The sequence below is a fragment of the Lissotriton helveticus genome, chromosome 7 (assembly GCF_964261635.1).
Source record: "Lissotriton helveticus chromosome 7, aLisHel1.1, whole genome shotgun sequence".
NCBI lineage: Eukaryota > Metazoa > Chordata > Amphibia > Caudata > Salamandridae > Lissotriton > Lissotriton helveticus.
Window position 1 is genome coordinate 1,009,952,824 of NC_136068.1, and position 546,674 is coordinate 1,010,499,497.

General features: G+C 46.4%; 2 protein-coding genes across 10 annotated transcripts; one reads left to right on the top strand and one right to left on the bottom strand.

The window, feature by feature from the left end:
- Positions 1-16,142: 16,142 nt before the first annotated feature.
- Positions 16,143-196,595, bottom strand: FAXDC2 (fatty acid hydroxylase domain containing 2). 6 transcript variants are annotated; one of them, XM_078653685.1, is made up of 10 exons: positions 196,221-196,403; positions 138,557-138,642; positions 96,248-96,295; positions 70,370-70,461; positions 69,441-69,544; positions 56,152-56,277; positions 38,172-38,373; positions 21,404-21,509; positions 20,143-20,309; positions 16,143-17,109 (listed from the first exon to the last, which is right to left on the bottom strand). In XM_078653685.1, exons 2-10 carry the CDS (start codon positions 138,596-138,598, stop codon positions 16,950-16,952), a joined length of 1,047 nt encoding a protein of 348 aa, XP_078509811.1. In that variant the 5' UTR covers positions 138,599-138,642; positions 196,221-196,403; the 3' UTR covers positions 16,143-16,949. The 6 variants fall into 6 exon arrangements, with proteins under 6 accessions (XP_078509811.1, XP_078509810.1, XP_078509809.1 ...); XM_078653684.1 differs by lacking the exon at positions 196,221-196,403 and adding an exon at positions 151,035-151,174; XM_078653683.1 differs by lacking the exon at positions 196,221-196,403 and adding an exon at positions 150,556-150,943.
- On the top strand, positions 151,330-463,082 carry CNOT8 (CCR4-NOT transcription complex subunit 8). Of its 4 annotated transcripts, XM_078653688.1 has the most exons (8): positions 151,330-151,463; positions 258,342-258,516; positions 426,189-426,440; positions 429,827-430,020; positions 431,215-431,376; positions 456,336-456,480; positions 458,190-458,300; positions 461,822-463,082. In XM_078653688.1, the coding sequence occupies exons 3-8, from the start codon at positions 426,324-426,326 to the stop codon at positions 461,960-461,962; spliced, it is 870 nt and encodes a 289-aa protein (XP_078509814.1). In that variant the 5' UTR covers positions 151,330-151,463; positions 258,342-258,516; positions 426,189-426,323; the 3' UTR covers positions 461,963-463,082. The 4 variants fall into 4 exon arrangements, with proteins under 4 accessions (XP_078509814.1, XP_078509817.1, XP_078509815.1 ...); XM_078653691.1 differs by lacking the exon at positions 258,342-258,516 and having other exon boundaries at positions 151,441-151,463; XM_078653689.1 differs by lacking the exons at positions 151,330-151,463; positions 258,342-258,516 and adding an exon at positions 423,830-423,947.
- The last annotated feature ends 83,592 nt before the right edge of the window (positions 463,083-546,674 follow it).

The following is a 546,674-nucleotide window of genomic DNA, read 5'->3' on the forward strand; positions in this document are numbered from 1 at the left end:
GTCACCGTCTTTCGTACAATATATCTTAGAGTTGGCTGCCCACCACCCCCCCTCCATTGATGAGATAAAAATGTTACCGCTGGGTTATTTCTATAAGCCAGGTAGGACCCCGCGATTTAAGGAAACTTGGGTCCCTCATAGGGCTTTTAGCTTGGTTGACCATCTCATTCAGATCAGTAATCATTTTGATTTATTATCCACTCTAGAGGATAACGACTGACTGAGAGGAGGTGTTATTCCCCCACAGGCTGAAGAATACGGGGTTTTGATGATGACGGGTGCACCCACCCGGCTCTCCTATTGAGCTGGGTGGTGGTAGTCAATCTACACAGGTTATTGTTACTGGTACTGCAGGTATTACCTGTCAGAACCAGGCTCAGCAAGGGATCCCTGCTGATTATGAGGCTAGCCCGTTAGCAAGCCCCCGTTCTATAAGTTCTTCTGCTACCCTATCCTCGTGGAATATTGCTGGCTTGGAATCCAAGCTACTCTTACCGGACTGGGGAAGTTTTCTAGAGAAAACGGACATTGAATATGCTACTTACCAGTATGCATCTGTTCTTGGCATGTAGGGCTGCTGACATTCATATCTATAGCATAGATCGCCGCCTAGTGTTGGGTCCGGATGATTGCACATTGTTGTCCTGGAAGAGTCTTCGAAGTATCACGAGATAGGTGGCTCCTCCCCTGGACTACAGTGCGCATGGGCATCGACTCCATCCCCAGATTGTTTTTAGCCATTGTGGCGAAGATGGAGTGTAACAGTTTGAGCGATGACCATGCTAAGAGTAAGTTTGAATTCTGCAGCCGCTACAGGCGCCGGGGAGGAGGGCGGGCGATATGAATGTCAGCAGCCCTACATGCCAAGAAGAGATGCATACTGGTAAATAGCATATTCAGTTCGAGGCATGTGGGCTGCTGAATTCATATCTATAGCATAGAATATATAGCAGTCCCTCCATTAACAGCGGCCGCCTGTGCCAGCTGCAGACGTGTCTTAAGAACAGCCTGCCCCACAGCTGCCTGCTGCTTGGAGTGCACATCTACACAGTAGTGTTTAGTAAATGTGTGTGGTGTAGACCATGTGGCTGCTCTACAAATGTCTTCCAAAGGGATATTACCAAGGAAAGCCATGAGGCCCCCAACTTGCGGGTGGAGTGGGCTCTGGGGGGGACCGTTAAAGTGCGCTTAGCCTTGTGATAGCAAATTTGAATACACTTAACGATCCACCTGGCTATACCTGCTTTGGAAATGGGGTTGCCTTTGTGCTGGGCTGAAAAGGCAACAAAGAGTTGTTGTGTCTTCCTAAAATCCTTGGTCCTATCGATGTAGTACATCAAAGCTCGTTTGACGTCAAGAGTGTGGAGCATTCTTTCGGCTACAGTCTCTGGGTTTTGAAAGAACGTGGGCAGTTCAATGGTCTGATTGACATGGAACTGTGAAACCACCTTAGGAAGAAATTTAGGGTTAGTGCGCAGCACCACCCTGTTTGAGTGAATTTGTATGAATGGCTCTTGGACAGTGAGCACTTGGAGTTCACTAACACGGCGCAGAGACGTAATGGCTATTAGAAAAGCCACTTTCCATGTTAAAAACTGAACCTCGCATGAATGCAGAGGCTCGAAAGGTGGGCCCATCAGCCTGGTGAGGACCACATTAAGGTTCCATACAGGAGCTGGCGGGGTGCTGGGAGGGATGACCCATTTCAGTCCTTCTAGGAAGGCTTTAATGGCAGGCACTCTGAAAACGGAGAGATGCTGCCTGTTTTGGAGATAAGCTGCTATGGCGGATAAGTGTATCCGAATGGAAGCATATGCCAGCTTGCATTTGTAAAGATGTAACAAATAACAGATGATGTTGTGAGTGGATGCATCTAGCGGGTTGATGTTGTGTTCTGTACAGTAAATGACAAACCGCTTCCATTTTGCTGCATAGCAAGCTCTGGTGGTGGGCTTTCTTGCCTCCCGTATGACATCCATGCAGTCGGGAGGCAAGGTAAGGTAGCCAAATTCTAAGACTTCAGGAGCCAGATCGCCATGTTGAGCTGTTCCGGGTCTGAGTGCTGAATGTCGCCATGGCTCTGCGTCAAAGGTCTGGGCGTGAGGTGCAGCCTTTGATGCGGTACCACGGAGAGTTCTAGAAACGTGGTGTACCATGGTTGGCGTGCCCACGTTGGAGCAACCAGGATGAGTGTCATTGAGTGTTGCTTTAGCTTTCGTGCCACCAGCGGTATGAGAGGTGCTGGGGGAAAAGCGTACGCAAATCTGCCTGACCAGTTCATCCATATCGCATTGCCCTGCGACTGTGGGTGAGGGAACCTGGAGGCAAAGTGTTGGCATTTTGCGTTTTCCCTTGTGGCAAACAGGTCTATTTGTGGATGACCCCACTGCTGGAAGTACGGGTGGAGTACTGATGGATGTATCTCCCACTTGTGCATTTGGTGGCTGTACCTGCTGAGCAGATCCGCCATCTGATTGTCCTTGCCCGGGAGGTGTTCCGCCATGAGGAAGATGTTCCTCTGAATGGCCCACTTCCACATGCTCTGAGCCAGAAGAGACAACTGTGGAGAGTGTGTGCCTCCCTGCTTTTGAATGTAGTACATGGCCGTCATGTTGTCCCTCCGGATCAACACGACCTTGTTGCACAGATGTACTTTGAATGCCTTCATTGCCATGAAGATTGCCATCAGCTCTAGGTGGTTGATGTGCATCTTCTTTTGCTGCGTAGTCCATAGTCCCTGCACTGTGTTGTGGAGTACATGAGCTCCCCAACCCTGGAGAGATGCGTCCGTTGTCAGGATAAGTTGTGGCACAGGCTCCTGGAACGGTCGGCCCTTGCAAAGGTTGTGTGGATTCCACCAATGCAGAGAGTTGTATGCCCGACCGGTCACCAACACTAGGTCCTTTAACTGTCCCTGAGCCTGATTCCACTGACGAGCCAAGCACTCTTGAAGCGGACGCATATGTAGCCTCGCGTGCGGGACTATGAAGATGCAGGAGGACATCATGCCTATCAACTGCATGAACACTTTTGCTGGAAGTGAGTGTTGCGGTCTGAACTTTTGGATGAGCGACTGAATGCTGTTGATCCTCACAGAATTCAGCTGAGCCGTGGCCGCCAGAGTATCTATCGTCGCGCCCAGATACTGCCGCATATGGGCTGGCTGAAGGTGCGATTTGGGATAATTGAGTGAGAATCCCAGACTGTGAAGAAGGTGAATAGTGTGGGACATGTTGGCGGCGCACAGCTGGGCCGACTTCGCTTGGACAAGCCAGTCGTCCAGATAAGGGTAAACGTGAACGTTCTGCCTCCTGAGGTGCGCAGCCACTGTTGCCAGGCATTTTGTGAACACCCTGGGCGCTGTGGTCACTCCGAAAGGAAGGACCTTGAACTGATAATGCCAACCCTGAATCGTGAATATGAGGTATTTTCTGTGTGATGGATGTAGTGGAATGTGAAAGTATGCATCCTTGAGATCCAAGGTTGCGAGGAAGTCTCCCTGGTTGAGCAACGGAAGAACTTGCTGCAGCGTCAGCATGTGAAAGTGTTCTGAGAGAATATACTGGTTTAGGGGTCTGAGGTCCAGAATGGGTCTGAGGGACCCGTCCTTTTTTGGGATTAAGAAGTACAGGGAATACACTCCTGTGCCTTCTTCCTCCACCGGCACGAGCTCGATTGCCCCTTTTTGCAGCATAACAAGTACCTCCTGCTGCAATAAGTGCAAATGCTCTGTGGACATAGGACAGTGTTTTGGTGGCATGTTGGGTGGAGTGGACGTTAACTCTAGACAATAACCGAACTGGATACGTTTCCTGACCCACCTGTCTGTGGTGATGGATTTCCAGACTGGCAGGAACTGCTGGAGCCTCCCCCGACAGGTGTTGTGTGGTCGGGGGGCAGGGGCAGGGCGTCACTGCTTGGTGGTGGCAGAGGAACGGGAGTTATTATTTCCACGGCCTCTGCCTTTGGCACTGTTGCCCCGATAGCCGCCTCTACTCTGCTTGGTGTAAGAGGACTGCGCCCCACTTTTAGTGTATTGCGTTTGCTGGGACATCTGGCCTCTGGAAACACCTCTATTGCCTGAGCGACGAAAAGTACTGCCCCGAAACTGTTGGGACTGGAGAGCTCCCATGGACTTTGCAGTCTCTGTATCCTTCTTTATTTTTTCCAGTGTGGCATCTACCTCAGGGCCAAACAACCTATCAGGGTTGACCGGCTGATTGAGGATGGTGGTTTGTATCTCCGGCTTGAAACCGGAGATTCTGAGCTATGCCTGACGTCTCAACATCACACTGGTGTTAATGGCCCTGGCCACGGTGTCCGCCACGTCCAGTGCACATTTAATAGAAGCGTTGGAGATGAGCTTCCCCTCTTGAATGAGCATTTCCGCCGCCTCTTTATACTGATCGGGTAGATGTTGTAGCAGGGTCTCTAGTGTGTCATAGTGCGCCCTGTCATATCTGGCCAAGAGTGCCTGAGTGTTGGAGATACGCCAGATATTGGCTGCTTGAGCCGCCACCCTCTTCCCTGATGCCTCCAGCACTTTAGATTCCTTGTCTGGGGGAGGAGCATCACCAGTTGTTTGCGAATTCGCCCTCTTCCGGGCATTAGAAACGACCAGAGAGTCCAATGGCAACTGGCCCTTGATGTAGGTCGGGTCGCCAGGTGCCGGCTTATATTTTTTTTCAATTTTAGGGTTGACCACCCTGGCACGTGTGGGTTCTTTAAAGATGTCCGCAGCATGTTTGAGAACCCCTTTCAACATTGGGAGAGTTTTGACAGTTTTCTCTGCTGTGGAAAAGGTATAAAAAAGGAAGTCCACGTCAACAGGGTCAGCGTGCAGCTGGACGTCGTGGTTTGTAGCTGCCCTCTCAATGAGAGCATTAAATGCCGCAGACTCCTCAGTAGGAGAGGTTTTGACATTGTACACCTGAGTGTCCGGGGTAGTTTGTGGATTCCCTGGGTCCCCTGCATCTGCCCAAGAGTCCTGGTGATCCTCAGGATCAGTGGTGTCAGGAAAGTTATACTTTTCGTTATCACCTTCCCCAGCCTCCACATTTGAGTAAGTGGGTGAGGGTGTAGCAACTCTTGGAGTCTGTGTAGCAAGTGGCTCAACCAGAACCGGGGAATCCGTAGAAGGCTTCTTGCGCTTCAAAGGAATCGTGTAGGACTCCAAAGGCTGCTTCGCCGTGATCTTTCTCTTGTAGAGGGTAAGTTTACCGGTGTCGGCGTCGATAAAGTGTTCCGACTGCTCCTCCACCAAGGGTTGTCGATGCTTCAAGCTCACAAGCTGCGTAGAAGGCTTCGACCCAGCAGACCCTTGCACGGGCGCGTTGGTGACCGACCTAGGTGCGAAGCCTTCGGTGCCACCTTAGGCGGTAACGTAAACAGGAGCGGCGTCGAAGACGTTGGCGTCTTGGCAGCCTGCTTCGGGGTGGGAGCATCCTTCGGATCGACCACGGAAGCCTTGTCCCTGATGCGTTGCAGTGAGTCCGACACCTGCTTCGTAAAGGAAGCGGACGGTTTCGTCGACCCGACAGACGTCCTCGGTCCACCAGCGTGTGAAGACTGGAGCGTCGATGTCTTGGTCTTCTCCGGCTGAGGTACAGGAGCAGCTTTCTTAGGTGCGCTGTGTCCTCCTTCCGCGCCGACGGCCGTCGGCCCCGACGACTTCGGGTCGGCGGCCTTGACTCCCGGGGTTGGGGCCCCAGACTTCGGCTCGATGCCCTTGTTCGATTTTGGATTGACGCCCTTGACCGACTTTGGCTGGACGCCTTTGGTCGATTTCACCGGGTCAACAGCCTTCTTCAGCTTCGGCTGCCCCGACATAGCGGAAGACGAGGGGGCGGCCAGAGGGACAGACGTCTTCTGTTTCGATGGCGCTTCCATCACTTTCGGTTTCGTCGACACAGAGGGTTTCACTTTCGGTTTCGTTTTGACAACCGGCGGCTCCGCAGAAGTGTCCGTAGCCGGGCCCGTAGGCGAAGCCGTGGATTTGGGTGCAAGGTTTTGGGTAAGGCCGTGTGGCGATCCCGCGACCTGAGCCTTAGTGATTGTTCGAACGGGGCATAGCTCTTCGCCCGAGCTATCTTCCATGGCCCCATAGGCCTCATTGTCGTCTCCTACCTCGTCGACGACTTCTTCTGCATCGAGCGCTTCGACGTCCGCGTCGTAGTCGTAGTCGATCTCCTCCGCAGGAGGTGAAATCTGCAGATGAACTTCTTGGTCATCTGGTTCTTCTCTCTCGAAGATGTCCACCGGTGCCGGGGCCGACTGCTGTGCCTGCAGGCGCGCCACGCGCCGAAGTCGAATCGTTTTCTTCGATCGAAACCGGGAACAAGCCATACAGTTGGCTTCATCGTGGTCCAGCGACAGGCACTTGTTGCACACCGGGTGGACGTCGACGTGGGGATACTTCGATCTACACACGGGACATTTCTTGAATGGGCTCCGTTCCATGATGTGTCGTTGGAAGCCTTGTTGCGTCGACTGGGCCTCGAGCACCAAAGAGTCACGCGACTCCTCGGGACGTCCGACTCGGGAACCGAGCCGGAACAGAGTTGGGCACCGAGCGCAAAAACAATACCGACGGTATGGGAAAAGGCCTTAAGAAAAGTCTATATCGATTCCGAACTGGAGATAACGAATATACATCCGAACCCAATGGCGGAAAAAAACAATCTGGGATGGAGTCGATGCCCATGCACACTGTAGTCCAGGGGAGGAGCCACCTATCAAGTGATACTTCGAAGACTCTTCCAGGACAACAATGTGCAATCATCCGGACCCAACACTAGGCGGCGATCTATGCTATAGATATGAATTCAGCAGCCCACATGCCTCGAACATGGGCCTTTCAGGAAACTTGGGCAGTGGAAGGAACTTTTCGCCTGGGTTATTGAATTTTTTTAAAACCAGCAGCTAAGGGACCAAGGGGAAGACCAGTTGGTGGGCTGACTATCTGGGTTCGCCAATGTGAGGGGTTAAGGGTAGATGAGGTTCTAATCAATAGCCCTGACATTATGGCTATTCAGGTTAGATCATTGAAGGGCCTTAATGCGATTATATATAACGTCTATGCTAGGGGACTTCCGGGTGGTAGGAGCTCCCATATTGTTTCAATCCTGGAAGACCATCTGAATCTGGAGGAGGAAGCTAGTTATCGGATTATTGCAGAGGACTTCAATACATGTTTTGAGCCCCTGGATTCAGATGATGGTAAGCTCACCGAAGCTGAGGATGCATTGTGGGGAATTCCACAGCTGGACTTAAAGCCCATAAGGAAATGGTCCATAGCTGCTCTACAACTGAAGGGGTTGTGTCTGGATAAGGGTATGAGGGCAGTCAATGGTAGGACACAGCCTGATAGGCTGGGAGAGCTAACATTTAATAATGGTAGATCTGGTAGCCTTATTGACTACATCATAGTTAATGTGGAGATGTGGCTGGATATCTTAGATATGGTGGTTGTGAGTAGGCCGGAAAGCGATCACAACCCCTTGATTTTGTCAGTTATTGATAGTAGTTTTAGTAGTTCCCCTGCATGTGAGGCTGCAATAGCCCAGGAGAGGGTAATCATTACCAATGATCAAAGAAGGGTCCGGTGGCCTAAGATAGCCACTAACGAAAGGATCCGGGCCGATATCCGGGACATGGTCTCAAGCTCCATGTGCAAACTTAATAGCTGTGAATCACAAGAGGTTCTCAACGACAAAATGTTGAGCATCCACAGTGATCTTTTTTTTGGGTCTCAAAAAGTATTTTATAAAAAATCTACCATGCACCAAAGATAAGGTGCTGAGTGTAGGAGAGTAGGGTCTGCTTCTTATGGTCACCCCCACTTTTTGCTTTTGCTTTTCTGGTTTTCGACTTAGATGTGGCTGTGGGCCTGCTAATCAGACCCACAGCCCAGATGCACTCTCTCTAAATTCACACCATGTACTCTAGGTACATCCACAATTGGGAATTGGCTCACCTTATCAGCCCCTGTAGAAGTGTACCCTAGGTACTCAGGGCATAGGTGTAACCAAGGCCTACCAGGGGCTGCAGCATGTATTATGCCACCCCTGGCTGGCCACTCAAACTGACACAACTGGCTGATCACTCAGCTGGGGCAAGGTCGTGCAATCACCCCTTGCTTAGGTATAGTATTCCTATATCTACCCTTAAATATAGACACACAGTAACTTATAACTCACTCCTATGGCAGGCCTTAACAATCCTAGAGGCAGAGTGCTTGGTAATGTGTGAGATGGTGCTCTAGCATGAGATGAGCCTGTCTGCAGCTTTCGGAACCATGTCCTTATAGCTGTTCTATGATATTGCCATACCATATACTCTTAGTGCATTATGAACCTCGCGGTTAAATGCTAACTTTGGTTTGGCTTTATCCAAACATGTCGTGTAAGGTGTCATACGCTTTGGAATACTACCCCCTCGCCAATTCTGGCGACTGGGGTAGCATTCCACCCTTCTACAGGGAGAAGACATGTTGTTGCTGACTATCCCGGTTAAAGTTAACCAGAGCCCCAGCATCACAAAATGGATGCTGCTGCCACAGACACAAGTCTGACCTCCTGCTGCTGGGAGTCGTTCCAGCGAGGGAGGCCTGGACAATAGGTTTCCTGCCTGGTGGGGTGCTAGCACCACCCCAGACAGGATTTTGTGTATTGGGACAGGGAGGGCTGAATAGAATGAGACATGCCTGGGGCACACTAGGTGCTCCATGCATACCCCAGTTCAAACCAGTTGCTGGGGCACTCGCGTCCCAGCTCTGGCGCGAAACTGCACAAAGGAAAGGGGGTGTAACCACCCCCCTTCCTGGTCCCACCCATAGGAGGGACCTAGTGAGTAAACCAGCCCCCTTTAGTTGTATAAAGGTAGGAGCTGACCCAGGAGACTGTAGATTAATCCTGGAATCGAACTGAAGACGAAACTCTGGACCCTTCGATATTCAACTGAAGCTGAAGACTGAAGAATCTCCCTTGTGGCCAAGGAGTGACCACCCTGGGCAACCAGGCACCATCCAGCAACTCGACGGCTTGCTTTGTCCTTGTTCCCACTGGAACTCGAGCGCAGAGCCTGACAAGACCTCGACTCCCGGACTCCTCTGACCCCACCTGCATGACTCCGGCACAGCTGAGCTCTGTGGAAGGCGTTGGAATTCGTGGAAGAAGGCAACTTGGAAAGTCTGCAACTTGCTAACAGCGCAGCTCCTGAGGCATCCTCAAAGCTGTGCCCTGGGGACTTAGACACCCCGACACAGAGCTCCACCTGCACTGAAGACCAGCCCTCCACACTCCACGAGATCTGCGTGGGGCCCTTCTGCTTTATTTCTGCTCGACGTGTTGTCCGGTTGCTGGCCCGTTGGCTTGTAGCCCTCTGACGACGACTCCTTTGAAAATCCATCGCTGGTCTGGTTGCTCCAGACTGGCCCTCGCTTCCCTGAAAAGGTGAAGTACCCCAGACCCTCCTGGTCTGCACCAGAAGCCTTTTGTGTATCTTGCGCGGGTTGCCTTTGCTTAGGCTTGTTGGCTCCAATCTTGAAGTCGACCCCTCCATCTGCGAGAACCTTCATGGGACAGCTCCTCTCCAGCACCTGGTCATCCTCGACGCCTCCTGGTCCGCGTGGCTGCAACGACAAGCTTCACATCTGTACCCAATTTCTCCTCGACGACATCTGGTTCCTTCCTGGTTCCACCCGGTCACTGGCTAGTGACCTAGACTCTGTCCCCTCTGCTTTCAGGTCATCTTCATCCTAGATCCACCCTTGGATCCACCCGGACATCTTCCTCCTGGTCGCCTGCAGCATCTTCTTCCGAGGTTCCATAGGAACCGACGAGAAAACCCGACACACTTTGACACCTATGGACCCGCAGCCCATGGGTGAGGTAACGCGAGTACTTCGGAGCTCCTGTAGGGATTGACTATCCTAGTGTCCAGTTTTGCTAGTTGTGTAATCCTAGTTAGACCGGAAATGTCCCAAAACTTAATTACTTACCTTTTTACTTTCCTATTGACTTTCTATTGACTCTCGCATGAGAGTACTGACTCTGCACGCGCCGCCTGTGGGCCTCCTACTCCTAACCTAAGGGTCGGATAGTGTAGCCCCAGCGATCCTCGAGGCCCTAGGCCTTTCCCTTTCCAAAGTCATGGTTCTTATACCACTTACTTAGTATATGGTTTTACGCGACCCTAGGGCCAAACTGTAAATTGTGCTATTTAAAGTATTTCTGAGTATAACTTGTTATGTGCTTTTGCCTCTGATCTCATAAAGAGTTCAGAGGAGTGTGTTAGTGAATAAATACATATATATTTTATATATATCCTGTGTGGTGTCCTTTCATTTGATATTCAAAGGGTTACATATGGTAAAACAGCTGGCTTTACACGCCCTCAAGAGTCTTTTAGCCTAAGACTGTTCTGTCCACGCTACATCTAGGATAGCTGGTCTATAAGGTTGACTTACAACCATCACCATAAGGGTTGTTTGGACTGGTGCAAGGTGCTCACTAGAATAGTGAACATCATATGCCAGGCCAACTTCTCATACTGAGGCCTAACACATGGTATAATAATAACTGTAGGCAGGCCCAACAAGCCTTGGTGGTAGCTATTAAATCTAGATCACCTGATACTATCAAGAGATGCAGGGCTATCTACAAAGCAGCGCAGATTGACACTGTGAGAAGTTGGTCTGGTATATGAGTAGGAGGCCCACAAGCGGCGCGTGCAGTGTCTTTACACACACGCGGGAGTCAATGTTAAGTCAATGGGAACTTAGAAGGTAAGTAAATGAAGATTAAGGACACTTCCGGTCCAGCTAGGAGGAAACAACTAGTAAATCTGGACACTAGGATAGTCAATCCCTACCGGAGCACCGAAGTACTCGCGTTACCTCACCCACGGGCTGCGGGTGCATAGGTGTCAAAGTGTGTCGGGTTTCGTCGTTGTTCTCTATGGAGCCTTGAAGAAAGATGCTGCAGGCGACCAGGAGGAAGTTGTCTGGGTGGATCCAAGGGTGGATCTAGGATGAAGAGGACCTGAAAGCAGAGGGGACAGAGTCTAGGTCACTAGCCAGTGACCGGGTGGAACCATGGAGGAACCAGACGTCGTCGAGGAGCAATCAGGTGCGGGCGTGAAGCTTGTCGTTGCAGCCACCGGGACCAGGAGGCGTCGAGGACGACCAGGTGCTGGAGAGGAGCTGTCCCACGAAGGTTCTCGCAGATGGAGGGGTCGACTAAAAGATTGGAGCCAACAAGGCTAAGCAAAGGCCACCCATGCAGGATACACAAAAGGCTTCTGGTGCAGACCAGGAGGGTCTGGGGTACTTCACCTTTTCAGGGAAGCGAGGGCCAGTCTGGAGCAACCAGACCAGCAATGGATTTTCACAAGGATCGTCGTCAGAGGGCTACTAGCCAACGGGCCAGCAACCGGACAATGCGTCGAGCAGAACACAAGCAGAAGGGCCCCACGCACATCTCGTGGAGTGTGGAGGGCTGGTCTTCGGTGCAGGTGGAGCTCGGTGTCGGGGTGTCTCAGTCCCCAGTGCACAGCTTCGAGGATGCCTCAGGAGCTGCGCTGTTAGCAAGTTGAAGACTGTCCAAGTTGCCTGGTTTCCGGATTCCGACGCCTTCCATGGAGCTCAGCTGTGCTGGAGTCGTGCAGTGGGGTCAGAGGAGTCCTGGAGTTGAGGTCTTGTCAGGCTCTGTGCTCGAGTTCCGGCGGGAACAGGGAAAAAGCAAGCTGTCGAGTTGCTGGGTGGTTCCTGGTTTCCAAGGGTGATCACTCCTTAGCCACAAGGGAGATTCTTCAGTCTTCAAGTCAGTTGAATGTCGAAGGGTCCAGAGTTTCGTTTCAAGTTTCAGTTCAGGATCAAATCTAAAGTCTCCTGGGTCAGCTCCTATCTTTATACTACTAAAGGGGGCTGGGTTACTCACTAGGTCCCTCCTATGGGTGGAACCAGGAAGGGGGGTGGTTACACCCCCTTTCCTTTGTCCAGTTTCGCGCCAGAGCTGGGGCTGGAGTGCCCCAGCAACCGGTTTGAACTGGGGTATGCATGAAGCACCTAGTGTGCCTCAGGCAGTGTCTCAATCTATTCAGCCCTCCCTGTCCCAATACACAAAGTCCTGTCTGGGGTGGTGCTCGCACCTCTCCAGGCAGGAAACCTATTGTCCAAGCCCCCCTGACTGGAAGGACTCCCAGCAGCAGGTCAGACTTGTGTCTGTGGCAGCAGCATCCATTTTGTGATGCTGGGGCTGTGGTTAACTTTAACCGGGTTAGTCAGCAACAACATGTCTTCTCCCTCTAGAAGGGTGGAATGCTACCCTCGTCGCCAGAATTGGCGAGGGGGTAGTATTCCAAAGCGTATGACACCTTACACGACATGTTTAGATAAAGCCAAACCAAAGTTAGCATTCAACCGCGAGGATTATAATGCACTTGAGAGTATATGGTATGGCAATATCATAGAACAGCTATAACGACATGGTTCCGAAAGCTGCAGACAGGCTCGGCTCATGCTAGAGCACCATCTCACACATAACCAAGCACTCTGCCTCCAGGATTGTTAAGGCCTGCCATAGGACTGACTTATAGGTTACTATGTGTCTATATATAGGGTAGGTATAGGGATACTATACCTAAGCAAGGGGTGATTACACAACCTTGCCCCAGCTGAGTGATCAACCAGTTGTGTCAATTTAAGTGGCCAGCCAGGGGTGGCATAATACATGCTGCAGCCCCTGGTAGGCCTTGGATGCACCTATGCCCTGGGTACCTATAGTACACTGTACAGGGGCTCACAAGGTGACCCAATTCTCAATTGAAGATGTACCTAAGGTACATGGAGTCCATTTTACAGAGAGAGCAGATAGCCTGGGACCCTGATCAGCAGGATCCCAGGCCAACTAAGTCGAAAACCAGCTAAACACAAGGCAAAAAATCTGGGGTAACCATAGTCAGGTATCCACCTTCCTACAGACGCCAAGAAAACGTGGGATAAAGATCACTGGAGGGAGTTGCTACAGGCATGTGAAGGGCGTAATATGTCCAACTTCTGGCACTTACTTAAGTGGGGGAAGTGCCCGCAACTATTGACACCCACCAACCACGTTGAGCCTCAGCAGTGGTTAACTTATTTTGAAAACCAATTTAAGATCCTGGATGGGAATGCCAAGATTGTTTTGCCCCCCAGATGTGATGCCCCATTGGTATTTGCCCATAGTGAGGTGGAGACTGTGCTACAAATGATTCCGTGTGGGAAAGCCCCCGGGCCTGACTGCATTCCTGCAGATCTATTTAATTACGAGCATGCAATATGGGTCATATATAACTGTACTGGCAAATGCCCTAGCTAGTGGCGCATTGATTCCGGATTCTTGGTTCGGAGCAGAGATCTTACCGATCTTTAAGAAAGGCGATCGCTCTGCTCCGGCCAACTATCGACCAATAAGTTTAATCAATGCGGTGCAGAAAATAATAGCATGCCTACTACTGGGGAGAATACAGTGCTGGATGACCGACGCTGATATCTTAACTCCTCTTCAGGCGGGATTTCGGTCACATATAGGGACCCTGGATCAGGCATTTAGATTTGTGCTTTTGTATTGGAAGGAGGTGTTTCTAGGAGGGGGCATGCTTTTTGCGGCCTTTGTGGATCTAAGATCTGCTTTTGATCTTGTGCCAAGGGCAAAACTTTGGGAAGTACTTTTGGAGCAGGGGATGCCCAAGGAATTGGTTGCAATCTTGGTCAAACTCCAAGAACGTACCTATGCTCAAGTTCACTGGGGTAAACTAGGGGATATGTTTGAGGTGTGCAAAGGAGTCAGACAGGGGTGTGTGCTGGCTCCCACCCTGTTTTCTTTATGTATTAACATGGTGGTCCAGTACTTTGCTAACTACCTAACCGACGCACCAACACTTGCTGGCATGAAAGTCCCACTGCTCATGTTCGCGTACGACACCCTGCTTATATCCAAGACAAGACAGGGATTACAACTAGCACTGTCTCGTTTTGAGGTGTTTTGCCGCGAACATGAGCTGGAGGCCAACGTGGGGAAAACTTAAGTTTATGGTGCTCCATGGGTCAAGGCCGTTTAGAGCTAGTGTCCATATGGGAGGTGACCCTCTGGAGCAGACACCTGTTTATACGTATTTGGGTGTCACTTATAGTGATAAAATGAGCTGGAAGCCACAAATTGACATGATAGCTTTAAAACACATCCAACTAGGTGGTGCTATGATCAAAGAGCATAGGCAGTCTCTAACCAAGCCAATTGCCCACTCGTTAAAATCTATGGCTCTAAAAGTTTGCCCGCAATTTTGTATGGTACTGAATTGTGGGGCTTCAGTAATCTGTCCCCACTTACTGCGGCACAGAATACATTTTTGAGGTCAGCTGTAGGCTTGCCCCAATCTTCCCCGCGCATTCCCCTACTGTTAGATCTTGGTTGTCAGGCAGTCGAGGATGTGGCACGCTACAGACCCTTGGTGTTTTGGCGACGTCTTTGGACCACACCGGAACTTTCTTTATATGCTAAAGCCATGATGGAAGTTTAAGGGCTGGGTGGTTTCCATAAGATCTCCTGGCTCGCCGAAATTAAGTTATTATTGACAGATATGGGGATGGGGGAACTTTGGGCTAAACCGGATACAGCTGTGTTTCCATCTAAAAAGATCTATAGTGCTGTGTACTGGGACATGATTAAAACCAAGAGGTACTCCTCCCAGGTAGGTAGTTCCTTGACTTCAATCTTTCTTGATATTAAGGACGAACACTGCCTGGAGGAGTACTGGGATATCATTACGAAGCCTCTAGATCGCAGATTGTACCATCAGTTCAGAGTAGGCACTCTACCATTACGCTGGTTATCCAGTAGATGGAATCCTATTGGCAGTGATAAATGTGTATTCTGCTTAGATCACATTGAAACAATCGACCATTTATTATTTGTTTGCCCCACGTACCAACAACCCAGGCGCGTATGGTTAAAACCTGTTTGTATGCTATTGGGAACAAGATCAGCACAGGTTCCAAGCAGAATACTGAAAAATGATACCGCCAACCCAGTTATAATTGGTGTAGCAACATTTTTGAGCTGGGCATGGGTTCTTCGGATTAAAATGGGTGGGGCTTAGTTGTAGGATTAATTGACTCTATGCCTACCCAAAGTAGGAACTATAGTTGGGCATTACTACAGGTCTTGTGACCCACACTGAGATTTTAAATCAGAGATATTTTAGCTCTGTCTAAGTCAATTGCTATTTGCACATTTAATTCAATTTTAGCATATTTTAAATATTTAAGTACCGGTGTATCACTGGTTTTTAAGAAAAATATAATTTCATAGTTTGTATATGATGGATTTTATCCTGTATGGATTTTGCATTACTGTTTTAGAATGTCTTTAATGATGAAGAATCGCAATAAAGACTTATTGACTTGACTTTCTTCCTACCGTGCGTTGCGTGAACATTTAGTAAGTATGTCCCTTAGTATTCCTCCCCTCTCACCCTCATTAAGACGCACTGTATTTCCTCTTCTCACTAAATGTCAAATTAAATAAATCAAGACCTAAAATGTTTAAAATTAAATATCACACTCATTGGTTGACTGATTTAGTTCTTAAATGATAGCAGTTCAAGGGGATTTCGTATGTACGCTCAAGTGGCTGCAAAGGCAGATTTATTCGTTTCATACAACCCTAATGAGGTGGTGCCTGGGTTGCATTTTGGGTTCTCCTTCAGCTACTTCTAGCATGTTTTATACGAATGGCATGTTCACACGTTTTTTTAAATTGTCTACTTATCTGCACTCTCAACTTTGCTCAACACATAGAGGTAGGATAATCACCTCTAAAAAACTGCTATCCCAGAGTAGTTCCGAACGTTGATTTCATTATAATCCATGAACCTTAGGGGATTACTCATGTTAGTATATTTGATTGTCTCAATTTTTTTGTAGAGAGCGCACGCTCTAAACCAAATCAATTCTAGACGATTGATCGATACCCATTAAGTTTTGGTGTTGTTCAGGTGGCATCCACGCTTCCCTGCTCCACCCAAAAAAGGAAAATGTTGGTGCTGACATTGAATAATATTTGCAAATACTTTAAAAAGCAATACATGAAGAAAAAACTTGGTGATTTTCTGATTGGTTTATCTCTGTATATAACTGTCTACATAGAAAAAGCGTTACAATTGTATTTGCATAGCACTGACCAATGTAGGTTCACTTTTCACAACATAGATGATATAAAGATGTGCTGACCAATGCTTCCACAGTGCTAGTCCAGGAGCAAAATAAAATGCACAACATGTGATGACATCAGAAGGCCAAATGAGACACGGGTTCCAAATGGAAAGAGCTTGCCATACACCAACACTGTAATAAAGGCGGGATCGGCTGCCCTGAGGCTCCAGGCACTCCTTCACCAGGGCTTGGCAACTATGACCCGACACTTGACCACACTTGACGTGTCTGAAGATACAGAGGATATTACTCCGTGGCACACACCAAAGCCTTTGTGGGGAGGACAGAGCGACCTGACATTAGCTTTACGAGGTCTGCTGTGGAAGTACAAAAGACGAACATTATAAGCAGACTTTAAAAAGCCAGAACACAATACATTCAGCCTGCTCATGCTCTCCTTCACCTTAATGCAAAGGCTGCTGGACACAAAAGAGTACCCTTTGACCTCTCATCCCCACCAGGCTCTACCACCAGCTAACCTCTTAAGTTCCTCACCTGGATACCCCTGAAAATATTGTTTTTTCATGTATAAGTTGATCTCTGCAAGTCTTTATGAATATTTAGCGTTAATCAGCTTTCTCTATGCCAAATCCTAAATCAGTTATTCTTTACATATAGTGCCTACACGTCTAGGTCCCTCTTGCGAGGCGATAGGTGGAGGGTTGTGGTGCACTCCCATCCCTCTGAAGTCAGGCTTCTATTCCTGGGCCTTCTTCGGGGGGTCAGGGATGGTCTCGGTCAGCGGGGTGAGGCTGAGCAGCAGCACGTGTCTGTCGCAGGCCTTGGTTTGCTTGAAGACACTGTCAGTGCCGTGAAGACGGTCCAGCACCCCCAAGACTCCGAAGCACTGGTTGAATCTGGAAAGTCAATAGAAGAATGGGTGAAAAGGAAAGATTGTCAAGACATTCCAAGAACTAGCAGGGCAACATGCTTTCTTTATCACCCCACTAAACAACTGAACAGACTATCCTCATGAATGTTAAAAGTTCAACACGATAAGAATTACACTAGATTTACCAATTTACATGCTTGACCTGGAACAGAAAATGAAAAATGTAGAGAACCCTGAAGACGGTTGACAAAGTTCACTTGTTGAGACTCATGCCGCTTTAAAGCACTCTATTGAATGAACGATCCCCATCCCCACAGAGTTAGCCGTTCCCCTCCCCAATCTTGTCACTCTTAAAAATACACAGCTCTTCTTATTCATCTAATGAAATAGAGCTCTCAGGTTCGGTAAAATGCATCTTAAGTCGAATTCCTGTGTAACTATTGCCCCCTCCCACAAATTAATTTTTCCTACAATATGGCTTAAATATTTTCTCGTGGCTTTGCATCCAGAAATCTCTACAGCCCAAGCTATTTAAGCATTTTATTCATAAATACTAAGGCTTCAATAAGGCCAAATGAAGGTTCGAACAAACTATGGCTATACCTTTCGAATTACTGCAATTTACAAAGCTCGATGATTATACCAACTCTGTATCCATGCTATGGACATACCATAATATTGTTGTTAGAATATCATCTGACATAAAAAATGGTATCATACTTAGTATATAAAAATTTCAACTCATTGGAGTTAATAATACAAATCTACACCAATATACATTTTTTGCAAACAGTGTTTAGGACACAATAATTTTATCACACGATATTTATATAGACGATGTTGGGACAATATTCCCACAGACAATATTGTGCCATGCAACCAAACTATGACTGCTGAGAGCTCGCTACAGTTAATCTGGGAGTTATATTATTATATTGAAAGCAACACTACCCTAATTACTCTGTGGAGAAACCAGAATCAAGACCATATCACATCTGTGCTCGCAGTCGGCCAACACTGAAGACATATTGAGGCTAAGCGATCTTTAAAGAAATATGACACTAAAACAAGACACATGTAGCCCTTGCCCTACTATGGCTATACAAAGCTGCCACAGTACTACTGTATTGGTACTGCACTGGTCCTGACATGCTTGGATTACTGAAACATCATACTACCAAATCAACATCTCAAAAAGATGCAAAATCAGGCGACCAGCTGGAACATGAAAAGACGATCACATAACACCAGATTTACAAACGCTCCAATGGTTCCCAATGGAGCAAATAATTAAGTTCACAATACTGTGCACCAAACTGAACCTAAAACTGACCATCACTATACTCCTCTCAGGCACTAGCTGCAAGGTCAAGGTCACACTGCATAAATATTGCCTTCAGATAAAATATGAACTTCAGGAAACAGCAGGAAGCTGTCATTTTCAGACAATCTCAAGGTCCATCAAACATTCACCCCATGCACCTCACCCTGCATCCCCATAATTTGACGAGGAGACAAAAGCCAGGGATGACTGAAAGCCTACGTCAGCTGACAGAGTGCAAGAACACAACTTCTCAAAGGAAAAATTAGGCTTTCTTCATATGGTTGACTTTCTACACAAGTCCGAACCACAGATCTTAAAGGTATCTTGAAGTGCCCATTACTACACAAAATGCCCTAAAATAAATATGTAAGTTTACACCATACCAAAATTCATATTTATAATACCTCTCACCAACTTTCAGCCTTGAATTGGCTGCCAGTTAAGGAAGGACACAGTTTAAATACTAAGCACTTGCCCATCGGGCACTCATCATCTATGCAATACACCTGTTAACACGCTTTTTACTGTGTAATCTTCTGTTCAGCGTTTTAACTAAACATGTCGAGAAATATTTCGGGCTGGAAAGGAAAGAGAAAGGTAGAGGAGGAAGAGAGAGAAAGCCAGTGAGAGCATGCGTTTGTTTTGTCTACTGCAGGTGTGCCCAATGTAGTTACTGTACGGCCAGCCCCATGCCAGCTTTTCAGATAACCACCCACTATTTAAATATGTTCCTTTTAGATTAACTTTATGTAAATCCAGCCCTCCAGGCCTGTGCTCGACACCAAAGATCTAGACCTTCATTTCAGGTTTTTAAGGATGCATTATATTTCAAGGCAATAGCCATTTGCTCAGACACCTGAAGGGTACTTGTGCGTGAAATGTGTTATGTCACAAGTTACCTATAATTTTGGAAGAATCGGTGGTGTGTATTTGAGCCACATGTACAGCAGCCACTTTCTATATGTATATGCTTTGGGGTCGAAAGAGACCTACCTCTGAGTGATTGAGCCTTGGTGATGGTTTGTGTTGTGGCATTACTAGAGCTTTATTTAACTATGCATTGCACTAAAGAGGGACTCGACTGCAGAGTAGGCGACTTTGTCTCTCCACAGGGATCGTAGGTGCATGGCTCGACTGATCACTATGATCAGCTAGATTGGTCCTTGGCCTCTCTGTGATAGGTCCCTCGAGGTTAGACGTAGTTATCATTAGTTTTGTTAGCGGTAAGGACCGTACTGGCGCGTTGACCTTCTTCCGCATCGAGAGAGAGATGATGTTTGATCTATCTGTCTACTGTTTATGGTATTTTTATGGTATTTTTCCAGTATTATAAGTTAAGTGGGCTTTTAGGCGCCACATGTCTGGAACCGATTGCACTGTCTCACCCACAGGTAACCCATGGGACAAATTGAGAGCTATTGAAGGTGTGCTGTGTTTTTGCATTGTAGTACTTGTACAGCTGCTAGTGCCAAGTTGTGCGTTCAGAGGTGGGTAACCTACTTGCTGTGTGGAGTTACATACTGCAGTGCTGGCTGGGAGTTAGGGGTGCATTCAACAGCACGTGAAGACACCTACAGCGCAGATCAAAAATAAAAGGGGGGTTGAAGACTTAGTAATGTTTGGTTATTTATGAAAGTACATAACATTGTGGGATAGAAAGTGAAGACCTTTGACGCTGAGATGGGGTAGTTTGTAAACATCAGAGGCTTGGACTTAAGTATCAACTGTACTTACTTGAGGTGGTGGAAGTCGTGGAACTCTGGCGAGGGCAGGAAGGGTAGGTGGTAGCCGCAGTGTGAGATGGTGGTGCTGAGCAGCGCCAGGCAGAACCACAGCATGATTGTGGCCACGTGGGAACCCATGATCATAGGGCCCACCATGGGGGGTAGCATGTTTGACAACTGAAAAGACACAGACACCAACTAAGATCAAACACAGTGTGATAGTGGATTGTATGACGGAACAACGCAGGGAAATACTTCCCATGCCTATACAACACATTTTTTACCCCGCATTTTTTCAAAAAGCATAAGCTTTTACAATGCATGCCATTGCCACGCATTGTTTATATATTTATATATATAAAAAATGTATTTGTGGGAGGAGACCCCCCAAACACCCCAACTTACATTAAATGTGTGGTAGAGGCATGTATTTTAAAGGCATATACAAGGTAAAAACATGGGTGGTAAAGGCACGATGTGGTAAAAACCTCATTGTAAAGGCTGTTTCCTTGATAGTGACCAGTGCAGAGCCTACAGGTGCCCAACAAAGAACATAGCAAGCACTTAAAGTGGATGATATGTTACACTAGGCATGATTTTTCTATCTAGGGGATTTAAATTAAAGTCCGGTATGTAGAAAGCAAGCAGCAGACTCCCAAATATCCTCTGCTCTGATACCTAAGTTTTCTTCTGTCTGAATTCTATCCCTCTTATAGCTAATTCCCCTCCCTTCTATTTTTAACCACTTCCTATCTCCCCTGCCTTCTCTCCTCTAGCTCACTATTCCTCTGTACTAATCTCTTCCTCCTCTTATCTATCCCCTTCACCCCTCCCTCCCTTGTTCACCCAACACCATTCCTCTGGCCCAACTCCTGCCCTTCTCACTTTTTTGTGTGCCAGAATATTGGTAGCAAAAATAGAGTCTGACAAATATTGTGGACTAAATATTGTTTCCAAAAATTTCAGTGTTAGTAGTAGATTTGCTATTATTAACTCCAAAGGGGGAATCTTTTTGGAAATATATATTTAAGACACTATAGTTTTGCCAGACAATATTTAGGCCACACTATTCTGGTACGGTATCCTTCCAATTGCTCCTCTAATTATCCCTGAGATGTCCTCTCGACTCCCTGCTCTTGCTTTCCTCTTCACCCCAAACACCTTTCTTATAACCCACATCCTCGCCCTCCTTTTCCCCGTTATCCTTTACAGCTTTCGTTTTTCTCCCTCCCTTTGTTGGAGTTAATCCATGGATCACCTCTGGCACTTACCATGTGCTCCAGGGGGTGAGCATAGAGGGAGACCACGCCAACCGGCGCCGTCCACTCGTGGTGCTTCTTGTGGATGTGTTTGTACAGACTGGGGTGATGGAAGAGCCTGAAAGGAGAAAATAAACATAGTGAACACCCCTTGCAGCACAAACAAAGTGCAAATATAGAAATGGTTTATTGACCAATTCTCTCCATTACTACCAGTCCCACCATCCTCGGCGCAGTATTTGTGTAACACAGTGTGTCTGTTCTCAAGGGATAGGCATCCTGGTCATTTGATGAGCTATTTTTGTATAATTATTGCCGCCACTATGCCCCAAATTGCCCTCTTTTGTCATTATGATGCGACAAATTCAACACCCCCTCAGGTTCAAGATCTTTCATTCTCTTTTTCCCATTTTAAGGGATCATTGATTGGTATACATTGTATTGTATTGTATTGTAATTGCATTTATATAGAGCTTACTAGCCCTGACGAGGCGTCGAAGCGCCTGGGGACATAGGAGTTGTACGTCTGGGCTCAGATTTTTGCTTTTGAACCACTCTCTAAGCAGGTGACTTGAAGCCTGGGTAAAGGACAGCACTTGAGTACTCACCATGACATTGTAGACATAGCTGCAGAGAATGCCTCTTGGCTTGTATTGTGCACTGGTATCACAAGAAGGTGCCCTGGTACCCAGTCCTACTCTGCTTCCCTCCAAGGGCCAGTCTGCTGTCTGGGCACATACCATGTGGTGCACCTTCTCAGTGCGTAGTGCTGTGAAGCCAGAAATGCCATATATATATAATTTTGTAATACTCACACACTCGAGTTTTTATGGCAGTTCGGACTGAACAGTTCCTGGTGGAAAATGCCCAAGCCTGATTTGCATATGGCTGGTCTAGTGGGCAAAAAACAATGGACTAGAATGCAGCCCGAGTGCCTGAGAATAATCCCAGCTTTCCACCAGTTACCTTTTGGTTTTCCTCACTGAATTTGAATAAGGCATTCAATTAGTTCTATAACTGTAATAACTGAATTAATTTTGTAAGGTGGGACCACAGCTGGGTATAAATATTGCTGGAGCAGACCATATTACTTCTGTGATGAAACATGCTTTTTGAGGTTACCCCCAACTCTTTTCTCCCACAGGTGACATGGGTCTGAAATGCCCTGAGCCCTGCTAATTAGAATTTAGTGCATGTACTCTGACCCATAAAAAATGTCCACAGTTGATTGGCCAATACCCAACTTGCCCAGCTTAACTTACTTGTAAGCCTCTAGTTTATGGCACGAGGGGTACCTAGGGCGTGTAAGACAAAGTGTCACTCATGGACTGCAGCACTAGTTGTGCCACCACGCATATGATAAAGTAAAACATGTCTCCACGACTGCCACTGCAGAACGGTAGAGAGTTTAAACAGTTAACTCAACGTTGCCATTGAAAGCAATGAGAGCACTCAAACCTCCCCTTTTTAAAATATATGTCACCTCTCTGGCAGGGCTGGACTGGCCGTAACGGGCATCAGATGTTTCCCCGAGAGGCGGAAAAGGTGGGCGCTGGTTTTTCTACTGTGGGGGTCGGTCTAATAAAATTGCCAGGGCTGCTTTCATTTCCCAGTGTGGCCATGCCCTCTAGCCAGCCTACTGAGTGCTAAGGCAGGGTGCAGCATATTGAAAATAAATCAGAACATGCGTTTCACATGTTCTAGCAGTAAAAACTCCCCATTGCTGTTTTTGGAATGAGAGACACTGATAGCCCCATTTGGAAGTACAGAGTTACAGGCTGACACTTCAGCTGTGCTAACTTCTGATTGGAACTACTGAGGTGGTTACTTCAAGGTATTGAATGAATCAGTGCAGGATATCCTATTTAATGGTTAAATAAAATTTAGTGTTACTGACGGGCAAAGTGCAACTTTGGTAAGTTGCCCAAGGTTTCCAGTGCCTGTTTCTGATAGCACACTAAGACTATTCTTTCAGACAGATTGCTGCCCTCCTTGGGAGATGTATGAATGCCTCCCAGGAAAGGTAACAATAGAGACCTGTCAATGGAGGGGGTGTTACCTCCACCTGGCAGGAAGACACACAGAGCGGCTTTGGTGCTAAAGGTGAGCTTCAAAGGGGAAGCCACCTTCGTAGGGCAAGTGGTGCACACACACAGAGGGACTGCTCTATTGTTTAGGTAGATAGCCTGGCAGTGAGGACAGAGAGGGAAAACAGTTGCCAAACTGTTTTTCCCATGGGCGTGTAGCCCAGAAGTAGCCACACCCCAAGGGTGAGCTACAAAGTACCACACAGTAGGGTTCAGCCATCTATAGAGCTGGCAGAATAGAGCTCTCTGGGATAGCTAGATGCCACACAGCACAGGAAGTTGTCATCAGGCGGGAGGGGACCAAGTAGCATCTCCCCTAAGGACACTTTATTGGCATAAAAGGGACACCCCCTGGATCCAGAGCTCAGATCTCAATTGGACAGGAGAAGAGGACCGTAGAAGTACGGTCCAGCTGACCTGGGACAGAGCAAAGATGAGGATGCAACAAAGTTGGACTGCGCCTGCTGCTTCCTGGGCTAGAGAAGATAGGACTGTGCCTATGGCGTCGTGCTCGAGGAAAATTCGTCCCCTGAGCCCAGAAAGAAGCGTAGACTCCAAGAGTCAGTTGGCAGACTTCCTGTTTGCAGGACAGGGCACCAAAAGCTAAGGAAGCCTGCCTGGGCGAGTTGTTAGCCCTTGTCACCGGATCGTCGCTTCTCATCACAGTGCAGCCTGGGAGACCAAGACCCAATGCTCAAAAGTTGCTCAGTTGCTCTGAGTCTGCTTGTCTAGAAAGAGCCGTCGGAGTGCATTTTTGTCACCCAAAAGGAAATTTATTGCCAAAAGAAGGGAACAGCTTATTTTGCCCAGTGACTTGTGGTCCAGTAGGGAATAGACTTTTGCTGGACCAAAGTGGACTTCGAGATACGCTGACCTCTGTAGCCAAAGTCCCCCCACCTGGACAGTGGAACGACAAGTAGCCCCAGAAAGACCCCCATCGACCGTGTTGCAACTTCAGCATCCTGTACCCCTAGCATCAGGATCACACCATAGAAGTCAATGGAAAGTGGATATTAGAGCTGGAACTGGACTAGAGACTGCCTCTCTGGTGAAGGTAACTGTTTCTCTGGATCTGGTTGATTGCCTTAACTCGCTTCCCGACGGAGTTTGTTTCCCAAAGTACTTCCAAGTAACTGCATCCAGCCTTGATGTAACTTTTTGTTCAAAAAGTTTCTAAGAGTCAATTTTTTTGAATATGCTAATACTTGTTCACAGGTGAGTGAAAAGTCTTGATTTACTGTTTCTTTAAAAAGCTGTATCTTCGGAACCCTCCTGTGGAACTTTTTAATTTTGGGCTCCATAAATTTGTAAAAATGCAACCTATTTTTATAAATTGGTGTCTGAGTTCTTGAGAATCTTGTTTCTTTCTTCTTCAATTGTTTTGGTGCTGTTTAGATGCCTTACTCGTTCCTTTATTGAAGACTGACTGCTCGAAGCCACAGCTACCCAAGGTTGAGCAACACTTTCACAATCGAAGCCTGACTGGTCCTAGAAGGGTTGGTAGTGTATTAAACGGCGAGGTCTCACAACCACTCCATGTAATACCTACTCACTATTTACTCTCAACTTCTATGTACGTTGACGACATCTTAAGATACTTGAAGGATGTCACTCAGGAACTCCTAAGGGCTACTGAGATATTGAGGGAATCACGTGATCTTTCAGACCTGAGGCTCAACTGGGCTAAGACGAGTGTCTTCCCAGTTATTCCTATCGCAATGGAAGTCCCCCTGACCCCCTTTAGCTGGATGACTCAGGTGAAATGGAAACCATGCACATGTAAATACTTAGGTATCATATATAGAACACAACCACTGACATGATCGAAGATAACATTGGTAGGATGATACAGCCATTGAAGGACAGCATTGCCTACAGGACCAAATTACTAATTAGCCTCAAGGTTAGGGCCCCACTCTCGAAAATGATGATGTTGCCACACTTGCTTTACCTTTTTTTTTTTAATATACCGTATACGCTACCAGCCAAGATATTCAAAGATACGGATTCTCTTCTACAATTTATTTGGAATGTGGGAACCCCCAGAGTAGCTTTAATAACCCTTAGACTTCCCACTATTGAGGGAGGATAAAAAGTCCTGAACTACCAGGTCAATTACATGGCAGCACAGCTACGGTGAGCAGTAAAGATGGTCTGCTTCGACTGCTATGGCTAGGACTAAGTGAGTGTTAAGCAATCTCTAGGATATTTTTCCCTGGAAAGACGGGATGGGGAGTATTGCCACACCGAACAACGTGGTGGTGTCTGTCTGCTCTCCCCTGCCGTCTTTCACTTTGTCCGGTCCCTCAAAGATAATAGCAGATAGGGAAAGCACATTTTAAAGGAATAAAGGTTTTGCTAGTGTTTTTGTGACGTACAACATGGGTTCTTTGTATCAGAATATTATGCTGAAGGTGGATTGGCTTTATTTAATGTAATTGAACACGAAGATATATATTAAAAGTTGAGAACCTTCAAAGAAATGACAATGCATCTGTATACTAGTAGCAGGTGACTGCGACAAACCGTCGAGATGATGACTTCAGCATAACGTTGTTTGTGATGAAATTTAACACTAATAAAAATGTGTAAATAATATAAATAAAAGCAGAGTCCTGAAGGGACTCTTTGAACACGGTTTATTTGACAGTCATAGACAAAAAAAGGCGCCCTGCCCTAATAAAACGAAGTAATTGTCTTCATGCCTGCCAAACATTGCACGGGTCACTCCAACGGTGCAAAAACTTGAGCTAAGGAACTGCAAGTGATTTGAATATGCACATGCTGGAGCTCCAGCTTTAGAGATAGTCTATTGGTTAAGCACTACAGTCGTAGGTCTTTTAAAACTCCCAAGTTCTTTAAGAAATAAATAAAATACAGTTGAGAAAGAAGAGTAGTTTAGCTGGTAGGCCTGCTCCACTATTGGAGCACGCAGGAGGGCACTGGAGTTGTGTTTGGCGTACCACATGTGGGATGGTATTGAGAGTATTAAGAGCAGTGTATCTGGCTGTTATAGTCACATACACTGAGTATCTAGTTCCGAAATAGACAGCTGAAATGTGCTCCAACTGGCCAGTAACCACGCCAATTGAATATCCAAGTTCCTGAAAGTATTTTTTTATATTCTCTATCCAAACCCTACAGTCCCACGATATTAATTACTCTGCAAATGAGTACCTTTAAGCATTATCTATAGAGGTAATGTGTTACCTAGCCTATAAGCATCTGTTTGTTGTATGTACAGCTGTAGATTTACAAGCTTTGCTTACTCCTGTCATTAGTGGTGGGCTTGGACATTGTAAGCTGTTTTTCTTCAAAGAAAATTTCGACTCACAAGGTCTCTGACTCCTCCGCATGGCCATCGACTCCATTTTTATATTCTTTTTCGCCCAAAGGGTGATTGTAAGTAAAGACTAGTGCGTATAAAAAAGAAACTAGTGACCAATTACTACAAAGAATATATCACAGAGAAAATCAAAATGCATCAGTCACTGGTTCCCACGGTGAAGGGTGGGTGCATGTGAACCTACAGCACTTCATGCACCGCCCGTAGCCTAAACGCATTCATTGCTGGAATTCTGCTAATTTGTTTTTAAACTGGGGGGATTTGTGTTTATTTGGGGGCATTTTTAACGTTTTTATTGCTGCACTTTGCACATTCGGATCTCCGATCCAGGGCACTGAAGGGGGAATGCAACCACCTGACCGGTTAGCGGTCTAGTGGCATGCCGCTGGCCTATATAGCACGTTCGCTAACGCGTACGCACACCGTGAAACCAGGGTGAGAGAAGTTTGTCTGACCTTCCTATTAACACATGGAATTAGTGGGAGAGGTGGAAAGTCATTGGCAAAGATCCCCGACCAACTGAACCACAGTGCATTGCCCATGAATTGGGGTGAGGAAACCTGGTGACAAAGGTTTTGGCATTTTGTGTTATTTGCTGTGGTAAACAGATCTATGTTAGGTATGCCCCATCAGCTGAAGTAATGGAGCAGGACTTGTGGGTGGACTTTCCACTCATGGTATAGTTGCTGTGTCCTGCTGAGTAGGTCTGCAAAGTCGTTGGCCACCCCTGCCAGATATTCTGCTACGAGATGAACTTGGTGATGGATGGCCGAACTCCAGATCTGTTGAGCTAGGCTTGACAGAGGCAGGGAGTGAGTGCCTACCTGCTTCTGTAAATAGAACATGCCAGTCATGTTGTCCAAAAGCACCAGTACTATTTTGCTTTAAATCTGAAGGAGAAATGCTTTAAGAGCTAGCTGAGAAGTGATTGTTGTGGAGACACCAGAGATGAGGTGGCCACAGACCTTGTACTTTCATTTTGTTCAGATGTGCCTCCCAGGTAGTTATGGATGCATCCATGGTAATAGTCACTTGTGAAACAGGGTCTAGAAAGAGCCTGCCCCGCAGCAAGCTGTTTCTGGTCCACCAATGCAGACAGCAATGGATGCTGGCCCTTATCAACACTGGATTATTTGTTTTTTGTGTATTGCTGCCAGACAGCGACACAAAGGGAAAATAGGTTTTGGCAGAATCGATCACTCTGAGTTAACGATTATCCATATGGCCCTGCTCTTCTGACCACTGACAGGAGAGACACTCCTGGAGTGAACGCGTATGAAGCCGCGCATGGGGCACTATTGCAGTGTATTGGACTTGGCCCTTTCTGCAGGGTCATCTCCAGATTTTTGCCATAACCCTCTTATTTTCTGAACCCTTTTTTGTTGGCTTTTAGGACTCTGCATACTTTATCACTGCTAACCAGTGCTAAAGTGCTTGTGCTCGCTATTTAAAACATGGTAGAATTGACCCTTACCCAATTAGCACATTTAATTTATTTGTCAGTCCCTAGTAAAGTAGTGCTGCCTGTCCCCAGCGCTTGTAAATTAAATGCTACTTGTGGGCCAGCTGCACTGATTGTGCCACCCACTTATGTAGCCCTTTAAACATGTCTCAGGCTTGTCATTGCAGCCTCTGTGTGCAGTTTTAAACTGCTGTTTCGACCTGACAAAATAAACCTTTTGTCTGGCCTTAACCTTTTTTTATAACACATAATTCACCCCTAGGGTAGACCCTGAATAGCACAGAAGGCACGATGCAGTGTATTTAATAAGTAAGACATGGACTTTTTAATTTTACATGTCCTGGTAGTGAAAAAACTATTTTTCACTACTGAAAGACCTACCTGTTTTTATAGGATAACATTGGAGTAACCTTATTATATTTAATAAGCTGCAGTTTCAAATTGGGAGCAGGTAGACAGTCCGGGTTTGGTGTCTAAATAATTCTAATTAAAAACCCTCTTTAATGGTAAAATCCAAATTTCAATCACAATTCTATAAACGCCACTTTTAGAAAGTTGACAATTTCTTGTTTTAACTATTTGATACCTGTAGCCTGATCCTGGGTCACATGACTAGGTGTAGCTGGCAGTTGTTTTTTGTGTATTGCTGCCAGACAGCGACACAAAGGGAAAATAGGTTTTGGCAGAATCGATCACTCTGAGTTAACGAGGGGGAGCAGCCTATCACCTACCACACTTGCACATCACAAAGGCTCTGCCTATGCACTCTCACAAAAGGTTTCTCACTAGTCTTTAGTGACCCTCAGACAAGCTGGGGCCAGGGCAGAGAAGAAGGGGATGCCTGACATCTCAGGGGGTCAAAACCTCTAGAAGCTTCCACCACCTCAATGTGGGCACCAGGTATAAATGTTGGACCCTGAGACCCAACTCTTCAGTATATTTGTGGACCTCTGGACTCTGCCAGGAAGAAGAACTACTGTGCTGCTGATAGGGCTGCCACTCTCGTGACTGCTGCTCTGAAGGACTGCTGCTCTGCTGTGCTGAGCTGCTGCCATTCTGCCCTCTTGCCTGAGTGAGAAGGACTGGACCTGCACCTCTAAAAGAAAGACCCCAAAGTGACTTCAATGGCTAGTTGGCTGGCCTCCTATCAGAAGCTTCAGGAACATAACAGGCTGCCAACAACCTTGAACCCAACACCTGGACTGTGCCATCTGTGAGTCTTACCTTGCCAAGTGGTACCACCACAGTACTGGACCTTGGAAGTGGGCCTGATCGTGCTCTGCCAGCCCCTCAATATACCCAGTAGAACGGACCCATCTCCTCTGCAGCACGGTACTACCCTGAGCAGAACTGACGCATTGCCTCTGCTGCATGGACTTGCCCAGTGCAAGGACTTTGCATCACAGCCATTGTTCATGCCTTCTTTACCCCCTCCCTCCCATTGTCCGTGGTGCCTTCTTTACCCCCCTCCTTGCCGTTGTCCGTGGTGCCTTCTTTACCCCGGCCCTTCCTCCCGTTGTCCGTGGTGCCAACCTTACCCCCGCCCTCCCTCTCGTTGTCCATGGTGCATACCTATTGGCTATGCCAATGTTTTTTATTAAATGTATATGCTAAATAAGGGCGGCCGCGCGTCTCGTTGCACGCAGCTCACCCAACTCTTTATTATTATATTTATTGACATGCTAAATAATGGTGGCCGTGCGTATCGTTGCGCGCGACTCTCCTAACTTGAAACAAGCATTTGCAATTGAATAGGTGTTGCATTTACATAAGTTTGAACTATGGGCATTGTAAATGACAATGCCTTTTATTTATGTTTTGGTTTTTAAAACATAAATAAAAGGCATTGTCATTTACAACGCCAATAGCTTAAACTCGCGTAAATGTGAGACCTATTGCACTGCAAATGCTTGTTCTAAATTGGTGTGGGATTTTTCGTGTGGTGTTTTCACTTCATTACTCTTTGAAGTGCTGTATAAATCTTTACCCATTGCCTCCATGTTAAGCCTGGCTGGTCTGTGCTCAACCAGAGGGTTGAGCACAGGTTAATTTGGGGTTTGCGTATGCCTGACCCTGACAAGGAAGAAATGCGTTACTTACCTGTAACAGCAGTTATCCAGTATTGGTATCTTTCATAGATTCACATGCCTGAATCATTCCCCGTCGTCGGGGTGGGAGTCCCCGGTAAATAATTATAGTAATGTCACATGGACATATACTTAGTACTAGGCCAGAGGCCTCACATTAGTAGCCTATCTAGGTCCTTATGTAAAAAGGACCAAACTTTGCCCAGTAGCCAATCAGCCCTTATCACCCTCCTGACCTTCCTGGAAGGAGCCCTTGTCCCTCAGATTTTCGTAAGCACCGTGCCAAGTAGTACCTACTGAGAAGACTTAGGTGAGCCCTTCCAGGGGAGGCGGGTGGGTTGCATGTGAATCTATGAAAGATACCAATACTGGATAACTGCTGTTACAGGTAAGTAACGCATTTCTTATCCAGTATTATGGGTATCTTTCATAGATTCACATGCCTGAATCAGAATAGCAAGCAATAATGAGCACATTTCTCACATACATCTTGAAAGACATAATAAACTTATCATAAGTTGTTACACAGTTTACATGATACTCACAACCTGATAAGAAATGTGCGATAAATTACCTGGAAGGTGGGATGATAGGAAGAAGGCTCACCTCTAATGAAATAGATGACGTAGGACAGCCTGTCCTACTGCTGCATCCTTCATAAGTGCAGAATCCAAGCAGTAGTGCTTGGTGAACGTATGCGGCGTCTTCCATGTCGCCGCTCTGCAGATGTCGACAATGGGTACCCCAGCAAAGAGCGCCATGGAGGTGGCTACCGCTCTAGTGGAGTGTGCTCGAACCTTTGAAGGCAGAGGATGGCCCGCCTGTTGGTGACAGAATGCGATGGCCGCTGAAATCCATCTGGAAATGCTTTGTTTTGTCAATGCTAGGCCTTTCCTGGGCCTACTAAATGCCACAAACAATTGGTTGGACTTCCGAAATTGCTCTGTCCTGTGTATATAGAACTTGAGACATCGTTTGAGGTCCAATGAGTGTAGAGATCTTTCAGCCGCAGATGATGGATCTGGGAAGAAAGATCTCAGGACAATAGGTTCATTAAGATGGAAAGAGGACGGAACCTTAGGTATAAATTTTGGATTAGTCCTTAAAATGACCCTGTCATTCTTGAACTGGATAAAAGGGTCTTGCACAGAAAAAGCCTGCAGTTCACTCACTCTCCTTGCTGACGTGAGCGCCAGTAGTAGAGCTGTTTTCCATGACAAATATTTAAGATCTGTTTTGTGAATTGGCTCGAACGGGTGTTTCATTAGTTGGGCTAGTACCACATTTAGTTGCCATGTAGGTGGTGACACTCGTACTGGAGGGAAAGTTCTGAATAATCCCTTCAGAAACTGCTTGACCAGTCTGTTGGTCCATAGTGAAGCGCCACACGAAGACCGTCTAAACCTGGAGATGGCCGCTAGATGGACTTTTATTGAAGCGTGTGCCAGCCCTGAATTGGCTAGGTGGAGCAAATAGGGCAGAATTTGTGCTGGAGTAGAAGTGAACGGATGCAATTTCTGAGTCCTACACCACAAACAGAACCTTTTCCACTTAAGGGAATATGTCTTATTAGTACTTTCAGCCCGGGCCCGGGCTAGAACGACTCTGCATTCCTGTGGAAGATCTAGATTTTGGAACTCTCTGAACTCAGGAGCCAAGCCGATAATTTGAGAGATGTTGGATCCGGATGTTGGACTTGTCCCTGGTTCATTGTAAGGAGATGTGGGCATGCCCTGAATAGAATTGGAGGTTCCAGCGATAGAAGGTGTAGTTCTGTATACCAGTGCTGGCGTGGCCACGCTGGGCTATCAGGATCATGGTACAACTCTCTGCTTTCAATTTCCGGAGAACCCTTGGGATTAGGGGAAACGGTGGAAAGGCGTAAGCAAAGGTCTTGCACCATGTCATCGAAAAAGCATTCCCTAGGGATCTTTTCTGGGGAAGTCAGCTTGCGTAACGTTGGCATTTCGCATTCATTTCCGTCGCAAGGAGATCCAGGTGAGGCTTGCCCCAACGGGAGAACACTGAGTCGAGCGTCTTCTGGTCGAGCTCCCACTCGTGGCAAATTGAGCGCTGTCTGCTTAGCGAGTCTGCCAGGATGTTGTCTACTCCTGGGACATACTCTGCCCGCAGAGGAATGTTGTGCTGGAGTAGCCACCTCCAAATTTGCTGAGATTCGCGAGACAACGTCTTGGATCGAGTACCTCCCTGTTTGTTTAGGTAGTGCATTGTGGTGGTGTTGTCCGTCCTCACAAGCACTGGGAAGCTCCTGATTCGGGGTAGAAATGCCCGAAGAGCTAAGCGTACTGCTCGTAACTCTAACAAATTGATGTGGAGTCGTTTTTCTGCCACTGACCACTGACCTTGAACTTGCAATTTCTGAAGGAACGCTCCCCATCCTTCCAGTGATGCGTCCGTGGTTATGACATAAGGGGAGACTGGGAGTAAAAAAGGAAGGCCTTTGTTCAAGTTGTCGCCCAGAAGCCACCATCTCAGAGCCTTTTTCATGACCTGAGTGATCTTGACCCAGTCGTCGAAAGATCCTGTACTTTGGATCCACTGATTTGTTAAAGCTTCCTGTAGAGGTCGCATGTAGAGACGACAATGCGGAATGAGAAATATGTTGGAAGACATCATTCCTAGCAACGACTTGAATAGTCGAACCCTGACTCTCTTTTTGGTCTGAATTTGGACGGCCAGGTTTCTCAGCTTGACCTGACGTTCCCTGGAAGGGAAGGCTTTCTCCTGTTGTGTATCCAATGTCGCTCCTAGGAAGTTGAGACGTTGTGATGGACATAGATTTGACTTTTCCTGGTTGAGCGTTAGGCCTAAGTTCTCGAAGAGACGAAGGCAGGCGGTAGAGGACTTGGCCACGCCTGTCCGAGTAGGAGCCTTGACAAGCCAGTCGTCCAGGTAGGGAAAGACTTGATGATGATGCTGGCGAAGGTATGCTGCTACCGGAGCCAGACACTTCGTAAAGATGCGTGGAGCTGACTTCAGGCCGAATGGTAAGACTCTGAACTGGTAGTGCCTGCCAGCCACTGTAAACCTCAGGAATTGTCGATGACTCTTGTGAATGAGGATATGAAAATAGGCATCCTGGAGGTCCAAGGATACCATATAGTCTTTTGAATTGAGCAGGTGTAATACCTCCTGAAGGGTAACCATACGAAAAGACTGCTTCTTGAGGTATTTGTTTAGGTTTCTCAAATCCAGTATCGGTCTCCACTACTTCTTCTCCTTTTTTCTGATCAGGAAGAATCGGGAGTAGAATCCTCTCCCCTTTTGTTCTCGAGGAACTCTTTCCACTGCTTTTTTCTGAAGCATTAGCAAGAGTTCCTGTTGAAGTATGTGTAGATTTTTGTGTTGCGCCGGACATGGTGGATTTGGAGGAGGATGCTCCAGAAACTCCAGAGTGTGTCGGAAGCGGACTAACTGCAACACCCAACGATCTGTAGTAATTTTCTTCCAATTGTGAAGGAAATTGGTAATTTTTCCTCCAACTACGAACTGTGGAGAAGAGGTGGAGGCCAGCTGGAGAAAGCAGTCATTGACGTCTGTTATTGTCTTTCTTTCCTCCTCTTCCTCGAAAGGACGACTTGTTATATGAAGATTGTCCTTGTTGTTGTTGCCTCTGCTGATATTGAGGTTTGTACTGTTGGGAAGAATTATAAGAGGACTTGTAACCTTGATAGTTGCCACGAGACTGTTGTCCTCGACCTCTGGACCCACGAAAGGAATTCTGCTTGAATTGTAGAGTGCCTAGAGCTTTCGCCGTTTCGGTATCCTTCTTAATGCCTTGTAGCATGTCATCAATATGTTCGCCGAAAAGGCGCTCCCCATCAAAAGGCATGTCGAGGACTTTGGCTTGCACTTCAGGCCGGAATGCTGTGGCTTTAAGCCAGCCCTGGCGCCTTAAAACTGCTGCTCCCGCCAATTGACGGAACCCTGTGGAAGCAATATCCAGGGCCACCTCTATCATCTCTGAAGCAGAGCGTTCACCCTCCAGCAAAATCTTTTTAACCTCGTCTTTCTGGTCTTCTGGAATTGCCCCCAGATATGGGGCTATATCTGCCCATATCTGTCGATTATAGCGACCTAGTAAAGCCAGAGAATTTGCAGCCCTGATTGATAGGGCGGACATGGAGGAAAATCTCTTGCCAATGGCATCAAGCTTTCTTCCTTCTTTATCAGGAGGAGCGGTCATTGTCGCTGACGGATTGCTGGACTTCCGCTGAGCGGCCTGAGATATAACTGAATCAGGTTTAGTTTGACCAGTCAAACATGCGGGTGCAGTGTCTGGGGCTTTGTATTTCTTTTCAAGTCTAGCCGGCACTGGAATGAGAGAGAGAGGAGTTTTCATTATTTTTTGTCCTTGCTCCCATATATAATCGATTACTGGAATGGAGCGAGCTGACCTTTTGAAGGGTTCTTTGAAATCATGAAGAAAACAATCCTTCGTTTCTGATGCTATTTGGATGTTGAATCTTGCAGCCGCTCTTCCTACGATATTATGGAATCCCCCTAAGTCCTCAGGGGTTGAATCGTCCTGTACCTGGTCTGGGGATATTGGATCTGGGTTAGTATTATCATCAGAATCCATATCATCGTCATCATGTATTTCGCCTTCTTCATCTTGGCCCTCATCAATTCTCACTTCTTCCTCATAATCTTCCTCATCCGTAGAAATTTGAGGAGGAAATGTCTCTTGTTCCTGATGCACATCCCGCGGGAGAGGCCGCTGTCGATGTTTAGGAGTTGGTGTTTCCTGTGGTACCTGTACTCCAGAGGCAGGAGCAGATGATGGAAATCTTTGTTTATAATCTGAAATCAAAAATTGTAGGTCAGAAACAATTGAAGCCGGAAGGCACACCATAGGCTGAACAGTGGTATGCTCTTGAATTGATTCTTGAATTGTAATTTCCTCAAAATCTTCACAGTCCGAACTCTCATGAATCTTGATGTTGAGATGAGAGGGACTGAATGCTATGGGAAACATGGACTGATCTTCTGGATCTTCCGTGTCTAAAAACTGCGTTGGCAACAACTGTTGAACCTTGCTGGGTGAGGTCATCTCTGGTGTGACCAAACATGACGACATTTTAAAGTGTGTATAGGTATACTTCAATGAGGGAGAGCCCTTGGAGTGTAAATCCTTTGACGCGGTGTCTGTTGATGGTGTAGCGTCTACTATTTTTGATGTTTCAGGTGTTTTCATTGTCATGGATGTCTTCGTCGACGACGACGATATCCTCGTCGACGGCGGCGTCGACACTGTAGCTTTCGACGACGACGATGCCACCGTCGACGACGAGACCGTCGACGGTCTCGTCGTCGCCGGTCTCGTCGTCGCCGGTCTCGTCGTCGACGGCGGCGTCGACGACCTCGTCGACGACGGTGTCCTCGCCGACGAGGAACTCGTCGACGGCTGTATCTTCGTCGACGGTTGTGTCTTCGTCGACGATGGGATCTTCGTCGACGATGGGATCCTCGTCGACGAGGAAGTCCTCGTCGACGATGGGATTTTCGTCGACGCTGGAAGCTTTGCCTTCGCTGATGATGAAGCAGACGTCGACGATTTTGTGACAGGAATGACAGAAGATATTGACCTACCCATCGTCGTCGACGTGGTAGAAGTCGATGCCATGGAGAAAGTAGACGCCGTGGATGTCGAAATGGAGACTGTCGACAACGTCACAGGCAGGCTAGACGACATTATAGCAGGCTTTTTGAATTCTGTCATCTGAAGAGAAGGCTTGACCTTAGGATGACTCTCAATAGACTTTGGCTTCTTGTGAGGAGGCGCCACAGACTGATCTGGAGATGACTGTCCAGGCCTTTTTGAAGCGGAGTGGAAGCTCCTGAAGGAACACTCGCTCCCACCTGAGGAGACTACCTGCTCTTTCTTCTTTAGTCTCTGGAGCCACAGAAGCAGTCGCCCTTCCCTGTCCTTCAATGTCTTGACCGGGAGAGTGCGACAAATCTTACATTCCTTGGCAGAATGCTGAGGATAGAGGCAATACAGGCAATCTTCATGTTTGTCCTCTATATGTAACCTCATTTTACTACAAGAGGCACAGGGTCTAAAAAGCCCTTTTTTAGGAGTAGTAGTCATATTTACTACCAAAACTTGAAGAATAAAAGGATAAAAGGATATAGGAAAAAACCTGAGCAGAGCTCAGTGGAGACTCCCTTCAGCACGACATGCGGTAGAAAATCTGAGGGACAAGGGCTCCTTCCAGGAAGGTCAGGAGGGTGATAAGGGCTGATTGGCTACTGGCCAAAGTTTGGTCCTTTTTACATAAGGACCTAGATAGGCTACTAATGTGAGGCCTCTGGCCTAGTACTAAGTATATGTCCATGTGACATTACTATAATTATTTACCGGGGACTCCCACCCCGACGACGGGGAATGATTCAGGCATGTGAATCTATGAAAGATACCCATAATACTGGATAATGTGGTTCTTGCTTTAGTAGGGTCCCACCCCCCTCCCAACCAGTAACCCAATTTCTTACACAATGCCGGAAATCCATAATGCCTAGCAAGCACATAACAATGAGAACTGGGATGGTACTGAGCTTCTGAAAAAGAGGTAGCACTTGTTGGAAGCTTGAATCCTTTGAGGGCTGGAGAAGGCATTTCACTCTATCGAGCTGAGGACCGACCTTAGGTAGGGTTGAATTTGAAGTGGCTCCAAGAGGGATTGTGTGGCAATTATTGTGAAGGAGGGAGACTGTGGCCTGGAAGTGGACCAGGCATTCTTGTTTGTTTGTACTCTTTATCAGCCAGGCATCCAGGTAAGGAAACACATGGATTCCCACCCTCCTTAGATGAGCAGCTACCACTGCTAGGCATTTTGTGAAAACCCTTGGAGCTGTGGTGACCACGAAAGGCAAAACCTTGAACTCATAGTGTTGACCATTTACCAGGAATCAGAGGTAGCAGCGATGAGCTGGATGGAATGGGATGTGAAAGTACGCATCCTTCAGGTCGAGGGTGGACATGAAGTTGCCTTGCTGTAGTAGAGGGATGACATCCTATAGGGTTACCATGTGAAAGTGCTCTGACAGAATGTACCTGTTACGGAGACAGAGGTCAAGGATTGGTCTGAGGAAGCCTTCCTTCTTGTAGATTGAAAATACAGGGAATAGATACCCTTGCCGAAGTGTTGCGGGGGTGCGGGCTCTATGGCTCCTTTGGAGAGAAGAAGAGCCTGAACATCCTCCTGTAGGCATATGAGCTGTTCGGGGATCACATCTGAACCCGATGGCGGACAAAAACAATCTCACAATGAAGATAGGGACCATGTACATCTACAATACACCTAGAGGAGAAGTCACCAAGACCTCATAACTCGAAAGACTTCTTCAGAAGAAAAAAAACCTGCAACGCCTGAGCCCAACACTAGATGGCAGAGTACGCTTAGCATGTGTATCTACAACCACACATGCTACAAATACAATGTACCTTCTCCAGTAAGGATTACTAATGTTTTGGGGAGTGGAAGATATTTACCTGCATTGAGGTGAAGGCTTACAAATAAAGCATCTCCAGAAATAAAGATTATCAGGACAGTGAGAGATTCTCTTCATTTTCAGATGATTTTGATTGCTACTTTCAGGCCATAGAGTACCACTCTCAGACACATTGAGGATGAGTGCCGTTTGCAGGCTCACGGAAGAACTCTCCCATGTCATATGTGACCCAAGGAGGGCCTCCCTCTCTCTGGTCCACTCTCAGGATCCCCAGTCCATTGGCCACCTATACTATGGCCCAGTCTTTGGGTAGACTCACCGGTGAGAGTAGTAGAAAAGCACCTCCTCAATGAGGGTGAAGATGGACAGCTCCAGCAGAACCCAGTGAAAGGTGGGCAGCTCTGGCCCACAAGGGTTTCCCCTCCAGTGCATTATGGGATACATAACCATCACCATAGGTAGGGAGATAAAGACCTGGTTAAAGAGCACAGTGAGAGCCGCCTGCCGCAGCCTGACCAGGTCTACCTGAGGGAGATAAAAAGAAGGGAACAGAAGTCAGCGATACATGAACCATTTGAAAAGCAGTGTTAGTCATGTATGAGGCATGTTATGGATGGGTCAATAATACATGAGATGTGACGTACATAAGCCATGCTACAGCAACACATTACATACATTAAATATGTTGCAGGTTGTTCCATCAAATTAGACATGTAATGGCCACATCAGTCATAAATAAGACATGTAAGGAGCTGCAGAGCCATATATGACCCTGATGATAGGCACATTTATTATGCACAAAACATGCCATTGGCTACTCTGTGAAACAAGATATGTTGCATCCACAACAACCATAAACCCAACATATCCGACACAGATCAACCACCTATCAGACCTGTCACCGCCACATTAGTTATACGTGAGGCATGGCTCAGACACCATAGACATACCTGGGAAACGTCATAAATAAATGCCTCATTCAAAACCATGGCAATCACAGTTCAGTCATACATGAGGCATTCAACTAATTCTAGGCAGGATGGGATTTACATAAGTGTCTCATTCTTCCAAAGTCTTTGAACAGTCATATCTCCAACAAATGCCTTCTTCCCTCCTAATCAAATGATGAATTAGATGCAATCATGTCCATGCAGTGCGAGACAGACTTCTACCATGAAATTCTTCAGTTGTCCCTAGTGTTATCTCTGTAGTGTTATCCCTCTTCTTTCTCTCCCATTGACCTCTCCCCATACAGGCAACTCACCCTATCTACTCAAAAACGCCTAGATCTGCAAAGCTCTGCTGTGAAGGAATTCATCAGGCATTAGTGCTCAAAATTTGCCATCTTGAACGATTACTAAATATACTCCCCAAACTTCCTGAAGCATTTACAGGTGATTCCGTTCACAGTATGAGCTATGCAAGAAAACCCATTCCCTCACGCACTCAGAAGAACCACATATTACATGTAAAACCATATAAAGACAACATTCAAAACAAAAAATCAAAGTGTCACGTGTTAGTGTAGGGAGAAAAAAAGAACTACCTAAGGGTGTAGAAATGGCCTTTGCAGAGGTATAAAACACACCGAACTGTGCGTGCAGGCGCAAGGTCTGTGTCGGTTCTGTGTGCATAGAAAAGGCATCTCAAATGAGTAGCTCATGAGCTACTGGAACCTCTCCAGTTACCTGTCAGTAGCTCTCCTGAGTGCATCCCAATGTTCTAAGTTAGAAACATTTTCTTGGTTAAATGAACATGTGTGACAGAACTGTGTATTCCAAGACGTATTTGATTTTAAGTGATAAATCATGTGAGGAGACTTATTTCTAATGTGATTACTTTTGACCCAGGCGCACTGTGTCGGGCATGCATTACCTACGTGTAGACATTCTTAATTGACAATGTCTTTTTTATATTACTGCTGGTAACCCTGTAAATGTACAGAGGTGATCACTACAGGCATACTTGGATATGGGGTGCACTAATGTAACCTTGTCTCATTTGGTCACTGTTATACTAATAATATTAGTAGCTTGTGATGATTTTCGTTTAATATAAATAGCTCTTAATACACAAAAGGTTGGAGACCCATCTCTGTGTTCATGCAAAAAGAAAGCATGCAGGACTTTTACTGCGGAGTGTACTGAAGTATTACACAGAAGGCTCTTCTTCTGTATAAGCTGGGTTGTTTTATGTGATGGTATGGTTTAGCGGCCTGATGCCATTCATGCACAGCTGAGCCGTTCTCAGTAACGCTACTCGGTTGGCATACAAGTGTTCTTCGGGTGTGCATGCAGATCTGATCTTGATGTATATACACATGGCTTTTCTGGCTTACACACAGAGAAGGCTCTGCTGCCTGAGCTTGTTTTTGCAGTCTTTGCTTTCCTCATATACATGGAGTAGCTTGGTCAGTAAGATTAAGGGAGGAAGGGGTAGCTTCAAATATTTTAAAAGTCACTCTGGCATATCATGGTAATTACATCATTGGAGAAGCAGAGCTTAAGGGGTAGTGGGAAGGGATAGCAGTGCAGAGTGGGGTGGGGGGGCAGCAGCCGAGCGGTTTGCCAGGGCCGGTTTTCGGCCGATTTTGTAACAAAATTGGCCCCCCAGGAGCCCAAAACCGGCCCCCACCCGTGCGGCGCACCAGGGAATTGCCCGGTGCCCGCTACGGCCAGTCCGGCTCTGGGGGGTGTAACACCCCAAACACCCCCCTGAAGCTACAATGGTATGCAAACAGGTCTCTTCCTGCTACCTATCTGTAATGCATCCCACTGTGCTGATGTAGTTACTAGTCTATTGTTGTCATCTATGCTAACCTGTTATACATTCCATAGCTATTTTGCTAGCGGTACCGGGTTGGTATACACATTGGGCTGTTTTTTGTGTCTGTATGGGCTGTGTACATTACAGGGATGTTCTGGCACCTGTACTGGGACGGTATGCCTAATGGCCTGTTATTCACCTATGTACCGGGCCGATAGTCATTCAAAGTATATGCTTGTGTTGCCTATAATAAGCTGGTACACATTACTGGGATGTTCCCCACACTTGGCGAATACACATCCTATGCTGTTCATGCCACCTATACAAGGCTAGCGTTGGGACAGGAATGCACCCTGTGGGGTATATGGGTGTGTACCCCTGCCATAAATACCTGTATGTAGTCATGGCAGTGGTACACACCTGTAGTCTGACTTTTATTTTGGGTCTGACGTCATGCTAATCTACCTTGTGTGCTGAGTTCTAGCTCTATCTTGGACAATATGAGATCTAGAACCTGTCCTGTGACCTTAAGTGGAGAACCAAGCATGCCCTCATAGTGGACAGAAACTGTCCCCTTGGTGATGGAAGTATATTGTATTTTGTGATATCGTGTAATGGACCAGACTTTTTTTTATCTGTATCAGTGACAGTATGGCCTGCTGACCCCTCCTTAGTAATCTTCTACTGTTATGTGAAGCCTACAACCTTGCGCTGACAACCTGTCTGTATGTCAAATGTGTGTATAGTGTGGGTATTTTATGTGTGGTAGTAGGACTCTTTGTATGCGTGAGCCTGAGCACTGTAGACAATGGGATTAATTTTGCATGTCCATGGTTTGGCACACTATGAGTACAGAAATGACATTAAGACTTTGGGGCATATTCACAAGGGAATTGCGAAGAGTGGTGTTATGCAAACATTGCTAATGCCACGCACTGCCATTCTGAAAATGCAGGGATGCGGCATATTCTCCAAGAATGTGGCCCACCCCACTGTTTGCCCTAGCGCTATATCTAGCTACCTAGAGCCAACGCAGGCACCCTTGCACCATGGTGCAAGGGTGTCTCCATTGAGGGGAATGATTGTTTATGTGCAGGAAGGTGTCCCTTCCTGCACATAGAGAATCTAGAATGGCGAATTGTATCTTTTATGTGTGCTGCGTTGTGCAGCACACATAGAAGATGCAAATCGTCATTTTTGTAAATGATTGTTTATGTGCAGGAAGGGACGCAATCATTCATGACGATTTGCTGTTTCTATGGGTGCTGCACAATGCAGCACACATAGAAACAACAAAAGGAGGAGAAATTAAGCATTTATCCTCTTTCTGCCATGTTAAGGCCAGGTTTCCTCTGGTCTTAATGTTGGCTCAGCCTCCTACTTACACCACCACAATGCCCTTTGCATGTCCCTTTCATACTAGGTGTAGCGTGAAAGGGGGCTGAGCTTGCCTGGCTCCAAGATGGCTGCAACAAAGTAGAGCTCCAGCCAGCCGACTGCCGTATCAGCAAAATCCTGTCACCCACTGCTCCAAACAAAATGAAATAAGCTCAGAACTGCCTTATAGGCAACCCAACGTAGGGAACCTGGAGTTGGATCCCGGAGCTGCATCCCCGAAGCAAGAGAAATCACTCACTTCACAGAGATCCCCCCCTTTGGCTAAAACGGCGGCTGGGAAACAGAACGCGGCGCCATTCAAACGTTCTTTGCCCCACTCAGAAGTGAAATGAGCCGTGGCGAGAGGAGAGGCGAGAGGGGGCTACGTCGCTTAGCAAGGCGCTGAGGCTGGGCCCCCTCCGACCGTAACGTCTCCTAACGACATTAACAACCCAGAGACCTGAGCGTCCAAACAGCCCTGGGGACATGGACATGACCAAGGGCAATAGCCCAGAGCGGTGACTCTGGGTGAGCGTGGTACGACCATAAACAACGCGCTCCAGGTGTCAGTTGTACATTAGGCTGCCACTGCATGATACCAACGCGGTCATCAGAAATTGACCGCGATGCACAGAGCAACGTGGGACCCATTTGGCTGGCAGTCCAAGTAAGATCCCATTTCTCGCGGGAGGTGTTGAGAGTGGCCTGGCGCAGTGCAGGGCCGCATGAGCCCTGGTGCAACAGAAGCTCACAGTAGACAGATTACAGGGCCACACACTATAGACAAAGGGCTGTCTTCAATTCTCAACAAAGGAGGCTCCGGTAAGGCAATGAGATACAGCGTGAAACACAACCCAGATACGCCTATGAGGGAGCACTAAGGATTGCAGGCACTCTTGGGGATGCACGTGGTGGCGCAACAGTCAAACCGGTGCTCATGAACACAACTTATGATATTGCTCGAGAGCCCCCCTCGTGACAGGAGCACCTAAAGGGCCATGGTTACAGTTGCAATCAGGAGGCATCCAGAGAAAAGTGCATCCCAAAGATTGCACATGGTGATTCATACACCACCATCTGAGTGAACACTAGAAGTGGTGTGCAGAGCATAGAAACCTCAAGAGGCAGGCACAGTGTCATGGACTTCGAGTGTGCACATTAAGATCTTATGCTGTGGGGGGCCTGGTGCACCGCGCCATCTGGGACCTTGTGGCGGGTTCCCAAATATCCTTTGCAATCACAATGTGCGACACAGGGGTCTGCGCGGCGACCATTTGGTTTGGAAAGAGAATTCAGGCTATAGAAACAACTGGCGCCATGGGGAAGATGGACAAAACGCAGCCCAAGCTGCACTTCGGAGCACGAAAGACCCCCAGGTCCAAAGAACCAGATCACAGCAGCATGGAACCGGAAGTTGAGGAGGCAGAACAAACCCTAGATGCAGACCGGAAGCAGATACTTGTAGCCATGCAGCAAAGCCTCACGAAGATTGACGGTAAAATCAACACACTGACCTTCCGCATGGATAGGATGGCGGAGAGACTTGATAAACATGCAGCGAGACAAGACTCGGTCAAAAACTGGGTCTCTGATCCTGAAGACATCATAGCGGCAGACTCCGCAGAGCAAAAGCAGATGGCTAAAATGATACAATTACTGAGAGCCAAAACCGAAGACTTAGAAGCACGTAACAGGAGGAAGAATTTGCGTATCATAGGAGTCTCTGAGACAACGCGTATAGACAATATAGAATTATTCGTGGAGACCCTATTGATCACGATCCTTGGTAGGGACATGTTCACTGAGCTTTTCGTGGTGAAGCGGCGCACGGATCACTGGCTCCAAGGCCGGTCCCGGGAGCACCTCCATGGCCCATAGTGACAAGGATTCTCAACTATCGCGACTGGGATGCTGCTCTTCACAAAGCTAGGGAATTACAGACATTGAAGTAAAAAGGGGATGGAATTGTCAGTGTTCTCACATTTTACTCAACAGGTGCAGGAAGCAAGGAGGCTGTTTTTTCCGGTCAAGAGGAAACTCTACAAACTCCACCTGTAGTATAGCATGATGGCGCCAGCCAAACTGGGTGTGCAGGCGTCCAGGCGGAGGGAAAGGCACACTACTTTATGGACCCGAAACAAGTGTTCCACTTTCTCAAACAAAGGATAGAATCAGGCAGCAAGTGACCTCACCACGCAGGGTCAGCGCAGAAGATGAGATAACACCAGCGGAAGAAGAACAATAACAGTATTGCCAAATGTATGACCAGTCAAGTATCCTGCCCCAGGTCGGGAAGAGCACGAAGAGAAATACGGGACATTGTGACGAGGCATGGACTGGTTGCAAAAAAACTGAGGTACTGTTTGTTTGGGTTACAGGGCATTGCCAAGGCAATGAGAATGGTTAAACAAACAAATCTATACACTGTCCACCTAGTGGCCCTGCCCACAATTTAATAAATGGTAGGCACCATAGGTGGATCTCCAGGGCAAGAACAAGCTTCCGAGGACCGGTTTCTGGCATTCCAGCCGTCTTCAGCCCGGCATAAGTTGGCAGGGTATGCTCAGACGTGAGTCCCTTGCTCACTTTGCCACTGGATTCAAGCAAGCCGGGCTGAAGACGGCTGGAATGCCAGAAACCGGTCCTCGGAAGCTTGTTTCCGGTCCAGGGAAGGCATGGCTTGGCAGTTCGGGCTGGACTGTTCCCATGAGGCACAGGGTCAGACTGATTTGCATATAGCCATTTCTGAACTGGGGTGGCAGAGTGGGCTAAAGAACGGTGATGGATCAAACCCAGATCTTTTGACTGGGTGTGAGTGTTTGATTGGTTCAGATGCTCCGTCCATCACCACCCCCTTTTGTACCGATTTCATACATGTAGCATGGTTTTCCCCGGGGACTGCAAGATATTGGAGAAACATTTTCGTTGAACTGAGCATCATTACTGGCACTACACTGGAGATTGATCCCATGCTTGCACTGCTAGGGTACGACAAAGAAATCGGCACAAGCAACAGAAAGCTGGTGGCAATTGGAATGTTACTGGCCAAACGTCACATAGAAATGAGGTGGGCGAAAGGCCCAGCTCCTACACTACAAGAATGGGAGTTTGACATGGTGTATAGCAACACACATTTGTATATCTATAACAAATTGTTGCCACATGCTAGTCGTTTTCTCAGAAATGACTGGTCCCCTTTTCAGGCATATCTGGTGGGAAAGGAGACGGGGGAAGTCGAGGGACAGCAAGCGAGCCAGACGTCAAGGATGTGAACTGGCAAAAGGGACTTTGCAACAGAATAAACTGAATAAGCGATAGGAGCGGATAGAGGGATAAGTGCATACACTAGCCTGTGATGTTATGAATCAGTATAACGAAAAGGTATCTTATCTGATACGGTGTTAGAATGTAAGCAATGTCAAGATTACAACCTAAACCATGTCATGTTGAACAATGCATACTAGTAATGCACTGTGTTTCCTGAACTAAAATAATGGGGGGGAAAAAAGGGTAGCTTGAAAGGGGGTCTTATTCACTAGTCGGCATTAAACCATGTTAAGTGGCTTAACACCATCTTGTAAATAAGAAGAGTATATCACCACAGGAACCTCATAAAAAGTGAAGTTTCTGTGGCGATAGGGGCTTGTTAATATCACCCTTTGTTAGTAAAGAGCTGCTGGTTATTTCTTCCTGAGCATCAGAAGGACACTTGAAAGAGAACCACTCCAAGCAGATTCTGAAGTTTGAGACAGTAGGCTGACATCCCATTATGAAACAAACGTGTATAAACGTGGAACCCAAGCAATGACTTTTGGTTCTAGTTCCATGTTCTTCATGAAGGAAGAGATGTCTTCACAGAGTACTCGAAGGACTGATGAGTACCAGGACTGGTGTCTGTCTGACACCCAGTGGTGAGAGAACATCACCAGATTTCTGCACTTTCTTGTGAAGATGCTGATAGTTTGCCAAGTGCTTAGAAGCCTGTCTGCCTGCTCAAAAAGGGAAGAAGTCTGCTTGGACATGCAAGGGGATAGACTGTCCAAGAGGCAAAACCCCACACGTACTGGCCTAAGGAAAACACATAGAAGCAGACTGCCTGAGAGTGTGAAGCCAGAAGTGACCCATGCTAAAGAGGGTCTCCCAGTCTCTTTCTGAGGTTCCAGGTGAGAAACACGAAAAGCTATGTACATCCGTACATCGTCCCCAGGCAGGCTGTGTCTACCGTGCATGTGTATTTGCCCGGTTCAGGGCTGCAACTGCCTGCTGTATGTACCAGCCCGAGTTAGGCCTGCAGCTGCCTGCCATGTGCGTTGCATGAGGTTGGCTACAGCTGCCTCGCCATGTGTTTCAGCCTAGGTAATGTATGTAAATGCTGTGCTGAGTATATAGTCACCGGTGGGCTGCAGCTGCCTGGCTGTGTGATACACCTGGATCAGGCTGCAACTGCCTTGCCTTGCATCCATGTTAGCCCACAAGCTGGTTATGACTTCCAAAGGCATCTGACCAGTAGCACCAGAGCCCATGCCCACCAGGCGGCAACCATCACTGTAGGACTGCTGTGTTTGGTGAAGATGTGAATCATGGCAGACCTCCTCAGCAGCCGCTGTGAAGGCCACATAAGATTACCATGGGCTAACGCCTACATCTGGACTGAGCTGCTTCAAACACATGGAGATGAGCACAAGGACGTAAGACTTGTTTTGCCCGCTACGACAGCAGGGGTAAAAGAAGACTGAGCAGTGAACTGATTACACATTCGACTTTTGGGGAAATGTCATCTGCACCTGACTCTTATTCATTCTTTCACCAAAGCATGCTGAGGGACAATCCTAGATAGGGTCACCTAGGAGGGAGAAACCACACAGAGGAAGAAAGAGATGTAGCGCCCACAAGAAAATTGTGATCAGGGGTTCCCGCAATTGAACTGTGTAATATTCAGTACTACTGTGTAATTAAAAGTGCTTTATATTCAAAAACACAAGCGCTGGGCATTTGATTTGATCTGTTGGTTGGTTGTTGAGTTTTTCGCTTGTGCTCCGAATGCTACCTCCCAGTGAAACCTGTGACTGCTTGCCATCGGTACCATGAATATCAAGTGCAGAAAGAGTTTTGCTTGGCCTAGTTTGCAGAATTATAGTAAGATTGACCCCAGGGCACCAGTGGCCAATGACCTCAACCACCACAGTTGTGGCCAAATTACCCCTATCTGCCCCTGTGGCCCCGAGAATGGGGTCCGACAGCTAATTTATTTATACACTGGGTTGCTTGTTTCCCCTTCAGTTGGGAGATATACATTACTGGTCTTTTTTGCTGCCTGTTCTGGGACGATATGTATCACAGGGCTCTGCTTGCCACCTGTACTGGATTATAACATATTACTGTGCTGAGCATCCCATATCTACTCAGCTGGGGGAAACATCCTTTACAACAAATCCATTACAATGCATGCTATTAGATACCATGCTATTACAAAGCAAGTTCTATTACAACGCACTGCCATCACAAAGTATGCCATTACAACGCATGTGCCTTTACCACAAATTTTGTTGTAAAGGTATGAATGGTAAAGGTGTATGTGTTTTACATGCAAGTATAAGGTAAGTATATATCGGTTCATTTTTGGGTTCAGGGTGGGTATGGGTTTTGGGGTGGCAGGGTAATATTAGGGTTTGGGGTGGGTAAGGGTTTTGGGATTTTAAGGGAATGTGTGTGTGTGTATATATATATATATATATATATATATATATATAAAATATAGCATTTCTACTTACCTGTAAAATACGTATATTTACTTATATTTCAAACTTACCTTAATCACGCATATGCCTTTAATAATCATGCTATTACAACAAAATTCATTGTAAAAACATGCGTTGTAAAGGGAGTTGCGTGGTAAAAGTTTGCAATGTAAAGGTAACGCATTGTGATGGCATGCATTATGCTGTCATATATTCCACAGCTGGTACACCTTACTGTGCTCTGGTTGTCGCTTATACTTTCTGGTGTATATAATGTTATGTTTTTGCTACCTGTACTGAGCTTCACATGCTGCACTGTTCTTGGCACCTATACTGGGCAGGTACACATTACTATACTGTTCTTAATATCTCTTCAGGGCTGGTGCCCACACAAGGCAACCTGTATTGGGCTAGTGCAACTACAGGGCTGTATCCTGCCCGTAATGGACTGATATTCCTTCAGGGCAGTTTAGGCAATCGACATATATGCATTAACTGAAACAAAAAAAATGGTTAAAGGGATGTTATAATTAGGCTGAGATTTTACACACACAAAACCATCTAAATTCAGCATATTTACCTGAGCTTACTATAACTTACGCCCCCATAATGCACTGCTTATGACCTCACATATTACATCACTCATAACATGGTCAGTGACATCACTGATGACGTCTCAAATTGCATCACTGATGACATCATCCAGTGAGATTAAGTGTTTTATAAACTTTTCTGAGACTTAAAGATATATACTAATCTACTGTATAATTTAAATTACTAATCTTTCTCTACTAATAATGAGTGATACTATTTCCAAGATATGTAATCTCATCTATATTCCCATCTTTTATAATAGTGTACTATTTATTAGTAAACTCGTCTTCACACTGACAGATATTCTCTGCTGATGTATATGTATGGTAGTGCTTTGCGACAGTCTAAGATGTTCATTCAGACTTTACTCTACAGTGATGGCTGAGTATAGTTCTGTTTTATTACATACTGACCAGTTTCCTTAGACCGCTCCCCTTGTGACGAATGACTGTAGCAGTAGATTGCAATACTTTCATCTGTTTGCTAAGACCTTTATCTAGGCTGATGGCTCAGTGTAGTAGACATTTACAACAAACTCCCCTCTGTGCTTACACCTTTCTCCAGAATGATAATAATTTAGTGGTTTGTGACACAGTGGCCGGTACACTAAGACCTCTCTAGTGGCTGTATGTTGTAGTGGTTTGTGTAAATCATAAGCACTAAAACCTCTTTGCAGGTTCATGAATAGTGAATAGCGTTGTTGTGGTTTGCAACAGACTCGCCTTTATGGTTAGATGTTTTTCTTTGGTCATTAGAGTTTAGAGCAGTGGTTCAGAAGAGACAGGACTATCTGTTGATAACGGTCTCTAACGCGATAAGTGAGTGTAGTAGTTGATAAGGTCACAGTAAGCTCTATGCTGTATGCCTCATCTGTGTCTTCTTGTTATTTTAAAAAAGTTTAGATGGTATATTATTAAGTATATTGAAGTTTACTTTGCTGGATGATGTCATTTGACATGTCATCAGTGATGTCACTGACCATGTCATGAGTAATGTAATATGAGAGGTCATAAGCAGTATATTGAGGGAGACTGTACCGTTCCTGTAACCTTTGGTTTAGTTTTTTCAGTGAATTTCTAAGTTTTTTTTCAATTTGATTTCCTAACTATAACGTCCCTGTAACCTTTGTTCTTTTTAGTGAATTCAACGTTTAAAAAAAAAAAAAGAATTCCTATCTATAACGTCTCTATAACCTTTGGTGTTCAGTGAATTTCTATGTTTTAAAAATGTTTAATTTCCTAACTATAACGTCTCTGTAACCTTTCGTTTTTTCAGTGAATTTCTATGATTTTGTAGTGGTATTTGTAACTATAACGCCCTTGTAACATTTGTTTTTTTGTGAATGTGTACCTTTTTTTTAATCTTATTTCCTAACTATAACTACCTACTGGTGACCACCAGTAAAAAAACAATATATATATATATATATATATATATATATATATATATATATATATATATATATATATATATATATATATATATATATATATATATATATATATATATATATATATATATATACTTTTTTTTCAAGGCACTCCATCCAACTCCAACACTGGTGTTTCCTTTGTTGAAAAAATGGAGCACGGACCTCGAAGTAAGTGCTTAAAGTTTTCTTTATTCCACAAGGTACATGGCAGCCATAACGCGTTTCAGCCCCAGTGGGCCTTGAAACGCTGGGCCCCAGTGGGCCAATGATTTTTATCTTGTTTTTTTCACCCTAATTTAAAGTGACAAGTGCTTTCAAATGAGACATATGCAGCTGTAAACATAGACAACATATCGTTTGTGTTCTGCTTTAACATAAACCCTTTGAAATTGCGTATATTAATTAACGTCATTAGAACACAATTTAATGGTTTTACGGCGCTGTCATTATATGAGCAAAAAAACGGTGATGGATCAGGCACTGATCTTTTGACTGGGTATGAGTGTTCTGCTTAATTCAGATGCTCTGTCCATCACCACCCCCTTTTCTGAATCGTTTTGGCCACCACAAGCGTGGAAGGGTATGCTCAGATGTGAGTCCCTTGCTCACTGCACCATCAGGATTCAAGCAAGCCGGGCCGAAGACGGCTGTAATGCCAGAAACCGGTCCCCGGAAGCTTGTTTCCTTTCCAGTAAAGAATTGGCTTGGTAGTTTGGTCTGCCCTGTTCCCATGATGCACTGGGCCAGGGACAGACTAATTTGCATGTAGCCAGGTTCTGAACTGGGATGGTGCAGTGAGCTAAAAAACGGTGATGGATCAGGCCCTGATCTTTTGACTGGGTATGAGTGTTCTGCTTAATTCAGATGCTCTGTCCATCACCACCCCCTTTTCTGAATCGTTTTGGCCACCACAAGCGTGGAAGGGTATGCTCAGATGTGAGTCCCTTGCTCACTGCACCATCAGGATTCAAGCAAGCCGGGCCGAAGACGGCTGTAATGCCAGAAACCGGTCCCCGGAAGCTTGTTTCCTTTCCAGTAAAGAATTGGCTTGGTAGTTTGGTCTGCCCTGTTACCATGATGCACTGGGCCAGGGACAGACTAATTTGCATGTAGCCAGGTTCTGAACTGGGATGGTGCAGTGAGCTAAAAAACGGTGATGGATCAGGCCCTGATCTTTTGACTGGGTATGAGTGTTCTGCTTAATTCAGATGCTCTGTCCATCACCACCCCCTTTTCTGAATCGTTTTGGCCACCACAAGCGTGGAAGGGTATGCTCAGATGTGAGTCCCTTGCTCACTGCACCATCAGGATTCAAGCAAGCCGGGCCGAAGACGGCTGTAATGCCAGAAACCGGTCCCCGGAAGCTTGTTTCCTTTCCAGTAAAGAATTGGCTTGGTAGTTTGGTCTGCCCTGTTCCCATGATGCACTGGGCCAGGGACAGACTAATTTGCATGTAGCCAGGTTCTGAACTGGGATGGTGCAGTGAGCTAAAAAACGGTGATGGATCAGGCCCTGATCTTTTGACTGGGTATGAGTGTTCTGCTTAATTCAGATGCTCTGTCCATCACCACCCCCTTTTCTGAATCGTTTTGGCCACCACAAGCGTGGAAGGGTATGCTCAGATGTGAGTCCCTTGCTCACTGCACCATCAGGATTCAAGCAAGCCGGGCCGAAGACGGCTGTAATGCCAGAAACCGGTCCCCGGAAGCTTGTTTCCTTTCCAGTAAAGAATTGGCTTGGTAGTTTGGTCTGCCCTGTTCCCATGATATACTGGGCCAGGGACAGACTAATTTGCATGTAGCCAGGTTCTGAACTGGGATGGTGCAGTGAGCTAAAAAACGGTGATGGATCAGGCCCTGATCTTTTGACTGGGTATGAGTGTTCTGCTTAATTCAGATGCTCTGTCCATCACCACCCCCTTTTCTGAATCGTCATTATATGGTCTTTATGACTGATAATTTACTCCTTGGTTCAAAGATCGTTCATGGCTAGATCTTTGGCCCATCAACAGATTAGCTAGCTTTACCATAAAATAATTCAATCGTAAAACAATGCTTGAAAAAAACATGTAGTAAAAACCCATCCTTGTAAAATACAATGTGTGCAAATTGTGCAAAATACAGTACTGGATTTAATGATTGTTCAATGATTGTCTGCCCTGTCATTGTGTGATCAACATGACTGCAAGATTAACTCCTGGTTTAAATGCCATTTCTGGCTGAGTATCCAGCCTCTCAACAGATTAGCTGACTTCACAATAAAAATAATTATATCATGAAACTTATGCTTGCTAAAAACTATGATGAAAAATATAATTGTAAAATACATTATGTGCAAACTGTGCAAAATACAGTACTGGATTTAACAGTAGTTTCTAATGATTTCATTTTCATTTTTCAAATGGGAACTTGCGTCAGCAGTTTTATCAAATGGTTGTCTACCGTAAACATCAGCTACAAAAGTGCATAAGTGCTTAATTTAAAGGATAAAGTGTAAGTGTTAAAAAATCCTACCCCTTAGTGTCTGAGATTGCTAAAAGAGCTAAAACAATAGATATAGTATAAAAAACATATTGCTTTTGACTGTTTTGTCAAGAAGATTAGCAGCTTCTTCCCTATTTTACATTTTAGGTTGCAGATAGTCCAGACCTAATTATCTTGACTCAGAGAATGTAAATGAAGCGAGCGTTCCCAATATATATTGTGTGTTACAGACATGTACATAAGTCCTCTGTGATGTTTAATCCCCCAGGGTGTTTGGAATCTACTGTAAGAATGTACTGCGTTTCTAACCTGCGCAGGGCTTTCTCTCTGTGTCCGCCGCTTTTGCTGGCTTGTACGGCATCAATTAAAAAGTATTTTGGATCATTAGGATCGGATTGGTGCCGTTCACCGAAGCGAAAATCCACTGGATATGTTTTGTCTTTGTTTCTTATGGCTCTGATATGCTGCAATATCTTTTTGTGCCCCTGTAGTCTGGTACTTCCCTCATACTTGAGACCACAGGGGCACCCGAGCACATATACAACATACTCAGTTTTGCAAGTCAGGGCTTTATCAATGGAGTATTCTTGTGAACTGAATGGAGTTGTATATGCTGTTCTGGTAGTGCCATACTGGCAGGCCTTGCATGACTTACATTTGAAAAACCCTTTTCTTTGGGCCAACCAAGTTCCGGAATTATTGCTGACCGGATTTTTCTGCACCAACTCATCATTCATAGACGGAGCTCTGCTGCACGTAATGGCTAATTTTGTGGGTAGCAAATGGCCTATTGTTGGGTCACTCAACACTATTGCCCTGTTTCTCTGAACGATCTTGTTGATTGCTTTTAGTTCTCTGCTAAACCCAATTATCATTCTGAACGTGTCTCCTAATGTATCAGTAATGATTGGAACTGCCACTAGTGTCGGAGTTGATATCTGGGGTTGGGTAAGTTTGAGTAGATCTGACCCTCTGTAGCGCCTGGCTTTTAGAAATAGCTGCCTCAAAGCATTTCCTAGTGTATCCCCTTTCCAAAAATCTGGCCTTGCTTGCTTGTTGCTGCAGATTGTTTTCAGACTTATCATTTCCCCATAGGGGATACTATGTATAAGATGTTGTGGGTGGGCACTGGCTGCATGCAACACTGAGTTGCCGGCCGTGGGTTTTCTATGTGCCCTAGTTTCTATTCTGCCTTCTTTGATGTATACCTGGACATCTAAAAACGTCACTGTGTCTGAAGTAATGTTGGCTGTGAATTCCAAATTGATATTGTTGTTGTTCAGACCCTCTATGAATTTCTCTGCTTCAGGCACGGTTCCGTACCAATCAACAAAAAAACCCTCTATGAATCTCAACCACATTTTTACATGATCTCGTAATGCTGTCTCATAGGTTTTCTGTAGGACCAGCTCCTCCCATCAATCCATGTGGGGACAGGCATAGCTGGGGGAGAAGCTGGCCCTCATTGCTACACCCCGCAGCTGTTGATATAGGGTGTTCTGAAATAAAAAATATTATTATTCAAGCAAAGGTCAATCATGTTTATGAGTATTTTGCTGTACTGATCACGTGGGGCAAGTCGGTTTTCTGAGGTAGTGCTGGACCGCCTTGATGCCATCCTTGTGGTTGATGCTTGTATAAAGTCCTGTAATATCCATTGCTATTAGAAGGAAATCATTTTGCCACTTAAAGTCTTGGATTATGGCTAAAAAGTCTCCTTTATCTTTTATATGGGAGGGCAATTTTTGGACATGCTCCTGTAAAAAATGGTCAATATATTGCGACGTTTTACTGTCAGACTGTTTCTTGCAGATATTATGGGCCGACCTGGGTGTTTAGTGGATTCTTGTGTAGTTTTGTTATGAAATAAATGACAGGGGTTGTTGGTGTGTCATTTTTTAGAAATTTGTATTTGTCGATTGTAAGCAAACCCGCACTTTTCCATGCTAGTAACTTGCTGTGGTATATGTTGAAGGTTGCTTTTAAAGACACTGGGCCACTCTTACAGTAGCAATTCCGATCTGTTAATTGCCTCATAGCTTCCTCTATATAATCTGTTCTCCCCCAAATTACCAGATTACCATTATATATATATATATATATGTATTACAACATCTAAGGGCAATAGTGAACAATGATAGTTCATATCCCGTGGCTCGCCACTTCAGATCTACACACAACAATGATCTGAGTTGTCTCTCCTATTATGTGATTGACGCAGTGGCGCCTCCAAGAAGAGGAGGAGATAGAGAGAAGACCCTGAGAAGGAGGGAGACACAATATATAGTGGAGCTTGATAGTAAATATCCAAACGGGCTCAATACGACAGAAGACCTACATAATTTTCTGTAAAACTAAATGATTGTGCACAGTACTTTTTGGCGATTCATGGTTTAAGGCTCCGTATTGACTGTATATTCTAAAATTTGTGTTTCCATCATTAGGGAAGACCCCTACAGAAGTAAATGAGTGAATAAAGAGGAATTCTGTGTGATCCAGTGCATTGCTGGAAAGCAGTTACATATAAGCAACAATAAAGAGACAAAGCTGAAGTGATTTAACCCGATACAACATATCAGACCGCACAATGTAAATATTGATGACAAATGTAATTTTCAGGGTATGTATTATTAGTTGTTTTCCACATTTGTAATTATGTATTTATACACCACAGTTGTAAGTAGGTTTTCTTAAGATACGAACACAGGGGTTTGAAACGTTGTAAGGGGTGAAACAATTGTGTTTCACGGTACAGATTATTCTTCCTTTAGCTATGGAGTGGAGGGTTTCACGTTTGAAGTCACCAATTATTTTGCAACACAGGTCATGTAAGGTCCAATTATCATCAACAATTATGGGACATGATGCATCTACATGCCAGGCATAAAGCGGTAATTTGGTACAGAGGCGGTATTCATAGCAGTATCTTATGAGGTGGGAAATAGCAGGCATGTATCATTTAAGAAAACCGTTCAGTGATCGAGTAATCAGTTCCAGTGGAACTAAAATGCATTCAAGCAGCAATTTGTAAATACTTTGTAAATCATGTATAATCATTGTATATATGGGACTTTTAGTATGTATTCTAAAGTTTTTTATATATGTATTTATTATTAACAGTCGATCACCTCAAAGACATGCCCCTTAGAGTACACCTCAGCTATATTGTTTAACCGTTATTTTTTGACCAATATATACTGTTAATGCATTCATGTAAGAATCATAATGGTTTGTTTTTTCTAAATCAGTTGAAAAAATAATATATCATGTTCATAAACATATACATATTTTTTTCTATAAAAAATGTAACATGTGAAGAGGACCTTTTTGTAATCTAAAGTATGTTCTTTATGTTTACTACCGACCATGTGACTCACTTGAGAGGTGGAGCAACACTAAAAAAAGTATATATGATTCAAGCTGACCGGGTGCACGGTGTGTGAACAAGAGCACTTGATGCTCGAAACGCGTCGCCCGTTGAGAGGTACTAAATAAATCTTACCTTGCCAACAGCATATATATATATATATATATATATATATATATATATATATATATATATATATATATATATATATATATATATATATGCTGTTGGCAAGGTAAGAAAAAAAAAAAAATATATATATATATATATTCTTTTTTTTTTTTTCTGGCACATGTGCTGGTCTTTGCACTGTTTTGGGTGCCTCTTCTGGTATACATTCAGGGTTTTTTTGCCCAGTTCTATTGGACTGGTATAACTACAGGGCTGTTTTGATCACCTGTACTGGACTGGGCTGGTATACGAAATTGGACTGTTCTTGCTGCCTGTACTGGGATGACATGCTTAAAGGACTGTGCTAGCGATCTATACCTGGTCAGTATACCTATAGAACTGTTTTGGCCACCTGCACTGAGCTGGTATACCTACTGGACTGTTCTTGCCAAGCTGGATCCTGTAACGAGTGATCGCAGTGGGTTTTCCTGTAGCATCCATGACCATAAGTAGAGCATTGAAGAACCAGAAGGTGAGGCTGGGAATCACAAGAGTGCCTAGGAACAATGACAGAAACCAGAGTGAAGCACACATTGAAAAACACAGGGAAACTGCACAGCTAGGGACAACACAGGGGAGCGTACATATAAAGACTTTGAGTTGCTCTCCCTTTATGTAGCTAACTTCAAACACAACAAAATGAGACATCTTTAGTTTAATCCCAGGGTTCCCTACATGATTTCACCTACCCCATCCCGACCAGTCAATCCGGGTCGTTAAGTATTCTGCTCAGATGAAATCTGTCCCTTTTTAGGTCTGGCTACCAACAGCTTTACGTTTTCCAGGGCTCATTCATAACACAATACACAGAAAAGGACATTGGTTCAACCACTTTCCGAAATCTGCTTGATTACACTTTCTTTCATGTTTGGATCGCTCAATTGGATTATTGTGCAGTTTTATATTTGTTAGTCTGTGGTGATACCAAGGGCAGCAAGGGAAAGTCTACAATAGAAACAGCATCCTTAGCAGATTAAAACAGCCCCTCATTCTGTCCAAAGAACGGGGGAGCGGACTCCCCAGTGCTCGAGCTCAGTAAGAGCAGCCATGGTGGTCTGCAATGAGCTTGACACCACTCACTACAATAAAGGCGTGTCTACTTCACATCCTTAATTATTGAGATCAGCACATTAACCTGTTTTTGTCTTGCACCTTATGTAGCACCTAGTACCATATCTTTGCCATTTTTAATTGCTGCAAATGACAAGTGTTACTATTACACTGGGTAAAGAACCCAAATGTACGTCCCTCACAGTTGTGCAAAGTATGGGGCTGATTTTGAGTATGGTTGTCAGAGGCTAATCCATTGGGATGGCAGAAGACACTGTTGCCACGGGGAGAGCCAAAAAGCCATCAGGCCCCACTTTAAATATGATGGGCAGTCAGATGGATAACCTCCGATGGGCTGTGCTCTGTCAGGCCTTTGGAGGAGAATGTATGTGACAGAGCTGGAGCAGGCTCCATCGTCTATGCGCTTTTATTCTCGAAATGAGGTGGGCGGGCCAACAGTTTTGTGGAGAGCGTACTCTCTCTGTCACAGTTGCAACTGAGTACCCTCTCTGCCAAAATGTAAATCAGGCCCTATGTCACAGGGCCTTCATTAAATGTCCAAAAGCCATACACTGGTCTGGTGGGTTAAAGGTAGTTAAGACTCCTTGGGCATTAATATCTTGATGTGGACTGTCCTGAGGGTTCCATTCATGTGATGTTATAGCTATGTCTCGGTGTCCTGTTACGCTAACCTACCTACATAAGCAGATATACCTACCCATATTAAGAAATCCTATTTCATCCACCCACCCATTCATATTCACCTAAATAATTATATTAACCCTCACTATCACCCCTGATCAATCACCTACTCGCATTCACCCACCCACTCCTCAAACCACACATTCTGTTGTACAAATACACACACAAACTCACCCATCAGTTAGGAAGCACTTTGGCTAATAAATCTCAAATGTTTGAGTTTGCCAATATTTTTTTATTAAGGCTGTCTATACTAGCTGTATTCTGAATTCAACAGTAGAATGATGAACCACCTCCCTGTGTTACTCTGCAATAGCAGGGATTGCCAGGAGTTTTAGATTGGTGGTCCCTATCATCTCCAGCTGACTCTATGGACAGAGTAGGCTCAACACACTTTGCAGTTCTGGAAAACTGTTTGCAACTCCTCGACTATAGGGTCTCCCAGAAGCTCTTGCGGCAATACCATCCTGCCGGGCTGCAAGGCTGCCAAACCTAGCTGGCGGCATCCACTCTAAAGAGGTCCTTCGTACAGGCCTTTGGAAGACTAAACCTTGTGTCACAATAACAGTACTTTTCGAGAATCTAAGCCTGGCTCGGGCACTAAGAAGAAAAACAGCTGCCTCAAGCTTCTGCCGTTGGCAACCTTTCTCCTCTGATCGGATCAGTGTCTCCTTGAAGCCCAGATGAAATACAAATAGATCAAGATGGCCTGTATTTCTCTTCCTTTGTGAGTGCTTTCTTCAAAATTTGAAATCCTTGAACATCAGGAGGGATTGCATCTTTTTGTTTTGTCATATTTTTCTTTTTTGTTCTCCCTTGAAGGTACACACAGGAAAGTCTCATTCAAAGAGGAATTCTGTAGACTGGGCATAAGGCTATGTGTATTACAACATCAGAAAAGGGGAAGGGCCCCGGGTTCAGGAACAGTGGGGAAAGCTTAAATCGAAAAGGATGTTCATGCACTTCAATTCGATCATGCATACCTAGACAGTTGGCAGTCTCACCATTGGGTTCATACGTAAAAGAACCCTTGCACTCATATACTCACACCAGTTACCCCATGACTGTGAATGGGATTGTACACTGTAACCTACTGAAACCAGTCTAACAACAAATAAAACCATCAAGCACCTCCAGTAAATTTGCAGATTATCAAATCCACTAGGAGAAAGACATAAACCAGACTATACAAAAATGAACATAGAGCCATAGCTTTTTCTTACCATGTTAAGACTTCCTACATGACAATTTATGCATAACCTCTATGGGGAAATTAGGTTCGTATATTTAGACATGCTAGACCTCAAAGAAAATGTGGTGCTTTCCTCTGAGCATTCAACTGCCATTGAAAATAGATATGATAGAATATGCGGTCAGAGTAAGTCAAAACTGTGTATTCTTTCTTGAATTAAGCATTACCCAAGACTCTTTATTGGTGTATTCATAAATTTCTGGATTAATTTTTCAAGATCTATTCCTGAAGTTGCACATTAATCCAAAAAGCTGAACAGGGTCAACACATGTTTCACGATTTTACAATAGCTTCTTCAGGGCCCGAATAATTTTAGATGTTGTTTGGAATATGTTACATCCACTCCATATACTTAGTAAAATATTGTGCGTGAAAAATGTCACATTATTTAGATTTTATAAGAATATTATATTTTTGTTTTCACAATTATAGGTTCAAACAAATGTTGGATCCTTTCAAATCAGCACGAAGACCGATTATCTCGTGGTCGGAGAAACACAGCTGTACCTACCTGCTGGCCTTAACATCTCTGAGCTCCAAAACCACCTCACGCCCCCCTACATAATGGTTAGGAGCGAGCCGTAAAGGTTCAGTGGTAGTGATGTGGGTTTGATCCACAAACGGGGTGGGTGCAAGAAAAGAACATGATTCCTCTCTGGGAAATGGAAGGGCTACATTGACCCGAAGTAAGCAAGTATATATAGACCTCTTTTATAGTGAAATACGCACTGTTATTGCCTCCATAAAAACAGACTTTAAAACATGCCTACAGGAAGTCAGAAAAGATATATCCGAGCAGGGCAACAGCACAAGCAACCTCGAATGATCCGCAGACAACTGTATGGACGACCAAGAGGTGATCTGGCATAGAATTCAGACCTGAGAAGACCAACATGTCAAATTACAAATGAAGCAGGAGGAATTTGTAAACAGATGCAATAATATATGCACTGGAGGTATTCACAGAGGTACAGGATTTCACATGAGTGGATCTTACCACCCTTCAAGAACAATGTCCAACTCAAAGCCTGCAGAGTGCCCCAAACATTCTTGCCCATGTTCACTTCTTTGAGGTGCAAGGAAGCCATTATGCTGGTGGATATAGGGAAAGCTGAGCTTATTTTTAGGAGCTCTGCTATTCAGCTTTTTCCATGACCTGTCACTCTTCACTCTTAGGAAATGCAAAGACTTCTGACCTGTCACTGACCATCTCAGAGAACACAAAGTAAAAGACCAGTGGGGTCATCCGCTCAGTCTCATATTCCATTGGCACAGAAAACAATGCTGCATGCGCTCTCTCAGAAGCATGTCAATACTGAAATTACCTCAGGGTACTGAGCCATGGGAGTCTGCCTAGGGATCAATGACAGACTAAAACAAATTCCACCCTAAATGGCTGTCCCAGACCATGCAGAGAGTTGGATAGATCTTCTGAAGAAGCACAGGCTGAAGCCATTTAGTATCTAAAAAAGAGAGATTCTTTGCAAAAACTCCAACCTTCAGAAGATGAGGAGAACCACATAGACTCTTAATCAACCTATGACTAATCAAACTCTGAGGAGATTCTAATGCGGGCCCTCAGTGAGTTGCATGGAGAAATGGGACAATTTCTTTAGTTATTGGTGCTAACACATGACCTTTGTCCTACTTTTTAGCTGTTGGGCTGTGTCTTGGACTCCCCACACTTGTTTATATCCTTATACATCGAGGGCTGCACCTCTTTTTGGAACAAGCAGTGTACACAACCACTTGCTATGGGTAGGGATGTTTGGTTCCCCTAGTAAACAGCAACAGGTGTGAAGGTACTTATTGCGCCACAACCCTGATATCATCTTCCTACAGGAAACCCATTTACTCAAAATGACCACCCACACATGAGTCATCATGGATATTCCAACCAATATTGGGTATCTATAATAGGCAAAAATACAGGCTTCCCCTTACTTTGTAAGTCTCACATTGGCCATGATGGCCATAATTGGCAGGCTGTTACCACGGACAAACCGAATCACTACTGAAGCTTAAATTCCAGTGGGGAGGGACTAAACTGACCATGTTAAATGTTTATGCTCCGAACAGCTCAAAGTCTTCTTTATCTGTACAGTATTGAAGGAACAACTCTGATACCCAGGGTGATAAAATAGTAGGTGGGGACTTTAATTTGGCCTGGGACCAAAAGAGGGACAGAAATCAGAACACATTTCAGGGGACAGGAGCAATGTCAGCCCTCCTCAAAAAAGAGGTCAATGAGCTAGGCCTAGTGTATGCCTGGTGACACTTGGCTGCAAAATCTTTGGGCTCTAGTAAATAGAGCTATCATACCTGCCACCATCAAAGAATACGTACCACTTAACAAGCAGCTGGCCATATTATCTCCTACCCTTGTGGATTCTTTTAAAGCTGCTATTGGGGGTACCACTATCACTACTGAAGTAGAAAGGGCCAGAGAAGGGGAACCTCCTAGAGCAAAATATTACATCGGAAATTATGGCATTAAAGCGCCTAGATAAATAATCCCCTACCAAACAGAATCAAAGTAAATTAGCTGTTCTGAGAGGGCAAATACAATCGCACAAATTAAACCGAGCAGAAAGGTATTTGCTCGCCCTAGCCCAGCACTTTTACGATAAAGGGGACAACGTGGGAACCCTCCTTGTGCGTATAATACTGCACAGAACCAAATCATACATTGTGCAGGTCAAAACCCATACCGGCACCTGAGCAACAAGATACAAAGAGAAAATGCAGGCCTTTCATGACTTCTACCAAACACTTTCCAGTCAGGGGGACGACTGTATGGCGGCGCCTGAATATCACCCCTGCAAACCAGTTCAGACCTTATCCAGCTCACAAAGTAGAATCAGTCACCCAGTAGGTTCAAGTGTATTATTCCTCACTCCTCTTCGTCCCGCTCCATGTTTAGGCGCAACGACAAGGTAATTGGCAAAAAATAATTAAAGAAAACCCTACGGCCATCACACATGACACCAATATTCAACTATGATACAATGTAGTGCTGTACATTCGCAATCCAACAAACCTGTAACAAAGACTCATAATTTAAAATAATACAATTGATATGTCTAGCTTAACCTACAAGAAATAAGGTAAAAGGGTACTGAGCAATACAATAATACCCAATAGTCCAGTCAAGTCATTTATCTGAAAGCAAGAAAGGTCGTCGCACTCCTGCTTTAAAAAAGGTCATTTTTGAATTCAAATCTTCGCAATGCCGGAATCTACTGGCTCACACTTCAATCAGAGCCTGCTAGCCAATCCGTGTGACAAAACGCGGGACACAACTCTGCTGCTGCTGCTCTGAGCAGGGGAGGTAGAGTCGGTAACTCACTCCTCATGAGACCTCGGGTGGGAGTACCGCCCTTCCTCAACCAGGAGCCCCATTATCTCCCAGAGGCCTCACTCGTGGGGGGTACACTGAAGGTGAATCCGGTATTTAAAGTGTCCCTTTTCATGAAGCAGTGTAAAGGGACTCTATCCTCACATCATGGGCAGTCCAGCGTAGGAAGATGCAGGCATCACAAACTGGAAGCTTAGACTCGAGGGACAGTCAAGTCTCCTCTTTGTGTAACTGCCTGCAGTCCCCTCTTTGTGTAAGTGCCTGTAGTGTTGCTGACAGTGGGGTGTACCACTGCAGCACACGCCCCCTCCCACAGTTATCAAGTTTGCCCCTCCAGCGTGGAGGGACTTGGTTAAGCCCAACGTGAACGTTGGCGACGTAAAGGAAAGTAATAAAAAGCCCCAACCCCCAGGGCGTGGTTATGTCTGAATGCTGACCACTACCAGCACACACGTGTCCTGTGGCTCTCATTACTAGGCCTTAGACCAGGACACCACACTGGCGACGAGGTGGTCTCAATCCACCCCATCGCGTGCCCCTGCAGCACCATCGCACACCGGGTGTGCCCCACAGCCCAGCGCCGTGCAAGCCTGCACACGACGCACTGCCCAGCCCTCCCGAGCGCCGTCAGCCTGCTGTGGCCCGCCTCGGTGACTCCGTCGGCGTACCTGCCCCTGCGGCGCCTCGCGCCACTCACCGGTGCCCCAGGACGTCTCCTGCCTGCCTCAGTGGCCGTCCGGCGTCCTCCGCTGCACCACGGACCGGATTGCCGTTTTCAGGTACCCCAGGAGCCCCAGCTGCTCCCCGCTGCCACCAACCCCTTTGCTGCATCTCCCGGATCGGCCCCGGCCCCTGCCGGCTCCACAGACACCCGCGCATGCGCTGTGTGCGCCCGGTACCACGCTTCTGGCGCGCAACGCGACCTCCCTGCCATCCCTCACGCATCTCGCGTGTGACCGGACCCTGCCAAATCTCACGCATCTCGCGGAGCGAGGCCTACGAGCCCTCCACGCCTCCAGGATCCGTTTCTGGAGCCTGCGCAGCCGCCTACGGCCCCTCCTGTCGCCCATTCTTCTCTGTGTCCGCTGTCATGGCCACCGTGCCGCCTCTTGCACCTTTTGCCGTCACTGGAACACCCCCGTCGCAGGCAGCCCGGTGGAAGAAATGGGTAGAGCGTCTCGAGACCTACTTCATCGCGGCGGATATTGCTGTGGGACGACGTCGTGCCATGCTCCTACACCTGGGAGGGGAAGCGATCCACGACATCTCCAAGGACGTCACGGAGGGAGATCCGCCACACACGTACGCCACCCTGAGGGATGCCATCACGCGGTATTTTGAGCCGTTTGCCAGCGCAGACTACGAACGCTTTCTGCTCCGCCAAGCCCGCCAACTCCCAGAAGAGTCCGTAGACGTATTCTACGCTCGGCTCAAGAAGTTGGCCAGCACGTGCACCCTCCCGGATGCGGAAGACGAAATCCGCGCCCAGTTTATACAAGGGTGCGCCTCCCTGAAGTTGCGGGAGAGAGTGCTAGAAACGGACGCCATGTCTATGCGCGACATCCTAGCCCTGGGACGGTCCAAAGAACTTTCCAAAGCCCGTGCCGCCCACATGGAGCCTGGCCCAGCTGTCACGATCAAAACAGAACCCGTCTGTGCCATCAGGTCGCAAACTCCAGATAACCGGACGAGACCACCCCGCAAAGAGCGACCGAGGCCAGCCCAGGCCGCCCATGCCCAAGCATGCATGTGGTGCGGAGGCGCAACTCCCCACAAAGGCGCGTGCCCCGCCCACGGCAAGATCTGCAGCGCCTGCGGCAAAGCCAACCACTATTCGAGTGTATGTTTGTCGTCGCAAAGGAAGAAGCAAAGTGGCCCACCCAGGAAAGTGCGTCAGGTGGCCCCACTACCGAACACATCCGCCAGCAGCGACATGGATGACGATGAGGAAGACGCCACATCCGTCCACGTGGTACGCATGCTCAACACCCTAGCAGCCACGTCATCAACAGAACCGATGTGCACCGTCCAAGTGCATGGCCAATCTGTCAGAGCCCTCATCGACACAGGCGCAACAATAAACCTCATGGCCGCCAGCGTATACCAGGATCTAGAGAACGCTCCCACGCTCCACCCCACCAGAGTGCAAGTCTTCGCCTATGGGACACGTCGCCCGCTGCGTCTGTGCGGGGTTTTCCGAACTACTGTGTCCCACGACTCGGCGCAGCTGCAGACAAAGGTATATGTATCCCAGGAAGGATCAGGATTCCTCCTTGGCTAAAAGACAGCGCGAGAGCTCGGGCTGATTCACTTTGCCCTAACAGTGCAAGCCCAAGGGTTGGATCACCTAGTGTTAGAACATTCCTCGCTGTTTGAAGGCATCGGATGCCTAAGAGGGCCTCCTGTCCGACTCCACATCGACCAATCAGTAGCCCCAGTGGCCCTCCGGCACAGACGCATCGCGTTTCATCTCAGACCGAAAGTCGAAGCCGAGCTGAGAATGCTTGAACATGCCGGCATCATCGAACGTGTAACCGGGCCCACACCATGGGTATCCCCCATCGTGGTCGCCAAGAAGCCAAAGCAACCCGATGCTGTAAGAATCTGCGTAGACATGCGCCTCCCCAATTTAGCCATCAAAAGAGAGCGTCACCTAACACCGACCATCGACAACATCATCGGGGAGCTCGCAGGATCCAAGTGGTTCTCCAAGATGGACCTAAGGTCGGGATACCATCAGGTCCCTCTCCACCCAGACTCCCGCTCTATCACGACTTTCTCCACTCACGTAGGCCTCTGGAGATACACCAGGCTCAACTTTGGCATCTCAAGTGCAGCCGAAGTTTTCCAGAACATCATTCACAATGTACTGCAAGGCCTCAATGGAGTGCTCAACGTGAGCGATGATATCCTGGTCCACGCCCCGACTTTGGAAGAACACATCCAACGCCTCCAGGCAGTATTCACCAGGCTACGGGAGAGGGGACTGACCCTTCACAAGGACAAATGTGAATTCCTACGCAAAGATATCAGCTTCTTTGGGTACAGGTTCTCCGATCAAGGAGTAGGCCCAGACCCCGAAAAGGTCAAGGACATCCACAATGCACCAGCCCCCACGTCTGTGACAGCCGTCCGCAGCTTCCTCGGCATGGTAACATACTGCGGGCGTTTCATCAAGGATCTGTCGGAATTGACAGGCCCCCTTCGTGACCTCACGAAATCAACTGCTTCTTGGACATGGGGCCCGGAACAACAGGCGTCGTTTGCAAAGACCAAAGCGGCTCTATCGGCGGACACAACCCTGGCCTATTTCAACCCGCAACACGAATCACAATTGGTGGTCGATGCCAGCCCCACAGGCCTCGGAGCGGTTCTGTCGCAGCAGCAAGCGTGCGGAGAGTGGGCCCCAGTTGCGTACGCCAGCCGCACCCTAACACCTACCGAGCAAAGATACTCGCAGATCGAGAGAGAGGCCATCGCCATTCTGTGGGGATGCCGCCATTTCCACATCTACCTCTACGGGCACCCTTTCTCAGTGATCACCGATCATAAGCCCCTCATCCCACTTTTCCAAGGCTCGTCATCTCGCCCACCCCCAAGAATCGAAAAGTGGGTGCTGCAGTTGCAAGAGTTCCAGTTTACGGTGGAATATCGTCCCGGAACCCGAAATCCAGCAGACTATCTATCAAGACACGCCCGTCCAGTTACCGACGCTGAAGCAGCCGAGGCGGCTGCCACGGAAGAGTACGTCCGACTAATCGTTGAGCGGTCAAGACCACGGCCCATGTACCTGGAAGAAGTAGCGAGGGCCACCAAGGACGACGACTGCCTCCAGATTGCGATCCAGGCCGTAAGATCGGGCGACTGGAAGGCGCTACAAAGCCCAGCGTCATTTCGCACCCCAGATGCCCAGGCTGTCCTGAAAGCCCTATACCTCGTCAGACATGAACTGTCCATCTCCACCGAAGGATGTCTCCTGAGAGGCCCTCGCCTTGTGCTGCCCAACAGCCTTGCCCAACAAGCCGCCTTGCTGGCGCACGGATCACACCAAGGGATTGTAAAATCGAAAAACAGACTGCGAAGCAAACTGTGGTTCCCAGGGCTCGACAAAACCGTCGAAGAAGTGGTCCAGAGATGCCCTGTGTGCCTAGCAACAAGTCTACCGAATCCCCCAGCACCCATAATCACGGAAGAAGGTCCTACTTCCCCATGGGTGCGAGCGAGCGCAGATTTCGGCAGCCTCCCCGGCGGCCGGTACATGCTCGTTGTGGTAGATGATTTCTCTCGCTATCCTGAAGTGGAAATAGTAGCATCCACGGCAGCGTCGGAAGTAATCCCAAAGTTTGAAAAAATCATTGCCACCCATGGACTCATGAAAGAAATCCGCACAGACAATGGGCCCCCATTCAATGGCAGCGAGTTCACAGAGTACCTGCAGAGCCATGGCATCAGACACAAGCGGATAACACCAAGATGGCCCCAAGCCAATGGGGAGGTCGAGAGACTAATGAGAACTCTAAACAAAACAATCCAAATTGCAATAGCCGATGGCCACAGTCTGGAACTAGCCCTCTACCAGTTTCTTCGAGAGTATCGTCTGACTCCCCACTGCACCACAGGAATTTCTCCCAGTCGACTCTCCTTCAACCGAGCAATTCTGGACACTATCCCACACCATCCCACATGGGAGCTAGCACCAGCCCCCAGAAACCAGTCCATAGAGCAGCGCACTAAGAACAACCAGGACGCGTCCCAGAAACGGAGGGCGGCGGAGAGCCCCATTCAAGTAGGAGACACAGTCCTTGTGAAAGACCGCCACCCTGGCGGAAAATTCCGTCTACCGTTTGAACTTGACCCCTGGAGAGTGACAGAGAGAAAGGGGACAATGGTCACCGCCACCAGAAATGGAGAAGTCGTGACACGAAATGTTTCCTTTTTTTAAAAAGTGCCCGAAAGGGGTGTTGATCAAGAACCAGACGACTGGCGCACAGCCCCTCAACACAGACCGCCAGAACCAGCTGAAATGGAAATCCCGACAAGCCAATCCAGCAACGCCACCCAGGGCGATCAAGAACCCTATGGACCCGAGAGAGACCCCAACACCAGCAGCATCAGCGAAACCAGAGACTCTGAAGAACCATCCCAGATCGTAGCGGAAGGAAGGAGCCAAGCTAAGTACAGTCTACGTCCGTGCCCCAGACCCTCCCAGAGGTAGCGGGACTTCGTGGCACAGTGCTGGCGTTGAGCAGACTGCGGTGGAGACCCCGCCGAGAATAAAGTAAGACTGTTCTGTTGTTGTATTTCTCATGTGGTGGGTCTCATAGTGTCTCCAAGGACTCGGCCAGCGACATGTTCCACAGAGACTGTAAAAGACAGTACTGTATGTTTGTTACAGCCCACCCAGGACTATGAAGCGATGTAGGTGCTGTTTTGTTGCTCCTGTTGTTGTGTTTATTCCCAGGTAAAAGAGGAATGTAGTGTTGCTGACAGTGGGGTGTACCACTGCAGCACACGCCCCCTCCCACAGTTATCAAGTTTGCCCCTCCAGCGTGGAGGGACTTGGTTAAGCCCAACGTGAGCGTTGGCGACGTAAAGGAAAGTAATAAAAAGCCCCAACCCCCGGGCGTGGTTATGTCTGAATGCTGACCACTACCAGCACACATGTGTCCTGTGGCTCTCATTACTAGGCCTTAGACCAGGACACCACAGTGCCTTCAAGCGGCGCGCGTGATCTGCTACAAGAGAAAAGCTCAGCCACCTACATATCCCACTACTACAAACTGCACACACTGGATTCCTGCTTCCAGAGCAATTTTTGCAGATCATTGATCCAGCCCCTGCACCGTCGGATTCTGAGAGGGCGCGCGGTGTGCTTGTCAAGCGGCCACCTACGTTTTGCCCCTGTGCATACGTATTCACTTACCTTTATTGAGTGTTGCCGCTCATCACAGGACATATACGGTACACCGGTAACACCGGTCGATGCAATTACTACATGCTGACGCTAGACAAAGCACGTGCACAGCACAAGCTGCCATGGCTTAATTCAGATACAGGTAGAGCACGCTGACACAGCTCCACACAGCATATGCTGACACAGCTCGCAAAGCACACGCTGACACAGCTTTGTTTGACACGGCTTATTTTTGCACACAGCTGTGGACGTTAAATTGCTGGCACATTGTTTACTGTAGCTCATACCGACATGCTTGAGAAATCACAAGAAATGAACACAACACATTCAGGCAGTTTGATACAGCACCCGAAATGCACATAACACATGCCAACAGTATTACACAGCTCCCAAAATGCACACAGCACATTCAGACAGTTTTACGCAGCACCTGCGGAATAGATGCTTTCTGAAACACCGAATGAGGGCATAGTTTTAGGCAGCACACAATGCCAAGGAATTATTGCACTGGAGAAAAAATTGACTAGAGAAAAAAATATTACAGAGACATACGTTGTAGAGACTAAACACTACCGCGACACTTTGAACAAACAAAAACAATTTTAGATTACAAGAAAAAAATATCAAAATAAGGTTGGTACAACGAAATATAAAATCCATAACACCGTTATTCATTTTGACGTTGATTGATAAAGAAAACGGATACAAGAGCTAAAGGTGCCACAAATGAATAAGGGAAGGATTATTTCAAGGAATAAGGGTAGGTTTCAGTTAGGGGGTAATCGCCAGGATTCGAATGGCGGTCACGTTTCGCTACGGGTTGGGTTACCGGTTAAAGTTCGGGTTCCGTTTAGTGGATTTAAAGGTTTTATGCCATGGCGGATGAGATACAGATTTGCTTTACGGGACTTACAGCAGTCGTGTTTTAGAAGTTCTTTTAATGCTACTTTAACATCTGTTGTTGATGTATCTCTGTGGTGGTTCTCCTGTCAAGGGAATTCAATGTAAAGTATTGTTTTTAAAGTATGTATTGTTATTGGAATTAAAATACATTAGATGACAAATGCTTATCAAGTCTCGATGCGGAACAAGTTAAGGCATTGCTCCGCCCAGCAGCACGCGCTGACTCCACACAATGACCGGCACAGCACGTGCTGAACATGCAGATCAGCAACACGTGCTGGCCCAAACCACACGCAGTACATGCATACACAAACCCAGGCACAATAAGCTCTTAGGTTTATGCAACACACAGTGACACCCAAACCCGCATATCCTGTTAAGAGACCTGCACAACACATACTGATCCACAACTTCTTTCGACACATGCTAGCCTGCACAAGCTCAGTTTACCAGATGCTGACACAGAGCTAAATAGACTCACCAAGAGAGAAAAGGGCCCACTCACTGCCCCCAAAGAAAGAATGCAGCTTTCCCCACTGGACTTGCCAGAAGTACCCCGAAGCGCCCCAGAATCGCTGAAGGTGCCTGCGGAGAGAGGTACATGAGAATGAGTCAGCGGTCATGAAATAGCACATCAGAAACAGCCTGAAAATTCTAAAATCACCACAAATGCCCCAAATCAGGCATCATGAAATGCATCTTCTGAAAAATCTAGGCCTCACCAAAAGGCCAAGCAAACAAAGAAAAACATACACCATTGAATGCACCTTCACAACGCATGGCTCTAAGGGTTAGTTTAGACCTACTGCAGCATGAAGTCCACAGAGGACTGGTAGTGACCTTGTAAGATCAAGGCTCACCTACTGCAGATAAGGTCCTTAGACGAGTGATACGGATCAGGTACAAACCGGGGCCATTCTAGATGATGCCACACAGAGGCTGCTATAGACTTGATATGTAGAAGGGACATTGAGGGTGCTAATGACTCGCTGTAGGTGAGTCTCATAGAGGACTGGTTTGAAACTGATATATATGATACTCCTCGAGTGCCTTAAGTTAATTATCCTGCGCATACAAGGTTCCTTGAAAGAACAGTATGAACAAACCGGAGATGCCGTCCATTAAGGACAGATGTGTATTTTCTATAGGTAAAGCCCTACAGTTGCTTTTTTATAATCCATGGATTGAGGGCTGTTAACCAAGCCTGATAAAAACAACTTAGGCAGAATATGACATTTCAAATGTTCAGATATACTGCTTCTCACTGAGATATTCAACTCCTCGTAACCAATTTTCCAGCCACCATTTGACTGTAACGACTTTGGTCGGATCGATGTGTACAGCCTCTCTTTCCCATCTTCCCCTTCCACCAAGATGTTTCCTACCCAACGGGATGCAGCAAGTTCTTACCAAGTGACGGAGTTCCTGAAGGCAGCAAAGGTCAGAAGGCCAGAGCCCAAGATGAAGGCTGTCTTCTTGACTGAGTCCCATAGCTGTCCGTCCTGTGCACAAAGAAACCACAGTAAGGTCTTCTTCCCGTGGACACGTCAGCATATCACAGAGCAATGTTTGTTGAGTGCATTGAGCATCCACCCAGCTCCCATTCCGTTCCACAAGAAGACCCTTTTCCCCCTTTGCACTGCTCTTACTCAATCGTGCTTTGGTATGTGTAGTGTGTTTATTTGTATGGGAGTGTGCAATAATGCTGGCCAGGCTGCACTTGCAATGTGTGGTAGCGGTCCTTGAGAAAACCAGTCCCCTTTACAAAAGGCAAGCTATAGTCTTTGTCAGCACTTGTGTGTTTTTCAAATGAATGACATCGACTAAATAGAGTCATGTAGTATAAAGTAGTAGAGAGTACTAACATGCATACCTTTCACATGTTTGTAGTGGTTCACATATATGTTAAATATGTATTGGCTATGAAATAATATGGCTTCTATTTTGCTGCATGCAAAGGAAGGTGACGTTGTGTGGATACTTTACAACTTTGTAGAAACATAAAAAAAAATGTACATTGTTCATGAAAAAGCACATTTGTTTACACAATTATCATTTTTTTGTAATGAATGCACATTTGTTTATACCTAGTACTATTTGTTCCAGACAGTTAATAAAAGGGACACTGTATTCACTTTGTTAACTAATGCTAATGTTATTTAATGAATCCATGTCTACGGACACAAATCTTCTAATGTCGCAAGCCCGCAACTCTCGGAGTACTCTGATTTGTTAGAACTAAGGCCAGGCCTGGAAAAAAATCCCACTGATATGGACTGATCTGGCTACTTAAATGTCAGATCATTACAGTGAGATAGTGGCCAAAAATACACGGGGATTGCTTTATGAAGTGGCGGACATGTTAAGTTTTCTGGCTCCACAATCAATGTGATTAGTAGTTTTCTGCGAATGCGAATTAGAAATAAGGCAGGATCGACTTTTATGCGTTTTATCTAAAGCTGCCACTCACATGGTCATCATTGAGACTACACCAGATCCACGCAGATTCTATTTGCATGTAAAATATGGTGACTTTTAATATAATTTTTTTAGAACTGTATTCTGAATACTGTTCCATGGCGAAGCCCATGTTAAACACGGAAAAGCTAGATCAGAGATGCACCACTTATGAAGTAATCAAGTCCATGCAATTAGTTATTGCTCAATGAGACATCAAATCAGAGAATTTCTTCTTTAGTGTTTCATTCTTAAAGAGCAACAACCAACACATTTCGTCCTAATGCACAGGACCTCTTCAGTGCATTCATAAGTCTGAGTAAACCAGAAGGTAGGTTGAATATAGTAGTAGCCTTAGACATAGGTATATTCTAACAGAGGTGGCAGTCCCACAACTGTGTAGAGCTCATCCGCCGAGCAAAAAGATGATCCAAAATAAGAATCAATGAACGTTTTATGATGAACTTGGATGTATTTGATTTTCCTACCACTTTACTGCCTAAGTACAGGGATAGTGTGAGCATCTCCCCTCATACCTTACTTTAGGGTGTGGGGGTGATATTTCCCCAGTCCAGCTCAAGTCAGGGGTGGAAGGAGCGATGTAATTTTTTTTGGAACACCCTCTCTCTTTGCCCAAGGACGGGGTGGATCTTGCCACCTCCCCACTTGCCTTGGCCAAGGGCGAGGTGTGCATTTTTTTATACATGCTGCGCAACACACACACCCCTTACCAAGGGACAGGGGAGGTGTAGAGTTTTAGAACATCCCCTTAGAACAACCATCTACTGTCCCCTAGGGCATGGCGTGGATTGTGCCCCCTTACTCCTACATGTGCCCAAGTATAAGGGGTTCATTTTCTTTTTGTGGGGGAGCTTTGAACTGCCCTGTTCCTCCTTGAAGTCCCGCAGCATGTGGCAAGACACACAGAAGCGGGAAAGTTTAAAACTCTCCTAATCACTGGAACAGCGGAGACCTTCCAAATTCGCTCTTTTTTGGGGCACGCTGGAGCTGGCAATCCACGCTACGCTGCTGGGGGCTAGGCCAGTATTGTTCTGGCCTCGACAGACTCCAGCTTGCTCATGAGGCATGCGCCGACCCCCAAGAGTAGTCTCCCACTCCCCAGCAGGCTGTCAAACTGAGATGGAGAAAATTACCCCCCCTCGCCGGCCCCCCCCCCCCAACCAGGATGGCCGAGAAGATGTTTCCTTTGGTTCATTCTTCCCCAGCCAGACCATCGAACTTAGGCTATCATGGTTGGGGGAGTCGGAGAAGCGGCCTCACTGGGGCCAAGGTGTTGCTCTGGCTGTGGGGCCATTCTCACCTCGACCCCCGTGAAGCCAGCCTGGCACAGAAGGAAAGTCTTTTCACTGACCCCTCTTCTGCCGGCCATTCCATAGGTGAGGAGAAGTGTGGCACATCGGCCAGAGCGGCTGACTCTGGTGCGTAGGGCTCACAGTTCGATCGCCTGCGGCAGCTCAGCTTAGCATCATGCGACTCTGGCCAATAGCTCACTTAAACGCCCGACGGCCCCCAGCGCCTTTAAACTTTAATCGGTGATATGTTCACGCTTTACAAACATGTGTGATTATTATATTATTATTTCATTGAGGCCATGGTGGGCGGTGGCGGGTTGACTATGCATGGGCTCGCTGGTGGGCCAGGTGATTTTTTTGCCATTTGACTTGGGTATTGTGACTGGTGGTCATGTAAATCAAGTAGATCACTCCAATTGTTTAGTGTAACTAACAGTCATGGATCATTAAAAAGGTTTATAGCACATTTTAATGTGCTTTCGTCTTACAGAGAAAACCCCCCCCAGCTTTGAGTGTTCTTCATTTTCGTACAGGCCAGGACATTAAAATAAAACTCATGCTGGTAAAAAAACAAACATCCATGGGGGAACCCTAACCAGATAAGGTGTCATACAGGCTGGAGACGGACCTGCATTAAAGGACGGCCCAAGACCCTGCTCATTTATACTAGTGTATCATCATTTAGTCACCATGCAGAAGTGGCAATTAGTACAAAGGGCTACATTTTAGGGATATCTTGACTGCTGAAAAGGCTTTTTTAACTTTCATTTGCATTATCACGAAATTTGACACACTCAGCATGTTTTGCTCCTCTTGTAGTGTCACTGTTTTTGCGGCTCCATAAATAGGGTGGCAAAGTTAAAGACAAGGTTACAGAAGTATTAACGTGTTAATAAATATGCAAAGTATGATGAATCTGTATGAAATTGGGTAGACAATTAGTAGGTGAAGCTCACTGCTGGCATCTACTATCCCATGCAGACACATCAGTAACAAGTTTAAGGAGGAGTCTAAAAAGGGCTCTTTTTTTTTTAAATAACTTTGCTGCCATTGGACAAATCTGCATGAAATAAGGTGAAATGGCCCATATGAATCGTGGTGCTAGAACCTCAGGCTTTGTGCCAATCCATCAAGGGGGCAAAGTTACAGAGGTGTGGGAATAATAGCTTTGACTTGGTACCTTATGACTAATTTAGTCGTTGTTTGGCTTAGCATGCTAACCGACTGCCAAATTTCATCCATATTTGGCAAACATCGCCAACATTACTACGAAATAAAAACATTTGCGACCACAACTCTTTAACACTGCTATTTCCAGGATCTGTGCCAACAGGTTGCTGTGGTTAAAGGCCAGGGACTGGGAGCAGACCTTGTTCCTTGTGGTTGCGTCGCAGACCCAAAAACCTGTGCGGTTAGTGAGGTGGGACTGGCCTTGGACCCCCAGCCGTACATGTGGGCTGCTGCTGGTTTGAGTGGGTTTAATCACACTTCATGTGTCCTTCTGCTGCTTGGGACCACAGAACAGGGTAGCTGCACCTGAAGTGCTATTGTCCCCCAGGCATGGCTTAATGACAGTCAAAGATTGTGTTGAGCTGGGAAAAATAAATTATAATCACAAGTGGGAGCCTGACAGGAAACGTTTGTGGCATTCACAGCTTAGGCAAAGGTAAACAGCAGTTTTAAAAACTATCTTTTTTAGGCCTTGGTGGTGGTTCTGCAGTCCCAGCAGGGGAGTGGAGGTCATAACCTCCGTCAGCCTAGTAGAGGACCATCCGCCATGTTGCCATGTACAGAGACCCCCACCTGCCTGGTCGGGATTTCTCATCGGATGACTGGAGCCGACACCACAGCGGCTCCTTTCACAACACTTACTTTGGTTGAACGTGCCATGTTTAAAGTTGACCTGGGTGAAATCGAAATCACGCCAGCGTAATTCGCATAATTGTGTGAAATGTGTGCTACTTTTGTTATGCAAGCTTCCCATAATTACGCCATTGCGCTTCTTTGAGTAATTATGGTATCTCAGGTGGTGCATTTTGTGAGAAGTTAGCCTGGCATATGATGTCCACTATTCTAGTGGGCACCTTGCACCAGTCTAATTGACCCTTATTGATGGTGGTTGTAAAGTCAACCTTATAGACAAGCTATCCTAGTGGTAGCATGGACCAGCAGTCTTAGGCTAAGACTTCAGAGAGCATGTGAAGCAAGCTGTTTTACCATATAATCCCTAGAATACCAAATGAAAGGACACCACACAAAATATATATCAAATATATATGTATTTATTTCTAACACAACCCCTCTGCACTCTTTATAAGGTCAGAGGTCAAAGTACATCACAAGTTACTCAATTAGCATACGATAAGTTGCACAAATACAGTTATGCCCTACGGGCCTCACAAACCATATACTAAGGAAGTGGTATAAGAACCACGTGAGAGTTAGACAGCAGGCCTAGGGCCTGTAGAATCGCTGGGACTGCACTAAACAACCAAAGGTTAGGAAGTAGGAGGCCCACGGGGGACACGTGCAGTGTCTAAACACAGCCACAAATTACCATTGACTTATAATGGGAAACAAAGAAGTTACAAAGTTACGGTTTAAGGATACTTCCGGATGGACTAGGATGAAACCCTTTTAAACTAGGACACTTCGAGAGTCAAGACCCACGGGAGCACCGGAGTACTCGTGTTACCTCACCCAGGGAAGCCGGGTGCATAGGTGTCTTTTCGTGTCGGGTTTCCTCGTCGTTTTCTATGGAGATCTGCAAAGAAGTGCTGCAGGCGACCAGAGGAAAAGTGTCCGGGTGGATCCAAGGGTGGATTGGCGATGTGAAGAACCTGAAAGCAGAGGGGACAGAGTGTGGGTCACTAGCCAGTGACCAGGAAGGAACCAGAAAGGAACCAGGCGATGTTGCGTGCTTGAAGGTGAAGAAGGTGAGTTTGTCTCTTCAGCCACGAGGTCCAGGAGGCATCGACGATGACCAAGCGCTGGAATACGAGCTGCCCCACAAAGGATCTAGTTGACTGCGGTGTCGGTATCCGGATTGGACCCAACAAGCCTTGGCAGCCGCAACCCACGCAGGATGTCGAGATTGGCTCTGTTGCAGACCGGCAAGGTCTGTGGCGCTTTTCCTTTGAAGGGAAGCTGGAGCAACCAGGAAAGCAGTTTAGTTAAAAAGAAAAGTCTTCAAGGGGCTCACTAGCCAATGTGCAAGGAACCGGGAAGACGCGTCGAGCTGAAATGCAAGAGCAGGCCCCAAGCGGCACTCATGGAGTGTGGAGGACTGAGCTTCAGTGCAAATGGCGCTCGGGTCTGGGGCTTCTCATACCCAAATGCACAACTGCGAGGGTACCTTGGTGGTCGAGCAGTTAGCAAAATGCAGGATGTCCAGGGTGTCCGGTCCCAAGTCTCTCGTGTCCGCCACGGTCTCAGCTTTGCTGTGGATGTGGGTCGGAGTTAGAGAGGTCTGAGATTCCAGTACCTGTGTCGTTGAGTCTTCGGGTTCCGGCGGGAATGTCGACAAAGCAGACCGGCAAGTTACTGGTGGTGCCTGTTTGCACAGGGTGGTCACTCCTTGACCACAAGGGAGATGTCTTCCGTCTTCTAGTCAGAATAGAATGTCAAAGGTCCAAGAGTTCTGTATCAAAGTTTCTTTCCAGGATAATCTAAAGTCCTGGGGACACAGCTCCTATACTTATACTACGCTAAGGGGCTGGATTACCTGCCTAGGTCCCTCCTATGGGTGGACCTGAGAAGGGGGTGGTTACACCCCTTTCCCTTTCTCCAGTTTCACGCCAGAGCTGGGGCTGGAGTGCCCCAGCAACTGGTTTGAACCGGACTATACATGTAGCACCTTGTGTGCCCCAGGCAGTGTCTAGATGAATTCACTGAATGCAGCCCTCCCTGCCCCAATACACATAACCCCTGTCTGGGGAGTTGTTGGCACCTCCCTGGAAAGGAAACCTATTGTCCAGGCCACCCTTGCTGGAGTTTCCCACAGAACCAGGTGGTCAGACTCGTGTCTGTGGCAGCTGCATTCATTTTGTGATGCTGAGGCTCTGTTTAACTTTAACTGGGTAAAGTAGTAACATACATGTCTTTTCCCTCTAGAAGGGTGGAATGCTACCCCTGCCACCAGAATTGGCGGGGGGGGGGGTAGTATTCCAAAGTGTTTGACACCTTACACGACATGTTTTGATAAAGCCAAACAAAAGTTAGCATTAACAGCGAGGATTATAATGCACTTGAGAGTATATGGTATGGCTATATCATAGAACAGCTATAAAGAGATGGTTCCGAAAGCTGCAGAGGGGCTCTGCTCATGCTAAGGCACCCTCTCACATAAAACTAAGCACTCTGCCTCCAGGATTGTCGAGGCCTACCATAGGAGTGACTTATAGGTGCATATGTGTCTATATATAAGGTAGATATAGGTGTACTATATCTAAGTAAGGGGTGATTACACCACCTTACCCAAGCTGAGTGATCAGCCTGTGGTGAAAGTTTGGAGGGCCAGCCAGGGGTGGCATAATACATGCTGCAGCCCCTGGTAGGCCTTGGATGCACCTATGCCCTGGGTACCTATGGTGCACTATACAGGGCTCACAGAGGTGACCCAATCCCCAATCTGGTATGTACCTAAAGAACAAGTTACTTACCTTCGGTAACGCTTTTTCTGGTGGATACAGTATCTGCCTGTGCATTCCTCACCTTGTGAATATCCCCCCGCGTCAGCAACATTCGGAAAATTCTTTTGTAGCACGCTGGCGTGGGCGACGTCATAGGAGCACGGCATCGCGCGCGACTCCGACTGACGTCACTGACTCCTTATTAGGCCTTCGTCGGCGTGATGACATCAGTTCTGTCCTTTTTTCCGTGCCTTCGAGGCACCCAGACGGACCAATGACAGTAGATATATACATATACGGTGTACACAGTACATAATATCCAAAATAACACACATAGTGTGTAGACAATGTATTTAAAACAATATATATATATATATATATATATATATATATATATATAAATACATTTAAATAATGTCATGAACTCAGGTATAGTAGAGTGGACAACGGGGAGGCGGGTGGGCATGTGAGGAATCCACAGGCAGATTCTGTATCCACCAGAAAAAGCGTTACCGAAGGTAAGTAACTTGTTCTTCTGATGGATACATCTGCCAGAGGATTCCTCACCTTGTGAATAGAGTCCCACAGCAGTCCCCACTCCCGGAAGAGGGTGTCCACTCTCCTATACCAGAAAATCCTGGAGGACAGAACGCACAAAGTGGCCGTCCCTCCTGACTTCGGAATTTAAGCAGTAATGCTTCGCGAAAGTGTGGAGGGAAGCCCAAGTCGCTGCTCTACAAATGTCCTCTACAGGTACACCCCTAGACAAAGCAGATGTAGAAGACTTTTCTCTAGTGGAATGAACTCTTATACCCTCTGGAGGGTCCTTACCCGCCAGGGAGTAGCAGATCTTGATGCATAGTATAATCCATCTTGAAAGTGTGCACTTGTGCACAGCTCTTCTTTTTCTGCAGCCAGCAAATCCAACAAAGAGCTGGTCATCCACTCGATAGTCTCTTGTCCTATCAAGATAAAAGCTCACCGCTCTCTTAGGGTCCAGGCGGTGAAGTCTCTCCTCCTCCTTGGGAGGGTGAGGGGGAGGATAGAAGGTAGGGAGGGTAATGGACTGTCCTAGATGGAAGAGAGTTACCACATTAGGCAGAAAAGCAGTCCTGGTCCTAAGAACCATTCGTTCAGCATGAATGGTCAAGAACAGGGGCTTTGAACTAAGAGCTTGAAGCTCACTTACCCTCCTTGCCGAGGTAATTGCAACCAGGAAGACTGTCCTAAAAGATAAAAGTCTCAAGGGACACTTGTGCAAAGGTTCGAAAGGAGAACCCATTAGAAATGTAAGCACAAAATTCAAGTGCCATTGAGGAACAATAAAGGGAGTAGGAGGAAATGTATTTGTAAGACCCTTTAAAAACCTTATAACTACAGGAGATTTAACTAAAGACGGCTGATCCGACAGGCAGAGAAATGCCGACAAAGCCGAAAGATAACCTTTAACTGTAGCTACAGCAAACCCTTGCTGAGCTAGGAAAAGAGCAAATTGAAGTATATCAGATAAACGAGCCCTCAAAGGGTCGATGGACTTCTCCCCACACCAAGTCACAAATTTAGACCATCTGTATGAATATATTGACTTGGTGGAGTCACGCCTGGCCGATAGAATGACATCCACCACATCATGTGGGAGAGAAAAGGAATTCAGGTTGCCCTGTTCAATCTCCAGGTATGAAGGTGTAAGGTCTGGAGGTGGGGTGTAGAACCTGCCCCTCCATCTGAGAGAGGAGATCTGCCCTGAGAGGGAGACAGAGCGACGGGCACGAGGAGAGGTGGAGAAGATCTGTGTACCACACCCTTCTTGGCCAATCCGGGGCGATCAAAATAACTTGGGCCCGGTCTTGTCGAATCTTCCACAGAACCCAAGGAATCAAGGGTATGGGTGGAAACGCGTAAAGGAGCTGTGAGTCCCAACTCAACTGAAACGCGTCCCCCAAGGCTCCCTGCATCGGAAACTGGAGACTGCAGAATGACAGGCATTGAGCATTCTCGTGAGTGGCAAACAGGTCCACCCGAGGAGTTCCCCACGTCCGATAGACGAGACAAACTACTTCTGGATGAAGCCTCCACTCGTGATCGGCCGAGAACTGCCGACTGAGACTGTCTGCACGCACGTTCAGAACTCCGGCCAGATGATTTGCCATCAGACAAATCTGATAGTCATGAACCCAGGACCAGAGACGCAGAGCCTCTCTGTAGAGACACTGCAACCCTACTCCTCCCTACTTGTTGACATACCACATGAGTGCCAGACGTATTGCCCGCAATTCCAGAAGGTTGATGTGAAGCAAACTTTCCTCTGGAGACCAAAGACCCTTGATCTCCAGATCCCCCAGATGAGCATCCCACCCTAGAGTGGATGCATCCGTTATCACTGTGGCCACCGATGGAGGTAGTTGAAAGGGCTTTCCTTGAGACAGATTGCCCTCCACACTCCGCCTAGACAGATCCACTGCAGTTTCTCTGGAGATCCTGATCGGCTCCCTGAGATCTCCATTGTGTTGATACCACTGCCTGCAGAGGCACCACTGGAGTGCCCTCATATGCCAGCGTGCATGGTTGACCAGCAGAATGCAGGAAGCCATCAGACCGAGCAGACGAAGTACCTTCAAGACTGGAACGACCGCTCCATTGTGAAATAAAGGAATCATTTCCTGTATGTCGCGAATCCGTTGTGGAGGAGGGAATGCCCGACATACAGTTGTATCCAGTAACGCATCAATGAACAGGTTGCGCTGGGAGGGCACCAGGTGAGATTTGGGTATATTTATCGAAAAACCCAACCTGTACAACAACTGAGTTGTGACTTGCAGATGATGGAGCACTTTCTCTGGAGATTCCGCCTTGATCAGCCAATCGTCCAGATAAGGGAAAACTGGAATCCCTGATCTTCTGAGATGTGCTGCCACCACAGCCATCACCTTGATGAAGACTCGAGGCGCAGTAGTAAGACCAAACGGAAGGACCACAAACTGGTAATGCTGCGATCCCACCGTAAAACGGAGATACTTCCTGTGCGACTTCAGGATTGGCATGTGAAAATATGCATCCTGCAAGTCGATCGACACCATCCAGTCTTCTTCCAGCAGCGCTTGAAGAACCTGCGCAAGGGTGAGCATCTTGAACTTCTCCTGCTTCAGGTAAAGGTTCAAGATCCTGAGATCCAGGATTGGACGAAGTCTGCCATCCTTCTTGGGGATCAGGAAATACCGGGAGTAGCATCCCTGACCCCTTTCTTGCTCCGGAACCACCTCTATCGCACCCTTTCTCAACAATGCCAGGACTTCCTCCTGCAGAAGTAGCAGGTGGTCCTCCGAGCAAAAGCCTTGGCAAGGAGGGTAATTCGGAGGGAATTCCTGAAAGGGAAGTGCATACCCATTCTCTATGAGATTGAGAACCCAAAGGTCCGGCGTGACCGATTCCCAATCCCGAAGAAAATAGGTAAGCCGACCCCCTACAGGACCCGCATGATTCGGAATGGCGGATCTAAGGCTGCTTTGCTGTAGTAGGAGGGGGGTGGGTAGAGATAGAGGAGGAGGAGACCTGACGTCCTCGAGGACGACCCCTTTGTTTTCCTCTGTAAGATTTATACAAAGGATTTTGTTGCTGCTGCTGTTGCTGTGATTGCTTGTAGGGACAAAAAGAAGATCTTCCAAAGCCCCTATATCTTTTGCCCACAGAACCTCTAGTTTGCAAACCTAAAGAGCTGGCTGTAGCTCTGCTGTCCTTGAACCTCTCCAATGCAGCATCAGATTTCTTCCAGAAAAGGCCTGAGCCATCAAAGGGCAAATCCATGAAAGCAGCCTGAACATCCACAGAGAACTCGGAAGTCTTCAGCCAGGCAGCTCTTCTGGTGGCAATCGAAGACCCCAGCCACTGAATCCGCTGTGTCCATACCACTTTGTATGACCTGCCGAGCAGCAGCCTGAGTGTCAGAAATCACCTCATTAAAATTCTTTCTGTCCTCCCGAGGAAGCTTAGAGACAGCTGTTTAACAGTATCCATCAAAGCATGGATTTATCGACCCAGCAAACAAGTGGCATTTGTAGATTTTAGTGCCATACTGGCTGACAAAAACACTTTTTTTGCATTTTGGTCCTGCTTTTTGGAATCCTTATCACCAGGTACCTGGGGAAAAGCACCTGCAGATCTTTTAGAGCAGGCAGCTTGTACTACCAAACTCTCTGGTAAGGGATGAGTAGATAAAAATTCAGGGTCGCCAGGAGCCACTCTATAACACCTTCAAACGGCCTTAGAAACTGCAGGAGCTGTAAGAAGTCTATTCCATACCTCCAAGATGGGATCAGTCAGAGCCTCAGTAAAAGGAAGTAAAGGCTCAACCACAGATGAAGGTGAATGGAGGACTTCAGTCAGAATGTTCGACTTATACTCAACGGATGGCAAAGTCAAATTTAACAGATCTGCAGCCTTTTTAATTACCACATAGTAGGGAGCCACATCTTTTGAAGGAACATCAGATACTGTGGCCAACTCCCAATCAGGAGACAGCTCTAGACCACTTGCATCCTGTAGATCGTCAAAATAATCCTCCTGATCTTGAAGCTCACCTTCTTCAATTTCAGCTTCCCCATAACTCTTCTCCTCCAAAAGGCGCTGTGCTTTGCGCCTCGACCACTCTATTCGTACCGATGTCGTCGGATCCGGTATTGACTCCGAAGTAGCCGGAGCTGGCGTCGAATGTGGAGACGGAGCCGACGTCGAACGAGGAGCTGGAGCCGGTGTCGAACGAGGAGCTGGAGCCGGCGCCGAACTTCGATTTTGATCTCAAAGTCGTTCCGGAGCCGGTGAAGCCGTAAGCGGCGCGATGACTTCGGCGACGCCGAGAAATGCCAAGGTGGAGCCGGAGCTGGCATAAACGGCAAGAACGGCGCCGGAGCATAGGCTTGGGGAACCCCCAAATTGTATGCCAACGGACCCATGGGACCAGCCGGTGCTCCAGAGGGGTACATGGCTCTCGCATAAACACCATACATGGCGTTTAAAAAATGCGAAGGGTCCTGTCCTGGACTCGGAAAAGGAGGGTACAAACCCACCGGCTGCTCCTGAGGAGGCTTCACCGGAATTGACTCCTCTTGTTCCTCGGGTTGGTTTACCGGAGTCGTCGAACAGGAACTTCTTCCTCTTCTTCCTCGTGTACCGAAGACTTAGATGGATCCGGAGACGGATTCATCACCGGAGCCGGTGAATGTTCCTGTGACTCCAAAGGCGAGGCCTCACCTCCATGACTTCGAACTGGAGAGGTTGATACCATGTCCTTACGATGCCTTCTAGAAGACGACTTCATTTTCGAATCCGACTCCTTACCGGAATGGTGCCTTGAACTATGCTCCATTCTCTTATGCTTCTTCTTAGACGATCTGGAAGCATGTCCCGAAGTCGACTTCGATGCCGACCTCGACCGGGACCTCGACCTCGACTTTGACTTCAGGCGTCTCGATCTCGACCTCAAACTCTTCCTGGCATCCTTACCCTTCAATTTGGCAACAAGAAGTTTTGCCTCACGTTCTCGAAGAGCATTCCGGTTCATCTTCAAACAGGATCGACAACCCTGGACGTCGTGATCCGAACCCAGACACCATAGACAGTCACCATGCGGATCTGTAATGGACATCATCTTTCCGCAAGAATCACACGGCTTAAACCCAGTCTTCTTCGACGACATCCCTACAGAAGACAGCAACATCGAAGAGATACAATTAAACTCACAATAGTAACAAAGTTACTATCAACTCAACAGAAGATCCCTCGAAACCGTTAGCGTCGACGACACGGAAAAAAGGGAACTGATGTCATCACGCCGACGTAGGCCTAATAAGGAGTCGGTGACGTCAGTCGGAGTCGGGCACGATGCCGTGCTCCTATATGTCGTCCACGCCGGCGTGCTACAAAAGAATTTTCTGAACGTTGCTGATGCAGGGGGATATTCACAAGGTGAGGAATCCACTGGCAGATGTATCCATCAGAAGTACATGGTATCAATTCAGAGAGAGAACAGCTGGGCTGTGGGTTTGATTAGCAGGCCCACAAACACACTAAAGTCGAAAAACCAGAAAATCACAGCAAAAAGTGGGGGTGACTATAGGAAGCAGACCCTACTCTCCTACACCCCCCCCCCAAACGCAGGGACATTAAACTAACCTTGACCAATTGAATCTTCATGTTCTAAGTGGAAATATCTGGAAAGTCCATCTGCATTGGCATGGTCAGTCCCAGGTCTATGTTCCACTGTAAAGTCCATCCCCTGTAGGGAAATGGACCACCTAAGCAGTTTGGGATTTTCACCCTTCATCTGATTTAGCCACAAGAGGGGCTTATGGTCTGTCTGAATCCTGTAGTGAGTACCAAACAAGTATGGCCTCAGCTTCTTCAGTGCCCAAACCACAGCAAAGGCCTCCCTCTCAATAGCTGACCAACGTTTCTCTCTAGGGGTCAGCCTTCTGCTAATAAAAGCTACTGGCTGGTCTTGACCATCTTTATTCAGTTGTGAAAGAACAACACCTACACCCAACTCAGAAGCATCTGTTTGAACAATGAATGCTTTGGAGTAGTCTGGACTTTGCAGAATAGGAGCAGTGCACATGGCCTGCCTCAGGTCATCAAATGCCTTTTGACAGCTTACTGTCCACTGAACTTTCTTTGGCATTTTCTTGGAAGTTAAGTCATTAAGGGGTGTCACTATGGAACCATATCCCTTGACAAATGTCCTGTAGTACCCAGTCAGGCCCAATAAAGCTCTGACCAGTGTCTGGGTGGTGGGAGCAGTCCAGTCCTTTATGGTCTGGATCTTGCTCTCCCATGGTTGAACCTGGCCTCCACCTACAAGGTGGCCCAGGTATACAACCTTGCTCTGTCCTATCTGGCACTTGGTAGCCTTGATAGTTAGGCCGGCCTTTTGCAGGGTCTCCAAAACATTCTTCAGGTGGATCAGGTGATCTTCCCAAGTGGAGCTAAAGACAGCAATATCATCTAGAAAAGCTGCACAGTAGTCATCCAGACCTGAGAGGACTTGGTTCACCAACCTTTGGAATGTGGCAGGTGCATTTTTCAGACCAAAGGGCATCACCACAAATTGATAATGTTCTCCTGGGGTTGAAAATGCTGTTTTGGCTTTTGCATCATCAGCTAGCCTGATCTGCCAGTAGCCAGCTGTCAAGTCAAATGTACTCAAAAACTTGGCAGAGGCCAATCTGTCAATGAGTTCATCTGCCCTTGGTATTGGGTGGGCATCTGTCCTAGTGACAGCATTGAGGCCTCTGTAATCCATGGAAAACCTCATCTCTCTCTTACCATCTTGGGTGTGAGGTTTAGGCACCAGGACTACTGGGCTGGCCCAAGGGCTCTCTGAGGGCTCAATGACTCCCAACTCCAACATCTTTTGGACCTCTATCCTGATACAGTCCCTGACATGATCAGGTTACCTGTAAATCTTACTTTTAACAGGCAGACTGTCCCCAGCGTCCACTTCATGAGTGCACCAGGTGGTCTGACTTGGAGTCAGAGAAAACATATGTCTGTAGGACTGTAGAGCTTGTCTGCAGTCCTGCTGCTGTTGGTCAGTGAGGCTGCCTGCCAAGGCTACACCATCAACTGAACCATCATCAGGGTTCTGAGAAAGCAGGTCTGGGAGAGGGTCACTCTCCTCCTCCTGTCCCTCATCTGTAGCCATGAGCAAGCCCATGTCTGCCCTGTCAACATATGGTTTCAATCTGTTGACATGAAGCACCCTGTGGGGGCTCCTGGGAGTTCCAAGATCAACCAAATAGGTTACTTCTCCCTTTTGCTCAACAATAGTGTGGGGTCCAGACCATTTGTCTTGGAGAGCTGCTGGGGCCATTGGCTCCAACACACATACTTTCTGTCCTGGCTGGTAAACAGTCAGCACAGCCTTTTGGTCATGCCAGGCCTTTTGCAATTCCTGACTAGCCTCAAGGTTTTTGGATGCCTTTTTCATGTACTTAGCCATCCTGGAGCGGAGACCAAGTACATAGTCCACAATGTCTTGCTTGGGAGATTTGAGAGGTAGCTCCCATCCCTCCTTCACCAGACAAAGGGGTCCTCTTACAGGATGCCCAAACAGAAGTTCAAAAGGGCTGTAGCCAACCCCCTTCTGTGGGACCTCTCTGTAAGCAAACAAAAGGCAGGGCAGCAGGTTGTCCCATCTTCGCCTAAGCTTTTCAGGTAAACCCGTGATCATGCCCTTTAAGGTCTTGTTGAATCTCTCCACCAGACAATTGCACTGTGGATGATAGGGTGTGGTGAACTTGTAGTTCACTCCACACTCCTTCCACATAGCAGTCAGATATCCAGACATAAAGTTTGCACCTCTGTCTGAGACAACCTCCTTCGGAAAACCCACTCTTGAGAAAACTCCCAGGAGGGCTCTTGCAACAACAGGTGCTGTTGTGGTCCTTAGGGGAATAGCTTCTGGGTATCTGGTGGCATGATCCACTACCACCAGAATAAACCTGTTCCCGGAGGCTGTTTGGGGATCCATTGGTCCAACAATGTCAATCCCTACTCTTTCAAAGGGAACCCCCACCACAGGTAGTGGTATTAGGGGGGCCTTTGTGGTACCACCTGATTTGCCACTGGCTTGGCAGGTGACACAGGAGCGACAAAACTCCTTGGTGTCTTCTGACATGTGGGGCCAGTGAAAGTGAGGGTCAAGACTGTCCCAAGTCTTGTTCTGGCCAAGATGTCCTGCAAGGGGAATATCATGGGCTAGTGTGAGAAGGAAGCCCCTGAATGCCAAAGGTATGACCAACCTCCTGGAAGCACCAGGCTTGGGGTCTCTAGCCTCTGAATACAGGAGCTCATCATCCCAATAGACTTTGTGGGTTCCACTAGCATTCAAGGGTTCAAGAGAAGGGCAGTCCAACTGCGCCTGCCTCAGATCTCCCACTGTCCCAAGAAACTCAACCTGATCAGGCTCAAGCTCTTCTAGGACAGTTTCCTCCTGGGTCTCACAATCAGCTTCCTGGGAAGGCTGATCCTCTTCCTGAGGCAAGGGGGAAGGCACTGCCTTAACCCTACTGCTTCTCCTCCTGGTAGGCAACTGGTCCATTATTTCAGGATCCAGGGCCTGTTCAGTGTTGCAATTTTTGACCTGTGCCCTGGTCACAGCAAGGACATGTGCTGATATACCTAACATCTCTGCATGAGTCCTATACTCCACTTCAGACCAGACTGAAGATTCTAGGTCATTGCCAAGCAAACATTCTACAGGGAGGTCTGAACAAACAACAACTCTTTTGAGGCCAGTTACCCCTCCCCAGGAGAAATTAACAATTGCCATACTATGGGTGGTAGTGACATTGCTTGCATAGTAATTGTCACCTAGTATTATCTGTCCAGGGTCCACAAAGCTGGGCGTCACTATTGTGACACTAGCTCATGTGTCCCTGTAGGCTTGAGCCACTTTGTTATTAATTAGAAGCGTCTGTCTGTACTTGCCCAAGTTACTGGGGCTCACAGTAGAGGACATAGCCATGTCCACATCACAGACAAGAACAGCTTGAGTTGGTATTCTGACTAGGCCAGAATCCACCTCAGTTCCCAGGGTTAACCCTACTACACCCTTCTGTTGAGAACCACCACTATTAGCTGTACTAGGGGTAACAGTTGCTTTAGGGGCAATGGTGGCTGGAACTGTCTCCTTCTTGGTGCAATCACTGGTCCAGTGAGTATTTACCTTACATACTTTGCACCATGGTTTCTTAGGACCTTCTTTCTTTTTTGCAGGTTGGGAACCCTCACCATTAGAAGCTTTTTGGGGACCTTGAGAAGATTTCTGGTCTTTTGCTTTCTCCCTACCCTTTTGGTCTTGCTTCTTCTGATAACCACCTTGGTTCTGTACCTTCTGCTTCACCCTGGTTCTGACCCATTTGTCTGCCTTCTTTCCCAATTCTTGGGGAGAGGTCAGATCAGAGTCAACCAGGTGCTGATGCAATAACTGGTTCTGACAGTTGTTAAGAATTTGTTCTCTCATAATCAAATTATACAATCCTGTATAGTCATTAACCTTACCGCCCAGTAACCAGCCTTCCAGAGCCTTAGTAGCACAATCTACAAAGTCAGTCTAGTCCTGAGTCTGTGTCTTTTGGGTGTTTCTGAACAGCAACCTGTACTGCTCAGTGGTTAAGCCAAACCCATCTATTAGAGCACTATTCAGGACATTGTAGTTGTCAGCATCCTGTTCACTAACTGTCAAGAGCTTATCTCTACCTTTGTCTGCAAAGGAAAGCCACAAGATTGCAGCCCACTGCTCCTTGGGGACCTTTTGCACTTTGCAGGCCCTTTCCAAAGCAGTTATCCACTTGTGGATGTCATCCCCAACCTGATAGGGAGGGACAATCCCGTTCAGGTTTCTATGGTCATGAGACCTTTCCCTATCTCTAGGTATTGTGCTGCCACCAGTGGGCTCTAGCCCACACAAATTGTTCTCTCTTTCAAGAGCCAGGGTCTCTTTTGCAAGGACAACTTCTTGCCTCTTGATCCTAAGCTTGACTTCCTTCATCCTAGCTTTGTGCTCTCTCCTCTGAGGGGAAGTCATCCTCCTCACAGCAGAGGCACTGGACGCTACTGAGGAATCAGAATGCTAAGAACCACTGGAGTGTGATCTGTGCCTTCTGTTTCCTGGGTTAGGCCTACTGGGGTGAGAGGAGGGGGGCTCCCTTGGCCCTCTCCACCTCCAGATAGTCATAGGTAACCCTGGGCGTAGTTCGCGTAGCCGCACTCCGCGAGGCTACGCGAAGACGCACTTGCACTCTGCGAGCTACACGTAGCTCCGCGGACATGCGTAGTTGCTTGCTAGACCCGTTCGCGCGCCGTTTTTCGTCTTCGGGAGCGCGGTGCGCGTGTTCGGGGCGCTGCCTGCATGCTCGAGATAGCTAGCGCGCTAAGTTACTCCAGAGGTTTGTCCCGCCCGCTTGCGTTCCCTTATTTCCTGTTCCGGGTCACAAGTAACGTGTTCGCGTTGTGTTAGACATGTTCGGTAACTCATCTTCTTGTTCGCACTGCCAAAGTGCGTGATCGCGTCAAATATCGCGCAAACCTACCCAGGCTGTCGCGACGGGCCAAGGTAAGCCATTGCCGCGCACGCGATAATGTTATTCAGCGCGCGAGAACTACGCTACGCACCGGATCGCGGAGTAATCGACAGCTTCGCGTTCTCCGTAGAACGCGGAGTTGCCGAAACTCCGCAAGCTCCGCGAACGGAGCGTAGTTCTTCGCCCAGGGTTAGTCATAGGTTGCCCAGGGGAGCACCATCAGCTGCATCCTGGTCATCATCCTCATCAGAGATCAATGGATCATCTCCAGTGGTATTTTCCTTTGCTGAAAGATGGCCCCCTCTCTACTACCTTGGTTACCTGGGTCTGATGCATTCTCTACATCATGAGCCACTAAGATATCTACCAGGTGGTTAAAGGTTGGACTCTGTCCTTGTCTCAACTTTCTGACTGCACACAGGCTTCTCAATTCATGAAAAGTGAATGAGTCATACTTAGAAGGCACCCTCAGGGTTTCTTCTTGAAGAGGTCCACTAGGGCCTGCTTCCAAGAACATTTTCTAGTGAGGTGTGGTGTGTGCACCTACCTACACTAAATGGTTTCCTACAAGAACCTCTCTAGGAGTTGTAGTCAGGGTGTGCTAGGCTCTTACCACCTACTTCTGCTAAGTTCAGTAGAACTTATGTATTATAAGACCTTGATTTATATGTACCTACAGGTACCTTAATGTGATCTTTCAAATGATATCTCAAGATTATATGGTGAAACAACAGCAAGCTCTTAACCCATCCGCTGCACACTAATGTGAGAAGTTAGCCTGGCATATGATGTCCACTATTCTAGTGGGCACCTTGCACCAGTCTAATCGACCCTTATTGATGGTGGTTGTAAAGTCAACCGTATCAACAAGCTATCCTAGTGGTAGCATGGACCAGCAGTCTTAGGCTAAGACTTCAGAGAGCATGTGAAGCAAGCAGTTTTACCAATTATAATGTTATGTTATGTTATGTTAACGGTATTTATTGTGCGCAGAGCTGCTCCAGCAAAGGAGTGTCCTGGCGCATGACAAGGTGAAACACAACACCGCTAACAACAGGGCAGAGGAGCACAAAAATAACCAGAATTAAAACAGGAAAGTCTTAATCGCCCTACAAAACTGTAGAAGGTCCTCCAGGAGTCGAATCTCAGCCGGAAGGGAGTTCCAAATAGCCGCCGCTCTCACTCGAAAGGAGCGGCCGCCGGCACGGCACAGCTTGAACCGGGGAACAATGGCGAGAGCCTGGCCCAGAGAGCGGAGGGAGCGAGACGGAACATACAAAGAAAGAAGATTAGACAAGATCTGGGGGGCAGTGCCTTTTAGAATTTTAAAAGCCAGACACAAAACCTTGAAGTGGATTCTCGACCGCACCGGCAACCAGTGCAGGGAGCGGAGGGTGTTAGAGACGGAGCAGAATCTAGGCAAACCAACTATAGCTCTGGCAGCCGCATTTTGGACGCGCTGCAGGCGAGAAAGTTCGGCCTGATTAGACCCCACCAGGAGGGAGGTGGCGTAATCAAGCCGGGAGATCACCGTCGCCTGAACCACCAGCTGCCTGGTAGGGGCATCAAAATTTTTTAGAACAGGTCTAAGGCCCCGCAGCACACCAAAGCAGCAGGACGCAGTTTTCTTTGTGTGGCCAACAAAGTTAAGGCTGGAATCTAACCAAACTCCCAGATTTTTCAGTTCAGAGACCGGAGTCGGAGATGGTCCTAATTCCGGCGGCCACCACCTGTCTCCCCAGAGCTCCGCACACTTACCGACAACCATGATCTCTGTCTTACTGGCATTAAGCTGGAGACAGTTCGCAGTCATCCAGTTAGCCAGTGCCTTCAGTCCACTCTGAAACCTAGGGGCATCCAGATCCGCATCCCCGCTGAGAGTAACCGCCAGCTGAGTGTCGTCAGCATATGACACCATAGTCAGGCCCCACTGCTTGACGACCTCAGCCAGCGGTCTCACGTAAAGATTAAATAACGTGGGACTCAGCGAGGAGCCCTGGGGAACCCCCATGGCCAGAGGATGGAATTTGGACTGGTAAGGTGGAATGGCTACGCAGAAAGAACGGCTGTCAAGAAAGGAGCGGAACCACTGCAGAGCAGACCCCCCTATGCCAATCTCCTCCAACCGGTGTAGCAAGATGCGATGAGAGACGGTATCAAAGGCGGCGCTAAGGTCTAATAATACAAGCGCCGCCGTCTGACCCGCATCCAACACCGCACGCAAGTGCTCCACCATAGCAAGAAGGGCCGTCTCCGTGCTGTGCCCAGCACGGAAGCCGTTCTGCGTGGGGTCCAGCACATTGGCCCGAGTGAGGTGGTCAGCAAGGACCAGATTAACATGGGCCTCCGTGATTTTCGTTGGCCAGGGGAGTAAAGAAATAGGGCGGTAGTTCTCGGGTTTTAAAGGATCCAAAGAAGACTTCTTCAGTATCGGAGAAACCACCGCCTGCTTCCATTTAGTTGGTACCACACCAGAGGCCAACGAGAGATTGACTAAGGGACAAACCATCGAGCGTCCCAAGAAAGACTGGTCTCTGAAGAAAGATGGTTTCAATGGGTCCGAAGGGGAGCCAGATTTGATTTGCTGGGCCAGTTTATTAAAGCCCTCAGGAGATAGTGGAGGGAAGGAATGCAAGATGGTATATCCTAGGGCACCATCAGTGCCTCCCAGAGCTGGCCCAGTATTAGGGAAGGCCTGGTAAATAACCTGGATCTTTTCCAAGAAAAAGGATGCCAACGCCTCACAATGAGCAATGGAACCAGTAGGCAAGGAGGACGTCCTTTTTGCCAAAAGATCTTTCACCACTTTAAAGATGGTTTTAGACGGGTTTGGGCTATTGCGGAATTCCAGGGCGTAAAACGCCGCAAATGGCTCGATGATAGAGCTTAACGGAGGCCACATAGGCGGCTTTCATGTCGGCCGCATAGGCCTTCCGCCACGCCCTTTCCGCCCGTCTACAGGTACCCTTCAAAGCGCGTAAGGCACTGTTATACCAAGGGCTCGACTCTCTAGAGCTCAATTTGCTCAAAGTGATGGGAATCAGGGAGTCCAGAGCTCTAGTAATCCAGCTGCAGAACTGATCATAGCCCTTTTCCGCATTGTCCAGAGGGCCTAACGGCTCTTCCACCAGGAACCGATGCAAGTCCTCCAGCCTGAGCTTACTCCAGTGCCGCCTGGGGACCCGTCTAACAGATGGAATGGACGGGGTCTCCGGCAGAGGGCACCGAATGGACACCAGGAAATGATCCGTCCACCCTAAAGGAGAAATGGACAGGACACTGGCTCCATCTACGTTAGTAAAAAAGGGGTCTAAGATGTGGCCCCCAACATGAGTAGGCTGAGATACCTGTTGGGATAGCTGAAGTGCCTCCAGATCAGCTAAGATGTTACTAACCACCGGGATAGTCTGATTATCAAAATGCAGGTTCAGATCGCCCAAGATGGAGAAGTTGGCACAGCCCGTAACTAGCGCACTAACGGCGTCTGGGAAGGCTTCTCTGAACATTGCGTCATTACCCGGAGGTCGGTAAACCACCATCCCAGAAAACGTAAACTGGGGGCTGATCAAGATCTTAAACGAGGCACTTTCGCAGCCCGCGATATTAAGTCCCTTCCAGACACAAGTGAAACCAGACCTAACTATGAGGGCAATGCCACCACCTCTGGTAGGCCGATTCAAGATGTAAATAGAGTACTCAGGGGGGCAGACCAAGTTGACAATGGCCACATCCGCCTCCTGAAGCCAAGTTTCCGTGATGGTAAGAATATCGGGGGATTCGTCCTTAATAAGGTCATAGATAGCTTGGTGATGCTTCACCATAGACCTAGCATTCAGGTTGAACACCCGCAGGCCACGCACGGGGCAATTGCTCCGCGGGACACATATACTATCCCTCTGGCGAATAGGCACGGGGGAGTTGAGCATCCATCCCGTGCAGGCACAGTGGTAAGGGCCGCGCAGAGGATGGATCGGTGCTAGGTCACACCTTGGGACGGTCTGCCCAATAGACCAAAGACTCTCTCTAGAGTAGGTGAGCATCACGGTACACAAAAGGAACTAACCTCAAATGGTCAACTAGCCTGCTGCGCCCCACGCGTCCTGAGCACGGACGGGCGCAGACGGGCACGACTCCGGCCACGCGATGGCGGCCCAACTGCGCGACACGCTGCGCGGGGGGAGCGACTTTAAGTAGGCGTCCCGCGAAGCTGCCAGAGCGCTGCCCCGCTCAAAATGGCGCTTCCGATGGTCCGTGCCCTCACCCAAGATGGCGCCCACACCAGAACTGCCCCGGGAACCGGACCCGCCCAAATGGCGGTGGAAACACAGAATTATGTGCAGTGAGGGGCTCCAGTTAAAACCAAGGGGTAAGAAAACCAAATTATTAACTTAAATGAAAAACGAGGGAAAGTTAAAATCGAGCGCGAGCGCTGCCACGATTAACGCAGCCGCGTTAAAAACCTTGAATCCCTTGAATACCAAATGAAAGGACACCACACAAGGTATATATCAAATATATATATGTATTTATTTCTAACACAACCCCTCTGCACTCTTTATGAGGTCAGAGGTCAAAGTACATCACAAGTTACTCAATTAGCATACGATAAGTTGCACAAATACAGTTATGCCCTACGGGCCTCACAAACCATATACTAAGGAAGTGGTATAAGAACCACATGAGAGTTAGACAGCAGGCCTAGGGCCTGTAGAATCGATGGGACTACACTGAACAACCAAAGGTTAGGAAGTAGGAGGCCCACGGGAGACGCGTGTAGTGTCTAAACACAGTCGCGAGTTACCAATGACTTATAATGGGAAACAAAGGAGATACAAAGTTACGGTTTAAGGACACTTCCGGATGGACTAGGATGAAACCCTTTTAAACTAGGACACTTCGAGAGTCAAGACCCATGGGAGCGCAGGAGTACTTGTGTTACCTCACCCAGGAAAGCCGGGTGCATAGGTGTCTTTTCGTGTTGGGTTTCGTCGTCGTTTTCTATGGAGATCTGCAAAGAAGTGCTGCAGGCAACCAGAGGAAAAGTGTCCAGGTGGATCCAAGGGTGGATCGGCGATGTGAAGAACTTGAAAGCAGAGGGGACAGAGTGTGGGTCACTAGCCAGCGACCAGGAAGGAACCAGGAAGGAACCAGGCGATGTCGCGTGCTTGAAGGTGAAGAAGGTGAGTTTGTCTCTTCAGCCACGAGGTCCAGGAGGCATCAACGATGACCAGGCGCTGGATTCGAGCTGTCCCACAAAGGATCTAGTTGACTGCAGTGTCGGTATTTGGATTGGACCCAACAAGCCTTGGCAGCCGCAACCCACGCAGGCTGTCAAGATTGGCTCTGTTGCAGACCAGCAAGGTCTGTGGCGCTTCTCCTTTGAAGGGAAGCTGGAGCAAGCCTGGAGCAACCAGGAAAGCAGTTTAGTTCAAAAGAAAAGACTTCAGGGGGCTCAATAGCCAATGTGCAAGGAACTGGGAAGACGCATCAAGCTGAAAGGCAAGAGCAGACCCCACGCGGCACTCGTGGAGTGTGGAGGGCTGAGCTTCGGTGCAAATGGTGCTTGGGTCTGGGGCTTCTTGTACCCCAATGCACAACTGCAAGGGTACCTCGGTAGTTGAGCAGTTAGCAAAATGCAGGATGTCCAGGGTGTCCGGTCCCACGTCTCTCGTGTCCGCCATGGGTCTCAGCTTTGCTGTGGATGTGGGTCGGAGTTAGAGAAGTCTGAGAGTCCAGTTCCTGTGTTGCTGAGTCTTCAGGTTCCAGCGGGAGCATCGACAAAGCAGACCGGCAAGTTACTCGTGGTGCCTGTTTGTACAGGGTGGTCACTCCTTGACCACAAGGGAGATGTCTTCTGTCTTCTAGTCAGAATAGAATGTCGAAGGTCCAAGAGTTCTGTATCAAAGTTTCTTTCCAGGATAATCTAAAGTCCTGTGGACACAGCTCCTATACTTATACTAAGCTAAGGGGCTGGATTACCTGCCTAGTTCCCGCCTATGGGTGGACCTGAGAAGGGGGTGGTTACACCCCCTTTTCCTTTGTCCAGTTTCATGCCAGAGCTGGGGCTGGAGTGCCCCAGCAACTGGTTTGAACCGGGCTATGCATGGAGCACCTTGTGTGCCCCAGGCAGTGTCTAGATGCATTCACTGAATGCAGCCCTCCCTGCCCCAATACACATAACCCCTGCCTGGGGAGGCACCTCCCTGGACAGGAAACCAATCGTCCAGGTCGCCTTTGCTGGAGTTTCCCCCAGCACCAGGTGGTCAGACTCGTGTCTGTGGCAGCAGCATCCATTTTGTGATGTTGAGGCTCTGTTTAACTTTAACCGGGTAAAGCAGTAACATACATGTCTTTTCCCTCTAGAAGGGTGGAATGCTACCCCCGCCGCCAGAATTGGCGGGGGGGAGGTTGTATTCCAAAGTGTTTGACACCTTACACGACATGTTTTGATAAAGCCAAACCAAAGTTAGCATTAACCGCGAGGATTATAATGCACTTAAGAGTATATGGAATGGCTATATCATAGAACAGCTATAAGGAGATGGTTCCGAAAGCTGCAGAGGGGCTCAGCTCACGCTAGGGCACCCTCTCACATAAAACCAAGCACTCTGCCACCAGGATTGTTAAGGCCTGCCATAGGAGTGACTTATAGTTGCATATGTGTCTATATATAAGGTAGATATAGGTATACTATATCTAAGTAAGCGGTTATTACAACACCTTACCCAAGCTGAGTGATCAGCCTGTTGGTGTAAGTTTGGAGGGTCAGGGTGGCATAATACATGCTGCAGCCCCTGGTAGGCCTTGGATGCACCTATGCGCTGGGTACACTATACAGGGGCTCACAGAGGTGACCCAATACCCAATCTGGTATGTACCTAAAGTACATTGTATCAATTTAGAGAGAGAAAGCTGGGCTGTGGGTCTGATTAGCAGGCCCACAGCCACACTAAAGTCGAAAAAACAGAAAATCACAGCAAAAAGTGGGGGTGACCTTAGGAAGCAGAACCTACTCTCCTACATATTTCAGAACTTGAGCTTATGTAACTGAATCGTTTTAACAGAGTGAACAGTGTGACACTGTATTTGTTCAGATGGGCCGTATCTCCAGGATGATGCTAAGATGTTGCCAGAGGAAGAAATATGAGAAACCTCAGTAATAAACTGCGCTATTAAAAGCCTGTTGTTATTAGAGTACATGACGGTTTATACATTCGCACGTGATGCGATTATCCAAAGATGAAAGTGAGTCTAGGAACACCTGACAGTTCTTCACTGCTGCTGCACAGTCACTGGTTGATTCCTAACCTGCTCAAGGTTCTCCCACGCAGGGCTCCTTGTTGAAAGCTGATAAAAACAAAACAGCACACGTTTGGAGGTTTGTTGTGTAAGGTTTCTAGTGCCAAATGTAGCGTTTTGGTGACTTCAGGGAACGCAAGGAGTTTGGTGTCCAGTGTGAACTTGAGGGAGGGTAACGAGGGGTTTGGCATGAATCAGTGGAAAGCGGTGCTGGTGGTTCCTACTCCTGGGGTTACTGAGCTTGAAATACAACCTCTTGAATGGATTCTATGCACTGAAGGATAGCTTAGCATACGTGTCAGATAGATCGGCAAGCACTTCAAAGCGGTGGACTACTTTCTCTGCGCAATACAGGAGTAATAATCACTTGGGAAACCTTGAATTTATTGCGACACCCACATAGGTCAAGAATAAAAGGGAACCAGAGAGCGATGCATGATTCTGTTCACTAAGCTGTAAATGTTCAGCCAACAGGATGAAGGCCACTAATGTAACCGGAGGGCTGAGTTATACCTGTCTCTGCCGGGCAGCCGGGCGCTCCACTGCAGCTTCTCCCGTCATCTGCAAAAAGAAAGAAGTGAAAAAAAAGGTTACTTATTTACTACTGGCATTCATGTAATTTCACAGGGAGGGTCAAGCCTCTGTCAGTGCTGATTAATGTGATGTCAGTCTTCACGGCCATTCATTCGCACTTTTTGGCATCCTGCCAACTCAGTCACTGGCCTCCTTTTAGTCTGGGGGCCACTGGAAGAGGGAGGAAATGATTCCCAGTTCCCATTAACTGCCGTTCTGTTCTCTGGAAGTCCCTTTACAGGCTGTAATCTATAGAAGGCGGCACTCAAAGACAATATGTTGATATAATAACTCGAGAAGAGTTATTGATATAATCAGGTTTAGAATCACAGATAGATGTGCAGTGCTCGTGCGCGCAGCGCGCCAAATAGGGGTAGCTTGGTGTTGCATTTGCTACCCTTGTGTTTCTGTGTGCAACACCCGTGGACTACTTGCGAACTAATGTAATTTAACCATATATGACTATCTATGTTTGCATCAGTCACTGCTGCTAACATCGTGCAACTTCGAATTTTAAAGGTTATTCAAATCGAAAGTACAATGCCCTCATTCTTCGAGGTCTAAGGCCGAGTGATGCAATAGGAGGCCACTGGAGTTCAAAAGGAATGAAAAGTAATTGCTGCAGGACCTAGACCTTTGGTGAGTTAAAAATACATGGGCACGAGTTAGAGATGATCCTATGGTGATGAACAGGTGTGCAATGTTTGCTGGCCATAGCTTTATCACTAGGGATTCTGAATCTCTCATCCTAAAAAAAACCTTAACCCAAACAGTGAGTATAATTTCCCAGTTTGTTAACTTAAATTACTGGGGAAGTTACAGTGTTTTCTGACTGTTGAGAGTTCCCATCAAGCACCTAATTGGTACTTTTTTATTTTTGTTGAGCCCTGTTGAGCTTTTAAAAGCAATTTGAAATGTGTGCCTGTGTACACAGCCTTAACCCTCCTATTAGCTCTGAAAGTTAAATGTGGACAGTGCTTAGGCTGTGGGAAAATTAATACATTTTTAAGAAGGGAATGACCATGGTAAGGATAACATTCCTTTTATTCCAAAGGCCATTTTGCAGGTCAATGTGTACAAAACAAAGCTATTCATTTATTTCCCACCACCTTTTCAACAAAGCATTCCCCCAAAAGAAGGGGGTCTGTTAGTAAGAAAGAAAACATATTTCAAAGTTTGTTATTATTGCACAACATTTAAAGGTTACTTCACTTTAATAATAGTTCTTCTCTTGGGAATCATTTATAAAATCCCAAGCCTGTCAGCATATACCTCTGTCCTCAAGAGAGGAGCACGGAAACTGTTTCAAAACAAAATAAAAATGCACAATGATATGCACTTCGATTCCGCTTATGTAAATAGAGACGCACAGTTACAAATAATGTAAAATTTGCAGTCTTAATTTCTTTTCTGTCGCATTGAATAGAAACGCCTGAATATATTGTATTCAACGGGCCATTCCTTATCTTTCTTGTTAAAGTGAATGACAAACCGTGCGAGTAAACGGTAACATATTAAAAGAGGCATTATGCTTTGCAGCTAATGGCGAAGATAACCTTCTATGCATATCAGTGGCTAGAGTAAATAACAGAGTCAGTGCAACCAAAGGACACGTGTAGAACATCTCTAGAAATGTATTTTTTGCTTAAAATTTGCTCCAACGATGATAGATTTGATTTGCCTGGTGCAAGATATGAATCAATGAACTCAATCAGGGTTTGTAAAGCGCGGCTACTCCCCCGTGAGGGTCCCAACTTAAGGCACGGGGAGGGGGCGCACAACCAATCGACTATGACTCAATTAGCCCCACAGAGTTGGTTAAGTTCTTTCAAAAGATACCTTGGACTCCCTGGTATAATGAATATGTTAGTTAGAGCTTATAAACGGGAATGTAAGGCTCTAAAGCAGGCTTGGTGCAAGGACTACAATGCAGGATGCAAAGCTACGTGGAGGCTCTAAGAAAATACCAAAAATGATTAAGGAAACAAAGACAACAGTTTAGCCAAGCAAAACCACTATGGCTTATGACAGGGTTAAGGAGGTCTTTAAAATTTTGAATGAGTTATCCAGCCCTATTTGCTGCAGTACCTCAACTCTGAGCCCCCTGCTCTTCAACATATATCTTACCCCTTTGATCTACCTGGCAGAGAAGCTGGGTGCCAAAATTATGGCTTATGCCGATGACACCCAGCTTCTCTTCACCTGGAAGGGCGATGTGTGATGTGATGTGAAATGGCACTTATAAAGCGTGCTACCACTCCAGGGAGTATCTTGGCGATTGAAATCCTAAAAAACAGCAGGCAGTAGAAGATGTAAAGAGACTACCTGTCTACGAGGCATATCATAGAAACCCCATGCATTCGGAGTTTGACAAGGAATAGATCCATGTTTTTAAAAGCTTTCTAAATTTTTGTTCAGTTGTAGATTGACACAAGAATGGAGGTAGCTTGTTCCATGCTTTCGCGCCAATGACTGCAATGGATTTTCCTCCTCTTGTTGTCATTTTGAACCTAGGAACATGGCGCAAGTTGGCTGTAGAGGACCTAAGTGAACGTGACGGTTGATATTGTCTGAAGTATTTGCGCAAATACAGTGGGCCATGATGGTGAAAGGCTCTGTAGGTGATGGTAAGAACCTTAAACAGGATGCGCTTATGTATTGGGAGCCAGTGTAATGCATCCAAGGCCATGGAGGCCGAAGATTTCCTAGGCAGTCTGAGGACCAGTCTGGCAGCTGCATGCTGGACCATTTGAAGTTTGTGCAGGGCTGATTTATTTAGTCCCGCATAGAGGCTATTACAATAGTCCAACCTGGATGTTATAAGGGCTACAGCTACCGTAAGTCTGGCACTCAGAGGGAGAAGAACGAAACATTTTCTAAGACTCCTGATGATGCCGAAGCATATCCCTGCTACTTCTTTGGCTTGCTGATTGAATGTCAGAGTATTATCAAACTTTATGCCTAGGTTTCTGGCGGCATTGATGGTCTGAGGGGGGGCGTCTGCCTTTTCAGGCCACCAATCTTGAGGAGAGAAGGAGTTATTAGGACCAAAAGGAATAATCTCAGTTTTTGCCGAATTACATTTTAGATGGTTTTGTGACATCCATTTGAAGGTTGCTGACAGACAATCTTTCAGTGTTTGTTCTGCGTTGGATTGATTTTTATCAAGGGTTAGAACAAGCTGAGTATCGTCAGCATAGGCGATAGTACTGATGTTACATGAAGAAATTAAATTTAGTAGGGGGACCATATATAGGTTGAATAGACTGGGGCTTAGGCTAGAGCCCTGCGGGACCCCTGTTTCAGTAGTTTTTTCTTCTGAAGAGAAATCGCCCAACCTGACAATCTGGCGCCTGTGTGCTAGATAGTTTTTAAACCATTCGAACATGGTTCCGCGATGACCTCCAAACTGATGTGGCCCAGCGTTGTCTGTCTTCTGTATTTGCTTGGTTGGCTCAGGCAAGCCTCAAATGTAATGAGGACAAGTCTGAGATTCTCCTTTATGGCCAATTTCCTCCTGCTTTCAGAGAATCCCTCTGGCCCGCAGGGTTCCCTTGCCCCAGTGACAATTGTTGTGGTGCCAAGAACCTGGGAATCTGGTTTGGAGCCGATCTCAGCTTCCATGAACAGATTAAGCGTCTTTCAGGGACATGCTTCGGCACGCTCAAAGCCCTAAGGAGGTTCTCCCCCGCTCTGCCAGGGAGTCTGTGGCCAGGGCACTTATCCTGTCACGCCTGGACTATGCGAATGCCCTGTACATCGGCATCCCTGGGTACCTCCTGGGGAAGTTGCAGGTTATCCAGAATGCAGCTGTCAGGCTCCTGTTCAACATCCCTAGGAGAACGAGTGTTCGCAAGCAGCTCAACAACCTGCACTGGCTTCCGGTGGCTCAGCGAGTGCGCTTTAAAACTCTGACCCTGACTCACAAGGCTCTCCACGGTCCATGCCCATCCTATATGAGCTCCAGGTTTGCATTCTACTTTCCCAACAGTTCTCTCCGCTCTGCCTCCAAAAGACGGCTGGTAATCCCCAGTTTTCGACGTGCCCGACTCGGGGGACAATCTTTTGTGGTCAAGGCCACCACCATGTGGAATGCTCTGCCCGATCTTCTTCGACACACTAAAGAATTAGCCACCTTCAAAAAACTCCTCAAAACACATCTGTTCAAGCAATCTGTGTAATCTTTCTGCTCTTTCTGTCACTGACCTCACTCCGCGCCAGGATACTCCTGAGTAGCAGTGCGCGCTAAAAATCTCTATATAACATAACATAACTTTCGTGGAGTGCAGAATTATGTGAATCAAGGACTCAGTATTTTTATGCTAAGTTTAGACTCATTTATGATACTTTTAATTTGTTATCAGTTGACTCCAATCTGGTGCCCGATCATAAGTCTCTTGTCAAATCAGAAAACACAATACATTGTTGATACAATTGGTTACAGTATCAGTGATGGAAGTAAAAGAGCCAGCCTTAAAGGTAATGTTAGGCTCCCTGCTGACATTTTCCATCTAGCGATGGGTGCAATAGCTCCTGTATTAACAGTACTAAAAATAAGTAAATTAGTGCAGAAGTAGTTCGGAAGGAATGGAAGAAGGCAGTTATAACGACCCTACTTAAGAGACCAACAGCAAATCCAATGATTTCCAGCAATTTCTAGCAAATCTCTGTTACTATTTATGTCAGAGGTGCAGAAAAGCTGGTGATAACCAGCTTTCAAGGGTTCTACCTGACAATGCTGTCCATGATTCATTTTAGTTGTTATGCTGAGCCTACAATGGCACAGAACTAGCACTTCTAACTGCGATGCACCAGCTGCAGATGATCCAGGCTGGGGTGGAGTGGCAGCTCTCATCCCATTGTATCGATGTGCAGACTTGAACGTAGAGTTACAAAGCATACAAGTCTCCTGGCTGACTGAAATAGGGGTAAAAGAGTTGGTTTTCGAATAGCTTACATCCTTCCCAATGAATCACAGCCAGACTGTCAGGTTGCCACATCATATATCACCCTATTTTAAATTGGCTGTGGTGTCTCTACGGGACACCCTTGAGTCCAACCCTTTTTAAAATCTACGTGGCCCCTCTGGCCCATACAATCAGTTAGTACAGATTCGACCTAATGACCTATAAAGGCGACACCCATTTAATATAAACATGAATGGCGATACCTCACTCATGCAGTACAGTTTAATTTATTGTATGAAAGAAATAGCTTCATGGCTGGAAAAGAACGGCCTGAAGCTTAATGCAGGACATACACAGGTTCTCATCTTAGGAGGATCCCAGTGTGTTTGACACATGCCTTCAACGTTGCGAGATTGTCCCACTTGAGCAGACTCAGTTCATAACCTTGGGTTTATGTTTGACAATAAACAAGACTGTTCAGCACAGATTTAAACGCCGTCAGTATCATGTTCCTTACATTTGTGAGCATTAAGGGAAATATTTGCGCTACTGTATGCAGATCAGAAATGTACAGTGATCTGGATAATTATAGCATCTTAACCTTGTTTACTGTAATGTATTATATCTGGCACTTCCTAAGCCTACCACTGAAAACAGTTCTGATCATTCCAAATATGGCAGTCAGAGTAATGTTGAATCTACCACAATGAGTCTTGGTCTCTCACCACCTTAGTCAAATACATTGGTTGCCAGTCAGGAAAAAAGTTCATTTCAAAGTACTTTGCATATGCCACAATGTAATTTATGGACTAACCCCATCTTCCATCAAGGATCTGCTCACTATTAACGTTCCTGTGCAGAATTTGTGATCAGCTGAAGCCTGCTTATTAACTTCCTCAAGGGTCCATAATTAAAAATTAGGAGGATGATCTTTTTTCCCTTAACAGGGAAATATCTCCCTTCTCATCTATGCCTTACTTGCGATCATTTCGTTTTCAGGAAGATGCTTACAACATATCTGTTTACTATCTAAATCCATAGGTTTTTAGAGTTTTAGCACCAGGATGCCTTGTTGGTAATTATGTTCTTCACAAACATTTTACATGTAAACGGACATGTATCTCATTTCTCTTTAGCCGTTAAGTTGTGACATCAATACTTATCTATATAATTTTATTTTTTTATAATTTTTAATTTTACATATTACAGTTGAGTTGGATGTCACATTGCTGGCAGCCTTAACCAGCGGAAAGTGGGAAAGGCTGGAATTGCAAATACTGCCTGAACAAGTAAAGGGAAAAAGGCTTTTAAGGTCTCTTCCTTTGTAACCTTTTCTTTGTAAATTCACTTATTTCCTACCTACCTGATAAGGAGGCAATAATACTGGTGTGTGTATTTATTGCACTGCTGGAGTTTCATTACAAAAATGTAGGAATCAATTCACAACTTACAAACATATTCTAACTCGCAGCTGGTTTTAAAAGTGACTTCATTTGAACCGTTTAACATATATGTCTGCAACAAATTACACACTGCATATTCCCCTGTTTATGTCCCTACGAGAGATTCCACTTGTATTCTACATATGTGTATTCTACATGATGTATTTCATAACAGGGAGTAAGAGACCAAGACTTCAAAAAAAAGTTATGGTGATGGGGTGTGTACAGTATATCACAAACATTGAAATACCATCTATTTTATACTATACTATAAATGTATGATATAGGGAATTTGAGGGGATTTCTCCAAAATGTATTTTATGATTTTGGGTGACACAGGTCATTAGATTTGTGCACAACATGGTTTATCATGTTAAAAGAATCCCATGATGGTATCATAATACATGGTTATCTGATACATATGGAGAAAGGTTCCCTGCATGACTCCGGAGAGCAAGTAGCCTTCTTCAAAGTCCCTATAGCAAGTTATAGTGTTTTGACCCCCTCCTCTGCACACGGGATGATTTTTCCATTATCGAGAGTAAGACCAAGAACAGGGCTCTATGGTCGGGGGGCACACCAAGCCCGACTTCCTTTCTAAGTGATAACAGTGCAAGGTAGGCCTTTTTCCAGTTACCTGCTTAGGAGAGCAGCTTACTGGCCGCACTAATTTGTAAATTAGTCTATCTGTCCCCTGTGTATGGGTTCTTTGCCCATCCATGAGGTGTATGGATGCTGTTTATGAGTGCATTACCGGTGTGTATATGTTGGGTGTGGTTTCACATTACTTGTATGTAAAGGAAGCGTGTAGAGAGCAAAAATTGAATGTGGATACAGCCACTGTGGGTTTCATTTTATATCAGGCATACTTCGGTAGTACCTAAGATGGAGGCTTGCATACTACAGACAACATATATATACATTTAAGGGCTTCCCTCCAGAACATTCCAGATATATCGGGGGGGAAAGTCCCAAGTTATAGTGGCTTTGGACAGCCTCCTCGAGCTTTACTCAATGGACAGTAGTGTGATAGTTGCTCGTGATTTAAATGCAACTTTTGAGCCACTTGCTACTCCCGATTGGCACCTCACTGATGATGAGGATAGGCTATGGGGAGAACCAAAATAGGAGCTCAACCCGTTAAAAAATGGTCAGTGGTTGTCATCCAGATCAATACTATCTGTTATGAAAGGGGACTTAGGGCCCTCAATGGCAGGACAAAGCACGATAGGATTGGGGCGTACACGTTTAATAATGGGCACAGCAAATGTAGGATTGATTACATCCTCTGCAGCTTGAAAATTTGGCACACGATAAGTGATGTAGTTAAGGATCGCCTGGAAAGAGACCATAACCCCCTGTGTGTCACTCATGGATGGTGGGTGTCGGAGCAACCACAGGTGGGGGAGGTTCAATTTTGTGCCCCGGATGCTGTCCTTACCAACGACATGCATCGGCTTAACTGGTCACACGTAATTAAAAAAACGGAGGTTCTGGCAAATATTACTGAAGACGTTGACAGAACTGTGTTAGAGATCGAGCAAGTCCTGGTGATCCAGGGCGTGTGACACAGATACATGACAGGTTTTTTATGCGTACAAGTACCCATTTTATTAAGCCCACTAGAACTAAAAAAGTAGCCTACTCCAAACCCCTGTGGTGGTATAATAATGAATGTAGGCGGGCTAGAATTGCCCTTGGAAATGCTTTCAGGGGTGGAGAATTGGACACAGTCCGTGTAGCAAGACATGATTATAAAAAAGCTATTCGTAAAGCCAGGTGCCTATGGGACGAGCTTAGATGGCAGGATCTTAAACAAGTTAGCTCGCAGAACAATACCAAATTATTCTGGAATATTATAAAGTGGGGCAGAGGGGGACAACCAGATCAGCCTCAAAATCATGTCTCCCAAGAAGGATGGGTTAATTATTTGTGACCCAAATATGCGCGTAACCCTCTAGGAAAGCAAATGGAAGATCTTAGATATGTTTTTTTATATAGGTGAGGCTTCTAATGACAATGATGTTTTATTAGCTCTTAGTGCAGTGGCTGGAGGTAGAGCGCCGGGAACTGACGGTTTCCCTGCGGATGTGTTTCTCTACGACAAAGTACGCTGGGGTAGATACATAATGGCAAATGCAACGGCCCAGGGCGCCCCGATCCCGGTTTCCTGGAAAGGGGCGGAGATGATCCCAGTATACAAAAAAGGAGATAAAACTCAGCCGGGGAACTATAGACCTATCAGTTTGATAGACACAATTCAAAAGGTTGTTGGGAGGATGATCCTGAATAAAATTTTAGAATGGATTGAGGAGAGTAGTATACTGGCCCCCTTACAAGCGGGTTTCCGTAAATATACTAGCACCATAGATCAAGACTTTCGATTCATCCTTCTATATTGGAAGACTGACATTAGGCAAAGGCAGCCTTTACGCTGCCTTTGTTGACCTATGTGCAGCTTTTGACCTTGTCCCCCCGCTCCCGTTTGTGGGTGACGCTGAGGGAACTAGGTCTTTCTGATGAGATTTTAACTTTGGTAATGAGGCTGCATGAGGGAAACCACGCTAGAATCCGATGGGGGGACAGGGTAGGGTCACCAACAAGTTTACGATTGAACAAGGGGTGCCGCAAGGTTGTGCTAAGGCACCAACGGTATTTTCTCTGTATATTAATGGAATAGTGGACCGTTTGTTCCCAGTGAACACAGATGCCCCTTCTCTAGCTGGTGCACAAATTCCGATTTTAATGTTTGTGGATGACACATTAATTATCTCCAAGACCCCTAGTGGCCTCCAGCAAGCTTTATTAATTTTTGAAGACTTTTGTGCTGCTCAAGGCCTGGAAGTTAATGTGGCAAAAACGAAATTTATGGATTTTAATCCGCACCGAAGTTTTAAAGAATTTTTGTTTATGAATAATCAACCACTTGAATTGGTCAGGGTTTTTATCTATCTGGGTATTCACCTCGAGAAGAATCTTAAGTGGGATTGTCATATAGACATAGCTACTCTAAAACATAAACAATCTACAGGAGCTTTACGTTTGGAGCACAGAAGGTCGCTAACAAAACTGATTCGACCAGTCCTCCAAGTTTATGAATAAAAAGCTGTTAGCTCCGCACTCTATGGCGCTGAATTATGGGGGTTTGAGAAAACAGCTTCCCTATCTCTTTCCGAAAATAAGTTCCTCCGTAGCATCACTAACCTCCCACAAAGCACTCTCCTGAAAGCGCTTAGATATGATTTGGGTAGAAAAGCCATTACAGATGTCGCCAAGCTGCGTCCTATTTTGTATTGGCGCAGGTTGTGGACGACACCTGAACTCTCATCATATGCCGATGGTTTTCTTTTCTTTTTTTTTTTTTAAAGACCTTTATTGTGCAAAAGTAGTATACAGTTACGGGCCCACAACCAGTCCGGCTGGCCTCGAAATCAAATCAGAGCACATACGGCAACAATAACACAGCTCAGCAGTCCCCAAAGACAGAAAACAGCAAACATTACAATTGTCATTTATATCGGATGCGATCACTGAGCGCAGGAGTTAATAAGGTCCATTTTTAAATTAAAGTATAGTATAAGAAGGATCAGAGACCAGATAGTCCATTGAAGACACGGAGTGGGCAATACGCACAGAAAGATGTCCAAAAACGGAGAATACTAATCGGAGGAGCGGTACAGAACCATCTTAATCAGGATAAAGAGGCATACAGTCAAATTTCGTATCGGGCAATACCCACCCCATATACATATACAACCCCGTGAATGTGAACGTGGACCCCAAAAGAGACAGAAAAGGCAAGCAACTCTACACCTAGCCTCCATACTGACCCAGAAAAAGAGGAAAGAAAGAGAAGACAAACAAAAAGGGAAAATAATGGAGATAATGGCCCATAGAAACTAAAGAAGGACTAAACAAACCCCCCCCCCACCCCCCACCCTACACGCATGCAGAGGCTATGGCCTACCCCCCCTCGCAGTGTGCCTGTCGCCCGAAAACGAGTACCCGAAATATAGACAAAGAAAGAGAAAGAAGAAAAAGAAGAAAAAGTTACAGAAAACGGCAGGAGGCACATATATGTACACACACACAGGCTCCCGGTCTCCCCAGCCAAGAAGGTACATTTTACCCCAGAAACCACAGCAGCAACAGTAATCGGTAGTGCGAGAAAAATGGGGAGAGGCAACCTAAACTGCACAGAGAAGTGTAGCGTAGAAATACACCAACCCGCCCCTCCGCTAGCCATACAGATGTCACACAGTAAAGAAATCACCTAGCCTTGGCCTGATCTTGTGGGCCCTCCGAGGGATGTTCGCCCAGTAAAGCCCGCTTCAACCGACATAAAGGAACAAAATGGCCACAGAAGATAAAAGAGCAACATGCAAATGCAAATGGGACGCCACAGACTACCAACAAAGTCACCTTCACTCATGACCATCACCCCCAATAACACCCCAAGATACTGTTGCCATAGCCAGAATACAGGGGCGAGGAGAGAAGAGGCAGTCACCGGAGCCAACAGTCGCTGAGGCAATGTCTGGGCCACTTGCAGCGATACGATGGGCGAGGTCACCATTTCCTGCCGAGAGAGGAACCCTTCAGTGTAGCAGAAGCATACGGATGTTTGTCCACAAGCATCAGTACAGTCCGGGATCTGCAAGACTCCTCCGCACTCGAGTGCGACCACAGTACCACCCTCAAAGACGGTGAGGGGCAAATCCTCGCACCCCCAGGAGCCATCCGATCGCGATCGTTCCCGTGTGGATACAAGATCGTCAAGCTTACGTCCCAACACACGGGATCCTTCCTCCCAATCGGACTGCAGGGCAAGAAGAGCAGCAAGAATATCACCGCAAAGCAGCGCAGGCTGTGTGTCCCACCGTACAGCACCGCTCGGCAAACCGCAGTTCCCATCCCACTGTGCTTCAATAGGCAGGGCGATGTCCTGCCGTTCAATCAGGCAATCATCAAACGGGGCTATCCGGGAGGGAGAATGAGGACAAGGCAGGGACGAGTCCGGCTCGGGTAGATTGCAGTGCGATATTCGGGGGCCGTCACAACACTCACCCAAGGAGCGATCTCCCCTCCGAGTCGGCAATGGCAGCGAATTCGGGAGCGGCCCGCGAAGATCGGGCAGAATAGCAGACATAGCTCACCCTCAGCGCTCCACTCGTAAACAGTATGATAACCGAGCCCTCACTTCGAGGGTATAAGCCGGCAGTGTTGTGTTGCAATCAGCTCCCCAGCGATGAATTTTCCCACAGCAGTCACTCCGGTCCGGCGAACCGGCTCCACCCAGGCTCAGCTGGCCGCTGTTGACACACTAGCACTCGGCCATGTTTCGTGGGTGAGGTCCCGGCTCCAGGGCCGCGGGGTCACAAATCTATTTCGTGGATTTCTCCGGCTACAGGGCCGTCAGAGGCGTCAGGATAGCGCGAGTGATGTCTGCGCGCATTCACCGTCACCCCGCCGCTGGTCAATCACAGGAGTACAAGCAGGATGTCCGTGCGGGGCTCGGAGGCTTGAGGAGCCGGGAGCCTACGCTTCCATTCAGGTCGCCATCTTGGCTCCTCCTGATGGTTTTCTTGATGTAATAAAATCAGATGGCTTCCACAAAATTGGCTGGTTAAGGGGTGTTAGAAATAGCCTGGTAGCTCTGGGTATGGAAATGTTATGGGAGAATCCAACAGACGCCTCTTTTCCCTCTAAAAGTATTCTAAAAGAGAAGTATTGGGAATGGGCTGCTCATAATGTTTGGAGTAACACTGATTCATCTACTATGGCGGGAATCTTTTTAGAAACAAAACTTACCCGAGATTTGAATCATACTGAGATATCATCACCAGGCGAAGAGATAGGAAGCTGTATTTTCAACTTAGGGCAGGATCTTTACCTTTAAAATCTCTTATCTCCAGGTGGTCCCCCAGAAGTGATAACATCTGTCCTGCCTGCGGGAGTCATAACGAAACAGTCGGCCATCTGCTCTTCGCCTGTCCTGCCTATTCAATTCCTAGGCGAGATTGGCTGACCCCAAAGTGCAAACTACTTGGTACAATCAGGAGTGCTGAAGCCGAAAGGCTTATGTGCACCAGTACTTATTACCATAGCGGTAGCCAAATACTTAGGATGGGCGCGGGTTATAAGGCTGAATCTAAAATCTGGATAATTTCTGGAGAGCAGTAATTTTAGCTTCCCTAGTCTGGCCACAGAATGTGATTGACCTGTCATTAAATTGTTCCTATTTGCTGCTGTTATGAATCTTTTTAATATAATGAAAACTGCTGATATGAAATTTTTACCTTTTGCATTTGCTTAGATTTTAGTGTTTAATTACGTTTTTTTAATTATGTATAATCCAGCCAAGGAATCTTTTTAACTGTGTATATGTATTTGCAAATGTTGTTTGTTGTGTGTTTTTTATGAGTATAACTTGAATAAAGCTACTCTGGATTGGATTGGAAAGAGCAAATCCCACAAGATTCTCTCCAGTACGTCCTACTGTGATTCCTCTCCAGTGGGAGTAAGGCCAATGCCATTATCTAGAGGAACTGTCCCCAAAATCATAGCGGTACTGTTTTCCATTGTTTTTTCATATTGTCCCCAAACCATTGTGGATACTGTTTCTAAGTGGAACTCCATAATCAGTGCTATCTGTAATTTATGTATGGTTTATTTTTCCACAATGAGTAGCATTAACTTACTTTTTGTTTTCCGAAAATTAAGTATTGACGGGATACCAGTTTATTGATTTTTACTTGATGTTTATTGAGTTTTGAATCTCTTCCCCACACCAGCTCCCTGAGTAAGCTCTGGACTGCTTAACTTCGCTACCATGCAAGTAAAGTGCTAATAGAGTGTGCTTGGTTACCAGTTTTTGGGATCCAATGATAGGATTAAGCCCTAAATACTAGTGTTAAATGGCTCTAGTTGATACAATCTGAGCCCAGCAATCACGGACTGACCAGGGACTCCTGGAAAATTTCCATCACACTTGATATGTGAGAGGGCCACATATGAAAAGGGTTGGATAGTGACGAACTTTGTTTTCAGCAGGTGAAAATGACCACGTAAGAGTGGACTAAATCATACATAAAAACTGACAACCCTGATTGATTCTTCTGATCCTTGGGCTATGGACTAGTGGTATAAATAAAAAATAACTGGCATCAACATCTTGAACATATATCATAGATGGTGTTACCATTCAAATTCAAATTATTAAAATAATTCTTTCAGACTTGCCTGCAATGGCACCAATGAGCTAAAACAAACATTGGAATTATCAGATAATTGCCATTGCCAAAGTCAAACGTTTTCATCCTTCACTTTAATTTTGTCATGGTTTAAGGAGCATATTTTTTAAGTATCAATGTTTTCTGACTAATAGTTCTAACTGCACATTCCTCACCTGTAAAATATCCCCAGATGTCATATTGGATCAACAGCATTTTTCTGCATATCCCCTGTGCATCAGTAGGTTGATTAGTGTGACTCTGCGTTGACCCCGCTTAGCCCCAGAACTGACGGCTGAAGCCACATATAGGAACAACCTTAGTGCGCTGTCAGTTCCTTTCTTTCCATGCCTTCATACTTGGATCCAGAGCAAGCTCGTCAGTAGCGAGTCCCTTCTCTTCAAATGTCTTCCAGTGTGCTAGGGAACAAACTAAAACTACAGGATTTAATCTTTCTATAGAATGTTGCAAACAAATGCCTGTTACAGATTCCTACAAGGTGTCTCTCGGGTGTTTGTGATGGGTCACGACTCCTAGGCATAGATTCATCAAGCGAAATTGCGATCGCAATAGCTGCGAAACAGCTATTGCGATCGCAATTTCCGCTCCCGCAATTCATCAACCAAAAAAGCATGAAATAGCGAATTCGCAAAAACAAAATCGCAAAACCAATGTGGAACCCCATTGCGAGTCCTTAACAGCGATTACCCACATTTTCTGCTAATTATATTGCAAATTTGCAAATAAATCGCTAATCCAATTCATCATAAGTTCAATAAATCGCAAATAGCAAAAAACACCAAAATCGCAAAAAGCGAGTCGCAATTTAAGGAGAAGCAAAACCAGGTGGTAACCATGAAGTTCAATTGTAAAAAAAATAAAAAAAATGCAAACAAGAAACAGGTGAAGGGTAAATCAAACACACTTAAGGAGACACTGTAGGAGCATGAGGAAAGTCACAATGCCAGGTCTCTACATCGTGGCAAGACGGCTGAGGCTCCAGACTGCAGCCCGGAACCGACGCAGGATCCAGGAGTGCATCTTCCCGTTGCGGATTACACTCCTGGGCCACACTGAAGAGGAGATCTACTCCAAATACAGGTTGAATGGGGCAATTATAACTAAGCTCATCAGAGACCTTGACCCCCTGATGCAGCACCCAACAAGGAGGACCAATGCCGTGCCCACCGATGTCCAGGTCCTGTGCTGCCTGCACCTCGTGGCCTCTGGAAGCTTCCAGGGGATAGTTGCATATGCAGGGGAAATATCCCAGAGCACACTGCCACGCTGCCTACGGAGTTTCCTGGACGCCATGCTGAGCAGGATACACCACTACATAACCTTCCCATAACCCAGCAGGAGTTAACCCAAACAAAACTGGACTTCTATCACACCGCCCAATTCTCCCATGTCATTGGCTGCATTGACTGTACCCACATCCACATCTGTCCACCCGCAGAGACAGAATACATGTACCGGAACCGCAAGTCCTACCACTCACTCAACATCCAGATGGTCTGTAATGCGAAGACCATCATTACCGACATTGTGGCCCAATACCCGGGGAGCACGCATGATTCGTTCATCTTCCGGCACAGCGGCATACACACCCGCTTGGCCAGGGGTGACTTTGGCGAAGGAAATGTCCTAGGTAAGTACACATGCCCACATACAGTCTGTCAAGACCATGTAGCTGCGCATAACAGGCACTGACCCTCTGCTCCTATCCTTCAGGTGACAGTGCCTACGGCCTCCGTGAATACCTCCCCACCCCATACCACAACCCTGCTACACCACAGGAACGGCGTTACAATGCTGCGCACATACACACAAGAAATTTAATTGAGCGGACATTTGGGATGTTAAAGAGCCGATTCCACATCCTACACAAGACTGGCGGGGCCCTCAAATACCAGCCTGAGGTCCGCTGCCGCATCGTGGCTGTGTGCATGCCACATGAATTAATGACACGAGGCATGGCCATGGCCACATACCTGTTGGTTTTGTACTGCGGTGGTAACCTGCTCCAGCATTGTACCATTTGAATCTGCATCGCCAGGGATCTGCGTGACAGTTGTGATGTGGCATTCCCTACCAGGTGGTTCGACCGGGTATATGCAGATAGCCGGGTCAGCAGCTGGGGTGACGTCGGCGGGTGATGTCCTGCTGCGCCACCATCAGTTGGTTGCTTTCTTTGACTGCAGCCGTTAGCTCCTGCACACTTCCTGTAAGCTGGTTAATATTGCGTGCAGTTTTGTACAGCTGCAGCTGCATGGCTGCCATGTGCTGTGCCAGCTTGCGGTGCACAGCTAGCATCTGGGCTTTGATACCTAGCCCTAGATGTTGGGCCTGTTGCTCCCTGTCTGCTCGTGTGGCCCGGTGCCCTGCTGCCTCAACCGGCCGCTTGCCTGGGACCGCACAGTGGCTGTGCGACGTGTCTACCTCCTGGGTGGTGGTGGGGTCTGTTCCACTGCCATGCGTGATGCCTGGGGTGGCTGAACTCCTCCTGTGGCTACAGGGGGAGCCCTGTGCATTTGGGAAGGTGCTGGTACTGGTGCAGGTGGATGTGACGGTCCAGGTTCTGGGGCTGGATGGCTCTCTCCCTCCGTCTCCTCTGGAGTCTCCCCGAAATGGAGTGCCTCACTATCTGAGGTCTCTGCATCTGCAGCACATGTGATGTGAATGGGAGCATGATTAATGATATGAATCTGGCACCTGGGATGTAGCAACATGCATGCAGCCTTGCATTCCCTGACTGGCTTTAGGGGTATGTTTCAGTTGGCAGTTCTGGCTGTGTGTGGCTATCAGGGCACATTTTCACACTACAGGTCCCACAATGCAACGGGGCGTTTCTAATGGGCAGGGACTGCATTACTGGGGTTTTTAAATGGCTAGCTCTGGGGGCATGGGCATTGTTAGGGGACGGGGTCGCAGTTGCATGGCTCTTACCTTGTGATTGGTGTGTGGGTCGGGAGGTGTCCAGCTGAGTGACCCCCACGCAGGCTGCAGGGTTGATGGTGTCCTCAACCAAGTCCTCAAGTGGTGTGTTTGTGGCAACTGTGGGGTCTCCTCCTCCCGTGGCCACTCTCTCCCCCAGCCTCTCTGCAATGCGCTCCTTGGCACGGCCTCTGAGGTCATACCACCTCTTCTTGAGGTCATCGGTTGACCGCTGTGTCACTCCTACGGCGTTGACCTTTGCCGTGATGCGCAGCCAGATGCGCCTTTTGTCAGCCTCGGGCACCTTCCTGGAAAGCTTTCCAAAAAGCTTGTCATGGTCCTTGCTGACTCCCTCAATCAGGTACTCGAGCTCCTGTTCTGAGAACTTGATTTTCCTCTTCCTGCCAGTTTCACTGGATCCTGCTGCATCCTGGGACATTGTGGCTGCAATGTATGTCCTGTCTTGGGGCTGCAGGGTGTGTCTCCTGGAGCTCAGTGCTGTGCCTCCTTCTCTCTCCAGCTCTGTGTTCCAAATGAGTGATGGAGCTGCCTACTTCCTGGTTGTGATGTCATCATTGTGCTCAAAATGCGACTTCCCGTTTTTGCGATCTTCGAATTTGCGAGATCGCTATTTGCAATTTCGGTAATTGCGAAATCGCAATTTGGGGTTGGGAAACAGCCGATTCTGCGAATTAATAGCGATTTTGGAAAATCGCATACGGCGATTGCGGGCGACTGCGAATCACACTTTTTTTGTGATTTTGATGAGGCATCCCAATCTGCGAATTCTAATTAGCGATTCACTATTTTTCGCTTATTAGAATTCGCAGAGTGGGTGCTTGATGCATCTGGGGGCTAGTCATGTGAGGAGTGTGACCTGGTGCATCGGAAGGCGATCTGCAAACGCAAAGCCAGGCATCTCAGGAAGTGAGGTATGGACTGCTCCCACTTGAATTCAGGGACAAGCACAAGGACTTGTTCCCTTTCTCTGGGCCAATCCCATGACAGGCTATCATTGAGGTCCAAGTCTTTGGGTAAGTCAAAATTGCAAAACAAGCACAAGAAGTGCAAGCGGGCCTCATCAGAGTCTTGCCACTCTCCATCCGAGAAGATGCAAGGCCGTCACCGTGCCCCACGATCTTATTCCCAGTCTCCTAATGAGGAGCCAATTTTGCAGCTGATTTTGATGCACGCCTAATTCCTGGTTCTGTCATCACCCTCAGCACCATCTGCCACCTGAACCTGCTACGGATTGAGCTCCTACTCCAAGCTCAGCAGCTCAATTTATGTTGGTTCCTGCTGTGTTGACACAGGCACCAATGCCAGAGTAGGACGTTGATCCCATTATTTAGCCCAACCTCGGCTGAAGCCATGTCCTGGCACAGTTCCAAAGCACTCTGCTCCTATACACTCTGACTCTGGTAAGACAGTGCCTTCACATTGGAGCTGCCCACCAGTACTTTTACAACTGTTCAGATTGTACTCTGACTAAAGCCAACCGTTTTTTGGTGATGATACAACTAATGGCAAAGGTGGGGATGAATTCTCCCCACAATATGCTGACATCATTTATCTTAACCTCCCAGAGATTAGTAGGCTGGACACTTCTCCAGACATGGGGCTGGATTGCTCCCTGGCCTCTCCATGTAATAGTTTGCTTCATTCACTGTGGTCATTACCCGGCAGGCTGAAGTTTTTATATTTGTAGTTGCCTTGCTTTGAGGTAATAACCAACATCCTCAAAGAAGTGTTAAAATCCGGACAATCCTCACCTGAACCCCTATGTTTCAATGAGGCCCTGGCCAATACCCTCATGGTCACTTGGGCTAAACCCTGCTCCTTGTCCACCTGTAAACAGACAGGTGGCACATTATCCCAGACCCTGCCAACCTGATCCAGCACCCTACTCCTGAGAGCCAGGTAGTACTGACCTCCACTAGCAGGGTTAAACACAATTCTTTTCCTAATAAAGATTGAAAGTCGAAATAAAATGAGGCATTTGGGAAGCTTGCCCTCTGGTCAGTCAGTGGCAACTATTGGGAAGGTACTTCCATACATTATGAAATTCACTCACTGAGATTTTACCAGCAGTCCCGGAAGAATTTCCTGTTAATATGATAAAGACCATTCAAGATGGCAATGATGAAACCAAGTACGTTATTTGATCAGGCCCAGGCACGACCAACCGATAAGACATGTCAGTCAGCACTAGATGAGATCCATGGTCTTCTTGTGTGACATTCAGGAGTCACTCGTGGATATGCCTTTTGACAGGCCTCATCTCTTTAGTGATAAGGCTGACTCCACTCTAAAGCACTTCAAAGAGAGTAGAGCCACTGAGTGCTCTCTCAGTAGTTCCACATTGGCACGGCAGTATCCCCATCAATTTTGCCCCTACGTGGCATCACTATGATTGTCACCTTCAAGCTGCATCAAGGCTCACCACCCCAACAGCAGCCACCCTTTCAGAGGCAGGATGGGGGAAAGAGTAGACAAAACCCAGGTCTGCTGGAACAGTGAACTTCCCAGTCCCAAGCCTCTCCTGCAGCAGCATACAAGCCCCTTTAGTTGGCAATACCAGTCTTCCCCTAACTTGATGAAAAGCTGTTAAAGGCAGGCTAGCCACATTCAGTCATGACTCACCTCTAGATGATGACACACCTCCTTACATCACTGGGGTTTACAATCAACCTGCCAAAGTCACACCTGACGCCCCCTCAGAGGCTCCCTTTTATCAGAGCCCTTCTGGGTCTGATGCCTATGATCTCGATGTTTCAACCTCTGTACTGGGTCTCAGTGAGAGTGGCTCTGAGGCTTTTTGGCCTCTTAGCCTACTGCATCCTGCTTGTCGGCCATGCCAGATGGCTCATGTAGGCTCTTAAGTGGGATCTGAAGTCTCAGTGGGCCCAGCACCAATGGACCTTGTCATATTCCATCCAGTTGCAGCTGCTCGACTACAACTGGACTAGCAGAAGACCCCTCCCACTACCCCACTCTGAGCTGACGGTGATGACAGATGCATCACTTCTGGGCTGGGGAGGTCATCTGGGAGAGGTGAAGATGAGGGGACTCTGGTCTCTGGTGAGACCCATCTCCATATCAACCTGTTGGAGTTGCACGCCAAAGTCTTCCTGCCATCCTTCAAAGGGGAGGCTGGTTCAGGTTCTCACAGAGAACACTACTGCAATGTGGTACTTCAAGAAGCAGGAAAAAGTGGGGTCCAATGCCAAGAGGTGTTATGCCCCTGGAGCTGGCTGTAGCTTTAAGACATCTCCCTGAACATGAGCAGGATCTTGAAGTACCAGTGTCAGTTACACCTAGGGATGGTACAGGGCATTCCCCCAGCAATGAGGAGATCCCTAGTGCGATCTCTTTGTCACAACAGAGAATGTGCATTGACATCACTTTTGCACATTGAAGTTTCCCAAAAAGCTCTCCCTCAGAGATGCATTCTGCCTTCAGAGGAGCACGGGACTCCTGTACTCCTTCCAGCAACTAACTCTGGTGCTCTGAGTTTTGAAGATCAGGAAAGGCTGGGCTCAAGCCACTTTAGTGACTCTGGATTGGGCTAGGAGAGTGTTGTACCCAGAACGTCTGGTATGAGCATCTGTCCTCCAATCAAGCGGCGGCTTCAGAAGGATCTTCTGTCACAGCAGTAGGGCGGGGTTCTGCATCCACTCCTGCGCAATCTACACCTTCAAGCATGGAGATTGAGCTGTGGCAGTTGACTACTGTAGATCTCCACCCCGAAGTACAGGATGTCATCCTGGCAGCCATGCATCTTCCTACGTCTGTATATGCCTGGCACTGTGACAAGTTTGTGGCCTGGTGTGAAACCCGCAATATAGACTCTTTGCAGGCCACACTGCCGGTAGTCTTGCTGTTAGTTTTGTCTGTGGCCTAGCAAGAATTTGCAGTGAGTATATTAAAGATTATCTGATGACCCTTTCTGTGATTTTGAGTATACCAGACCAACTGTCCTTGTTCATATCACCTGGTGTGATGCAATTTCTCAATTGTCGGACCTACAAGTTTCCTCTGAAATCCTTTGTGATGCCTCCTAAACTCGTTGCGATGATCCTCTTAAACCCTTTCTGATGCGCACTTTTCTTGTACCATCCTTTTGAGCCATTGCACAGCCTTCCTCTATGCCTCTTGCCCTCAAGTCTTTCTCACCACAATAACCTCCGCTTGTTATGTGAGTGAGCTTTAATTTATCAGTTCAGCTGTCCTACACGACCTTCTTTCCAGACAAATTGATGCTGAGGAATAGAGTGGCCTTACAGAAGATTTTGACTCTCTCTCACTTTGTACAATACATCTCTCTTATGGTGTTCTGTGTCCCACTTCACCGGCTCGAAAGAGGAGGTGATAGTCCATTATTTGGACCCAAAAAAAGAGCTTTTACATCGATCACACTAAAGACTTTTGGGTGAATGATCAGCTCTTTGTGGGGTTCTACAGGGCAAAGAAAGGCAAGACACTGCAGAAAATGAAAGTGTCAAGGTGGATAGTCCTCTGCATTAAGATACGTCACACGATGGTCAAGAAGCAACCTCCAGAATGGTTGAGGGTCCATTCCTCCATGACCAAAGCTGTTACCACTGTATTGGCACATGCAGTGCCTGTCCGGGATATTTGTCAGGCTGCAACATGGGCATCAGTGCACATGTTCACGAAACACTACTGCCTTGACAGCATGCTCCAACGGGAAGAGGATTTTGGCCGTTTGATGCTATGGGAGTCATCCCACCACCGCGGTAGGTACTGCTTTGGAATCTATTCTACAGGTGAGGAATCTGGGGTTAGAATTATCCTTCAGAAGGAAAATTTACTTATTTACAGTAACGCTCTTTCTGGTGGATACTATATATAACTGCAGAATGCTCACTGCCTTCCTGCCTCTCAGTTCGGTTGGGTGGAATGGATTCTTCCATCTAAAAAATATCCCAAATTAGACATATGCACACTGGTACAACAACTGTTTTTTGGGATGTGCCTCCGGACAGTATTCAGAAAGAAACTGATTTCTGGATGCTTGGGAGGCACCCATATGTGGCTCCAGCTGTCGCTTCGGGTGGAGAGGGATTGACACAGAGCTGCATGACGCCACCTACTGGCATAGAATGGCTATGCTAAAACATGGATCCAGTCTGACAGCTGGTGATATTCTTTAGGTGAAGAATCAGCAGTAAGAGCTTTACCAAAGGTAATTAAGTTGTTCATGTTGCTATTTTGAAATAAACCTTCCTCACAAGCAGTTTCCCGATTTACTTCAAGAATTGTTTGTTTTATGTTTACCTGTAAAAAAAATAATCATTACGAATTTAACCTTCACCCTCTCATGGGATGTGATAGAGAAGACTGTGTTTAATGATTGTCAAATAAATGTCTGCTTCCACGCTGGATGCAGCTACCGGTAGTTTTATGATGCCTTGTTGCTTTAGTAACATTTGGTTCCATGATACACTATCTGTTTTACAAAGGTGAAAGTACACAGATTGTATAGCTTTGCAGTATATTCCAGTGAATTTTCTAGGAGCATGTAATGCCAAGTAAATAAACGCATTGTTTTTCATTATTTCTGCTTAAGACTTTACAAGCCATAGGAGGCGGAATAACTCAATTCTAAGAGTTATTTGATACTGGAAATATTTTTTTAATGATTTACTTATCTGCAGTGAAAGTTATTTTACTTGCCCATTTTTAATAAATCAACTAGCGCACATACAAATGTTTGAAGTCTTATGCATGACATAATTAAGAGAGGCACTTTAGGGATGTGATGCAGCTTTAGAATTCTAGCAATGTTACAGTACATGTTATCACTATTAGGACATATCAATCTTAATTTTTTAGCAAAAAAGCACATCTTGTCACAAAAATTGGTGTTCATAAATGGTTGTTTACTGCCACAATTTGAACGAAGGGCATTAATAAATAGGAGCAGCTTATGCTGGGCACACGCACACCCTAGGAATGGCTAGAACTCTGGAAAACATACGGAGGTTAACTTGGATGTAGGCTTTATTGGGCTCACTCTGAACTTTCCAGACATGTGGAGCGTGTGATGATATTGCCACTTTTTTTTTAGATCAAGATTTGGATATTTGAGAAATTGATCGTTTTAGAGTATTGAAAGACTATATTTCAATGATGAAGCTGGTTAACAAATTATGTGTTGCCTGGAACATGATTGACTAGAATGGAAGAACTGTGTGATTAAGAGCAAAATCCTCGAATAAAGAAGACTTTGAAAAATTATTGGACTTAGATATGACTTGAACACCTAATCTCTTAAATAATTTGTTTTTATTGAATACAAACTTCTAATCATCGCATGTAATATTCCGCAGACATTTTACCCCTATAACATCAGGTACAGATTATTCAAATCAGACATATATTCATGCAAGCATATCAGGTACATAATGATTATTCCTAGACATTTCCATTTCTATAGAATACCTAATCTCAAGATATAATAGTGTGCTCGAGGGAAAAAGTTGTAAGGATAGAGATATATACTCTGAGTTGTGGACATATCGGACATATTATGGCTCTTTCTTTTAATATCTATGAACTTTACTTCTAAATAAAAAGCCACACCATTAAATACAAGTATATCATTTACATAAAATGAAATGGATCTAAATTAGGAAATACAAGATGGATACTGTCCAGTATTTAATTGCTATGAATAACATATAACAATAATAAGACTAATAACAATAGCCGCCCTTAGTTGGCCGACCCATTTGCACAGTAGAATGGTAACATAAGGGTGCCCACAAAAAGCTAAATCCCAGGAGGGGGGAGATAATGGAACGGTATGGTAATAAAATAGCGCATTTACTATTGCATAAGATTCTTAATGCTGAGGGCAAATATTGTGAAGGCATGATTCAGAGACAAAGTTGCTTTAGAATAGATGTGGCATTTTAAAAATAGCAAATATGAAATATTGTGCACTTAAGCAATGAGTTTACAAAAATGCATTACCTTGGAATAACCAACTTCAAAACAAGTGAACATCTTCACATGAGGGGTTTCATTTTAATACAGCGGGGTTGAATACTGCTTCGTAAGGAGCATGTGACAATAAATATATAAACAAAGATTCACATATTACTTGAACTATGAAATCTTTTAGGCTGAAGGTTGAAACGTAAATGTAAAGGAGATGAAATAAAGGTTCTAGAACACTAGCAAGAGATGGAAAGAAAGAAAATATTGACCCAGAGGAGACTAGTTATCAAGTGGGAGGGAAGTGGGAAATAAAGCATGTAGGAAGGTGGAGTATTATGTGGTGTGGGGGTTAGGCCTCACCATGTAATTCATTTCACGATATCCCAAAGATGGTCTTTGGATTCACGCTAATAAATCCTTAGCTCAGTCCTGGTAGTGTGGCAAAGAGCAGTCAGGCTTTACTATAGGAACATGTGTTAAGCATTTCAGAGTACCAACATGAACGATAAGTAATTGGCACGACTCTAAAGAAATCTGACACAATTTTTTTTTAAATAGAGTGTATTTTTATCTTCGTTTAGACACCAAAACAAACAGCATAGAATACATATAACCGGAGTTATAAATTTTTGAAACAATATAAAATCAGAGCAATTTAATACAGTGAAAATGTAACATTGCGGTCAATGGGAAAAAACACGTGTGACAATCGGTCACTTGCAGGTCGAGTTGCATTGTACCCTTGCAGGGTAAAGGTGATGCGGGTCCCATGACCAAGCCACAGCAGTCACTTCAATTTTACCTGGCCCGTGCAGCCTGGGTGCAGAGTTGTCCTGGCTGTCCCTAGAGCTGAACAGGAGCTGTGGGAGAGCTGCATTTACTGCTGAAATTGTGCTGCAAGGGTGCAAATTGTCGACAAATACGTCGCTACTGGTGACGGATGAAGGTTTTACGGAGTGTCCACTAGGTCTTCTAGGTGCAGCATCAAGTGAAGGGGTCACTTGCCGAGCCAGCGCCCAACAAGCCTTGGTAGAGGTAAGCTCAGCAGGGAGCTTCTTCAACATGTGATGGTCTGGGGGAACACAATGACAACCTGCAACCTCGTGGAAGGCAGGACGGCAGTTCCCACACTGCACTGGACCATCAACATTTGGGCGCTCCCTCCGATAGCCAGTGATTCTTTGTATTCGGAGCACTGATTTACCTGCCGTTTAGAGGGGACTAATCCAATGGAGTCTGAGGTAGCTTCGGGCTCTTATAGAGTCTGGTGGAACTGACCTTCAGTCTAGGACAAGTCTCGTTAATGCAGTTCCAGGAGAGGTGCAGAGTATCCCTCTCTTGCATGGTGCGAGGTCATGTTGTTGCAGGCACAGTCTCTTCTATGTCCTCTTTGATGCAAGTTGGATGAAAATGGAGGTTCTGGAGTCAGGGGTGTCCCTTAAATCCTAGATGTGGGGGAGTTAGGAGTGTGGGAGCAAGTAGCCAATGGGCTGCTACTCCCTGCAGCTAATCCGCCCATGAGGTGACCACATCTGGGGGTGTAGGTCACCTTTTCTACCCAGAACCCACTATTTCTGCCAGTTTAAAAAATGGAAAAAGTCTTCCATAGGTGTACAGTACAAGCAGCTCACCCTAGAAGTGTACCCGTCATGACTACCTCATTTTTCTGGCTGCTCTGGCGCAAGTGTGCCTGGGGCAGGAGGAGGGCTGTTTACTCCTCTAGGATATCAGAGGCGGTGAAGCCTTTGAAACTCACTGCCTTGATGCACCACTTCTTTAGTCTTCCTGGGAGGGAGGAGGTGAGACCTCCTTCATGACCAAGCCTTTGTTTTGGACTCCTGGGAGTGATCACACTACCTGGCAGGAGATCAGAATCCTGTCTTGGTGGTAGTAAGTGCGGCTGTCAGTCAGAGCACAGGAAAGCTGGGGCAACCAAGTGGGCAACCTTTAAGGTAGCCACCTGGGTGCATGCCACATCACTCCTTGCACACAATTTGTGTCAGGAATGAGAAGGTACATTGTTTGACACCAAACATGACATATTAGTGATCCTGCCAACCTTGGGTTTGCCCAGGTGCCAGCCCATGTTATACTATGGACCATCTATCGCTTATAATGTCCTTTAATGGTAAAGGGCACAGTAGGGACATATAAGCTTGCACTTACGTGTCCACACCTTTGATACAGTTCACCCTGCCTCCTTAGGCTTTAGGAGGTCTTCCTTAGGGGTGACTGGCATTTATCAAAGAAAGTGCATTGACATTGCCACATATGGTGAGCGTAAAGTGGAATTCAAGCAGTTTGCAGGCCTGCTGTGAGTATTTTATTTGGGTGCCTCAGTGTGGCATAACCAGAGCTGCAGGTCCTGGGGACCCCTTTACAACCCATGACCTCCATAGGTCCCTCTGGCACCATCTACTAAGGACTTATATTGGGGGTAAAGTCCTTCCCAATTGGGGCTACCATTCACACGTCAGTTTTGCGGAAAAGAGAACTGATACTGGGGCCTGGTTGGCAGGCTTCAGTGTACTGTTAGAGTAGAAAACCAGTATCTAGCAGTCCAACGGGGGGCAAAAAGTGGGGATGGCATCTGCAAAAAGGGCCATGTTTTCTTACAAAGTAGATAAGGGATTAAGAAGGATTGAAAAACAGAAGTCAGTTCAGTTCAAATAACTTTATTTGATTCAATTGAATCATAAAAGTTTACATACATCCTTTAAATAATAAAACAAAAATATACATAAGAAAGTTTTTGTGCAGAGCTTAACAAATACAATACACATATTATCTTTTCCTAAATCATATTACACCAGCACAGAGTCTAAGGCATATTACCCAAGTACAGATTCTAAGGATTTAAAAACCTCCTACCATTCAACAACACATTTATACTAAATGTTTAAAAAAAAACCTAAAATCACTAAAAACTTGAATTCATTTTAAGATTCCTAGCGTTTCCTGATTAGAAATGCAATTCTGATGAAGTAAAGCACAGCGCTCCAGATGGCAGCGATGGACAGTGACCACAGGTAATTAAAACCGCCCTGATAGGAACAGGGACGGATTTCCTTTAAAATGGGCTTGATGAAACGGGCCCTTGGGTCTTTATAAAGTGTGCAAAACAGCAAGAGAATTGTGCTCTGATGGGCTAAATTATTAAAGGGACAGGGGGTTGGTCTCTCACACCAACCTGCCTGTTTCGTGAAAGCCACAAGAAAGAACAAAGTGCAAAGGTGAAATCTAGTCATAAGGAAACGCGTTTGAACATGCAAAGTACAGGACAAATAAAATTGCTGTTGACTTAGAAACGCATGATCTGGTATTCCATAATCCTCATTAGACATACATAATTCAGCGTAATATGCTTTTTTTATGACCTGTTTCATGCTCGATTGGATACCATCGGGATTGTCATAATAATTTTCCAAGCCTATTTTATAAAAGGTATCTTTGGCATAACGAAGCCAGGGGAGAGACATTGCGTTATCAAGGTTCAGACAATCTCTAAGGATACTCTTTGAGAATAATAAGTCCTCTGAAGTTCAGATTTTCCCCCATAAAATCAATGCGGCAATGTTTATCCTATCTTTTACATAATCCAGACCCACTTCAGAGTGACAAAAAAGTGTTGAAAAACTGCTAGGAATAATCAGTAATCTTTTTAAAAATGTGTTCTCTAAAATCTGAATCTGGGAACTTTTATGGTAACCCAATACTCCTGCCCCAAAAGTAGCTACTGACAGGCATTTTGATTTATATAAAGTTAACATTTCTGCTACCGGCATATGTCCAAGCTTGCAAGCAAAGCGAAACAGCCCCTCTATTATTCTGCTCATATGTTGAATCCTAACCACAATTAGGTGGTCCCAGTTTAATTTATTGTTAAAAACATTTCCCAGGTAGGTAAAATCTGGCACCTTATCAATAATTTTATCCTTTACTATAAATGTTCTTGTTTTTGTTTGATTGGGACCGCATACCATAAGGAATGGTTTGCTCAAATTTACCTTTAGGTCCAATGCCATCATAAATTCAGTAAACGCATTCAGAATTTTTTTTACGCTTTTGGCCGTTAAGGTCATCAAAACTGTATCATCTGACTAGGACAGCAATGGAACCCATTTACCTTCTATACTTGGAAAGTCCAATTGCTATTGTAACAGAAATGATTCCAAACCATTTGTGTATATTAAGAACAAGAACGGGACCAGAATGCAACAGAAGTCAAAGGGAGAGATAGTGGAGAGAAAAAAAGAGGAAGAAGTAAGTACCAGACAAGCGCTCTGAGAAAATTAACAATAAAATAATTTTTAATGCCACAATCATTACTGGATAAAAATCAAAGGAAATAACGGCAAGCAGGACAATATGGTGACACAATGTCGCACAGTGGGCCCATAAGCAGGAAACAAGAGTATGGCCAACTGGAGAAAGGAAGCATTGGAATAATAAATAAGAGCTGGTGAACAGGCAATTGATTTTGACCTGGAGGGTAAATGAACACAGCAGGCACCATTACACACTGGCGGTATCAATGTAAAAGAGCTGCAGGAGCAACTGTTTTGAAACTGTAATGTCAAAATATGGCAAAAAAGATTCAAAGATGACAGACTAAAGATTCACTTTAAAGATCACAGTGATGAATGGGGGCCTACAAGCAACTCACTTCCACTGAAAATGAGCAATCCTAGGGATTCATTATGCTGGTACCAGTGAGGCAATCTCAGATACTTCCCTTTTGTTGTTAGGTGCTTGTACACTCGAGCAAATGTAATCCTAATGATGACCACAGTTCCCCTGTCTGTGGGAATCCATGGAATTCATCAACCATTCTGTGTATGCGTTAACAGTGCTGAAAGGAATTCAGTGATTTCCCAAGGCCATTATATAATACAAAAGCATAGAGGCAAACAATTATTGTAAATTAAGTAGTCCCATGTTTTTTTCATACACAACAACTAGATTCCATATTAAAAAAACAAAAAAGACGTCTAATGTTTATATCTAAGATTAGAATCTTTTATTTTTCCTTTTTGATGGATGCTCGTAACATATAAAAAAAACATGTTTTGTTCCAGCACAGATATTGCTATCTCAGCGCATGACATTATAGAAGTATCCTATGTGTGTGATAATTCCTTATATTGTTGCGAGCCAATCTTCTTGTATTATATACAGTAGGATTGTATTATTGGTATCTACTGTATTGTACGAGTGTATGCAGCCAATCCGCTCCTGTGGTAAGCTTGATAAACAGCATAGTTCGCACACATGGTTTCCTGGCATCCCCAGGACCAATGGTATCTACCTGGTACAGGTTCTGACAAGCAGCCTTGCAGTGCCACCAATAAGAAATGGGACATCAGACTGATGGTGCTTGTACCACAATGCTGATGTCTAGTACCACCTTGCCAGTCTGCTGCAACAGCTCAGTTCATTGTAATTAAGGAGTAGTACTGATGTTGGTCATGGTGGGAAAATGACAGGTGGTTGCTGGGATTAGGCAACGGAGGAGGCTGAACATTTGTCCAGGACTAAATGGACCCCAGAGCTTCAAATACATAGTGAGTTCGAAAACACTCTCTCAACACATTTGACCCAAATGAAGGGAACACATTTCTAATGGAGAAAATCACAGGCAAGGTTTCAAGAAATCTAAGTCACTCTGTTCAATAACATGCAATCAGCCAGTTATAAAATCACTGACACAGAACCAAAAGGAGAAGGAGGTTTGGTGTAGGGGTAGTAGTACTGTTAGAGGATCTGAACTCTTCAGTGATCTGAGCAGAGGTATAACAAAGAAATCATTTGAGTTCATGGCCACTAGGGCTAGTAAATCCTAACATTTATTACTGTAATCTCAGAGAAAATTATGAAACAAGCACAGCACTTACAAATAAACCAGAGAAATTATGTTAATCACAGATTCTTCCTACAGGGTTTAAAAACCTGAAAATAGATACACAATAGAAAAGTGGAAAATATGAAGGCACTGCAATCAAATCAAATAATCAAAATCCACACATTTACAGCTGGGACAAGACAAGAATGAGTACTCATATGTGACACTAATACTACAAATGTAACAGTGCAACCCCAAGTAAGGTTTGTTTGCCCAGTAGCCTAAAATCTCCAGTTCGGCAGCAAGATCCAGCCCAAAGCTGACAACTCAGAAAGCACAAGTCTGTAGATGTAAGCTCAAACGAACCTACACCTCGTTCCAACAGAATGGCATGATTACTCAGAGCCAAAAGGAATGTTAGAAGCCTTCATCTCAACTTAAACAAAACACCTGGGAGACTGATACCATCACAACAAATAAAACAAAAACAGGAAGCAAACCTCTAAGCTTCAAGGTACAACGTTAATTTTGCTAATCTAACGGAGGGATCAGGGATGTTGAACTCCTAGCAACAACAAAGAAAGATTGAAAGAGGGCCCAAGCAATATGTAAATCAGCTCACTTGTTTCAATGACTGAAAGGCAGGTTTCAGGTGTATGAGAGGAAAAGAAAAATAAGTTGCAAACATCCGTTGAGCCCTAGATGGAAACCATCACCGCTATCAAAACTCTTGACCACTCTCAGTCTCTGACACTAGCGCTTTTACTTATAAGAGGGACAGTTCTTTATTGTGCCCATGTTACTCATTACTGTGTATCAATTTACAAATATTTACATGCTGGCAGATGATAAAACCTGTGACACCATCCTAACAGTTCACACCCCTAGTGAGTCCAACGTCCCATGCACTGGACACAAAATATTTGGGAGTACTTATCTAAAGCAAGCCTAGTGGCTTTGTCAGGGTGTCGGTACAAAAGGGGGTGGTGATGGACGGAGCATCAGAACCAATCAAACACTCACACCCAGTCAAAAGATCACCCCAGTTCAGACATGGCTATATGCAAATCAGTCTGACCCTGTGCCTCATGGGAACAGTCCAGCCCGAACTGCCAAGCCATGCCTTCCCTGGACCGGAAACAAGCTTCCGAGGACCGGTTTCTGGCATTCCAGCCGTCTTCAGCCCGGCTTGCTTGAATCCAGTGGCAAAGTGAGCAAGGGACTCACGTCTGAGCATACCCTGCCACACTTATGGCGGCCAAAAGCGGTACAAAAGGGGGTGGTGATGGACGGAGCATCAGAACCAATCAAACACTCACACCCAGTCAAAACATCTGGGTTTGATCCATCACCGTTCTTTAGCCCACTCTGCCACCCCAGTTCAGACATGGCTATATGCAAATCAGTCTTACCCTGTGCCTCATGGGAACTCCAGCCCGAACTGCCAAGCCATGCCTTCCCTGGACCGGAAACAAGCTTCCGAGGACCGGTTTCTGGCATTCCAGCCGTCTTCAGCCAGGCTTGCTTGAACCCAGTGGCAAAGTGAGCAAGGGACTCACGTCTGAGCATACCCTGCCAACTTATGGCGTACAAAGTGGTACAAAAGGGGGTGGAGTCAAGCTATCCTGGCTGAAAACGGCTGATAGCCAGAAACCGTTCCTAGGATGCTTGATTCCGGTCCAGGAAAGACATGGCTTGGCAGTTCGGGCTGGACTGTTCCCATGAGGCACAGGGTCAAGGCTGATTTGCATATGGCCATGTCTGAACTGGGGTGGTGTGGAGTGCAAAAAAACGATGGATTTAGGCCCAGATCTCTGCACTGGGGTGAATGTATGACATTGTTCTGCATTCTGTCCATCAACTGTTGTTTTGCATTTGTCACCCCGAGTGGGATGGGTATGCTCAGACGTGAGTCCCATGCTCTCCACACCACTGGAGTCAAGCTATCCTGGCTGAAGACGGCTGATAGCAGAAACCGGTCCTAGGATGCTTGATTCCGGCCCAGGAAAGACATGGCTTGGCAGTTCGGACTGGACTGTTCCCATGAGGCACACGGTCAAGGCTGATTTGCATATGGCCATGTGTGAACTGGGGTGGTGTGGAGAGCAAAAAAATGATGGATTTAGGCCCAGATCTCTGTACTGGGGTGAATGTATGACATTGTTCTGCATTCTGTCCATCAACTGTTGTTTTGCATTTGTCACCCCGAGTGGGATGGGTATGCTCAGACGTGAGTCCCATGCTCTCCACACCACTGGAGTCAAGCTATCCTGGCTGAAGACGGTTGATAGCCAGAAACCGGTCCTAGGATGCTGGATTCCGGTCCAGGAAAGACATGGCTTGGCAGTTCGGGCTGGACTGTTCCCATGAGGCACAGGGTCAAGGCTGATTTGCATATGGCCATGTCTGAACTGGGGTGGTGTGGAGTGCACAAAAATGATGGATTTAGGCCCAGATCTCTGTACTGGGGTGAATGTATGACATTGCTCTGCATTCTGTCCATCAACTGTTGTTTTGCATTTGTCACCCCGAGTGGGATGGGTATGCTCAGACGTGAGTCCCATGCTCTCCACACCACTGGAGTCAAGCTATCCTGGCTGAAGACGGCTGATAGCAGAAACCGGTCCTAGGATGCTTGATTCCGGTCCAGGAAAGACATGGCTTGGCAGTTCGGACTGGACTGTTCCCATGAGGCACACGGTCAAGGCTGATTTGCATATGGCCATGTGTGAACTGGGGTGGTGTGGAGAGCAAAAAAATGATGGATTTAGGCCCAGATCTCTGTACTGGGGTGAATATATGACATTGTTCTGCATTCTGTCCATCAACTGTTGTTTTGCATTTGTCACCCCGAGTGGGATGGGTATGCTCAGACATGAGTCCCATGCTCTCCACACCACTGGAGTCAAGCTATCCTGGCTGAAGACGGTTGATAGCCAGAAACCGGTCATAGGATGCTTGATTCCGGTCCAGGAAAGACATGGCTTGGCAGTTCGGGCTGGACTGTTCCCATGAGGCACAGGGTCAGACTGATTTGCATATAGCCATGTCTGAACTGGGGTGGCAGAGTGGGCTAAAGAATGGTGATGGACCAAACCCAGATCTTTTGACTGGGTGTGAGTGTTTGATTGGTTCGGATGCTCCGTCCATCACTACCCCCTTTTGTACCGCATTGGCCGCCATAAGTTCAGACGTGAGTCCCTTGCTCACTTTGCCACTGGATTCAAGCAAGCCGGGCTGAAGACGGCTGGAATGCCAGAAACCGGTCCTCGGAAGCTTGTTTCCGGTCCAGGGAAGGCATGGCTTGGCAGTTCGGGCTGGACTGTTCCCATGAGGCACAGGGTCACACTGATTTGCATATAGCCATGTCTGAACTGGGGTGGCAGAGTGGGCTAAAGAACGGTGATGGATCAAACCCAGATCTTTTGACTGGGTGTGAGTGTTTGATTGGTTCGGATGCTCCGTCCATCACCACCCCCTTTTGTACCGCTTTGTCAGGGTGTCATCACATTAATAAACACAGAAATATGGCATGCTAAAACAATGCAACACAATTAAAACCACTAACAACTGTATTCTCTTACAACAATGTTCATTTATACCTGTAATGATTTACTGCATGGGGTAAGTTGCACATACAGAAGAGGCCTCCCCCCTCCTCAGCCCCCCACACTGCAGTTTATCCCCCAGAATTAACATGCTGATATGTTTGATTAGATATCACACATACACCTAATTAAATCATTGAAATGTCAGTTATTGATTGATGTATGATTAATTCGTACGATGTGTATGTGCATATGTTTATTATTGGCAGCTGTTAAAATCCAAGTAAAAACCCTATTAAGAATTTTTTTAAAACTGAGGTTACAATAAGTGAGGCTCAGGTTGTGATACTCAGTGATGGCAAACGTCCAAAACACCAGGTAGTTCAAAAATCAAAATATCCAGGGGTATTACATGGTGTGGAACCCATTTCACAGAGGTATAATTTCTTTAAAAGTAAAAGAAATCATATAAATGTCTGTGTTTTCCCTTATGAATTTTCAGGTGAAGCTTCTCGTGACAGTAGCTGTAATATACTTTTAAAGATGTGTTGTGATCTAGTGGATAAGATGTTAACTGGCAAGCCTAGATAGTCAAGGATTTTGCCTGTTTGACCACAAGTTGAAATAGAGGGTGAATTACTAAATATCCCTCTGCCTCCGGTCACAATACTCGTCAAAAGTGGAACAATTTAGAAATGGAATACATACCATGGTGCTATATAAGAAATTGGACTGGACTGACTTTATTCCAATTCAATACTTAATGTAATGTAGTTGGTGTGTTTTGCCTTCAAGAACTTTTATATTGCGACTACGAAGGAGTGGACTTAATACACCTTTAGGGATGAGATGTGTCTTGTGCTTACTTTGCCAATTGCACTTGACCACATTTAGCCTGACTACAAATTGTGTGGCATATGGAGGAGTACTTACCACACCAGGTACATACCATTACCTGGGGTGAGGTATGTACAGTGTGTGACAAATGCTTCCTATTACTCGTTTTCAACTTGGAAATGTGGCTTCGATACCTAACAGATCGAATTCTTCATGTTTTGCCTTTTTTTCCAGGCTTTTCTACTCCCGATACATTTCTGCCGATTTTGACCTGTCGAAATCTGTTTGGGGAAAACAGTGTGTGATAATTATCACACAGCCTGAAATCCCGATCGCCAGGCAAAATTCTGTTTACCCAGAGATCGGAATTGAGTCCCAAACTTGTAATCAGGGTACTTCGGTTAAACTAAATAATTTTGCTTTAGACAGAATACAGCACATTTTGCTTATTTGGACAAGACGGAATATTATTTAAAAAGATTAGGTTAGAAGTCTAAATGCATAGTTAATTAAATTAGTAGAACTGAGTGAACCTTATCGTGTAATATTATGGTTGTTGCAACTGAAAATATGTGTTGCATTTGTAAATGATATGGTTTAAATAAAATCTGACGCTATGTATTGCCTTATCGATGATAGCCTTGAAGGCTTTTTTTTGTAAGAAAAGTTATACATCCATATGTGAAAACTAATAGATTGGCTTAAGATGTCATAAAGATTCAAAACAATATGTGGGTTCATACTGACGTCATCAAAATGATGTTGGATCACCAGTGACTCAACATCAGAGAATCATTGTTACAGGCCAGAAACGTTTCTTTTAAAGTATGGGCCAAGTAAGGGAAGTGTCTGGGCCCATCAGGAGTTTGAGTTGCATGGTAAGGTGTAAGGCTGAGGTTTGGATAGACAACCCCCCCCGCCTCTTCAGGAGCCACTCCGAACGATCCAGAGGTGCATCAGTGGGCTTAAGCGACCTAAGATTTTTAGATCAAGCCTAATGCAGCGCATAAACTGCACTATGGGAGGATTCATGTAATCACTCCAGAGTTTTACGGGTGGGTCAGACTCCTCCCACACATCTGATTGGCCTTTGCGTGTGTCTTTCAGTAATGAAAGCACCCAAATGGCCAGAGGCGGGTGCATGTCCCACCTCTTCTTGAACTGTTCACTCCCATAGCGTGTTGGTGTCGGGAGCGAGAAAAGCGGCGCGCAGGCTGGCAGCTGCATTCCTCCCTTGTTGTTGTGGATCATGTGACTAATTAAACACAGCACGGTGGCTTTCACTTTCGCGGCCACGCTTGTTGTTTCATGTATTGCAAGCTAGGTGGAATTTTCAGGTTAAAAAAAAAAATCATCTGTTGTTTTCTTTAAGCTGTAAAAGGTTGGATGTGGCCCGCTATAAGGTAGTCGCAGCCTTTTCCCAGTTGACCATATTCAGACTATAGCAACGACTCCCGGGAGAGTAGATGAACGCCTTTCTCTGCCTACATATGTCTCCCAGCCCCTGAAGAATGAACAGGGCCATTCTGTGCAGGCCTCTTTGCTTGACAGTGCACCTTTGTTACCTCTCCAAAGGTGATGTCAGATATAGCAGTGAGAAGGCGCTGTGCTCCGCGGGCTTCTCCCCTCCCTCCCGGTACACGGTGCCCGCCTTGAATAGCTGCCACTGTCGCATGGAAGGCGCCCACAGAGGACACCAGCACCCGGGTGGGCTCGCACAGCCTCCACAGTGCAGCCAGTTCGGCTGGGTGTCTGGAGTCTGCTACACTCCGGAGGCGCAGGACTTCTAAACGACTCTCGCCCGTCGGGAGGAGAGCGCTCCCCCATGGAGGCCAGGAGCCAACCACAGCGCGCTTCCAGCAGAAGGTGCCTTCCCCAAGCAAGGGGGTGCTGTTGCGCGGATGCCATGACTGGTACGTACTGTACACCTGGTTACCTCAGGGCTGTATGTTATCCAGGTATCATCAATCAGACCCCCCAGGATATAGCGGCATGGAGTAGCAAATTTAGCGGCACAAAAATGGAAATTTAGCGGCACAAATATGGAAATTTAGCGGCAATTTTGCGACATTTTATTTGGCCATTTTTCCTACAACAAACACAGATATCTTCGTTTTTTTAGTTATTTAACAACATGAAGCTATGTATGTATACTAATGTAAGCATTCCTCCATAGAAACACTCTTGATTATAGTTAGGGATAGCGAAAATGACATCACATGCTGCTTGACCTTGATGCCATCTCAGAAAAGGGCACTGAATGACCTTAGTGATAGGCCACAATTGAGTTTTTGAAACCTCGAGGCTGCAGCGTCTTAATAAACAGGTGTCTATAACAAATACAGATAACCAGCTACCGAATCGAACAAAAGCCAAAGGTATACGGACTTTTAAATCACCAACAGCCAGGCTTATAAAATCACAGTAGTTGCAAGCAGCAACATAGGTGCATGGTAGTGTATTGTAATTGGATAAATATAGCGCTTACTACCTCAACGAGGCGTCGAAGCGTCTAGGCAGCAATTATCACCTCTTGTAATGTCTAATTGATGGCCTCGTCTTGCATGACAAGAATCCAGCACATTTGCATAGCAGGAAATGCACAGAGGTGCTTGCCACATTTCGGGCGGTGACCTCATGTCTACGATGCAGCCAGAGGTATGTTTCTTATGATAGGCCAGCACCCTGGCTTCGTGCAGAGTGGTACGTATGTGTTAATGTGAGCAGTTTAGGGAAAGTGTTAGCCTCCCGGTGTTATATGCAGTCATGCGAAAGGCTGATTTACAGCCGCTTCTGGGGCGGTCCGCGGTCCTCGGCTCCCGGTGGGCTCTCTGGTGAGCCATGCTGATTTAATGCCATGCTTCACAGTACCACCTGCTGGGTCCCATTTCAGCTGTCATTAAGAAGTCCAGGGCTTCATTAAAGTACGGGCAATTACCAGAGGCTTGCATCTCCGACGGAAAAGAAGCGTCTTTCAATTTAAGTCACTTCTTATAGATGCTCAGTTAAGGCCACGACGTATGCGCCGTGACAGGAAATTTCAGCATCAAGGATTAGGCGCGGAATGGAAAGAAGAAGGTTAATGCGGAAGGTCAACGTATGCCCGAGTCAGCCGCGGCTTTTTACAAAAGTGCCGATTTCGCGGGCACTTTTGTAAAAATCGCGGCATTTTTACAAAAGTGCCGATTTCGTGGCAAATCGCGAAATCGCGATATCCTGGAGGGTCTGACAATGTAAGAGGATGTTCGCAGCACAAACAATTATTGTGAAATAGAGCAAGGCGTGCGAGCAACAATGTTACTAGTAGGTGTTTATTGTCGGACTTCCGGCATTTATTTGATTTCGGATACTAGTTATCTGGTTATTCTACATGAATTGCCAGGCATGGATGATGCAGTTGCAGATGACATATGGCATGGTTCAGTTACAGCCATGGAGGGCTTGGCGTTCCGCACGGTTACTTTGCTCGGGAAGGTTGGGAGTCTGTCTGCTCGCAGCAGGTGCTGCGAGGCTCCGGCTCTCCTTGACTCTGCAAAGCCCACGCAGCTTTCTTCAAGTGTGCTTACATTATTTGAGAGGGACGCCTGCAGTTCCCTGGTAAACATGCAGGGCATGAAGATGCCACTCTGGATGTGACGCGCCAGAGTCCCAGCGTATGCCTCACGCGCACAGTAGAAGTAATGCTGCAGTGGGGGGCAGCTGGTGACATCTCGCTGGTGCTTTATACCACGAAATCTCCCACAGACCCACACACTTGGTGTCATTTGTGTCCGTGCTTGCTTTAAAGGTCATGGAAAGGTAATGATTGGGGAACGTTGTTCCAGTTCTAAGATGTTCCCTCTTGATTTTCTTTGCAAGGTTCTTTGATGGACTTCGCTATGGCCCCTTTTTGATTGAAAGATGCATGCTGAATCTTTAAGTAAGTAGCAGATAGCCTTTTACTTGATTGCCTTGAAGAAGCTCAGGTTTAAAAATACTCATAGCTTTGTTTTTTCTTTTGTTTTGGTGCAGATAGTGACAGTGACATTGATATTAGCACTCTTGATTCCGCCAAGTGGCACAGTTGGTGCCAGGACAAAGTCGATATAAGGTAAACTGGTAAAACCGATAAGAGAGCTGCAGCTGGTGGGAGTGTTTGAAGAATGAGTCGGTGGTAATCAGTTCACTTTTTTTTGTTTTTAGCTCATTTTCCAGGTCCTGAGGATAACCCCGCCAATTCATCATTGGGGTTTGAAACGCGTAGAACGTTTTTGTGACCAAACAAGTGTATTGCAAATTATTTAAGTATCGGGTTCATGTCTTATCGTGCTAATTATTGAATTTAAGTTTCCTATTTACCCGAATACAGTAATGTTTGGCTTAGTGTTGTCCTGGGTTTGAGTTTATCTCACATATTCCTAATTCATTGGTGAATCTTTCTAACCTTTCCCTTGGCTCCTGTTCTACTTTTTCCTTTTTCTTTGATCTATTTTTTCAGTTTTCATTGGAATATGAGCTTACTTACATGTCTTGAATGTTTTTAAATATGTAATGTAATGTAGTGCTATATTTGTGATTTGTATTATATGGTTGTATTATTTTGTGGTCCTGTAAGTTCTTGGAATGTTCATGAAAATAATAACACAAACTTGTTCACTTTCAAATAATTCTTTAAAATATACAAAAAAATTAAAAAGGAAAATAAACATTTATTTGTTTTACAATCACTATGAGTGCCACGTGTGATTTGGATAAATGAAGTGTGAATAGATATCAGTATTGGCATCTGTTTTGGTATGTTTATTATAGTTTGGTACAGCCTTACTGATTAAGGGCCAGAACCCTTTATTGATCTGACATGCTTTAAAGGTCAAAGCACACTGATAGAAGGTAGAAAACACCACTAATAAAGAGTGTAGGCAGTGCCAACATGGCATTTAAACCTGTGAATCTTATGTAGTGGGACGTGGGCTGGCGAACTTTGAACTTTGCAGGCTGTGCATTAGGCGCCTCACTAGTTGCGCTCTGTGTTTCTCAGTGGATGCCCCTATAGGGACCAATGACGCCTGCCGCAGCTCTTCATAAAGCCACTTGGGTCTGTCCAGCACCTCGTGATTAGAAGGTGCCATCCGGACGGAAGGAGGGAGATAAGTTCTTGGAACAACGTATTTTCTCATTCCCCGAGAGATAAACATTAAGCATTGGCATAGCCAATAGGTCTCACCTTTGGGACCTTATAAGTGTTTAGCCATGCAACAGTTGATGTTGTTGCACCAAGGATATTGTCCTGCATCACTAAATACTTATAAGGTCCCAAAAGAGAGACCTATTGGCTATGCCATTGCTTGTTTTCTATGTCTTCACTGCTTGGAGGGGAGAGAATAAAATCCAGAGGTGGGAAATGGGTTGGGAACAGAAAACTCTACAGTAGTGGCTTTAGTACCTCCATCTCGCAGATAACTATTTGACATTTTCACATACAGAAAGAACTGCGCACCTCACAGAGCTTCGCTATCGGTGCAACTTTCGACTAACAGTGGTATGGCAGAACTGCTGTTTTAACCAGGTTAAACAATGCACGGAACCAGTGGCATAACAAAACTTGAGGGGGACCCCCTGCAAAGCATATGAAGCCCCCCTCCGGACTCACTCAGGCCAGGGTACTGTGCTCGGGGACGGGTGTGGGGGTTAGGATGCTGGAGCTTGAGGTCCACTTATTACCCAACTGCACCGGACTGATTCGAGTTCATATCGCCTAGGCCGCAGAACCAGAAGGTGGGAAAACACCACAAAAGCTCCAAAGGGGTAGGCTATAAGGCATAGAACACCATACCTTGGCACCCGGGAATGATTTGATATTTAGGCCAGGCTTCACTATCGGTGCTACTTTCGACTAACAGTGGAATGGCAGAGCTGATGTTTTAACCAGGTTAAATGATGCACAGAACCAGTGTCGTAACAAAACTTGAGGGGGACCACCTGCAAAGCATATGAAGGCCCCCTCCGGACTCACTCAGGCCAGGGTACTGTGCTGGGGAAGGGGGTTGGGGTTGAAGGGGGTTTAGGATGCTGGAGCTTGGGGTCCACTTGTTACCCAACTGCACCGGACTGATTCGAGTTCTTTGATGTTCCTATTCCCCATAAGGTATTTAATCTGTAATTATTGCTTTTTAAGGGGTTTGGTGATCTTTCTATTGTGCTCGCTCTTTTGGTAATTTAAGCTTTTCCGTTTGGCCTCCAATTTGCGTCAATATATTTCATGACTTTAAGGTGTGCTTTAAACTAACGGCTAGATAAGAACGTAATCTACATTTTGGAGCCTCAAGGTTTGACACGAGGCAAATACCACAGGAGATCTCAAATGTCTCGTTTTGATTTGCCAGCTCCCTAGGCAAGTTAGTCAGGGGATGCAGGTTGATAAACTCATGTAACTGAAAATCAATTTGATAGTAATCTCACCAGATGACAGTAGAAATCTTTTTTTTTAACCAAGTCATTAATATTTATAATAAAAATGCCATCACAATTCAACAAGCTCCCCAAGTCTCTGAAAAATCTTAATATTTGTCAGGAGGGGAAGCAATAACTTCTTATTGACTCAATAACCACAATGTATCTCTGTTCCATGTAGACATTTCTACTCATATTTCTGCAAAGAGTCAAAAGGACTTCCCATGTACCTATACCCCCCAAAACATTTCAAGAAGGAGGGTATTAACTCACAAAAAAGAAATTTCTAACGTCGTCTTGAAGAAAATGATTTCCTAGTAGCAAAGAGAACACTAATGAGATATTTTATAACAGGTCTTAGCAAAGAAAAGAACTTTAAAATACAAAAAATGCCCAGACTTACTAATTAGAAGGGTTATATGGTTATATGAAGACTATATGCTAGTTATAAGAAAGTGAGTATGTCCAAATGACTAAGGGCCAGATGTAGCTCGCCAATTACCGGTCGGTAACAGCTGATTTCGGCCGTTACCGACCGGTATTTGGGAATTGACATGTAGGGGCATATTACTTACAGAATCGGTATATTTACCGAATCGGTAAATTTACAGATTCGGTAAAATACCGAATCGGTAAATATACCGATTCTGTAAATCAATATGTAGGTGGCACTGTAATCAGTGCCACAGGCCCTTACCGAATCGTTATTTACCATGGAATACTATTCCATGGTAAATAACGAATTCCAGTGTACATGCACATCTGTGCATGTACACCTGTGCCATGTGGCACACAGACATGCCCTAAGGGCATGTATATGTGTCACATGGCACACAAGCCCGTAACAGGGGTGCAACAGGGTGTCAAAGTGACACCCTGTCCCCCTTGTAAAATCGGTAATTTTACCGATTCGGTAATTACCGAATCGGTATTTGCTATTGAATCCTATGGGCTTCAAGGCCCATAGGAATCAATGGCAGATACCGATTCGGTAATTACCGAATCGGTAATTACCGAATCTTACAGATTCGGAATTTTTACCGAATTATTTACCTACATAGCAAATACCGAATTGTAAATACCGAATCGGTAAAATTCGGTATTTACCATTCGGTAAATTGCTATTACCTACATCTGGGCCTAAGCCATTTAGCGGTTCCAAAGCCTGTGATTCGCTAAGTCACAGAGTTTGCAATGCTCAGTGGCTTGTCATTTGTAATTTGGCAACTGGTTACTGGATTGTAAAATAGGGCTAGAAATTAACTTGGGGAACCAAAAGGGCCCTAGCATACATGCTCAAATCACCCCAGCTCTCTACTTCGCCTCACTCTCTCTCTTTCTGTACATCTCATCTTTCTCTCTTCTTCACAGCTCCCTCTCTCTTTTCTCCCTCTCTACCTCCCCTCCTCCCTCTCTGCTGGAATTTATCTCTGTAAGCTGGAGATAGTGACAGAGGCACCAGCAACGGCCCTGAGCTTTTAAAACCGTCCTCCATTGGTTTCAGTCATCCTAGGAAATGCCCGGTGGAATAAAAGGCCAGTCCAGCCCTGTTATGTATGGGCAAACTTTACAATGACACCTAGTCCACTGAAAGGAGATAGTGGTAAACCCCACAATGGCGATTAGAGTTCGGAGAGTGACACAAGGACCGAAAATGGCTTTCTCTGGAATCACGTTCCCTTTACAAACTGCTTATCTCACTTACAAACCACTGTGCGTGGCCTCCCGCCCACAAACACGAACTATCAGAGGAGGCTGTTAAGACCCATTTTCTTATAAAACTCAAACCTCGACATGTCAGATAGACTTAGACTCTTAGAAGGTCCTTGACGGGAAATGCGCCCAAGATTTTGAATGTACTTCTCAATGACATCGCACTCAATCCTTCTGTCCACAGGTTAAAATCTGACCTTTAGAAATGCCTCTAACCTCGTTTATAGTCTTTTAGGGCACTTTTGCTTGGGGGCTCCGTGACTATCTTTAGACACCAGTGTAATCATGTTTCTCATCTCAGTGAATCCCAACTCCCTTCCAGGCACAGTGCAAATCTAGCAATTATTTCACAAACAACAAACCAATAATACTCATTCTGAAATCAAAGTTTACCTCCCTAGTGCTACCGTTGCCTGTTGTTCTGCATATATTCATGATCTCTATACTGTACTTCGTCGCCTCTGGTGGGGTCAGATGCACTACAGTAAAAAAAAAAAGTAAATAAATACAAAGTATTGACACGTCCCCTCCCTTGAACGTGCACGGTCCTCTAACATTTTGGAATAAATCTTCCCATGAAGTTAAGTCTTATCAAGGTTTTGAGAGTTTAAGAAGCTCACCAAAGAGTGAAGAATGAACAAACACAATTGTTATGTAATATACAAAAGGTTGAAGAGATTCACCAATGTCGTGTGCGTGCACACAAATATAACTCTCGAACGCACGCACACACAAACACTCTCACACTCACACACTCACACACTCTTACTTACTTGAAGAGTGTAAAGGAAAATGGGTAAAGTGGTGCGTAGGCTATTCCGCATTCTAGTCATTGTTGGGATTCAGCATTTTATTGGCTGAGCTGGGAAACTCAGTAAAGGTCAGGTAGACTAGTGCAGGCTGTGTTGCCTCTCCTGTATCCCAGAGGCTGTGTACAGGGATACAGAACATTTCTTTTTTCTGGCCCGTATTTGGGTTTTTCCTCCTAATGCAACATGTTCACGCTCAAGGCCCTGTAGATACAGGCACAAGGAGGCTTTACTCCCATGGCAACTCGGAATTCTTCAGATTTTTGCCCATAGGAAATCTGACAACAGCCCTATTGTTGGTCTGCACTGACAGTTACAAATACATGTTCGACGCGATAAAATTCCTACACTGTGTCGATGTATTTGGATAAATGTGTTGGTTTCTGAGAGGAATCTTTGTTGAGGTACCCCAGGAGATATTTCCTCCCACCAACAGGCAGATAAGAGCTGAACCCCAAAGCTTTTTGTGTGAGTAGCTGTCTTATTCCAGACCCAGAGAAACTTACTTCTGTCTATGATTAACACACACTTACTATATAGATGTGTGCATAGGGTCCTTGCATATACAGAATAAAACCTGGCTGGACGTGATTTAGAGGATGATGGTCACATAAAAAACACCATGAAACAGGTGGTAATGTCAGGAGTGCAATTTATACCGTCCTCACTTATGAGTTCTTCATTTTTTTTTTTTTTGAAAATCTTTTTATTAGCATAGTTTGAGAGCAATAACAGCATACAGTTGCGTATATACAAGTCTAGCGTTAAACTCAGTGTTACATGTATACGAGCATTGATTGCATCAAAGAGACCCTGAGATGTGTTACTTAATTACATGTATTAAATAACTGCAATTAAAACGTTTGTACCACAAAAGGGGCACAACATGCACATTTTGCTGGAGTGGTAAACCACCAAATCTGCATGTCCTCTTATTTACAGGGTCTTTTTCAATCACTCAATTTTGGCAAGTTGCACCTGCCAAAAAATCATGTGAAAAAATCTATTTTGGAGTTTTTCCAATTTATTCTTAACCGCATGCGTGCGGCATGATTCCCCCCCGTACGCTGGATTTTGCGAAAGCGCACTTTACATGACGAGCTGGGCTCGTCATGAGCGTGCGAGGAGGCTACCTCATGACGAGCCCAGCTCGTCATGAGCGTCGAAGGGGTTAATTTGGACCCCGGTGCAAACAGTGGTTTGCATGGGTGTCAGAAGTTAATAAGGCACTCGTAGTTAAGACCGTAGAACTGTAGTTGTTGAAACTGGTTTAAAATTTGATGTGCAAACTGCACTGGGTTCGGCAACTTTCCCAAAGGTGAGTGGCAGTAAATTTTCTGGAAAAAGTGTTAGAAAATCTTCCAGCTCAAGAGCAGAAATTCTGTGAAAAAATTGGCAGATTTACAAAAACTTTTCTTTGTGGTGGACATGGTAGAAATTGAACAAAAGTAACAGAAAACATGAAAATAATATTCCTCTGCCTACGCTGCTTTTCCATCTTAACAGAACATATGGAATAGTTAGAGGTGGGCAGGGTCGGATTGGTACGGCGGGAATCCGGCAATGGGCTGGTATCTGAGTTGCAACTTTGGGCCACTTTTTGGGCAGCTTGGTAGCCGAAAAAGGTGCAACCAGCAAGTGTAGACCCCTTTTTTTTAGGGTGCCCAGTCCTGTTTTTGATCCCAATACAACCCTGGGGGTGGGAAGTGGGTGTGGCATGTAATGGCATATTAACCTTCATGTATGTCATGGGGTGCACATAAGTACTTCTGTCTCATTGTTTGTCTGGCGCAGGTGCAGATGACTGTGACATAAGTACAAAAAAATATAATGTTGGTGCCAGCACTACAAAGGAGTGTCTGGCACAGCAAACCTGAGGTATCTGAGCCAGTCTGAGATGGGCAGAGCACAGGGCAATAGGGGATTGAAATGAGAGGGTAATTTGCCTTCTTTGATGCCTCTAAAGTAGACTTTTGTAGCAGCAAATAACCATTGCATGTTTCCATATCTGGGGGACTGATGCAGACATGATAGACATATTGAGCAACTCTGTCAATATAGGTGTTAACACAGTAGCCTTCATTTTTAGTATTCGAGGGGAATCGGGATCCGAAGGGGAACCAGATTTTATTGTAAAAAGTACAAAGTACTTCGAACTGGGCCTTATCAGGAAGCTCAACAGTAGATAGAAGACATTCCTTGTGAGTGAGGCTGAGAAAGCCAGCAGTGGAAAACTCCTCCCCGGACCGCCCATTAATGGTTGAGTATGTGTCTGCTACTTTGTTAAGGAAAAGTTGGCCTGCTCATTGCACTTATTACCCAGATAGTGATGGGGATGGACTCGGAGTCTTACATGCCAGGACTTCATGATAGAGAACATTTCTCTGGTGAGTTATGCAAATTATCAATTTGTCAGCATAAAATGAAAACCATGCCTTTCTGTTAGCCATATGATGTTCTTTCATTGCAACTAGTGAGATGAGTTATATAAGTGTGTAAACCAATGTATAGGAAATGTTACTTAAAACAAGGAAGACTGCAAGGTGTATGAGCCACGTCATCTATTCTAGTAGGCATTATATGTTAAGAGTGCTTGGTCTGGAGAAAGAAAGAAGCAGATTAACGGAGTTTTTACAATGTACCTTAACCAAAGTTGCTGTGCTTCATTGTGTGATGGGGAGAGAGCATAACAACACCATATCCACTTAGATGTATGCTGTTACTCTCTCCTCTAGTGCTGGCATACCTTAGGCTGGATTGCACCAATGCAACACACCCTTGCACCATAGTGCAAAGTTGTTTACATGTGGTCAAGCTTCGGTATTATAATTAGGCTCCCTGTTTTCTGGTTTTACTGATGTTTACAGATAAATACAGACAGAAAACATTTATTTTCTTGCCTCTGTTTATTTTTAAATGTTGATAGAAACGGAAAGCGGGTTGCTTTTTGAGTAATTCCAAATACTGTCTGCCATGACTGCCAGGGCAATAGATGTGTAGATTGATAGACAAGGCGGTTAAAAAAGAATGGAATTTTAGTAAAGAGGCTTTAACAGCAGTAGATATGCACAAGGTTGATACTGAAATTTGCATATTTTCATACAAGTGCACTGATTTATCTTCTGCGGGTGTTTGCAGCACTGAAACCTGGCAGACATTCAAGCATGAGTGCATATTTATTTGTTAAATACATGTGGAAATATACTAATTTCAGCTTAATTAAACCACAAAACCCAAAATAAATATGGATAAATACAGATAAAATTAGCAAAAAATAAATATGGCTAAATACAGACGGAAATGGCAAAATAGTATATACCATAAAACCAGGAGCCCTGGTTATAATGCAAGGGTACCCTTCCAGTACAAAATTATATGCTTTGACAAGGTTAAATACTTAACCATTTTATATGTGTGCTGTGTGGTGCAGCAAAGTGGTACAAAAGGGGGTGGTGATGGACGGAGCATCTGAACCAATCAAACACTCACACCCAGTCAACAGATCTGGGTTTAATCCATCACCCTTCTTTAGCCCACTCTGCCACCCCAGTTCAGACATGGCCATATACAAATCAGTCTGACCCTGTGCCTCATGGGAACAGTCCAGCCCGAACTGCCAAGCCATGCCTTCCCTGGACCGGAAACAAGCTTCCGAGGACCGGTTTCTGACATTTCAGCCGTCTTCCGCCAGGCTTAGTTGAATTCAGTGGCAAAGTGAGCAAGAGACTCACGTCTGAGCATACCCTGCCAACTTATGGCGAACAAAGTGGTACAAAAGGGGGTGGTAATGGACGGAGCATCTGAACCAATCAAACACTCACACCCAGTCAACAGATCTGGGTTTAATCCATCACCGTTCTTTAGCCCACTCTGCCACCCCAGTTCAGACATGGCCATATGCAAATCAGTCTGACCCTGTGCCTCATGGGAACAGTCCAGCCCGAACTGCCAAGCCATGCCTTCACAGGACCGGAGACAAGCTTCCGAGGACCGGTTTCTGGAATTTCAGCCGTCTTCAGCCCGGCTTGCTTGAATCCAGTGGCAAAGTGAGCAAGGGACTCACGTCTGAGCATACCCTGCCAATTTATGGCGTACAAAGTGCTACAAAAGAGGGTGGAGTCAAGCTATCCTGGCTGAAGACGGCTGATAGTTAGAAACCGGTCCTAGGATGCTTGATTCCCGTCCAGGAAAGACATGGCTTGGCAGTTCGGGCTGGACTGTTCCCATGAGGCACAGGATCAAGGCTGATTTGCATATGGCCATGTCTGAACTGGGGTGGTGTGGAGTGCAAAAAAACGATGGATTTAGGCCCAGATCTCTGCACTGGGGTGAATGTATGACATTGTTCTGCATTCTGTCCATCAACTGTTGTTTTGCATTTGTCACCCCGAGTGGGATGGGTATGCTCAGACGTGAGTCTCATGCTCTCCACACCACTGGAGTCAAGCTATCCTGGCTGAAGACGGCTGATAGCCAGAAACCGGTCCTAGGATGCTTGATTCCGGTCCAGGAAAGACATGGCTTGGCAGTTCGGGCTGGACTGTTCCCATGAGGCACAGGGTCAAGGCTGATTTGCATATGGCCATGTCTGAACTGGGGTGGTGTGGAGTGCACAAAAACGATGGATTTAGGCCCAGATCTCTGTACTGGGGTGAATGTATGACATTGTTCTGCATTCTGTCCATCAACTGTTGTTTTGCATTTGTCACCCCAAGTGGGATGGGTATGCTCAGACGTGAGTCCCATGCTCTCCACACCACTGGAGTCAAGCTATCCTGGCTGAAGACGGCTGATAGCCAGAAACCGGTCCTAGGATGCTTGATTCCGGTCCAGGAAAGACATGGCTTGGCAGTTCGGGCTGGACTGTTCCCATGAGGCACAGGGTCAAGGCTGATTTGCATATGGCCATGTGTGAAGTGGTGTGGAGTGCAAAAAAACGATGGATTTAGGCCCAGATCTCTGCACTGGGGTGAATGTATGACATTGTTCTGCATTCTGTCCATCAACTGTTGTTTTGCATTTGTCACCCCGAGTGGGATGGGTATGCTCAGACGTGAGTCTCATGCTCTCCACACCACTGGAGTCAAGCTATCCTGGCTGAAGACGGCTGATAGCCAGAAACCGGTCCTAGGATGCTTGATTCCGGTCCAGGAAAGACATGGCTTGGCAGTTCGGGCTGGACTGTTCCCATGAGGCACAGGGTCAAGGCTGATTTGCATATGGCCATGTCTGAACTGGGGTGGTGTGGAGTGCACAAAAACGATGGATTTAGGCCCAGATCTCTGTACTGGGGTGAATGTATGACATTGTTCTGCATTCTGTCCATCAACTGTTGTTTTGCATTTGTCACCCCAAGTGGGATGGGTATGCTCAGACGTGAGTCCCATGCTCTCCACACCACTGGAGTCAAGCTATCCTGGCTGAAGACGGCTGATAGCCAGAAACCGGTCCTAGGATGCTTGATTCCGGTCCAGGAAAGACATGGCTTGGCAGTTCGGGCTGGACTGTTCCCATGAGGCACAGGGTCAAGGCTGATTTGCATATGGCCATGTGTGAACTGGGGTGGTGTGGAGTGCAAAAAAACGATGGATTTAGGCCCAGATCTCTGCACTGGGGTGAATGTATGACATTGTTCTGCATTCTGTCCATCAACTGTTGTTTTGCATTTGTCACCCCGAGTGGGATGGGTATGCTCAGACGTGAGTCTCATGCTCTCCACACCACTGGAGTCAAGCTATCCTGGCTGAAGACGGCTGATAGCCAGAAACCGGTCATAGGATGCTTGATTCCGGTCCAGGAAAGACATGGCTTGGCAGTTCGGGCTGGAATGTTCCCATGAGGCACAGGATCAAGGCTGATTTGCATATGGCCATGTCTGAACTGGGGTGGTGTGGAGTGCAAAAAAACGATGGATTTAGGCCCAGATCTCTGCACTGGGGTGAATGTATGACATTGTTCTGCATTCTGTCCATCAACTGTTGTTTTGCATTTGTCACCCCGAGTGGGATGGGTATGCTTAGACGTGACTCTCATGCTCTCCACACCACTGGAGTCAAGCTATCCTGGCTGAAGACGGCTGATAGCCAGAAACCGGTCCTAGGATGCTTGATTCCGGTCCAGGAAAGACATGGCTTGGCAGTTCGGGCTGGACTGTTCCCATGAGGCACAGGGTCAAGGCTGATTTGCATATGGCCATGTCTGAACTGGGGTGGTGTGGAGTGCACAAAAACGATGGATTTAGGCCCAGATCTCTGTACTGGGGTGAATGTATGACATTGTTCTGCATTCTGTCCATCAACTGTTGTTTTGCATTTGTCACCCCAAGTGGGATGGGTATGCTCAGACGTGAGTCCCATGCTCTCCACACCACTGGAGTCAAGCTATCCTGGCTGAAGACGGCTGATAGCCAGAAACCGGTCCTAGGATGCTTGATTCCGGTCCAGGAAAGACATGGCTTGGCAGTTCGGGCTGGACTGTTCCCATGAGGCACAGGGTCAAGGCTGATTTGCATATGGCCATGTGTGAACTGGGGTGGTGTGGAGTGCAAAAAAACGATGGATTTAGGCCCAGATCTCTGTACTGGGGTGAATGTATGACATTGCTCTGCATTCTGTCCATCAACTGTTGTTTTGCATTTGTCACCCCGAGTGGGATGGGTATGCTCAGACGTGAGTCTCATGCTCTCCACACCACTGGAGTCAAGCTATCCTGGCTGAAGACGGCTGATAGCCAGAAACCGGTCCTAGGATGCTTGATTCCGGTCCAGGAAAGACATGGCTTGGCAGTTCGGGCTGGACTGTTCCCATGAGGCACAGGGTCAAGGCTGATTTGCATATGGCCATGTCTGAACTGGGGTGGTGTGGAGTGCACAAAAACGATGGATTTAGGCCCAGATCTCTGTACTGGGGTGAATGTATGACATTGTTCTGCATTCTGTCCATCAACTGTTGTTTTGCATTTGTCACCCCAAGTGGGATGGGTATGCTCAGACGTGAGTCCCATGCTCTCCACACCACTGGAGTCAAGCTATCCTGGCTGAAGATGGCTGATAGCCAGAAACCGGTCCTAGGATGCTTGATTCCGGTCCAGGAAAGACATGGCTTGGCAGTTCGGGCTGGACTGTTCCCATGAGGCACAGGGTCAAGGCTGATTTGCATATGGCCATGTGTGAACTGGGGTGGTGTGGAGTGCAAAAAAACGATGGATTTAGGCCCAGATCTCTGCACTGGGGTGAATGTATGACATTGTTCTGCATTCTGTCCATCAACTGTTGTTTTGCATTTGTCACCCCGAGTGGGATGGGTATGCTCAGACGTGAGTCTCATGCTCTCCACACCACTGGAGTCAAGCTATCCTGGCTGAAGACGGCTGATAGCCAGAAACCGGTCCTAGGATGCTTGATTCCGGTCCAGGAAAGACATGGCTTGGCAGTTCGGGCTGGACTGTTCCCATGAGGCACAGGGTCAAGGCTGATTTGCATATGGCCATGTCTGAACTGGGGTGGTGTGGAGTGCACAAAAACGATGGATTTAGGCCCAGATCTCTGTACTGGGGTGAATGTATGACATTGTTCTGCATTCTGTCCATCAACTGTTGTTTTGCATTTGTCACCCCAAGTGGGATGGGTATGCTCAGACGTGAGTCCCATGCTCTCCACACCACTGGAGTCAAGCTATCCTGGCTGAAGACGGCTGATAGCCAGAAACCGGTCCTAGGATGCTTGATTCCGGTCCAGGAAAGACATGGCTTGGCAGTTCGGGCTGGACTGTTCCCATGAGGCACAGGGTCAAGGCTGATTTGCATATGGCCATGTGTGAACTGGGGTGGTGTGGAGTGCAAAAAAACGATGGATTTAGGCCCAGATCTCTGCACTGGGGTGAATGTATGACATTGTTCTGCATTCTGTCCATCAACTGTTGTTTTGCATTTGTCACCCCGAGTGGGATGGGTATGCTCAGACGTGAGTCTCATGCTCTCCACACCACTGGAGTCAAGCTATCCTGGCTGAAGACGGCTGATAGCCAGAAACCGGTCATAGGATGCTTGATTCCGGTCCAGGAAAGACATGGCTTGGCAGTTCGGGCTGGAATGTTCCCATGAGGCACAGGATCAAGGCTGATTTGCATATGGCCATGTCTGAACTGGGGTGGTGTGGAGTGCAAAAAAACGATGGATTTAGGCCCAGATCTCTGCACTGGGGTGAATGTATGACATTGTTCTGCATTCTGTCCATCAACTGTTGTTTTGCATTTGTCACCCCGAGTGGGATGGGTATGCTTAGACGTGAGTCTCATGCTCTCCACACCACTGGAGTCAAGCTATCCTGGCTGAAGACGGCTGATAGCCAGAAACCGGTCCTAGGATGCTTGATTCCGGTCCAGGAAAGACATGGCTTGGCAGTTCGGGCTGGACTGTTCCCATGAGGCACAGGGTCAAGGCTGATTTGCATATGGCCATGTCTGAACTGGGGTGGTGTGGAGTGCACAAAAACGATGGATTTAGGCCCAGATCTCTGTACTGGGGTGAATGTATGACATTGTTCTGCATTCTGTCCATCAACTGTTGTTTTGCATTTGTCACCCCAAGTGGGATGGGTATGCTCAGACGTGAGTCCCATGCTCTCCACACCACTGGAGTCAAGCTATCCTGGCTGAAGACGGCTGATAGCCAGAAACCGGTCCTAGGATGCTTGATTCCGGTCCAGGAAAGACATGGCTTGGCAGTTCGGGCTGGACTGTTCCCATGAGGCACAGGGTCAAGGCTGATTTGCATATGGCCATGTGTGAACTGGGGTGGTGTGGAGTGCAAAAAAACGATGGATTTAGGCCCAGATCTCTGTACTGGGGTGAATGTATGACATTGCTCTGCATTCTGTCCATCAACTGTTGTTTTGCATTTGTCACCCCGAGTGGGATGGGTATGCTCAGACGTGAGTCCCATGCTCTCCACACCACTGGAGTCAAGCTATCCTGGCTGAAGACGGCTGATAGCCAGAAACCGGTCCTAGGATGCTTGATTCCGGTCCAGGAAAGACATGGCTTGGCAGTTTGGGCTGGACTGTTCCCATGAGGCACAGGGTCAAGGCTGATTTGCATATGGCCATGTATGAACTGGGGTGGTGTGGAGTGCAAAGAAACGATGGATTTAGGCCCAGATCTCTGTACTGGGGTGAATGTATGACATTGTTCTGCATTTTGTCCATCAACTGTTGTTTTGCATTTGTCACCCCGAGTGGGATGGGTATGCTCAGACGTGAGTCCCATGCTTTCCACACCACTGGAGTCAAGCTATCCTGGCTGAAGACGGCTGATAGCCAGAAACCGGTCCTAGGATGCTTGATTCCGGTCCAGGAAAGACATGGCTTGGCAGTTCGGGCTGGACTGTTCCCATGAGGCACAGGTTCAAGGCTGATTTGCATATGGCCATGTCTGAACTGGGGTGGTGTGGAGTGCAAAAAAACGATGGATTTAGGCCCAGCTCTCTCTACTGGGGTGAATGTATGACATTGTTCTGCATTCTGTCCATCAACTGTTGTTTTGCATTTGTCACCCCGAGTGGGATGGGTATGCTCAGACGTGAGTCCCATGCTTTCCACACCACTGGAGTCAAGCTATCCTGGCTGAAGACGGCTGATAGCCAGAAACCGGTCCTAGGATGCTTGATTCCGGTCCAGGAAAGACATGGCTTGGCAGTTCGGGCTGGACTGTTCCCATGAGGCACAGGGTCAAGGCTGATTTGCATATGGCCATGTCTGAACTGGGGTGGTGTGGAGTGCAAAAAAACGATGGATTTAGGCCCAGATCTCTGTACTGGGGTGAATGTATGACATTGTTCTGCATTCTGTCCATCAACTGTTGTTGTGCATTTGTCACCCCGAGTGGGATGGGTATGCTCAGACATGAGTCCCATGCTCTCCACACCACTGGAGTCAAACTATCCTGGCTGAAGACGGCTGATAGCCAGAAACCGGTCCTAGGATGCTTGATTCCGGTCCAGGAAAGACATGGCTTGGCAGTTCGGGCTGGACTGTTTCCATGAGGCACAGGGTCAAGGCTGATTTGCATATGGCCATGTCTGAACTGGGGTGGTGTGGAGTGCAAAAAAACAATGGATTTAGGCTCAGATCTCTGTACTGGGGTGAATGTATGACATTGTTCTGCATTCTGTCCATCAACTGTTGTTTTGCATTTGTCACCCCGAGTGGGATGGGTATGCTCAGACGTGAGTCCCATGCTCTCCACACCGCTGGATTCAAGGTATCCTGGCTGAAGACGGCTGATAGTCAGAAACCGGTCCTAGGATGCTTGATTCCGGTCCAGGAAAGACATGGCTTGGCAGTTCGGGCTGGACTGTTCCCATGAGGCACAGGATCAAGGCTGATTTGCATATGGCCATGTCTGAACTGGGGTGGTGTGGAGTGCAAAAAAAGATGGATTTAGGCCCAGATCTCTGCACTGGGGTGAATGTATGACATTGTTCTGCATTCTGTCCATCAACTGTTGTTTTGCGTATGGTGCAGCAAAAATGCCAAATTTGAAAGGTTTGGAGAAAAAACACTGTTTCTCAAACTATATGCATGACTTGAGGAGGTGTAATTTTTTTATGCTGGTCCCTTTCTACCAAAGTTAGTAGATAGGGATTAGCATCAAAATCCATGGGTGAGTGCATGCAACTGTCCACTTACGGTGGTACGCCTCCTTGATGTAAAGTAGAACACAGTGCTACTTAGTTTTACTTTAGGGCTACTGTCTAATGCACTCCATGATTTGTTCTGAAAAGTTAGCCTCAAAACAACCAGGCTCAAAGTGTTAGGAAATCTGCCCCATAAAAGTAATAAAATGATCGAAGTCTCCTCTAATAGAACTGTGTTGATACCCATAGGAACCCTTTTTAGAAACCTTACAATAATGAAAGGTTGAAAAGAGGGGGTGCATACGGGTCAATAAGGTGCAAAGCTTATGCCTTTCAATTTGCATGCAGCGATTTGATGCTAGTTCATAGTTCAATGTGCCATATTAGAAGGCTTATTATTACTTATGAACTCCAAGTAACAAAATGATCCCTGTGACAAAAGCAATAATCTACTATCGACAAAAAACGCTAATCTGTGATCTGCACTTCACATGTTCTTTGCAGGAGAGACATTAACCCTCTATGCTACTGCATTATGAGTCAAAACGGTGACTAGACAAATAACAGATCTCTCGCTCTAGCATTAACCACAAGAATGTATCATGCTGTCGTAACTATTTCCGAAAAATGCCCTGCACACAAAGCTCTCTGCAGGCTGGTCTTATCTCGGTTTCAGCCTTGCATGCAGAGGGCACCCCCTTGACCTTGGCGCCCAGTGGTACGAAATTGGCCGCACCGCCCTAAAGCCCTGCCACAAACATTGAGAGATCAGCTCCTAGTATGGTCCCCAACAGGAGGGGTTTGAGCACGTGTGATATTAACTGAAATCTGAGTTGGCCAATGCACAGGGTGGCATTAACCCACTCTTCCAAACCGCAGGGATCCATACTACAGTAACTTACATGCTCTGACATCAACCGATTAGAAAGACATCCGCCCATTTGAGGTTACCTTAAAAACTCCAGCGGCGCAGGCACACACCCAACGTCAGCCTTAGAGCCCCCTGGACAGCTCTTTTCCGAGAAGCACAATGAAGGAATGGCCCTTCCCTGTCCCGGGTCAGCCAGCTACTGGGAAGTGCTGAGGGAAGAAGGCTTAAGTAGCCCGGAGGCGGACGGAGATAACGTCCACTGTACTTGATATTATATTGCCTGTCCTTTCGCAGTAGCCTTTGCCCGTAGAGATATGTACGTTTTATGGTTATGGAGGCTCTGTCCCCTTGAAGAATATCCCAAGCCGCTAGCCATTTGCTGCCAGGTAGATAGATAGCACGTCAGCAATAGCACACGAAGTCCTATCCCAGCAGTCCTCCCCCCTCCCCTTCCCGCAGCTCACTGATGCACTGTTGTGTTGCACGCGCGTCCCCTAGCCTCGCGCTGGCGTTGGTATGTCATCCGCTGGCATTTTAGAATGCCCGCTGAAATTCTTACCGTTGAGAGTTGACAGTTATTCTTGACCTGACCAGCTGCAGACGCGGACCCTCCGGTCTTGCTGGTGTGTTGTTTATTTACTACTGAATAAAGTTGATCTTCGACTCAAGCGTGTCTGAGGAGACTTCTTAACATGCACTTAAGTAAGCAAATGAAGCCGCACTGGGCCAAATACACTGCCTCTCAGGCTCAGCGAATAGAAATGCGCCACACGCATCGCGCTCTAGGTTAACGGTGAGCGCAGAGGTCACGGGGCCACGAGCGGCGCGTGCTGTAGAACCCCACAGCTCCGAACGTATCTCTTCTTGCGTATCTAGGCAACCGGTGAGCACCGCGTTCACTGGAAGTATGAAGCCTCAAGTGACACCAGGGCTCCAGATGAAATGGGACAGGCAGTCTTTCGGGGCCTAAAACTGAAAATGTACACAGGTATGTATGTCCTTCTTTTTTTGCCTATTACCAGTACATCATGTCAGCTTCTCTTTGTTTGAAGCTAGAGCATGTTTTGACTCTGAATGCAACACACTCGTCAGCCTGTTGGCTCGTGAACGAGTTTGAACTCGGATATTTGAAAGGAAGATTCAGTAAAGTGAATGAAAGGTCAATTTAAATGAGAAATACAGCTTTATAAAGAGGGTGGGCCTATTGACGTAAATGGAGGCATGTTGCTTTTTAAGAGCGAACATTTTGAAAAGAGGGTAAAACAAATGAAAATTAGTTAATGTGAATGATCCAATGAGAAGCTCATGCCATCTTCGTAATAGTGGAAGATGCTTAAGAAATGGTATACATAGCACAAAATGGGCACGAACCATCCTGAGAAAACTACAAAATGATTTTCTCGTTTTGGGTCAGTCGTTCTTGGGCATGAGAGAGTAGAAGTGTTTACTGGTGGGTGTGTAGTGCACTGCTCTGCCAAGCAGTTTCTAAGCACCAAGACCACATTTGAAGTTGACATTAAGGGAATCAAACCTTTAGAAGCAGAACAGGGAAAACATGGTCATCAGACTTCTGTGGATGAAGGAAGTCGATGCATAAATATATGAATAACTGGAAATATTCTCAATTTTCTGTGAGAAAAGGTGATAAACTCTGTTGAAACAAACATGAAAAATCATTATAATTATTTTACGCTCATTCAAATTGATGATAAAAGTATAAGATATTCAATCAATCAATCAATCAATCAATCAGAGTACTTGTAAAGCGTGCAACTTACCGGTGAGTGTCTCAAGGCGCTGAGGGGAGGGGTGGAGGGGGGGTGCTGCTATTGCTTGAAGAGCCAGGTCTTGAGGAGTCTTCTGAAGGCGAGTAGGTCTTGGTCTGCCGTATGTGGGTAGGGAGGGTGTTCAGGTTTTGGCGGCGAGGTAGGAGAAGGATCTGCTGCCAGAGATCATTCGTTGGATACGGGGGACAGCGGCGAGGGCGAGGCTGGCGGAGCGGAGCTGGCGGGTGGGGGTGTAGAAGTGGAGTCTGCTGTTAAGGTAGGCTGGTCCGGCGTTGTGGAGTGCTTTGTGTGCGTGGGTGAGGAGCTTGAAGGTGATCCTCTTGTCGATGGGGAGCCAGTGTAGGTCTCTCAGGGTGGTGGGTGATGTGGCTGTGGCGGGGGATGTTGACGATCAGTCGGGCGGAGGCGTTTTGGATGCGTTGTAGTCGTCGTAGGTGTTTGGCTGAGATTCCTGCGTAAATTGTGTTGCCATAGTCCAGTCTGCTGCTGACGAGGGCCTGTATCACCGTTCTTCTTGTTTCGGTCGGAATCCACTTGTAGATCCTGCGGATCATGCAGAGGGTGTTGTAGCAGGAGGAGAAGACGGCGTTGACCTGTTAAGCCATGGAGAGGGAGGAGTCGAGGATGAATCCTAGGTTGGTTGCATGGTCGGTGGGTGTTGGTGCTGTTCCCAGTGTGGTCGGCCACCAGGAGTTGTCCCAGGCTGATGGGGTGGGTCCGAGTATGAGTACCTCCATCTTGTCCGAGTTCAGCTTCAGACGGTTTATCCTCATCCAGGTTTATTTAGAAAATAATACAACTAAATGAAGTCTCTTTGGCTGCAATTGGTGAGTCCTGATATCATGGTCATGTGGGCTGGCAGTAGAGACAGTTAGCTGCATTTAGCCAAGATTGTATATGGGTAGTGCTGCTGGGAAGAGAGATCAGCAAACATTCTCTCTTCAAGTGGTTCACTTTGCAGTGGAAGTGAGACATCCTAGACTGAATCATGCCTAACTTAAATAGAGGTGTGTGAAATTTGTATAATTTGCTTCTGCATAATTGTGCAAAATGTCAGAATTATTATGCTTACGTACGTAAAATACAAAACCAGCTTTTAGCTCCAGATTTGTCCATTAAACAAGCGAGGCCGCAATTGGTGCAAAAATACAGCACAAAAAAAGCAAGTGTGCCAAACAGCAGCCACTTGCATTTTTGTCATTTGTGTTCTTCGCATGCCCTTGCGCTACATTTTTTAAATGAACAGAACGTAATTACACAACGTGGCATAAAAGCATAATTTCAGGAATTTTGCACACGAAGGGTAATGCCAAATTACCAAAATACCATTGTACTTATGTTTCTCTGGTGCACATGCAGATGACTTTGTGACATAAGTACAAAAAAACACATTCCCAGTATCTTGGGCAGGCCCATCAATGTACGCAGATTGAGCAGGGGCAGGCAGGCTGAGCAGAACTGGCCTCACTTAAATTCAAGTGTTGTTCACCAGTGTGTACTAATCTGTGCACAAAGAGTCCTGCCAATAATTGCATTTTTTTATCTCAGTGAAGTTAGGAAAACATCCCCATCCTTATTTTCATAATACTTAAAACATTAATGCAGTGTTTTACAAAAAGGCGCAAACTGCAAGTGTGGACCACTTTTTTAGGGTATTTTTTATCCCAATACAACCCTGGGGGTGGGAAGTGGGTGTGGCATGTGATGGCATATTAACCTTTATGCATGTCATGGCGTGCACATAAGTACTTCTGTCTCCTTGTTTCTCTGGCTCCACCCACCCTCCTGCCAGGGGCTATAACATCGTAGCCAGTAGAAAGCCCTTCCTGACATACCAAGCACAACAAAGGCCTGATCCAGGTAGGGTGGGTGGGAAACATGGACTGGGTCGAGGACAAGTAGGACTAAGAGTAATGAGGATTACCGGTAAGTAATCATAGCATTACCTCTGCGTCCCTCGTCCTCAATCCAGTCATAACAATTGAGGTATACCAAAGCAACCAATCACTCGAAGGCCTTTGGAAGACTGCCAGAAACAAACCGGACAGTACACAAGAGTGAAGCGCACCACAGTCAAATGTTTAATTTCACAACAGAATCAAGGGGGATGAATAGATTCCACAGCACGCAAAACACCACAACCAAAATTCAAACGGTCATTTAGGGCGCACTTCAACCGATAATGCTTAACAAAGGAAGAGTCAGAAGCCCAAGTCCCAGGACGACAGATCTCATCCAGCGACACCCCATGAAAGGCAGCCCAGGAAGCCGAGACACCCCTTGTGGAACGGGCCTGCATCCCTGAAGGACAAGGCACACCAGAGCCCTGATTAGCCAAAGAAATAACAGACTTGATCCAATGGCCCAGGGTAAGCAAAGAAGCACCCTTCCCACCACCAGCCAGCCCAAACATCACAAACAGACTGTCCAAGGATCGAAAAGCCACTGACGCCACAAACACACACGTCAAAGCAACGCTTAGCATCAATAGTGTGTAACAACTGATCAGCAGGAGAAGAAGGAGAAGGGCAGAAAGAAGGCAAGATCAACTCCTGAGAAGTATGAAACCTAGAACACACTTTAGGCAGAAAACCAGGACCCAAAAATAAGATCACAGCATCAAAAAGGGCGGGGAACAGTGCAAGGCAGTAAGTAAGCTCACCCAATCTCCGAGCCGAGGTAATGGCCACCAGAAAGGGCCCTTTAAAAAACAAGAACTTGAGATCAACAGACAACAAAGGCTCGAAAGGAGAGTACAGGAGAACACGTAGGACCAGAGAAAGATCCCACGGAGGCACCGAAGAACGAACAACACGAGGGACACCAACAGCCCGTCCGTAGAGGGCAAGGAATCCAGATCTTAGAAAGCATGAATAGCAGCACATTGGCCCTTCAGGGTAGACAAAGCATAACCCTTGTGGAACCCGTCCCCAAAAAACTGCAGAATATCAGAGACAGAACAAGAAGTAGACAACATACCAAACCCAGAACACTAGAAGTCAAAAGAAGACCAATGTTTAGAATAAGAATACAAAGTAAACCTCCTACGGGGAGGCCTGCATCACAGAAATTTGTGGTCAGGCAAACCTCGGCCTCCTAGAGACTGCCGCTCAAACTCCAGACCGCTAAGGTGAGAAGGACCAGCAGGGGAGGGTTTGAAGACCTCAGGGAGATGGGCATCTTAGCAAGATCCAAGAAGGGCCCACCTCCAGACTCAGCAACAACAGGAACTAAGACCTCCTGGGCCAGTGAGGTAGCACAGCCACCGCCTGAGCCTCCACCCTCTGAACCATCAACACAAACACAGGGATGAAAGGAAAAGGAGGGAAGGCATACAGCAACCAAGAGGGCCACATTAATGACAAGGCCTTCACCCCTCATGCTACTCGTTCCGGAATCCGGGAACAAAAGAGGGGAAGAAGAGCATTGGTCCTGGAAGCACACAAAAAAAAGCACATGAGTCTCCAACCTCCGGTAAATCAACCGGAACACCCTAGGAGAGAGGCACAAAGTCAAAGAGGATGCAAACCTGCGGCTCAACGCGTCCGCTACCACATTGTGTAAGCCCCATATGTGCTGAGCCAAAATGTCCTGGAGATGAAGTTCTGCACAACCTGCAATTGCACTGGCCACCAGATTCATGAACTGACAGTGAGTACTCCCCTGATGATTTACGTAAGCCACAGTCACAGTGTTGTTGGACTGCACCAGAACATTGCAACCCAGCAGAGGATCCTAAAAGAAGCGAAGGGTCCGCTCCACAGCAGACAGATCCTTCCAGTTGGAGGACCAGTGGGACTCCAAGCCCCGCCAACGAGCCCGCACGGTCAAAAGTTGCACCCCCACCTGAAGCACTGGCATCCGTTGTCAACACCACAGGTGGAGTGGGAAGTAACCACATACCCCGGGATTGATTGGAAGAGTCCATCCAAAACTGGGGAGTGGCCACCACCTCTGAGCACATCGGAACTGCCACAGAGAAATCTAAACAGGGAATGGAACAAACCAGAGAAGATGCCACAGCAAAGGGGAAGATGCAACCTGGCCCAAGTAACAGTGAACACTGAAGCAGCCATGTGACCCTGCACCTCTAACCACTGAAGCAGAGGCGCCAATGTCTGAGACAACAGCCTCCCCAACAATGACTGCAGACGCAGCATCCTGGAAGATGGCAGGAACACCTTGCCCAGAACAGAATCGAAGTCTGTCCCTATAAAGGACCTCCTAGTGGCAGGAAGAAGATGGCACTTCGGAAAATTCAGAAGAAAGCTGTGGCCCTCTAGCGTATGAATGGTCAAATCCAGATGCTGAGAGATGACCAGGGCAGAAGGCGACTGCAGGAGCCAATCATCTAGGTAGGGAAACACAGACACTCTGAGGAGGTGAAGATGAGCCACAAGAGGAGCCACCACTTTGGGGAAGACCCTGGGAGATAAACACAGGCCGAAAGTGAGCACACAAAACTGCCAATGATGACCCCTCAGGTAAAACCTCATAAACCGCTGGAACCCCAGGGCCACAGGAACATGTAGGTACACATCCTGAAGATCGAAGGTAGACATCACCCAGCCAGCCTGAATCAATGGTATCACACACTGCAGGGTCTCCATTTTGAGGGAATTTTCAGACAAAGTGGTTTAAGGGCCCGGAGACTGATCACAATCCGAAAGCCACCCGTGACGCTCGGTACCAGAAAGATGACAGAATAAGTCTCCTGACCCCACTCCGACCGGGTTACAGGCACAATCGTCTTCTTCCGAAACAGGTGTTGAACCCCGTCCAGTAGGGCTTGACGACACAACACTTCCTTTGGAAGCGGAGTGCGTATCCTTCCAGATGCGGGGGGGATATGAACTCGATCCGGTAACCCTGCTCCAGGACATCCAGAACCCACTGGTCTGTTGTTGAGAGACGCTAAGCCCCCAGGAAATGGTGCAACCTCACGCCAACCTCTGGCAGCACCGCAGCAGGTACAAACTAGGCGTCGGCATAGTCAGGAATGCTGATTACCAGGACCTGCATCGGGAGGAGGCTTCTTGTGAAACCTCAACCTCCCTGGGCTCTTCTGGTTCCTGAACGAACTCCGCTACAGGTGAGAAGGATGCCGAAAAGACTTAGCATTAGAAAAGAATGACCCCTACACCGCTGCTGATGCCGGAAGGACAAGTAATGTTTCTGTTCCTTGAATACCCTGTGCAACTTCTCCTCGGTTAGTAAACGCAGTCGTGGCTGGATTGACTCGCGGGTGGGGGGTCAGGTGGGGGGTTCATGCGGGTGTTCATGCGGGGGGGGGGGTTAATAAAAAAAAAAAGAAAACGTACTTTCCTGGGTCCCACACCGTCTCAGCTCCTGGCCGGGTCCCGTGGAACAGGAAGCAGGCAGCCTCCCTCCCCTCCCATAAGCCAATCACGACACTGCAATGGCAGCATTGTGATTGGTTGGGACGCCGACCACACAGGCCATTTTGGGAGCCCATATTGGGAGGCCATTTTCTTCATGTAGGCTGCATGCAGCCTACATGGAGAAAAGGGAGAGTGTGCAAGACTGGTTTGGTCGGCCCCATAGAGCTGACCAAACAGTCAGGGCCCGCAGCATTGGGCTAGCCACTCCTCCCCTGCCCTCGAGCAGACCCGCCCCGCTAAACCCTTCTGCTTCTCGCAGTGCAAGAAGCAGAAACATAAAATTGTATTTATAATACAATTTTATGTTTCTGCTTTTTGCACTGCGAGAAAGCAGTGGGGCGATGCTCCTCCACCCCCATGGAGTAGCTGCCCCTGAGTAAACGGCAATCGCATCAGTGTTCCAACCTTTCAGTAACAAGTTCCGTCTGGCAATGAACGCACCACATGCCAAGTCCAAAGCATGAACAGAGTCAAAGGCAACATCAGAGAGGAACTCAGCCTGACGCCCCATGGACTCCAACAACTCAGGGCACTGACCACCTTCCTGCATGGCGGCGAACTAGTACTTAAAGTCAGACAGGAAGGATTGTGCGACATATGCACTATTCACCCCAGAACGGATGTCGAGATGTGACTCTGCATAGGCCTTCGTTAAAAAAGAATCGATCTTCTTATCCACAACATACTTCAGGACATTATCCTCAGCCATGGACGCACACCCTACCAGACTGGCCACAATAGAGTCAACATTAACCGACTCCGGAATAGTATTCTCCATGTCCTGCAAAGGGAACAGCCTAGACATGTCTCTCAGCATCATAATGTGGTCAGGATCTTTCAATTCCTTCAAAAGCATGCCAATCACAAAAGGATCAATGGGTAAAGCCTTCGTGGTCTGCTTCTGAAACTGTGGCAACACCATAACTCTGGAAATGCTGGCAACCTCCATATCAGGGAAACCCATGTTATCACTGACATGGTAAAGAATGTCCAGTAACATATCCTTAAAGATATACTTCCCATTAAGGTACATAGCACCCAATGAGGAACCATCAGAGGACTCAGAGCTAGAAATATCGGAGTAGAAGTTAGGACCCCCACCAGAGCACACACCAGAAGCCTTACTGGAGGATTTCATATTAGACAATGTCTCCAAAATCAGGGGCAGATTTACAAGCAACTGATGCATCAAAGTCAGTTTCCCTGCGCCACCATAGATGTGCCGTATTTACAATACAGCGTACCTTGGTGCAAGGATTGACAGATGCATCAGAAATTCTGACACATTTGTTGGTGCAAAAGTCACGCATTGCTGGAGTCATGTCGCATGCACGACGCGACTCCACCAATGAATTAGAGGCCTAACTTATTGTACTGCGTCACTCCTTACTCCAGCTTCAAGCAGGCGTAAGGTTTTGACGCAGTGGCGTCCTAGAAGTGGAGCAGTGAAATCTTATAGATTTCACTGCGTTACTTCTATGAGGCTTCCTGCGTGGCACCCCCATTGAGTCTGAACGCTGCGGGAGGTGCCAGACACACAGCCGCAAAGGCCCGATCCACAGGCAGGCGTACACCGGAACTGGAAAAAGACTGTTTCCAGTTCGGTCTCAGAAATGGCCATCAAAAGGAGTTCTGCAATGTCCAGCCTGTCCATGAGGCAGAAGGAAAAGGAACTGAGTCCTGACCAAGCCAAGCAATCCAGGCATAGAGATTCACTCACTCACCGAGCCCTGGAGGCCAAACGTCCCGACACCAGCAGATCCCATGACGGTCCAAAGGCACCCCCTGAGCCCAGCAAAGGAGGTAACCAGAGGTCATCCAAAACAAGGTAAGAGCCTTACCTCAGCGTCCCCCATCATGTCCACTGACAGGAAACAAAACAGGAAGTGGTTCCTACTGGCTATGATGTTATAGCCCCTGGCAGGAGGGTGGGTGGAGCCTAAAAGCATTTCTTGTTTTGTTTCCTGTCAGTGGAATATACCTCAGTAGTTAAGACTGGTTTGAGGACGAGGGACATAGAGGTAATGAGAGTTTAAATGGGACTAAGAAGTGGTTGGGCCAGTCTACTGGGACAGGAGGTTCAACTTTCATTTAACCAGCTTTAGCTATCATGAGGTCCAGGATAAAGTCTTGTTTGTCTGTAGGAGAGGTGTAGAGTTGGGAGAAGGTGGACTAAGGAGGAAAGAGGTCATCTGTGACATGTAGAACGTTTTCCTCTCACCAGAGTAGGTTTATGTCTCAGAAGAAGATGTGATTTTAGGCAGGGTAATTTCTCAAGGTTTAATGTAGTCATATGTTCCACGTAGGATTGGTTATCTCCAGGTGGGTGGTAAATTAAATGCAATATAGTAGGGTTGGTAGCCACCATTTTAATTACTATTGTGAGGCGCTGGAAATCGAAGAAGTCCAATTCAGTCAAGGCGAATGATGGAGTGGTCATGAGGTACCAACAGGTCCGCAATAATCAAAAATAGAATGGACACTAGTTTCTACAAAACCATTGGTTTGTACTTCGAAAACCCTCATAGACAACCTGATTTTCTATGGTGCGGTATATCTTTTTATCCGCCTCATCAGGGGTCGTGGCGTATTCATAGGGTAATCGATTAACGTGCTGGGTGCCAAGCCTCACCCGAGGCTACCTCCGGTACAGGTAGAAGTGTCCAGAAATAATGACAAAGGAGGTAAGAAAATGGATAAAAGTAGTGACTAGTCCAAAAATGTATTAGTTTTATTAAGAGATAGGTTCTAGACACTATAGATAAAATTAGATCGATATGAAGGTAATCAAGTAACTGGATTACCGCATGTCTTTTGAAAAAATGTCTACATGTTTCAGCTCTCTTGGCCCAGCCGGGTCTATGGAGCTTTCGTCAGGACAGGGACATATACGAGGATACAAATAAATAAAAAACTGCCACAATTTGTGTAGTATTTGTTGATAAGTATCAATGACTTATACTCAGAATGCCAACGCTGTGGAAACAAAAACCAACAATATATATTTTACATTTGGCTAAAAGCTCAAGTTTGGGCAGGCACACATGTATCAATGACATGGGGGGCACGTAAAGACTCCGATTCGGAGTCGCTACCATATAGGTGGTTGTAAAGCTACAACAAGGAGGAAAGGGAATCGGAAAAGAAATCAAGTCTGAGTGTATATATATACAGTCTGCGATAGATTCTCGGACAGCTTACATTTATACAGAAATCCAACTCATAAAAATCATGATATTCTCTCTCCTGAGTGACAGCAGAGTCATGAGGAGGCAATGCTTCCCAGAATGGTAAGACGCACTAGCCGAGTCCTAAACTCATGATATTATCTCTCCTGAGTGACAAAAGAGTAGTGAGGAGACACTGCTTCCCAGAATGGTAAGACGCACTAGCAAGGTCCTAATCCACGGCAGTTTAAGCTCTAAATATTAGCCCCCAAGAACTCCAAAAATTCTAGTAAAGTTACCTGTATTCAGCTTGGTGATAGCTTCAACAGGGAACAGGGAGTCGCTTAGTGGTCTTTTGCTGTCAGGGTTACAAGTGAGTGAGGGGGGGTTATCTACTCAAACTGTAATACCGAGGAAAATGTCCTCAGCTTGAACAGAAGGTCGGCTAAATAACACAAAGGGAGCGTAGTTCGAGATTTACAGCGCTTCTGTCTTTTAAGAAGTGGGAAGAGAGAGAGAGTGTTACTGTCTAGAGGTGAGGAACAAAGTTGGATTCAGTAGAACTGGTTCCAAGGGACATGGTCGTTCATCCCTACAATATTCGTTCTAAGGCGGTCAACCCACCTTTGCTCTTTTTCAAAGAGGATCTGTTCAGCATTGTGGTCCTTGTTTTCTAACATTTCGAGGACAGTCCATTTCAGGTCGTCGCATGTATGACCTGTTTCCACGAAGTGAGTACAAAGTTTGGTGGTATTCTTTTTGAGTCTCACATTACTCCTGTGTTCTCCTATGCGGAGTTTCACCTTACGGCAAGTCATGCCTACATATTGTCGCAGGCAGGGGCAGGTTATCAGGTAAATTACATGGGAAGAATTGCAATTCGTATGTTGCTTTTGAGTCCATAACAGGGTGTCCGTTAGCTGTAGAGTCTTAGTGATGTTCGTGAACTTGCAGACCCCACATGTGCCACAGGGGTAATGGCCTGTGACAGGAGCCATTGTTATGTCTCTTATTGTGGATTTCAAAAGTTTCTTTTTTGGCCTGGTGTGTACTAGGACATCCTTGATGTTTTTAGTTCTTCTATTGGCAAATCTTGGTTTTGGCCAATTGAGTTTGCCTGACGTCACTATTTGCCAATTCTTCCTGATTAACTTCTGAACCTCATACGTTGCAGGACAGTAGGTGGTCACACATGTTACTAGATCCTTGATGGGTTCTTTGATAACATTTTGTAGGAGGCATTCACGGGGCTGATGTCTGGCTCGTTTTTTACATTTCGAAATTACAGCTGTAGTGTAGTGTCTAGATTGCAACTTCTCGCTGAGCTCCTTTGCCTGTTTTTTATAGTCACTGTCCTTACTGCAGTTCCGTTTGTGCCTCAGAAACTGACTGTAGGGCAAATTATCTCGCAGGGTTCGTGGGTGGAAACTCTGATACGAGAGTAAGCTGTTTTTGGCTGTAGGTTTAGTGAAAGTTTTTGTCTCTAGTTTTCCATTTGAAACGAAGATCGTCAGATCCAAGAAATCGATATGGTCATTGCTCGAGGTATGAGTAAATTTCAACCACCTGTCTCTTCCATTGAGCCATTCCATGAACAGGGAAAGATCTAATCTGGTATCCCAGATTAGCAGAAAGGTCCAACAATGGTTGAAGGGCCTCATTCAGCCAGGTTTCTCTGAGTTATGGGAGGCCCAGGTTCTCAGTGGGGATGGTGTCTTAGATCTCAATTTTGTGTGTAGCTGCTGATTTGCAATTGTCGAGGAGGCATTTGAGACAGGACTGGGTTTGGAAAATGGAGGGTGACATGGAATGACTTTTGATGAGGTTGTCAAGGTTGAACTTCCTGTCTTTGTTGGGCATCTGCTTCTTCCTGGGCCCTCATATGTTAGATATCTTGCAAGCTAGTTGGTAGTGTTTGTGGCTAGTTTTAGATTCATACTAGGTGTGAGTTTATGCTATCCTCTGATATGCATGATGGTAATCTCGTTGGTCTCAGTTCTTTGTTTCTCTGTGGTTTGGTTATAAGCTTAGACCACTTTGAGGGGGGGCATCAGTTAAACTGGTAGAGATATGCATTGGAGTGTTGACTAGATCATTTTTGCATAATCAGATAGGAGGCTTATTTTTTATGAAGGATGGTTTCCATGTTAGAGAAGAGCATCTTCAAGTTAGGGTGTGTAAATTAAGGGTTCCAGATATTGTTTGTTGTCTTGATAATAGTGTCTGTAATGAGCTTTGGAGAACCCTATTTTGTTGGGTTGTCTATAGAGGGTGTCTGGGGGTCTGAATGTGTTAGGCTTTGAGAAGACTCGGTTGGTGGTAGAGGGTTGCAGGTTGAGAGGCGAACAAGGCCTGTTCATGCTATCTATCTCAGAGGAACTCCAGCCAGCAGGCCCGATCTTGCTGTTTAGTTCATAGGAATTCCACCCTGAGGAGTGTGAGGGGCTGTCAAAGTCAAAGTTAGTTATATTGTGAAGGATCATTAGCCTGGCGTTTTGTTATAGTTTGAGGCTTCTTCCTGTTGAAGCTGATGTTAGGCATGGAGGTGTCTGAGAACATTATGGAGGTTGGTTGGTTGGAGCAGGAGGAGGGAGGGGGGACAAAAGGCAAGCGGGGAGATCTGTTTGGAGCAGGGTAAAAGAAGTGTTGGAAATCTTAGCTGTCAGGCTGAAACACGTTTAATGTCTGTTTATTTAGTCTGAAAAATGTTGAGGGGATTGCAGTATCCTACCCCAAATCCCCTTAAAAGCTTTCAAAGCCAAAGCTAACCAAATCTAACCTCTCGTTATACAACAACAGTAAAAATATTGATACAAGCCTTGGATGATGATCTTCAATCCTTCAACGTGATTTTTACAACCCTATTTACATAAACAGGCATTAAAATGTGTCCCAACCCTACATCTAGGACTTCTGATTCTTCTTTGTTCCACATTCCCAGCAGGACTCCAGCCCCTTGTGCATGTTCCACCTCCTGGCTCAGTTTCCTGCCATAAAGAATTTTTAACTTGAATCAATTTCCTGATGTATGGTATTTTCGACTTGGAGAAGAAGAGGGGGTTTGTTTTCTGCTGGCCTCTTCTGGAGCAGTAGTGACAGTCAGAGATGAAGGTTTCTGGGAAAGGTTCAAGGAGTCTGTGTTTGTTATTAGTTTGTGGCACTTTTAGATAAATTAATACAGTAAATGATGCAGGAGGGTGGTGTATGTGGGGCATACTAAGCTGGAGATTGGGAGGCAATAGAGAGGTAGGGTCGGGTGTGGTGTAGGGTCGGATAGAGAAGGGTGGTTTTCAGAAGAATAACTGTAGAATGGGTAGTCCAAATTCAGTGAAGAAAAGAACAAGATGAAGTGGGAGATACTCAGAGATGGTATATGGAGTGAGATAGGGAAGGAAAATCAGCTTAAGTAAGAGGTTTGGATGCATCTTATATTATGTAATTAGTAGAAGGAGAGCCAGGGAAAAAATGAAAAATATCCTCATAATTATTCATGTGGTAAAGCAAGCTTCTGTCTTGTGCATCACTAACTGAACATTTACAAATAAACACAGCAATTATAGAGTATTTCATGTGGATTATACAATCCAAATGTAATTCAAAAGTGAATTAGGCTATTTTAATACTCAAGTAGAAAGAAGAAGGAGGAGGTTAACTCGGTAGAAGAGTAGCTCGTATAGTAATCCTTAGTGGGGATGCAAGACTGGAGTTGGGTAAAGGCTTATAAAGGACTGCGAGGGCAGACATTGAGGTTCCTAGTTACACATTTATGTTGTAGAAGTGAGTATGGCACTGAAGACTGACGAGGTACTGCTGTAAGTAGCCTTATCAGAGTAAGAAGGGGAGGACTTCAGGGAGTGGAGGGTAGCGGATATAGGGGCAGGACAACCGGGGGTGGGGGGTTGCAGAACATGGAGGGGTCAATGGAAAAAGGGGTAGAAGGGCACGGTGACGATAGAAAGCCGATCTGCTCATCTACTCATATAGGGGACAGAGTATGGCATGTTGGATCCTCAAAGAAGAGGCAGGCAGGAAGTGGTTTTACTGAGTGAAGGTCTACACTGGGAAAGCATAAATTCATTTGTGTGAACTTCATCCAGGATGATGTGGGGAGATGGCAGCCGATGGTGAGTCACAAGTAGAACCTGTTAGGCCCAGTAGCTCAAGCGGTCCTACGTTGCAGGGTGAGATATAGAGTTACCACAGTGTGGCTCTACTCATTGCCCAAAAGAACAGAGCTTCGCCTCAGGTGGTGGCTTCTCTCAGTTCCGGTGGGAATCCAGCCCTTGGTTCTCGAATCAAAGGCCTTCAGACTCAGGCCCAGGGGCACCACTGGAAGTATATAATGCTTTGCAACGGGGACTTATCCCAGTAATGCCCAAATAAAATAGGATGACTGGCATTTGAAGATGAACACGCAGGACCACAGTAAGAGGCAAAGGGTTAGGATGGCCAGTGGGAGCATAAGCAGGGTCAGAGGAGCCCCGTAAAGTCACAGTAGGTGAGTGGGATCAGGATGGTCGGCGAGGTGAAGCAAGCCGAGCAAGAAGTCAGCACAGTCCACATGTTGGCAGTTGTTGGTGAGCAAAGGTTTCCTGCAGAGTTTTATGTAGAGGCCCCGTCTGAAACTCATCTGACAGTACCTTAGTCAGTGCTCATAGGATTGTTAGTATATATTATTTGTTTCTAGTACAACTATTCCTAGTTGGCCCCAGTCATGACCCCTTCTGGATGTTTATGGAAATTCAGGCAAAGACTAAATCGGAAGGTAATTTAAACAAGCATTTACAATGCAACGGTTTCGCCTATGCTAAAGTTTGAGCTATTGGCATTGTAAGGGGTAAGCTCTGCAACTCCGGTATATGTCTGTAAGGAAGGAGGTGAACGCTTCTATAAGGCTCTTACAGATTAAGGACAGGTATTTTTTAGCTCTAGAATCGCTGTGCAGGCTGTGGGAGGGTGGAGGCCGGAGACTGAGGGCGCGCTGGATCGGCCGCGGCCCGCCATGCGGAGATAGATCGCTGCACCCGCGGCGGAGGTGGCACAGGCGACGGCGCATTATAGCCGTGGGGGGAGACCACTGGTGCCCGAGGAGGCCCCGCACAACTGCAGCTTTCTGCCGGTGCGGCCGGGCACGGCCTGGCGCCGGAGGTCGCACGATAGAGTTGCGCAAGTCACCCGCTGCTCCCGGAGGCGGCAACTTTTAAAGCTGGCCCCCCACGTCAAGGAGGACATTGTGACCGGTCATCAGGGGTGAAGCGGCCTGACGCAACACGGCAACCGGGACGTCGAGTGGAGGCTGCTCCCGGGCTCTGAAGGGCCGATGCAGGACTGAGGTAGGCGCGACTGACCGGGGAAAAGTTAAGCAGCCACCACCGTGCATCGACAAACCGTAGTCGGCCGGTGCACCCGAGGTCGGGGACATAAGAAGGACCACCAGTGTGCGTAGTGCTCCGGTGCGGCTGGGGCCCATTGAGTCAGAAGACAGGCAGCAGAATAAACAAACAAGTCAGGTCTCGGGCCGGCAGCCAATCACAGCGCAGCCCGGGAAATGACGTCACGGGGGTGTCCCGGGCCGTCAGCCAATCACAGCGCGGCCCGGGGAATGACGTCACGGGGGTGTCCCGGGCCGGCAGCCAATCACAGCGCGGCCCGGGACACACGGCAACAAGGGACGGGACTTAAAAAAAGAGTCAGAAACGCCCACGATTCGCGTTCTGACCGGGAAAGAGTGATGGACAACCATGTCTTCCAATGGCTAGCCTTCATTTATGGAGCTAGCCAATGGAAGAAGGGGCGGTTACAAGTCCCCACTACTGAGATAACATTAGATTTCGCCCTGGGCGGAGCACTGCTTCGCAGTGCTACGGCCAGGGCGAAACCTAAAAACCTGTAAAAATGTACTAATGTTCAAAATCTGTGGAGACCCAAAACATCTGTGAGGAGCTAAAAAAGATGTATTTTTCACAGAATTGACTGCTCCTAGCCATGGTTCTCTACAAGACTCTATAAAGCGTTTCAGTGCCGAAAGGCACAGCTCACTGGCCGCAAAGTGGTTTTGTTGTGAATGTAACTTTAACCAATTTTGTAGATCATGTGGTGACTTATACTGTTTCTAGTCGTGGTTGACCGTAGAACCTCAGACCTACTTACTTAATCCTACAGTGAGGGTAAATGCCTCGGGACTATTATCTAGTCCTGCGATTACTCTAAATAACAGGGCCTTGTTATGATGACTATAGCTTTAGGAATTATTATCTTATTCAGTGGCAACTGTTCAAGCCAGCCAGGTGAATGTGGGACTCTAAATCGACTGGTTACCTCGGTGGTGAATGACAGGCCTTTGCACCAATTTGACCATAGTATCTGGAGTAAGAGTGTCTACAATGCTGGGATGCAATGCACTGCTGCTCCAAGACACATCTGAAGACACATCAGAAGTTAATGTTAGTCTGTGACAGCAAGGTGTCTCTCAGGATTTCCCGCATGGGGCAATAGGGTAGCCTTTGTCCACAATAGAATCTGTGCTTATCAGATCAGATCTTTGAGCACACATGACAGTTCTAGATGGTATGTAACCTTTACAACGCATTTGTTACCACGCGGTACCTTTACCACGCGGCCGTTACAACGCAAGTCGTTACCACGACTTGCGCTGGAGGGCGCTGTGGGATAAGTAATTTTATAAATTTATATTCCAACAACCTTCCCTACTGTTACGGGGACTGGTGTTGGAATATAAAATTATAAAAATCCTAAATCCGCGCCCTCCAACGCAAGTCGTGGTAACGACTTGCGTTGTAGCGGCCGCGTGGTAAAGGTATGCGTTGTTACAACCTGCGTTGTAACAAGGTACATCCTTCTAGATACATGGCAGAGAGCCTAGTTTCAGCTGCGGATTTTCATTTCGCCTATTGACAGCAGGCGAGTTGAGTACATTGTTGTGGGGCCTCCAGATTTGCCCATATGACCTGCACATACAGATCAGACGTGCATAACGGTACTCTATGTCCAGGACAATATGGAAGTGTTTGGAACTGGGTACTATTCTCTAGCTTGTGTAATTGCTACACTTGCATCAAGCATACTCAGTGGAACATTGGATTCAAATTGGAAATGGCTTAATTGAACCACCTGATTCACACTATCTCGGTACTACTTGCTACTGGAGCACCTATATGAGGAAGAACCCCGAGTCAATCTTTGGGTTTCAACTTATATAATTGTACATTTGAAGCTATCATGTTCTCCACTCCTACACTGTGTTCATTGCTTCACATTGTTCTCTGTTGAAGCCTTCCTTGTTTTCTGTGATCATGGTAGTCCGTGTATGTTCCTTTTTCCTTCTGTTACTTCCCACAGTGGCAGCTGGTGATTTTTAAAAGTGGTGAAGCGTAATACTTACCAGCAGTTTTGTTTCAAAATTTGACTTGAGGGTTTCCCATATGTAAAAAAATACCTTCACTGTGCCATTTCCAACAATTCGTTATGGGTACCCACTTATGCAAAGAATTACACACAGTATTCCAGTACCAGAATTTTGGCACTGACATCTCCCGTATACCATGGGCACATACGTCAAAATGTATCTCCAGTATTACAACCCACCCCTTTGACACAATATAACATGGATATCCTCTCTGAGGCAAAGAATTACATTCAGTGTGCCAGCACCAGCATTTTGCCTTGGGTGGCCTCTCTTGTGCGAAGAAATACCTCCAATGTCCCAGCACCAGCATTTTACCATGGGTGCCCCCATGCTAAGAATTTCCTAAAGTATGCATTTGCTAGCATTTTTACATAGGTGTCCCTATGCCAAGAATTATAACTAGTATGTCAGGGCCTGCCCTGCATTTTGCCATGGATGCCCTTCCTTATTTCAAGATTTATCTGTAATATGCCAGTGGTAGCATGGGTGTCGCCGTAACTCAGAACTATATTGAGTATGCCATGGCCAGCGGCAGACTCACAGTCATAATACATGCAAACACATTCTTACTCACTCTCTCACATTCACTCATACTCACTCTCTCTCACATTCACTCTCTTCTCCCTCACTCTCTCTAAATCACTCCCTTCACTTACCCAATGTCACTCATACTCACTCTCAATCACTATTATCCACATACAAACATAGCCATGCTCATTGGTCCTCACTGTCATAAACACACACTCACGCGTCCATGCTTTCTGACACTGCCTGATGCAACTGCACCTGCTGCATCATTGATAGCTACACCCCTGACTAACTTTGCGTCCCTCTCACAATCTCCATTCATTCACTCGTTTTAACACACTCACGCTCCTTCACCACTTGCTCGCATGCACTATCACTAAGCCATACACTTTTTCAAACTCAGATTCTCACTTACATTGACTCTCATTGACACTCAAAAACACACATACTCTTAATCAATCTTATTCGCTCTCAATCACTCGCAAATACATACCAACACATGCACAGAGAAACAACTTTTTGTACTACTTACCTTGCTTCCTTTGCTGTCAACTTGGAGGTTCCAAGGTATCAACCAAGCAGGAATCTAGCCCTGGAGCTTAATACCAACAAATCATGATTCTCAACAAGGAGCTAGTCAGACCAGCAACGCTAGGTGTGAAAAGGGGAAGACCAACTTCTGCACTCTTTCAGCTTCTTGATAGGACTGAAAGCACAGCCCTATAAAAGGTTGGAAGAAGAGGGGGGATCCTGCTGTTCTGTGTGGCTTCTCGTTTGCCTCAAGTATGTACTCATGTGTGCCTTAACAGCCATATTTTAGCAGACCTACTGTGCTGGCTGAGGCATGCACAGTATGTCTGTTAAATAAAATGGATTAATCTAAAGAGTGTTGTGTTTAGCCCACTGTAGCTGGATTGTGCCTCAGCCTCTTCCTTCGCCCCTCCTCTCCTCCGCCCCCTGCCATCATATCATCAAGAGTCTGGAGATGGCCTGAGCGGGCTGAACTGCACACTGCCAATGTTCATGGAAGCACAAAAGTTGTGTTTTCATGAAAACGGTTCAGTTAAATAATTAGCAGTTGTGACACCTCAAATGAGGCAGAGCTGCTAAAGCACCTAATAAGGAGCTGTCACTGACATCCCATCCGATCAACCATTACACCTTAGGAATACCTAAACAAAAACGAGATCCTCAACAATGCTCAATGTGGTTTCAGAACACACCACAGCACAGAATCGGCCTTGGTGGTGGCTACCGAGGAGATAAGATCCATTATGGACAATGGAGGGAAGGATGCAGTGATCCTTTTGGATCTGTCCGCAGCCTTCGAGATCATGAGCCAGTCTGTGCTTATAGACCATATGGTCAAGATTGGGATTGGTGAAATGGCTCTGGATCGTCTTCAATCCTTCCTCACTGACAGAGAGCAGTCTGAGAATTTATATCAAAATCCTTCTCACTACCTTGTGATGTCCTTCAGGGATCCTCAGTGAGACCCACGCTCTTCAATTTATATGTTGTTCTCCTGGCTAGACTGAACCGATCCTTCGGCATTTTTACAATTTCCTATGCTGACGACACCCAAATTGTCGTGTCTATTTCCAGCTACGTTAAAGGGGTCTCTCGCTGCTTCAACAGTTGCATGTGTGAAGTCGTCAGCTGGATGCAATAGTTTAAAACTGAACTCTGAGAAAACCAAGGTTTTTCCCTTTTGGAATCCATCCTGGTGGTCTCAGACCAAGGGCCCTAAGCCCTTCCTATCCCGGTCCCTAAAGTTAGAAACATGGGGGATGATCTTCTACGTCAATCTTACTTTCAGAGACCAAATCAACAAACTCACTTCCTCCTGCTTTTTCCTAAGAACCCTAGAAAAACTGCACAAACAAACCCCAATTACTGCAGAATGCAGCAGCCGGTTTCCTCAAGAGAATACCTATATTTAAATCAGTTTCTCACGCCCTAGTGTAGCTCCACTTGCTCCCTGTCTAGAAGCAAGTTTCCTTAAAAGCACTCTGTATGGGGCATACATCACTCCATGGTTCAGGTCCAGAGTACCTGAAGAAGAAGTTCATATGGGACACACAAAGGAAAGCTCTGCGCTCAGCTGCATCCAAAACAATCATAGTCCCCAAATGCAACAATGTGTCTTGGGGTGGTAGGAGCTTTGTCTATTCCACTTTTAATATTTGGAATAAACTCCCTGAGCATCTGAAACATCTGGCAAATTTGATCTGCTTCAGTAAATATCTCAAATCCTGCTTTTCTCACTCCCTTACTGATCACTCTATTGCGTCAATACTTGCAGAACCCAGCGCCAATATCCCAACAGGTATTTGCGCGCTCAACAAGTAATATCAGTATCAATTGTCTGTACTCCAGAGGCCTTCAAATTGTGGGGTGAAGCTCCCTGAGGGTTCGTGGCTGTATTCCCAGGATAGCGCAAATGTGTCTGCATTTATTTGTAAACAAAAAAAAACCTGAAAGCTGGTGCGTTTCCAGGCTGTCTTCCTCTACTTGCAGAAATTGAAGGCCAAAGCAAAAGTGGGGGACTGCAGTACTGAGTTCCATGGGGCCGAGGCAGTGGGCAAGGAGATGGGAGTCAAAGAGTTGGCTAAAAAGAACTAAATATTAGGCATTTTGTTGCCGTTTTCAGCTCCAGCTTACTGCATATAAAGTAACATGGACAGACCTTAACTGAAAAAAAAATGTTAATTTAACTAATGGATGCGAATTGTATTCTTTTAAGTTACGAAACCTTGGTTGGTTAATGTGATCACTACAGCTGTCTATGTGTATGACCAGAGAGTCACAGAATGGTCCTCATTGGTGCAGTGAGGAATAGTGACTTGTATATTTATAGCAGAGGCCCAAGCCTGTGATGGAAAGCATTGCAAATATGCCATTATTTTCAAATTGTATTACACAGTATAAAATAGGCTCCTTCACAATTGTGTACACTTCTATAATAAGTAATTAAACGGTATCTAGTGCAAACATTTTTCTAAGTGTCCATTAAAAAGACGCACTATAGAACTCCATTGAAAACACCTTTATAATACCTCTAAAAACAAAGTACATATTTCTCACCATGAAGCTTAAGGTGACTGAATCAATTAACGTCTATACTGACTCCAAAGCAATTTTTATATTTTGAGATTAATGAATTGCACACATTTACATTTCTTTCAGGTAGCATGCACCCTGCTGAGAAGGCAGGTTTCTTCTTTAGGTCTCTGTTCCTCTCTCTGCTTCACAGCACAGCACAGCACAGCAGCCCCTCCACCCTGCTCTACTATGAAAAGGGATACGAGAGCCCCATTTTCCTTGATAGAATTAGGGTCCAAGTTCCCTTGGTGAGTATGGAACAGGACCCAAGCAGCAGGGCCGGAGGAAGGGCGCCAATGTGTTTTTTTTTAATGCAAAGCAGCAAAAACCTTGGCTTAGGGCTCAAGGCTAGTAGTGATGGCCTGGGAAATAGGCAAAGTAGACAGCCTGCTTTGCAGAGCTGTAGGTATCATTGGTGCTGCAGCTGAAGAATAACAACTGTTTTATTATCCTTTCTGGCATTAGGGGACCAGTGAATTCTTCCTGTGCCAGTGTTGCTTTGAGCTTCGGCATAATTTCCAAAGGGAGGCCGGGGCGTAGCTTGGTATGTAAGATTGGGGAGTGGGGAGCTTCACATTTCCAAACAATCAAGTTTATACATAATGTTAAAATACATTATACGACAAGCAGGGCGCACAAGTGGGGCTTAGGGGCAGTGGAAAGGGAGAGAAAAGCAAATTGGTAGGGTACTAAGTGAGAGAAAGCACTTTACTTTGAGAAATAACCAACTTTTTTAAGTCTTTCCAAACAGAGAAAGTGTGTGCGCGTTTTACTGTGTGTGTGAGTGTGTGTGTGTATAAACATTCCAGGTGAAATCCGACAGACACCTCACCATATCCGGCTGAAAGCACCTGTACCCAGATATTTATCACAAAATACATTTATTGGGGGGTAACACCTCAAACCTCCAGCTGAAGCAATGCCTCTGCAGGGAGGGGCTTGAAACTGAGGTGACACCTTGATTTGGGCATCAGAGAGACGGTAGAAACAGCCTGCTTCGTAAGGCAGTGGCTATCATTATCGAAGCAGGTGCAGTGGCACAGGTATCCGAGGGGCCCATTGCACCACAATTATGAATGTCTTTGAAGTGATGGTCCGGTGTGGTGTGGAATGGGTGTAGGTGAAAGAAGAGGAGAGCCTGCTTCTCAGGGCCACAGCTAGAATTAGTGCAGCTACAGTTGCACTGGGCCCAGGAGTGTAAGGGCTCACAGCACCCCCAATTATGGGGAGTAGTATGTTTTGTCACTTCTGATTTTGTTTGATGCATTTTGTCCTTTATAAGCCTTACATTTAGTGTGGATTGTGAGCTACAGAAAAGCACCCCTGAAATAATCTCATAATCCCCATCCCGTGCAATCGACCATGTCCCTCCTACTCCCTCCAAGCTTTGACATCAAGTTTTGGAGGGAGGCCCAACTCGAAACATTTTGCTTAGGGGGGTCAGTACAAAACAGTTTGAAAACCTCTGCTGTACTCTTACCGAGCAGTAGAGGAAGTCCGGCGGGAGCCCACCCCGCCTTCGTGAATGCCGCATGGTGCGGCCAAAGCAGGATTTCAGGCGGGGTTTCTGTGAGCAAGACGGAGCCCCGCGTGTTGCTGCAGTGACCGGCAGAAGAAGCGAGACCAGACGAGGCAGCGCAGAGTCCCCACAAGAGCCGGTAAGTGGGGTTAGCCATGCTGTACGTGGTAAGTGCGCGAAAAAGCCCACACCAGCAACGCCATATAGGCTGTTGCGTTCATATGTGAAATCCTCGTAAACAACAATGAAAAAAGAAACATATTAACATGGCGCCAGTGGGACACCTGCCTGTTTGCTCTCCTGGGAGTTGTTAAACAACAAAGCAGGGGGCGCATTAACGCGGCACCAGCTATACAGGTGCAGATCTTCTGCCCTGCAAGTTAACTGACGCCTCACTGTGTAAGCTGGCGCGTGCATATGTACTGTTTTTGTTTCGCATGTTTGTTTAGCGAGAAAGCCCACAACAGCAAAGCTATATAGTGTGTTGCGTGTATGAAAAACGTTTATAAAATTGTCAATGAGTCGCTTTGCAAAAATTACAAAACATTAAATAGAACAGCCAATGTATTGAAGGCGCTTTTTTATTTTGCTTGTGATTGACATGCAAGCTTTTACGAGAACGGGTAAGAGCGCAGCATGTGGTATAAAAAATTAAACGGTGTTATTGTGCGCCATAGGATGTGGTATGCAAATATTAAATCATCTCCGTTGATCAGCTATAAAAAACAGAAGCAGGAGATTTATAAACACATCGCACGGTGAAAGCTTGCGCGTGCATATCTCCGGTGTTTTTTTAGTGAAAAAGCCAGTTGTACACGTGCTAATTTACTGTCCTAGGAGTTGTTGTATAAGGAAGCAGGAGACGCGTAAACGCGGCACCAGCTATACACGTGCACATCCCCAGTCCTGCAAGTTAATCTAACGCCGTGGTGCGCGTTCACGGGCGCGTTCATAATTGCAGTCCTTCCTGCGCATGCACGTCCTGTCTCCCTTCCAAAGTAAGTCCATAACAATAGATCTCGCTAGCGACAGCGCTTTCGCGCTTCGTCGCGAGGCGAGAGCTAAAAAGGAGGGGGACGCCCCTTTGATGGCCCCTTCTATTTGTATCTTGGAAAAGGTCGCAAAACTATTTTATGAGTCAGAAAGCTGTAACAAACCCTGTGAGTTTGTGAATGGCAGTATTTGCAATCCCAAAAGGGCTTTGCACAGAAGGCCCCTTGTTCCTTGTTTAGCAGAAGAAATATTTTCTACGCCTACCTTACCAACATACCTAGTCAGATCACATCTGCTGTACTCCAAGATCATCTTGGGCCTCATTTATGAAAAGTGACTCATCGCTGCGTGAAAACAGCGATGCGTCACTTTTCACTGCGCCCTCCTTGCACCATCAATAATGCATCATATTTACAGTATGACGTATTATGTCGCAAGGAGTTACAGATACGTCAGTATTTCTGACATATTTGTATGGCGCAAAAGTGGCGCATTGCTGGAGTGTGTCACAAAAGTGACGCAACTCCAGCAATGTATCCAGCATGTGACAGGGCCTGCGTCAATCTTACGCCTGCTGTAAGGCAGGCCTAAGATTTTGACGCATTTGTGTCCTAGAAGTGGCGCAGTGAAATCACATAGATTTCACTGCGTCACTTCTACGACCCTTTCTTGCGTTAATACGCCCCCCTTGCATACATTATACCTGGCGTAGGTATAATGTGGCGCAGGGGTTTACAAAGTGACGCATCTACCTAGATGCGTCACTTTGTAAATATGGCGCAACAAGGCGCATATTTTACGCCACTGGTACGTCACAAAAAGTGACGCACCAGCGGCGTAAAGTGACGCATAGCCTCATAAATGAGGCCCCTTGTTTCTAGGATTAATCTTGAAAAATGGTCCTCATTTTATTTTGCCTCTCGTTGCGTGGACTTGTATATCCAGATACTGCTATCTAGACCAAGATTTATGTAGGCCTCTAAGTCATAGGACAGATCCTTCGCACCCTGCATCTGATTTCCAATACCGTGGTACTTGCAGTTTCGTCACTAATAGAGAAAATCACTGCAATAAAAACAAGACAGAGGATAATGTGAATGACACCAAGTTCTAGGTATAGTTGCACCTTGCCAACGAAAAATTATGGTAATCTGTTTAGGTTTTAAGAATTCTGCAAAGGTCTGGACATGATTCTTGAATATACCTTTCTATAAAAGCATGAGGTTTCTGCCTAGGTTAACTTTTAATTATCAGTCAGGTGTCATTAAGGCAGCTGTAGAACACATTTGAAAAGGTTTTCTTCCTACTTTTACTGTTTAAAGCATGCACTGATAAAGGGAAAAAATAACGGCTTCAGGTGATTTTTCTAATTTTTGTACTGGCAGGGACATTAAAATACCGCCGGTTGGCACCCTAGCCACCTCACCTAGTGACGTAGCAAGGGTGCCAGGGTCCTAATCTAAGCAAGGAAATGGCTCACCATCCCCTGGTTTGGCAATGGAACCCTCATACCCTGCTGCCCTGTAGATAGCTACGCCCCTAGCCTCTCCCACTTTACACTAGAAGCCTCTGAAGCCTGTCTAATGACTGTTGTTACTTAGTGTTAACTCTACGCCCCCTACTGGAGTGTAGCTTCTTTAGCTGCAGCAGGTGCAGTGGCACCAGGGCCCAGAGGCCTGAAGCCCCCCCCTGAGCCATAAATATTGCTGTATTATTTCGCAGTTCAACCAGCAGCCAGGAGTCCCACTTGCTTCCTTACACAAAGGCCCATGACACACTGGCTGCGCCACTGGGGCCCTAGGGGAGCCCTGGTCCCAGCTCCTCCTTTCCTTTGTCGGTCGGAGTGGGCGTGGCACAAGACGTAGCAGGCACCTTTCACCTGGGAGAACACTGCAACTCGGAGCACATGCACGATGCAGATCTAGTGTTGACAGTGACATTCACCTTTGCATCTGTTGTGTACACAGCATATCAGCAAAGAAAACCCACTGTGCAGAACTCGCACGAAGGGTGTTGGGTAAGTGCTTCTCTGCTGGTGCACGCACGCAGCTCTCAGGACAGCAGAAACCAGAAACCTCCCGTGATCCGTGAACTTTGAGCTGCATTTACGTAAGAATTGCACAGACTGGAAAAAAGTGAGAACAAAGCAGATGCAATGCTTCGTCTTATCTAAGATTTAAAAAAAAAACCAGGAACAGCCGCTGAGTGGCTGGAACTGAACGAGATGTTAACATACTGTTGGACCACTGGGTGAAAAGGCAGTCCTTTTAGAATATACACTCATTCAATCCAAATTGCACAAGAAAGATTCACCAAATGATTACAAATGCACAGGCTGTTGTTAAACAGACCCCAATTAATTTCACTTCAGACATCACCATAAGAAAACAAGCATTAGCATAGCCAATAGGTCTCGCTTTGGAACCTTATGTATTTAGCCAGAACTTTTGGCTCTGTTGTAGAGCATTGTGGCTGCTGTGCATCATGTTGAAAAGTTATAATAAAAAGTTTTAAGCATTTTTGTTACCTTAATACCAATCAAGACGACATTATATACAACTGAACAACCTGATTAAAAAAAGGTGTTAACATAAAAAATGATCTTCTAGTTTTTTTGTACTTGCACTGCTGGCAACTTCTTCCTGCTTGTTTGTTATAATTTTTTTTGTTGGGGAGCGGGACATAAATAACGGGGGAGTGGAGGTTGGAAAACAGTAATTTAAATAGAACACGAGAAGCGGATGGACACTAAGGGAGAATCAACAGAGGCCAGAATCCGAGGGCAGACTGACGTGATGCTTAGGTGATGTTTAGGTGATGCTTAGGTGGTGCGCTGATGCAAAATAGGGGTGGTGAGTGATGTTTGGTGGTCAGGTGGTGCCACTATATGGTGTGGAATGGAGGTATGTTGTGGCTTGTGGAGTTGAAATATGTTGTTTGGTGTGTAATTATGTGGTGTGTATTGGAAATGCGTAGAGTTGAGTTGTGTGGCTTGGAACTGTGGTGTTGAGTGAAATTGTGCTTAGTGAAATTGTGTCATGGTGTGAAGTGCATTTATGTTGATTGGTGGTATGTGACATAGAGTGCATTTATGTGGTGTGTATTTATGTTGCATTGAGTAGACTGCAATTATGTGGTGTGTTATTATGTGGCACTGAGTGGTATTATGTGGAGTGTATTTATGTTGCATTGAGTAGAGGAGTAGAGTGTAATTATGTGGTGTGTAATTATGTCGTACTGATTGGTATGTGGAGTGAATTTAGGTAACATTGAATACAGTGTAATTATGTGACATGTAATTATGTGGTACTGAGTGGTATTATGTTGAGTGTAGTTATGTTACATTGAGTAGAGTGTAAATATGTGGTGTGTAATTATGTGGCACTGAGTGGTATTATATGGAGTGTATTTATGTTGCATTGAGTAGAGTGCAATTATGTAGTGTGTTATTATGTGGCAATGAATGGTATTATGTGGAGTGTATTTATGTTGCATTGAGTAGAGTGTAATTATGTGGTGTGTTATTATGTGGCACTGAATGGTATTATGTGGAGTGTATTTATGTTGCATTGAGTAGAGTGTAATTATGTGGCGTGTAATTATGTGGTACTAAGTGGTATGTGGAGTGTATTTATATTGCATTGAATACAGTGTAATTATGTGCCGTGTAATTATGTGGTACTGAGTGGTATTATGTTGAGTGTAGTTATGTTACATTGAGTAGAGTGTAAATATGTGGTGTGTAATTATGTAGCACTATGTGGTATTATATGGAGTGTATTTATGTTGCATTGAGTAGAGTGTAATTATGTGGCATGTAATTATGTGGTACTGAGTGGTATTATGTGGATTGTATTTATGTTGCATTGAGTAGAGTGTAATGATATGGCATGTATTTATGTGGCACTGAGTGGTATGTGGGGTGTATTTCGTTTAATTGAGTAGAGAGTAATTATGTGGCATGTAACTCTGTCACACTGAGTGCTATTATGTGGAGTGTATTTATGTTGCATTGAGTAGAGTGTCATTATGTGGCATGTAATTCTGTGGCACAGTGTTATTATGTGGAGTGTATTTATGTTGCATTAGAGCACAGCTTTCCAAACTTTTCATGTTGGTGACACACTTTTTGGAGATGCATCATTTTGGGACACAGTAATTCAGGGTAGCGAGCGAGCAAGCCTAAACCACCTAAGAGGATTCGGTGGGGGGTAGAGGACAGGTGGAGCGGGGGTTCTACCCCGGATGAAAATGTTCTCCCTCCCTCTCTCCCTCCCTCTCTCTCTCTCGCTCTGTCTCTCTCCCTCTGTCTCCCTCCCTCTGTCTCCCTCTCCGTCTCTCTGCCCCTGTCCCTGCCTCTATCTGTCTGCCCCTGTCTCTACCTCTATCTGTCTCTGTCTGTCCTGTCTCTGTCTGTCTCCCTCCCTCTCTCTCTGTCTCCCTCTCTCTCTCTCCCTCTTCCTTCGTTTCCCTCCCTCTCTCTCCCTCTCCCTCCGTCTCCCTCCCTCTCTCTCCCTCTCCCTCCCTATCTCTCCCTCTCTCTCCCTCGGTCTCTCTCCCTCTCTGTCTCCCCCCTCTGTCTCCCTCTCCTGCTCTCTGCCCCTGTCCCTGCCTCTATCTGTCTTCCCCTGTCCCTGCCTCTATCTGTTTGCCCCTGTCCCTGCCTCTGTCTGCCACTGTCCCTGTCTCTGCCTCTATCTGTCTCTGTCTGTCCCTGTCTCTGTCTGTCTCTGTCTCCCTCTGTCTCCCTCCCTCTCTCCCTCCATCTCCCTCCCTCTCTCTCCCTCTCCTCTGTCTCCCTCCCTGTCTCTCCCTCTCTCTCCCTCTGTCTCTCTCCCACTGTCTCCCTCTCTGGCTCCCCCTCTGTCTCCCTCTCCGTCTATCTGCCCCTGCCCCTGCCCTTGCCTCTATCTGTCTGCCCCTGTCCCTGCCTCTATCTGTCTGCCCCTGTCCCTGTCCCTGCCTCTGTCTGCCCCTGTCCCTGTCTCTGCCTGACCCTTTCTCTGTCTGTCTCCCTCTCTCTCTCCCTCCGTCTCCCTCCCTCTCTCTCCCTCTCTCCCTCCGTCTTCCTCCGTCTCCCACCCTCTCTCTTCCTCTCCCTCCCTCTCTCTCCCTCTCCCTCCCTCTCCCTCTGTCTCTCTCCCTCTCCATCCCTCCCTCTCCCTCCCTCTCTCTCCCTCTCTCTCTGTCTCCCTCCCTCACCCTCCCTCTCTCTCCCTCTCTCTCTGTCTCCCTCCTCACCCTCTCCCTCCGCCTTCCTCTGTCTCCCTCCCTCTCTCTCCTTCTCCCTCTGTCTCCCTCCCTCTCCCTCCTTCTCCCTCCGTCTCCCTCCCTCTCTCTCCTTCTCCCTCCCTCTCCATCCATCTCCCTCCGTCTCCCTCACTCTTCCTCCCTCTCCCTCCATCTCCTCCCTCTCCCTCCATCTACCTCTGTCTCTCCCTCCCTCCGTCTCTCTCTCTCTGTCTCCCCCTCTCTGTCTACCCCTCTCTCTCTGTCTCCCCCTCTCTGTCCCCCTCTCTCTCTCCCTCTCTCTCCCTCTCTCTCTCTCCCTGTCTCCCTCTCTCTTCCTCTCTCCCTCTCCTCTGTCTCCCTCTCGTCTGTCTCCCTCTTGTCTGTCTTCCTCTTTTCTGTCTCCCTCTTGTCTGTCTCCCTCTTGTCTGTCTCCCTCTGTCTCTCTCCTTCTGTCTCCCTCCCTCTTGTTCTCCCTCTGTCTCCCTCTCCCTCTGTCTCCATCTCTATCTGTCTCCCTCCCTCTGTCTCCTTACCTGTCTCCCTCCCTCTTGTCTGTCTCCCTCTTGTCTGTCTCCCTCTGTCTCCTTCTCTCTGTCTCCCTCCCTGTGTTACCCTCTGTCTCCCTCTGTCACCCTCTGTCCCCCTCTCCCCCTCTGTCTCTCTGCCTCTCTGTCTCCGCCTCTATCTGTCTGGCACTGTCCCTGCCTCTATCTGTCTGTCTGTCCCTGTCTCTGTCTAGCCCTTTCTCACTCTCCGTCTCTGACCCTGTCTGTCTCTGCCTCTATCTCTCTGTCCCTGTCTCTGCCTCATCTGTCTCTGTCTCCCTCCCTCTCTGTCTTCCCCCTCTCTCTCTCCCTCCCTCTCTCTCTCTCCCTCTGTCTCCCTCTCTCTCTCTGTCTCCCTTCCTCTATCTCCATATGTCTCCCTCTTGTATGTCTCCCTCCCTCTGTCTGTCTCTCTCTGTGTCCCTCCCTCTGTCTGTCTCCGTCTCTCTCCCTCCCTCTGTCTGTCTCCCTCCCTCCGTCTCCATCCCTCTGTCTCCATCCCTCTGTCTCTGTCCTCCCTATGTCTGTTGCCCTCCTCCCTCTGTCTGTCTCCCTCTGTCTGTCGCCCTCTCTCTCTCTGTCTCCCTTCCTCACTCTGTCTTCCTCCCTCCGTCTCCCTCTGTCTGTCACCCTCTGTCACCTCACCCCAGCTTCCCGGGCACACACACAGCGCACCTGAGCACTTCACAGGTCTTTAAAAGACCATTTACTTGTTAATGAGGCTTTGTTGTGAATCGCCAGGCCCCATGGAGTAGAGAGTCTAGGAATGCCTCTCTTAATTAGCAGCAGTTATGTGCTAAGTGCCCGCGACACACCCACCATTTGCAGGCGACACAGTACTGTGTCGGGACACACAGTTTGGAAATCTCTGCATTAGAATGTAATTATGTGACGTATAATTATGTGCTACTGAGTGGTATTATGTGGAGTGTATTTATGTTGCATTGAGTAGAGTGTAATTATGTGGTGTGTAATTATGTGGCACTGAGTGGTATTATGTTGAGTGTATTTATGCATTGAATAGAGGGTAATTGTGACGTGTGATTATGTGGTTTGTAAGTCAGTAGGGTCGAATCAACTTTTCATCCTTGTAGGTGCACAGAACGGGTGGAGCGGGCAGTCTTCGAATACAGAACTTGGTTTGAGGGAAAACAGTGTCGGAGAGTCCAGGATGTGACGTATGGTGCTTTAAATGGAAAAACAGGGGTGCAGGTACTCACTGTTCTAGAGCACCTCTTTGCTACTGAGGCAGGCAGGTACTCTCTCATTAAAAGTACTGCAGCAGTGCTGAGAAGTGCGGGTACACAGTGCCGGAAAGTACCTGCCCATAAAAAAGTACTAGTAATGTACACACCTGTTTTTATCCCAGTATGCACACGTGCAGGAAGGAAACGGAACTGAAGATCGTGTCACTGGGGGTGGTGGACATCAATGCTGAATTTGGAAGAGCTGTCTCCATCAATGAACTCTGTATATGTACTTTGTCTCCCTGGTCCATGAAAAGTGAGAGAGACGGGGTTGTGAGGAAGTTTCGACCGAGTTAACAACCGTTACCCCCTCCACCCACCTTCACTTCCAGGTACCTATAGTCTGGTGTCTCACACCCTCCTCCCAACCGTGCTGTTCTACCCGCAGCACCTGCAGTAACAAACATTTTCTCAGAAAAGCGCTACGATGTGGCTTGGGCAATGGGGCACGCCATATCATATATATGTAAAAAACATAAATAAAATAAATTGCTTGTGGAGGGGGCAGTAAGGGGGCATCAAATTTATAACAGGGCTCGGGAAGAGATAGGGTGGCTCCATTTTGCGTCACTGCACGGAGAGGGGCTGCGGGCGCCCCCCTCTCATCGCCAAGAAGCGAAGCCTGAGGGAAGCGAGGCAAAGGGAGGTTATCGTGACAGCACTGAGAGCGAAAATAGATATTATACAGCAATATTCCTGAGAACTGAGGCACAAGGGAGTGGAGGGCGCGGGGAGGGGGGCAGGAAGGGGAGTGTGGAAGGATAAAGACAGGAGGCTAATGGAGGTGTGTAAGGATGCGGGTTTTAGGGGCGTGAGGGGGTAATTCGTGGGGGCCTTGGGGTAGGTTACGTAGAAAGGGGGTCGTGGATCCGACTGCGAGCAAGTGACGGAAACGTGCCCGCTTATCACCTTGTTATAAGTCAGCCACAAATGTGCAACAGTGACTTACTAACAGTACGTAAAGAGTAACATGGAGTACTTTCATTGGAGAGACTGGGAGACGATTCAGATCGGGATGTGAGAGTATGTAACAAAGAAATCCTGTAGTACTCTTTTATATGCCTTGGTTAATTGCCCCCAAAACATCCAAAAGTAATAAAACAGTACTCTTCATGCACAATAGGTATTAATAATGGCACTGTGCCTTTTTTGAACTTTTGGGAAGTGAAAATGTCATTAAGAGTATGGCTAAGAGTACACCTGCAGTAATTCCAGTACTCATAAACGCTTTTGCAAATTGGCCCCCAAGTATAATAAAAGATAAGAAGGAGGCACTCCCGTGAGTGGTGCGCGCGCTGTAAGGAAGACAAGCGCGGCTGCGAAAGTAAAAGCGACCTTTGTAATATGACCCACAACAGATGACACCCTGCGCGCCACTGCTCGCTCCTGCATGGGAGAAAACATTTACTGGGGAAGGTGAGCTTTTGGCCAATTGTGTGCTTTCATTTTTGAAAGCTACACGCAATGGCCAATACATGTGTGCAAAAAAAAAGCCACACGCACGAGTTTGCTGAAAAGCTGGAGTGATTCCAAGAGGTAATTTTCTAGAGTAGCGCATGCGCGCTGCGCTAGGCTCAAACTAAAAACGGCACTTTATTATAAACAGTGCTGCTAGAATTATGCCGCAACAGAGGACCAAATTAAGGGGCAGGCTAGAATAAATAATGTGGCTAGATAAGCCTAATTGTGTGTCATTATGCAACATATTCCGCAGCAGTGATATTGTGATATGTTTTCATTTTAACACACTGAAAATAAAAGGGACCCCCAAAGGCTCTGTAAAAAGGAAACGAATACACCGAAATCTATTCAAAATGTAGCTCATCAACAAATAATGATTAGTCTTACATGGAACACCGTTTTATTAACTTTGTCCTTCCTAACTCCCGGATTAAAACAGTTTAAAACATACAACGTTGCTCTCAGCAAAACACAAATATATATGTGCCCACTTCTTGTAATAAAATGTGCGCCTCTCGAATTCTGTGTATTCCAGTTATGTTTCTCAAGGGATCTTCACTTTTGGGATTATTCTGTGCCCACAACATGGGGCTACAGAGGCACCTCTTTCCACCAAGAAATAGCACTGCGGAATAGTACTATACTTCATATCCCTAACTGCCTCGCTAGCCGCTAGGAGGTTCTGCACGATTAAAGACATCAGACCTCAAAATTGACGTAATGTGGAGTTCCTGTACTATGCGTGCCCTCTTAAAATAAATGCTCCTTTTAGAAGAATGAGTGTGTAGTCACATGAATTTACATGAATACTGCAGCAAAACATTTTCATGACAAAGGAGGACTCACTGTCTCCCCCCCCTTCCTTGAATTACATTTAAATATGTTTTCCAAGTTGCAAATAAAAACCTTTCCCCAGTTTATCGGTTACTATCTGGGTAAAATATCACCTCTGTAATAGTTCTGTAATACGACAGGAAGCTGATCAGGTAACCTATGCAAAACGTTTGACCCTGCTGGCTCCATTATTTTGAGCTAAAAACAAATTTTGCAGCAAATGTGGTCTTAGTAGTATTTTAGTAGTATTTTAATTCAAGATGGTCAATCGTTCCAGAAAATGTAGTCTATCGATCGGCAAGCCTCTTGTATTTGGCTGCCTTCCTCAGGACTCGCAGAATAAAACAACAAATGCTCATGAAGAGGTCAAAGCATGTGGAATATTTGAAATCTGTATTTACGACCGATTAGAGGTTGGTAAACTCGCAAATTAGAGGGAAAGGTAAGCCTGGATTCTGGCCTGGACCTAAGAGTCAAAGCACAAGTCACGCCATTGAATTATTATGTATGTAAGTTAAACAACAAACGCCATACGATAAAGATTTTAAAAATCCAAAAAGTGTGTTTCTTTAGCACTTGAAGTGTTTCCGTTTAATATATTAAGCAATGTACCATTTTGAGTAGCGTTTATTAAAAATGAAAGTTTATGAGCTTAGAAACATTCCTGCAAGGAAGCCAAGAGCGAACCAAGGGAACACACAGTCAGTTGTCATGTGCCTCTTGGCTTATGTTTTTGTTAATAGAGCAACATTATTGCCTGTTAAATCATGTACAAGAAAAGTGTTTGCATAGGGCACATCCTGAGCTTAGTTATTTAATGGTGCTCTTAATTTCGACGGGTAAGAAAATTGAGGCCCACTGAAGTCATTATTTTGTCTACGATAAAACAATTTGACCAATCTAGAAAGCTTAGATTTGAACCCAAATGTGTTGCTTGCACATTGTGCAGTTTAGCCACTGGTTTGATGTCGTCTTTTCTATTCCTTTAACACCAAAGGACAGTTCACTTTTTTCATTTCCATTAGGTGCCAAATAGTTGAATGAATACCCCGATCACTTGTTCAGTCAATTTACCATAAGACAACTTTCTAAAAAAAAACTGCAACTTTAATTGAAGACGGGGTAGTACCTATTTGTTAATATCACTGGCTTCCTCTGAATTGGCAAAGAGAATTGTATCAGAAGCGGATCTACACCCCAGTGAAGGCAACTCCACACACTGATAGTGCAAAGGAATGTTGGCGATTCTGCTCAGTTGGCTCTCTGGTGCTACTAATCTTCAGTGAGAAACATGAAAATGCAGAGCTCGGTTGGAGACTGTTTCATGTAAATGTTCACGTTTAAACACACCCTTTGAATTTTATGTTTGAGCTGATCAGTATTCATCAGATTTTGAATTTAAAAACGTTATTGGAATGCAATAGGACACTATCTGGACTGCAGGCCCGGCTCCACTTTTTCTTGCCAGTCCCCATGGTCAAGGACAGAGCCAAACATTCTGACCGAGCCCTGCTTGGCCTCTCCCCCTCCCCCCCATTTGACCAATGACCACCAAAGCTAGTCATCAGGTCAAACATCTTTGGAGAATGATCAAAAGAGGACGTGAGGTCAAAAGATGAGATGAAAAGCCTAGAAAGCTGTAACTGACCTCCCTGTAAGTGTTATTTTGGCTTCTCAATGTTTGCATTATATGGAAGAGACAAGTCTCAAACAGAACAGCCAAAGTCACGCCAGCACGAACGTCGCCACCAACTACCACATGATCAGACTTATCGTCCAGTGCCAGTTACCCAGTCCAGGCACTCCACTGTGCTAGAGCTAAAGCCAGGCCTTACCACCATCCGGGTCCACTGCCTTGGGAAGACCAAAATTAGGGCCTATCACTCTCACTACTCCTTTTTTTTCACTGAATCAGTTCGAACACGTCGTGCTTCGGTCATTTGCTGTGGCAGAGCAAAATTAAGCTTTACCTTACACTCTGTGCTCTCTGTCCTACACTTCACCCAGTGACCTTCAGTCTGAAGAGAAAAATCTCACATCCTACCACCCGCTCTGTGTCCTCCACTCTGTCAAAGAGACCTCTATTTCTATCACCCACCTCGAGCTTTCAAGTCTGCCACAGGCAATCTCTGGCCTTACCACACACCCGATGATGCCCTCCAGTCAGTCAGGCAAATTCACATCCGGCCACCCACCGTGTGCGCTCCACACTGCTGGAGACAAGCTCAGTTCCTACTGCCCAAGTGAGACATACTCTCCTCTCCATGGGAGTAAACATCAGACCCGGACACCTATCATAGGTTTTCTATTTCACACGAATCAAAATCAAGCATAACCACCTCTCCTGAGTCCTACACTACATCATATCCCAGTTCGTGCCCTTCTAGGCAGTCCAGGCCCTGCACCCATTTGTAAGGCCAAACCACCCATCCTCCCATGCTTGGTCCTCCACTGCATCTGTAGTTCAGCCATAGAGGGCTCCGGTGAGTATGCCGCGCAGTAAAGTAGGCTGTTACCGCCTCCAATTCTGCAACGACTACCAGCATCTGCCTAACAAAAGCTTCTACAGATTATAAAGTAGAGAGACTCTCACCAACGTATCAGGTGGACTGTGCGAGCTAGTGTATATAGGTGATCTGATTCACAGTGAGTGCTCTATAATAATTCTAAATAAAAAATATCTCCCTTAGCCCACAAGAAGAAATATCAAGTGTAACACCACTATTGGCCTGCTGGACATGGGCATAGAAGAGTCGGACGCTAAGTGAATTATACTATGTGTGAAATATGGTGCCCTAATAACTTTTTTGTTATATCCTACCTCAATCTTATTCATTTGTCTTCAAAGGGTAAAATGAGGATTCGACTCTTTACAGGTTTCGAACATCCAATCACAAAGAGAGTTTGGACACTGTGCCTTAACCCACCGAACTATCTTACATTCCTTAAAGAAGAATGCCCTTTCTTCCATAAATTCATGGGACAACCTGCTTATTAGGGGGTTTCTAAGACAGTCGAATCCAGACACGGGGTCTGTGTACGTGCTTTAAGTGCAAACAAAAATAGGAGGACCCCACACAGACTTGTAAGGGACTGGGGGGAAGAAGTTACCATCAAAAGGCCGAGGCGTCCCAATTAAAAAATGGATATCTGAAAGTATATCCGAGTTCGGTATTGCTACTATGAATATGTAACTATGAACAGCATGCCCATAAACTAGGCGGGAAAGGCAAAGGTGTCACAGGACAAGGGGGACAAGAGTGACTTAGATGTGTGTCAGGCTCAAACAATAATATCTAGGGTAAATTGCAACACAGAATATTTCCAGCTATACACATGTAAAGGGCATATAGTAACACATCTATGGTAAAACTTTTGTATCAATAAGATTTTTATTTTTATAAAAAGACAATTCACACAATCGATATCATTCATGTATACAATTTTTAAAAAAAGTCAATATGAAAGACAAGTTCAATTTAAACAATTATTCATCATGTTAAAAACATTTGTGGCTTTTATACATCATAATTAAAAATTTCTAAGAATCACAAAAGGTCAAACCTTTTGTGATTCTTAGAAATTTTTAATTGTTTAAATTGAACTTGTCTTTCATATTGACTTTTTTTAAAAATTGTATACATGAATGATATCGATTGTGTGAATTGTCTTTTTATAAAAATAAAAATCTTATTGATACAAAAGTTTTACCATAGATGTGTTACTATATGCCCTTTACATGTGTATAGCTGGAAATATTCTGTGTTGCAATTTACCCTAGATATTATTGTTTGAGCCTGACACACATCTAAGTCACTCTTGTCCCCCTTGTCCTGTGACACCTTTGCCTTTCCCGCCTAGTTTATGGGCATGCTGTTCATAGTTACATATTCATAGTAGCAATACCGAACTCGGATATACTTTCAGATATCCATTTTTTAATTGGGACGCCTCGGCCTTTTGATGGTAACGTGCTTTAATTGCCCCACACGTTGCCATAAATTGCCATTGTCTCTCAGATATCACCATTAGCTTACAGGAGATTCGTACAGTGCATGCCACTAGCAGCCTTGTCCGGATGCCATTTTTGAACTGTTGAAATGTAGAGACCTAATCCCATGGCCTATGGTAGCATCCCACACAGACTTCCTCTGGCCTGTAATAACTCCTGTGTGTCACCCTTGCCACCGCAGTTTCCTTTCACAGGCAGCACGCTTTACCTGTAGTAACCTCTCAGAGATATAAACCTTGAGAGGAGTTTCTCAGCTATTATCTCTAACCTGCAGTCACCTCTTACAGATGTCACTTGTGACCTGTAGTAGCCTCATGCGCAGAGAGGGTGTTATTAGGACACATCGCAATTAAATTCTATATATCATTCGCAGAAGGATGAAATGGAGAGTCGTCCCCTGGATTTATACCCGTGACCTGCCCGCTGCATAAAGATTTCGACAGTGCACCAGAGTTTCAAGTAAAAAAGCATCAGTCCTGGAAGAAGGAAAGGCACACCCGACCAACTGAGTCGACTCATTTCGACTCTTAGATCTGCAAATCCGATCGAAGCAGATGCAGCCAGCCTGAAATACAGTAAATTCGTCCGTACGTTTCCATAGAAAAGACCCAAACTAGAGTCACCAGCTGGGGGTGGGCACTACTGTGGTGATCTAGGCTGGGGACTGGTTGCATGGTGGACAAGGTTGAACGCGTCCTTCCGAGGAGAAGGAACAGAAGCAAGGGGTGCCAGTGCCTCAGCGCAGGCCTCAAGTCTTGGTCAATAGGCCAGGTGGACACGCTGGCTTACACACTGCCACAGAGCTCTTGTAGTTATGATACCCAAGAGGCAGTAGAAAAAAACACTTCATCATTAAAGCAAAGCTGTACGAGTGGTCGAGGAGGCTGCAGATTCTTGGTCAATGCAGCCAAGTAAAATATAAGGTACTCAGGGTACAGAACTCCAGAGGAGCAGTATAGAGGAGCAAGAGTAATGGGTCTTATAGCGTCACTTCACAATTAGAAGGTCCCGCCAGCAATCTGTTGTCCTGCCAGGCTGTCTCGATCGAACACACATCTATTGGTTCATATTCTATGCATTTTTAATCAAGGTGCCAGTAGAGCCGATACACTTTTTAGGTCTCGTCTATTCCATCCCGAAGGGATGGTAGGCAAGATTTATAGTAAGGAGACCTAAAAAGTCTACCCACTGCGGGTCGCGTACAGTTCATGTGAGACAGGCGCGTGCACAGGAATTCGCTCCCCCTACCCCTCCCACAAAGCAAGACAAGACAAGGACATCAAAGCGACTGTGGCCACTTTGATTCCATTTGCCACCAGCCACTTCACGTGCTCCGCAGGTCATAAACAGGACCATCTGCTCGTGAATCGGAATGCTGGCATGGTTGTCCAGCCCCCTCCCAGCGCTGCCTTTCCTTTGCTCAGCTTCAACCGGTGCCGGACATCGCACCCCAGTTCAAATTGTGTATGCCCTCTGTTTGTATTGCAGGTCCTAAACATAAAACATAAACCTGTCTTTCCCCAACAAAAACACAAGCATTTTTCGAAATTGCACCCTTTAACTGCATTCAAACTTGTTTCAATTTCTTTCAAATATTTTCCATTTCACCATCGAAGCTCCTCTGTTACTGCCCCCTACTGATCCCGTTGCTCATTACATCCATTCCACTGTTGCTCATCTTTCGCTGTCTCATTTTTTGAAAACTTTTTTGGATCCAGCAGTTTTTTGGTGGGCTGCACCGTTCTAGCAAAAATGCTTTTTTCATGTTTTTTCTTGTTCACGGTTTCAAAATAAGTGTGCCATTTTGGAATGGTAAATAAAAAACAAAGTGGCTACTTTATCAAGACACATGGTTTATAATGCTGGGCTCGCCCGACCAACATGAGGCATGCATGTGTGGTGACACATGCGCATATGCACCATTGCACTTTTTCAATTTTGCAAACACTGTTCAGCATCGGCAATAACCATTTTTTGGTATTGCTGATTCTGAACGGCATTGTCAAAAAAAGGCATTGGAAAAGCTAATACGTTTGCAAAGCTAAAGGTGAACCCTACTAGCTTTGCCAATGCGTGTTATTTCATGTTCTTATTGTTTCTTGTCAAAATAAAGGAAAAGAGGCGCCAATGTTCTTTGTACGGGTTTGCAATCTTAGAAACTGTTCTCCCCTCATCGATCCATCTGGTGATACATGGGTCATCCGGTCAGGAAGGCCGATACCGAGATTGCTTCCAGCTTGCTTAGCTCCCAAACCCCTGTGCCATTCTCATCTGGAGCAATGTGGAGCTCTGCTGCTTAAATGGCGCCAAAGAGTTTAAGAAAGACCCAAAAGTGTGGTACATTAGCTATTCCTCTGCTTGAAAAGTAACTAGGGCCTTGCTGTCCAATCAAATTGGGGTTGTCTGAAGTTCAAAAGAAATTATGAGTCAGCAGTAAAAACTGCAAGATAGAACTTCTACACCTAATATTTAGTATGTCTAATTTTCCACCAAAATGTCTGAGTTCAGTGATTTGCCTTGAGCTCTTAGGTGCTTAAGAATTAAGGGACCTATTTTGTGACTGTGTGAGCCCGAATAAATAGAAACTAATGAGATGTAAATCATTTTCAGTTGTAAAAGGATGCGCTCAATGGCAGTTCTTGTTGGAAGCCTGAGTATGTTTCCAAATGCACCATGAGTGGGTCTCAGTACTAAAAGAGCATGACCCACACTGCCCCAAACCAGTGTCCTTCACTGCTCCGTGCCTGCTCCTCTCAGTACTCCGTGCTTGTGTCCCTCAATGTCCAATGCCTGTCCCTCACCCTCCCTCACACTCTCACCCTCACACCCCCTCACCCTCACACCCCCTCACCCTCACACACCCTTTCACCCTCACACACCCTCTCACCCACCCTCACCCTCACACCCCCTCACCCTCACACCCCCTCACCCCCCCACCCTCACACCCCCTCAACCTCACACACCCTTACACCCTCACCCCCACACATGCTCACACCCCCGCACACCCCCTAACCCTCACACCCCCACACCCCCTGACCCTTACACCCCCTCACCTTCACACCCTCACCCTCACACACTCCCTCACCCTCATACCCCCTCACTCTCACAACCCCTCACCCGCACACCCCCTCACCCTCATCCTCCCTCACCCTCACACCCCCTCAGCCTCACCCCCTCACCCTCACACACCCTCACACCCTCACCCTCACACCCCTCACCCTCAAACACCCTCACACCGTCACCCTCACCCTCACACCCCCTCACTCTCACACCATCACCCTCACACCCTCACCCTCACACCCCCTCACCCTCATAACCCCACACCCTCACACCCCCTCACCCTCATACCCCCTCACACCCCCTCACCTTCTCAACCCCTCACCCTCACACCCCCACACCCTCACACATCCCCTCACACACCCTCCCCATCACACCCCCTCCCCTTCACACCCCCTCATCCTCACACCCCCACACCCTCACACCCCCTCAACCTCACACCCCCTCAACCTCACACACCCCCTCACCCTCACACCCCCTCAACCTCACACCGCCTCACCTCACCTCACTCCCCCTCACCCTCACACCCCCTCACCCTCACACACCCCCTCACCCTCACACCCACTCACCCTCACACCCCCTCACCCTCACACCCCCTCACCCTCACACCCTCACACCCCCTCACCCTCACACCCACTCACCCTCACACCCACTCACTCTCACAACCCCTCACCCACACCCCCCCTCACCCTCATCCTCCCTCACCCTCACACCCCCTCACACTCACCCCCTCACCCTCACACACCCTCACCCTCACACCCTCACCCTCACACATCCTCACACCGTCACCCTCACACTCACACCCCCTCACTCTCACACCATCACCCTCACACCCTCACCCTCACACCCCCTCACCCTCATAACCCCACACCCTCACACACCCTCACCCTCATACCCCCTCACCCTCATACCCCCTCACCCTCATACCCCCTCACCTTCTCAACCCCTCACCCCCCCACACCCTCACACATCCCCTCACCCTCACACCCCCTCACCACCACACCCCCTCACCTTCACACACCCTCACCCTCACACACCCACACCCTCACACCCCCTCAACCTCACACCCCCCTCACCCTCACACCCCCACACCCCCACAACCTCACACTGCCTCCCCTCACTCCCCCTCACACCCCCTCACCCTCACACCCCCTCACCCTCACACACCCCCTCACCCTCACACCCACTCACCCTCACACCCACTCACCCTCACACCCACTCATCCTCACACCCTCACCCACCCTCACCCTCACACACCCTCACCCTCACACACCCTCACTCACCCTCACACCCTCACCCTCACACCCCCTCAACCTCACACACCCCCTCACCCTCACTCCCCCTCAAGCTCACACTGCCTCACCTCACTCCCCCTCACCCTCACACCCCCTCACCCTCACACACCCCCTCACCCTCACACCCACTCACCCTCACCCCCACTCACCCTCACACCCCCTCACCCTCACACCCCCTCACCCTCACACCCCCTCACCCTCACACCCACTCACCCTCACACCCACTCACTCTCACAACCCCTCACCCGCACACCCACTCACCCTCATCCTCCCTCACCCTGACACCCCCTCACCCTCACCCCCTCACCCTCACACACCCTCACCCTCACCCTCACACATCCTCACACTGTCACCCTCACCCTCACACCCCCTCACTCTCACACCATCACCCTCACACCCTCACCCTCACACCCTCACCCTCCCTCACCCTCATAACCCTACACCCTCACACACCCTCACCCTCATACCCCCTTACCCTCACACCCCCTCACCTTCTCAACCCCTCACCCTCACACCCCCACACCCTCACACATCCCCTCACCCTCACACCCCCTCACCATCACACCCCCTCACCTTCACACACCCTCACCCTCACACCCCCACCCCCTCACACCCCCTCAACCTCACCCCCCCCCTCACCCTCACACCCCCTCAACCTCACACCGCCTCACCTCACTCCCCCTCCCCCTCACACCCTCTCACCCTCACACACCCCCTCACCCACACACCCACTCACCCTCACACCCACTCACCCTCATACCCCCTCACACCCCCTCACCCTCACACCCACTCACCCTCACACCCACTCACCCTCACACCCCCTCACCCTCACACCCCCTCACCCTCACACCCTCACCCACCCTCACCCTCACACACCCTCACCCTCACACACCCTCACTCACCCTCACACCCTCACCCTCACACCCCCTCACCCTCACAACCCTCTCACTCCCACACACCCTCACTCACCCTCACACCCCCTCACCCTCACACCCCCTCACCCTCACACCCCTCACCCCCCTCAGCCTCACACACCCTCACACCCTTACACCCCCTCTCACCCTCACACCCTCAGCCTCACACACCCTCACCCGCACCCCCTCATCCTCACCCTCACACACCCTCACTCACCCTCACAACCTCACCCTCACACCCCCTTACCACCCTCACACACCCTCACCCTCACACACCCTCACCCTCACTCACTGTCACTCACCCTCACACACCCTCACCAGCATAGCATAACAAAACATAGCATAGCATAACAAAACACAGCATAGCATAGCATAACAAAAAAAGCATAGGATAGCAAAACATAGCATAGCATAACAAAACAAGGCACAGGATAGCAAAACAAAAACATAGCATAACAAAACAAAACATAGCATAGCAAAACACAACAAAGCATAGCATAGCATGACAAAACACAACAAAACATAGCATAGCATAACAAAACTTAGCATAACAAAACAAAGCATAGCATAACATAACAAAGCATAGCAAAACAAAACAGCATAGTATAACAAAACAGCATAGCATAACAAAACACAACAAAACGTAGCAGAACAAAACATAGCATAAGATAACAAAACATAGCATAACATAACAAAACAAAGCATAGCATAACAAAACATAGCATAACAAAACATAACAAAACATAGCATAGCATAACAAAACACAACAAAACATAGCATACATAACAAAACATAGCATAGCAAAACATAACATAGCATAACAAAACAAAACATAGCATAGCATAACAACACACAACATAGTATAGCATAACAAAACAAAGCTTAGAGATAGCATAACAAAACAAAGCACAGCATAACAAAAAACAACAAAACATAGCATAGCATAACAAAACATAACAAAACATAGCATAGCATAACAAAACAAAGCATAGGATAGCAAAACTAAACATAGCATAGCATGACAAAACAAAGCATAGGATAGCAAAACAAAACATAGCATAGCATAACAAAACAGCATAACATAATAAAACATAGCATAACAAAACACAACACATAGCATAACAAAACAGCAAAACACAACAAAACATAGCAAAGCTTAACAAAAACATAGCATAGCAAAACAAAACATATAATAGCATAGCATAACATAGCATACCAAACACAACAAAACATAGCATAGCATAGCATAACAAAACATAGCATAGCAAAACAAAGCATAGCATAGTAAAACACAACAAAACATATCATAACAAAACATAGCATAGCATAACAAAGCATAGCATAGCAAAACATAGCATAGCATAACAAAACATAGCATAGCATAACAAAACACAGCATAGCATAACAAAACACAGCATACCATAACAAATCAAAGCATAGGATAGCAAAACAAAACATAGCATAGCATACAGCATCACTCAGCACCACCACAGCATCACTCAGGGGCACCACAACATCACTATGCGCTACCACAGCATCACTGAACGCCTCAGCATCACTCGTTCGCCATCACAACATTACCCAGCGCCACCACAGCATCACTCTGTGCAACCATTCAACAACAACTGGTTCAAATATGTTCTCTCAATGTTTCAAGCTTTGTTACAAATGTAACAAAAAGATGTTAATATTTCACTTCTGTTCTTGGATTTTCGTCACAATGAAATACACTGAACATAATCTTCACAAAAGTTATTTACAAAAGTTTAAGCTATTGCCTTTATAAATTACAATAACTTTTATTTAAGTATTCATTATTAAAAAAAATAAAAGCCATTGTTATTTGTAGTATTAATACATGTAAGTCACGTAAATACAACACATATTGCATTACAAATGCTATAGGTGTCACATTTGCAAAAGTTATAACTATTGGCATTGTAAATGACAAAGCTATTAATTTCGCTATTTTCAAAAACAAAACATAAATTTAAAAAAAATCATTTACAATACCAATAGCTCAAACTTTCTTAATGCGAGAACTATTGCATTGCAAATGCTTGTTTTCACTGCTTGGAAGAAATTAATTGACTGTAGGGTGTTTTGCAAAGAATGATTGGGGTCATAGATCACCCTCCCTGGAATCAACTTTTCAGTAAATGATCTCCATTGTAACTACTGCACAAGAAACTCTATCAAAAAATGTTTGCCCACTACAACATGGAGTCACACCGTATCATGATGAAGGGCCAGACAATAGGAATTTAGGCCACAACATGTTGGTGTATGTTTAAGCGCCACTACCTGGTTGTAAGTGACAATTGATACATTCTATTTTATATCAATACATGATCTATTTTATGCTAATGGGGATATTCCAAATTTAAGTGAAAAAAAGTTTAAGATCCCGGAAAAGGTGACTATTGGATAGTCTGTGTCTGGCTGTCAGATTTAGATTAAGTAAATGTCTCAGTCAAATCAGTTCAAATTGAGAAAACGTAGGAAGGCGCACAAAAGTAATAATGTTTTACAAGCTGGTAACATGAATTAGGCCTGATCAGGAGCAATGCTCACAATGTCTAGATTGTATTTAGAATACAAGAGAATACTTACCTAGGTTCTGAAATCTTGCAAGTAAATTTGATCAGAAAGTAAATCCGTTTCCTACCATTTTGGCTGTTTGCCTAATAAGAAACGGAGCAAATAGTTGGATAATGCGTCTGTAGCAGCTATCTGCATTTGACATTCAGGTCGCTGGTTTCAACCTCTGGCAGATAGCTCAGTGTGTTAAGATACCTGCTTCTGCTAGAGAGATGAGTTGGCTTGCTGAGGCCTACACTCTGATCAGCAGGTGCGCGCTTCTCCGAGACAAGCACATTAACACCCATGGATTAACTGACTAGGATTGGAAGCAGGCACTCGCATGCCAGGGTACATACTCATCTCTCTAGCAGAAGCAGGTATCTTAACACACTGAACTATCTCTCAGAGGTTGAAACCGGCTACCTGAATGTCAAAGGCAGATCGCTGCTACAGGCGCATTATCCAGATGTACTATGCTGTCGTACTGGTTTACTTTTTCAATAGCTGGTCACGAATGCTTCTCTTTCTTATGCAGTTTGGACGCAGCGCCCTGTTCCATGCCCCTCTCCGATGCCGCATAAGATGAGCACCTGCGTTGACCTATATCAAAATGCCCAGCCCGCTGCCCGCTCACCTACCCTGAGCCCTTCGAATGCCCGGTGGGTGCGCTTCGGACTCCACAGCAGGCGCCGTCCGGCCTCCTCGGAGAGCTCTTCCTCCTTTCTCGCTGTGTGCGGTTGGATGGTCTCTGTATGCGATGCCCGCCGGCTGCTCTTCTGTCTTTGTTTACCGGCCTCGGATTCTGTCTGTGCCCGTGCAGCTGACTGGCTCCGCCCGGCACATGGTGTGAGGAGCCGGCCTGAAAACACTGGCCTTGGAACAGCCCCTTAAAGGCAAAGTGCCAGCCGGTGCCTGCTGGTGCCCGGGGAGGGGAAAGGCTATGTTCCGAGGGGGCAGAAGCAGACAGGAGCAAGCGCACCAACCATGTTCCCTACATTATATGCACATAGCCAGGGCTGGAGTAGAAAACCATTACGCCCAAACCCATAAATTGGAGGTCAAGGTGGGGCAGCGTATAGGATTTGGAGTCACTAGGGGCGGAGTCAAGTAAAAGCCGAATCTGACAGTCAATTTACGCATTAAAACTCTGCAATTGGCAACAAGGACAACCGTGAAGAGAAAGCTGTCCTAGCTGACTTAATCGGCCGCAAAGAGTCGGCATTTAAAAATGTATATTATGACGTTAAGGCACCTACTGCAAAGCCCTTTATGTAACCAGCAGTTTTCAGGAGGTAACCATAGTAAGATAACTTTGGTGGTTAATGCACTTTCTGGAGAGATCTATGTTCTGTCCAGTGACAGTTTTGAATCATGAAGTAGCACAGGAGATAAAGTGCCTGAGGCAAAGCACATTGTATATCATGCAGATAACAGATATGTATTTTATGTAGTTAGGTGAGTGGGATTACCGGAATGCCTCTTTTTGTATGGTCACTCCAAAATCGTGGACTGATGCTGCTGTTTTTTCGAATCTGAGAATGCACTGAGGCCTGCTAATCCGACCTCAGTGCCTTTAAAGTGTGTATGTATGATTGGCTTATATCCAATTGCCATAAGGTAATTTACTATTAAGCCCCTACTATATGGTACCCAGGGTACGCCGGTGCCTGTAAATTAGAGGGTCACACCAGGGATTGCAGCACTGGTTGTGCCACCCTGAGTGTGACAAAGATAAAACATTGCTCCTAGTCTTTCCACTGCAAACTGGAACAGCAGTTTTTTAACAGCTAACTTGGCTTTGCCATTTAAAGCAATGGCAGAGCCAAGTCCTCCCTTTTTAATATATGTAAATCACCCACTAAGGTAGACCTATCGAGACTTAAGGTAGTGGATTACATTGAACATGTATTTTTACATGTTTCAACAGTAAAAATTTGCATTGTTGTTTTTACTATGGAAAAGGCGAGTATTCCCATTGGCGAGTGTAGAGTTACATGCTGCCACAGCAACTGTGCTAACTTCGGAATGGGACTACTAAAGTTGACACTATAAGGTATCAAACAACCTGTTCCATTAAGCCTGTCTTGATTCCCAAGTCAAAATTAATGTAACTTGTTGCATTGCGCAACTTCTACATAGTTACCACTTTGTTGCCCAAAGTCTTCTCTGCCCATTTATGGCTTCACATGGGGTCTGTCCCTGAGACAGGTTTCTGCTTTCCTGGGGAGACGTGAAACAACTCCCAGGAAAGGACACACGAGAAGCCTGATGGGGGAGAAGTTTTACCTTCAGCTGGTAGAAATCCATATGTCTGATGGCCCAAAAGACGAGATTCAAAGGAGAAGCCGCCTTTGAAAGGCAAATGGAAAGCACTTGGGAGAGGGGTAGCTTCATTGTTTAGGAAGACAGACTGGCACTGAGAACAGAGAGGAGAAAACAGGTTTTCAGGGATGTATGATGTTACAACGCATGCTATTACAACGCATGCCTTTACGAAGCAAGTTTTACAACGCAAGTCGTTACAACGACTTGCGTTGGGGGGCGCTGGATAGTGAATAGTTTATTTTACTATTCCAACTCCAGTCCCCGTGGATAGTACGGAAGGTGTTGGAAACTATTCCCTATCCTAGAGCGCCCCCCAGCGCAAGACGTTGTAAAAGTTGCGTTGTAATGGTTGCATGGAACAGTGGAGAGTGAGAGGTCAGCGGAGCTGGCGGTTGGGAGTGTAGAAGGTGGTCGCTTGTTGAGGTATGCTGGTCCGGCGTCATCCATTCGACGACGGCCTTCATCCCTGCGTGGAAGTTGGTTTTGGCGGTGGCGGGGTCTTTGGTGAGGGAGAGGATCAGCTGGGTGTCGTTGGCGTATGAGACTATGTTGAGGTCGTGTGATCGGACGATGTTGGCGAGCGGTGTCATGTAGACCTTGAAGAGGGCCGGGCTGAGGGATGATCCTTGGGGTACGCCGCAGGTGATCTTGGTGGCTTCGGATCGGAATGGAGGGAGGCGGACTCTCTGGGTTCTGTCAGTGAGGAAGGAGGCGATCCAGTCTAGGGCTTTGTCGTGGATCCCTGCGTTGTGGAGGCGTGTGCAACGGGTGTGGTGGCAGACGGTGTCGAAGGCGGCCGAGAGGTCCAGGAGGGTGAGGACCGCGGTTTCGCCGTTGTCCAGCAGGGCCCTGATGTCGTCGGTGGCGGCGATGAGGGCGGTTTCAGTGCTGTGGTTGCTGCGGAATCCGGATTGGTACGAGTCCAGGGTGTTGTTCTCTTTGAGGAATTGGGTCAGTTGTCTACTTACAAGTCCATCTGACATTCTAACAGTGCATGCATCATTGAAATATACAGAGGTTGAACAAAGTAAAAAACTTGCCTCTTAATCATGGGTTCCATGCTTTTGTTACCCTCCATTACATTAGCATCTATGTGTTAGGCTCCAGAAACCTCCCAGGAAGGATAATACTTGAACATAAGGATGGCTGTTGGCTCTTTAAATCAGATCTTTGTTTTGGAAATAAAATAAGAAAGTCCCTTCACCACCTGCATTATGCTGCTCAGAATAGAAAGCACACAATTTGCAGGTACTGCTCAATGTGTCCCGGTGTCAGGAAATTACACACAGACAAATACAGCATATTTTCCTCGTGCTAGCCCGGATCCCAGATCTGGCTCAGTAATAGCTGACAGATCCCTAATTCGAATACATCCTATGCATTTCATGCACTGCACATAGCAATTGTGCTGCAAAATATTTGCCTAAATTGTGACAAATGTTATTTGCTACAAATATTTACATAAGCTAATACAAGCAACACAAGTTTGAATTTATCAAGACATTATATCAAACGCGAATAAAATCATAAAGAATAAACCACATGTTCAGTCACAGGATCTGAAAGAGTTCTGACGAAATATCATGGCTAGAATATCGTGCCTTATATATCATGATGTCAAAGATATCATGGTTTACAATATTGCAAGAAAACATATCTTAAGAAAAATATTTTGTGATATTGTTGTTTAAAATATCATTGTAATTTATATATTCAAGTACATTTTTTACATTGATATATTGTTTTAAAAATGTTGGGGTTTTTTGTATGATACATTTAGGTTTACAGAGGAACAGAGTGGTGAGTAAAGGTAAAGTTTTAATGTAATAGTTTTTAAAAAAAATGTATTTTTATTTTGCAACAAAGAAACATCGGTGCTAGTCATAGAAACACATTTTGTCAGCATTTCGTTACATACTTGCATTCAGGCAACGCATTACTTGAGCTGTTCTATATTGTGTGCAGTGCAACAGAAAAACAAAGTATATCCATTAAGCGGACTATATGTTAAATTCATAGTTCCCCCTCTGGCTCTTTAGCCTATTCACTAACATCAGAGATGATGCCTTCTTGCGGGGGCTCGCATATTTTGCCGTGGTAGGCGTTCCATCACTCCCAAATGCGGGCCTACTTTTTGGGGCATCCCCTATGTATGTACACAGCTTTTTCGGTCACCATTGATGTTTCCATATCTTGGCACTATGCTTGCAGGGTCGGGGTCTGCCTGGATCCCCAGTTAAGAGCTATATTCCTTTTTGCCAGGGCCATACCAAGTGTTACCCAGTCTTGATCTGAATGATTGAGGTATGTTGGCTCCCAGATGTTAAGCAAGCAGCATCTTGGTCTGTGATGACGTCTATCCCTGTGACCCGTGACATGGTGGCCATAATTGATGCCCAATATGACTTGATGTCTTGGCTCTCCCAGTCCGTGTGTATGAACGTTCCTTGGAGGCCTCATTGTCCCAGACAAAGTGGTGTGTCAGTGTTTCCCAGTTTATGTAATAATGTGCGTGTGTAGTATGTTCTATGTAAGATCTTCAATTGCAATAGTTGAAGCCTCGAGAGGATTGCTACCTCCCTTGGTGATGCCATCGCCTATTGCCAGTCCGCCTCATCCATGGGTCCCAGCTCCGCCTCCCACCGTTCCTTAAGGGCTATCCTGGGATCTGTCTGGTTGTTTACTATTTTCCGATATACCAGGGATATTGCTTTCTTGTATAGATGGTCGGTGAGAAGTCTGTCTTCTAGTGGCGATGCTTCCGGCAGTGGCGCGTCTCGTGGCAACGCATTTTGTAGTGTATGTTTCACCTGTATGTATCTAAACCTTTCCGTCTGCGCTAGGCCATATGTGCCTTGAAGTTGGTCAAAGGAGATGATATCCCCTTTTTTTTCAAATCTTATAGTTTTTTAATGTTTACAACTGTTGTGTTGTTTTAATTGTACATTTTTATATTAAGTGATTTTTAATGAAATTATATTTTTTCAAACATTGATTTTTAATTAGTTGTAGATAAGGAGGTGCACCAGGAAGAGAAGTCCAATCTCATAAATGTTGTAATGACATCCTTTATTTTATCAATTTTCAAAACTTTTTTATAAAAAGTACAATCCAGCCAACGCGTTTCGTTCCAAAAGACTCCTGAAACTTCTTCAGGCCTGAAACCAATCACATAAAACACATACAAATTTGACATACGATACCACACAACATATACAACATTAAACTACAAAGTCAAATGCACACATATTTATATGTGTGCAAATGCAGACATATAAATATATACATATAAACTTGATCAAAACCATACAACACATTTACCTTGAACAATTACATAGGAAGGTAAAAAGGACAAACATATGCAAAGTCAAAATATTTACACAAATTTAATAAAAAAATAAAATAAATGCACATTAAAAACATACATGCATGTGACATAGAGATTGCTCCATTTAGGGAATAAAGAGAAAAGTCTAACTACCACATATCATTTTGATTATAAGATACTAAGACACGTGAAAAATTCCTATTTAAAAACTGTGTCTGAATACTCCCATATCCAAAAGGGTAAAGGAAATGAAAGAGAGAATAGAAAAGACAGGGAGAGAACCATGTGAGGGTCATATGTAGTTATGTAAAGACATGCCGCCAAATATGATTAACCGTACCATAAAAGCAATATCACATCTGCTCTCACCTTTGAATTTCAATCTGGCCAATATTCATTAGTTATACCATTATTTCAGCAACGTTTGCCAGCTGTTTGTCAGTTCCTATGGGCATTTTAGAGCCCCATATCTGTCACCTAGTGCAGGAGATACACATATTGTTGACACTGCAAGGATCCTAATTATCACATGGTATCCCTGCTCCATAGTTCTGGCGCCTTAAGTTCGCCCCAGGTTAGACAACGTCAGTCGCAACACTTAAACTCCTAATATGAACTCCTAAATTCCAAATTCCGGTATCTAACCACATTTATTATGTCTGACAATCAACCTATAAAAGCTAATCTTAACTATGTAAATCATAGTAGGGCAGTATACACTTATGGACATTATGATTGACTGTAACAAAATAAGCAGTAACCAAACAAATGTTGGCCAGGGGCTTGCTGTGAGTGATTAGAAATGTCACCATTACGCCAGAGGCAAAATTACACCATGGCAGGCTCGGAGCTAGTGAGCCGAATCACGACCAATAACCACTATGATTATATCAAACATAGTAGGGCAATCTGCACTTATGTCCCTAATAACTGGTTGTGACCATGTGAATAATACCCAAAATGTGCGCAAATTCACAACAATGCCACTGGCAATACCACACCAAGCCAGGCTCAGAGCTAATGAACCAGGTTACGACCAATGCAGAGTTCCCAATGTATTGATGGAACTTGTGGGGAACCTCATATAGTTCCGAAATACCAAAACCTCAGCACCTCAAAGGGGTAATACATAGTCATCTCAGAATGTAGATACCTCCAGCCCACGGAGCACGTCCTTCTAAACCCCATGCACTCCACACTCACTTGTTGCCAAAATCATGCGTTTAAAGCAAAACGAGTGACCTGTATTTAAGCACGGAAACAACATCCCCCAAAAACTCACCATAATAATTGCGTCTCCGACTCCAGTGTAACTGCGGTCTGAATTAAAAAAAACTGTGCGGGGGAGTTTGTACGTAACTCTTGTAATGTTTAACCTTGTCCACAGAGTACTTTAGTTTCTGCCGCAGAGATGATGTCATAGATTCAGGAATGTATTCCTTCCCGGAATGACCCCATTATGGTCCTGATGGGCCACATACTGAATAAATGGGGTCAATCTATTTATAAAGGTCTTGCCCAATATCTTGTAGTCCAGATTAAGTAAAAATAAATGGACGGCGTGTCCAAGATGGCGGCGTGATCGGTCGCAGGTCCCCGAAGCTCCCTGCCCGATCCCGCCTAACCGCACCTAATTGCACAGCCTGATCTCCCTGCAGCACGGGAAATTATCGGGGAGGACAGCGGAACGCGCTGGTGATCCCGCAGCCTTGATCGCCCGGTTTGCGGGCTGTTCGGGTGGCTCTAGAGGCGGAGGGCGCCTGATCACGGCCGAGTGTTGGCGGCTGCGGCCTCGGGGCTAGAGCCGGCTGTGCGCTTGCTCGCTGCCCCTACCTTCCCCAGCGACGAGATGGACTGAGTGCCTGGGAGTCTGCCGAGGAGAGCCCACACCGAGACCCCCGGAGCTGCGGTCCGGACTAGCGCACACTCTTGCTGCCGCGACCCGGCCAGTGCCGAGGCGCGGACCGGCCGGGGGTCGCAAAAATCGAGGCCCCGGCTTGGGGCCTGCTGCACTGCCGGCCACGGACTTCAGTGTTACCCTGCGGGCGCACTCACACAGCGCTGGACCGGAGCCCACCCTTCCGGAGCTGCAGTGTCCCCGTGAGCTGGGCGGAGCTGTGGAACCCCGGAGGGCTACCCTGCATCAGACACACGAAGACGGTGAGAGGAGTGGGGGAGAGCGCCACAGTGAGAACTCGAGGCACGATCGAGCTCCCGGCGTCGGGGCCGACCAGGGGCCTGCGGGCCCGATTGCATTACCACCTGGGGTACCGGCCGGCGAGATCTGAGGGGCCCGCGGAAGGGCCCCGCAGTTATTTCGCGCAGAGGGTCGCTTACGCACCTGCCTGGCTACAGCGACTGCCTTTCCGGACGCCCGGCGTGGCTGGCCCTGCTACTTCGCTATTGCTTCACCTGCGCCACCTGCCCTGTGGCCGTTGCTCGCTGACCGCTGCCCTGACCCTGGGCGCGGTGGGCGGTGCGCCACTACCCGCCAAGGAGCTGACATCGGGGCCTGAAATAGCGCGCATCGCAGCTCCCGCGACTCGAGAGGGGTCGCGGGCCGGCCGGGGGTCGTGAAACCTGAGACCCCGGCTTTGGGCTTTCTAACCTACCTTTGGCGGCCTTGACGCGTTCCCGCCGGAGCACCCTTGCAGCACACAAGTAGACCCCACCAGCTGCGGCCTGCTCGGCGCTGGCCGCCCACTGCGGATCGGACCTCGAAGATGCCCTGGATCGGACTGACCTATCCCTAGGTTCGGCGGAAAGGGAAAGCACTGCGGTTCCTCTGTGACTCCCCCGAGACCCGAAGAGCAGCCTGGAGGGGCGTTGAGCGGGGCCGGAGGGCCGACACCACTGCGAAGAGCCGCCCCTGAGGTGACAGACTTGGAAGGTGAGGAGAGCAGGGTGGGCGCCACCGACAGCACTCGGGGGGCACGATCGAGCTCCCGGTGTGGGACTGACCGGACACTTACGCCTGGGAAACGGGTCTGTACACACACTTGGGAGATCATTGGGTGCCCGTGTTCTGCTGCCCCCGCCAAGTAATGCCAACCACTGAGCCGGTCCCGCCCTGCGGACACTGGCCTCGTGGACATCGTAAAACTCACAGGAGAACTGGCCCGGGGATAGCACGGCTCCTTTGCCCCGCCACACCGGCCATTGGCACTCACCCCCGGTCCCTAACGTTCATTGTTCATCAATCTAAGAGACTCGCCTCGCCATGGCGGGACTGAGAGGGAAAAAAGGGAACCAGACACTTCCCGAACTGCTGGCGAGGTCCCAGCCCAAACCCGGCAAGGACCCACCCTCCCCAGCGGCCACGAAAAGCCCACCAGTGTCAGAGGAAGACCAGATACCCATCACCAGATCCTTCCTTGAGACGCTATTTAACGTCCTCAGGGACGACTTCAAGACCTTGAAGCAGGAAGTGGCGGGCGAGGTCCGAGAGCTTCGGCGAGACGTGGAAGACCTTGGGGAGTGGGTGGTTGCAGTAGAGGAAGCGGACCAAACCAGGAGTAGCGAAATCGAACAACTCCAACAAGAGGTCCTGCAACTCACTGACCAGCAGCTGGACCTTCAGGCCCACGCAGAAGACCTTGAAAACCGTTCCCGTCGCAACAATATACGGGTCCGGGGGGTCCCTCAGAAAACGGAGGGGACTGACTTCACGGGGTACTTGCAAGACCTATTCAGAAACATTCTGGGGGAGTCCGCGGGCTTTGTCATCCGTATCGACAGAGCACACAGAGTTGGGCTGCCCCGGCGCACTACTGCCCTGCCACCGGACATCTTAGCCTTCCTTCCTGAATTTCCACTAAAAGAGCGGATCCTCAGAGAGGCTCGGCGGGCACAGCCTCTTCAATTTCGGGGTCACTCCATAGCCCTATATCAAGATCTGTCGGCCATCACTCTGCAGAAACGAAAGGAATTCAAGAGAGTGACGGATTACCTGCGACAACAGGAAGTCCCCTACTCCTGGGGGCACCCATTCAGACTGATATTCAAGTGGAATGGTAAACTTCACCAGCTACGATCGCTCAAAGACACTTGCACCCTCTTGGGTCTTGACCAGGAAGATGATGAACCCACAGTGAAAGCATCGCAGGGCTCGTCCGGAGGGGGATGGCAGCTTGTGGGCCGCAGGCGGTCCCCTCCGCACCGCCTGAAACCGGACGCCTCTATCATCCTACAGGAACGAGCTACGGCGCTGGCGGAGGTGGTCAAAGATACCTCTCCCCCTGAGTGATGTGTCATTTTGTTCAGGAGATTATCTATAGCACACACCTTGCCCGTGCGGTGGGGGGGATTCGGGTGGGGGGCCGACAGGGCCGCCATCGGATATGACCTATGTACGAAACTTTACCACAGTCCTGAGTGAACTGACAGGACTGGGACTATACCTTCTCTTGTTGGGAATGGGGGAGGGGAGGGGGGAAGGATCCGGGAGGGGGACCGCAGTTGGGGTGCGGGGTTGGTCATGTGGGGGGGGGGAGAGTTAGGGGTTGCGGGCGGGGCACGGAGGGAGGCGAGGGAGGGGACCAGTATGCCGAGGGACATCGACAGATCTCAGGTGCTGACTATTGCTTACCACACACAACGGCGGATTGTGCTGCCAGGCTTTGTCACCTTCGTGTTATTCCATGATGACTGATACACTTAAGGTATTATCTCTCAATATAAAAGGCCTCAACAATCCGATAAAAAGAAGGGCTGTCATTTCATACCTGGAGCACTCTGGGGCAGACGTCTGCTTATTGCAAGAAACTCACCTCTTACCTAAAGATTGGCACAGGATGCGCTCCCGGGCCTTCCCTCAGCAATGTTTTTCTTCACTTCCATCTAAAAAGGCTGGGGTGGCCGTTCTCGTGTCCCGGCGTTTCAGGGGCCGGGTGGGGCCAAGGCAGGAGAAATTAAAGGACGCCTTCTGGCTTATACCTTCCTCATGGGGAATAGAACGATGACGATTGGCTCCATCTATGCCCCAAACACAGGCCAGGAACCATTTTTAGAAACTGCATTCTCGGAAGCACTACAGCCACCTACCTCTCAGCTGCTCATGGGGGGGGGACCTCAACTTAGTCATGGACACGAACAAAGATAGATCTGGGCACCGTTATGGGTACACGGGAGCGCTATCTGAGGCGGGCGGGTCGTGGCTGCGGGAGAGGGGTCTGCTGGATCTCTGGAGGGCGGTACACCCCAACACAGCGCACTTCACCTTCTATTCACATGTGCACCACACATACGCGCGTTTAGATCACTTCCTGGGCTCCTCAGAGCTCATCACCCACATCACTGACGTTTCCATTGTCCCGGCGGCCCTTTCTGACCACGATGCGGTGGAACTGACGCTCAGTATGCCTAGAACATCACGCACCCCGGGTTCGTGGCGGCTTAACGAACCCCTTTTGCAGAGACCGACCGTTACTAAACAAATCCATAAATGTATCTCAGATTACCTCGCCACTAATGATAACTCCGCATCTTCAGTATCGGCCCTTTGGGGAGCCCTGAAGGCAGTAGTCAGGGGGGAACTGATCGCAATTGCAGCTGCTGATCCAAAATCCGCAAAGACAAGAGAGACGACCTCACAGCACAGGTAGCTGAATTAGAAAGGGTTCATAGCCGCACCTGCGCTCCGAGAATCTGGCGTCAGTTGAAAGCCGCTAGGGCCCAACTGGCCAGCCTTGATACTGACAGAGCGGAATTCGCCGCCCTCCGACTCCGTCATACATATTATGTAGGAGGCAACCGCACCGGGCGCCTTCTAGCCAGTGCCCTAAAAGCCAAAACTCAACGCTCAAAAATAACCACTCTCCTGGACGACTCCGGGGAGACCCTTACCGAAGAGACACGGGTCGCAGACGCCTTTCGCTCATTTTACGCTTCCCTATACAGCGAGGATAAGGTATCACCTGCAGCCATCGACGCGTATTTGCAGTCGGCGGAAATCACACCGTTGTCCCAAGCGAACGCGGAAACCTTAGATGCCCCTATCCGCCTGGACGAGGTCCTGGCCGCTATCTCCCGCCTGCGCCCGCTCAAATCGCCGGACCTGATGGCTTTTCCTCGGGCTTTTACAAACTCTTTGGCAAGATACTATCACCGGTACTCACAAGACTATTTAATTCATTTGAGGGTCCGAGCTCCATACCCCCGGATATGCTTGCGGCAGAGATTGTAGTGCTGCCCAAACCGGGCAAAAGCCCGACACATTGCTCTGCGTTCCTCCCCATCTCATTACTTGATTTAGATTTGAAACTGTTCACAGGGGTATTGGCGGCCCGTCTGGGCCCTTCTCTACCGGGAATCCTTGAACCGGATCAATCGGGCTTTGTCCCAAACCGCCAATGCGGCGATAATACTAAATGGTTACTGCATCTCGTGGATAAGACTCATTTCCAAAACTCGGACTCGGCGCTATTGGCTATCAACGCGGAGAAAGCGTTCGACCGAGTCGACTGGACCTACTTGCAGAAGGTCCTGCAGCGTTACCAGCTGGGCGATTGCTTTCAAGCCTGATCGCAAGCTGCTACTACCACCCTAAGTCTCGGGTCCGGCTAGGGAGCCTTAAATCGGACCCCTTCGAGATACAGCGAGGCACACGTCAGGGGTGCCCTCTTTCGCCCCTCCTATTCGCCTTATACGTGGAACCCCTCGCGCAGAAAATCCGTGACAATCCTCGCATCAGCGTCATCACCTTCGGCCGTGAACCTCATGTGGTGGGGCTTTATGCCGACGACATCATCGCTGCTCTCGACCGACCATCCCACTCTATACCTGCTTTCCTGAAGGAACTGGACAGCTTTGGGGCGGTGTCTGGCTTCAAAATCAACCGGGGGAAATCCTTGATTTTGCCTCTGGGTAGCAATGCCCACCCTCGCACCCCGGCGCCTGACTTTGGCTGCGATTTACAATCATCCGCACAGCTCCCATACTTGGGAATCACTCTCACCTCCTCCACGGACTCGACAGTGACCCTTAACTATAAAACGCTTGCCTCTCAGATTCGGACAGACCTTACACGTTGGTCGAAACAACCCCTCTCCTTGCTCGGCCGCATAGCGGCAGTAAAGATGTCAGCCCTTACCTAAGATTTTGTATGTCTTCCAGACTCTCCCGGCACTGCCGCCACCTGGCGCGCTTGCAGACCTGCAAAACGCTTTCCACCAGTTCATTTGGGAAAAGAAACGTGCGCGGCTGCACAAACAAGAGGCGCACAGAGGTGTAGACGAAAGTGGTCTCGGAATCCCTAACCTCTTGCAATATTTTCAAGCCTCACAACTCCGCTACTTGGTGGAATAGTACAGGCCAGAATCCGAGAAGAGATGGCTATTTCAGGACAGAGCAATGGCCCAAACGTCACTGTGGAAGATCCCATTCCTTGCTTGCCAACACAGACCACGATATCTCCTTCGCTCCCCTATCACGCGCACCATTATGAGGACCTGGGACATGGTGGCGGTCAAGAGAGGCCTAACGACTTTCCCCTCCCGACTCACCCTGCTCCTAGACAATCCGGAATTCCCACCGGGTACTGATCCTCGCGCCTTTCCACAATGGCGTGGTACGGATTGCCGTTCTGCCGGCCATCTCTTTGACTTGAAGGGCTTTCTCCCCCTCACCGATATTGTACAAAGCTATGGAGTGACCAAACCTCTCATGTTCCAATACTTCCAACTCCGCCACTGGCTCTTGAGCCCGGAATGCGCTCCCCTAGTTAGTCGGCAAATTACACCATTCGAGAAGTGGCTGGTGACGAAAGATTCAGATCGGCACCTTATCTCAGACCTTTACAAGATGCTATCACCCGCAGCCGGCCCAAGCAAGACGGCGGGACAGAAACGCTGGGAATCGGAACTCGGCAGGACACTATCGCCCAAGGAATGGGGGTTTGTATACTACAGAGCTGCACACACCACTCGTAATGCTAGTGCCAGAGAGACGGCGGTGAAATTGGCCATATACTGGCACCTTACCCCAGTTAGACTTCATCAAAGCAATCCACTTCGAAGTGCGTTATGTTGGAGGGGCTGCGGTGAAAGGGGCACTTTGACTCATCTCCTGTGGGACTGCCGCGCGCTTCAGGGATACTGGAAGGCGGTTCTGGATGATATCGACTCCACCTTTGACACTGAAATACCGCGCTTCCCTGCATACACAATCCTGGGACTACCCAATGCGCTTACCTTTCCTCTGCGATCCCCTCGCGGTAAACAGATGGGCATTGCCATGCAAGCAGCGTCACAACATATCCTATCACTCTGGGGGTCTACCACCACACCCACTCACAATGGATGGCTGCATAAACTATGGTTCACGTTGGGCATAGAACGTATCCACGCCACACTCACACACACAGCAGACGCATTTCAGAAGGTTTGGCAGCCACTTTTGTCCCTCTTGTCCAAAGAATTTCACGAAATCACATGCCCAAAGTATCTTCGCATTCTACGGCTTACAGGACCACCACAAGATCCCCCATAAACTCGAATGCCCTGAAGCATACAGCTCTGAACGTGTCATCACAGGGGTTCCAGACAAACGGCATACTGGTCGGGGAGGGGGGGTGTTGGGAAGGGGGAGGGGGGTTTGGTTCTTCTTCTCGTTCTGGTCAGTTGACCTCACTACATGGCACTTTCATCATAGCATCGGCATTACATTTCTGTGTTGGCATATTTTTCTTGCTTACTTGATGACCCTTAGAGAAGACGTGCCTGTCTGTCTCGCTCGCTATATATGCCTGCTGCATGCCTACTGTTTTGTCTTGCCTACTTTTTTGCTCTCAAAACCAATAAAAACAAATTTGAAATTAAAATAAATGAAGAAGAAACCTCTAGGGGGTCCTGCCCGAGCTTTGTAAGTACTACAATCAAAGCTTCCCTCATGGTGTCCAAGAGCCTACCCCCAGCCCCTTGTTTGTTCAAGTACCCACTGGAGCCTGGGGCTAGCTGAGCTTGATAGGTAATGTAGAACTCAATGGGGAATCCGACAGTGCCTGGAGTTTTGCCCCTGTCCATTTGTTTGACGGCTAATTTAATTTTTACCAAAGGTAAAGGGACATCTAGCTCCTGCCTTTGAAGTGAGGATTTCTATCTCGCTCAAGTAGGACAAAATCGCTTCCTAGTCCACACCCCTGGAGCCCCATACAGCACCTTATAGTAGGTCTCGAATTCCCGATTGATGACCAACTGTGAGTTCAGCAGGGGCCCGCTCGAGACCCTATTACACTTGTAGGGATGCATGGGGTCTCAGAACATAAGAGTCAGGCCAGTAGCCCACTGTCCTTGTCACCCAACTTGTGCTGATATTCAACATATGTGTTGTAATCTAGCACCGATAAGCATTTCAACGCCTCCTGTAGTCTGTTATAACACCTACCATCGAGAGATACAAAGCTGGGTCAGACTCCTACTCTTGTTTCACCATTCTCAGCCTGCCTCCAAAGCCATCACCTCTGTCTACAGTCCTTGCCTCATTCCATACTGTATGGCCATACATACCCCTACAGTACCTCCTTAAAGTCCTCCCATTCCACTAGTTCATCCGTAGCAGAACTCTTGTTATCTGCGAAACACCTTTTGATGTTTTCCCCCACGTGTCCTAAATGGGGTGTCTACCAATGCTGGCGTTTGTAACCGCCACATGAGCATCACCAGTCGGGGACTTCCCCATGAGAATGTGACCAGCAAAGGACAGTGTGGTCAGACAACGTCTTAAATACTCTCCCCATGCTCTTACCCATCAGGGCCCCACTGCCATATATAAGATCAATCCTCGTGTGGAGAGCTTGTAATGCTGAGTAATGGGAGCATTCGCGTGTGTACGGGTGTAAATTGCGCCAAATGTCCAGTGCCTGTGTATTGTGTGCCCATTGTTGAAGCTTCCCAGTGGTAGCGTGTGATAGTGCTTCTGGCACTGGAGGTGTCAATTGGTCACTCAGAAAATCTGGGATGCAATTGAAAGCCCTGCGCCAGTAGACAGGGAAATACAGATGCAAAGAGGGCATGAGTTAAGGTAGTCAAGAACAGAGGTTGTCCACATTTGGAGCATACAGCGCCACTAAAGTGAGAGATTCCCCATCCAGGGCACCCTCAACTATGACATAGGGTCCCTCTGGATCTACGAAGGTGCGTCCCCACAAAGGAAACCCCAGGCAGCTGAAAGCCCCTGGTGGAAGCCAAGTACATTGTGCCATATAACTGGCCACGCCAGCACTTGTGTAAACTATAAAGTTTCTCTGCTATTATATGAGTTTTCTATAAGCAGGCAAACTGGACCCGATGCCTTTTCACATATGCATGATCGTTTGCTATATGTTCCCAGCCCCCTTGTATTCCACATCATGATGCGATATTCCTTTGTCACCATATGTGTTGTGTGTGTCATGAGCCCCCTGATCGATGCATTCCTAGGGAGATCGTGTGGGAGAGAGCAACCAGAGTCAAAGGAAACCAAATTAATAACAGAATAAACCATCCCCAACAACCCCACGACCAAGGCCGCCTCCTCAATTGAGCACAGTCAACCAGTGCCTGTAATGATTCAGCAACCAACATATTGTCCTTCCTGTAACTGGTGTGTTCCAGATGGTCCAACATTTTACTGCACAGTCCATGACAATGCTGCTATAGCAGCATAAACATCCCCCACACACTGTGCTTCAGGCTCTCCAATGTCTTCCACCCCCGCCAGAGCACCACTAATGCAATGGAATCATCAACAAAGGATATGTTGTTGCTTAAGTTCCCATCAGTAAGTTCACTGTCATTGGCATGACCAGTGGGCCACCACAGAGCTCCTCTGGTAATTCAGGTCCTTGGGATGTGTCTACCGATATCCCAGTGTACCCATCTGATTCGCTTCCATCCAAACCAGACAGTGCTGAGTGTTTCACCGCGGCTGGCGCCTCCACTCTGCCTCTCGCTGCCTGTGCTTTTGTCCACTTGCCACAGAGGTTCCTGGAGGATCGTCGCCAGGATCACTGCATCATCCACTTCTCTGTAGGGTCTGATGAAGAAGTATGCTGGAAACCTTCTCATATCTTGACCAAGCCCACACCTCTTTTGGGGAAGAGAAAAAAAGGGTCCCGGTCCCTGCTATGACCCTTAGCTTCGCTGGATATAAGAGGGTATATTTGAGTCCCAGTGTGGGGAGACATCGCTTTGCATCCTGAAATGACTCCTGCTGTTTGCACACTTCCATCATATAATCTGGGAAGATTGTAAAAGTACTGTTGTGTATGGGCCGTGGCGGTGCCCCCGGTGCTGGCGAGCAGCCTTGCACCCTATGAGTTCCTTCCACAAAAATGAATGTGGAAGTCTTGCCTCCCAGTACTTGTTCGGATAGCCAGACCTCCAGGTATAGGTCCATGTTCAGTTCCTTGACACCTTCAGAGAGTCCTACCACCCTGATGTTATTCCTCCTGGAGCGTTCTTCTGCATCATCCACCTCAGCATGCAGAATCGCCACCTCTTTCTGGAGTGATTCGAGTTGACGGTGATGCTCTGTTACTGTAGGGCGCACGTATGCCAGTTCCGTTTCCATGTCACATTCTTTGTCTTTCAATTTCTTTTGCTCCTCACATAGAAACCCCACATAGATCACTAAAGTGCCCAGTTTCGGTTCTAGGGAATCTTTAAGACTACCGAAAGCGGTCAGTAGTTCCGCAAACCCCTCTGTGTAATCTTGCAGGAGACGCTCCGCTGATGTGTGGTGAGATAGGTGTCCTTGGCCATGGTGTGGCGCAGTGGAGTCTGTAGTCCTTCACCACCTTTATTAGGCTTCACTTGGGCATGGTGACAGACCATTATGCCAGGTTGTGCACACTCAGAGCAATGTCAGATATCGTTATACACAAATCCAGTCAATGGCCTCGGTTTGCAGGCTCCGGGTTACCAGTACTCTTCCTTGGGGCTCACTGCCGTAGGTGCCGAAGCCGCGATGATTCACAGTCTGTGTTCACTTCACCCCCTTGTGGTCTGTACCTCACCAGGTACCTTTGAGTTGTCCCCCTGACCCACAGGTCATGATCAGTATGCCTTGCTGATCTCAGGGCCCCTCCTGTAAGCTGCAGTCACCGGGACTTCTGCCTTCTCAGCACCCAGGCCTCAAAGATACCCATAAATGTGTGAATAGCGCGCCCCTTAAGTTTCCTCAATTCTGACCGTGCTCAAGGCCCTTCTTGCTCGGGTCAGGCCTCCACCCAGGCCGCTCCTTACTGGAAGTCAATTGTTTGGGCCCAAGAGCCCTAGTAAAGGCCTCCTGTGCCCATGTCATGAGCTCTCCTTCTCCACTGCCCCGGTCCGCTGCAGGGGCATAGCGCAGTCACCCCTGGTGTGTTAAGAACAGACAAGATCATGGTCTGCCACGTGTGCTCTGCTCCAGCACAAGATCCACCTCACCAGGTGTGCTGTTAGTGTACGCCTCTTGTCCCATGGGCCCACCTCTGGACAATGCGTATGCAGGTACATTCCGCAGGCCGGAAGAGCACTGCAGGGAGTGATTGTGAACACGTTGGACCTACCTCCAGTCCGCAACACAGTCTGCAATGATGACCCCAATGTCGGACCCTGCAGCGCAGGGCCACCTGCCCCTACAGAGGACAGACCGGATACTCCTCAACAGCTCCGGCCCCCCCAACGCGATGCGGTGGCTCTCAGCTCTCTCAGGGTGCTGGAGGCCCATCTGGCACCAGCCGCCCTTCTCGCTGCTAATGCACCCTAGCATGCATCAGCCGCCGTGGTATCGGGTTGCCTTCCACGGGTGATGGCGGGGGCACAGAGATCCAGCGCAATCTCCAGAGGCAACGCCACACTCACCGCGCCTCTAATTATGGCTGTGTGGGAGGATGGGATCGTATGATATACGGCGACAGGTCGGAACTCGCTATCAAGCAACCTTCCTATCCGCCAACTTGGACACCACCAACAACGGAGCAGTGTACACTTGCTGTGCATTAAGCGCATATGGTTCCTGATCGCCCTCAAGCAGATGGTGGCAAAACGAGTGCTGGCATGCACTACATGAATGTTGGCAACGGCAGCACTGGTACTACTCTCTAAAAAAAATACCATTATTATGGTGTGTTCAATAATTATCCTTGTTAGTGCATAACACAATATTTTGATTGAAAAAGAACCTCAGTAGTACAACTGGCAATAGGACCAGTTAGGTCCTAGTTTAGAGTTTGGCGGACAGTTTATTCCTCCACAAAGGTTGCTGAGTACCCTGTCCATCAGACTGACGGTTTGACTCAATTTTGAGTTGAGCGGGCGCCATGTTTCCAACAGCAGTGTTTCCACTGTCTCCGCCGTCTGTGACCCTACACCAGAGGCCCGATGGAGTTGGGGTCATTGTTGCATGTGTATCAGACCTTCCACCATATTTAGGACAGGTCATCTGGTGTATTTTATTCTGGGATAAAACTTCAAGGATTTTAGGATCATTTATTTTTTTCTTTTTCAAATACAAACCCGCTATTAAGGAGTCTGTTTTTGACAGGTAAGTGAGTTTAATCAGCAACCTCCTGAAACATGACACCACATTTTCAGTGCTTTCAGAGGAGCCCATTGATGGCAACTCCTCTGAAAGTACAGAAATCTCAGCAGGACTGGGTTAGGTTTCAAAATATGGAAGGCAGTAAATCAGTTTGGAGGGCAATGACCTACGCCGCCCTGTCAGATGGCCGCCCGCCATAATCTAAGTCAGGCCCTCGTTCTCCATATGTTGTATTCTATTGTATTCATTTCTATGCTATGTGGTAGAAAGGCGACCCCGGGGGAGGCAGAAGATGTCTGACTGACCACCCCTAGGTCCACCTCTCCGTCGAGAAGTAGCCGAGCGTTTACTGAGAGGCCTCCTGAATGAGGGTCCTCTCCTAGGATCGTACAGCAGAGTAATCACAATACTACAGATGGACACCACACAAGAGGTCAAGTTCTTAAGCTTTTATAGCTAGTAAAAGGTTGCAGGTTTTTGGTAGTATGTACAAGCAGATCGAGGGATCTGTAAAGTCTCGTAAAGAGGGGTAAGGTAGCGGGACAGTCTTACTCTGGGCGGAGGACGGGATACCCTACGCACAGCTCTCAATCCTCGAGCCGGGGGGTTCCGAGAGGTCGAGCCGCGGCAGCGCCAGCAGGCTAACAGATGGTTCAGCAAGGTAGGCCGCGGCAGCGCCAGCAGGCTCTCGGAAGGTTCAGCAAGGTAGGCCGCGGCAGCACCAGCAGGCTCTCGGATGTTTCAGCAAGGTAGGCCGCGGCAGCGCCAGCAGGCTCTCAGATGTTTCAGCAAGGTAGGCCGCGGCAGCGCCAGCAGGCTCTCGGATGTTTCAGCAAGGTAGGCCGCGGCAGCGCCAGCAGGCTCTCAGATGTTTCAGCAAGGTAGGCCGCGGCAGCGCCAGCAGGCTCTCGGAAGGTTCAGCAAGGTAGGCCGCGGCAGCGCCAGCAGGCTCTCGGATGTCTCAGCAAGGTAGGCCGCGGCAGCGCCAGCAGGCTCTCAGAAGGTCGTCGGGTTACGGATGAGTTCGTCTGGTGTCGGCCGTGACAGCGTCAGCAGGGCTTCCAGTCCAGAATACAACTGGCGTCCTACTCCGGGGCGGGCCCAGATATAGGACGGAGGTCCTTTGATGTCCTGACCCTCGCGCCTGGGGGCCAGAGGGGCCGAGATGATGGTGTCCAGACACCCAGCAGGGGGGTGGAGCCAGCGCCCAGGGAGGCCGAAGGGCGATCGATACCAGGCGTCCGGGGACGGCTGGGGGGCCATCGAAACTCCTCTCCCTCCGGGATCTGTCGAGTGGCCACTCGACCACCTGGGTGGATCTTGGTGCCTCGATGTCTGGGCTTCGCTGGGGCCGAGGCTGGGGCCGAGGCCACACGGTCGTGACGTGGTGGGCCCAAGAGGGAGTCGGGCCCGGCCTCGTGCTTAGGTCGTGAGGGGCCTACGCTGGGGCCAGGCCGATGATGGGGATCCGGGATGGTAGCCGGATCGGTGGTGTTGGGGCGTGCAGGGTCGGGCAGAATGGGCCGCCCGAGGTCCGGAGGAGGGCTGGTGTCGTCCGGGGCCCGCCATGCGGGAGGGGTAGGACCACGCCATGAGGCCGGGTCCAACACGCGTCCCCCCCAGCTGAAGGCAGGGGAGAGTCACCCATTTTCTTGGGGATTCTCCTCGCCGAGGCGGAAGAATCTGGACAGGCCGTCGGCATTGGCGTGGTCGTTGCCGGGGCGATGCTCCACAGTGAAATCCATCCCCTGTAGAGAGATGGACCAGCGCAGCAGTTTCGGGTTTTCTCCCCGCATCTGCATCAACCAACGCAGGGGCTGGTGGTCGGTCTGGACTCGGAAGTGGGTGCTGAAGAGGTAGGGCCGGAGCTTCTTGAGTGCCCACACCACGGCAAAGGCTTCCCTCTCGATGGTGCTCCACCGCTGTTCTCTTGCCAGGAGGCGTCGGCTGATGAAGGCCACAGGCCGGTCGATTCCTTTGGGGTTAACTTGGGACAGGACCGCCCGATGCCGTGCTCCGAGGCGTCGGTCTGGACTACAAACTCTCTGCTGTAGTCGGGGGCCTGGAGCACAGGGGCGGTGCACATGGCAGTCTTTAAAGTCTCAAAGGCTGTCTGGCACGCGGGGGTCCAGTGCACCTTCTGGGGTAGTTTCTTTGAGGTCAGTTCTGTGAGGGGCCCCACAATGCTCCCGTAGTCTTTTATAAATCGCCGATAGTATCCGGTGAGCCCCAGGAAGGCTCGGACGGCGGTCTGGGTGACCGGGGGCTCCCAGGCCCGGATGGCGTCTACCTTTGGTTGGAGGGGAGCTACTTGACCGCTCCCTACTTGGTGTCCCAGATAGGTCACGGACCCTTGGCCTATCTGGCACTTGCTGGCTTTGATGGTTAGTCCGGCCCGCCGGAGGGCCGTCAGGACTTCCCAGAGGTGGGACAGGTGCTCATCCCAGTGAAGGCTGTACACCGCAATGTCATTGAGATAGGCGGCGCTGTATTCTTCTAGTCCGGCCAGCACCTGATTTACCAGCCTCTGGAAGGTGGCCGGCGCATTTTTCATGCCGAAGGGCATCACTTTGAAGTGATAGTGGCCATCTGGCGTCGAGAAGGCCGATCGTTCTTGGGCACCAGGGGTAAGGCCGATCTGCCAATACCCCGCCGTGAGATCGAAGGTGCTGAGGTATCTGGCGGCCCGAGGCGATCGATCAGTTCATCCGCCCGGGGGATGGGATGTGCGTCGGTCCTGGTGACGGCATTCAGTCCCCGGTAGTCAACACAGAACCGGAGCTCGGGCGCTGCTTCGGGGGAAGCAGCTTTCGGGACCAGGACAACGGGACTGGCCCAGGGACTGTTGGAGGGTTCGACTACCCCCAGGGCCAACATCTTGGCCACCTCGGATTGGATGCAGGCCTGAACCCGGTCGGGCACTCGAAAAGCTCGTTGTTTCACAGGGGGGCTGTCTCCGGTGTCCACATCGTGGACACACCACCGGGTGACCCCCGGCGTGAGGGAAAACAGATCCGCAAACTGCCCCAGCAGCTTCCGACAGTCTTGTTGCTGCTCTGGGGTCAGGGTAGAGGAGAGCCGGACCCCTTCGAAGGAGCCATCTTTCTCGGTGGTGCTGAGGAGATCTGGTAGTGGCTCGGAGTCGTCTTCAGCTCCGTCATCGGTCGCCAGCAGCAGGCTCAGTTCGGTGCGTGCAAAGTGCGGCTTGAGCCGGTTAGTGTGTAGAACCCGGAGGGGGTTCCTGGGGGACTCCATGTCTACCAGGTAGGTGACGGGGCTCTTGCGCTCCACCACCTTGAAGGGCCCCGTCCATTTGTCCTGGAGGGCACACGGTTCAACCGGGGACATGACCCAGACTTGCTGGCCCGGCTCGAACTCGATGGACGAGGCGTTCTGGTCATACCAGCGTTTCATCTCCTCCTGACTGGCCTCCAGGTTGGCCTCGGCAAGTTCCCTGAACTTCCGAGTCTGATTGCGGAGTGTCAGGAGGTACCGGTAGACATCCGGTGGGGCATCTCGAACTGCTGTCTCCCAGCCTTCCTTGACCAGGCTAAGGGGGCCTCGAACCGGGTGTCCGTACAAGAGTTCGAACGGGCTGAACCCCAGGGATTTCTGGGGTACCTCTCGGTAGGCGAACAGGAGGCAGGGCAGCAGGACATCCCATTTGCGCCGGAGGGGCTCTTCTAGGCCCTTGATCATTCCCTTCAGTGTCCTGTTAAAGCGTTCCACTAGTCCATTTCCCTGGGGATGATACGGGGTGGTGAACTTATATGCGACCCCGCACTGTTGCCATAGGGACCGCATATGCTTCGAGATGAAGTTGGACCCCCGATCACTCACGACTTCTCGGGGGAAGCCGACTCGGGAGAAGATGCTCATGAGGGCTCGGCCCACCACGGGGGCCGTGATTGTTCGGAGAGGGATGGCCTCAGGATAGCGGGTGGCATGGTCCACCAGGACGAGGATGAAACGGTGCCCCTGCGAGGTGCGAGGATCCAGGGGTCCTACGATGTCTATTCCCACTCGCTCGAAGGGGGTGGTTACCACAGGGAACGGCTGGAGCGGGGCTTTGACTTTCCCCCCGCTCTTCCCGCTGGCTTGACAGGTCGGGCAGGTCCTGCAGTGGTTCTGTACATCAGTGCGCATTTTTGGCCAGTAGAAATGGGTCACCAGGCAGCTGTAAGTTTTGTCCTGGCCCAGGTGCCCGGCGAGGGGCACATCATGTGCTAAGTTCAGGAGGAAGTCTCTGAACCGGAGGGGTACAACCAGCACCCGGCCGGCCCCTAGCTCGGCAATCTTCTGCTCACTGTAAAGGAGGTCGTTGTCCCAGTAGACCCAGTGGCACCCCGCGGGGTCTCCAGCGGCTTGCGTGGCGGCTTGCTGTCGCATCCCCTCGAGGGAGGGGCAGGTTTTCTGTTCCTGCCGGAACTGTTCGTGGGTGGGGCCACCTTCTTGGCGCCATTGAGCGAGTTCCGGGAGGCGGTCGATCTCGGTGAGATCTTCTTGTGTCGGCGTCCTCGGGGACGACGGGCGGCGGAGGTGCGGGCCATTCTGGCTCCTCTGTTGGAGCTTCCCCCGCTGGGGCGGAGGCTCGGGCGGACATGGAGCGGGTGGTCGCACAGACCCACTCGGGAAGGCCTAGCATCCCCAGGTGCTCTCTTCGTTCGACGCCAGCCCATGGGGAACTTTCCAGGTCGTTCCCAAGGAGGCAGTCCACGGGGGCATCGTCGCGGACAGTCACTTTCAGCACGCCCGACACTCCCCCCCACTCGAAGGGGTTGCGGGCCATCTGACACATAGTTTCGGAGTTATCTGCGGATCGGACTGGGCACAGGACGTTAGGAAGGATCTGTTCCGGGGTCACCAGATGGCAGCGGACCGCTGTCACGCTGGCCCCAGTGTCACGAAGGGCTTCGGTCCGGCGACCGTTGATGGTGACCCACTGGCGGTACTTCTGGGTGTTGCCGGGGATCGGCCCTCGGGGGATCATGTCGTGAGTACCCAGGCAGGCTAAGGTCATGGCGGCGGGCTCCCACTCGGCCTGCTCGGGGTCGTCGTCCTCTTCCTCCCTTCTTTCTTCACCTAGGGCAGCTGCCGTGATCTGGCGGGCTGGGGGCCCGGTGGTGCCGGGTCGCTGGTTCATCGGGCAGAGGGGGTCATTCGCATAATGCCCCTGTCGCTGGCATCTGTGGCACGTAACGTTCGGGCGGCGCCCCGGCCTGGCTGGGGGGCCCCCTCTCCGGGCCAGGGATGGCGACGTGGCCTACTCCGCCACCTCGTGGTCGGTGGTTCCCCGGGGACCCCCGGCCGTAATCTCCCATCATGTTCCGGGGAACTCGGGTGCTGGCCCATCGGTCTGCCTCGACAGCGAGTTTTCGTGGCTCAGTCAATTTGCTGTCGAGGAGGTGCTGCCGGAGTTCGACGAAACAGTTATTGGACAGGTGTTCCCATAGAATGAGGTCGACCAACTGCTGGTAGGTGGTGACCTGGCAGCCCCGAGTACACCCCTCGAAGGCTCTACTGTAATAGTTCACGTATTCTACCCACGTGGTACCGGGGATTTTTTTGCAGTCTCGGAATCGCTGCCGGTACATCTCGGGGGTGAGTCCGTAGCGAGTGAGGAGGGCGGTCTTCATGTGCTCGTACGAGGTCCTCTCGGCATCAGGGAGCTCCAGCAGGGCGTCTCTCCCTTCGTTGATAAACTTCCCCCACAGGCCGGCACCCCAGTCCCTGAGGGGTACTCGATGGGCGGCCATGGCGACCTCGTAAGCTTTGAACCACTGCTGGATGTCGTCGTTCTTATAGTACTCTTTGACGACATCCTTGGGTATGTGCACCTTCGTGTCCACCGGGGGAGGTGAGGTCTTACTCCCGGAGGTGGTAGTCTCGCCTGCCTTGGCTTTAAATTCTAGTTCTTTGAGGACGCGCTCGTGCTCGAGCATGAGTTTCTTCTCCTCGAGGTCTCTTTGTCTTCGCTTTTCTTCCAGGTCTCCTTCTAGCCGTAGCTGCTCGAGGGCTAGCTTCCTTTCTGCCAGTTGGATCTCTCCTTCTTGCCTGAGTCGAACGAGCTCCAATTCGTGGAGCCGGTTCTTCTCTCGTTCTCTGGCATCTTCGTGGGAGAGGCCCGTGTCTGGGTTCGCGGGTCTCCCTCCCGCTGGGTTCGTCGCAGCCTCCGTGCCTCCGTTCGGGCCCGGGTTATCTTCCCTCGGGGGTGGCGCCTCGCCGGCGTCCACCCAGGCCTGCAGGGCCGATTTAAAGTCTTCTTTAGTACTTAAGCCAGTGGTAGCGATGCCTAGATCTTTGCAGAATTGCTTCAGCTCCTTGTGACTGTAGTCTTCCATTTTCTCCTTCTGGAATTCTGTGCTCATGGTCGCAGTGGGTTTTTCTGGGTAGCGAGTGAATCACTCTCTGTACGATCTGCGTGGGCTCGGATCCCAGCGCTTGCCACCAGTGTTAGAAAGGCGACCCCGGGGGAGGCAGAAGATGTCTGACTGACCACCCCTAGGTCCACCTCTCCGTCGAGAAGTAGCCGAGCGTTTACTGAGAGGCCTCCTGAATGAGGGTCCTCTCCTAGGATCGTACAGCAGAGTAATCACAATACTACAGATGGACACCACACAAGAGGTCAAGTTCTTAAGCTTTTATAGCTAGTAAAAGGTTGCGGGTTTTTGGTAGTATGTACAAGCAGATCGAGGGATCTGTAAAGTCTCGTAAAGAGGGGTAAGGTAGCGGGACAGTCTTACTCTGGGCGGAGGACGGGATACCCTACGCACAGCTCTCAATCCTCGAGCCGGGGGGTTCCGAGAGGTCGAGCCGCGGCAGCGCCAGCAGGCTAACAGATGGTTCAGCAAGGTAGGCCGCGGCAGCGCCAGCAGGCTCTCGGAAGGTTCAGCAAGGTAGGCCGCGGCAGCGCCAGCAGGCTCTCGGATGTTTCAGCAAGGTAGGCCGCGGCAGCGCCAGCAGGCTCTCAGATGTTTCAGCAAGGTAGGCCGCGGCAGCGCCAGCAGGCTCTCGGATGTTTCAGCAAGGTAGGCCGCGGCAGCGCCAGCAGGCTCTCAGATGTTTCAGCAAGGTAGGCCGCGGCAGCGCCAGCAGGCTCTCGGAAGGTTCAGCAAGGTAGGCCGCGGCAGCGCCAGCAGGCTCTCGGATGTCTCAGCAAGGTAGGCCGCGGCAGCGCCAGCAGGCTCTCAGAAGGTCGTCGGGTTACGGATGAGTTCGTCTGGTGTCGGCCGTGACAGCGTCAGCAGGGCTTCCAGTCCAGGATACAACTGGCGTCCTACTCCGGGGCGGGCCCAGATATAGGACGGAGGTCCTTTGATGTCCTGACCCTCGCGCCTGGGGGCCAGAGGGGCCGAGATGATGGTGTCCAGACACCCAGCAGGGGGGTGGAGCCAGCGCCCAGGGAGGCCGAAGGGCGATCGATACCAGGCGTCCGGGGACGGCTGGGGGGCCATCGAAACTCCTCTCCCTCCGGGATCTGTCGAGTGGCCACTCGACCACCTGGGTGGATCTTGGTGCCTCGATGTCTGGGCTTCGCTGGGGCCGAGGCTGGGGCCGAGGCCACACGGTCGTGACGTGGTGGGCCCAAGAGGGAGTCGGGCCCGGCCTCGTGCTTAGGTCGTGAGGGGCCTACGCTGGGGCCAGGCCGATGATGGGGGTCCGGGATGGTAGCCGGATCGGTGGTGTTGGGGCGTGCAGGGTCGGGCAGAATGGGCCGCCCGAGGTCCGGAGGAGGGCTGGTGTCGTCCGGGGCCCGCCATGCGGGAGGGGTAGGACCACGCCATGAGGCCGGGTCCAACACTATGATCTTTAATTAGAATGCCCAGGAACATTCCAGTTGTGGGGTTCCATATGAGGCAGTTGCAGACTGACCGCCGATCCAAGCAGACGTGTTGGTTAATGGCTGTATCATTACTGGAGAATAAACACACAGCAACCTATGACTTGACTACTTGGAATCATTTCCTATTAATCGGAATATCACAAATTTGCGACGATTGGGATCTCCAGTTTTACAGCCTTCCAGACAACTTTTGGGCGTCAAAAACATTTTCGCAAGAGAAGATCCAGAGATTCCTTAATTCTACGCTGCAGATACCAAGTGGACACGCTAGCGCTACTTTGATGTTACAGAGTCAGGTCGTTTTTTTAACTTACTTTCTTTATTATTTTAAACTTATCGACCTAACCTCTTCTCAACTGTCATCTTGAGCGCACCGGTCTTACCTGCATGCGAAGTTGGAATTCTCCGACATTCTTCAACCTCTGGGTCATTCTCAAATCTTCTCTCGTCATGACGTCTTTCCACTAAGCGACGCAAGGTCACGCAACGTGCGGCCATTTTGAGCTGGCACATACTTTTCACTTTCCTTCCGGAGCTCTGTACTTTCTATTATCGGTGACACGCACATCTACTGATTAAAGTGAAAGCTGCGTGCAGTTTTCTTCCGGTAACACGCACACCATCTTCATTCATATTTGATGCCTACATTGATTACACGCATAATTTTCACTTTACTTCCGGAGTTCTGTACTTTCGATTATCGGTGTCACGCACACCTACGGATTAAAGTTAAAACTGCGTGCACTTTTCTTCCGGTGACACGCACACCATTTTCATTCACATTTGATGACTACATAGATTACACGCATGACTTTCCACAGGTTAGAATGTACAGCTGCATGCATCTTTATTCATTCGGTGATACCCAAACCTTATAGATGCTTGTTGTTTTTATGATTTTGCAGTTTTGTTGTGCATATCATTATTTTCTATGCGCACACCTTTGTTTAAATTTAGTACATCTGAAGTGACTCCCACATCTTTGTTTTCAAAGCGGAATTTGCAATTTGAGGTGGATATATTATTTGGTAGTTCAACGTATGTTTACATTTTTGTGTGACTACATTTTTGTATGATGCGTATCTTATGTCAGTTTATATATTAATTGATATAATATTTACGCATCATTACAAATTGCTTAAAGCCTTTAAACAATTACCTTTCATACATTATTCATTACACAAATTTCTATTTTATTATACTCTGGCTCTTATAACAATTTTTCTATTTGTATCCATTTTATTTATAGTTACTTTCTCGTAATGCAGAATTTTACTTGTCCTTCACATTTTATACCATAGCCTGGGGCTCCCAAGACTAAATGGAAACAATGGTTCAAAGGTTTTTCAAGTTATATCATAGCATTAGATGGAGCAAAATGTGACCCAGTTAGGAAGTTAGCTCTTCTTTATAATAATCTAGCTTTCTGAGGGACAACGCATTTTTGATCATTTGCCTCCAGCTACTCAAACCAGTGAAACTGATTGGGACGTTTATAAAGAAGCTGTGTCTAGACTTGCCAACTACTTTGTTGATGAAACTAGTGTTGTTGTCGAAACACATAAGTTTTACACTAGATGTCACTTTGAATTTGAGTCCATAGACACCTTTTTTTGCAAAATTGAGGGATTTAATTGCTACATGCGAATTTGATGGTAACATTGACTCTTACCTTAGAGATCAATTAGTTGTTAATTGCTACAACAAAAAAGTACAGGAAAGATGACTTTGTTGTAAGAATCCCTCTTTGAACGAAACTCTTGAATTGGCTAGAGGTATTGAAAGACCAGTAGTAGCTCAAAAATAATTAAATAAGGTTAACACTGATGTGGAAACTGAATCAATCAATGCTTTGAGCACCAAACCCAAATTCAATCCTTACAAAACAAGAGAGACCTCTAAGGAATCTAAAAAGCAGTATGTTTGTTATAGATGTGGTTCTCTTTCACATTTAGCTAATGCTAAGAATTGTCCCACTCTTGTTAAACTCTGTATTAATTGCAAAAAACATGGACCTTTCACACAAATGTGTAATAAGAATTCTCACTAGGTAAATTCAGTTGAAAATGTTAAGGATCTTTCAGAGAACAATGTTTGTACTGTCAAAAGTTTTTAAAATATTGTTCTCTCAATTGATTCTGATCTTGATGATGGAGGTCCTTTATGTAATGTTACCATTGGAGATGTTGAAATTCAAGTTACTGTAGATTATGGTTCTCCAGTTACTTTCATTACTGATGTTTTATTTTACAAACATTGGAAGTTTTCACAGTTATGTCCACCAGACATCCGTACCATTTCCTTTGTTGGTCATAATATTGACATGCTTGGTTTTTTTCTCAACGACATTAAATTCAAGGATAGGGTAATTTCCACTAAAGTCTATGATGCAAAGAAAGGTTATAATATACTAGGATGGAAAGACCAAGAGAAATTTGATATGGCTTTAAGACCAGGTACTTCTTGTCCTATTTCTTTAGTTGACATTCCTACAATTCCTGTGCTGCAAGATCTTCTCATTAAACATGATTCATTATTTAAAAACAAATTGGGTCTTGTGCAAAATTTTGAACATAAAATTGTTTTGAAGGAGGATGCCATTCCTATCATCCATAAAGTAAGGAATGTCCCACTAAGTATCAGAGATCAACTAAAACAACATCTTGACAGGCTATGTGCAGACAAGGTTATCGAACCAATAGACTCATCAGAGTGGATTTCTCCGATTGTCGTGGCCAAGAAAAAGGGTACGAAGGACATCAGACTTTGCATTGAATTGAAATCATTGAACAAGAACATATTAATTGATTGCTTCCCTTTACCCAAAATTCAGGAAATGTTAGCTCAATTGGGCAGTGCTAAAGTTTTTTCATGTCTGGAGTTAAAATCTGCCTATCACCAAATAGATCTTTCTGAAGAATCTAGATCTCTTAAGGCTTTCAACACCCCTTTTGGTGCTTTTAGATTTTTAAGAATGCCATTTGGTCTAGCATCGGCGGCTTCTGTTTTTCAGAAATTAATGTACACATTGTTTGGGGATTCCAACAATGTTCTTGCTTATCAAGATGACATTCTGGTGTTTTCAAAAAATAATGATGAGCATCTGGAGTCTTTAGCTAAAGTATTACAAATTTTATAATCAAATGGATTCACAGTAAAAAAAGAAAAGTGTACATTTTTGGTTAAGGAGATTGATTATCTTGGTCATCACATTTCCGAAGATGGCATAACACCTAAATCTGACCTGGTAAAAGCCATTGTTGAAAGTCGTGCTCCAGAGAGTCAAGATCAATGAAGATCTTTTCTGGGGTGATGTGAGTACTATTCACATTTCATTGATAGTTTTGCTCTCCAAACAGAATCTCTAAGGAAACTTCTTAGGAAGGGTGAACAGTTCATATGGATGGAGACTGAATCTGTAGTGTTCAGCAGTCTTAAAAATCTTATTATTAAAGCTCTGCTCTTCACCCTTTCAGAAATGACATGCATTCTATTGTCACAGTTGATGCTAGTGGAATTGGACTAAGTGCTGTTCTTTCCCAATTGATAGATGGAGTTGAATGTACGGTGGGTTTTGCCTCTAGATCTTTTTCACAAACAGAACGTCACTATAGCACCATAGAGAGGGAGGCATTAGGCTGTGTCTTGGCCACCAAGCATTTTGAAACATTTCTTTGGGGTAGAAGATTTGTTTTTGTCACTGACCATAAACCCCTTGTTTTTATAATATCTAGAAAAGATCATGATAAGGTTAGTCCCAGATTAGTGAGATTACTTTCAAGAATGTTTGATTTCAATTTTGTAATCAAACACATTCCAGGTGGGAAGAATGCCCGCCTGATTTTTTTATCTAGGTGTCCATTAAACGAGGATTCTCACACATTTTCTATTAATGATCCTGAATGTGTTATTGGTATGGTTGATGGCTTAGTGGTGCTGGATGGAACAATTAACAACTCTGTATGGTTGGATTGTGACAAATGTGATGATTTACAGAATCTGATCAAAAAGTATATTGTTAATGGTTGGCCTGAAGAAAGAAATTTAGATGTAGGTTTACGCCAGTTTTATAAAGTCAAAGATGATCTTACCATTGAAAATGAGTTTGTCATGAAGGGTAATTTATTATTTCCCCTTGGAGTACTCAGAGTAAGATTATTAAACTTCGCTCATCAAGTTCATATTGGTATGACTGGCACGAAAAAGCATTTACGTCTCTATTATTGGTGGCCAGGAATGGATGTCGATGTAGAGAATTTTGTTAGACGGTGTGTTGCTTGTTCTGAGGCTGGCAAATCTTTCAAAGTTTGTAACACTCCTCTTCATCCAGTTGATTTCCCCAAGGGCCCTTGGGAAAAGTTAGGGATGGATTTCATTGGTCCAATGTATAATCTTAAGAATGACATGCATTTTGCTCCGGTTATTGTTGACTATTTTTCAAAGTGGGTTGAGTGTAAATTATTATCTGAACCTACCACTTCGGCAGTAATAAGCATGCTTAGGATTTATTTCGTAGAGAAGGGATTCCTAAGTGTCTAGTCTCAGATAATGGGGTCCAGTTTAATCACATGCCATACAAAACATTTTCAACACTATGGGTATCAAACATTTGACTGTGGCTCTCTATAGTCCACAAGGAAATGGCATGGTGGAGAGAGTTAACAGAATGTTAAAAGAAACTATTCAGTTAGCTTCTGTTCAAGGTGAGTCTGTTTTTGAAGCTGTTCAAGAGAGGTTGTGGCGCTACCATAACACTCCACATTCTGTTACGGGCATGCTACCTTTTGTCCTTCTCAAAGGATGTTTTGGGTCTTCTAAACTCAGTCCTACTTGAGTTTTGGATCAAACTAAATGTTTTGATAAGATTCCTGATGTTAAACAAATGCGTGATTCTGTGCAACAGTCTCAATTTAAAATGAAACAAGTGTATGATATCAATAAGAAGGTGAACGTTTTACAATTTGCAGTTGATGATTTCAATAAAATTAGAAGACCAACTGGAAATTAGAGTATTACATCTAAATGTTATCCTATGACACGTATTATTAAAATTTCAAAGCATTCAGTGTTGGTTGAAAATGGTAAATGGTGGAGTAAAAGAAATGCGATTCTTGTTAAAAAAAAGTTCATGAAGATAATGTAATTGAAAAACCTTGTTACTATTCTGGCTCATCCTTACCAGATTGTTCTTTTTATACTCATTCCAATGAGTTTCCTTTACATCAGTCTGGTGGTGGTGATGCCACAATTGCACAACAGTCGTGTAGTGGTATTGACTCATTTTCTCATGAGAGGTCAAATGAAAATTGTGTGGATTCAAATCTTGCTCTTGCCAATTCAAATTCTACACAAGATTCTTATGTCACAATTAATAGTGATTTGCATGAGTCTACAAGTACTTTTAGGTTGAGTAAAAGAAAATTACGTACTCCCAATTATTTGAAAGACTATGTGTTGCATTAAGTTTTTCTATTTTTCTTTATGCCATTATTAGGGTTATGCGTAGTTTTTTGTTTTGCTGTTAGAAGGGAAGATGTGTTGTATTCTATTTTATTCATTTCTATGCTATGATGTTTAATTAGAATGCCTAGGAACATTCGAGTTGTGGGGTTCCATATGAGGCAGTTGCTGACCGACCTCCGATCCAAGCAGACGTGTTTGTTAATGGCTGTATCATTACTGGAGAATAAACACACAGCAACCTATGACTTGACTACTTGGAATCATTTCATATTAATCGGAATATCACACCATAGCTATGTTATTACTTCCGTAAATCGCTTAAAGTCTTGAAATACAGACCAATGAATAGTTTCCACCAATCCCTAGGCCCATTTATGAAGACAATTTTAGTAATGGGGTTCACTTGAATTGGGGTTTCACCTCCGATTTTTCAGTTGATTTAACTGGATGAAGGCCTCGCTCTAATACAATGAGGTTCGAAACGATTATCGACTGTTTGCAACAGATCACAAACATGGTCTTATTGTTGGGATTGTTTTGTCTGAAGAATGTACACTTTCACACAGTCTGAGCAATTTGTCTAATGTTTTTACAAAGATAGAGCTGTCTTTTAAACAAAGGCTCCCATACTCTGTTGGTGAATTGTACACACCAGTTTGTCATAAGATCGGCTCATATTTTGGGTGTTTTCTGAATGCGCACCGTCATTTCTGGGTCCTTTCTTCTTTCATGACGTATATTTTTGACAAACGTGTGAACACTAGCATAACATCACGATGACATGTTCTAAAATATTCAACTTGTTTGTTATAAATGGGTAACTACGTGTGTTCAACTACCTGAGTTGAAGGAAGCTTGCTGAACTCAAGATGCATGTTCTAATCCATAGATTGCAGAATAAAGGGAGACTGGCTTGGTCGCACTAAATTGCAGAGATGGGAGCATGCTGCATAAGACGCACACATATGCCTGTGGTATTAGTGGGAAGTGCTCAGCATAACTTGCCATGGAAGCTACTTCTGGCCCCTCTACTAGATGGCAAGGATACCCACAAGTTGCGAATGTCAAAGGGCCAAGACATGAGTGGAATATTCCATCTTTAAGGGACGGGACAACTTCAAAGGTTGGATATAACACATTTTTCACGGGAGTGGAATAGGCTTTCTTCACCTATTCCTTCAGAATAGCTGAGGGCTCTGGTTCTGAGAGAGTTGGATCCAGCGACCGTGAGTCCAGGCAAATTTAAGGGGCAATCTTGTAATGATGTAACCTGCAACTATGGTCTGATACTCATGTAAAGCGCTCTGATACCTTCGGGTCTAGCCAGCGCTATATAAAACCTTTCAAATAAATAAATAATAAATCAAATAATCTGACATGGCGAGGAAGCAATGTGAGAAGAGCCAGTCTTTGGTCACAGTCCTTCATGACTAAATGAGGTTTGAGATGCTTCTTTGTTCCAGGAAGCGCATGCCAAGCGAATGTGGGTGGTCTGTAGTCAGCAGCCTGCCAGCTGATTTTGAGATTTGAAGCACACTTAAAAGACGTAGCGCTTCTTTGTACCTGAGGTAAAAAGCACTAGGAAAGACTAACTCTCGGCTGCAGGGTGCCTGACAAGACTCTGCCATCCAAGTAGTTAGTCCACTCCCCGTAGGTTAGCTTACTATATATTGCATTTTAGTTCATGTAATCATACCTTTTCAGCATGAACAAACAAAATATATAATATGTTTTATATGTTTTTGTTATGATTTAAATTAATATAAATGTTATTAGGAAAGCCACTAGCACACATCAACATGCATAACCATGGCCTTAAAATATATAATGAACACCTCAGTTGACACACTCAGAATGCTCATCTCTGAAGTGTGCTCAATGCACACCACCCTGTGTAGATGGGTGATCAGACACTGTATTGGGGTGTATTACTGGAGCCTGGGAACGTGTGTCCAGCTCCCATTTTTAGGTTCAGTTGGTGTTTGATGGGCCGGGGTTGTGTAAGCACATCTCTCTAGGACAGAAGTTGTCCTGTGACGTTTGCTGATGGACACTACAATCTCAGTACTCCCTCATGGAAGGAACAGAAAGGGGATTCTCAAATTAACTAAGCCATTTAAACTGCCAATAATTGTACAAAACACAACTCCACCACCCTCCATCTCCAACCAGTTCTGGACTCCTTCAACTCATAAATAACAAAGATACTCTAAATAGCAGATCACTATACTGCCAATAATTATCCCTCAGACATAATCTATATCGTTTGCAGGAACGGATTCTGCTGCTTCCTCCTGTGGAGAGATACAGACAGACCTCTTGGGCTTCACTCTCATCTTAGAAGAGTGCCACAAGCACATCCGTTGACTGTGTAAGCAGTACCTCTTTACATGCTGCGCTGCCTCCTTGCTTTACTCACCTATTTTCAGCACACCCAGTGCTCACTGCAGCTTATGCAGTGTTCTCCTGGTGGTGTCCATAGGGTTCCAGGCTTCTATTGCTATCACCGTACTCTACAGTCACAATGGCCCTTTCGTCAGAAGTTGGATCCTACATCGGGGACTTCAGTTTCAAGCCCTTTTCCCCACCCCTTACAGCAAAGGCTCTTATCCTTTTTTAAATTGCTACACCTACATATCAAGGCCTCATTTAGGGACGTCATCTTCTTGGAGCTGTTGGTCGTTGGACTCTGCAGGTTGCTCAGGGTTTCTAATATTGAACATTCCTTCCAGGTCAGGTTATCATCATCTTAGGCTATTGTGCAGCTGCATCTCCTTAGGAGTTATTGCAGTGCATAGCAAATTAGGCATTTAGCATCCAACTGCACCTTCACAGGTCTCTCACAGCTTTAATAAAGTCAGCCATTATTTTCATTGAGCCCCAGAGCTACAATCACCCGGCTGGGACATTCGTAAACAATCTGTGCTATATAGCTTTCCCTGTCTTCGTCCATGCCACCACCATACTTGTTCAGGTTTTTAGGCACTTCCACGTTTCTTTGACTGTTCGTGGGCCTGTTTTATGGTCTGGTGGGCCGTTTTTTGTTGTTAATTACCTCAATATTGCACATGTGGGGCACATTTTTTTAGCAACTGATTTGTTAATGAGGCCACTTTTATTTTAGGCCAGGGCCTATTTTCTGTCCCTCTCCAAATCTGCTTTTCAGATTTGTTATTTTATTGGAAAAATGGAGAACCCTCGACCTCAGCCTAATGGTATGTCACCAAAGGTTTTAAATCTGGACGATCTTCTTGAAAAAATCAACTTGCTCCTATCCCCAATAAGCCTTCGTTTAGAATCCATCGAAAAAGAAATAAAGGAGCTAGCGCCATCTCGAGATGCTGGGGTCAGAGGTAGTTCCATTGGGCTGATGCAACATTCCCCAGAGGGAGATAATAATGTCATGGATAACAATGGCCTAAACCTCCCACCCCTGGCGAATCGACAACTGCACATTATGGCACCATTAACTCAGGCTGCACCCCTGTTCAATGTCGCTTATTTACCTCGAGCGTCAGCTGCGAGCCAAGTAGTAGATCCAGCGATGGCCACTCAATCCCATCCTGACCCACGGGATATAGAACAGGGTATTTTGACCATAAGGTTACGGGGCCCACGCCTTACACAAAGGAGGGATGAGAGGGCGAGGCTAGACCTCTCACCAGCTGCATGTCCCTATATGGTTATTTTGGCGATCAACCTTGTATTAAAAAGTGATCACATCGAATCTACCGCCCAATTAATCTACAAAGCCCAACACTGGATTCATAAATCTACCATTGATCAAACAAGAGGGCAATTCGAAATTTTAATGGCACACAGAGTTTCCTGGCTGGACAATCAAGTAAAATCTATCATGGGGGACTGTGTAGTTTTCACTTTTAAGACTCCAGCCATGGCAGAAAAACTACTACACTTATTACCTAATAAGCTGACAACATCAACACAAATATTCGCTCTACCTCTTGGCTTTTTTTACAAACCGTTCACGCATCAGCCACGTATCGGTGGAAACAGGGCCCATAACCCCATTTCACACTTATTGGATGCCCAAACGCGTACGTGGTGCGGCGCAAACATGGCACCACCTCTGTCAACTTCCATTCATGGTGTTGTTAGACCTGGATGCCTGCGACTGATGTAGAATTAAGGAGGGGTCACAAAATGTAGCAACTAGCGGTGTCCCGGACTGCTTGGATCCCCAATCCCTTCTGCCAAAGGATATAGACAAATTTACCACTATTGCATGGAACACTGCAGGTCTGGGACACAAATTGCTTTATCCAGATTGGCTTAAGTATATCTCCACCTTTGATCTAGTTTGCCTGCAAGAGACTTGGCCAGTGGGACCTATTTACATAGGCGCTTACAGATCGTATTATACCCCTGCAATTTCTTCAAACTCTGGTCGGGCGAGGGGCAGTATATCAACACTTTTAAAGAATACCCTGAGATTCAAACTATTTTCCTCCCCAAATGATTGTCAATATTTTAATATGCTGCACCTTAAAGGCCCTGATGGCAACACTATTTTACTAGTTAATTTTTATGATAATTTATTCAGGAGTGAGATGTATAAAGTTGCAACCTTAGTGGAGGAAAACATGCTCTTGCAAAACAAGATCCAGAAGTGTTGTGGATGGACGATTTTAATGTGCACTCTTGCCCCTTTGCATTAACCTCAGTATGTGGCCTAACAGACAAGGACGGAGGGGGTAGTGTGCACTTTTGCCACAGTCAATATGGAAATGTATTAAATAAGCTCATTATCACAAAAGACCTGTAGATAATGAGCCCTTGGTTGGAATTCCACCGGCAATCCAATGAAAACCTTCCGTTCTACTCTAAATAGCTCCACCATTGACTTTATAATAGCCTCAGCTACCCTGAGAGGGGTCCTTAGCAATACTACGGCTGAATTCTTAGGCTTTAGTTTCCATGCGGCCGTATCTTGCCAAATGTGGTGGGTAGTTATCCAGGGTTCCAACATCCCACATTTAAAACCTTATGTTGCAAGAATGGGATAACACTTAAGTTGGAGAGCATTGACAGGGCAGTTCTTTATCCCCCAGGTATTATCTAGCAGGCTTAAGGAAATAGCAATATGCCTTGATTTAAAGCCGGACCCGCCGAGTACTATCTTGGCCTTTGAATCCATCTTGCAAGAAGTAAAAAAGAATCTCCCGAAGAGTGGTGGGTCCCTAAAAAGTAAGGGACAGAAATGGTTCGACCTGAATTGCACTAAAGAACTTTCTCACTTATGCCAAACACTTAAGTGTGTGCCAAGAAACCCAATTCTGGTCAAACAGGCTCTCCTAAGGTACACCACGGCCAGGAAGAATAGGCTAAAAATACTGAAGGAAGAAGTTTGGGAAAAACTGCTCTAACCATCTACCACAAATAACTCGAGGGATTTCTGGGCACTGTTTAATGCCCCATTTTTAAAATCATTTGAAGACTCCGAACTTGACAATCATGCGGATGACGACTCCTGGGTGGAGCATTTTAGCAAAATTTTTTATGAAAAGAGGGAGGATACTCGGGAGCTGTACGAGGACCTCGTCTTTCCACCTAATATTGCTCTCACTTTTAATTATTTGGAGATAAATGCAGCCCTAGCACAATGCACTAGTAATAAGGCTCCTGGTCTAGATGGCAACCCAATAGATTTTTTCATTGACTCTCCCAAACTCTGGGGGCCAATGCTCACTAACTTGTTCAATGCAATCACCAAAGAGGGTCTGCCTGTTTCTTGGCATAAAGCAATTTTAATAACCATTTATAAAAAAGAAGATAAATCTGATCTGAGAAACGAAATGCCAATTGCCCTCCTTAATAGCACAGCGAAACTTATGGGCAGAGTACTATTAAACAGACTGGAGGTCTGGGCAGGGACAAATAACATCTTGATTCCGGCCCAATATGGCTTTAAAAAAATAGAGGCACACAAGACCAATGTCTTAACTTGAGTCTGCCATTATAGATAATGGGGTAGTGGGGTAGCCCCTAAAGTCAAGGCGGACCTGGGCGCAATGCGGGAATAAAATAATGGTCCGTGACCAAAAGTTAAAAGGATAACAATTCTTGTTGTGTGAAACACTACAACATGGTTATTTAATAACCCACTAAAGAATTTTTATGCATGTACACAATTACTATCTATGCAAATATAAGAGTCAAGGGACCACACATAAAACAAGCGCCAAACCATATAGTTGGTTCCAAGAAAATTTGTATTTATTTTAGAATAAATCAGGAATACTTTTTCAATGACCATAGGTTGTGCGCAAAAAAGGGTGAAAGGGTGAAAGGGTAGTGGTGATGGGTGGTGAAAGTATGAATCAAAGAAATAAGGATAGCCAGTTAGATATTTTGACAATTACTGGTAACTAAGACCAGACAGTGAAAGCCTGTCCATATTGGATTTACATGTATTCTGTAAATTACAATGTGCACTCAATGCAGTTTCCAATGATATGACAAATTAGGATGTAGGTACAGGTCTTGATCAGAAGGAGAGCGTCGACGTTTCGACTCGACTATGCAATGAGGAATTCAAACCTTTGCTGCGAGTCTTCATCAGGACTGTGTGTTGCAACCTAGACCTGGAGCAAAGCCTGGCTACTCAGGTGTAATTCCATAGACGAGCCCAGGGCCCAAAGTTGCCAAGGGTACGAGTGTTCAGGTGTGCTGTGATTACATCACCGTGTGTATTTCCATCAATAGGAGAGTATCGAATATCGACCCCTGTCCTTAGTCAAAGGGTCTCCGGTTAAAGCATGCCACTCCCATGAGATGCTGCCATGATGAGCTAACATTACTGAGCCCCACACTTGAGAGTTCAAAGGTCGAGGAGATTGAGACTTGGCAAGGTGACCGCCACACCTATCACGAGGAAAGAACGGAGAACATGACTACATAAGAATTTGCATGAACAGAGTGCCAGACACCAGCCAGTACAAAGGTCAGTCTAAGCATGTGTGCTGTCTATTTCCGACATACCTAGCGAGTTTGTCACAGCTGTCAGAAGACCTGCCTTCTTCCAAGAAAGGCAAACAAGTTCAAGAACTTGCCACATCTGGGTAGATTGGAAAATAAGTGTAGTCTTACTCTGACAGTGAAATAGGGGTTGAGAAGTGTGTCAGAAAATGCATAGAGTAAACGTTGTTGGTAAACAGACCTGACACATTATAGGACCACCTGCTTATGAGCTTGGGAATGCTGTTAGCATCAAATATGGAAATTTGAAGCAAGATAACCCTCAGATTTGTGTCACAACCCAGGTTCTAATAGGGCTGAAGATGTCGAGGCCAATCCCTCCGCCACCGCCTAAGAGTCCACTCACCTCCTGCAGTTATCACAAGGTCTGTGAAGAAGACCTAAGTGTAAGGGGAAAAGGTGGTAAGAAGGGGCACAAAGAGAGACACATCAGGCTGATTGCTGGAATACTCAGACTGGCTGGCTAAATGGTTCTACAAGTCTCTACGTACGAAAGAGATAGAGCAAATCAGTGAAGGGGCAGCATAGTAAAAGTCTATGAATATAGTTACCCCAGGAATAGATTCTGGATTTACCTGACCCAGAATGCAGGCAGACTGTAACTATCTCCCAGTCGTACCTGGAGTGCCGCTCAAGAGCTGAAGTTATGTGTAATGCCACTGGGGAAACCCAGGGGGGCAAAACTAAGAGCCAGAGGATATTGGCAAGTCACAGAAACAATAAGTGCTAATGAACCAAGGCAACGAAGAAGGAGGAAAACAAAAACAACAAAGGTGTGAGAATGAATAAGCTTAGTGCTAGCTAAAGCATAAGCAAAGGAGTCTTAACAAGACGGTTGCCAGTGAGCTGCCTCTACCGACGGAAGTTCTACTGCTAGGGCTGCTCCTAGTGTGGCTGGTGCAGCACAACGGATCTTCATGACTCCGGAAGTGTAGGCTCTTATTTTGCAGTGGCTTGCTCTTCCTTTTCTCCAGGATTGAAGCCTTCTCTTCATGGCCTTGTACAGGATAGATACCTTGTCTGGTGACCTGACTGTTCGAGTGTACGCTTTGAAGAGTGGGGGTACAGCATAACACTGGAGTGCAGGCTGCAGATGGTAGCTCCGTAAACAAGCCACAATCCAAACAATGCATGCATCGTGAGACCTCGGAGTTGTCTGCTGCAAGACTCCGAACTATGAAGGAGCCAGTCCATGCTTTGCCGCAGACTTTTACTGCACCTGATTCAAGAGTTTCCCCAAGGCAGATTATGTTTCAGTTTCACTTGTGGGGCATAGCTTTTCAGTATTTTTTTTATTTCATCCTTCTTTAACCAGTCATTCGTAATAATCAGATTATCCTTTGCCTGGTTTGCATGGACCTCGTGGGGTCGAGTAAAGGAAAACAGTGATCTGCTAATCCGTTTACAGGGTGTAGTGACGGAGCCACCTGGCCCGTCCACACACGCTGCTCACGCACCGGCATGCATCCCAAGGGCGGGCTCGCCCTAAGGCATAAATAAAGGGGCGCAAGACCGCTCGGGGTCTTTGGCCCAGTACCCTTCAACTCTACGTGTGTGTCCCATTATTATTACGGCCCAAGCCTGCGGCATAGTTGTCCCCTAAGCAGCCCCATATCCCAAGATACTACACTGGCGACGAGGCGGGTTTGTCCCACGCCTCGCCTCCGCAGTTGCTGCCCGGTACCTGTGATCCTGCGATCCCGGTGCTCGCGCAGTCCGCGCTGGTGGCACCGATCCAGACCGGCAGCGGGTGTCCACCCCGCGTGGAGTCGCCTCCCAGGAATTGCGCCAGTCTCTGGGTGCACCGCCTCGGCAGGCGTGCCCCCCACTGTGAGCATCGTCAAGGTGGAGCTGTCTGCGGCGCACAGGGCAGCGCCGGAGGTGAGGCCTACCCTGCGCGTGAGTGCGAGCAAGCACCTCTCCGACCCAGCGCTGCGCCGCCTCCACTCACATGTTCCTGCTCTGCCGCTGCCCGACCGCGCTCCCACTGCCACGTGGTTGAGCCGGCGGGCAAAAACCCGCGCCTGTCACAGCGCATCCTGCAGGCACACAAATGCTTGCATGGAGGGAGGACTCGACCCTCGCGAGCAAGGGGCCTTCTGTTAAGCACCCCCTTCTGTCTGCCTGTGCTTCTGGCGGCCTGCCCGCGCGAGAGCCCTAGAGGTCTGCATCTCAGCCCATACAGCAGCACGTGTGGGGGAAGACAGGCTCCTGCTCAGAGAGGGCAGCAGAGAAGAGGTGGATCTTCAGAGAAGGAGGTCACACATTGCCAGCCTACTGCGGGGAGGTGTCAAGCCAAGAGACATTTTGTCTGGACCAGCACCAGAACACACCAGTGCCCACACACGGCCACCACACTCCACCCGGGGGTGCCTGGAGAAGGGTCCAGCTTCGTGGTGCCTGTGCCAGCGTCACCACCACGTGCGCCTGCCCAGCTACTCGGTGAGGGACTGCTCCGATACTCACCACACATCTCCCAGCGTCAACAGTCAACTGTGCTCTGACGCACCATATCTCAGGCCAGCTGTAGAAGATGAACAACCCGGCCGCCGACAGTGGGGGTGCCCCCACAGCGGCACCGCCCACTCAGCAGGCCGCCAAACAGGCTCCCACTCTGCAAAAGGCCGCCCATCAAGCTCCCACTCCGCAGCAGGCTGCCCAACAAGCTCCTGCTCCTCCCGGTCATGGCACGGCTGCCCCATTGCCGCCCTTCAGTGAACTCTCTGACCTGTCCACCGCGGCGGCACGGTGGCGTTCCTGGATTGGTCGACTGGACCATTACTTTATTGTAGTGCGGGAGACGGATGGGAGAGTGAAGATTTCAGATTTCAGATTTAGTTTATTGTACAGTAAATAAAAACTCACAATTTTAAAACGTACAGTTGTATAAAAGACAGTCATTAGCAAAAGATAAAGCATAAAATGGGCGGGTAGATTCACGTAATTAAAATTTTAAAAGTCTCAATTTAGATTAATACAGTCCATTAGGATTAGGGGGACTAGGTGCATGCAGTTGTTTTGGTTTGGCTAGTGCTTCCGGTAGACCCTGTGGCTGTTTCTTTTAGTCTACTAGCCACTATGTCAACATTTTTTGTTATCCTGCAGTTTAGCTGGGTTTCTTTGGGATTAAAACAAAGCATCACAGCCTGTCTGCAGCTTGTTATGCCCTTCTGATTCCATAGTGCCCGAAGTAGGGAACGTCTTATGTCCAGAAGGTTTGTGCAGATGCAAATAATGTGTATGAGGTCCTCTTTTCCAGAGAACAGAGTCGGCAACGATTTGCTACGTTTTCCCTTTTCCAGGGTGCTAAGTGAGGCGTTATGGGTATCTTGCCGAGGCGCATATTGAGGAACTTGTTTTTTGTTATCTGTGTGAGTCCCGTTATTAGATACTGTTGTTGTTTGAGAGCTGTGTAGCCTTTCAACACCACCCATCCGTGTGCTCTCTTGGCTAGGGTGGCTTTGTCCTCAATGGATGAGACCATCTTGGTGACTTTCGATACCATTTTTTTGAAGGTACCAGAGTCGGTTGGTGACTCCCATAGGCTTGTTAATCCTAAGGTCTTCAGTGAGACCATGAAGCCATGTGAAATTCCGTATTCTGTGGTAATTCATTGTCATGATTTTTGTTTTATTTAAATTGATTGTTAATTAGTTGGTTATGGAGAACGCGTTGGTTTTGTTGAAAACATGTTGAAGGCCGATAGGGGACCGGCTGATGAGGACTAAATCATCTGCATAGAGAAGATTTGACAGTGTGATGTTACCCAGCCGTGGTGCGTGAGATTTGGCTGGCTCCAGCTCACCAGGGAGATCTGCAAGGAAGAGGTTAAACAGCATGGGGGATAGGACACAGCCTTGTTTCAGTCCTTTGCTGGTCCTGATTTCTCTTGAGAGGTGCGTACCGGATCCCAGTTTGATCCTGACCCAGGTGTTGGTTTATAGCATTATCAGCTGCTGTAAGAGTGGGCCTGGAATTCCCCATTTGTTCAGTTTCTGCCAGAGTTTATGGCGGTCTACATGATCAAATGCGGTGCTGTAATCGATGAGGCACCGAAACAGAGAGCTCTGGGTGACTTTTGCCGCATCTGCCAAGAGAGTTAGCGCCATGATGTTTGTCATAGTGCCCTGGCCACTGCGAAATCCAGTTTGGGTTGCTGGGATGATGTTCTTTGCGGTTGCCCAGGATGTTAGATCCTCCAAAATGAGGCCCCCGTAATACTTTGCCTCAGTATCGATTAAAGCTATGAGGTGATAGCTGCTTGGGTCGTCCCTGGCGCCCTTTTTATAAATCGGGCTTATTATCGAGCCTCTCCAAGATGTTGGTGTGGTTGTTGTTTCCCTTATTTTGTGGAAAACTGGTGCCAAGATGTTACTCCAAAAAACAGCACAATTTTTATATAATATTGGCGGGATCCCATTAGGGCCAGGGGCCCCCTCAAGTTTGCCTTTTGAGATTTTTTTCCTAATCCTATCTGCTGTTTCTGAATGTAGATTATCCTCTATGTTTACTAATAAATCGATGGTTATTGATAGGTCTCTGTCCGCGGCTGAATTGTGGGACAGTGATGATTTCCTTTTGTGGACTAGAATCTCTTCATTGTTAAGTGTACTGTCAGTCAGTCAGTCAGTCAGTCAGTTATCTTTATTCGATTATTAAAAATCATAAAAGAGCGAGCAATAATACATGACAACATTTCATCAAGACACATAATAATATGGATCAATATTTTGTTTAAAAAACCCTAAAATCACAATATACAGAATAAATTATACATTAGTGTCAAAAAGATTAAAATCGATAAAATATAAAAGGTAAACATTAATCTGGGACAAGGTGCCTAATTCTAGAACGGTGCTTATTTGTACGTACGCCTGCAACCAAAAAACTAGCAACATGAAATGCTACTTTTAAGTTAGGAAGGAGTTGCAGGAACATCATAGCTGGTTTTACCTGCGTAAAACCCAGATTGCACAGTATAGGCAGCAAATATTTTTTCCTAATCTCTTTATAGTGGCCGCAGAACAAGATAAAATGAGTCGTGTCCTGGATGGAAAAGTAATCGCAATCGCATGGTTCAGCATTTTCAGGTCTAATCCACTTTTTAAAATTACCCAGAATGAAGGGAATCAAGTCAAGACGAAATCTCGTTAGAAGGAAACGGTGGTATGGTTTATTTACCAAGAAAAGATATGGTTCCATACCTGGGACAGATGTTAGCGTACAATGTTTCCTAACCGTAGATTTATTTAACTCTGTGGCTTCCCTCTCCAAAACATAATAATTTGTCAGGAGATTTTTAACTGTTTTTATGTCCTCCTGATTTATCAAATGTGGGGAAGAAAAAAGTTCGGGTCGGCCAGCTAAAGTTAACTGCGTCTGAACGTATTTTAACCACGGAATATTGTGTGCTCTATCCAGGGCTAAACAATCTTTAAGGATGTTATGATTTAAAGTAAGCTCCTGGTTGAGCCAAATTTTCAACCATCCAATAACTGGGGCTAGTTTTAAAATGTCGGTGATATAGCCCAGTCCCAGCTCTGTATGTATTATATATGTTGAAGTCGATTGAGGGACGAAAAGCAGAGTTCTCAGAAATTTATTTTCTACTTTCTGAATTTTATCATATTCATGATTAGTGTACCCCCAAATAACAGAGCCGTATTGAGCAACCGACAAACATTTAGCTTTGTAGACCTTTATAATGCTTTCCATGGGACGGGCTCCAAGTTTTTTTGCAAAACCAAGCAACCCAGCAGCCGCTCTTGCTACTGCGTTGCTTTTAACGGAGTGCTGGGGGCCCCACGTGCCCTTTTCATCAAAAGTCACTCCTAAGTAAGGAAAGGATGGAACTCTCCTAACCTCTTTCCCTGCACAGAAAAATGTTTTAGACTTTCTTTTCCTGCCTGCGGCTTCTGCAATCATTACGTGGGATTTTTCTACATTGGTTTTCATGTCCAATGAGGACATGAAGTCCCCAAAAGATAAAAGGAGTTTGTTTAATGCCACTCCAGAGCGTGCCAAGAGGACAGCATCATCCGCGTACAGGAGGACAGGTATCTTTATCTCACCTGCACGCGGGATGTCGGTGTGGGAATCTGCCAGGACTGCCTCGAGGTCATTTATATATAGAGTGAAGAGGAGGGGGGCAAGGATACATCCTTGTCTAACCCCCCTCTCTGACTTAAAGTGACAAGTACATCTTCCTTCCCTAGTCACTCTGACCGAGGTCTTAAGATCTCTATGTAACTCGGCCAGATACCCCACCAAGGGAGCATCAATGCCCATCGACAAAAGGACCCCCCACAGCTTAGCCCTGTTAACCAGGTCAAAAGCTGAGGAGAGGTCCATAAAGGCCATGTACAGAGAGCCCCCCTTGGCAATTACATATTTGTTTATGATCAGTTCTAAATTTAAACACTGATCTAAAGTTCCTCTTTTGGCTCTAAAACCATATTGTGCATTTGATAGGGCACCCTTCCCTTCTAAAAGCTGAGTCAGTCTTCCTAAAAGGACTCTCCCCAGGATTTTAACACTAGAATCAATAAGGGAGATTGGCCTATAGCAGGCCGGATCTGTTCTCTGTCCTTTTTTAAGAATCGGTATTATGGTAGACTTAGACCAGCTAATGGGAAAAATAAAATCTCTTGTAGCGTTAAAAATTTTAGTGAGAATTTTGGCACTTAATTCAGGGGCACTCTTGAAGAAATCTGCGGGAACCCCATCGGGGCCCGGTGCCTTTTTAGAGTGTGTGTCACTAATCGCTTTTTTCACCTCCTCTATACTAAAAGGGGGGATGATAGCTACTACTTGTGTGAATTGTATTCCACAACCTGGAGTGTTATCAGGGCAGCTATAGATGTTACTGAAATGTGTGACCCATTGTTCATCAGGTATGGTGCAATCTGCTCTCTGCTTCTCTAAACCCACAAAATATGGATGGTTTATTATCGCCCAAAATCTAGAACTATCTCTCTGTATATCAGGCGACAATAAATCGTTTCAGGCCTCCTTTTTAATCTCGGATTTCCTCGTCCTGATAGCATAGCTGTATTTTTTCTCAATGATGCTATCTGTTCTTTGTCTCTTGGTTTGTTTTTTAAAGCCTTCAAGAGGATTGAGTGAGCCTTGGAACAATTTGAATCAAACCATTTAGGGCCCCTATGTGTATGGGGCTTTTTCTTTACAGTCAGGTCTAAACTGACCTGGCGGCAAATAACGTTAAAAGCTTCCATCAAAGTGGTTACAGAGTTATTATTATCCAAGCAGATTGCAACCTCCCCCTCAACTTTAGCCAGGGTATCCTGTATAAAGGTAATTGGGGTTACTTGGTCCCATTTCAGTCTGCCGTTCTGGTCTCCCAGGACTAAATCAGTCACACATAAAGCTTCAATCACTCTCTTTCCCAAAACTCCCTGAGATACAATCTCTAAAATTACAGGGTTATGGTCACTAAAAACTGAAGTTTCTACCTTGTAATTAAACACTTCAGACAAAATACTGGACGATAAAAAAATATAATCCACAATTGTAGCGGTGTTGTTACCCACGTATGTTGGTAACCTCAAGCATATGTTACTGCTATAAAATTCATAAAGATTAAAAATTGCTAAGAGTGATTCCAAAGCCTCTCCACGTAGTGAGTGTTCAAAATGCGGAGTGGAGAGGTAGGGGGGAAAATCCTCATATTCCACACGGCAATCCATGTTACATGGGTGAATGTTATAGTCTCCCATGAGAATCACGTCGAAACCATGAGCACTATTCTCACTGTGGGAGGACAGGAAATCCTCTAGAGTTACCAAATGCTCGTTCAAGATTTGACTGACAGGAAAATTATAAAAATTAACAAATAATATAGGCTGTGAGTTTGGTGTGGTTAGTTCAACCGCTAAGATATTTGTCGAGTTAGTTTTAATCTGTCTTGGCTTTCCTTGAATATCTAGGGAAATATATATAGCCAAGCCCCCCTTTGCCTTTCCAGAATTACTAGGTACTGCAGGTACAAAGAAATGGGAAAAGCCGTCTAGAACAAGTCTGTCTGACGTTTCCCAAGTTTCTTGAAAGGCAAGAATGTCATTGGATCTGATTATCTCCAACCAGTTCTTATTGTTGAATTTAGATCTGATGCCAGCAACATTCCAGCTCATAATTCTGCAGACCCTGTTACCTGTAAGATTTGGATCTAAAGGCCCGAAAACAGGCGAGGGACCCTCATCATTAGTATCTTTTCTAGGAGAGAGTCAATCATTTTGATCCATGAAGGATAATGGGGCATAACGATTAAACAATTGAAGAGGTTCTACGAAAGAATTGTACTGTGGTGGAAGGGAATGATGGGCCACTGCATTATGCCTTGTATCCTGCCCCCAACTAAGATTAGAGTCCCCGATTCTATCCCACCCTGGCGCAGGAGTCCTTGGATGAGTGACGTTCTGTTGCTCCCCATAAAAAAACTTCAAGGTTAGAGGAACAACAGTGCCCTGTCTGCGTTGAGGAGGGAGTAAGTTAGCAAGTATGTTAGGGAGGACGTCTTGATTTGAAAGGCTCACTGCCACACAGTCCCCTTTAAACTTTTTCGTCCGGTTTCCTAGCCAGGGGACCCTGGTTGCTGACTTGATTACATTTGCCAGATGGTACTTTCCCCCTGGAGCTAACCGCATATTACTGGTTAGCCAGTGCAGAGCCTTGCTTGTGAGGGAGGTAGGGCTTTCCACTGTTCCTCCTTCCAAAGGAGGGACATTCGCTAACACAAGAACCACTGGTGTGGCCTCGACTAAAAATTGTAGGGGGTCCGTAGAGTGAGCAATTACTGGGGGGAAGCTAACAGAGGGATTATTATCTGTTGGGATGTTAACTAAAAGAGGGCCCTCAGTAGTAGTGGTCAATGATGATAATGGTTGGGGCGGTAAATTCTCAACAGACGGCTGTATCCCTGCACCATCACTTACAGCCTCGCTAATCACATTTCCCCCTGTATTATTGCTCAAATTTGTAACTATCGTGGTAATGTTTTCTACCCCACCTGCAACTGTGGTGTGGAGACCACCCAATCTTTTAATCTCCGCTTGCAATTTATCGATTTTTGATATTAAAGGTTTTACAATGGCATTAAATTTTAACTCAAGAAAGTCAGCAATCCTTTCAAAAAAAGTGTCCTCAAAAGTGTGATTTTGTTTTTCCTCCAGAATGTTTACTTGCTTTAAGTGTACTGGTCTTATTGAGACTCTGGTCCGAATCGTCTAGCCAGTCTCCTCTTGGCCATTTTTGAATCAGCTGTATTGAAGTGTGCTGACAGGTAATTAGCCCAGTCGGATTCTGATATATTGGAGTTAATGCCTTTGGGGCCTGGCTGTTGGAGGTTGTGGATTATTTTCCAGAAACTGGAGCTGTTCTTTTGTTTGGAGCTGTGAACAATTTTTATCCATAGATCTTCATTCTGTTGTCTTTTCCTTTCCCAGGTCGTCTTTTTCAGTTGTGCTTTTAAGATGCGGAGCTCCTTTTGAGGGACTTCGTTATTAGGTTCTTTTCGGAGCTGTTTTAAGGTCTTTTTTATTTCTCGTTTTATGTTTTTTATCTCTAAAGTTTTTGCTTTTCCGTGTAATGACCGTGTATTGTTCCCTTTTTGGGTTTTTAGCTCAGTAGCATGTTTGGCTCCCAATTCTGTTACAAAATTAACCAAGGCGTTTAACGGATTTATATTTGAGCAGGATGCCTGGTGCATGATTATTTTTGCACTGATTGATAGTTCCTCAGACTCTATGGTTTTGCACCTTATTCGTTTATAATTGGCAGTGTGTTCGGTGCCTATGTATCTTTTTTCCACTGCTTTATTCTCGCTAGACACACCTAATTTAACTTCTAGTGGCAGATGGTCGCTTTGAGCGCTTTCACCTATCTTGAACGAGCTGATTTTCTTGTACAGTGGTAGTGTCGTTAGCATGTAATCGAGGTGTGAAAAAGTACTTGAGGAGAAATATGTTGGAGCAGGTGGGATATCCTCTGAGAATCGTCTGTTAAGTACTCTCAAATTTAGCTGCTCCAGGTCTTTCAGTAGCTGAATTGAGATGTTTGTGTGTTTGTTTGGAAACGGAATTGATTGACTTGGGATTTCCCAGACAGTATACATTTCCTTTGTCATGTCGTCTCTTAGCTCCGAAGAGGTGAAGGTTAAAATCACCTGCCACAAATGTGGAGAGTGAAGAGATCACTCCTCATGTGCTATGGAGGAGCAGAGTTGTACGACCTGTTCGAGACTTTGCTGGACAGGGGGGAGGATGACGACTACGCCGGGGCGGACGCGGCTCTGAACCGCCACTTTGATCCCCAAATCAACCCGGATTTCGAATGGTTCAAGCTCAGGCAAGCGCGACAGGGAGAGGCCGAAACCATAGACGTTTTCTACGCCCGCTTACGGTAGCTTGCAACCTTGTGCACGTTGCCAGACCAGAGGGCGGAAATCCGCGCACAGCTCATTTAAGGTTGTCGGTCAGTCCCGCTATGAGGCCTCATACTGCGGCAGCTGGGCATCACCCTCGATGAAATTCTGGTACTTGCCAGGTCCCACGAACTATCTAACGCCTGTGCGGACGAAATGGAGGCGGCCCTGAATCAGCCCATGGCATCACAGCGGACACCCACAGTCGAGGAAGAGAGAGTGGATGTGGCTCACAGACGGCCATCCGAATCAAGAGGAGCTGCAAGGCCTCCGCAGAAGGGTACGTGCGGCAACTGCGGCCTGGATCACCCTCCAGGGAGAATTGCTTTGCAAGAGGGAAAACATGTTCGCAATGGGGAAAACTCAACCACTTTGCCAAAGTCTGCAGGAGCAGAAGAGGACGTAACGCCCCAGGCCCGCGTGGGCTCGCAACGATAGTACGACAGCTAACGCTGGAAGATCCAAACAACCAAGTTGACAACACCCTGCCAGGGTTCGACTTTGGGACGGAAGAGGATGAAGTATTCTTTGTGTCGTTCGTTGGAAGAGAAGGGTCCAAGCGCCGACCGCTGCCCATGTGCGACATCACCATAGCAGGGTCCCCAGTGAGCGCCCTCATAGACACCAGAACGTCAGTCAACGTAATGGACAGTGACCAGTAAGAGAAACTAGTGCCACGCCCGCCACTTCTACCGTCCAAAGCAAGGATGTACACGTATGACAGTGATGAGCCGCTGCCTCTACGAGGAGTCATGGAGGTCGAAGTCACCAGGAACGACCAGAGTCTGAGCACGAAATTCCATGTCGCCGAAGGGAGAAGGGGCACCCTACTCAGTTGCCACATGGTGGAAGACCAGGAACTTGTGTTTTTTGCTAATCAAGTACACGATCTACACGCACGAGAATTGCTCAAAGACGTCCCCATGTTGTTTGAAGGTCTGGGATGCTTGAAAGGGAAGACGTTTAAGTTGCACGTGGATTCGACAGTCCGGCCCATGGCGCTGAGACACCGGAGGGTGCCGTTCCACTTGCGACCGCAGGTGGAGGAAGAACTAAGAAAGCTGGAGGACCTGGGGGTGATAGAGAAAGTGTCAGGCTGCACCCCATGGGTGTCCCCCCTCGTCGTGGCCCCAAAACCAAAGCAGCCGGGAGCCATTCGATTATGCGTCGACATGCGCCTGCCAAACAAGTGTGTAAAGAGGGAACGTAACCTCACGCCCACAATGGACGACATCCTTGTCGACTTGAACGGCGCCAAATGGTTCACCAAACTGGACCTCAATGCGGGGTATCACCAGCTGGAACTCCACCCCGACGGCCGGAACATCACAATGTTTTCCACCCAAGTTGGGCTACGTCGCTACAAGAGATTGAGTTTTGGAGTCTCGTCAGCCGCGTAGATGTTCCAAAATACTATAAGGGAGATGCTCTCCGGACTACCAGGTGTAATAAACTTAAGTGATGACATCCTTGTGTTCTCCATTACACTCGAGGAACAGCACACACACCTCTGAGCCACCCTGCAGCGATTGACAGACAATGGACTCACCCTGCACAGATCCAAATGTTCATTCTATCAGGAATCAGTGGACTTCTTCGGATAAATCTTCTCCCGAGGCGGGCTACATGTGGACCCGAAGAAAGCAGAGGCCATTCGATCTGCCCCGAGACCCACCTCGGTCACTGAAGTCCGGAGCTTCCTGGGAATGGCCACATACTGTGGCCTGTTCATCCCCAACCTCGCATCTCTGTCTTCGCCACTCCGTGTCCTCACGAAAGCAGGCCAACCATGGGCCTGGTCTGCCAAGGAAGACCTGGCGTTTCAGGCAGTCTAGAGCGCCCTCATCGATGACTGAGTCATGGCGTACTTTCACCCGAATCGACGCACGGAGGCTGTGGTAGACGCCAGCCCAGTTGGGCTTGGTGGCTGTCCTGATGCAGGAAACCGAGTCAAGAGAATCGGTCTCCACCGCATATGCCAGTCGTGCGCTGACGGCCACCGAGATGCGGTATGCACAGATAGAGCGGGAGCCTCTGGCCATAAAATGGGCATGCCAGCACTTCCATCTGTACCTCTATGGAAACGTATTTCGGGTGGTCACAGATCACAAGCCCCTCGTCCCATTCTTTGCCGGCACCGCTCAGCTCGCCCCCCCACGGATCAAGAGATGGGCAGTGCAGCTACAAACGTACCGTTTTGAAATGATCTTCCGGCCAACAACCTGGCCGATTTTCTATCACGCCACCCTGGCTCACCCCAGTTGCTACGAGCACCGCCGGATGAGGAGTACACCGAGGAGTTTGTTCGCATGGTCTCCCTGGAAGCATGTCCTGTTTCACTCATGTTTGAAGACATTGGGAAGGCCACAGAATCTGACGAGTGCCTCGTCAAATTCAGGGCACACTGCTCAATCAGAACTGGAGCCACTTTCTGGACAGCGTCAGCTCCCTCACGGCGGAAGAACAAACTTTTCGGCAACAGGTATGGAGGGTGCAAAGCGAACTCAGCGAAGGTCCTCACGGGGTGGTCTTGCGGGGAACCTCCCTCGTGATCCCGAAGAGTCTGCAGAAAGAGGTGGTCCGTCTAGCACACCAAGGTCATCAAGGCGTCTCCAAAACCAAGGCCAGACTCAGCAGCAAGGTCTGGTTCCCAGGAATGGACGTCATGGTGGAGGAGGTAGTACGCAACTGTCACTCCTGCAGCATCATGGGCGGCGACCCTGCGCCTCACCCGGTGATCACTGAAGACCCGTGTCTGGAGCTATGGTCCAAAGTGAGCATCGACTTTGGGTCATTTCTGGATGGACAGAACACGATGGTGCTAGCTGACTCACACTCTAAGTTTCTGGTGGTGGAATAGTGTCATCAATCGCGTTCTCCCATGTGAAGGCTGTTCTGGATTGCACATTCGCCATGATGGGCCTGCCAGACGAGATTAAATCCGACAATGGACCGCCGTTGCAAGGCAGATACTTCTAGGACTACCTGACCTCCCGCAGTATCCGACACCGGAAGATCACTCCACAGTGGCCCCAGGCAAACGGTGAGGTGAGGTGGAGCGCATGATGAACCGGGCCCTCAGGATCGGAGTGGACAAAGGAGACGATGCCGAGCAGTGCCTGTCGCAGTTTCTCAGTGCATATCGCCAAACCCCGCACTGCACCACCCAGTGCGCTCCAGCCCATTTATTGTTTTGACGGGCCCCGAGAGGTAGTGTGCCTGCAGATCGATCATGGAGTCCCCCAGAGCTAGATCAAAGCGCCGCGCAGGACAGAAGGAAGTCATCTAATGACAAAGCGAGCCAAGCTTGAAGGGCTCAGTCCATGAGTATTCAAGTTGGGGACAGAGTCGTAGTGAAAGACCGCCACCCAAGCTGGAAGTATTGCACCCCATATGAGCCAGAAGCAGTGGCGTAACGAAACTTGAGGGGGCCCCCTGCAGGATGCGTGGAAGGGTCCCCTCCGGTTGACCTCTTCATGTAGGACTTCCACAGGGTACATGTCTTGGGGGGGCAGGCAAAACGTCTGCCTACTCCACTGTCCGCAGGTCTGCTTCCAAGGCTGTCGGTATTTCTTCAATGGTTGTGGTCTGTGGGTTCAGGTGACAGATTATGCCCTTCGAGTCTCTCTCCATCACTTCCTCTCTATCACTCACTCTCTTCTGTTTGTGTCTCCATCACACAATATCCTGTCTCCATCACTTATTCTCTATTACTCACTCTCCTCTGTATGCGTCTCAATCATATAATATTGTTGTTGTCTCTATTCATCACTTCCTCTCCCCCCGAGTCTCAATCACACAATAACCTGTCTCGTTCCCTCCTTCACTCTGTTGCTCAATCACTCACTCTCCTCCCTGCGTGTTTCCATCAGACAATCTCATCTGTGTGTATCTCCAAACCTTCCTCTCTATCACTCACTCTCTTCACTCACCTCCCTGTTACTTCATCATATAATATCCACATTGTATCTCTCATCACTCATTCTCTATAACTCACTCTCCTCTGTGTGTGTCTCCATCATACAATACCCTTGTGGTCTCTCTCTCCTCATCACTCTCTATCACTCACTCTCCTCCCTGTGTGTCTCCATCAGATTCTCTTCTTCAAGTCTCTCCCCATCTCTTCCTCTCTTTCACTCACTCTGTGTGTGTCTCCATCACACAATATTTTCGTTGTCTCTCTATTCCCTCTCTTTACTCAGTCTCCTCCCTGCGTGTCTCCGGACATAATCCTCTGTGTCTGTCTCCATCACTACCTCTCTATCGCTCACTCTCCTCCCTGGGTCTCCATCATATAATATCCTCTTTATCTCGCTAATCCCTCATTCTCTATCACTCACTCTCCTCTGTGTGTGACTCCATCACACAATATCCTCACTGTCTCCATCACTCATTCTTTATCACTCACTCTCCTTTGTGTGTGTGTCCATCATATAATATTGCCCTTATCTCTATTCACCATTCTCTCTTTTCACTCAGTCTCCACCATGTGTCTCCATCATATAATATCCTCTTTGTCTCCCTCATCACTCATTCTCTATCACTCACTCTCCTCCCTGTATGTCTCCATCATACAAGATCTACATTGTCTCTCTCCCTCCATCACTCTGTTGTTCTATCACTCACTCTCCTCCCTGCGTGACACCATCAGACAACCTCCTCTGTGTCTGTCTTCATCACTTCCTCTCTATCACTCACTCTCTTCACTCACTCTCCTCCGTGTATCTCCATCAGATAATATCCTCTTTGTCTCTCTCATCACTCATTTTCTATTACTCACTCTTCTCTCTATGAGTCTCCATTAGATGATGCCCTTCGAGTCTCTCCGTCACTTCCTCTCTATCACTCACTCTCCTGTGTGTCTCCATCACAAAATATCCTCACTATGTCTCTCCGTCAATCATTATATATCACTCACTCGCCTCTGTTCGTGTCTCCATCAGACAATATTGTCGTTGTCTCTCTTTATCACTCTCCTCCCTGTGTCTCCATCATATATTTTCCCCTTTGTGTCTCTCATCGCTCACTTTTTATCACTCACATCTGTAGTCTTATTCCTCCATCTCTTTCTTCGTCCTGTACACTCTCTCATCAGTGCCATCTCTTCTATCTGTTTCTCCTTTATCCTTTATCCGCTCTCTGGTCTCGACCTTTATTTCTCTCTTTGTCCTTTCTACAACACTCTCTTCACTTTCTCTGCACATCTTTCCTAAGTATCTATTTTTATTCTCTCATCCCCGATCTCCTTCTTCGCTGCCTTGTCAGGGGTAGTAAGCACTATATAAATACAATTACAGTGACTTCTGTAATGGGCGGCCGCTCCCTCTCTGCGTTGCTGTCTCCTCTCCACCTCTCTCTCCTCGCCTCTCTTTCCCTTCTCGTTCTACGTCAACCAACTCCTTCATGCTCTTCGGGATCTCTTACCTGCCTTCTGTTCACTGATCACCCTCCCCAGTCTGTCTCTTTCACCATCACCTCATCTCCCCTCTCAGACTTTCCCATCCTTTTCTCCCCCTCGAAGGCTTCATCCCCGATCTGTCGCTGCCTCTCGTCCTCTCCACCCGGCTCATTTCAGGACGTGTCCACCCGCTCTACCCTCCTCGCTGCCCCCTGCTCGAGCCCTCGGAGAACTGTGCTGAGGGGGCCCCCTGCACCGTGGGGGCTCCCCCGCACCGCAGGGGCTGCGAGGGCCTGTGTTAGGCCCCTGGCCAGAAGTATGGGAAGTAGTCAACATACAGGAGACCATGGTAACGGCCGTGCGGTGCACACGTGTGGTCACGAGAAACACATTGTGGTTCAAGAGAGTCCCCAAGGACGTGCAGGTGGGTGGCCAACTCACCGAAGAGCTGGAAGGTGGAGAAGGAGTGGTCCCCGCAGAGGACCCGGGAAGTCAGCCGGAAGAGGTGCAATTGCAACCCCGAAGAGAATCAGAGGCGGTGGAGGACGTGAGGAGTCCCGAGGAAGCTGTACCTGCACCAGAGGAGGAGCCCGAAGAGTCAGAAGCAAGGAAGAACTCCCGGAGCCAGAGGTATGGTCTCCGGCCGAATCCGACCCCTAGTCAGAGACTGAGAGACTTTGTGTGGTGTGATCAGAAGATCTAAGCGGTTTCCTGTGAAGAGTCATTGTATCTAAAAGATTGGAGGGATGTAGTGACGGAGCCACCCGGCCCGTCCACACACGCTGCTCACGCACCCCGCATCCCAAGGGTGAGCTCGACCGAGGGCATAAATAAAGGGGCGCAAGATCGCTCGGGTCTCTGGCCCAGTACCTTTCAACTGTGCGTGTGTGTCCCAATATTATTACGGCCCAAGCCTGCGGCCTAGTTGTCCCCAAGCAGCCACATATCCCAAGATACTACACAGGGGATCTCGCTGCGACAAACCTCAGGAAAAAGTCAAAAGTGCCAGGATCGAATTTTGGTTTCCAAATCAAGAAACCTATCTAAATTTGTTTGTTTAGCTTTTTTTTGTTGGGTGGATGAGTTTCCCCGAGGGAGTGTGGAATGGAGAGCACGAAGTTGCCTTTCAGAGATGATGCTCGACATGGCTGGCCCTCTGCTTCCCCTCCCAGTTCACCTTGAGGCAGCTGATTGAGCTGCTTTTCGAATTAACTTATTTCAGGTCATTTGATATAAACCAACGTGCAAATGTAAACAAATAATAATGACCAGGACATTCTGTATTATTATAATATGATTTTATTATATTATAATATTTAGACGCAGGCCAATATTGTTGACGTTTAAAGATGTCTGATGTTGTATATTTTCTGAAAATTGGCTTATTATGAGACCATTACCCAGGGACATGGACTGCACAGATCCTTTCCTTACACAGTGGGCTGCCCGTGGATTCTAGAGAAATCTTAAGGCTACTATTGTGATTGCTTTTGTGTCGCGCGCCGCTTACTACCCAATGCTAATCATTAGTTTACTGGATTTACACCGAAGAAGTCATTGACTCAGGATTGGCCCAGTTAGTGACATTGCTCTAAGTCCGAGGTCTCCTCGCCACAGTCCTGATAGGTCCAGGAGGATGAGGGCTGCTGTTTCTCCGTTGTCTAGCAGGGTCCTTATGTCATCTGTGGCGGCGATGAGGGCGGTTTTAGGGCTGTCGTTGCTGTGTAAACCGGACTGGGATGGGTCCAGGATGTTGTTGTCTTCAAGGTTACGGGTCAGCTGTTTGTTGACGATTTTTTTGGTGACCTTAGCCGGAAATGGGAGCAGGGAGATCGGCCGGAAGTTTTTGAGGTCCTTGGGGTTCGCCTTTGGTTTCTTGAGTAAGGTGTTGATCTTGGCGTGTTTCCAGCTTTCCGGGAAGGTTGCTGTCTCGAAGAAGATGTTGATGGCCTTGCTGAGATGGGGTGCCATGGATGCGCTGGCTTTGTTGAAGATGTGGTAGGGGCATGGGTCTAGCGGTGAGCCGGAGTGGATGGTCTTCATGATCTCGCTGGTGTCCTTGTCGTTGATGTTTGTCCAGGAGAGTAGATGGTTGGTGCGTGTGGTGGTGGTGGGGGCAGTGGTCGGTGTCGGGGCGGTCGTGGCGTTGAAGCTGTTGTGGATGTCGGTGATCTTGCGGTGGAAGAAGATAGCCAGTGAGTCGCATAGGTCTTGCGACGGCGGGATGTTGCTGGCATTAGAGCTGGGGTTGGAGAGTTCCTTCATGATGTTGAAGAGCTGTTTGCTCTTGTGTGCGTTGTTGTCTAGGCAGTCCTTAAATGAGGCCCTCTTGGCGGCTCTGATGAGTTACTGATGTCTGCGGGTGGCGTTCTTGTGGGCGATGTAGCTGTCTGGCCATCGTTCGTGGAGCCAGTTCTTCTCCAGTTTTCGGCATGTTCTTTTGGAGGCCTGGAGGTCTTCGGTGAACTAGCTGGCTTTCTTGCTGGTGTGACTGCTGGAGGGTGTCTTGAGCGGGGCAAGGGTGTTGGCGCAGTTGTGGATCCATTGTCTGAAGTTGCGGGCGGCGATGTTGGGGTCGGTGGAGTCGGAGGGTGTGTTCGGAGCCAGGGTGGTGGTGAGCTGGTCATCGGTGACTTTGCTCCAGCATCGTCGAGGCAGCAGTTGGGTGCGGTGGTGCTTGGGGGCTTCCCGAAGGTGAAGTGGATGCAGTGGTGGTCGGTCCAATGGGGTTTGGTGGTGTGGCTGAAGGAGACGTGGGGCCTTGTGGAGAAGATGGGGTTGAGCGTGTGGCTGGTGGTGTGGGTGGATGTTGTCACGAGCTGCCTGAGTCCGAGGTTGGCGAGGTTGTCAAGCAGAGTGGTGGAGTTGGTGTTGTTGTTGTTCACGAGATGATAGTTCAGGTCTCCTAGGAAGATGTAGTCCGTGGAGGCGAGGGCGTGCATGCTGATGAAGTCGGTGATGGAGTCGCTGAACTGTGGTCGGGGTACGAGGGGTCTGTAGATGAGGGTTCCTCTGAGAGTGATGTTGGGATCGTTGGGAATCTGGAAGTGCATGTGTTCGGCGGTGCAGAGGGTGTCGTCAGTGTTGGTCGATACTCTTAGGGTGTTCCTGTGGACGATGGCGATTCCTCCTCCTGTTCCATTGGTGCGGTCCCTGCGTGTGGTCCCGGGGTCCAGGGGTTCTGGCGCTGGGCGCGGTCCAGGCACGGACGGGCGTAGACGGGCTTGATTTTGGCACGCGGCAACCATAAGTGGGGGAGGTGGGAGGGAGGAGCAGCTGGGAGGAGGGAACGGGCGAATGGGAGCTGGGGGGCGGGGCCACAGGGGCCGCAGCGGTGGGAAGCGGGACCGGCGAGGGAGCGGGGGGTGGAAAAGAGGCACAGGCAAAGGCAAAACAGGCAGCAGGAGAACACAGAACAAGCACAGGCAAAGGCAAAACAAGCGGCAAAAAATACAAAGCAAGTATAAGCGGCACTGTGCGAGGAATTATCAGAGTTCTTCGATAATAAAAGTCAGAAGATTTACAACTCATTTTCGGCCGCAGTTGAAACGGTTAAACATGATATATTGATAAGGAAAAATCCCAGACCTCTCCTCTCTAATTTCGCACTGATAACGCAGAAGGAAGCTCTGGCAGCCATTCTGAGCTGCAAGTCAGGATCACCGGAGGACCCATGCCCTCCAAAATTGTGGAAGGAGCTAGCTAACTCATCCTCTCAGACAATGTCTGAAATTTGGAACACCTCCCTGACTGAAGGCATTTTTCCGGATTTATGGAAGCATGCAACGCTCCTCACCCTTAAGAAGAAATCTAATGTTGATTTGGGTGATCTCAATAAATATAGACCAATTTCTCTTTTGGCTGCACCTGTAAAAATGCTGGAAAAAATTGTGCAGAAACAGCTGGCCAGCTTTATTGAGAGCCACAACATCCTGCATGACACACAATCAGGGCTCCGCGCAGCTTGCAGCACGGAAACCACGCTAATAGAGGTGGTGGATTCAGTCAGGATGGAGTTGGATTCAGGGGCATCAGCTTTGCTGGTGCTCCTGGGTCTCTCTGCAGCATTTGATACGGTGGACCACTCCATCCTGGCCCAGCGCCTTCAGGATCTGGGGATTGAGGACACAGCCCTGCGGTGGCTTAAATCTTTCCTCTCTGGACGTACGCAGAGGGTGGCGCTTCAACCCCATCAGTCCAAACGCAAGCCCCTATGGTGTGGGGTCCCTCAAGGGTCATCCCTGAGCCTACTGCTTTTTAACATTTATTTGGCACCATTATTTTCAGTGATTGCCAACTGGGGAGTGAAGGCCATCTCGTACGCCGACAATACCCAGCTGGTATTTCCTTTCAAAGATCTGTTGAGTGCCTCTTTCTTGAATTTTAAGAGTTGCTTAAAAGACATATCGCAATGGATGAACAACAGCAAACTCCAGTTGAATATCGAAAAAACTGAGGTGTTGTTCTTCGGTAACAACCAACCTCCCTCCGCGGACCTTTGGTGGCCGGAGGAAATGGGTTGTCCCCCCACCCCCGCAGGATGCGCAAGAAACCTGTGCGCAAAATGGCAGACGGATCTATCTTTCTCGGGCCAAATTCAGCAGGTGACAGGCGCTTGCTTTGGTAGTCTGAAGAATTTGCGCAAAGTCTTACACCTTTCCCAGAAAATTGCATTCGCTCAGTGCTTCATGCTACAGTGATCTCCCGCCTGGATTACGCAAATGGCCTATATTTAGACCTTCCAGCGTACCAGATAAAGAAACAGCATCTGGTCCAAAATGCGGCTGCTAGATTGCTCAAACATGTCCCATTCAAGCAACATATCTCTCCGCACCTCAAAGAATTGCATTGGCTGCCGGTCACCAACAGAATCAAGTTTAAGGCAATAACCTTAGCCTTTTGGGCTTTCCATGGATCCTGCCCCAATTATCTGAAGCAGAGGCTTGATGCTTACAAACCGCCTCTCTTACTTAGATCTAGCTCCCAGAACCTGCTATGCATCCCCCGAGTTAGGAAAGCTTGATTGAGGGGCAGATCCTTTACAGTTAGGGCAGACCTGCTTTGGAATATTCTGCCCAACGCCATGCGATAAATCACCTCTGAAACTATTTTCAGGAAATCAATTAAAACTTGGCTTTTTAATCTGGATTAACCTGCTGTACTTTCTGCTGCTAGCAGGTCATCCTGCATGCCACCTGCTGCTGCAGCGCCGGGACACCTCCTAGGAGGTAGCTGTTTGTTCTTTACAAATTACAGTATTATTATTATTATTATTATTATTATTATTAAGTACAGGCAAAAGGCTAAACAGGCAATTAGACTACAATACAGGCCACAAGGCACGATTATCAGAGTGCACAAAAAGTGGGCAGAAGACAAACCTAAGGCCTACTACTGGCCACCAGGGATGAGGCACAGGTGGTGGCCTGTGGGTGGAGGTGGGCCTTGAACTCAGCAGCAGCTGGGTCCTGGGCACGGCACACTCAGGTGGAGCTACGCGGCGTGGGGAGTGACCTCCCTTCAACAGGGTCAAAGGTCGCAAATGAACAATGAACATTTGAGTTCATGACTATGCTTTCCCCCTGCATTCCTTTTGAATTTGTGTGTAGATTCTTGGTCAGTGTGGCCCTAGAGATTTGAACAAAGCAACCTTCTTGGGGGCCATTTTCTCCCTCTGCCAGGGGCATAACACAGGCCCCCGCAGCCCCTGTGGTGCAGGAGGCCCCCTCTGCACGGTACTCTAGTCCGGGAGCTCGAGCGGGGGGCTGCGAGGAGGGTAGAGCGGGTGGATACGTCCTGAAATGAGCCGGGTGGAGAGGACGAGAGGCAGCGACAGATCGGGGATGAAGCCTTCGAGGGGGAGAACAGGATGGGAAAGTCTGAGAGGGGAGATGAGGTGATGGTGAAAGAGACAGACTGGGGAGGGTGATCAGTGAACAGAAGGCAGGTAAGAGGTCCCGAAGAGCATGAAGGAGTTGGTTGACGTAGAACGAGAAGGGAAAGAGAGGCGAGGAGAGAGAGGTGGAGAGGAGACAGCAACGCAGAGAGGGAGCGGCCGCCCATTACAGAAGTCACTGTAATTGTATTTATATAGTGCTTACTACCCCTGACAAGGCAGCGAAGAAGGAGATCGGGGATGAGAGAATAAAAATAGATACTTAGGAAAGATGTGCAGAGAAAGTGAAGAGAGTGTTGTAGAAAGGACAAAGAGAGAAATAAAGGTCGAGACCAGAGAGCAGATAAAGGATAAAGGAGAAACAGATAGAAGAGATGGCACTGATGAGAGAGTGTACAGGATAGAAAGAGATGGGGGAATAAGACTACAGATGTGAGTGATAAAAAGTGAGCGATGAGAGACACAAAGAGGAAAATATATGATGGAGACACAGGGAGGAGAGTGATAAAGAGAGACAATGACAATATTGTCTGATGGAGACACGAACAGAGGAGAGTGAGAGATATATAATGAGTGATGAGGGAGATGAAGAGAATATTTTATGATTGAGACTCAGGGGGGAGAGGGAGTGATGAATAGAGACAACAAACATATATGATTGAGACGCACACAGAGGAGAGTGAGTGATAGAGAATGAGTGATGGAGAGAGACAGGATATTGTGCGATGGAGACACAAACAGAAGAGAGTGAGTGATAGAGAGGAAGTGATGGAGAGAGACTGGAAGGGCATAATCTGTCACCTGAACCCACAGACCACAACCATTGAAGAAGCACTGACAGCCTTGGAAGCAGACATGCGGACAGTGGAGTAGGCAGACGTTTTGCCTACCCCCCCCCCCCCCCACCCAAGATATGTACCCTGTGGAAGTCCGACATGAAGAGGTCAACTGGAGGAGCCCCTTCCACGTATCCTGCAGGGGGGGGCCTCAAGTTTCGTTACGCCACTGCCCTCTGCGCTACAGCTGTTCGTGTTAACAGCTCTACAGCCATATAATGCCAGTCACGTGCTACTCCTCCCACATGCGCAGCAGGTTGCTTCATCTTCTGCCAAAAATGCTGAATAGATTCTGTATAAATGCTGTTAATTGACACACTCAAAGTCATCAACAATACAACAATGTTTTTTCCTCTCTACGAAGTTGTAAAGAAGCGCAAAACAGAAAGTAGAAAGTAGTCAGCAGCACCCTCTACAAGGCTCTATGTTGCTCTTTCCTCTGATCCATGCAAATTCTAAAACTTGGTTGTTTGAATTATTGGTGGCCACTGACAGAGGCTGAGAGTTACTTCCTGTATTTTGTTTAATTGAATAATAACCAGTGCTGGTAGGGAAGTACATGGCTTTATTCAGAGGCAGCCAGCATATCTCCAGCACAGACAAAGCAGATGGTTCAACTGCCGGACAAGTGCACACCAGCATCCAATGTAGAACATACCCAATATAAGCAACCACCCTCTCAAACAAAACAATATGAAAGCAATACAATAAAACACTGTGTTGTTTGTTACAGAATTCAGAAACACCTACAGAAATGCACGGAGTGCTCACCACTGGCTTACTTAAGGCGTGTGTAAGCAGGAACATGACTGGGGACCTTCAGCAGACAAGATGATTATGAAACAAGACCACCCAGGAAGGCTGAAGACTGGCTACAGACGACAGACTGCGATGAAAAGACCATAGAGGTAGGCGGGAAGGTAAAGCTTAGAAAAGGAAGCTAGAACAGCTCAATGAGTTGGAATGCAGAGACCATAGCGCATTATGGAAGGGATAACACTGTAAATTGTGAGGGTTAGAGCACAGGGAGGAAAGGACATGGTAGAGGAATGATTGAATCAGAAACCTAGAGATGTACATTAATACACCAGCACTAGAGAAAGCGACTGCAGCAGACTTTACAGATACAGTAATTATAGCCCAGTTGTAGCGTTAAAGCAGAGTAACAGCCTCGGGTGTATTTCAGAGTACGAAGGATGAGGGATCCTCAAGATGAGGCACCCCAGTCATTCACCATGAACACAGCTGTTCACATCAGTTTCTTGTTAGGGATCTTTAAGCAGTGTAGGATATGTTCAAGCGATAGTTAGCCAGACAAAATACTATGATAAGAGCTCTCAGAAGCAGTTTGTAAAAGGGTGGTGGTCTAAAGACGCACAGCAGAGAGGAAGCAAGTTCACTGGAAGAGAAGTGACAGGTTGATTCAGTTGCAATGACATCTTGTTTCTTAAACAGCAGGTGTCTGAACACTGCCTTTCAGAGAATGTAGCAAGGGACTAACTAGGCCAATAGAGATGGAGGGGAGTGACATCTTTACAGAGTGTGGGAGAAGGACTACCTTACATGCCAATATTTGATAAAACTCAATTTGGCGAATATGCACTAATAAAACAGGGGATAGCAATTTGATTTTTACCTGAACTGAAAAGATGGGCATTTTAGAGGATAAGCAGTACTGCACAAATATTTAATGCTTACTCTTTGCCAACAAAGCCAGATTCAGTCACAACTTACACCTATTGGGCTTCACACTGCACTTGAAATAACTGGTTAAATACCTTGAATTCATCCTGGACTCAAAATTCTCATTCAAAGAACACATTATCAAGAAGATCAAAACACAGTTTCCAAATCCCTCTCCTGAAAAAAGTGAAACTTTTTTCCATTAGAATACTTTACAGCAACAGTCAAGCCCTAGTTCTCTCTCTCCTAGATAGAGGCAACACCAAAGATCACTCTTGCTCCCTTGAAAGGCATCCTTCATGCTAAAGCATGTCTCACCAAGGGTCTGAAGAAACCCAACCACATTTCCCTCATGCTAAAGGATTTACTCTAGTTCCCCTTGCAAGCCTGGATAATCTTCAAGATCAGCTGCATCACTTACAAGGCCTTCTACAGCAAGCCATATGTTTACCTAGCTAACAAACTAGCATTATCTGGTGGTCAGCCCCTGACAAGGAGTATACATTGTTGCCATTTTGTACAGGAATAGGAGCGCATAATAGTAAGTGGTGAAAGCAGACAAGCGATTCTCTAGTACGTGCAGGCAGAGGTCTTACTCAATGAATATATCACTGGCAGTGTTGTCTGATACTGTGATGCAGCAAGGTCAGAATCTGGTTTATAATGTTTAAACCGCTGCTGGTTCATGTGTGATTGAAACTGTAACCTTCCTGCTTTTGCTATTACTTTGCAGAACCTGGGAGTGATGGTTGATGACAAACTCCTTTTCAACCACCACGTAAATAATGTGGTATCCTCCTCCTTCTATCTCTTAAAGAAAATTAAAAAATTGATTCCCTATCTTCCATCTTCGTCGAGTAAAACCCTTGTTACGACCTTGATTTTTTCGAAAATCGACTACTGCAACGCACTCCTTCTTAATGCCCAAGAGAAGGTACTGAATAAACTTCAGTCGGTGCAGAATGCTGCAGTGAGGGTGTTACTCCGGATTCCCAAATTTAAATCAATTACGAATGCTATTCGCCATCTCCATTGGCTTAGGGTCCGAAACCGGATCAAGTTCAAGGCCCTTTGCATCGCCTACAAGGCCATTCACAACTCAGGGCCTCAGTTTCTTGTGGATGCCTTCCGCATTTACACCCCCACTAGAACTCTTCGTTCTTCTACGGCCCTTCGTCTTCCTGTCCCTCGGACAAAAACATAATCTTGGGGAGATAGACGTTTTCTTGTGGCCACCGCAAAATTATGGAACTCTCTTCCCATTTCTATCAGAAGCTGTCCCACTCTCCTAATCTTTAGGAAACAACTAAAGACCTGGTTATTTAATCAGTAGCGTCCTTGTTGTTTTTTTAGGCTGGTACTGTCCTATGCGCCGAGACACCCTAGGGTATTTGTGCGCAATACAAATTTCCCAAACATAAACATAAACATAAGAAATGGAAGCTAGTAAATGGGCTTAGAGGAGAAGCACACGTGGGTTGTAAGGAAGGAACCACCTATGAAGAGAAGTATTTAAAGGCTCCAAGGATAGGATCTAATGACAGATGAGTATGAGGATGTATTTTCTTGTAGCAGCTTTTAGAAATATGATAGGTTCGATAATTGACCAAGAGATTTGGCGGTTCGAGGAGCCCTATTTGGAAAGGCTTTTGGAGTCAGGGAATGGGTTGTGGTGCCATCAATGTGGACTTGCAATAAATCAGCGCTCTTAGTAAAATACTTTAATGGATGGTAGATGGAAGGTGGAAATGAAATTCTGCTCTGATGGTTCACTGAGAAGAGTTCATTGCTCACGCTTGGCAATGGTGTCAAAGCAAATGATGTTCTTGGATTTGGTAAGTCCAGTTTGTGTTTATCTCATGCTGTTTCCAATGCGCTGCCTGAGTGGAAATGTTTTATTCTCTTTTGCTGTTGTTGCTCTACTGGGTATTATCTTCACTACCAAAGCGTTGATATTCAAAAAGCAAAGTACAGCTTTAACCAGGTACGTTGAACTTTTTAATATATTGAATTTGATATACAAATTGGTTCTTTCATTTGTAAATGAAAAATAAGAAGAGTCCTGTAGTGCCCCATTAGTCCTCAAGATTCTTTAAAAAAAACACACACACTGACTCGAAAATGAGGACCTCCAAACAATGGCATGAAAGCAGGACCACTTCACAACCTCGGGGAACACTGCACATCAGACAGGGAGACAAATTGGGTATGGGAATTACCGAATCGGTAATTACCGAATATTACCGATTCGGTAAACTTTACCGAATACTTACCTACATACCATTTGCCGATTCTGAAATACCGAATCGGTAAAATTCGGTATTTTAGAATCTGTAAATGGAACTTACCTACATCTGGCTCTTAGACTTTAATGAAACCTGTGGCTGGTATTATTAAACAAGCATTGGAAATGCAATAGGTCTCGGATTTATTTGAGTTTGAGCTAATGGCATTGTAAATGGCAATGTCTTTTCGCCATGTGTTATGGAGCGTATGCATGTGGTGTTTAGTGGAATTATGAGGGTTGGATTGGAATTGTAGCAATGGTGGCATGCTGCGCTTTAGATGAATATGTTTAAAAGTAAAGTGTGCCATACTGCGATTGCTACAATAGTTAATTGTGGATGCGTTAACAATTGATGTGTGTACTGATGGCTGGTGGTGTGTGTGCCTGTAGAAATTGTGCACTGATGGCTGGTGGTGTGTGTGCCTGGTGGAAGCGTGCACTGTCGGCTGGAGGTGTGTGTGCCTGGTGGAAGCATGCACTGACAACTGGTGGTGTGTGTGCCTTGTGAAAGCGTGCACAGACGGCTGGTGGTGTGTGTGCCTGGTGAAAGCGTGCACTGACGGCTGGTGGTGTGTGTGTTCCTGGTGAAAGCGTGCAGTGACTGCTGGTGTTGTGTGTGCCTGTTGAAAGTGTGCACTGAAGGCTGGTGGTGTGTGTGTGTGTGCCTGGTGAAAGTGTGGTGGTAAGTATGGGGAGGTGAGTGTGTGGTGTTGAGTGTGTGTGGTGTTATGTGTGTGGTCTTATGTATGTAGTGTTATGTGTGTGGTGTTGTGTGTGTGTGGTATTGTGTGTGTGTGTGGGGTTGTGTGTGTGTGTGGTGTCTGTGTGTGGTGTGTGTCTGTGTTGTGTTGTGTGATCCTCTGTGAGACACCGGGGTCTGTCGTCTGGAATGGAAGCTTTGGTCAGATGAGGGAGCATGGAAATGTTGCGCTCCTGTGAAAGAGCTGGCAGGTGATTGGGGTCCCCCTTAGGAGCCAAAGACTCTGAAAGCAGTGCCCCTGTTTTTAACACCACCACACCAGTGTGCCTCAAGTAACATGTGCCAGATCTTCTAGGTGCCTAGAACAACGTCCCAGTGAAAGCACTGGACTTCACTGGCACCAAAGCACGTCATTTGTGCTCACCCTGCACACTCACACACTGCTCACCCTACACAATCACACACTGCTGGCCCTGGACACTCACATATTGCTCACCCTGCATACTCACACACTGCTCACCCTACCTGCAAATTGAATAATGCAATCACCACAGTGCCAGCCTTGTTCTTCCATCCCTCCCCTCTGTTCTTCCACCAATGAGTTTGTTGCTAGAGAGGGTCAGCTGAGCACCAGTTCTGGTAGATAAAGTCTGTAGTGGAATCAACCTGATTGGCCACACTGTGCAGAACCTTCTAGTAAATGCAATGATGAAAGGCAGGAACAAAGCCTCTTAGTACTTGCATGAACTAAGTTTAGCTGTAAATAGAACATGTACTATTTATTCCACAACTAAAAGCAAATTCGAGAAATATTCTATAAGATAATGCACTGATCTGAAGAGGGGAGCCTGTTAGGTCTTGCTCTGGAACCTGACTCGGAGGGACTTCATGTTATCCCGCAGCTCGAGCCGGGAGCGATTCAGCCTGGTGGGTCTCCTGTATAGGCTGTAAGTATAGGGGTGAACAATCGAACCCCTTTTGTTTCGTAAGGGTTATGCCTGTACCAGTGGGACCGGCCTGTTGCGAACAAGTCATTAGACACGTCACACGCTGCACATCGCACGCACTACCACAGACAGGCCCCGATGACACACAAAGCCCCTCAGAAGGGCACAGGACCGAGTGATTGTTCGAGGCAGTAACCCTCAGGTTGGCACAGAGTGATCCTTGGCAGACCACAACCCGCAGCCCCTTCACCAGCCCCTCCAGCCACCCCCTCCCCCCACCACCAGGACACCCACACACCCGCCACACCTTGCCCCCACACCCTCACCTGTAGAGCTGGCGCACATATTCCGGTCTCGGCTCCTCCGTTAGCACCGTGTTATCCTCGGTAGTTTCTGGCTCCTCTCGGATGACCTCCCACGAAGCTCCAGTGGAACTTCGCGAACTGGCATGTGGGTTCCCTTCAGGGATGCAAGTCTTTGATTGCCTGGCCCGGGGGCCCGACATTGGGAGAGTTTCACTGAAGCCCTGGGGGAGCCATTTCTAACAGGTTATTACCAGCATGGACACAAACAGGGCACAGACAGTGAGACAACAGGGGTTTCCTACTGGTGGTATTTTTTAAAACAACCATACTGCTGCATTTTAACATCACACACATGTGCTTGCAACTCCAAGATCACTCGCAGTGCTCGTGTGAAGCTGGGACTGCATCTCGATCTCCATTCTACTCACATTAACCAGTGCACACACCCAAGGTTGGATTGGGATTGAGAATCGGCCCGGGCACGCAAAAAAAAAATCGGTCTCCATTTGCATAATCACTCCTCAGTCAAATCACTGTTTTGGCGTAATCTTATAAAACAAGACGAATCTACGAGAAATGAAAGCGATTAAAAGCGATCGCGAATTACAAAAAAAAGCCAGCGAGTGGCGCGCGGGCGCGCGTCACTGTGAGCATATGTTTTGAATTATCGCAAGCCGCGATAATTCAAAACATATGGCCTCTGGTGCGCGTAACAGACACCAATAGGCCATAGGTGGAGCTACGCGACCGCCTATGGCCTATTGCGTGTTCTGTTAAAAAACAGCACGCACGCAAAGGCCAATGAAAATGGACCTTGAAAATAAAGCGCAGGAGCTGCGTGGAATTTCCAGGTCCATTTTCAAAACGCCGGGAAAACGACTCTTACTGCGCAACACTGCTGCGCAGTGTACGCTAGGCCCGAGCCCTAAAAATGGGTTGGTGAGTTACACAATGTAATGGGTGTGTTACTATTGGTCTACGTGTTTCGAGCCAGCCCCTAAAGCTTTTAGGCCAAATGAGTTGATCCCTAATACCACTCCTGAGTAGTGCCTGATGTATTCTTCAGTGCCTAGTCACGGTATGATATGTAAATGTTATACAATACCAAATTGGTATGATGCTTCAATGATACTTATTTGGTATGATGCTTCACAACAACAATTTAATTATTATTCTAAGTCTGCCCCATGAGCTTCTCACAGTCGGGGAAGGGCGCTTGCAGTCACACTTTCATCAAAGCAGCTCTCTCGCCCAGCACATTGTGCCTGCCCGTGGCTCTGTAGATCCGTTTATTTGCTCACCATGCACTCCAGTTTGGACCCAGCCATATGCAAAACAGTCTTGACCCTGCTCCCCACCGACTAGACCAGCCCGACCTGCAAGACCAGGTACTCCCTGGACCAGAGAACAAGCATCCTGGGACTAGTTTATGGCTATCACTCCTCATCAGCCAGGCTAGCTTACATCCATTGGCAAAGCGAACACAGGGCCAACATCTGGGCATACCCTTACCACTTATAGCAACACAAAAAGATGAAGGATGGAATGCTGAACATTGTCAAACATTCACAGCCAGTCACAGATCTGTGAAAAATTCATCCTTTTTCTGTTCAGGGAGGACCTGGCTTGGCAGTTCGGGCTGGGCTGTTTCCATGAGAAGGGTATGATTTGCTCCAGGAATTTTAGGTCATCTGCCCACAAACAAATTGTACAGAAGCAGGCCCAAAATTAACACCTTTCAGCATGTGGCATGATTACCCATTTGGCTATATGGTGCTGGTATATGCCACCCTTTCTTGAACCTACTTTTGGGCTCAGCAGTTTTCATTGTTTGAGGCTTCCCTGGTGACTGCTGGACAGGAGACTGCAACCCTATTACCTCTGTCTCAGCGGAAGCAGCTACCTCTGCGATACAAGCTGAGTGTGTGTGTAAAGCTAAGATTATACTACTGTTTATGGAGGGTAAAGTGGATGTGTGTGTGTGTGTGTAGAACTCATTACTGATATCCATGTATGTAATGTCTCAAGCAAGCTGATCCTCTGCTGAACCCGTATAACACCATGGGCCATTAGGAGGTTGATGATAGTGACATGCAAGTGTTAGAGCAGATTCCTAATTAATAAATATTGATTGTTGAATGACGTGAATGCTTTGCAACTAAATTGAGTTTGCTTCACTTTACAGTCTTGTGTTTTTTTGGCTTGGCCAGACTCCATCTAGAATCCTAAAAGTAACCACGTTTACATCTCTAAGTGTTGGACCTGGCCCTCTCTGCATGGGCACTCACAAAAATTTTACCTTTATCTTCTTCTTTGTTCTTCTTTGTTTTTTTTGGCCTTTAGACCCTGTGCACTTTACCACTGCAAACCAGTGCCCTCTTTCCTAAAACATGGTTAAATTGGTTTATCACCAATCAGCATATTTAATTTACTTTTAAGCCCCTTGTAGAGTGGTATGCCATATACCACGGGCCTGTACATGAAATTCTACTAGTGGGCCTGCATCACTTATTGTGCCACCCTCTTATTAGCACCTTAAAAGATGTCCCAGGTCTGCCACTTCAGCCTGAATGCAGTTGTAAACTACCATGTTAACTTGGCATTAAAACCCCCTTGCCAAGCCTTAAACTCCCCTTTTATTGTACATCAGTCACCCATAAGGTATGCCTTAGGTAGCCATAGCAGAGGGTGCTGTGGGATTAAACTTGGATGTGTACTTTTAAGTTTTGCATGTCCTGATAGTAAAAAACTCCCAAATTTGTTTTTCACTACTGTGAGACCTATTCCTTTCATATGATAACATTGGGGATTCCTTATTACATTTAATAAGCTGTAATATCCAATTGGGGGTAGGTAGATATATCATGTTTGATGTCTAATAAATTGTAATGATAAACCCTCTTTAATGGTAAAATTGGATTTTTCACTACAATTTTGGAAATGCCACTTTTAGAAAGTTTGCAGAAAATAAGGAGTTAGGTCCCGGGACACAGGGTCAGCTGGACCATAGAATAATTTATAAAAAGAGAAATGCTGGCCCTGCGATTTTTGATAGCTATATTTTGAGCAACAAACCAAATCCTTGTTATGATTTGTATGGTCGAATTTATTTAAACCATTTACTTTTTCATATAAATCTCATTAAGTTAAAGCATTGATTGCATGAGAAAAACACTACGTACATACAATTTATACAAAAACATTTGACAAAGAATTTTAACAAAAATACATAAATACATATGACAAAATGACATCCAATCATTTAGTGTACATAAATATACAAATACGGTCATACGAGAAGCATCAGTCGTTATGTAGTATTAAGCAATGAAGCTATTTGCAGTAAGGAAAAGAAAACAAAATGAATTGTAACAAATACAAATTTTCAATTGTCTGATAAATAAACTTGAATTCTTTCTGCTATTGCCAATTCCTTTCTGCTATTGCCGACGCGTTTCGAACTCACTCTGGCATTTGGCAAGTTCTCATCAGGGCTTTCTCGTATTATTCTTCTGAAAATTATGTACAAAGAAAATGAGTGAGATTTTGCAATCCTCATTTTCGTCCCCTATATACATTGCCCCCTACCAAGACTTTCTAGAAAACGTGTACCTTTATTTTCAAGTTGGCAGCGGGTTTTCAATTTTCAAGAGATCTTATTCAATCAATGTAGATTCGGTTCTAGAAAATTACAACAAACCAAATTACAATATAGTAATGGTCAGGACAGCCTGCGCCTAGATGGCCAGAGGACAATCTTGGAAAATTACCTTCAAACCAGTAGTCTGCACTTCTGTTTGGTAAATATTTGAAACAGCCGTGCGTGGGACAAAAATCAGCTCCCACCCGCCAGCCGGCGGTGGACATGTCTTATTGCACCTACAAGGAGAGTTTAAAGTCACTCAACTATTCCAATCGGTTTTACAAACAGCGGTTAGAACGAGTAGAACGGGTAACAGAACCGGGTGCCTACCTTATTGTTGGCGCTTGGGCTGTTTAAATGCAGTTCCCCTGTTTTTCTAACTTCTAGCCGGTTTCAGTTCATTTTTATGTTCGTTTTTATGTTCTAAAATGACAAACACGGACAGTGTGAGCCCGCTCCTGTGTCATGCGCGGTATCACTAAGCGAAAATGAGGATTGCAAAATCTCACTCATTTTCTTTGTACATAATTTTCAGAAGAATAATACGAGAAAGCCCTGATGAGAACTTGCCAAATGCCAGAGCGAGTTCGAAACGCGTCGGCAATAGCAGAAAGGAATTGGCAATAGCAGAAAGAATTCAAGTTTATTTATCAGACAATTGAAAATTTGTATTTGTTACAATTCATTTTGTTTTCTTTTCCTTACTGCAAATAGCTTCATTGCTTAATACTACATAACGACTGATGCTTCTCGTATGACCGTATTTGTATATTTATGTACACTAAATGATTGGATGTCATTTTGTCATATGTATTTATGTATTTTTGTTAAAATTCTTTGTCAAATGTTTTTGTATAAATTGTATGTACGTAGTGTTTTTCTCATGCAATCAATGCTTTAACTTAATGAGATTTATATGAAAAAGTAAATGGTTTAAATAAATTCGACCATACAAATCATAACAAGGATTTGGTTTGTTGCTCAAAATATAGCTATCAAAAATCGCAGGGCCAGCATTTCTCTTTTTATAAACTTTTAGAAAGTTGGCATTTTCCTGCCTTTAGCCCCTTTATGCTTATAGTCTGATCTGGGTCACATGACTGGGTGTAACTGACAGTTAGACTTTGTGAATTCCTCCCAGACAGTCACACAATAGCTGGATTAGGTGTGCCTAAATGGTCCAGCTGCTTGCAGGATGGAAGAGGGTGCGGGGGCGGAGCTGAACACAGTCCCACTTGCAACTGTATAGCCTGTGCGTTGCCTCCACACAAAGGGCTTAACAACCTCACATTGTCACTGCAGCCAGCTTGGAGCTGGGACAAGGGAGTCAAGAAATGCTATGCACTTCAAAGCCACTGTCTAGAAGCTTCTTCCACCTTCCAGAACCAGGACCCCAGGGTATACAAATGGGACCTCAGACACCACCTTCGGTACACTACTTGACCTATGGATACTCTGGCAAGAAGAAGGACTACTGTGCTGCTGAAAAGACTGTCACTGTGCTGGACTGCAGCTGCCTTCCTGCCCTGCTGTCCTCGATTGGGGAAAGAAAATGGAGACCTGCAACTTCATCTTGAACCCAGGACTACCAAAGTGACTCCAAGGGATAGTATGCTGGCCTCCTGGTCTGAGCCTCATGGGCATCAAAGGCTCCCAAATATCCTGCACCAGCAGCTGGATCCAGCTGAAGTGAGTTCCTGACTCCCAAGTGGTGTCCCCCAGGTCTTGGACCCTTGGTGTAACTCAAAGAGCTAAAATCAAGCTTTTGGGCTCTTTGTGACCGCAAACGGGTCGGTTTACACCAAGACCTCGCTACTCGCAATGCGTATCAGCGCAAAGCTCCACCAGCCTGACTCTTCACACTGCAGCATCGACCACTCACGGGGACCACCAACGTGAAACTTCAGTAACGCCAGAAAGTGACATATGGCCTGCTCTTAGCGTTACACCGGCAGCCTCTCGCAACACTATCCCTGCTCCTCGCGGCCCACCTCCAATGTGAACGGGACTCTTGGCATGGACTTTGAGAAGGTAAAACATCAGCAGGCCTAACCTTGTGACTGTATCGGCAGTCGCGGCCAGTGCAGGTAAGAGCGGTGAGTGGGGCGGGTCGGATGGTGGTAAGTCAATAGATGACAGAATAGGGAAAATAAAATTTAAAAAAGAAAAACACTTACCTTGCGCTCGCCGCATTGCCGACTTGCCGATACAGCGAGCACAAGGAAAGTGATTTTATTTATTTAATTTATCTTGTTCTGTCATCTGTCAACTCCCCCGCGCCCCTGTCCCAACCCACCAGTCTTACCTGCACCGGCTGCAACTGTGTATTCGGTAACATCATACCCACAACAAGTAAGGACTATTGGCTTTGTCAATTGTTATTAGTTGCATAAGATAAAGAAGCTGCAACTATGGCTTGTTACATATAATATTGAAAAAGCTTCCAATTAAAGCCCTGGTGACCCTACCACAATGTTGCTGCTCTTGCGTTTCAAGAAATAGAAGGGAAATCCAGAGCGAAAATGACTCTTTAAAGGATTTCCCTTCCCCCACAACGCTCACCTGGCATGACGTTATGCCGTTACTTCTCCACTAGTGAGAAGTGAGCAGTGTGGGCAGGGCAGCGCACATCGATGTGCCTGTTGTCTCGAAACGGGTCTCTATCGGTAGGGTGAACAGGCGTCCCCGTTTTGCCAGGACGGTCCCTGTTTTTAACCAGCTGTCCCAGCAAATTTCAAGAAATTTAGCTCATGTCCCCGTTTTTAAAGAGGGGCGACTGAAAACGGTGGGAGGTGTTTTTTATGTTTTACAAAGCAGGGATAGTTAGCAATTGCTTCAAGAAAGCAATTTGATTAACAGGCATTCTACTGGGCTTAAAAATAGCATTTTATGTATGTTCTTACTGCCTGTTCTGTAAATCTCTGCTGAGGAGTGCTCTCATAGCTTGAAGTAAAATTGTAGTCCTCCTTCTATTTTTGTGAATTGTCCCGGTTTTTGGCTTTAAAATTCTGGTCACCCTATCTATCGGGCTGTTTTTCGCCCTGGCACTTTTTTCTGGACTGCAGTGACAGCAAACTGCTGTCACTGCAGTCGGGGGAAAAAACAGACCGCCTGCTCCAGGGCTCAAAACAGAGCCCGATAGAGACCCGTTTCGAGACCCCTTTAAAAAACTGCCGGTGCTCAGACCCCTTGAGACCCGGCCCACTTAAAGCCCTGCACTGGTACTTGTTTATGGTGCACATCTCCCATATCTTATGGGAGCTTTATCACTCCACATGTCTCAATTAATCGATCAGCCATTTCGTTTTTTTCAGACGCCGGTGCATCGCAAAAGGACTGGCTTTGCTTAACTGTTCCACATTCTTCTCTAGGTTGGGTAATCACACAGTCCAGCTGCTTGGCCCTCTTTGAAAATCTGTACCTGATCAAGGCTGTTTCTTCTTGATGGCTATGCCAATTCATTTAAAGTCCTTATATGCATGCATGTTAAAGCATAGCCTTCCCTGTGCGACATTCTGCGAGACACAGTACACATGGAGGTGCTCGCATTCAACAATTCATTCAGCCTTTACACTTTACATTTTATTTCCTGAACCTCCATGTCCACGTCAACAGATGACTGTGCAGTGCGCACCCTTACAAGCGGGTAATGAAACTTGAGGCCCCCATGCAAAGCACATTCAGGAGGCCCCCATGCTCCTAAATCAGTTTGGAGCTCTCAGGACAGGGACCTGCCAGTGCTGTAGGGGGGACCAGGAGCTCAGGGCCCCCCGCACCGCGGTCGTTGCAGGGTTTTTGTTGCTCCACAGGCCCTTACCTTGACCCACATTGTCTCGACTCCCAGATGTAGCCGAACCTTTTAGCGATGAACCATGGGTTTAATCCGTGAACGTTTTTAATTTTATATTGTCAAGGCTGTTATTGGATGTTGTCCCTTTGCGGGCTTGGCCTCTTTAACTCCAGTTGTTTTGCTCAATATGATATGTATACTCAGGGCACAAGTCGGGGGTACATGCAGGTACACGGCGTTCACCCACTATTTTCACGGTGGAAGCCGTCCTCCCTGCCAAGTACTTGGGACCTTCAGAAATATGCTGAACCTGTACCGGTGTAATTTCCAGACACCGGGGAAACATTCAGCAGCACCTTTACGTTGTCTGCTTTCAATTCCCAGCAGCAACGTGCACGCATCGAGGTAGCTTCTTTTCACCTCCAGCTGGGCCAACGTTTGTTTTAAATACCCTGACTGGAGGTGGCCTGGATCTGTACACTTAAATGTAAATGCCCTAAATGGGAAACAAAAGCACACAGCGTGTTATCTTTTCAAAGGTACTTAAGCTAGGCATGCTTTTGCCATTGATCAGTCCCTCTATATAAGAGATGAATGCACAGTAAGAATGTCAGATGTGTTGGTCTGTCCCAGTATTTACACAAATAACAATTTCAGTAGCACTGTTTTATTTCTTTACCAGCACTACCCAACTCATTGCAGGGTGTCACAGCTATTTACATAACATACACATTATAGATTGACAATAAATCATGTACATGTGTAAATCAATGTACAAGATGTGTTACATGAGGCAGGGTTACAAGGTGTAGGAGTCACATGTCCTTCATAGCTCACTGTGTTATATTACAAGGATTACTATTTATGAACTGCAGGAAACAAAAGTATCTCTGTGTTAAAAACAGTAACCCACTTTACTATCTACATAAAATAAAAATCTGTCATCTCCATGTTACATGATGTGCTTTGCAGGAAACACATTAACCTTATACTACTTCACAAAACACAGATCTCTCTAACAAATGCGTTAAACCCCAGAGTTATCTGACCATTATTACTATTCCCTGAGTATTACTGGCACCTTTACAGACAATGCCTTAACCCAATCAAATATTTTTAAATGTAGACTTTGCACCAATTAAGCATAACAGATCTACTATCATTATTTTTTTTTTGCCAATTTCTCTGTGGCAGGGCATAAAAAATAAATGTATTAGTTAAGACCCAGATTTTGCGTCAGGATTGTGCCCCTTTTTCGTTACAACCCTGTCACCAACTCTCATTTGCTCATAATGCGCTTAAATGTACTCATGATATACGAGAGAGCGTTGAAACACATTCAAGGAGCGAGAATGGTCACAGGAAATTAATATCATGGTTTTTTTCCTGCTTTTTACTCGCAGTATGGTTGAAGTAATGTAACATTAGCACTTCCTTAATCACAAAGCATATCAACTGCAACATACCTATGATGAGCCCCAAACAGTTTGAAACAAGTCTCTAATTTGTTTTTTTGCTGTTTTATAAAACGTGAACTCAACCCTGAGGTATTGGAGTGCTTTACATGAGCCCAGTTACATTACACAAGAACACATTCATTAGGGCTCGCCTGCTGATGCGCTTGCGCATAGCTGGCGAAGCTCTATAGTGGCTTATCCAGAGTTTAACCACTGGCGATTCCATGCAGTGCATGTGCGCTTTTTAGGTCATTGCGCAAGCGCAAGCCCTAAAAAGCGCGTGCACAATGCCACCAGCCGCCTGCCTGCCTCGCATTACCACATCAAAGGCAGCCCAGCCTCCCCCCCACAAGCTTCTCAGAGTGCGCTCTGCATTTTTCCTCCCAGCGCATTTCTCATCCCCTAATTATTCACGGCCGGCCGGCCGTACTTTCAGTTTCACGGCCCCCAGGCCGTGTCTCTTTTTATGCTCTCTGATGCTTGTTTTTAAAAAAAATTTTTTTACTTAAAGATGGCTGATTAGAGTGATGGCTTCCGGGACGCTCGCCATACTCTCTGGTGCTCCCTGCAGCACGCGTTTCCCAGTGCATATCTTTAAAAAAAAACAGGAGCTTGCTGAACAAAAGTTACCACCCCAGACGATTTTTAGTCACTACTCTGGGTGGAACCGTTTATTTGTGATTGATCTCCAAAGCGCCACATGTTGCGTGCAGAGTGCTTCAGAGTGCTGATATCGAAAAATCTGGGTTACAATTTCAATAACTTTAGGAAGGCACAATAACAGTTAATTATTTTGCTTTGTACATAGCCATGGCGGATCTACAATGAGACCACGTCTGCTCCAAGTATGTTATTTCTGCCCCCTCACAATAATTCATTCTGATCCTATGTATTGTCCAATTCCTTCCATTTTAAACTGTTTTTTTTATTTCTCTCGCTTCTTCTTGTGAGTGAAGGTTTCAGGTAGTGCACATATTGCAGACTTACCCTTATTTGGCACTTAAGAGTGAATTTTGTCATTGATGCCTGCCAAGAACTTGAAACTGCTGTCTGTCTCCCGAGTGCTATAGCATACTTCACAATGCCCTTCTCTGAAGGGAAAGCGCTCCTTTCGTCTGTGTTCTGTATTTATTCGCTTCACCCTCTCACTTGACAGGCCGTGTCGCATTTCTCCTTCCCCCTCCCCACAGCAATGCCCTTTTTCCCCTCCCACCCTTCCTTTGATGTCCGCCGCGCGTGGCCTCTGCCTGTCGCCTAACACGGTCGTTGGTGCTACCACCTCTCACAAAGCTGCATTTACAATTCTTGTTTAAAATAGGAATTGAGCTCCACCTACATTACCACTTACACCATTTAAACAGTCCTGAAATATGTATCACCAGTGCATATATTTTTTTTAAAAACAGGAGCTTGCTGAACAAAAGTTACCACCCCAGACGATTTTTAGTCACTACTCTGGGTGGAACCGTTTATTTGTGATTGATCTCCAAAGCGCCACATGTTGCGTGCAGATTGCTTCAGGGTGCTGATATCGAAAAATCTGGGTTACAATTTCAATAACTTTAGGAAGGCACAATAACAGTTATTTATTTTGCTTTGTACATAGCCATGGCGGATCTACAATGAGACCACGTCTGCTCCAAGTATGTTATTTCTGCCCCTCACAATAATTCATTCTGATTCTATGTATTGTCCAATTCCTTCCATTTTAAACGGATTTTTTTATTTCTCTCGCTTCTTCTTGTGAGTGAAGGTTTCAGCTAGTGCACATATTGCAGACTTACTCTTATTTGGCACTTGAATTTTGTCATTGATGCCTGCCAAGAACTTGAAACTGCTGTCTGTCTCCAGAGTGCTGTAGCATACTTCACAATGCCCTTCTCTGAAGGGAAAGCGCTCCTTTCGTCTGTGTTCTGTATTTATTCGCTTCACCCTCTCACTTATCTGTTCGGAATGTACTCTCCACTTCCTAGTTTCTCCTCATTAATGAGTCACCTCTGTGGTCCATGTTCCCCGTGGAGGCACATCTTGAAGCATTTAGGACAAAGACCGTTGGTCTGCAAGCTCCCGTGGAGCCTGTGTTTTCTTTCCGCTGTTCTCGGCGGGAGAGGAAGTTACGTAGCAATGCTACCTTTATCGGTGGCTTTCTTTTCTTTCTTCGTGTTTGAGCCATGAAACGCACACTCAGCCTCATCGCAGATCCTGCAACTGCTTCTATGCGCTTCTCAGTCAGTGCCTTTATCGGTGGCTTTCTTTTCTTTCTTCGTGTTTGAGCCATGAAACGCACACTCAGCCTCATCGCAGATCCTGCAACTGCTTCTATGCGCTTCTCAGTCAGTGCTTTAAATGGACAGGCACTATCAGTTACCCAGTACCTGCACTTTTTTAATTTGGAAGGAATAGTACCGGCACTTCTTAGCACTGCTTCAATGCTTTTAATGGGAGTGTACTGTCTCTTCTGAGCAGCAAACAGGTACTCTGGGAGAAGGAGGCTAAACAGTTTACTTCAAACATATGCGTGAATATTGCTGTAGACAACGAGTAAGACCAGGTCCTGAAAAATGACATCCATGCGCAGGTGTGTTACATACAGAGTAAAACAATGAATCTTTTTAGAACTGATCTTATGAATATAACAAAGATGTTAACAAAGGACTCATCATAAAGCTTTTCCAGTTTATAGCTGCAGATTCAAGAAACAATCCAAACAAGAAACGGAATATATTCGACAACACTTTGCCTTCTGTCAGCAGAAACATTAATTATCCAGTGCGGTTCTCCATGTCTAAGAAACTCACCGTATCCGCACAAAGCTGAGGTCCTACGAGCAAAGGGCATTAACTGCCATCACACTACCTCACTACCTCACTCTCTATCTACCTCACTCTCTCTCTCTCACTACCTCACAACCTCACTCTCCCTCACTACCTCACTCTCCCTCACTCTCCCTCACTATCTATCTCTCTCTCACTACCTCACAACCTCACTCTCCCTCACTACCTCTCTCTCTCTCTCTCACACTACCTCACTCTCTCTCTATCTCGTTCGGCCTACCTCACTCTCTCTATCTCACTACCTCACTCTCTCTCGATCTCACTACCTCACTACATCACTACCTCACTCTCTCTCTATCTCTCTACCTCAGTACCTCACTACCTCACTCTCTCTCTATCTCACTACCTCACTAAATGTAAATGACAAAGCTATTAATTTAGCTATTATCAAAACCAACACATAAATAAAATAATTGTAATTTACAAGACAGATAGCTCAAACTTTCCTAATGCGAGACCTATTGCATTTCCAATGCTTGTTTTTTTGTAGGCACAGGGAGGCGTAGTGATTTGCAAAGTTGCCAACATTTGAAAAAAAAATCCAGGGACACTTTTCACACATATATCAATTACTTACTTGTAAATTTACCACACCCACTGCCCCAAAGCTCCGTCCACTCCGCCCAACCAACATAATTAGCATAATTTAACGTTCACTTTTGGCTCTTGTAATAACAGGATTAAGAAAAGTACAGCAAGATGTTGATAACATTTCAAAACAAATACAGGAGTGGCATCTGCTGGATACTTGACGAAAGTACTCCGCCAGAGATTTTGAATACACACAGGACAGATATCATGTTTTATTTTATGGTATTAAAGTGAGCAATCTGCAGATCGTGCAAAGCTAAGTGGCTCACCAACTATGCCCCAACGCAGGCACGCCGGGACTGTTCCGGATAGTGAATTACCCAGGACAGCCCCCAACTTGCTGGGACTGTTCTGGCAAAAATGGGACAGTGGCAGCTAAGGCGACGCAGAGACTCGAACCTTGTTCCCCAGTTCCAAAGTTGGCAGCTATGGTTGTTACGCAAAGTAGCGATTACCTCCAAAAATTATATTTTCTGAACTTTTGCTCTGACTCTGAAGCCCAAAAAAAGTGTTTTCAGGTGAAAACTTTAATGCTCACAGGTTTGGGTTTGGGTTTTTGTCAAACCCAACGCAAACTCTTTGAAAATCTGTGCCTATGGGTCTAGTTGACAGGAAGGAAGGGGGAGGCAAAACCCTGGAAAGAGGAGACAAGGCTGTAAAAATCAATGGCGAGGAAACTACGTGAACATTTAAGGCTAGTGAGAGAGTCAGGATAGTAGCTGACTATTAAGAGATGCTTGTTTTTTTGTGCATATGCAGGCCACCCTATACAGCAGCATTTTAACTTTTGTAACACCTATGACTTGTTATTGAAGGGTAGAACTACCTTGGTGTGTAACATTGGAGGCTTGTTGGAGAAACTGCACTCGGCGGCATGGCAGCAGTTCAAGGAATTTCACTTTTTGGTGGACAGTAGCACTTCAAGGCGGTTCACTTTTTGGTGGACAGCAGAGCTTTCTTGGAGTACGACACTTATGGCCTGTTAAGAGCGTCCAAAACAAATAGATGGTAGAATGTTGTGTGCTTTTAACACATATGGCTGGTTGAAAGACCTTCACTTGGTGGGAGACAGCAGAGGTATCACCTCATGTGTTCACATTGTGATTGTTGCATAGCACGATCCAATTCCTCCTTCATAAACAGCAGAGAGGCGAAGAGACAAACAGCAGATTGCGCCAACCATCGTGGGCTTTTGTGCTCCGAAGATGAGGCGTGTGGCCTGGAGCTCCATTACTGCCCCGGAATGGTGGTGAGGTCACAGGGCATTATGGTGTTCTGCCCCTGCATATCTGCCCCCTTCAATAGCACATCCACTCCAGTACTTGACAGCCATAAAACAGGAGATTTTGGAAAGATGTCTTGACCTCCCATTGGTTGACACTGGTGGAATGTGCAACTGAGTGGAAGGAAAAGACAATTATAACATTTGGGAAGGTTTAGGATGATCCACCCACTGGACTTAATTCCTGGTTCATTTTCAGAGATGTGAATTTGGAGTCCAGCTTTCTAGATCACGCACTGTGTGATCTTTAGCAGATACGTGCCTCTTCTGGTGCGGAATCTTCCGGGAGCTGCACCTCCGAGCACCACAGGTCACTTTGGGGAGACTGAGTAACCTAGGCAAACCTTTAGACCTCTTCTATTGCTTTCTAGCAATGTGTCTGGGTCCTTATGTCTTACCACTACCCAGACCATGCTTCTTACTAAGGCATACTTCCTATGCTCACCCTTTTCACAGTGACTCGGTGTTAAAATACTGCTGTTTTCAGCATGCGCGAGATATAGTCCAGCGGCTACGTTGGTCATTCTGGGGGCACAAGACCAAAGTTCTGATACCAGCTTCTCATCTTTACCATATTGTGTGGTCCTGGGAAGGCCGCTTTTGACTCCTAGCTCCGGCGTCCCACTGGGGCTTCGAACCAGGATTTCAATGCACAGAAGACATTTAAAGAATTTACATTTCGCAAGGGGACAAAGCAGACATTCTCTCCTCAGCTAGAGCCAGCTCAGTGGAGATTCGGCCTGCTGCCTATGACAGAAAAAAAGCCTGGCTTCCGAAAGAAAGCAACACTATCGTGTCCAGGACAAGGGCACTAGGACCCTGGGACAGCGCAAGGGCGAGGGGACACCGGACACCACATCCGGTCAAGGGGTGGAGGGGAACGGCACTCTGATGCTAGACCTCGAGGCAGGAGGTCATGATTCAAGCATGATGTAAACCAACAAATAAAAGAATACCTGCAAGATGCACATCGTGTCCTGTGTGAGTTCCTGGGTGGTAGGACACGACAACTGGCGACGAAGAGTGGGATGCGGTATCCAGCGCAAGAAGAGGTAGAGGCGAGGCATCATCAGGAGGCCAGCAGCGACGTGGAAAAGATTGTGATTTTAAACAAGGAGCCCACCCTGAATCACAGTGCAGCGAAGAAGAAGAAGGAAGTGCTGAAAGAAGACGTGCAGCGACGTGGGAGCCCACCCCAAGCGCTGCAGAAAGAGGACCAAGTGAAGCGGTAAGCGCCGAGGCAAAGCGCGAAGACTTGAAAGAATCGGCGCGAGCTCTCGCGAGAGTCTCGGCGGCCATCTTAGAAACAGGCGTGAGAGCCAATAGGAACAGAAAACAGACGGGCGGCCATTTTAAAGCCAGGCAGAGTCCCGATTGGATGGGAAACAACGCGAGAACAACGGCGGCCATTTGTAAGTCAGGCGCGGGAGCCAATAGGAAGCGAGGAACAGCGCGGCGGCCATTTTGAGGCCAGGCAAAGCGCGGGAAAGGACGAAAAGTGCAAAAGAAGTGACAAAAAAGGGTGATGTAAAGAAAATTAAACGAAAATAAGCAACAGTAGTAACTTAAAGGGACAAAAGAAGTGAAAAAAAAAGAATACAAGAACAACAAGTGGTGATAAAAGAAAAGTGCAAAAGAAGTGTCAAAAAGGGTAATTTAAAGTGAAGTTAAAGGGAAATAAGTAACAGAAGTGACATAAAAGGACAAAAAAGGAAGAAAATAAGGATGAGGACATCAGAGCAAGAGGTCGGGGATAATGCAGGCCAGCGAATGCATGCAAGTCTATAATAAAAGTCAAGTGCCAGAAAAGGCGCACCTAAAAAAGAGAAATAAAGTGAAAAGAAGAAGACAAAGAAATAAAAGAAAGAGACAAAGAAATAATACAAGTGCATACAAGGAAAAAGAAGAAGAAAAAAAAGGCAAAAGAGCAATAAGGCAAAGGAAGATGATGGTGCAATAAGAAAAGAGATGACGAGAGAATAACAAAAGGACAAATAGAGAAAGAGAAAGAAGGAAAGAATATATACATATATAAGAAAGAAGAACAAGAGAGTGGAAGAAGCCAGAGAAGGCTAAATAAAAGACAGAAAAGAGACACAACAAGGAAAAGAAAAGAAAAGGAAAGAAAGCAGAACAACAAAGAGAAAGCAAAGGAGAGCCTAGAAAAGGCTAAAAGAAAAGGAGAATAACAGAAGAAGAAGAAGAAAAAAAGGACACAAAAGGGACACAAGAGAAAAGGACAAGGAAAGCCTAGAAAAGGCTAAAAGAAAAGGAGAAGAACAGAAGAAGAAGAAGAAAAAAGGACACAAAAGGGACACAAGAGAAAAGGACAAGGAGAGCCTAGAAAAGGCTAAAAGGACAAGGAGAGCCTAGAAAAGGCTAAAAGAAAAGGAGAATAACAGAAGAAGAAGAAGAAACAAGCATTTACAATGCAATGGTTTTGCCTTTGTTAAAGTTTGAGCTATTGGCAATGCTCTTGACATTATTTTTATTTATGTTTTTTTTTTTACATAAATAAATGGCATTGTCATTTGCAATGCCACTAGCTTTATCTTTCGCAAATGACACCCACAAACACCTACAGAGAGCCCCCCAACACACACCCACACAGAGCCCCCCACACACTGCGAGCCCCCCACACACTGCGAGCCCCCCACACACACTGCGAGCTCCCTCCACACACTGCGAGCCTTCTCCACACACTGCGAGCCTCCCCCACACACTGAGAGCCCCCCCACACACTGAGAGCCCCCTTATCGTAACGGACCTTCATGCTCTGACTAAATCTAGAGTTGACACGAACACATGCTTGTGCTCAGCTGACTCTCAGCCCCACGATTAAAGCACAATAAAAAAAATCTGGCATCGCACAGAAACAGGGCATCCTAATGCAAGCGCAGGAATCAATTTGGCCATTATAGTGCTGCATGTAGATCTGGCGTTCATTACACAGAATGAGAGGCACCTTGGTAATGTGATATATAAAGATGCAGGACTGAGAGACCTTGAGCGTTGGAGTTTGTAGGTGTAATGATACTCCTGAGGGGGTGATAGCCACATATAAGTCTGAGTCAGTGGTATTGTGGAAGGAATGATGTGTGAGGTTGGTGAGCTGTGAGGATACACAAGCATGATGAGGGTGACGTGGTGGCTCAACGAGGAGGCTGTCGTGTGGCTTACGTTGGGTAAGTGAATTGAGATAGTGGTGATGTGGTAGAGCGTGTGTGATTTGTTTTGGTTGGGTGGTGGTGTTCTGGTGTACAGAGGAACACAAAAGGTGTGTGCAGGCCAGAGACTGAATTGGACAGTTGTTGGCTGAATCGCGGTGTATGCTTGCAACTTGGTCAGTTGGTATAGGTAGGAGACCCTTTGACTTGTGCCCAGTATCGCTCGTCACCTCCAGTGATCAAGCACAGAGTTGCGACGGCAGCTGTTGAATTCTTAGTTTTGTAGGTATTCTGACTTAAATTGAATCATTTCCCGGTGGCCCAGAGCACTGGGTGAACTGCATCTGGACTGCTAAGACTTCTCTCAGATGTCAACCCGGGCTGAAGACTTGGGCTGTATAGCATTGCCTAACGGATGGGCCGAAGTAAGGCTGCCAGGTGTGTGGATGGATAGGGATCTGGTCTGAGCTGTACTGCCCAGAGATGCGGTTGGTTACTTCTGCTGAAGCCACTCGGGGTCATTGTGCCCGCATGGAGGTCAGAAGAGGATAGGTGGGTGTGGTCTGTTGTCTAAAGGTGGACCCGTCTGTGTACCAGCGGTGTAGGGGCAGGCGCGGTGCGTCCATTGGGGCGTAGGGGCGAAGCCCCACTAAGCCCCATGGACCCACTACGTCGTTACTAGAAGCCAAACACAATTATTTTTAAAAATCGCGCTATCTGCCGGCCGGGAAACCGGGAGACACCCGACCTTCCCGGAGTGCGCAAGGGAAGGGGGGGGGGGGGAGGATCGGGCTGCTGCAGCTGCGCAAGTGTATTTTTGGGCACAAACATGCCCGCGCATGCGCAGATCGTTTTCTTGTGAATTCCCCCTTAGAGAGAGGACCAGGGGGCGGGCCGCAGCCCCCGGGGTTACACAGGGCGACTGGGCGAGGAGTCATGGTGCCCCCCCAGCAAATCCTGGTGCAGGATTGGCTGGTCACTACATAGCCCGGTTACATAACCCCTGACGGATAGCACGGCCGACTTTGGTGCTGGGAAACCAGGTTCGAGCCTCTTATCAAACCATAAAAATGTATACATGACTTACTTTGGTGGTAAATAAATAGATACTTTAAAAAACAAATAAAAATGATGTTCCGACTAAGGTGTGAAATTGGTGTCGAACAAATACATGTTTTTAAAAACAATTAATATTAATCATGTATCATTGGTGCTGGAGTACAAGGTTCGAGACTGGTATTAAACACTGACAAGCTGTGTGCAAGTTATATGGTCATAAAAATACATGAATGATGGATGCAGGATGGGTGGATGCATGAATGGATGCAGGATGAATGATGGGTGGATGAATGGATGGGTGGATGCATGAATGAATGATGGATGCAGGATGGATGCAGGATGGGTGGATGGGTAGATGAATGAATGATGGATGCAGGATGGATGCAGGGTGGATGGATGGGTGCATGAATGAATGATGGATGCAGGATGGGTGGATGGATGGATGGATGATGGATGAATGATGGGTGGATGAATGGATGGGTTGATGCATGAATGAATGATGGATGCAGGATGGGTGGATGGATGGGTGGACACATGAATGGATGCAGGATGAATGATGTGTGGATGAATGGATGGGTGGATGCATGAATGAATGATGGATGCAGGATGGGTGGATGAATGAATGATGGATGCAGGATGGATGCATGGTGGATGGATGGGTGCATGAATGAATGATGGATGCAGGATGGATGGATGGGTGGATGCATGAATGGATGCAGGAATGGATGATGGATGGGTGGATGGATGGGTGGGTGGATGGATGGATGCATGAATGAATGATGGATGCAGGATGGATGCAGAATTGGTGGATGGATGGGTGGGTGGGTGGATGGATGGATGGGTGGATGAATGAATGATGTATGGATGGATGCAAGGTGGTTCGGGCTCGCTCGCTGCGCTCACTGCGGTGCAATATGCAAATTAGTTTACGCCTCACCACTTTCAAATGTCACCAGCCGCCCCTGTGTAGGGGGGGGTGTTTATATGCCCTTTGGGCTCGCGTCTGGGGTGGTCTGTATCCTCTTCGAGGCGGGGTCTTTGTTCCATGTGGAATGCGGTCTGTGTGCGTTGTTCGATGCGGTCTGTGCCTTCACTGGCGATACGGTCTGTGGTGGGTCTGTTGCTGCGGTCTGTGAACGCGGCCAGTGTCTCACTTTAACCTTTTGATGATCAGCTATACCCCCCAGCCCCCAGTCACTTCTCTCACCTCTCTATTTCCAGCCCTCCGCTTTAGTGCATATCTTAACTCCGCCCCCAGGTCCCCCCCCCCCACCTCCACCCCCAATAAAAGCTGAGGTTTGGTCTGCAGTAACCCTGGCAACTTGCAGCCTTCACCGAGAGCATGCCCAGGGCCAGAAGGCTTCTCAGGGGGGTTCAGAGGAAGCCGGGAGCCTGTGGATAGACAGTTTAATGATGACATCATCCGAGTGTGCGGGGAAGGGGTGGGGGAGCCGAGCGAGGACAGGATAGAAAGGAAGGTGGGATAAACCGGAGAGGGGCAGGGAGGGAAGGAGAGAGAGATACAGAGAGGAGGAGAGGTCAGGAAGGGGGGACAGAGGGCAGGCTGGACTGACGAGTGAGGGAAAAAGGGAGGGAAGGAAGGTGAGTGAGAGAAAGATACAGGGAGGGTGAGAGCGCAGAAGACAGGTTAGAAGGAGAAAGGGTAGAAAGAAAGAGTTGAGAGACAGGAACATAAGGACATAAATAAGTCAGTGAAGAGAGGGGAAGAGAAGCGAGAGGCAGGCTGGAACTTAAGGTTACGGGAGGTGGAGAAGAAAGAACAGATGAAGAGGAGAGGAAGGGAGAAATAGAAAGAGAAATAAAGAAAATGTGCACAGAAAAGAATGCAAGGAAAGAAAAAAAGAGACAAGAAGAGTGAAAAGAAGAAGGGACAAGAGAGGCAACCCTACAGCGGCTCGAAGAAACGGATACAACAAGTGAAGAACAAAGGACGGGAAGGAAGGAGGTGCAAATTGGAGCAAGGAAATGAGGCAGGAAGAAAGGAAAGGGAGGGAAAGAAAACAAAGAGAACAGAGGAAGGAAGAAAAAAGGCTAGAATGAGAAAACGGGGAACAGAGAAATTATGGCGTGACAAAGGAGGAGACTGTGAAAAAAGAACAAGAAGGGAAGAAAAGAAAAGGCTGAGAGTGAAACAAGGGGTGAAAGAAAACGTCATAAAATAGAGAAGTGGAGGGATAGAAATGAGAAATAGAACCGAAGGAGATAAAGAGAGAGGATGTGTTCCATGCTCACAAGGAAAGCTCCGTGGGGACGACTGGACTAATTTATAAGGTGCAGTCCTATGACCCTAGCAACCGGGTCAGATCAGTGAGAGAACAAAGCACCCCCACCCCCCCCTAACCCCCCTTCCGGGGAAGTGTGAGCCTCAACATTCTTGGCACATCAGAAGTGGTCAATTGATAGCTTTTTACAAAAAAAAATCAGATCAAAGATATTTACTGTAAAAACATCTCAAAGGTATGCGAACACATTGCGTCACAAAAAGATGCTTCAACAAAACGACTCCGTGCAAGTGAACCGGTGAACCCGGGTGCACGCGCCATATGTACCCAGCCCAAGTACACTACCAGGGCGGGTATGAACACAACTCTGCGTCAGAGGGCGGCGCGCGTGCGCATCAGCCCCCTGCTCCACAGGTAGCATCATCTGCTGAGGCCAGTGCTCTGCTGTGAACGTCCAGTGCTAACACGCAGAGTGTGGGCGGCAGCAAGACCGGTTCACTCCCCCCTGGTCACTGGTGGACTTTAGAGTGACATGAGGGCCACCGATTCCACTCGCAATCTAATGTACAGGACTCGCTCCGGTGCCTGGGATGTCCCGCTGGCATAAAGCGCAGGAATCGTATCATAGTGGTCTTTGCATATGCTTGTTTTACGCACCTGCAGAGAGTAAAATGGATTGATTTAACCCGATATTTCTCTCAGTTTCCAGACAGTTCAGCTTTGAAACCGCGAGCAATGCTTGCCTCTTTCTGTCTCAAGCCATTCTGTCTCAAAATAATGCACTAACTCCGAGAACTTTCAGGTTAAATGGATTCATTGTATGCCCTGAATGGGCATAAAAGGGGCGCGGCCTTGTGCCCTAGTACCCAGAGTTTAGGGACCTGTGGTGGAGGCGGACAGGGCCGGTCTCCATCTTTCAGGAGTTGCTGCTGATTCAACGGTGAAGCCCGGCTCGGCTCCTTAGGTGAATTATACCCAGGGGCTCCCCTCACCGCCCCTCAGCAGTGCTGAGCCAAGGGGTCACCTGGTCCCTTATTCTCAATGAACTCCTGTGACATTAAAAACGAGGCCGCTGTTCTGATTGGAGGCCGCTTCAGCTGTCGCTGGTTAGTTTTAAGACGTTGCAAGTGTGAGCAAATCAGTGCTACTACAGCCGTAAAGTTCCCCAGAATGTTATTTTCTACCCGGGCTCAGCACAGGAATGAAAATGAATGTGTTTGATTGGATCGTACACCGCGTCAGCTGCTGAACACCTCAGGATTGTACGCCAGCCATATCCCACTGGGGGACGCTTTGTGACCTATGCAGTCAGTCGTCTCTACTCTTGTACTCATGCGCCACCACCCGCAGGGCTCAGCTGCCACAGGTCGCGCTGGGATGAGGAATCCTTTCTCTGAGTTCCTTCTCTTGTGTCGCCAAGCCTTGGTGTGCGCTGCTCGCCCGGTCACCTGTGCCACTGGTTAGAAGACATCAGGTGTCTCTTTGTTTCATTCGCTTTGAACTCGCTCGTGTTTCTGGCGCAGGTTCTTGGCCCGCACAGCTTGTTCCGTCTCTCATCGACACTGGAGACAGGGCAGCAAATCTGCAAAGCGGAGCTTTGGCGTCCATCAATGATGGAGGCCCGGTCCACTGGTGGCAAACCGGTAGAGGAAGAAGTGGGGCAAGGATAGGATGCTCAGTGTCCCGGCTCCACGCAGGTTGATTTTCACCGGTGATCCTCAGCAGAAGCAGATCGTTTCTTCACATAGACAACTGCAAACGAATAACACCGCCCACAGTACCTGTGGGTAACATATACAGCAGCCCTGCTCTATGGGAACCTGCACTTACCGATTAGGACATGAGCGCCGCTGTTCATCCACCACAGAAGAGGACCCACGAAGAGACGAACCCAACCACGGGGTTAAAACACAGCATTCCCCGTCAGAAGGGAAACTCGCGGGTCGTCTCAGTGCGCTGCAGACTCTCCGTGGTTGAAGTCTATCTCCGGGCGTCCTTTCCAGACCTTACAGTGCTGCAGATATTTAGAGGGATTTACTGCGCCTGCAGATTCAGGGGCGTTCCCGATAATCGGCTTTCGGCTGACGTAGCGTGACGTCGGCAAAAGCCAAAGAATCTCGGGAACGCCCCCGAATCTGGTCCGGCATTGACGGACAGGCCCCTCGTCCAATGGCTAGGCTCCATTTATGGAGCCAGCCAATGAATGACGAGGGCTGACCCAAAGCCACACTACAGTTCTCATCAGGATTTCGCCTGCGCGAAAAAGATGCGCAGAGCGCATCTTTTCGCCAGGCAAAACCTAAAAAGGACACAAAAGGGACACAAGAGAAAAGGACAAGGAGAGCCTAGAAAAGGCTAAAAGAAAAGGAGAATAACAGAAGAAGAAGAAGAAAAAAAGGACACAAAAGGGACACAAGAGAAAAGGACAAGGAGAGCCCAGAAAAGGCTAAAAGGACAAGGAGAGCCTAGGAAAAAAAGGGGTAAAAAGGAGCAACACGAAAAGACATACCGCAGGAGAAAAAGCAGCAAAAAAGAAAGGACAAAGACATGCAATGAGCAGAGCGGACAAGCGACACCAAGGAAATAAAGGCAAAAGGGACCTCAGGGCCAGGACTAAAGGTGTTGAGTATAGGGCCAGGACCAAAGGTGTTGAATATAGATGACAAGACAACAAGTTCTCCAAAGAGTCACTGGCGGTGACAAAAGTGAAAGGATCGATGATAACGGCTGCCCACGAACAACAACGAATAACAAGAAACAGATAGCATTTCAAGGACAAAGAAGGCGGAGGAAGAAGAAATGGCAGCGACAACGGCAGCCACATGGACGGTGGGAGATAGAGGATAAGGAAGCGATGGAGACACTAGATTCATGAAGAAATGTAGAATGACAAGTACTCTCTCACTCTCTCTCTCTCTCTCTCTCTCTCTCTCTCCCTCTCTCGCTTTCTTTCTTTCTTTCTTCAAAAAAAAAAAAAAAAATGTTTGTTTTGCAACAAGGGGGGAGATATCGTGTCCAGTACAAGGGCACTAGGACCCTGGGACAGCGCAAGGGCGAGGGGACACCGGACACCACATCCGGTCAAGGGGTGGAGGGGAACGGCACTCTGATGCTAGACCTCGAGGCAGGAGCTCATGATTCAAGCATGATGTAAACCAACAAATAAAAGAATACCTGCAAGATGCACATCGTGTCCTGTGTGAGTTCCTGGGTGGTAGGACACGACAAACACTTTCTTACACAGCACAGGGGACAATCACACATGCACGTCTCTGACTTCTAGCACATAATGTCATTATTCTCTAGGTAGCTTTGATTTAGGTTAAACAACCACCGAGGTGTAGTGTCTTTAAGTGTGAAATAATGGTGTCTCCCACACAAGCACTACTTTACAGAGCTTCCCTCGTGACTCACAATACCCTCACTCTACACAGAGGTGACAAGGAGTTTATGGTGTATACAGCGCTTCACACCTCACATCTATGAAATTGCTAAGCTCTTGTTGTTGTGCAGTTTAAGAGTAATCAGTTAACTTACCTCGGAAGGATGAAAAACGGAGCCAGCCTTGCCAGGGTTCGAACTTTTGGTGTGCAGCTCACCAAATGTTTCAGCAGTCAGCCTTTAACTCACTAAAGTGCCTTAATCTACTTGTTAAGAATAGTTGTATTTTATGTTAGATGGACCAAGTGTGCATACTTTTTATTTTTTGTTCTTAAGTACCAATCAGCCATCATGGAAATGTAAATAAATGATTTCAAATAATATGCCAAAATGGCAGCCACTGCATAACAATGTAGGTGCACACAAAGTCTCACTTCATCAGTTATATTTACATTCAATTTCTTAGAAAATGTCTGGAGCTTAAATTGTTGACTATGGAACCAGTAGACTTGGGTTTTAATATCAACTCTCTCACTTCACTACATTGCGTAATCTTGGGAAAACCTGGAAAAACTGCATGAATTAATTCTATCTCAATAGTCTGAAGAAAATGCAGAATAAAGAGAATCCCTTCACTCGCCTCCGTACCTTGTGGCATACCTGGATGTTTAGGGTCACATACATCACTACACAATTCCATACCTCACAATTCACCAATACATAGTTCAACAAAACCCAACATCATTACACTCCACATAATACCACTCAACGCAACATGTTTCAACTCTACAGAATTACACTCTACTCTATACCACATAAATACACACCACATAAAACCACTGTATGTCACATAGCAACAATCCCCATAAATACACTCCACACCATGCCACATAATTCCAATCAGCATGGTTTCACTCAGTAGTTCCACCCCACACAATTCAACTCCACACATTTCCATTCCACAACACATAATTCAACAACAAACCACATAATTCAACTCTACACCCCAATTACATAACACACCACATACATCCAATCCACACCACATAATTCCACATTATACCACAAACTTCAACAGTACCCCCACATAATTAAACTCCACCACATACCACACCACAACAGAAAATACCAATCCACATAATTACACTCCATAACACACAATCCCACTCTCATAATTCCAGTAAACTCAATACCACATAATTACTATCCACATAATTCCACTGCACACCATGCCACATAATTTCACGACACAAATCCACTCCACACCACACTATTCCATATCACACAATTTTACAACTAACAATTCCAACCCAACCCACTTAATCCCACTCCATCCCATGAAACATGGGTAAAAAAGATATTGTCATTTACAGCACCAATAGCTATAACTTAAAAAAAGTGAGACCTATTGGCTTTGCCAGTGTTTGTTTCATATTCAAATTGATTTTCTTGCCCCCATTCTCCTTGATTTCTTCCAGGTAGGCATTACCTTCTTTTGGAGTGCAAAGTTTCTCTCCATTATTTTCTTCTTGATCTTGTAGTATTGCAGATAATATTTTGCCTTGTTCTCCACAATTTTTATTTTCTTAATTTCTTAACTCTGTAGTGATGCAGATACCACCGGTGCTCAGTTACATTTCCTCATCCTGTTGATAAACCTTCAAACAAGACATTTTGGAATGTTTCCTACTACGGAGTCCGCTAACTGCAACACGTGGAGTGTAAAGCAATTGAATGCGCTGCAATTATTGTATATATAGTCTGTCGCCTTATCATTTGATAATATTTTGAGCTGTATTCGTTTTTTATCTGCATACTGTCAACTCTCACACTGAGCATATATGTTTAATTAATAATTATTTGATATTTGTTTATGTCTGTTTTTATCAAAACTTTAATACAAATGTTTCCAAACAGTTTTTGTCTACATGGTCATTTCTAATCATCCAGTGCTTTATGATGTGTCAATTGCATAACTTAAATTACGAAATATTCAGAAAAATTATACTTTAATGTACACTTTTGCTATATCACACAATATTAGACCACCACAACAGTCACCCATAGATGGAAGTGTGCTGGTGCCACTCCCAGACACCGACCACAGTCCATTGTGAGACCAATGGGATCATAAATTCTTAAAAACACTCCTCTGCTTTGTCCCCCAAAAATGATTTACATTGGAAATTGAGAGAGGTCGTGGTGCACAGATACCATAATTTTAAAGACATGGTTATCTTTAGTGATGCATATGTGGTGACAAACAGCGAAGAGGTCACAGTTCAACAGGCAAACAGTTGGGTACTAGAGCCGTAATGCCGCCAGCAGCATGGGCATTAGAGCGGTAAGGTCAACAACTAGTTGGCTCCTTACTTTAATTAGCAGTGTTGGGGCATGGCCAAGATGGCGACCTGACCAGACGTCGGATCGTGAGGCTCCCCGGCCCTGAACCCCAGTTCAGCCCCTGATTTCCGCTTTATATCCCCCTCAGCATTGGCACCTTCCCGGTACCGCTGGAGGAGTCTGCAGTCCCGGCTTTGGCGAGCTTCAGTCGCCCGTGCGGCCCGAATCACCGCCCCGCCGGAGAGCCGAGTTCCGCCCAGGGCCGTGCCGCCTGACCGGCCGAGCAGAGAGAGAGCTGGTGCGGTGACCCAGAGACGGAGCTCTGAGGAGGGCTCCGGACGGTGAGTGCGTTGGTGGACAGCGATGGCTGGGCACCGACCCGCACCGTGGGTCCGTGGGCCAACAGCGACATTCTCCGGAGGTGACGGCAGGGGACCGGCTCGCGGTGCGCGGCACACCGCGATAATCGAGGCCCCGGTCTTGGGCCTAGGCGGAGCAAGGCGTGAGACCCCACAGTGGCCTGGAGGCAGCGGAGGACCCGTTCTGGGGTGTCCGGAGACACAGACTACGCCGGCTGCACTAGCGCTGCCGCCCGAGGCTCGCTATCTTGAGGGGAACGCGCAGCACAGACCTGCAGTTGAAGCAGAGCCACCACGAAACCCAAGGCCCATGCTTTGCGGCCTGCTGTGAGCGGCGATCGGCCGGAGCGCTGAGGAGACGCCAACGGACCTGGGGGCTTTGACGTGCCCTGCAGCGCCCCACACCCAGCCTGCTTCCGACTGCTGGTAAGGTACGGAGGGGGCCGCCACGGACAGCACCCGGTGTGGCTGCCATACGGGAGGCCTGAGGGATAGACTCGGACGCTACTGTTCGCCTGCTATGCACACTCCTTGCTGGGGCCCACAGGGCATCTGCCCTTACAACTCTTCTCCCGGAGGCGCCCCTTCCTGTGGCTACACCTTGGCCCACCAGCTACAGAAGCGTGGGGGCCCGACTGCCTACTCCGTAGCGCTGGAGACATGACGGAGGGAGTTAACGGCGGTAGAACACGCTACATAGGGCTTTGCCGGTGATCGGCTGCTGCTGCTGTCGCTTCGCTGGGTGCGGGGTGCCGATCGCGGCCTGGTCGGGGCCCCTGCGGGAGGCGCGCGAAGAGCGGCTGTCCCGGAAATCGAGTCCCCGGCTTTGGGCCTGCTTGGCGGCGGCTGGAGGGATTGGCATCCTTGGCGCTCGGGCACGCTGCATCGCGCCGGGCGTCCCCCCTTGCGCCGCCCTCCGCTTTTGGACAGTCACACGTGCCCCACCATCAACAGGCTGGGACCTACTCGACCTGGCCCGGCTTCGTGGGCAACAAGGGCCCGGTCCTGACACCCCTGGAGGCCTACGCCGCGATGTCGCAGTTGGAGGCTTCGGCCGGCTACGCGGCTCTGCCCGCCAACCCTGCGACCTGGGGAAGAAGCAACCGGGTGAGACCGGAGCTGGGAGCGGCGAGCCCCCTGACGGTGCCCATTACAGCTGCCCTGCCAGCTCTTGCCTCCCGAGGACAACTCCGCCGCTTTACAGGACATCGAGGTGGGTGGTGAGTGGAATCCCCTCTGCTTATATCCCGTTACCCGACACCATCTGGTGCTTGCCAGGACAGGCCTTCGTGGGTGCTGCACCAGGGTGGGGGATCCCCTGCGCCCACCTGTTCCCTGCTTCTCTGCCTGGGCCCCTAGAGACTGTCCACTTTTCTTGCATGGCTGAAGGAGGGACCCCCCACCCCACCCTGCACTCCTTGGACACTGGGGCCTATGGCCAACACAGGCCGCCGAGCAGGCCGCACGATACCGGACATGCTGGCTAAGAACGCTGTGAAGGGGGACAAGACCCGCACACCTCCCTCGCCCACTACCCCGGCCAACACTGCGGCGCAGGACGACGGGAGTGCCCCTATCACAAAGACGTTCCTGGAATCCTTATTCAATACCCTGCGTGATGATTTCACAGCCTTGAAGCAAGATCTAGCCGGGGAGCAACGAGAACTGCGCAGAGATGTGGATGGCCTGGGAGAGAGAGTGGCGGCAGTGGAGAACACAGATCAAGCACGCAGCGAAGAAGTCAAATTTTTGCGGCAGGAGGTACTCCAACTTCGGGAACAACAGGTGGACCTTCAGGCGCATGCAGAGGACCTTGAAAACCGTTCCCGGAGGAACAACATCCGCGTGCGGGGTGTTCCTTTAAGAGCCGAGGGTAACAGCGTGTCATGCTACTTGCAGGAACTCTTCAGGGAGATTCTCGGGGAACCGGCCGACTTCGAGGTCCGCATTGAACGTGCTCACAGAGTGGGTCTGGCGAGGCGGGCCCCTGCCCCTTCGCCGGACATTCTGGCTTTTCTTCCGGATTTCCCTTTGAAGGAGCGTATTCTGAGAGAGGCACGCCAGAAGCAACCTCTTAGCTTCCAGGGTCACTCGGTGGCCTTATTTCAGGACCTATTGGCCATCACGCTCCAAAAGCGGAAATCCTTCCGTGCAGTCACGTCCTTTCTCCAAGATAAAGGGATACCATACTCTTGGGGTCATCCATTTCGTATTATCTTCAAATGGCAGGGAGCCCTGCATCAGATGTGCTCCCTCCGTGACACGTGCACCCTACTAGGCATCGACATAGCGGAGGATGACTCGCCTGGAGGAATATCACCGCGGCGGTTGCACGAGGGGCCCTCATCATCGTAATCTGATGGGTGGCAGCGAGGAAGGAGACGCAGCCATCCCAAGAAGGGCCTCAAGCCAGACCCAGAGACAGTAGCCCAGGAACAGGCGGCGGCTATCCAGGAGGTGGTCAAGGACACGTCGAGCTCTGATTGACACATCGAGGTTTGGGGGTTGATCTAATGCATTATATTCGCAAGGGGGGAGGGAAGGGGCCGGGGAGCCATTGGGGCTGATACTGCTACATTCCTCCACGTTGAACTTCCACAGGTTTGGACTACGAGTTGCCTGACCTGGGACTAGGGGCTGCAAGGTTGCCAGCGCCACGTTTCCCAATACTGACCTGACCTATGGGCCTCCACGAACTTGTGACCGGTCCAGGACAATTTTGTTTTTTGGGGACTTGTCAGGTGGGGTTAGGGAGGGAGTCAAGTAGGAGTTGGGGAGGGGTTGGGGGGGAGTCCAGAGCTCAATTCTTGTATACACACATTGGTTACACCCCAACACTGCTCGGAATTTGCCGTCCGGAGGGAATCCTTTTCATTCATTGCTAAGGGTCGCTTGCCAGGTGCCATAGCCTCATCCTACCACCTCAAACACTACGATGCCTAACACCTTTAAAGTATTGACACTCAATGTGCAGGAACTCAACAACCCGGTTAAAAAACGAGAGATCCTCTCTTCTTTGGAAAGTACACACGCGGATATCTGCCTCCTCCAGGAGACGCACCTGCTGGCCCGGGATTGTCACAGGCTTCGCACAGGAGCGTTCCCGGGACAATACTTCTCCTGCGGGACCACTAAAACTGCCGGGGTAGCACTTCTAGTAGAGAGACATTTCAAGGGGGAAGTCCTCCACAAAATAGCAGAGATAAAGGGCAGACTCCTGGTGTACCGCGTGGTCTTAGGAGGAGTGACTTTCACAATAGGCTCTTTGTACAGTCCCAATGAGGGTCAGGAGAAATTCCTACACACTGCCCTCACAGAAATAGCTGCGACTTCGGATAGACACATTATAATAGGCGGGGACTTGAATGTCGTGTTTGACGCAACCTTAGATCGGTCTTCCCCACGCACCTTTCACGCTAGAAGCCTCTCGGCCGCTTGCACTGACCTTGATTTACACGATCTGTGGCGGCAGCGGCATCCCGGGGAAAGAGAATACTCCCACTACTCTGCGGCACACAAATCGTACGCACGTATAGATCACTTTCTAGTTGCGAGTCCGGTGAGTTCTCTCACCTCGTCGGTTGATATGGGAGTCATATCCTTGTCGGATCATGCCCCGGTCTCCATGACTGTTACCACCCCGCCGTCTCTACTGTCTCCTAGAGTGTGGCGACTACGAGACACGCTCTTGCATAGACAGAATGTGGTGAAACAGGTTCAGGAATCCATACAAGACTTCCTACAGCACAACGCGAACTCAGACACCACGCTAGCAACCCAGTGGGCCGCATCGAAAGCTGTCCTTCGGGGAGTATTTATTGCAATTTCCTCGGCCGACAACCGAATGCGAACAGAAAAAAGAGAGGAAATCCCTCTAAAAGTGCAGGAACTCAAACGCATGCACCAGCGGACGGGGCCCCGAGAGTCTGGAAACAGCTCAAGGTGACGCGGGGTCACCTTGCGGCTCTCGATACTGACCGGGCAGAATATGCGGCACTGAGGCTGAAACATGCCTATTACACCGGTGGGGACGTGAAGGAAATCACACGCACTGACGGGTCTATTGTTTTAGAGGATGCGCAAATAGCAGAGACGTTCCGAGACTTTTATGCTAATCTTTACGAGGGCGTGCCTCCGTACGTCGCTGCCGCAACTAGGTATCTGGACTCAGTCACACTCCCATCTCTGGAACAGTCGGAATGGCTAGAGAGAGACATTCGCATCGAGGAGGTGGTCGCTGCAATCCCACGTCTCAAGGTGGGGAAGGCACCTGGGCCAGACGGCTATTCCTCCTCCTTTTACAAGACCTTCTGCACCACCCTAGCGCCGTTGCTCACTCGCCTATTTAATTTGTTCGCGGACCCAGGAGCCATCCCACCGGATCTCCTGCGTGCCTCTATCTCAGTCATTCCAAAGCCAGGGAAGGACAGAACTAAATGCGGGGCATACCGACCAATTTCCCTCCTTAATGTTGACCTCAAACTATACACTAGCATCCTCGCCACGCGTCTGGCCGCCCATCTGCCAGGCTTAGTAGACCCCAATCAAGCGGGCTTTGTCCCTGACCGGCAGGCAGTTGACAACACAAAGAGAGTAGCCCACCTGATTGAAAAAGCTTCCAGAATACCTGGAGAATACATGATATTGGCGGTCGACGCTGAGAAGGCGTTCGACTGTGTTCACTGGCCCTACCTGGAAATGGTACTAGCCAAGTTCGGGATAGGGGAGAAATTTCTAACCCTAATCTTCAACTGCTACAGCGCGCCCTCCGCAGTAGTGAGGGTCAATGGCTATACATCGCCCGCGTTCCCCATCGAGAGAGGGACGAGACAGGGGTGCCCACTGTCACCACTCCTCTTCGCCCTCTACATGGAACCCCTCGCTTATCGGATCTGGCAACGTCAGGATGCTCTTGGCATCAAATTCGGCGGTGATCTTCATACCATCAGCCACTATGCGGATGATGTCCTACTTACCTTGGATCATCCGCAGACGGCGCTGCCGGCATGCGTTGCTGAGCTTGAGGCGTTTGCTATGGTGTCCGGCTTCAAGATGAACACGGACAAATCTATAGCATTAGACCTGTCCCTTACAGCCTCGACACAAGCTTATCTGCAGATCCTTCTACCCATTCAATGGGCTACAGATACAGTTCCATACTTGGGAATTCAGCTCGCCCCGACCCTGACCAGAATCGTCATGGCCAACTACACTACTCTGCACTCTCGCATCCGAGGAGAGGTAGATCGGTGGAGACATCTTCCCCTATCCTGGCTGGGTCGCATTGCGGCAGTTAAGATGACTGTCCTGCCGCAAATCTTATATTTCTTTCGTGCCCTACCACTTCGGCCTCCAGCAGGCTGGATACGACAAACCCAATCAGACCTAGCCAAATTTATTTGGCAGGGTCGGAAACCCCGGTTGAAGAGAACACTCGCCACTTTGGCTCCTGAGGAGGGAGGTTTGGGCGTTCCTGACCTGTATAAATACTACCAAGCAGCGCAATTGTGCTATTTGGTGGAATGGAGCAAGTGGGAGTCCGACAAGCACTGACTCTTTCAGGATCAGGCAGTAGCGGGGGCCCGTTGCAGGAGATACCGTTTCTACCTCGAGTTTATAGGCCGGCCAACCTCTATGCGTCCTCTATAACCCGGGTTCCCCTAGAAGTCTGGGATGCGACTAACACACTTCACGGCTTGACTACATTCCCCTCTCCACTCACACCCCTGGTGGACAACCCTGACTTTACCCCCGGAGTGGCTAAAGTGGTCTTTGCACACTGGAGGCCGGCAGGTTGCCGCTTCCTGTATCATATATACAGCTCGGAGGGGGTGCTTCCTTTCCAGCCCTTTAAGCAAGAATATAACCTCCCCGAAACAGAGCGTATGAGATATTTGCAGGTGCGACACTGGGCGTTGCAGCCGCAAGTATGAAAATCGGCTGATAGGAAATTCACTCCGTATGAGCGTTGGCTTTTCTCATGCACCTCCAACTCCAAGCTCATCTCAGGCCTTTATAAACTGATTCAGACACCAACTACACACATCTACAATCCGGGCAGGGTACAATGGGAAAAAGAACTGGGTAGATCCCTGAGTCATAAGGAATGGGGGAACATTGCATATAGGGCTAGGCACTCAGCGTACCACATGGGACTCACCGGGACTCACCGAGACAGTCACAAAAATATCTCTATACTGGTACTACACCCCTGAGAGGCTATCCGAAATGGATCCTTCAAAAGATAAGCTCTGCTGGAGGGGTTGTGGGCACACCGGAACTTTGGTACACATTTTGTGAGATTGCTCGCTCATCCAATCATACTGGACACACATCTTAGATGAAGTTGACGCACACTTCCAGACAGAAATACCCCGCTTTCCCGCTTATATACTGCTGGGCCTTCCCAATGCACCAACTTACCCACTGCGCTCTCGTAGGGGCCGTCAAATGGCCATAGCCCTTGCGTCTGCTCTGCAGAACATCCTTACACACTGGCGTACCACCACCGTCCCTACCACCACAGGCTGGCTCCACCGGATGTGGCATGTGTTGGGTATGGAGAAGCTGTCACTCACCGCAGCAGGGAAGGGGGACCAATTTGAGGAACTCTGGCAGCCTTTTAGAGCTCTGCTGCTGACTGAATTCACGGAGATAACTTGTCCTAGATATCTCAGATTGTTGCGCTTGACCGCACCCATAGCTACGGACCCTTAGGTACTCGAGGCATGAAACGCTCAGAAGTTGAACGAATGAGCCGTAGGGAGACTGTTGGGAGCTCTGGACTGGGTGGGGGAGGGGGAAAGGAGAGGGGTTGGGCTAAGGGCGGGGGGAAGTTTTTCTTGGATTTTTCTAGTTCCAATATTTTCTTTGTTCAGTGCATTTTCATCCTCGACAAGTTGGACATTGCTGTTATTGCCAGTATTGTCTTGAACATCATGCCTCCGCTGAGAATTACTACTCGTACCTGGTGTAACCACACTGCTTATTGTACTACATTGCACTGTCTTCCAATAATAAAAAGATTTAAACCTATTTAGCAGTGTAATTTCGAAAGAAAATCTAAATCCACAGACATCAGGGATTTGTCGCACATAAAGCGTGACAGCTTACCTGTTATGGTGTTAAATTGTTGCCTCCTACCATATTTAGGTCTCACCTAGGCAGCACTTGCACTGTTTCTTCGAGACATGCTGTCTTCAGGTATAGACTAGAAGTTACGCTCATTTCCCGCCCACCTTTTCAATTGGCTTATGTTACTGTCCTTTCTAAATGGTTGCTTTTGATTCGTGAATAGGCTTAGTGATCCTTCCTTAGTACTGCCGTTTCTCCTTTTGCAACCTCCCATGAGGACTGGCCCTATTACTTGTGTTGTTACTTGGTATGTTTTATTACAGTCTGCACCACTTAGCTTCATGATGAAATTGATTAAATAAATGCCAGGCGCCCACTGCTTCTCTTATGCCATGCTGGTGTTAGGCTTTTGTATGCCTGCATGACCTCAATGTTATTGTTTTTTTCCCTTTATGAAGCATTAATCAAGTAATGGCGTTGTAAATGACAATGTCTTTTACCCCCTGCTGACCCCCACATACAGACATACATAGAAACTGCACTATAAACGGGCACACATGCATGCACACGCTGAGAAACACACAAACCCCATGAGACAGGCACACTAATACATTGAGACACCAATGGTAGGGATGGAGTATCGTAGGTGCAGCAGGGTGAAAGGGTGTAAGAAGCCCATCTGATGGATACATCTGCCAGTGGATTCCTCACCTTGTGAATATCCCCCTGCGTCAGCAACGTTGGGAAAATTCTTTTGAAGCACGCCGGCGTGGACGACGTCACAGGAGCATGGCATCGCGCGCGACTCGACTGACGTCACTGACTCCTTATTAGGCCTACGTCGGCGTGATGACATCATTTCCCTTTTTTCCGCGTCGTCGACGCTAACGGTTTCTTGGGATCTTCTGTTGTACGGATAGTAACTTAGTCACTTTTGTGTATTTCTGGTTTCTGTATCTGTTTGGTGTTGCTGTCTTCTGTCGAGATGTCATCGAGGAAGACAGGATTTAAACCATGCGATTCATGTGGGAGGATGAACGTCCATTACCGATTCTCATGGTGACTGTCTATGGTGTCTGGGTTTGGATCACGACGTCAAGGGTTGTTGATCCTGTCTTAAAATGAACCCTAAGGCTCTTCGGGAACGAGAGGCAAAACTTCTTGTTGCCAAAATGAAGGGTAAGGATACCGAGAGAGCTTCGAGGTCAAGATCGAGATGCTCGAGGTCGAAGTCAAAGTTGAAGTCGAGGTCGGCTTCGAAGTCGGCTTCGGGTCATGCTTCTGGTTCATCAAAAAAGAAGCATAGGAGAAAGAAGCACAGTTCGAGACATCATTCCAGCAGGGAGTCGGGCATGATATCTCCCTCTTCAGCTCGTAATCCTGAAGGTGAGGCCACGCCTTTACAATCTCGGGAGCCTACACCGGCTCTGGAATCGAATCCGTCTCCGGATCTTTATCAGTCTTCGGTGCATGAAGGAGAAGAAGAAGTTCCTCAGAGCTCGATGACTCCGGTACATCATCCCGAGGAACAAGAGGTACAGGAGGAGTCAAATCCGTTGCAGCCTCCTCAGAAGCAGCCGGTGGGTTCGTACCCTCAATTTTCTGGTCCTGGTCAGGACCCTTCGCATTTTCTAAACGCCATGTATGGCGTATATGCGAGAGCAATGTACCCCTCTGGTGCGCCGGCTGGTCCCATGGGTCCATTGGCTTATAATCTGGGTGTGCCGCAGGCTTATGCTCCGGCTCCTTTCCTGCCGTTTATGTCGACGCCGACTCCACCATGGCTTTTCTCGGCGCCTCTGAGGTCATCGACTCCGTGCACGGCTTCACCGGCTCCGGAGCGACCTCGAGATACAAATCGAAGTTCGATGCCGGTACCAGCTTCACATTTGAAGGCTGCTCCGGCCCCAGCTCCTCCTTCAACGCCAGCTCCGACTCCATCGGAGTCGTTACCGGATCCGACGACGTCAGTTCGAATGGAGTGGTCGAGGCGTAGAGCGCAGCGCCTTTTGGAGGAAAGAAATTATGGAGAAGCTGAGATTGAGGAAGGCGAGCTTCAGGATCAGGAGGATTATTTTGAAGAGTTGCATGATGCAAGTGGTCTGGAATTTTCACCAGAATGGGGGTTGCCCACGGTATCTGATGCTCCTTCTAAGGATGTGGCGCCTTACCATGTGGTAATTAAGAAGGCTGCAGAACTCTTAAATTTGACTTTGCCATCTGTGGAGTACAAGTCAAATATTCTTACTGAAGTTCTCCATTCTCCATCCTCTGTGGTTGAGCCAATTCTTCCATTTACTGAGGCTCTTACTGATCCCATATTGGAGGTATGGAGTAAACCTCTTTCTGCTCCTGCAGTTTCAAAGACAGTGGCAAGGCGCTACAGAGTGGCGCCTGGAGATCCTGAATTCTTAGCTACACATCCTTTGCCAGAGAGTTTGGTGGTTCAGGCTGCTTGCTCGAAAAGATCTGCAGGTGCTTTTCCCCAGGTTCCTGGAGATAAAGACTCTAAGAAGCAAGATCAAAATGCAAAAAAAGTGTTTTCGTCAGGCAGTATGGCCCTAAAATCAACAAATGCTACTTGTTTGCTAGGCAGATATATCCATGCTTTGATGGATACAGTGAAACAGCTATCTCCTAAGCTTCCTGAGGAGGATAGAAAGAACTTTAATGAAGTGATATCTGACATACAGGCTGCAGCTCGGCAGGTCATACAAAGTGGTATGGACACAGCAGATTCAGTGGCTAGGATTATGGGGTCTTCGATCGCCACCAGAAGAGCTGCTTGGCTAAAGACTTCTGCGTTTTCTAAGGATGTTCATGCTGCTCTGATGGATTTGCCTTTTGATGGCAATGGCCTTTTCAGAAAGAAAGCTGATGCTGCTTTGGAAAGATTTAAGGATAGCAGAGCAACGGCAAGATCTTTGGGTTTGCAGACTAGAGGCTCTGTCGCCAAAAGATACAAGGGTTTTGGAAGGTCTACTTTTCGTACCTATAAGCAGACCCAGCAGCAACAGCAGCGGCAAAATCCTTTGTACAGGTCCTACAGAGGCAGACAAAGGGGTCGTTCTCGTGGACGTCAAGCCTCCTCCTCCTCCACTTCCTCCTCTTCTACCCACCCCCCGCCTACAACAGCAAAGCAGCCCTAGATCCACCATTCTAGATCATGCGGGTCCTGTGGGGGGGTCGGCTTACTTATTTTCTACAGGATTGACTGTAGCCCTCAACTGACGCACGCCACGACCGAACCACCGCCCCCCACCACCACCCTCCGCGCCTGGACCCCGATCAGCACCGAAGACACCGTCCGCATGATGAACTCCATCCACTCCGGATCTCCAACCGACCCCTGCCCTCACCACGTCTTCAACAAGGCCGACGCTGTCATCGCACCCCACCTGCGGGACATCATCAACACCTCCTTCGACACCGCCACCTTCCCGGAGAGCTGGAAGCACGCCGAACTCAGCGCTCTACTAAAGAAACCAACAGCGGACCCCACCGAACTCAAGAATTACCGCCCCATCTCGCTCCTCCCGTTTCCAGCCAAAGTCATCGAGAAGATCGTCAACAAACAGCTGGCCACCTTCCTCGAGACGAATGGATCCCTCGACCCCTCACAGTCTGGCTTCCGAGCCAACCACAGCACCGAGACCGCCCTCATCGCTGCCACTGATGACATCCGAGCCCTGATGGACAACGGAGAAACAGCGGCCCTCATCCTCCTAGACCTCTCCGCGGCTTTCGACACTGTCTGCCACCGCACTCTAGTGCAGCGCCTCAGCAACGTCGGAATCCATGAGAAGGCACTGGAATGGATCATCTCCTTCCTCGACGGAAGAACACAGAGAGTCCGTCTACCACCGTACAAGTCAGAGGCCACCGGAGTCATCTGCGGCGTCCCTCAAGGATCCTCGCTGAGCCCCACCCTCTTCAACGTCTACATGAGCCCCCTCGCGGCCATCGCACGCCAACACAACCTCAACATCATCTCCTACGCCGACGACACCCAGCTGATTCTCTCCCTCACCAACGACCCCGCCACCGCCAGAGCCAACCTTCACGAAGGGATGAAAGACGTAGCCGAGTGGATGACAACCAGCCGCCTGAAACTGAACTCAGACAAGACGGAAGTCCTCATCCTGGGCTCCTCGCCCTCCGCCTGGGACGACTCCTGGTGGCCCCCCGCCCTGGGCACCGCACCCAAACCGACAGACCACGCACGCAACCTGGGCTTCATCCTGGACTCCTCCCTCTCCATGACCAGACAAGTCAACGCCGTCTCCTCGTCCTGTTTCAACATCCTGCGCATGCTACGTAAGATCTTCCGGTGGATCCCCACCGAGACCAGGAAGACGGTCACCCAGGCCCTCGTCACCAGCCGTCTGGACTACGGCAACGCCCTCTACGCCGGAACCACCGCCAAGCTCCAGAAGAGACTCCAGCGTATCCAGAACGCCTCGGCGAGACTCATCCTCGACGTCCCCAGAAAAAGCCACATCTCCAGACACCTGAGAGACCTGCACTGGCTCCCGATCAACAAAAGAATCACCTTCCGGCTCCTCACCCACGCACACAAAGCCCTACACAACCAAGGCCCAGGATACCTCAACAGCCGCCTCAACTTCTACGCTCCCAAACGCCACCTCCGATCGACCAACCACGCCCTCGCCGCCGTCCCCCGCATCCGAAGAGCGACAACAGGAGGAAGGTCCTTCTCCTACCTGGCCGCCAAGACCTGGAACTCCCTTCCGACCCACCTCCGCCTGACCCAGGACCACCTCTCCTTCAGGAAGAAGCTCAAGACCTGGCTGTTCGAGCAGTAGCAGCACCCCCCCCCCCTAGCGCCTTGAGACCCTCCGGGTGAGTAGTGCGCTCTATAAATGTCTTTGATTGATTGATTGATTGATTGGGAATCGGTTACATCAGATCTTTGGGTTCTCAATCTTGTCGAGAATGGGTATGCTCTTCCCTTTCGGGAATTTCCCCCAAATTACCCTCCTTGCCAAGGTTTTTGTTTGGAGGACCACTTGTTGCTCCTACAGGAAGAAGTACAAGCATTGTTCAAAAAGGGTGCGATAGGGGTGGTTCCTGAGCAGGAAAGGGGTCAGGGATGCTACTCCCGGTATTTCCTGATTCCCAAGAAGGATGGCAGACTTCGTCCAATACTGGATCTCAGGATCTTGAACTTTTACCTAAAGCAGGAGAAATTCAAGATGCTCACTCTTGCGCAGGTTCTTCAGGCGCTGATGGAAGAAGACTGGATGGTGTCAATCGACTTGCAGGATGCTTATTTCCATATACCCATTCTGAAGTCGCACAGCAAGTATCTCCGCTTCACGGTGGGATCGCAACACTACCAGTTTGCGGTTCTACCGTTTGGTCTTACTACTGCGCCTCGAGTCTTCACCAAGGTGATGGCTGTGGTGGCTGCACATCTCAGAAGGTCAGGGATTCCAGTATTCCCTTATCTGGACGATTGGCTGATCAAAGCAGAATCTCCAGAGATAGTGCTCCATCATCTGCAAGAGACAACTCAGTTGTTGCACAGGTTGGGTTTTTCGATAAATGCACCCAAATCTCACCTGGTGCCCTCCCAGCGCAACCTGTTGATATGTGCGGTACTGGACACAACTGTATGTCGTGCATTCCCTCCACCTCAAAGGATTCACGACATACAGGAAATGATTCCTTTATTTTACAATGGAGCGGTTGTTCCAGTACTGAAGGTCCTTCGTCTGCATGGTCTGATGGCTTCTTGCATTCTGTTGGTCGACCATGCACGCTGGCACATTAGGGCACTCCAGTAGTGCCTCTGCAGGCAGTGGTATCAACACCAAGGGGATCTCGGGGAGTCAGTGAGGATCTCCAGAGAAGCTGCGGCGGATCTGTCTTGGTGGGGAGTGGAAGGCAATCTGTCTCAAGGAAAGCCTTTTCAAACTCCTCCGTCGGTGGCCACAGTGATAACGGATGCATCCACTCTAGGGTGGGGTGTTCATCTGGGGGATCTGGAGGTCAAGGGTCTTTGGTCTCCAGAAGAAAGGTTTCTTCACATCAACCTTTTGGAATTGCGGGCAACACGTCTGGCACTCAAGGCCTTCCTCCCTTCCCTTCGTTGTTGGTCGGTTCAAGTCCTGACGGACAACACCTTCGCGATGTGGTATATCAACAAACAGGGAGGAGTGGGGTCGCAGTGTCTCTGCAGAGAGGCTCTGCGTCTCTGGTCCTGGGTTCAGGAACATCAGATTTGTCTAGTGGCAAATCATCTGGCCGGAGTACTGAATGTTCATGCAGACAGTCTCAGTCGGCAGTTCTCAGCCGATCACGAGTGGAGCCTTCATCCAGAGGTAGTTCGTCATGTTTTTCGGACATGGGGAACTCCTCAGGTGGACCTGCTTGCCACTCACGAGAGCGCTCACTGCCCATCATTCTGCAGTCTCTGGTATCTGATGCATGGAGCGTTGGGGGATGCGTTTCAGTTGAGTTGGGGCTCTCGACTCCTTTACGCATTTCCTCCCATACCCTTGATTCCTCGGGTTCTGAGGAAGATATGTCAAGACGGGGCCCGAGTTTTATTGATCGCCCCGGATTGGCCAAGAAGGGTGTGGTATACAGATCTTCTCCACCTCTCCTCGTGCCCTCCGCTCCGTCTCCCTCTCAGGGCAGACCTCCACTCGCAGTCGCAGGGGCAGGTTCTACACCCCCACCTCCAGACCTTACACCTTCATGCCTGGAGATTGAACGGGGCAACCTGAATTCCTTTTCTCTTCCACCTGGTGTGGTGGATGTCATTCTATCGGCCAGACGTGACTTCACCAAGTCCATCTATTCTTATAGGTGGTCTAAATTTATATCCTGGTGTGGGGAGAATTCTGTTGATCCTTTGAGAGCTCGTTTGTCAGAAATACTTCAATTTGCTCTTTCATTGGCGCAGCAAGGCTTTGCTGTAGCTATGGTAAAGGGATACCTATCAGCTTTATCGGCTTTTATCTGTTTACCGGATCAACCTTCTTTGTTTAAATCTCCTGTTGTATTGAGATTTTTAAAGGGTTTAACAAATAAGTTTCCTCCTACTCCCTTTATTGTGCCTCAATGGGACTTGAACCTGGTTCTTACATATTTAATGGGTTCTCCGTTTGAACCTCTACACAGGTGTCCTTTGAGACTTTTGTCTTTTAAGACTGTTTTTCTTGTCGCAATTACCTCGGCAAGGAGGGTAAGTGAGCTTCAAGCTCTTAGTTCAAAGCCCCGTTCTTGGCCATTCATGCTGAACGAATGGTTCTTAGGACCAGGGCTGCTTTTCTGCCTAAGGTGGTAACTCCCTTCCATCTAGGACAGTCCATTACCCTTCCTACCTTCTATCCTCCCCCTCACCCTTCCAAGGAGGAGGAGCGACTTCACCGTCTGGACCCCAAAAGGGCGGTGAGCTTTTATCTTGATAGGACAAAAGACTATCGAGTGGATGACCAGCTCTTTGTTGGATTTGCCGGCTGCAAAAAAGGAAGAGCTGTGCACAAGCGCACACTCTCTAGATGGATCATACTATGCATCAAAATCTGCTACGCCCTGGCTGGTAAGGAACCTCCAGAGGGTATAAGGGCTCATTCTACTAGAGCAAAGTCATCAACATCTGCTTTGTCTAGAGGACATTTGTAGGGCGGCGACATGGGCCTCCCTTCACACTTTTGCAAAGCATTACTGCTTGGATAGCGAGATGAGGAGGGATGGCCATTTTGCGCGCTCTGTCCTTCAAGATTTTCTGGTATAGAAGAATGGACACCCTCCTCCGGGAGTGGGGACTGGTGTGGAAATCTATTCACAAGGTGAGGAATCCACTGGCAGATGTATCCATCAGAAGAACAAGTTACTTACCTTTGGTAACGCTCTTTCTGGTGGATACAGTATCTGCCTGTGGATTTCTCACATGCCCACCCGCCTCCCCGTTGTCCACTCTTCTATATCTGAGTGTATGACAATGTTTAAATGCATTAATGTGTTTATATATATATATATTTGTTATATATGGTGTTTTTCATGCATTATCTTCACACTATGTGTGTATTTTTGGATATTATGTACTGGGTACATTGTATATGTATATGTCTGCTGTCCTTGGTCTGTCCGGGTGCCTCGAAGGCACGGAAAAAAGGGCGGAACTGATGTCATCTCGCCGACGTAGGCCTAAAAAGGAGTCAGTGACGTCAGTCGGAGTCGCGCGCGATGCCGTGCTCCTGTAACGTCGTCCATGCCGGGGTGCTACAAAAGAATTTTCCGAACATTGCTGATGCAGGGGGATATTCACAAGGTGAGGAATCCACAGGCAGATACTGTATCTACCAGAAAAAGCGTTACCGAAGGTAAGTAACTTGTTCATTAAGCCCCAATCATTTCTACCCAACTCAGGGTGAAGGAGGTATTTACCCCTTGAATTAGGGCCCATGGCCCTCTTGCTACATGACTAAAGGAGGTGGACGGAGAAAGGGTGAATAACATTGGACTGGATCACGCTCAAATTGCACACACAAAAAGTAAAGTCGATGAAGATGCTGACAGCGACTAACAAATGAGAATTGACCAGGTTGTGACATGCGGAGAGCCGTGTAACTGATGCTTGGTAGTGGTGCATTGTCCCATTCCATGTTTAGCAGCCCTGCTCATTAATGTCTATCTCCACTGCCCGGTGGTGCTTGCAGTGCCCCGGTTCAAGGGTAGCATCCCTGCTGGGCAGTGCTGGGGCTGTATAATCAAACATGCATCTCCACTGCCCGGCAGTACTGGCGTTGTCTTAGTAAAAGTATATCTGCACTGCAGGATAGCACTGGCACTGTACCCATGACTTGTGTACCACCTCAGCTGGGTAGGCTATGCATATTTCATTAAACATATATCTGCCCTCCTGGGCAGTGCCAGTACTGGTCATTTCCACTGCTGAGCACTGCTTGCACTGTCGCATCACGAGTACAACAAGACTCCTGTAGAGTGCCGCTGCTGACTCATTAAGGCACATATTTGTCTTCTGATGGGAGGGGGCTGACACTGTAAAATTAGTAGAACTGATCCTTTTAAATAGGTCGCCACCCCCTGCTTGGCATTGCTGGTACTGTATCAATAAAGGGTGCACCCCTTCTCTGTATTACTGCCACTGTCCGGTGCCAATAGCTTAAGGCATGATGTAATTTAGGATGCAAAATGTGCGAACACGGTGCTGGGGGCGGGGTGGTGTGTAGGGGCAAGGCTCTGTGTGCACCCAAGCGTCTGCCTTTTCAGATCGCCCATGAAGGAAGATGGACGGGTGTGCAAAAGAGACGCCCACCACATGCCATCCCTTCACCCACATTCTCAAAGACACCATACCGAGCATGTTGCCATAGGAAAGCGGCAGCAGCTGTGTATCTAGATTCTAGAGAGATGTTGGATGAATAAAGAAAAGGAACGGGAGGAGAGGAGAGGGGGGTGGGAAGGAAAGACAGGGGGACAAAGACCGGAGTTGAAAAGAGAGAGAGAGAGCGAACGGATGGAGAGAGTGAGAGGAGAATTGAGAAAATGGGTGAAGAGAGAAGAGAAAGGTGTAGAGGTAGCGAGATCAAGGGAGAAGCAAAGGAGAGAGGAGAGGAGAGAAAAAAGGGGTAGCGAGAGTGAGCAAGAGTAGAGAAAGGAAAGGGGAGCTAGGCGAAAGACTGGAAAGGGGAGTGGAGTGGAGAGGGGGAACGGGGAGAGTGCACAGGGCATTAGAATGGCTAGCACGTGAAGGAGGGCGCGAGCTGGAGGAGCGAGAGAGGTGGAGCATGAGAAGGAAGAGAGTCAGAGAAAAGCTAAAGCGAGGAGAGGCTCCCTGAGAGGACGTGTGCTCCGAGGGAGGGGGGACAGAACATTTAGCCCTACTAAAAATAAAGTACTTCAAAGAGTTTGGGAACAAAGCCCGGTAATGACAATTAGAATAGGTGCGGTGTAGGGCAGAGTATGCGATTTGTGAGGGAAAAGCCTAATGTGGGCATCGTATAAAAGGAGATTCACTCTTTGCCACATCTGTTGGCCATTGTTAAAAAAGTACAATGTGGATGCAACATGAAGCCCTAACTCGCACAGGTTAATTAACGCTCCAAGGGGACTCTGTTGGCATGTAATTGTAGAACCTAGAGTAGAGATTTAAACTGCACATCATAAAATAGCATTACTCCGACAGCTAGCCCATTGTTAATTCTGGCATCAGAGGCATGTCAACTTAGTAAAAAATGTAGACCCCTTTCCCAAGTTTAAAGGAGATCAAGTAAACTATTGCACTACTACTATGATGTAATCTACCAACAATCACTACTGCACCCAACATACCTGAGTAACATAAATAAGAGTTCACTTTCACAGCTCTAGGTATCATTGTCATCAGTGCAAAAGAAAACTCCCTTGTAAGGTAATCATAAATTAATTTAGACAAACCTATTGAGTTCAAAGAGCCAAAGGCTTCCACGTGATGAAGAGAATGTTCTAATGCTGACCAATATCTGTCAATTACAAGTTAAACACAGTATCATAACTTACCGTTCACAGTAAACACTGCTACATAACGACACAGCTAGTGTGAAAAAATTGAAGGACCCCCATCAGCTTGCGTTTATGCTAAGGAAACAACGTATTAAGTGCTTAATTATCAAAACGTGCGTTGTTACGACACTAGAAAACTCTAAAAAAAATACAGTTTACTTTACAATTGTCACTATAATGAGGTGACCTGCTCCTTCCTTAAGCGCGCTAGTATACGCACAAACCACAACTTTCCAATGTTATGGAGTACTCGTGCCAAAACATGTTAAAGACGAGCATATAACAAACTCTTGGGCAACTTCAATGAATAAGCAAATGTAAATGTATCAATTACAGTATTACCCTACCTCTGGAGGTAGCATTCAATCGCGATTATTGGAGACGAATGACACACGGGTAGCGAAAGTTAGTTGTGACCGTGCGGAGGCTGGGGCGTTTCAGGATGTTGATGTAGAGCCCCGCTCTTCCTCTTTCCAACTGTGTCCCAGAGAAGACTGAATTTTATGATGGAGGACTAGTCCACAAGCCATGTAAATTTAGAGCAAGCTTCTAGTCCTCAACCCACCTACTAGCGAGAAACAGATGTTGGTTAACGAACACGTGTTTCATTTGCGCCATTCACTGTACCTCCACAAGCACTATGCGTTCTTTGTGTGCTTTTTCGTGGATGCTGCTTCTAAACTCTTTGTAGCGTATCTCAGAAAACATAATCAAAATCGTTGGTGCTATTGTCATTTTCCTTACTATGTGGTTATGCTTTAAAAAAATGAACTGTGCAACTGTTAACCTGGTGACGCATTGTTATATGTTACCATACCAACATTCAAAGAATACAAGCACATTCAAAGAGCCGTGTGACGGGACTGCATTAGGAAGCCTCCAACACTATGTATCAAAAGTAAATGAAGGAAGTGTTACATGCCTCCACAACCAGTCCGGAAACGACCCACCCCGTTAGAATGGCTGGTGGCGCGGTCTACATCTTCAAAGCGAGCACTCACTTTGAACGCCCCAAAGATATCGGCCCATGATCCGTCACGTAAGCAGTGTGAACTGCTTTTGGGGAAGGGAGTGATCCGCTTGAGCGTTCGATGCTCGCAGAGCATAGCTGGAAGTAAAGCGGGCGACATGTTAGCAAAAAATTTAAAAAACAACCGCCCTTTGGAAACATGAGCCATGATGACACGCCTCCACTGATAAGAAAGATTGTCACGACACCTGTAAACCAAGCCATCCACTCTGGAGGGGCTGACCCAAAAGGCGAAAGGGCGGCAGCCAAAAAAGCTCATTTCTAAAGGCAGGCCACCATTTAGCATAAACGGTGACGCCACCCAATGGAAATGAGGGGCGGGGTTTCAAGCCCCCTTCTGAAAGTCCTTATCCACAATATATCTCGCCAGCGTGCAGCGCATACGAGCTGTTACGCAAGGCGAGGCTGGTGGGCCACCTCTTGCTTGCACACTGATTGTGGTTGCAGTGTAGTTATCCTTCGTACATCCTCAATGTGTTACCTACCTTCTGGGAGCTGAAGTATTTTTTTTTTCTTTGGCCAGAGCCAGTATTGCAACCCTTTATTAGGACTCGAAATAAATAGAAGTAGCTAAAAGAGCTCGCTGAGCCCATAGGCAGGTGGTTTTACATTGACCAAGGGTAGGGAGAGACAGGAGCCACGTGCTCTCTAATTTCAGCATCTGCCGGACACAGGTAGCTTTTCTCTCAACATGTTACTATAACTTAAATATATGACAATTAGGCTTTATTGCATGCTTGTGCAGTATTTCTTTAATGAGATAAAGCTGCTTCGAGGCAAAGTATTGGAAATGGGACCTGTCATGGGTTAAGTCTTGTGGCTTTCTGTGAGCTACGTTGAGGCCAAATACATGTCCTCTCCTTAGCATGGTTATGGATCCGGGGCCTAAGCAAGGATACATTTCATGTCCTTCTGCACTTTTGTCACAAAAGTTAGCTATAGACATTTATGCTTGCTGTATGTTTAAGAACAGTCTCACTTTAAAATGTGTAGCAGCTGCTGCCTCATGTCCTTCCTGTACAACTGCTGCTGTTCTTTAAAGTAAATAGTAATTTCAGCTGTCATTTGTAACATATTTAAGAAGGCTACACAGTCAACAACTCATGTGAAATTGAAAACCACATTCCCAGAGTGCAACATTCAACTGGATTAAAATAGTCATGACTGACTGGACGTGTCATACTTGATCGGGTTACTTTTGCAAGTATGCAGAAGCTGTTGTGTCATGGGATAGTGCTGCTGATCAGACGGTGGCTTTAGAGGAAGGTTCTATTGTTGACCCTGCTCCCAGGCAGATCGCTCCCGATGCTGCAACAGCACCACCTGTTGTGCCCGTGACTCAGCTCGCTGCTGCCTCCTCTGACGAGTGTTCGAGGCCCAGGTTTGTCCCCTTGTGTCTGCTTGGTTATTTTACTTTATTGCTTGTCTTGACTTTTTGTCTGCTTGGTTATTTTACTTTATTGCTTGTCTTGACTTTGTTGCCTTAATTCCTATTTTTTCCTCTCCTGTAATTGTCTGTGCCCCATTTTGCCTTCTGTTTCCCTCCACTCATTTTGCCTTCTGTTTCCCTCCACCGCTCCTCGCCCGTTTTTTCCGCTGCTGCCTCCCTGAGGCCTGCCCCCCTGCTCGCCCATTTGCTGCCCTGCTCCTGCCTCCCAGCTGCTTGCCTAAGGCAAGCCTGTCCGCGCCCAGCGCCAGAACCCCAGGCCCCCGCGAATGCCACAACGCCAGTCTCCGCTACGATGCCAGCACTCTCCATGCACTCAACGCCGGAGGGAATCACACCTGCTTCCTGGCCGCCCCGAAGCACACCCATGGACCCTTCACCTGCCGGAACTGCAGCTTCATCAGCACCCAACCCGCCATTCCACACCACAAGACAGGTCGCAACCACCTCAGATGCATACTCCTGAACACCCGCTCCGCACGCAACATGCCGTCGAACTCTGGGACCTGCTCGACACATCCTCCCCGCCTGATGCCTTCCTGACTGAGACCTGGATGAACGACTCCTCGGCACCCGACATTGCCATAGCCATCCCGGACGGCTACAAGATCACCCGCAGAGACCGCACCAACGGAGTAGGAGAAGGGATCGGCATCATCCACAAGTCCACCCTCAAGGTCTCGATCAACTCCGACGACACCCTTGGCACCGCCGAACACCTGCACTTTCAGATCCACATCAATCCCAACACCACCCTCAGAGGAACTCTGATCTACAGACTCCCCCGGACCCCGGCCACAGTTCAGCGACTCCATCGCCGACTTCATCAGCATGCACGCCCTCGTTTATGTGGACTGCATCCTCCTCGGAGACCTAAACTTTCACCTCGAGAACAAACAACAATGCCAACTCCACCACCCTGATTGCCAACCTCGGACTCACACAGCTTGTGACACCGCCCACCCGCATCGCCGGCCACACGCTTGATCCCATCTTCTCCGCAAGCTCCCATGTCTCCTTCAGCCACACTACCAAACTCCACTGAACCGACCATCGCTGCATCCACTTCACCTTCCAGATACCCACCACGCACTACCGCACCCAACAGATCCCCAGCAGTAGCTGGAGCAAAATCACCGAAGACCAGCTAAACACCGCCCTCACCTGAAGCCCACCCCCGGACCCCACCGACCCCGCCACTGCCGCCAAAAACCTCAGATGATGGATCGACGACTGCGCCAACACCCTTGCCCGATCAAGAATCCCTCCAACAGACGCACCAACACAAATGCTAGATGGTTCACCGCGGACCTCCAGACCTCCAAACTGCTGAAAACTGGAGAGGAAATGGCGACACGACCAGACACCGGAGAACCCAACAGCCCACAGAAACACCATGCGCCAACACCACCACCTCATCAGATCCACCAAAAAGACCTCCTTCAATGACCGCCTAGACCAAAACGCACACAACAGCAAAGAGCTCTTCAACATTGTGAAGGAACTCTCAAACCCCAGCTCCAACACCAAGGACATCCCACCATCACAAGACTTGTGCAACTCCCTTGCCTCCTTCTTCCACCGCAAGATCGCATGACATCCACAACAGCTTCAACGACCAGACCACCACGGCACCCAGCGACACCTCCGGACCCCAAGGTCACCACCCCTGCTCACCTGGAATAACATCAACAACGACAACACCATCAAAATCATGAGCACCATCCACTCCGGCTCCCCGTTAGACCCGTGCGCCCCCACCACATCTTCAACAAGGCCAGCGCTACCATCGCACCCCATCTCCGCAAGGCCATCAACATCTCCTTCGAGACTGTGACCTTCCCGGAGAGCTGGAAGCACGCCGAGATCAAGGCCTTCCTCAAGAAACCCAAGGCAGACCCGAGGGACCTCAAGCACTTCCGGTCCATCTCCCTGCTTCCGTTCCAGGTGAAGGTCATAGAAAAAAACGTAAACAAACCGCTGACCCACTACCTTGAGGAGAACCTTGAGGGGAAGGCCGACAGCAACCTCCCCCAGGCCTTAGTCCTCTTGGACCTGTCCGCTGCGTTTGATACGGTTGATCATGCCATTCTTCTCGACCGGGTCAGCGCAGCGGGCATCCAAGGCACTGCCTTCTCCTGGATCGCGTCCTTTCTTCAGGGCAGATCACAGGCAGTTCACCTTTCTGACTTCTCCGCTCCCCCCCTCCCGGTCACTTGTGGGGTACCCCAAGGTTCTTCCCTCTCCCCCCTTCTCTTCAATCTTTATATCCGCCCCCTTATCTCTTCCCTTCTCGAGCTGGGGGTCTCGGTGTATAACTACGCAGACGACCTCCAGCTCGTTTTCGATCTCTCCTCCCCAATTGACTCTCTCCCCAAGTTTTGCTCTACCCTTGTCTTCATTTCCCAGTGGATGAGCTTCAATCATTTGAAGCTCAATCCCGACAAGACAGAGCTCGTTCTCACCGGTGGCCCTTCTAATCCTTGGTCCTCAGTTCATTGGCCCCTTTCCCTTGGCCCTCCCCCCTCCCCAGTTCCCTCTGTCCGGACTTTGGGCATCAAGATCAGCAATGATCTATCTATGCATGCCCAAATCAGTTCCGTCGTCTCCTCCTGCTTCCTTTCCCTCCGCCTCATTCGCAAAATCTCTCGGTTTTTTTCTGTTGATGCTCTCAAAGTTATTATCACTGCCCTCATTACATCCCGCCTGGATTATGGAAACGGCTTGTACGTAGGCATTCCCGCCTACGAAACTCGCCGTCTCCAGGCCATCCAAAACCAGGCGGCCCGTCTTATCCTCCGTCTTCCCAAATCCTCCCATATCACTCCGGCCCTCAAAACCCTTCACTGGCTCCCCGTTCATTTCAGGTCCCAGTTTAAACTTGCCTGTTTGGCCTTCCGGGCGCATGCCCGTTCTGCTCCGCTTTTCATTAACTCTTTAATTTCTTCTCATGCCCCTTGTCGCTCTCTCCGCTCTTCCTCTCTCTCTCTTCTTCACGTCCCCCGCTTCCGTAAATCCCGCACCGGGGGCACCCGCTTCTCGGTGCGGGCCCCCCAGATCTGGAACAATCTCCCTCTCTCCATTCGCTCTATCCCTATTTTTTCTCACTTTCGTAAATCCCTGAAAACTTTTCTTTTTCTTCAGGCTTTCCCTAGCTAATCCCCCTGGGCCTCTTGGCAGATACTGATGTGTTCCTCGGCGCCAGGAAGCCGCTTGGCCGCAGTGCGCTCTAGAAATTTCTTTTTCATTTCATTTCATTTCATTTTCATTTCATTTCAACAACATCCTGGACCCGTCCCAGTCTGGGTTCCGCAGCACCGAAACGGCCTTCATCGCCGCCACTGATGACATCAGGGCCCTGCTGTACAACGGCGAGACTGCGGCCCTCATCCTTCTGGACCTGTAAGCCACCTTCGATACTGTCTGGCACCGTACCCTATGCACTCGCCTCCATGACGCAGGAGTCCGAGGCACAGCACTGGACTAGACCACCTCCTTCCTCTCCGGCTGAACACTGAGCGTCCGCCTCCCCCCTTCCGATCCAAAGCCTCCAAGTTCATCTGCGGTGTACCCCAAGGATCATCCCTCAGCCCAACATTGTTCAACATCTACATTGCCCCACTCGCCTGCGTCGCCAGACTACACGACCTCAACATCATCTCCTACGCCGACAACGCACAGCTCATCCTCTCCCTCACCAAGGACCACCAAAACCAACCTCCACAAAGGAATGAAAGCCATCGCCGAATGGATGAAGAACAGCCGTCTGAAGCTGAACTTGGACAAGACGGAGGTCCTCATCCTCTGCTCCACCCCCACAGCCTGGGACGACTCCTGGTGGCTGACTGTCCTGGGAACCGCACCAACACCCACCGGCCACGCTCGCAACCTGGGATTCATACTTGACTCAACACTCTCCATGACCAAGCAAGTCAACGCCGTCTACTACTCCTGCTTCAACACCCTCCGCATGCTCCGCAAGATCTACAGATGGATCCCCACCGGAACCAGCAGCAGACTGGACTACGGCAACGCACTCTATCCGGGAACCTCGCCAAAACTCCTCGACAACCCCCGCCACAGCCACATCACATCCCACCTGAGAGTCCCGCACTGGCTCCCTGTCAACAAGAGGATCACCTTCATGCTCCTCACCCATGCTCACAAAGCACTCCACAACACCGGACCAGCAAACCTCAACAAATGACTCCCCTTAAACACCCCGAACCACCAGTTTCGCTCCGCTGACCTCACCCTCGCCACCGTCCCACGCATCCGCCGAGCGACTGCCAGCAGCAGATCATTCTCTCACCTCGCCGCCAAGACATGGAACACCCTCCCCATCCACCTGCGGCATACCCAGGACCTGCTGACCTACAGGAGACTCCTCAAGACCTGGCTGTTCGAGCAGTAGCAGCACCCCCCTCCCCCCAGCACCTTGAGACCCTCATGGGTCAGCAGTGTGCTCTACAAATGCATTGATTGACTGGTTGATTGGTTTAAGATCACTTCTTGAACATAATGATGCACAAGGTGGCAATATCTGAAATGTATCTCCTTACATGGATATGACTTTTTTGTTCAATTCATGACAGTGCCACACAAAGGCGTTGAAATGTCACACATACACACCCTGAAATCATGGAAAATACGCACACAAACAAAGTGAGCACTTGGTAGCTATCTACATGGAGAGAGAACCCAGAAGGAGGCACAGGAGGAGGAGGCATCCTCGGAAACGCTAAGATGACGACACCTTCTGAGTAGGGAGAGAAGAGTACTCCACACCATCCACCAGGCGTTGTGGTGTGCTGCCAAGCTTGGGGCTGATTTCACTGCGGTCGGGGCTGATTTCGTTGATGGGAACCTGCATGTGCTTCTAAATAAACAAAGCAAAACGAATGCTTTTAAGCACACGTAGATCCCAATCAACAAAATCATGGCAGCACACCAAAACTCCGGGTAGCCAGTCAGGCCCTGCCACCCGCACCCCTCATCCATAGAAGAAAGGAGAGATGTGGTTCCCCCCCCCCCAGGTGTGATAAATAGAGCTTATCCAGAACAAAGACAGGGACGGACCCAGAGAGAGGCAGATACAAAGAATTACCTTAAGAGAACAAGGCTAAGTGTGGGTGTGAGTTTGCATGTATAGGGCTTCTATACGTCTCGACTTGGCATATTGCTTCTTAGCATTTTCACCCATCTATGACAGGATGATGCCTTCTTGGGAAAAATGCTGGTGGCTGGACATTAGTGGTAATTTTTGGAATGGGAATTGTAGGGCCATTTATGACTGGACGGTGCTCACCTTCTGCAAAATACTTGCAAGAGCATATTAATGGTTATATTGCCATATCATGACACCTATGGCGATGGTGACATATGAATATTCAAGGCAGTGGTCATCCTTGTGAGGCAGGAGTACATTTGGGTACTTAATGGAAATGAAAAGGTGATGCTTGGGCACTGAATATGTGTTTACTTAAATCAAAAAGCTAATTTTTCAGGACAAAATTACAATGAGTCACTTTTAGTTGGGGGATGGGGGGGAGTCAGGTTTAATGTTCCAAAATGACAAGTGTATATTTGTTTTGTCTCCACTGTGTAGTTAAAGTCACGTCAGAGTTAGAAAACTAGATATTTGCACAGAATGCAAGCCTTTATCATTTGGGGTACATCTGTTCATCTGTTTTTGAGTAATTAAGATTCAAAGTGTAGTGATATTTTAACAGTTGTTCTCTAGATATGCTCTGATTTCCCACCTTAAATGAATCAGCCTGATTGGTCACAACCTGAACAATATGTTGTGTCAGCCATCACAGAACTCAGGGATATGGTCCCTGTGTCCTTAAAATGCATGAAAAAGATTAAATGAATAAAAAAGATATATACATAAGAGGACAGGGTGAGCACACCCTGGCTCCGGAGAGAATGTTGGTCCCAAAGAGACCCCCCGTTGATTGGCTTCCCACAAAATGGACAACATGTTGTGGCAGCCTTTACAGGACTCTGAGACAAGGTCCCCCATTGAAATGCATTGTAGTAAAAGTCTGTTTTTGATGGTCACAAAAAGGAACACATATAAAGAGTGATAACAGATTTTAGTCACAATATAAATCATATGTTGGTGGTTTCAAATGTAGTGCGTTTTAATGTTATTTTACCATGTGTAAAATCAGCGGCGGCTGCCACAAACAACAAGCATTTACAATGCAATGGTCTCGGCATCATTAAAGGTAGAGCTATTGGCATTGCTCATGACATTTCTTTTTTTTTCTTTAAATCATAAATAAATGGCATTGTCATTTACATTGCCAATACACCGCACTCTGCACTCAACAGCACACAGCACTCAACAGCACACACCACTCTGCACTCAACAGCACACACCACTCTGCACTCAACAGCACACACCACTCTGCACTCACTACTCTGCACTCCCCACTCTGCACTCCCCACTCTGCACTCCCCACTCTGCACTCCCCACTCTGCACTCCCCACTCTGCACTCCCCACTCTGCACTCCCTACTCTGCACTCTGCACTCACTACTCTGCACTCACTACTCACTACTCTGCACTCCCTACTCACTACTCTGCACTCCCTACTCCCTACTCTGCACTCCCTACTCTGCACTCCCTACTCTACACTCACAACTCTGCACTCACTACTCACAACTCTGCACTCACTACTCACAACTCTGCACTCACTACTCACAACTCTGCACTCACTACTCACTACTCTGCACTCACTACTCACTACTCTGCACTCACTACTCACTACTCTGCACTCACTACTCTGCACTCACTACTCACTACTCTGCACTCACTACTCTGCACTCACTACTCTGCACTCACTACTCACTACTCACTACTCTGCACTCACTACTCACTACTCTGCACTCACTACTCACTACTCACTACTCACTACTCTGCACTCACTACTCTGCACTCACTGCTCTGCACTCACTGCTCTGCACTCACTGCTCTGCACTCACTACTCTGCACTCACTACTCTGCACTCACTACTCTGCACTCACTACTCTGCACTCACTACTCACTACTCTGCACTCACTACTCACTACTCTGCACTCACTACTCATTACTCTGCACTCACTACTCACTACTCTGCACTCACTACTCACTACTCTGCACTCACTACTCACTACTCTGCACTCACTACTCACTACTCCGCACTCACTACTCTGCACTCACTACACACTACTCACTACTCAGCACTCACTACTCACTACTCTGCACTCACTACTATGCACTCACTACTCTGCACTCACTACTCACTACTCTGCACTCACTACTCTGCACTCACTACTCACGACTCTGCACTCACTACTCACGACTCTGCACTCACTACTCACTACTCTGCACTCACTACTCACTACTCTGCACTCACTACTCTGCACTCACTACTCTGCACTCACTACTCACTACTCTGCACTCACTACTTTGCACTCACTACTCACTACTCTGCACTCCCTACTCTGCACTCACTACTATGCACTCACTACTCTGCACTCACTACTCACTACTCTGCACTCACTACTCACTACTCTGCACTCACTACTCACTACTCTGCACTCACTACTCACTACTCTGCACTCACTACTCTGCACTCACTACTCACTACTCTGCACTCACTATTCTGCACTCACTACTCACTACTCTGCACTTACTACTCACTACTCTGCACTCACTACTCACTACTCTGCACTCACTACTCTGCACTCACTACTCACTACTCACTACTCTGCACTCACTACTCTGCACTCACTACTCACTACTCTGCACTCACTACTCTGCACTCACTACTCACTACTCTGAACTCACTACTCACTACTCTGCACTCACTACTCACTACTCTTCACTCACTACTCACTACTCTTCACTTACTACTCACTACTCACTACTCTGCACTCACTACTCACTACTCTGCACTAACTACTCACTACTCACTACTCTGCACTCACTACTCTGCACTCACTACTCTGCACTCACTAATCTGCACTCACTACTCTGCACTCACTACTCACTACTCACTACTCTGCACTCACTACTCTGCACTCACTACTCACTACTCTGCACTCACTACTCATTACTCACTACTCTGCACTCACTACTCATTACTCACTACTCTGCACTCACTACTCTGCACTCACTACTCTGCACTCACTACTCTGCACTCACTACTCTGCACTCACTACTCACTACTCACTACTCTGCACTCACTACTCTGCACTCACTACTCACTACTCTGCACTCACTACTCACTAGTCTGCACTCACTACTCTGCACTCACTACTCTGCACTAACTACTCACTACTCTGCACTCACTACTCACTACTCTGCACTCACTACACACTACTCACTACTCTGCACTCACTACTCACTACTCTGCACTCACTACTCACTACTCTGCACTCAGTACTCACTACTCTGCACTCACTACTCTGCACTCACTACTCTGCACTCACTACTCTGCACTCTGCACTCACTACTCTGCACTCACTACTCTGCACTCACTACTCTGTACTCACTACTCTGCACTCACTACTCACTACTCTGCACTCACTATTCTGCACTCACTACTCTGCACTCACTACTCACTACTCACTACTCTGCACTCACTCACTACTCTGCACTCACTCACTACTCTGCACTCACTACTCTGCACTCACTACTCACTACTCTGCACTCACTACTCTGCACTCACTACTCTGCACTCACTACTCTGCACTCACTACTCTGCACACTCACTCTGCACTCTGGACTCACACTCTGCACACTCACTACTCTGCACTCACTACTCTGCACTCACTACTCTGCACTCACTACTCACTACTCTGCACTCACTACTCACTACTCTGCACTCATTACTCTGCACTCACTACACTGCACTCACTACTCCCTACTCTGCACTCACTACTCACTACTCTGCACTCACTACTCACTACTCTGCACTCACTACTCTGCACTCACTACTCTGCACTCACTACTCTGCACTCACTACTCACTACTCTGCACTCACTACTCTGCACTCACTACTCACTACTCTGCACTCACTACTCTGCACTCACTACTCACTACTCTGCACTCACTACTCTGCACTCACTACTCACTACTCACTACTCTGCACTCACTACTCACTACTCTGCACTCACTACTCACTACTCACTACTCACTACTCTGCACTCACTACTCTGCACTCACTACTCACTACTCTGCACTTACTACTCACTACTCTGCACTCACTACTCACTACTCTGCACTCACTACTCACTACTCTGCACTCACTACTCTGCACTCACTACTCACTGCTCTGCACTCACTGCTCTGCACTCACTGCTCTGCACTCACTACTCTGCACTCACTACTCTGCACTCACTACTCACTACTCTGCACTCACTACTCTGCACTCACTACTCTGCACTCACTACTCACTACTCTGCACTCACTACTCACTACTCTGCACTCACTACTCATTACTCTGCACTCACTACTCACTACTCTGCACTCACTACTCACTACTCTGCACTCACTACTCACTACTCTGCACTCACTACTCACTACTCCGCACTCACTACTCTGCACTCACTACACACTACTCACTACTCAGCACTCACTACTCACTACTCTGCACTCACTACTATGCACTCACTACTCTGCACTCACTACTCACTACTCTGCACTCACTACTCTGCACTCACTACTCACGACTCTGCACTCACTACTCACGACTCTGCACTCACTACTCACTACTCTGCACTCACTACTCACTACTCTGCACTCACTACTCTGCACTCACTACTCTGCACTCACTACTCACTACTCTGCACTCACTACTTTGCACTCACTACTCACTACTCTGCACTCCCTACTCTGCACTCACTACTATGCACTCACTACTCTGCACTCACTACTCTGCACTCACTACTCTGCACTCACTACTCACTACTCTGCACTCACTACTCACTACTCTGCACTCACTACTCACTACTCTGCACTCACTACTCACTACTCTGCACTCACTACTCTGCACTCACTACTCACTACTCTGCACTCACTATTCTGCACTCACTACTCACTACTCTGCACTTACTACTCACTACTCTGCACTCACTACTCACTACTCTGCACTCACTACTCTGCACTCACTACTCACTACTCACTACTCTGCACTCACTACTCTGCACTCACTACTCACTACTCTGCACTCACTACTCTGCACTCACTACTCACTACTCTGCACTCACTACTCACTACTCTGCACTCACTACTCACTACTCTTCACTCACTACTCACTACTCTTCACTTACTACTCACTACTCACTACTCTGCACTCACTACTCACTACTCTGCACTCACTACTCTGCACTCACTACTCTGCACTCACTACTCACTACTCTGCACTCACTACTTTGCACTCACTACTCACTACTCTGCACTCCCTACTCTGCACTCACTACTATGCACTCACTACTCTGCACTCACTACTCTGCACTCACTACTCTGCACTCACTACTCACTACTCTGCACTCACTACTCACTACTCTGCACTCACTACTCACTACTCTGCACTCACTACTCTGCACTCACTACTCACTACTCTGCACTCACTATTCTGCACTCACTACTCACTACTCTGCACTTACTACTCACTACTCTGCACTCACTACTCACTACTCTGCACTCACTACTCTGCACTCACTACTCACTACTCTGCACTCACTACTCTGCACTCACTACTCACTACTCTGCACTCACTACTCACTACTCTTCACTCACTACTCACTACTCTTCACTTACTACTCACTACTCACTACTCTGCACTCACTACTCACTACTCTGCACTAACTACTCACTACTCACTACTCTGCACTCACTACTCTGCACTCACTACTCTGCACTCACTACTCTGCACTCACTACTCTGCACTCACTACTCACTACTCACTACTCTGCACTCACTACTCTGCACTCACTACTCACTACTCTGCACTCACTACTCATTACTCACTACTCTGCACTCAACACTCATTACTCACTACTATGCACTCACTACTCTGCACTCACTACTCTGCACTCACTACTCTGCACTCACTACTCTGCACTCACTACTCACTACTCACTACTCTGCACTCACTACTCTGCACTCACTACTCACTACTCTGCACTCACTACTCACTAGTCTGCACTCACTACTCTGCACTCACTACTCTGCACTAACTACTCACTACTCTGCACTCACTACTCACTACTCTGCACTCACTACACACTACTCACTACTCTGCACTCACTACTCACTACTCTGCACTCACTACTCACTACTCTGCACTCAGTACTCACTACTCTGCACTCACTACTCTGCACTCACTACTCACTACTCTGCACTCACTACTCACTACTCCGCACTCACTACTCTGCACTCACTACTCTGCACTCACTACTCTGCACTCACTACTCTGCACTCACTACTCTGCACTCTGCACTCACTACTCTGCACTCACTACTCTGCACTCACTACTCTGTACTCACTACTCTGCACTCACTACTCACTACTCTGCACTCACTATTCTGCACTCACTACTCTGCACTCACTACTCACTACTCACTACTCTGCACTCACTCACTACTCTGCACTCACTCACTACTCTGCACTCACTACTCTGCACTCACTACTCACTACTCTGCACTCACTACTCTGCACTCACTACTCTGCACTCACTACTCTGCACTCACTACTCTGCACACTCACTCTGCACTCTGGACTCACACTCTGCACACTCACTACTCTGCACTCACTACTCTGCACTCACTACTCTGCACTCACTACTCACTACTCTGCACTCACTACTCTGCACTCATTACTCTGCACTCACTACACTGCACTCACTACTCCCTACTCTGCACTCACTACTCACTACTCTGCACTCACTACTCACTACTCTGCACTCACTACTCTACACTCACTACTCTGCACTCACTACTCTGCACTCACTACTCACTACTCTGCACTCACTACTCTGCACTCACTACTCACTACTCTGCACTCACTACTCTGCACTCACTACTCACTACTCTGCACTCACTACTCTGCACTCACTACTCTGCACTCACTACTCAGCACTCACTACTCACTACTCTGCACTCACTACTCTGCACTCACTACTATGCACTCACTACTCTGCACTCACTACTCACTACTCTGCACTCACTACTCTGCACTCACTACTCTGCACTCACTACTCTGCACTCACTACTATGCACTCACTACTCTGCACTCACTACTCACTACTCTGCACTCACTACTCACTACTCTGCACTCCCTACTCTGCACTCACTACTCTGCACTCACTACTCTGCACTCACTACTCTGCACTCACTACTTTGCACTCACTACTCACTACTCTGCACTCCCTACTCTGCACTCACTACTCTGCACTCACTACTCTGCACTCACTATTCTGCACTCACTACTCACTACTCTGCACTCACTACTCACTACTCTGCACTCACTACTCTGCACTCACTACTCTGCACTCACTACTCTGCACACTCACTCTGCACTCTGGACTCACACTCTGCACACTCACTACTCTGCACTCACTACTCTGCACTCACTACTCTGCACTCACTACTCTGCACTCACTACTCACTACTCTGCACTCACTACTCACTACTCTGCACTCACTACTCTGCACTCACTACACACTACTCTGCACTCACTACTCCCTACTCTGCACTCACTACTCACTACTCTGCACTCACTACTCTGCACTCACTACTCTGCACTCACTACTCTGCACTCACTACTCACTACTCTGCACTCACTACTCTGCACTCACTACTCACTACTCTGCACTCACTACTCTGCACTCACTACTCTGCACTCACTACTCAGCACTCACTACTCTCTACTCTGCACTCACTACTCTGCACTCACTACTATGCACTCACTACTCTGCACTCACTACTCACTACTCTGCACTCACTACTCTGCACTCACTACTCTGCACTCACTACTCTGCACTCACTACTATGCACTCACTACTCGGCACTCACTACTCACTACTCTGCACTCACTACTCACTACTCTGCACTCACTACTCTGCACTCACTACTCTGCACTCACTACTCTGCACTCACTACTTTGCACTCACTACTCACTACTCTGCACTCCCTACTCTGCACTCACTACTCTGCACTCACTACTCTGCACTCACTATTCTGCACTCACTACTCTGCACTCACTACTCTGCACTCACTACTCTGCACTCACTACTCTGCACTCACTACTCTGCACTCACTACTCTGCACTGACTACTCTGCACTCACTACTCTGCACTCACTACTCACTACTCTGCACTCACTACTCTGCACTCATTACTCACTACTCTGCACTCACTATTCTGCACTCACTACTCTGCACTCACTGCTCACTACTCACTACTCTGCACTTACTACTCACTACTCTGCACTCACTACTCACTACTCACTACTCTGCACTCACTACTCACTACTCACTACTCTGCACTCTGCACACTCTCTCTGCACACTCACTACTCTGCACACTCACTACTCTGCACACTCACTCTGCACTCTGCAAACTCACTCTGCACTCACACTCTGCACTCACACTCTGCACTCATGGAATCTTCCACCACACTTTCTAAAACTCTATAGTCCGAAGCATAATAGGCACAGGACCAAAAGCAGGGTAGACATTTGCTTAAAATAATCTTATTGTATTTATGAGAAGCAAAAGCGAGACTGTGAAATGTGCTGAATATCAGTTTGTTACGAATCAACAGAGTGGAGTTAGAGAACCAAGAAATAGTAATTTAGAATCCGGGTTAGATGGAGTAGTAATCACAAGCTGAGGATCAACGGGCGCGAAACAGCGTGGTGGGCGCGCACGAGACGCAGCGTGGGCGTGCACATCAGCTGAAGATCGCCGGAGAAGACACCGAGTCTGCCTGCTGCCATGACTGACCCGCTGCGGAGGGAAAGAGCCCGGTGAGTGGGGGTAGAGGGGGGGCGGCAGAGAGGGAGTGGGCAGAGAGGGAGGGTGTGTGTGTGTGTGCGTGCGTGTGTCTGTCTGTCTATGTGTGTCTTTCCGTGCCTGCCTGCCTGCCTGGGTGTGTGCGCGTCCACAGACCCTGGTCGGCTCGTGCACTGCTCTGTACTCCCTTGCGAGCTTACTCGGTGACAATAGTTCTCGTTGCCGAGACCTAAAAAGTGGTGTGCCGGTTAGAGGGGGGAGCTCCGGAGGGAAAGCGGGGGGAGGTTTAATGATACCCTCGGGTCCAGCTAGCGCTATATAAAACTCCTAAAATAAATAAACACTTGTTCACAGCAGCACGTCCTAAAGCCGCAATTCTAAGCCATGGAGCTCCATTTTAGTACCATGCTTATTAGCAGGCATGCACAGCCGCAGTGAGGCAGACTGCAGGCCCCAACCACCTGGGCATAGGTAATGCTAGGAAGCTGCATTCGATCCCGCTGCCCCGCGGGCATCATCCCATCAGCAGCTGATTAAAGAAGCTGATGAGGAAGACTGCAGGACCCGAGAACATTCATCGTAAGCTACATGCGGAAGCAGCGTGCAGCCCTCACCACAACGAGCCGCGTGCAGCCCTCACCACAACGAGTGCATCATCGCATCTGGCTACGGCTGCTGATTAAAATAAAGATTACAGGAGTCTAGCATCGGAAGGGAAAACAAAAAGGAAAAGAACGGTTGCACTCATATGATAAATCCTGTGAAACTGAAACCTTTCTTTATATGACTGATTCTTCCTTGGGACCCCTGGGAGGCTGAAGCTTTCATCCTGCTTCTGAGGACTATTTACTCTTTTGCAAATTAGATGAGCAACGAGTGAAGGGAAATAGAAATAAGGTTACATGAGAACTAATTCAATGTTTTATGTTAGATTGTTATTGTAGCTTGTTTTTTCAACCTATTAGATGTTTTTAGAATTCTATTTGCACATTTTCTTGCAGAAAAATGACTCTTCAAAGCATGGCATCTCCCCCACTGTTTCTACCAACGCCCAGTGATCCTCCTGCACCCTGGAAACAATTATTTTGTACTTATATTTTAGCAAGAGGTGGTGATTAGTTCGGACCAGTAAGAAGACAAGCTATTTTACAGCATCACATGGGAATTGAGGGAGGGAAGTTGTATTGAGACTTACCAGAAATATCCTTGGGGATGGGTGATAGACAGCCGAAGAAAGTGTACGAAACGTCATTGCAAATATTAGATTTGCAATTTACTCCAAAGACTAATGTCGTCCTTGACCCTAATACATTTTTTTCTAGGACACTTATGATGGATGAAGACATTGCGTCTTATGTAGCTGCGTTGCGGCGCTTGGCTATATCATGTTGATATAAACAGCTAATTGATTCTCTGATTAGTGATCAAATACTGAGATGCACAAATAGTAAAAGAGTTAAGGAGGGCGTATAACATAATGTAGGAAGCAGGGTTTTTGTTGCAGTAACACTCCCACTTTTTGCCAGATTTCTGATGCACTTTGACTTGATGTGCCCTGGGTCCCTACCAATCAGGTTCCCAGGTCCTGTGTTCTTTCCCAAAACTGTACCTTTGTACCCCCCAATTGGCACCTGTCTTGCCACATGTAAGTCCCTTGTAAAAGGTACCATGGGTACCAAGGGCACTGTGGACAGGGACGGCCTCTAAGGGCTGCAGCATTTACTGTGCCACCCATAGAGGTCCTGTACCTTAAGACACACACACTGCAATTGCAGGCTGCGTATTTAGGTGCAGAGAAATGTGAAGAGTCGACATGGCACAAATTCCTGTGTACCATGCCTGCAACCCACTGGCATATGGTCTGGGAGTTTGTCATTACGAACTCCACAGCACCATAATGGCTTTACTGAATTTTGGGAAGTTTGGTAGCAAACGTCTCAGCTTAATAAACCCACACTGATGCCAGTGTGGGATTTATTATACAATGCACTAAGAGGGCATCTTAGAGATGCCCCCTGATAAATGACCAGCCTCTGGTGGGTTGTTCCCTGACTGGTACACACCAGCCTGCCACCATGAGAAATGTTCCTAGACCCCTTAGGTGGGAGACTTTGCTCACTGTGCCCAGAAACAAAGCCTTTCCTAGGCAGAGGTGCTAACACCTCTCTGAGGCTAGGAACAGCCATCTGTGGCAGGGGAACTTCAAAGGCCTTGCTACCTTTGTAATGCAACCCCCAACCTCTCCTACTATCAGTAGCAGGCCCCCTTCCTGTCTCCCCTCCTTTTTGGTGGGAAGGCAGGAGGGAAAAATTAGTTCAGCCCAAAAAGTGTGCCCACCTCTGCCACACCTACCCCTCTCTCAGGTGGGCGAGTCAAGCCCACTCTTTAGTGCCTGCCATCTTGCAGATGGCAGGCACTCTCCAATCAGGATTAGGGATTGTGACCACTCCTCCATGAGGGGTGAGCGCAACCTAAGGTCAGTAGCCCACTGGCTACTGACCTTGAGACCCCTAAAACTCCCCCTGAATACAGTATTTAGGGGGCAGCCCTGAACCAAGAAGACAAATGCCTACAACCTACGTAGAAGAAGGATGACAGAAGGACGAAGGAAGACGCCCAGCAGAGGAGACTGCAGAGAAGAACTGACTTGGCCCCAGCCCTACCAGCCCGCCTGAAGTTTCCAGAGATCCTGCACCAAAAGTCACCTTGTCCTGCAGCCAACAACCTCCAGAACACCTGGGAGAACTGACTGCCTTCAACAAAGACTGGATCTCCTGTGAACAGCAGCTCTGTTCAAAAGAAACAGCAAAGAAAGACTCTGGGCCTGCTGAGGACTTGACACCTGGAACCACCACTGCACTCGATGCCTGCGGCCCGAATCCGGGTGGCCCACCGGTCCCAGTGAGGTCTCCCAGTTCTCCACAGGCCTAGTCCACCGTGGGTTGACCCCCCCAGGACTCCCCGACGTTGCATGCATGCTCTGCGCAGTAACCCCCCAACCACGATTGTCCTTGTAAGGTGAAATCCAACTTCAAAAATCACTAAAGCAACCAGCCGCCCTGCGCCCTGGAAAAGAGAACCCAAGGTGCACCTATGTCCCCAAACTCTCCAACTTACCTGCCCAGCTGTTGGTTCCTCCCGGAAGTCTTCCTGGACCGAGCCTGCAGACAAAATCCAAATCCGGCAACTCACATTAAAAACAACAGGGCACCCGATGCCAAATCAGCACTCTGCACCCGGCCGCCTCTGTGCCGATGGATCCCCTTTTGCCCTGAGCCTAACGCCATGAGCTTTGCTCCCACAACCTTGTGGTCTCCTCAAGAGCAGCCTCCAACTGGAGGCCCCCTATCCCCATTGGATAACATTGGGCATCAGCACTCTGCACCCGACTGCCCTAATGCCGTTGAGGGTGCTTTGAGAGTACATCCTCGACCCCGGGGTAACCCTGGTTCTAACTCCATGTTAGATTTGGGGGTTTCTAGTTGGCACAGGTAGGTACTTGGGAAAACTAGGGACCCTCGTCTCTAGTCAAAATAAGGGGATTACACTCCAAAAATAACCCCTGCTCACCCCCTTGGTAGCTTGGCACGAGCAGACAGGCTTATCTCAGAGGCAGTGTGTAAAGCATTTGTGACCACATACAGTAACCCAGTGACAACACTACAGATGGACACCACTCAAGGTTTGATATAAAAAATAAGTATACTTTATATAGAGTTACCACAAGACCATGAACGACACAAATACACAATACTGTTACTTTAAGATGGTAGATTTAGCTTAGTTAAGTTCAGTTCTTAAGGTGCAACACTTTGCGTCAATGTACCTTACGATGCGTTGCACTTCCACGACAAGCAATGTCGCAGCGAGGGGAAATGCGGCAAAGTTCAAGTACAAAGAAATAAAGACGTGAAGATCTTCCAGATGCAGCACACTTCTCCGGGGATGCGAGAAGTTCTCGGTTCGATGCGTGGGCTGCAGCGGCGACACCCTTGTTCAGCGATGCGACGGCAACAGCTCCCCCTGCGACACTCTTCTCCCAAGATGCGTGAAGCTTCCGCACGATGCGACAACTACAGCGGCGACATCCACGATGCCACGGCAGCAGCTCCGATGGTGGCGTGCTTCTCGGGGATGCGAGGCGCTTTTCTTCGATGCGGTGCAGTGCGACAGTTCCAGCAACGACACCCTCCTTCGGAGTTGCGATGGCAGGCACAGCGACACCGACACGCTCTGACCTCATTGCGAGACTCTTCTCTCAATGCAGTGCAATGCAACAGCTACAGCGGCGACACCCTCCTTCGGAGTTGCGACGGCAGCAGCAGCGACGGCGACACATTTCCTCTTCGTTGCAAAACGCTACTCTCAATGAGGTGCAATGTGACAGTTCCAGCGGTGACACCCTCCTTCAGAGTTGCGACGGCAGGCACAGCGACGGCGACACGCTTCTTCCTCGATGAGTCGTGCTTCCAGCTCCTTGCAAAACGCAGTTCCTCAGAAGGCCCAAAACAGCAGCAGGCACTTCCACAAGAACTCTGGGGAGCTGGGGTTTGACGTCGGTTGTCCCTGAGACTTCTGCAGGAGGCAAGCTCTTTTCCAAGCCCTTGGAGATCCTTCACAAATTGAAAGCAAAGTACACAAAGTTCCTTTCTCCTTCTTTTGGCAGTAAGGCAACCACTGCAGGCCAATCCTCCAAGCAGCACTTCAGCTTGGGAATAGTCTCTCCTCAGATTCTTTAGGTTCCTCTCCTCAGTAAAGGTTTCTTCTTGTAGTCCAAAGTGATCTAATTTCTTGGGATCAGGGTCCCAATATTTATACCCCAAAATCGTTTGTCCTCTGTGGGCAGAGGGGCCTCAGCCCAGTCCAAACCAGTTCTGGAGCACTCTGTTTACATGACTGCTTCTTTTCTTTCACATTGCAGGGCAGAGACATCAGACGCACCACAGGGGATGGAGCCAGCACTGTGGGGGGCGGGCACAGTCCTATTTAGGTCCCAGGTGCAACTCCTCCCTCCCATCTAGATGCAGATCTCTCTATTCACCATTGGGCGAACTCACCCTGTCTCCTCGAATCCCCCAGCCCTGTCACTCAAACTCCAGACAAGGAATACACAACCTAGCAGAGGCAGGCTTGAAAGGTTAGGCAAGAAAATGCCTACTTTCTAAAAGTAGTATTTTCAAACACAGAGGGGTCGATTCCAATCCGGTAAAATCACCGTCCGTACGACTCGCATCCGGAGCCGTTTCCGTACGACTCGTACAGACGCCGTACGACCCGACGAGTACGATCCCGACCGGGGTACCAGGACGCGAGTCGTACGGTCCACGTCAGGTAAGGGCGATCCGTACGGAAAAGCGCACATTCACATACACACCGTATGGCGTGTACACCCCATGATCGCAGGGGTACGGCGCGTACCCCTGCAATCATGGGGGGTACGTGCAGTACACCCAGCGTACATGGGGTACGTGCCGCACACCCAGCGTACATGGGGAACGGTGCGTACCCCATGTACGCTGGGTATACGGCACCTACCCCCCATGATCGCAGGGGTACGCGCCGTACCCCTGCGATCATGGGGTGTACGCGCCGTACCCGGGGGGTGCCGTTCCGTACCTGTTTCGGGGCGAACTCTGCTTTTACTGCTGTTTTCAGCTCCCGTAGGAAAAGGGTCGTACGGTGCGTACCCAACACGAATCGTACTTGGCGGGTCGGAAAAATCAGCCGCGAACCGTACAGATGTCGCGTACAGCGGGTTCCGAGGGAGAGTCGTACGGGGATTTCATTCGTACGGTCCCTGTACGATTCGTACGGAGTACGGCTCCTGGTACGGATCGTACTTCGTCGTTCGTACGGGGGACGTTGCAGGGTACGATTCTTACGGGAAAAGCGCTCCGAACGGCAATTCGGAGCGCTTTTTACCAGATCGGAATCGACCCCAGAATGTTAAAACCAACTTCACTAAAAGATGTATTTTATCATTCTGAGTCCAGGCATACTAAACTCGAATTTCTACCATGTTCGCTGAGTCAATTAGGATTATAAAATGTAATAATTCTAACAGCCCATTCTGGCCTATGTAGAACAGGTAACTTCGCAATAGTGAAAAACAAAAATGGCTGTAATTCACTATTAGGACATGCCGCACACATCAGGGCTTGTCCTACCTTATACTTACAATGCACCCTGCCCGTGGGCCTACCATAGGGGTGACTGTTATGAAGAAAAGGGAAGGTTGAGGGACTGCCAAGTGGGTGCACTTGCCCAGTCAGCATGAAAGTACCAGACTGCACGCAGGCTCTGCAATGGCAGACCTTAGACACATTTTACAAGGCTGCTTCTGGGAGTGGCATAACTAGTGCTGCAAGCCCACCAGCAGCATTTGGATTTACAAGCCCTGGGCACACTCAGTGCACTGTACTAGGGTCTGACAAGTAAACCAAATAGCCAAACATGGAACCACTGATTAATACATTAATTTACAATAGGGAGCTCTTGCACTGTGGCACTGGACAGCAGTGGCACAGTGCCCAAAGTATCTAACACCAGCAAAAATACATGAGGCAATAGCAAAAATGGAAGGGAGACCCACGCCAATGGTGCCAGGTCGAACACTCCAGAATACCAACTCCAAAACCTAAGTATTTACCAAGAAACTGATAACTTAATTTCCTCCCATAGGATTGCATTGACTGCTTTTCTTTGAAAATTCTTCTAAGTGTGGAGTTGGTTTGTGTAAAACCTTGGAAAAAATGCAAATGTACAAAAACTGAATTACTTACCTTTTCTCTAGGAAATGTCCCAGTGTGATATCTAGACATATCATACTGAGTGGAAAAAGTAACTTCAAAAATAACCTGCAAAGAAATGTACAAAGTAATCTCAAAATTAACTGTAAAGTAATTGTTACTGTTGACTTACCTTTAAACAAACCAATTGCATCCAACTGCATTTCAATTGAATTTCAACTGCCATAACCTGCAAAGTATTATTTTACTTACCCGCACCAGGCCTAGCTTGGTTCTAGAAATAAAATAACTAAATAATATTGTTATACAAACAAATTGGTCTGAGTTCAGTCTTTGAGTGTGTGACATCATTTCTTGCCTGAGTGTGTACAATAAATGCTTAACACTGCCCTCTAATAAAGTTTTACTGCTTGCCCACACTACCACAAATAGAGAGTAAGGTATTATCTACTTTCACCTCTGCTTACCTTTGGGGTTTGTCTGGACTCTGTGCACACTATACCCTACTTTGGTATAGTATATACAGAGCCACCTTCCCTCACATAACACCCCACTTTAGAGGAGGTCATACAGCTAGGACATAGATCATACAGCGATGTTGATCAAGGAGATGGATGGCGATCGCAACAGTAAAATAGATATGGTGGTTGACGATGATAACAATAGTACAGACGATGAGAAAGACAGCTTGTGGAAGTTAAGAAGGACAGAAATACAAAACAAAGAAATAATACTTTCAGAGAAATAAGGTGTTTCCATTGTGGATCTCTGGGGCATATTACTTCTTGCAAAAAGTGCCCTGCCATAAATGTAATTTGCAGACATTGTGGGAGGAAAATATATTTTGCGAAGGTGTGTAAGACAAAAGGTGCTGGTAAACATATACAAGAAGTTGAGCAAGATATTAATGATGTATGTGAAAGTGTTCAAGACATAATTTTAACCATAAAGGAGAAGTCAGCTGATGTGACAGAAAACATTAGAGAAGAAGGTGCACCGGTCTCAAGGATACGTACAATAAAATCGGAAAGTACAGATAAATTGGAAATAATGTATTGTGAAGTATTCATAGATGACAAAGCCATATGAATACGTGTTGATTGAGGAAGTTTATAAACACTTTTTTATTAAAGAACATATATGAAGGAAATTGGATGAAAGGTAATTACCCGCCATTGGTGGCTATTAACCTTTTCCATGCTAATGACAAGGTGAACTCGTCATGAGGCACACTGGAGCTGTGCTCATGACAAGGTCAACTCGTCATGTATAATGGGAAACATCAAAGCTCAGCGGAGGAGGGGAAAACCCTGTAGCAGCCAAGGTGTTAAGGCTGTTGGGTATGCTGTCAAGAGAATAAAAATACTGGGAATGCGATGGATGATGACTGAATTCAAATGAGAGGCTGTACATGGGCAGATCTATATAACTATTTATGGGACAGACCTATTGGGTTGGTGTCATCAGAAGGAATTGAAAATCATTATAAATCCTAATGCTCCAGGATTCATTCTGGTTATCCTTAGGCTGTCAAATCCTCCTCCCTCAAGTCCTGATGAAGACCCGCATTGACCACTTAATAACACATATATTGGGTTGAAACGTCAACAGCACCTCTTGGCCCAGATCAACTCTGCATGCAAAGATATTAATGTGGATATAGCAGCAAAGCCATTGTTTTCGCTAGACACTCTGGCCTTCAATGTATATATTGTGATAACTTTGTATATAATGTTCACCATACTGCTTCACTAAGCACATTATGTCACACATTCACTAAGCACTTTAAATGTCACCTCTTGTTGACAGCATTTTTATCAACTCATGATTATATATACATGATGGAATTTATATAAAATGACCTAGTACTCATCATGCAACATTACTCTGGTGTTTCTTTCTCTGTGTGTTCCGTACCATTTGAATTATCCTAATATTTAACCTCTCTAGAATTGTATTTTGAAAGGAAGGTAACAGGATAAGAAATAATTGTTCGGACGCGACAGAACCATTGTTTTGTTTATATAGAAAATTTCATCCGTCACTCCCAGGATGTGCCACCTCGTTTTGACCAGGACTTGTGCCCCCACCATTGTAGCCATCACCTGGGCTATGCAACTCCAAAATTGGAGAATCTTGGGACAGGACCATAGGATATGGAAGAAAGTACCCGTCTCGCCACACTCTCTAGCACAATCCTCTGACCAACAGCGGCCCATTGATACTGCATTGTCCTTGGGGCATATGTTCTATGAAGTATCCGGAGCTGGATCAGCCTGAACCGTGCCCTTATTGCAATTTCCCTAGGGTTCTGTTTCGCTTCATCCAAATCATCGTCCTCCGAACATCTGCTTCCCATGCCGCTCTTAGGGAGCCCATACAGTCTGGGAAGTTGTTCATTAGTTTCCTATATGTTAGGGAGATATCTTTATCTAGCATTGGGTCGAGTAAAAGTCGGTCTTCAACTGGAGTGTTCTCCGGGAGTGGTTCCCCCTCCACCACATGACATTTGAGGGCATGTCGCAATTGTAGTTACCTGAGGTATTCCCCTGTCCCTATCTGGTACTCCATCTGTAGACTAGCAAAATCAATAATGTTTCCGCCTCTCCAAATGTCTTTCAGAAGTTCTATCCCCATGAGTCCCCATTTGTGAAAGCCTTGGAGACGTCTAACCTGAATATAACTCATTACATCACATAGCAATACCACTCATGCCATTACAACGCAGGTATTACTACGCAATGTCATTACAATGCAAAGGCATGCTTGGTAAAGGTATACTCATGGTAAACTTTTGCAAGGCAAGTGACTACACCCGACCCTAAACCCTAATGTAGTACCACAGCATGACCATCCCCGACCCCCAGTCCTCTCCCTACAATAATACTACACTACCCTGCACGATCCCCAACACTACCATACAGTATATAAACACCACAACACTAGCCTAAATCCTAAAACACTACCCCCAGCACGACCCTCACCCTACCTCCAGTCTGGTCCCTACACTTAAACACTACGCTGCATGACCCCCCGACACTACCCTATAACCTAAAACACATCTCTACACTACACAAACACCACAGCACTACCCTAAACCCTAAAACACTACCCTTAGCAGGACCCTCCCCCTTCCCCCAGTCCGGTCCATACATTCTAACACTACCCTGCATGACTCCCAGACACTATCCTAAATCCTAAAACACAACCCTACACTACACAAACATTACAACACTACTTCGACACTACCCAAACCCTAAAAAAGTAATCCCAACACAAAGCACAATCCCCCATACCTCCCTCTCCTCGTGGTTCCTCTCTCCTGGTTCCAGCATTGTCTGAGGGGCGGTGCACGTCATTGTGAGGAAACGGAACAGCCTCAGTTTCCTCACAACAATGTGGATAGCAATTACATTGCATGCGTTTTAAAAGTGCATGCGATGTAATGGTATGTGTAGTAATGGCTAGGTGTTGTTATATCGCATGCGTTGTAATGCATGCGATGTAATGACTTGCGGGGTAACAGCCGCGTTGTAATGGCTGTTTACCATTTAACCTCACCCAGCAAATCTCTTTCGCACAGTTGGGTCTGCTCTGTGAGTCTGGCATCCCATCCCACTAATTTCATCTCTTTCTTCCACCCATTCACTACTGTCTGTGTGTGTGTCGGTAGTGACTTGTTGCATTTTCTGCTATATAGTTCGGCCAGATAGCTGCCTTTGCCCATTGCTAGACGGTCTACCAGGTACGCAGGTTCCTCGGTCGGAGAAAAGACCCAGCCATTAATGTTTATAAGGTGTGACGCCCGGTAATAATTCCTAATGTCCGCAGGGTGCGCTGCTCTGCCTCAACTGCACGGAAGAAAGCCTCTGGTATCTAATGTGGTATGTTCTGCAGGGCATATAGAAGGCGGGGGAGGTCCTTCATCTTAAACAGAACCGCTCTGCCTATGAGGGAGATCGGCGGGAGATCGGCAGCCACCGCCAATAGGCCACATCCCCCGGTAGCATCTCCAATTGGGCATATACATTTCACTGCATAAAATCCTCCTCTGATTTAGTGACCCAGATATTTAAACTCTTCTTTATGGACTAGCGCCTTACAGTCAGGGATGGAATCTTGCCTGTTAGAGAGAACACCTAGGACTTATCCCAGTTTATTTGATAACCTGAGTAGTCGCCAAATACTTGGAATATGTGAATGAGTCTATGGAACGTTCGACAAGGTTTGTGGACGTAAAGCAAGATGTCGTCCGCGTAAAATGATAAGCGTTCCTCCCATACCCCTCCTATGTCAATGCCTCTCACGAGAGGGTCTGCCCACACCCATGCCGCCAGTTTGCTCAAGCGCCAGTGTGAAAAGTATCGGTGACAGTGGGCAACCCTGTCGGGTACGCCTGTGCAGCCTGAATACTCTAGAAATTGCCATGTTGACTCCATATAGGCGACACAGATTCAATCTGGTACCTCTGTGTGGCATAAACATTGACTGGTCAGGGTGGATCAGTGAGTGTATCACCGGGCCAAGTCTATTAGCTAATACTTTTGCTAGCACCTTGGTCTCAAAATTTAGCAGAGATGGGTCTGTAAGAACTACATAGATCATAAGGTTTCCCTTTTTTTGTATCACTACAATAGTTGCCAGTCTCAAGTCTGACGGCAACTATCTGTCTGCTTTTGCAGCGTGAAACATATTTAACATGTGTGGGGCTACTTTTTCTGCTACACACTTATACAGTTCTGCGGGGAACCCGTTTGGGCCGGCTGCCTTCCCTGATTGCAAGTCCCCAATGGCCCCAACTATTTCTTCTTTTGTCAGTTCACTGTCGACTGCCTCCGCATCTTCTGGTGCTAGTGTCGGCAGTGATATGTCTCTCAGCAACTCAGTGGTGTAATTATCCGATGTTCCAGAGAGCAACTGGTATATCCCCTCATAATAAGTTGCGAATGCCCCAGCTATATCTGCCCTTGACCTCCACCTGCAGCCGTCAGGGGTCCGCAGTTCCGGGACCCAATTGCAGCTCCTGTCCCTCCTCTCCAGCCAGGCTATCAATTTATTGGCTTTATCGCCGAGATCATATACTCACCTTTGCGTGGCTATTGCATGCGCGCAATCCGCATCTTCCTCAAGGTCCATGAGCTCTTTTTGCTTAAGATTAAGAGTATGCCTGCGCATCTGCGTCGTCTTAGGATCTGAACCCAGCTCTATTTCCGTATTCACTATTTCCTGTTCCAATGCCTTACACCGTGAACGTCGTTCCTTTCGCTGGGCCCCAACGCTGCCTGCACAAAGTCTCGGGCCACTACCTTATATGCCTCCCAAAGCATACTACATGACTCTACTGAGCCCAAGTTCTCTGCAAAGTATTGCTCTTTACACTCCTTGAACCGAACCCTGAAGTCATGGTCTCTATATTGATATGGATCTATCTGTGGTGGAAGAACATACTATTGTGCAGGGCCCTGTAGGAGCACATCGACTGGCTAGTGATCCGATATCTCCCGCACCCTGTGTCGCCCCCCACTCCCCAGAACAACCCCACTGTAGTGATGTGTGAGGAAATGTAGTCCAATCTGGAACTGCTCCCATGAGCTTTCAGGATGTGGGTGATTTGCCTCATTGTGGATTGTGCCGCCTCCACAGGTCTACCAATCCCAGTGCATTTGTGAAGGCATGCAGTGGCTGAGGTCCTGTTGCCCTGTGGGATGCTGTGTCTCGTTCTAGTTCTAGTGACAGCATAGCATTCATATCACCACCCTGTATAAGAGTGCATTTCTAGCAGTACTGTGCTGAGTTCTGGGAGTGCCTCGCCATGTAGCCTCGGTGGAATGTATTAAGAACAAATATTAAGGATCCAGCCTTACCATGACCCCGATAACGCGATGTACCTTCCCATTGGGTCGCACCAGGTGCGGTGCTTCAGCAGTGGCAGCGTGTTTTTGGTTAATATTGCTGTTCCTCTGTCTAGAGCCTGTTGTAAACCCCGCATGTGCCAGTAATGTGTAACAGAATCGGTTGAGTGCTTGGTAGTTGCTGCCCATCACATTTGTCTCGTGGAGGAGTACCAAGTCCAGGGAGTGTCTACTGAGATATTGCAAAACTATAGTGCACTTAATTTTTTTGCGCAAGCCATTGACATTCCTTGACATGACCTTCAATGTTTTAACTTGCTGCATCGTAATAGAGATATTGTACGGGGTGTGTCCATCTCTCCCTCCCTTTCCACGCCCTATGCCTCCTCCCAACTATGTGGTATTGTATACTGCATATTGCCTGTGCAAAAAGTTCCTGAAAGGATTAAATCGTTTCTGAAGCATATAAAACTGTAAACTGTTCAAACCAAACCCCCTGTCAAAACCCCCCCACCCTGCTACCCTGCACCATAGGTCTAAACCTACCCACATCCCCAATTTGCAGAGCGCCTGTCACCCAGTAAACAGTCAGTGTGTGCTAGGGATGGTTGCTGCTGCCTCCATTGGTACATTGGCGACCCCTACCCCACCCCTTTTCTCCAGTTCTATATTCAGTGCATGGTTGAGTTCTGTGCAGCTGTACAACCTTGAGTCTTATGTAACTATCAGGTATAAGGAGTCTGTACTTCTGCCCGTGATGCACAGTTCACTTGCTCCCTTCTTGAATTGACGCGGGATGCTTGTTTTCTGTCCGCCACCTTTAGAGTTCACTTTTTTTCCTGCAGGTTTTAGTCAATCAGTTGGGTTAGCCGAGTGTCCTTTGGACAGTCTTTCACCATCCCCTTCCTCTCTCTGCCTGCTGGGGGCCCCCGGATTCTAATTTCATTGTCCGCGACGGTCTCTTCCTAGTTGTTGGCTTTGCTTTTTTACTCGCCCTCCCTCCAGCCAGTCTTGTACCTCTGAGGGTGTCGTGAAATACAATGATCTACCATCATCTATCACTCTGAGCTTTGCAGGGAAGAGCATCATATATTTGAGGCCCTCCTCCCTGAGGGCCCGCTTTACCTTGTCAAAGGTGCATTGTTGTTGCTGCACCAGTAGGGTGAAGTCCAGGAAGAACCTGATGACGGTGTTTTCATAGGGGAGATCACCCCACGGCCAAGATGCTTGTAGGATAGCATCCCGATCCCTATAGCTCAGGATCCTGGCTATGATTGTTGTAGGCGGTGCCCCAGGCCGCGGGGAGGGATCGGGCTCTATGCGCTCTCTCAATCGAAAAGAAGTTCGATAAACATTTCGGCTTTAGTTGAGCCAGTATGATGTCTTCTAAAAAGAGGTTCACACTAGGTCCCTCTGCCCCTTTCGGCACTCCTACCACTCTTATGTTATTTCAACGGGCCCTTCCCTCTTGATCTTCCAGCTTTATGGCCATGTGTTTGTGCTGTTGGGCCAATTGCTGCACTCGTTCTTCTAGTTTACATGTGGTGGACTGGAGTTCTGCAATGTTTGTTTCAGCCGTGGAGATTCTCTTAGATGTCTTATTCATGTCCGCTTGAATATGGTTAAATTCTATAGTAACTTTATCTATTTTTGTTTCCAAGGTTGTGCCCAGTACTTGGATGGCAGTCATTATTGCTCCGAGCGATGGCTCTGATGCTCCCTCATTCCCACCAGTCGCACCGTAGTCCTGAGCCGTTTGTTGTGGTATCGCATATTTATCCAGCTTGTTAGTTTATATTGGGGGAGCTCCTTTTGGTTTCATTTTCTTTTTTTCGGTGGGCCTTGTGGCCTCCAGGGCTGTGTATTGTGTCAATTCCCTATCTCAGACCCTGGGGCTCTCAATCCACGTTCTCCCCGAACCATCGCAGGGTACCTTAGTACGTACTCTGCCGCCCCAGGACAAAATTAATATGACAGCAGGGTGGTGCTTCGTTGTATTTCGGCACTTTCACTTGTAAGTATGTGTTGGATTCCGTCATCTCCTTGGGGAATTGCTCTCTATCTCAGTCCTTAATAGTTCCCCCAGTTCCTATTGCTCTTCGGGGCCCTGCTTATTTGGGCTAGTGTTTGATTATTTGGTTCCAATAGGAGGGGCCCCCCCACTCAGTTATCTGGCAGGCCTCCTCTTTCCCACTGGGTCAGGTCCCCCCAGTCCCAGGACTCACCGTTGCTTGCTGCTCTTCGTTTCAGGCTGTGTCGGCTTCACTCTGCTTTCCCCCCTGTCCTGGGTGATACTTGCACGGCCAATGCTGCGCCTCTGCTCAGGCCGGATGCTGTGTCGTTAGGGTGTCCACCCCCAGCCAGCCTCCTGCAGTCAATTTCGCCCGCCGGCTCACTTCCGCACTGCTACCTGTTGTTGAAGGCCCCTTCCCCAGGCTCCTCCTCAATGTTGCCTCCTCTTCCTGTGGGCCTCATACGTGTTGTGAGCTCCTGCTTCCGCACTTCGCCGTCTCTCTTCACTCATTACCGGCTGTGATCCGCCCAGAGCCACCGTTGCGCCCGGATTACTCAATGGCACCACAGGGCAGGAGCCCCCTCCCGGCCACACGTCTGGGATTCTGGTCTGGATTGCGCAGCTCTCCTTCAGCATGGAGCAACGCTTGCTGCATCACCGTCGTGCCGCGATCACCGGTCAATCGGGCCCGTCTTTGATTTACTCCGGATCAGGATCACAGATTTGGTTTAGCTCCTTCAGGCAGGCAGCTCTCCATCAGAGGTACGATATTTCAGCTTTTTTTGCACTGATGTTAACGGATGATTGCCAGATATGTGAGATGTTAGGCAGGGCCGCTACGGAGCTCCTTTTTTTACGCTGCTATCTTGGCTGGCGCCAAGCCACTCCCCCCTGGAAGTAAGATTTTTGTCGCGGATCATCCTCTTATGTTTCGTGATTCTAATTTTATTTTTTCTCTATGTGTTGCCGATGTACATGAGTCCACATGGACATTTGATTGAATAAATCATGTTGCTTGTGTTGCAATCCGCTAAATGTGTCTGTCTGTTGTTGGATGAGTAACTGTTTTTCCAGTGATGACATTATTCAGTGAATACAATTAAAACATCTTTTCATGCCAACCCATTCCTGTGTGTGTATCCTGCTTGGTGCTGTTAATATTTATTTCAAATTTTATGTTCTGGTGTGGTTTTTGGGCGTGTTAAATAATTTGGAATTTTTTCAACGCATTGGAATTTCTGGCATTGTTATATGCCACTTAAATTATAGGAGAGACCTATGTATTGGTTTTGAAAAACAACTCTGTTCATTAATAAAGTAACCAGTATGTAAACTTTTTATAATTTGTTTAAAAGAAAGAAATTGCAGTGATACATTTATTAGTAGTGCATGCTTTTTCCTAACAACTGGTGTTGCCTGGGGAATTGAGATAATATGGGAACGGGTTTTTGATATACCACAGCACAGCATAGCACACAATATTGGATTATTGTTGGAATACTGGAGTCATTTGTTGACTATACAATGGAACATTATTGCATTGTACACTATTTAAGAGAGCCTTCATTTGTATGTCTGCTTGTTACTTTGCACCCACTGAAAATCTATTTTGAAACTATATCAAACATAACTGACAATTATGCTGACACTCGAGCATACACATCAGAACAAGCTCCAGAGATTTATGCATTAATATAGGAAACAAAGTCATATGGAACAACAGGGGGCACAATTACTCAACAGTTAAACCAGTTGAAATATCTGATGCGCAAAGAACTAAATCAAACACTACATGCGTCTACCTCAATTCAATACCATATAGTGAAAAGAATCCTCCGGGGCGTCAGATTAGCAATTAAACCTACGCTATTAGGTTTCAGCACAATAAGCTTTTTTGGGAAAAGTGGTTCACTATACTGAACAAGTGCTCCTTGGATCTCATACTTTTAAATATTGAGGAACTGTCTTGAGCCTAAATGAAATTGAGGAAGAAATTCACAATATTAAGAAGGAATTATCTTTACGGGTGGAACAAGACCCATGTAAAATCACGTGGGATGATTTATCAGCAAAATTGGATTCTTATTGTAAGGAACTACAAGAGAGGAAACTAAGAAAGTTTTAAGAGAGACAAAATTGACTTTAAACTCAACAAAGTTTATACTTGGGCAGAAGTTTATGCCCAAAGAAAACCCTATTTTAGAAATCAGAGGCATCGTCTAAAGTGTAGTGCCAGATAGCGACATAGTTTCCACACATCCACGTATAAACCAGAGAGATCAACTTCAGGGAAAACCATCCACATCGATACCACTATCAGAAATGTCGACATCAACTGCAAATGTTTTGTCCACCAGCCCGGAGATAGATCATCTACCCGATATAGGCATACACACACCTCAAACAGTAACAGGAAAACTCGGCGAGGAAAAGGAAAAAGAAAACAGCAGGAAAAACTTACGCCGTCAATAGAAAGTTTAGTTATTAACATTTCTTCAATCACATTGACAGGAAGCCAATTAGCAGTTCTGAACAAGTACACATCTTTTGTTCCTACTTATGACAAACATTTACTGGAATGCCAAATAGCTCTTTACAATTTATGAAAACTCTTCAGAAACGGCATTTTTCTGAGAATGCGGTACCTCCTACTCTCAACAAAGCAGAATCTGTATATTTGAAATTTAAGGCCAAAAGCACTTTTGTAACTCTGGTCTCCCACAAAACGTTGGATACTTTTGAAACCTTAGTTAAAAAAGACATTCAATACATCAAGTTCCAATCTCACAAATTACCAAATTTGTCTAAGAAAGATTATAGGATGTAGCCTGAAGGCTAGAGCGGTTGCCCTCGAAGCTGGGGAACCGGGTTCTAGTCTCAGCAGGGACGCTCAACATCCTGTGATTCTGAACAAATCACTTAATAACCCTGTGCCTAACAAAATGAATGTGTCCCTCTGTGATGCAACTGGTGCTCATGTAAAGCGCTCTGATACCTTCGTGTTAAGTTCCCATGAACTTCCGAGATGTGGGTGTATTGCCTCATTGTTGAATTGTGCCGGCTCCACAGGTCTACCAATTCCAGCGCATTTGTGAAGGCATGCAGTGGCTGAGGTCCTGTTGCCCTGTGGGATGATGTGTCTCGTTCTAGTTCTAGTGACAGCATTGCATTCATATCACCACCCTGTATAAGAGTGCATTTCTACCAGTAATGTGCTGAGGTCTGGGAGTGTCTCCCCATGTAGCCTCGGTGGAATATATTAACCGCATGCGTGCGGGCGGAATTCCGCCCGTACGCTGGGTTTTTAAAAAGCGTACTTTACGTGACGAGCTGGGCTCGTCATGAGCGTGCGAGGAGGCTACGCCATGACGAGCCCAGCTCGTCATGAGCGTCGAAGGGGTTAAGAACAATTATTAAGGATCCAGCCTTACCATGACCCCGATAATACGATGTACCTTCCCATTGGGTCGCACCAGGTGCGGTGCTTCAGCAGTGGCAGCATGTTTTTGGTTAATATTGCTATTCCTCTGTCTAGAGCCTGTTGTAAACCCCACATGTGCCAGTAATGTGTAACAGAATCAGTTGAGTGATAGGTAGTTGTTGCCCATCACATTTGTCTCCTGAAGGAGTACCAAGTCCAGGGAGTGTCTACGGAGATATTGCAAAACTATAATGCGCTTAATTTTTTCCCGCAAGCCATTGACATTCCTTGACAGGACCTTCAACGTTTTAACTTGCTGCATCGTAATAGAGATATTGTAAGGGGTGTGTCCATCTCTCCCTCCCTTTCCACGCCCTATGCCTCCTCCCAACTATGTGGTATTGTATACTGCATATTGCCTGTGCAAAAGGTTCCTGAACAGGATTAAATCGTTTCTGAAGCATATAAAACCGTAAACTGTTCAAACCAAACCCCCGGTCAAACCCCCCCCACCCTGCTACCCTGCACCATAGGTCTAAACCTACCCACATCCCCAATTTGCAGAGCACCTGTCACCCAGTAAGCAGTCAGTGTGTGCTAGGGATGGTTGCTGCTGCCTCCCGTGGTACATTGGCGACCCCTACCCCACCCCTTTTCTCCAGTTCTATATTTAGTGCATGGTTGAGTTCTGTGCAGCTGTACAACCTCAAGACTTATGTAACTATCAGGTATAAGGAGTCTGTACTTCTGCCTGTGATGCACAGTTCACTTGCTCCCTTCTTGGATTGACGTGGGATGCTTGTTTTCTGTCCGCCACCTTTAGAGTCCACTTTTTTTCCTGCAGGTTTTAGTCAATCAGTTGGGCTAGCCGAGCGTTAGCCTTTGGACAGTCTTTCACCATCCCCTTCCTCTCTCTGCCCGCTGGGGGCCCCCGGATTCTGATTTTGTTGTCCGCGCCTGTCTCTTCCTAGTTGTTGGTTTTGCTTTTTTACTTGCCCTCCCTCCAGCTAGTCTTTTACCTCTGAGGGTGTCGTGAAATACCATGATCTGCCATCATCTATCACTCTGAGCTTTGCAGGGAAGAGCATCATATATTTGAGGCCCTCCTCCCTGAGGGCCCTCTTTACCTCGTCAAAGGTGCATTGTTGTTGCTGCACCAGTAGGGTGAAGTCCAGGAAGAACCTGATGACGGTGTTTTCATAGGGGAGATCGCCCCGCGCCCAAGCAGCTTGTAGGATAGCATCCCGATCCCTTTAGTTCAGGATCCTGGCTATAACTGTTGTAGGCGTTGCCCCAGGCCAGGGGGAGGGATCGGGGCTCTATGCGCTCTCTCAATCGAAAAGAAGTTCAATAACCATTTCAGCTTCAGGTGATTCAGTATGATGTCATCTAAAAAGAGGTTCACACTAGGTCCCTCTGCCCCTTTCGGCACTCCTACCGCTCTTATGTTATTTCAACGGGCCCTTCTCTCTTGATCTTCCAGCTTTATGGCCATGTGTTTGTGCCGTTGGGCCAATGGGTGCACTCGTTCTTCTAGTTTACATGTGGTGGACTGGAGTTCTGCCATGTTTGTTTCAGCCGTGGAGACTCTCTCAGATGTCTTATTCATGTCCGCTTGAATATGGTTAAATTCTATAGTAACTTGATCTATTTTTGCTTCCAAGGTTGTGCCCAGTACTTGGATGGTAGTCATTATTGCTCAGAGCGATGGCTCTGATGCTCCCACATTCCCACCAGTTGCTCCGTAGTCCTGAGCCGTTTGTTGCAGTATCGCATATTTATCCAGCTTGTTAGTTTGTATTGGGGGAGCTCCTTTTAGTTTCATTTTTTTTTGGGTGGGCCTTGTGGCCTCCAGGGCTGTGCATTGTGTCAGTTCCCTATCTAAGACTCTGGGGCTCTCAATCCATGTTCTCCTCCGAACCATCGCAGGGTACCTCAGTACGTACTCTGCCGCCCCAGGACATAATTATCATGACAGCAGGGTGGTGCTTCGTTGTATTCCGGTACTTTCACTTGTAAGTATGTGTTGGATTCAGTGATCTCCTCGGGGAATTGCTCTCTATCTCAGTCCTTAATAGTGCCGCCAGTCCCTATTGCTCTTCGGGCCCTGCTTGTTTGGGCTAGTGTTTGATTATTTGGTTCCGATAGGAGGGGCCCCCACACTCAGTTCTCTGGCCGGCCTCCTCTTTCCCATTGGGTCAGGTCCTCCCAGTCCCAGGACTCACCGTCGCTTGCTGCTCTTTATTTCAGGCTGTGTCGGCCTCACTCTGCTTTCCCCCCCATCCTGGGCGATGCATGCACGGCCAATGCTGCGCCTCTGCTCAGGCCGGATGCTTTGTCGTTAGGGTGTCCATCCCCTGCCGGCCTCCCACAGTCAATTTCGCCCGCCGACTTATTTCCTCACTGTTACCTGTTGTTGAAGGCCCCTTCCCCAGGCTCCTCCTTCTTAATGTTGCCTCTGCTTCCTGTGGGCCTCGTACGTGTTTTGGGCTCCTGCTTCCGCACTTCGCCGTCTCTCTTCACTCGTTACTGGCTGTGATCCGCCCAGGGCCACCGTTGTGCCCGGATTACCCAATGGCACCACAGGGCAGGAGCCCCCTCCCGGCCACACGTCTGGGATTCTGGCCTGGATTGCGCGGCTCTCCTTCAGCGTGGAGCACTGCTTGCTGCATCACCGTCGTGCCGCGATCTCCGGTCGCTCGGGCCCGTCTTTGATTTACTCCGGGTGAGGGTCACATATTTGGTTTTGCTCCTTCAGGCAGTCAGCTCTCCATCAGAGGTACGATATTTCAGCTTTTTTTGCACTGATGTTAACGGATGATTGCCAGATATGTGAGATGTTCAGAAGGGCCGCTACGGAGCTCCTCTTTTACGCTGCTATCTTGGCTGGCACCAAGCCATGCCCCTCCTGGAAGTAAGACTTTTGTCGCGGATCATCCTCTTATGTTTCATGATTCTAATTTTATTTTTTCGCTATGTGTTGCCAATGTACATGAATCCACAAGGACATTTGATTGAACAAATCCTGTTGCTTGTGTTGCAATCCGCTGAATGTGTCTGTCTGTTGTTGGATGAGTAACTGTTTTTCCAGTTATGACATTATTCAGTGAATACAATTAAAACATATTTTCATGCCAACCCATTCCTGTGTGTGTATCTTGCTTGGTACTGTTAATATTTATTTTATATTTTTTGTAATGGTGTGGTTATTGGGCATGTTAAAGAATTTGGAATTTTTTCAACGCATTGGAATTTCAGGCATTGTTATATGCCACTTAAATTATAGGAGAGACCTATGTATTGGTTTTGAAAAACAACTCTGTTCATTAATAAAGTAAACAGTATGTAAACTTTTTATAATTTATTTAAAAGAAAGAAATTGCAGTGATAAATTCATTAGTAGTGCATGCTTTTTCCAAACAACCGGTGTTGCCTGGGGAATTGAGATAATATGGGAACACTTAGATCTACCTGGCCGCCAAGACCTGGAACTCCCTCCCGAAACACATCCACCTGACCCAAGACCACCTCGCCTTCAGAAAGCAGCTCAAGACCTGTCTGTTCGAGCAGTAGCGGACCCCCCCTCCCCAAGCGCCTTGAGACCCTCTGGGTGAGTAGTGCGCTATATAAATGTTGTGATTGATTGATTGATTGACAGACCACAGCACAGCATAGCACACAATATTGGATTATTGTTGGAATACTGGAGTCATTTGTTGACTTTACAATGGATCATTAGTGCATTGTACACTATTTAAGAGAGCCTTCATTTGTCTGTCTGCTTGTTATTTCAAACATTACTAACAATCATGCTGACACTTGAGCATTCACATCAGAACAAGCTCTAGAGATTTGTGCATTAATACAGGAAACAAAGTCATATGGAACAACAAGGGAGACAATTACTCAACAGTTAAACCAGTTGAAATATCTGATGCGCAAAGAACTAAAACAAACACTGCATGCGTCTACCTCAATTCAATTCCATAAAGTGAAAATAATCCTCCGGGGCCTCAGATTAGCAATTAAACCTATGCTAATAGGTTTCAGCACAATAAGCTTTTTTTGGTAAAGTGGTTCACTATACTGAACAAGTGTTCCTTGGATCTCATATTTTTACTTATTGAGGAACTGTCTTGAGCCTAAATGAAATTGAGGAAGAAATTCACAATTTTAAAAAGGAATTATCTTAACTGGTGAAACAAGACCCATGTAAAATCACGTGGGATGATTTATCAGCATAATTGGATTCTTATCGTAAGGAACTACAAGAGAGGAAACTAAGAAAGTTTAAGAGAGACACAATTGACTCTAATTTCTCAACAAAGTTTATACTTGAGCAGAAGTTTATGTCCCAAAGAAATCCTATTTTAGAAACCAGAGGCATCGTCTGAAGAAAGTGTAGTGCCAGAGAGATCAACTTCAGGGAAAACCATCCACATCGATAACACCATCAGAAATGTCGACATCAACTGCAAATGTTTTGTCCACCAGCCCGGAGATAGATCATCTACCCGATATAGGCATACACACACCTCAAACAGTAACAGGAAAACTCGGCGAGGAAAAGGAAAAAGAAAACTGCAGGCAAACTTATGCCGTTAATAGAATGTTTAGTTATTAACATTTCATCAATCACATTGACAGGAAGCCAATTAGCAGTTCTGAACAAGTACACACCTTTTGTTCCTACTTATAACAAACATTTACTGGAATGCCAAATAGCTCTTTACAATTCATGAAAACCCTTCAGATACAGCATTTTTCTGAGAATGCGGTACCTCCTACTCTCAACAAAGCATAATCTGTATATTTGAAATTTAAGGCCAAAAGCACTTTTGAGGCTCTGGTCTCCCACAAAATGTTGGATACTTTTGAAACCTTAGTTAAAAAAGACATTCAATACATCAAGTTCCAATCTCACAAATGACCAAATTTGTCTAAGAAAGATTATAGGATGTAGCCTGAAGGCTAGAGCAGTTGCCCCCGAAGCTGGGGAACCGGGTTCTAGTCTCAGCAGGGACTCTCAACATCCTGTGATTCTGGACAAATCACTTAATAACCCTGTGCCTAACAAAATGAATGTGTCCCTCTGTGATGCAACTGGTGCTCATGCAAAGCGCTCTGATAACTTTGTGTTAAGTTTGTGCTAAATAAAACTCTAGAGAAAAAAAATGGTCAAACAACACTGTATTTCAGCCGGTGGACAAAGGAGGGGCATTGGTAGTGATATATTGGAGTTGTTATAAGTCCAAAGTCAATGAACATGTCTTAGACGATACAACCTGCTTTGCATTGGAAAGTGACCCTACGAATGAGATTACCAACATACTATCTAAAACACTAGAAAAAACTATTGAATTGGACTGGATTAGTTCAACCACCAGATCATTTCTCAGGATGGAATTTCCAAGATGACTACAGTTATACATGTTACCAAACAAATCCACAAAAACTCTACTGACCGGCCTTTTAGACCCATAGGGGTCCATTAGTATGTCGGGCGGATTGCCTCCGCCAGGGTGGCGGTGGCCACTGCCACCCTGGCGGAGGCAATCCGCCCGACAAGCACTCTCGTTTTCCCCTCCGCCAGATTAGGATGGCGGAGGGGACAGCGGCGGACGGAAAGACCGTCTGCCGCTTTACCGCCGCGGTCGCCTTGCGACCGTGGCGGTAATAGATTAATATGGTGACGGTGTCCAATGGACACCGCCAGCCATATTACCATGGCACAAAGTAGGGGCCTTTCCGCGGCGGCAATGCCGCCATGGAAAGGCAGGCGTAGATAGCTGCGGGGGCCCCCTGCAGGGCCCCCAGGTTGCCATCACTGTCGGGGGGCACATGGGGGGTACCTATGGTACCCCCCCACATGTACATATGCAAAGCGGCAGGCACCGCGCGGTGCCTGCCGCTTTGCATCTTGAAATGCGTCAGCATATGTTTTGCATTGTGGCGGGCGGTGCAGAGAGCACCGCCCGTCACAATGCAAAACATATAGGATGTGCCCGCCACTGTGGCGGGCACATCCTAATACCCACAACGGGACCCCCACCCTTATGGCGGGCGGTCCCGATCTCCATTAGGGTGGCGGGCGGGCAAAGTCCGCCCGCCATCCTAATGGACCCCATAGTCTCAGGATTTCGGTTCATTACATGATCCCCTGAGGAAGTACTAGGATTTCTTTCTACAACCCTTCGTGCAACAATGGAATTCAAATGTTCAGGATACTACTCATTTTCTAAAACAGCTAAAAGAGCTTTCAGACAGTCAACTTACAAACTGGTGGCCGTGCACCATCATTGTAGTATCTTTGTATACTTCTATTCGATAACAGGAAGTACTAGAATCATTTAAATGGGGAGTACTCCAACAGCCTGAACTCAAAGCGAACAAGGTGTTCTTGCTAGAAATCCTTCATTTATGTTTACATCATAGTTATTTTACATGGGGAGGCAAGTTTTATTTACAACAAAACAGTACTTCAGTGGGATTTGCTACGGCTCCAGGATAATCCAATACCTTTATGGCCAAATTCATTTTCACAGAGCAAAATTGGCATGGACTTATATTGTTGCTACATGAATTATACTTATATTTTTCTGCTCTGGAGTGGAACAAATGCAAATCTTGAAACGAATATACTCAATTTAAACTCCAGAAATCCAAGAATCAAATTCACTCATCTAATTAGTAACTTTCAAATATAATTTCTGGATGTTAAGATTAAATTGCAGGATGAAAGGAACAAGTGTATTCTAAAAGCACAGACCGTAACAATTGTCTCCTACACCATCTTTGATAAAGAATTTGCCCAGATCTCAAATCATGTGTATCAAAGAAATAACTTCTGACCAGGCCAAGTGCCGTACAAACCATAGAAGAACACAAGATATTATATGAAGCAAGAGGGTATCCAAAAGACTTGTTGGATGACAGAGCAGGCAAAATCATTACAATGGGCAGTGACAGACTCCCTGAGAAACCTACTAGGAAGAAGTCTTGACTGAATAGTGGCTGTTACAAGATATTCAGCAGGCTCATCCATCCATAAAAAATAATTTGCAAAAGATAGGAACTACTACAGTTGGAATCAGAGTTCCAGGGCTCATTCAACAAGCCACCTTTGTTCGCATACACCAGAATAAAACATATAACAGAAATATTAACACCAAGTAAGACCCCCACACAGGAATGGATTAGCATGAAAAGGTGTTTTAATTGTATTCACTGTAATAATGTCCTAACAGGAAGTACAGTTACTCATCCAACAACAGGACAGACACATTCAGCGGATTGCAACACAAGCAACATTATTTATTCACTCAAATGTCCTTGTGGACTAATGTACATTGGCAAGACAGAGAGACAAATTAAAATTTGAATCATGAAACATAAGAGTATGATCCCCAACATCTTAATTCCAATCTACCAACCCACTGGATAAAACACAAGGTTTTGCTTGTAAGTACTGGAAGTTCTTAGACTCACCCCTGGGGTGAACGATTCCGAAATGTTGTCCCAAAGGGAAACATACTGAATTAAACGGTTCGATACCTTTTCACCTAAGGGTCTAAACGTCAAAATTGAATTCAGTTGTTTTTTGTACCACCACATATAGCAGCAACACATTCCAACATATATCACAAGTAGAAGATTTCTTCTCAGCTGAAATAACAGGTTAACACAACGAAAACTAAACCAGTTTCCTGTTGATTAAAAACCACATCATTTACAATCTATTTTAGGTGTAATATTCAATTGTCATGACTGATACTATAAGCAGATGATGCGTTTTAGCACATTATGAAGAATATGTTTTGAGTTCTGAGAACACTCATGCTTCAATGTGATATATCCTTTGTTAAAAGTGAGCATTAAAATTGTATAAGGGTGCTCATCTCTGTATTGTCTTAGCTTCTTTCACTTTAAGTTTACTTGCAACTCTGTGGTGGAAACTTTAGGCCTACTTACAATTTCTTAACACAACATTGTTACGTCGGATGTTTACTTGCAGGATTACTTTAAAGCTTCAGAAAACTTCTATGCAGGCATTAACTTTCAGAAAGGAAGGCAACATCAGTTTTATACTAACTGCATAGAAAGCTAATATGGTACTCTTTACTTCAAGATGGCGTGGATTTACGCAAAGGTTAGGCTGTTTTCAATCAGACTGCTAGTCCGTTTTTATCCTGATGGCTAGGAAATGCACGTCACGCGACATGCCGCATTTCTATAAGCAGCACCAACGTAATCACAGCTGCCTGTTACCAGATCTAACCATTGTGAATGGAGAGACGCCGTTGAACTGTTATTTTGAACTTGGTAAGGAACATCGTCTTCATTTGAAAACAAGCAGAATTGTCAGGAAGCACAAGTAGAGGATACATGTCTTGATTATATCTCATGCAACTTGCAGAATGGGTTAGTATTCGACTCAACAGCTTGGAGCTCTACTTACTGTGATAATACACAGGAGCATATGTGCAAGTCACATAAGTATTTTTACTCTTTAAGCTATTGAGATTGATGGCAGCAACATCTTGCTCTTCATATGATTATGACATTTGGTTTATTTGTTGATACAGTTAATCACGTGTAAGAGAGGATGTAAACTGAGGCTTTAGGTAGCTTCTACATATTGGAATACTGAATATTTTTTACATAAGTTATATGGTCTACGGCCCGTAGGCTACTCTGACGCATTTCTCTATTTGGTAACAGTTGTTTAACAGTGGTGAGAGAGCACAAGTCTGAAAAGTGCACCATATTTACAAGCACGTAGTTAGTTTAAACATGCTTTGCACACGAGTGTTTTATATTTAGTAGTGAAATGTATAGAATGTTTAAGTAGAGTAACAATAACCATAACTGTGTGAGATTAATGTAGAAGTGTTGGAATGAATATGAAAACCTCACGTTCTCATGTTAAAGGAATCATGTAAGAGTTAAGTGGAACTCTACAAAACCAGTATATTGTGTAGGCCTCATGGCAATTCACAGAAAATCTAAACGTGCTGCTAAGATAATGTGAGGTGGGGTTAACGTGGTTCTTCCAAAATGTATTATCGAATTTAGTTTGAAATATATGCTTTATAGATGTGTGCTTTAAGAAACGTATGTTAGTTAAGAATGCTGTTTAAATCAAGTTAAAGGTTTCCAGAATGCAGGGACCCGCTTCATGTAAATCAAGTAGGGCCCGAACTGAGAGGGATGTTCTTTTTGATTTGTAATGTGCTCGTTAGAGGAGAAGTCGAGAGGTGCCAAGTACAGAGCTTTCCATAATGTTTTATGACCTATAGATATGGTGGAGTTTGGAATTTGAGGCCCACTGTGGGACGGCCTGTATGTATGCAGGTGCGAGGGGTCCTAATCAGTCGAAATGAATGGAGCTTTGTTCAGTGGCGCTTGGCGCAGGCCTGTAGGAGTCTTCAGGAATTTCAGGGGGTATCGGCGCACTGGAGAAGAAGCCTGGGAGCCAAGGTCAACTTTAACGAGGGTCTTGAAGAGTACCATCATGGAGTTTGCCGCGCAAAGATGTACCACGTGAGGGGCGTCCCAAGGGGCGTTCCTATCGGAAATGTAATTTGGTATTAGGGAAAGCGACCCGGGAGGAGAGCAGAGCAGATGATTTTGGGAGCCTAAGGAAGCGGATGGGTAGGCAGATAGACTGATCAGGAGAGACCCATTATCAGAGAAGAAAGTAAAAGTAAAGTAAAGTCCACATTTGTAAAGCGCACAATCACCCGTAAGGGTCTCTAGGCGCTGGGGGCCGTCGGGAAGATTAAGCGAGCTATTGCCCAGAGTCACATGGTGCTGGGCTAACCTGCCGCCGGAGCCGGGGATCGAACCGTGGTCCCCAGATTCCAGCGTCAGTCGCCCTGGCCGCGGCGCCACACCTCTCCCACAAAGAAGAAACAAAGAGAAGTGCGTGATCTTCTTAAGAAGTCACCACGGCTGACACCTAGAGGGGTAAAGATCTTGTTAAGTAGGGATGTCACTTAGTGTAGTGTAGGGACAGACTAACCTGAATTTTCTTTTCTGTAATGACTTTGAGGTTGCAACTTGTATCTATTTTGGCAACGCTCATGATATTCGAACTTGTACTCATTATTCTGTTTTGTAGACTTAGACTATTCAAAGAATTCATGTTCATAGTGATACCAGTTTATCTTTTGAATCTCATTTTAAGAAGTTTGTATCTTCAGTTATCTTTGACTTTATATTAAATCTTTGAACTTAATCCTGGTCAGTGGTCATTTAGAGTGGTGTAAGTTCTTAATTGATTGACTAAATGTTAGATTGCCTTTTACTCAATGACAGATACCAACGATCCAGTCGACTTGGTTTGGGATCTGGTAAGGTAACTAGTAACCAGTAATCCCGCGTTAACAGTTGGTAGCAGATTAGGATGGTTATCTTCTTGAGGAAGGTAATCTAGAGAGGTTAGTTTACCCCAAGGCCCCTAGACATCGAGAGACGAGCAGCGGAAGAATCGTGTGCCGAAGGTGCAGACGGTGCGAGAAAAGCAGCAGTATCGGAGGAGAGTGAGTATAACAAGGGTCATGCGTGAACAGATTGCGGTGTTTTGTGTTGTATTTGTATTGTAATGTCTTGCGGAGTTGAATGCCTGTAGTGTGAATGAGAGAAGGTTGTGAGCGCGCGCAACCTGGTAAACTGGTTACCTGGTAAACGGGTGAACTGGTGAAATCTTAAGTTCAGGCCAGAGCTTAAGTGGTTTTGGGTGTATCGAACATCCAGAGTAGTTGTCGACCATAGTACGGAGGTCACGAGGTACCATTGACCGCCGTGGAACCGAGATAGGGGGAGTGTAAGAGTGAGCGTATGAGTAACGGACGCTGGTCGGAAGTTACTGTGTGTGAGTAACCTATCAGAGAAGGCGATTGTCTGGAAGTAAACGGAAAGACATTTCGTCAAGTTAAGGTGACAACTACAGAAAGACTGTGGGCGTACAGTCAAGAAAGGTGATCGCTTGGACGGAAGTAATCATTTTTCAGAGTATGAATGGGACGCATGCATGACCGAGGAGACGAGCTGAGAAAGGAGGGGAACTGCTGCAAAGGGGGACGAGTGACGTCAGAAAGAGCCGCGCTGAGATAGGGTGGCGAGTGAAGAGCCGCGACGCGATAGGACTGTTGGTGTGACGTCGGCAAGAGCCGCGACGTGATTGGGCGGCTGGTGCGACGTCAGTGAAAAGTCGTGATCGGATAGGCCAGTTAGCGGAAACGGCACGGCGATTGGTAGATTGTCATTAGGAAGTAAACAAACGCAGAGAAGAGAGAAATCATGAAGTGTTTTAAGTGTTTGAAAGGGATTTTTAAAAGAAAAAGAAGTGAACATTATTATGGGGAAGAGGCACCGCCGGAGGGTACACCAGCTCATTATATGGCAGCGAATGTGGGGCTGCATACGATATTATGGATTGGGGCTTGGAATAAGCTTACGGAAGGAAATGAGGAAATGCAGTTCCCAAAGTACGGAACGTTTAAGTTAGAGGTGTTACATCGGCTAAAAGCAACCATGTCCTCATTGAAACCTTCACCTAGACCAACACAGTTTGAGGCCCTTAATGCATGGATCAGGGCGGCACACGATAGAAATTTGGACAGGCGTCAACAAAGATTGACGCGATCGGTAAGAGCAGTGCGAGATTCCAAATGGGACGAGGAGGCAAAGAGATGGAGGGTACAGGCTATTGAGGTAGAGAAGTTGTATCCAATGAGGGAGGTGGTAGGTGGGAGGAACCTCATGGAAGAGGATGAGGAGAGCGAGTCGGAGGACAATGTGATAAATAGATTATTGATGGACAGACCACCTCCGAGAGTTGAGGAAATTGAAGATAGAGGGCTCGCAAGGGAAGATGGGAATGCCATAGAGGGGTATACACCACTCCCTATATCGGAATGGACACCTATCAAAGGTGGGGAGACACCTCAACCTAGTACAGTACAGAGTGTAGTGGGAAGGTTTGTGGTGCAGAAAACGCCAGCCACCGAAAGGGTTGAGTCCTTTGGATTGCCAGACGCTCTTCAAGTGCCTGTTACCATAGGACCTATAGTATCGATCTATAACCCAGAGAGAGATAGAGAGGAAGAACAGAGGCAATTGGATAGAGAAAGGATCGAGATGGAAAGGAGGAATAACGTGACAAATGCATGGAAGCAATTGCCAGGTTCGGTAACGTGGAACACCCCATTAGATACATCTGTAGGTCCCAACACAGGACAGGGAGGTCAGAGAGGACCGATGGACCTAAGGGGACCGCGGCCAAAGTCCTATACAGAATTAAGAGCTGATTTGAGGGAATGGGATGGGTCCGCAGTAACCCCGAGTAACAGGTCAAGAACAGAACCAGAATGGGAAAGCAGAGGTAACGGGACGGTATCTCATTGTGGGGCCAGCGAAAGTAGTCAGGGGCGGGAAGGCCAAAGTCAGGAGAATAGAGGAGTTACACGTCCTACGGATGAGAGGGAACAGCAGGAGCAAAATAGTAGGAGTGTAGAGTGTGAGGAGATGTCCCATCTCTGGGAGAAAGGTGGAGACCAAATGGTACATGCTTTTCAGAATAGGTTTAGGTGCCTTCATCATGTACTCGGAGAAGACGTTCAACATTGGAGAAAGGAGAACAGTGATAGGTCCCGCCACGCCTCGAATAATCAGGAATCACAGGGAAGTAGTGAAGAAAGAGGGAGTAATGGAAAATCTTACCATGCATCCCGTGAAACTAGCCAGGATGGGGAACGAGGGGCTATGAGGCGTGAAGGAGTGTTTCACCATCCACCCCGAGAAGATGGAAAGGCATGGGACCTAGAGAGATGGGAACAGGGGAGGACTCCCTATAACTCACCAGTACCTAAACGTAGATCTCGGAGCTGGGATGGGAGAGATGCGGATGGAGTAACTAAATTTAGTGTGTTGAAAGCTGAAATTAAGGCAAAGAGACTTGATGTCACCAGTTTAAAATCAGATGTTGATGAGATAATTGATGGAACATTGCCTTTGGAAAGGATAGAATTGTATGAACAGGATGAGTTATTGTTCATGGCAAAGGATATTACTAGGAAAGCTAGAGCGTTTCATGAGAAACTGACCAATTTGGCAGACAGGTATGCCGTGGATTTATCTAGGACAAGGGCATTGCAGAGTAACCACAGATTGCAGTACGCAGACCAAGACCTAGATGAGAAGAGAACCACTGGATTAAAAACACACATAAGAGAGCTGGTATCAGGGATAAGGGTGTGGAGAGAACTGGACAAATGGGAAGAGAGGTGGTCGAAAAAGGGCACTGTTAGGCGGAGTACAAGTGTGATGACCCCAGAGGGAAGGGTAATGCAGATGGAGGCATTCCCTTTGCGAGAAATATCGAACGGAAATTATGTACATGTGCCCTGGAGTAGAGGAGATTTAGCTGCATTTACCAACTCATTTCCGAAGTTGAGGGACAATCCAGTAGAATGGTATAAGCAGGTAGAAAGGTTTGTAAAGATCTCGAAAGTATTGTGGATTGATTTGAACACGTTGTTTGACATTGTGGTCCCATCTGATTTGTGGACCCCGTGCAAGACTAGTGTTGAATGGCCAAATACTGAACCAGTGAGGGATGCTCGAACTAATGGACCGTCCGAGATTGTCATGCGAAAGTATGAAAGGGTAATAGCTTGGCTGAAAGATAAGGTACCACCACAGGATATAGATTGGGTGAAAATAGACCGAACGAGACAAGAACCGAAGGAGACCGTTCATGAATTTTATGAGAGGTTGTTGAAAACATTCAAGCAATACAGTGGACTAGATGTAATGGATCCCAAAGATATAGGACAGTTTGTGTCCAAGTTTGTTTTGGGGTTGAGACCTGATATTTGTTTAATGATTCAGCAACATTTAATTTGCTGGCAAAACAAACCACTAGATGAGATCCTACGTTATGCGAGATACTGTAGTGACGAAATAGATTCTAAAGCCAAGAATCTAAAGGAGAAATTGATGGTGGTGCAAATGCAGTCAGCCGGGAAGGGTGGACAGCAGAAGCAGGGAATGGGACGAAAACCAAACGGTCAGAACAAAGATAATGAAGAAGGGCAGAGACCTAGGGTAGACTTTGCCACTTTAAAGAAAACGACAAAGTGCCATTTGTGTCACCAGGTGGGACATTGGCGACGCGAGTGTCCCTTTAACCCTGAAAATGGAGAGTTAGAAGTTGAAGAACAGGTTCAGGAAGTTCCAGCTCCAAAGGGAACAGTTACAGGAGGCAAGGGGGCCAAAGGGGGGACTTCGGCTCCACGAGCCCAGTTCCCACAGCCACCGAAAATAGCGACAGGGGGAAAGGTCTTTAAACAGATGCCTCTCTTCATCGAGGAAGAAAAGTGTTATTACATTGATCCATTGACAGGACAACGTGTGAGCAGTGAAGAGGACTGTACCCTCGGGGCAGTCCTAGAGGTGGATCAAAGAGGGCCGTTTGTTGAGGCAGAAGTGGCAGGGTGTCCCACAACGTTCTTAGTGGATACTGGGGCTACTCGATCAACTCTGAGGTCAGCGGTGGTTCCAGACTTGCCGATGTCAGGGGAAACAATTCAGGTGGTAGGAGTCGCAAACAAAAGGCTGACTAGTCCATTGACGGAACCAGTGTCTGTGAAGATAGGAAACCATATGAACGAACATCAGTTTGTGGTTTGTGATTCGAGTCCTGTATGTCTGTTAGGAAGGGATTTGTTGTGCAAATTGAACTGCACAATATACTGCACCCCGCAAGGAGTGGAGGTACAGACTACAGACGATGATGCTACTTTCGAGGTAGCAAACTCAAAATCCTGCGTAGAATTATATCCTACTCTGACAGTAGAAGATCTTCCCCAAGACTTAAGAGATGCAGTGGCGTCAGAGGTATGGGATTTCACAGGAGAAGAAATAGGATTGATTAAAGGGGTAGAACCGGTAAAAATACTAGTAAAACCAAATGCCGAGTTTCCAAGAACGCCTCAATACAAATTGTCCCAGGAAACGATTGCAGGAATAAAACCTGTGATCGAGTCAATGATACAGCAGGGAATACTGGAAGAAATTGTGGGTAGTCCTTGTAACTCCCCGATTATGGGTTTGCAGAAACCTAGTGGGAAATTCAGGATAGTGCAGGATTTACGAAAAATTAACAATATAGTCGTTTCATGTTGTCCCGTGGTACCGAATCCATCAGTGATATTGTTTCAAATACCATGTCAGGCAGAATGGTTCACAGTGATAGATCTTTGTCAGGCTTTCTTTTCAATCCCATTGGATGAAGAGAGCAGATATCTTTTCGCTTTTAAAATGGAAGATCGCGTTTTAACATGGTGTCGAATCCCACAAGGATTCACAGACAGCCCATCTATCTTCAACCAATTGTTGAAGAAGAATCTCAAAAATCTAGTACTGCCGCAGAATTCGGTTCTGGTCCAGTACATAGATGACCTACTTGTTGCGTCAGAAACTGAGGAAGCTTGTAAAGCAGATTCAATTGCCTTATTGAACCATTTAGCTGAAAATGGACATAAGGTATCTCCGAGCAAGTTGCAGTATTGTCTGACTGAAGTACAATATTTGGGGCACCGGTTAGAAAAAGGAAAACGCAAGGTGTCCCCAGAGAGGATTGAGGCGATAATGAAGATGAATGCGCCTACGACACAGAGAGAATTTAGAATGTTTCTAGGGATGGTAGGTTACTGCCGACAGTGGATAGTCAACTTTTCACTGAAAGCAAAACCCTTACAGAAACTGACGCACAAGGAGGTGAGTGATCCGGTACCATAGGACGAAGAATGTCTGGTGGCGTTCTTGCAGCTGAGAGACGATTTATGTCGTGCTCCGGCTCTGGGAATGCCCGATTACGAGAAATCATTTTCACTCTATTGCTGTGAGAGAGAGGGATGTGCTTTGTCAGTCTTGGCACAGACCCACGGAAATGCCCGTAGACCAGTTGCATATTTTTCGGCTACATTAGATCCAGTAGCCGCAGCGTTGCCCGGATGTCTCAAATCCGTTGCTGCAACGGGTGTCAGCATTGAAAGGAGCGAGAGTATTGTAATGGGACATCCAGTAGTGGTGTATGTACCGCATTCAGTTGAATTGTTAATGACCAGGACGAAGACGCAGCATCTGACCAATAGTAGGCTCACGCGCTACGAGCAAGTTATTCTTGCCACAGAGAACGTGACACTCAGGAGATGCTCTGTCTTGAATCCTGCTACTTTGATGCCATTACCTACTGTAATAGAAGGCGAAGGATGTGAAGACCACGATTGCCTTGATGTGACTGAACTATGCACGAAACCCAGACCAGATATTGTGGATGAGCCATTGTCTGACCCTGATGAGATTTATTTTGTTGATGGCTCATGTTTAAGAGACGATACTGGTCGGTTGAGAGCAGCTTATGCTGTTTGTACCATTACTGGAGTTGTGGAAGCCGCTTGCCTGGAAGGAGTACATTCCGCACAGGTAGCAGAAATCATTGCCCTAACTCGTGCCTGCATAGCAGGAAACGGAAAGAGAGTCACCATATACACTGACAGCCAATATGGTTTCGGTGTGGTTCACGATTTCGGGCAGTTGTGGTCTCAGAGAGGTTACATGACCTCCTCTGGTTCGCCCATTCGAAATGGAGAATTTGTGCGATTGTTGTTAGAAGCATTACAAGGTCCAGTTGACATTGCAATAGTAAAATGTGTAGCTCATACTAAGAATACAGATTTTGTGTCACAAGGCAACAGATACGCTGACGAAGTTGCACGTTATTGTGCGGAACAAAATTATTCTTTCTCAAAAGTAGAAATTGAAGGTGCAGAAGAAAAGACAGAATTGAGCATGATGTTAGAGACCGTGGATACCTGGGAAGATTTAAGGGTAATGCAGGAGAACGCACCAGAAACTGAGAAAAAGGCATGGGAAACAGCAGGATGTGTGCGAAGTGAAATGGATTTTTGGGTTTCAGCAGATGGGAGGGCTGTGTTACCTGAAGAATTAGCTAATCCCATGGCGAGAGAAATACATGGTCCAGTACACCTAGGAAGGGATGCTATGATGAGAGTGTTTAGACAAACTTGGTATTGCCCTAAATTCAGAATAGCGGCAGAATCAGTATGCAAGCGATGTGTTACCTGCCAACAACTGAACATAGGCAAAAGGACACCGGTCACACTGAGTCACATTGGGAGGTCAGGGGGGGCCTTTCAATAGAATGCAACTAGACTTTATTGAAATGCCAAGAGTCAATCGCCTTAGGTATGTGTTGTTGATTGTATGTGTATTTTCCAGATGGGTTGAAGCGTACCCTACACGTAGGTGCGATACACTCACAGTGGCTAAATTGTTGCTCAGGGAGTTGATACCGCGCTTCGGGGTGCCTGCCTCTCTGGAATCGGACAGAGGAAAACATTTTAACAGCGAAATAGTGAAGATGTTGTGCTCCACATTAAAGATCGATCAAAAACTGCATTGTAGTTATCGACCAGAAGCCTCAGGAATTGTGGAACAAGTGAACGGCACTCTGAAGAATAGATTGGCTAAAGTAGTGGCATCCACATCTTTGAGTTGGCCAGATGCTCTTCCTTTAGTGCTCATGAGTATGCGCAGCACCCCTGACAGGAGGACAGGTCTCTCCCCACACGAGATTCTGATGGGGAGGGCCATGAGACTTCCCACAGTTCCAACTGCTGCCCTATTGAATATTACAGATGATCTGATCTTGGATTATTGTAAGGGACTGTCTGACGCCATCCATTCTGTGTCCCTTCAGGTGCATGCGGCTGAAGTTCCAGCATCGAGGAACCTGTGTCATGACCTGAACCCAGGAGATTGGGTGTTGGTCAAGAAGCACGTCCGGAAGAACTGCCTAGATGTTCGCTGGCGTGGGCCCTTTCAGGTAATCCTGATCACGAACACCGCGGTGAAGTGCGGGGGGCTGCCAAATTGGATCCATGCATCCCATACTCGAAGAGTTCCAGCACCTCTAGAAGAAACAGCTCCTATCCCAGACGAAAGTCCAGAAGTGGAAGGAGAGTCACAAGAAGGGATCGAAGCAGCTGAGGGGGTGTCGGAAGAAGTTGGGAACGCATCGGATCCAGACGAAGAGCGAAGACAGGACGGCAGTGAGACTGAAGACGCAACTGAAGGAGAGAGTAGCAGTGAATACGATTCAGACACAGATCAGTACCAGAGCGATCAAGAACCGAGTGTGAGGACGAGAAATAGGAGAATAAGGCTTGGAGCTGCCACTTGGCCGGAAAGAAGAAGGAGGCTAAGTTTAAGGTCAGCCCAGGAAGAAACACTTGCTCCTATCTCCGAAGACTCGGATCCAGAAGAAGATACCCAGGATCAGGCCGAGGAGGGTCTTAGAAGATCAAGGAGGGTGCGAGTGCCTAGCAGAAGGTACTCTACTCCCGATTGGACCTATCTCGTTGCAGATGTCTGTGGGACACAGAACCGGGAGGGTCAGGGAAGTGAACCTGATCAGAACTGATCCGATCATCACAGTGCAAATACTGTTCCTGCTACCGGGGGCGGAGACCGAAAGGTTGCTGACACTCAACATCGTCTATCCTCCTCTCCTAAGCGGAATAAGAAAATTGATTTTAGAAACAGTTGATTTTCCGGTTTGCTGTTCACGATATCCAGTGTTGGAGGGAACTCTCCTTCGGTTAGAAATGCTTGAGCGAGTAGTGGAAGTTCTTGGAGCGCTCATTGTTTTGGACTAACACTTTGTTGCAAAAAGACTTTTTGAAAGGACATTATTAAAAATTACTGCAAGATAACCTAGCGCCGAGTGGAAGAAGAAAAATTGGTAGGGGTTTCCTTTTAGCGGATGGAGAAGGGCTAGGGTTGTCTGTTTTCTACAGGACTTTAAACTGTTTTGCGGAGAAAATTGTCAGCTTCTCAGAGTCTAACGAAAGAGACATTGTTTTAAAGAAAGACTTTGTTCAGAGAGAAGGAGAAGTGAATGCTGGAAGAACGTCAAGAGCTACACTGTTTGAGAACATGGAGGCTGGCAACCCGAACCGCAGGGCGAAATGTATAGTTGGCACACTGTTAGGAGTAGTGATTTCCCTGATAGTTTTAGTGGTTACTGTCTCATACATAGTGGGACACGAGAGGGATGCAACAGCAGTCAGGGAAGTCAAGGGAGTGTCAACACCGAGAACTACTACTGTTAATTATAAGGGAAACATCAATGATAAAGACAAAGCGTTGTTAGATGCAGAAATAAAAAGGTTACACACAGACGAGTCACAGGGAAATTTCAGGTCAAATGCTTATGCCAAATTGCTTTATGAGTACATTGATGTCATGGAGGCGAAGAATTGCTACGTTTGTATGCAATTACCAGCTTCGGTAGAGGAGGGTATCAGATACCATCATCTTCCATTGACGTATGGAATTACATGTAGTTTATTGTTAAGCATATTCTATGGACGAGAGGGGTTCGAGTATTATTTCTCGAACTTTGATTCGACATTGCCAGAGGTCCCAAATTACAAGCATTTGAACAAGTGGGACTATTACAAGAGCGAAGACAGATTACACAAATGGTTCATTCCATGGAAAACGTTAGATACTTCACATGCCCGAAGAAATAATCTGACTTGTCAAGTGTCAGAAATCGAGAAAAAGTTTATAGGGCAGGTGGATACTAGATACAGGAGGCAGAAGATTCTAAAGGCTTCAGGGCAATGGGAAACGGATTGGACCAAGGAAGAAAGGATACACCAAAGAAAGGGTAGCTTTGGTCCAATTGCTTTAGACAAGGAGAAATGGGGGAAACTGTGCATTCACAGGAGTTACTCCTATTATGAGAATCTGTATGTAGGTCAAGTCAGTTGTGAACATGCTTTTCAATTGGAGTACTACTCCAAGGATTTCCTGAAAGAGATGCAAGCAATTCCAAATGTATATTTTGTATGTGGAAGAAATGCCTATGTGAAGCTACCAGATAATTGGTACGGATCATGCTATCTGGCTATTGTCTTCCCTAAAATATATCATGTTGAGAATTTAGAAACGACAAAGAAAGGAATACCAACTAGAGGGAAGAGAGGGCTGGGTGCAGCAGAAGTAATTGGGGATGTATTCGGTGCTGCATTCCCTATCCTAGGAGTGATACTGAATGACATTAAGATCAGGAGATTAGCTACAGTCGTAGATAGGCTATCTGCCAGTACTGCTAGATCATTGATGCTGGTGGAAGGTGAGATGCAATCGATTAGGGCAATGGTTCTTCAGAACCGACTTGCTTTAGATGTTCTGTTAGCCAAAGAGGGCGGAGTCTGTAAGGCTTTGAAGGTCCAGGAATGTTGCACTTACATTCCAGACAATTCAAAACCTCTAGAGAAGTATATACGAAACATCACTGCCATACATCACGAAATTGAGGATCTGACAAAGATAAACGTGTGGGAAAAAGTAGGTCATGGAATGGGTAAAGTTGGAGGTTGGTTTGCCAACCTAGGAAAGGGTATCGTTTGGTACATACTGAAACCCATCATCATAATTGTGATTTGTGTAATCACTTTGTGGGGATTGGTGCGTTTGTATCAGTGGTATAGAGCAAATAGGTTGCAGAGATCTATGAGAAAACAGGAGAGAAAGTTGACAGCGATGCAGGATACTCAATACAGGAGTCTGAAGGCATTGGAGACAATGAAAAGAGGTGGCACTGCCACGACTTCACTTTGAAGGGTTCTACATTTTTGTGATGGTGTCTTGATGGTGATGACCCCTGAAGGTCATCAAAGGGGGGATTGAGAGAGCACAAGTCTGAAAAATGTATAAGTGCACCATATTTACAAGCACGTAGTTAGTTTAAACATGCTTTGCACACGAGTGTTTTATATTTAGTAGTGAAATGTATAGAATGTTTAAGTAGAGTAACAATAACCATAACTGTGTGAGATTAATGTAGAAGTGTTGGAATGAATATGAAAACCTCACGTTCTCATGTTAAAGGAATCATGTAAGAGTTAAGTGGAACTCTACAAAACCAGTATATTGTGTAGGCCTCATGGCAATTCACAGAAAATCTAAACGTGCTGCTAAGATAATGTGAGGTGGGGTTAACGTGGTTCTTCCAAAATGTATTATCGAATTTAGTTTGAAATATATGCTTTATAGATGTGTGCTTTAAGAAACGTATGTTAGTTAAGAATGCTGTTTAAATCAAGTTAAAGGTTTCCAGAATGCAGGGACCCGCTTCATGTAAATCAAGTAGGGCCCGAACTGAGAGGGATGTTCTTTTTGATTTGTAATGTGCTCGTTAGAGGAGAAGTCGAGAGGTGCCAAGTACAGAGCTTTCCATAATGTTTTATGACCTATAGATATGGTGGAGTTTGGAATTTGAGGCCCACTGTGGGACGGCCTGCATGTATGCAGGTGCGAGGGGTCCTAATCAGTCGAAATGAATGGAGCTTTGTTCAGTGGCGCTTGGCGCAGGCCTGTAGGAGTCTTCAGGAATTTCAGGGGGTATCGGCGCACTGGAGAAGAAGCCTGGGAGCCAAGGTCAACTTTAACGAGGGTCTTGAAGAGTACCATCATGGAGTTTGCCGCGCAAAGATGTACCACGTGAGGGGCGTCCCAAGGGGCGTTCCTATCGGAAATGTAATTTGGTATTAGGGAAAGCGACCTGGGAGGAGAGCAGAGCAGATGATTTTGGGAGCCTAAGGAAGCGGATGGGTAGGCAGATAGACTGATCAGGAGAGACCCATTATCAGAGAAGAAACAAAGAGAAGTGCGTGATCTTCTTAAGAAGTCACCACGGCTGACACCTAGAGGGGTAAAGATCTTGTTAAGTAGGGATGTCACTTAGTGTAGTGTAGGGACAGACTAACCTGAATTTTCTTTTCTGTAATGACTTTGAGGTTGCAACTTGTATCTATTTTGGCAACGCTCATGATATTCGAACTTGTACTCATTATTCTGTTTTGTAGACTTAGACTATTCAAAGAATTCATGTTCATAGTGATACCAGTTTATCTTTTGAATCTCATTTTAAGAAGTTTGTATCTTCAGTTATCTTTGACTTTATATTAAATCTTTGAACTTAATCCTGGTCAGTGGTCATTTAGAGTGGTGTAAGTTCTTAATTGATTGACTAAATGTTAGATTGCCTTTTACTCAATGACAGATACCAACGATCCAGTCGACTTGGTTTGGGATCTGGTAAGGTAACTAGTAACCAGTAATCCCGCGTTAACAGTGGTTTACACTTGGGAAATCATGGATCGGTTTTAGTATTCAGGAGTCTGGGCTTTGCATGCCATTAGGCACCATCAATTTCTCAATTTCTCTATTTTTTTTACATGAGGTTGGTATGTAGGCATCTATAATTTTCTTTCTTATGTGATTCACTTTTTTATCATTTTATCAAGAGGAAAATGTTAACCTGTCTTGCACAAAATAATCTCTCTCTGTTGTTTATCTCTCTAGAAAGCACAAACTGCTACTGCATGAACCCTTAATTGGTAACTACACAAAATATTTAGTTAAAAATATCGACTTACATAAATATCGACTTCAAAAAATAGAATGGACAAAATATCAAATGGACAGAATATAGTCAACAAAAATATCGATTTTAAGGTAAGTAATGTAATATCAATTTTTATAAATATAGAAAGTCACAATATCGAAGTATATAATATAGGTTATTAAAATATATCGAATTTTTAATAATATAGAATTTTGTATGTTAGTATATGTGTGAAAAGTGTGTATTTTTTTGTAATTTATTTTAAGTAATGAATTTTATGTTATTCGATTTTTGCGTAATTTAATTCTGTAGCGGGTTGTGGGTTTATAGGGAATAGGGTGGGAAGTAATTTAATTATATTAAATAAAATATTAATTTTTAGAAAGTATTAGTTACTTTTAATTTAATTTTGTGTTTTAGTTATGTAGCGAGTTGTGGGTTTATAGGGGAATAGGGTGGGAAGTAATTTAATTGTAATTAATTAAATATTTAAATGTATTTATTGGTATTTATTTTGAATACATTGTTAATTAATTTTTAATTGGTAAATAATTGATTTTTAATTGGTAATTAATTTTTATTAATTGATTAATTGATAATTATGTGAATTGTATTAATTTATTTTCCGTAGCGGGTTGTGGGTTTTTAGGGGAATAGGGTGGGAAGTTACTTAATTGTAATTAATTAAATATTTTAATTTATTTATTGGTATTTATTTTTAATTAATTGGTAATTAATTTTTAATTGTTAATTAATTAATTGTTAATTGTTAATTCATTTGTTTTAATAGTTCATGAATTTTAATAATTAATATTTGTTTTTTTTTTTAATTGATTACATATTATATTATATTACGTTGGTAATTACTTTTAATTACTTTTTTTATTGGTATTGATATTTAATTTATTTTTATTAATATATTAAATATTTACTTTTCCTACTGTTAAGCTCACTGGAGTGGGAATAGTAATTTTTACCCTCCCGCTATCCAACGCTTTCTCTACTGTTGCACTCACTATAGTGGGAATAGTAATTTTTACCCCTACGCTATCCAACGCTTTCCCTACTGTTGCACTCTCTGGAGTGGGAATAGTAATTTTTACCCCTACGCTATCCAACGCTTTCCCTACTGTTGCACTCACTGGAGTGGGAATAGTAATTTTTACCCCAATGCTATCCAACGCTTTCCCTACTGTTGCACTCACTGGAGTGGGAATAGTAATTTTTTACCCCTACGCTATCCAACGCTTTCCCTACTGTTGCACTCTCTGGAGTGGGAATAGTAATTTTTACCCCTACGCTATCCAACACTTTCCCTACTGTTGCACTCACTAGAGTGGGAATAGTAATTTTTACCCCTGTGCTATCCAACGCTTTCCCTACTGTTGCACTCTCTGGAGTGGGAATAGGAATTTTTACCCCTACGCTATCCAACACTTTCCCTACTGTTGCATTCAGTGTTTGTGTAAAATAATTTTTGATTTGCATATATTATATCACTCTCACACTGGGACACTCTCCTCCTAGCACCTGAGATCACGGCGTTAAAATAAACATTTTAAACTTGCTCGTGTCTCCCTGTTCTGGACTGGTATGAGAGTATAACGAAAGAGTGCTCATGTTTTCCACCTTACCTGAGATATCCTAAGTTGCATATTCTGGGTTGTCTAATCATTCGTGAATTTGCTATAGGACGAAGAGCTAATGAGACACTGATGCGAGTCTGGTAGGGGATGTTGGGTACTAAGGTGAGTTTTTGGTACACCCTAATTCACTGAGGTCCTGAGTCTTTGTGCACAGTTCTGTGACTGAGCAGAATCCCTGCAACAGACCTCATATTTTTTGTAAGGGAAGGGTCCACGTATCCCCTTCCCCAAGATGTATGAGTCCCTGGCGACCCCATCCTCTTGTTTTTTTTTAAAGGGGCTGGGTCCAACTGACCACCCTCCCAGGGCGTTATTAGGTCCTGGAAACACCATGCCCTTTGTTTTTTTATTATGAAAGGGGAGGAGGACCCTGTGCCCCCTTCCTCCCCGCACCTTATTAGGCCTTGGGGACCTTATACCCCAGGGTCTTTTTTCTTTAACGAAAGGGGAGGGAGGCTGTGTGGCACCCCCTCCCTGAGCTCTATTAGGCCCAGGGGACCCCATCCACAGGGCCTTTTATTTTATTAAAGGGGAGAGGAGCTGCATGTCCCCACACCTTGTGTCTTATTAGGCCCTGGGAATCCCATTCACTAGGGCCACTACTTAAATTAAAAGGAGGAAGGCCACAAGGCCCCCTTCTCAGAGCCTTATTAGGCCGTTGGTAATCCCATCCTCCCAGGGCCATTAAAAATAATTATGTGGTTGGGGGCCGTGTGGACCCCCCTCCAGAAGCCTTATTGGGCCCTGTTGACCCCATCCCTCAAGGCCACTACTTAAAATAAAAGGGAAAGGGTAATTGCCCATGAGTCATGTTAGGCCCTTTAGAACCTATCTCCCAGGGTAATTTTTTTTTATTTAAATGGAGTGGGGCCACATGACCTCCTTCCCAGAGCCTTCTTTACCTATCCATAAACTTTTTTTTTGTCAGTGAATTTCTGAGATTAAAAAAAAAACATTTTCCTATCACATCTAACAATACTGTTACTTTACACTTTAGAATTATTCGGTGAAATTCTAGGTTTTTTAAAATGTAAAGTAATATTTATTTACCACACATAAATGCAAACCCTCCCAGCACACCACCTTTCGCCAAGTGTAGGGAGTCAACTTCAAGGCCAGGCCCTACAGCCAACTCCCCATTGCATGCAGCCTTTGGCTGTGCACAGTGGGGGGGTTGGCCACAAGACCTGGCCTGTGAAGAGGCCCAGCGGTGAAACCCCCTGCACGCAGACAACCCCATGCAGTGCACAACCTGGCCACAAGGCATCAGACAACACACTGTACACAGCCTTTGGCCGTGCGCAGCGGGGAGTTAGGCATAGGGCTTGGGCCTGGCCCTGGGGACCCCAGAACCGAGGGCCTTTTTTTTCAAGCCTCTTTAGGCCCTGAGGACCCCATCCCTCAGGGCCATTCATATAAGTTAATAAGGGAGGGGGGCCCTGCAGCCCCCCTCCTGAGCCTCTTTAGTTCCTGAGGATCCTATCCCCCATGGCTGTACAAACATGTTAAAAGGGGAGGAGGGCCAGTTGGCTCCACTACCCAAACGTAAAGCCCTAGGAACCCCATCTCGCTTGGCCATTTAAAAAAATAAGCACCCCCCCCCCCTTCTTGCCCTTATCAGCCCTGAGGACCTTACCCCCCGGGCCACTTATTTTAAATAAGGGGGAAAGGGACCAGTCAGAGCCTTTTTAAGCCCTAGAGACGGCATCCCCTAGGGCCATTTCTAAAAATAAAGGAAAGTGGGCCAAACGGCACACCCTCCCCAAGCTGTTCAGGGCCACTTATTTAAATAAAGGGGAGGGGGGTTGCACAACCCCCTCCCTGAGCCTTTTTAGGCCCAGAGGAACCCATCCACCAGGGCCCTACACAGATCTAAAAAAGGGGAGGGGACCCAAGGGCCATATATTTTTATAAGGGAAGGGGGCTACCAGGGGAGCACAATAACCTCATAGCCCCAGCTTCCTCCCCGCATTTAGCAGGAGATGGCATTGATCCTGCCCTAAGGGAGTAGCTCCTAATGCTGCTCCCTCTGGGCAGGAGCAATATTTTGATCTGTTTCCCTTCCTGCTTTAGTGTGGCCAGGGAAACAGATCAAAAGTCTGCTTCCAGTGGAAAGGAACATTTCAAAAGCACCTGGTTGCTGTGAGCAGACTTGGTGTTTGCTCCCGCTTGGTGGGAAATAAAAAAAGAAATGCACCCGCCAAGTGAGAGTAAATGTTTCCCTGACCGTGCAATTGCACTAATTGACATCGTGATTCTGCAGGTTCACTGAGTGTAAACTCATAACTGTTTCCCCAACTCCCTTTCCCTGGTCAGGACAAGAACTAGTCCGCAAATATATATATAAAATAACGATTAAACAAGTAAGCTGTTCTGTTTGGACCCATGGGGCTGAATGGAAAAGACAATGGTGAATTAACAGTGTAGTAAGTTCAAGCCCCTGTTCAGTTGTGATATGTGCCCTCCCCAATGCCTGGTTAAGCCCAAGCTTTCACTGTCCCAGTAGACAGACTTCAAAAGAACATGCTACTGCACCATAAGGTATATAATTTGATCCTTCGTTACTGGGGTAAGTTCAGGACCTGATCACTGTTCCGCTTGGATATTCTCCAGGACACTGGCCAGGTTCTGGTCTGGGGAGATGAACTCTTAATGAGTAGGAAGCAAACTGTGTAAAGACAACAGCTCTGCCACTACCCTTGCACGTCCTGTCCTGCCAGTTCATCCATGGGGTTGCTCCTGGGTGGCCTGTGTGGTTGTCCTCTGGAGCGTGGACATTGCCTTTATCTGATCATGTAGCTTGTGGCATCAGGGACACCTCTATGACTCCAGCCATTCCCAGGAGTCAGCCGGTGACACAAAGAAAAGCATAGAGTCTGCATCCATGACACGTAGTTTGGCTGGAAACATCAGGGAGTATTCCAGTCCCAGTTGTCATGGTTTCTGTTTAACCGACATGAAGGGTCCCGGAGTCGTTGCACTTCTGCATTGTAGTCCGGATAGATGTTCACGACCCACTGTCAATTTACCAGGAGCCCTTGGTTCTCGCGACTTGGGGGATGTGGTCACAATATTGATAGTTGAAGAACTAAGACACTACTGTTAGAGGCAGAGAACCCGGGGAGGGCCTCTGCGTGGGACTCTGTGGGCTGTCGCCACAGAGAAAAATGTTAATCTTTTCCACCGTACCATGCGGAGATGCCAGCCCTCCAGATAAAGTTCCATGTTGGGACCTTCTACCTCCACCGGTAGTCCCACAAGGCGGATGTTGTTTTGGTGTGAGTGGCCGTCCGTATGCTCCGCCCTGGCACACAGTTGAGTAACTTCTGTTTGCAGATCCTTAATGAGGGGTTGCATCTTCATCGATGTGGGGTGCATTCCGCCCAGAGTAGACTCATGTCGATCACCAGGGCAACTAACTCGGTTCCTATGGTGGTTTTCACATCCTTAATAGCTCATAGCAGATTGTCAAAACTTTCCCCTTGTGCCTGCGCCACTGGTGGGGGGGGCATCGTGCGTCTCTGCTTGGTGAGAGGAGGCTGCTGGCAAGTGTCACCGCCACCAACCTGCTCTGCCAGCAGGCGTCCATTTTAATTCTTTGTAGCACTTTAGGTGCATGTTATAAGAGGTGCCTGGCTCCTGTTTCATACGACGCCATATTGAAAAGGTCTATACCCTATTTTTATCTGTTTATGATTTACTAGCATTTCTCACCTGTTATGTTGCCTTAGTGGTATTTTACCAGTATCTCTCCCTCGTAGGGGAGCCTTTCTGCATACTGCAGGAGTTGCTGGATCCCAGGCCAATTTTTATTTCACCCACGTCTTTGATCCTCACTGTAAACCGTTCCGATTTGGGCCCCGCCCCACTCTCTTTCTTTTAAATTTAATTTTTTTTCTTTTTTATTATTCATTATCAGATAATACAGTTCCACACAGTTCCAACCAATTATTTCGTTCCATATACATATTCTATATAGCAGATATACATCATTGAATAATTAAAATTCTCAAGACATATAAATCATTACACAAAAAAAATCATGAAATAGAAAATAAAAATAAAATAATAATAATTATTATAATATTATAGAATAGATTACCCCTCTATTCTTAATTTCCAGTACTCTATCGGTGCCCAGATCCGTTTACCTAACTGCATCGCTTTACGACCCTTTTTTTCATACAAGGATTTCTCCAAGGTATACATTGATAGCATTCTTAAGATCCATTGGTTAAATGACGGGGGATTAGGATCCTTCCACAGGGTTGCTATACAAAGTCGGGTTATGGCCATTGCAATAAATATAAATTCTTGATGGGGGATATCCAGCCCTTCTCTCCCAACACCCAAAATCATAATCTCATTTGTTAAACTTATTGATATCCCTAGTTCATCACTAAAATATGTTTCAATCGCCTGTTTAAAAGGGTTTAGATTTGGGCATGATGTGAACATATGAATAGTGTCAGCTTGTACTTCTTGAGAATGCAAACTCTAAGGTTATAGGTGAAGGTGCACTACAAATAGCGCATTGACCAACCTGTGATCATCTGTATTTTCTGTAGTAGATTCCGTATCTGTACCTCTCCGAAGGATTTGAATCTTGAATATTGATTTACATTCATATTCCATGTGAAGTTCAACAAACCCCTGAAGAAGAGTTCTGGTTGAACTCGAAATGCATTGGGTTATTTAAAATTGATCTCTTTTGAGCTTTTGATAATCTTGTAAACATAATATGCATTTTTGATTGATATATGCATTTCAGATATACTTGCATTAGATTGAATTTTCCTTTTTGTATTTGAATTTGTTTTTTCTCATTCAACATGATTTTGGAGAACTATAAGCAAACGCATGAATAAAAAGTGAATAAACATGTTTTCATAATGTATTTACCTTTGATTAACTATTTCTAGAGGCGTATCTCCATAGAGCTGTGCAGTACATAGCCCTTGGTTTCCTAGGACTCACTTCAAAAAAGCTTGTACACTTTGACATCTCGGACAGGATATTCCACTAGTTCCCCCCCATTGTGCTATTTTATGCGGTGTGTAATATAATTCATGAAAAGTTTTATAACATTGTGCTTGCAAATTAGCAACCTTGACAATAGAATTAGTAAACTGCAGCGATTTTTCCCCCTCATTTCCCACTAAATTTAGCTTCCTCCTCCATTTATCAAAAACTTTAATCCTATCATCTTCTTTACATTCACTCAACACCCCACACAATTGTGAGATTGAGCAACCCTTCTCATTTTGAATGTATTCCATCAGATCCTCTCTTTTAAAGTTAACTCCCCCGAGCATTTTCCTTTGTATTACTGACCTAATCTGCAGAAATGTAAAAAAGTCTCTACGATCTAGCTTGTATAATTGGCATGCCCTTTCAAAAGAAATTATACCAGAGTCATCTATAATATCTCCTATAGTGCACACCCCAGAGTTATCCCATATTTTCATAAATTGATCATGAAACACTTCAGGGAGGAGCTCGTTCTTATATAGAGGTGTGTAAAAGCTCATCCGTCCTAGCTTAATTTTTTTCCGGACCATAGACCACACTGATATAGCTCCGGCGAAAACCTTAAACTTTGTTCTTTTGTAATAATTAAACTCCTTAAATGTAAGTAATCCTTTATTGGAATCTCTAACCAGTAAATCATATATATCTGGTATACCAATACCGTCCCGCCACCTATCATTAGTATTTCCCCCGAGAAGTCCTCTAAGATATTGCAAGGCTGCTGCTAGATAATATCCTTTAAAATCTGGAACTGCTAAACCTCCCTTTTCCTTAGAAAGAGCCAACATTTTTATGGACCTCCGAGTTTCACCTTTTGCCCATATAAATCGATTACAGACCCTTTCAATGTCCTTAAACCAATTATTGTGAAATATTAAAGGAATAGTTCGAAAAAAATATAATATTTTGGGAAGAAGTAGCATCTTAATTACATTGCAGCGTCCAATTATTGTAAGATGTAGATTATCCATCCTATCCAGATCTTGTTTGGCCTTTCTAATCACCGGAGTCAAGTTTTCCTCAACCAGCTTGGATAAATTGGATTTTATCGTTATGCCCAAGTAAACAGCTGAATCTGTGACTCTTTCATCATTTATTGTGGCAAATAGGTTAATAACTATCTGTGTTTTAGTCTGGTTCAATTTATACCCAGACAGAAGCCCATATTTTTTTGCCTCTTTTTCTATTTCCACTATCGCTGTTGCTGGAGTAGGTGACATAATTGCTAGGTCGTCTGCATAACCCAAGATTTCCGTCTCATAGCCATTCAAAACGATAGGACAGATAAGCCTGTTTCTTTCTATGTGTCTTATAAAAGAATCGATGTAGCAGGCAAAGAGCAATGGTGAGCAGGGGCATCCCTGCCTAGTTCCTCGCTTGATGTTAATATTTTCACTCTGTTCCCCCGCTACTCTGACCCTTATAACCGGGCATCTATATAACGCTTTCAATCCCCCTATACACTTTTGCCCAAAATTAAGTTTACACATTGTTGTCCAGAGAAAGCCCCACGAGACCCTATCAAAGGCTTTTTCTGCGTCCAAAAGTATTAAGGACATAGGGTGTCATGAGGCTGTCGTTCCGTCAAACAAGGTAATTACCCTTCTAATATGATCGGCTGTCCCCCTGCCTGGAATGAACCCGTGTTGGCGGGGCGAGGCCACCTTTCCGATTACCGAACTCTTATTAGCCAATATTTTCGAGTAAGCCTTGGTATCGCTATTTATCAGGCTGATCGGTCTATATGACCCGGGATCAGTAGTAATTTTATTCTTCTTTAAAAAAAACACCATTGCCGCTTCACTCCAGGACTAGGCGGTTCAGCTCCTTCCTGGATCGAGACCATAAGTGTGTTAATGTCCCCCTCTAGTATTGCAAAGAATTTCTTATAAAATTCTAAGGGTATGTGATCGGGTCCTACAGCTTTCCCTGATGGTAGACCGTTGAAGGCCATTTGAATTTCTTCTCGGGTAAATTTTGTCTCCAAGCTAATCCTATCTTCCTCTGCAATTTTATCTAATAAAGCCTCTTCCAAATACCTCTCTATATCCCTCGTTCCTGGCTCTTTTCCCTCTTGACTATAAAGCTTCTTGTAAAAATTCTGAAACACTCCGCAGATTTCCTTTGGGTTTTTAACTACCACCCCTCTCTCTGTGATCATTTCTGTTATCTGTCCCTTGGTAGCTGCCTATCGAGTTCTTACCGCCAAGATGCGTCCAACTTGCTCATTATATTCATATTGCTCTTCCCTCCTTGCTAAAAACTTTTCGGCTGCTCTTGCACTGTATACTTCCCCTACTGCTACTTTAGCCAAAGCTAAATTTTGAGTCACCCCTTTCACATCTCCTTTAACTCCTAAAATCTTTACCAGGTCTTCCTCCAGATTCACCACAGCCTTAATCTTCTTCTCTATTAGTTCTTTTTGCAATTTATTACGCCTGAGAGAGTAGCTTAATGTTTCTCCCCTTATGCCAGCCTTCATCGCATCCCAGACAATTGAAGGCTGTGCCGTACCCCTGTTATGCCCCAAAAATTCTTTTAACCAGTTTTCCATAAGGACAACATACTCAACATCCTGTAATAGAGCTCTCTCAAATGACCAAGAAGTTAGATTTCTCCTTGCATTTACCAGAGCAACCTCCAGGGCTAGTGGGTTGTGGTCCGACATTAGTCTTGGTAGTTTTTTAACTTTAACCATTGGTAACAGTGCGGGTGAAATCAAAAAATAATCAAGCATAGCTACTATTTTATGAGGAGCAGAGTAATATGTGCTTCCTCCCCCTCCCATAAGTTGCTCCCAAATGTGGATTAAGCCATTATCTCTCATAAGATTGACCAAGGCTCTATGACTTTTTTTTCCCGTCCTTTAAACCTGCCCGGATCATCCTTCCACAGCCCTTCGAGACCATTTATATTTAGATCACCACACATTATAATCGGAAGTGGCCAACTAGGTAGCTGTGCATTTATTTGGATGAGAGTATCGGGATCATCCACCGTGGGTGCATAAATAGAACATAAAGTAAAATTCAAGTTTTGTGCTTGTAGTTCAGCCAAGACCCATCGACCATACTTATCTACCTGCTGTTTTTTCAACTTAACACTATTTCCTTGTGCCAATATCACTACCCCACGTGTACTCGTACCCTGGGTAGTGCAGGCCAGTACCAAATAACCCAATTGCTCCAATAAATATTACTGCGAGAACTCGACATGCGTTTCTTGCAAGCAAATTAAGTCTGCTTGCAATGTTTTAAAATATTCTTTCAGCTCTCCTCTTTTTCTAGCATCGTTTAAACCACAAACATTAATTGTGACTATGCGCATACAGCTTTAGATTTTGTATCCATATTTTTCTCTATTTCTTTTTTATCCCTATTCTGTTTGATAAACCATCTGCATTTTCCCTTCAGTATCTGCAATTCTCTCCCACCACCACTATACAAAAATTTCTTCTTTTCCTGATGATGAATTGTTCCCCTTTTTTTCCCCCCCTGCAGCAACGCACCCCACCCCCCCTCACCCCTCCCACCCCCCACCATTTCTTGAGGCATCCTGGGGCAAAGGGCCCCCAGGTGTGGGCGTCCGAGTGATCCGAGCATCACCGTTCGCTGGATCGCCTGAATAATCAAAAACTTTAAACACATAACATATCAGATGGCTAACTTTTAAAGTTTTTCCCACAATAGTCTTGCATATCCTTTTGAATCTTATTTTAATCCTATTATAATTTTTTTTCCTCCCTCCAATTTTTCCCCCCTATTTTCTTGATTCAGAGAGTTCATGCAGGTAAGCCTCCGCTTGGATCTCACTTGTAAAGTTCCTAGAAGTTCCTTTGTAAAGTACTCTTAAACGTGCTGGATTAAGCAGATAGACAGTTGCTCCAATCTTTTCAAACGGGGCAAAGAGTTGCCTCAACCTCCAGCAGCGTTCAACCGTTGCGTGAGCAAAATCCGGACGAACAAAAAACTTGTTTCCTTGATATTCTTTTTTACTCGTCGGTCGGGCCAGGTCATAGATCGCTTCACGTAAAAGAAAGTTTCCAAAGCAGACCAGAACGGCCCTTGGATACTGGTTTCCTTTTTGAGACCGCTTGGGGAGTGTAAGAGGAAAGCGATGAGCCCGTTGAAATTCACGTTCCAGTTCCCATGTTTGGAGTTCAGGCATGGTAGTCTTTAAAAGGTTTATAATATATCCCTTCGGATCGCTTCCCTCTGCACCTTCTGCAATTCCCAGAAAGCGGAGATTATTTCTTCTCCCCCGGTTCTCAAGATCCTCCACCTTTGTCATTAAATCTTCAATGATACCAGCTTGGGACTTTTCTCTACTTTGGAGTTTAATAACATCTGCTTCCAGATTTTCTGTACGGCTTTCCACCGAAGCCATTCTGTCCACTATCTCAGTACAAGTATTATCAACCCTTTGGATAGCGCCTTGGAGTTGTTGAATAGCATCGTAATTTCTTTGGCTATCAGTTTTAACGTCTGAGTGAAAATCCTTTATGGTCTTCAGGACCTCACTCAACGATGGTTCTACAGAAAATCCTAGTTTACCAGTATCGCGATGCTGTCTTTCCGTGCCCTTTTCAACTGCCCCACTGTTCGGATGTTTGAGTTCTGTGTCTCTTATAGATGTAGGAGTCAAGCTTTTCCGAAAGTGTTTAGATTTTTTCTTTATTTGGTCCTGGTTGCTTCCCTGATCCGTTGTTTCATCATCCATTGGGTTGTGGAGTTTTCTATGTTTTGATTTTTTTTTTCCACTTTCTTTTTAGATATCGAATCTTGACCGGATTCATTATTGTCCTTTGTATCTCTCTGATTTGTCTGATCGAACACTTCCAGATTGGCCATAGGTAATTTTTCGTCCTCGCTAATTGCGCTTGTCTCTGCCATTTCACTAGAGATAGATAGTCCAGTTTCATAAATTTCCGAATTAGATTCCTCTGACGATTTGTAGCTTTTTGTCTCCAACTGTGGTTTGTCCAGTAGCGGAAGTATGATCCAGTTCCAGATCTTGATTAACCAGATCTACACCCAAATCCATGCTTACTCTATTTGCAGTTAATTCGTCTCTGGGAGTCTTATTTTTCATTTCATCATGTAGCTTCCCGATATTATTGCTGTTGCTATTGTCACTTTTATTGCCTTCGTTCAAGGCGTCCTTTGAAACTGGTACAAATATATTAGAAATCCTTGGTTGTGTTTCGTCATGCAATGCCGTTAGTTTTGCCGCGGCCTTCAGGTTTTTGATGGTTTGCAACCTCTTAGCCTTTTTAGCCATAAGTTCCGCCTTTTCATCAGCTTGATCATCGGATTTTTCTTCGGGGTAAAGCTCATTTATATGTTCTTGTTTCTTCTGTTTTTCCGTCTCACTCTCTTTCTCCTTCTCAGCAGTTTTTATAGCATTTTTGCTTTTGCTTTTGCCATTAACATTATCCTCATTGCCTTCTTTTCCTTCTTTTCCATTTTTGGCCTCTTTAACCTCTTGTGCCTTCAATCCTCTGGTTTCTGGCCTTCTAATGGAACTATTGCTTTTTAGTTGGCAGCTCATCGTTTGTTTTAAACTGCTCTTGTAATCCAAAGTTACTGATGTACTTTTAGCAGTTATTTTTGCCGCTTCATTTGCTTCAATCGCTTCAATTGCTTCAATTGCTTCATCTCCAGAAAGCACCTCGGGATTTTCTTGGGCCTCTCGTTTGCTCGCTAGCATGCCCGGGGTCATTTGAGACATTTTCTGTGCAATTTGGGTTTGTGCTTGAGTTTGTAATACTATTGCCTCCATACGGGTTCTTTCAAGTTCATTGGGATCATAAAACCCTGAATTATAGTCCCCCTCTTGATTCCCCTTGAAAATAAGCCTTATCGTGATCCTGTGTGGTTTTACCCTCCACTCAAACTGGCTTAAGCTTTGCCACAGTCTCTGCTTATCTCTATAAATTTTTCTGTGAAGGCTCTCCTTATATTTAACCATGCCCCCCAGCTTTCTAGAGTAGATAAACTGAAGTGCACTCATATAGACAATCAGTCCTCCCAGAGTACTCGCTTTAGCCTTCGTGCCTTGTTCCACAAACACCGATGTCAGCAGTAATATATGGCATATCCTTAATAAATCCGAGCACGGTAATTTGCAGATGCTCCCTAAGACCTGAGACCTGGGGCGTGGCGATCTCGCTACTTAGCTCACAGCGAGCAGTGTTCTGATGACGCCCCACACGACAATCAACAGGCTGCAGGGAGCCAGACACAGCACAGAAAGAAGTCCAAACGCGGCTCAAACACAACTGAATGCGACCCCCTTCCACTTCACGCACCAACAGAAACGTTGTACTCACGTTCCGGTGTGCTCTGTGCTCTGTGTTTAGTATGTAGGCTCACTGCACAAAATCGAGTAAATCCGGGAGGAGCCGGGAGAGTTAGTAAATGCTCCCAATGTTCCCAAAGCCGCCAGAAATCTCCTGCACTCCCGTAGCAGTCCTAGGCTCTGGAATTCATCAAATAAGTATCTTCCTCGTCTTCCCCGTTTTTTTTTTCTTCTCTTTCTTCATTCAAACTTAAATTCAGCTCGTAGGTTCCGGAGTTTGCCCTTTAAACCTTAATCCTTTAGTCCTTTAGTCCTTTCCCTGCACAAATTCAGTTTTTACCGCAGCCGTGTAGGATCCTGATGAATCCCATGCTTATCGTCCAGAGCTAAAGGAATGTGAGGCATACTGCATGAGCATCGTAAAGAATTAGATCACCAGGAATATTTTGCGGACCCCTACATCATATGGTTTGAGCCCCGGGGAGGTTGCAGTCCCCGGGATTGCTGGCTGGCCTTGCAACCACCCGCATTTATTTTGAAAAAAGCTCCGGAGAAGTGGTGGTCCCTGGCTCGGGGGGGGGGTTCATGCAGCACCCCCATGATTGAAAGTTAAACACCCAGGGAGGTGGTGGTCCCCAGGGCTGCGTGGGGCCATACGCCCCATATGTATTTTGAATAAAGCCCCAGGGAGGTGGTGGTCCCCTGGGCCACAGGGGGAGGTCCACACGTCCCGCCACAAAATTTAAGTTTCAAGCTCCAGGGAGGTAGCATCAGGGGAGGATCCGTGCACCCTTCCCGGTTCCATTATAGATAAAGCCCTGGGGAGGTGGCGGTCCCCGGGGCTACAGGGGAGGCGATAAGGGTCTCCCTTGCATCAGTTTACTTGGTTTCCCCAGAGAGGTGGTGGTTTCTGGTGAATGCCATGTGTGCACCCCTCACATTTTTATTAAACATGCCCCCGGGATATGGCCCACCTGGGGGCTTAATGGAAAAGACACGCAGAAGCCTGCATGTCTTTTTTTTTTTTAACTTAGCCATGGATTCGCGGATCCACACGTGTATTTGCTGAAGATTTCTAAAAAAATGGTATTAAACGTCTGTCTAGGGAGTCAGGGCTTAGCTACCCTGACCTCTTTTCATTATTTTTTACTTTTTATGTGGGACTCAGCTTCAAGCAGAGTGCCAAGATGGCTCCAACACTTCCTAGTTGAAGTGTTGGCAGCCAATCAAATTTCAATAGGGTTTCAGTCAAGAGCTCACACAATACCTAGACAATAATCACCTATTGGACCCCACACAACACGGCTTTAAGGCCAATCACTCCACCGAATCCGCGCTGATTATAGTTACTGAGGATATCCGTAGGACCATGGATGATGGGGGAAGAGCCGCTCTGATCTTATTGGACTTAACGGCGGCGTTTGACACCGTTAACCATGGGGTCCTAGTGAACAGGCTACGGATGCTGGGCATTACGAACACTGCCCTAGCTCTGCTTGAGTCTTTTGAAAATGCCCGCATGCACCAGATTCACTGGGGCGGCCTACAATCCGATGAGATTCATCTCCCATGTGGTGTCCCACAGGGATCAGCCCTTTCACCCACTCTTTTTAATCTTTACGTAACTCCTCTTGCTGCACTGATAAAATCCCATGGCCTGCAATTGGTATCATACGCCGATGATACACAACTAGTTGTCTCACTCACACAGTCGGTGGAAGCCACTGCAGCCAGTTTCAGGAACTGTCTGTCGGATGTAATGAATTGGATGAACAATCATTTTCTAAAGCTCAACACCGAGAAGACCGAGGTGATTGAGTTCGGTCAAAAATCATCCATATGAAGCCACCTATGGTGGCCCCCAGAGGCAGGCAGCTGCCCGGCTCCGACTAACAAGGTTAGAAATTTAGGTTTCATAATGGATAAAGATCTCTCCTTCACGGCTCACATCAGCCAGGTCACCTCAGCCTGTTTTTTCACACTGAAAATCCTCAGGAAAATTCTGCCTTACCTACCGTTTCCCCTCAGGAAAACTGTGGTAGGAGCGCTGGTTATGTCCAGGGTGGACTACTGTAACGCCCTGTACATTGGAGCCGGCGAAACACAGCTCACCAGGCTCCAGTCAATCCAGAACACAGCGGGCTAGAGTCTTGCTTGACCTCCCCAAAAGAAGTCTACCTCTAAAGCCATACGGGAACTTCATTGGCTCCCGATCAGGCGCAGAATCCAATTCAAGGCCATGTGCTTGGTCCATAAATCTCTTTACGGAAATTCCTCCAAGCAACTTTCCGGACTTCTTCCCCGTTACGTGCCGACGCGTGCACTCAGATCCAGCTCCCTCGACCTCATTCAAATTCCTAGAATAAAAAGGGCCCGCTGGGGCAGCAGATCCATTTCCTACCAAGCTTCTAAGCAATGGAACAGTCTGCCCAATACACTGCGCTCATAAAAGAACTTAGCTAGGTTCAGAGGGGCCATGAAGACCTGGCTCTTCCTGCTACCGTAACCTCTCTGTGCTTTACTCATGTCCTACAGCGCCAAGACCCCTCGGCATAAGAGCGCTTTACAAATGTTTCAGTCAGTCAGTCAATCAGTCGGCTGTTGGGCTCCCAGATATCTATATTTTTTAAACCTGAATATCTCTGAAACTACTGAATGGATTTACACCAAATCACAAAAAGTACGCTTTCTGGATCATTATCTAGCTTTCTGCCAAATTTGTTGTCATTTTGTTCGGCAGTTGGGACTGGAGTCGTGTTCATGCTTTTTGGGACACCCCTATTTTTCCTGGTCCCCGCTTGGTGGATGACCCCAAATCTTTCAAAAGTTATATATAGTTATATACAAAGAGCGCTATCAAAAACAATTCTGCCCAAGTGGGCCATGATTATTAATATGCCCCCCCCAAACCTACACTTCACCTCACGGAGTGCCTCAGGGCTCAATTCTCAGTCCACTGCTATTTAACCTTTACATTAGACCTCTAGTGGATATAGCAGATCAAGCTGGACGAACTTTGTTTACCTACGCGGACGATTCCCAAATTATTTTTTCCCTCTCTAACTCTAACCCTTTGGCTCCTTCCCATCTCAAACAAGGCCTCACTAACATTTCCAACTGGATAACCAAAAACCAGTTAAAATTAAATGGTGAAAAGACCGAGGTTCTCATCTTGGGTAAACAGAAAGAACTTTGGAAGCTCTCCCATTGGCCTACTCAAATGGGTAATCTCCCTGAACCAACCAGCCACGTTCGGAACCTGGGCGTCATCGTGGACGACACACTGTCCATGTACCAACAAACCATCAAGGTAGCTGCACTATGTTTCACCATTTTAAAATGGCTCAAGAAAATCCTGTGGATGTTGCCCGTTCCCACCCAAAATACCGTAGTGCATGCCCTTATTACATCAAGACTTGACTACGGCAACATTCTCTATCTAGGCTCAAACAAAGCTGTGGTCCGTAGGCTGCAGCTAATCCAGAATTCCGCTGCCAGGTTGCTTTGCAGGATTCCAAAGACCTCCAGCATTTCAGGATATCTACGTGAACTACACTGGCTCAGGGTGGAGAACCGTATCAAGTTCAAAGCCCTGAGCTATATGTTTAGGATAAACGCAGGTACAGCTCCCCAATATCTTCAAGCCCTAGTACGCCCTTACATGCCTTCCCGCCAATTAAGATCTGAAACCTTTGGCAACTTCTGTGTGCCCAAGATTAAACTCTCCAGAATGGGAGGGAGATCTTTCTTCTATCTGGGCCCCTCCATCTGGAATACTCTTTCCACTTTCATCCGTAAAGAAACTAATTACATACGTTTTCGCAAAAACCTTAAAACCTGGTTGTTTGATCAGTAATGTCAACTGAAGGACCTGCATGCTGCCTATGTCCATCCTGGTGCCGGGAAACCCTTTTTGGGTAGCTGAGCGCCTTACAAACTCAATAAATAAATTGTGAGTATGTACAAGATGCATTTTCTCAACTAAGCCCCAGTGGGCTAACCATCTACACAAAATTCAATTTGTATATACATGTTAACCTTAATGTACACTAAAGTGTTCATAAATGCCTCCAAGATGTCTTGACGTAATGTCCTTCCATTGATTGGCTCCAACAGTTGTAAAGAAGAAGAAGTACACCCATCTGTGAATACAAATATTGAAATCCATAAAAACAACAGACCACTATGCAGAACTGATATTGTACATCCTTAATTATACAAATGAATAGTTAATTCCTCACTCAGATTAAGTCCTTTAGGGGCAAGAGTATCTAAATCGATGATGTATAGGGACTCCAACTTTCTCAAGGATAACTCCCGATTACCCCCTCTCACACCTAGGGAAACTGCATCAATAACCACCATGCGTACCAACTTGTCATCTTGCATATGCTCTTCATGAAAATGGCGAGCTATCGGGTATTGCCTGTTGTTATTACGAATTGCACGTAAATGTTCCAACACCCGTTTCTTCGCTTCGTGTTTGGTGCTACCAATGTACCATCTGTCACACGGGCAAATCAGGACATATATGCTGTATGGTGTACTACAAGTAAGTCTCTTCCTGATAACAAACTCCCTTTTTTACAATCAAGGATGTTCTTACAAGCTTTACATTTATGACAGCATCTGAAACCAGGTATCACTTCTGTAGTCCCACTGTCCTGTTTAGTTACATGATTATTACTAAATTCGTCCCTCAAAGATCTTCCTTTCCTAAACGTTATCTGTGGATTACTGTTAAGATTTTGTTTAAGATGGTCATCTGTCATTAACACATGCCAATGTTTTTTGAAAATGTTCTTAATGTCGCCCGCTTGCCCTGAGAAGGTAGTAATGAACCTGATATTTTCTGTACCCTCCTCTTCCTTATTTGGATGTAATAATTCATTACGAGTTTTTAACGCAACTCTGGAGATGGCTTCAGCAATAGTTTTTATACTGTACCCTCTATCCAAGAATCTCTGACACATTACCTCTCCCTCACTCTTGTAAGCTGCCCTGGTGCTGCAGTTCCTTTTGGCACGCAGTAATTCCCCATAGGGGATACTGTGTACCAAGTTCAGTGGATGGCTACTGTTAGCGCTAAGAATACAGTTGCCTGTTGTACTCTTGCGAAACAGTGTGGTCATCAGTTGGTTATTCTTGACCTCTAATAGCACATCCAAAAATTCCATCCTGTCCTTGCTAATATGTTCAGTGAACTGTAAGTTCAAAACATTTCTATTGAGTTTATTGACAAAGACTCTCACATCTGCTCATCTCCACACCAAATAAAGAAAATATCTTCTATATAACGCAGCCACAGGGTCACGTTGTTGAATTCTGCCATTTCGGTGACAACCTGCTCCTTCCACCAGCCCATGAATACAGTTGCGTAGCTGGGGGCGAAGCAGGTTCCCATTGCCGTACCCTGTGACTGCTTATATAGGGTGTCATCGAAGATAAAAAAGTTGTTCTTGAGACAGATCTCTATCATGGATATGATCATTTATGAGTGATGGAAAAATGAGATTGACCTGGGCTTGAGGAAGTGTTTGATAGCAGAGAGTCCCTGGTAGTGTTGAATACTGGTGTAGAGGCTACTCATGTCTAAGGAAACTAGAATGTAATCAGTTTCCCAATGGATTCCATCAATTATTGTCAAGAAGTGAGTTGTGTCTCTCAAATACGATGGTAAAGCGACTACATAAGGTCTTAAAAAGTAGTCAATGTATTTAGATGTGTTTTCTAATAGTGATCCTATAGAGGACACTATTGGTCTTCCTGGAGGGTTACACATATCCTTGTGTAATTTTCGTAGTAAGTATAGGCATCGTTACACCGCGGGGTGAAGCCCTCCAAAAAATGGGGTTCATGTTCCACCCTGGTCCTGCGGAAGGACATGGGGAGTTCTAGTGCTGATGCGGGTCACTACATGTATGCAGTGGTCGAACAGGGGGGAAAAAAGAAGGGGAACTGTAGGTGGAGACTCCGAGGGCGGGGATAACCCAAGGATTGGATCAGTGGGCGGAGTCAGAGGTGTGGCCAGAATGTGCCAAACATCCCAATTTTTAGTATTTGTTTGGAATTTCACCGACCAGTTACATCTTATTGTATTATTTAATTCAACCAATGGATACACTTGATTATTTAAGGTTTAATATGAGTTATTGGCATTTAAATACATTCACAAAGTGGGATATATTTACAATCACACAATGTCCCAAATACGCTTAAAAGTGGAATCACAAGCCATTTGTCTCCAAGCCATGCAGTTTCACTCATTAGCACTTCTCCTCCCTTCTTCCACAAGAGCAGTTCAAACATGAATGGCAAAATATCCTAGTTTGCAAATGTTTTCTATATAATTATGGCTCTGCCATATTTGCCACATAATACATCATCCACTGCATAATCTTACAGTTTTAACAGATCATTTTTGTAGCTCAAACAGATAAAAAGTTACAAAAAAAAGGTGGTGAGTTGCTGCAAAGTGGACAGCCCTTTGCAAAGGTTGACTGATCACCTTTCTCACTGCTGCATTTGTATGTTATACTGATACTGATGAGGCAGAATCTTTGCAGAGACTTAACATGTGTAAAAATGTCTAAATAATAAAGTATAAGAAAATATATTGCATTACGCTGCAGCCTTTTTTTTGTTGCATAATTTAGTCAACACTGCGGCATCATTTTGTCCTCCATTGCTGCATAATTCCAGTTGCTCCAGAGCAGGTAGCAAATGTTTAAAGTGCTTCTGCATGAAGCAGAGAGACTGTGAAGTGTGCAAACTAAGTTTGGTGTGCGTGCAAATCCTGCATTGCCGATCCTTGATGAGTTGCAGATACTACTGCTAAAACAAGGCCAATGGAGGTACCAATGGGTGAGGCGGACTGGCCTCGATAGCAGGGCCGGCTTTAGTGCAGGTGGCGCCTTGTGCAACAATGTTTGTTGGTGCCCCCAATGATCACCTACACCTCAGACTCCCTCACTACCACCCTTTAACAGCCCCCCTCACGTCTCCATAACCACACTCTTTCTCAGATGCATTTAATTTGATTTACACTGCCACTCATACCAGTGTACGGTGTCAGAGCACTTTACATCACACACTACACAGAGAATCATTTATATGTGTGTAAATCACTGTATAGGAAGTATTACATAAGACAAAGGACTACAAGGTGTAGAAGCCACATGACAACCATACTAGTAGGCAGTATAGTTTAATAGCTCACTATTCTACTAACCTACTAACCTAGTTAACATTATGTGCACTTTGTGATTTGCATGGTACATGTTCTACGCAGCAGGCACATTAACCCTCTGTGCTACCTTTCCAGGAGTCAACCCTTCCACTAGACAAAACTCTGATCTCTGTCTAGGAAGAACATTAATCACTGAAGTTATCATGACATTTTTATTGTTGCTGAAAATTGCAGGAGGCCAGGAGGGAAGCAGCATGTTTTTTTAAACCATAATATGCTTGCAAACACTAAGCACCCACCCGAAAAAGGTACCCAGTGCGGTCACACCCTTCGCACCGCCCTAACCTGCTCAAGGTTCATGTGGCCTCAGTGACAGAGTCACAGGGACTGGATCACTGTTGCTCTAGGGTGTGCTGCTTTGTAGGCCTGCCTGAAAGACTTGAGATGAACTTCAGTATGGATTGAGGTGGACAGGCCTTCAAGGTTAACCCACAATTGACACCACTAGGGTACACCTGCTTGTGCTAAGACATCAGGCCTTCTAAGGCCTTTCGGGGCCTTCAAAGGTCAAGCATGGGGATATGCTCCCTCAGTAGAGTGGTCTGGTGGACTGGTCACGAAGGTTGAACCCGATTCCCCAGTTCCACATTCGACAGCTCTGGCCATAGTGTTACATCCTCTCCCCACTGAACACCATACTGCCCCACTGAGAGAAACTTGCACTGCCTTCAGCTAAAACCAAATTGTGCCTGCTATAAACACTTGGATGTGGCTCAATTCAAATTATGCACTTGATAAGAGTAATATACTGCCTAAAAAAAAAGTAAAAGCAAACACTCATAGGGAGTGCAAGATTAAGTAAAGTATGTGAAATGTAAGCGGATACAACATGGTAACCTTAACGATCTCTCACTCACTATTCAGAAATCAGCGAGTGGTTTTACCCGAAAAGTTAAGGACATGACTCCAGGGCCCTGAAGGGAAAAGTTCCAATGTCCATTGCTTATATCCTTACAAAACGTAAGCAGTATGGTTTAAAAAGACCACGTCCATAAACACAGAGCCATGGTACACATTTTGTTTTCCAATCCACCCATCAACCAGGTATTGCAATACATCCAGGAATGATGCACTTCCCCACCTGGGGATAACAATGCTGTTCAAAGAAAGACGAGAAAACAAAAGTAGCGCTTCACTGCAAAGTCTGTAGAGTCAGGCTGATGTGTTTGGATCTGAATAAAACCAAATTGTGCCCGCTATAAACACTTGGATGTGGCTCAATACAAATTATGCACTTGATAAGAGTACTATCCTGCCTAAAATAAAGTAAAAGCAAACACTCACAGGGAGAGCAAGATTAAGTAAAGTATGTGAAATGTAAGCAGATACAACATGGTTACCTTAACGATATCTCACTCACTATTCAGAAATCAGCGAGTGGTTTTACCTGAAAAGTTAAGGACATGACTCCAGGGCCCCGAAGGGAAAAGTTCCAATGTCCAATGCTTATATCCTTACAAAACGTAAGCAGTATGGTTTAAAAAGACCACGTCCATAAACACAGAGCCATGGTACACATTTTGTTTTCCAATCCACCCATCAACCAGGTATTGCAATACATCCAGGAATGGTGCACTTCCCCACCAAGGGATAACAATGCTGTTCAAAGAAAGACGAGAAAACAAAAGTAGCGCTTCACTGCAAAGTCTGTAGAGTGAGGCTGATGTGTTTGGATCTGAATAAAACCAATCTGGCAACTTTGCAACCACTCTGTCTTGCTTTATTTAGTTATGTGTTTATTTTTCATATATAAAACCTTTTATTTCTCTCCATCCTGAGGCTGCACTTTGGAATAGAAACATTTCTGAAAAAGGGCATTTCCCGCAAGAGTGTTTTTCTTTTTTGGATCCATTTCACAGGGAAGCAACTAAATGAAAGAAGGAAAGAGAGGTTGTGAACCGTTTCTTCAAGTCACGGTTTTCAGTTAGCAACAAGCGCGTGTTTGCCTTGTAGTGTGAGCGCGCGGTGGGAGCGTGTGAGGCAGAAGAGATGCCATGCAAGCGCACATCGCCTTTCTGTGCGCGCACATGATTTGCCTCCCTTCGCTCACCAAACCCACAACAATAGAGTCTCGCCAAGCAAAGCAGCACATGCGTTGCGTCCGCTAGGCGAGACCTAAAAAGGGTGACCGGACACTGGGCTCAAATTACCATCTGATTACGCTTCTGAAAGTAGAAGCTAAAGTCTATGCTTGTGTCCTGCTGGGGCAGCTAGAAAACTGGGTATGTGAGCAGGACATCTTGCTGTTTTTTTAATCTGGCTACCGGACTGGGGGTCAACTGTGGACAACAACCTAGTGTTATCCTTCCTGGGACAACAAGCCATGCTAAAGAATAAACCACACCTGTTTTGCTGCTTCATTGATTCCAGTGTGGCATTTGATAGGGTTGACTGGGCAACCCTATGGAGGAAGCTTGACAACTGAGGTACTTACCCACTGCTGCTAAGAGCGGTTATCTCATATGCCGAGATATGAGTTAGTGTGAAAACTGGGGTTGTACTGTTATTTGCAAAATCACCACCAATCGTGGCCTAAACAGGGCTGCTTCTTGGCACCCCTGCAGTTTACCCTTTATACTGCCGATCTGGGGAAACCATAGGAGTCCGACTGCCTAGTTCCTCCGAAGCTAGGAAATACGATTCTGCAAATAATACAGTATGCAGATGACATTGTGATTATGGAACATACCAAAACTGGTATATGATGGGCCATTAAATGCACTGAACACATTCAATTTGACTATCTCGAGGTAAACCAGGAAAAAACAAAAGTCTTTCATTTTTGGGAAATATTGGAACAAAAAGAAATTGGCATGACTCTTGGATAGTAAGACAATTACCACAACAAGACAATATAATTACCACTGCGTGTGGTTCAGCGAAAATGGCACATTGGCAGAACAAGTTAGAGCTCTTAAAAAGAAGGGTGCTGCCATCACGTATGGGACTGGCCTACTAAATCGTCTATTAAGTAGCACTTCGGAGGCACCCGTCCTAAGGGTACTGAAGGCAACACTTCTTCCAGCTTTACAATATGGTCACAATGCTTACCCAGGGGAATTATGCCAGCCTTGGAGTTAATACATTGTAGTTCTTACTGGGATATCTTCCAATTGCCGCGTTACACACATCGTACAAGGTTAAGTTTAGAACTGGGCCCAGTGAATGAATCATTAGATTGTAAAGCCTCCGTGCTGAAATTCTATATCAGGACCAGGAAGGCTCCAACGTCCTCATTGAAGAGCCACTTGAAATTCATGTTTGAGGCCCTTGGTACAACCTAGTGAGAAAGGCTATTGTGTCCCTTCAGATTGATGAAGCAGTCCTACAAGCTGGGGATGTACCATACACTGCCTGGAAAAAAAGCTATTTATCGGAAACTGAAGGGGATCTCAAGGGAGCAAGACCTACTAACAGTAGGAAGCCCGGTGATGATGCACTCCCTAAATGCCACTGACCTCGCTGGGAAGCCTCAACCCTATCTTCTGGAAGCCATAAACTCAGAAACGTGCAGTCATATAATGTTTATGTGATTACTTGCGCTCCCACTAAAAGACTTAACTCCCAGCCTGGGTACGTCAAGGAGGTAAAAGGGACTGCAGGTTATGTATTATTTTTGCATGAATCTTGGTTACATCTGATTTGCTGTTGCCCTTCTCTAGATCATCAAAGGATGTTGCTTAAACCGGTCTTCTTGTTCCTAGGGGCGCGCACATGCCAAGAAGCATCTTCAAACTTCTTCAAGAACTCTGCTCCCTGGGAGCTGTTAAGATGTGCCAAATTTGTCAAAACACTCAGGCAACAGCTCCCCTCAACCACCGCAACCGTATTACACCACAATCAAGGGCATGCCCCAATAACAAAGTATGTTGTCCCCGTTGGGAAGGACAATATGTAAAACTTGTTGCACCGATCTTGGGGACCAAGGATCTCAAAGCACTTTCCTTGTTCAAGACGATTCCCAGCAAGTTAGGTTGGCCTTATTGCATGACTCTGGATCTTGGTGACTGGTTAGCTTCTTTTACCCCTAAATGCCTTAGTAAAACACTCACTCCCGTACATTGGCCCTTAGCACATTGCACAAATATTTTTTTAGCTTGTGGAATAATGGTTCTCAACGCACTTTTATATGAAATCCTGCAAGTCAGGTTGGGCCCCAGCATGAGTTCCTGTTCCTGGTGGCCGGTGTGCTTCGTAGTAGCTGGCTTAGTACATCTCTGACTGCCTACTGTTACTGCACATTGGCTTGCATACTGCACTCTGAATATTGTATCTGCTTTTAGCCGATTTTATATAATTGTAACGGTTTGTATTAACTAAACAATACACTTTAAAACTGAACTGAAATGATGCACTCCTAGAATGCAACAAGTTTGTCTATAGCATTGCATAAAAACTTTCCATGCATCTGGATGAAATTAATATGCCGAATTCGTTTTTGGAGTTCCACATTTTCATTCTTTCCTGCCTGCTCTACGACCACCGTATTGTCCCAGAAACTGAAAGGTGTGGGAGTTTCATACGCTTCTCAGAGTGACCTTATGCCCGTAGGGTGCCATCTACTATAAAGAAGAAAAATATTCAAAAAGCTGCAAAGTATATTGGAAGAAGGGAGTTAGGAAAGACTCACTGTTCTATTGTCCCCAGTGCCACTAAAGCCTGGCCTCTGCACCGAGTTGTGTGTTGAACTATATCATCCAAAACTAGAATATTGAGTGGAAAACTACATTGTATGCGAGAATGGAATGTTAGAAGTTTTCTTATGTGTTATAGCTTTTAAACTGTTATAGTTTCATGTCATTGGAACAAAACTGGACCTTACAGTAGCTTTCACATTTGGCAACCATGATTTCACTAGTGTCATAACTTTCATGGTCAAGTACAAAAGCCAGGATTCCACTCCTTTTTCACGTCAGGTATCTCAACACTCAAGAGGCAAAGAAGCTTGAAGATAACCATACATCAGACCAACATACATTTTCCTGAGTGAAGGAGGCCGAGGAAAAAGACTTGCTTAATGGGAGATCATGGCAAAAAATGCATACTCAATGAGGGCAATCAGAGTGAGGGGGTCTGGCATCCAGCAATAGAAAACGTAGAATGCATAAATGTTAACACTATATGGTTGTTGTATGTTTCCTTATGGCACGGAGTTGTTTCCCAAAGAAACAAGGGACAAAAGCTTCCAAAGATTCCAAGTGTGCACTGAGCACTCCATTTGTATTCAGGGGAGACCTGTGGACACCGCGAACCTATAGAAAACCCAAATATGTCTGGTACCCATGCTCAGGTGACCCAGAAATACAAAGTTGAGGTTCAAGTCTAGGTAGGGATTTGTTCCTGCATTAGGGATACTAGAGGGGATTACCATGAGTGAAGTAGTGTGGCTCACTGGTTAGAGGCGGCAGACCCGAGAGCAGAGGACGGCCCGGGACCAGGGTTCGATTCCCGGCGCGGCAGGTTTCTGGACCAGGGTCAGCGGACTCGATAATTCTCTCGCCTCGGTGCCCACTCTGATCAGCGTTCACACTCGGCAACTCTGGGCATTAGCTTGCCTCATCTTCACTAACGGCCCCACCAGACCGCCGGGGATGCCTGGTCTCACCCTGGAGATACCCATTAAGGGACCATCTCTCAGGGAAGCCAGGAAGGGTTTCGCAGCGGTCGAAGCGCCTTGGGACCCTACGGGTAAGTAGTGCGCTATATAAATGCCTATACATACATACATACATACATACATGTTGCAGGAAGAAAATGCTAAAAATCTGACAAACATCATGCCCAGTGTGATCTCACAGCAAGCCAAACAGCGTGAGGACGGGCTGACACACAATGAGAGAAGCTTTCACATGTGTAGGTGCTAAAAATATATTGGTGTGACAAGTTTCCATACAGCCCAGTTGCTCTCAAAATTTCCAAAACGCACTTCACCCAGTTTATTGCCTTTGGGCACCCAGAGCCTATGGAAACCCATCTATGCCTGGAACCCTGACAAAAGAAATATCCGGGGTCAATAAATGCTAGAAACACCGGGGCAGGTTTACAAGTGCCTTGCGCCACTTTTCCCATGTTAAAAGTGATGCAAAAGTGGCGCAAGGGGTTTGTAAATCTGCCCCACCACGTCTTAGCAAATCGTCACCTTCTATTCTGCTGGGCCTAGCCATGCTCTGCAAAGCCTTCATCAGTCCAGTCAGAGCCCCGGGAACTTGGGCAGCAGCCAACAAGGCAGGCCAGCTGTCTGCACTGAACAGACTGGCTGTCCCATGGCTAGGTTTGCCAACTGTCCCACATTATGTACGTTTACCCTACAATCATGGCCGATGTCTTCCTGTCCATCGTCCCACATTTTGATTCCCCACACATTCTAACCCTCTCAAAGGACGAGCTACTCTCACTCTATCACTCTATCAGCTCATTATGAGCTGTAAATAAATAAGGTAGCTATCTGTGGCTAGGAGGGAGAGAATGCAGCACAATACAGTTCAGGGGTGCATTCAGAAAATGGGATGGTAATTCAGCCAATTGAAGATGAACAGCCCCAAATGTATGACTGACTACCATGCTGCGTACCTGTCCAGAAGTAAATCATTCGAGTGTACTTCTTCTCTTATGCCTGTTTCAGTGCTGACATATTGTCAGATCAGTGGACAGATAGAGAGAGGGAGTATGCTTTGTCTAGGATCGAACCATTTGTCCAAGTAGTAGACCAGAGACTGCAGCAAGCTGCTGCTTTCTGCACAAGCGTTACATTTACTACCATATTGCATTTTGTTGAATATACCAGGAGATTGGGCACTTATCCCCTCCGCAGATACAACCCAGTCCATGTGTTTAAAATTACATACTTACTAACAACTTTACACTGTTTCTAAATACTCCAATTCCGGCCAAAAAGGGAGCAGAGGACTCAATTCAAAAAGTGACTACCCAAGTGTACACAATCTTGCCAAGTGACAAGCTAGGGTTTTAAACTGGGTTCCCTGGTTCAACTAGCTCAATAGATAAGAAGGCAGTCATTTCTGATGGCAAGGACAAGAATCTGCCTTTAGCAAAATGCTACTGTGTTGTGGTGCCTGCACAGTTTCCCAAGTCTTTATTTCCAGTAACTTAAGAAGAAGTGGTAAAACTAGGCTTAGGAGTATCATAGTTACAATGCTGAAAAGTACCCGCTGGTCTAGGTTTTGTGGCAGTGGAGGGCTACTGGGCAGTATGTGTGGTAGAGTCTAATATTTACTATTGGTGTTTCAAGCCGTAAGACTATTTCATTCCATTTGAACATTGCAATTGTTAGCTTTCTAATCTTCTCTAAAAAGTTGCAATAGCGAATGGTCATTATTTATGCCAGGAGGTTGTAGAGGAATGTATAACTCAAATAAAGTACTGATAGCAATTACACTCAATAAGAACAATTTCCAGCGAATTCTCTCTTTTAGGATGGCCTGATTTAGAACCCAAAATGTGCCACATGACTCAGTATCTAGCCCCTCTACCAAAAAATCTTCTAATGTTCTACTGTCCTGCGAAGCAAATACTAGAATTTGGCCACGATGGTGGGGGGTGTAACCAACTCCAACCCTCGCTCAGCTCACTATGATCACCCAGAGACCCATGGGCGTAGGAAGTGCGGGGGACGTAGTGGATATATCCATCCAGATTTTGGAATGGGGGTACACAGGGAGACAAGGTGAGGGGGACAAGGGGGGTGAAATAAATCTCCATACCACATCAAAAGTTTGTAGCCGCTGACAAGCTGTTCCCGCATTTTCCCAGGAGGGGAGAGCTCACGCCTGGATTGTGGACTCTGCAGGGGGGGACTACTCTTCCTGTCACCCCCTGATATTGGAAAGCGTTCTTAAGCACAATCCCGGCCCATGGCGCGGGATGAACGCGGGGACACCCAGGCAAAGCCCAGGCCAAGGCCTGGCCTGTCCACCCCCGTCGTTGCCCGAAAGAGGCTGGGCTGGGCATCCCTCTAACATCCGAATTGAGTGTGCTGTCTTTTAGAATTAAATAGTTTTTATTGACAGTACACTTAGTTAAGCAATACACAGCAAGCCACCTACAACCCATCCAGGGCCGGCGGCATCATCTAGAGGTCATAGGAGTCAGACATATCTCAAAAATTCAATTGTATCAGACACCGCCAAAAGTCTTTTGGGACCACTCCCAGTAATCTTCATCATATCAAGGTAGCTGCTAGCCATCGCTGAGCATCGTCCTATAGCATCAAACAGCAAAGAAACCCTAACAAATAAAGAACGCAATCCCGCAAAACCTCCCAGCCTTCATCCCAGCCTGCGGTCTGGGATGAAGCGCACGCAAGGGAAACTAACCAAATTGTAATGATCATCAGGTACCCCGTACAGGATCTTCCTCCTCATGACCAGACGGGATCAATCGTTGGAGGTGGTCAAGGCCTTTACGTATTTAGGGATTCACGTGGCGAAAGATAACAAATGGGCCCAACATATAGACATAGCGGCACTTAGGCATAGACAACATGCAGGAGCCTTAAACATGGAGCATAAAAAATCTTTAACAAATACAATAAAGTCTGTACTCCAAGTTTATGAAGCCAAGGCTCTAAGCTCTGCGCTCTATGGTGCGGAGCTATGGCGGTTCGAGAAATTGAGGCTACTAATAATTTCTGAAAACAAGTTTTTTCGTAGTATTACTGGACTTCCTGTGAGTACCCCTTTGCTGCCACTTAGGTATGATCTTGGCAGGAAAGCAATTTCGGATCTAGCAAGGCTCCGCCCAATTTTATATTGGCGTAGGCTTTGGACTACACCGGAGCTCCTGCATTATGCCGAAGGATTCATGGACATTTTTAAATCCCATGTCTTCCATAAAATTACCTGGTTAAACGAGCTCAGAAATACCTTAGTAGGCCTGGTTATGCAAAAACCCAGAGACAGCTTCTTTTCCATCTAAAAAACGTTTTAAAGGAGATTTATTGGGAGAGGGTTGCATACCGAATCTGGAGTGGCACTGGTTCTTCAACCATGGCTGGAGGCTTTCTAGAGGCAAGGCTTATCCCCAGGTTAGAGCGTTATTGGGACGCGATCACCAAACCAGGGGATAGGAAGCTCTATTTCCAGCTCACAGCAGGATCCCTACCCCTTAAGTCTTTGACCGGCAGGTGGGCTAGTGCAATTACCAGCATCTGCCCTGCATGTGGGGATCACAAGGAAACTATCGGTCATTTTTTATTTGTCTGTCCCGCCTATGTAATTCCAAGACGAGTCTGGTTAACCCCACTGTGCAAGTCTTTGGGTACTAGCAGCAGTGCTGAAGCACTAAGACTCATACGCACTAGCATTTTATGTCCATCTCAATAGCAACTGCCAAATATTTAGGATGGGCATGGGTGCTAAGACAGAAATTTTAGGTTTGAGCGCTGATTATGTGTTTGTTGGTAAAGATATTTATCCAGTTTGATTATGTAAAAAAAATTTTTAGAACTATTGGTCATTTTGTACCTAGCATTCGAGATGAACTTTTTAAATGATTGCTTAAGGATTGTGTTTTTACCTATTTGTATGTAACTTTTAAATTCTAAACTTTTATTGACTGAGTATCTCTGAAATATATGGAATTTCTATGCTTTTATGAGTGCATCTCGAATAAAGCTAAATTGACTTGACTTGATATACGCAAGTATTTCAGACAAGTCAATTCTCTAAACTCCCATGAGAGGATAGAAATGAAAGGAGACCATACTCTAGTGTAGTCAGCAGGGCCGGTCTGGCTACCGGGCGTTTTGGCATGCTGTCGAGCTGGGGGCTGATTTCGTTGATGGGGACTTGCGTGTTGAACAAAATTAGTTTTGCTTTGTTTATTTCGAAGCACACGCAGGTCTCCATCAACTAAATTAGCCTCCACCGCACTGGAGGGGAACCCCAAATGAAACATTAAGAACCCCAACATTGCAAAAAAATAAATGAATAAGGGCCAGATGTAGGTCGGCAAATACCGGTCGGTAACAGCCAAAAATCGGTAATTTCGGCCGTTACCGACCGGTATCCAGGAAATGAGATGTAGGAGTGTAATTTTTACAGATATGAGTCGGTGTTTCTCCGAATCGGAAAATATGAGTCGGTATTTTACCGATTGGGATTATATCCGGAATTCACAGTTACCGAACTCTTACTTACCGAATAGGTAAAGAAGAAATGGTAAAATAATGGGCATGGAGATGTAGGGAACCCGAAAAATACCGAATATAAGGAAATTCGGTATTTAGGAGTCGGTAATTACCATGGATTGCATGCAGGTGGTAACAAGGTGCAGGCTATAAAATAAGGCCCCAAAATGCAACAGTGTAACCAGAATGGCGGCTTTCTACGTCATTGCAAGGAGGCAAAGACTACAGGCAGCAGGAGAGAGGGAATGGCTAAGGGAGGAGCAAGTGTACAGGCAGAGGATAACACTTTTCCAACTGACAGAGCCAGAAATACTCCAAAGGTACAGGCTACATCCCCAAACCATCCTGAACCTGATCAGGGACCTACACCCACTCCTGGATCACCCAACACCAAGGGCGCACGCCATCCCACCCCATGTGCAGGTGCTGTGCAGCCTACACCTGCTTGCCTCTGGGAGTTACCAAAGTGTGATAGCTGCAGTAGGTGGTGTGTCCCAGAGCTGCCTGTCCCGTTTCTTCAGGAGGTTCCTTGATGCCATGATGCAGAGGATGGAGCATTATATTTCATTCCCTGACACACCTGCGGAACTTGCAAAGACCAAGACTGATTTGTATCAACTGGCACACTTCCCTCACGTGATAGGCTGCATAGATGGCACCCACATACCACTCTGCCCACCTGCAGCCACAGAACACATATATAGGAACCGGAAGTCGACTCACTCCATCAATGTGCAGGTCATATGCAACGCTGGCAACATCATCACAGACATCGTGGCAAAATTCCCTGGGAGTACCTATGATTCGTACATATTGCAGAATAGTGGGATATTCACACGCCTAGTTGCCGGAGATTTTGGGGACGGATACCTGCTAGGTAAATGACATTAACACACCCTGACAGTCACAGTAGAAGAATGTATCATGATAATGCAACTAATGGCAATCTTTCTCCCCCTAGGCGATAGTGCATATGCCCTGCGGTCCTTTGTGCTCACTGTCTACCCCAACCCATCCACCGGGAGTGAGAGGCGTTACAATGTGGCTCACAGATCTACACTCAACGTTGTTGAGTGCATATTTGGACTCCTCAAGAGCAGGTTTCGCTGCCTCCACAAGAGTGGAGGAGCACGCCAGTACACTCCAATCCTGTGCTGCAAAATCATTGCGACTTGTGCCATGTTACACAATCTTGCCACCAAGGAAGGCACAGAGGTGGAGATCACACATCATGAGGACATTGATGATGACACAGAACAGGCAGAGCCCTATGCTACAGTAGCAGCACCAGCAACAGATGGGAGACTAAGATGGGCAGAGATCACACAGCAATGTTTCTGAGTGAGTAATGAGACACAGACAGGCTAAGATTATGATGTACGTAGTTTAATTTTCACTACGCCATTCCACTAATACCACACAATGGTAACACAAAATATCAATGTCCATGACTGGGTGGTCACAGTTAACCCCACCGTGACCTGTCCTTTGGGTTGAGGGCATAGTTAATGTTTCCGTCCACGGATTTCAGGGTGGGACTGACGTGGCTGTGTTTCACAGCTTTCGGTGTTGCCTGGCTCTGTGGATTGACGCCTGCTGCTCCTGCGTATTTCCGGAACAGGAGTGCTTGCGCCACTCCTGCTGGTGGATTCTTCACTTTCAACCACACATGTGTCGCCTGTAGTGGCTGCCTGTTGCGTCAGCATCAGCTCCATGGCAGAGGTGACCCTGCCCATCCCCATAGATAAATCGGTGCAGCAGTGCACTATTGGTATCCTGCATCGCTACTGACCGTCTGCACAGCAGGGAGGTTGCAGTTGCAAATCGGTTTAATGCTTTGGTCTGCTCGCGCAAACCCACATGAGCCTTGCGCCTCTCCAAGTGGTCCCTGTCCAATTTGTCGCACAGGACAGTCATGCACTGGGTCATGTCTGTCATGCCATTTGCAAGCGACTGCATGCTGTCCAAAATGTTCCCTATGCCCTTGTCAATGTTATCCAGCTTGTTGTTCATGCTGCGCACCTGCCTCTGTACACCCATCATTGCCTTTGCCTGCAGGCGCTGGACCTTGACCATGGTGGCCTCCAGACCGCAGAACACCCCCTCAACGTCCTGCCCTTCAGCTCTCTTCCGTGCCCTTCGGCCTTGGACACTGGCCCGCACAGCTCTTGGAGTGGGCTGCTGCTCAGCGTTGGCTGACTCTGGTGGATTGCTTGCCATGTCACCCTCCTCCTCTTCGTCCTCAGATGTTTCTAGTATGCCGAGAGGAGGCACATCAAGCCACCTTGCCCTTTCCTGCACAGGTGACGGTGTAGTTGGTGTGGGGGAATGTGCTGCTGCTACTCACTCCTGAGTCCCAAACAGCAGAGGTGACTGAGGCTGTGGTGTGGTTGTTTGCTCAGGTGTCTTGGCTGCCTGCTCTGTGTTCTTCCCTCGCTGAACTGTGCTGGGTCCAGCTTCTTCTCTCCTCTTCTCCCTATCCATTGCTGTGCTGCGCGATGACTCTCCTGTGGACAGACATGGACATTGTGTCAGTGAAGTAGTTCACCTTTGTGTCTTGATTAAATCACACTACTATCACACATTTGCCTGCTCCTCATTTGCTTCTGCTAGTAGTGTGTTGCATCCCTTGCTGTATGGTATGCTGACTGCATTGCTTCATCTACCTATGACTACGTCTCCCATGAAGCATTGCTGGGCATTAGTAAAACCTGTTCTGGAGTGTGATGTAGGCACACAGAGTGGGGAAGGGGAACAGGGAAATGGGTTAATGATACTTTCCATGCTTCTTACCTTGTTTCTTTGCAGCTCTGGCGGAGCTGTCAGCGTCCCCAATGCCATGGATGCTTTCTGGCTCTAGGGTGGATTACACAAGCTCTTCAATGTCTGTGAGTCGTGGTGCTCGGTTTCTGCCTCCCCCTGTTGCTGCAGCTTCTTTTCTGTGGGCAGCTAGTTTCTTTTTGGTGATAATATGCAGGTCATACCACCTTATTTTTAAGTCATCAATTTTCCGGTGGGTGACCCCAATGGCATTTACCTTTGCTTGGATATCTATCCAGGTAGTGCGCTTGACAGACTCTGCAACCTGCAGAGACTGTTTGCCAAATATTTTGCTGTAGTGTTTCACCACCTCTTCAACCAGCACCTGCAGTTCTGCAGGGCTGAATTTCTGTTTCCTCCTGCGCTCTGCTGCATCCCTCTGGACATCCTGGGTCTCCATTGTGCTGTTCAGGTGAGCTCAGGGAAGCCTGCTCCTCTGTCTGTCCTCCTGCTCTCCTGACTGTTCAGTTTCTGCACCTGCATGGGTGTGGCCACTCCCAGGTACTGGAGAGGGGTACTTGATTCTGATTGGTTGATTCCACTTTACCTTTGTTTTTGGGTGTGGTTGGTGTTTCAGATTAGTTCACAGGTTCACATGTTTGTCAGTTTCAAATTTCAGAATCGGTATTTACCGAATCGGTAATTTCCGAATCGGTAAATTCCGAATCGGTAAAACCCATTCATTCCTATGGGCCAGGAGGAGATTCTGTGTTTGAAGCTGGTAAACCCAGCCAGGAGGCCCATAGGAATGAATGGGTTTTACCGATTCGGAATTTACCGATTCGGATTATACCGAATCGGTAAATACCGAATTCAGATTCCGAGTGATTCCTAATCGGTATATTTTACCGATTTTTTACCTACATAACAATTTCCGATTCTGAAATACCGATTCGGTATGAGTCGGTATTTAAGAATCGGAAATATAAAATTACCTACATCTGGCCCTAAATGAAGTAACAAAGAGTGTTCAAAGTCCATTAATGATGGGAAGTCCAAACACGAGGGGGCAACCAAGAAGGCAAGAGACACTTACCAATATTATGGTTTTAGCCGTCCCTGTCCCCACCAGGCCCTCCGCCGCATAGATCCCCTACGCCCCTAGAGTCTTTAGCTGGAGGGATAAGCGGCATCAACCTCGGCACCAGAGAGTGAGCGAATCACCGCTGACCTTTCTTTTGTGCGACGATTGGTCATCAAGGGTTAGGTTAAGTAGTTTGCAAGTCTCTGCTAGGGAGTGGAGTTGGTGAAGTTTGCCCGCTCTCCTCTTACGTAGTGTTCTCGCCGCTAGGTCCTGAAATAATTGTGGGGAGTGGTCTTTAAATTGTAGCGGTTGGGTGGATCGTGCTGCTTTCAAGATGGCTTTCTTCACTTTAAAGTCCTGAACGCAAACTAAAATATCAGCGGGGAGGCAATTAGGTTGACTCGGGGGGCCCACTCGATGGCAATGGTCCACTTTGATCACATCTTCCCCAGGGGAGCCCATTATCATGCTAAACAAGGCTTGTACGTAGCCTTCTAGGTCAGCTCCTTCCGTGCCGGTAGGGACTGCCCGGATACGAATATTGTTCCGCCGTGATCTGTTCTCTAAGACCTCTGCATGTGATTGGAGATCAAGCTGTTGGTCTTGCAAACGGATAACCTCCTATTGAAGCAGCGTAAATTACTCCTCTATGGACACCGAGCTTTCCTCCAGCACGGCCACCCTTTCTGCGACCACGTCGATATCACGTCGAACTTCTCTCAGATCGGACTCCAAGTCTGTCTTCACCTTCAGGATATCCTCCCGAAGAGCGGCGAACAGAGATTCCAAAAATTCATGGGTCACCGCGACGTCGGGGCCATCGTCTCCCCTAGTCTGCCCAGCACTATGCTGGTCCCCAGTGTCCTTCAAAAGAAGGTCACGCACAGACCGCTCTTTTTTCACCTTGGCAGTCGCCATGATCCCCGCTCCGCCAGTCCCAGTAGGGCGAGTGAATCAGGGCTAGGGAAGCCAGTAGTAAAAGTTGCCCAGCAGGGGAGCAAGCAATGCAGCGAGCAGCTCCTGATTTGTATGCTTCGGAGCCACTATTAGTGGCGACAATATGTGAATCTCTGTACACGATACAAGTCAGACCTCTACTAAGAGTTATGCTATTGGAGCAGCCCCAGGGTCCCTAATCGCAATGCAGGCGGGCACGAGAGGTTGATGTCCCAGGGCAATGAGACCACAGATCCAGGGCCCAAGCTATGTTATCATGAGTCTAGGCCGCAGCAAAGCAGTGCTATACCAAACAGGTCGGGCTGCTATGTTCCGGGGGATCACTGGCTAGGCCCAAACCATTAGCCGGTGTGCCTGTTCCTGGCGAGCGGACGGACCTGCAATCACACACAGATCACTTTAGTTAGGCTCTTATTCATCACCACATGTAGTTAAGGGGAAGGTGACCGGTGACAGCTGTTCCCTCTTAATACAACTCTATGGGGGGCACACTGGGAACCGCCCCGGTGTATCCAGGGATGCCTCAATTTAAGCATCTGCGGGTATAACTGTGTAGGGCCAGTCTCACTGTGCCGCCCAGGGGCTCCTCAATGTCCTCCAAGTGTCCAAGTGTCCCCCGGTGGAGCACCCCAAAAGAATGAATGTGTCCCCTAAGATCAACCTCTCTGCTTCATGACCCTTCAGGGGTATAGCGCCGGCTGTGCCTCAGACCCCTCCCTCCTCGGGCCCCTGGCATAGACCACAGCAGCCCCCCATGTGGCGAGTCCTTACCGGTCAGATCAAAGAAGGGAAGTCCTTCAGTGCCGGACAGTCCTTTAAGCCGCGCCTCAGGCGATCCGGAGTGGCCCCGGGTTCGCCTGGTATCGTGGCACTACTGCGTTAGCACCGCTGACTCCGAGTGCCTCTTGGATGTGGCGGGGAGCAAGACACCCCTCAGGTGAGCCAGATCAGGCCACCAACTCCACCGGCCGTGCCCGGCCCATTACATGAAAGCCTCCTGCAGGAATGATTACTGGGGCAGCCGGATCCAGCCCCGCTAACCCCCACTACTGGTTCCGTGCCTCCGGAGCGGAGCAGGCGGGGCAGAGGCAGTCATCACTCGGGATCGCCGGGATAGATCCTCGAGTATTCTGGCCATAGGAGTCACCGGCACCAGCAACTGCCCAAGATGGCGGCCCTCGAGAGGCCCGAGCTCCGCTCCACACCGCAAAGGACAGTGCCGGCTCATGGCAGAGGATACCTCTTCCCTGTGTTTGGTGTCCTCAGCTCAGTATTGCCTCCGGTGCCGTTAAGAAGGGGATAGGGGTGCTATGAAGATGCTAATAGGCCCAGCGGAGACGGAGCTTGAACAAAGAGCGTCCGATCACTCCGCCATCTTATTTATTTATTGAGTTTGTAAAGCGCGACAGCTACCCGAAAGGGTTTCCCGGCGCTAATTGACCAAAACAACCTGACCAAGACAAGAAAACTACTGATCAAAGAGCCAGGTCTTCACTGCCCTTCAAAAGCAAGCATGGCTGTTCTCCATACGAATAGCCAAAGGGAGGGAGTTCCAAAGTTTGGGTCCTAGAGTAAAAAAGGCACTACCACCCATTCTGGACAGCCTGAACTTGGGCAAACAGAATAGGTGTTGAGAAAAGGAGCGAAGGGAGCGAGAAGGAATGTAGGGCTTAACAAGAGACTGAAGGTAAAGGGGAGCTACCCTCGCCATAATCTTGTGCATGTAGCTGAGAGCTTTAAACTTTACACGACTTTCGATGCGGAGCCAATGGAGTTCCCTCAGACGCTCCGTAATATGGTCCATTTTTCGACAACCACAAAGGAGCCGAGCAGCGGCATTCTGGACCAGTTGGAGGCGGCGAGTAACCGCCTTGGTAGACCCCAGATAGAGCACGTTGCCATAGTCCAATCTGGAGGTCACCAAGGCGTCCACCACCGATCTCCGGGTGTCCGAGGGGAGTAGCCAGAAGATTTTTCTGAGCCACCGCAAGATGGTAAAGCAGGTGGCTGCAACCTTGTTGGCTTGGTCTTTCATGGATAACCCCTTGTCGATGGTCACTCCAAGGTTACGCACACGTTCAGACGGAACTGGCAGGGCACCCATGGCAGAGGGCCAATGCCTCGGACTCCAAAGATCTGGTTTGTTACCCAATACCAGGACCTCAGTTTTCCCGCCATTTAATTTCAGCAGGTTGCTGTTCATCCAGCAGGCTATGTCGCTGAGTCCTGTTTGCAGCTGGGATGGCGAAGTAGTGTCAGCGCGGGATAGGGAAAAAGCAATTTGAGAATCGTCGGCATAGGTAAATAAATTCAGACCAGACCTTTGAGCAATATAAGCCAGAGGGGTAACATAAAGATTAAACAAAAGAGGACTCAGGATGGAACCCTGGGGTACACCATGTGGGGAAGAATATGTTTTAGAAGTGGATGAGTGGGAATAAATTTGAAAAGTCCGATCCTTCAAAAAGGACGAGAGCCAATCCAAGGCTATACCCCCAATACTAATGTTCGCAAGAGCTCTGATGAGGATGTTGTGGGTTACGGTATCAAATGCCGCACTGAGATCGAGCAATATCAGTGCGGCTGTTTCCCCTCGATCCAGAAGCAAGCGTAGATTTTCAGTCACGCCCAAGAGAGTAGTCTCGGTAGAAAATCCCGGGTGAAAACCGGACTGAGAGGGGTGTAATAAGTTGTTGAGCGCAACGTACTGAGACAAGTGTACATGAATATGTCTCTCTAGGACTTTAGAAAAAATAGGCAATAAAGAAATGGGACAATAATTGGAGGAGACATTGGGATCGGCAGTGGATTGTTTCAAAAGTGGGGTGACCATAGCATGCTTCCAGCAACTGGGGACAGTAGCCAAATTTAAGGAGTGATTAAGCAACGTGCAGATGGTAGAAAGCTGGGGGAGGTCCAAGGAGCGGAGTATGGAGACAGGTACCGGATCCAAAGGCGAGCCAGACTTAACCTTGCTCAGGGTCTCCAAAAGGGTTGAAGGAAGAAGAATAGGCCAAAACAGGAGTGGAACCGATGATTGTATAGGGGAGACAACGACCCCACCAACGACTGTGCGAGCTCGTCGCATTTATTATTAGATAGGGAGGGAAGGGTGGCTGTAGTCCTGGAGCCAGCAAGTTCCTTGACCACGCTAAACAGAGTTTTAGATTTATTAACCGCTTCAGAAATCATTTTATTCACATAGCTTGCCCTAGTCTGGGCACAGGCTTTGTGATAATGCTTCAGCTCAGTTTTATAAGCGAGGCAAGCGGAAGCGGAATAATCCCTTCTCCAGGCTCGTTCTCATTTTTTGCATCGAGATTTAACAATTTGAAGAGACTCATTATACCAGGGGGCGGGAGTTTTGTGAGTGGAACTTTTCTTCAAAACTGAAGGAAGGCAAGTATCAATGGCTTTACGAAGCCAGGCATTCACGGCACAAGCTTCTGTTTCAATATCTGCTACTAAACGGCGAGTGGTCAGCCAGAGCTTTATTGAGAGCACCTATGTCTAATTTTTTCCAGTCTCTCTTCTTTATGCTCTCAGCAGATCTACTACTAGTCAATGCATCGGTACTGACAATTGAAAACTTAATTAAATAATGGTCAGACCAAAGAATCGGTATGGATGGAGAACAAAATAACTGAGGAATATTGGAAAAGATGGGGTCAAGTAGATGACTGCCCCTATGGGTGGGACCATTATTCTGAAGGGTGAGGTTCATGGCAGCCAGGTCGGCAATGAGATTATTGCTCAAACTATCTGTGGGGTCTTCCAGATGAACATTAAGATCACCCACAACTAAAAAGTTGCTGGACAAAGAAAAGACCGAACTTATGTGATCGATGAACGAGACCTGCCAGGCATTGGCCGGACCTGGAGGTCGATAGACTAGCAGGCCAGTGAGAGTGGTCTTAGGGTGCAAAGCAAGCTTAAAGTGTGCGGCCTCACAGCTGACTAGAGCGACGGGGCCATGCCCCGTGTGTATGATGTCTTTTAGATAACTTTTTTTACATTTACTGTATGGCTAAGAGATAAACTAAAACCATAGAGTCAGGAGCTGCAATAACTAAGACACTGGACTCCTTCTTGATGAGGCAGCGGTTGTGCTCTCCAAGGAGATTGAACTGACGGAGCGGCGCCTCTCATTGAAAGAGGTAAGAACCATTTCACTTTAAATGATGGGGGCACCTCCATTAAACTATAATATAACTCTGGTTGCCCCTGCCCTCTCTAAAGTCCCTGAACTTGATCCTAGCCCAGACATGAAACTACTGGGTAAAAGGAAGCGCAAAAGGGCAAAAATATTACTACAAGTAAGCCCGCCACAATTAACGGGAATACCCATTTGGACATATCGGTGGACACACTCTTAAGTACTGTCTCCAGATCCAGTTGACCGACTCTCACTGCTGATTTATGCCAAAAATTAGAAATCCTTTTCTCAACCCACCTCCAACCAATTATAATTAGAAAGACTAAAATAGAGCACATATCCTTGCTTTCCAGGAGGGAAAGTAGTTCTGAACTTGGGTGGGGGGTCGAGGGTGCTTATATACAATCACAGTCTCAGTTATTATCTGCCCGTACACCCCTCTTTGGTGCTACGATTTGGTTGCCACAGACTATTGTGCCTGTAAGATCGGGTAAAAATTGAACCAATCTTTCTAAACTCAAAGCCCCTAACTCCGTGATTGACGGTAGGCTAAAACCTAATGTATTAATTCTGAAACCATCACAACCCCACTCAACTGTAAAGGAAGAGGGGCATCTGGGAAGGGGGGTAAAAGATTAGCCACTAGTGGGGACAATGAGTACATAGGAGAAAGGGATACTAGTGACCAGGGTATCTGAATTCTCACCGAGTCCAGCTGATTGAGCTTGGAGAGACTTTAGGTCTTCCCTCTGCAGCGTCCCCATTTGTGTTTTGGCCAATATTCCTGTATTGAATCCCACCCAGTCAGAATCAACATCCCTATATTGGCTCACGAGATTTTATATGGGTAGGCTAAGATGTATCTCTCAACACCTTATTATGGCCAGAAGAGTAAACTGGGTGGGGTTTGCAACTAAAACAATTGGAGGGGACTGCATAGTTATCAATTTTAACAACCAGCGATTTGTTGGTGAATTGTTGAGAAGATTACCCAATGCTCCATCATTTGATACTGAGATTTTTGCTTTACTGCTATGTTTTTTTTATAAACCGCCTACTATGATTACTCCTCTATATTCTAGGTGGAGGTCCCCTACCTCCTTTTGTCCACTCCCTAACCTCATTCCTCCCGCTCTCATTTTGTCCAGATAATCCCTGCTATACCAGTCAGTAACAGATATGCATCACTGCAAGATCTTGAAGCGTGTGAGTGACTCAATACACTTTCAGTAAAACTTCCCGGAATAAGTCCCATTATTAGAAAATCTAGATCTAGTTGGAAGCGATTCTGACCCCCTAAGAATTATCTCTTGGAACATAGCGGGTTTCAGCCAGAAAAGAAGTAATCCTGACTGGCTAGCTCTGGTGAATCAGTATGATATCTTATGTTTTCAAGAAACATGGGAAATTGATAACATCCATATTGATGGGTATTGCTCTTATCAGACACATGTTGTGCATTCTAATACTGGCCGTCATAGTGGGGGGGATAATAACTTTAGTAGCTAATACAATCAGGCTTAAGGTAATAAAATTCTTAAATAGCTCATCTTATTACCATATTCTTTTATGTGAGTCCCAGAAAGGGCGGAACTAGATTCTTATTAACTTCAATAATAATAACTTTGGAGGTAATATGACAACAGTACTGGGACCTTTGGAGAGGGATATCGCCAAATTTATGAAACCTCACCATAAAATGCTCGATGTAAGCTGGTTGGGGGACTTGAATGCCCACAACTGTAAGAAGATGGCTTCCCCTGTATGTGGTATGACTGATGGTAACAGGGATTGTTTCCCTCACTTCCAGCACAATGAATATGGAAACTTTCTGAACAGATTATTGATGAATCTTATTCTTGAGATAATCAATTCATGTGATACTAAAACGTGCCAATTAGACTCCACGTTTTCTACTAGGTCTTATTACTCAGTACTTGATTATATATTGGTCTCAGAATCCATTAGAGTGTATTTCTCCCACATTAAGGCAAGTTGTAATGCTTTTAGAGATCATGCTGCAATTACTTGCCATATGCAGTATGGACAAAATCTAAAATCCACTAAGAATTCTTTACTTAAACCATATATTGGAAGAAAAAATTGGATCACTTTGAAATGGGAAAAGGTTGATACTCAAAACTTTGCTGGGGCATTGTATTTAAAATGAGGCAGGAAATAGTAAAATGCTTAGAGTTAAATATAGCTGATAATGTCATAACAGCAGCCTTTGAGCATATTCTAATAGAAATTCAAGAGAGTTTAAAACCCTCCATGCTGCCTTGAGAACTTGTCCAAGAGATATTAACTTGGTGAGATCATTACATCACTCATATAAAGCAGCGAGAACAGCTAGACTGAGGGTGCTGAAAGAGGATACGTAGGAGAAGATAGAAAGTAATGCAGCATTAAGGGATAGCAAGGGCCTTTGGAGTATAATAATGCCCCCTTCTTAAAAGAAGGGTTGGAAATCTCACTCGAACCATATGTGACTGAGGAGGCTTGGGTGGCACATTTTGAAACAGTTTTTGGGAAACCAGGAGAGATAACTGATCTATCTATAAACTCAGCCATATCTACCTGAAGGGGTCTTACTCCTTTTAGCTTGGAGGAAATCAACAATGCCTTGAACCAGTGTAGGAGATTAAAAGCATCTGGACCTGATGGGGTCCAAATAGATTTCTCTCTAGATAATCAGGATCTCTGGGCCCCACTTCTCACTAATGTTTTTAACACTATAACATATACAGGTGTTTTATCTTTCTGGAAAAAGACGATTATAATCCCGATTTATAAAAAAAAAAGATATGGCAAATCCTAAAAATTACAGACCGATATCGTTACTGGATAGTACGGCTCAATTAATGGGGCATTTTTTAATCGATTGGAGGAATGGGCCGCTGAAAGGAATATAATAATTCCCTCTTAATATGGCTTCAGGAAAGGCATGGGGACTATTGATCATCCGTTAAGGTAGAGAGGGTGAATGCACAAGACACTTTAATATTACTAGTTGAGTTAGACGGAGTGTGTTCATGCCCCCTTTTTATTTTCATTATATACAAATGCTGTAGAACTGGCACTGTTTGGCTTGACTACAGACATCCCTTCAATTGGCTCATCCCTTGTCCCAATACTCCTGTATGCAGATGACGCCGTGCTGCTGGCATGTACTGGCAATGCACTGCAGAGAGTCATTGCGGAGTATACAAAATTTATGGACAACTTGGCCTTAAGAGATAATGAATCTAAATCTTTTGTACTTGTGGCAGGGTCTTTTTTTCCAATCGTTTTTATTAACAGCATGAGAAATCCAATCCAATCAGATGTGCAATAAGGATTTAGAAAGAAATAAAAAAAATAAAAAACTACTTAAGCAGAAAGACAAATACTTTCCCAAGACAAAATAGGTCGATAACAAAGCAAAGGTAACAGATAAATATTAAATGTTAAATGAATGTACCCCAATTTTATCCAGTTTCATTAATAATTGAGTTCCTCTCATTTTAGCTAATGAGGACTCCATACCATATGTTTCTTTGACCAAAGACCACCATTCCATAACACAGGGTGGGCTCCGTAGTATCCACACCCGGGCAATAATCAATCTAGCACAGGCAAGTAGAATGGTTATTAGATCTTTCTGAGGAATATTCAAAGTCTGTCCACCTAGCAACAACACTAATGCTGTAGAGAAAAGGGTCTATCAAGTTTTTGATTCAAGACTTGAGCAACTCCTTGCCAAAAGTCAGCCAGTTCTGGACATGAAAATAACATATGTTCTAAGTCGGCCGCTATTAAATCACATTTGGGGCATTTAGATCGGTCACTAGTTGGGCTATTTAGGGCCCTTCTTGATATCCTTTCTGGTGTATAATATAAAAAGCATATTGTTTTATATTGTTGTAGCCTTAAGCTAGAGGACTGTAGTGACCTATTATTACTGCCAAAAGTGGCAGAGATCTTATTAGCAGTTATATTTGTGCTTAATCTTACACTCCATTTCTCAGCCAATTTCACACAGTCATCAACCTTATAAGAGTTAAGTCTTCTGTAGCCCTCGCTACTTAGTGACTTATTCTTAACCGAATAAAAACAATTCCGCATAGCTTCAGTTAAATTGTAGAGGATCTTTAGTATTTCAAAATCCATAAAGCCACTGTGACCATGGAGGTCCCCCAAAGTTTTTATTCCAGAAGTAGCCCAAATATTGCCACCCCCATCATGAAAGATTTCAGGGAGTCCTGGATTGCCCCACAAGTGGAGTTTAGGGTGATATAACGAAGTTTTACAAGTTGTAAGAATCAAAAACCAAATGTTAGCACTTTCTCTCGCAGTCTTGAATTTAACCCTTTTAAAGTAATTAGGGTCATTAACTTTGGATAGAAGCATATTGGAGTCCTTACCCAACATAAATCTATGAAAATAATGTTGGTTATTGGGGTGAAATAGACTGCCGAGACGGCCGAGGTAGGCTACCAGAAAGTATAACCTGAAATCGGGAAAATTAAGCCCCCCTTGGTTTAATGGAAGCTTAAGCAAGGCAATTGATTGGCAAGCCTTTTTATACCCCCAAATGAAACTGCAAAAAAACCTGTCTAATCGTTTAAAGAAAGAGTTATTAATATATAATGGAATGGACCTAAATAAGTAAAGGAACTTAGGCAGTACCTTCATTTTAATTAAATCAATCCGGCCAATAATGCTAAGCGGCACCTCATGCCATCTTTTTAGTGTGATGGCTGTTTCCTTGAGTAGAGCTTCATAATTAAGTACAATTATTTCACTTATTTCACTTATTTTAGCGGAAATTCTGACACCTAAATATGTAGCAGCTCTGCATACTCCTTGTATTGGGACCGAGGATTTATAGGTCATTAATACTTGTGTTTTATTTGTATTTAATCTATATCCAGAGACTGCCCCAAACCTATTGGCCTCGTGAATTATTCCCTGCAGAGCTTCTGCCACATCTGTGGAATGTATTGCAATGTCATCCGCGTAAGCTGTAATTTTAAGCGAATTTGGGCCAAGATCAAAAGAAGCTATTCGGGATTGATTTTGCAGAGCAAAGAGAAATGGCTCCATAGAAAGCGCAAACAGCAGGGGTGACAAAGGGCACCCTTGCCGAGTACCACAAGATATTATAAAATTAGGGGATAAAATCCATGCGTAACTGATTTTAGCAATTGGATGATCGTATAAAACTTGTATCCATCTTAAATATTGGCCTTTATAACCCAGGGCTGTCATTGTTGCCCAGAGATAATCCCACCCCACTCGGTCGAAAGCTTTTTCAGCGTTCAACAATATCATACCGAGTGGGGTGGAATTTGTCTCTGCCACATCAAATGCTGTTACAGCCATGTTTACATGAGCCGTTGTATCTTTGCCCATAACAAATCCATGCTGTTGAGGGGTTACCAAATTAGACAAAAGTGGCGCCAATCGCATGGCTAGAACTTTAGCGAACACTTTTGCATCAGTATTTATGAGTGAAATGGGTCTATATGACCCACACTCATCAGCTGGCTTATTTTTTTTTAAGAAGAAGACAATCTTTGTGGTATTCCATGAATTGGGGGCTTTTCCGCCTGCTCCAATTAAGCTGATTACCTGGCTAAGAAGTGGGAGTAATTCATCAGTACAGATTTTATATAGTTCTAGTGGGATCACTGACTAAATATAGAGGGACAAAATATAGACTACCCAAAATATAGATTCCAAAATATCGACAGACAAAATATCGAATTCCTATCTACAAACAGGTAAGTACCAAAATATCGACCCCAAAATATCGTTTATATATATATATATACATTATAAAAATATCAAATTTCTTAAAATTTATGTAAAATTAAAAAAATATTAAAAATAAATAGCTAAAATATACTTAAAAATACTTACATTACCTTAAAATTATTAAATAACTAATTTAACTTATATAAAAAAATACAATCATATCTATTAAAACATATATATATTAACATAATACTAATAAAAAATACACAATATTATTACCGTAGGATAGCAGAGGTGTAAAAATTACTATTCCCACTCCTGGAAGTGCAACAGTAGGGAAAGCGTTGGATAGCGTAGGGGTAAAAATTACTATTCCCACTCCAGGGAGTGCAACAGTAGGGAAAGCGTTGGATAGCGTAGGGGTAAAAATTACTATTCCCACGCCAGAGAGTGCAACAGTAGGGAAAGCGTTGGATAGCGTAGGAGTAAAAATTACTATTCCCACTCCAGAGACTGCAACAGTAGGGAAAGCATTGGATAGCATAGGGGTAAAAATTACTATTCCCACTCCAGAGAGTGCAACAGTAGGGAAAGCGTTGGATAGCGCAAGGGTAAAAATTACTATTCCCACTCCAGAGAGTGCAACAGTAGGGGAAAGCGTTGGAGAGCGTAGGGGTAAAAATTACTATTCCCACTCCAGAGAGTGCAACAGTAGGGAAAGCGTTGGATAGCGTAGGGGTAAAAATGACTATTCCCACTCCAGAGAGTGCAACAGTAGGGAAAGCGTTGGATAGCGCAGGGGTAAAAATGACTATTCCCACTCCAGAGAGTGCAACAGTAGGGAAAACGTTGGATAGCGTAGGGGTAAAAATTACTATTCCTACTCCACAGAGTGCAACAGTGGGGAAAGCGTTGGATAGCGTAGGGGTAAAAATTACTATTCCCACTCCAGAGAGTGCAACAGTAGGGAAAGCGTTGGATAGCGTAGGGGTAAAAATTACTATTTCCACTCCAGAGAGTGAAACAGTAGGGAAAGCGTTGGATAGCGTAGGGGTAAAAATTACTATTCCCACTATAGCGTAGGGGTACATTTTACTATTCCCACTCTAGTGAAAATAAATTAATATAATTCACATAATTATCAATTAATCAATTAATAAAAATTAATTATCAATTAAGAATTAATGAATTATCAATTAAAAATTAATTTACAATTTGTTCAAAATAAATACCAATAAATTAATTAATATATTTAATTATTTATAATTAAATTCCTTCCCACTCTATTCCCCTATAAACCTACAACTCGCTACAGAAAATAAATTAATATTATTCACATAATTATCAATTAATCAATTAATAAAAAATAATCAGTTAAGAACTAATTAATTACCAATTAAAAATTAATTAACAATTTAATCAAAATAAATACCAATTAATTAACATATTTAATTAATTATAATTAAATTATTTCCCACCCTATTCCCCTATAAACCCACAACCCGCTACAGAATATAAATTAATTAAATTCACATAACTATCAATTAATCAATTAATAAAAAATAATTATCAATTAAGAATTAATTAATTACCAATTAAAAATTAATTAACAATGTATTCTAGATAAATACCAAATAAATAATTAACATATTTCATTAATTATAATTAAATTACTTCCCACCCTGTTCCCCTATAAACCGACAACCCGCTACAGAATTAAATTACACAATAATTAAATAACATAAATTAATTACTTAAAATAAATCACAAAATACACTTTTCACACATATACTAACATAAAAAACACTTTAAAAAATTTGATATTATTACAAATTTGATATTTTTAATAAACTATATTATGTACTTCGATATTTTGAATGTCCATATTTTTAAAATCGATATTAAATTACTTACCTTTAAAAGGAAATTTTTGTTGTCTATATTCTGTCCATTCGATATTTTGTCCATTCTATATTTTGGACTCGATATTTTGGTTTGTCTATATTTTGGAATCGATATTTTGACCATTTACCGTTCTAGTGGTAGCGAATCTTTCCCAGCAGCTTTACCAGATGGCAGGGCATAGTTACATTCTCGGTCAGTGAGTCAAATCTTCCTATTTCCCTATTCTTTCTTATATTAGCATTCAAATACCTTTGTATATTATTCATAGTAGGACAACTTTCTGGAGTATACAAGGCTCTGTAATAATTAACAAATTGTTCCAGTATCTGTGTAGGCTGGCTATATTACCAGATTGTTAGGTCCTTTTTTGTCTTTATCAAAGTTTTGGCCTTATCGTCCGCCACTTTATATGCTAAGATCTTACCAATTTTATCCCCACTCTCATATTGAGACAGATGATATTTATGCAGTTTTACGCTGCTTTTTTCCCTGAACGTGGGAGCCAAGTCAGGGAGGAGCAAGATGGTGGACTGAAGACGCCACGGAGCTGCAGCTAAATCAGAAGGTCCCCCTGTTCTTATGAGAGATTCAGAGACCGAGTTTATTTTCAGCCTAACGATGGTCTATTTGGTCGTAGCATAAGGAGGAAAGAAGAGAAAGATAAAGTAACTTGCTTTGTACGTGCGCAACGGATGTGGCGATTCCCCGGAGGGCAAATCAGGTGGTTGCTACGGGCTGCTCGTCTGCCGATTCCACAGCTGCTTAGCCGGTCGAGGCTCGGCTGGTCGAGTCTGCTACCGCCGGTTGCTCCAGTGGCGATCCTTTCCGATGCGGCAGTAGCGAGCACAACGCAACGAGCCAGAATGGCGCCAAATAATGTTCAGAGGGGCACTCATGTGGGAAGAAATACCACCACAGCAGAGTTAGGCTTCACCACTGAAGGAGCGGACACCACGGCGGTAACGACTGTATCATCCTCAGCGAAAAACGATCAGCAACTAGGTAAGCAGCTGATTCGTGCCCCGTAGTTTGTTATTCCAACGGAGTCTTCAGTTGTCAATGGGGGAAAAGTGACTCTTGGAAACAATGTTACTGCCAATAAGAACTGTGATAACTTTGCGAGTATGGCTACTACCCCTGCTAAAACTGGCAACAAAGTTTCCACTCAGGCTCAGTCTGTGACTGCCTGTTCTAATGCTAGTCTTTCTTAAGTTAAGCTGCCAGAAGCACCCAAGACTCACAAATCCACCACAGTAGATAATACAACCAGATTTCGTGATGTAGACTTGAGGAGTCAAAACGATATCAAAAAGGCAGAGATTAATGATTTAAGAGGCACTGAGCTAACAGAGCTATCAGATAAATCACTGTCTGAATCCCCTTCGGAAACAGAGCTAGTAAAGGTCTCAAAGACATTAAATGAGGGGTGTATTTCTGCGAATGCTTCTGGCGAATCTGAGGGAAACGAGTCAGTGATGGAGTTAGTGGTGGAAAAGTTATCTTTGGCTATAGATGAGTTGATGGATGCAACTGGCGCAGTGGAAGAGTTATACTCCAATGAGGACTATGAGGAGCTCATTGAAGTGACAGATGACGCGACCAGTTCTCTGGTAGATTCAGCTAGATTCTCTGGCCATAAAAAGGGGAGGGTGAAGGCAAAGAATAAAACCAAGAAAGGGAAGAACCTCAATAATGCTAATACATACACCTCTACATCTACACTACGGGGGAAACTTATTGCTGATAATAGCCCTCTTCGGAAATGGATTCAAGCAAAAGGTTGAGTTAAGAGCATGGCACTGCGCCTCTCTGGTACCAGTCCTACGGAGGGCAACTATGTGAAAGATCATTCATTATCTTCATTAGGCCCTACTACATCTTCTGTATCTACTGGGCTTGTTAGCTCGAAGTTAGCCTTATAAGAGGGGAATCAGGCTATATCTACGACAGCAGCATTAGGGCCTGCTTCAGGGGCTGTTACTGGGATGAATAATAATATCTCAAGTCCTGAACCAACCCAAGTGGTTACTCCACCTACAACGAGTGCAACGATTCCTGGAGATCAAGAAGATACTCTTTCCCCACTTAATCTGATATTACAGATATTAACTGACCATCGACAAGAAGCACAACAACACTTCTTACAGCTGAGGGAAGATAATAGTAAAATGCAAAACTCTCTACAGGAAATGGCTGGTAAACTTGGTGGAATGACCCAGGAGATCGACGAATTACAACAAAGGGTTGTACAGAGACTTTGGCAAATAAACACGAGGTACAGATTATGAGTTTGCAGATTAAGCTGGAGGACATGGAGAACCGGCAAAGGAGACAAAATCTCAGACTTTTTGGAATACCTGAAGGGTCAGAAGGAGCAGACCCGAGGGCATATGTAGTTCAACTGTTCCAGAAGGCGTTCCCGGATCTTTCTGACTGGGACTGGGACTCACAGCTCCAAAGGGTTCACAGACTTCCGGTAAAACAGAGAAAGAAGGGGGGCCAATTCCCTCGCCATTTTCTAATCTATTTTGGGAATTTCTTATTGAGACAGGCCGTCTCATTGAAAGCTAGACCTAACTCCCCTGTCACAATAGAATCTGTTTCTTTCTTTGTACAATCAGATTTAAGCAAAGCAACAATGGAAAGACGCTGGAAGTTACGCCAGCCTATAGATCCTTTTAAAGCTCTTCGGTGGCCAAGCCTTCCTCCAAGAACTAGCACGCTTAAAAGTAATTAAGGGCAGCCATACATATTTCTTCACAGATGATAAGGAAGCTGAGCAAGCAGTGTCTAAATTAGCATCTTGAAGACACGGGGAAAGATGCAGATTTATACTTAGGGGTCGATTCCGATCTGGTAAAATCCCCGTCCGTACGAATCGTATCCGGAGCCGTTTCCGTACGACTCGTACGGACGCCGTACGACCGGACGATTCCGATCCCGATCGGCCGACCCGGACGCGATTCGTACGGTACACGTCGATTCGTACGGAAAAGCGCACGATCACCTACACACCGTACGGCGCGTACCCCCCATGATCGCAGGGGTACGCGCCGTACCCCTGTGATCATGCGGGGTACGTGCCGTACACCCAGCGTACATGGGGTACGTGCCGTACACCCACCGTACATGGGGTACGGTGCGTACCCCATGTACACTGGGTATACGGCACGTACCCTGCATGATCACAGGGGTACGGCACGTACCCCTGCGATCATAGGGGGTACGTGCCGTACCCGGGGTGGCGTTCCGTACCTGTTTCGGCGCGAACTCTGCGTTTACGACTGTTTTCGGCTCCCGTAGGAAAAGGGTCGTACGGCGCGTACCCGACACGAATCGTACTTGCTGGGTCGTAAAAACCAGCCGCGAACCGTAGTGATGTCGCGTACAGCCGGTTCCGAGTGAAACTCGTACGGAGATTTGAGTCGTACGGAGTCCTGTACGACTCGTACGGAGTTTGGCACCTGGTACGGATCGTACTTCGTCGTACGTACGGGACGTCTACGGGTACGATTCGTATGGGGAAAAAACTCTCCGTACGACGATTCGGAGCGCATTTTACCAGATCGGAATCGACCCCTTAGTGTGTCAGGGGTTACTTTGAATTTCATAGGTCATGGTCAGGCAGGGACTACCTATTTTTTTTTTAAGGAGACATAGTAATGAAGTTCTATGAAGGTTGATTTAATGGGTGACCTGTTCTAGCCCTTTTTTCCGTTTTTGCTTAGGTCCCCATACAGGCTATATGGCAATTTCTCTCTTCTATCCTTATCCATTTACAATCATAATAAACTACAACTTAATTGGTAAACTTGTTAGACAGATTCTTAGGTGCAGGGGTGACCGCCGATGCTGCTACTGTGCAGTGCTGCCCAGTCAGCGGTAGCAGATTATAGAGGGGTATCCTCCTCTAAGGGATAAGGGGGAGGGGTATGAGGAGGGTGGACCAAGTGGCCCAAGGGGTGGTTGGCTTCATGGGGGGTTAAAAATATTTTTTAAAAGTAACAACATGAGAATGAGATTTGTAAAATTGGGTAATAGGGAGATAGTTATGTGTACAGTCAGAATGGAAGAGGGTAACACATCAATGAGATGCATCGTCTGAGATGTCTAGCTTGGAACATAGCGGGTCTCAACAGCAGAAATAAGAGACGACTAGTTTTTGAGGAGCTAAGAATGTATAACCCTCAAATAGTTCTATTATCAGAGACACATATATCCCATAAAGACCGGAAGTTATTGGAACAGCTATGATGTAATAGTTTGCTCAGCATTGAATGTCTCAGTACGAGGTGTTGCTATTCTTAAACAGAAACAACTTAGAGTAGAAATTGCTAAACCTGCTTTGGATAATGGGGGAAGATGGGCTATTGCTCAACTAGTTTTGGAAAATCGTAAATACACATTCTGTGTTATATACGGACCAAATATAGACGATCCTTCTATTATTGACCGGTTGAATATTGAGCTGTTGGAATGGGAAAGAAAGCGCATAATTATGGGGGATTTTAGATGCATAATGAATTATGACATAGACACCACCAGACGGGGAGCTTTTCAGCGGATGCGCAGGTCACGTGCTGCCATTAGAGAACTGGGGCATATACATAATATAAGGGACGCATGGCGTACAATACACCCAAATGTAGCAGGGTATACTTATTACTCTGCAGCACATAAACTATGCTCACGCATAGATATGGCCTGGGTCTCAGATAAGATCTTAGAGACCAATATTATGGAAATATGCCCACGGGCCACTTCGACCACAATCCAATTCTCCTTTCTTTTAATATCTCGCAAAAAAGGCAGGGTCCAATGCCCTTCTCGTTTCCCAGATATCTATTCTCAAACAAAGAGTTTATTTTACAACTTAAGAAACATCTGACAGAGTTTATTGAAATAAATACCAATTCTGCTTCACCTACAGTGATTTGAGATGCTTGTCAGGCCAGTATAATGGGGTTCATGCAACAGTTTGTATGGAGACAGAATTCTGAGTGTAGGAAAGAAACCGAGACAACTATCACAAATATACTGTCACTGGAAAGTCAAAAAGCAGAGGCTCCACGACAGGGTTAAAAAAATACAGCTGAATTGGGTTATAAGTTGGTGAATCTAAAATCTGCTTTGTGGCAGGGTCAAAGCTTAAAAAATATCCTAGAATATTCATAGAGGGGCGTAAACTGTAAGTTGTGGACACTTTTAATTATTTAGGAGTCATGTTTAATGGAGAAAATAATTGCCAAAACATGGTGATTAATAGACGGCTCTTACTGGAAATAAGCATTGGAGGCCTTTTTAATTTTATTAATAAACTTGGATCAAAACCAGTCAACATAATAAAAAGATCTACGAGGAAAAAATAGGTTCCATTGCCTCCTATGGGACAGCTGTCTAGGGTCTAACTGATGTTTCTAAATTGCAATCTATAGAGGATGGCTTTTTGAAAAGATTAGGTGGCCTCCCGCGAACCTGTTCCTCTTATAATTGTCATCTTGAACTTACCTTACCTTATAGTACTGATCTGATCTGCATTGCTCCGGCCTTATTATGGCACTCAATTTGGAAAAAAGAATCATTAGGATTAACCAGAGATATTTTCTAAGACAGCCTGATATTTGACGGGGCAATTAAAATACAATGGTTAAAATATTTTCAGAGCAATTGGCCTAGATAATTTGTTTAAGGATCCGAATCTTTGCCCGACAATGTCAAAAAATGAATTAAAAGGCCGACTATTGGATTTGTTGGCCAGAAATAGGTGGGAGCTCAATCGCAACAAGATTACGGCTAAGCAATACCAATTAACACCGAGTATAAACCACGCTGTCTATTCATGTCTGACAGTTGTTTTTCATCTCCAACATAGATATGTACTGGTGGGGTTCCGTTTGAAATACATCCCTCTTATGCTAGGTTATCCGGCTAATACATATTTCATTGATGCCCCCTCACCCTGTCCATCTGACGCGCAATCCTCTCAGACTGACTTGCATTTTTTTTTTCTGTAAGTTATATAGTGAGGAAAGGAAGAGATTTATCCTTTCGCTTATGGGTGAACTTAAATTTAAACAGTGTTGCCCGCCATTATATTATCTTCAGTTATTAGCTAACCCCTTTGTCTGTTACTGTGTCACTTTGTTCTTTTTGTCTGCTATAAGAAGAAGATTAATGTTGTCGCTTGGATGTAATATATATATTAAGGGGAAAGATGCCAACATTGTTTATATCTTCATGAATTGCCTGCTGTCTTTACATGACCTATTCTATTTTTTAGATTTTAACTGTATTTACCTGTATTGTATTTAACTGTAATTATATTAGAATGTGCTTATTGTATTTATAATGTTTTATTATTGATTGATTGTTGTAGAATACTTTTTATGCCATGTTTTGCGGCAAAACAAAGTTATTATAACTGACTGACATGCAAAATTTGTTTTACTTTACATGCGTGTGCCTCTGGAGTAGAACCCACATGCATCAGGGGGTCTACCGCCCAGCAGATGTTGAGGTTTGGTCAAACATGTCTTTATCCCCTATCTGTTTGGTGACTTTGGGTTTCACCATTGTAGAATGAAAGTGTGGGACATTATACTCTTGTTACTCCTGGGAGAGACGGTGCCCACCGTTTCTTTCCCTTTGAAGACTGCAGGCCTGACGACTGCAACAGTGTCAGCGGTGTTTGGGGTCAAACATGTCAGGCCACACTCACTTGCTAGTACCACTGCACGTGTACCATGCAACAGGGGTCGGTGCTCCCTGTCCCTTGGGTCTCACCAATCCTTCTCATGCTAGTGGTAATTCTTCACTATTAAGTCTGTGGGCCAGCACACAGGTCCTGCTTAACATTCCTTAGGGGACACCCCCTTCCAGAATTCTCAGTAATGACTGTGTCACAGGCTCACAAATTTCCTGCATATTTGCCTCTGCTTTCTTCATGATTTTTGGGTTCAGCCTGCCACTGGCATTCCCTTTGCCTGGGAGTTTGCTCACGTCGCCAACATGAGAGGGCCCTCAGTCGACCATGCGCGGCTCTCCTCATGACTGGTGATTATAAGGGTGTTCCCCGACCTTTGGCTCTGTCAATTAATGCTGCAGCACAGTCCAAGTTAGGCAGTATGGCGCATTTAGACCTAGGCATCACCCGCCAGGTTTCTCAAGCTCCTCAACCTCCAGAGAAGCTCCCCGGTGCCCAAGTAGGCCTCCACACCTCCTCAGGGTGCTCTTCCAGCCAGCAATCCCTCATTTGCCAGGATCCAGTCACTGATTCACACCACGGTCAAGTGCCCAGGTGGTGTCACTCACCACGCCGCCTCTGTCAGTCTGGCTCTGACGAGGTCACTTTTCTTCTGCCCTGCTCTGTCCTTCATATACCGGTCCTATTTCTGCCTCGGGCACTGCTGTCAATTGCAGCTTTGCTGCACCGCTGGTTCCTCTTCACTGCCCTGCATGGGGGATTCACCAGGCCTTGCCTCCTCACTTGTGAAGCACCTGTCCTTCCAGCGCTCTCACTGCTGATCAACGTTCTGTCTTGGTGGAGTTCTACTCCCAGCTCGGGGTGGGTTCATCAGCTTGACGCCCTCTCCATATGTGCTCCAATGTGCATGGTTTACATGGGTTTCTGTTAGGCATGGGGGATCGGCGGTAGTTCCACTACAGTGCAACCTACATTGTCCCTATCTTGGGGATGGCTCCCACCTCCACGGATAGCAGGGTTATTTTTTTTGTCCCTCTCCTCCTATATCAGCACGGGAACACAAGGTATATATTTTACAGTTGTTTTATAGACTTCCCTACTCTACTGGATCCTGTGAATACTATCAAATCTCACTATGCCGGAAAAATAACTGTTTATCAGTTTGTCTCTTGTGAAAAATTGTCATCTCCATGAGTGAGGTTTGTGCTATGTAAAATTGTCCAATTTAAAATCTAGTTTCTGATTTCATCCTCCAAATAATTAGAGACAGAGCATTAAGCTTTGATGTCAGAAAGAGATACCCATATAGTTGTCGAATTGCAAAGTGTGAAACTGGAAAATCTGTGGTCAAACCTAGCTTCCTTGCTTGACCAAAATGTGTGATCATAGGCGAATATTTTAGTTCAGAGAAGCTATTTTTGTTAATTATCACATACAAAAGCACCTTCAAATACACAAGTTCAGGGTGTGCCATATAATTTGCGTTTTATTGCTACATATTTGGTCCTCGTTGTCACATAATTCCTGTGGCCCTAACCATGTGCGATAGCTGCCTGTCAAATATTATGCAGATACCTTAAATGAAAAATAAATGCATGTTTATGGGGAGAGGATGTGGCCTAAGGGCTAGGGTGGTCGACCTAAAATCTCGGGAACCAGGTTTGAGTCTCAGCAACGATGCTCAACATCCTGTGATTCTGGGCACATCACTTAATATCCCCATGCTTAACAAAAAATGAATGTGTCCGTCTGTAACGAAACTGGTGCTCATGTAAAGCGCTATAATACCCGATACCTTCGGGTCAAGTTTGCGCTATATAAAATTCCACCCCCAAAAAAATAAGTTTACCTATTCTGTGGGAAATGCATTTTTCCGATAGGAAAGCTTAGTTGTTTAAACTGATTATTTCATAAATCAGTGAATATAACTGGTTGGCACTCTGGGGACTAGTGACTTGTGGGGTTATAGACCTATGAGGTCCATGTCCGGAAGAGAAAGAATTGTGGATATGATCAGTTTAAAAAATATATTACAAGCAGTGTGTGATAGTGTTGCAAAGTCATCCTTGTGCCCTGGGCACCTCCATTTTTTGCTGACTGGTACTAGTTTAAACTGACTCTGACTGTCGCTGGGCTCTGCCTAACCAGACCCAGGGCCAGTGCAATGCTGAAAGCACATTTAGAATACAGTGAAAACACCTAAATACACTACACTATGGATTAGGGTACCCGTATGATTGGCATGCCCTTCCCTATAAGGCCCTAGTGCATAACAGGGCAGGGGGATTAAAACTACCTTTAAATTCCTAGTCTATGATAGGGCATGACAGTTTAGAGGCCAGAAGCCTTTTCTTCACTTGCATGTGTGTACTACTAAGAGCCTGAGGTCATTTTATATGCAGCCCTGTGTTATAGAACTGCTTTTACATGTAAACGGTGCCCAATCTCGACTTTGGTGTTAGGGGCTCTTATAAATTGATAACCTACCATATTTTGGCATTTTAGGTACACTCGGGTCTCCCCCAGGTGTCCCAGGGGTGAGGGTAGGTAATTTTAAGGAGGACCCTTATAAAAGAGGTTTTATATGCCCTGTGGGTAGAGAAATTGCACATTTCACATCCCTCATTGTAGTAAAGTGCTTCCCAAAATCAACTGTTGTGCTAAGAACACTGTGGGGTGAGGATCTACATTATTTTCTATATTCAGGACCCCTAAAGTCTCACCTGGGTTTCCAGGGGTGGGGACTAGTGTATTACAAGCAGGGTCCTTATAAAAGCAGTGTTATAGGCTCTGGTGTTGGAGAAATTGGACATTTCATTTTCTCCTTTGTAGATCCCCAGCCACATAGGTTAACATTGCACTAGTTTTTTTATTAATAACTACGGCAAAGGACATCCCAAAAATATAATTCAAGGATTTAGGAGAATGGTATCAATAAATCCAACAATATGTTGTTGTTGGATTTATCCTATGATGTATAGAAAATAAGTTATAAGACTTTCTTGTCTGTAAGCCAAAATTCAGCCTTCTAGTGGTCTGCCTTGATTGTTCAGAGTTAAGTGGATTAGCCAGGCTACTTTAATAAAGTGATAAGTGGCACCCGGGTGAGGAGCAATCTGGGAGGAGCGGGTTCTGCTACACTGGAATGCCAGAGCAAAGGGGAGGAGTCGTAAAACATGAGCTTCAAAGGCAGAAGGAGCCAGGCAGAAGAAGCCAGGTCCATTATCTACATCCATCCCCTCTGAACTCAGCCAGGTGGCAGGCTTAAGGAAGGACTGTGCAGATGCCAGGGGGAGGGAGACTATAGAGATGAGCCATCCTGGAGATTGGTTTAGCTATCTTGCCTCTCTGCTGAGACTTCAGCCATATTGAATTTTGGAGAAAAAAAGTGCTTCTTGGAGACCTTTGTACTACACCTTGGAAGAAATTGTCTTGCCCTGGGGAGTTGCCATGCACCTTAGTGGACAGGAATGCCCTTCTGTTTGACCCCTAGAGAACACAGAATACATTTCTGAGAGGAGCAGAGCCTCTCAGCTCTGTCGCTTGAAACTGAGAGAAGGATTGCCAAGCTAGAAACAAGATTAGCACCATAAGGCCCTGCATTCTAACAGACTGTGCCTGCTGCATTATCTGGAACAACTGCCCTTTGGATTAACCTTACTTCTAGAGGAATAAAGAGTGGATGCCATGCTGGAAACTTGATTTGCACCATCAGGCCATGCATTCCAACTGACTGCACCTGTTGCATTATCTGGCACTACAGCCCTTCGGATGTACCTTGTGTCCAGAGGAATAAAGAGTGGGCTCCCTGCAAGCTACAGGTTAAAAGAGCTCACCTGTGTCAAATCCACCAAGAGTCCCCTGCCTGGAGTGCATCCAGTGGGCTTTCAAGGGTTTTGGACAGGTGCATTGTGTCAATTGTGGTCCCAAACTTTCCAGGACCATCTTGGAGGTTCCAGAACCTTGGATTGTTTTGGACCCTTTGGACACCCAAGAGGAACTTCAGAAAGAAGTTCCAGAAGTTTGAAAAGTTTGGAGCAACTTTGGGAAAAAGACCTCCATAAGGTGACTAAGTGATAGAAAGTGTTTATTCTTTTAAAAAATTCATCTCTTGGGTTCCCTACATTGAATTTTTTCGTTTTGGTGTCATTTTAAAGATAAAAATATTTCCTATTTTTATAAATTGTTTGATTTTTTTATTGGGTGTTGCGTCTTAATTAATTACTGAATTTGTTTTTTTAAATGCCTTACATAACTGTCTTTGAAGTTAAGCCTGTTTGGTCGGAGCCAAGCTACCAAGTGTTGGGCATGGGAATCATTTTCTGAGATCTATTCTGAGTCCTGGACTGTGTTAATGGCTTATTGCCAACGGTTGAGGCATATGTACCACTACTAATAATCCACTTTCCAACAGAAAAGCTGCCACAAAACACTGAGGGAGGAATAGACTTCTCCTGTGCAATCCCACTTTCAAGAAGGAAAGATCGATGGCCCGATCCTTTTCAGGCAACGCAGTGAGAATCTGGAACTCACTTCCGCCTCAGCTCCAGACCACCACCTCCTCCCAGGCCTTCAAATCTGACCTCAAAGTTCTCCTCCTTCAAAGACACTTCCAAAGTTAATTCATGCCCTCTATTATCTGAAGGAAGACCTTTTAGTATTGAAAATTTCTATTCTCCATGACTATGGAAGTGCCTTCCCAGTGGGTTCTTGTGGTTTGAGAGACAGCCATTTATTGCAGTACTACCCTTTTACCTGTGTTTGGTACTCTTTTGTAACATGCACACGTCACTTTTCTCTTGTAACACAGTTTGCTACCTCTTACTTTTTGTTTGCATTCGATACTTGCACAAGTGCGAACATTGCCTATGTAACGTTTGTTCTTGTGTTTGAGTGTCCTCCATTTATTGCAGTATTATACCTCTACTTGTACTTTGTACGCTTTTGTAACCTGCACACGTCACTTTTTCCTCCTGTAATGCACCGTTTGCTACCTCTTGTATTTTGTTCGCTCACGATTGTCACTTTTGCCTCATGTAATGTAACTTTTGCTTTTGTAATTTGTTCATTTGTAATGTTCTCTTGTATCAGTTCTGTTCCTTTTGTGAAGTGCTCTGACACCTTCGGGTAAAGTCTGCGCTATATAAAAACGCATAAATAAATAAAACCCATGGTTTTTTATGCAAAGCACCAGCTATCGAAAGAGTAGACAGGATGTTGTGCCAAAAACGTATGCCTCCACAAGACAAGGCATAAAGTTTGTGAACCGTTTTATTTTCTTCCAACTTTTCACACTATGCATACTGCACTTTACAGCATACCCAAAAAAGTGTTAAACATGTTCAATAATACCCGTCCAATACAAAACCTATGCTTCACTTCACATGTCCTCACTTGCATTATTGCTGAATGTGGTTAAAATAAAAGCATACTTGCAAATTATAACTACATGCCTGCCTTTCTATTTCACTTCTGAGCTATGCGGTTCGATAAAAGGAGCTTGCGGCTCGGTAACCACGGACACTCTGTATAGTGTCAATGGTCGGTGGGGTGTAATCCCTGGTCTTTGGCACAGCGCGTGTCCGCCTCTCCGTTTAAAATGTATCTAATCTCCAAATTGGGGTGGGTAGCACCACCCACTGACTATCGCACATCATCTCGGGACTCGGATAGAGATGCATGCATACAGACTCCGTGTCTCTGTAGCCAATCAGCACATCGGAACTCTGGCCAGCGCACTAGGATTGGCTGACATAGTAACGATGCGCCAATCGTAGGTCATCTTACACATCAATAGTTTTCCCCTCCCAAACAACTTCGAGAATGTGTGATTGGTTGTTACGCGACCCGGAAATGCTGAATTCACAGACAAATGACATCCGTTAAAAGATCAACAACGGACAACGGGTATTAGGGTGAAAATACGAACGATTCGTGTAAGTAGGGGGCTTTAGAGGAGGAGGGCAGATGACACTAGGACTTTAAGAGGAGGGGTAGAGATTACTCGGATCTTTAGAGGAATGCAAAAGACAACTAGGTTATTTAGAATGGGAAAATGTTCAGGCCTCCGTACTGGGACCCTTAGAGTAGTTTGGGGTGCACTTTATTTTTGCAGCCCTATGTGGCACGGTGATTATTCAGAGGTTTTAAAGCGCTCTACACTTGTTCTCGATCCCTATAAGACAACCAAAGTAGATATCAGTCCGAAATATACAGTAAAGGGTAAGGCTAGTAGGCGAGTATCATGTACAATTGAGATTCAACATGAACATTCAAGAGTGGATGTTGCATTTGGGCTTTCGGAGGAGTAGGATGGGTGCGGGAACCTTTAGAAAAATGTGCGCGTCACTTGTACTTACCTTAATTGGGTTAGGTGAGTGTACTAGGGCTCGAGAGGGCGTACAGAGTTCTACAGAGGAGTCCAGTTGGGCATTTCGAAAACTATATAGCAATTAGAACTTCTCCACACAGGAGTGCAGGAAACAGTTGGACCTTCAGAGAAGTGCAGAAGTTTGAAGGGAGGAACCTGGATTTTCAGAGACGTGCAAGGGTCCCACAGAGCAGTGCAGAAGGGCACTTGGGCCTTCATTGGAATACGAGGGGGCACGTAGACCTTCAGATGAGTGCAGGGGCACTTTGACTTTGAATAACTGTGAATGAGTCCCTTGGGCATTTTGTTCCGAGGGGCGGGTGGGGGTGCCCCTTAGCTTGTCTGGGGCTGTGCAATCATTTAAAGTAGTTCGGAGTATTAGATATTACCGGGATGCTTGATGTCCGATATAAAAGTCTAGCGTAGGCATCTGGGCCTATGCATGTGGCCATCGCTGCAGCTGGTGGTTAGCTAACCTTTTCATTTTGCAGATTCTGCAAGAGGTGGTGTGTGATGTTATAGGAATTGATATCTATAGTGAAAATTGTCTGTTAATTTTCGTCAGGCCAAATTGCATCGCCTGCTAAATACTCTAGTTCACATAAAGTTACGTGCATAGATTCAGTTAGAATCGTTTAATTATCACACCCCTCTGCAACAGGATTCTGCTGCCCATTAATGCCAGCTAGGCGTTGTATACAATGGGTATTCGGGGCCCATTAGAAGGACAACCATTGGCAGTAGCTGATACAGGAGTCAGAATTTATTCATGCCCACTTATCCTTCTGCAGTTACCATTAGAAAATACATCCGTATATTATAAGATAGATAGTATGAATTGGGGAAAACCATTATATAGTTAAAAAATAAAACTGTCCCCATGCCCCACGGTTTGCATAAAGTGGTGAATGTCAGATTGAACATCTGTCTGTTCTGTGTGGATACAGTCACCTAAGACTGAACTATAAGTAACCCATTGAGCATTGTACAAATGACAGGGCTATTAAACTAAACTGTCCTGCATACCTTATTTTTTATTTGGATCATAATATGCTGTGGTCACTACTGTACTTATCAAGTCTTCTCTTCACTGAACAGCAATGCTTTGAGCAAAGCGCTTTACCGTACATCATCTAAAACTGGACTGTAACACTTTACACATAGGGCTAAGCAAGACGCCATACGAGACTGAGCAATAACTCCTTTAACCCAATTTTTGGTACTGTACACCACTTTGAAACTGAACTCGAACGAAATATGCCCTGAAATGTACTGGATGCCTTCCTAATATAAGATAATATTCTAATATAACAATATTACTGGACACTGCCTTCTGAACATGCACTTGTTGTGAATCAGTCTATGGCACATTTGACATGCTTCTATGCACTATATTTTCTGTAACTGAGCTGCAGTAAACACTGTTTACAAATACAGTAACTGGCATCAGCAGTCTGGCTCAAAGTGTAGATAACTAAAAGGTATTCACAACTGTCCCGGTAACTTGACAGAAAGAGATTTAGCAAGCTGTACCAACTATACGTGTAGACACTATATGAAAAATATTGTTTTATTTTTTCATTGTCACTTCAAGGAATATTCAATTCAGATCTGTTGCTTAGTAAAGTTTTATGGTGCTTGTGGAACTATTTTTCAGACAGAGACTTGGGAAACCATGAGAGTTATGACATTTCTTTACTGATCTTAGTCAAATCACATTATTCCTGTATTTGGAAAAGCAACCTGTTTGTCTCTGACAGTTAATTTGCACCAGACTGGTTTGATGTTTTGTTTCCATTTTTTTCAGGTTCCAGCAGCGGTCCTTGGGCCGCCATACATTGAGCCTTATTGGCCATCTTCCGAGTCCAGTACTTTTTTTTTGTGGTCAGTCCTGGTGTCCCATCAACTTCCCAGCATTGCACCTTCCGCCAACGCCCCCAGCATGCCCGCTGCAATCGTGGATAACACCCAAGTTATCTGCGAGGTGTGGGCTGTCAACTTGGAAGATGAAATGAGGAAAATCCGAGAGATGGTGCGCACGTTCAGCTACATCGCCATGGTGAGCAGGCCTCACCCAAGGGATGACATGGCCTGTGGCTCTTCAGCAGTGGGATTTGGTCATGCAGTAGGTGGAAAAAAAAAGCTGGGGCTGCGAACATTCTTTGTAGAAACGAAATCTAAACATATTGGGTTAGGATTACGGAGTAGTTAGTAAGTTTAGTTGGGGGCAAGCAAAGATTGAATGACTGAGCAGAAAAGGGAATTGCATGACCGGTCGTAAGATGGCAGGATGTTGAAAACCTGGAATGTATGTTGGCATAGCCATTAATACAAAATAAATTAGTTAATGTATATCTGAAATATATTTGCTAATGACCCGTGTAATATAGAACACACAAACTCAAACTAGGACTGTCCATTTGCTGGGGAAGAAGCAAATGATCTGGTTGTTAAAGTACCTCTGGATAGAGTTGTTACAAGTAGAAATGTGTCACCGGCTGAAAGGTACAAATGACTATTTTTTTAAGCATTGGTACCCCGAAAAGTGACTTGAGTTTTTCAGTATTTGGAGATGCAAATTTATAAAACACTCCACTAGTTTTGAAAATTTCACGAAGATTCGTCAACTGGCGCCAAAGTTATTGGGAAAAGAAAAAACGCTTTTCCTATGGAAGCTAGGTCCTAACTATAACTATCTACTGGCGACCGGCAGTAGATAATGAATGAATAAATAATCTCCTTCACCACAGCCCGCTTGAATTGTAACAGACTCCGACACAGCTCAGGTTCACCGCATATGACATGACATCACAAGACTCTGGCAGGATTAATACCATTCTCTTTTATTGAATTAGACCCCACAGACGCATTTCAGCGTGACTGCCTTCCTCAGTGTGGGTTCAAATAAACAGAGATTCGCGCTTCGATTTTAAATACAGCACAGTGTTTTCCCATTAGTTGGGCAGAACAGTCATGGAAAGAAGACTGTCTCCTTGTACTGGTGACGCTTCCTGTAGCCATAACAACCCTCTACCATATGCCTAAACAGTTAACCGTGGCCTGTGCCCGATTTTGGACAAAACAACTTCAGGTAATCCTCAACCCTTGTTGATAATGATTTAGTCCGTGTGTTGTGGCATCTTATATCGTAGTCCTACCTCCCGATGTTCCTGATAAAATATACCTCCACTGATGCGTCCCTCTCTGAGAGTGAATGACTCCGAACAGAATGCCGTCCTGAGGCCTGCCGTTTACACGCGAGGTGTAGTCACCTCTGTGTAGAAACCTAATACTGTTCCGACAATTGCGTCGGAGTGCAGCAGTCTTATACGCGTGCTCCACCAGTGTCTTGTGATTGTCTTTAATGCCCAGGTAGTGTCCCATTGTGCAATAAAATAATGCTCTGCTCTCTCTCCCCAATGCATTTTATTGATGGGCGGCATGCTGACTGGCGTATGCCAATACGGGGCGCATAACTGCATACCTCAAACTCCAACGCCGGGGGGCTCTACAGCGTGTATATTCCATACAATCTTCACTCTCTCCCGTTGCTGTGGAGCGCCTGACTAAATGTAAATGTAATTTGCACTTGTATAGCGCCTATCACCCAGGGGTCTTAAGCGCTGTACGAATACCGCTGTGGAACCCTTCCTGGCCTGTTCCTGTGAGGTGTCCACTCCTGGGCACCCCCAAGGTGAAGCCAGGCATCCTAGCGTTGTTAGGGCCGGTGTGGAGATTAAGCAAGCTATTGCCCAGAGTTGCAGAGTGGAACCTATGATTAGAGTAGGCACCGAGGCGAGAATTATCGGGTCCGAGGACATTGAGCCCAAGACCCTGCTGCGATGGGGATTGAACCCTGGTCCCGGGCCAGACCTCTGCCTCAGGGTCTGCCGCTCTAATCGATGAGCCACACTTCTCCACTAAGAGGGCGTGTCGGTAACAGTTCGGGCAGCTTGTTTGAAACATCCTTCACCGCAGCCTGTTTAAAATGTAACAGACTCCGACACCGCTCAGGTGTTCACTACATATTAAATTCATGACATCACAAGACTCAGGCAGGATTAATACCACTCTCTTTCATTGAATGAGACCCAACAGACGCGTTTCGGCGTGTCTCCCTTCCTCAGTGTGGGTTCAAAAAAACGGATTCACACGTCGATTTTAAATACATTGGTAGGGCGTAACAGTCATTGAAAGGACTGACTTTTCACATGATATAAAACTAATGTAGGGTATGATTTGTACTCTTCGTGAAGGAAAGCCCATTATCTACATGAGAGCAACTGTAACGAGGGGAATTACTAGGAATTACATTTATTGGCCAGAACTACACATAGAAGCAGTAAAGGCAGTCTACAGGTTATCACCCAATTTAAAACCGCTCTGCAGAAAATAAGGTGTAGTCTGAAGAGAATGAGTTGGCAAAGGTGTTAAATTGGAAATGGCAGTGCCCAGCTGACATAAGAACTCAGAAAATTTACAGCAACAAGGAAAGCGCATGTCTGGAAACTGCGAGATGATAAAGGGAGTGTATGGGACATGGAAACTCCTCTTCAAATTAAAAGACCTATGGTTCAAGAAAAACTGGTTTAGGTGAGACGCATTGACAATAGCAAAAACCTGTGAACAGGCTACTGCATGCATGATTAAAATGAGAGCTCTCAGCTGTCGTAAATGATTAGCTAGCACTGCTCAGCCACAGATAGACTATAGTAATGAAACGTGGGAGAGCCGACAATGACGATCTAGTGAATTTAATTCACTGGCACATGTATGCATTAAGGGCAGTTTGAAGTATGATGCCAACGGATTGTGCGGTCACAGTAAGCATGCAACCAGCGTTATCTGGTAGGTAAAAGCTAAGTTACTGAGAAATCAACAGGCTATTTGATCAGAGCACTGTTTGTTTTGCAACTGCCTCCGGATCTTATCCGTCAGTGTTAGAAAGTGCTTCTTCCCTAAAGTTCTTTATAATGACTTATTGGTTAGAACTCTTCGCTACATGTTCAGAGTGTTGACCGTCATGTGTTTCGTGTTGTGCAGGGTTGGGGATAGTCTGGATTCTAGGCATAGTTTGCCATTGTTGAATGATTTCATCAGTGATTTGTACCCATGCTTTGGGTAGAGCTATGAAGGGGTTTGGCCTTTCCCATTTGGTAACTAAAATACACATTTATTTTCACAATATCTAATTGTGATTGCTAATATTGAAGTAGAAGGGCAGTGGTTTTCTCTTGAAGGCTGGATCTAGCGGCTTGCTTATTAAGATCAATTTGTTTGTGCAATTGCTTGTCTTTTAAAGGCAACTGGTTAAGTAGTAGCTTTTTTTCTTAACTTTCTGATTGTTTGATGGTAGTTGAAGTGAGGGGGATGAAGGAGCTGCGTTCTTCAATTTTCTTTTAACCTTTCTGCAGTGTTAAGTGTTCTTTTAATTGCTGTCCTTAGGATACAGAATTTCCTGGGGTGGTGGTGAGGCCGATCGGTGAATTCCGCAGCACCATTGACTATCAGTATCAGCTTCTGCGCTGTAACGTGGACTTGCTTAAAATCATCCAGCTCGGTCTGACTTTCATGAATGAGAAGGGAGAGTATCCGCCTGGGACCAACACCTGGCAGTTCAACTTCAGGTTTAACCTCACGTAAGTCAAGAGCAGAGGAAGGCAACTGTATCTGCTGGCTGTTACTTCCAAGTGAGAACTCATACATAGTAATTGCAAATGAGAATAATTAATGTTGCTGTTGATGGTTGTGAACTCTCCTATAGGTGACAAAAAGCTAACAAGGGACTTGCTTCTCGTGATACACGTCAATGTATCGCTTCCATTACTTACCACCCTCACCTTCCTTTTATCAGTGTAACAGTACCCTCAATGTCTAGACCCTTCTTTTTAAAGCTTTCACCTTTATCGGTGAATGCTTCTGAGGAGAGAGTGGTTGAGATTTTGAGGTTAATAGGTATTGTGACAACAGCTAGTGACAAAAGTGGAATTCTATTTTTCACACTACACTAATCTTCTGGGATTGGCTCTGCAGGGTCTTTAGACTGGTGTTTTCAAAATGTGAGATTCTTTATATACCCTTCTTCTCTACAGAGTTCTTGTCCTCCACAATAACTCCTGGCTACTAAATCAGTGTTGAATTCCAAGCTTTGTGTAAGATCGAATCAGCTTTGTATAAAACGCACACTGAGCTCTCTGGGCGTGAGTTGCTAAAGTGTTTGTCCTCCCAAGTTGCTCATAGGCTCACAAATATCACGATTTAAAGTTGCAGCTTAACTTGATCGATTTTCAAAAACAATAAGACCTACAAGTCTTGGTGAGTTCCAAAAAGTTTGACATTTATTCAATTTGTAGACATAGGCACATGCCTTTGTCAGTAAACTTCAACTGGACCCTGCTACACATCCCTCTGTAAATTCATAATATACTTGTGCCTCCAAACCGCTTGCTAGCAAAGTCCCTCCCTTCTTTCAAATAGAAGTTCTTTCCCCCAGGTGTTGCTCAACTAATTTCGTGATTTTTAGCATGTGCTCCTTCTTACTAGCTCAGACCCAGGCTTCTTGTTTATAATCCTGTGTGTTTAATCGTAGCCCAACCACGAGGTCCCACGCTGTGAGTCTCTTCCTCTTTATCTCTCACCCTTATTTAATTCATAGTGTCACATCTTCTCCATATCTTATTGTTCATTCCCCCAAAACGTTTACATCCTTGCGCAATAGCACAGTGGCTATCAACCCAACAAATGTTTGCCCTTCATGTTCTACACACTGTAGCTGCATTTGTTCATGTTATCTGGCCATTCTTATTGCTATCTCTGCCTCTTTTACTCCCCAGTGAGGATATGTACTCTCAGGATTCCATCGACCTTCTAGCTAATTCGGGGCTGCAGTTCCAGAAGCATGAAGAAGAGGGAATTGACACTTTGCGGTTTGCTGAACTCCTTATGACCTCTGGAGTCGTTCTCTGTGACAATGTCAAGTGGCTGTCCTTTCATAGGTATGTATCTGTGTTGTGTGCGTTAAAGTTGAGGGTGGTATGTGATCATGTACGAGTTTTATTTACAGTACATTTCTTTTTACATCATACAGTTACGGACGTCAACCATTGTCTTCACACATATAGTTCCTCATTCCACAATCAACAGTATTCACACAGTTCCTCTTACCACAACCAACAGTACCAGGACTTACATATATTATGGTTTATGGAATTCAAATTGTGTAAGACGAAAATGTGTAATACCCAAAATATTATGAACTGGCCTTTGTTATAAAGTACCTGGTGGCGCCCGGTGCGACAATCCATGTTGGCGCCCCCACACTACATGACCGCCTCCTCAGATTCTCACTACCAGCTGGCATAATTCCCCCATATCTCTCCAATCATACGTTCTTGCTAAACACAGTGCTCCCCCCACCCTCAAGGTCGGCGCCCCTCCACAGGTCAGCACCCAGTGAAGCAGCGCCAGGCACACTGCCCTAAGGTACCATAACAAGAAACCTCCCAATCATGTATTCATTGTCCTATATTTTCACAAGCCTTTCTGGGTTCAGGTTAAATTACCAAGGCTCTTTTCAGCCATTTTTCTGTTATTCATTTTTACAGTGTTATAAAGCGCACTCAGGGTATCTGCGAATTCTACACACAACAATAAGGCAATGTTAAGACTCATAAACAGAACCGGAAACAGGCAATCATAAATGTATAAAACTTACTTCTCATTCCCTTGGTGAAATAAAAACCTGCGGTGCAATAAGCATTCTGGATAGGATAAAGGGGAGAGCAGAGACAAAGTAAGAGGCTTAAGGGAAGCTATGTTGAGAGTGCATAAAAAGAAAGGGAGGTGGTCTGGGTGTGAAAGGAGTCAAGGGGAACAGAGGGTTGGAGACTTGATTATGGAATTGATGCAATGAATAGAAGAGACCCGCACTATTCTGAGAGCGAGAACAGTGGAGATGATTCATTTAGGTAGCGTTCAAACATGTCTGAAAGGGCATTCCAAAGCCTCCGAGATGACTTAATTTGCCCAAAACAACATTTTATAAATGTTTAGGGGGCCTCTAAAAGGATATCCCAACAGAAACCTGGAACTGTTGCGTTTCTTTAAGTACTAACTAACATACCAGAACCCTGATCTTAAAAATGTTTACATCACACTCAAACAAGTTAACTTTAAGCATACACTTTAAAACATAAGAGCTCATTTTGTGGACAGTTTATAATAATCATTGATTTTGTCATTCTTAATCTGAAGAATGCCTTCTTTAAAGGAAGCGTTTGCCAATGCTTGAATGGCATTAAAATAAAAAATGCACACAGTGGTTCGGCTTCAGAAGCGCTAAACACACAGACATGGCTTTCTGTAGTCTGACACCAACCTCCATATACGTCATTCTGAGTTGCTGAAGGACTGTAGAGATGTTGTAGCACCTTAAATACCATGTTGTAGAGATGGGCACGATTCGTGCTGTGCTATTGGTAGGCCATCATTGTATTTGTCAGTTAATATCTGGATTCTATTTTAGGCCTATGTTTCAGTTGTGGCTGATTGAGTTGGATAATCAGTTGTGTGGCTGTGTTTGAAAGGGTTCTTTCTGTATGTATGTTTGATTGTTTGTGTGTTAGAGTGCTTAGATGTAATGGGCGGAGGGTACGTGCCATCTTGGAAAATTACGTGCCTTGACCAGCTTGAAGTATGAGACTCGGGTAATTGAGATGAAGAAATGTTGCTTTATTACAATGTGGTGTTTTGTTTCGATCCGAAGAGCAGGGCGCTGTTGTGTGCTTGGTGAGGTTATATTTTTAAATAAAAAACTATTTTTTTGATTGAGAATCTCGTATCCCAATACAGTAAATCAAGGGTGAGACATCAGGGTTTATCGAATTCGACCTTGCTTCAGCAGCATTGGCTTTAGCGAGAGTATTCTGTTCATCTTCTCATCGGTCATATGCCCTGTTATCAAGGTTCGTCAGGGTGGATTTGAATATTGTCTTTCTTTAGGTGAATTTAAAAGTGAAAGATCAGTTGCTAAAGTAAAACGTGCTTCCTCTCAAGAGGCTCGCCACCGTTTGCATTGTTCAAATTCCAGTCTCAATTCTTCTGACAATTTCTGAGATTCACATTGGGAGAAAGTCATTATCAGTACACTGTCCTTCGATTCGGACTAAATTCAGCTCCCTGAGCCTTCTCAAAATGTATAGCAGTTGTCATAGGCTATCTAAGAATAATTTGTGTACCCATATCTCAACAACTGGCTTATTGAAGGCAATCACTCAAATAAAAGAAAGGCAGGACTACAAAACTGCTAAGAAAGCTAAGCTTAAACATCACTATGGACCAATCAATACAGAATCCACCAACTTTCTAGATATACTTGGGAACCAAAATAGAAACAAGAAACGAAAGTGCGCGTCCAGCTATTCTACAAAAATGTCATCACCTAAGAGGTACTCCCAATCCATGAGGTCGCCAGATTGCATCACTCCTAGGACCCATGGTATCTTTCATATAACTACTTCCAAATGCCCATCTGTTCATGAGACCGCTACAACAGTGTCACGTGGATCATAGGTCCCCTAAAGAGAGGCAATTGGGAGGACATTCTCCAATTAACAACATGAGCCTCACAATCACTAACATGGTGGTGCAGCAATAATTTTTGGGGAAAGAAGTTCGAGACCGATCGTAGTAACAGACACGTCATTATCAGGTTGGGAGGCTTATTTCCCCAATTTGACAATTAAGAGCCATCGGAGACACAAAGAAAAAATGTACCATTCCACTTTTTAAGATCAGAAAGTGGTATCACTGGCCTTGAAAGTATTCACCACATCTGTAACATCATGATTCAAACACCACTACTATGCACTATATCAAGGGGGGGGGGGTCACTTGCAAGACCAAGATGGAGGAAGCACTTTAAAATATCTCCATACACCTAACACCGTTATTTGCAGATTATCTCCACTTTTGACAGCCATCTGCCGTTTAAACCTGCCCCATTGAGTTCCTGGCCTTGCCCTACACCAGCTAAATACATTTTGAGCAACATTTGGACTCCTGGGGCGACACCGGAGTACTGGCCTGGATTAGGGCTACTGCTGTATGGTGACAGGCGGTGGCTGAGTGTGGTGGACGAGCTTCGCTTTTTCATGGTGGCAAAGTGCCCATGAAGGTTGGGAGTCCCTTGCCCACTTGGTGAGACACCCCCTGCACCAGGGGAGGCCTGCTGCAGCAATGGTGCTGCCATGCAATAGCGACGCACTACCTGAGCCTTGGGAGAGTGGGGGTGTAGGCCGGAGGCACATTGAGGCACCAACCAACTTGGCAACCCTGCCTGGAGCGCCGGATTACCGCGTGTGAGCGGGGAGACTAGTACACTGCAGTACTGCCATTCTGCTGCACTGCGCAGCGGTTGTGAGGGTCTGGGGGTTCCTAGCGCACCTAGGCCGTGTTCGGCGATTGTTTGCACCTGCAGGAAGAGACTGTGTTAGGGGATCAGCAGCCCCTGCACTGGTGACCGCTGCCCCTAACTGCCTCTAGTCTGAGCCTCTTGAGAGGGGGGTCGCTGTGTGATGCTCCGGAGCGGCCTTGCGACCTTTCGGCTGTGCTGGGAGCACTAGGTGCTGTTGGGCTGCTTTGTAACCGCTCTGCCACTGGCTGTGCGGCCCAGAGGTCGGTACAGGCCAAGGCCCAGCCCCCGACAGTTATCTTCATACAGCCACGCGGGGGCGCTTGAGACAGACAGTTGGCCCTCAATTGTGTCTGCTGCCCTGGCCTGTCTCCACTATTGCCCCCAAAGGCCCAGACACTACAGTGGGAGAGGCAGAAGACACAAGGCACCGGAGAAGTCTGTACTGGGGTCATTACACCACGCTGCTCCGCCCTGCAGGCTGACTAGCTAAAAGGGCTTGTATTTGCAGTGCCCTCCCCCAGAACTGTATTACCTGCCTGACACTGTCCTGACTCTCTGTTGCCTATATGTTTGATGTGCTGCTGCATGTTGTGCCTGCTCTGCTCCCCTCGACTCCCACCTCATTTAGTGGTCTATGCTGCGTACCAGTGCATTCTCCCTTCTTGGTGGGGAGTTGCATCAGCCGGTATGGGGGGGAACTTTTTTCCTCCTCCCCTGCTTCATGTGTCTCATATGCTCACAGCATGAGGTGTGATTTTCCTGCTGATTCCTGAGGAGACTGAGTGACGTGGCCAAGTGCAGTAGGCTCCCTGCCTACTGCACTTGGCTGCTTGTGCTGCGGTATCCCGGAGACAACTAAACACCAGCAAGCGGGCCCTTAAGAGTGTGGGACAGAGCCACTACACCAACGGACCATTGCGTACGCTACATTGAAGTGTAGCTTTTACGCTCATCTACCCAGGGCACACCTTTCTCCCCTTCGACTGCAACTACTGCGGCGACCAAGTACCGCGTGGCCACTCCCTATCGCTTGAAGACAAATTGGACACCGTTCTGGAGGCTACTGAATGCACTAAGGCCTCCCTAGAAGCCAAGATAGATAATGTGGCTACAGCAGTCACATTGCTACATGCAGACCACTGCAAGCTTGCTGATTCGGTTGACAGCGGAGTGCATCCTTGCAGACCTGTGGGCAAAGTCCCAACACATAGAATCCTCCTTACAGACCTTATCGGAGTGCGTCCAAACCTTGGAGCAGAGGGCCGAAGATGCAGAGGGAAGATCAAGGAGAAATAATGGTCCCGTTGTGGGCCCCCAGAATGTGGAGAGCATGATGCAGTCACTATTATGGAGCGATGGCTGAGTGACCTCCAGCTGTCTTGTCACAGTTCTTCTCCTTTGAAAGGGCACACTGTGTCCCACCGCGAAAACCCACCGTTGGCTCCAGCCCATGACCATTGGTGCTCCGTTTACTTCATTATTGTGACAGAGATACCATCCTGCATGAAATTCAGAAGCCCACTGAGATCAAAGACATCGCCTTCATCGTGTTTTTTCCGGATTATACCATTGCAGTACAGCTCCAGGGGAACTCCTTTCTTGCTGTGAAATGATGCCTCAGCGACCTGGGCTTGCGCTACCTGCTCCTCTTTCCAATGCGCTTATTGGTGGTTGTGGGTGGAACCACGCATTTCTGTGACTCACCGGAAGATGAATGGGGATAGTTGGAGGTATCTGGAACCCGGGTGCCCTGATTGTCGCAGCCGGACACTGGCACAACTCGCACTCCCTCTGGGCGCAGACTTAGACTGCAGCATTCTTCGACTCCCAAGGCTACACCTGACTTTGAGCAGATGACCGCAGAGTGCAGACACGTGTTGCAACGTGCTGCTGCAAATGCTAACGCCACACAGCATTCCAGTCCTGAAGAAGAGTCACTTCGATCTTCTAGTTACGAAAGCTCCACTGCCACTTGGCCCTCTTGGCTAAAGTCAGCGACCCTGCCAGCAGTGACTTCACAAACAGTGTACACCACTATTTGATTCATATTGCATAGCTTCCATCAATCTAGAGTTTGCATTGCCGCTGTTCCTTGTTTGCAGTTGTCTAACCATGTCCCTTTACTTCACAGGTTTTCCTTCATATGAATGACATATGGGCTTTACTTGTATAAAGAATATTTGTTCTTGATTGTCTTTCATCAGTTGGGGTTCCTTTAGCTCTAGTTTTTGTACCGTTTCCCCCCTATACTGATACCATAACGGTTTGAGTGACGTACATTGTTTCATGGTTTGGGCAGACACTTGTTTTGTGCACTGCTCTGTGGTATTCACTGTTTTTAGACATGTCTTTACTGTTTAAATGTGTATGTATTATGTGGCCCGTACGTATCCCCTCCACTCATGAAGCATTACTCCTATGCACACACCGAGCCATAGCTGCATTTCACATGGTCAACTGCTGCCACTTCTGTCAAAGGGAACATGGCACACACTAAAGTGATAACTTTGAATGTGTGTGATGTCCATACCCCTGTGCGCTGCCATGCTATTTACTCTTCTCTTAAGCGCCAATCCACACATAGTGCATTGCTCCAGGAATCTCACTTGGTGCTTCTAGAAGCAACCAAGCTGCAGCGATGATTGTGGGGTCACCTTTACTACTACCAGGTTAAATGTCCTGGAGGTATATCCATTTACTGATTTCTCTTACGCCCGTGGGGTATTGATATGGATCCGGCCAGTGGTCCCCTTTGTGGTGAATGATGTAGTGACCGACCCAGAGGGTTGTTATATTTTTATCAAAGACTGACTAGATGGCCACCATATACTTCTAGACAACATATATGCTTCAAATACTGATCAAACACCGTTCCTGCGCGCAATATCAGGGATCTTGTCCCGCTGCAGTGGTCTCCCATCATTGCTAGGAGGGGTCTTTAATAGCGTACTGGTTACTGACCTGGACTGCTGGTTCCCCACACAGCTGTGACCTGTAACACTCACACACTTGGTGATTGGCTGTAGAACTGGCACCTCACCGCTATATGGCGTCTTCACAATGCCTCCGCCAAGGTGTACACCTGCCTGTCACCCGCATTGACTCTCTGGGCAACACCTACTCGGATTATGATCGTCATTACCTTCACCTTACATGGGACACAGGTTCCCCTCTATCCCTAACTGGTTCTTACAGTCTGTCGTGATGGAGGATCCATTGTTTTGGTCTTTTATTGGTTCAGCCATTGATGATTACTTTGATCTCAATGGCAGCACTGTAGACGCAAGGTCAACTGAGTGCAATGCTTTTAAGGTGACGCTTTGAGGCCACTGTTTAGGAGTCAATTGGAACATGCATCGGCAACTGGAGAAAGACATATTGCACATTGAGCGTAGACTTTTACTCATCAAAACCAAGGTAGTGCACGAACCGCATAGCAGACCTTATTTGGTGGAGGTGCGGCGCCACACTCGTGATGCTCTTGGAAAGGCTGCATTGCCTTAACTACGCTTCCCACTCTGCTAAGACCCACACCGCCATTAAAAATAATGGGGTGACCCAGTATCCCTCAGAACCTGGGAAATCTAGTAGTATGCAGCAACAGTTGGTTGTATGGGGGAGGTAATATTCATTTAACATGAGAATGAATCCCTCGCAAGCATTCTATTTGGCAAGGCAGATCAATCGGGCAAGACAAAATAATATAGGACACTAACACATTAAAGTTTCAAGGTATATGATCATTCATATACCGTAAAGTGATGTACAAAATAGCAGGACATAAGGTCACACCGGGCTGTTGGGAAACATACACAATATGAAAGAAAAAAACGGTACATCAAATCTTACAATTAGACATAGTTGACATATACACAGATACAATTATTACACAAAAGATTCTTTTTGAGAGTATCCCAAAGAAACGGATAACTGTACAAGCAGAGGTCCTTTTTACATTAGAGATGGAAGAAGCTTGTCAGGTTAAGGGAGTGCCGGTGGCTATCGTTGACGTTTCGACCCATTATGTGTGTAATTCCTAAACATCACCCCGGGTCTTCATCAGGACTGGACAAAGTAAAACAGCCTGTGATGATGGTGAGAACTCTCTACTGTAGATATCTTAGAGAACAACCAATGCTGTAGATGAAAAGGATTTGCACCCGTAGTCATGTTTCTGCAATGTAGTAATCTTTTTATTAGTTACAACCAACCGTGTGCATTTTAGGCCAATACTTTTTGCATATAAATCTGTCAGTTCTAGACAGTTATCAAACAGCATTTATACATTACATAGTGTTCACACCTTCTGTGTTTCTACGCATTTCCAATTCTACCGTCGGGGATACCACTATATCACCCCGATATTTATTCCAGCCGGACCATTTCCGGTCCCATTTTTTGGGGCATCCCCTCGCTAGCAAGGACCTCAGTTTCTGCCAGCATGCATCTGTCAAGTTCTTTCGCCCACATATAGACACTTGGAATAGCTGCTCCTCCCCATCCTTTTGCTATTTCTTGTTTAAGCAGCATAAATGTGGCGTCAGGAGAATCTCCTTACACAGGGCCTTTTGCATGTGTTCAGAGGCCCCCTCCCACAGGACACGCAACCTCGGGCAGCTCCACATAGTGTGATAAAATGTCGCCTGTTGGCCACATCCCCTGAGACAAAGATCGTCCGATCTAGAACCTATTTTCACCAGAGTCTGCCCCGTCATATACGAGCGGTGCAGTATCCGAAGTTGGATTAGCCTGAATTTCTGCGTAATGGGCCGCCTCCAGAGGAGGCATCTGGGCCTCCTGCCACTCTTCGTCACTGAGCACTCCCAAATCAACCTGCCATCTCTCTAAGTCTCAGGAAAGCATCAGGAAGGTTGTTGCAAAGTTTCCTATACATAAGGGAGATGGCCTTTGAGGTCAGTGGCCCATCCAACCATCTGTCCTCAAGTGGCGATGAATCTGGTATATCTGTGAGAGACGGTAAAGCCGCCTTAAGGGCGTGGCGGATTTCCAAGTATCTATACGCTTCTCCTTGAGCTAGTTGATATTGTTTCTGGAGTTCCTCAAATGAAAGTATATCCCCCTTTTTGACCAGGTCTTTCACTACAGAGATACCAGTTAGGTCCCATTTGTCGAACCCGGGCTGATGACACAGCATGCCCAGTTTCTGCGTGTACCAGAGTGGGGCCACCTTAGTAAGAATGCCAGCCCACCCCAGTCGAGAGTTCACCGTTCGCCAGATCTCCAACGTGTGCGATGTAGGCCAAAAAAGCGCCCCTTGTTTTTCCTGTCATTAAAGTACAGGGCTCCCAAATATCCGGACCGGTCAGTTTGGTAGCGGTCGAGTGCGTATGCGGGGTCTTCCGGAGGGCAGTAGATCCAGCGATTGACAGTCACTAATTGTGCTGCCCAATAGTATAATTGTAGGTGGGGCAGCGCATTGCCCCCCATCATACCAACTCTTTTTCAGTTTCTTTAGCGCCACCCATGGTGCCCTCCCATCCCATAATAACCTACGGACCCCCCCTTCCACTGTTTTGAAATAAGAATCCGGAACTTCATACGGGCAGTTTTGAAGGATATATAAAAATCGAGGAAGGGCCAACATCTTAAACAGTGCTGCCCTGCCTATCAGTAAGAGCAGGAGGGACCGCCAATGTTTCACATCCGCTCGGAGTAGAGCCAGCGGAGGGGCCAAGTTAGAGCTGTAGAACAGATTAGCATCTGATGTACCATAGATCCCTAAGTATTTAAACCCATCTTTCGCCACCACTATGGAGCAGTCCGCCGGAAGCCTGGGGACCTGCCCCCACAACATATACAACACTGATTTATGCCAGTTAATCGCATACCCAGAATACTTGCCAAAATTCGTAAAGATATCGAGCCCCACCGATATTGATTTATATGGGGAAGCCAAGTATAGGAGTACATCATCCGCATATAAGGATATTCGGTCTTCTACATCATCTGCCCACCTCATCCCACGCACCATAACATCCCGGCGTATCCACGCCGCAAGAGGTTCTAACAAAAGAGTAAATATCAACAGAGACAGAGGGCATCCCTGCCTAGTACCACTCCGCAAGTTAAATGTCCTGGAGGTATATCCATTTACTGATGTAGTAATCTTCATTGAAGTCATAAGAGACCCACATACTGCCCCTGCCGTTTAAAGCTGTGGGCGGTGCGATGATATGTAATCTTTTTACCTTTTACCTGTAAAAAAGAACTGGCGGTGGGAGGCAACTGCCAGTATAAGGCATTGTGTGAAGGGGTGTGTGAGAAGTTGGCCTGATATATAGTGTTCACTATTCTAGTGATCACTGTGTATCATACCAAACAACCCTTATTGATGATTGGTTGTAAGTCAACCTTTTAGACCAGCTATCCTAGTAGCATGGACACGAGCAGTCTTCAGGCTAAACTCTAGAGGGCGAGTTAAGCCAGCTGTTTTACCATCACATATACCCCTTGAACACCAAGTGAAAGGACACCACACAAGTTGTTATGAAAATAAAGGATATTTATTTATAACAAGTCTACCCTGAACTCTTTATGAGTCAGGGAGCTAAGCACAATACAAAACTCTTAAGAAAATACTATAAGTTGCACAATTTACACAAATGCCCGAGGGGCACGAAAAACCATATACACAAAAAGTGGACAGGTAAGTAACAAGATCCAGAGGCGTCAGGATCGCTAGGACTACACTACTGAACCCTAAGGTTAGGAGCAGGAGGCCTAGGGAGATCGTGTGCAGAGTGTGCACTCTCACGCGGGATGCGGGAAGAAGTCTATGGATGCTGGATTTCGTAAAGTTAGTGTTATCGGACGAATTCGACTAGTTAGGCTGAAAACGAAAAAGGATCTGGACACTTAGATAGTGAACCTACGTTGGAGCACCGAAATGCTCGAGTTACCTAGCCCAGGGGCTGCGGCTGCATAGGGTTCAAAAGACGTCGGGAATCCTCGTTACAGTCTATGGAGCCTGAAAGAAGAAGTTGCTGGCAGGCGACCAGTGATGAAGTTCGATGGGATCTAAGCCTGGATCGGAGTTGAAGATGACCTGAAAGCAGAGGGGACTCAGTTCTTAATCACTAGCCAGTGATCAGATGGGCACCAGGATGGCACCGGATGAAGTCACCTCGACCAGGAGAGTGGGCGACGCTTGGCTGTGCAGTCTCTCGGACCAGGAGGCGTTGTCGGCGACCAGGATGGAGGGGCGAGCTGTCCCAAGAGGGTGTCTGCTGTCGGCGCTGCGGAAACCAGGATTGGAGCAACAAGCCTTGGCAAAGGCAAGCCCACGTGGTGGACTCAAGATGGCGTCTGGAGTGGACCAGGAGGGTCCAGGGCGCTCCTCTGTTGGAGGGGAGCAAGGGCCAGTCTGGAGCAACCAGACCAGCGATGGAAGTGTCGTGGTTCGTCGTCAGGAGGGCTACAAGCCAGCAGGCAAGTGGCCGGACAACGCGGTGAGCAGCAAAGAGCAGAAGGGCCCCACGCAGATCTCGTGGATGCTGGGGGGCTGGACTTCGGTGCTGGAGCTGCTCAGGGTTAGGGCTTCTCAAACCCCAATGCACTTAGTCGAGGGTCTCTCGGGGGTCGTGCTGGTGAAGCGTCGTGCAGGTCTTGAAGATGGCCGGTCCCACGGGTCTCGTCGCACCCACGAATCTCAGCTGGGCTGGATGATGTAGGTAGAGGTCAGAGAGGGAGGGAAAACCGGGTCTTGTCTAGCTGGGCAGTCTTGATCCGGAGGATGGACTTCAGCAAACCGCAAGAGCTTCGATGGTGCCTGCTGGTGCAGGGTGGCTACTCCTTAGCCACAAGGGAGAGTCTTCAGAAGAGTCAAGAGTTCCTTTCGTGGAAAGTAGTTTCAAGATTCAAGATTATCTAAATTGGGAAGGGGGCCTGCTCCTATCTTTATACTAAGAAAAGTGGCTGGAACGCGACTAAGTCCTGCCCTATGGGTGGGACTAGGAGGGGAGTGGTTACACCCCTCTCCTTGGTCCGGTCTCTCCCCAGCTCAGGGGCTGGTGTGCCCCAGGAACTGGTTTGAGCCGGCATATGCACAGTGAGCACCGGGGTGCCACTTGCAGTCACCTTCCTTTCAGCCCTGCCTACCTGGAATACACAAAATCCTGTCTGGGATGGTGCTGGCACCGCCCCTGACAGGAAACCCTTTGTCCATGCCTCCGTTGCTGGAAGGACTCCCAGCAGCAGGAGGGCAGACTTGTGTCTCGGTGGCAGCATCCATTTTGTGGAGCTGAGGCTATGTCTGACTTTAACCGGGGTTCACAGTTACATACATGTCGTGTCCCTCTAGAAGGGTGGAATGCTAACCCCGTCGCCAGAATTGGCGAGGGGTTAGTATTCCAATTCGTATGACACCTTACTCGACATATTTTGATAAAGCTATACCAAAGTTAGCATTTAACCGCGAGGATTATAATGCACTTAAGAGTATATGGTATAGCGTTATCATGGAACAGCTATTTGGACTTGGTTCCGCAAGCTGCAAACGGGTTCAGCTCATGCCAGAGCACCATCTTACATAATTCCAAGCACTCTGCCTTCAGGATTGATAAGGCCTGCCATAGGAGTGACTGATAGGAATATATGTGTCCATTTTAGGGTTAGATATAGGAATACTATATCTAAAGCAAAGGGTGTTTACACCACCTTGCCCCAGCTGTCGTGCAGCCAGTTGTGTCTGTTTGGGTGGCCAGCCAGGGGTGGCATAATACATGCTTCAGCCCCTGGTAGGCCCTGGGTACACCTATGCCCTGGATACCTAAGGTATGCTGTACAGGGACTGATAAGGTGGCCCAGTACCAATTGGTAAAATGCACCTAAGGTACATGGTTGTAATTTAGAGAGAGAACAGCTAGGCTGTGGGTCTGATTAGCAGGCCCACAGCCAGGGAAAGTCGTAAATCAGTGAAGCAAAAAGCAAAAATCTGGGGTGGCCATGGGATTGCAGACCCCGGGTGCATCCACAAGATCAGCTCCCTTTTCTCTCTGCCTTCAATGTCTGGTATTTAGACTGCATGTTTCAAATCTGTGACTGGGGGTCAGTGGTGGAAAAGTTTCAACACCTAGTCCCTTTTATTTTGTGATGCTGCTCCCTTTTAAGGTTAGCCTGATGGCTTCTCTCCTGTTCTAGAGCGCCAATAGTCCTTGCAGAAAATGTTTTTTTTGTTACAGTTAGGTTTGCTGTGAGTTGTGATTTGTAGTCTGCAAATGCCATATATGTCAAGGGGTGTCCTACTGTTGGACCATTAAAATACAGTTTCTTTTTCATGCATTTCTTTATTCAAATTTCAACAACATAACACATGGGGCTCTCTGAACGAGAGATAATCGGTCGCACATGTGAAGCTTCAGAGCAGCAGAAGTCCAAACCAGTATGGGCAAGTAGTGATCATCACATCATTCCACCGTCACAACATTTGCAGGACATTACCCCACCCAGAAACTCCCACTTATCACCATTGTACATCATACATTAGCCGCCAACTATTGCAACCTCCCAATGTAATTAGGCATCATTAAATAACTCTTACATAGAGGAATGAAACACAGAAGGAAATAAAATCCAAGTCCAAAAATTCATAGGACATAGAAGGGACCAGTGCCTACCCCCTCCCCTCAAAGACCTGAGTCCCCACTCCCAAGGAGCCAGCACATATACAATCAACACCCCCTGCATACCTGTACCATCTCCTCCCATCTTAAGCCGCTATAGAGTATGCGAACAGGCGTAAATACAAAGGCACTACGATCCTTCTATGGGCCAGTGGTAGTGACTTCCTCCCAGTCTCTTAAATTACAGTTTCATGCGCTAAATAATCAAATGCAATTTTCTGTGGCTCACTGAACTGTGGCAGCTGAGCTACCCTAGTGTCTGCATCCACAGAGACCTGGATAACGCAGGTTTCAATGCCAGCATGTCTGGCTCAGCCACCCTTTCTTACTCCTTTCTCCTATTATATTTAACAAAACATTTTGAGTCAGTTTGATTTTATAATTTAATTTGTCATCCTTGGGCCCCATGCAGTAGATTTCCGCAGTTTCCTCTGTGCCTCACAAGCCTTCTTCTCTTTCACCAGGCTTTTTAAATTAAACTCCTTAAACTAGGGTTAAGGGACTCTCACACAATTGGGTGAGACATCTAGAAACACCTGACTCTCATTAATGATCATACGCAATCCATTGCATACTCTGTATTTGGGCCTTTTTCTCACTGATCGGCTAAGATGATAGAACAGTGTGCCTTAATGCCCGAGTCCTTAACAATAGAATGCTGTCTATCTATGTTGGTGTTCAATCCCAACTAAACCACAAGCACATAGAGTGGGAGTGGCTAGCAGCTGGCAAAAGTTAAAGATAGCTGCTTGAATAGGAGGCTCCGTTCGCCACGGTTAAATTTATTAGCATGTTGGAATCCTGGTATTGACAAGTCATAGCAAGAGAACATATAATGACGCAGTGCTGCGTTAGAGGTCTGTTGGTGATAGGGGCCAGAGGTGCACCTAAGACTCTACACCTCTATGAAATACTAAACAGGCAGACACTGTAAATGGTGGGGAGCCCTGAAGCAGGGAGTCCAGCTGATTCAGCTGCTGACGTGTGCAGGTTTCGCCCTTGAGATCAGGTATCCTGATTGGAGACGTTTGCTTTTCTGAGTAGGTGGGTAGCCTGCAGTCTACTGGGCTCAGATCTAGCACCTCGCCAGTCCAGCTCCAACCAAACTAGAGAGATTGGTTGGCGCTGGGCTGGGCCACTCTTTCTTTGTCACCGTCTTAGTCTCTAGATTTAACCATCCAGAAGATAGTGAAGCACAACCGGAGTTACTCTGAGCATATTTTAAAGATGATGCCAGCCATCCTGAGACCTGCAACAGCGGCCTGACAGCTGAAAGACAAGATGGAGTTATCAAGCCTTAAGAGATGTGAACTGGATCAAGGTTTATGGGGCATTGACAAGTAGTGGGTAGCTTCCTGAGGCCAAGGATCTGTTTGTTGGGAGGAGCAAGTGAAGTGGTGACCCCAGCAGCCCTGTTGGACACACAGGCAGTGAGGTTTTGCGAAACCTGGGACTGAGAAACTGGCTGGTCCCTACCTAATCTTCGGTGGACTATCCTGTGGCCACCATAACCATATGTAAAGGAGGTACTACATAGTAGACTGCCCTCTGATCAGAAACTCCTGGCAAAGCAGTCAAAATCCATAGATCAACATGCCAGGACAATGGAGATAGTTCACTGGTTCCCCAGTAACACAGCATAACATGTGGCACTCATGTGGGTACCTTACTGTTGGAAATGAGGGGCTACCCGAGGTCGACCGATTCTAAAATGTATGGGCTCATGGTAAGAATAGATCACCTATGACAGTGCATTAAAATGCTGAGCACCAGGAAAGGTCAGTCAGAGAGCAGAATATCTGACATGGACATCAGCACCACGACACCCACCAAGTAGCTTCGGCAAATAAATAAAGTGCTAGAGATATTCAAGTGAAGAACACCGATTTAGAAGTGTGCGCTTCTGGTGCAGTAATGTTAGAATTATAGGTCTGGTGGTGTCCAGAGCCCCGGGAAAACACTACATGTTTGTTGAGTCATTATTGACTGTTCTCTTTGGCAGAGCCATTATCTTGAAGCATTTATAAAAAAGCACACATTCCTCCCTGGATTCCAGACTGCCCCTGATGCTTCATCGCTACCAATAATATTGCGATTTCTTATATATTGGGACAGAGATACCATGCTCCACTTGACCAAGAAGAAAAGGGAATTGCGGTATTGAGGGGGCCATTCTCCATCTAGCTGGACTTCAAACCAATGGTGCAGGAAGCGAGGTGTACCTTTTCAGCAGTAGGGAAAAAGATGCACTCAGAAGGAATAAAGTACACTATGCTGCATCTGGTTAATTAAACCAATACTGGTTAAGGGCAAGCCTTACTACAAATCCCAAAGAAGTCGGTCAATCCGCATTTGTAGAGCACGGCACTGTCACCCCTGGTGGTATCGTTATTGGGTGCGAGGTCTCCATTGAAAACTGTGAGAAGGGGAAAGAAACGAGTAGAAAAAGGCAAAACAGAGGGCAGAAAAATGAGTGAGTTGAAAAAGCAAAACAGAGGGCCAGAAAACAAGCAGAAAGAGCAACATGGGACAGAAAAATTAATGTAAGAAGGCAAAACAAAGGGCAGAAAAACGAGCAGAAAAGGCAAAACGGGGTAAAAAACGAGCAGAAAGCAAAACTGAAGGTGGAAAAACTAGCAGAAAAGGCAAAGCAGAAAGGCAAAACAGAAGCCAGAAAAGATAGCAGAAAAGGCAAAGTAGATGTCAGAAAAACGAGCAGGAAAGGCAAAACAGAGGCTAGAAAAACAAGCAGAAGAGGGTAAAATGGGGCAGAAAAAGGCAAGACCGGGGCAGAAAAATGAGCAGAAAAGGTAAAACTGGCAGAAAGAAGAGCTGAAAAGGCAAAAAGGAGGGCAGAAAAACGAGCAGTAAAGTTAAGAGGACTGCAAAACAAAGCAAAAGAGGACAGAAAGACGAGCAGGAAAGGCAAAGCAGAGGGCAGAAAAAGGCAAGACAGAGGACAGAAAACGAGCAAAAAAGACAAGAGAGGGCAGAAAAACTAGCAGTAAAGGCAAAACCGAGCAGAAGAGGGCAAAATAGCAGAAAGCAAGGAGAAAATGCAAAACTGGGCAGAGAAACTAGCAGAAAAGGTAAAACGGAGCGTGGAAAAACAAGCAGGAAAAAGCAAAACAGGGCAGAAAAGACGAGTTAGAAGGCAGAAAAGGCAAAACGGCAGAAATACGAGGAGAAGAAGGTAAAACAGGGTGGAAAGACAAACAGAAAAAGGAAAAATAGGGCAGAAAAACGAGAAAAAAAGACAAAATAGAGAGCAAAAAAAACAGAAAAGGCAAAACAGAGGGCAGAACAACTAGCAGAAAAAGGCAAAACGGAGCAAGAAACGAGCAGAGAATGCACAAACAGAGGGCAGCAGGTAGAGAGGCAGCAGAGGGTTGCGGACTGCAGGCAAGATGGACAGAAGAACCTGTGCAGAGGGAGCTGGCACGAGTACCTGCTCATATTTGTGTTGCGAATAAAACTACTAGAGGACACAGAAGAGGAGCTTGCTTGGATGAACAGGAGAGTGGTAATACCAGCGTCGGAATAAACAAGATTGAGAAGTTGTGTTGATCAAGATAGGTCTGATTCTGAATGGACCTATAATGACTAAATGTCTGTTGTTTTTTTTTACCAAACTCCAGCAACAGGGTACTGTAATATTGCTTTGTTTGTGATGTAGTATAAGGGGGCCCTTATGATTGTATTAGCTAAATAAGTTGCTACATCGTTGTTGTATGACGATTACACCAGGCTTTGAATTTATACTATATGAACCGCAGGGAAACAGTAATTCCCTGCCTCTGTGAGCTTTGTTCTTTGATTACAGTTGGTTATTGAATTGTTTGACACAGGAAGCCCTAGGAGTAGTCCTGTCTGATTGCAGGACTGTTGTGGGTGGGGAGGGGTGGATGAGGTATGTGTTACTATGTTGCTTTATTCAAAGTGTAAGCCTTTTGAGAATGTGCCTATATATGCAGTGGAGAAACAACATGGGCTAGAGCAAAACATCCTTTGACCTCTAGGAGTTGCGGTTTCTGGGATGAATAACATCCTGTAGTATAAATTTCCTGTGCAAAGGATAATAACAGAAGAGCCCCCAACAGCAGTAGCGGTCGGCAGTAGGAGTTACTGCAGGGCGGTGACGTGGACAGGGTGGGGGGTAGTAATGTATGGTTTACGGAGTTTTACAGGTAAGTAAGCATTTAAATAAATAAAACGAATTTCGTTGCGCGCACTGCATCACATTCCATACATTACTACCCCCCACCCTGCCCCTCCCCACGTCACCGCCCTGCAGTAACTCCTACTGCCGACCGCTACCTCCCAACAGTACGTTCACTGTTATGGAATATTGGAGGTCTGAATGACAGCAAAAAAGCCAGGCATGTGCTGGCTTACTTGACTCGTCATAAAATCTGAATTACCTTACTTTAGGAGAAGCAGCTGGGAGGGAAAAACTAGTTTTATGAGTGGAAAATACATTGCTTCTATTTGTCATATATTACCTACCTGAGGTGTGGATATTGTTATAATAAGCATAATTTTAAATATAGAGCGTTAATAGATGATACAGAGGTAGATTCCTTCTGGTTCATGAGTTACTATGTACTGCATTGATTATGTTCATCAATGCATATGGCCGAATACTGATGATTCTATATTTTTCGGTACCATGATGGCCACATGTGTGAAAGACTACCCCTACAGTGTGATAAAGGATGGAGATTTTATTATGACATTAGATCCTGTACACACCAGGTCTGCTACTACATTTATGCCGCATTGAGCTGCCGGTAAGGCAATTAACCAGATTAGAGGAGTATCACCAAAGAGAATCATAGATTCTGAATGGGATGTGTATTTGAGAAAAGGAAACTTTTTCCTTTTATAAAAACCCCTCACTCACCATCCTAGTGGTGACATGCTTCATCATTGGGGTCCACCCTGATGACCGAGTGCCATCAGGGTGTGCTGCGACACCTGAACTACAGTGGAGCTGGTTATTGTGAGTGGTAAGTGCAAAAAATATGTTAAAAATTGTCCTGGTATGACTTGATTGAAAAAAACTTTATTCGCAAGCTACTGGACAATATTAAAAATGGTGTTGGGATACTTAGTAGGTGATTATGACCATGAGTATCTGTGTGAGCGACCACTCACATATTTTTTGCACTTATCCCTCCACTGTAGTTCAGGTGTCGCAGCACACCCTGATGGCACTCGGTCATCAGGGTGGACCCCAATGATGAAGCATGTCACCACTAGGATGGTGAGTGAGGGTTTTTTATAAAAGGAAACATTTTCCTTTTCTCAAAAACACATCCCATTCAGAATCTATGATTCTCTTTGGTTATACTCCTCTTTTTTGTTACATAGATACCTAGCCATGGGGAATTGGAGTATACTTCCCTCACATACCGTGATCAAATGCCTTACTCTCTCTCTCTTGTTATCACAATTAACCAGATTATACACCAATACTAGTTAATTGACGTGGTAATATAAAATCCTTGCTGGATGGGCCTATACCTAGTACTCTAAGGCAGTGATTCCCAAACTTTTGACTATTGTGGACCCCCATTGAGCCACCGCTGGAAGCTAGGGACCCCCAAGCAATTTGTAGGATTTAAATTTCAAACATTAAAACAGTAATTCAAACAAAAAAAACACATGTGGACACATAAGAAAAACTTGAATTACTAAGGATTTTAGGGGCATATTTACAAGCCCCTATCCCCATGGGAACATCACTTTTTGCGATGTTCCCGTGGCGATAGGGGCTTCGCCTTATTTACAAGGGAGCGTTGAGCCACTTACTGTGGCTTAACGTTGCCTTGAAAATATGTCCCCCTTTCATGCAATACTTAGCGTGAAAGAGGTGGGTAGTGGGTTTTGCAGTGGGCGTTCCACTGCAACACCCATTGATTTTTGACGCTGCCTCCTATTTACAAGGGCAGCGTAAATAGGCTGCGCCAAAATGAAAACCAGGAAACACCTGGTCCTAACTTGGCGAAACGAGGAGAAATGTTTTATTTCTCCTCGATTTTGCTTTTTCTATGTGTGGTGTCTTATGGCTCCTGCTCCTGCCAGGGCCAGACTGGAAACCAAAAGCAGCCCTAGAAAATGTTTTCAGACCAGTCCCCATACAGTGCATACCAAGTGCAGTGAGTGAGCCTGGCCGCTACAGAGGGGGCTTTGGAAGGCTCCCCCCAAAAGTTTTGGTAAACAATGGTGCAGTCTACAACACATTTATCATTACAAATTGAATGTTATTAGCTTTAAAAGAATAGTAAATGAAGACATCACTATGCACCAGAGTATGACAATCTGGGAAGAAAAATAAGTTACTGACATAAGCGGTAACCCACTGACGCACATAAAATACATTATATTTTTTTAATGCATGGTACATGTTCTTTGCAGTAGGCATATTAACCCTCTGTGCTACATTAGATAAGTTAAAGCTGCCACTGGACAAAACTCTCATCTCTCTCCAGCAGGTACATTAATCACTGGCGTTATCTTGACACTTTTATTGTTGCTGGAAAACTGCTAATTATACAAGAAACTTTGCAGTGCTTTTAAAACTGCTGCCTGCGGACCCCCTGGGAATGTGTCAAGGACCCCTGGGGGTCGGCGGATCACAGTTTGGGGAAAAACTGATCTGAGGTATAGACATTATCGAGGATAGATCTTTGTCCTCACTCTAGGTCCCCGCACTTGGATGTGTGAAACTAGGATATAACACTTGTATAGTTTATGTCCTCTCCCCAATATTGCTTCTGATGACTTTCCCACAGGGAGTGGGTAGGAGAAGTATGTGGCACAGAAACACCAAGTAAAATAAATAAAATTCTGCTGGACTTTAGAGAGACCGCGAATAGAGAGGTTACATTTGTTTAAAAAAATATGCGGTTGCTTTATAGTATGGTGAGAGAGACCAACTTGGTGGAATGCTTGCTAGACTGATGCGAACACAGCAACCATTCAGTAAGGTGATTGAACTGTAAGACAGTCGGAGGCAGCCCATTATGGGACCTTACTGCATACGATAATCACCGGTACATTACACAGGTCACTGTTTCATTTGCTGAAATGAGGCCGGATTTAGATGATGTTACAATGACATGGCTGGAATACCATGATAGTGAAATACTTATGCAGTCAATAATGGATGCCCGGGGTATCTGATGCCATACAATATATGGCCGGGAGCAAGGCCCCTGGCAGTGATTGGTTGTCAGATGAATTCAGGGGTGGGGAATTGATATCTCCCAGAGCCAGAAACATGCTATTTTCTGTCAGGGGCAAGACCATGTGAGGTCTACATTGTCCCACCAACAACTAGACATTAACTCGAAGTAAACAGGGACAAAGCTGCAATACTTTTTGTCTTCACAGGCAATCAAGAAGGCTGAAAATAAATACATTAACTTGGAAAAATGCCCAAACCACAGATCATTTTATCAATCCTCTCAGGCCCTTGCGTTATAGAAGATCACTTTACTCTCCACTTTTGTGGTCCTCTAGATTAATAAAAGAGTTCCTTGAAGGACTGTTTCATGTTTTTCCTCCTATAAGGCCTTTTTCCTCCGGCCTGGCTGTTGAACACTGTTCTTTCACAGTTTCCTTTCGAACGAATTCACAAAGCAGAGATCAAGTTCCTGTCATGGAAGTTGGCTTTACTTCTTGCCCAGACCCCAGCCAGACTGGTTAGCGAGATTCAGGCTTTTGTTATAGAGGAACCCTTCATGCTATCCAAGACTGATGGTGTTCTACTCTGCACAAATGCAAAGTTCATACCCAAAGTTCCATTGGATTTCCACCTTAATGAGCCTGTGGTACTAAAGACTTTCTTCCCAAATCCATCATCTATTGCTGAAAAAGCTCTTTATTCGTTGGATGTCAGGCGTTGCCTAAAGTTTATCTGCAATAGACACAAGCTTTTTGCAAGACTTCACAAATATTTGTAGCGTACAGCGCTCCAAGAAAAGGTTTTCCGCTCTCCAAACAGTATCTCTAGTTGGATCTCAAGTGCAATAAAATATTGCCACCACAAAGCAGGCCGACTACTGTTTTGGAGAGTTAGAGCCAATTCCTCAAGGGCTGTGTCTACGTCTACAGCTTTACAGGTAAGTAAAATATTTCTTCTCTCTCATTTAAAGGTCTTTGGTGTATCTGTAGACCTAAATAGCGCAGAGCCTATCCTCCTCTGCAACGTGAAGTCAATCATGATCAGTGGATTTTGGGGTTAGCAGGAACATCTCCTATTTTCCCCACTATTTATTCAAAGCCTAGACAGGCCTCTAAGTGTAGTTATCATATGAAGAATCTGGTTCAGATTCTCCTCTGAGTCTGAAACATGAAGAGGGATGTTATATTTGCATAATGTGGTTACCAGTATATGGTCTGCCAATCTCAGTTCGGCTCCAGTATAATGCTTCCTTAATGTAAACACAAAGGGCCCCCTGAAGGGGGAAAACATTTTTGTGAACCATTGAGGTGTTAAGAGGATTTGATGTTGACAAGCATATAATCCCACTGACAAAATTAATTAAAGCAAGAGAATAATCCATGAATTACTTATTTGCACAAAAGTGATTTAAGACATGCTTCTTTACAATCGAAACACTAATTGCTATCAAACTACATTTAGTTATCTTAGAGGGTCAGAATGACAGCACAGGCAGTTTGTCTAACCGTGATCTCAAAATTCATATAATTGATGGAGACTTGCTCCTCAATAGTCCATGAACGTTCTTTAATTTATCAAGGCAGGTTTATTTTTTGGCAGTAGTGGTGGTCATTTCGTCCACATTTCGGTCTCTGGGCTTTTCAAGAGTACTTGAAACAAGCTTCAGGACAATGTGCCGATGTCAACATTGAAGTTTATTTATAAGACCTCTTATATTTAAGACAGCCTACCTGTATTATTATTATTATTATTATTATTAAAGGCTTTTATAGCGCGCTCTATTACTAAAAAAATAGTATCCTGGCGCGTTGAGGGCGGAGCAGATTGAGAGAGAGCAGATACCTGCAGACACTGCATGGGGGAGGTTTAAGCTATAGTATTAAAGAGATGAGTTTTTAGCCCTTTCTTAAATGCACTAAGAGTGGATGCAGTTTTCAAATGGAGGGGTAGAGTATTCCAAGATTTGGCTGCTCTTACTGAAATAGATTGGCCGCCAAGTCTACAGTATTTAAATTTGGGGATGGACATTTGGCACAGATTAGCCGATCGCAGTGGGCGGTTAGGGACATACAAGGAAAATCTTTTTCTCAAGTAAATAGGGCCAGTTTGATGAATAGCTCGGTAGGCAAGCACTAAAATTTTAAATAGAATCCTATGAGCAACTGGGAGCCAGTGAAGAGCGTGGAGAAGAGGGCGAGCACTAGAGCGCCTGGGGACATTAAACAGAAGTCTAGCGGCGGCATTCTGGATAACCTGAAGGCGATGGATCAGATATGCCGGCAATCCGCAGAATAGTCCATTCGCGTAGTCGAGCCTAGAGAGTACTAAGGCACGGATAACAGTCTCTTTAGCTTCTTTTGGAAGGAGGGGAAAGAACCTGCGTAAAGTTTTTAAAGTAGAATAACAAACGCCTGTGAGTTTCTTTAGATGGTCCACAGACTTAAGGTTCTGACCGAACCAAACCCCTAAGTTTTTCACCGGGCCAGATGAGGCTTTTGGTGGGGGAAGGTCCGCAGGCCAGAGACGTTCACTGAAATCCTCTGGAAAAGAGCCATACAACAAAATCTCGGATTTACTTTCGTTACATTTGAGCTGGGCACTTGCAAGCCATTGAAAAATAGAGGACAGACAGAGTTTGGCCGCCGACGTATCTAAATTATCTTTGGACCAGGTAAACAAAAGTTGTGTATCGTCGGCGTACGCCATAATTTTAGCTGTAGAACAACAAATTCCACAATTATATATGATAAAAGCGAAAACATTTCTTGAAGCATGCCACCAATAAAACCATGATGTGAATCAGCCTGCAAACAATCCAGGTTCAAAAAGGAAAGAAGGAACCTGAAAAAGCTGCAGTGAGCTCAAGGTGGGACATGAACGAGCTATCCCACAACCATGCAGTGAACCGTAGGAGATAGGGTCAACTGCCAAATGTAACTTGTGTATCCAAATAAATAAGCATCAGCACAGTGTAGACTTATTAAACTTACTAGGAGTCAGTCTTGAAAAGCAGCATATGAGGGCACGTATGTCAGAGATCAGACCAATATGTGGGGTACCTAATCTAAAAAAAACCAACAGAATCTCGAAACCTCTAGGCCAAAAAAAGCTCAAATCCAAATTAAAAAAACCTAGATACAACTTACAAAATGATTAATGGGATCAATCTGTGGACACAGGAAAAAAATAAATCTAAAGCCTAATAAAACAGATATACACCCAAGATAAACAAGCATTTGCAATGCAATCGGTCTCTCCTTTGGGACCTAATATGTATTTAGCTATACAGCACATTAGCCAGGGTGCTGAAACATCTACTGTTCTTTAACATGGAGGGAAAGTAAGCACCAAACTGCGTGACACGCCAGGTATGGGAACACATGGAGAGAAATATTGCCTTTCAGCTAAAAATGGTATAGTCCAAAGCTCTGTTTTTAATATAAAATCAGGGCCTTCGGTGGCCATATCACTGAAAATACAAGAGTTGAAAAAAATAATATTGTCCACGGGTGGCATGGAAGACAATTTCTATGGACTGGAATCTAGAGAATGTTAAAGTGATTCTGGTATTTTACTGACCTCTGCTGGTACTTTTCTATCAAGACCGTTAAATAGAGACAGTTGAACAAGCAGAAAGCAATTCTGGTATTTTATTGACTTTTACTGGTCGTTTTCTATCAAATAGAGGCAGTTGAACAGAAAAAACCTCCCTAAGCGGACAAGTCCTAGGGCTGATCTCCAGAGCCTACAAAGTACATACACATATAAGTATATACTGAAGAATATACAAGAGGTCTCGAACGCTCGACCTGAAAAGGAGTACAAACGGGGAGATTACGTGTGTAAGAGAAGGCCAACCAAATAACAGGCCAAATATTTATTCTGAAAAATATGTACACCCCCACTGGCAGCCCTCGCGGGGCGGCACCTGCACCATATACTGCCCTTGTTTAATGTAGGGCGCTTCACAGTAGTTTTGGAAGCTCCCTAACTAAAATACTCAATCGACAAGACCAAGGATGTGCTTAGAGTGTGGGGTGGGGGGGAGCAGGCCATTTATTTTATCTCTCTGTGTATCCGGATAGGTCTAACCTTTGCTTTTTGCATTGTTCTGGTAAAACAAGTCCTTGGTTTTCAAGGGAGTTTTAATGTTAATCCATTAGCAGGAAGATGCAGACATTTGATTCTGACTGGCTAGCTTTCCCTTCTCACGTACTAGGCTGTAAACCTTCTTTTGGCTACAAGAGTAAAAGGAACCAAGCTAGGAACTACATTTTATTTTGCTTTTCACAACTCTGTGCTTTGGCTTCATGACATAATATACAACCATCTATTTTTGTTTTTTTCCGACTAACAACATTCTGCATCACAGGGCTTGTAGTTTTGCTTTTAACTGTTTCATCATAGGCTCATAATCCCAGCACACAAAGTGTTGTTGGCTGAAATACCAGAACTTGCTGGAGGTGTTATGCATGACAGAGCCACTAGTCTGCTATGTTTTCAAATTTTGTATTTGTACTAGTTACTATTGCAAGGATCAATTGACCTTTGGCACACTGACCATCCTATTGGTAGCAGTCTGTTAAATGTTTTAGATTTCCTGGTCCTGCTGTGATTTGCATCAGTTTTATTCCTTGAGCTGTGTGTACTTCCTCTGTCGGTGGTATTTAACAGTTCTGCTATGTTCATTATTTCTCTGTATGCTAGCGGCTATGATTTTGGCTACATGGTGAAACTGCTGACGGACTCTCGCTTGCCCGAAGAAGAGCATGAGTTCTTCCATATTCTGAATCTCTTCTTTCCATCCATCTACGATGTCAAGTATCTGATGAAGAGCTGCAAAAATCTGAAGGTTTGAGCGATCTTGTCCTGTGGGAATCGTATGGGTTGGGGAGCCTGGCTGGGAGGCCAAGAGACATATGGCGCACAAGCTTAATTTAGTTTTATCATGCCACCATATTCCTAAATTGCCCTGTCGGTTTCTTTGGATATTTGATTAGATGAGATGTATTTTTCTCATCCAGAGGAGAAGACCTCTGAAAGAATTGAATATCCATTATGTGATAGTTTAGTTTTACTACATAAATATCGATCAGAACCACCCTGTATCTGACTTTTGAGAATTGGCATGTTTATATCGTTTTCCCCCCAGAAGTGAGAGTCTCTGAGTGGATTAATTGGGGGGGGGGGGCGTTGGTATGGACTCTAATGGATTCGCACCACTATGTAGTTTTCTGCTAAGCAAAGTATGTAAAACTGCAGTCCTCCCATTACGCCTGCACCTTATTAATCAAGTAATACATGCTGAAATCTGCCTGGGGCAAATGTGTGGAATGTGAGGAAAACCTGTAGGAATCGGTGCATTACAATTTCTATTTAGGAGGAATTACCAATCCTAGCTGGATCAGTAATTCCCACTTGAAGGAATGTTGGCCACTTTATGGAGCCTCTTCGAATCCAGGTCCTTTGTGTCTTTCTACAGAGACTGTTCGGAGCATTAACTTCACACTTTTTTAAGGTGCTTCTTTTCTTGTTAATGTAATCATTTTTGTAATTTAAATGCAGGTTGAGGACACTGCCCCCTTCCTCTTTTTATAGGTCACATTTACCGTTTTTCGATTTGTTACAACCAAATACACCTTTTATGGGTAGAAACGTAGCTTTGACTTGGCTGCTCTCATTCCCCCCCTGCTCTTTTCTTAAGAGCATTGGTTGACCCTGTTGCTTGCTCTCTTCTGACATTTATGTAAATGCCACTGGCTTTGGATGAAATTCAGTGTGTTATTTAGGAAGCAATTTGGGAAAAACCTGTACTTGTAGTTTTTATGTATTTGTGGCACAGGTAATGTCCACCTTTGGCTGCTGAATTTACATGCATTACAAAGGGGTTCTTTCAACTTTTGAAATCAGAAAATGATTTGAAGAATGGGCATTAACGCTGGAGACTTTTAGGTTAGGTTTGCAACCAGAAGGTGTATTTATTATTGTCTTCCATCAAAATTGAGTTCGTGTATTTTGTGAAGGTGGGTGTATTCTTTCTTGCATTTCCTGATACAAGAAGTGTTGGAGGCTGAAGTTTCTGTGCCACTTGTCTGCTTAGCAGGCTAACACGCTTCTGAATAACAATGTCACAAAGACAATTTAGAACACCCACATCACTTATATTGGACGCTTTACCTATGCGATGGGTCAAATCCAGGAACTCGAGGTCTGGGAAGGTGGCAGTAAAAGAGTAGTGACTGTCTGGTACATAAACTTTTAGCAGAATGGTTTGAAATCCCTTTGAGGCCCAATCTTGCGTATCGTAAAAGATAATTATTGAAAGTCAGCACGTTGTGTGCTCCTAATAAATGTCATGTGGCAGCATGCTGTCATTTAAACTGCCTGTCAGTGTACAGTATTGACCGGTGTTTAGACTCCTTGGCAGGCTATGCATAAAGGTATAAAAGCTCTGTGTGGACAAGCAGTAGTCCCTGTTCTCTGACTTGCTGAGGACAGGGATGTTGAAGCTCCTTGATGGTCTGGATGGCATAAAGTTTTATTTCTTTCATGTTTTCCCAGGGGGGACTCCAGGAGGTGGCAGACCAGTTGGACCTCCAGCGCATTGGCCGTCAGCACCAGGCAGGCTCTGACTCCTTGCTTACAGGGATGGCCTTCTTCCGAATGAAAGAGGTACATTAATGTGAGGCCTCTTGCTTACCCATAGTGTTATTCGGATTTTCTGACAATTGGGAACCGCAGCAATACGCTTCTTCCTTTCTTGTTTTAAAAGTGCATTTCCACTTTTTCATTCATATAGTAAACACAATTCAGAAATGCCCGAAAAAGGTCCCAGCTCACATCACTAATTGTTTCATGGCGTTTCTCCGGGTCTGAGTAGACCAGTCACAAGCTTTCCACATACCATTCAAATACCTTAACTATCATAGAGACATAGCAAACAAAATCAATTGACTCAGAGTGGGTAGGGAGTACATGCAATAATTATCTATGAAAGCAGATAGGAGGGTGAAGGAAAAATGTCTCTAAGAGCTTGTTGCCGGTGGCTGGGATGTTGGAATCTGAAACATGTATTGAAGAATTCCATATTGCTACACATGCTGATAAGTTTGTGGGTAGTAGCTGGAAAGAGTTGTAGAAAACAGAAAAGCTCATATGGGAAGCAGGAGTGCAGCCTCTGCAGGTGGACTACAGAACTTCCACTATCCTGTCCTTAGAGTGGTTCTGCTTTCTCTAGAAAGTGATCCCGACTATCTCAGAGTTTTTCCCCATTTGATACACGGCTGCACTTGAGCCAAGATAGGTTGTCCCAGTGCCTTTTGTAGTAGATCTACACCCACCATGAGGAATACGACTGTTTCTGTTTTTCTTAATGGCATAACATTGCGTTTATTACTCTCAGAAGGTCAAGCAGTAACAAGTTATTCTTTTAGTGCTAGTTATTCTTTATAGAAGAAGCTACCAAGAACTCACTAGGTGTCTTTTAGGGCCAGTAGGTGACTATAAGAATTTTCGAGTTCTCTCTCAACATTTTAATAGAAGGGGAGAAATGTGTTGCAGTTTAACATTAGGTGGACAAGGATGTTTGTGTTTTGATTACAGTACCAACAGAAATTGGTTTTAAGAAGACTGGATTTAGACATTTTGAGTACAGTCCTCAGTGTGTAGTAGATTATCATAAATCGTGACTGAATGATTAACTGAGTGGATTTCAGTATTTTACGCCAATTCTAGAAGAGCTTCCAGCTTTTTCTTTAAACATATTTATTTGTTTTAATAATATTAAGGTTATTTTCTGGTTACAAAAAAGCTTTACATCAATTCATAAAAGGATGTACAAATTGGGCAATGCCCGTTAGTCGTGGGGGTTATGCCAGACAGAGATATCTCCATATATACCAGATGATTGGCACAATTTAAAACCAATGTACAGCATAAGGTGGTAGTCCAGAATACGAACTCAGATCTGAGGCAAAACGTAAACCAGGAGGCCAGTAAAAACTAGATTACGTGAATGCATAATCCAGAAACTCTGTAGGAGCTGTTGACCAGGAGTAAAGAGCAGATTGGCCTAGATGGTCATCAGTTTTAGCAGGAGGGTCTGACTGGGGGGACAATGACTCTGGAAAAGGGTGGGGGGTCAACATGCAAGGGAGCAGGAGCACATTAGTCTAGAGCAGGGGGTCTCCAACAATTTATGTAGTAAGAGCTACTTCTGATCAGTGAAAATCATTGTGAGCTATTGAAGGCTAAGCAGCTCAAGAGTTGTTATCAGACACCCATCTTCATTGACCTTAAGCCTAATGTCCATAGAGCCAGATGCTATGGTTTGAACAAAATACTTTGACTAGAGGCAAAATGACTGGACTGCTATGTGTGTCATTGAGTGTGGTCTTTGGGGATGTGTGAACATGTGTGTGTATGCTTAGTATACATGTTTATGGGTGAATGAGAACCTGTGGGCTTGAGGCATTGGAATACCTTTCATCATATATGGCACTGTTACATATATAATGCAAACACATATTTATTTTTTTAATAGGAGAAATTTAGAATGCAGAAAATGTTCTGCAAAAATGTTCATGCTATGGGACACTTTAAATTTCTCCCACTTAAAAGAAAATATGGATGTATTTTCAGATATAAATATGGCATTGTGTCTACCAGCCACTGGGAGCAAGATATCTGCTGTGTGTAAAGGCAACACTTTGAAATGGGAGAAAATTAAACTGAATCGTTAACTTTGTTTATAGGGATTCCATAAAACGCATCATTTAAATGTAATCCCATTTCCAAGTGTCACTTTTACAAAAACCAGGCATCTTGCTCCCAGTGGTCTGTACACAAGGTGCAATATTTATAACAGAAAAATACAACCATTTGTTTAAACGGGTTTAAAGTGAAGAAACATGCTTCATAAAACATTAAAACGGAAAAACTTACTGTTTCATCGAAACATTCCTGTCCAAACCATCTAAACATGCTTCTAATAGGTGTCAGGGGCTTTTAGGTCACCTTAGTTGTGTCAAAACTTCTCAGGTTTTAAAGAACAGTCATAAGGTGGTTTGTTCAGTCTGGGTAGAGAGTTGCAATGAGCTAGAGCAGGGGTGCTGCCAGATAATTATTGATCATCCGCAGTCTGTAGAGTCACCTTATTTTACATCTTCCTCTGTTATGTCCGATTGGCAGAACACCCATCAGTGGAATGTAAATGACAACTGACTAGTATCGTTCAGTTGACACTCCCAATGAAATCTTACGGTGGCATACAATATAGCTCCTTCATCTTGGTTGAAGTTTTGGGAATAACATCAGAGGGGACTGATGTCTGGGATGCTGGGCTTGGATCCTGTTACCCATCAAACTTTCTAGTGTGGCTAACTGGCCCTTTTAAAACTGAAAAGACAATTTAATTACGTAAACCTTTTAGTTACTTTTCACAGTTTCTTTGACAATTGCTAGAGAATTATCGCTTAGCATTTTAGTGCGTTGCATGGGTAAGGGCACTCTTTTCTCAAATTCTTGAAGTGTTGTTCCTAGTGGTCCTAAAGGACCCAGTTTCTTTTACTAATATTTTAAATAATTATAACTAAAGGACTCTGATGACTTTCTTCCTTTTGATGAAATCTTGATTAATCTTGTAGTCTTACAAACCTTTAAAATATCATGTACATTGCAGATGGTATGAAATCTGCAATTTTATTGATATATATATCAATAAAATATATATAGAGAAAATAGAGACCGCTTTTTTAAATTTAGTGGGACTCGATGAGGGTGGGTGTCAGAAATGAATGTTCTCAATATAGGTGCAGAAATCGTTAGCAGTATTGTTGCTTTTCAGTGTGACAGGGTTATTTGGGCATGTATGGCGCAGTAGAAATTGTAGCAAGGTTATGTTAAATAAAGGTCATGAATAAAGGGAATTTAATGCATACAGTATCCTCCTTAGATAGGCCTGTGATAGACATTATGGAGCATTAATACTAAAACCGAACCCAGGGGCATTGTTAATCGGATAATTTAGTGTCGCTCACCAGCTGACAAATTTAGCGGTTTTATCACTCCATTTCATTAGACAAGAGAAGCTGCTTGTAATCCTTTTCTGTTTTTTTTATGCCCTAAACATTTGTAACCTTTGTTTTCTCACATGTGGATGGCACTAATTTCTTGCACTCCTCTCCTCTGAATAGTTGTTTTTCGAAGATCACATTGATGATGCCAAGTACTGTGGGAGGTTGTACGGCCTAGGCACTGGTGTGGCGCCCAAGTCCAATGAAGAGGTAGAGGAAAAGATGAGCATCCTGTCCTTAATAAACAATGGGCAGCAATAGCCAAGGACAGTGCTTCGACAGCCATTGTGATTTCTACAGGTGCCACTTCACACCCAAAGAATGGAGCTTCCTCAGACGCCTATGCTAACATCAAGCATCTGCAGGAAGAACTTGCATATGAGCTCTTGGTTTTGAAAGTGGAGCCCTCTCTAAGGCGTCAACTTGTGAGACTCCAAATGTCAGCAACTGGACTTGCATTGCTCTCCTATACCAGCAGGACATTGTAAGGCAACATTCCTTAATGTAAATATAAACTCCCTCCTCTTTACCCTTTTACTATAGGTGTGCACGATTGATTCTGCCATAAAGCAAGGCCTCCGTAAAGTGTCACCTCGATCTTTAACTTGGAAATCCCTCTTACTTTTTTCTGCTGCTGGAATGTTTTACAATTTGAACCCCTTTATTTTATTTTACTTGGGATGCACTGGTGGAAGATTAAAAACCTCTCCTGCCTTCTGAGTTTGTTTTCTGCCGCTGCATTTTGAAATGGTGCGAGACTGCGTCTCAAGAGTTTCATTTCTTTTACGTTGTTTCATCACCCTGGACCACCGCCTTGTGTCATGGGATTGTTGCATAGTACTGACACTCATGCTCTGCTTTCCTTGCAACTGTTTAGCATGTTTGTACCACGTTAACAGTATAGTTCAACTTATTGAAACAAAAGATTTGGCCTTAAAACTTAACTTTCTTTCTCAATGCTGTTTCGAAAATGCTTTCAGAGAAAACAAAGTACATTCCCATTTTCAATATGCAGTGGTTACATAGAGCGGTTCATTAACTGTTGCCAAAGTTCTCATGTTTAAGGCCTCCATAATCTGAAAGTGAGGGTTCTTTTTTACCAATGACTTTTGTAAACTGCTCGTCCTATGTTTTAAAACATTTTTCTTGCCTCTGAGTGGAAGTTCTCATGCATCCCTTGTGGGGCTACTCCGTGTTTTATGTACACCACATCCTGTTACAAAAGAGACAAGAGATCAGTGGTGCACATCTATATATTTTATCAAGCTGAAGTTGTTAAACCGAACAGAGAGGAGGCCCATGGGTAGCAGGTGGTATTTAAAATGTCTGTATATATTATTTATGTTTTTAAATATGTAAAATAAAGATTTTTTTTTAACCAGCTCGTGCAAATTTGCCTTCTTTTGCTTGCCCCCACTAATCATGTGCATCGGTTCTGTGCATTTGTTGTTGTGATGAGAGGAAGGAGAAAACGGAGTCTGTTACTTTTAGCTACAGCAAACCAGGTGATGTCCGTTCAGCACGTTACATTATGCCATCTTGGGGGAAGAAAATGTATTCTGTTTAATTACTAATTTGCCCGAATAAGTTTGAAGGTGGCAATCTTATCTTTGATCCTCTAGAGTCTAGATTGTTTCTTCACAGTGATAGCAGCATATTGTACCCCAAATACGTTCCTGGTTAAAGAGTATCCCTCCTTTGACTGCTTACCATTTCAGTCGAGAGTAACAGTAAGCAAATGTATAGCAAATGTATGTACCAGATCTCCACCACTAACTTCATCTGATAATACTTCGCTTTTATATAGTGCCTAATACTGCAGTTTTCACATTTTGTAAACACTGTAAATAGTAGTTGTATTATTAACCAATTTAATGGTACTCAATGTATCTATTTAACTGTTCTCCTCGGTGGGATTATAATTCTTGACCTGTAGGTCACCCAGATGCCACACCCTGAGCTATCTGGTCTGCGAATAGTAGCCCCCAAAAGTGCAGTATTATTCTCCAAATATTATTCTATGCTTAGGATATACCATTATGTTTGATAAAACTTGAATCTTACACCTGTATGCCAACATCATTGATAATATATTGAAATGTATGTCAAAGACTGCTCTTAAATGCTACAGTTGCATTTAGACTGCATGTTTGGCGCTATATATGTTTGTCTGTGTCTGAATCTCCTGAACTAATTCTTCATCAAAAAGCTGGCCAACAATTTCCAGGGACCTCTATGTCTTGGTCCAAAAATACCACTTCCAAACTAGGGTTGCTCCATTGTTTATATTTAACTTTAATTGGTATGTTACAAAGTCTTTCAATATCCGACTATATGTGAAGTACTATTTGAAGTCTTTTCCTTATTCCGACCTTACAACAATGAACGTTGTACTGTGTAATCAAGAAACTACAGAACAGGGCCCAAGGGCACACTCCCTGAGTTGCAAAAAACACTAGAATGCACTAGAAATGGTATAAACATATTCTACAAATGCTGATGAATGCAGACAAGTAACTTTTGATGTCATGAATGGGCTATCTGATGCTAATCTAAAGTGTTTCGATTTTTCGAGTTTGGCAATTTTGCCATTTTCGTTTTTTATATTTCAGAGGTAACACTTTTGAATTAATATGGGTGGATGGCTTGTAATGAGAGTAGCTTTCTAACTAGCCTACATCCTTAGTGATGTTCCCACTTTCTGTTGAAAAGCATAATGAAGTGAGCTAATTTGGTAGCAAGACCTCTGACCTCCTAGTTAGGGAAGCTGCTCTCCCCTTGTGCAGCTCCGTCGTTGCACCGCTGCCCCTAGCACCTCGCTGCTTACAGGTAGGTGTTCCAGGGCCTCCTCCATGCGCAAGCTCCTGCCTGCACCTCATCCCTGGTGGTCCAGTGGGAGAGCCTTGCTCTTATCCAGTATTGGGGTATCTTTCATAGATTCACATGCCTGAATCATTCCCCGTCGTCGTAGTGGGAGTACCACGGTACATAAATAACAAAGTAGTAAGTACTAGATAATACCTTTCCGTAGGCTCTTATGGTAGCAACCATATTCTCTATAGCCCAGTGTTTCCCAAACTGTGGTCCGCTGACCCCCAGGGGTCCTTGACACATTCCCAGGGGGTCCGCAGGCAGCAGTTTTAAAAGCACTGCAAAGTTTCTTGTATAATTAGCAGTTTTCCAGCAACAATAAAAGTGTCAAGATAACGCCAGTGATTAATGTACCTGCTGGAGAGATTCGAGAGTTTTGTCCAGTGACAGCTTTAACTTATCTAATGTAGCACAGAGCGTTAATATGCCTACTGCAAAGAACATGTACCGTGCATTGAAAAAATATAATGTATTTTATGTGCATAGGTCAGTGGGTTACTACTTATGTCAGTAACTTATTTTTCTTCCCAGATTGTCGTACCCTGGTGCAAAGTAAGGTTTTCATTTACTATTCTTTAGAAGCTAATCAAATTCAATATGTAAGGATAAATGTGTTGTAGACTGCTCCATTGTTTCCCAAAAACCTTTGGGGGAGAGCCTTCCAAAGCCCCCTCTGTAGCGGCCAGGCTCACTCACTGCACTTGGTATGCACCGTATGGGGACTGGTCTGAAAACATTTTCTAGGGCTGCTTTTGGTTTCCAGTCTGGACCTGGCAGGAGCAGGAGCCTTGTACTACAAAATGAAATCCGCTATTTAAAACTTAAGTCACTGTTATGTAGCACCAATCTTCCCATTAAATTATTTTGTTTTTTGCAAATTCTTTCAATATAAAATATTAAGAGGGTTCTCCAGTATTGAATCTTTCATAGATTCACATGCTTGTATCTTCCCCGTCGTCATGGGTGGGAGTCTCACGGTAACAGAATGACTATAGCAGTATCATAGAGTAAAACACTGCATAGAAAGTCCCATAGGGGACCATTATATTTGGTTGCCAAACCTCCTCATTATTTATTTATACAGTTTTATATAGCGCGAACTTGATTATTTGGACCAAAACTCAGCCAATCAGCTGCCAGCCATGACATCACATTCCCCAGTAGAACCATCATACCTCAGATTTCCATCCGCCTTTGTGTGAAGAGGAGTCTCCCTGAGCTCTGCTCAGTTTATTTCCTGTGAACTTTTCACCTTGCTCAACTGAAAGTTTTCTTGCTTCTGGATTGAGGTACTGTTTTTTTTCCTTTAACTATAATGGCTGAAAGCTCTAAAAAGAGGCTTTTCAGGACCTGCAGATCCTGTGGAAAACCTAGACTTTATTCGGAGGATCCACATAAGGATTGCTTATACTGTCTCCACCCTAAACATGTCCCTAAAGACTGCAAGCATTGTAGGACTTTTTCGTCTAAAACCTTGAGGGACAGGGAGGCAAGTTTATTATTGTGGCTTCAAAAGAAGAAGTCCACTACAGATTCGGACTCTGAAGAAGAAGTTAATCCTCAGACTCCCAAGAAAAGAAAGTCTTCGGCTCCTGAAGAGAAATTGGTTGCTAAAAAGCAAAAAACCAAAGAAAAAGAGGCTTCCTCATCTTCTTTGCCTCAAACACAGTTGAAACTACCCTCTGTTTCAAGGGAGGTGTCATCTTCTCCCTCATCCAAGGTAGGAGCATCTCCAGCTGTAATTCTTGTCAAAATGACGACACAGAGGACTGTTTCGTCGACGACGAAGACAACGCAGTCGACAAAAGGTTCGACGTCGATCTCGTCGACGGGAAGATCAGCTTCGACACCGTCGACGACTGCGCCGTCGATGACAACCTCGTCGACGCCATCCGCGACGACACCATTGACGTTGACGACATCGTCGACGATAATCCGAATTTCAACGACGAGGGGAACTTCGTCGAAGGGAGACTCGTCGACGACGCATTTCAAGTCTCGGAAGACAAAATCCTCCATTACTTTAAAGTCCTTCCACCCGTCGACTGGCTCGTCGACGACGAAAAAATCTACTGACTTTACCAGTTGGACCAAGTTTCACCGTTGCCACCTTCAACTCTGTTGGAAATGCAATCTGAGGATGAGGAATCTGGTGTAGCTTATAGTCCATCCCAGCTACAGATAAAAAGCCAAGACACTGATGATGAGTACCAGGAGGTCTTTTCTTTCCAAGATCGTCCAGTGCAGGAAAAGAGATATGAGTCTTTTCAGCAGTCTTACGACTATGAAGAAGAAGAGGAGGTGCAACAGGAGGTGAGAGAGGATACTCTCTCTATGTCAATTTCCCTAGTAACAGATCTTCGCCATATGATAAATGACTACTATCGCCGTTTCCCAGAGGCGAACACTTCCATCTCAAAGTCTGTTACAAGTCCTGTTCAGGTTCAGAAAGCTCAGCCTCCATCTCTACCTACACCTTCCATTCACAAAATACGTTCCCCTCCTGTTACAATCAGAGATGATCTGATAGAAAGTGACGGAGATCAACCAGAGGAAGGTAAGCTTCTTCAAGATAACCCAGTTGGAACTGATTGGGATGAATGTTATCCCTACTACACCATCTCCATCGCCGTCGCCAGCCACTTGTCCTCCTCAAGATTTTTGGAGGATTCCATGATATAATGGAGAAGGCCTCAAAGAGATTTGAGCTCCCGCTTCCAGTCAAAGAGGCAGAATGTTTCCTTTACGACTTTAAGGAAGAATCACGTAAATCTGTCCGATCAATCCCAATTATCGAGTTCATTTGGGAAGAAGGGTTAAAATTGATGAAAAACCCCGCCTCTGTTGCAGCCTCGGTACCGAGGATAGAAAAAAAGTATCGGGCACCTGAATCTTTTCCGGCGTGTTTAATTGAGCAACCACGGCCGGAATCTGTAGTGATGCAGGCACAAATCCGGTATCAACAACTGCAGCGCCTCCGGACAAGGAAGGAAGACGCATGGATGGAGCGGGGAAGTGCTTTGCTGTGCTGGCGGCAGCAGCAATTAGCTCTCCTCAGTAGATACAATCGCCAGATGTGGTCTGATATAGCTCCTTTATTGTCTCACTTGCCAGCAGATAAAAAAGAAGAGGCAGCCACCATAATCCAGGATGGTTCCAGAGCGGCTTCGGAGTCCATCGATATAGCCATGGATATGTCGTCGCTTTCCTTTCGTCAGATGGCAGCGGCTGTAGCGCTGCAAAGACAGGGATGGCTTCAGGCTACTTCGTTTAGACCTGAAGTGCAAACTAAGATAATTGACATGCCGTTTGACTGAGAAAATCTGTTTGGTAAACATATTGAAGCCCTTCAAGGCATCAAGGCCGACACTGATACGGCACAAGCACTAGGATCTTTGCAACAAGGGAAGTTGCAATCCTTTCGAAGGAGAGGGTCAAGAGGACAATATACCCAGAGACCGGCATATCAATCTGGCAGATATCAGCCTTATAATCAACAGGGATATCGTCAGTTCTCAAGTGGTCAGCAGTTTCGCTCCTCAGGTTCCTCATATCAGCAACAGACAAGAGGAAAACCATCGGCAAGAGGCAAGGCTCAACAGTCTAATAGACAGTGACATCAGCAGCGCGCCCACCACCTGTCCAAACTCCAGCGACCATTATCTAGCTCTATTCTACCAAACATGGAAGTCCATTTCAAAGGACAAATGGATTTTGGACATAATCCATCAGGGCCATACCCTAGAATTTATACAGAAGCCTCCGCATCAGCCTCCTATCCCCCGAAAATAGCGGCACCTGTCCGCTCTCAAAATGGAAATTTTATCTCTCTTGCGAAAGGAGGCAATAGAGGAAGCGCCACGTCATCAACAAGGGAAAGGCTTTTATTCGCATTACTTTCTAATAAAGAAAAAGCTTACAGGGAAATGGAGGCAGGTAATGGACCTAAGAAGTTTGAACAGATTCATCAAAAAAATTTCATTTCTGATGTATCCCTTCAAGAAATATTACTACTTCTTTGCCGAGGAGACTATCTAGCATCCCTGGACCTCTTAGATGCTTATTTTCATATTCCAATCCACATAAAACACAGAAAATTTCTTCGCTTTATGGTGGAGGGCCCCACTACCAATTCAAAGTCTTGCCATTCGGTTTGAAGTCAGCCCCAAGGGTTTTCGCGAAGTGTATGGCGCCAGTGGCAGCTCACTTAAGACTTCAAGGTCTTCCGGTACCTGGATGACTGGCTCATAAAAGGCGCTTCATTTCAGGAAACGCAGCTCTCTCTCTGCAGCGTTGCATGGATCTCTTCAGTCGTCTCGGTTTGAAAGTCAACATGGAAAAGTCATGCCTTCTCCCGTCTCAATCTCTTCAGTTTCTAGGAGCTATGCTTCGCACAAAAGAAGCGAAAGCTTACCCTTCAGGGGAACGGGTTCAAAAGATACTAAATCTGGCATCTCTTCTGCGGAAAAAGCAGTTCACTTCAGTGAGGATCTACAAGTCATTGTTGGGAATGTCTTCTTGTATCCCATTGCTTCCCAATTGCAGGCTTTTTTTTTTCTTTCAGAGTTTAATATAGCGCGAACTAGACCCGAACCGAATCGGGTATCAGAGCGCTTTACATAGCACCAGTTACGTTACATGTGGACACACATTCATTTTTAGGCACGGGGAGATTGTGATTTGCCCAGAATCACAGGAGGTTTTTGGCGTCGTTACCGAGACTCGAACCCAGTTCTCCAGGTCCGAGGTCGAGCGCCCTAGCCGTTAGGCCTCTTCAAGAACTTCTGGACAAACAGTGGATCCAATCTCTAGGATCTTTTGAAGATCGAGTGTCCATCTCTCCTCGGATAAAAAGAGCTCTGTCATAGTGGACAATCAGAAAACACTTAACGAAAGGTCTGATATTCGAGCCTCAACATCACAGTTCTGTAATGATGACCGACGCATCTCTGCAAGGTTGGGGGGCTCAGCTTCAAGACTTGGAAATTCAAGGTCATTGGTCAGAAAGGCAATCGCATCTTCACATCAATCTACTAGAGTTAAAAGCAGTGTTCTACCCAGGATCGGAGGTTCCACGGTTCTAGTCAGGACGACAGCACGACTACAATGTTTTACCTGCTAAAACAAGCGGGTACAAGGTCGGAACTTCTCTCAAGACCAGCGCAGTAGATTTGGAGTTGGTTACTTCTCCACAACATCTCGCTGCAAGGGCAGCACATTCTGGGAGTGAACAACTCGAGGGCAGATGCTCTCAGCAGATCTCCAAGTGTCTTTCACGAATGGGAATTACATCAGGATCACCTGTTCCAGGTCTTCCGCCTATGAGGAACCCCGTCACTAGACCTTTTTGCGACAGTTCGCAACTCAAAATGCAAGCACTTCGCAGGCAGATTCCATCAGAAAGGATCGTGGGGCAATGCTCTCCAAATGTGCTTGACAGGAATGTTTGCATATGCCTTTTCCCCCTTTCCCTCTAATTTCAAAAGTGATCCGGAAAATGAAATCAGAGCGGTGCCACTTGATTCTCATAGCTCCAGCTTAGCCGAGACAAGCGTGGTTCTCCGATCTCCTCAAGCTGTCAGTGGCACCCAGGATTCAGTTTCCACTCTCTCAGAATTTGATTTCCATGAACAAAGGGCAAATTATTCATCCGAATTTGAAATCGCTCAATTTATCGGCATGGAACCTCATGAACATGAGTTTCAATCTTTGAATAGTTCTCAAGAGTGCAGAGAGATTCTTTCCAAACCACGGGCGATCTCTACGAACAAGACCTATACGGCAAAATGGAGGAGGTTTTGTCAATGGTGCGTTTCTCAATCTTCATCCTTTTAATATTTCTTCAGAACAAATCCTGCCTTATCTTTTGCGTCTTGCTAGAGCGAAACTTTCTCATGCTTCTATAAAGGTGCATTTGGCAGCTATCTCAAGATATAGAAGACATCCTGACCGTCCATCTCTCTGGTTTCAGAGTGTAATAAAGGAATTTCTCAAGGGTCTTTTCAGGACATTTCCTCCAGTTCACCGTCCAACAGTCTCATGGCAGCTTAACACGGTTCCAACACAACTCATGAAGTCTCCTTTTGGACCGATACATAAAACGGATTTGGAATTTCTCTCATGGAAAACGGCCTTGCTTTTAGCTCTCACTTCAGCAAGGAGAGTAAGTGAAATTCAGGCTTTCTCGATTTCTGAACCTTTTCTCCAATTTCGTCCTGACCAGGTTGTCTTGAGGACAAATCCTAAATTCATCCCTAAGGTTCCATCCATATTTCATCTAAACGAACCTGTGGTACTGCCTACATTTTTTTAAGGATCCTTCGTCGCCTGCGGAGCAATCTCTACACTCCCTAGTCGTCAAAAGATGTCTAAAGTTCTACATTGACAGGACAAAGTCATTCAGAAAGACAAACTAGCTTTTTGTAGCATTTTCTGGTCCAAGAAAAGGGTTGACACTTTCAAGAGCCAGTATTTCTAGATGTATGTCTTCGGCTATCTCTCTGTGCCATGACAAAGCCGGTAATCCTCTCCAATCCAAAGTACATGCACACTCCACCAGAAAAATGGCAACTTCTACAGCCCTTTTTTCAGGAGTGTCACTGCCAGACATTTGCCGAGCAGCAACGTGGAAAAATGTGCACACTTTTACTAGACACTATTGTCTAGATATAGTGTGGCGACATGATGCAGCAGTGGGACAAGCAGTTCTTCGCCATCTATTTCATGGAGGTATTGTTCAAGATTTTATATTTATATATATATATATATATATATATATATATATATATATATATATATTACCTACTGGCGGTCGCCAGTAGGTATATATAGTTAGGATTTTTTCTCTATGGGATTTTTGAAAATTCTATGTCTAATAACTTTGGCGTTTGTGGACGGAATTGGCTGAAATTTTCAGGAAAATGGCACATTTTGTTTCTGAGCAGCCCTTGAAAATTTGGGGGGGGTTCGTCAAGGGGGGGCCGAGAAAAAAGGGGGGTCCCAAAACGTGTTTTTAACATTGAGTTTTCCATAGGGCGGTTGGCCTCACTTTTAGCCCGAACGGCTGAATGGATTTGCACGAAACTTGGCAAAATTGTAGGGACTGGTAGCCCGATGTGCCTTTTGTAGGTCTCAATATATGTGCTCCAGTGGATTTTGAGAAATTAACGTTTAAAAAAAGATATATATCTGTAACAGCGGACCGGGCAGCGTCCCAGGACGCGTACTTTTCGCGCAACGGAGCTTTGTGAAGCGAAGCTGATTGGTTCTCTGGCGTCTGTCAACATTCCAAAAAGTCCGTAGCGGCCGCCATCTTGTCTCTCGGTAGGATCGAGAGACAAGAGGAGGCCAAAACAAAGGGGGAAATAACCATAAGGGGGCATAGTAGATCCTCGCTGACCCCCTAGGTTTGATGTGGAGGTTTTAAAAGGGCCCCGCGGGGCAAAAATAATAATAATAATAATAATCGAACGGCTGAATGGATTTGCACGAAACTTGGCAAAATATTAGGGACTGGTAGCCCGATGTGCCTTTGCTAGGTCTCAATATATGTGCTCCAGTGGATTTTGAGAAATTAACGTTCAAAAAAAGATATATATCTGTAACAGCGCTCCGCTTTGCGTAACGGAGGTTTGCGAAGCTGATTGGTCATTCTGTCACTGGGCTATAGTTGGGCTACATCTGGCTGATATTTGGGCTACATTTGTTTTTTTGTGTGTCTGGCGGCCATCTTTGGGCTACATTGGGCTTCATTGGGCTACATTGGGCTACATTTGGGCTCCAACATATATATAGGCCAATGTAGCCCAATATATATTTTTCAAAGTTAATTTTCGTAAAAACCACTGGAGCATATATCTTGAGACATAGCAAAGGCACATCGGGCTACCAGTCCCTACAATTTTGCCAAGTTTCGTAGAAATCCATTCAGCCGTTCGAGCTAAAAGTGAGTCCAACCGCCCTATGGAAATGAAGGAAATGAATGGGTAATTTGTAATTAGCAAATAGCTAATCGCAAACTAGGAATGGTAAAGAATCGCTATTTATTCCTTAAAGTTCGCTATTTAGGAAATGCAAAAAACTTTGATGATACATATGGCGGTTCTTCTCTAACAAGATAAGAAGCATAGGGATACATTTATGATGACTGGCGCATCACCAGGGATGTGTTAGTCATTCTGTGCCGCTGTTCCGTCACCTATGGTGTGCTGCATTTACAATGCGGCGCATCATGGGGCAAAAACAGCACAGATGCGTGATGTATCTGTGCCGTAAAGGTGGCGCATTGCTGGAGTTGTATCGCAAGTGTGATGAAGCTCCAGCAAGGGTTGGGGGTGCCCCTGTCGCAGGGTTTCTGTTCTCACACAGAACTGTGGACAGAGGATTGGAACCTCGGCGAATTAGGGTGTCCCAAAACTCACGTTAGTAATCAAAAACTCCTTAGCAAGCTAGGTACAGTGTCACATTGGATATAACAAACTCTCAATGTTTAGACAATCCAGAATATGAACTTATAGTACCTCAGGATACGTGGAACTCATGAACAGTCGGTCGTTATATATTTCTTAGAAACCAGAACATGGAGTTAAGAAGAACACATGTGTATTTGAAATGTTTATTTACTAATGCCGTCTTCTCAGGCGTAGTATCTTAGATAATACAAGTACACATATTATCAGTAGCAAAATTACCAGCATAGTTACTAGTACATAAAAAGCGAATGGTGATAGTATGTTAACATGCTGTAAATGAATAAGAGTTAGCAACACTTATAAGCAGCCGCGGGCCGTGGAGGGAGTTACGGTGAGGCAGGGAGGCGGGGAGGGGGAGAAGCAGGGTGGAGAATACAAGTACACATATTATCAGTAGCAAAATTACCAGCATAGTTACTAGTACATAAAAAGCGAATGGTGACAGTATGTTAACATGCTGTAAATGAATAAGAGTTAGCAACACTTATAAGCAGCCGCGGGCCGTGGAGGGAGTTACGGTGGGGCAGGGAGGCGGGGAGGGGGAGGGGCAGGGTAGAGAGGGCTCCACCCTGCTTCTCCCCCTCCCCGCCTCACCGTAACTCCCTCCACGGCCCGCGGCTGCTTATATCTCACCCTCCCTAATACACATATTATATTATTTGCTAAGAAGGTCTCTTTGTGTTGGTTTAGGGCGTGCCCATACTTTAGTGTCTTAGATTTGAAGGAATCACATCAGCATACACCAGCTCTCTCTTCATGTGAACCGCATCAACTGTTGTGTATGTGTGTTCGGCAAAGCAATATAAAACCCGCCTCATGCCCAGAATTGGCAGAAGTTGCACTTATGTTATGAGTATGAAGTCGTGGAGATCAGACCTCATAACAATTCTGTATCGTGTTGTTCTTGAAACTTTAGCACTCGCTGTACAGATATAGTTTAACAAGCAAAGCAGATAGTAGAGCAATAACATATTATTCTCATGTAAACCACGATGAACTACTAGGTGGAAAGCTAAAGCAACAACTAAGTGTCGTGTGCAGAAGTTGCAAAAAAGGAAAAATGGCGTTTAAACCGGTAATGAGCCCATGCTAACTTAACACGGTGTAAAGATATCCAGGACCTAGATGACACCTCCCCATGATCCGGAAACGAACTGAATAAGATAATAGAAGTGCCATCTCATGAGAGCAGATTGCAAGTTTATATGTGGACGGTCCGCAAGGTAAAGCATTAAAAACTAGGAAAATTTAATGCTAAAGAAAAATAAAACAGCCAAGTACTTTATCGAGTCTTAAGCCAATAGGCAAGGTAAATAATAAAAACTTGACAAATAAGTCAATGAATTGTCAATGAAATGCTAGTACTCAGCATATCAAACATGAAAAAGGTCTATGACATAACTGTGTATGCAAAATAAGCTGCAACAGCCTCCAATAGGAAGTCACCGTCTTCATCCGAAAACAGTTCAGCCATCCAATTTAAAAGCGGAAAAGAACATACGTGCTCTCCCAGCACCGGATCCTCTATCACCATCAGAGGACAGCTCGGTGGGTTTTCAAGAAAGCTCTGTTCCAAGAAAGACTGTGCTGCCGCCAGTAAATTCCAGGGACCAATTAGTCCATGCATCAATGCCACAGCCATAATCCTTTCGCCAGGACAAAGCAACTCGTGAGTAATGATAGGAGTCATCAGCTGATTAAAGTCGACGTCAGGAGAAACCGGTCCGCAGAGACACAAATCAATGGCCCAATCGAAATCACAGGTCAGGCAGTGAAATACAGGCTGGACACAGGTGAAGTAGGAGAATCGAAAAGATAATCCATATGCCGTGCTTAATATCGCCAACGGCATTGTGCCATAATATTCTAGCATGCAATTGCGGAACAGTGTCACCAGCTGCAGGGTGGGAGGTTGCATAGGAGGGACATACATATTTAAAAATGTAAAAAAGCACAAGAGCGTCCGCTGGTAATGTAAGTAAAAATGCCAATCCACGAAGCAGAGTGGAGAAAATAGAATGAAAGAAAGCAGGGATGACTCCAAAGATTTTCTCAAATGAAGTCACGAGACCACTGGTAACAACTTTAAAAAAGTGCGCCAGGGCCTTTGTGGAGGATGCGTTAAAGATAGTCCGAACCATCTTGCTGAAATTGAAAGGCAAATCTGAATTGAAAAGGGTCTGCACCTCTGTACGGGTGTTCGCTATGTGAAGCACGAAAGTTTCACGGGCCGAACTCAAGGCCACCTCTCTCTGAGACAAAAGAGCTCTTATTCTTGCCATGCCGTTGAAATCTCTCCCAAGGTTGGTATTTGTGGCCAGATTGAAAACTCCCTATGTTCATGTGTGGGAGGAAATAGAACATTTCTGCAGCAAATAACCCGTTCACTTACTGTTACGATAAAAGGAATACTTTTAATTAACTCAGAACAATCTTCATTATTGAGCATCAAATAACTACCATTTTCCAACAACTTGAACGTGGGGATGATAGCAGGAACTGGCGTGCCTTGCAACACGCAAGCCATATTTGGTCGGTGTTTGTTGCATGAACCGTGTAACTGTATGTGCCTACACATTAGTGAATGATCTGGCGTCTCAGTGCATTCCTCTCCATTCAGATAAACTTCTTGATCATCTTTGAAACATCTGTATGTGTATGGAAGCGACCAGACCTCATGAAGAAAAGCACTACCTAAAGGTTCATAACGACCTATTGGTATATATTTCATACAATTTGAAAACTTATATAAAGCAAAAGGCAGCGTTATTAAACCGTGGATAAGGCACGTTGCCAAAAAACCCGCAATCCTCTGCTGATGATGTCACTGAGCATGTCATGAATGATGTAATATGTGACATCATCAGCAGTGGATTACGGGTAATAGTATCTCTAGTTTACTCCCCTATAGCTGTCTTTCTTTTAACATAAGTGTCTGTTTCCTTCCCTTATACTTACTGTTTTTGGTTCGCTTCCGGTTCGCGTACCGGCGAGCGAACTGGGAAGCGAACTAAGAGAAATAGAGGTTGGCACAGTTCCAAATATTGTACCAATTTTTTAATAACGGGGAGGTAGTTCTGAAAAGAACTTTTTTTTATTGTTTTTGTTGTTTTATATTTTTTTTATTATTTTTCAGAACATTTTTTTACTTTTTTTTGAATTTTTCTGAACAGTTTTATATTTTTGGGGGTTTTTCTTGGAGGGGGCAATGAAAACGATTCATTGTAAAGGGCTCAACAGGAGCAACAAAACAAAACAAAAGTATTTATTATTTTGGGCGTTTCGTACAAACTTGCATATGATAGTCAATAGCTCTGTTGATCAGAGTGATGCTTCTTTCTCCGTAGCAAATGAATCCATCGCAAAATACGCAGATGTGTTTTACTTCACCAAATCTCATTTGTATATTTGGCACCATCTCCCTGCCCTCTGGTCCCGTTACTTCCGGTACAACAGATCTTCTGGCCATAATAGGGAGATTATCTAGGTCGTTCCGAAACTGTGCAGCACTGTAGTTGTTAGGATGCCACCTAGTCATATGGCGATGCATTGTGTAGTTTCCGAAACTGTATTTTTTCTCGGTTCCTCTGGACAGTCTATCTTGACATATAAGGCAAGTTACGTATCTTGCATTTACTTTTTTCTGACCTTTGGGAATTTAAAAAAATTGCCAAATGAAGTTTTCTTTCCGGTGAGACGTCCTGGGTTCCTCAGGCAAAAACTGCCTCTCTTCCTGCTCTTCCTCGTCTTCCTCTTCTTCCTCTTCTTGCTGAATTATAACTTGAGCAGGTGGTCCACTCTTCCTTGGATGTGGTGGAGGTGGTGGGGAAGCACCAGCTGAAGCTACTAAAGAAGCCATTGCTCAGTGATCACAAAGGGTCTTTCTCTCACAATGATGAAAGTCAGAGTGAGGAAAGAAGGAGGGATTTTCATCATTTGGGAAAAACAAGAGTTCTCAACCAATGAAAAGTGTTCATTTTAGATTATATGACCTAGTCTTACATCATTAGGAAACCAAAAGTGAAATGAACCAATGAAAAGTGTTATTACCAAGTCACATGACTTGCTGTGTTTACGTTAAGCGCTTTGCAGGGCCTCCCGGTTTGCTTCCAGAAACCTGCGCTTTGCGACTCGCTTCGCGTACCAGTTCGCTAACGTAGCACGTCATATGACGTATCACGCGACAACGTGAAACGTCATGCGGACGGGAGGCGTCACGATGTTGTTTTCTAACGCGGCACTTGCGGTAAAGAAACGTTTACCGGCTCGCGGTCTATTTCGCGGCATCAAGGTCAGCTAACGGGAAGCTTCCCGATTCGCGAAGCGGGAACGAAGAAAAAAATATATTTAAAAAAAAAATTATTCATAAACATATAAAATATATTTTTGGATTTAAAGAAGAATACATTTTACAGCTACAGATATTAGCTGTTAAAAAACCAATGAAATTCACTGAAAAAACCATAGGTTATAGACCATATATAGTTAGGAATTAGCATTTACAAAACCTTGAAAATTCACTGAAAAAACCATAGGTTATAGACCATATATAGTTAGGAATTAGCATTTAGAAAACCTTATTTTACTCACACAAAACCATTGAAATTCCATATATAGTTAGTTGCACTAACTATATATCGCGCACCCGCAATCCACTGCTGATGATGTCACATATTACATCATTCATGACATGGTCAGTGACATCACTGATGACATCACTGATGACATCTCAAATGACATCACTGATGACATCTCAAATGACATCACTGATGACATCATGACACACCAATACCAGTTACTACATACGCACTCACTGATTCCTACGTCTACACACACATTCACTCATTCACCCATTCACCCATACAATGACTCATACATACAGTCACTTATTATTACAACACTATCATATGCACTCATACACCTATGCAGACAGTCATACACTGCCACTCATCCATGGAGTTACTCACACACCAAGTCAGTCCTGTAAAGAATCAATCACACTTCCATTTCTTCATCTATACAGTTAAACACAGAACACCATACTTCAGTGACATCACTAATGACATCTGAAATGACATCACTGATGACATCTCAAATGACATCACTGATGACATCATGACACACCAATACCAGTTACTACATACGCACTCACTGATTCGTATGTCAACACACACATTCACTCATTCACCCATACAATTACTCATACATACAGTCAGTTATTATTAGAACACTATCATATGCACTCATACACCTAGTCAGTCCTGTGAAGAATCAATCACACTTCGATTTCCTCATCTATAGTTAAACACAGAACACCATACTTTTCACACATATACTAACACATACTTACTCTCTTATACAATCACTGATACAAGTACACATTGATATGCACAGTCACACACCTCCCAGCCAGCCACACACACACTCAGTCTTCCATACATCCAGTCATTCTTCAATATGTAAAACGTATTTAAACTTTACAAAAACACACAGGCACTAGATGATGTCATCAGTGATGTCATTTGAGATGTCATCAGTGATGTCATCAGTGATGTCACTGACCATGTCATGAATGATGTAATATGTGACATCATCAGCAGTGGATTGCGGGTGCGCGATATATAGTTAGTGCAACTAACTATATATGGAATTTCAATGGTTTTGTGTGAGTAAAATAAGGTTTTCTAAATGCTAATTCCTAACTATATATGGTCTATAACCTATGGTTTTTTCAGTGAATTTTCAAGGTTTTGTAAATGCTAATTCCTAACTATATATGGTCTATAACCTATGGTTTTTTCAGTGAATATATATATGTTTATATATATTTATATATCAGTGTGTATATATTTGCTTTCTATCAAGGTTATACTTTTGCTTTATTGGTATTCTGTTTGTTCAACAGACATGCTGTGTGTACAATTAAAAAAAAAACTATTCTAAGATGCTGTTTATTTATATGCAAAAAATAGGAGCAGAGCCCACAGTCTGTGAGGTTCTATCCTGAGCAACGCATCTTCTATAAGTACTGCTCGCTAGTCTGATACAAGCATGTGAATCTATGAAAGATTCAATACTGGAGAAAAAAATAGTTACTTACTTGTACACTATGGTTCTCCAGTATTATCTTTCATAGATTCACATACGACCCTCCCACCTCCCCGTTAGACCTCTTATATCTGGATATATCCTTGGCTCTCACTTGGGGTCGGAAATCTGAGGTATGATGGTTCTACTGTGGAGTGTGATGTCAGGGCTGGCAGCTGATTGGCTGAGTTTTGGTCCAAATAATGAGGCGGTTTGGCAACCAAATATAATGGTCCCCTATGGGACTTTCTATGCAGTGTTTTACACTGACACTACTATAGTCATTCTGTTACCGTGAGACTCCCACCATGACGACGGGGAAGATACAAGCATGTGAATCTATGAAAGATAATACTGGAGAACCATAGTGTACAGGTAAGTAGCTAGTTTTATATTTACAAAAGAAGTGGAGGAGCGTGTCGTTAGCCTCCTTGGCTTAACGACACGCTCCGCCACTACTGAAATGCAGGGCTTCACCATATTTACAAGAATATGGTGCAACCCTGCGTTTCCCTCTGCGCTGGCACTACACTTAGCAGGGTTCGCCAATGCAGGCACCCTTGCACCATAGTGCACGTGTGTCTGCGTGCAGGGGAAGATTGCTGATGTACAGGAAAGTCCTCCTTCCTGCACATAAACAATCTTGAAATGCTGTTTTGTCACTTCTATGTGTTCTGCTTAATGCAGCACACATGGAAGTTACAAAATGTAAATTTTTTTAAAGATTGTGTATGTGCAGTAAGGGTCACCTTCCTGAACATAAACAATCCAAGGCATTTTGCTTTTTCCATGTGTACTGCATAAGGCAGCACACATGGAAAACCCAAAATCGAGGAGAAGTAAAGCATTTCTCCTCGTTTCGGCAAGTTAAGACCAGGTGTTTCCTGGTTTTAATTTTGGCGCAGCCTCCTATTTACGCTGCCCTTGTAAATAGGTGTTGCAGTGGAAAGCCCACCGCAACACCCACTGCCCACCTCTTTCACGCTAAGTATTGCGTGAAAGGGGGCCATATTTGCAAGGCAGCGTTAAGCCACAGTAAGTGGCTCAACGCTGCCTTGTAAATAAGGCGAAGCCCCAATCGCCACGGGAACATCGCAAAAAGTGACATTTTCATGGTGATAGGGGCTTGTAAATATGTCCCTAAAATCCTTAGCAATTAGAGTTTTTCTTTTGTGTGCACATGTGTGTTTTTTTATTTGAATTACTGTTTTAATGTTACAAATTTAAATCCTACAAATTGCTTGGGGGTCCCCGGCTTCCAGTGGTGATTCAATGGGTGTCCACAGAAGTCAAAAGTTTGGGAACCACTGCTATAGCCTATTAGTCTCCTTTTACAAAAAGGACCAAACTGAAAACTCAGCCAATCAGCACCCAACATCCTCTAGATTAGAACCTTACCCAAGAGAGGCTGATTCCCTCAGATTTTCACTGCACTTTGTAGTGTTAGAGAGTCTCCCTGAGCTCTGCTCAGTTTACTACAAATTTCTCAGATACGTTTCTTTTGGATTTCTTTGAGAAGAATGTCTGATAAGAAAGGATTATTTAGAGCCTGCAAATCATGTGGGAAGAAGAGGGTGCATGTTGAAGATGCACACAAGGATTGTATCTTTTGTCTCTATCCTAGCCATGAGACAAAGCATTGTAAAATTTGCTGCACCTTCTTCACTAAGACCTTGAGGGATAGAGAAGGGAGGCTTTTACTTTGGCTGAAGAAAAGACAGTGCGTCTTCGGATGTTGACTACAACACGTCCTCTTTGTCACTCAAGAGGCCCAGGTCGCCTGAGGGTCAGGTTGAAGAGAGGCAATCTAAAACCTGTCAAGTGCCTAAAGAATCTCTTAAAAAGGAGAAGCAACCTAAAATCTCCTCAGAGATCGGATCTCCACAGACTCGAGAAACATCTAAGGAAACGCCATAGTCTTCTGGCCATTCTAAGGGTAAGAATGGCCACAAGTCTTCATCAGGCGCAGGCTTTCCATTGACGCCTTTTCTCACTTCAACGATGACCACAGTGACTATCTCATTGTCGACGGCGCTTACCACATCGACGGTGAGTTCTGGAGTTGTCGTTGATGACTGTTGTCGACGAGAGTCCAGACCACATCGTCGACGAGCCTGTCAGCGAAGCTATCGACGACAAAGACATCGACGAAGACCTCACCATCGATGACTAGGCCGTTGACGACGAGACAGTCGACGACGACACCACCGTGCACAGATTCCCATTGTATCAAGATAATGGATATGGCCTATGATGGTGAAAGCTTGTTTGGAAGCCATATTGATGAGGCACTTACCGCCATTAAGAAAGACACTGACACAGCTAAGGCTCTTGGTACCCTGCAGTATTGCAAAGTGCCCCTTCGAGGAGCCCGAGGTAGGGGCTACTCCAATTATAGAGGAAATAATCAGCGATCCCAGTCCTATCCGACTTATCAGCTGCAATACCGTCAAGGGCATCAGCAGCAGTCAAGGAGACTAGCAAATACAGCTTTGTTCTCCAGACAAGGTTCCAAACGCAGGACGGGGTCACAGGGCCGTGATGCCGGACAAAAGCAGTGAGTTCATTGGGGTGCCAGCTGTTCATTCTTCCCCCCAAAATGGTGTGACGATTTTCAAGCATATCGATCAGTGGAGAAACATCACTACAGACAAGTGGGTCCTGGATCTCATCTCTTATGGCCACACATTGGAATTCCTCCAAAAAACCGCCCAATACTCCTCCCAGGGGATCTTACCCCGCTCACACTCACTTACTCAAAAAGGAAGCATGTGTCATGCTTCAGAAAGGGGCAATAGAAAAGGTCCCTTTTTCCAAACGGAGGAAAGGTTTCTACTCCCGCTTCTTTCTCATTCACAAAAAGTCAGGAGAGTGGAAGCCTATCCTAGACCTCAGAAAATTGAACAAATATCTTAAGAGTCAAACATTCATGATGGATACTCTTTCAGACATCCTAGGTCGCCTCAACAAGGGTGATTACATGACGTCATTAGATCGCAAGGATGCATATTTCCATATCCCTATTCATCCTTTTTATTTTTTTATTTTTTTTATTGAGAATTCATTGATACAAAACAGATGCAGCAAAAGAGAATGTTTTTTTTACAATAAATACATGTAGTACTAGCGAAGTTGTATTACCTGGTAAAAATAGTTCGGTAAAACAGATACAGGCTTAAATAAATTCATACAATATATATACATACTAATAAATACATATTTACACAGACATTATAAATATAAATATACGTGGGCCCAGCCTCATTTAATTATAACTGCCCATCCCTCCAGGCTTTCAGGGGGTCCCACATCTTATTGCCGAAATCACGCATTTTCTTACCCTTATAGAGATATAAGGTGGATTCAATATTGTGTAAACCAAGAAGTCTGGACAGCCACATTTGGAATGTTGGGGCATTAGGATCCTTCCAGGGGGCTGAGAGTAAAATGCGTAATACCGCCGCGGCCAGAAAAATAAAAGCCTCTGTTTCCCTGTTAACAAGAGCCGCTTTACTATCACTCCCAAAAATCATCACCGTCGGGGATAGGCTGATCTTTGTGCCTAGCAGACCCTCCAAAAATTTCTCAATCTCAGTTTTTATCAGACTGAGCTTCTCACAATAAAAGAACATGTGTAGGAGATCTCCAGGGCCTTTCTGGCACCTGGGACAGTTGCTATCAATCCTCATACCCCAGTCATGTAGTTTAGAGAGAGTATAGTACAGATTAAATAATGTTTTAAAATGTTGAGCCTTCAACTTTGAGGAGCGCAGTATTTTTTTATCCAGCCCCAAAGCTTTATCAAGATCGGTGTCAGGATCTTGTAGTCTGTCTACCCAAGCAGCCTCGTGCTTCTCGAGGTCATCAGGTATTCTTTCTATAAGGGCTTGATATATATTCCTGATCTTATCTCCTCCTCTTATCAAATATCCCAGCACTGGGCAAGGTGGGCCAGGAGCTATATCTGAAAAAGCAGTTTTAAGTGTTTGGAAGATCTGGAGATATTTAAAAATTTGGCCGCTGGTCAGGCCGAACTTCTCCTGTAGCCTGTTAAAGCTCAGTATACTGCCGTTTGGCATTACATCTCCAACCGCCTGAATACCCAGTAGTTCCCATTGTTGCCAGGCCCCATCCACACTCAAGTTTGGTGGATACCCTGATTTCCACAGCGGGGTATACTTATTACTCTTGGGGATATGAAGCAATTTCTGCAGATTTTTCCATACATCCCAGGCACTGAGCAACCCTTTATGCCGGGATTTAAAAAAAAAATCTGCAGCTAGTTTTTCTCAACAGTGCCCCTACGGCCTCCTTGCCCATCAATAGCTCGTAAATTGATGGTGGTTCGTATAAATCAGATGTCGGGTCATATGAATACCTTCTACTGAGTGCTGGCATAAATAATATAGACATCTGCGTCAGCAAGCAAGCCCAATGATAGAATCTTATATTTGGGGCTGCTAGGCCTCCACGTTCCTGTGGAAGGGTCATATACCTGGCTGCCCTCCTAACTTTACCATACTGCCAGAGAAAACTGTTAAAAATAGACTCAAACATTTTTTTAACAACTCTTCTTCAATTAAAAAAGGTATGCATCTAAACAAATAAAGGAGCTTGGGTAACAGTCATCTTTAGCACATTGGTCCTCCCTATCAAAGATAAGTGCAGTAAATCCATCCGCTTCAAATCTGCCTAGATTTTTTTTTAAAGTGGAGCATAGTTATCCTGAATAATAGAGCCTGTCTCTGCGTTAATTACTACCCCAAGATAAGTCGCAGAATCTACATATCTTTCATCAGCTTTAATGACCTCATTTGAGCAGATTACCTGAGTTTTTAACTCATTCAATCGGTACCCCGAGTACTTGCCAAATTCCCTGGTAACTTCCACCAATATCCGCATGGCCTCAACTGGCTCTGGAGTAGTGACTGCCAGATCATCGGCATACGCCAATAGTTTGCTTTCAAAACCATTGGTTACTACTGGCAGAATTCCCACTTTTCCCATAATTTGCCTGATCAGTGGATCAATGTATAGTGCAAACAGGATCGGTGAGCAGGGGCAACCCTGACGGGTACCCCTGCTAATCCTGATCCTATCAGATCACTGACCCATCAACTGAATGCGGGCCATTGGGTCTCGATACATGGCCTCCATATCCATCCGGAATTTGGGGCCAAAGCCTCTGTCTGTCAGGACGTCCCACAGATATAGCCACCTGACACGGTCGAACGCTTTTTCCGCATCAAGGAGGATCATGGCGACCCCCCTCCCCCCAGCAGCATGGGCCTCAAACAATGAAATTGCTCTCCTAACGTGGTCCGTTGTTCCCCGGCCGGGGATGAACCCATGCTGCCAGGGCGAGACGAGCCCCCCAATGATCCTCCCTAACCGTGCGGCCAAGATCTTTGCATACAGCTTATTGTCTGAGTTAATCAGAGAAATGGGCCTGTAGGACCCCGGATTCTCCCTTGGCTTTCCCTTTTTATGAAAGACTATGATGGTAGTGTCTTTCCATGTTTACGGGATCTTACCCGTACATATGATGCCATTAAATAGATCCAGCAAAATTGGAGCCAGCTCTCCTGAGAGACACTTGTACAACTCAAGGGGGATGCTGTCTGGCCCGGCGGCCTTTCCGGAGGCCAGTTCAGACAGCGCCCCGCGGATCTCTTCCAGTGTTATGTCCAGCTTCAATTTTGCTCTGTCCTCTGATCCCACTCTGGGCCCATTGTCCGGGTATCTGCCAAGTGGGCGCTCCCCACCCGTTTCTTCCTTATACAGGGTTTGATAGAAATTTGCAAAAACTGCAAGGATACCCTGAGGTTCCACAACCTCCAGTCCATTCTCTTGAATGCTAGTTATTGTATTTTTAGTATAGCCTTGCCTGACCCTTAACGCCAACTCCTTCCCCCGCCTGCTCACCGGTCTCATACACTCTCCTCCTATATGTCCAATATTCTGCTGCCGCTTTCTCTGCCAGTTGTTTTTGTATTTCCGCTTTAAATACACAGTTTCTTGATGCACTATATCGATTGGCATCAAAGTATTTTATGGTCCATTTTTGCATATATTCCACAAACTGTGCGTCTGACAGGAGTTTTCGGTTAAATGTCCAAGCCCTGCAGCTCCTAACCAATGCTATGCCATTATATGAGATTGCCAGCGGACTATGATCCGAAAGGACCTTGGGGAGTTTCCTGATACTGATCTTACTAATTTCCGTGGACGAAATAAGAAAGTAATCCAGCTTACTATACCTCTGGTGGGGACAGGAAAAATATGTGTAACATGGATCGTTAGGCTCCTTTGCCCCCCCAGACATTCGTTAGACCATGAGATAACATCATAGACCGAAGAGCATTAGATACCCAGGGTTTTCTACCAGCATACGAACTCCCTGCAGAAAGGTCTATAGAAATATTGAAGTCCCCGCAAACGAGGATGGGGACTGGCCAAGTAGCCAATTCCTCTTCCAATATTTCAAAAACCTCTGGATCATCCTGATTTGAACCATAAATGCCGCAGATTGTAAGGCCACACTCCAGCTCCGCCAGGACCCATCTACCATGTGCATCAGACTTAGCCCGTTTCGCCGCCCCAGCATAGTTTTCCCCAAAATCACAACCCCTCTTACTGTTGAGGTTTGAGTGGAGCATGCCAATATATTGAACCCCTCAAGCCTGAGGAGCTGCTTCTTAGCCCATGATAGGTGGGTTTCCTGCAGGCAAAGAATGTCAATAGGTTCAGTTTTGACAAACTGTGCCAGTCTTGCTCTCTTCCTCCAATCGTTCAACCCACCTATATTTATTGAATATACACTAAGGCTCGACATACTCACTGTAAAAAAGGGACCCTACTCTTGCCTGCAGAGAATACAGAATAAAGATTTTTTCCATAACATATGTGTCATTTCCTGAAAGTACAAAAACTACAAAGATCGCTGTATCATAAATTCTCAGTTTATTTTGCTTCCCCCCTCCCTCATCCCCCCAACCCATGACCCCCCCACACACCTCAAGCCACTCTCCCACCCCCCTTCCCCCTTGCAACCCCACTCCCACTGGAAGCACTCAGACCTTGGTCTGAGCTGATGATGGTTGAGTGCAGCAGCACGGATCGTGGGCGCAGCAGTCTATTAAACCAAAACAATCTAGTGAACCATATCTTACCCCCCCCCATACTCCCCCCTCAAGAAGAGACGAAAAAAACAACAGATAGAGAAGGAGTCAAAAGAACAAAGCTAGGCTAAAAAAAAAAAATATCCAGCCCTAAAAATAAATCATTCTAGACCCTTCTAAATCCTTATACCAAAGGTCATACTATCAAACTAGACATATCTGAACAAGCAAAAGGGAGCAATCGCGTTATGCATTTTTAAACCCCTCAGCAGACTGAATCCTCCGCTATTCAAGCTTATTTAAGTTACAAAGAGTCCAAAAACTCCCTTGCTTTTACTTCTGACGACAAGTAGAGAGTCCTTCCATCCTTGATTATCTTTAACTGCGCTGGATTCACTAAGTAGACTTGGAGATGTTTATCCTGAAGGGGCTTAATCAACTGGCGGAGTCTCCACCGCCTCTCGACCGTTGCATGACAGAAGTCCGGTCTCACAAAAAAGGTCACTCCCTCGCTAGATCTTTTTGCATCAGGGCGAGCCTTTTCAGAGACAAGCTGTCGAAGGACAAAGTTCCCAAAAAAAATCAAGACTGCCCTTGGCTTGTCACTATTTCCAGCTCCCGAGCAAGGTCTAAACGGTGTGCGGTGTATTCTTTGCATTTCCGCCGCCCAGTTCCACTCCGATAATTCGGGGAATGCTGACTTAAAAAGATTGATCATAAAGGCCCTGATGTCCGAGCCCTGTGCCCCTTCCGGAACCCCCAGAACGCGCAGGTTATTGCGCCTTAACCGATTTTCCATATCCTCCAGTTTCCACTGAATGTCAATAACCTGGGCGCTCTGGGAGTCTACCTTAGATGATGCTGCAGCAGCTTCCGCTTCAGTTGCCACAATCCGTTCCTCTAAGTTGGTGACCCTATCCCCCATATTAATGTATGCCTTAGACCAGGGGGTCTCCAAACCGGTCCTGGAGGGCCGGGTCCATGCCAGATTTTTAAAATTACTACATGTATCTCAATGGGGATATCCCAAAAATCTGGCATGGATCCGGCCCCACAGGACCGGTTTGGAGACCCCTGCCTTAGACAGTTTTCTAACGACACCCTGCATCTTACGCATTGCTGTCTGTGCCTTCCGGGTGTCCTGCCTTGCTTCTTCCCTATGCGTAAGGATGGTCTGATAAATGACATCTAGTAATGGAGGATAGGATGCGGGACCTCGGTATTAGAGCTTCCCTGAAGGGGTGTAGCAGAGGAATGATCCCAGGCCAGATCACACATGGGTTGTGTATGGGCACTTCCATGGGCAGCAAGTCTTTTAGCCGTGCTGGGGGGATTCTGTTCCAAATCACTATCGGAACCCAGAATGCTTTCCTCCTCAGAGGACCTCACCTCATCGGACCATTCTGCATCCTCTGATACTGAGAAGAAACATTCAGTACTGTCTTTATCCTTCTCTTGTTCTATATACCTTTTATCCGTAAGAGTCAGCTGAGCTAGAGGAGGGCACAATTGTGTAATCTCTTTCTCCTTCACTCTACCCGCATCCTCTTCAAACACCATAGCTTGCCCCAGAGCCATCTCCAGCTGGTTACTTGGCTGTGGAGGCTGTACAGGCACTGGTTGTACGGTATACGAAACGAGTTCAACTGACCCCCCCCCCCGCTTTCAGATGCAGCCCCACCAGGTTGTTTGTCTGTACCTGTAAGCGCCAAGAGTTCGTCAGCTACCACTTGTCCCTCGGTTTCGGCCGGATCTTCGGCCTGCACAGCAGCAGGCAACGTCGCATCCGCCAGCTCCTCTACTTCATCCGGAAGGGGGGTAAGTGCAGGAACGATACCTGCTTCTTTAGTCTCCTTACATTTTTGTGTCACTGTCTCCTGGGCTAGGGGCTGCAGCACCATCGCATCAGCGTTCTTTTGGTTCTTACCACCACGAATCAACAGCTCCGAAATAGAAGGGGACTGTCGTAAATGCTGTGCCGCCAATTTTCCTCTCTTGGTTTGCGCCGGTGTTTCAACATTTTCACCTATATTCGGGATCACTGAGGACGGAGATAAGTTTGCTGTCTCATGCTGTGTTTGCTCCATACTTGGAGCTGTAGCTTGGGCCATTTGTGCTGTCTGCATTGCCTGTGCTGATTGTGCTGCTTGTGCTGCCTGGGCTTTCTTCTTTGCAGCAGCCGCTGCCTTTGCTGCTGCTCCTGCTGTCGTTTTCGGGGCCATTATTGATGTAGAAATGGCTGAATGCAGCTTTCGTTGCAAGTTTCTAAGCAGAGCTGCTCCTCCCGCTGTTCTCCTCTCGTTTCGCACAACCTGCTTCTGCCAGCTCCTGACACGCCCCCAGCGTCGCAAGCATCGGCTCCAGAACGCCAGAACGGCCGTGAGCAGCAGCCTCAGAATCCCGTCTGTGGGCTCGATCCGCCTCGCACCGAAGCCCGCCGCTCCGGTCCACCAAGGACTGCAGGTCATCAGCGCACCTCCTCTCGACCGGGTAAGTCTCTTCTTCGATGGGGGGAGAGAGGTTACTGCGCCACGCCCGTGCTGCTGCTCCGCGGCTACCTCACACAGCCACCATCTTGCTTCCCTATTCATCCTAAGCACAGGAAGTTCCTAAGGTTCACAGTGGCTAGTACCCACTATCAATTTTGAATTCTTCCATTTGGCCTCAAATCGGCTCCACGGACATTCACAAAATTCCTGGCTCCAGTGGCGGCATCCTTGAGAAACAAAGGTCATCAGGTATTCCCTCGATGACTGGCTGCTAAAGGCACTATCTTCTCGCTTAGTGGAAAAAGCAACAAAGGATTGCCTCACTCTTTTCCACAAGCTGGGTCTTTCGGTCAATTTTCAAAAATCTTCAATCTACCCAGATCGGATAAATACATTTCAGGGAGCAAAACTAGACACCATCAAAAACAAGGCTTTTCTCTCAGAGGAAAGGCAACGGCGGTTAAGAGCATTGACACTCAAACTGTACAGAAAAAGTGCGTTGCAGTGAGAATGAACAAATCTCTGCTGGGAATGCTCTCTTCTGCAATAGATCTTGTACCTCTAAGTCGATTACACATGAGACCTCTTCAAGAGGAGTTACAAAGTCAATGGGTTCAAACTTCAGGCTCCTTCGATGATGTAATCCGGGTCACTTCTCGGATGAAAGAAGCCCTCAAGTGGTGGACTCAGACTTCTCATCTCAGGCAAGGACAATCTTTTCTTCCCAGTCCTTCCGGATTTCGTAGTCACAACAGATGCTTCTATGGTAGGATGGGGAGGACACTTGCAGGACCTACAGGTACAAGGAAGGTGGTCCTTTACTCAGCGGCAGAAGCACATATACAGACTCGAGCTCAAAGCCATTTTCTTATCTCTTCGAGCTTTCCTTCCTCGAATACAGGAATTGTCAGTGTTGATCCGCACGGACAACACCACAAGCACGTTTTATATAAACAAGCAAGGAGGTACAAAGTCCCTGACCCTGTCTCAAGATGCACATGAGTTATGGAACTGGTTGACACTCCATCGCATTTCTCTCACAGTGGAACATGTCCCAAGTCTTCGAAACACCTTGGCGGACACCTTGAGTGGAACGAGCGACAGCTGTCACGAATTGGAGGTGGAACAAGCACAGCTGGACGAGATATTTGCAGTCTGAGGGGAAACCAACGGTAGACCTAGTTGCGACACAACTAAACTCAAAATGCTGGTTCTTTGCAAGCAGGTTTCCACTCTCGAGGGAATGCTCTTTTTATGCGTTGGTCAGAGATCTATGCATACACTTTTCCAGCCATTCTGCTGAGACCCAGGGTCCTCACAAAGAAGTAATGGGAGTGCTGCAGGATTCTCCTGAAAGCCCCCAGGTGGCCCAGACAGCACTGGTAAACGGCACTCCTTCTCTCGGAAGCACAATCCATCCATCTATTGCCAACACCAATGCTGTTGACAAAGAACATTGGCCAAGTGCGTCACCCGGAACCAGCTTCTCTGCAACTGCATGCGTGGCTCCTGAATTCCTGGAATTTAGAGGTTTGAAGATTTCACAAGATTGCAAAGACATCATTAGCAAATCTAGAGCTGAAAGCACCAATAAGACTTACAAGCTTAAATGGAAAAGTTTCTGCGTATGGTGCAGACGTAAAGAAATTGATCCTTTTCTTTCTGCCCCAGAGGAAATACTACCTTATTTGCTTTTATTAGCAAAATGTGGTCTAACACACTTGTCTGTCCGAGTTCACCTGGCAGCCATATCAAGGTACAGGCGATCACCTCATACATCATCTCTATGGTCTTCAAGAGTCATTAAACAATTTATGAAAGGTCTATGTTGTGCTTTTCCACCCATCAAGGCTCCGCCGCTGGAATGGCAGCTTAATCTGGTGTTGGCTCAGTTGTTAAAGCCACTGTTTGAGTCCATTCATAGGGCAGAATTAAAGTTCTTGACTTGGAAGGTTGCGCTTCTTTTCGCACTAACTTCAACAAGAACGGTCATTCTGAGGACGAACCCCAAGTTCATCCCTAAGGTTCCTACACAATTCCATTTAAATGAAAGTTATTCTGAGGACTTTCTTTCCTAACCCTTCAACACCTGCGGAAAGAGCTTTGCACAGGTTTAAAAAAAAAAAAGGAGACCCCCCCCCCCCGCATACATTTCATGGAAGCCCCGGGGGTGGCGGTCCCCAGGGCTGGGGGGCCCCTCTGGGCCCCCCATTATTACAAATAAAAGAAGCCCCGGGGGCAGGGGGGGCCTCAGAGCCCCCCACCCTATTAAAATAAGCCCCGGGGGTGGCAGTCCCCGGGGCTGGGGGGCCCCTCTGGACCCCCTTTACAGAGCGTCAATTGCCCCCGGGATTTTGCCCCCCGGTGCAAAGAGTAGCACAACCTTCCATGTCAAGAATTTTTTATTTTTTTTTAAATCGCGGGGTATGCGTAGGGTACGCGTACCCTGCCGATAAAAAAAAATTGCATTTTTTTATCCCCAGGGGCGGCCAAATCCCGGGGGTAATTGACTCTTTGTAAAGGGGGGGCCAGAGGGGCCCCCCTAACCCCAGTGACCGCCACCCCCGGGGCTTATTTTAATAGGGTGGGGGGGCTCTGAGGTCCCCCCAGCCCCAGGGACCGCCACCCCCGGGGCTTCCATGAAATGTATGCGGGGCTCACGGACCCCCCGGGGACCGCCACCCCCCGGGGCTTCTTTTTTAAATTTTATTAAACCTGTGTGGGGGGGCTCAAGCCCCCCCACACACACCCCAGGAACCACCACCCCCCGGGGCTTTAACTGTTGGGAAGGGGGGCCGCGCGGCCCCCCTCCTGGAGTCCTTGATGGCCCAGGGGACCGCCACCCCCAGAGCCGGCTCCTGCAGTGTCCCGGGGTGCCTACCCTGGGACACTGCTGTTTGCTATGGTAAGGCGGGAGGGACAAACAGTGGGGAAGGCACAGCAGCCAGGCCAGCAATTATGGCTCACAGTGTCAGAAGTAGGCAGCACCTCTGTTAAGTACTGGCCAGTCCCGCATTTTGTTGCTAGATGACAGAAGGCCCCTTTGTTTACAGGACCAGCCAGACACAGGTATGGAGAGGTGGGTAAGGGGAGGAGGGAGCAGCCAGATCAACTGGTGCTAGGGCAGTGTTTTAAGAAATGCCTTGTTACTGCTTCGAAGGCCGAGGGGAGGGGGCCCTTTTCCCTGGGCCTCGAAGCACTAGAGCAAGCTGCAAGGTCAGGGTGTGGGGGCCCCCTTCCCTGGGCCTTGTAGCCATTACTCCCTCTTTCTTTTCCTTATTTGTTCCCCTGTGAAATTAATCCAAAAAAGAAAAACCTTTTTTGCTGGAAAGATCATCTTTTTTGTGAAATTTTTCACTTCCAAAGTGCAGCCTTGGGATGGAGAGACATAAAATGTTCAAAATGTAAATAAATAACTAAAGCAAGACAGAGTGGGTTGAAAAGGTGCCGGATATATTTTATTCACACCCAAAACACATTAGTGCTACTCCACAGAGTTTGCCAGTGAAGCGTTACTTTTGTTTTCTTGTCTTTCTCTGAACAGCATTGTTTTCCCTGGAAGGGGAAGTGCACCATTTCTGGACGTACTGCAATACCTGCTTGATGGGCGGACTGGAAAATAAAATGCATACCACTGCTCTTTATTCACAAATGTGGTCTTTTTAAACCATATTGCTTTCGTTTTGTAAGGATATAAGCAATGGGTATTGAAGCAGGTCCGTTCCGGCTCTGTAGTCAGGGCCTTAACTTTTCATGCAAAAGCACTCATTGATTTCTGAATAATAAGTGCAAAAGCGTTAAGGTAACCATGTTGTTCCTACTTACATTTCACATGCTTTAATTAATCTTACATTCCTTATGAGTGTTTGCTTTTTCCAGAATGTTGTCTTTTTTTTTTAGGCAGCATATTGCTCTTTTCTGATAGATACATCTGCCGTGTGGATTCCTCACCTTGTGAATATTCCCCTGCGTCAGCAACATTCGGAAATTCTTTTTGTAGCTTCGCGCCGACGTGGACCCGGACGTCATAGAGGCACGGCATCGCTCGCGACTCCGCTGACGTCACCGACGCCTATATTAGACCCACGCCGGCGTGATGACATCAGTTCCCTTTTTTCCGCGTCGTCGACGCTAACCGTTTTCTGGGATCGTCTGTAGCCTTTGCTGTAACTTTGTTACTTGCTATTCTTTCTAGTCTCTTTGTCTTCTCTCTTTCGACATGACCTCGAAAAAGACCAGATTTAAAGCCTGCAGAGAATGTAACAAGATAATGTCCATCACAGATCCACATGAATGCTGTTTGTGGTGTCTGAGCTCCGACCACGACGTCGAAGAATGCCAATCCTGCAGGAAGATGACACCAAAGGCCCTATGGGAAAGAGAGGCAAAACTTCTTGTTGCCAAGTTTAAAGAAGGAAAAGAGAAGAAGAAATCAAGATCGCGGACTCGACGCTCGAAGTCAAGATCTCGATCGAGGTCGCGATCGGATTCGTCTTCGGCCCATGCTTCAAGATCTTCAAAAAAGAAGCATAAAAAGAGAACCCATGAATCCCGACATCGATCAAGGAAGGAATCGGGTTCCAAGCCGAAGTCGCAGGTGAAACTGTTCGAGAAGATAGTATCTTCGGCTTCGGAAGAACAGGATGCCGAAGTTGAGGCGTCGCATGCGAATTCACCGAGTTCGCCGAAGCAGAAAGCTGTTCCATCTCCGGACCCATCCCATCCTTCAGGTCGGGAGGATGAAGGTGAGGAGGAGGTGGTTGGAGAGGGAGAGGCTCAGATGCCCGAAGGTCGTACGACTCCGGTGCACCAGCCCGAAGAGGAGGTCGATGTCGTTTCGACTCCACGCCCTCAAGAACAGCCTGGGGGTTCATACCCTGCCTTCCCGGCTCCAGGTCATGATCCTACGCATTTCCTGAATGCGATGTTCGGGATTTATTCAAGTGCTATGTACCCCTCTGGGGCTCCTACTGGTCCTATGGGTCCGTTGGCATATGGTCTGGGTATTCCTCAATCTTATGCACCTACGCCCTTTATGCCGCTCCAGCGCCGCATTGGCATTATCCGACTCCAGCGAGGCCTTCGACTCCGAAGCCATTGACGCCGAGATCGATGACTCCAATTTCATCGACGCCAGTTCCGTCAACTTTGATGCCGAACCCTGAGCGACGTCGTGGATCTCTTCCTCGTCCGACGTCGAGTTCGACGCCGGCTCCAGCTCCATCGGAGTCGATGGCGGATCCAACGGCTTCGAATTTGAAACAAAGATCAAGGCGTGAAGCCCAGAGGTTGATGGAGAAGGAAAGATATCGAGAGGAGAATCTAGAGGAAGGTGAACTACAAGAGTCTGAGGATCCTTTTGAGGACTTGTCTGTAGCTAGTGGCCTAGAACTGTCACCTGAATGGGACCTTGTTTCGGTTTCTGATGAGCCTTCAAGGGACGTGACACCTTATCATGTAGTGATAAAAAAGGCTGCAAATTTATTGAATATTGCTCTACCAACTGCAGAATTTAAATCTAATCTGCTCACAGAGGTTCTTCACTCTCCCTAATCAGTAACTGAACCGTTGTTACCTTTTAATGATGCCTTAAAGGATCCAATTTTTTGAGATTTGGAAAAATCCTGTATCAGCTCCTGCTGTATCTAGGGCTGTAGCTAGGAGGTATAGAGCGGCTTCTGAAGACCCGGAATTTTTAACCTCTCATCCTCTACCGGAGAGTTTGGTGGTGCAGGCGGCCTGTTCCAAAAGATCTACAGGTGCATTTCCGCAGGTCCCAGCAGAAAAGGAGTCGAGAAAACAGGATCAGACTGCTAAGAAAGTTTTCTCCTCTGCCAGTATGGCTTTGAAGTCCACAAACGCAACCTGTTTGATGGGACGTTATATCCACGCTCTTATAGACACTGTGAAACAGTTGGTACCCAAGATACCTGAGAATGATAGAAAAGACTTCCAAGAGGTAAGCTGCAGCAAGGCAGGTTATTCAGAGTGGATTGGATACAGCAGATTCTGTGGCGAGGGTCATGGGCTCTTCCATAGCGACAAGAAGAGCTGCGTGGCTGAAGTCTAGTGAGTTTTCCACAGATGTCCAAGCGGCATTAATATATCTTCCATTTGATGGGTCTGGATTGTTTGGAAAGAAAACAGACACTGCTTTGGAACGCTTTAAAGACAGCAGGGCGACAGCAAAGTCGTTGGGTCTCCAATCCAGGGGCACTTTTGGAAGACGTTCAAGAGGATTTAGCAGATATTCTTTTCGAACCTATAAGTCAACCCAGCAGCAGCCACAGCAGAAGCAAAACACATTATATAGATCTTATAGAGGCAAGCAAAGGGCCAGAGCTCGGGCCGTAACGCTTCCTCCTCTTCCCATCCCAGCCCCCAACCACCGCAGCCCTAGATCCGCCATTCCGGATCATGTGGGCCCAGTGGGGGGCCGGCTTACCCATTTTTTACAAGATTGGGAGTTGATAACATCGGATCTTTGGGTTCTCAATCTTGTAGAGAATGGGCATGCTCTTCCCTTTCGGTAATTTCCCCCAAATTACCCTCCTTGCCAGGGTTATTGTTCGGAGGACCACCTGCTTCTCTTGCAGGAAGAAGTCCTGGCGCTGTTTCGAAAAGGTGCGATAGAGGTGGTTCCGGAGCAGAAAAGGTGTCAGGGATGCTACTCCTGGTATTTCCTGATCCCCAAAAAGGATGGCAGGCTTCGGCCAATTCTGGATCTCAGGATCTTGAATCTTTACCTGAAACAGGAAAAGTTCAAGATGCTCACTCTTGCACAGGTTCTTCAAGCGCTGCTGGAAGAAGACTGGATGGTGTCGATCGACTTGCAGGATGCGTATTTTCATATTCCCATCTTGAAGTCGCACAGAAAGTATCTCCGTTTTACGGTTGGGTCGCAACACTACCAGTTTGCAGTCCTTCCGTTTGGCCTTACTACTGCGCCTCGAGTCTTCACCAAGGTGATGGCAGTGGTGGCAGCTCATCTCAGGAGGTCAGGGATACCTGTATTCCCGTATCTGGACGACTGACTGATCAAAGCGGAGTTGCCGGAGAAGGTGCTCCATCATCTGCAAGAGACAACTCAGTTGTTGCACAGGTTGGGTTTTTCGATAAATGTACCCAAGTCTCACCTGGTGCCCTCATAGCGCAACCTGTTCATAGGTGCGGTACTGGACACTACTGTGTGTCGTGCATTCCCTCCTCCTCAAAGGATTCGCGACATACAGGAAATGATTCCTTTGTTCTACAATGGAGCGGTCATTCCAGTCCTGAAGGTTTTTCGCCTGCTCGGTCTGATGGATTCTTGCATTCTGTTGGTCAACCATGCACGCTGGCACATGAGGGCACTCCAGTGGTGCCTCCGCAGGCAGTGGTATCAGCACAACGGAGATCTCAGGGAGTCAGTGAGGATCTCCAGAGAAGCTGCAGCGGATCTGTCTTGGTGGAGCGTGGAAGGCAATCTGTCACAAGGAAAGCCTTTTCAACTTCCTCCATCGGTGGCCACAGTAATAACGGATGCATCCACTCTCGGGTGGGGTGCTCATCTGGGAGACCTGGAGGTCAAGGGTCTTTGGTCTCCGGAAGAAAGGTTGCTTCACATCAACCTTCTGGAATTGCGGGCGATTCGTTTGGCACTCAAGGCCTTCCTCCCTTCCCTTCGCGGTGTATCAGTGCAGGTCCTGACGGACAACACGACCGCGATGTGGTACATCAACAAGCAGGGAGGAGTGGGGTCGCAGTGTCTCTGCAGAGAGGCTCTGCGTCTCTGGTCCTGGGTTCAGGACCATCAGATTTGTCTGATGGCAAATCATCTGGCCGGAGTTCAGAACGTTCGTGCAGACAGTCTCAGTCGACAGTTCTCTGCCGACCACGAGTGGAGGCTTCACCCGGAGGTTGTTCACGACATCTTTCAGATGTGGGGGACTCCTCGGGTGGACCTGTTCGCCACTCATGAGAATGCTCACTGCCTGTCATTCTGCAATCTCCAGTATCCAATCCAAGGAGCCTTGGGGGACGCGTTTCAGTTGAGTTGGAACTCGCAACTCCTTTACGCGTTTCCTCCCGTACCTTTGATTCCTCGGGTTCTGAGGAAGATTCGCCAAGACCGGGCCCAAGTTATATTGATCGATCCGGATTGGCCAAGAAGGGTGTGGTACTTCTCCACCTCCCCTCTCACCCGCCGCTCCGTCTCCCTCACAGGGCAGATCTCCTCTCCCAGATGGAGGGGCAGGTTCTACACCCCCACCTCCAGACATTACACCTTCATGCCTGGGGATTGAACGGGGCAACCTGAATTTGTTTTCTCTCCCGCCTGACGTGGTGGATGTCATCTTGTCAGCCAGGCGTGACTCCACTAAGTCCATCTATTCTTATAGGTGGTCAAAATTTGTCACTTGGTGTGGGGAGAAATCTATAGACCCTTTGAGAGCCCATTTGTCTGATGTTCTCCAGTTTGCCCTTTCTCTGGCGCAACAGGGGCTTGCTGTTGCCACAGTTAAGGGCTATCTTTCAGCGCTGTCGGCATTTCTCTGCTTGCCTGACCAGCCATCTCTTTTTAAATCTCCTGTGGTTTTAAGGTTTTTGAAGGGCCTCATGAATAAGTTCCCTCCTACTCCTTTTATTGTGCCTCAGTGGGACTTAAATCTTGTTTTGACCTTTCTGATGGGCGCTCCCTTTGAGCCTCTTCACAAATGTCCTATGAGGCTTTTGACTCTTAAGACAGTTTTCCTCGTTGCAATAACCTCGGCAAGGAGGGTAAGTGAGCTTCAAGCTCTTAGTTCCAAGCCCCCTTTCTTGTCCATTCATGCTGATCGAATGGTTCTTAGGACCAGGGCTGCTTTTCTGCCTAAGGTGGTGACTCCTTTCCACCTTGGTCAATCTGTTACCCTCCGTACCTTTTATCCTCCCCACACCCTTCCAAGGAGGAGGAGAGGTTACACCGTCTGGACCCCAAGAGGGCGGTGTCTTTTTACTTGGACAGAACTAAAGACTGTCGGTTGGATGACCAGCTCTTCATTGGCTTTGCTGGCTGCAAGAAAGGAAGAGCGGTCCATAAAAGAACTTTATCAAGATGGATCGTCCTCTGTATAAAGATCTGCTACTCTTTGGCCGGTAAGGAACCTCCAGAGGGTATAAGGGCTCATTCTACAAGAGCTAAGTCGTCAACCTCTGCATTGGCTAGAGGTGTTCCTGTAGAGGATATTTGCAGGGCGGCAACTTGGTCTTCCCTCCACACTTTCGCGAAGCATTACTGCTTGGATTCCGAGGTGAGGAGGGACGGTCACTTTGCACGCTCTGTCCTCCAGGATTTCCTGGTCTAGAAGAGTGGACCCCCTCCTCCGGGAGTGGGGACTGCTGTGGGACTCTATTCACAAGGTGAGGAATCCACACGGCAGATGTATCTATCAGAAGAACAAGTTACTTACCTTCGGTAACGCTTTTTCCGGTTAGATACAATATCTGCCTGTCGATTCCTCACTGACCCACCCGCCTCCCCGTTGTCCACTCTTCTATGCCAGTGTTTCTATTATGTATTTATTTTATTGTCAAATGTTTTATTGCATTTGCTTCACACTGTGTGTGTTACCTTGATATTTTTATTGCGTATACTGTGTATATGTCTACTGTCATTGGTCCGTCCGTGTGCCTCGACGGCACGGAAAAAAGGGCAGAACTGATGTCATCACGCCGGCGTGGGCCTAATATAGGCGTCGGTGACGTCAGCGGAGTCGTGAGCGATGCCGTGCCTCTATGACGTCCGGGTCCACGTCGGCGCAAAGCTACAAAAAGAATTTCCGAATGTTGCTGACGCAGGGGAATATTCACAAAGTGAGGAATCCACAGGCAGATATTGTATCTACCAGAAAAAGCGTTACCGAAGGTAAGTAACTTGTTCGTCTAGTGCGTAATTTGAATTGAGTCGCCTCCAAGTGTTTTTAGCAGGGCGCAATTGGGTTGTAGTTGAAGGCAGTGCGAGTTTCTCTCAGTGGGGTAGTATGGTGTTCAGTGGGGGAGAAGATATGGCACTATGGTCAGAGCTGCCAGATTTGGAACTGGGGAACCAGCTTCAGCCTTCATGACCAGTCTACCAGATCACTCTATTGAGAGAGCACATTTCCATGCTAGACCTTGGAAGGACCCGCAAGACCTTAGAAGGCCTGATGTCTTAGCACCAGCAGGTGAACCCTAGCAGTGGCAAGTGTGTGTTAACCTTGAAGGCCTGTATACCACAACCCCTATTGAAGCTCACCTCTAGTCATCTGGGCAGGCCTTCGAAGCAGCACACCCTAGAGCAACAGGGACTCTGTCATTGAGGTCACAGGACCCTTGAGCAGGGAGGCTCTAGGGCGGTGCAAACAGTGAGATCGCACTGAGCGTTGACTTTGGGTCATGTTTGCGATTATATTATGTTTCTAAAACCCCTTGCTACCTCCTTCCTTGCCTCCAGCAAATTTCGGCAACAATAAAAATGTCATGAAACTCATGTGATTAATGTTCTTTCTAGAGAGAGATGGAGGTTTGCCAAGTGGAAGTTTTGACTTGTGGAAAGGTAGCGCAGAGGGTTAATGTGCTTGCTGCAAAGAACATGTACCATGCAGATCACAAAGTCCACATAATGTAAATAGGCCAGTGGGTTACTGCTTTTGCCAGAGAGATCCTATTGTTACTTGCAGTTTATAAGTCAAAATCCTAACATAGAACAATGAGCTATTAACTGTCAACTAAGAGCTGCATGCCAACTGCAAGGTATTAATTACATCGTTATGGTTTTTCCCCAGTCTTTGATTAACATAATGTTGCAAAAAGGGTTCATTTGAACAGAAATCAATGGTATTATGTTGTAAATTCAGAGTTTGTGTTTCTCCAGATCAATCACTATTAAACTATACTGCCTACTAGTATGAGTGTCATGTGACTCCTAGTCCTTTGTCTTATGTAACATTACCTATTGTGATTTACACAGGTATGATTGATTGTTTCTGTGTAACGTGTGATATAAAGTTCTCTGACACTCTAAACTGGTATCAGTGGTGCTGTTAATCAAATTAAATGCATCTGAGAGAGAGTGTAGTTATGGAGACTTGGGGGGCACTGTTAATGGGTGGTAGGGAGGGAATCCGTAGCAGAGTAAGTCATTGGGGGGCACCAACCTTGTCGCACAGGGCTCCACCAGCGCTAAAGCTGGCCACTTCTATTTCCTACAGTTCTAACACCAAATCAAAAACGTTGATTTGACAACCCCTAGAATCTGTAGCATACCTTCTAGTCAATGTATGATTTAGCAGTGGTCTCGGTTGTTCTAAGTCTTTTTTGGTTTTTGTGCAATCTTTATTTGTTTGCAATGGTGTCTTGTAATTTTGTACTATATGTGTTGTGTTTTTACACTTAACATAATTCTGGCGACTAAAGAGCACACACACAAAAAAGATTGTCCTACGTCTCTTAGCATGGGAGTGTGGGATTCTGGTGAGAGGACTTACGTTAAAACAAATTACGAAGTAGTAATGTCATCCTAAGGTAACACAATAATGGCACAGAAAGATAAGGGAGCCTTTTGAAATTTGCAATTATATCCATGGTGTGAGAGGTTTTCTCTTGTGTCACTTTATATTTTGAATGATCCCGCCCCTCATTACCTCAACAGGATCTCCCCCTTTATGAGGCAGAACTGGAAAGTGTATCATGCACTCATCTCGAAACAATCAGTTAACGAGGAGTAAATAATATGCATCTTTGTGAGACCTGCACCTAGCTTTTCCATCTAATGAGACATATGTAATCAATTTAACAATTTTAAAATATATGGACTTATTTCATTTGTATATTTAGCTTTTTGTCCATGTTACTGATATCCAAATAAGATCAATAGTCCTGCGATGTCACTTTCTGTGATGTCACTTATTGTGATGTTACCAAGGGTGGGACCTCCACTAGGGCGGAGGAGCGTTGCCCCACTACTATCAGTCAAAAGCAGAAACACAAAATGCTAAAACAACCATTTTATGTTTCTACTTCTAGCACTGTGAGAAAGCAGAAGTGTTTGGTTGGGGGTGGGCGGGTCTACTTTAGGGCAGGGGAGGAGTGCCTTGCCAACTGCTAAGGGCGCTGACTGTTTGACCAAACCAGTCATGCGAACTCTGGCCTTTCTCTAAGTAGGCTACAATGCAGCCTACATGGAGAAAATGGCCTCCCCATAGGCGCCTGGCTGGTCCGCGTCCTGATCAATCACAACGCTGCCATTGCAGCATTGTGAATGGCTTAGGGGAGGGGAGGGAGGCTGCCTGCTTCCTGTTTCCCTCCTCCCGAACTCCTGCAAGACCCTCCACCCCCGAGTCATGCCGGCTGCGACTGGAAGTTAAATGCAAATTTAAGGGGCCTCACATCTTCCCTTTTGCCCGGGGCCCCAGGAGTTCTAAGACCTGCCCTGTGAGAGGCATTGAAAATGGTATGAATTAAAACACCGAAATGCAGTGGGAGGTCAGTATTAAGAAGGATTGCACCTCTGATCGGGTATTGGCCACATGAAGGACGAATGTTTCACGTGCATATGTGAGAGAAACTTCTTTTTTGGATAACAATGCTTTAATTCTGCTCCACCTATCGAAGTCTGCCCTCAAAATCGGAATGGAAGGCCAGACCGAGTTATCGAGTCTCCCGTGTGGGGGCAGAAACAGTACATTTTTAGAGCAAAGCACATGTTGAGAGACCATCACAATGTAAGGGATGCCGGTAAGCATACCGCGGTACAAAAGGGGGGTGGTGATGGACGGAGCATCTGAACCAATCAAACACTCACACCCAGTCAACAGATCTGGGTTTCATCCATCACCGTTCTTTAACCCACTCTGCCACCCCAGTTCAGACATGGCCATATGCAAATCAGTCTGACCCTGTGCCTCATGGGAACAGTCCAGCCCGAACTGCCAAGCCATGCCTTCCCTGGACCGGAAACAAGCTTCCTAGGACCGGTTTCTGGCATTTCAGCCGTCTTCAGCCAGGCTTGCTTGAATCCAGTGGCAAAGTGAGCAAGGGACTCACGTCTGAGCATACCCTGCCAACTTATGGCAAACAAAGCGGAAAAGGGGGTGGTGATGGACGGAGCATCTGAACCAATCAAACACTCACACCCAATCAACAGATCTGGGTTTAATCCATCACCATTCTTTAGCCCACTCTGCCACCCTAGTTCAGACATGGCCATATGCAAATCAGTCTGACCCTGTGCCTCATGGGAACAGTCCAGCCCGAACTGCCAAGCCATGCCTTCCCTTGCTGCCAAGATGTCATTATCAATCTTATTCATGGATCTTGTAACCGCTGCAACTGAAAACGTGGCTACTGCTGATTTAGCTGCTTCATCAACCAAACTAGTGCCAACCGCGTGTACTCCTACGCGCTGGTAGCCAAGAGTATGAATTACATGTGTGAGAGGCAGATGTTCTTTAAGAGCTGCGACTCGAACATAAAGCATCTTATGCTTAATTGCGCTGCCTTTAGAATCACGACAGCCATTTTGCGACTAAAAGAGTAAATTGTCATTGAAAGAATGAAAACAGTAGTAAGAATCACATACAATGAGAGTAGTCACATTTGGATCTGCAAACTCAAGTGCGAGCACCAGGACGTGCAGCTCGGCTAATTGGGCGGTACAGTCTCCTAGTGCCTGAGTGTGTACAACACTTGACTTGAACTCTCTGTTCACTATGGCACCTGCCACAATTGCGCATGCTGCTGAATAAGAATGCTATGACCCTGTCGCCGGTTGCGCTGAACAGTCAGTGTAAATGATACAATGGTACTCCTCCAACGGACGTATAGACAGAGGAGCAGGATGAACAAATTCACACTGTAAAAACTCCTGTGTTTGCAGGGAGGAGTCGGAGATGAAGGTGACATCCGAAGATGTCAATGAAGTAGCCCATTGTATCCAACGTGGATGCAAAGCTTTTGAGTTTGGTACACTTGCCTTCTTCACTGTTTCTAGAGCAGGATATGGTGTTACAACCAAAATGTGCTTCCACTGTGCCAGTGCGCGTTCCTTCAGGATCGCCATCTGGACAGCAGTCAAGATCTTCTTAACATTGGAAAACCGGAGTTCAGCCGAAGTGTACAAATGTGACTTGTAGGCAATAGGCATTGTGTAGCCTTCATTAAACGTCAAGTATGTGAAACCCACCGCACCTGGCACGATAAGTATCACCAGGTTAGTTTGGCTATCAAGTGTCAACAAGTATTTAGATTCAAGAAGATCAGACTGCAAAGGTTGCAGGATAGCCGAATGTTCCAGAAGCCAGCAGGCTTCTGAAAAAGTAGGTTGTATCAAAGCATACAATGGTTTGATACGCGGAGCATACTCGGGAAAATAGGTTCAACCGAAGTTTAAAAATCCCTGTAAAGACTGTAGTTTTTTCAGGGTTGTAAGAGGTCGCAAACATGCACATTTCTCCAAGAAGTGAGGCGCCAAGCCTCTACCTTCATTATTGAGCTCGTAGCCCAAGAACAACACTGTGTACTCTGCAATGTGTGATTTTGCAAAGTTAAACTCAACAAAGCTGCGGTCATAATTCGTCGTCCGTGAGATAAATTTCATCAATGTATGAGTACGCATCAGGGTCTATGCCGTCTAACAAACTGATGACACGGGCGGCGAATACACCTGGGTTGTTCTTATAGCCCATGGCCAAACACCGGAATTGTTTGTTTTCCACCGGCGGTAAAAGCGGTCCATTGACTTCTTTCAGGTAACAGTTTGTGACTGAGAAAGCCATTGGGAATATCAAGGGTAGTTTTATATTTTTTACGAACAATACTGTCCACTAGAGCAGAAGTATGGGTATTCTGAACCGCACAGGTGCGACAATGAGAATTCAAATGTCTGTAATCCAAAACTAAGCGGTACGACCCATCTGGTTTGGAGCTGCTGAAAATTCAAACTTTGTGAGATGGTGGTCACTCAGCGTGGTGAGCACACCAGTGTTTGTACCAACTATTTTTATTTTGTTCACTTCATCCATTTTCTTGACCAATCAGGTCAGCTATCTGGCACCCAGTTGGCTATTACAGTTGGACTTATATAGAACTTCCTTCCTCCGTTGGGGCTTTGAAGTGCATTAGTGGAAGAATAGCTCACACATTGTGGAGGATTACTTGATTTGAAGAGAATTGAACTGCTGTGTTGCCTGTGTGGAAGTGTTGGTGTGGTCCATGGATGACCATACTGGTGCTCTGCTATTTGGTCTCTGTGCCTGTGCTTGTAATGGTGGGAAGAGGAGTGAGTGATAGAACACAGCCATTTTATGATCTCATTAGGGCGCACCTGGGAGTGGCAGAGGAGCAGCACATGATGTACTGGATATGTTCAGTTGGACAAAGCTATAAATTCCCCAGGGCAACAAATTCAGCATCCATCGGGCATGTACTGCATTCAGCAGTCCTGGTCATTAATCTTGAGAGTTCATCAGAAGCAACCCCAATGCTTGTGCAAGAGACAATCTGCAAAGCATGTTGTCTTTAAGGACTACCCAGGAGCTATACAGGCGGTTCAAATACAGCTCAATAAAATCAGGCCAGGAGAAATGGGACAGTGGTCATGTGCATGGACCAGTCACAGGGCGGTATGGAACTGCCCTACAGGGTCGATCTTAGGCGTGAGAAGAGGACCATCCCATGTCATGCACTGGTAACGAGCAGCCAGCCTAAGGCTATAAACCCCTTGTGGCAGGGTGCCAGTAGGAGGCAAGTACTGGATAGAGAGCGGCATATGATTTACACTCAGCTACGCAGTATGAGCATGGATCCCCCAATCCGACTGCCTCTTCGGGAGGATCTTCTGTCACAGCAGCAGGGGATGGTCCAACCTCCACCTACATACGTGGAGATTGAGTCACGGCAATTGATTCCATTTGACTTGCCTCCTGAAGTCTGTGATATAATTCTGGGAGCCAGGCGTCCGTCCACTAAATCGGTATACGCCTGCAGGTGGAACACATTTGTGGCATGGTGCACAGCAGAGGCTGTGGATCCCCTTCTGCCCTCTTTCAGAAGTCCTTTTGTCCCTTCTTTCTCTGGCACAGCAGGGCTCTGCTCTGGGCACTATTAAGGGCTACCTTTCTGCAATTTCGGCCTTTCTCAGGCTCCCTGATCAGCCCTCTCTTTTCAAGTCCCCTGTTGTAAATAGATTTCCCAAAGGCATTAGACACCTTTTCCCTCCCATTCCGTTTGTAATGCTGCAGTGGGACTTGAATCTGGTTCTTTCTTATTTGATGTGTGCTCCTTTTGAGCCGCTTCACAACTGTCCTCTTCGTTTATTGACTTTGAAGACTGCTTTCCTGGTTGCCATCACCTCCGCTAGGCGCGTGAGTGAGCTCCAGACTCTTTCCTGTAAGCCTCCCTTTCTGACGGCTCATACGGATAAGGTTGTGCTTCGCACTCATCCTTCCTTTTTGCCAAAGGTTGCCACTGCCTTCCACATCGGCCAAACTATTACCTTACCCACTTTCTTTCCGCCTACGCACCCTTGCAAAGAGGAAGAGAGGCTCCACCATCTAGACCCAAAACGTGCACTCTCATTTTACCTGAATCGCACACAACAGTTCCCGGGTGGATGAGCAGCTCTTTGTTGGCTACGTAGGCGCCAAGAAAGGCTGGGCTGTACACAACAGGACTATTTCCCGCTGGGTCGTCTTGTGTATCAAGGCCTGCTATTCTGTGGCTAAAAAGGAACCTCCGGTGGGGTTGCGTGCCCATTCTACCAGGGTGACAGCAGCTACTACTTCATTTGGACGTGGTGTTCCCCTGCAAGACATTTGTCAGGCAGCCACATGGGCCTCGCTGCACACTTTTACTAAGCATTATTGCCTTGACAGTCAAGTCCGGAGAGACGGCTTCTTTGGCCGTTCTGTTCTCCGTGACTTTCTGGTGTGATCTTGGTTCGCAGACCCATCACCAGGGTTGGTATTGCTGGGGTATCTATTCTAAGGTAAGGAATCTATCATTAACATGTTTCTTTCAGATGAACAAGTTACTTACCTTCGATAATGATATATCTGTAAGAATCATTAGTTAGTGATAGACTCCTTACCACCCCACCCATTCTCCCCATTCTGCAAACTGATTTCTAGGGTTAAGGTCATCCCTTTCAGGGCCCTAGTTTCAATGCACCAGTGGTCAGTATCTTGCATGGCTCTGCGTTCCTGGTGCGGAAAGTCTTGTACGGAACTGCCGTCAGTGTAAGTGGGATCGTCTAAGTAGCTCCAGCGACATCATCTCGGCGACTACGACGCCAGCGATGTACTCGGAGCCGCATGACAATGCCTACTGACGCGCAGGGTTACTGCTGACAAAAACTTTCCGGATCCAGTCTGACGCCTGGGGGTAATTCTAAAATAAGGAATCTAGCACTAACTAATGTTTCTTACAGATATATTGTTACCAAAGGTAAGTAACTTGTTCTTTTGGTCCAGTGCCATCATGAAGTCTCCTTGACGAAGCAGCGAGATGACATCCCGCTGGGTGGCCATCATGGTACTTCAGCAACCTGAGATTTAGAATCAGCTGAAGGGAACCATCCTTTTTAGGAATCAAATAGTAGCGGTAGTACACTCCTTTGCCTCGTTAATGTAAAGGCACCACCTGTAATGTGCCCTTCACAAGGAGTGCCTGAACTACTACTTCCTGAGTTGGAATCTGCTGAGGGAATAGTGGGATATTGGGTGTGTGGTGTGCAACGTGATGCGGTAACCCTATCTTAATACTGCGAGCACCCACCACTTGGTGGGGAGCTCTTTCCAAACAAGGGGAGGGAATTGTTTGGCAGTAGAGGTTACCCTGTTGGAGACACTGCAACCTTTCCTGTGGCTGTTACCTCTGAACATCCTCTATGGTATAACCCTTAATGTTTGGGAGTTCTGAAAGGACTGCTGATGGTGCGGATAGCTTTGGGCCTTACTGGGAGCAGAGAGGAGGTGGAGCAGAGAGGTGAGTGGTACAGCGAGTTCAGCGAGCACAGCAGCAGCGATGAGTGTTGAAGCACGGAGCGGGCTGAGGATCAAGGGGCCGCCGGGAGCCCTTGAGGAGTGGAGCGTTCATGGAGTGCTGAGAGCGGAGTGGAGTGCCTTGGAGGAAACGGTCCGAGACGAGCCGAGGACCGGGATCGAGACTGCCCATGGTCTGAGCAAGGCTCGCCCACTGTTAATCTGCTCCATTTCTGCAAATGAGACAGCCCCTTGCTCCAGGCACTCAGCACCTCACATCCTGGTCTATCTTCCAAACAGCGCCGCCACTCAGAAGGGACGGACACGAACGAGGCAGAGTGGAAAGCGGACCAGTAGGTCAGCCACAGGGCGGAAAGCAGTACTCAGCGGCAATCAGCAGCAGGTAAGAGCAAGAAAAAAAGCAAGGCCGCCATTAGAGGGGCGGTTGCAGAGTGCATGCCCAGGGAGCCCGCGGAAGCGGCCCAGCTAGGCTGGGTGCCGCTTGCGGCTCGCCAGTGTGCCCTGCTCTCTGCTTCCTGCTCCCTTGCTCACTTGACCCTCTGTGCTTCTGACTCCTTGTGACTTCTCCTTGTCGTCCTCTCTGTCTCTGGCCCTGCGCCCATACCCCCAACCCCTAGTTCGTCAAATCTACTGAACCTACAGATACCACAACTCTTCAGTACATCCATCTAGCCATAACGCAGCACGCGATCTGGGAAACAGAGTGGTTCGGCGGCCCCACCCAAGAAAACAAAGCAGAAGGTGGCTCATGTAAAATCTACAGTAGATACAGACGAGATCCTCGATCTGACACTAAATTTACCATCAAGTAATATAGCAAACACTCCCTACCCTTACACTTTGGAATCCGGACCCGTAGGTCCCAAGCCTGTCTACCTGCAACCAAAAATCATGACTAAATTTGCCTTTCTGAAAGAAGCTGGCTCCACGGTCTTCTCCAGTAACATGAGTATTAAGGGCTCACCCTTTCCCTTGAGCCCAACTGTGATTGTTAGCAAGGGGAGCACCAACGCCAACCTTCATATTGGTAATCCAGCAAAACATCTAGCCACAAACAACCTTGCAGAGCTTGACGCACCCCACAGGGGTCTACCAATTACTCTGTTGGCCAGTCTTGAGGCTACGTCAATGGAAGGGCAGGAAAGAATTGGGAAGACAGAAGGCCTTCCACAGGAAGTGAACACACTCTTAGTCAAACCTTCCGCCTGCTTAGATTGTAAGTCTACTTCGACTAATTTGCTATCAAGGAACGGCACTCAGCCGTTATGCTCATCAACGCAAGAAGGTGGCGAAATTCCACTTGGTTCTCCTAGCTTGGATAAAGAGGTAGAGAAATGCCCAATGCTCTGCAACAAGGGAAGCTTGGAGACATCGTTCAAAGTATTAAACAAACTAATAGAGCATCCACCACATATCAGGGATGGCGCGAGTGAGCCTGTCCCAAGAACACCTCAAGGGCAGGGGCAGGGACAGATCTTACTATCTCCCTACGGCGATGACGCCTTTGACCCATACAAGGACATTCCCTACATTCAATCTAAAGAGTGGGAAATTATGGTCTCATCATATGGGAAAGATGCCCCTAATCACCCTGCTCCCTCACCGGTTCCAAACGAGGGGAAGGAGGAATTCAAACAAGAATCAGCCTGGGCCACAGCACTCAACATCTTACAGAGGTTAGTAGACGCTATGACATACCAAGTCAAAAAAATGGACGTTCAAATCAGCTTTTAAACAAACTGGCCATGTATGTCGCCAATATAGATGACAAAATCACAAACTTACACAATTTGATTAGACGGGCCGAGGTGGCTGCCGACCACCCGCGCCAAATCTGTGATTGTTCACCAATAATTGGCAAATTAAGTGCGCTCCCAGAGGTGAGGTTTACGGTTTTGGCAGACCTAAAGGAATTCACTAACGCAAAGTCTGCCACTTCAAGTGAAGGTGTTGGCGAAGGTGCCGGTGTCACCGGCACAAAATACACAAGCAATGCACAAGGGGCACCAGACCCAGGGGCAAGGAGGGACCAGGTGATGGCCTCACCGTTGGCCCCGTGATCATTGGACATGTGCGGCGGCAGAAATAACCCACAAGAGCCCCAAGCTGTCGACAACTCAGGGTCCACTTCCATACTTCTGCTAGCCCAGGACATGGAGGATGCTAACCACAAGGGGAAACGTACAAAAAGGAGAAAGGTTCACAACAATATCTGCCACATAACACATTACTTGGACTTTTAGTCACTCTTTAACATTTGCACACGCACAGACTTGACTGGACACAAGGATCCAATCTGGGCACATGAGTCAGTAAAAGAAGCGGGCAACCCAACTCCTTCACTTAATGAGGCAGAAATAGCAGCAGTCAGCTTCTCTACCTCTTATCGTGGCGAAGGCTGAAGCAGTTGGGGGAAGACCCGGAGGCCACAAAAAAAGGAGCTCAATTGGGGCTTCCGACAATACCCAAGAGCAGGCCTCGGATTCTACACCTCCGTGCCGAGAAGAGGGGCCAAGGCGCACCTGGCTAACAGATCCATCTGGCAGCCTTTATTTACCTGATCCCGCCCAACCCAGTGGGATGCACACTGGCCCGGGCGCAGCCCAATGGAGCGCAAGGAAATCCAGTGTACCCCCTCCCCCCCACCCCTCTACAAAAGCAACAATGGTTCTGGCCTCCAACACGTCCGCGGGAAATTAGTCTATGTGCTGTGATTATAGGCCGGGAATATCTTTGGGGCTCTCTGTGGTAACCTTGGGGTGGAAAGACCCCCTCTGGAAATCCACCAAAGAAGCCATTCCAGCTGCGATCCAGTGATTAATCAACCTGCAAGCAAGCCCGAAGGACAATCGTCTACCAAGATTACTCAATCTGCACCTCCAGCATACACCTTATTCTACCCAGAGAATAAATCAAAAGGTAGCTTTGACATTTTAAATTGTGGGAACATCTTGAAGCTGATACAAGCAACAGGCCTGATGAAAGAAGTAACACCGCAAGAGATTCTAGAGCTTATAGCACCAGGCCATGGTCAGTCAAATAAATCCACTAAAGTTACCAGGCGATCAGCGCGGACAGCAAACAAGATTCTGAGGCACTTGGAAACCTTCAAACAGTGGGGCATTTGCATTATCTCTGGGAAGGAACCAGGCTACCCCTATGTCTTTGACAACGTGCCAGCCGAAGCATTGCCAAGAGCAGTGTACTCGGTCTTGAGGAGCGCACTAAGCAAAACACCTACCTCAAGCCTAACAAATTCAAGTGATGGTCAGACTATCCAAACCATGGGAGCAGAGCGAGCTGAAACTTGGTCATGGCTGGCGCGGTCTCTAAACTCAACCAGATTGCTGCAATGACAAACAAAATGGCTACAATGATCACAAAGGCAGCCCACTAAAGATGTGTTCTTGGAACATTAATGGCCTACCAAACAAACTGGGGGACAAGGCCACAGTATCGTATCTACGCTCTCTCGAAACCATCCTATAGCAAGAATCATGGCTATTGGAACCGCAGCACTTGGAAGGGTTCACAATCCATCAAGTCCCCGCAATCACATAAAAGTCCCCCGGCCACTGCAGTGGTGGTCTAGTAGCACAAGTTACTACTTGTGTAATGATATATCTGTAGGAGACATTAGTTAGTGATAGATTCCTTACCTTAGAATATCCCCAGGCGTCAGACTGGATCCGTAAAGTTTTGTTAGCAGTACCCCTGCGCGTCAGTAGGTGGCGTCATGCGGCTCCGCGTCCGTCACTGGCGTTGTATGCGCCGAGATGACGTCACGGAGACTACTTCGGTGCCTCCCATGTGCGCTGACGTCAGTTCTGTGCACGGCTTTCCGCGCCAGGAACACAGAGCCATGCAAGAAACTGACTACTGGTGCCATGAAACTAGGCCCTGAAAGGGATGCCCTTAACCGTAGTAACCTGTTCGCAGAACGGGGAGGATAGGTGGGGTGGTAAGGAATCTATCACTAACTAATGTCTCTTACAGATATATTGTTACACAAGAAGTAACTTGTGCATCTGAAAGAGACACGTTAGTGATAGATTCTTTACCTTAGAATAGATTCCCCAGCAATACCAACCCCGGTGGTGGGTCTGCGAACAAAATTACACCTGGAAGTCACGGAGAACAGAACCGCCAAAGAAGCTGTCTCTCCGGACTTGACTGTCAAGGCAGTAATGCTTGGTAAACTAGTGCAGCGAGGCCCACGTAGCTGCCTGACAAATGTCCTGCAAAGGAACGCCGCATCTCAAAGGCAGTAGTGGCTGCCGTTTCCCTGGTGGAATGGGCACGCAGCCCCACAGAAGGCTCCTTCTTAGCCAACTAGTAACCCGCTTTGATGCAGAGAACGACACACAGAGATGGTCCATTTGTGCACGGCCCGACCTTTTTTGGCACTCACGTAGCCAACAAAGAGCTAGTCATCCACCCAGAACTGCTGGGTGCGTGTCAGATAGAATGAAAGCGCACGATTTAGGTCCAGACAGTGGAGCCTCTCCTCCTCTTTAGAAGGATATGGAAAGAAGGTGGGCAAAGTGATGGTCTGCCCGATGTAGAAGGGCATAACAACCTGCTTCGGTTGGGGAAAGGAGAGGGATCTGCCACTGACCCAATTGTGATTCGTGGGCCACCACTGCAATTGTTGAGCAGTGCCCTCCAAGATCTGGACATGATCGGACAGGTTGCCCTGATGCTGTGCCCACTGAAACTTCTGGTCCCACTGCAGAGCCCGCATATGCCATCTGGCATGTTGCACTAGCAGGATGCAGGAGGCCATGAGGCCCAGGAGCCGGAGGGTCATCCTGACTGAAACCCGGGATGGAGGCCGAAAGATCGAAATCATAGCCTGAATATCCCGGACTCGCTGCTCGGGAGGATAGACCCAAAACAGCATAGAATCATGAACCGCTCCAATGAAGGCGAGCTTCTGAGATGGACTCAGGTGCAACTTCGGCACATTGATGGAGAACACCAGCAGAAGCAGGAGGTCGGCCGTAGTCTGAAGGTGGCGGATGACTGTTTGGGGCGAGCCTGCCTTCAACAACCAGTCGTCGAGGTAGGGGAAGACTGACACCCGAGACCTGCGCAGAAGAGCCGCGACCACGCCATCACTTTCGTGAACACCCGAGGGGCGCTGGTAAGGCCGAAGAGGAGCCCGGCAAACTGAAAACGCTCCTGACCCACCATGAACCGCAGGTAACACCGGTGGGCCCGCAGGACGGGGATGTGAAAATAAGCATCCTGCAAGTCCAACGCTACCATCCAGTCTCCAGGGTCTAGGGCAGCCAGGACCTGAGCCAGAGTCAGCATTTTGAACTTCTCCTTCCGGAGGAAGCGATTGACGTCCCGGATGTCCAAGATGGGGCGCAGGCCCCCCTTGTCCTTCTTGGGGACCAGAAAGTAGTGGGAATAACAACCACTCCCAACTTCCTGCCCCGGAATGCCCTTGATGGCCCCCTTGGCCAAGAGGGCCGTGACTTCCTGTTGGAGAAGAACCAAATGATCCACCGACTTGAGGTGGCACCGAGGTGGCATGGCTGGACGGGAGGACTGAAAGGGAAGGGAATAACTCTTGTGGCTTAACTGCAGCACCCACTTGTCCAATGTGATATCGCGCCAGTGGGGGAGGTGGTGGCGAATCCTGCCGCCCACTGGCGTGGAGTGCTCCACGAAGCTCAGACTAGGAAGGTTTGGAGGTAGGAGCAGCGGGGGTGGAGATGGACTGACCCGCATGCTGATTCCCAGACTCGTCCTTGCGGAAGCCGCAACCACGGCAGCGCTGAGGCTGGTTCTGCACAGGCTTGTTGAAGGAATGTGCCTGGGTTCCTCTGCCCTGGCCACAAAAGAAACGAAAACCAGGAGTGGCCGGATCCTTTGCAGAAAGACCCAAGGACTTGGCTTTGGCCCGCAAGACCTTAAAACGCTCCAACGCACTGTCAGCCTTATCGCCAAACAGACGGGTGCCATCAAAGGGCATATCCATGAGCGAGCTCTGGACATCGGGCGAGAACCCAGTCAAATCAACCAGGCGACGCCACCAACGTAGAAATCGCCCTGCCCAACGAGTCTGCAGTGTCCAAACCACACCGAATGGCGAACTTAGCCACACCCTTACCTTCAGCAATCGCTTGAGAAAGGACAGCATGGACCCCCTCAGGGCACTGAGGCAACACTTGAGCAACGGAATCCCACACTGCGTGAGAGTAGCGGCCCAAGAAGCAGGCAGTGTTCACCGACCACAGCCCCAAGCTGGCCGAAGAGAATAAAACTGCTTACCAAACTGTTCCAGTTTCTTAGAGTCCTTGTCCGGGGGAGCCGTAGGAAAGGTACTCTGCGACGTCAAGGCCTGGATGACCAGACTCTCAGGCGTGGGATGGGTGGTCAGAAACGCTGGGTCACCAGGTGCCGGCGGTGGCATCTGGTGACGTTTTTATCCACCGGGGCCCCTGTGGACAGCCACGACCAAGTGCCTAATAGGACTTCGGTAAGGGCATCTTTGAAGGGAAGCAACGGCTCCGATGAAGTAGACGCCGACTGGAGCACCTCGGTGAGAAGGTTAGTTTTGAGGGCCACCATGGGAAGGTCGAGGTTGAGGGCCTCAGCAGCCCGACGGAGCACCATCGTGTAGGAAGTACCCTCCTCCATAGTAGGCGGGGGAGAGGCAAACCCCTTGTCAGAAGAGACATGGAGATTGCTGGCGTTTTCCAGATCGTCCACCCAGTTCTGCTCGGAGTCACACTGCTGGGCAGAGGGTCCTCGGATCCTTCCCAGTCCTCCTCTGCCTCCGGCACCGGAGGGGCTGATTGCGGCAGCAGGGCCAGAGCCGGAGAGGTAACAAAACGTGTCGGAAATGGCGCTGAGAACGGCGCCGGCCGGGGCCACCTCCCAATGTGGATCCCAGGTCGGAACAAAATGGTCCCGGAACCGGGGCACAGGTGGGATAAATGGCACCCAGTGCTGCGCAGAGGGTGGAGCCAAGGGCGGCGCCAGACCCAGCAGCGCTGCACCTCATGGCGCCGGGGCCGGAGCCAATGGCGTAGGATCCTGTGACGACGGAGCTGGAGCCGCTGGTGGAGCCGCCGGGCCAACAGGATCTGGGCACTGGACCAGGGCCCCGAAGGCGCGCCGGCGGGAGCCCGAGGCCTGAAAAGACAGTCCATGGTAGCAAGAAACTCTTGCACCTGTTCGGGAGTCGCCGACGGACCCGGGTAGGGCGGATAGACTGTGGGACTCCCAGGCTCCAGAGGAGCCACAGGGGCAAAGCCCCTGTCCCCCTCGTCCACCTCCGAGGAGCGACGGGGGGACGTCAGAGAGTGAACAGGCTTTTTCAACTTCTTTTTATGACGTCACTTACAAGAATCCAAGGGCAAAGACATGGAGCCCGAGGAGTGATGGCTCCGGTCCCGGGAACGGCCCCTAGACCCGGAACGGCGGTGAGAGGAATGCCAGACCTCCAGCAATTTCCGGCGCCGCTCCCACAAGGCCTTCGGGGCCATGACTCGACAGTCCCGGCAGTCGCGATCAGTCTCCAGGCAGTAGAGGCAAACATCGTGGGGGTCTGCTACCGACATATTACGGCGACAGACCCCACAAGATGTAAAGCCAGGCATCCCTACGTGCACCAGAAGAAAAAAGGGGGGAGATAAAAGTTTCAAAATAGTAGTCAAAAAGTGACTAAGGTACTTGCTCAATCCGGATTTGCGCTTGCTGGTGTGGAAAAAGAAAGAACTGACATCAGCGCGCATGGGTGGCATCTGAGTAGTCTCCGTGACGTGATCTCGGCGCATACGACACCAGTGACGGACGCGGAGCCGCAGGACGCCACCTACTGACGCGCAGGGGTACTGCTAAGCAAAACTTTGTGGATCCAGTCTGATGCCTGGGGATATTCTAAGGTAAGAAATCTATCACTAACGTGTCTCTTTCAGATATTTACATATCGGCCACCAGTACAATTAGCTCCTGGGATCTAGTAAGCAACTCCCAGGGGCTCCAGATAGTAGACACCTCACTTAGAACCTCAAATGGCCAGCTGAGAACCTTAATTATAATGAATGTTTACTTTCGCCCAAATTCGGCTTCCAGGTCAGCCTTAACTGATGTGTTGACTTCTACTGTACTAAATGTGAGATCTGGAAATCCTAACGTGGACATTTTGGTGTCTGGAGATTTCAACACGTGGCTGATGTTTGACCTTCAATGGAACGAGGTAACAATGCCGCAGGAAGGCAACTGGGCAATTCCATCAAAGGATTGCCCCGGGTGGGGTAAAGTGGACCTAAAGGGTCGAGCCCTCCAGGGCAATCTGGAACATCTGGGCCTTAGAGCCCTCAATGGCCGTTTCTATCCCGATAAGCCGCCTGGTCTCTCATTTCTATCTAAAACAGGTGCTTCTCTGATTGACTACTCTTTTGCCAGTCTCCCCCTGTTGAACCAAGTCTCCTCTATTAGTTTTGGCAACAAAATGGATAGCGATCATCGTCCCCAAGAACATTCCCTTAACATCAGTCTGCTGCAATATGATCAGGCAGTGGACCAGGGCTTCGAAAGTTTAACCAATCTAAAACGTATCAAGTGCTCAGCTAATAACCTTCAGCTCCTGGCAACATAAGCAAAGCAAATAATTGTGAACACCCGTAGGTCAACGGAGGACCCAATTGTGTACTGGGCAAAGTTCTTGGACTGCCTAGCAGCCAGGTTTGCAAAACCGATACAGCATGTACAAGCAATGGGGCCCAAACAACCGACCTCTCCTGCTCCCGCAATACGGACTGCCAAACTAAGCATGAATTGGCTGTGGCGGAAACTGAAAACGATGCCAATGGATCCAACTACCTTAACTAAACTAAGAGAGGCACGTTGTCAACTGAAGGTGGCCAAACAGGAACAACAAAGGAACTCCTGGAACTCTTTTTGGGCCAGACTACAATACGATAGAAGGTCCAGCAACCCTGTGAGGTTTTGGTGCACCATAAATAGCTTAGGGGGTAGGGCTCCCAAAGTTGCATCGTCCAACATACTGGAGTTTGAGTGGTACATCTTTCTATATAACCATTTCAATGACCCTCCACAGCCCAATCTGACACACAAACAGTCTAATGATACTGAGGGCAGCATGGCCCCGGATGTGCAAACTCTGCCTCACGACAAGTCACCTCTCAGGCACTCATACACAGTGACAACAATTCTAAAGCAGATCGTAAAAGGTCGCATGGACAGGGCCCCTTGTCGGGGCGGGATTCCACCAGCCCTTTTCAAGGAGGAACCAGCTTTTTTGGCCACTCAGCTAGCCTCACTCTACCTTTCCATCTTAGAAAAGTGTACCATCCCGGCCTCATGGCAAGGATTGATCCTCGTTCCGATTTTCAAAGGTGGCGACAAAAAATCTCCAGTTAACTACCGCTTGGTCGCCTTAATTGACAATGACGCAAAATATTTTGCAGGCATATTGCTAAATTCCCTATGGGAATAGGCCGAAGCAAGCTCAATAATTCCCTAAATCAGACTGTATTCATAAGCAACACTGGCACAACGGTCAACCTCATCACACTTTCTCTCTTGATCGACCAGGTTGAATCCAGTACTAGCCCCATATACATGGGGTTCATAGACTACAAATCGGCCTTTAACAAGGTCAACAGGACGAAGCTGTGGCAGAAACTTTTCCTACTGAACATTCGAAATATCTTACTCAGGGCCTAACAGCTTTTGCATCAGGACTCGTGGGCCAGGATCAAATCAAATCAAATCAGGGAAATTTGTACAGCGCACACATCACTCAGGAAGTCTCATGGCGCTTGTAGACAGCTCTGATAATGATACTTTAATTATCAAATAGCCATGACTTCAGCTTCTTGCAAAAGCAGTTATGATCAGGCATGGTGTGGGAGTGTGAAGGAATGTTGTTCCATGATGCCGGCGCGAGAAAGGAGAAAGACCTGCCTCCTTTCCTGGCGGTGCGAATTCTGAGGGGGGTAAGCAATGGTTCATTACTGGATCTGAGCACCCTATGTGGTTGATACCAACATAGTTTTTTGGACCAGTATCTCGGGCAGTTTCCATACATAAGCTTATGTGTCAAACAGAGGGTTTTAAAGAGAATTTGTTTTCTCATTGGGAGCCAGTGAAGGGCTCTTAAACAAGGAGCAGAGGAAGATCTATGCGGAAGGTCTAGGACTAACCTAGCAGCAGTGTTCTGCAAAATTTGGAGTCTGTTTAAAAGTCTTTCATTTATTGAAAGCAGTAGGGCATTGCCACAGTCCATTCGGTTTATAATTAATCCCTGGACTAATGGTTTCACAGCCTCGGTAGGAATCCATTTGAAAACCTTACGCAAACTGCGCATCACTCCAAAACAGGTGGCAATGATATGGTTGGTTTGGCTTTTCATGGACAATTGGTTGTCCATGTAGAAACCTAGGTTACAAACCATTTACTTGGGGATTGGGCAGGGGCCCAGGTTGGGTAGCCATCGGTCGGTGCCCAATACTCCAGAGCCAAAAAGCAAGATCAGAGACGGCTCACAATTGTCTCGACCAGTACCAACAACGCAATGCCTCAAGCAAGGGTGGGTCCTTGCTCCCACACTTTTCAATCTATTCCTGTCTGATCTTCCGGCAACCCTCAATCTAGTCAACTCACATCTACCCAAGATAGGTAGCCTCGCCTGTCCAATCTTCTGTATGCCAACCACCTGGTCCTTCTTAGTCATACCAAGATAGGATTACAACGACTCTTGGATGCAACTGCCATGTATTCTAACAAGAATGGGCTACAGATAAACAACAAGAAAACTAAAATTCTTGTGGTCCATACATCAGGGCCAAAAAATCCGGCATGGTTCCTAAATCAGGAAAAAATAGAAGCAACCAGATGCCATAAGTATTTAGGAGTCTTTTTTAAACTGCAGATATGCGAACCAGTTGGGTGAATTGAAAAAGAAAGTAATTGCGTTGTCCTTCGCACTTAACTCCATTAAAAAAACAACTAAATGGCCCGATTTTTCATCCAAAACTCCAGGTGGCCCAGGCAAAGGTCATTGTAACTAACCTATGGGTGCGAGGCGCTAAAAGGGCTGGATAGCACGCTATTAGATAAAACAGTCGCAAAAATGTACAGAACGATCTTCCAGCTACTGCCTTAAACGTCACCAGCACAAATCAGATTGGAATTTGGAATCTGTAGACAGTCACTGGGCCGTATGGCTACTTATTTTTAAAGCTGCCATAAGCTGCGGGCGTCAAAAGAAGGCAGCTTGGCCCACCACCTTTGTAGCCAACTGGACACAAGTCGATGGCAGGCAGGGAACTGCTATCTGTCCTGCGGCCTTAGCACTCTTGACCGGAGGAACCTCTGGGCCCTACATGCAAGCCAACAAGAGTTTAAGAGACTAGCAAAACTCAGTGCGAAACAACTAACTTCAGTAGAATACAAGGCCAGCCTTTCGGCACAGTGTCACGGTTGGATGACCCTTCGCACCTATCCACAGTTGAAACCTCAGAGCTACCTAACGACTACCTTCAATGCACGTACTAAGCTCCAGTTCTAAAGGCTGAGAATGGGGGTGATTCCTTTGAACTGCCATCTCCCTAAATGGAAAAGAGACCGTGCTCAGGAAACGTGCCGGCACTGCGATCAACATAGGGAAGACATACTGCATGTGCAATGCTTGTGCCCTAATCTCCTAGAGGATAGAAGAACCCTATTACGAAGGGGTTGGATCGATAAGGACGTTAGATCTTGCAGAGGAGCTGTGCTGGCCAGCTTCGACCCCAGGAACACCATACTAAACAGCGCCTTGGCCAGGTTCATGGTCCACTTTGCAAAAAAGCTAGAGGAGGTGAGACGCATTTTGGACTCTCGGCCTGGGACCTAGTCCTCATGTATTTTGACTCCATCCTTACCTATGACCTGGCCTGGATTATAGATAGCTTTAAAAAAAATGAAGAAAAAAAGCTAAGAGGGGAGACGCGCATAGGCTAGTCTGCCTGGGACTTCTCTCTAGTCTATTTGGGATTGCCGCCTCCTTGTCTGAACACAATCTATCGAAAGCTAAGGACAGTGCATTTGCAACAGAGTTTTATATGTCATGATGACGGCTGAATTTTAATTGTATGCAAAGTTTTTAATCATATTAACTATTTTATATACAATAATGATTCTCTACATTGTAGATCATAGCAAGGGTTTTTATAAATCACGCAATAAAGTTATATATAACCTAAAAAGAGTGGTCTTTGCTCAGCTGTGGACTGCTTTTTGAGGAAAAAACAACTGTCTGGGTAGCAGCCTGGAGGTCACTCATGGACCTCACTTTCTCTGAGTCTTTAATTTTTTCTAGCATCACATCGACGTAAGGGCTGAAGAGAAACTCCCCATTAAATGGAAGAGTGAGGTGGTACTGACGTACCTCAGTCTTGAACCCTTGGCGAGCAGTAAGGCTTTATCAGAGGGTAGTGTTAAGCATTTATTGTGCACAATCAGGCAAGAAATGATGTCACACACTCAAAGACTAAACTCAGACCAATTTTTTTGTATAAAACCATTAGTTGTATTTTGTTTTCTAGAACCAAGCCAGGCCTGGTACAGTTAAGTATAATAATACTTTGCAATAATAATGCAGTTTAAATTGAATTTGGTTACAGGTAAGTTATTTGTTTATAAAGCAGTTTGAATTACTTTTCAGTTACTTTTCAGATTACTTTGCAAGTTACTTTTCAGATTACATTAAGTTACATATGCCTAGATATCACACGGACAGTTCCTAGAGGAAAGGTAAGTAAATAGGTTTTAGTACTTTTGCAGTTTCTTAAGGTTTCATACAAACAAACTCCACACTTGCAACAATTTTCACAATCAAATCCGTCAATGTAGTCCTATGGGAGAAAACAATGTTATTTACTTAATGGTAAGTACTAAGGTTTGGGAGTTATTTTTCTGGGGTTAGAACCTAGAACCTGCATTACCCAAGGGTCAAGGATGCACTCTCTGAACTAGGGTTCCCCCAGGGTCAAGGATGCATTCTCAAAACACCCTCCGTGGTACTAGGGCAGCCAGGTGCAGAGTGCTGAGGTCCGATGTTATCCAATGCGGGATAGGGTGCCTCATGTTGGTGACTGCTCACCAACAGGCCACAAGGTTGTGGGAGCAAAGCTCCTAGATTTAAGCTAAGGGAAAGAGAAATTCGATTTAGCACACAAGGTGCACCCACAGCGGCGCAGGGGCGGCCGGGTGGAGACTAATGTTTTGGCATTGGGCGCCTTGCTGGTTTCAATGGGGATTGTCCGGTTGCAACAAACACTGCTGTCTTGGGGATGAAGATCTTCTGGAGGCGACCACTGGTTGTAGATGTAAGTTGGGATGTCTTGGGATGCCAAGACACTGTCAGTTGGGCAGCCCAAGGCCATGGGAAGTTGCGTGCAGGGGTGTCTTTTGGCGTTTTCTTACTGGCTCTGGTCATGGTCGGAGGGATCCTCCAGAAAGGGGCTGCAGGCATTAGTTGGAGACTTGAGGTAGGTCAGGGATCACCAGATCCCAGGTCAGGATTGCCGGGGAGACATCCTCGTGGTGTTGGGCCATTTGAAATCGGGCCGTGGGCCTCAGGTGCAGTGGTGCAGACTCGTGGATTTGGCCGGAGCCAGAGTCTGTGGTTGAGCAAATCCAGTGCTCACAGGAGACAAAGTCTGGTAGGGAAGGCAGGGCAGGTCCTCCGGGTTCTTGGGGGCTACTGGACACATCAGGATTTCGCTGTAGTCAGTCGAGGTCGGGAGAGGATGGTAGGGCTAGGGCCAAGTCAGTTGGTGTCCTCTTCTTCAACAGGGCTCTACGGTCCTTCTTATTTCTTCTTTTCTGAGGAGGCAAGGTTCTAAGAATGGACGTAGACACTGTAGGGGCACAGGGCTCATGCACCTGTACCCTCACCACCGGTGTAGTGCACCCAGCTAGAGGGGTGGCTTACCTATACCAGGGCAGTGGACTGTAGGCATGGCACACAGGGAAGTGTGCTGTGTCAACTCTTCACTTTGCTCTGCACCAACACACAGCCTGCTATGGCAGTGTGTGTGTGTAAAGGTACAGGGCCTCTAGGGTGGCACAATACATGTTGCAGTCCTTATAGGCCTTTCCTGGTCACAGTGCCCTTGGTACCTATGGTACCTTTTACAAGGGACTTACATGTGGCCACAGTTGCCAATTGGATTTTGCAACAGTACAGTTTAGGGAAAGAACATAGGCCCTGGTTACCTGGTTGGCAGGAACCCAGGGCACATTCAAAGTGCATCAACATAAGGCAAAAAGTCCGGGGAAAACGTGCAAAAAGGGGCACTTTCCTACAGGCATCACCTGTTTTTTGTGTGCAGAGGCTCACTTCTGTGCCGTATGCACATCTACAGAGTCTGGGGGACCTGGCCCCACATGTAGAGCAAGTCAATGGCTGAGGCCTGGAACTTTTGGTCTACACTTGAAGTGACTATTTTTGCCTTTATGGGATCTTTGAAGTTTTCTGGGGCAGTCTTTAAGAAGCACTGTAGCATGGGTATAAACATCACAGTTCTTTCAGTTTTAGAACATGCTTCTACAATTAAATCCTCTACCTCTTGTAGGTTGTGTCCACTTGGGTGATGACTTACTCTTTGAATAACTGTATAGTAGGAGGTAGTGTCACCAGGCAGAGATGGTATGGCGAGGTAAGTCTCTGTGTCTTGGTTCATCCCCATCGCTGGGCACTATAAGCTTGTCAGAGTGTTTACGGCTCATAGCGGCTGAATATGTATGTACTGACCTCTTGCTTGTTCAGGTGGTGTGCGAGTTTGTGGAGGTGGTGGCATAGAAAGGAGAGTGCCTTGGTGCAATAGGTTGAGGTAGTGGGCGTATGCCCCTCGCCCTATCCTTTTTTAGGGAGAGGGGGCCTTGTGGGGGAAGAAGGTAGTGTTCCATTGTAATAGAGTAGAGTGGATCTGTAATGTAAGCCACCTTGTGCAGTCTTGCGTGATCCACAAATGATGAACGGTGCATGATGTGCATTGTTGAGCATGGAGTGATGAGTCCGTGTGGAGAGGCGAATAAACAGACAACTGTAGAGTTCGACCTACACTCCTGTTCCACCTTGGGATTTAAAGGGCACCTAGAAGCAGGCAAACTTGTGCTTCAATCACTAAAATGACAGCTATTATCGCTATTGCTATAATTTGCAATTTTTAAGTGATACAAATTCAGGCTCGTAACCCAGAAAAGCCACTTAAAAAAATTAAATCTGGGGATTAGTTGCACAATTTAAATAAAAACCAAATGAGTGATCATCGTTTTTATTCGGAGCTCACCTTGAGTACAAAATTAGTTTGAAGGAGGAGAACAAATTGACAAAAAAACTTGCCAAATCAATTGTATCGTACTCTACTGGATTTTCCATCAACCATAGATCAGTCTGTCCACTCCACTGGCTTTGTTGGTTGCTGTTGGTGTCTGTGGGTGCCACTAACTGTCGCCATTGTATGGTATCAGCGTTGATACCAATATACCAGCTTCAGAACACCTACAGAAAGTTACAGAAAGGACATTGAAGGAAGAGTTGCCCCAGTACCAAGTACACAGATGCGCGAGGATAATCAAACTCAGCTCACGAGCTGTCAAAAGAAAATGCAAATAACACTGGAAAACATAACTCAGCAGATAAAGTAACAATGGATGAAAAATACAGAATAAAAGTGGTGCGCAACAGCTCATATTACCCCAGAACACCCCATTTATGCCAAATGTGGTCCAAACCAAATAAATCTGAACTACCCTGATGCAAACGAAGTTGAAAACCATCCCTACATATAAAATCCCCAGCTACTTCAAATCAGAGAGCTCGTCCACCATAAGTAGCTATGCCAATAAGAGCAAAGGTAGTGTTAACCCAGATGAAAGAAGCATTGTACAGTGGCGAGCAGGAGAAAAGCACAATGCCCTAGATGAAGATGTGAGGAAGCTCACCAAGGAGACAAGCTGAGTTTACAAATTCCAAAAGAGCATGTGATGTAGAAACACACAAGAAACCTTTAAACAGATTCTTCCCTCTCCTCCAAATAGATCTTCTAATCTGGAAGAACTTTGGTTGCCAACTTACGCCCAAGCGAGAAATCATGGCTTGGGGACTTCTTGCCTGGGGTAGACAACTGAGAATCAGCCCAGGCTGATAACTGTTGAAACCACACCCTCCATTTGGAAAAGGAGGAAGTTGCAATTGGATAGTTCCGCCTTTAACCTCAAAGCGACACTGGTGAGCTACTAAATACTAGAGAACATATAAATATCCGATGTGACAAACACCCTGTAAAATCTCTTTATATATGTTTTAAATCAATGTGGAGAACTCTGGGAACAATTGTTGGAGTGTTACATGGTAATCCGTAAAGCTGGGAAACGGCCATTACAACGAAGCCTTTACAACTAAATCGTTAACCACGCATGCAGTACAACGCATGCGTGGTTAACACGAAAGCCTTTACCACGCATACCTTTACTACGAGGTTTGTAGTAAAGGTATATGTGGTAAAGGTAAAAAGAAAAAAAGGGTGGTTTGGGGGGGTCTCCCCCCCAAAAGAGAAACTCACCTGAAGTCACGTCTGGTATCAGCGTCGTTTAAGAGAAAACGGAAAATAAACTTCCGCTTTCTCTTAACGACGTATGACGTCACCACGCTAGTAATTGTGGTAAATGTAATGCGTGGTAAACGAATTCCGTTGTAACGCATGCGTGGTAAAGGCATGCGTTGCAACGGAATTTGTTGTAACGTCATATATTCCGTAAAGCTTAATGTTATGTTAATGTTACTGGGCACTTCTAAAGCGCATGGCTACTCCCTGGAGTGTCCCGGCGCTGAGAAAGAGAACCAGTGACAGAGCAGTACAGGAACCTACCTAAGAGTTGATTTACAGTGAGAAAAGCCAGTTTTTTCAAACCTCGCCTAAAACTGAGGAGATCCTGAGCCTAACAGAAGGCTGGCGGCAGGCTGTTCCAAAGCAGAGAGGCTACCACCTGAAAGGAACGACCACCCAGGCGAGAGCGAGAGAACCTAGGAATCAACGAAAGCTGCTTGCTCGAAGACCTCAAAATTCTTGGTGGCACACCGAAGATGTGGTTGATGTGGTTCTGCAAGAGATAGCCAATCACACTCAGCCATCAACAGGAGGTTGGACTTTGTTGGAGAGCTGGTGGCAGAGTCTACTTTGCATCAACCGGCAAAAGTAGAAAACTGCAACTGCTAAGCAATTGTGGCAAAACTAGGAAAACCCCATGATTGGAAACAACAAAGTCCAAAAAAAGGAGTAAAGTGCAGTTATGTCAGGCAAAGGATTATATTCCAAACGAATTAAATCCAAAGGTATAACAAACCTAGGATAGAAATACATTTAGCAAAATAGAGAGGAGGAGTTAGGATATTTTAAATCTATATATATGTATATCTTGCAGTGGTGAAACATCCACAGTTTCAAAGTCTCTATAAATTCCGCTTTCTGTAAATCGTAATCAGTATGTCAAAAGTAGTCGTTTGAGATGGTTTACTGTAGTTACAGCATTACAGAGATGGGAACACAAGTTACTCCAAGAAAGATATTATATAAACAGTGGAACAACACCAATCCATACTTCTCATTTATACCAAACATATCAAAAGGAAAGGCCGACATTGGCACACTCTACAATACTGCTGGGTTCATCTGTAAGTATAGGATAAATAGTCACCTAAAGGGACAAGACACCAGAAATCAGTTTCTCATATAACAGTGTCCCATGTAAAAGACATATGAGCAATAATACCCACCATTAGCCTTCCCCATTGCATACTGCACCAAACGTGTATTCGATTTTAACTAGTGGTACATGAAAAGATCTCTTTAGATCAGTTCTATAATATCCCAAAATAAATTATTGCTTAACAAACATATCGTATTGGTGTACCTTATAACCATATTTCACAATGGTATTAGAGGTGTTTAAACAGTTCTAAAAACATGAGTCCCTAAAAGATAAAATATGTGTATATGTCACATGTTCTACCCTATAAACAAAAACGCACTAGAATATTAACACGATCAGAATCGCACAGGAAATTATGGTTACAATGCTCGCTCATATATACCAACAACATTTTTCATCCTAATACCATAGCTTTCAGCCACATATTATCTAGCAATCCATCATGACTAGCACGGCAAAATCAACTCCAATAGCTCGGTAATTATTTCTGTCTTGGCCTCCAATCATGCACGGCTGCATCACTGTATCCCAGCACTGACAGTCCCTTAGCACATGATATTAAAATAGCAAAAATAGCTCATATAAATCTATAGTCTCTTTCACCGAACTGATGAGCAAGCAACTACACATTATTATGCCCACTGTCCACCACAGCAATTTCATATATCCTTCTGAATTTTATGAGAAACGGCAGTCAACAAACGCAAGTCCCATATCCCCGAACAATTTTCAGTGTCCCATCCGACATCACAGCATCTTCAGTATACGCCACACGCCCATCTCCCCCTCCCCCCTCCACCCCCAAAAAACACATTTGAACTCGGCGCTATTTAAATATCCAAGATATTAACATAAATTAAACTCACGTGAGGAAAAGTCCTTCAAACATATCCATGCAATTGTTTTGGCCATTACAGATTGATATACCTAACTGTATTCCCCATACAGTTTAGCTGAACATTACTACAAAGCACTGTGAGGCTTATATCCGAAACCACATTTTTTTTTCTCTCAACCACAGAAAATTAATTGTATGTAATCGTTTGTGGGGACGCATTAACAAGAAGATGAAATTGGCATCCTACCTCATATTTACAGGCAATCAACATACTCAAGATAGTTTGGTCTTGCTCCCCCACAACATGTCGGCCATTTTAAAACGGTGAGTACTTGAATAGAACCAAATCTAGAATGTCATACATTCACAAAGTTCACACATCATAATCCCTAATATAGAATTTCTCAATGTTGTTAATTTGTGTCTAGTAGCCGGATAAAGAAGTGGGCATTGTTCCTAACATAACAAATTTACTCCCAAAATGTTATGGTCCCATAGCGGCTAATTGGTAAATAGGTATCAGAATCTTGTCAGCCATTTTTAAATGTTTACTTTCATACAGTGCTAATGCACAAGTTACTAATTGTGTAATGATATGTCTGTAAGAGACATTAGTTAGCGATAGATTCCTTACCTTAGAATATTCCCCAGGCATCAGACCGGAAAGTTTTCTGCTTAGCAGTACCCCTGCGCGCCGGTAGGTGAAGTTGTGCTGCTCCGCGTCCGTCACTGGCGTCGCCAGCACCGACATGACGTCACGGAGACTACTTAGGTGCCACCCATGCGCGCTGACGTCAGTTCTGACATGACTTTCCACACCGAAACGCAGAGCCATGCAAGAAACTGATCATTGATGCATAAAACTAGGGCCCTAAAAAGGGAATGACCTTAACCCTAGTAATCAGTTTGCAGAAATGGGGAGGATGGCTGGGGCGGTAAGGAATCTATCACTAACTAATGTCTCTTACAGATATATTGTTACACAAGTAGTAACTTGTGCATCTGAAAGAGACACGTTAGTGATAGATTCATTACCTTAGAATAGATACCCCAGCAATACCAACCATGGAGGTGGGTCTGCGAACAGGATTACACCAAAAAGTCACGGAGCACAGAACGGCCAAAGAAGACGTCTCTCCGGACCTGACTGTCTAGGCAGTAGTGCTTTGTAAACGTGTGCAGCGAGGCCCACATAGCTGCCTGACAAATGTCCTGCAAGGGAACACCGTGTCCCAAGGCAGTAGTGGCTGCAGTTGCCCTGGTCGAATGGGCACGCAACCCCACAGGAGGCTCCTTCCTGGCCAAGGAGTAACATGCTTTGATGCACAGGACGACACACCGGGAAATGGTCCGCTTGTGCACAGCATGACGTTTCTTGGCACCCACGTAGCCAACAAAGAGTTGATCATCCACCCAGAACTGTTGTGTACGCTGCAGATAGAAAGCAAGCACACGTTTTGGGTCCAGAAGGTGGAGCCTCTCCTCTTCCCTGGAAGGATGTGGCGTTGGACAGAAGGTGGGCAAAGTGATGGTCTGTCCAATGTGAAAGGGCATAACAACTTTTGGCAAGAAAGAAGGACGGGTCCTTAAAACCACCTTGTCCGGATAAACAGAAAGCAAAGGAGGTTTGGAAGAAAGAGCATGGAGCTCACTCACTCTTCTGGCAGAGGTGATAGCAACCAGGAAAGCAGTCTTTAGAGTAAGAAGACGCAAAGGACACTTATGAAGAGGCTCAAAGGGAGCACACATCACAAAAGTCAAGACAAGATTCAAGTCCCACTGAGGCATTATGAAAGGCATGGGAGGAAACATGTGTGTAATACCTTTGTGGAAATGGTTAACAACCGGGGACTTAAAAAGAGAAGGCTGATCAGGAAGCCTCAGGAAGGCAGAAACGGCAGAAAGATAACCTTTGATAGTGCCCAGAGCAGAGCCCTGCTGGGCCAAAGACAGAAGAAACAGAAGAACCTCAGAAAGAGGAGCCGAAAGGGGGTCTACAGCTTTGGCTGTGCACCATGCCACAAATCTGTTCCATTGGCAGGCGTATACCGTTTTAGTGGTGGGACGCCTGTCTGCTAGAATGACATCACAGACTTCAGGAGGAAAATCAAAAGGTGGCAACTGTCGCCACTCAATCTCCATGCATGGAGGTGGAGGCTGGACAGGTTCGGTGGAGGACCGTCCCCTGCTGCTGCGACAGAAGATCCTCCCGAAGAGGCAGACAGATCGGGGGATCGACAATATAATGAGTAGCTCGGGATACCAAACTCTTCGAGCTCAGTCTGGAGCCACAAGAATGACTTGGGCCCGGTCGCACAGGATCTTCTTTAGCACTCTGGGCAGAAGGGGTATAGGCGGAAAGGCGTACAATAGACCGCAGCTCCACTCGCGATGAAAAGGGTCTCCAAGCGAGCGCCACCTTGGAAGCTCCAACGCACAGAACTGATGACATTGCGAATAGATCTAACCAAGGCTCTCCCCACTGCAGAAAGAGACCGTGCGCCACATCCGAGTTCAGACGCCATTCGTGATCCACCAAGCACCGGCAGCTTTGTTCGTCCGCCCTGGCGTTTAGAGAACCTGCCAGGTGTTGAACGACCAAGGTAATGCCTTGATGTTCCAGCCATGTCCAGAGGCGCAGAACCTCCTGACATAGGGTCCAGGACCCCACCCTGCCCTGTTTGTTGCAATACCACATGGCAGAAGTGTTGTCCGTAAACACCTGCACTACACTTCCCCGGACAGAGGGAAGGAATGCCTTCAGTGCAAGCCGGATTGCCGGCAGCTTCAGAAGGTTGATATGGAGCCAGGCTCCGCCGGAGACCAGAGGCCTCTGATCTCCGCCTCTCCTATGTGGCCTCCCCATCCCAGGAGGGAAGCATCCGTCACCAATGTGTGCTCCGGTTGGGGAAGGGAGAGGGATCTGCAACTGACTCAATCGTGGTTGTGAGGCACCACTGCGACTGTCGTGCAGCGCCCTCCGAGATCTGAACGTGATCGGACAGGTTGCCCTGATGCTGTGCCCACTGGAACTTCAGGTCCCACTGCAGAGCCCGCATATGCCATCTGGCATGCGTCACCAGCAGGATGCAGGAGGCCATGAGGCCCAGCAGCCGTAGGGTCATCCTGACCGAAACCCGGGATAGAGGCTGAAAGATCGGAAACATAGCCTGAATATCCTGGACTCGCTGCTCGGGAGGATAAACCCAAAACAGCGTTGAATCCAGAACCGCTCAGATTAAAGGGAGCTTCTGAGAGGGGCTCAGGTGCGACTTCGGTACATTGATAGAGAACCCCAGCAAATGCAGGAGGTCGCCCGTAGTCTGGAGGGGGGGAGACAACTGCCTGGGGCGAGCCCGCCCGCCAACAACCAGTCGTCGAGGTAGGGGAAGACTGACACCCCTGACCTGCGCAGATGAGCTGTGACCACCGCCATCACCTTTGTGAACAGCCGAGGGGCGCTGGTAAGGCCGAAAGGGAGCACAGCAAACTGAAAATGCTCCTGGCCTACCGTGAACCGCAGGTAACGACGGTGGGCCGGCAGGACGGGGATGTGAAAATAAGCGTCCTGCAAGTCCAATGCTATCATCCAGTCTCCAGGGTCCAGGGCAGTCAGGACCTGAGCAAATCAGCATTTTGAACTTCTCCTTGCGGAGGAAGCGATTTAGGTCCCGGAGGTCCAAGATGGGGCGCAGGCCCCCCTTGGCCTTCTTGGGGACCAGAAAGTAGTGGGAATAACAATCACTCCCAACTTCCTGCCGACTGCCTAAACCCCCACAACACAGATGCGCATTATGCTGTTATCATGAGACCTCTAGGACCTACTACTTTTACGACGTTGAGGGATATCATACATATTTTATCCGCCCTGAGGAAGCCCCAGGCCGGACGGCCATGTAAAGGGGTGAAACACGTGTTGGATGTTGTTTGTTGTTCACTGACTCTTATAAACATAGTGTCAGAAACATTATTACAAACACCCTACAAAGAAACTAGTGCATGATTGAATTTTTTCCAGAACAGAACAGATAAATCAAATCTTGCCCAGACAAACCTGTAGGACCTGAGCCAGGGTCAGCATCTTGAACTTCTCCTTCCGGAGGAAACGATTGACGTCCCAGAGGTCCAAGATGGGGCACAAACCCCCCTTTTCCTTCTTGGGAACCAGAAAGTAGTGGGAATAGCAACCACTCCCTACTTCCTCATCGGGAACGTACTCGATGGCCCCCTTGGCCAGGAGGGCCGAGACTTCCTGACGGAGAAGAGCCAAATGATCCCCGACATGCGGTGCTAACGAGGTGGCATGGCTGGGGAGGAGGACAGAAAGGGGAGTGAGTAACCTTGGCAGATTATCTGCAACACCCACTTGTCCAATGTGATCTCACGTCAGTGGTGGAAGTGGAGGCCAACCCTTCCACCCACTGGCGTGGGGTGTCCCCTGAAGCTCGGATTAGGAAGGTTTTGAGGCAGAAGTAGCGGGGTGGAAGTGTACTGACACACACACTGGTTACCAGACCTGCCCCTGCGGAAACAACGTCCGTGGCCTCGCTGAGGCCAGTTCTGCACAGGCTTGCTGGAAGAGCGCACCTGGGTACCCCTGCCCTGGCCACAAAAGGAACGAAACCTCGGCGTGGCAGTGTTTTTCGAGTAAAGACCCAAAGACTTGGCTGTTGCAAGAGAGTCTTTAAAGCGCTCCAGGGCATTGTCAGCCTCATCACCAAAGAGGCAGGAGCCATCGAAGGGCATGTCCATGAGCGAGCTCTGGACATCGGGTGAGAACCCAGTGGAACGCAACCAGGCGTGGCGCCGCAACGCCACAGTCGTGGAAATCGCCCTGCCCAGCAAATCAGCGGTGTCCAAACCACACGTGATGGCAAACTTCGCCGCTCCTTGCCCTCCGCAATCGCTTGGGAAAGGACAGCCTGGACCTCCTTAGAGCACTGAGGCAGAACCTCTGCCACCGAATCCCACACTGAGTGGGAGTAACAGCCCAATAAGCAGGCAGAATTAAGTGACCTCAACCCCAAACTGGCTGAGAACAACAACCTCTTGCCATATTGGTACAGCCTTTTAGAGTCCTTATCCGGCGGAGCCGAGGGAAAGGCACTCTGCGAAGTCGAGGCCTGAATGACCAGGCTCTCAGGCGTGGGGTGCGTGGTCAAGAAGGCGGGATCAACAGGCGCCGGGCGATGACGCCTAGCGACGTTCTTATCCACCGGTGCCCCCGAGGCCGGCCGCAACCATGTACCCAAGAGGACTTCGGTAAGGGCCTCATTGAAAGGGAGCAGCGGCTCCGACGATGTAGACGCCGTCTGGAGCACCTCCGTAAGGAGGTTGGTCTTAAGGGCCACCGTAGGGAGGGCGAGATGGAGAGCCTTGGCGGCTCGACAAAGCACCATAGTGTAGGATGTGCCTTCCTCCATAGTAGGCGGAGGTGAGGCAAACCCTGGGTCAGAAGACACATCAAGTTCACCCACATCTTGAAGGTCGTCCACCCAATCCAATCCTGCTCAGAGTCACACTGCAACGTAAGGGGGTCCTCGGAGGTGTCCCAATCCTCATCCAGCTCCGGAGTAGAAGGAGCCGGCCGGGGCGGCAGGGCTAGAGCCGGAGAGGGGGCAAGCGGCACCAAGCGCGACGTGGGGCCGAACCAGAACCACCTCCCAATGTGGATCACATGTCGGAACGAAATGGTCCGAGAACCTGGGCAGGGGCAGGATAAACGGCACCCAGTGCGGCGCCTGTGGCGGCGCTGGGGCCGGAGCCAAGGGCAGCGCCGGAGCCGGAGCCAGCGGTGCTGCACCTTGTGGTGCCGGTGCCGGAGCTGAGAGCGCTGGATCCAGTGGCTCTGGGGCTGGTGCCAGAGGCGGTGCCACCGGGCCAACAGGATCTGGACATGGGACCGCGGGGCCTGCAGGCGCGCCGGCGGGAGCCCGAGGCCTAAACAGGGGGTCCATGGGAGCAAGAAACTCTTGCACCTGTTCTGGAGTCGCCGACGGACCCGGGTAGGCTGCGGGACTCCCAGGCTTCAGAGGAGCCGCAGGGGCAGAGCCCCTGTCCCCCACGTCCTCCTCCGGGGAGCGACGGGGGAACGTCGGAGAGCAAACACGCTTCTTTGACTTCTTCTTATGGTGTCACTTACCGGAATCTGAAGGTGAAGACTTAAGAGTCCGAGGAGCGAGGGCCCCGGTCCCGCGAGCGGTCCAGCGAACGACCCCTAGATCCGGAGCGGCAGTGAGAGGCGTGCCAGACCTCCAGCAACTTCCAGCGCCGCTCCCGTAAGGCCTTCGGGGCCATGGCACGGCAGTCCCGACAATCCCGGGAGTCATGGTCGGTCTCCAGGCAGTAGAGTCAGACATCTTGGGGGTCTGCCACCGACATATTATGGTGGCACGACCCACAAGACTTAAAGCCGGGCAAGAGAAGGAGACAAAAAGTAAAAAAAAAGTGGTAAAAAAATGACAGAGGTACGTGCTCAATACGGATCTTCGCTGTCGACGCGGAAAAAGAAAGAACTGACGTCAGCGCACATGGGTGGCGTCTATGTAGTCTCCGTGACGTCATCTCTGTGCTGGCGACGCCAGTGACAGACGCGGAGCCGCACAACGCCACCTACCAGCGCACAGGGGTACTGCTAAGCAGAAAACTTTCTGGATCTAGTCTGACGCTTGGGGAATATTCTAAGGTAAGGAATCTATCACTAACATGTCTCTTTCAGATAGGTCTATCATCAACAAATCAGAGAGCAGATCATCCTTACTTTTTTGTTCCTATGAATTATTGCTCCACCAAAGTGCGCCGTGCTTCTTTTCCCAAATTCCATAACCAGAACATAAAAATGTTTCTCAACATGTAAACACAACATACATTCATTCATAGGAGGTTAATCCATATCCATCACACAACAAGCGAACAGTCTGCCTAGCATTCCTCCATTGAGTTTGTTCTCAACAAAATGGCTAATTGGTAAACATGTGTTCAAAAACATGTCAAACATTTTGGATTTTTTTTTTTGCATTTGACTCAAATAGGTCCATTAACCACAGAGATAAAGCATGTCATCCTTAATTAGCCATTCATGAGTATTCCTAACATTCATTCTTAGGAGGCCAAACATTATTCAACACACAGCAAGTGAGCATTGTTCCCAACATAACTTCATTGAGTCCGTTCATAACAAATTGTTGTTGCTAACACCTTATCTGGTAGAGACTCTATATAGCAGCAGATTCCTTACCTCACATTATTCCCCAGGTGTCAGACTGGTTCTGGAAACGTTTGGTGAGCAATACCCCTGCGCCTGTAGGTGTCACTGCTTAGTTCTACGTGGCATCAACGGCGTTGTCTGAGCCAGAAGTGATGTGTACTGTGCCTATGTAGGACCTACCTCAATGTGCTGACATCAGTTTTTTTTGCAACTTTCTACACTAGAAGCACTGAGCTACAAGGAACACTGGCCACTGATGTGCAAATTAAGGGCTCTTATAGGGGTTAACTCTATAATCTGGTCGCAGTGCAGGGAGAATGAGTGGGTCACTAAGGAATCTGCAGCTAGATAAAGCCTCTACCAGATAAGGCGTTACTGAAGGTAAGTAACTTGTTTATCTAATAGAGACTTCTAGTTGCCGATTACTTACTTTAGTGTAGATACCCAAGTAATTCCTCCCTGAGGAGGGATTGCGATACGGATTATACTAAAAAGTCCTGTAGGACCAAACAGGCAAAGTGGCTGTCATGACAGACTTAAATGTCTAGGCAGTAGTGTTTCGCAAACGTGTTTAGGGAAACCTACGTTGCTGCTTGACAGATATCCAGTACAGAAACTTTGCAAGCTAATGCAGTGGTTGCAGCTTTAGCTCTGGTGAAGCGAGAACGCAAACCCTCAGGGGGTTACTTTTTGGCTAATGGGTAGCAGTTTTTAATGCGGAGAATTATCCATCACGAGATGGTCCACTTCTGCACTGCCTTCTTAGACATACCGTACAAAGAATTGATCAGACACCCGGAACTCAGTGTACAATCAAGGTAGAACACCACTCTCGTTTTGGATCCAGCCGGTGGAGTCTCTCCTCTTCTTTAGTGTGAAGAGGCGGAGCCTAAAAAGTAGGCAGAGTGATGGACAGGCCTACATGGAAACCACCTTCAGTAAGAAAGATGCTTTAGTTCAAAGAACCAGTTTGTCAAGGTAGAAGCTAAGATATGGAAGATGCACAGAGAGTACCTGTACTTCGCAGACCCTCTGGCAGATGTTATTAGCACTAGAAAGTCCATTTTAATGGTCAGAAGCCTGAGCAGACAGTTGTGGAGAGGCTCAAAATGAGCGCAGATCAAGAAAGTGAGAACTAGATTTAGATCCTACTGGGGCATAATAAAAGGCGCTGGTGCGAACATGTGCTGGCGACTTATCAGGACCCTATGCACAATAGTCTACTGTGTACAGTCTGCCAGGTCCAGCCCACACCTTAAGAATTTGGCTGCATATCTCCCATCTGCAATTGCCTGCGAGAGTATTGCTCGGGCCTCCTCGGAGATCATGGGCAGCACCTGTGCAACAGAGTCCCAGATTGTATGGGAGTATCGGCTCAAGAAACACACAGTGTTCCTCGACCACATTGCCAGGCTGGCAAAAGAAAAAATCATCTTCCCAAAGGTATTTGACCTTTTGGATTCCCTATCCAGTTAAGCAGTAGGGAATGCGTCTGGGTTCATTTTGGAAGTGGAGGCCTGGACAACCAATCTTTCCAGGGTGAGGTGCTGAGTGAGCAAACGGGTTTACTGGGGCGGGTCGATGGCGGCGGGCCATTGTCCTATGCACAGGAAATCCTGTGTAGTGCTTGGACCAGGCCCAGAGTAGGCCATTATTAAGGGCTTCATTAAATGGGAGTAATCGTTCTGTGTGGGCAACTCCCAAATGAAGCACTTCCTTCAAGATGTTCGTCTTGACAGCCACTAAGGGTAGCGTAACGTCAAAGACCTCAGCTGCTCGCTGAGCCTCCATTGCAAATGAGGCACCCTCCTCCGTAGCCATGGTAGGAGAGAGACCTGCCCAGTGTCTGAAGAGTTGTACAGTTCACTGGCATCGGCCACATCCTCATACCAGGTGTCCTCAGGATCTTGTTTGATAACCATAAGGGTCCGCCGACCTATCCCACTCATCACCCAATCCAGGCCTGTCATAGCAATAAGACACTGGCTCCAATGTGAGGTGTCTGCTCCTGGTCAGCGTCAGACAACGCCAGTCCGCCTCCATATCGGAGTCAGGAATGATGGGGGGAGCATCACAGTTACACGTTGGTGGCACCTGGCTGAAATAGCTGCCGGGGAAAGTCGAGGTACCTCGACTGGCACCACGCCACATTCAATGGATCCTTGAGGCCCGACTGCCACGGAGGACAATCCCGAAGGCAGAAGACCAGAAGGAGCCACTCCTGGACCTGTGGGGCCCAAGGGTGCTCCAGAGTTTTTGGGCCACCTAAAGATGCGGTGCATTGCCTCATGGACTTCTTTAAGTTGGGTGGGGGTCCCTCTGGCTTCCAGAAATTCAGGAAGGCACAGAGAAGACCCAGGAGCAGGCTCCACCACAGAACTATGCCTTGAGTGCCAACTGTCCTGCGACTTGTCTGAAGACTTGTAGGGGAAATTCAAAGACATCTTTGACTACTTCTTGTGGGACTTACCCAACTTCCCAGACTTGGAATGGGACGAGGATTGCCCGCTATGGCTTTGCAAACTATCTCAGGATCTTCCTTGCAACTGAGATCTGGAGCGGCGCAGAGTCGTTCGACGTAGGCAGCCAGGAGTTTGTGGGATTTTTCCCTCAGCTCCTTGGGAAGAATGGCGCTGCAATCCTCACATGTCTTGGCATTGTGATCTCGCTCCAGACCAGAGGCAAACCAAGTGCGGGTCTGTCACTGACATCTGATGGTGACAGACTCTGCATGGTTTAAAACCTGCCTTTCTGATGGACATCCTGCACACCAGACAAAGTGTTTTGGGGCAAACTATCTCTGGATCTACACTCAATGGCGAGGAAAGAAAAGAACTGTGTCAAAGGGGCACCAGGCACATCACTTCTGCTGCAGAGGACGCCACCTATTGGTACGCAGGGGTACTGCTCACCAACTTTTTCCAGATCCAGTTTAACGCCTGGGAAATATTCGAAGGTAAGGAATTTGCAGCTAGAAGTCTATGAAATCATACTTTTTTACATTTAATGTGACAAATCCTGCTTGACTGTCAAATCCTGCTCAATAGGTCTACTGGGGTTTTTCACAGGATATGTGGGGTGAGCTTCAATGAGGCCTCCCTGTCACAGGCAAATATTAGCTGACACTTGGGTAAGTCCCTTCTTTTGTTCCCCCAGCCGTGCCGGCTCCAATCACTGTGGGCCTCTCTTTGACATTACAGTGTCAAACCATGTTTGGCAGGTCTGCTGGGTTTTTATAGACCACTTGGGGCGCATTGCTAAGGAGGGAAACAGGATGCTAAAACAATTCTTTTGTATCTACTTTGATTGCTGAAGACACAGCTTTAGTTCTGACAGACATCGGTCTCTGAGGTTGTTGTGGGTATAGGACCTGCCTCAAACTGGATTTTAGTGTTAGATGTGAGAGGACCCTAAAATTACCATAGTACACCCTGCTCACCCCCAGCCCTCTGAGCCAAAGTTTGGTGTGGTTGAAGTGGGTAAGATTAGTCGAAGAAACCTTTATCTCCTTGGTTAGGGCGTTCCCAGAGGTTGTTCCCACCCATTACCTTACACCAGGCATAAATGTGGCATTTCCAGGCACCCACTCCAGAACACTCCTGGACCTATGGAAGGTCAGAAGAGGACTGAACATGCTGTTTGAGACCTGACACGAGCCTAGAAGACTGGACCACCACTCCTTCTGGTATCCATGCAGAGGAGTAGATTCCAAGGCTGATCTCCTGTTAAAGCTATAGTGACACAAGTAGTCACAAGAGGCCTTTTCCTTCAACTGCCCAAGTGCCCAGTGTCACCTGGACCTGGACTGGGCCCCATGTTGGCCTCTGCCTGCCACCCTGTGAGTCTCTAAGTGACACTCCAAGAGGTCTTGGGGGTGTTAATAGTGTACTCCTGTGATGGTCTGGAACACAAAGGACTAAAGTCAGAAGATGTCAACTTTGACCAGGACGAACCAGGTTAGTATGCCAAAACCATGCTTCATTGCCGTCAGCGTTACATTTGGCCTAGGTCCTACTCTACCTCGACCATTGCCTATCATTGGCCCTTTGTGCTTCTTAGAACTATTTCTACGTAAAAAAAGAATTTAAATTCTTATCTCCGATTGCCCTAATTAGATGTTTGTCATTTTGGTGTAATTTTTTTAAATTACATTTTACTCTTTGTCGAATTTATTTTGGGGTTTGTATTATTTTGCATTTTGACTTTTTTTTGTACTGTTTTAGTACTGCCGAAATACTTTACACATTGCATCTGAGCCAAGCCTTCTACTCTGGCCATAGCTACCCCATGGTTGAGCTCAGTTTAATTGAGTGACTTTGTTGGTTTACCAGGACAAAGAGTGTGGTTATTACCCAGGATGGGCACCTACTCTCTCAGATAAAACTCCAAAACCTTAAGCGCGAGGTTTTGGCATTTCCGCATGACCGTCTGGCAACAGCCTAGAGTGATTTACGAGCTGATAGCGTTCTCCCACAAGAAACAGTTTGAGCCGATGCGTCTTTAAGAGGGTCCCATCATTCAGTCATAGAAGGAGAGGATTTCAGGCCCCGGAGGAAGAGCCTCAAAGGGCTCGAAATGCATCGGGCTTCCTAAAATGTTCATTGTTTCATGTGAAAAGATGTGTAATGCTATTAACGCTGCAATGTTTTGAACTTAAAAAGAACTGTTATGTTTGAACAACAAACATTGTTATGTTTAATGTTTGCAATTGAGTTGTTATGTTGATATAAATTGAAATTGATAAAGGTTAAAAAATTTGAAAATAAACTCAAAAGAGTTTGCAACTGTGCACATTGGTCGGGTGTTATTCACTCGAGTTAGGTTGGTACATCACCATTAGGCCATATAAAAGAATAGTGAAAAAGGAGCAGACTGGGGCAGAAAGCATTTGTGGGCTACATGAGGTCGATATGCTGTGGTGTAGTAATAGGAAAAGGGGCAAATTCATAAAAACAATGGCTGCCGAAGATTGAGTATGCTTAATGGTCAAAATAAGTCAGATGCCCCATATAGAAACATGTACAGTGCGGGCAATAGAAAGAGCATTACTGGTTATGTACTGATTAATATTGAAATGTGGCATGCAGTAACAGACATTGAATGCATTCCAAGATGGAAAGTGACCATGATCTGCACGTTGTCTATGTGTCTTTGCCTTGGCTAAAGCATACCGCCCCTACTAAAGAGCAGTTGGTGGCCCCAAGTAAAACTTGCTTTAAGTTCAAATAAGATGGCTGTAAGGTTGAGAGTTGAAAACCAAGATTCTCTCAGCCAGGGTATGGAAAACGTGTCAAAGAAGCTGTGCATGGTGATTCTGAAACAGTGGAGGGTGTAAAGCAGGGACGAATGCAGAGTTTACTTGAGCTGATCTTCTAAACTACATTGCAAACAAATATCGTGCAACGGGTAACATCAGCATAAATAACCTAATCTTATTTGAAGAAGACTGTTGTCAGGAAACGTCCAGACATGTAACTCCAACAGGGAAGTAAGCCCCTAGACTGTGTAGGAGAGAGTATAGGAATGTAATGAAATGAAAGAAGCAGCAGATTCAAATTAGGGCTTGAGATACATAAATAAAACCCTCATCCCTGAGAACAGCTTGAGATTCTGAGAGGTGTATGGGTGGCAACTTATCCCTAGAACTGGGAGTTGGGGCAAATGAGGGACTTACATATTTCATAGTTCTATACAAGAGTAACAATACAGAGGATAGCTGGTGTCTAGACAAGCAGGGGTCAATTAACACAAATGAAGTTGATGTTCCAATAGATGACTAATTGATGGATCTCTCAACAGACCAGGCGAGACAAATCTGAACTTACAGGTAAAGAGGTTTTTTTTGTAATTCACAATCAAAAGCCAGAGGCTTCTGAACCTTGGCCCTGACAGAATTCCAATGTTTACCGTGCCTGGGTCCAGCTGTGGGCAAAGGTCTTGACTACAATCTTCAATGTAGTTTATAGTAGTGGTTACATTCCCCGCCCCTGAGGACACACAATAGTTTTCATAAGTTATAATAAAGACAGTCGTTTCAATCCTGAAAATTATCACATGACCTCCTTGTTGGATGAGGTGGGAACAATGTATGGAAAACGCTTACAGGACCAGATATAAGCCTAGGCCAAAACCAAAAACTCATTGATTGGAATCTAGGCCAGATCAGGAAAGGGAAGAGTAAAACAGAATAGGCTAGGAGGCTCCCTTCTGGTATGCATAAACTAAATGTAACTGAAAAAACCCTCTTTGTACCTTAATTTTACAACTACGTTGACAGCCTTCTACTCGGTCGACTGAGTCTCCTGTGGGGTACACCGCAAGAGCAGGAAATGTGTTAGGAGCTGCTCGAGGCCTTGACATGCCGGCACCAGCAAACACTAGCCAAGGTTAGGTATAGGTAGGGTGGAGTATGCACTATCAACATCACATAAATCAGTGATGTGTACTGACTCCACTGCATTTATCGTGTACATAAACAATGTGGGCAGTGTCATGCTCTACTTGAATTTAGACCCACCGAAGTTGTGAAGAGAAATAGTAACAATCGTCCTTTTTGCAGATGATGCCGTGCTTTTATCTCTGAGTTGTTGATGAATCATCTACTGATTCTGAAACTTCCTGTCAAAAAAGGAGACATCAATGCAAGCAAAACAAATCTCAAGTTAAAGTGAACCTTTAGTGTAAATGGAGCACTGCTCGGAACGTTTCAACATTTGATTACTTAGATATAAGGTTCAACCTCAAATTAAGATGAACCCAAGAAAAGATACAATGGCATGCATCATCAGTGAGAACATTGGTACTTTCCTCTTATGCAAACAGAACTGATGGAGGCAATCCTTGAAGTGTAAAGGATGAAAGCAGTTATGGTGGGTACCTATGGCACAGACCTATGGCGGTTCCATAAAATTCCACAGTTACAAAAAAAGGAACATCTTGCCCTCATAAGTCTCTTGTGGATGAGGCCAAGCATTCCTCATAAGGACCTAAGACTGAACTTGGGTTAACTGTATAGAAGACGCGATTCAACGGAGACCTGTGCATTACTTCGGACCAGTGAATAAGTGAACCCCCTACCAACTTGTACCTAAATACCCTTCTCAACATTATGGGCTTGGAGGGGTCTGTAAAGAATTTATGGCTAAGGCGTAAGGCAAAAAACATGCCTTGGCAAAAGTAATCGGCTATGTTGATTTTTGGGACAAAATCAGTCTCACATTCTGCCCATTAAAGCAATTTACTGGCAGACAAAGCAAGAGAAAAACATTGAACGTGCCAGAAAAGGTTCTTTGTTACCAGATTATTTAATGAAGTCCAATATTGGCTGCAAACGATACCTTCAAACTGGCTGGGACCCTGGACTACAATAATTCTGCTACAACCACCAATCACGACCACCACAACAACAAAAACTACATAGCTAGGGTCGTCACTCAGAACAGAAGGGAGTACACTTGGGGTACCCTGACAAAGAAGGCTGGAGTAGCCATGTTCCTTGTGGCTAAATGAGCCCTTCCAACCTCCCCTGGACTTAGGAGACAGGTGGAAGACGGATGGAGGTTGTGAGAGCATAGTCCTTCGGAGGCGCCCTGACAGGTTATATATAAGAAGGCGATTGGATATGATTGGAAGGAGCTGAAAGCCAGGGCAAAGGACAGCACGGTAGGCTCATCCACAAAGCACAAACTGAGTGACTGTTAAAGGGGGAACTCAAGACTACTATGTCAGTTCAGTTATAAAGCACACATTTTGAGCACTGAAGACAAAGAGCATCATATGGAATCTGACACAGATAGGAGAAAGGTCTGAAAGTCGAATTAAATGTCCAATGAAGTCTGGGACACACCTATCACCCACGGTTAGTAGAGTAATTGACGCGAAAGGCGACACTACGGGGAATAAGGTCTGGATGTAAAAAATGTGCCAATTCTCTTAAGCTCAATCACAATACTATACCAGTGGACTTATACATGGAGAGTAAATACAGTTGCAAGTAGCACAACTGGCTTGGCTGGAACCAAATGAGGGTACTGTCTCCCAGGCTGCATACTACGACATGATACATTGCACTATATGAGCACCAACACGTTAGACATCATCTTCCCCAACACCCCTTCTGTAGAAGTCTGGCATTTGGTACCTCTGTCCTGGTCCACCACCTAGTACCTTTTCACCTACAACTTTCTTTTCCCCAAGAGAAAGAAAGCATCTTTTTATAACCCATGGCACATTTTATCCGACCTAACATTAAGGGCCAGATGTAGGTCACCAAATACCGGTCAGGATCAGACATCATTCATGAGACAGATTCAATACAGGACTCTTAAAAAGAAATGAACTTGCGCAGTATCACGGTGGGTTCAGCAGATGAGGTACAGTATAACAAATACAAGATAGATAGTCAGTGCTGTGCTGGTTGACCTGGCAGTACAGTGCATTGCTGCTCCTCCACACCACTACTGACTGGTCGTAGATATTCCTAGATGGGCTCTAACGGCATATCCAGATATTGTTCAATACTAGGTTTAGATAGGGGGCCCGTTGCTACGCTGTCTTAGGTGGGGTGTGGTGGAAACATGTTATGCTGCCATGGTGGAAATTTTATAGATGGATGACCACTTGGGGGGATTCATTTAGGGGATGGAAGTGGACTATATCCTCTTGAACCTTGTTCACAATTGCTTCTAACTTTTGAATAATCTTTGTATGGACGGTGAATTCCTAAAATCAAAATTGTGCCATGGTATGTACGAAACTTTTATAGTTTGTGCAAGAGATATAATATAACCATATGTGAAGAGAAGAGGGGCACAGATTGTGTTTCTGTAGGAAACCATTCTGATATTATCTTAAGGAAAGGCATTATAGAAACGCTGGTGAGGGCAACTTCTTTAATACTGATTATTCAGCTTTTGCAAGGGAAGGCGCTCATTTGGATTAGGCCAGGGATTTCCTTTCAAGGAACAAAGACAAGGAGGGTTGCTATATAAAATGTGGCAGGGAAACTGGACGGGAGAGATTTAACCAGTTATTTGTTTGCTCCCAATACAAACAAGCTGGGGTTCCTAGAAACAATTTTCAGGTGGACAGCTTCCTTTATGCCACATTCCTTGATCACAGGGGGTGATAGTATGTGTGTGGCTGACATGGTATTGGTTCGATCTCATCTGCCCCAGCTTATCCGCTGTGAGACTAGCTAGGAAATTGGAGTTGCAATGGGGATTGATTGAGGTTTGCACAACCCACTGTTAGGGATTACTCTTACTGTTCTATATTACACGATCTCCATGCCCGCTTGGATACATTTATATACAACCCCACATGCACACTGAGGAAGCAAAGGAGTACATTGTCAGAACAATGTCAGATTGCAAATCCCTTCTTTTGACATTATCCTGGGAGTAGACCTTCAACAGCAATACTAAGATAGAGGTTAAATGTTTACTCTCTGGAGGATAAGTCCATTAGACAAACAATTGGAGAGGCCATTTGTACCTACTTTGCAGGGGATGTGCAAACAGCTTCATCTGTCCTAAGAGTGTGGGAGGGTTTTACAACAGTAATCTGTTGGCAGTGCATTGCCTACAATGCAGGTGTTAGACCTTCATACAATTATGTGGTTTTGGCAACCAAGAGTGAGTCCTAAGGGAGGTTGACAAGTGGTGCCCTGGATGCCTTGAAACAAGCACACTTACTGACAGAAACGGATTGTTGGCAGGCCTAATAGAAAGACTACATTGATTATAGGGAGCACATAATGAATGGGACCAGGCTGATGCATTACTAGCTTGGTTAGTCATTCCACACAAAAGGGATTCACAGATTCTATGGATCAACACTGAACAAAAAGAGCGAGTTCATTCTCAATCTGCGATAAATTATACATTGCGCAGTAATACAGAACATCATGGGTGGAAAGAGAGGGGGGCAGGAAATGGATTAAGGAAGTGTTCTAGGAGGAGTGCCATTAACAAGGTTGTCCTTGGAGGGAGGTAGTTAAGTAATGAGGGAATGAATTTACTGAGGCAGAAATAAAAGAATCAATGAACAGAATGGAGAGTGGGAACATTATGGGTTCGGATGGCGTACGACTTGAGTTTTATGCAGAGATCATAGAACAGATAGACCAAAGATGATTTTTTTTTTTTTTTTTTTTTCTCTTAACAATTATTTTACATGTTTATACAAAGTAATACACAAAGATAGGTACATATCTATAGTGAAAACAAATGCTTATATACAGAGGGATATGCTGTAAATTTCTGTTTGCGTATGGTGCTTATGTGGCGAAGAGCCAAATCTGGAGTAGTTTTCTGAAGATAAGGTGGTTGTAGGTGGATCTTATGTTGGGGGGTAAAGAGTTCCATAGTTTGGCTGCTTGAACAGAGAAGGATGTGCCACCCATGTTTTTTTTCTTGTATGACGGTCCTTTAGAGCGGAGGTTCCTTTGTTGAATGTGTTTGGTGATTTTATTCCTGATGAAGAGTGGTCCTATTCCATGTATTGCTTTGTGGGTGATACAAAGCAGCTTGAACGTGGATCTTCTGGCAACCGGTAACCAATGCAGCGCTTTCAAGGCAGGGGAGATGTGGCCTCACGGTTTGATATGCAAGAGTAGTCTGGCAGCCGAGTTCTGAATCCGTTGTAGTCTTTTCATGGTCGTTAAAGGTGGTCCGTGGTAGAGGCTATTGGCGTAATAGAGTTTGGACAGAACAAGGGTGATGGAAGCTTGGACCTTGTGTGGAAATCCCAAATGAGGGAAAATTTGTTGCAGCGTTTTTATAGTAGCAAAGCATGATCTTGTTAGTTTGTCCACTTGGGCATTCATCGACAGCTTGTAGTCCATGGTCATTCCAAGGTTTCTTACTTCCTTCGATACTTTAGGCAGTGATCCCAGTTCAGCAGGCCATGCGGCAAGCAGGTTGTAATTTTTCCAATCGCCACACGTGAGTATTTCAGTTTTTAAAGCATTCAATTTGAGATGGCTCCAAGTCATCCACTGATCCACGGCTCTGAGACAGCTGAAAATTGGTGATTTTCCAATGTCTTTGGGGCATTCCAGTCGAAGGAGTATTTGCGTGTCATCTGCATAGTTGTAGCACGTGAGGTGAAATTTTTTGATCAGTATTGGTAATGACTTCATGTAGATGTTGAAAAGCATGGGCGAGATGATAGAACTTTGAGGCACCCCTGCTTTTGTGGAGTACGGTTTGGACGAGAAAGGTGGGGTATGGATAACATTAGTTCTATTTCAAAGCTGGGACGCGATCCAGTCTACAGCAGTTCCCTCTATGCCGGCGTCATAAAGTCTTTGTTTCAGAGTGTCATGGTCAACCGTGTCAAAGGCAGCTGAGAGGTCCAAGAGGAGTAGCGCAGCAACCTCGCTGCGGTCAACTGTATTCTTTAGGTCGTCCCAGATGGCAAGGAGGGCAGATTCAGTGCCTCTTCCCGGACGGAATCCTGTTTGGAAGTCTGAAAGTATGTCATTCTCTTCAATGAATTGTGACATCAGGGCGAACGCTGCTCTTTCTATCAGTTTGCCCAGGAAAGGTCCATTTGTAATGGGTCTGTAGTTGTCAGGGTTCAGCGGGTTCAAGTTTGTTTTCTTCAGTGAAGGGCGTATGTATGACTTTTTGAGTTCTTCTGGAAATATTCCAGTAGTTAAGGAATCGTTGATGTTATGTTATGTTATATGGCTATTTATTACGCGCACAACTACTCATCCTGGCGCGGAGCAGAACCACAAAGAAATCGAGAGAAACGGCATTTTTAGTAAGCTTGATTGAATAGGTGAGTTTTAAGGAGCTTTTTGAAGCAGCTAAGATCTCTGGTATCCCTGAGAGTGAATGGAAGGGAATTCCAAAGGGTAGCCGCTTTAACCGAGAATGATTGACCGCCCAACCTGGTTCGCCGGAAGCGGGGGGTTACCAGCAGACGTTGGGAAGCCGACCTGAGGTGTCGGCTGGGGACTTCTTACTGGAGTGGCAGCAGAAGGTGATAAAAGAATTGTCTTGAAAGTTTGTGGCGGACAGGGGTCAGAAGGGCTGCCGGCAGGCCTGCTTGCTTTGACCAGGTCCATAAATTCATTGTGTGAGATGTGTTGGAAGGAACGGAGAGGCTTGATTAGAGCATTCTTGGATTGTTGTTTTGTACAAGGGTTAGTGCTGGCGCTTGGTTTCGGTTTTAAGAACGAATCCAACGTGTCTGCTTTGTCCGTGTAATGATTTGCCAGTTGGTCTGTGAAATCTTGAGTAACAGGATGAGTTCCTTCCTTCTAGGCAATTTGGTTTGCGAAATTCATTGAGTATTTTATACAATTCTTTATTTGCACATTTAGCGTTTTGAATTCTGTCTGAATAGTACCTTTTCTTAGCTTTTTTGATGGCCGACTTGTATAATCTGTTAATTTTCTGTAGGTGAAGTTTGTCTTGTTTGGCGTTTGTTTTGAGCCAGGTACGTTGCAGCTTTCTAATTTGTTGTTTTATGTCTTTTATTTCTCTGTTTCTCAAGGCGCTTTTTTTCTTTTGTTCTGTTGTGTGGTTTTGAGTGGTATCAGGATGTCAGAAGCTTCCTGCAGCCTCTCATATAGATTTTGAACAGAATTTATGGTTTCCAGATTTGTACTGGATGTTAGTTGTGTTTCCAAGTGTTCCAAATTGAGTTTGTTCCACGGCCGATAGGTGGATGGGTGTAAGGTAGTTTTAGGTGAGTCGCTTAGCGTGGTTTTATGTTGGAAAGCAAGCAAGTGGTGGTCTGACCATGTGACTGGAGTTATAGTTTGAAAGGTAACTAGTTCAGTATTAGCAAAAATGACATCTAGGATATGTCCAGCGGTGTGTGTCGGATTGTGGACAATCTGATGCATTTGTTTGAGTGTATTGTTATCAAGTTTGAAACTGTGTCTACAAGTGCCTCTGGGAATGTTGCCTTGCTAGGTGGAGGTCTGTAAAGGAGCACGAAGTTACAGGAGGAAGACGGTTTAGAATTGCATCTTGTTAGAAGAGCCTCACAATTCTTTATGGAGATGTTGTCAATTTTAGTGATATGTATTGTTTGCCTGAATACAACAGCTAGAACACCTCCTTTTTTGACTATACAATTTTGGGTGATTATTTGATAGCCTAGAGGAATGGCTTCATGCCGGTCTGGAGGCATATCCTCTCCCAACCATGATTTGGTTATGAATAATATGTCTGGTTTTGCATCGGTGAGAAGGTCGTAGATCTGCTGCTTGTTTTTAGAGAGTGATAGAGCATTTATTAGTAGACAGTGTAGAGTGACCTTTGGTGATAGTGGGACTTTGTTTTGTAGAAGAGTGATCAGTATTGTGTGGGTTTGTAGCAGGTGTGTTTTTAGTGCTGGTATTAGCTGTATTAGGCTAGCAATCGTGTAGCTGTTCTGAATTGTGTTCCTCATCCAGCCTGCTAAGAAGGCATTTTAATGGGTCTGCGTGTGTATGTGTTGGAGATAGTGTTTGAGAGTGAGTAGAAGTGCTGTGTTGCTTTGGTGGTGTAACATTGTAGTGAAGTAGACATGGGGAAGCAAAGTTGTGAGGTGTGGCATGTTGCTTATATTTTTTGTGTGTGTTTGAGGCGGAAGGTGTATGAGTCAGGGGAGGTGGTGCAGCACGTGGGTCATGTAGCAATGTTCTAAATTGTCCAATGGATGAGAGGCGGTTAAAGAGAGGTGCTGTATTGTATCTGTGTTAGGTGTGGTGGTCCTCTACACACTTTATAGCCTATTTAATTGTCTGCCAGCTTTGTCTTACAAAGGACAGTGGGTGGAATTATGAATGGAACATGGTGTGTAAAGAATATGGACACCTTTTTAGAGATGGCGAACTCATGTGGTACAAGAAGTTAACGAGTGAATTTGATATGCCTCCTGGACATTTCCTGTTGAATGGTTTTGTAGTGGCAGCATTGAAAGACACATGGAAGACCGAAACGAGCAAACCTCCCACATGATATATGCCTCCACATGATATATGACACCTCGGACAGCTGTAGGGCAATAATGCTATTGTATCACACACTGATAAAACACACTGATGGCTCTTTGGATGTACTCTGGGATAAGTGGCCGAAAAATATGAACAAACCACCTGGGGAAGAATACTGGATACATGTGCTGGTTTATGCC

Coding starts and splice junctions, on each gene's coding strand:
- FAXDC2 (XM_078653682.1), bottom strand. Junction 70,462..96,247: donor CGGCTGCCCGGCAGAGACAG/GTATAACTCAGC, acceptor CTTTGTGCACAG/GACGGACAGCTATGGGACTC. Junction 17,110..20,142: donor CACGACTTCCACCACCTCAA/GTAAGTACAGTT, acceptor TTGACTTTCCAG/ATTCAACCAGTGCTTCGGAG.
- CNOT8 (XM_078653688.1), top strand. CDS start 426,324: ATGCCCGCTGCAATCGTGGATAACACCCAAGTTATCTGCGAGGTGTGG. Junction 430,021..431,214: donor AACTTCAGGTTTAACCTCAC/GTAAGTCAAGAG, acceptor TTTACTCCCCAG/TGAGGATATGTACTCTCAGG. Junction 431,377..456,335: donor AAGTGGCTGTCCTTTCATAG/GTATGTATCTGT, acceptor TCTGTATGCTAG/CGGCTATGATTTTGGCTACA.